A 576,716-nucleotide genomic window follows, 5' to 3' on the forward strand; every position below is an offset into this window, starting at 1 on the left:
AATTTAGAAAGTTTATTTTGTCAGAGTTGAAGACACGTGCCCATGACACAGCCTCATGAGGTCCTGACACCATGTGCCCAGTGTGGTCAGAGCACAGTTTGGTTTTATACATTTTAGGGAGACATGAGACATCAATCAACATATGTAAGATGAACATTGGTTCGGTCTGGAAAGGCGGGACAACTGGAAGGTGCTTCCAGGTCATAGGTAGATGAGACAAATGGTTGCATTCTTTTGAGTTTCTGATTAGCCTCTCCAGAGGAGACAATCAGATATGCATTTATCTCAGTGAACAGAGGGGTGACTTTGAATAGAATGGAAGACAGATTTGCCCTAAGCAGTTCTCAGTTTGACTTTTCCCTTTAGCTTAGTAATTCTGGGGGCCCAAGATATTTTCCTTTCACGTGGCTAACCTGTAGCAGAGCCAGAAATGGAACCTAGACAGTTCAGTTGTAGAGCCTCTTCCTTAACCACTGTCAAACACAGCCTCTTTGGCATGGGGCAAATTCAACAGTGGGGTGTGGGGGGGAGGAAAAGACCTATCTTGACCACAGCATGGCTAAATCCAAAAGAGCAACTCCTACCCCAAATCTGGCCCTCCATGGCCATTGCCCCCCCTTAAGATCAAAACACTAACAAGAATTTGTGAGCCAAAGTGTAAGCCTGTCTGCTGTCTTACAGGAAGAAAAATCTGTCCTGGAAGCGCACCAGGGAGAGCACGTCAAGCAGCTCCTGAGGATACCCCGCCCTCAGTAAGCCACAGTTCTGTTCATTCACCTGCAGGTTTGCACCCACTCTGGTGAGCCCTGATGATGCGACAGAGCCTGGGACGACCAGAAAGGCACTATAGTGGTCAAGACTCGCATTTGCTAAAAACAGAAACCCAACTCAAACTGGATTAAAGCAAGAAAGGAAATTTATGGGCTCTCATCACGAAAAAGTCTAGAGGTAGTCAGTTTCAGGCAAGCTGGATCCAGAGGCTTAATTGATATCATCAGAACTAGGTCTCTCTCCCTCAATCTCCCCTCAGCTCTGCTTTTATGTGTGGGCCTCACAGTTAGGTGGGATTCCTCCACATGGTGGCGCCCAGACTCTCTAAGTTTATACCCTCCTGGTTTAAGCCCAGAAGAAAGACGAATGCTCCTTTCCAGTTATTCAAACAAAAGTCCCACAAATGTGTTTCACTGGATCAAATTGGATCACACGCCACCCCAGAAACCACTTACTGTGGCAGTGATTGGAGTGCACTGATTGGCTAAGCCTGAGTCACATGTCCCTCCCCTTCCCGTGGAGCCAGGAAGTGGGATCAGCATCACTTACCCACTAAGACCCAGGGTCAGAGAGTGGTGGTTCCCCAAATTAAAACTGAGGTGTTAGGCCGGGCATGGCGACTCATGCCTGTAATCCCAGTACTTTGGGAGGCCGAGGCAGGAGAATCACTTGAGCTCACAAGTTCAAGACTAGCCTGGGCAACATGATGAGACCCCCGTCTCTACAAAAAATGAGCAATTTAATCAGGTGTGGTGGTGCACATCTGTGGTCCCAGCTACTTGGGAGGCTGAGGTGGGAGGACCACTTGAGTTGAGAGGTCAAGACTGCAGTAAGCAGTGACCACGCTATTGCACTCCAGCTTGGGAAACAGAGCGAGACCATGTATCAAAACAAAAACAAAAACAAACAAAATAAAACTGAGGTGCTGTTACCAGTAGAGGAGGATATAGATGTTGTCAGGCAAAAGCAGCAGATCTTAGAATCATACAAGCCACCACCACATCTGCTCCTTTCACTATGCATGTGGGCATATGCCCCAGTGAAGGGATGTGTCTGGTCCATGGTCACACAGTGGCAAAGCTACTACTTTGGTTAGAATTCAGTTTGGCTACATGTAGTAGAAAACCACAGATAATAGTGACACAACCAAGAGAGAGATTTATTACTTTCTCTTATAAAATAACTCTGAAGGTGAGCAGTCTATCCTGACCCTGGACTGCCCACCATGGCAGTTCACCAATCACCTGTCTTTCTGTTCTAGCATCATGTATGTGCTTTCCATCCTCAATGCTGTCTCATGGTCCAATGTGGCTGCTGGAGCTCCAGCTTGGACCAGCCACCACATCTGCATTTCAGACAGCAGGCAAGGCAAGACAAGTCAGCTTTCCCAGCTGTGTTAGTTCCATCTGAACAGCCTCTCCAAAGTTCCACACCACACTTGTGGTCACATGTCATTAGCCTGGATTTAGTCTGGTCACTCTTAGCTGCAAGACAGGTTGGGAACTTTAATCTTTTAGTTTGGTGAATTTCTGCCCAAAATAAAATCCAGTTTTTGTTCTTAAGAATAAGGGGAGAATGAAAACCATGGAAGCTAACAGTGGTCTCTTTCTATAATATACTCTAAGATAAAAAGAAGGTGGGGTTATTTTCACATGAATCAGGCATTTGTTTTCCTACCAGCCTCTCATCTCTTGATATTTATTTCTCATCTACAGAGAGAAAAAAAAGTCTTGGTTCCAAACCAGGATATATGAGTGGGATCCCTGCTTTCAATTTCCAAGCAGAATGATTGGAACCATTGTGTTGGCATTCATCTGCCTTATCTTGTAAGTAGCTCTAAGAAAACCTTTTTATATTTTATAAGTGGGGCAGGGTTGGGGATAGGGTTATGGAGTCTTTGAGGCAAGCAGCATGTTCCTAAAGAGCTGGATCAAAATTGAATCTTGGTAAATCAAAGAAGTACAATGCTTCAACCCCACCATTTTGATTCCAAGGACATTTTTACCCACATGGTGAATATGACTAGTAAAAATAATCCACAAAAAATAAAACTATAATGGTTAAAATGCCACATGGTAAAATTTATTGTCAACTAAAACCTGATAGAAGAAAAATATATTTAAGAATATTTTGATATGCAAAATTTGAGCCAGGAAAGTTTACTTGGTAGAAATAGTCATCCCTAAAGAAAACTTACACTAGTAGAATCTGTGATCAATAAATTCTTCTGTGAGCAAAAATCAAATCATTTAAATGTAAAATAATTGATTCTAAAAAAATAATTTCAATTCTTTTTCAATAATTGAATTTAAAATTGTTGAACTTATTATAAATTAATAATTGAATTTATTTTAATTGAATTAAAAATAAAAGCAGATAACTAGAATTGGTTTACCATACTATATTTTTAAGCAGATTAAACATCCTTTTTTAAGTTTGCTTTCTCAACAAGACATTTTAAGTGCTGGCATAATTCTGACTTCAATATTTTATTAAGAATAGAATCAAAACATTTTGTGTGGTCAAAGTTATCTGAGATAAAATGGCTGAGTTAAAAGTAGGGTCAAAATGGATGCATAAAAATGGCAAGGCTAAATTGTCTTCTCTTCATTTTAAATGTAGTAGGAGAATACCTATTTAAGTAAATCCTGTGATTAAGTTTTTAGGTGAGTGTATTAGGTAGGTTATGCTGAAGTACCAGATAACCTCCTAAATTCCTGTGGCTTAACAGTATATTTTTTTTTACCCACACAACAGTGGTGAGTTGGGTGTTCAGGTAGGGGAAGCTGCACTCTTCTGTGTGGTCATTCAGAAACCCAGAATTCTTCCATCATGTGCCTTCACCATCCTGGAGGACCTCATCACAATCTGCATATAGTCAACAGAAGGGGGCAAAGCAAGGAGAGATGCTTGTGGAGGGTTTCCATGGACTAGGTGTGGAAGTATCATATGTTCCTTCTACTCCACTTCTGTTGGCAAGAACCTAGTCATGTAGCCATACCCAGTATAAGGGAGGCTGGGAAATGTAGTCTAGCTCTGTGCCCAAAGAAGGGAGAATGGATTTCAAGGGACAACTACAGTTCTGTGCAACAATGAATAACAAATTTGGGATTACATTGTTTCTTAAGTATTTATGGAATACCTATTTTATGCCAAGCACTGGACTAAGAGTTGGAAGAGGGCAGAGAGCTGATTCAGCTCAGTCCTGGGCTGGGAGAAGCTCATGGTCTACGAGAAGGAGATAAGACATGGTATGAGGGACCTGCTATCTTAAGAGAGAAAAAGGATAAAGTAAAATGCTCTGGAAGTTTAGCAAATCATTCAAGATCAAGCAGGTGCATGAACATGATAGTGTATGAGCTCCACTTTCAGAGATAAACACGATTGGGTTTGTGAGTGAACTGGCAGCAGGAACTATAGAAGCAATGGCATGACAACAGGATGATAAGATGTTGGGAAACCATGACATTTGTACAAGAAATATTTGTACATTTCTCCAGTGTGGCTCCTGCAAAGATCAGTGAAGGGGATCAGTGAGATAGGGCTGGAATTGTCCCCCAGATCACCCCTTACTCAAAGTTAGTCATTCTTTTTTTACTGATTCCATGAATGTTTGTAGAGTTTCTTGAGCCCTTGTGGGCCCTTGTCTTGTTTGCTGGAGGGTAAAGAACAGACCTTGAAGTGATTCCTGTCTCCCAAGAACTCAAAATCCCATTCATCTTAGAATAGTCAATGTCTAGAATCATTTTCAGAAGAGTTTTGAATGCCTGGAAGACACTGGCCTTGACCCCAAAGGAAAATCCGTATGTTATTCCCATGCTGAGTTGGACTCAGGTGAGACCTGGAAACCTTTGCTCTGTGTCCCCAGTTCATTGTCATCGAGTTCTGCATGTTTGTGTACGTGAGAGATAAGTTGGACATGTTTGAAAACAAGCTGGAAAGCTACATCACCTTCACGAACCATTCAGGGGTCCTGACCCCAGTCATCCTGCAGGTGAAAGAGCTGATCAGTGTCACCAAAGGTAAAACCATAAGCCACCTGTTCTCACACTTGTGTGGGAAACTGAGAGAGGGGCTTGTAACTGATGGCAGGTGGACACGTGTAGTATTTGTGGCTGCTAGCATTGATATACCTGGCAGGGATGACCACACTTGGAGAAAAATGTGTTAGAGCTGGTTTACTTCCCTGGATTGACTAGAAAGACAAAGGGGTCAAGACACAGTCATTTCTTTAATGAAGCTGGAGCTAAAATGAACATGCCCTGAAAATTTTCTCATCTTAAATTGCCCATTTTGTCTCAATGCCAGTGGCAAGTACTAAAATGATTCTATATTTTCCATTTGGAAAAAAATAAAACACCAAACCTTGACCTTTCTTTATGAAATGTTTATTTATATCTTTCAAATTTTACTTGAAAGTCATTTAAAAATAGATCTCTTTAACTTATTCTCTTGTCTAACTGAAATTTTGTATCCTTTGACCCACATCTCCCCAATCCCACCCCCCTACACACACCGCTGCTTGTCCCTGATAACCACCATTCTACTCTGCTTTCATGAGTTCACCTCTTTTAGATTCCATACATAAGTGAGATCATGCAGTATTTGTCTTTCTGTGCCTGGCTTATTTCACTTAATGTGATATTCTCCAGGTTCATCCGTGTTGTCACAAATGGCAGGATTTCCTTGTTTTTAAAGGCTCAGTAGTAGTCCATTGTATATAATGTATAACACATTTTCTCTATTCATTTATCTGTTGTTGGTCACTTAGGTTGATTCCATCTATTGGCTATTGTGAACAGTGCTGCAATGAAAATGGTAGTGCAGATATCTCTTCAATATACTGATTTCATTTCCTTTGGATATATACCCAGTAGTGAGATTGATGGATCACATGGTAATTGTATTTTTAATTTTTTGAGGAACCTCCATACTATTTTACAAAAGGTTGTACTAATTTACATTCACACTAACAGTATACTAGAGTTGTTTTTTCTCCACATCCTTGCCAATACTTATCTCTTGTCTTTTTGATAGTAGCCATTCTCACAAGTATAAGATGATACCTCATTGTGGTTTTGATTTGTATTTCCCTGATAATTAGTGATGATGAACATTTCATATACCTGGTATGTCTTCTTTTGAGAAATGTCTATTCAGGTCCTTTGCCCTAGGCAATAAGAAAGGCACTTTATCTTAAAATGGAAACTTTCTCTGAAAATGACATACTCGAGTGATATGTCTATTGCCTGTGAAGGGATGAGAATTGTTCATTATTCCCAGATGAGAAAGGACCCTAGACAAGATGCCTGGATACATTCACTCTGTGTCATAAGACAAGTCAGGACCCCTCTCTTGGCCCCAGTTTCCTCATCTGTGAAATCACATATTTATGTCATGGAAAGTTACCTTTTACGTGAGCACTGAACAGATACTGCCCCTTCCGCAGTACCATAGTTTACTGTTGCCCTTCAACAATTTTATTCATCTTCAGTGGAGATTTATGTTCAACATAATGAGTGCCTGAGTATAACACTGAGAGAGTATATTCTAATCTTTAATTTTAGTGATACCCATTCTAAATCTTACTTTTAGAATACACATTTTCATCTCTGTTTTTGGAAAAAATTTTAAAGGAAACTTCACTTTCTTGGTCTCTGTGTTTTATGGTGAATATATCACCATGTTCACTCATGTTTTGATGTATTTGTCACACATACAGACATTTTGAGAATCAAAACATTAAATTTTTCTTTATCCTGGTCTCTTCCAGCTTTAAAACGGCTACCCATTTGCCAAGAGAAACTTTCAAGCTGACCGTACTTCACCTTTGCCTGGGAAGATAAAGGCATTAAATTAAATGCATAAAGTGTTCATGCTGTTAGCTGGAGCAACTCTGCACTCACCCTTCTTGTAGCCAGACTCGTCTCATCCTTCCCTTCCAAACACATTTTCCCTGCATCCTCTGGGGTAGGATTTATGACAGTTTTGGGTTGGTTGAGATTTGGAATGTAGCACTTGCCTAGTCCTAGTGATCTGGGACAAGGACAAGGACACATTTGGAACTTGAAAGGAAAGGAAATCTACTTTCATTTTCTTTCTTTTTAAGAAACTTTTTTTTTTTTTTTTTTCCAGAGAGGGTATCACTCTGTCACTCAGACTCAGAGGCATGATTATGGCTCACTGCAGCCTCAACCTCCCATGCTCAGGCAATCCTCCCACTCTGCTTCCCAAGTAGCTGGGACCACAAGCACATGCCACCAAACCCAGCTAATTTGCTGATTTTTTTGTAGAGACAGGGTCTTGCTATGTTGCCCAGGCTGGTCTCAAACTCCTGCAATCAAGCAGTCCTCCCACTTTGGCCTCCCAGAGTGCTATGATTACAGATGTGAGCTACTGCACCTGGCCTTGAAACACCTTTGTGGAGACATAATCCACATTCCATACATTCATCCATTTAAGTGTACCATTCAATGGTTTTTAGTATTTTCTCAAGATTGTGCAACCATTTAGAACATTTTTCATCACCTCCCCAAAACATCATGACCCATTTCCCTCCAACCTTTCCTGTCCTAAACAACTATGAATCTATTTTCTATCCTTATGGATCTGCCTATTCCAGCTCTATCATAGAAATGGAATAATATGATAATGTCATCTCTTTTTCAAATTTAGTTTTTAAACTGACTTTTAAAATTGTATGCATTTATTCTGTACAACATAATGTTTTGAAGTATATATCATTTTAAAATGGTTAAATCTAGCTAATTGACAAATATGTTACTTCAAATAGTTAAAATTTTTGTGATGGAACACAACATTCATTCAGCATTTTTGTAGAATATAATATATCATTATGAACTATAGTCACCATGTTGTACAATAGATCTCTTGAACTTATTCCTCCTATGTACAGTACGTCACCCTTTGTGACAGGCTTCTTTCACGTAGCACAGTGTTTACGAGGTTCATCCATATCATAGCATGTGTCCAAATTTTTAAATTATTTTTTTTCCTTTCTATTGTCAATTACTGTTCCATTCTATGAATATACATTTTATTTATCCATTCATCAGTTGATAAAAATTTGGGTTGCTGTAACTTTTTGACTATTACAAATAATACTGCTAGGAACATTCATGTGCAAGTATTATTATTATTCTTTTTTTTACATATTTTGGGTATATATCTAGGAGCGGAATGGCCGGTTAAACACATGAAAACTCTATGTTTAGCCTTTCATAGAACTGCTAGACTGTTTTCAAAAGCAGCTGTATCACTGTTTAGTCTCACCAGCATTGTGGAAATTCCAATTTCTCCACATCCTTGTCAACACTTATTATTATCCATCTTTTTGTTTATAGTCATCTAGTGGAAATGCAGTGGAATCTCACTATTGCTTTTATTTTCATTTCTTTAGTGGCTAATAATGTTTGGTATCTTTACATGTACTTTTACATGTACTGGCCATTTGTATATATTCTTTTGAGAAATGTCTATTCAGATTCTTTGATTATTTAAAAATTGGATTATTTGTCTGTTTATTTATTGAGCTGTGAGTGTGCTTATATAGTTTGTATACAAATCCCTTATGAGATACATGATTTGAAAATGTTTTCTCCCATTTTGTGGGTTACTTTTTCACTTTTTTTGATGCTATCTTTTGAAACACAAATGTTTCCAATTTCAGTGAAGCCAAATATATCTGTTTTTTCTTATGTCACTTGTGTTTTTGGTGTCATATCTAAGAAACCATTGTCTTAACCCAAGGTCACAGGGATTTTTCTCATATTTTCTTCTAAGACTTTTTTAGTTTTAGCTCTTACATTTAGGGCTTTGATCCATTTTGAGCTCATTTTTATGTATGGTGTGAGGTAGGAGTCTAATTTCTTTGTTTGCATGTGAATATCAAGTTGTTCCAGCACCAATTGTCAAAAAACACATTTTTGCTCCATTGAATTGTCTTGTCATCTGTGTTGATAATAAATTGACCATAAGTATGAGGGTTTATTTTGGATTCTCAATTCTATTCCATTGATCTATTTGTCTATCCTTATGTCAGTATCACAGTGCATTCATTACTGTGACTTTGTAGTAAGTTTGAAATTAGAAACAGCAAGTCCTGTAATTTTCTTTTTCTTTTTCAGAATTTTATTGCCTATTCTTGGTTCCTTCAATTTTATATGAATATTAGGATTAGCTGGTCAATTAATGCTAAGATGGCATTTGAATTCTGATAGGGATTGAGATGAATCTATAGATCCATTTGGGTAGTATTGCTATGTTAACAATGAATATCCTATATGTGAACATGGGAAGTCTTCCCAGTAATTTATGTCTTCTTTAATTTTTTTCAAAATCCTTTGTGGTTTTCAGTGTACGAGTTGTACATTCTTTTGCTAAATTTAATATTATTTTATTATTTTTGATACTATTGTAAATGCAATCATTTTCTTATTTCATTTTCAGATTGTTCATTGCTTGTGTATAGAAATACAATTGACTTTTATATATTTCTCTTGTGTTATGTAAACCTTACTGTACTCATTTATTAGTTCTAATAGTTTTTTTGTATATTTCCTGGTTTTTCTATATATGAGATCATGGCATTTGTGAATAGAGTTTTATTTTTTCCTTTCCAATCTGGATGCATTTTATTTTATTTTTCTTGCCTAATTGCACTGGCTCAAACCTCTAGCACAATTTTGGCTAGAGGAGAGTAGATATGTTTTTTTGTTGTTGTTCTTGAGGTTGAGGGAAAGCATTCAGTCTTTTACTGCTAAGTATGGTGTTAGCTGTGGGATTTTAGCAGATGCTCTTTATCAGGCTAAGGAAGTTATTTTGTATTCCTAATAGGTTGAGTAGTGGGTTTTTTTTTTGTCTTGTTTTTAATTGACATGTAAAAATTGTACATATTTATTAGATACAATGTGATGTTTAGATATGTATATACATTGACTGATGATTAAATCAGTAAACCCATCCCTCAAACGTTTATCATTTATTTATGGTGAAAACATTCAAAATCCTGTCTTCTAGCTGTTTTGAAATATACAACACATTATTGTTAACTATAGTTTCTGTACTGTGCAACAGAACACCAGATGTTGAATGTTTTTAATTGTAAAGAGATGTTGGATTTTGTCAAATACTTTTTTTGCACCTATTGATAATCAACTTCTACACAAGTTTTTAAACCAACAAATCATCCTGCTTCCCTGTTTCTACATCCCTCTCTCATGAACTCACACAATCTCTCTAAAAGCAAATTAGATTCTCAATATCAAAACTTGCTGAAGGGTGGGTGAGTGCATAGCCAGGACATCTTGATCCCAGCTATCTTTGTACCCAGTTGAGGTATAACCAACATCCCTCCCAAAATAGTGGCAGTTAGAGGTCAAATATGTTTTTCATGCACAGAGGCTATGTATGATATGTGGGAAATACTCCATAACTTTTCTTCCTTTCTTCACTGTAGAGCGAAAATATTAGTACAAAATGAGAGGAGTATGCAGGAAGTATACTAGGGTGTGTGCAGCTAAAATAAAACAGAAAATGAGCAAAAGTTTACTTACACAAGAAATGTGTTAAAGTCTACTTGATTTGCTTAGAACTTTCTGGTGCAGGATTCCGCATTTTTAAAAATTCTATTTCATGTTTATTTTTCAAGGCTTCTCATATCACTTTTCATATTTCAGGAGTCTGGGTGGTGACCATTTTGCCCACCTCTCTCACGTGTGTGAGCTATCTGTTCCACATTTTGGTCTGTTACAGGTAAGAGCACTCTGAGAGTCATTTGTGTGTCTTTCACCAGGAATACGTATGACAAGCTTTCCTCAGAATCTCCAAATAATGCCTGCAGTGGGCCTAGGAAGTGAATGCAAGGTCCAGGGCTAACCACATCTTTTAGTAGGAAGAAGAAAAGCATTATTGATTTGAACTTCTACAATGAGCTAACATTATGCTTAGAGTCTTCACTTGAATTTCACAACAACCCTGAGGGATAAGTACTTTCATCCCTATTTTACAGTTGAGAAAGCTGAAAATCAACCAAATTAAATAACTTGCCCAAGCAATTAGCAGATGATCAAGTCTTTCTGACGCCAGAGACCTTGTTATTTCTTGTACACTCAGACACCTCTATTGGGTATCAGACCTGCCTTGCTCTACAGGGCTAGTAAGACTGGGTCCGCAGCAGGTGAATCAGGCTCAAGGGAACATCAATGAATATTGAATCAAGGGACAAGGGACATCAGTCTCAAGAAAAGCAGTATAGGAAGAGGGAACGGCTTTAAACATGTTGTAAGCATTTGCATGCAGATATCAGTTGGGTTTTAGGTACCTGCTGGTCACCTTTCTCTCTCTCTCACACACACACACACACACACACGCACACACACACACACAGTCTTACAGGAAGCCCAGGCCAATTTCCAGCTCTAAAGAGCATCCTGCCTTTACATCCTCCTCATTTGCCTGCCCAAAGGGCGAGTCTTTTGCAGAGGACACCCACAAGAAGACTCTCCTGGCATAAAAGGTCCCAGCTCTCCACAAGCCCTGCCTTGCTCCCTCTCTACTTTCTTCTCACTGGACCCCACAGGTGGTGTGGATACTGCTACTCCCTCTGCCCTGCCTGATGTGTGCACATGTCTCCTCCTTCTCTCATTAGTCTGCACGTGGCTGGGAGATATTCACTGAGACATTTGAGCACAACCAGGAACAAGCACAATGCAAAGGGAGCTGCATGGACATGGATGTGTGGCCAAGGGCACAGGGAGAGGAGGCCTGCATTCCCGTCCAGGCTGCCCCTGCCCCCACCTGTCACCCAGGAGTGATGATGCCTGCCCTGCTTCCTTATCAGAACCATGGGGCAGAGGACACCAAGTGTGAGAAACACACTACAAACTGTAGAGCACTAGCATTTTAGTTTTTATTATTCCAACCTACATACAGGTGCTTTAAAAAATATTACAAAAAATGTTTAGCGTAAAGTAAGTCTTCCTCCTACTCAAACCCCTAATTTTTTGCCTCAAGATAACCACTGTTAACTGTTTTCTGTGCATACTTCCAGAAATTTTCCATGCACAATGCAAATATGAGTGTGTGCTCTGTGTGTGTTGTATGTATTGGTGGTACCACACTCAACTCCATGCTGCCAAACAGAAACAAAATGAAATTCACATATTCAATTTTGAAAGTTCTAGTAGCCTCTGTTTAAAAAGTAAAAATAGACAGGTTACATTAGTCTTAATAATGTTTTATTTAACCCAATATATCTCAAATATTATCATTTCAACATGTAATATATACAAAAATTATTATTGAGATATTTACATTCTGTATTTGTTCCAAGTCTTTCCAATTTAGTGGTCATGAAAAGTACAAAACAGGCTGAAAACTGCTGGAGATAGAATGTGAAGTTAAAAAACTAGGACACAAATATGAGTATAGACTATGAACATAATGCTGTCAACCTCACCTTTATGCACAGGGCCAAGGACTGGACTAGAACATTGAAAAATGAAGCTGTGACTTGTAAGGGGCGGTAATGTGAGGGGTTGTTTCCCCTTTTTCATTTTCCTTTATATTATTATAAGGTTAGGCAATCAATGAAATTGGTTTTCTGTTTTCAACTTTATTTGTTTATTTATTTGACAGAGTCTTGGTCTGTCGCCCAGGTTGGAGTGCAGTGGCGTGATCTTGTCTCACTGCAACCTCTGCCCCGCAGGTTTAAGTAATTCTCCTGCCGCAGCCTCCTGAGTAGCTGGGACTAAAGGCACATGCCACCACAGCTGGCTATGTTTTCAACTGTTTTTAAATCTTACTACATAGGTAATACATATTCATCATAGAAAAATAAGAAAATATAGAAAGAAACATACGCCAGGTGCAGTGGCTCACACCTGTAATCCTAGCACGTTGGGAGGCCTCGGCAGGAGGATGGCTTGAGTCCAGGAATTTGAGACCAGCCTGGGCAGTATAGTGAGACCCTGTCTCTACAAAAAATTAAAATAAAAAAATTAGCTGGGCATGGTGGCATGTGTCTGTAGTCCCAACTACTTGGGATGCTGAGGTGGGAGGATCACTTGAGCCCAGGAGGCAGAGGTTGCAGTGAGCCAAAATGGTGCCACTATACTCCAGCCTGGGTGACAGAGTGAAACTCTGTCAAAAAAAAAAAAAAAAAAAGAGGAAGGAAGGGAAGAAAGAAAAGAAAAGAAAGAAGAAAGGGAGGGAGGGAAGGAAGAAAGAGAAAAGAAAGAGAAAGAGAGAGAGAAAGCGGAAAGAAAGGACAGAAAGAAAAGAAAAAGAAACAAGCCATACATAATCTCATCTATCAGATTCAGTCACCATTATGACTCAATAAATACATATTATTTTTACAAAATATAATCTAGACTAAAGATCAAGACTTTTAATGCAACTCGGAGCTACCTGGTGAGCTGCAGTCAGCACAGGGAGGCTAGGGTGCATACCATCAGCCCCGCAGGCCTTACTGTGCTATCTATGGGACTTTAATTATGCACAACGAACCATCAGTTATGGGTACTACTTAATGTCCTACGTCTTTTCCAGAAAGCACATAAAGAGGCTATGGGCAGGAGATAAACATTTTCTTCCTTTGAAGTTCCATAACCCGGCCTCGTCGGAGAGCGTGGTGAGTCTACCAGGGTCTCTCTCTGATCTGAGACTAAGCCATATGCCAAAACCTGAGGGTGAGCATGGCACCTGCCTCACTGGGTTGGTGTGTGAACTTCCAATGAGAAAGGGATGCTGGGCACATATGGCAGAGGTAATGAAATTTTCCTCCTGCTCTGAGACCCCTTTTTTCCTTTTAAACCTCAGGTGGCCATTGCAAGGTACTCTGGCTGGCAAATAGTCTATATTCTATGGGGTAAGTGCCGTTATGTGACCCATCCAATTCAGCACACATCCCTTCATCACCTAGGAAGTCCTGGCTGTGAGTGGGGAGGAGAGAGGCTGTCAGAAGCAGCCCTAGCCTCTGCCCTTGAGGGACCTTCAGGACAGAAGGAGAAACATAGTCTCGAGGCCCTCCTCACCACCCGTCCTGAACCCAGGGAGTTCATATGCTAAGGGTGGTGGTGACCCAGAGAAGAAAGTGACTATCCAGCCCCAGGGCAGGGCTCAGATGCCTTCTAGGGGAGTTGACACTCGAACTGCACCTGGCAGGTAGAGTAGGAAGTGAACAGGAAGGAAGGTGAGGCCTTGCCAGGCAGAAGAAACAGATAAGCAAGCGTGCCAGGGTGTCTGGCGGGAGGAGGGTAGAGGGTGGCCTGCAAGGAGGGGTATAGGGGGTAGCTCACAAAGGACCTTGAGTTACCACTGGCTCCTTTCACTCCTAGGCTACCTCATCATTCACATGGTGCAGAGCCTATGTGGCATGGCAATCACGTACGGCCTGGTGCTACCCATCGTCCACAACCAGGGCCTGGAAATGCTGCAAGGGCTGGGCATCGGGATGTAAGTGCTGGGCGGGTATCCTGTCATTGCCATGTTCTGAGAGCTGGGGTCCCCCCAGCTGCTATGTGGACCCATGATCTTGGCCCTGACCCAGAGATGGGCCATGATAGCAACTCATGGTGGGGGGAAACAGCCTTCACAAAAGGCTGCCTCTCACACCATTCCACAATGCCCTCACAACCATGTATGGGGTGGGGGATACATATATGTCCATTTTCCAGCTGGGAAAATTGAGGTTTAGGAAAGTAAAATGAGAGGCAAGACAGTATGATGGAAGGAGGCAGGGAATCTTGGCAAAGCTTTTGGATCTGCTGTGTGACCTGGGGTAAGTTATTCCACTTCTCTACGCCTCAGTTTACATATCTGGAAGACAAAGTGAATGTTGGCTTCATTGAGCATTTAGTATGCATCTTTTCTCATAACAGCCTATGAATTTGGTGCTTGTGTTACCTTCCATTTTGCAGACCAGGGAACAGAGGCACAGAGAGACTGAGCGTTTCCTCCAAGCAGGGAGAGGACTCAGGATTGGGAGCTGGGCAATCTGAAACCAAAGCCTCCTTTTAGCCACTACCTCTCATTGCCACTCCAGGGGATGTCAACACAGCATGCAGTGCTCTCTGGGGCCCCTCCCTGCTCTGAGCTTCTTGATTCCATACTTGCCTCGAACCACCTGTGAGTTGGGGGCAGAGCCTGTCCTGTCCACTCTCTTGAGGTCTTCTCAGGAACTTCCGAGAACCGCATTCCATTTTTTAATTCCCAACCTGTTAAACCGCTTACCCAGCTGCCACCCCTGGTGAAAGGGACATCAGTGAAATCCTGGAGTAATGGTCTGTGATCTGGAGCTAGAAGACCTAACCATGTGGTCTTGGGAAGGTCACCTCCCCTTTGTGAGCCTCTGTTTTCTCCTCTGCACAGTGGGTGTGGGAATGCCTTGTAAGCGTAAAGCATGGAACTCACATTACCATTGTCCTGCCGGGTGGTCAACCTGTCTCCTCTCTCTGGGCATCAGAGAAGGATCTGGCAGAAGGGAAAAGGCTGCCTCAGGATGGCCCAACCCTGTATTTCAGCCTCATGATATCCATCGTCGTGGGTCTCATGATCCTGCAGATGTGTATCGCTGCCAGCTTCTTCCTGCAGCCAAAGCTGGGCACGGCTGACAAGCAGAAGCCCCTGGCTCTCAACAACAGGTGACAGTAAAGGAGGGAATGAGGGAATTGTAGGCCTTTGGCTTCAGCCATCTCTGGGTCCTTCCCTGTTCCCCATGACAGGTTCCTGGGCAGGCTCTACACTCTCTGAGAGGGTGAGGTATAGTGGGTCAGTGGGGGGCTCTGGAGCTGGACTGCCAGGGTCCAGATGCTGGCTCTACCCCTTAGGAGCCATGTGACATGTGGGAGCTTACTTAACATCTATGAACCTCAGTTTCCCCATTTACAGATAATTGTGCATACCTCAAAGAGGCATTGTGAGGATGAAACGTGTTAAAATATGAACTGAGAACAATAGTGCTCAGCACGTGGAAATCCTTTCTAATTCATTCATTCAAAGCCATCCATTCATTGGGGGAACAACATGGGCATGAGGGTAAAGAAATAATCCCAACACAATCTGCCTGTGAGAAGCTCAGTCCACTGGAACAGACAACAGACACATAAATAACAAGGACAGAGGACGCCAGGGAGTGCAAAAGGAATACAAGAGAAACCCGGAGGAGGAGAGGCAAGGGTGGTTAACGCCACTGCAGATGGGACTCTGGAGCTGAGGTCAGCAGAACGGTAGGATTTCTACAGGCAGAGGAGAGGAGAGGGTATGGCCGGCAGCCAACAATGCAAGGACAAAGGCAGGAAGCCACAAAAGGGCAGGATGTGTTAGAAGAGTGAGAATCGCAAATGGTTGCCATGCAGTGGACTTAGTGAGTGACAGGAAGGGGACACAAAGTGACAAGACCAGAAAACCCCTGGGGGCAGTGAGGGGACTGAAACTCAGGATGCAAAGTTTGGGCTTTATTCCAGAGGCAACAGGAAACCACATGATCAGGCGGTCATTTGGGAAATTTCCTTTGGAAGACTTTGGAACAGCTGCAGCTGGGAATAGGTCCCTGGTGCAACAGACAGTGGGGAAGCCCCACCCTCTGCCATAATCACTGACCCAGCTGCAGCCCCGTGAAATTCCTTATCATGCAGGAAGCCTCAAACTCCAAGGATCGCATGAAACAATGACTGTGCCCACTGACATTCATTCTTCAATGTGCTTAGCGGCCCCCACACTGTACCTGAGCCATTCCTCACACCAGTGCTGTGAGGTGAGGGCAGTCAGCTCCCCTTTATGGCACAAGGTCACAAAGCTTTGAGCCTGGACCTGTAGGATTTGACCCTGGGTCTGGGGGACTCCAGAGCCTACCTGCCTAGCAACCTTGCTCTACTGAAAGGTGGTGCCTTGGGCTGGCTTCTATTTGCGGGAAAGCTTTCCACAACTTCAACTACTTTCTGTTCTTCTACAGTGTGCTGCTGGGCCTGGGTGCCTGCCTTTCCAGGCTGCTCATCAGTTGCCTCCTCGGCATGTGGCTGATTGCCCACATCGACAGGACCATCATGCAGTGTGGCTATGAGGGAGCAGACATGGGTAAGTGACCAGCACCCACCTGGCCACATCCTCTGGAGAGGGCTGATCTTGCACCTCTGTGGCAGCTGCCTGGGAAGACGAGTATCAGAGGTCCAGAGTTCATGCCTTTCATTTATGCTCAGAGTTTATCTTCCAGCAGAGGCTATAAAGCTGAGTAGTAAAGACACATGCAGCCCCCTGGTCAAAAGAGAGTTCAAGGCTATTAAATTCCTGCCCATTTGGCAGACCTTTGGGGTGTACAGGAGGAGTAGTCAAAGGTAGTCAAATTCTGTCTGAACACTTAGAAGTTAATTTATGAATGCACAGCTCTGAAAATTTTTAGGAAGAACATATCTCAGAATTATTAGTGTTGTTAGTTGGAAACAGTGCAGAAGATGTTCCATTCAGTTGAAATGCTGCAAATTCAAAGCCATTTCTGAGGAAGCAAAAGTAGTTTTTGTTCTATTTTGAGCCCACAGTCATTCATTCACTCATCTATTCAATAAATGTACTGATGCTTGCTTGGGATTAGCCACAGCAGCTCCTAACCCTTTGAGCTTTGAGCTCCCCATAAAATGGGCAGATTAGAATATGATCTCTAAGAGTCCTGCAGATCTTTATACCTCATTTTTTAGATTCTCAGAAAAGACTCAGGCACCATTGGAGAGCAAACTGGCTCTGCAGTTATATCATGAAAAGCACAAATGGGGCCATGTCAGGAGGTACTGCCTGGCCTGACCTGCCTCTGAATTTCAGGTTTCAGTGCATGGATTGGGATGCTCTACGTGGACCATTATCACACCAACCCTGTGCTTGTCAGCTTTTGCCACATCCTGATCACAAATCACAGGGAGAAGAAGCTGCAGCAGAGCACCAAATACTGGTGCCTAAATCAATCGGCAGGTAACGGCTCCTGTTTGAACCTACGCTGGATTCAGACCCCAGGAAGTAAATATCCTGAGGCTCCTTGGGATCCCTGAGGTGCCCTAGGTTCCGCTTTTCCTGCTCCTTTTCTCTATACTCTATGCCCTGGGTGCCCTTGAGCTAGGAAGCCCAGGAGGCTTAGCTCCCAGTCAACCCGACGATGGGACCCACTCAGGCTTTGTGTCCTTGTCCTGTTAACTGGTCTTCTGCCTTGTTCCTGGAAGTGAACTCTAGCTCTGCTAGTGGAGTTCTCCATATCCCATGTATTTGAGTCTCCAACCCATATCCCAGGCTACATGGCAGATGTCTTCCAAGATGAGGCTACATTTTGATGATTCTGCCCTGTTGCTTACCACAAGATCTCTGAGGCTCTCTTCCTCTCTAGGGCTCAGACTGTGTTCATTGCTATTCCCAACACTGCAGATACTCAGTTCTAAAGGACAACTTACATCCCTTCAACCTCCGTCATGTCTGCAGGAGTCCCAGTCTCACATGAATGTGCCACATTTTACACATTCCAGGCAGCCCTTTCAAACACTTTGGAGAGGGAGTTCCCCTCCCTGAGACCCCTCACTCCCTCAGTCTGTCTGCTCTGATTCTATCCTAGGTCCCCATGTCTCAGCTAGGTCCAGAACAAGGTGGTTCCTGTTGCAGACCCTAATCAACAACCCAAGACTCACCATGCACAGAAAACTAAAATCAGGGCACAGTTCCCAGGAGTCCCAAATTCTGAAGGCATGCTCGGAGAGCTGACGCTGGCCCCCATCATCTGCTCCAAAGCCAGGCTAGGACATCTGCCACCAAGAGAGGGCTCAATCTAACCAGCAGCTGTCCCCTGCAATAAAATGGGATGGCACAGGCACCATCCATGCAGATGGTAGACAACAATGGTCACTCATGGGATGGCCACCTGGGCTGAGGGTTGATTTCAGGACTATTTCACTCCCTTGGCAAAAAAGATTAAAAAACTAAAGAAAAGTCTGTTGAACAAACTTTGCCCATTAATGACTTCCACTGTCCATTGTGGGTAGGCAGCCTTGGAGAGTTACCTGTTAAAAAGCACTTAGTTTACCTACAAAGCAGAATTTTATGTCACTGGAGAAGGTGGTAAAATGTGTACATCAGGAGAGTTTAACCATCAGATCCTATTTTTCTCTGGAACAGAATGTGGATTTCAATCTGACAGAATCCTCATTGCTTCCTTCTTGCCAGGCTTTATGGTGGATGGGAAAAAAGGAAATCCATGATCCTGGTCCCCAATGTTGTTGGGCAAGCAGGCACACAACAGGCTTTCTCTCCCATTGCCACTGAGATGAGGAATGGATCAGAGCTAACTTGGGCCTTAGTCATAAAGCAGATGCGCAGATTCTCTCTAATGAGGGTGGGATTACTTGGAAAAGCCACCTGTCTGAAGATACAAAGACAGGGTAGGCAGGTATTCCAGGTGGGGGATCACAAGAGTAAAGTTGTGTGAGCAAGCAAGCCCCAAGCATGTTTGAGGAGGGTGAGCCATGTGACATGTTGGGGTACAGAACTCTAGGGGGGCCAGGACCATCCCAAGAAGGACCAAACATCATAACAGGAGGCTTGGACATTTGTCCTGTGCAAAGCCCAGTACTTAACCACATCTCATGCTGAAGCACAAAAACCTGGCGCAGGACCTGTGCAAAATCTGTCCATTCAAAATTCCTTATGAAGCTTCTGCAGATATTATGAGGATCCCACCAACAGGACAAAGGGGAATCCCCATTCCCCTCATGAATCCAAGAGCAATTGTAATTCAGTTGTTATTGTTAAGCACCTAATGTAAAACCTAGTCCTGTTGCTAGGTGTTTGCCAGCATTGTCTCTTAGTTTAATCTCTGTAACTGAGCTTTATCATCCTGCTTTTTAGAAACTGAGAAAACCAAGACTCAAAGTGTTGGGATTCCCATGCCACCACTTTGTAGGTGTGTGCTAGCAGCTCAATTACTTTGCCTTTATTCACTTTTCTTATCTATAAAAAGAGAGTAATACCCCCTAACACCTAAAATTGTTTTGAGGAAAAAAATGAGTTAATAGAGACAAACACTCTTAAGATAGTGTCTCACACATCCTAAACTCTCAATAGATATTAGCTATCGTTATTTGTCGTATAACACTTCGTGATGATCTGATTAATATCTGCTCACCCCCTCACTAAGACATCAGCTCCATGAAGAAAGAGGCCTTCTCAGGTTTTGCTTACTATCACCAAGCACACATCTATAACATAGTAAGATCTTGGAATGAATAAAATAATGAGATCAAGATGAATAAATCTTTTGAGTATGAATTCACTTACCAAAATCAATCCTGGCATCATGGTTTGAATGAATAGTGAGTGAATACCCATGGGAAACCTTGCAGTGAATTGAGGAGGCTAATATGTAAACAGCTGTCTGTGATCTGTGATCCAACCCACTGTGTGTAATAACATGGCCTTGTACAAAGTTCTGTGGAGACTTGGAAAAGAAAACTACTAATTCTGCCTGTGTAAAGTTAGTGAAGACTTCCCAGAGGAAGCGGCATGGGAGCTGTAATCTACAGGATGTGACATAGGGCATTTCTTATTTGTGTTAGGGAAAAGGCAAGGCGTACCTTCCAGCTTTGAAGTTTCCTGGGAGTTTGGAGATCATGCTAGATGAAGACACTCAACATGAAGAATCTTTATTTTGGGACCACTAGGCCTCATTGCTTTCTAGGGATGAGATAAGGTAGACATAGAATGTATTAAGAGAAGCACAATATTCAAAAGAACCCAGTGTCAATCTTAGGTAGTAGAGCTTCAGGACTACCTGCTGTACCTCATTCTATTCCCATGCCACCCTCAGGCAGGCTCAGACAAGACACCAAAGGTGTCTGAAGACCCTGGGTAGCCTTCCAGGTCACAGACATGAACACAACCTGAGGGACTTGTGGGACATAGCAAAAGAACCAACATACACATTATAAGAGTCCCAGTAGGGGAAAAAAGAGAAAAATTAGAAGAAAAATATTTGAAAAAATTAATGGTTGAAAATTTTCCAAATCAGATGAAAGACATGAATCTACACACCCAAGAAGATTAATGAAGTTGGATAAACTCAATGAGATACACACTGAAACACATTATAGCCAAGTTGTTGAAAATCAAAGATGAAGAAAAAAATCTGGAAAGATGCAAAGGGGAAAAGACTCACCACAAGTGAATGATCCTCAATAAGATTAACAGTGGATATCTTATCAGAAACCATGAAGGGCAGAAGGTAGTGTGATGATATATTTTAACTGATGAAAGAAAAAACTGTCAATCAAAAATTTTATATTTAGAAAATCTTATCCTTTGAGAGAAGAAGAAATTCAGATATTTCCAGATAAACAGAAGTCAAGGTAGTTTTTCACTAATAGACCTGCCATAAAAATATTTTCAGTGAGTTCTTCATGCAGAAGTAAAAGTATATAGTACCTCAAAGCCATATGAAGAAATAAAGATCACTGATAAAGGCAACTTCATTAATAAATAGAAAACCCAGTATTATTGTATGTTTCATTTAGAGTGCCTTTATTTCCTCTATGATTAAAAAAGCAAAAGCATGAATCACTTATGATAAATCTATGTTATTGGGCACACAATGTATAAAAATGCAATCTATGACAGTAACTTTATAAAGGGGAAGGGATGAAAATGTATGGGAGCAGAGTTTGTTTATAATTGAAACTAAGTTGGCATCAGTCAAACTAGGTTGTCATAAGTTTAAGATGTTAATTTTAATACCCAAGGTAACAACTAAGAAAATAACTAAAAACATGCAGAAATGGGAAATGAAGATAATCAAAATAGTACACTACAAAAAATCAACTAAACACAAAAAGGCTGAAATGAATGAACTGAAGAACAAATAACATATGAGACATACAGAAAACAAATAGATAAATAGCAAAAGTATATCCTTCCTTCTCAGTAATTACTTTAAATTTAAATGTATTAGAATCATCCAATTATAAAGCAGGGGTTGGCAGAGAAGATAAAGAACATGCTCCATCTATATACTGTCTACCAGAGACTTATTCTAGATCTATAAACAAAAAAGATTGAAAGTAAAATGATGGAATAAGATATTCTATGCAAGTCATAACCAGAAAAGAGCCAGAATGGCTAGATATTATCAAAACAAAAAGATTTGCAGAAAAAATGGGTTAAGGAGATAAGTGCATTATATATTGATAAAGGTTTTTAACCCACCAGGAATATATAACAATTATAAACATATGCATATATAATATTAGACTCCAAAACATATGAAGCAAAATTGACAAAATTGAAGAGAGAAATAGACAGTTTTACAATAATAGTTAGAGACTTCAATACCTCATTTTCTTTCTTTTCTTTTTTTTTTTTTTTTTTTTTTTGAGACTGGATCTGACTTCATTGCCCAAGCCAGAGTACAGTGGTGTGATCTCAGCTCACTACAACTTCCACCTCCTGGGCTTAAGCAATCCTCCTACCTCAGCCTCTTGAGTAGCTGGGACTACAGGCATACGCCACCACGCCTGGCTAATTTTTTCTTTCTTCTTGTATTTTTTGTAAAGACGAGGTTTCACCATGTTATCCAGGCTGGTCTCGAACTCCTGGCCTCAAGTGATCGACCTACCTTGGCTTTCCAAAGTGCTGTGATTACAGGCATGAGCCACCGTGCCCAGCCAATACCTCACTTTCAATGGATATAAAAACCAGACAGAAGATTCATAAGGAAATGGAGGACTTGAACAACACCATAAATCAATTAGTTCTACCAATACATACAAAACACTCTATACAATAACAAAAGAACACGTTTTCTTCTTAAGTGTATATGGAACCTTTTCCAGGATAAACCATATGTTAGGCCCTTTAAAAGTCTTACTAAATTTTAAAAGACTGAAATCATACGATCATCAAGAAGTACATGCAAACTACTCTGAAACAAAGCTCATTGGTTTCAGTGACTCATTTCAGGACTTGGTGTTAGTTCACTGGGAGAAAATAGCTGTTTCTAGGCAAATGTCCTGGCCCAAGTGTCTTATCTGAAATACTGCAGATCAGAGAACATTTCTGTGATAAGTTCTATTCTGTTATTCTGTTAACAAGGTATGAAGGAGATATGCAGGTATTTCAGAATGCAAGCATGAGGGCTTCTTCTTTATGGATCCTCCCTGACACCATTTTGGTTAGAGTTTTGACATAAGTGACTCCATTTTGTATTGTCAACTTCCACATTAGATACTCCCCATGAGGCCACAAGGTACAGGTTGGGAGAGAGAAGGCATTGTAACAAGAATAGGAACCACAGGCATTTGGACCGCTTCTTCTTGTAACTTATTTCTGCCTTCAGATCCTGTTCAGGCTCAATCATATATATATATATATATATATATATATATATATATATATATACCACTTCCATTGGATGATGAAGTATTGCTGTGCATGGCAACTTTATGGGTTGGTGGACCAGAAAACACTAAGTTCATGATGGGCAGCTCAGGGCACATAGTAACTTGGTGTCCCACGCATGATCAAGCATTCAGTTTCTACTAAGTCCCAGTAGCAGGTCAAGAGCTATCTCTTAAAAGAAGATTAGTTATCTGTAGATGATGGTAGTGCCTTGCTCCAAAATCCTAAAGACAGGAGCTGCAATTCACCTGTAGGATGCCAAAGGCTCTCAACAGCATCTCTCTCTGCTGCTGACACCTCAAGTACCATTGAATCTGCTGGATCAATGGTACTTGTGGCAGACCAAGTGGCAGACCAGCTTGGACAGCTGCCTGGACCTTTGCAGAACCTTTCTCCTGTTTTCAAACCCACTCAAAACTAGCAGCTTTTTGGGCCACTTGGAAAGTGCAGAGTAACATACCTAAATGAAGAATGTGTTGCCTCCAAAATCCAAACAGCCCCACCAGGCATTGTGTCTCTTTCTGGTTGTAGGAAGAGCTAGATGCAACATCTTCCTCTTCACTTTAGAAGGGATAGGTTGACATACCCCACACCACCCAACCCCTAAAAATTTCGCTGAGGTAGAAGTCTTATGAATTATAGTTAGATTTATTTCCCACTTTTCTGACACACAAATGTCTTACCTATAAGTCTAGAGTAGTTGCTACTTCTCATTCATTAGATCCAATCAGTCTAATGTCATTAATGTAATAGACTAGTGTGGTATCTTATGGCAAGGAAGGGTGATCAAGATACCACAAAGATGTTCCAGTTCTCCTGGAATCAATGTCAGTTTGGAGCCAGTGTCCGGTAGTCCCTGAAATGTCTGATTATTTCCTTTTCTTCAATACACAGTTACCTTGGTAAAGAGCTGTATGTCCCTTGTGGAAGGCTGAGAGAGAGATTAACAGTACTGTCTAAATTTTCAATTGTGTCCTTCCTTGAGGAGGCCCAACTTCCCCTTCATTCAAAGGGTTCCAAGTGTATAAACAGGCTCAAAACTTGGAATTGATTGAGGAGCCATGATTATTTGTTTTTAGATTCAAATTAGACTTTTGGTGACTTGACCTGGAATTTTTCTGCTTATATGGATCATATAAGAATTTAGTAGACTTCTTATCCATTTCACTTCTAAGAACACTGTAATTAACTAGTCCTACAATATGCTGTGGTCAAGCAAAAGAACCCAGAAAGGTAGTGATGTAATTCAGTCTGAGTCTGAAGACCTGAGAACCTGGGAAGCCACTGGTGTAAATGAGTAGCCAACATTATAGGGCTGTGCAATTCAGATAATTCTGATTGTTTCTTTGACTCAGCTATTCATTATGGTAATTTAGACCACCTTGTTTGGGCTGTTGAGCCTCCACTTGACCCCTGCCAGTCCAAAATCCAAATACTCCCATTGCATTTAGGTTTTCCAGTTGAGTGACTGCTGTTTCCACTTTAAGGTCTGGCCTACAGAAAAGAGAGATTGCAGAGCTCTTTAAGGATACTGGAGCTCCTCTCACAAATTTATTTCTCAAAGTATTGGAGAAAAACATGTCTTCTGGAACCTTTGGTGTGGGTGATTAGGTTTTAAATGACAAATTCACGTTAACATTCCAATATCCTTGAGCCTTTAAGTCCATTCTACTTTAAACCAAGAAAGATCAATCATTTCCAATTTGCTCATCTTTTGATCCATGACTCAGCAAACTAACCAAACAAATTGTTAGTGCTCTTTCTAACTTCTCAAGCTGCAAAATCTTGCTTAGTGAGCCCATTTAATAAATTCAGTCTGGTTCAGCCTTATGCTCCTTCACCATTATCCCATACCTTTAACATCGATTCCCACACATGTTCTCTGGATCCCTGTTTATATAAATTAGTAAACTCAAGCAGATCTTCTGGAGTGTAGTGTACCTCCTCATGCATCACACTTTGTACCTAACCTTAGGGGCCTGCTGGAACTTGAGTCTAGTTAGAGATCTAGAGAGGGATGGTGGGGGTAGATCTTGAGGAGAATCATCATTATTATCTTTCATGGCAACTACCTCATATAAGGCCGTCATTTCTTCAGACAATGCAGGGTTGATGCCCTCAGATAGAGGTTGAACAGCTGATACCACTGTGGGTGGGAAGCTATTTCTGTTGGGGGTGGGAAAGCCACTTTTTCTGGGAGTGGGGATACCTCTTCCACTGGCAAAGAAGACTTCAAAATTTAGGAGCTCAGTGTCCCCAGCTTCATCAAAATTTTCTCACACATCCCCATCCCAGTGTATAGAACCCTGTTTCCCAATGAAGGCCTGAACTTTTAACAGTGGACACCCTGGGAGGCTTGGGGTTCAACTTGCTTGTAATTCGTCCAATTGCTGGGATAAGATCCTGTGTCTGATTTTCAGTAATTTCAGTCCTGCATCTACAGGAGATAAGCCTCTCCCTCAGGGCACACCTAGACTCTTAATTAAGTCATTTATGTGGCTCTTGAGCTTGGAATTCAAATACCTGACTCAGATAGCTTTTCTTTCACTGCTTTATCCAGTAGTGAAAGCAATCAACCAACATAACTATATTTCTTAGTTTTCAAAAAATGTTTGGAAGTGTCATACACAGACTTACTTAGCTCTTTCCTTCTTATAAGTGGTTAATTAGAAGTACCCAATCCAGATATTTTGCACATCTCTATAAATAGTTCACTACATGGACTATCAGTGCTGTCTCTACTACTGGAAATGAAGTCATTAGCATCTTTATGTTTAAACAGATTAGAGAGCCATTTTCAGAAACCCCAAAACCAGTTCAGAAAACTAATCCTTAAAATTCTTTTACTCTCTTAGTGTCAAAATCTGTATTAGTTAGGGTTCTCCAGAGAAACAACCAATAGGATAAGTAGAGAGATATATAGATATAGATAGCTAAGAGAAGATTTATTATGGGAGTTGGCTAATATGATTACAGAGGCTGTGAAGTCCTACACTATGTTATAGTCAAGCAAAAGAACCAGTAAAGGTAGTGATGTAATTCAGTCTGAGTCTGAAGACCTGGGAACCTGGGGAGCCGCTGGTGTAAATTCCACAGTCAGAAGGCATGAGAACTAGGATCTCTGATGTCCAAAGGCAGGAGAAGAAGGACGTCCCAGTTTAGAGAGAGAGAGAGAGAGAGAATTCACCTCTTTCACCTTATTGTTATACTTGGGCCTTCAAAGGATTGGATGATCCCCACTTACATTGGTAAGTTCATTTTTTTTTTTAAATTCAGCCTACTGATTCACATGCTTATCTCTTCTGAAAATAGCCTCACAGATACACCCAGAAATAATGTTTTCTTAGCTATCTGGGCATCCCTTAGCCTAATCAGGTTGACACATAAAAGTAACCATCACACAAATACTTGGGCAGGGCTGGCTTCCTCTGGTCTTTCTGGTCACAGCAAAAAATGTCACCTCAATGAGAACATTTCTGAACCCCCCACCCAATGACTTTCCGGCCCCACTCTCAGCACACTACTGTAAAGTGGAGGATTTACACTACCAGATATTGGGACTTAGTTTAAAACTATAGTAATGAAGGCTGTGTGTGCTGCTAGTGCAAAGATAGAAACTAAGAGAAATAGAATAGAGAGCCCAACTGAGACCCACACATTTGGATGTTTTATGTATGGTGAAAGAGGTGTGCAGAGCAGTAGGGAGAAGATAGTCTTTTCAGTAAGTGGCCCAGGTCAGCTGGTTCTCCATATGGGAAAGAAATGAATCATGACTCCTAACTCACACTATAAACAGAAACCAATTCCAGGTGGATTGTAAATTTAAATGTGAAAGTTTAAAACAATATTTACAGTAGATAGAGAATATTTTCATGACCTTGAGGCAGGCAAGGATTTCTTAAGTAGGACACAAAGTGTACTGGCCATAAAGACAAAAATGGATAAATTGGGACCTATTCAAGTTGTAACGTCACTTCATTGAAAGACACCTTCAAGAGAGTAAAAAGGCAAGAACAAAAGGGGAATACATATTTGCCAGATTTATGTGAAAAAGCCTCATATTTATGATATGTAACTAACTCCCATAAATTAATAAGAAGACAATCTGCCAGGAAAATTGGGCAAAAGATTTGACTAGACATTCCACAAAAAGACATCCAAATGTCCAACAAGTATATGAAATGTGTCCACATTGTTACTAATAAGGAAAATGCAAATTAAAACCACAGTATGATACTACCATGTAGTGGCTAAAATAAAAACAGGAGACAATATCAAATGTTGGTGAGGATGTAGAGCAACTGGGACTGTCATACACTGCTGTATGTAAACTGATACAACCATTTTCAAAAATTCTTTGGTAGTATCTCTTAAAGATGAACATACACATATTCTATGACTCAGCAATTCCACTCTTAAGTATACACCCAATAAAAATGCCTACATATGTTCACCATATGAAAGAATGGTCAGAGCAGCATTATTATCAGTAGTCTCCAAATTGAAAGAATCCAAACGTGTATCAATAATAGAAAGGATTAATAAAATGGGGTATATATTTTTTAATAATGGGATACTATACAGAAATAAACTATAGACACCTTAAAAAATATATATGGGTTTGGCCTGGTGGCTCATGCCCGTAATCCCAGCACTTCAGGAGGTTGAGGCGAAGGATTACTTGAATCTAGGAGTTTGAGGCCAGCGTGGGCCACATAGTGAGACTCTGTCTCAACAAAAAATAAATAAAAATTAGCCAGGTATAGTGGTATATGCCTGTAGTTCTAGCTACTTAGGAGGCTGAAGTGGGAGGATTGTTTGAGCCCAGGAGTTTGAGGTTACAGTGTGAGATATGATTGTGCCACTGCACTCCAGCCTGGGTAACAGAGTGAGACCCCATCTCAAAAAAAAAAAAAAAAAAAAAAAGTATAAAACTTACAAACATAATGAAATAAGCCCAACATAAAAGAGTCCATTCTCTGTGGTTCCATTTAAATAAAATTTTTAAAGAAGCAAAACCAATTCAGAAGTTAGAATATTTGTCATTCTGGGGGAAGAGAGGGCAGTGACATGACAGGTACACAAAAGGGGCTTCTGGGAAGTTAGTAATGCTCTGTTTCTTATGGGTACTGCTTACTCGGCACGTTCCTTTCAGATAATTCATTGAGCTATTCACTTATGATTTCCATACTTTTAGATATGTATGCTATGCTTCAACATGCACATCCAATCAGTTGGTTAAATAACTTTTTTTCTGGCTAGTCACAGGTCAGATGGTTCAAGACTCGAATTACAGGGTCTAGATTCATATCCTAGATCTTCCTATCTTGGAGATTTTGGCCAAGTCACTGACTCTGAATTTCAGTTTCTTAATCTGTAAAATGGGTTACTTAAGGCCCCCCTCTCATAGTTACTGCAGGCATTAAATCCTCTCATTAAATATTTGCTCTTGTGGTGGTCCTCATTGCTCTGCTTTGTCTGGACTATGCAGAAGACAGACAATAGCCTGGGATAGAGGAAGGAAAAGGATGGGGTCAAGAGACATTTTCAAAGTTAAGAGTGAGAGGGAAAAGGTCAAAGATGATGCTGAGCTACAAGAAAAAGATCCAGAGGCCCTGGTGTCATTCTTTCCGTTCCCTATCTCTGGCTTTTTGCCCATATCTAAACACAGGAGGTGGACTAACCAGATGATCTCTAACTGGTTAGTCTTTCTAGCTATGATATTATCAGGTTGGGAGGAGAATGGAAATGCCATCCAAAAGGCAAACACGAATTTCCACGTTTGATCCAAACTCAAACACACAGTCTCAAAAACTTGGAAGTTAAGGGAGGTAAATTCTCAGTGGTAGGATTATGGGTTATTTTTACTTTCTCCGTTGAAGTTTTTTGTGTTTTTTTTTTTAATTTTTGGCAATAAATATGGAGTTTAATCAAAACAAAATCCCATACTTGACATGTCCATGCCTACTATTTATAGCCATATAATTTTTAAAAAGAAACCCCTAAATTAGAGATGTACCTGGAACCAGAACCCAGAAAGCATCTGGGTAGGGAAAATAGTTTCTAATGTTCAAGGCCAAAGCCAGTAGGGCCTCCTTGGATGGGAAAGAGACATGAGACTGCAAATAATTCCTGGACATTACCTATTTGTTATTGTGTTTTCATCCCTTCCCTCAGTCACCTACACGTCTTCTTTTTTCAGCTAAAATGAATCTAATCTTTGTTACAGTACTTCACCTTAATAAAACCCAGGACTGAAGAATAAGAATAAAAGGTTTTATACTCACCATTTCTTTATTTCTGATTCTAGTCTGGACAGAACAATCACTCATTCTAGAAAATTGGCATAGGGAGCATTTATTAGCAATCGTAACATATCACTGCCAAAGGGAGGGATTCTGTAAGAAGGCGCCGGGTGTCTCATATATATGGGAAACCCGAGGCCACGTTCAGTGCCAACCACAAGCATTTTCGTCTCTGGCCAGGCAAGCCTTGATCCCTGAATTTTGAGCTCTCAAGCTCTTTTAAAATGAGAAAGAGATGGTCTCTTCCAGAGTCTTTCAGCTTCTAACTTACAGGCAAACACTACCGTATGCTGTCTCCCAGCAGAGATTGGTTTTAACCAAGGCAAATAAGATAGGATGGACTTTGTTGACCATGATGGCTCAGTGCTACATCTCATATATCCTACCACCTTTCAGAACATTTAATAGTGCTGCTCCTGGCAGCCCTGGGGTTGTAATCCTTGTAGAGAGGAGAAACTGGCATTGAAGGAAATAGTTGAGTTTCACTACTCCACGTGGGGCGCTCCCATTGCTAAGAGCAAACTCCCCTCCCTGGGAAGAAAAGCGTGGGCGGGGCCGGGGCAGCCCCTCCCCTCCGCGTTGCCTTGGAGACCGTGGGCGTCCAGCTGCAGTTGTCTCTGGACCGGCCCTGGCTGCCTTGAGAGGTGCTTTCTGCAGACCGGGACGCGGCCAGGCCGGACGCAAGGCCTCCCTCCAATCTGCCGGGCTTAGGGGGACAGCCAAAGGCTGCTCAGTCTACTTGGCGGGCTAGGGAGGGGGATGGCAGAGGCTGGTTGGGTCTTCTCAGTACACAGTAGGCGCCTAATTAGCGTGACCTGAATCAGGTTACTCTCTCCCTCCAATACTCCCTGTGTCCCATGGAGGGTGGATTAGGGTCCCGGATGCGAGTTCTGCGCCGCATTGGCTTTCCAGTCCCAACCGACACCTTGAGCGCAGTTAACTTTTCCCTGAAGAGCATGGCAGAGTGAAGCACAACCAATAATCCCGTATTATTCGCGTTCCCAGAGTCCCTTCGGATTTGCGCCATGCGCGGCGGGGAGAACCGGCCTCCTGCTCGAGTTCAGAGCTCATTTGAGGTTAGTTTAATCGTTTCGTTGAAAGTTAAAACCCTGAGTCGACGTTCCCCAGCCCCCTACCCCCCAGCAGAGAGTCTTTCCCCGGGGAGTCCTGCCCTGGGGTGCCGCCTCGAGGCCAGACGTCGTCCCGCCTGGACCTGAACCTGAGTTTGGGACGGGCGATTTCCCAACCTCAGGAATTAGAATTGAGACACCAAAGCCTAAACGCGTTTCCTGGACGACGGCTTCCCGGCAGGGGCATCCAGCCAGCGGCCAAGATGTCGTCAGTGGGGAAGGTGACCCAGGTTCCGAATGGGAAAGCCTACCAGCAGATCTTCCAAGCTGAGGTAGGAGCCACCCTCTGTCCCGCTTTTCTCCATCCCCCTTCCCTTGCTTTCTTCCAAACTTCCGTCTCTCCCAGGGCTTCCCTACTGGAAATTGAAGAAAACAAGGGCTTTGAAATTACTTTGATTTTAAAAATAATTCTTGCTGGTTCTTAAATTGTACCAATACAAAATTAGAATGTCAGTTCTTGAAAATTAGAAAACTTAAATTAAAATTTTAAATGTAAATTACTGAGAAATAGCCTGGATGGAACCACTGGGTGACCTCTCTTTTTCCCATGCATAAAAACGTCTAATTTTTGTATTTAAAAAATAGGTTTCATTCTGTACTAGTGTTTTGAAATCTGCTTTTTCTTCATAACACTATCTCACAGACCCTTTTCTATGCCTGCGGGCACCCATGTATTTCACCATGCTGAGCAGCTGCCCGCTTGTTGATCTAGGACTCCCATAACTGTATTAAAGTAAAGCCCTCTTGACAACAGTGTAGGTTGTTGAAGTTGCCTTGTTCTCTCTAAAGCACTGTATAGACAAAACAAGATCTTAAAAGAAACACACAGACCCAAATTCTTCCTTTGAAGTTCTGTACTGCGTATTTAAAAGGGATTTGCATTCCTAATTTGAGCCTTAAATAATTATCTGTAAAACCTCTGGAAATTATAAAAGTATAAAGAAGCCAAAAAAACAATTACATCACTCACACGATCCTGCTCTCTCTAAGGCCATTCTTAACTCTTGGCATACTTCCCCCAGGGCCTTTTCCTATGCGTTTTAAATTTTGAGATCATACTGTATAATTTTGGTTATAATTTTTAATTTATGCATTTAAGTGATATGTTTAACCATATATCATCTCCTAAGCATTTCCTCAGGTTATAAAAAATTCTTTGTGGGTCTCATCTTTAACAAATGCCTAACATTCCGTCAAACAGACATACATGTTTACTCAGCCAATCCCTATTATTAGTCAGTTCTGTTTTTCCAATTTCTTGTGATTATAAAAATGGCTGAGATGTTCATCTTGATCTTCATTTAAGGTTCTTAGAAAGAGGCCTTCCTTGAAGTGGCTGAGTGACTGTTACTGGGAGGAGAGCTCTCCTATAGAGATATGACCTGGGGTTGAAGGCCTCCTGAAAAGTGCCTTCCTGGGGGCAGCTCTCTGGATGTCTTTCTAGACAGCCGCCATCAGCCTGAGAGTGCTAGGAAGTCAGCAGCTCTGACCACTCCCCCATCCTTGGTCCTCCCTGGATTCAGGTGCAGCTAGTCCACTCCCTGGAAGCCACCAGGAAGAGGGCTGCAGAGCATTCTGTGACCCTGAAGAGTGGCAGGATACCCATGATGAAGAAGGTGGAGACTCCTGAAGGGGAGCTGTCTCCTCGACAGCAGAAGTGGATGCACAGCCTCCCCAATGACTGGATCATGGAAAACCCTGTTCTCCACAGGTAGATCCTGCTGTCCATGCCTCACCCCCATGCACTAGGGTACCTGAGCCTTCAAAAACTCAAAAAGAGCCAGCACAAGATGAGTAGCCTGTAGGAATGAAGTCTCAAGTACCACCCCTAAAGCAGGGAGGCTAATACCTACCTTGCAGGATGGTTTGCTTCTCTCGCCCCCATTCCCCTACTCCCACAATCATTATTGATTAAGTGCCTAGGACCAGGCACTGGGTGTGGGGATCCCACCCTTATGAAACTTGAGACCTCAAAAGTAAATAAATAAGCACATCCCCCCAGTGGCAGAAAAGCTCTGATTAAGGGGACAGGGGCTAGGGACAGGGGTCAGGAAAGCTCTCTGAGGAAGGGATCAGCTGAAACCAGAGGGTGCAGTATGGGGACAAGGCTCTGAGAAAGGTGGTCTTGGCCCCCTCCTGAAGGCTGAAGGTAAATGGACCCTGAGAGAGGGCAGGAGATGAGGCTGGGAGCAGCCTTTCAGGCAGCAGTCAGTATTTTGAACTTTACTGCAGTGAGCAGCTGGTTTGCATTTTTGAAGTCCCTCAGGCAGCTCTGTGCAGAATGTGGGGGGCTTCAAGAAGAGGCCGGAAGGCCAGGGCACAGGACACTGCAGTTGTCCTTGTAACCTTGCTGGTGGCTGTGAGAGGGAAAGTAGCTGTGGGCCTCGGGTGTCTCTTGGAGGCAGAACCCATGAGACCTAGTGACGAATTAGAGGAGAGGAGAGAGCTCCTGAGAGCCCTTGGTCTCTGGCCTGAGTGCTGGGTGAACAGCAGAAATGCATTTTCCTGAGATGAGAGCAGGCGGGGTCAGGCATGGAGATCTGGAGTTTCTTGTGAACTTCCAAGTTCAGAAGTTCCTAAGCATGCCATTTCAGTTCGCTGAGCTCTGACTCTCAGCTATGGGGAAAAGGAAGAGACAGATCTTCCCAGGGTTCTTGAAAGAATGGAGCAGGCGCGGTGCTCCCCTTAGGCACTTTGAGTTCCACACGAGCCATAAACCCTTGCTGGGCCTGGGACTGTGAGATAGAAAGCAGGCCTCCGCTGCCTGTCTTGGTTGTTCCTTTCACCCTCTTTGGGGCAGGGACAGACCCCATGCTGAGTATAGTTCTCTGCCCTGACCTGGCCTTTGAATTTTCCCAGGAAAGCCACCCCCAAAGCTCCTGACCCTCATGCTCTGAACTCCCAACAGATGGAAAAATCCACTGGCCCACCCAAGCCCAGACTGGAGGTCAGCGTTCTCTAGCCCATGTCACCCTGCCTGATGCCCCAGGTGGGCATCCAGGGTTACAGGCAGCCTGATGCCCCAGGTGGGAATCTAGAGGAACTACCCACAGGGCCCAGCTACCTCTAGACACTCTGCAGGGCTAGCAGAGGCCAGACTGGGCTGAACACATGAGTGGCAGAGCCAGAGCACCCTGTCTCCCTCAGGCGTCAAAGCAAAGGGTGCAGGTGTTTGAAGATTCAGCCAGCCAAGGCCAGTCCACCTATGTGCTCATCACCCAGGGCAGACCCCTGGGTGGGTGGAGACCAGCCCAGGCCAGGGGGTAAATCACCACTGGTATAAACCAAGCCCCAAGTCACTGGAGCAAGTGACCAAGAAGCCGGAGTTGACAGCAGGTGTCATCATCTCAGCTCCTACAGGGCTGCCTTGTTCCAGGGGCATTTAGAATGACAAGGTCTGAAAGACCTGTCTCTAGAAGATTGGCCTGGGCCCCATCAGCTGCAGCCCAGGCCCAGCAGCTTCCTCCCTGCTAGGTCTGCATGAGGGCTAAATGAGAAGTTGACTGGAAAGTATTGGACATATGGGGGGCCCAAGGAATGGCAGCGGTCGCTGGGAGCTGCGGGATTTCTGTGGTGCTTGCCCCATGGACAGGGCATTCACAGATGCCAGTTCCAAAGCTGATGTCACATCCACCCTGCTGGTCCTCCCTGTTAAAATAGTTCCTCCTGAAACCCCAGCTCTCTCCTCCCTCACTCAAATTCCATGGGCCTTAGTGCCACAAGGATTGATCTTGGAGTCTCCTCTCTGTTGCATTCTGTGGTTCCTATAAGCCCCATCCCCCTTTCTGGAAAACGAGGTTACCTCAAGTACATCATAGGATGGGTTGCTGAAGGAGCAAATGAGGATGCATGCCAAGAGCTAGCATGATTTGGCTTCACTGAGCTGCTCGTACCCCTTCTGATCCTCAGTTTCCCCAGGTGGGAAGTGGCTCAGGCTCATCATCCACGCTTGACCACCAGAGCCAGAGCAGGCTCCCTGAGGGCAGGGACCCAACCTCTCACCTAGGGACCCATGGTGTCTGTTGGCAGGGAACCCCAGGTGGCATTTGTTGGGAGCCTGGGCACTGCCTCAGGGCTCTCTGGAATTGGGGTGTGCCTGGTCCATTGCTGCTGCCCACAGTCCCTCTGGAGAACCACCCGTTGGTGCCCTTATGTGCCAGAGCTGCCATGGATGGCATCAGGAGCTGGGAGTTCACTCTTCTCTGCTTGTGTCTCAGGGAAAAGGAAAGAGCCAAGAGGGAAAAAGCCCGAGAGAGTGAGAGCACCATCGCTGCCCGAGAAGTGCGGGGTCTCATGGATACTATGGGTGAGCCTCCATTCAGCCTCAAGGCAGGCCTGTCCTGGGCCAGGGTGAGACCTGGGTAGGAGGTGGGGACGTCTCCTGGCAACGCCTCTGAGGAAGGCCCTGAGCTCCCACTGTGTTCCTTGGCTCAGCCACCCAGAGCATCTCACCAAGAGCATCTCACCCAAGATTCCTCCCCTGTGCAGGGAGCTGGGGGGAGGAGGGGAGCTGCCTGCATGGAGGGCAGTTACTGATGCAAAACAGGGATTAAAGGATGCCACTTGCTTTCTTGCAGGTTCCCAACAGTATTTCTCATCTGCATTTTCTTCCTTCCTACTACATTGTCCTCATTTGACCTTATCCTAATATAGAAACCTTTTTTCTTTATGATTAAAAAAGTAATACATGCTCACTGAAGAAAAACAAAGGAAGGAGAGAAAGAGAAAGTAAAACCTTCCCCTTCACCATGACACCTGTTCTTCTCCAAAGAGAGTCACCAGCCCTCATCCCAACCCGCCCCCGGTTAACCCACGTGGCATCTGGCTTCCCACCTGGGTAAAGGGGACAGCAGAGCATGTGGCAGGAGCACAGACCTGGAAGCAAGTGGCCCAGATCCCTGCTCAGCTGCTGGCCAACTTGGTTCTTCAACCCCCCATGACTGAGTTTCCTCACTTGTGAAACGAGGCTAGGAATGGAAGCCACCTCTTGGCCTCAGCATGAAGACTAGCTGAGTTTAAACAATACCTACTATGCAAGAAGTGCTATGGAAGTGTTGGCAGTTATCATTTCTATATGTATTTGCTTCCATAGAACTTTTTTTAAAAAAACATGCTGTGCGTACTGTTTTGGAGCTTTTTCAGCTTTTAACTGTGTATCTGAGGCCTTGGTCCCTCTAGCACTCATGAATCACTGTCGTCTTTTCTCTTTTTCCTTAAGCCTCTGCCACCCTGACCTGGCTCTGGGGTCTGCCTTCTGAGCTAGGCCTCAGTGTGCAGGGGCTGTCTGCCTGTGCTGCCTTTTGCTGAGAGCTCTGAAGGCAGCCTCATCACCTCTGTTGTTGCTCTGCAGTTCCTGAGAAGATAAGCACCAGCACCTTTCAAAGGCGAGCAGAACACAAGAGGAGGAGCTACGAGAGCGCTCTGGCCAGCTTTCAGGAGGAGATTGCACAGGTGGGAAAGGTGAGAATCCTCCCTCTCCCTCCTCTTCCCTTCCTGTGCCATTCCAAAGGCGGGTGTGTCATGGCTCCCAGCCTCCCTCCCCCTCTACAGCAGAGAGGTCCTCAGGGGCTCACAGAGCCTTAGACGACATGGAACCCTCTCTGAGTGCCTGAGTGGCTCGTTATGAGTGTTTGTGGGCACAGCTCCCCGTAGTTCTTGGAAAAGCCCTACAGGTCATGTGCTGTTGTTACCCCTTTTGCAGTGAGGCCCAGAGAGTCTCACCTGACTTGGTGCATAAGGGCCCAAGTCAGAACTTCCCTCCAGGTCTGACACCAAAGCCTAGCCTTTGGCCTCCCTGCTCGGTCCTTCTGATGAAGGGCAGAATGGCACACCCCTCGCTGATAGCCCAGCTCTGCTGGGCTCTTATGGACTGCCCCCCATTCAGCTCTCATTCCTCTCTAGAGACCTCATCTCTAGATACACTGGTGTCTGGAATGTTCCCTAAACGAGACCAGCCTTTGCCCTTCTGGATTGCCCTGAGCCCCAGATTTCCATTTGTCCCCTTCTCCCTGAGTCTTCTCTGACCTGTGTTGTCCTGCCTTGGATTCCTGGAGCTGGCTGTGTGCCCAAAGCACCAAGAACAGGCTCTCCAGCCATGTTTCTTCATACGTCCCAACTAGATGCCAGGTCTGTTTTCACCCTTGAGCTCTGTGGCTTTGGTGAAGCCATCTACCTGAGCCTCAGTTTCCTCATCTGAAGTAAACCTGGCATTCTTTCATTTGGCCACATCTTTAATGAATATTTGTTGAGTGCCAACCATAGGCTAGGCCCAATGTCAGCAGCCAATTCAAAGACTGTGATGAGGATCAAATGAGCCAAGAAGGAGGGCTCAGCGCAGAGCGTGTGGCATGGTTGTGAGCTGACTAGTGAGCCTCAACTCGTTAGGTCTAGGCAATGATCATCATTTTTGAGATGGGACCATGCCTGGCACTTCCCCCATGACAGGGAGGGCTCCCTCCTTCCCAGGGGTGCTGATGCCTTGGCCATCATTGCCCTGGCCTGTTGCAGGAAATGGAACCTCTCATCATGGACACAGGAGGACTTTTTTTGAAGAAGCTGACTGAGTCTGATGAAGAAATGAACCGTCTCTTCCTAAAGGTGGAAAACGACACCAACCTTGAGGACTACACCATCCAAGTAGGGGTCCCTTCGTGGCTGGGCCTGCCCCACCCGGGTCCTGCTTCTTCCCTGCCTCCCACCGGCTCCTAGCCTGACCCAAACTTCTCTGCATAGGCCCTGCTGGAGCTGTGGGATAATGTGGCCGGGCGGTTACTGCTCCGGAAGCAGGAGATTAAGGAGCTGGATGAGGCCCTGCACTCGCTGGAGTTCTCCCGAGCCGATAAAGTAAGTCGGCTGCAGGTGGGCTCTGTGGTGACTGTCACTTGCCGGGTTTATTAGGCATCTTTCTGTTTCCTTTTAGTTCTCCAGGAAATGAGCCACTAAGTATGGTGCCTTGTCATTTCTAGCTAAAAAGCGTGTTGAAGAAATATGCAGAAGTCATAGAGAAAACTTCATACCTCATGCGGCCCGACGTGTACAGGCTGATAAATGAAGAAGCCATGGTGAGTGGGTTTCCTGTGCAGGGATCAGCCCGTGGGAGAAGGGGCAGGACCAGGAACCCAGGGCACCCCGAGCCTGGTGTCTGGTGTCTCAGGAATGGTGGGCTTCTCATCTACTATGTTTCTAAGGGGCTCAGGTGGGCCTCTGAGGTAGAGAAGCAGAGTCCTTGCTATTGTAAGGATTTTTCAATAGAGATCTTTCTAAAGTACATTTCATATTTCCCTGACATCTTGAACCAGGCACACCTAATATAGGGCTATCGTCTGGAGCGCTGGTGATGTTAATGAGCACCTACTAGGTCATGTCTCAGCAACTGTGTGCAATGCAATAGGCGCTACACTATGGAGTCATCATCAGGGGGCTATGGTGGTCTCAGGGTGGTTTCCACCTTCATGAGTGATCTGCTCTGCCTGCTATGTCTGGCTTTTCTGCCTCTTCTTGCCTCTCTTCCTACCAGTGGTCTGTGCCCGTTGCTGAGCCTGCCTCTTGGCTCTGTCCCCACTGCTTTCCCCTGTCCATGCCCCCAGCACCCCTCCCCACAGCTGCTTTCCTTGGGGTGGAAAACACAAAATTCAAGGTTGTTCATGATGTCTCCAAAGTCAGAGCAAAGTCTAACTCCTCTGCTGCTGGAGAGGACTCCTCTTTTGGCTGCCGAAAGGCACATTGTGGGTTTCCTGGTCTTGTGCGGTGAGCTGAGCTTGCTGGAAAAGGGGCCTCCTGGCAGCACAGTAGGCTGAAAAGAGGACAGTGTTCGGAATCACAGATGGGTCCAGCCCATGTCAGCTCTATGGTAACCCAGATAAAGCACAGGCAAGGAGTGAACACAGACATTTTCCACTGCCCAGATGTGGAAGCTTCCGAAAAGACTCAGCCACTGAGCCTGGAGCTTGCTGTGTCATTAAATGAAGATAATACAGATGTTCCTCCACTTATGATAGGGTCACATCCCAATATACTCATCATAAGTAGAAAATGTAGAAAGTCAAAAATGCATTTAACACCTTCATAAACCCATCATAAAGTTGAAAAATCATGTCAAGCCATCGTAAGTCGGGGACTGCCTGTAATACCTGTCAGGACTTGTTGGGAGGATAATAAAAGAGGGTCCAGCTGTGGTAGCTGTCTTCTGAGATCAGGGAGGGCTCCTAAGTTGTGCACATTTTATCCAATGTGAGAGTCAAGGATTTCAGTGTCCCAAATGTGTTTCACTGCTTCCCTTCCTTGTGCTTCTACTCATTATTACAACTTGCATTTGCTACTTGCTCTACCTGCATTTTTCTCATTTATTTTCACAAAATCCCTATGCTCTAAATAGCATGAACCCCATCTTACAGCTGTGGATCTGTAGGTTGAGGAAATACTTGCCAGTGCCACCCAGCTAGGAAGTACAGCTAAATCAAGCCTCAGGCTCCACTGAAAAGCATTACTGGAATTTCTAGCCTCTGAGCTTGGCAGGGTTCTCACCCACTGCCCCAGCATACTGCCACCTCCCTGGAGGGCTTTGGGAAATGTGTGGAGGCATTTGGGGCCGGGGAGGATGGGGGAAGTTACTCTCATCTAAGCAGGGGCAAGGATGCTAAAGGGCAAAACAGTGCCATGCAATGGAGGATCATCCCACGCCCATGCCAAGGGTGCCCAGGTGAGAAGCCATGGGAGGACTGCTGAAGAATGTTCTAGCTCTGGCCTCATTTTGCCATTGGGTCTCGGTTCTCCTAACAACCATATGTGGCTCGTCCCTGATGGCATGAGCACTCTGCTTTTGGAAGAAATTTATAAAAAAGAGTAAACACTTAGAGCTCACTGAGTGCCTGCCTCCTTTCACCTTCTTTAACAAACCATCTGAAGTGACCTTGGAGCTGAGCTGAAGCTCATGCAGTCAGGGTCTGTGGTTAAGCCTTCAAGGAAGACCCTTGTCCATGGCTACTCAGTGCCAGGAAGCTTCCTCGAGTGCCCACTGACCCCTTAGTCCCCTTTGGGACCTGCGACCGCCCCACTTGGCCCTCAGCCTGCATCTTCCCTCTCCAGCCTCCCACTGCTCCTCTCTAACTGAGCCTTGCCCTGACCCGAGAGAGACCCTGCCCTGTCTAGAGCTCTGTCCATCTGTGACCACAGGTCATGAACTATGCCCTGCTGGGCAACCGGAAGGCCCTCGCCCAGCTGTTTGTCAACCTGATGGAGTCCACCCTGCAGCAGGAGCTGGACAGCCGCCACCGCTGGCAAGGCTTGGTGGACACCTGGAAGGCTCTCAAGAAGGAGGCCCTGCTGCAGAGTTTCAGGTCAGCGCCGCCCACACAACTCCTTCTCCAGCCCACCAGGGGCCTGGCAAAGGGTAGGGGTGGCATTCTCCCTCACTTTTTGCCATTACTTAAAAATGCTGCTGTTTCTCTCTGCTCTTTTTAAAGTTAGAAATAGATAAAGGTATAAAGAATAAATTAAAAATCACCACTAATCTCTCCCCACAGTGAGAAGCACAGCAAATATTTTGGTATATTTTCTCCCAGGCTCTTTTAGATCCATACAGTATATGCAGTTTCATATTTTATTCATGAACCTTGCTTCATGACCATTCTCTGAGCTCCATACAGCTGGAAAACATTCATCCAATTATCTGTATAATTTCCACTCTTTATTATCACTCATAACCCTGTGGACACTGGGCCTAAACAAATGGACATCCTTCAGGCAAACGCTTCCCACCCTTGGGGAGCGTGTTTCCTCCCTCCCATGGGAGGGGGTGTGAAGAGAGGTCCCTTCTCCATGCTTCCTCTGCCAAGTGGCACTTTTGCTGTGGATGAAGGAAAAGTGTACCAAGGCCTACCTCCATCTTGCCTTTCCATGTGACCTTGACCAAGCCCTTGAACATTCGGAATCTGTCTCTTCCTATGCAAAACAGGCATCCTAATGGACCTGGGACAGTGTTTCAGTGATCCAACCAGATACTGCATGGAAAGTGCCTATCTGGGCCTGGCACCTGGAAGCTGTTATAAATGCCAAGCATCATCAACAGTGATAGCAATGGCTGCCGTTTACTGGGCATTTCCCATGAGCCAAGCACAGTGCTAGGGGGCTTGCTTGCATCATTTTACTGAGTTCCCACAAGTGCCAATGAGAAAGGCACCATCATGAGTTCCATTTTACAGAAGAAGAAACTGAGGCTCAGAGTAGGAGAAGGACTTGACCAAAGTTACAGAGCAGGCAGGCGGTGGTCAGGACCCCATCAAATCTGAGCCTGCTGGTCTCATGCTGTTGGTGCCAGAGCTCCACTGACCTGACGATCTCTCCATTCTTTCCTCCATTCCTCCGTCCCCGCTTTCTCCCACCCACCCTCTCTCCCTCCTTTCTTTAGGGTCCTAGAGAAGAGGCAAAGCCTGGGGAGGAAGGGGCTGGGGGTGGTGTTAGGGAAGGAGTGCTGGGGCTCTGAATGCTGTCACCATGGTTCTCTTTCCCTCTCTCACTCCTGCCCTGCTCCTCCTCTCCCCTTTATGGTGCCAACATGTCTGGCCACCAGTGAGTTCATGGCCAGTGAGAGTATCCATACTCCCCCAGCTGTGACGAAGGAGCTAGAGGTCATGCTGAAGACCCAGAACGTCCTGCAGCAAAGGCGGCTGAAGCACCTCTGCACCATCTGGTATGGGCAGGAGGGGTGGCCCAGGAGGGGTGCTTCTTGGGGCACAGTAGGGGAGGCAGAAGTGGCCTGCAGCCTGTCCGCTAAGGCATCCTTCAGACTAAGCAGACCAACTCCCAGCTCTCTGGCCCTGGGCTGGCCACAGGCCTGTCCGCTAAGGCATCCTTCAGACTAAGCAGACCAACTCCCAGCTCTCTGGCCCTGGGCTGGCCACCTGGACCATTTCAGCCCCACTCACAAGAAAGGCCATGGCCCATTTGCTGCAGGAAGAAACTTAGTATAGCTGCCAAGCAACTTGAAAGAAGCAATGAACGGGGGTGAGGAAGGAGCAGGCACAGATCAGAGCACGCAGGACCTGTGGCCAGGTGGAGGGGTTTGGACCTTTTTCTGAGGGCACTGAGGAGCAGAGTGGCTCCATGAGCTTTGCAGTTTGGAGGTATGTGTCAGAGGCATCTGACACTGGAGGCTGGAGGCACCTGTCGGAGGCTGTGGACACTCTGCTCAGATGTGGGGCCAACCAGCCCTGATTTCAATTTCATAAGAAAGCTATTCAGTGGGGTGCCCACTGAGTGTTCTAGATCCAGGTGGCCAGCCCAGGGCCAGAGAGCTGGGAGTTGGTCTGCTTAGTCTGAAGGTGAGGTTGGGGGAAGAAGCGCATTAGGAAAAATAGCTAATGCATGCTGGGCTTAATACCTACGTGATAGGTTAATAGGTGCAGCAAATCACCATGGCACACATTACCTGTGTCACCTGCACATCCTGCACATATATCCTGGAACTTAAAAATAAAAATTTGAAAAAGAATTCGGTGTCCTTTTTTTAACTTTTATTTTAGATTCAGGGTTACATGTGCAGGTTTGTTACACAGGTAAATCGCGTGTTGTGGGGTTTTGGTGTACAGATTATTCTGTCACCCAGGTAATAAGCATAGTACAAGACAGGTAGTTTCTCCATCCTCTCCCTCCTTCCACCCTCCACCCTCAAGTAGGCCCCAGTGTCTGTTTTCTTCCTTATGCCCATATGTATTCGAAGTTTAGCTCCCACCTGTGAGAAGCTGTGGTATTTGGTTTCCTGTTCCTGTGTTAGTTCATGTAGGATAACAGCCTCCAGCTCCATCCATGCTGCTGCGAAGGCCATGATCTCATTCTTTTTTTACGACACTATTTTTAATGACTTCAGAAGAGGATTTGCTGTACTTAGTTTTCTACTGTGGATGTGAAGGTTTTTAAATCATCATGTGTGTTTATGAACAGCATTGTTAAGTGAACATCTTAATACATAAACTTTATGTGCATTCTATAATGCCATCTCAGATTAAGTCCCAGAAGGAGGCTTCCTTGGTCAAGGGATGTGAACAGTTTGTTTTTTCCACTGGAAAAATTATGTTCTTTTCTTTTCTAAGTAACAAATTCATTACTTAGAATTTTTTAATTAAAAGACCTTTCAGCCGGGTCATGTTTTGGCACCAGGAAATCCCCAGCAGTTCCCTTTGTTCTTCAGTGTTTAAATCCACGATTTTCTGGAGCTATGTTCCTTGAAGATGCTACCCATTTTGGTGAGTAAACGGTTTGTTCCTGTGTGGCTTACTTGCCGTGTCTTCCTTCCCAGTGACCTCCTGCCCCCCAGTTACAGCCAAACTCAGCTGACTGAGTGGCATTCTTCCCTCAACTCCCTGAACAAGGAGCTAGGTGAGTGACGTCTGCAGGACTCCACCTGCATTTCTCCAGAACTCTGTTTGAGCAGTTGCTTTGCTGAAGCTCAGCCAAATGAGTGGCGCCACCATCATGGGGAGGAAGGATGGGGTGTGGTGGGAAAAGTGAGCTCTGAGGGCTCAAAAGGCCCCCCTCCCTTCCAAGGCCTCCCCTCCTCACTGCCAGCCTGCAGCTACACTAGCTGCACCCTCTGACCCCTGACCCCTGACCCGAGCATTGAGACAGAGAGATGGCTCTGATGCCCTCTTTGAGGAAGGCTCAGAGGCATGCCCCAAGAGTGTGAGGTGGAGCACATGGTCTTGATGCCCAGCTCTGCTCCTCCCAGGTTGTGTGACCTTGGGAAAATCAGGGCCTCTGGTAGCCTCAATGTCCTCCTCTGTAAAATAGGGAGGGCAAGAGGAGTAATAATGGTCCCTACTTGTGGGGTGGATGTCCAGTGGTAGTCCAGTGCCTGGCTTACACAGAGAGTCCTCAATCACAAATGGTGATGTTTCAAAATGCTCTATAGTAAGGGCAGTCAGGCTATAGCCCGTGTGCTGACTGCTGGTTTTGGAACTAAGTGTCGTTAGACCCCCAGCTGCCTCATTTGTTGACGTATTGTCTGGCTGCTTTCACTCTAAATGGCAGAGATGAAAGCAGATGGCCCCTGACTTAGGATGGTTCAACTTGGGACTTTTCAACTTCACGGTAGTGTGAAAGTGATTGACATTCAGCAGAAACTGTACTTCAGATTTTGAATTTTGCTGTTTTTCTGGGGGCTATGGTGCCTGGATATGTGGTGTGATACTCCCTGGCAATGCTGGGCAACGGTGACAAGCTGCAGCTCCCAGTCATTCCCCCACAATCATGAGGGTAAACAAGTGTACTCTGTTGCCAGATGATTTTGCCAAACTGTAGGCTAATGTATGTTTTCTGAGCACATTTAAGATAGACTAGGCTAAGCCATGATGTTTGGTAGGTTAGGTATATTAAATGCATTTTCAACTGAAGATATTTTCAGCTTATGGTGGATTTATTGGAACATAACCGCATTGTAAATAAAGGAACATCTGTAGTTACAACTGAGACTGTATGAGGTTTGTCACGACTTGCTCTAGAAGATATGTAAAAAGTTTTTCATCTCCTTAGAGGATAACAGCAACCTAGTGAGGTCAGTGGTGTCATTGTCCTCTTGTAGTAAGAGAAGGGTTTAGTGGCACAGAGAGGTGGAGTATCCTGCCCAAGGTCACACAGCCAATGAAGTGTCACAGCTGGACTTAGCCTGGGTACTTTGGCTAGTAGTACCCGCCATTGCTTCTAGGGCTCTCAGGTTTATAATACTAAGAGTGTTTCTATATGAGCCACAAGACCCTAAATAATAGCAATGGCTGCCATTCATTCAGTGCCTCCTACAGACAGGCATTGTGCTGGGCCCTGGCATTCAGTAGCTGGCTCTGCCCTCGGGCACTTCCAGTCCAGAGCAGAAGTCAGAGCAAGTAGGGAATGGACAGGTCCCCAGCCATGAGAGCCACAGTTAGGGACACAGCTGGTTCAGGGTCATGGAAACATTGACAAGGAAGTGATCATGTGGTTGAGAACTCCAAGGGAGGTAAGAGTCAGCCAGGCCAAGAGGGAGGAGGCATTCCAAGCAGGGATACAGTGTACGGGGCCCCGGAGGCAAGACAGGGCTGGGGCCTTTGGAAACAGGGAGGGGAGGCTGGAAGATGCAAAGCAGCCGGACTCTGCTGGCCACATGGGCTGCATGTGGAAGTCTGGGCTTTATCCTGAGGGCAGTGGGAACTCAGTGGAAGGTTCTGAGCTGGGGGTGATGATGTCAGGGGGTGCAGATGGCCCAGAGGGATGCAGGAGTGGAAGCAGGGGGACCTGGGAGAGCCCATTACAGTGGCCTCACGGAAGGTTGTGGTTACCTTGGCCTAGGAACTAGCCCTGGGGACAGGAAGAAGCAGATTTAGAGCTTCTTCTCATCAGTTCTAGCATCTGTCAACCCTCCCAGGTATCCTAAATCTACACCTAGCTGCCATCTCCCTGCCCTCCTCCCCAGCCCCAAGAACAACCACCACAAAATCTCTGTGTGGTTTCTAGAAATTGCCAGCAGCACTAAACCAGAGTTGCTTATCCTAGACATCAGAGTCACACTGAGTTTATTATAAGCTGGGAAACTGAAAGGAGGAAAAATAGAGAAAATAAATAAAAAAGCAAGCTTCTGTGCATTCTGCTAGTGCATTCCGTTTTTCAGGGATGAACCACAGATAGGATCAGTAAATGCTCATTAATCTCCACTCTCATTACTCGTTTACAACTTGGTGCAGTTTCCCAAAAGGAATTTCACCAGCCCTGAAACCGAGTCAAGAGTTAGGGCCAGAATGGGTTCAGAACAGATAACGACAAGCTCTTCATTTGACATCCTTATCTTGGGGTGTCAGGAACTTTGTAAGGGGACACCAGCCCCTGATCTCAATCAGGACCACTGATCTTCACCTAAATAAATGTTGCTGTGGAGGCATTTTGCTCCTTTGCAAAGGGGACACTCCCCTTTCTAATCTTCTCTTCCTTCTGGACTGATTTTCTTTGTTTTCTGCCCATGGAGACACCTACCACGTGGACTGCATGATGCGGATCCGCCTGCTCTATGAGAAGACGTGGCAGGAGTGCCTGATGCATGTGCAGAATTGTAAGGTGGGCACCCTTCCTGCAGGCCTGAGAAGAGGAATGCCTGGGCAGGACCTGAAGTGCTTTCCCTGGCCCCATACCCACTGCCTTCTCCTCTCCAGCTATGTCCCCACTTCACACCCACACACCCTTTAGCCTCCATCCAAGCTTTTCTTCCTCATGGAAGAAAATGGCGTGGCTTCATAGCCCCAATGCCTGGTGCTCACTGGCCTCTGGGCATTCTGAAGCTGTTCCTTCTGCCCAGATCCCCTCCCCAGCTATCCCTGCCATCTCTCAGGTTTTAACCCATCACCTCCTCCAGGAAGGCCATGTAAGATGAAGTGTGCGCTCTCAGATCACCTCAGACTTCACCCTTGACTCTATGTCATACACAGCACTGGGCGTTGTTTATGAATGGAGGTCGTGTCCTGGGGGTTATTGCAATGCGCCCCCTTCATAGATAGGCCTGGCCCCACTTTCCCCTCCACCCTGCCCACTGCATGACAGAGTGAGACAGTAAACTCGCTCCCAAACCCAAGCACAACTGTGACTTGTTCTCTGGGGTAGGGGGACTATTGAGTCAGAATGTCCCTTCCTGCCTCCTTGGTAAGACTTTAAGCGATGCCCCCACCCCCAAAGCTTAACTGTTGTGAAGCATGTTCGAGCTGAGGGCACCACTTGGGGAGCCTCCCGAGAGCTCCTGCATGCCTCTCCAGCCAGCTTGTGCCTGGCCCTCCAGACCCTAAGGGGAACAGAATTCATGGGGTGCAGGGCCCTTCACCTGGATCTCAGGTCTGACTTGTGCAACACTGAGGCCTGTAGGATGCCGTTGATGCCTGTGGGGACCTCAGTCCTAAGCCAGGCTCTGCCTTGTCCCACACACTCCAGAAGCAGCTGCTGGACTGGAAAGCCTTCACTGAGGAGGAGGCAGAGACCCTGGTGAACCAGTTCTTCTTCCAGATGGTGGGAGCACTCCAGGGCAAGGTGGAGGAGGACCTGGAACTCTTGGACGTGCGTGCTGGGGACTGTTCCAATGGGGAGCTGAGGTGGGGCTGGGGGTCCCTGGGGGTGCTGGGCTGTAGGGAGAGTCCAAGAACTCCAACTTGCATGTTCCTAGTGTGTCCACTCACCCTTGTCAGCCCCTCTCAGAGTAGCCCCCTTATGCTGGCCACTCCAAGCTCACTCACCTGACTCCTCCCAGCCACCCACTGACATGGGTGCTGCACAGAACTCCATGCCATGAGCACTCCCTGGCCATTGCTGACCCTGGGCACTGAAGGGCTGTGGAGGCACAATAAGCCCCCAGCCCAAGACACATGTTATCTTGAACCAGGGTTGGCTCGTGTTTTCTGTGAAGGGCCAGATGGTGACTATTTTAGGCTCTGTGGGCCATCAGGTCTCTGACGCACCTTGTCAACTCCACCAGTGCCACACAAAAGCAGCCCTAGGCCATGCAGAAACAAATGGCATGGCTGTGTTCCAATAACTATTGATTGGACACTGAAACTGGAATTGTATGTAATTTTCATCTCATTAAATATCTTCTTTTGATTATTTTCCAGCCATTTTAAAACTGGAATATCTGTGTGTAGCTCACAGGACCAAACAAAAACAGGTGGAGGGCCAAATTTAGTCTACAGGTGGCAGCTTGCCCACCCCTGGCCCAGATGAGGGCATAAGACACGTACATTTTTTAAAAAGGTGGGTGGTGTGGAGGATTTCACAGCAGGTGTGGTGTTTGGCCCAGATGCCATGAGTGAGGGAACTCCACAGAAGGAAAGATGCCCAGGCCAGCATTGCTGTGGCCTCCTGAGTGCCCCGCCTGGTTTTTAGGAATGGCCCAAACTCCATCTTCTTCCTGTCAGAGACTTTTGTGGAGCGTAGGATATGTCTAGAGATGGGACTTGAGGGTCAGCAAGACCAAGGGCAGGGCCTTGGGCAGACCAGAAACGCTGCCCTAGGGAGGGAGGACCAAGAGCACAGGTGTGGCCTAGAAGTTGACCTTGAGGGATGGTGTCTGGGCAATACTGTTCAGTCATTAGAGACAGGGGGTCCCACAGGTGGGCCCTCTTCCTGGCCCTGGGACTGTCAGCCCGTAAGTCCCTTCTCTGGGCTCTGCCACTGCAGAAATCCTTCGAGACTCTGGCAGATCAGACAGAGTGGCAGAGTTCGAACCTCTTCAAGTATTTCCAGGAGGCGGTACAACTGTGGGAGACACACCAGAGCGAGCTGTTGGTGCAGGAGCTGGAGCTGGAGAAAAGGATGGAGCAGCACCGGCAGAAGCACAGCCTGGAGAGCCAGGTGAGACCCACACCCGGGGCTCCATGTTTCACACCACAAACAGCAGTGAACTCAAACAGATCCTTGACCCAAATGGAGAACCTTAAGCTATGAAATTTGTGCAGATGGGGACACTGAGGCTCATGCTGGTCATGGGATCAGATGGGAGTAGCAGAAATCTCCTGGAACCAAATGTGTCTCTAAGAGCGTGCATGAGAGACCGACAGATGGTTCAAGTAAAGAGACGATTAAAGGATGGTATCACGAATCACACACTTTATTGCCATTGAAAGAGAATTTTTTCATAGGTTCACAATGCTTAAAGAGGGGGAGAATAACATGAACCAACCTCAAAAGGAATACATCCACAGGGAGTAGACAAGGTACATTAGGCACGTTGTGAGCTGCAAAGCTATTAAAGTCTAGTTTTTCAATAAGGATGGATGCAGGCTTCCATGGGAAGTCTAATAAAAGCTTCAGGTGTGCCTTTCTATGTGCGGTTTCTCAGGAGAAACTGGCTTGCAAGCTAACACAGTGGACATCTGTGATGGCACATAGGTCCCTGGAAGCCAGAGGGTAGTGCCGGTGCTGGTGGCATGGCTTCATAGCCCCAGTGCCTGACACAGCCTGAGCTCTCTCTCATTCAAAGAAGCCACTGACAGAGTGAAACCTGCCTCAGCCTAAGCTCTCGAAGTGTCAAACTCTTGAGTATTTTGAAGTCCAGTAGTTAAGGTCAGTAACTCACATATGGGGGGCTGATAAGGATGACATCACATTCCCAAGGTGAGTGGGGGGAATAACTCCAAGTTCTCATATATGGGGTCTGATAAGACATCACATTCTGAAAGAAAAAGGGGAAGACACTCCAAGTTCTTATTACAGACAAACGTGTCATTCATGTAGCAAACTGTGCACGTGTTGGGAATCATTTCAAAGCTCCATAACTGGGGCAATCTCCTGCCTGCACAGGAGGTCAGCTGGCCCCTGCCTTGCCTGCTCTCACACAGTCCAGGAGGTGGGGGGACAAACTCAGCTTCTGATTTCAAGCACGACTGGTGAGAAGAAGAGCAAGGAGCAGGTGTAGTGCAGCCCTGACCAGGTGGGTGGGTATGAGGGCCCTGTCTCCAGGGGGTCCCATTTGAGCTGGTTCCCCAGGGGTATGATGTGGGCAGGGAAGAACACTGCAGGCAGAGAAAAGTCTGGAGAACTATAGTGGAAAGAGGGAGGGTGGTGGCAGATTGGGTACCCCATTTGTAGAAAGGAAGTCCTGGATCTGCTGAGGCACCTGGGCCTCAGTTCCAGCAGCAGGGTCCCTGTAGGTCACTTACACTCTGTGAGCACTGGAGGTCACATCTGCTTCCTCTTGTTTTGGGGGTGGCTTCCAGGTGCAGGAGGCCCACCTCGATAGGCTCTTGGACCAACTGAGGCAGCAAAGTGACAAAGAAACACTGGCATTTCACCTGGAAAAGGTCAAAGATTATCTGAAGAACATGAAATCCAGGTAGGCCAACCAGACTCCAAAAGGCAGGAAGGGATGGTCAGGAATTCATCTTCAAGGTCAAGGGCAGCCTGCCCAAGAGCCCAGGAGCCTGTCAGCTTAAGATGAAAATTGTGCCTCTCACTTTGGAAAGCATGTGGCCCTCTGCAGCTCTGCTCTCAGCCAACAAAGAAGCTTCCAGGGAGAATTTTTTAAAGTTTGTGGAGGGAGGTTTCAAAGCAATGTGGCTTAAGTTCAAGAACATGGGGCCTTCTTTTAAAAATTTAAAGATGTGGGTGGATCACCTGAGGACAGGAGTTCAAGACCAGCCTGGCCAACTTGGTGAAACCCCACCTCTACTAAAAATACAAGAATTAGCCAGGCGTGGTGGCAGGTGCCTGTAATCCCAGCTACTCAGGAGGCTGAGGCAGGAGAATCACTTGAACCCAGGAGACGGAGGTTGCAGTGAGAGGAGATCATGCTATTGCACTTCAGCCTGGGTGACAGAGCGAGACTCTATCTCAAAAACAAAAAAAAATTTAAACATGTACATTCTTGTTAAAGGGGGAAAAAGAAGTTAACCACTGTAAACATATAGAGATTTTTTTCCCTCATTCCTGCCCACTTTTCTTTTTTTATGGGCATATACATTTATATATATGAATATATACACATATATAGTGTTTTTAGAATAAAGGTTGGATTATACTGTGCAAATTGTTCCATAACTACAGATATACTTCCATTTTTAAATGCCATGTAGCATTCATTAATGTAGATACTTCATAATGGTTTAGCAATCCCTCAATTGATTAGCTGTTTTCTATTGGTTCCAATTTCTCAATATGACAAGCAGTTCTCTGTGAACTTTCTTGCATCTTTGTGACTTTGTAGAGCTGATTCTGTAAGGACTGTTCACAGAAATGGAATGACACTGCCAATTGATTGCAGTACTTAGATTCAGAGGGCAATTCTGATTACTTTAGGCAAGTAAGTAACCCTATGAGCCTTGGTCTACTTATCTGAGAAACAGAAGTCTGGACCTTGGGGCATTTGCGAGTTTGATGGAATAATTTGGGTACCGTCAAGTTCAAGGACAGCATTAAGACCAATGACAAGGGTTAGGACCCTGGACAGGGAAAGGGACCTCGTGTTACAAGCAGAAAAGTCTCTTGTGTGTGTTTTCCAAACTTTCTACAAAAAGTATGTATTTCTTGTATGATCAGAAAAATAGCATAGCCAAGGACTGCTGCTGTAAAAGAGCAGCCACACAGCAGCTCTACACAGAGCTATGTGCCAGATTGCAGCCCATCTCCTTGGGGTCAGGGGTGTGGTTCCTAGCTGGGGTCTCCTGTCTTACCTACCTACCTCCCAGGTATGAATGTTTTCACACCCTCCTGACAAAGGAAGTGATGGAGTACCCAGCAATCATGCTGAAAGAACTCAACTCCTACAGCTCCGCCCTCAGCCAATACTTCTTTGTGCGTGAAATCTTTGAACAGGTATGGAGAGGGTGATGATACACCCAGCCACTCATGAAGAAGCTAAGGGAGAGGCTGACTTCTTGTTATGATCTGCCTAGACTTTGAAAGCCATTCCTAATGCTGCAGAGTTCAAATCAATGCAAGAAGAAAGAAGCTGAAAGTGTCTCTAAAGAGACCATCTCTTTCTCAGTATAAAAGAGGCTGAAGGGTTCAGAATTCAGGGCTCAAGCCTGAATGGACTTATAATGAAAAGGTTAATTTATATGGCGCTTGGAATTCCATTTATCATACCTACCACTGCCACATAATTCTCCTAAAATATAGCTTTGACCCACCTACTCTCCTGCAAAATCCCTCCCCAACTGTGCAGCCCCCACCAAATCCAACTTACAGTCCCTGGATAACCACAAAGGCCCCACTCTCTCTGCTTCCCACCTTGACTCTCCCTGGTCCAGCAGACTCATCCCTCTTCTGGCATGTGCCCCCTGCCTGCTGCCCTTCCTCATTGTGCTCCCTCTGCTGGGGCCCCTCTGTCTCCACATATCCCAAACCCACCCATACCTCCAATTCACTACCAAGAGAAAGGCTCCCACTCATTCAGCCTGACCCCTCATCTCACCTTGCTCAGACCCTGCCACCTCTCAGAGCTCTGAACTTTTTTGTGCTTGGTTGCTGTCAAATACAGGAGTCTGGAGCACCCAACTATAATGTATTTCTTAAAGGGCAAGTATGCCGTAATTTTTATTCAATTTTGATTGTCATTAGCACAAGGGTCTTGCACATAATTCAGACACAATAAATGCTCTCTGGGTAAATGCATGAATACCTGGGATTCCCTGGTTTGAATCCCCCAGAGTTTGGCTCTTTTCCCGCACACCAGCCATAGTCCTGCCTGGCCTGAATGGAAATGCTCGTGGTTGCCACTGAACCTGGCCAAAGGTTTCCCACATATACAGGACACCTGGCTCCTTCCCTGAGCATCTCTCCTCCCAGAAGAGATTCCTGTTTAGATTGCTAATAGCTGCTCCCTGTGCCACCTAGGTTGAGGGGAAAGCTCAAGCTATAGGATGGCGAGCTCATTGCCTGCGCTTTGAGATCGTTTGGGTCACCTGGGTTAAAGGTATAGGCACTATTAAGATCTCCATTTCATGGAAGATAACACTAAGCCCCATAGGGTGTAGAGGACTTGTCCAAGATCACTTAGCTTGTCAGGAGCTGGGAATCAAATCCAGACCTGCAAATTCCACAGCCTGCACTGTTATCCATAACACAGAATATCCAAAACTTCACCCAGAGCCTGTGAAACAGGAAATTTGCAGGGTTTACAAGGGGGCTCTCAGGATCATGTAAATCATGCCCATTGTGTCTGTTCCATCTAGCACAGAATGCAGCAGATTTCTGCCCTTTGTTTGCATCCCTCAGTTTATATTTTTCTTGCCCTTTGCTCCAGATCACTGCCAAAAAATATATCATAATGAGCTTTAATTCCATGATTAGCCATTGTGTGCTATAAGGGTTTGCTAGCCTTCTTGGAATTAAGAAAAACTGGTTCCTAGGATTGAGAACAACCCAATTATCCCAGGGAACTAAGTTGGTCAAGGCCTGCATCAGATATTAAAGGGGAGGGATGGGTCCTTCTACTTAAAAGTGGCACTCTGGGCTGGGTGCGGTGGCTCATGCCTGTAATCCCAGCACTTTGGGAGGCCAAGGCGGGCGGATCACGAGATCAGGAGATGGAGACCATCCTGCTTAACACGGTGAAACCCTGTCTCTACTAAAAATACAAAAAATTAGCCAGGCGTGGTGGCTGGCGCCTGTAGTCCCAGCTACTCGGGAGGCTGAGACAGGAGAATGTTGTGAACCCGGGGGGCGGAGCTTGCAGTGAGCCAAGATGGCGCCACTGCACTCCAGCCTGGGCGACAGAGCCAGACTCCTCTCAAAAAAAAAAAAAAAAGGGTGGGGGGCACTCTGAAGAAAGGCAGTGCAGGTCTTTCAGTGACTCGTGGTTTTTCCTTGTAGAACTTGGCTGGAGAAGTCATTTTCAAATTCAGGCAACCAGGTAGCACTTTTTCAATTCAAGTTTTATTCTCCCAGACTTCACTCTTATGCATTTGTGGGTTGGGAGGCCCAATCCAGGCAGCATCAGTAAATTGTCTCTCCTTGTGCTTTGGTGTTTTTCATCAACAGAAGCACATGAAAAACCCTCCCAGAAGAGAATGAAAAAACTGAGGAAGAAGCAAGGGTCTAAAGACGACATGAGCAGAAGTGAGGAAAGCATAAGTAGTGGGACAAGTGCTGCCAGGTCAGTAGAAGAGGTGGAAGAAGAAAACGATCAAGAAATGGAGTCCTTCATAACTGAAGAGGTGCTGGGGCAGCAGAAAAAATCTCCACTGCATGCTGAGATGGATGAGTCCAAAGAAGGCTCTATTCAGGGACTGGAAGAAATGCAGGTTGAAAGAGAGGGCTCCTTAAACCCATCCCTGAATGAGGAGAATGTGAAGAGTCAAGGAGAAAAGAAGGAGGAGTCAGAGGAGGAAGATGAGAAGGAGGAAGAGGAGGAGGAGGAGAAGCTGGAGGAAGAGAAGGAGGAGAAGGAGGCACAGGAAGAGCAAGAGAGTTTATCTGTGGGTGAGGTAAGCCAGCAACTGATTCATTCTTGGGCATAGAGAAAGTTTGCTATGCTCGTTTTGTGTTTATCTCTAGTGTAAGCTGGGGTCTTCAGTGGCCCAGTCTCCATAGAGGTGCAGAAAGAGAATTACAAAAATATTCATACTATTCATACTTCAAAAAAATTTTATTTTAGGTTCAGGGGTACATGTGCAAGTTTGTTATTTAGGTAAACTATGTATCATGGGGGTTTGATTTACAGATAATTTTGTCAGCGGGGTAATAAGCATAGTACCCAATAGTTGTTTTTTTTTTCTGATCCTCTCCCTGCTCCCACGCTTTACCCTCAAATAGTTCCCAGTATCTGCTGTTCGCCTCCTAGTATCCATGTGTTCTTTGTTTAGCTCCCACTTAAAAGTGAGAACATGCAGTATTTGGTTTTCTGTTCCTTTGTTAGTTTGCTTAGGATAATGGCCTCCATCCATGTTGCTGCAAAGGACATGACCTCATTCTTTTTATGGTTGCATAGTATCCCATGGTTTATATGTACCACATTTTATTTATCCAGTCCTACTGTCAGTGGGCTAGGTTGATTCCATGTCTTAGCTATTGTGAATAGTGCTGCAATGAATATATATAGATGCATGTGTCTTTATGGTAGAATGATTTACATTCCTTTGGGTATATACCCAATGATGGGACTGTGGGGTCAAAAGGTAGTTAGTTCTGTTTTAAGTTCTTTGAGAAATTGCCACACTGGAATACACTCCCACCAGCAGTGAATAAGCATACCCTTTTCTCTGCAATCTTGCCAGCATCTGTTGTTTTTTGACTTTTTAATAATATTCATTCTGACTGTTATGAGATGATATCTCATTGTAGTTTTGATTTGCTTTTCTCTAATGATTAGTGATGTTGAGCACCTTTTCATATACTGGTTGGCCACATGTATGTCTACTTTTGAAAAGTGTCTGTTTGTGTCCTTTGCCCACTTTTGAATAGGGTTGTTTGGTTTTTGCTTGTTAATTTAAATTCTTTATAGATTCTGGATATTAGACCTTTGTCAGATGCATAGTTTGCAATTATTTTCTCCCATTCTGTAGGTTGTCTGTTTACTCTGTTGATAGTTTCTTTTGCTGTGCAGAAGCTCTTTAGTTTAATTAGGTCTATTTGTCATTTTTTGTTTTTGTCGCAATTGCTTTTGGCATCTTCATCATGAAATCTTTGCCAAGTCCTATGTCCAGAATGGTATTTCTTATTTTATCTTCCAGGGTTTTTATAGTTTTAGGCTTTACCTTTAAGTATTTAATCCATCTTGAGTTGATTTTTTATGTGGTATAAGGTAGGGGTCCAGTTTCAATCTTCTGCATATGGCTACCCAGCACCATTTATTAAATGGGTAGTCCTTTTCTCACTGCTTGTTTTTGTCAGCTTTGTTGAAGATCAGATGGTTTAGGTGTGAGGCATTCTATTCCATTGGTCTGTGTGTCTGTTTTTGTACTTGTATCATGCTGTTTTGATTACTGTAGACCTGTAGTATAGTTTGAAGTCAGGTAACATGATACCTCCAGCTGTGCTCTTTTTACTTAGGATTGCCTTTGCTATTCAGGCCCTTTTTTTGTTGCATATAAATTTTAAAATAGTTTTTCTGATTCTGTGAAGAATGTCATTAGTAGTTTGATAGGAATAGCATAAAATCTGTAAATTGCTTTGAGCAGTATGGCCATTTTAAAGATATTAACTCTTCCTATCCATGAACATAGGATGTTTATGGTTTTTCATTTGTTTGGTCATCTCTGATTTCTTTGAGCAGTGTTTTGTAATTCTCATTGTAGAGACCTTTTACCTCCTGGTTAGCTGTATTCCTAGGTATTTTATTCTTTTTGTGGTGATTGTGAATGGGATTGCATTCCTGATTTGGCTCTCAGCTTAGATGTTGGTGGTGTGTAGGAATGCTATTGATTTTTGTATATTGCTTTTGTACTCTGAAACTTTGCTGAAGTTGTGTATCAGATCAAGGGGCTCTGGGGAAGAGAGCATGGGGTTTTCTAGCTGTAGAATGTCATCTGCAAACAGGATAGTTTGACTTCTTCTCTTCCTATTTGGATGCCTATTATTTCTTTATCTTGCCTGATTACTCTGTCCAGGGCTTCCAATACTAGTTGAATAGGAGTGGTGCAAGATGGCCTCCTTGTCTTGTGCTGGTTTTCAAGAGGAATGCTTCCATCTTTTGCCCAATCAGTATGTTGGCTCTAGGTTTGTTATAGATGGCTCTTACTATTTTGAAGTATGTTCTTTCAATGCCTAGTTTGTTGAGGGTTTTTAACATGAAGGGGTGTTGAATTTTATCAAAAGCCTCTTCTGTGTCTATTGAGATAATCATGTGGTTTTTGTTTTTAGTTCTCTCTATGTGATGAATCACATTTACTGATTTGCATATGTTGAACCAACCTTGCATCCCAGGGATAAAGCCTACTCAATCATGGTGAATTCGCTTTTTGATGTACTGTTGGATTCAGCATGCTAGTATTTTGTTAAGGATTTTTTGCATCAATGTTAATCAAGGATATTGGCCTGAAATTTTCTTTGTTTGTTGTGTTTCTGCCAGGTTTTGGCATCAGCATGATTCCAGCTTCATAGAATGAGTTGGGGAGGAGCCTGTACTCCTCAACTTTTTGGAATAGTTTCAGCAGAAATGATACCAGCTCTTTGTACATGTGGTAGAATTTGGCTGTGAATCCATTTGGTCCTGGGTTTGGGTTTTTGTTTTTTGGTTGGTAGGCTATTTATTATTGATTCCATTTTGGAGCTCATTATTAGTCTGTTCAGGGATTCAGTTTCTTCCTGGTTCAGTCTTGGGAGGTGTATGTGTTCATGAATTTATCCATTTCTTCTAGATTTTCTAGTTTGTGTGCGAAGAGGTGTTCATAGTAGTCTGATGGCTGTTGGAGGTTTTTTTTGTATTTCTGCGGGGTCAGTGATAATGTATTAATACTTTTTTATTTTTGCTAACAGTGATCCAATTCTTTACTCAGAGTAATGCTTTTCATTTTTAAAACATTTTTAATTTTTTTTTTGAGATGGAGTCTCACTCTGTCGCTCAGGCTGGAGTGCAGAGGCGTGATCTCAGCTCACTGCAACCTCTGCCTCCCAGGTTCAAGTGATTCTCCTGCCTCAGCCTCCCAAATAGCTGGAACTACAGGCATGTACTACCACACCCGGCTAATTTTTGTGTTTTTTTTTCTTTAAAGGGGGAACAAGGGAATTGTTAAGTGAAATAATAACCCATATATGTTTAACATTTTACTTATTACAAAGTATTTTTGCATACATGTTCTTATTCTGTTTCCCAGTAAAATTTTCACTGTGAGGCAAATATTATTAATTATTCTCTTTTTAGAAGCATGCAAAACAATGCTCCTATCCTAGAGATAAGGGACTCCACAAACTCACTCAGCTACTAATGGAAAAGCTGGGACTCTTTTCTCTTTATATTATACGACTTAGCCCTAGAGAGCCGTTATTAGCAATAGCCATTATTTTACGGAGTGTTTGTCATGTGCCTGGCATTTTGTGGACTTTACATGGATTACATGATTTAATCTGCATGACCAATCTGTAAGGTTGATACTACATTTATCCTCATTGTATAGACAATGAATCTGAGAGTTATCAAAGCTAAACAACTTTTCTATGCCAAAGCCAAGCTCCAAACCCTGGTAGCCTGACTCCAGGATCCATATTCTTCTTTGTCACTAAGCTAACTGCCTTCTCAAACCAATGCTACTGTGCTGGCTTTCCAGTACATACACCTTTATGCTCTGCTACATGTCCCTTTAGGGCTATGTATGTCCTTATAATATTAAGTTGCATTTTTGCTAATGTTTCCTGTTTTCCTATATAGGCTATTTTTTCCCACTAATGAAATGTCGAGTCATAGGGAAACAGAAAATTATAGTTTACATTATTTATAGTTTTCATTGAGAATATGGTAACATAAGGAACAAAATCATAGGGCCAAACATAGTCTACTCGTTAGACTTTCATCTTTAACAATGCCACCAAGAAAGTTTCAAAGAGTAGAATTAGGTACACCTCCAAAGCAACTCTCTGTTGTCTTAGCAGCTTACTTTGAATGGTTATCCATGAATGCACACTTCTCTCAGAGAGATTATATATCTTGAAGAGAAGGTCCATATTTTAAACATTTCTCTCATGTCTAGTACTGTTCTGGATACAATAGTGGGTACATTTCATTAAATTAAATCTCAGCTTATGTAATATTGTATTGAAATTACCAATCCCTCACACATTTTTACCCCCAGCCTGTTTTATTTTTTGAAAGTAAGACTTTCCATGTTAGCTTTCTTCCTTCTTTTGCTCTATTAAAAACTCTTTCCCATTTCTTCTTTTTTTATTTTAAAACTTTTTTTTTAATACTTTAAGTTCTAGGGTACATGTGTACAATGTGCAGGTTTGTTACATATGTATACATGTGCCATGTTGGTTTGCTGCACCCATCAACTCGTCCTTTACACCAGGTATTTCTCCTAATGCTATCCCTCCCCCATTCCTCCACCCCACAACAGGCCCTGGTGTGTGATGTTCCCCACCCTGTGTCCAAGTGTTCTCATTGTTCAATTCCTACCTATGAGTGAGAACATATGGTGTTTGGTTTTCTGTCCTTGCGATAGTTTGCTCAGAATGATGGTTTCCAGCTTCATCCATGTTGCTACAAAGGACATGAACTCATCCTTTTTTATGGCTGCATAATATTCCATGGTGTATATGTGCCACATTTTCTTAATCCAGTCTATCATTGATGGATATTTGGGTTGGTTTCAAGTCTTTGCTATTGTGAATAGTGCCGCAATAAACGTACGTGTGCATGTGTCTTTATGGTAGCATGATTTATAATCCTTTGAGTATATACCCAGTAATGGGATCACTGGGTCAAATGGTATTTCTAGTTCTAGATCCTTGAGGAATCACCACACTGTCTTCCACAATGGTTGAACTGGTTTACACTGCCACCAACAGTGTAAAAGCATTCTTATTTCTCCACACCCTCTCCAGCACCTGTTGTTTCCTGACTTTTTAACGATCGCCATTCTAACTGGTGTGAGATGGTATCTCTTTGTGGTTTTGATTTGCATTTCTCTGATGACCAGTGATGATGAGCGTTTTTTCATGTGTCTGTTGGTGGCATAAATGTCTTCTTTTGAAAAGTGTCTGTTCATATCCTTTGCCCACTTTTTAATGGGGTTGTTTGATTTTTTCTTGTAAATTTGTTTAAGTTATTTGTAGATTCTGGATATTAGCCCTTTGTCAGATGGGTAGATTGCAAAAATTTTCTCACATTCTGTAGGTTGCCTGTTTCTTTCGCTGTGCAGAAGCTCTTTAGTTTGATTAGATCCCATTTGTCAATTTTGGCTTTTGTTGCCATTGCTTTTGGTGTTTTAGTCATGAAGTCCTTGCCCATGCCTATGTCCTGAATGGTATTGCCTAGGTTTTCTTCTAGGGTTTTTATGGTTTTAGGTCTAACATTTAAGTCTTTAATCCATCTTGGATTAATTTTTATATAAGGTGTAAGGAAGGGATCCAGTTTCAGCTTTCTACATATGGCTAGCCGGTTTTCCCAGCATCATTTACTGAACAGGAGATCCTTTCCCCATTGCTGGTTTTTGTTAGGTTTGTTGGAGATCAGATGGTTGTAGATGTGTGGTATTATTTGTGAGGCCTCTGTTCTGTTCTATTGGTCTGTATCTCTGTTTTGGTACCAGTACCATGCTGTTTTTGTTACTGTAGCCTTGTAGTATAGTTTGAAGTCAGGTAGTGTGATGCCTCCAGCTTTGTTCTTTTTGCTTCGGATTGTCTTGGCAATGCAGGCTCTTTTTTGGCTCCATATAAACTTTAAAGTAGTTTTTTCCAATTCTATGAAGAAAGTCATTGGTAGCTTGATGGGGATGACATTGAATCTATAAATTACCTTGGGCAGTATGGCCATTTTCACGATATTGATTCTTCCTATCCATGAGGATGGAATGTTCTTCCATTTGTTTGTGTCCTCTTTTATTTCTTTGAGCAGTGGTTTGTAGTTCTCCTTGTAGAGGTCCTTCACATCCCTTTTAAGTTGGATTCCTAGGTATTTTATTCTTTTTGTAGCAATTGTGAATGAGAATTCACTCATGATTTGGCTCTCTGTTTGTCTGTTATTGGTGTATAAGAATGCTTGTGATTTTTGCACATTGATTTTGTATCCTGAGACTTTGCTGAAGTTTCTTATCAGCTTAAGGAGATTTTGGACTGAGACAATGGGGTTTTCTAAATATACAATTATGTCATCTGCAAACAGGGACAATTTGATTTCCTCTTTTCCTAATTGAATACCCTTTATTTCTTTCTCTTGCCTGATTTCCCTGGACAGAACTTCCAACACTATGTTGAATAGGAGTGGTGAGAGAGGGCATCCCTGTCTTGTGCCAGTTTTCAAAGGGAATGCTTCCAGTTTTTGCCCATTCAGTATGATACTGGCTGTGGGTTTGTCATAAATAGCTCTTATTATTTTGAGATATGTTCCATCAGTACCTAGTTTATTGAGAGTTTTTAGCATGAAGGCTGTTGAATTTTGTCAAAGGCCTTTTCTGCATCTATTGAGATAATCATGTGGTTTTTGTCTTTGGTTTTGTTTATGTGATGGATTACGTTTATTGATTTGTGTATGTTGAACCAGCCTTGCATCCCAGGGATGAAGCCAACTTGATCTTGGTGGATAAGCTTTTTGATGTGCTGCTGGATTCGGTTTGCCAGTATTTTATTGAGGATTTTTGCATTGATGTTCATCAGGGATATTGGTCTAAAATTCTCTTTTTTTGTTGTGTCTCTGCCAGGCTTTGGTATCAGGATGATGCTGGCCTCATAAAATGTGTTAGGGAGGATTCCCTCCTTTTCTATTGATTGGAATAGTTTCAGAAGGAATGGTACTAGCTCCTCTTTGTACCTCCGGTAGAATTTGGCTGTGAATCCATCTGGTCCTGGACTTTTTTTTGGTTGGTAGGCTATTAATTATTGCCTCAATTTCAGAGCCTGTTATTGGTCTATTCAGGGATTCAACTTCTTCCTGGTTTAGTCTTGGAGGGGAGTATGTGTCCAGGAATTTATCTATTTCTTCTAGTTTTTCTAGTTTATTTGCATAGCAGTGTTTATAGTATTCTCTGATGGTAGTTTGTATTTCTGTGGGATAGATGGTGATATCCCCTTTATCATTTTTTATTGCGTCTATTTGATTCTTCTCTCTTTTCTTCTTTATTAGGCTTGCTAGAGGTCTGTCAATTTTGTTGATCTTTTCAAAAAACCAGCTCCTGGATGCACTGATTTTTTGAAAGGTTTTTTTGTGTCTCTATCTCCTTCAGTTCTGCTCTGATCTTAGCTATTTCTTGCCTTCTGCTAGCTTTTGAATTTGTTTGCTCTTGCTTTTCTAGTTCTTTTAATTGTGATGTTAGGGTGTCAATTTTAGATCTTTCATGCTTTCTCTTGTGGGCATTTAGTGCTATAAATTTCCTTCTACACGCTGCTTTAAATGTGTCCCAGAGATTCTGGTACGTTGTGTCTTTGTTCTCATTGGTTTCAAAGAGCATCTTTATTTCTGCTTTCATTTCGTTATTTACCTGGTAGTCATTCAGGAGCAGGTTGTTCAGTTTCCATGGAGTTGTGTTGTTTTGAGTGAGTTTCTTAATCCTGAGTTCTAATTTGATTGCACTGTGGTCTGAGAGACAGTTTGTGATTTCTGTTCTTTTACATTTGCTGAGAAGTGCTTTACTTCCAACTATGTGGCCAATTTTGGAATAAGTGTGATGTGGTGCTGAGAAGAATGTATATTCTGTTGATTTGGGGTGGAGAGTTCTGTAGATATCTTTTAGGTCTGCTTGGTGCAGAGCTGAGTTCAAGTCCTGGATATCCTTGTTAACCTTCTGTCTTGTTGATCTGTCTAATATTGACAGTGGGGTGTTACAGTCTCCCATTATTATTGTGTGGGAGTCTAAGTCTCTTTGTAGGTCTCTCAGGACTTGCTTTATGAATCTAGGTGTTCCTGTATTGGGTGCATATATATTTATGATAGTTAGCTCTTCTTGTTGAATTGATCCCTTTACCATTATGTAATGGCCTTCTTTGTCTCTTTTGATCTTTGTTGGTTTAAAGTCTGTTTTATCAGAGACTAGGATTGCGACCCCTGCTTTTTTTTGCTTTCCATTTGCTTGGAAGTCTTCCTCCATCCCTTTATTTTGAGCCTATGTGTGTCTCTGCATGTGAGATGGGTCTCCTGAATACAGCACACTGATGGGTCTTGACTCTTTATTCAGTTTGCCAGTCTGTGTCTTTTAATTGGGGCATTTAGCCCATTTACATTTAAGGTTAATATTGTTATGTGTGAATTTGATCCTGTCATTATGATGTTAGCTGGTTATTTTGCCCATTAGTTGATGCAGTTTCTTCCTAGCATTGATGGTCTTTACAATTTGGCATGTTTTTGCAGTGGCTGGTACCGGTTGTTCCTTTCCATTTTAGTGCTTCCTTCAGGAGCTCTTGTAAGGCAGGCCTGGTGGTGACAAAATCTCTCAGCATTTGCTTGTCTGTAAAGGATTTTATTTCTCCTTCACTTATGAAGCTTAGTTTGGCTGGATATGAAATTCTGAGTTGAAAATTATTTTCTTTAAGAATGTTGAATATTGGCCCCCACTCTCTTCTGGCTTGCAGGGTTTCTGCTGAGAGATCCACTGTTAGACTGATGGGCTTCCCATTGTGGGTAACCCGACCTTTCTCTCTGGCTGCTCTTGGCATTTTTTCCTTCATTTCAACCTTGGTGCATCTGACAATTATGTGTCTTGGGGTTGTTCTTCTCGAGGAGTATCTTTGTGGTGTTCTCTGTATTTCCTGAATTTGAATGTTGGCCTGCCTTACTAGGTTGGGGAAGTTCTCCTGGATAATATCCTGAAGAGTGTTTTCCAGCTTGGTTCCATTCTCCCCGTCACTTTCAGGTACACCAGTCAAACATTGATTTGGTCTTTTCACATAGTCCCATATTTCTTGGAGCCTTTGTTTCTTTTTACTCTTTTTTCTCTAAACTTCTCTTCTTGCTTCATTTCATTCATTTGATCTTCAATCACTGATACCCTTTCTTCCACTTGATTGAATTGGCTACTGAAGCTTGCGCATGCGTCATGTAGTTCTTGTGCAATGGTTTTCAGCTCCACCAGGTCATTTAAGATCTTCTCTACACTGTTTATTCTAGTTAGCCATTCGTCTAATCTTTTTTCAAGGTTTTTAGCTTCCTTGCGTTAGGTTTGAACATCCTCCTGTAGCTCGGAGAATTTTGTTATTACCAACTTTCTGAAGCCTACTTCTGTCAACTCGTCAAAGTCATTCTCCATCCTGCTTTGTTCTGTTGCTGGTGAGGAGCTGTGATCCTTTGGAGGAGAAGGGGCGCTCTGGCTTTTAGAATTTTCAGCTTTTCTGCTCTGGTTTCTCCCCATCTTTGTGGTTTTTATCTACCTTTGGTCTTTGATGATGGTGACCTACAGATAGGGTTTTGGTGTGGATGTCTTTTTTGTTGATTGTGGGAGGCAAGCCACCCAGGTGCTGAGGCAAGAGACCGAGGACGCAAGCTGTTCCAGTATAATAAAATATAAAACAAGAATAGTTATGCCAGATACGGATCTTAGATATGATTATATATGAATATCATTAATCATTAGTTTGTAGCAATTACTCTTTATTCCAACATTATAATAATCCTCACTCTATAATCATAACCTAGGAAAAACCAGGCCATACAGAGATAGGAGCTAAGGGGACACAGTGAGAAGTGACCAGAAGACAAGAGTGCAAGCCTTCTGTTATGCCCAGACAGGGCCACCAGAAGGGCTCCTTGGTCTAGTGGTGACGCCAGCATCTGGGAAGACGCCCGTTGCCAGGTGGACCACAGTCTAGTGGTAGCAAAAAGTGTCAAGGAACAACACCCGCTACTTAGCAGACCGGGAAAGGGAGTCTCCCTTTCCCCGGGGGAGTTTAGAGAAGACTCTGCTCCTCCACCTCTTGTGGAGGGCCCGACATTAGTCAGGCTTGCCCGCAGTTATCTGGAGGCCTAACCGTCTCCCTGTGATGCTGTGCTTCAGTGGTCACGCTCCTAGTCCGCCTTCATGTTCCATCCTGTACACCTGGCTCTGCCTTCTAGATAGCAGTAGTCAATTAGTGAAAGTACTAAAAGTCTCTGATATGCAGAAATAATGGTGTAAGCTGTCTTTCTCTTTGTCTCCTCTCTCTCTCTGCCTCAGCTGCCAGGCAGGGAAGGGCCCCCTGTCCAGTGGACACGTGACCCACGTGACCTTACCTATCGTTGGAGATGACTCACGCTCTTTACCCTGCCCCTTTTGCTTTGTATCCAATAAATAACAGCGCAGCCAGACATTCGGGGCCACTACCGGTCTCCGCACATTGGTGGTAGTGGTCCCCTGGGCCCAGCTGCCTTTTCTTTTATCTCTTTGTCTTGTGTCTTTATTTCTATACTCTCTCGTCTCCGCACATGGGGAGAGACCCACCGGCCCTATGGGGCTGGACCCTACAGTTGATGTTGATGCTATTCCTTTCTGTTTGTTAGTTTTCCTTCTAATAGTCAGGTCCCTCAGCTGCAGGTCTGTTGGAGTTTGCTGGAGGTCCACTCCAGACCCTGTTTGCCTGGGTTTCACCAGCGGAGGCTGCAGAACAGCAAATATTGCAGAACAGCAAATATTGCTGCCTGATCCTTCCTCTGGAAGCTTCATCTCAGAGGGGCACCTGGCTGTATGAGGTGTCAGTGGGCCCCTACTAGGAGGTGTCTCCAAGTTAGGCTACACGGGGGTCAGGGACCCACTTGAGGAAGCGGTCTGTCCATTCTCGGAGCTCAAACACTGTGCTGGGAGAACCACTGCTCTCTTCAGAGCTGTCAGACAGGGACGTTTAAGTCTGCAGAAGTTTCTGCTGCCTTTTGTTCAGCTATGCCCTGCCCCCAGAGGTGGCGTCTACAGAGGCAGGTAGGCCTCCTTGAGCTGAGGTGGGCTCCACCCAGTTCAAGCTTCCTGGCCGCTTTGTTTACCTGCTCAATCCTCAACAATGGTGGATGCCCCTCCTCCAGCCAGGCTTGCCGCCTTACAGTTCGACCTCAGACTAGCAGTGAGCAAGGCTCTGTGGGCGTGGGACCTGCTGAGCCAGGTGCAGGATATAATCTCCTGGTGTGCCATTTGCTAAGACTTTTGGAAAAGCACAGTGTTTAGGTGGCAGTGTTCTGATTTTCCTGGTACAGTCTGTCACGGCTTCCCTTGGCTAGGAAAGGGAAATCCCCCGACCCCTTGTGCTTCCCGGGTGAGGCGATACCCCGCCCTGCTTCGGCTTGCCCTCTGTGGGCTGCACCCACTTTCCAACTAGTCCCAATGAGGTGTGAACCAGGTACCTCAGTTGAAAATGCAAAAATCACCCATCTTCTGTGTTGATCATGCTGGGAGCTGCAGACCGGAGCTGTTCCTATTTGGCCATCTTGGAACGGACCTCTAATTTTTGTATTTTTAGTAGAGACAGGGTTTCACCATGTTTCCCAGGCTGGTCTCGAACTCATGACCTCAAATGATCCGCCGCCTCAGCCTCCCAATCCTATTCAACCATCTTGGAACAGACCTCTAATTTTTGTATTTTTAGTAGAGACAGGGTTTCACCATGTTGCCCAGGCTGGTCTTGAACTCATGACCTCAAATGATCCACTGCCTCAGCCTCCCAGAGTGCTGGTATTACCAGTTTAAACCACTGCACCCAGCCACAGCAATGCTTTCTAAAATTCATTTTTCTCTCCTCATATCCCTGCAACCTACTCTAAAGTCACTCTTCAACCTTCAACTGTATGGCTTTCCTTATGCCTCCCTGGTTCGCTGTCCTTCTCAATTCCTCTTTATTGAATAGATCAACTTAGACTCTCTTGCTTCACCTTGGTCTGTTTATTTCTTCTCTTTTCCTATTCTCAAAAGCTGCATATCCAAGCTGGCAGACAGAGCTCTCCTTTGAGTGCAGGGAAGTAACTCTCATAAAATAAATCTTGTCCTCAAAACACATTCAAAATCACAGAACAATAAGTTGAATTTCATAATCATAGAGTTGCAGAAGAATCATTTTGTATATTGCTGTGGAAAAATTGTAGACTTCTTTTTGAGCAGGAAACCCAAACTCAAATGCCCACAGGTATGTAATAGAAAAGAAGGCTGGAGACCAAGTGTAAAATAATGACAAATGATGAAGACTGGTGCAGGCATTACTCAGCTCCAACTAAAGATGCCATGTGGGAATGCAGGCTCAGAATTGACATATATTCTGATGTTTTAAGAGAAATTAGAAACCCAGATTTTTGTGCAGAACTTCCTAATTTTAAAAGCACTGTGTGTGTGGGGGGGAAACCTAGGCAAGATTCGGCCCATAATCTTGGCCCAACATTTGGTTTACAACCTCTGATATCAAGGAACCTGTGGTTGGCATTCCCAAGTCCATTTGATGATATCAAGTCAACTTTAGTGTTGTTGCCTGCTTAGGAAGAAGACAAGGAAGAGGGTCTAGAGGAGATATACTATGAGGACATGGAGTCCTTCACAATCTCCAGTGGAAACACTTATTTTGTCTTTGTACCCCTGGAAGAAGAAGAGCATTGCAGGAAGTCCCATTCCACCTTCTCAGCCATGTTCATCAATGACACTTCCAGTGCCAAGTTCATAGAACAAGTGACAATTCCATCGAGACTAATTTTAGAAATTAAAAAACAGTGAGTAAAGAACTATTTTATTCTCATCCTGTTGTTCTGAGTTTTGTTAACAAGGTGAAATATTAAAAAAAAAAGGATTGGGCTGATATCAGTTGGATAAAGAAAAAAATGTAGGTAACTGAAGGAAGGTAGGGGTGAGAAACACAATATAAAATGGCAAAATCCAGGAATTATTTGCAGTCACAGATATCTTCTGTGAGAGTGACCCCCTGCACCCACCTGAGGAGGCTATCTGCTGGCTTGGGCCTTGGAGATAAGATACAGTGTTTTCCCTGACAGATACTTTTTGGTTCTAGTTCCTGGTACATCTGTAATCATAGGCTTCTTTTCTTTTTCTATTTTAATTCTATAGATATACACCATAAATATAAATATCTCATGTATGGTATTTTGTACTCAATATGTGCAAAATATAAGAATGGAACTGTTCACTCATAGAGTATATCCATGCCCATCGCTAGAAGACATGGCCAAAAGATACTACCAAAGAGTTTTGTTGCAGAAAATATAAGAACAATGAAGAATAGAGAAATGACCCATAATCCCACCACTGAGAATTTACTTCCCCTAACTCCCAAGTTTCTGGGCCTTTGTGTTTGAGTTTGGATCAAATGTGGACATTTGTGTTTGCCTTTTGGATGGCATTCTCATTGTCCTCCTGCCTCTACAACGTCATAGGAGGGCTCATCAGCTAGAGATCTCCTGGTTCATTCACCTCCCGTATGTAACATGGGCAGGAGGCTGGAGACAAGGAATGAATGGAGTGCAATCAGGCCTTTGGGCTCTTTCTCCTACACCTCAGCAGCATCTCACCTTGGAAATGTCTCTTGACTCAAACTTCATCCCTCTCCTTCCTCTACCAGAGGCCATCATCTGCCCTCTCCATAGCAGATAGGACAAAGGTCAGCAAGGACTATCACAGGAGCTATTATTTACTGAGTGTATTTAATCCCCTTAATAACTGTGAGAGAGGTACCATACTTAACTCCATTTTACAGATGAAGAAACTGAGGCTCAGAGAGTTAGTCATTTGGCCTAGATCTCCAGGACAGGAAGCAGTTTGATCCAAGATATGAATCCAGACAGACCCTGTAACTCCAGAATCTTGCACCAGCCACTATGCTATCTGGCCTTATGACTAACCAGAAAAAAAATTATCTGTCCAACTGATTGGGTTTGCATACTGAAGGATAACATGCATTCATAAAAGTATGAAAATCATAAGTGAATAGCTCAATGAATTGCCCAAATATGACACAGTTGATACCCAAAGCCCACAAGAAATAGAACCATTACCAACCCTCAAATGTACCCATCCCAAGTCACCACTCTCTCTTCCCCAAAGATAACAAGTATTATAACTTCTGAGTTTATTTTGCTTATTTTTTTAACTTTGTCTAAATTAAGTCTTACAGAACTCACTTTTATTATGTTTATGAGACATATATATTATTGAATGTGGCTAGAGTTCAGTTTTTATTTCTGTATAGTATCCCGTTATAAAAAAAATTATCCATTTTATTAATCCAATTTACTGATACACATTTGGTCTTTCCAATTTGGGCGTATACCAATAATGTTGCTCTGAACATTCTTGTACAAGTCTTCTGGTGAATATATGTGTATATTTCTGTTACATATAGAACTAAGAGTGGAACTGTTGACTCACAGAGTGTGTGTGTCCATATCCGTCTTTAGGAGGTACAGCCAAAAGATACTACCAAGCAGTTTTCAAAAGTGGTTTTTAACAGTTTTACAGTTTATAACAGCATATGAGAACTTCAGTTGCTCCACAACGTCAGTGATATTATCAGTGGTTTTTATTTTAGCTGTTCTGATATAGTTATAGTGGTGTTTCATTGTGGTTTTAATATGTATTCTTCTAATGAGTATGATATTGTATACCTTTTAAAATACTCATTGGGCCATTTGGTTATCTTTTTGGGAAATGCCTAGCAAAATCTTTTGCCTATTATTTTTCTGGTTGATTTTCTGTCTTTTTTAATTAATTTATGGGAATTAATTATATATTCTATAGCCGGGCATGGTGGTGTGTGCCTGTAATTCCAGCTACTCAGGAGGCTGAGGCAGGAGAATCGCCTGAACCTGGGAGGCGGAGGTTACAGTGAACCAAGAGAGTGCTGCTGCACTCCCGACTGGAAGACAGAGTGAAACTCCGTCTCAAAAAAAATTCAATTATATATTCTATATAAGGCTTTGTCAGATAAATAAATGGCAAATGTTCATCCCCTCTCTGCGCTTGCCTTTTCAAACTCTCTTTCAAGGTATATCTTTTAACGAACAGAAGTTCTTGTTTCTAATAAGGTCCAATTCATCAATTTTTAAATTAGGGTTAATTTACTTTGTGCCTTACCCCCAAGGACATGGAGATGTTCTCCAATGTTATATATTTAAAATGTTATTGTTTTCAACTTACATATTAACATCTAAAATCCACCTGGAACTGATTTTTTGTTTACGGTGTGAAATAGGGGTCAAGATTCACTTCTTTCCCATACAGATAACCAGTTGATCCTGAGTCACTTAATGAGGAGACTCTCCTCTCCCCTACTGCTCTGCGACGTGTCTTTTCTAGTTCTCTATGTGTCTATCCAATGACTTCACGCTGCTTTATTACTACAGCTTTACACTAAGTCTTAATATCTGATAGTGTAAGTCCTCCACCTTTAGTCTTCTCCCTCCATTATTCTTGGCTCTTTGTATTTCTACATAATTTTTAAAATTAGCTCAAGTTTCCATAAGACATCTGTGATGTTGTTTCTTGTTATTGCATTGAATCTATAGATCAGTTTTTGGAAACTGACATCTTAACAATACATGGCCAAAAAAGTACTATACATTTTTAAAAGGAAGAAATGATAAGCTGAGAAGCAACATTTGCAACTCACATCAAAGTCAATGACCTTCATGTCCCTAGTATATGAAGAGCTCCTAGAAATTGATTTGTAAAAAAAGAACAGCTATTCACAACAGAGAAATGGGCAAAAGACATTCAGGGACAGTACACAGAAAGAGAAATTAAATACTCTTGGGGTTTTTTGAGGCAAGGTTTCACTGTCGCCCAGGCTGGAGTTCAGTGGCATGACTCACTGCAGCCTTAACCTCCTGAGTAGATGGGACCATAGGCACATGTCACCATGACCAGCTAATTTTTAAAATATTTTGTACAGATGGGGTCTCACCATGTTGCCCAGGCTGGTCTCGAACTCCTAGATTCAAGCAATCCTCCTGCTTCCATCTCCCGAAGTGCTGGGATCATAGGCATGAGCCACAGTGCCCAAACTAAATAATCTTAAGCACATGAAAATATGCTCAGTCTCAATCACAATATGACAAAGTTGTCAAATTTAGACGTCTGACAATATACTCTGAGACTGTGGAGAAATAGGAACATTGCTGATAAGAATACAAATTGCCTTCTAGTGGAAAACAGTTTGGCCATATCTGCCAAAACCACAAATGTATTTTAACCTTTGATTCAGCAATTCCAGTTCAAGATCATTTATCCAAAGAAACACTTCTACATCTGACATACATAATGTCCTCCAGCAGTGGTATGGTTAAAAGAGTAATGGTCCATTTACACAGTGAAATGCAGTGTACCTGGGAAATGAAATGAAGAATGAGGGAAAGGGGGAAGCACTTTGGGTCTCCATATGGAAAGGCCTCTCATGGGTCATGATTGCTGGCAGGGCTGACCCTGGCTGGTCTCTCCCTCAGACTTCGAGCTGGCTTCTTCGAGCACCTCGAGAAGTGGTTTGACCAGTGTTCCCTCAACACCCGGGTCACCGTGGCCACCAAAATCAATGAGCTGGATTCAGAACTGGAGCTGCGTCTGAACCTGCACCAGCCAAGAGCCCAGAAGATTGAAAAAGACATCCACAACGTCAGGGCAGGTACAGACGCTGCCTGGGAATGTCTGCCCTGCCCCCAGCCCCTTCTTCAGCGTCTGCTTCACTGCGGCTCCATGTTCATTAGCTGCCCCAGTTTGTACCATGCAATGTTTAGCATGTTCTCATCACACCATGGAAGATGTACATGAGGGTTCGCACCTCTGAGGCTTGCAGAAAAAGGTAGTACTCAGAATCCTCCTGTGAGATTTTTTTCTCATTTCCATTTTTTTTTCAAGAGGGTGTTATAGTTGAAAACAAAGAGTGTTGTACTGTTTTAGCTGTTGGAACGCAGATCTGCTCATACACCTGTCAGATACACACCTGCATGGTGGATGTTCTAGAGGCAAGCTCATAGCTCAGGGATTAGAGCTCTCAGTTTCAACTCCTGTGACCGTGTGACCCTGTACAGGTTACCTGACCTCTCTGACTCCTCTCTCACCTGCAGAAGGGGTTGATAGAGGTGTTAAGGAGGTGGTGATAAACCCTTTTAAAATGGTATAGTAAGGAATCATGAACACCTCGTACAAGATACAGCCTCCAAAAGTGGTAGCCATTATTTCTACTTTATCATTTATCATACTTAAAAATACATGCATTTCACACCTATGTGGTGGACTCTGTTCATGCGGAGCGGGGGGGCATGTTTTCAGTAGGATCCTTCAATGACCTCTGTTGGTTTTTCACCCAAATTATACTCCAACTCCTTCAAAGCCCTTTAGAGCTATCAGAGAGCCCCGTCACTAACCCATGCAAACTCCTATTCCTGGAGCAGGGAAAGAGTTGTGCAAGTTGACAACTGGCCTTGAATCCCAGCGTTTGTGGGCTCAGGCAACTTGTGTGGCATTTGGAACCTCATTGTTCTCATCTGGAAAACGTGTGTGCTAAATGCACTGAGGAATAAAAAGGATTCTATGCGCACTGAGTAAAACCTCCCTGAAGGCTGGCTCCCTTTCTTTCCCAGGGCCCCTGACCCAATAGACAGTGTGGAAAACAAGGCCAGAGAAGCGAAGTCCCAGCATCTCACCATTCATTTTTGGCAGAGCTGAGACCACAGCACTTCCACCACTTCAGACGATAGTGGGATCAGACGGGAGGTGGTAGGGGTGGGGGGGGTCTAGGGACTCTCTGCTCATTTAAAGGCCCATGATGGAGCCCTGGAAGCCCAGTCCTTGTTCTTGCCACTCCACCTTGGAAGACAGTTGGAATTCAGGCTCACTGGACATAAGTATCCGCTGATGTTAAGGAGCAAACTCAGACTGCTCAGTGCTGTACTTGCTCTTACCCACCAGACCCTCTCACCTAGATCTCAGCCCTCCCCAACACCCCCTGCCCATCCTGCCTGCTACTCAGCTGCTCCCCAGACTCTCCATCTTCCTAGCTCTGTTCCCTCTGCTCCAGGCAGGGTGTCTCCACAAACAGAAGCTCCCTGCTCATGGCCAGGCCTCCTCTCCAGCCCAAGCCCTGATGAAGGCAACAGGGGCAGGACAAGGGGCCTTGACCTGAATCGTTCCTGTTCTGCAGCTGGCCCGGAAGAGGCAGCAGGCGGGCCTTGTTCCAGGAAAGCAATGTGCTGAGGTGAATCAGGTCCCGGGGCCCCAGCTCTCTTAATCCTTTTTCAGCCGAGCTTTTGCTTCATCAAGAGCGGTTGGACAGCCATTGTGCTGGGGTGATCGAGACGCTGAAGAAGAAGCGGCTGATGTTCTGCCAGTTCCAAGAAGAGCAAAACGTGAGGAGCAAAAACTTCCGCCTTAAGATCTATGACATGGAACACATCTTCTTGAATGCCACCAGGAGCCAAAAGTAAGGGGTCCTGGGAGTCTCCACCCCAGCCATGTGGCTCTGGAATCCCAGTTTGGCTGCTGCTTTCAAAGGAGCCCTCCTCCCTGTAGACAAAAAGCAGAAGGCACCTCCAGAGCCTTCTTTTGAGTTAAACTCTTCAAGAGAGTCAAGTCAAACTCTGTGTGGAATATTGCTTGGGAGGGCAGGGAGTGAGCAGCCAGAGAGTAAAGAATATACACAGGCAGCATGCAAGGGTGCACACCATGTGCTGTGAAATATCAGTGGTAGAGAAGACCACTTCCCCTCAGGAAAAATCAGGGAGGGCTTCCTGCAGGAGGCAGCATTGAAGATGAACTCAGAGGAGCCCTGAATGGAGAAAGATGGGAGAGGGTTGAATTCCACAATCAGTGAAAGAGCACTGGCCCAGCTCAGTGTAGGAGTGTGCTCAGGGCAGAGCAAGGGGCTCCAGAGAGGCCATTTGGGTTATGAGATGGAGGCCTCAGGCGGGTCACAGGAAGGAGACTGGCAAGTGTCTACGCAGCCATCAGGCACATGAGGGACAGCTGTTTCTGGTGGACTTGGTTGTAAAGAGGACACTCGCAGGGCACTCTTTTGGGGTATCATGGGTGCAGGAGCCACCTTGCTGGGGGTCAGACACAGCCCACTGGAGTAGGGACAAACCAGTAGGATCTTCTGGGATTCTTTCACCAATTTGATGTACTCTGATCCAGCACACCCAGAATGTGTGCTGCAGACACTGGAATTTTGAACTTCCTTCTACTGCCACCTTTGCTACCCAGAGAAGCTGGGTAGCTGGGCACTGCTTGTGGAGCCCAAATAGATTCCCAGGTTGTCCTTTCAGGCCCAGGTCACCACCCTCCCCTCTCATGCCCCCCAAACTGGTCACCCGTCAGTGTTGTGCCCCTAGGAAGGTCACCTATCACCACCTGCCCCTCCCATGTCCCCAGGATGCTCACCATCACCACCTGTCCCTCCTGTGTCCCCAGGCTGGTCATTATCATGACCGGCCCCTCCCTTGTCCCTCAGGCTGATCACCATCACCACCTGCCCCTCCCTTGTCCCCCAAGGTTGTCCCTCATCACTGTCCTGTTCCTCCTCTGTCTCCCACAGGCTGGTCACTCTCAGCAACACACTGCACCAGGAGTTGCTTAGCTATGTTGATGTCACCCAGGTGTCCCTGCGCAGCTTCCGGCAGTACTTGGAGGAGAGTCTGGGCAAACTCCGTTACTCAAATATTGAGTTCATCAGACACTGCAGGTGGGAGCCAGTGTCCAGGGCCTCTTCAGGCCACCTGAGTTTCTCTATTGGGATGTGGTCTTGTTTCCCCCTTAATTTTTAGTTTTGACAAAATATACATAACATCAAACTTAACATCTTAACCATTTTTAGGTGCACAGATCAGTGGCATTAAGGATATCCTGGTTGTTGTGCTACCATCACCACCACTGGTCACCAGAACTTTTTCATCTTCCCAAACTGAAACTCTGTACCATTAAACAAGAACTCCCCATTCCTCCTTCCCCATGGCCCCTGGCAACCACCATCCTCCTTTCAGTTTCTATGAATTTGAAACCTCTAGGTACTTCGTATAAGTGGAATCATATATTTGTCCTTTTCTTGTCTGGCTCATTTCATTTAGCATAGTGTCTTCAAGGTTCATCCATGTATCATGTATCATGTGTCACAAAATCATTCCTTTTTAAGGCTGAATAATGTTCCATTGTGTGTATATATCACATTTTGTTTACCCATTCATCTTTGATGGGCATTTGGGTTGTTTCCATCTTTTGGCTATTGTGAATAATGGTGGTAGGAACATTGGTGTACAAATACCTGTTCAAGGTCCTGGTTTTAATTATTTTGGGTATTTCCTAGAAGTGGAATTGCTGGATTAAATGGTAATTCTATGTTTAACTTTGAGAGGAACCATCACACTGTTTCCACAGCAGCTGCACCATATTCATTCTCACCAGCAATGCACAAGGGTTCCAGTTTCTCTACATTATCACCAACGCTTGTACTTTCTGGTGTTTTTTGTTTTTTATAATAGACCTGTTAATGGGTGTGAGGTGTTTCTATGTTGTGGTTTTGATTTGCATTTCCCTGACGATTAATGCTGTTAACCTTTCCATGTGTTTATTGGCCATTCTTTCCCCTTATTTTTACCCCTGCAATCTTAATCCTGGATGAAAGTAATCGTAGATTTAGTCTTTGACATTTTTGAAAGGCTGTATTTATTTTTTAAGGCTTATGCTATTTTAAAAATCACAAATCTTTTAATCATTAGAGCATAATCAAACACAGATTGTATATAAAGTACAAAGTGGAAGCCCTCCAAAAATATATTTTCTATGTGCCTGTACTTACGTATACGTGAGCAAAAAATTGTTAGTTTTGTACAGAAATGGAATCCTAGTATACATGCTGACCCACAGCCCGCCACTACCAGCATCACTGAATCATGGTGATGTAGGGAGTAAAGGAACTTCCTTTCCACCCCTGAAGTTTCAACAATTTGAGCCAGTAAAACAAGGGCGAACACAGTGGTTCAAGCCTGTAATCCCAGCATTTTGGGATTCCGAGGCGGGCGGATCACCTGAGGTCAGGAGTTCGAGAATAGCCTTGCCAACATGGAGAAACTCTGTCTCTACTAAAAATACAAAAATTAGCTGGGCATGGTGGCAGACGCCTGTAATCCCAGCTACTTGGGAGGCTGAGGTAGGAGAATTGCTTGAACCTGGGAGGCGGAGGTTGCCGTGAGCTGAGATCACACCACTGCACTCCAGCCTGGGAGACAGAGTGAGATTCCATCTCAAAACAACAACAACAAACAATAAAGATGATAAACAGATTAATGGGAAACCAATTTATTAACATGCAAGTGTGTAGGTGTCACACAAAGTTTGAAACTCAAACAAAGACCAGGTGGTTGAAGCTTAAATAGCCTCTTCATAGGAGAGTGAGAAATGGGAGATGTAGGAAATTTTAGAGGAAGGGTAAATGATGTTTAGGGGAGATTAATGGACCCAAAGAACAGACAATAGCCTGGGACCAATTCTGTCTGGGCTCTGGTGTCAACTCCAGTCTTCCTTCCTACAACTATGCATCAGTTTCTCCTGGTTGATGAGATATCTGGGGAAGGGATTCACAACAGTTGAATATCTTCTGGAGGATCCAGCCTTCAGGTAGACAGGTGAACTTTAGAGAAAGCTCTTCCCTGCATTTGCTGCTCCCCAGGTACTCTCAGTTTGAAGTTCAAAGCAGCACATTTTTGGTTTCATTTTCTGAGCCCCAAGAGTGGGCACGTTGCATGTCAGTATCTGCAAAGCTTGCATTTGTTTTAAATATTATTAAGATTTTTCTGATTCTAAAAATAGAAGTTTTAAAGAAAATTTGGAAAGTAGTGAAAACTAGAACTATAATTTGACATGTTAATCATCTCTACCTTGCCTATCTCTGCATCTGTCTTGTATATTTTAGCTTCATTCTAGCTAATTTCTTTATATTATTCTTCCTAGTCACTGATTCACTCTGTAACTGTGTTGAACCTCCTGCAAATCTATTCACTGAGTTTTCAATTTTAATTATTATAGTTTCCATTTGTAGATATATACACATACATATGTATATATATATACACATATATACATATATATATATATTTGAGACAGAGTCTTGCTCTCTCACCCAGGCTGGAATGCTGAGGCACAGTCTCCACTTACTGCAACCTCCACCTCCTGGATTCAAGTGATTGTCCTGCTTCAGCATCCCGAGTAGCTGGGACTACAGGCATGTGCCACAATGCCCAGCTAATTTTTATATTTTTAGTAGAGACAGGGTTTCACCATAGTGGCCAGGCTGGTCTTGAACTCCTGACCTCAAGTGATCCACCCGCCTCGGCCTCCCAAAGTGCTGGGATTACAGGTGTGAGCCACCACTCTCTGCCCGTTTATAATTACATTTGATACTTTTTCAAAACTGCCTGCTTCTTCTTCATATTTTGAAGCTTACTTTTTATTCCTTTAAACGTCTTAACCCTAGTTATTTTATAGTCTATATCTGATATTTCTAATATCTAAGGGTTTTGGGGAGGTCTGTTTCTGTTCTCTATTGTTTTACTGTTTCTCATGCATGGTATCTGGTATCTTGATTCCTTATCAATTTTTAAAACTACGAGTCACTAATTTTCCTTGGGACTTTATCTGTGGCATTCTTTGAGGCCTGGAGTGGACATTGCATTCCTTGAGAGAGAATCCTTATTTGTTTCTGCTGGGTAGCCAGGGAGCACTACCTACCCAGGACCAATTAGAAATCTCTGCTTGAGGTTTTTTGGGTCACTCCAGAGAACATGAATTCATTTTGTAAATGTATGTGAAGTCTAGTTTGTGTGATGAATTTTCAGGGGACAGAGATCTTTTCTTTCCTCTTTGCCCTTGGATCTAGACAGGCAAGAGTCCTGGTATCTGGTGGGGTTCATTTCTTCCTCAGTCTTATAATGCAAAGGTTGTCCTCTGGATCCAGCTCTAGGCTATCTCTTCACCTGTGCAGTCATCAAGACTGAAACTCCAAGTCTCTGGTGCAAAGTCTTGGCTTCTGGTGCTGGTGCTGCCCACATTCCAAGCTCCTTCTAGTTTCACTTCATCTGGAATTCTTTTTTTTTTTTTTTTTTTTTTTTGAGGTAGAATCTTACTCTGTCAGCCAGGCTGGAGTGCAGTGGCGCAATCTTGGCTCACTGCAACCTCTCCCTCCTAGGCTTAAGAAATCCTTCCATCTCAGCCTCCCAAGTAGCTGGAATCACAGGCACATGCCACCACACCTGGCTAATTTTTTTACTTTTTGTAGAGACAGGGTCAGGCTGCCCAGGCTAATCTTGAACTCCTGGCCTCAAGTGATTTTCCTGCCTCAGCCTCCCAACTTCTGGGATTACAGACATGAGCCACTGCGCCTGGCAAGTTCATGTGGAATTCTTACCTTTACACAGTTCCAAGAAAGCTATTTTTATTTCGAATTTTGTTTCAGTTGGGTCTGTTAGAGTCTCCAACCTGATGAACTGACAAAAATGGAAATTCTGCACCATTTATGAATCCTACTCCTGTCCTTAAGCTATCTGCATTCATTTTCCCACATCTTGAACTCTAACTGGAAGCCTAGATGAAAAGTGTATGTCAGCCACAGTATTTGGGATAGATGAGAACTCTCAGGTCTGATCTGTGGCTTTTATTTCTCTTTGATTATTTTCAGATTGTTTTCAGAGGGAGGCAACTTTTCTCCTAAAGAAATCAATTCACTGTGTTGCCGACTGGAGAAGGAAGCTGCCCGGATAGAGTTGGTTGAAAGTGTCATCATGCTCAACATGGAGAAGATGGAGAACGAGTACCTGGACCAGGTAGGGCCCCCAGCCAGGCCCCAGGCCAACCGGTTCCACAGTATCCCTTGCTCAACTCCCTCTGAAGGGAGGGCCAAGCCCTCCATCCAACCATTCACTGGGCCTGTCCCCCTCCTCTTTCAGAGTCCAAAAGGTCCAAATTAAACCCCTGTCCTTTACCCTTTATCTCTCTGTACAGGCCAATGATGTCATCAACAAGTTTGAAAGCAAATTCCATAACCTGTCTGTGGACCTTATTTTCATAGAGAAAATCCAGCGGTTGCTGACGAATCTGCAAGTGAAAATCAAGTGCCAGGTAGGATAGATTCATTCTTCATCAAGGATCTTTATCACACACACCTGCACACCAGGCACTGTCCCCGGTGCTGGGAGGCCATTGTGGTCTCTGTCTCGTGCGTGGGACTTGCTCTCCAGCCAGGAAGACAGACACAATCTTTTTTTTTTTTTTTTTTTTTGAGACAAGGGTCTTGCTTTGTCGCTCAGGCTGGAGTGCAGTGGCATGAACACAGCTCACTGTAGCCTCAACTTCCTGGGCTCAAGAGATCCTCCAACCTCAGTCCCACAAGTAGCTGGGACTATAGGCACACGCCACCATGCCCAGCCAATTTTTTCTATTTTTTGTAGAGATGGGGTCTCCCTATGTTGCCCAGGCTGATCTTGAATTCCTAGGCTTAAGCGATCCTCCTGCCTCAACCTCCCAAAGTGCTGGAATTACAGACATGAGCCACTGCGCCTGGCCAAAAATAAAATCTTAATAACTGCTAATGTTTACTAGTTATTGAGCACCATGCATCCTGCTAAGCAACTTATTTTGATTAGCTGTGTTAGTCCTCACAAGAACTATAGGAGGCAAGTACTGTTTTTTATCTCCATTTTAGAGATAAACTGAGACAGTATTTTAGTGACTTAGGTAGGAACACAGAGCTCTTAAAGGGTAAAGTCAAAATGTGAACCCAGGTCTGACCGACACCAGAGCTTATGGCCTTAACCACAAACAGGCCATCTATGCAACAGAAGGAGAAGTTAGCTGCGTGGGGATTGAGGGGCCAGAGGACTTAACCTGGGCTAAGAAAGTGGAGATTCCAGAGGCTTGAGGGAGAAGTAGGAACCAGCCAGGTGGGCGGTAGGGAGTGAAACATTCTGGAGAGATGATGGAGAAAATCCAGGGGGCTGGAGCCCAGGACTGCAAGAGTGCGAAGGAGAGAGTGGGGAGCTCTGTGGTTGGAGAGCACCAGCGGGCAGACAGTGGGGGCCTGGGAAGGGTTCGGGTGGGGCTGTGTGCTTAGGGCTGCACTTGGAGGGTGGGGGTCCTGGCTGCTGACCACAGAAAGGCTGGAGGTGGGTAGGAGTGAGGCAGAAGTGCGAGGCTGATGGGGAGAGAATCATGGCCTGGGCACAATGTCAGCAGGGACACATTCTGATTCCAGAGCTGAGTGGAAGTGGGATGGGAGGGACTTGGGGTACACTGGAAATGAAGGGCCTGGGTTATCTGCATAGGTCAATGCCCATTCAGGGAGCAATGTTTGAGGACCCACTAGGGCTAGGACAAGCCGAGGTGAGGACAGACTTGTCTTTTGGGAGTGGCAAGTGCAGTTCGATAAAAGAAGGGTTTGCTGGCATCTCAGGCTCTGAGATAGGGACTCCAGACCCAGCTTCCTGCCCATTTCACCCCAGGAAGCATTTAATTCATCTGTCTGTGAAATGGGAATCATAAAAGCAATTCCTAATATTATGGCACCAATAAAGGAGCTGATATGTGCTAAACTCATGACATAGTCCCTGGAGCATAGTGAATCCTCAATAAAGGTAGGCTCTGGTGGAGGCCCCAGATGAACCTCTCAGGACTGGCTTCCAGTCATTCCAGAAGGAGCAGGAGGCAGCTGCAGGGAGCAGAGCCCACGGCTCCAGGGCATGTCACCACACTCTTGTTTGAGGAGTATATTCCTAATGGGCCTCCAGCTGGTGCTGGCACTGATTCTTTTTTCTGAGCTATCTGGGGACTGTTCACAGTGTACAGGGGTTGCATTTCAAAATATCTAACACCTGTAATAAACAAAATACATTTCCATCATGGACAATACTGAGAATATGAACAAATACAAAACAGAGAGTAAACTGTAATTCTGCTACACAGCATAACCCCGTTTAAGATTTCAATTCATTTTTTAAGTTTTTTTCCTATACATGAAAAGATGGGGATATGCCAAAATTGGCTGTTTGCTATTTATACCAGTTTTATAAGCTGTATAATCTTTAAATATTCTGCAAAGACACTATTTTGATGGCTTCTCTGTCATGGATGTGTTGACATTTTTACTTAAGCATTCCTTTCTGGAGGAACATTTGGTGAATTTTGCTTCTTGTTATGAAAGGTGATGCTGTGAGAAGTGCACTTGCCAGGACAGTCTGACTGCATCCTTCGGACACCTCCTGGAAGCCACAGTCCTGGGTCAGGGCATGACCTTTCTATGGCTCTCTAAGCTTTCCAGGGAGTTTTTACAGCCTTGGCTCTGCACTGCTGGAGCAGAGCCTGTGCACTTGCCAGGACAATCTGACTGCATGCATCCTTAGGGCGCCTCATGGAAGCCACAGTCCTCAGTCAGAGCATGACCTTTCTATGGCTCTCGAAGCTTTCCAGGGAGTCTTTACAGCCTTGGCCCTGCTAAAGCGGAGCCTGTCCTCCCAACTCCCTCACCACATTCTGGGGTGCCAATTTTGCTTGAACCTTACTTATTTGAGAGGGGAAAAATCTTTTTAATTCGTATCAATGTCTGGTAAACCTGCATATTTTTCCCTGATTTCATTTTTTTCAGTGCTTAATCAGTTTCTCAGATGGTATGTTTCACAGAACGTTTCCCAGATCACAATATGTATTCTAGAAACAAAATCTCAGAACCTCTGGTTTTCTAGGTGGCAAAATCCAATTCGCAAACAAATGGATTAAATTTCTCTCTGCAACAGCTTCAGAACAAGATAAAAACTTGTCAAGAGTCCAGGGGAGAGAAAACCGTAAGTGTTCAATAGATTCTGCATGTGAATAATAAAGATATATCATGCTAAAGTCATAAATGTGAAATAAACTTACATGTGTGTATAGGATTTCTCCAGCACAAGGTTGGTGGGGTGGGGGGACATCTCTGAGCCTTCCTACTTAACCCCTGTTTCATGGAATCAAGAAAGGAACAAAAGAGAAAGCAGCCACTGTTCTCCACCCCCAACCCCTCCCAGGCAAGCATGGAGCAGCGTCTAGTGATGGGGGAGGCCTGAGTCTGGCTTCCTCTGACCTCACTCCCTTGGGATGTCACCAGGTGTCTCTTGCTGTAAGGAGAACTCAGTCCCAGATGCATAACAGAAGCAGGGCCCTGCCCCCTGAACAGCCACTTTTTGTTTGACTTTCCACTTGCTTTTTTTTTTTTTTTTTTTTTTTTTTTGAGACGAAGTCTCACTCTGTCACCAGGCTGGAGGGCAGTGGCACAATCTCAGCTCACTGCAACCTCTGCCTCCGGGTTCAAGTGATTATACTGCCTCAGCATCCCGAGTAGCTGGGACTACAGGCACCTGCCACCATGCCCGGCTAATTTTTGTATTTCTAGTAGAGACAGGGTTTCACCATGTTAGCCAGGCTGGTCTCAAAACTCCTGACCTCAAGTGACCCGCCCGCATCAGCCTCCCAAAGTGCTGGGATTACAGATGTAAGCCATCGCATCCGGCCTCACTTGCTTCTTTTGATCGTAGCACAGAAACTGGTTTTCTCTGTTTAAAGTATGAAAAGTCAGAATTGGAACAGAGTTTGTGGGGAGCGTGGTTCCAAGCGTTCGCCTGGCCCTGATCCTCAGAGTAGGTCTCTGGATGTCTACGTGCTGCTTTTTCTGCCATGAGTGCACGACTGTGTCCCCCAGTGAATGACAGCACACCCTTCAATGATGGGGGACATCAGGAGTTCTCTTCCTGAATCTACGGGTTCAACTCCGGGCAAATGACTTAAACTTGCTCAGCTCGGTCTCCCCTGGCCTGTCACCCAGGTCACACCAGGGAACCATTCCTGAACAGTCCAGCCAGCTGCTCCCAGAACCAGACACCCCAGCCTGAAGGTTCTGGAGTGGGAAGCTTTCTCCTCACCATTCTCTGTCTTTTCTCTACCATTTCAGTGACTCTGAGTTGCAGTTCTATTATTAGCACTGAGAGGACGTTTATTTTTCTGTCTTTATTGCTTTTTCTTATATAGTATATTGCATGACTCTTGAAAAAAGCGTAAACACTTACAAAGCATAGTTTGCAGGATAAATGTCCCTCTCAGTATTCTCATTTTGCACTGAGGCACTCTAAACCCTGTTATGTATATGCATGCACTTGTTTCTACACATCCACTGAGATTACTTGCCTTGCAGTGCAGATGTGCAGAGGAAGGGTGGCTCCTATATTTTGCCTGTGACTTGCCTGATCTCCCTTATGAACCCCCTAATGAGGAGCAGGGGGAAGATGAGGTTAATCAGCTGTAACACTTCAACAGGCTCTTTAAGGCAGCTCTACCTCTCCAGAACAGAAACGTCCAGTCTCTCACATCCTTGCCTCCCAACCCCTGCTCTGTCCTCTCCTGTTAGGGTGTTGGGTGGGTGCCAGGGGCTTGCCCAGCCTCCCAGCCAGGTGAGGAGCATGTGAGCATGGGTGTGCGGGCATTCCTGTGTTGACAGAGGAGGCTGGCTGGACAGTCTGCAGAGTGGTGATTAGGGGACAAGAGTGATGCCTTGAATGTGTGGTGAGAGGGAAGATCCTCACCGTCGCATTCCTGTACACCTGTGGGGTGCTGCTCCAAGAGGGTGCGTGTTAGACATTGCCATGGAGATGGCCAGATCACTCTCCTGCACACTCCTGCACACCCTTGCCACCTGGGTCAAATGTTTCCTTCTAAACATAGAATGTGAGAGCCAGAGGAGATCCTAGGGAATATTTTGTGTCCCCATCTTACAGATGGGGAGACCAAGTTGAGCAAGTTTAAGTTATGTGCCCAGAGTTGAACCTGTAGATCCAGGAAGAGAACTCCTGATGTTCCCATCAGTGAAGGGTGCGCTGTCCTTCATTGTGAAGTGAAGGCTGCCTAGCAGAGCCAGCCCAGCCTTCCCTACTCCCCAAGGGCCTTCCCTGCATGTGAGGAGCCTCCATCAAGCCAAGAGGCATCCTCACCAGCCCAGCCCCTGTTTCCGCACTTCCCACAGAATCTACCCACCCTCCTGCAGTCTGCTTCCTTGGGGCTTTCTTCCTCCCTTTTCGCACCAGACAGTGACCACAGAAGAACTCCTTGGCTTCGTCCAAACTTGGAAAGAAAAACTGAGCCAGAGGATTCAGTACCTTAACTGCAGCCTGGACAGGGTGTCCATGACTGAACTGGTCTTTACCGTAAGGAATGGGATAGGGTGGCAGGAAAGGGTGGGTGAGCTGTTGTCTGGGCTCCCAGGAGACCTGCAGGGCTCAGTAGAGCCAAAGGGAAGAGGGGACTCCCAGGCCTCCGTGGGACATCAGGCTTACTGAGATGCTGCGGAAAGATCACAAGCTATGAAGTCAGAGCTGGATTCTAATCCCCAGTGGGCCACTTCCTTGCATTGGTCTTGGAGGAGACCCCTCAGCTCCTGGCACTACCTCACCTGCTCCATCAGGACCCTCACTCACCCTATCCACGGAATCTCAAACCAGTCCCACCTCTCAGCCTCTTCCTTCCCACCTGCATCCAGGGGCAGCCCTGGCTTCTCCCCATGGCACCCCTAACACCTCATCCAGACCCCTGCCTCTTGTCCAGCTGATGCCCACATCCTCTCACATCTCCCATGGTCCGTTCCCCGAACATGGCCGGAAGAGGCTGGTCTGACCATGTCACTTCCCTACCCTCGAGGCAAAGTCCAAACCCTTTCACTGGACACACAGCAGCCTCCGTGGCTTGTCCTCCATGCCTCTTCATCCCTCTCACTCCGTCTAAGATGTCACTCCCCACCAAGCCTCCTCTCACCCCCTGGTCTGGGTCGGGGTCTCCTGGCCCATAGCACCTCCCACTTCCCCACGCGGTGGGGTCTCCATTTCGGTTGCTGTCTGCCCCGAGACTGCAAGCCTCTATGGGCAGAGCCTGCATCACCCCCACCCCTGCCCACACCTCACATTGGGCTGAGATGCTCAGCCAACTTCCAGGGAAGGGCCTGACAGCCAATGTCTGCAGAGTAGAGCACTGCTAGGCCCTGCTCTCACCACCAAGCCTTGACCAGCCTTCCTTCCCTGGGGAGGCCCTTCCCACCATGCAGCCAGCACTAGGCATCCATCTACCTCTGGTGGGATGTCCAGTAGCATGGGGCTCCAAGGGTCTAGCGTGAAGGTATTCAGTGACTAGGAGACTTTGAGTGAAGGTCTCCCAGGACCTTCACTCAAGGGACTGACAGGCCATTGCTAAGATGAGACTCAGAATGAAACAGAGAACAGCCTAGGTGCTCACCATGAGCGCCAATTCCACACTTTCTCTAGGAGCCTGCTCAAGGGGAGTTGGCCACTCACCCAGCCTGGCATTCACTCCTCCATCCATTTGGTCAAAAACATTGACCGGGCACATCTGCAGGTCTAACTTCAATCTCACAGAAGATACTGGAACTTTTCTTTCACAGCACTGGTCCCAGTTTGGGAGAAGCATTTATTGGTATAAGTGCAAGTTAAATGTCTGTCTTTTCTGACTAAACCACAAGCTCTGAGACGGGAGGGATCGTATATGGCCTCCTGGCCCCTGTGTTCCTAGAACATGGGCAGAGACTTGTGAAGAGCAGGCACCTGGGAAAATTTCTAAAGGCATGAATAAACGGATGAATGAATGAATGGCTCTGTAAGGGAGATCACTTTACAGAGGAGAAAATAGTGGCTCAATGAGGTCAGCTAGCTTGCCTGCAGCCACTCCACTGAGGCAAGGTTGGGGTGAACATGAATTCAGCCTGCTGCCTCGCTGGCACCTGGGCTGGTCCTTACACCCTCAGGCCCTTCTCTCTGGCCTGCAGAACGCCATTCTGAAGGACCAGGAGGAAGACAGTGACATCCTGACATCTTCAGAAGCCCTTGAAGAGGAGGCCAAGCTGGACGTGGTCACCCCTGAGTCCTTCGCCCAGCTGAGCCGCATGGGGAAGCCCCTGATTGAGGACCCAGCTGTGGATGTGATCAGGAAGCTCCTGCAGTGAGTGGCCCCAGGATGCACCTGAGGCTCTGCCACCCCTGCCCTTGGCCCTGGACCTTCAGGGACCAGCTTTGGGGCCCCACACACTGGGGTTCCCACGTGAGTCCACCCCTGAGAGCCTGTGACCTCAGGCAAAGGGCTTCCCCACCCAGAGCCCCAGTTCCTCATCTGAAATGGGGCTCGCGACAGGACTGACTGACGTGGCACTGAGGACTAACTGGGATGCTGCTCAGAGCCTGGCCTGAGCTATCCCCATGGTCACCGTAGAAGAGCTCACACCCTTTCCTTTGGTTTCAGACTTCCCAACACAAAATGGCCAACCCACCATTGTGACAAAGATCCGTCCCAGACAGGTAGAGGTGCACAGGCCTGTGGGTCTTGGGGCAGCAGTGAGGCGGGGGCAGGTGGTGCTGTGTGCTCACCTCCTGTCCTTTGTTCCTGTCCTGGGCCCTCGTCACCCAAAGGCTTCAAGCGACATCGGTGCCGGCCAGAAAACTCTGGGAAGAAGGCTGTACCCAGCGCCAGTGCTACCTCTGCAGGCAGGTAGGACACAGAGCAGCCAGAATCGCCCCTTCCCAGTCCATCCCCCCACACAAAGGCAGGAGACGACCTATGGCTTTCCCAGGCTTTTCCTCAGAAGGCACCACAACGCTTATGGCTCTGGGACTCCAGGGGGCGCAGTGAGGGGTGAGCGCCATCCTTAGTTTGCTGGTTGTCCATAGTGCTGATGGATCTCAGCCCTGCCACCTTCCACACACGGTCATAGTTAGAAAGACAGGGCAGATGGCTTTCCTGGAGGGACATCACAGAGCCACAGAAAGAATTCTGGGCCTTGGCGCCCTGCCCACCAAGCCTCAGTGGGGTTGTTAGACTCAAAGTTTACCCCACATGCATATTTTATGGAAGGTGCATATCAGAAGCCCCATGGCTGAGTAGACTCGCTAGCTCTTTGTGTCAGCCTGGTTGACATGGGTTTGTTCCTGGTTTTGAGAAGGCAAGGGGAATCCCTGCTTTACCTTTCCCTCCAGAAGGTCTTTTCGAGCATGTGTGCTGTGTGCAATGGGGAAAGAAACAAAGACCAGCCACATGAGAAGAGCAAAGGCTATTGACTCAGAGCTGACTGCAGCAGGGAGTCAGTCACCATCCAGGGTGTTTCAGCAGAGCTCCCAGGGCAGGCAGAGGAGTGGGAAGCATTGCCCTCCTCTCCAGCTGTGAGCTGGTTGGGGGCTGCTGTCATGGGGAAGCTGGAGGTTGCCCACCGAAAGCAGGGCATCCCACGTGATTGGTTACAGGACATGTTTGGCTTTCTCTGGTTGGTCCGAAGTTGGAAATGAGGACAAAAATTAGGGAAGCTGTCATTTATTAATTAAGTCCTGGCCATTTTGGACCTACTGTTATAGGTGATATTGTGTAGCTTCCTGGACTGTCCCCAAAGATGACAATCTCACTTCCTGCAAATCTGACTTAGAGCAGGCTGACTTCCCGGGTGGCTTCTTATAGGTAAGGTGGGGGTGGCCTTCTGGGTAGGTTGCTGCACATCATGGGGCAGAGCTCTATTTTTTATATGATCCAGCCATGACCTGTTTCCATATTCAGTCTCTCAGAGGTTACAAAACAAAGTCCATGTCACTAGGGCTGCCAGATAAAAGAGAGGGTGCCCATCTACACTGGAATTTCAGATCAACACCACCTAATTTTTTAGCATAAGTATGTCCCAAATACTGCATGTGATACACTAATGCTGAAAATTACTCTGTTTATATGAAATTCAAGTTTAAATGGGCGTGCTGTATTGTTATGGCTAAATCTGGCAACCCTACCTGTGGCTCAATGTTTTTTTTTCTTTGGGTCCTCATCACGGGGAAGCAGGAATGCAAATTTCTGGGCCTGAGCACCTCCGCCCCTTGCCCTCTCACAGCAGCCGTGGTTGGGTTTCAGCAGTTAAGGTGGTTAAGGTTTCACCCTACGGTAAGGTAGACTCACAGCTGTTGAGAAGGGACATGTCCCAAAGGGCTAGGCCCTAGAAATGGGAGTCCGGTTGCCCACAGGCAGGCCCAATGCCTCCAGAAACCCAGGCAAGGATCCTGCAGGCTCTGACCTGCCTTGCATCTGTCCACAGCCTCCAGACCACCCACCCACCTTTGTCCCACAGCTTCACACCGCACCCCAAGCCCAATAAAATGGAGAGAAAGTACCAGGTGCTTGGGGACAAGCCTCCCCCTCCTGCCGAGTGAGTAACAACGCCTTTCCTTTTGACTGCATTTAACCTGTTTTGGGTTGGGGGGGCAGCAAATGTGACTCAACTGAGGGGAAAAATCAGAAAGGGGAAAGGGAGGTCCAAGCAGAGGAGGGGTGAGAGGAGATAGCAAGGTCAAGGTCAGTTTGTCTCAGCCCATTTCACCTAAATTTGTTAAGAAACATTTTCATCAACATTTCACATTTTCCAAGCTAACAAGCATTTCCTGGTGGTAGGGCAGGAGACCCAATTCGAGGTCTGAACTTTTTTTTGTAATTTTTTTCAGTGCTTTCCCCCATTTATCTTTTCCTTTATTGTAACTCCAGTGATTAAAACAAAAGCTGTTCAACTTAGTATAGCTTCATTGCAAGCAAACAAGCAAAATTCCAAAAGGTCAGAAAACAAAAAGCCTTCGGAGAAAGTCAAACTCCACAATGGAGCTCCCACTCCCCCTATGTCAGAGATCCCCCCAGACAGCGGCCCCCTCTCATCAGCCTTCTCACCCTGGAGACCTCGTCTCTGGGGGTCATGAACTTGGCAGAGAAGGATGGCTGTGACACATCAGGCAGCCCAGGTGTGGCCTCCAGCTGGCAGGTAGACAGTTCCCTCGTCCCACACCCAAGGACGCTCCTGCACCCTGAATACTTCGGCTCTCTATTTTTTATAGCTCGAAGCAGGAGGATGTTTGGCCCTACATGAAGTCTTGTTCATTTGATTACTATTTAGGAGTAATCATTCTTTCAGCTAATCGAGGCACTGCCCAGTACAGGCACTGCCATGGGGCGGGGGATTCCATGGTGAACTAGTACAGACAGGTCCATGCCCTGTGTCAAAAGATAAACTCAGGCACATTAAAATGTTGATGAGTTTATTTGAACAGTCAGTCATTCATGAATTGGGCAGTGCCAGACCCCAGGCGGTTCAGGGATCCACCGAGGGAACACCAGGGGAAACCTTTTATAAGGTGTTCATAGAAGGAAGGCAAATAAAATATTTGCTTGGTTAAAGTGAAGAGTTCCTAGTTGGATATTTCTGATTGGTTAAGCTTACATTTCATTTTCCTAGACTATGACCATTCATTCTGAGTTAGGTTTGTTTTCTAGCTAGAAACTCCAGGCACTCGAACCGTGTCAGCCTGATGGCCTCCGGTTTATGATCTTAAACACCTGGTGGCCTTTACAGTCTGCTGGGAGAGATGGAGATTAATCAGCCAGTCACACAAATCAATCCCAAATCCACCTGATTAGCATGTCATAAGGCTGAGGGGGCATTAATCCAAGATCATTAAAGCCAGGTGGTCAGAAATTGCTGCTGAGCTGGGGTCTGAGGAAGGGCAGGAACAAATACAACCAAGAAGAGAAGAAAGTTAGCTGCTGTTATGGAGTGGAATCAGAGTGTGCAGAGGTCCTGGGGCAGCAGTGAGTAATTTCAAGGAGTGTCACGGCCAAAACAGAGCACTTGGAAAGTTCTGTTCGTGTGGTTTTGTCCATGTTCGTGTGTCTAGACCAGGCCCCTCAGGGATCTGTCTCGTGTGTGTTGCAGGGATTTTAAGGGGATCATCTTGACCCTCCTCTGGGAGAGCAATGAGAACCTGCTGACAGTCGCAGAGGTGAGGACCACCACCCATGGCCTGTGCCTGCCCTGGAAGCCACGCCTGCCTTCTGCAGTCTGCTGATCATGGCCACTTGGGGGAAAATGAGGAAGAGAGGATTCCACCCCCGCCATGACCACAGCTCCCCAGCTTCTGTCACCTCCCTATGAGTTTTTTTCTTCTAGAAACCAAACCTCATTCATTCATCTAATTGATCACCAAACATTTCTTAGATACCAACTGCATGTCAGGTACTGTGTGTGCCAAGAGGAACAAGCCCATCCTCTGTCCCCAAGGCACCCAGGCCCAGTGGGAAGCAGACAGACCTGGCGGGGGCACAGAAAGAGGTGGGGCAGTGGTACCAGGCACCAGACAAGCTGCCCAGTGCCCTGTTCCCACATGCCCTGCACTGTAGTGTGAGTGCATTCTCCTGTCTGCCTCCCACGGGTCTGTCTGCCTCCTTCAGGGCAGGGTCCCTGGCTCACCCATCTTTGTGGCCTGCAGCCTATACCCAGCTTGGCACTTCCTTATAAGCTCCCAACCTGGTCACCAATTTGAGATTCCATTGATTTGGGTCTTGAAGGATAAATAGGATTCTCGCCAGTCACTCATTCAGGAAATAATGAGGGCTGGCCATGGCCCCACTCACTCCGGGTGGGCCCAGGGAGGCGACACGGGCAGACAGGGAAGGAGGAGTCTGCTCGTGTCACCTCCACAGGGGAAGCCACGAGCAAAAGCTAGGGAGTGTAGAGGTGAGGGCAGGCTGGTGGATCCCAGGAGCAAGGTTCAGAGTCCCATGGGGTCCTCACCCGCACATGGTCACCCTCTCTGGCAGGAGTTCTACCGTAAAGAAAAACGCCCAGTCACCAGGCCTGACTGCATGTATGACACCTTTGACCAGTGCGCCGAGAACATTAGCAAAAAGATCCTGGAGTACCAGAGCCAGGCAAATAAGTACCACAACTCCTGCCTCATAGGTGAGTATAGGCAGCAGGTAGGCACAGGGAGCGGGGCAGGGTGCAAAGCCAGTGGTGGAGCTTGGCCTTGGCCTTGTGGCCTGGATCCTCCCCTCTAGGGGAGGCAGAAGAGCTTCCCTGTGAAAAGCTGACCTCTTAAAATTAGGTAAAAACAATAATCAGATTTTACTGGGGAAATGTGACCATGCAAGAAAAAAGTTCACTTTTTTGAGAAATATGGTGATTTGTACCTCTAAAAATATTTTGTTTCTCCTACAGATATTTTTGACAGCTTTATTGAGATACTTGCATACCATAAAATTTACCCGTGTAGTGTACTCAATGTGGTTTTTAGTTTATTTACAGAGTTATGCAATCACCACTACCGTCAATTTTAGAAACCCCATCCCCCAACCCCTCCCCAGCCTAAAGCAACCACTAATCTACTTTCTGTCTCTATAGACTTCCTTATTCTTTACTTTCATGAGAATAGAATTGTATAGTATGTAGTCTTTGGGACTGGCTTATTTCATTTTGCATAATATTTCAAGGTTTATGCATGTTGTAGATGGTGCCAGTACTTCATTCCTTTTTATCAATGAATAATATTCCATTGTGTGAATCTATCACACTTTGCTGTGGTCTACTGCGCTGTTTCAGAGGCCCTCTGGGTAGAAGGAGGAGAGTTCAGGGGATAGCCAGAGCTGGGCCAGGACCCAGCCCCGCCACTTCCTAGCTGTATCACCTTGGCCAAATGATCTCACCTCTCTGAGCCTCAGTTTTCTTTTTTTTTTTTTTTTTTTTTTTTTCTGAGACAGAGTCTCACTCTGTTGCCCAGGCTGGAGTGCAGTGGCGCGATCCGCAGTCTCAGCTCACTGCAACCTCCGTCTCCTGGGTTCAAGAGACTCTCCTGCCCCAGCCTCCTGAGTAGCTGGGACTACAGGCGCATGCCACCATGCCTGGCTAATTTTTGTGTTTTTAGTAAAGACAGGGTTTCACCACATTGACCAGGCTGATCTCGAACTCCTGACCTCCGATGGTCTGCCTGCTTTGGCCTCCCAAAGTGCTGGGATTACAGACATGAGCCACTGCACCCAGCCAGAGCCTCAGTTTTCTTGTCTGTGGACTGCAGATATTAATAACACCCACCACAGAAGGCCTTCTTGAGGATTAAGTTCCTCACACACTTGGCATGTACAGGGAATTAAGCAGCGATAGTGCTCATAGCTGTGGTTGTTGAATGACTGGAGTTGAAACTACAGGCATTGTTTTGTTTCTCTAGCTCAGAATTTCCCCCAAGTGATCTCTGGGGGATCCCATCCTACACGATTGTCCTCAAAACAAGGGTTCCATGGTCAGATGGGCTTGGAAAATGCTGCAGACTGCATCCCTCTCTGGTAAACTCACAACTAGTAAAGACTTCTGTTTCCTGCAGCTTGGCAGGCTAATGGGGTATCCATTCTCCCACTAAAAACATGTAAAATGCTGCATAAAATATTTTTGTAATAAAATCTTTTAAATGCATTAGCAAGCTATCTGTAAAGTGAGAAACACACAAAAGCCAAAAATTAAGTGAATATAGAAACTCTGAGTGATAAATTGAGTAGTAACCCTGGTTATTGCCCTAGGGGCATTTGCTGACTCCCAGGTGAACTTGAGCCTCTATTTTCATGGCCTCCAGGGTATTGGGAACAAGAGACAAATCCACAGACCTCCAAAGTGGGAAGTCTAAAAGGAGCAAGCCACCTAAAGCTGGAACCCAACAGGGCTTCCTGAGTAAGGCAAATGAGATGGAAACCAAGCTCCTCCCTCTGTCCCTCCATAAGACAGAAGGAAACTGTCTTATCAAAAACCATGGTACTGGGTGAAGAAAAAAACTCCAAAGAGAAATCCAGAACTATATGCCAGTCCCTGTGTGGTTTCTAAATTTATGTTTAGATAATTCACACTTATCTAAACATGAATTCAATTTTGATTTTGTGGCTCATCCAAAAGACCTCAAGCTAATACCTGAGCTTAAAATGATCTTGAGTTGGTGGTGTTCAGAAGCTTGCTTGTTGGACATATAACAAATTCTCTCTAGGAAAATCTACCTTCAGTTCAGGCCTCAAAGGATTCCCACAAATAAAATGCCCAGAATAAGAGCTCACAGTAATAAACAAAGAGCAACAAAATCCCCATAAACACAAGGAAACAAAATGCCTTGAGCAAGAGGCAGCAGGATACCAGCAAAGACTTCAGATATTAAAAGTATTGGACACACAACATAAAATAATATACTTCTAGTTAAATATAAGAGGGAATTGGAAACATGAATAAGAAGCAAGAGACTATGAAAATGACCAAGTAGCTATAAAAGAGAATAAAATGAAACTTTCATGAAGGAAAAATTAAGAGTTGAAATTTTAAAACTATGCATGACTTTACTACCAGGTTATATATAGCTGAAAGTAGAATTGGTGAACTGGAAGGCAAATCCAAAGAAAATAACCAAATATAACACAGAAATATAAAGAGATGAAAATATGGGATAGAGGTAAAGAGATGTGAATGAAAGAGCAGGTCTAACATACGGCCATTTGGAGATACAGAGAAAGAGGGAGACCTAGAATCAAGGCAATAGTTGAAATAATGGATGAGAACTTGCCAAAAATGCCAAGAGACACAATGCATTTTAAATGAGATGAGAAGTCTGCAGAGTATATAGGAGAAGCCCTTTGAATTTATTTAAGCCTTTATTTTATTTTATTTTATTTTATTTTAGAAAGAGGGTCTTGCTCTGTGGCCCAGGCTAGGGTGTGGTGCAATTATAGTTCACCATAGCCTCAAACTCCTGGGCTCAAGCAATCCTCCCACTTCAGCCTCCTGAGTAGCTGGCATATACCACCATGCCTGGCTAATGTTTAAATATATTTTTAGAGATGGGGTCTTGCCCAAGCTGGTCTTGAACTCCTGGCCTCAAGAAATCCTCCCACCTCGGCCTCCCAAAGTGCTGGGATTACAGGTGTAAGCCACTGCAACTGGCTAACCCTGTATTTTCTATACAAAAGGGGACCTCAGGACCCCTTTTGATGGAATAGCTCTTACCACATTGGAGACCAAGATTTTGTCTTTGGGAAGCTGCTTTGGGCCTTTGTTGTAGAGATCGCCTCTGCAAGTTGATTCTAATCTGTTCCTTCCCTTGGCCTCTTACCCGCAATTCTGGCAGAATTACGGATCCAGATGAGGAGATTTGAGGAGCTGCTGCCCCAAGTGTGTTGGCTGGTGATGGAGAATTTCAAGGAACACCACTGGAAAAAGTTTTTCACCTCCGTGAAGGAGATCCGAGGACAGTTTGAGGAACAGCAGAAGCAGCTGGAGAAAAGAAAGGTGAGGGCCCCAGGACCAGCCCTTCCACTCTAGGACCAGGGGAACTGGGAGTTCAGAAATGGTGACAGGTTGTGGGCAGGGCCAAGTCCAAGGGAAGAAGGTGAGCTGGGCTTGGGATTTTTGGATGGGGGCTGAGGGACAGGAGCCATTGGCGAAATAAGAACTGAGCCAACAGCTTCTACATAGAAGGTGTTCAGTAAACTCCTTGTTGGCTATAATGGGTGGGTGTGCTGGGTTCCATGGGGCTGTAGTCGTTAAGGCAACAATAATTGTCCACACTGGTCCTTGGAGCTGTGGAACATGGGTACTGCTGATTTCACTGAACTAAAACTCTGATTGTGCTGGGCAGATGCTCAGCCTTTTCTCTTCCAAACCCCCGAGTCAGGTCCAGCCATGCCCCCCTCTTAACCCCTCTGCCACTCTTCTGCCCACCCATCACCCCCACACACCCAGTTCAGAGGACACATGAGTCTGGCCATAATCATAATTGACAGAAGACACAGGTCAGTGACTTTTGGTGGGTTAACATTGCCGCTGAATTCTGGATTGTTTGATTAAAGGACAAAAATGCCCAGAAGCTCCATCTAAATCTTGGACACCCCGTACATTTCCAAGAAATGGAGTCTCTACACTTAAGTGAAGAGGAAAGGCAGGAAGAGCTGGACAGCATGATTAGGATGAACAGGGAGAAGCTGGAGGTCAGTGATACCACTGATTCCCCAGTCCAGGCGCGCTCCAAATATAGCCCAATGGACAGCCACTGACAGCGCCAGGTGCAGCCCTTTGTTGGTATCTTGCCCAAAGCAGGCATGATTGTGGTTGGGTTTAGTAGGTAAAAATGGCCATTACTGGCAGTTTTAACTTGTATCCTTTTTGACTTGTAAATTAATTAATTACAAAATTACTGATAATAACTTTTATTTAGTGATCCATGTCTAGTTTTATTTCCTCTTCTGTGAATTGTCTGTGTGTGTGTCCCTTGGCCGTTTCTGAATCATTTATTATGTTTAAACCAGATCACATCTTGGGAGAGGCCTCCTGGCTGAGGGCCAGATGCTGGTTACTTGGACACAGTGGATATAATGGCTTGGGTCCCCAGATCTCCCTGCAGAGTTCACCCATCCCCTCTTCAGCTGGCCTTGGAGGGATGATCCTCTCCTAGCAGCACTGTGCTCACCATGTTTTTTCCAGGAATGTACCAGAAGGAATGGCCAGGTTTTCATAACCAACTTGGCCACCTTCACCGAGAAGTTCCTACTGCAGTTGGATGAGGTGGTCACCATTGACGATGTCCAGGTTGCAAGTAAGAGGCACCACCAGCCTTGTGCCATGGCCCTGGGGGGCTGGTGAGGGCTAGGTTGGGCAGGGGTCTGCTTTCCCCAACTCTATCAGAGTGAAAACAAGTGATCCATTGAGGGGACTGATTAATTTTTGTTTTCCTTAAAAATAATTTTTTGATTGAAAAGCAAATGCCAGATGGCTCGACGTTTATGTATAAAAAATGAAACCCTATTAAGTAAACATTTCCATACTCTTGGGGTTAGGGATACCTTTTCTAAGTATGACAGGAGAGCTAGAAGCCATAGAGGGAATGGCTGGCTCTTTGTAGCCAAAACAAAAACAGAAAAATGTCAAAAGATGGAAAGACAAACCACAAACTGGAAAAGTATTCCTCACAACTTACAGATCAGAGAAAGGGTTAATATCCCTGTGGTACAAAGAACTCTCACAGGTCAAATTTTTAAAGAGACGAAGGACAAAAACATGCTCTTCAAAAGAGAAGCAGTTCATATGGCTAGTCACTGTAAAAAATGCTCAACTTCACTGATGATGAAAAATGAAAATCTAAGCATTATTTAGATATCATTTCTCACCAATAGCCTGGCAAAGTTTTTACATTTGGTAACAACGTAAAAGAATGTCAAGAAACAGAGACTCTGCAGAGACTCTTGGTAGAGCGTACATGGATACTGCTGTCATAGAGAACAATTTGTCAGTCCCTGTCAAAATTCTGAGTGTGTAGACGTTTGGCTTAGCACGTCTAATTCTAGGAATTTATCTGAGAGAAATACTTGGACACTTTTTCAAAGGTATATGTTCAAAAATGTTCACAGCACTGTTTGAAATGGCAGAGAATTGGAAGCAACACTGACATTGATATACAGAAAATTCAATGGGCCAGGCACAGTGGCCCACACCTGCAGTCCCAGCACTTGAGAGGCTGAGGTGGGTGGATCTCTTGAGCTCAGGAGTTTGAGACAAGCCTGGGCAACACGACAAAACCCCATCTCTACTAAAAATTTAAAGATTGGCTCGGTGCGGTGGTGTGCACATGTAGTTCCAGCTCCACCTCCTGGAGGTGGAGGGCGGTTGGGAGGGTGCTGAGGTGGGAGGATTGCTTAAGTCTATGTCAAGACTGCTGTGAGCCTTGATCATACCACTGCACTCCAGCCTGGTGAGAGAGCAAGACCGTGACTCAAAAACAAAGAAAATTGGATGCATAAATAAGAGTGCCAGATGTGCAGGTAAATACCACGCAGCTGTTAAAGTAGGTCTGCATGTGCTGACATGGAAAGACATGAAGGAGGGCTGTTGTGTGAAAAAACAAATGGACAAATAGGACATGTCTATGATCCCATCTTTTAAAACACATGCATGATATCAACATGCATACTCACATCTGTTTAAATGAATCTGTGTGAGAGACAGAGACAGAGAGACAGGTACCAAACTGCTGATGATCACCTCTGCTGTGTGGGATTGAGAGAGATCCCTAAAAAATTTTTTTTTCATCATGAAGTGATGTTTACATTTTTAATAATGTGCATATTACTTTTATAACTATAAGATTAAAATCATACATTAAATGTTATCCATTTATCACTGATCTGTAAAGTAATTAAAATACATCCTTTTTATTTGTAAAGGTTTTTAATTACAAAAACAATAAATGTTCATTCCAGTAAAACAAGAAAATCAGTATAAACCAAGAAGCAAGTGAAGAACACAGTCCTTCTGCCCTGAAAGCAGCGCCCTTTGCACTTGCTGTTCATCCTGCCAGGCCTTTCCCTTTGGGCACAGGCCTGTGTGTCAGGGTGGCTGGGGAAGATTACAGGGCTTGGGCACTTTTGTGACCTGATTTCCCTGCAGGTGAACCTTGGCTGGGCTGGCCAGTCAACACTCCTCCTCTTCAGCGTTTTCAGTTGCTGCACACCATAATGTAATAAGCATTGTAACTTACTAATTAGTCCCTTTGCTATTGAACTTTGGACCATTTCCAATTTCCCACTCCTGTAATTGTGCTGAAGAAAATCTCTGCATCCATGCATCTCTAGGGCAACAGACTCCTAGAAGTGTGGTGTCTGGATCAAATTGTGTACAGATTTTTGAAGTGTTGGTCACTTTTCTATATCAGAGGTCTCTGTCAAAGGTGAGCCTCGTTTGGGAAATCAGGGCCTTGCAGAGATGCTGGGGTCGAGACCCCAGGGAGAACAGGCAGGCGAGCTGGTAGTGGAGCAGATCACAGCCCCTTGCAAGGAACCCCTGAGCCAGGAAGACTCCCTGCACCAGGCCTTAGGAGGCCTCTGCCTGCTCTGTAACTCGGCTTCTGAGCCAGGCCACTGGGCCCTGCCATTCATGGCAGAGGAGTGTACAGGTTGCCTGCTGGCTCTCTGCACACAGAGCCCCCCACCCCCTTGCCCCCTGATCTAGAAAGAACATCAGAGCATCAAAGATTGGATTATTGAGCTAGATAGTCAAGGGACAACCTTGAACGTGTTTGTTCCAAGGGAGGTTCTTAGTTCGGAACCTGTATGAGCTAGCCTAAGCCAAAGAAGTCTCTATGAACCATATCCGGGGACTCATGGAAACTGCAGGAACGTCAGAGCATCAAGCTTGGGTTTGGAGCTGGAAACAGCACCCCACACCACTGCTCAGATTCCTTCAGCCATGACCCCCTGCCCCTGTCACCACCCCAAGCTGTGTGGCTGGTGCATTCAGCTTCTCTGTGGAGAGGGCTCAGCCTGCCATAACTCCAAGTGGGGAGGAGGGGTGCCAGTCCTCCCTCCTCTAAGTGTAATGCCAGGGGAAATCCCTCGATCTCAGGCTGTCGGTGAGGCTGCAGTCACTAGCCTATCTTTTGCCTCTAGGGATGGAGCCCCCCAAACAGAAAATATCAATGCTCATACGAAGGAAACTCGCTGGGCTCTCCCTGAAGGAAGAGAGTGAGAAACCCCTGATTGAACGTGGAAGCAGGTGAGAACCAAGAGCAGCAAGGACTACTGTAAATGGCTGTATCTGCTGGGGGTGGTGCAGTGTAATGGTTAGGGGCTTGGGCTCTGAAGTTAGACAGGCCTGGGAAAGGCATTGTGTTCTGAGCCTTAGTTTCCTCATCTATGAAATGAGCATGGCCGCCTACCTTGATATTATCAAGAGAAAGTTAAATGAGGTAGTACCTGGGGTGCCCCAGCACATATGAACAGCTCAACAGCTATTAGTTCACATGATAAGGACCCACCAAAGGGTCCCACGATGAAAGGGAGGCCTGGCTCAGTGGGAGACACATTCTCGGGTCACTGCTGGCATTGTGAGCCACTCCAGCTGTCTGTTATGTGTGAAGAGAGTTGGCAATGTGCCTGTCCCCTGTGCCCCAAGAGTGTGACTCTGCAAGAAGAAGCAGAGCAGTGATTTGCCCAGCTATGTTCTCAGAAGTGGTGTTTAGAGCATCATAGGAAAAGCATACCAGGCACTGGTGGCCACCGCCTGGCTGGCAGATCAGTGAGTAAACTGAGGCTCAGAAAGGGGAGCAACTTGAGCTGCGGCACTCCCCTTCCCCCGCAGAACCCCAGACCGTGCACAGTGATGAGACCAGTGGGGGCTAATATGAAACAACTTGAACAAGTGCAGGCATTCACGCTCAGTATGTTTTTTCTTTTCATTAAGATATTTAAAGCCATGATAATTTTTTCAAAGAAATGCTAAGCTTTTCCAACAGGGTTGGTAGGTGGATTATGAAAGATGAAGACAAGCCTGTGAGATTTTCACACATGTTTGTTTGTAGGAAGTGGCCAGGGATCAAACCCACTGAAGTCACCATCCAAAACAAGATTCTTCTCCGGCCAACATCATCGATATCCACCACCAAAACCACCCTGGGCCACCTGGCGGCTGTGGAAGCCCGAGATGCTGTGTACCTGGTGAGACAGGGTGGAGTGGGCGTGTCCCAGGGAGCACAGCTCAGGTTGGCTGCCTTGGGAAGGGGGAGCTTCCCATCACCCGGCACCCAACATTTGGCTGGTGCAGCAGGCAACACATGTTAGCGCACCCCAGAGCTGCAGGTCTCAACACTCAGGACAGTCGCCGTTCACAGGCACGAGGACGTTAGTGTGGATCTGAGGCGTGATCCCAATGCTGTGGGAGCCCAGCTGAGGGACATCCCACCCAGATTAGGGGTGAAGAAAGGCTTTCCAAAGGCACTGTAGTGTCACAGCTAGGGAACGTTGTCACCAGGTACGGAAGCAATGGTAGCCGTAGGCTCAGGGGGAACGCGGCAGCAGGAGCAGTCACAGCTCCTGAGAACTTACTGGGAAGTACTTACTGAGAGCTTCTGCTCTTGACATGAGGCATCTCACTGAATCCTCCTAACAACTCCACAAGGGAGGTAAAATTATTATCCTCATTTCATTGACGAGGACACTGAGGCTTAAAGAAACTTGTCCCCTCTATGCCACTACAGAGTGGCAGAGCCAGGATTTGATCCCAGTGCCTGTCAGACCCCCTGGGGACAGCCTGATGAGGAGGCTACACCCAGATGCCACCTGAGGGACCTCTTGGCTTTGAAGATCTGTGGACCTTTGGTCCTGATGCCCAGAGATAAACCTTGTCCTGCCCAGAGACCAGCTGGCCCCCTTATTGGGAGAAGCTGAAGTGCCCAGGGTCAGCCCTCCCCCAGCTTCCCCTCCAAGCCCCAGGCAGAGGGTACAGCTCAGCCTGCTGAGTTCAGTGAGGGCGGGAGGCCTGGAAGGCCCAGCCTACCCAAAAACCGGGAGCCCTGAGCTCCCCAGAGGCCGCAGTGTGGGACAGAGCTCAGGAAGGAGTGCTGAGCCTAGAGTCAGATAGACACAGGTCCTAGTCCCTGCTCAGCCTCCTTCTAGCTGGGTGACCCCAGGCCAGACTCTGAGCCTCAGTTTCCCTGTCTTGTAAAATGGGAGAAACAACTAGGCCTACCTGGTTTCTACCTGAGAAGTGACTTGGGGAACTCTTGCCAGTGCCTGGAATGGGTTAAAAACCACCTGCCAGCAAGTTACAGCATTGCCCTAGGGGAGAGGGTCCAGATGTCTCTCCTCATGTGGACCCCTCCTGCTACCTTCGTTCTAGAAATATTTAGCATCATTTGAGGAGGAGCTGAAGAGGATCCAGGATGACTGCACATCTCAGATGAAGGAGGCTCAGCGCTGGAAGGACAGCTGGAAGCAGTCCCTGCACACTATCCAGAGCCTGTATGTGTGACCCTCCACCCCACCATGAATAAACGCTTTCTTATACAGACTTCTTCCCTGTCCATCTACCTGCCTACCTACTTTCCGTCCATCCCTCCCTCCCTTCATCCCTCCACCCCTGCTCTGTGCCAGGCACTGTAGCTTTACCAGCGAACAGGACACAGCATGGTCCCTGCCCACGTGGAGCCCTCTTCCCATGAGGAAGGCAAGCATGAAAGGGAAGTCCACGTGGTTAGCAGGGAGGGTGAGTACCAGGAATCAGTCACTTAAAATAGGCACCAGAACTTCAAAGGACATCACCTCCAAACAGCATGCTGGGCAGGGCACGTCATCTTGAAAAATGAAATAAAGGTCATGGGAAAATGATATTTTAATTTAACAGATTAAACAAGTATGGGTTATAACTGCAACTCTGCACTGGTTCCTAGACCCAACAAATAACTAATCCAATGTTGATTGGTATTTGTGCCACAATTTGTCTGAGCAAATTGCAATATTTTGGAAAAAAAAAAATATTCCAGGCCGCTTTAGTCCTGTGATGCTCAGATCATTCTCTTGGAGTCCTCCAGCCTGCCAGTCTGTTGCTCGTCAACTCTTCTTCGATTACATGGCCTGAGCATACAGGCTTCGTTTGTCAGTAGCTCTGTGTGTCATCTGGACAGGTTTCCTCAGCCATAGACCTAGGAGGCCCCAGCCCCTAAATTTCCAGCCCCTGACAGCTGTGTGACCCTCTGAGTGCAGTTCCCTCACCTGGGGACACTCACCCTGTTCTGCTGGTCTGCTCCACCCAGTGAGGCCCTGCTTGGTTAGCTTGGTTAGCTTGGTGGCCTTTGTGCACTGAAGCCAGGAGAGTGAGGAGTCCCCTTCCATCAAGGCAAAAGCAATCTCCTGTTCTTTTCTGTGCTCCCCCCACCCCCACCCCAATGTGCTACCTGTCATTGCTTATTATTCCAAAAGGAATATATGTGCATTGTAGAAAAAAGAATTTATGAAACTAGCAAAAGGATAACTTTAAAATCCTGAGCCGGGCACGGTGGCTCACGCCTATAATCCTAGCACTTTGGGAGGCCAAGACGAGCAGATCACCTGAGCTCAGGAGTTCAGGGCCAGCCGAGGCAAGATGATGAAACCCCATATCTACTAAAAATACAAAAAGTTAGCCAGGCATGGTGGCGCACACCTGTAATCCCAGCTACTGGGGAGGCTGAGGCATGATAATCGCTTGAACCCGGGAGGTGGAAGTTGCAGTGAGCCAAGATCATGCCACTTCACTCTGGCTTGAGCAACAGAATGAGACTCTGTCTCAAATAAACGAATAACTAAATAAATAATAAAATTCTGGAATCTAGAGACAGCCACTGTCCATAGCATCTTTCCATGTATGTGAGTTATTTTTATAAAATGGAATCATAACATGCGTTAGGTTGCATAAACTGCTTGGTAAATTTTAACTGGATAAACCCTATGCCATATCCTTCAGTATTCATTTACATCATTGGTTTTCATACTTTTCTGACTCTGACCCACTGTATAAACATGTTCTAAACACACGGTCCTTGCACACATACACAGCTTGGGACCAACAGGTCACAGGACAGCACTTAACCTTACTAGAAAGGCTGCTTTCTAATATTTTCTCCCTGCTTTTTAAATCCTAGCCCAGTCCACTAACTCAGTTCATGGCCCACGAAGGGGCTTTGATTGCAGTGTGGGACACTGTCATTTAAACAGCTGCAGAGTGCTCCCACTGCCTGGGGAACCAGATCGCCTCTGTCGGACAAGGGCGAGGATGTCCCATGCAGGGCTCCTAGAAAGAAGGCAGAGATAACATCCTCCCACACTAGCTCTTTGTACACATCTGTAATCATTCCTTAATCAGAGGGTGGCAGCTGTGGACATGGTGCCAAGTCACCCTCCAGGGAAACAGGCCACCCCCTCCCACCATTAAGCAGTGCCCATTGCCCACTGCCCATTTTCCTCGTCCACACCAAGGGTTCTAGTTTCAGGATTTGGGGGAAATTTTTTGCTGGTTTGGTTGGTGAGAAATCATATCTAAATCACTTTTCTAATAGTGAGTGAGACTGGACTCTCATCACCCCTATACCCGTACCCCAGGGACCCCCTTAGGCTTAAGAGGCCCAGCTTGACAAGGACTGAAGGAACCCAATGCCACTTTGTCTACCTTTTGGCTACTATAGATCCACACAAAAACTTGTTCATGACTGCCCATAGCAGCACTAAAAAATAGTGCTGTTTTATCTAAGACTCCATTGCCTAAAAGATAGTGCTGCTATGAGCAGTCATGAACAAGCTTTTGTGTGGATGCGTATTTTCATTTCTCTTGGGTATGTACCAATTACTAGGTCAAAAAGTAACTCTAGGCTGGGCACAGTGGCTCACACTTGTCATCCCAGCACTTTGGGAGGCTGAGGTGGGTGGATTACTTGAGGTCAGGAGTTAAGAGACCAGCCTGGCCAACATGGTGAAACCTGTCTCTACTGAAAATACACAAATTAGCCAGGGGTGGTGGCGCACACCTGTAGTCCCAGCTACTTGGGAGGCTGAGCCATGAGAATTGCTTGAGCCCAGGAGGAAGAGGTTGCAGTGAGCCGAGATCATGCCATTGCTCTCCAGCCTGGGCAACAGAGGGAGATTCTGTCTCAAAAAAAAAAAAAAAAGTAACTGTATGCTTAACTTTTTGAGAAAGTGCCAGACTGTTTCCCAAAGTAGCTGTACCACTTTATATCAGTCTTGGCAGTATATAAAGGCTCTGATTTCTCCACATCATTGCCAAAACTTGTTATTATCTGACTTTTGGATGATAACCATCCCAGTGGGTGTGAAGTTGTATCTCATTATAGTCTTAATTTGCATTTGCGATGACTAATGATGTTGAGTATCTTTTCATGTGCTTATTGGCCATTTGAATATCTTCTCTGGAGAAATGTATTCAAGTTCTTTATCAAAATTTTAATTAGATTACTTTTATTATTGAGTTGTTAGAGTTCTTTATATATTCAAGCCACTGGACCCTTATCAGACATATGATTTGCAAATATTTTCTTCCAGTTGTATGTTGTTTTCACTTACAAAATTATCTTTAGATCAGTTATAAATCAGTTTATTGATAGTGTCCTTTGATACACAAAAGTTTTTAATTTTGAGGAAGTCCAGTTTATTCTTTCTTGGGTTGCTTGTGCTTTTGGTGTTATATCTAAGACTCCATTGCCTAATCCAAAGTCACAAAGATTTACTGCTGTTTTCTAAGAGCTGTATAGTTGTTTTATTTGTTTGTTTGTTCTTTTTTGAGACAGGGTCTCACTCTCTCACCCAGACTGGAGTGTGGTGGTGAGATCTTGGCTCACCGCAACCTCCTCCTACCGGGTTCAAGCGATTCTCCTGCCTCAGCCTCCCGAGTAGCTGGGACTACAGGCATGCACCACTACTGCCCAGCTAATTTTTGTATTTTTAGTAGAGATGGGGTTTCACCACGTTGGCCAGGCTGGTCTCGAACTCCTGACCTCAAATAATCCGCCTGCCTCAGCCTCCCAAAGTTCTGGGATTACAGGTGTGAGCCACCACGCCCAGCCTAGAGTTGTATAGTTTTAACTCTACTACTTAGGTCTTTGATCCATTTTAAGTTAATTTTGTACATAGCAGTAAGTGTTCAACTTTATTCTCTTGCATTTGGCTACCAGTTGTTCCAGCACCATTTCTTGAAAATACTGATCTTTCCCCCATTAAATTGTCTTGGCACCTGTGATATAGTGAAATACATGTTTGGTTGAACATGAAATACATGTTCCCCATGTTCTGATGTGTAGCTCCTAAAACCCTTAGAATCTCTGGAGTGATAAGAGTGTCTTTTGTATGCTAATGAGACGACTGGTGGCTGGGGACCCCTAGACAGCTTCAGGACAGGAGCTGGTCAACAGAAAGATCAAGGCATGGTTAGAGGACTGAGACTCTCAGCCCCAAACCCCAAGGAGTTGATAACTAAGTTATCAACTAATGACCAATGATCAATTATTTAGTCAATCATGCCTATGTAATGCAGCATCCATAAAACTCCAAAAGCACAGGGTTCTGGGAGCTTTCAGATAGCTGGCCACATGGAGATTCTTGGAGGGAGGCATGCCCAGCAAGATCATGGAAGCTCCGTGCCCCTTCTCCCATTCCTTGCCCTAAGTATCGCCTCCATCTGGTTATTCGTCTGTATCTTTTATTAATAAACAAGTAAATGTAAGTAAAGTGTTTCCCTGAGTTCTGTGAGCTGCTCTAGCAAATTAATAAAACCCAAGGAGGAAGTTATGGGAACCCTGATTAAGAGCCAGTTTCTCAAGGATACTCACTTACCGGCATCTAAAGTTTCTCAAGTACTACTCACTATTGGCATCTAAAAGTGGAGGGCAGTCTTGTGGGACTGGGCCCTCAGCCTGTCTCCAGGTAGACGGTATCAGAATGGAATTGAATTAGAGGACCCCTAATGCCCACTGCAGAATTGCTGGGTGTGTGGGGAGATGACCTTCACACATCTGGTATCAGACGTATTGTATTGAGTGGTGTGTAAGTAGAGGGAAAAGCCACTTTTTCCCTATATCTTACATATTGAATGCCTTTTCATTTTATTTCCTTGCCTAATTGCCCAGGCTAAAACCTCTAGTACAATGTTGAATAAAAGTGTCAAGAGCTGACATCCTTGTCTTGTTCCTGTTCATACAAGGAAAGCATCTGGTCTTTCACCATTCAGCATCATGTTAGCTGTGGATTTCTTCTGGTGTTCTTTACTATGCCAAGGAAATTCCCTTCTGTTTTTAATTTGTTGAGTTTTTATCATGAAGTGATACTGGATATTGTCAATTGCCTTTCCTGCATCAATTGTGATGCTTTTTGAAAATGTGATTTTTAGGCCAGGTGTAGTGGCTCATGCCTGTAATCCCAGCACTCTGAGAGGCCAAGGCAGGTGGATCACCTGAGGTCAGGAGTTCAAGACAGTCTGGCCAACATGGTGAAACCCCGTCTCTACCAAAAGTACAAAAATTAGCCAGGCATGGTGGTATGCGCCTGTAATCCCAGCTACTCAGGAGGCTGAGGCAGGAGAATCGCTTGAACCCAGGAGGCAGAGGTTGCAGTGAGCTGAGATCGCGCCACTGCACTCCAGCCTGGGCAACAGAGCAAGACTCCATCTCAAAAAAAAAAAAAAAAAAAAGTGATATTTGTTCTAATCCTGTTGATATGGTGTATTACATTCACTGTTACTGTTCAAAGTCACCAACAAATCATGGGCAGAACCAGCTTGAGATCCAGAGTGTCAACCTAAAATAATTTAAAAGGTTATGATCTGATTTAAAGAGAGTTTATTCAAGCACACAGTGTGAAGGTGGCCATCTGGGGAGCAGAGCTACAATGAAGAATGGTGATCAGTGCTTCAGTGTGTGGGGAAAAATGAGGACCATTTATACAGGCAAAACAGAGGTGCTGAACAGAGCTACGGCACTGTCCATACAAAGGCTGACATACAGATATACTGACTACACTCTAAGAGAGTTGTTTAACACTCTATTGTAAAAAGGCAACAGTCACAAGGGTCTCTGTCTGCACCTCTTTTAGTCTAGGTTTGAATAAAGAGTAGAGAGTCTGGTTAATGTATAACATCTCAATGCAAAGGTCAGAAAGTAAAGGTCATGCACCAAAGAAGAAAAACAGTCATATTATGTGAGTCAGCTTCCAGGACTTTTCCCTTTGGCATAATAAATTTGGAAGATCCTGAAACTTAATTTTCTTTTTATAAGAGGGTCCTAGAAACTGGACTAAGACTTCAAGTTCATCCTCTTAAACTGTACCCTGTTGCTGCCAAGGTGCCAAGGCCCAACAGGGCCAAGACAAATGTCTGGGTCTAAATTGAGCTTTACAAGAGACCCCGTCTTGGCACCCTGGAGAATGCTGGCTCTTGCTCCAGTGAGAAGCTTCTTTTTTAGGTAAGGAAAGTGAAGCCCCTGGCACTAGGTTTAGAAGGCCTTCCTCCAGTCTGCAGACCCCCTCCACCAAGGGCTCTACAGTCAGGGAAGTTCTGCAGAACACACCAGAAAATCGCACCAAGTATCAGGAAGATCTCAACTTGGATGAGAACAGACAGTTGGTATGTGTGAATACCAAGATGCCAGATGTTGGAATTATCTGACAGTGGTTTGAACTAGCCATAATAATAATGTTTTAATAAGCAATTATAAACACACTTGAAACAAATGAAAAATTAGAAAATCGTAACAAAAAAAAAAATAGAAGAAAGAAATCCAAGTGGAAGCTTTAACTGAAAAATATAATAACCAAAATTTAAAAACTCAATGTGTAGGCTCAACAGGTTTCAAAAATGAGGAGAAAGAATCCATGAACAAAAAGAACACTAGAAATGACCAATCTAAACAACAGGGAGAGGAATGAATAGAGTCAGAGAAGCAGAGGGGAAGCACTCGGGGTGAGTGCAGGGCAGTGCCTGTTTACCACCCTGATTGGAAGCATTTCAGTATTTTAGTTGGTATGGCTGTATCCCTGCATGCCTGTGGATCATCAGTTTGGAGGCATAAAACCCCAAAAGGACAGGGTTCTGGGAGCTTCCAGATAGCTGGCCACATAGAGATTGCTGGAGGGAGGCACGCCCAAAAAGGTCATGGAAGCTCCGTGCCCCTTCTTCCATTCCCTGCCCTATGTATTGCCTCCATCTGGCTGTTTATCTGCATCCTTTATGAATAAACAAGTAGGCCGGGTGCATCAATTACAGATTACACATCTGTAATCCCAGCACTTTGGGAGGCTAAGGTGGGCCTCACAAGGTCAAGAAATCGAGACCATCCTGGCCAACATGGTGAAACCCTGTCTCTACTAAAAATGCAAAAATTAGCTGGGCATGGTGGCACACACCTGTAGTCCCAGATACTCAGGAGGCTGAGGCAGGAGAATCACTTGAACCCGAGAGGCGGAGGTTGCAGTGAGCTGAGAGCTCCACTGCACTCCAGCCTGGCGACACAGTGAGACTCCATCTCAATAAGTAAATAAACAAACAAACAACTAAATGTAAGTAAAGTGTTTACCTGAGTTCTGTGAGCTGCTCTAGCAAATTAATCAAGCCCAAGAAGGAAGTTACAGGAACCCTGATTTACAGCCAGTTTCTAAAGAATGTATTAACAGGTGACAGCCTACTACTTGCTACGGGCATCTAAAGTGGAGGGCAGTCTTGTGGGACTGGGCACTCAGCCTGTCTCCAGGTAGATAGTATCAGAACGGAATTGAATTAGAGGATTCCTAATTCACTGCCTAATACACTGCAGAATTGCTTGATGTATGGGGAAATGACCTTCACACATCCGGTGTCAGACGTATTGTACTGAGTGGTGTGTGAGTAGAGGGAAAAACCACTTTTTCCCTATATCTTACATATTGAATGCCTTTCATTTTATTTTCTTGCCTAATTGCTGGGCCCTCCTATGCCTCCCATTCACTGCCCCCCTAATGCCTCACCTTCAACTCTCCCCACGGGAAAAGTTCACAGTCCCCCCCCAACCCCTGCCCACCTTGCCCCATGAAATAACCACAGTACAAGACCGGACAGAGGATAAAGCCATCCAGGGGGCTGTAAGCTCTAAGGACTCGGGCCAGCTTGCCCTTAGGACAAGTCAGTAACAACACAACTGAGTGTGTAAACAGGGGACCCCCAAGACCTTGGACCTCAGGAACACAGGACCCCAGACTTCACCTTGGCCAGTATGGGAGTGTGGGGTCTGTCGTTGACAAGGAATAAGTACTCTTATCCTGGCAAACCAGAGCTCACCTGTGGTTCATCAGGCTCCAGCCAGGAAGGAATGGCCAGGATGTGCCTGACAGAGAGGCTGGGAGTCTTCTAGGGAATTTCCGCCTTGAAAGGAATTATACCAGGAATTGCAGGGATGCTGGAAATCCTAGATCATAGGTAGTAGCAATGTTTATGCAATGAGGCCCAGCTGCAGCCTTAAAAATTGCATTGCAAAATCTTTCCCCCTGGATAAGAAACCAGCAAGAAAAGAAGTGCTGACGTCAAAGACAGAATCCCAGGAGGAGTTAAATCTAAGGTCAAGGGTCACTCATGGGTCCCCCGGAAGTGAACTGAAGATGCAATGTCCAGCCTACCCTAACTCCATTTGCAAATAATCTTCCTTTGGCCTTGTCCTTTCCACATTACACATTTGGATCTTTTTACACTCCCCTCGCCCCAACACATACACACATGCACACTTAGTACTGATGCAATTCCAGCGTTTGAACAAGAAAACTACAAGTCCCTAATAGTTGATCAAAGGAAACCTCAGTAAGCAAATCAGAACATGTTCCCTCTTCCTCCAAAGCAGTAGAAAGGTAGCCACTGTCTTGGGTCAGGAAGTGGTCCCTGGGAGGGTTATTTTTAAAGACACCCAGATTCCCAAGGGTGCTGCTATGCCGTGTGAAAGCCCCTTCAGCTGCTAACCTGGGAGTTCTGACGGGCTGTCTCTGCTTCTTGCCCAAGTTGACGATACAGAAATGAACATGGGCCCTGAGGAAGTCCTACTTTTCTCCCATCTCCCTTCTTCTGCAGTCAACACACAGGCACCCCTGCAAGATGCCTCATCTCTAGGAGGGATATGAGAGCCTGTATCTCCAATTAACACAGGAAGTGAAAGAACAAAACCACAGCTCCTAGGCTGTAACAGAAACAGGATTTTAATATAGTATTCATCTCTATTGTATCCATTTTTATAGTAAATAAATTTTGCCCCTCTTCAAAGCAGCCAGGGCTGGGGGAGAACTCTTAGGGAGAGGGGACAGGAGTGTCTCATGTTCTCCTGGGCTTCAAGGGATCCCAGAAAAAGACTCACCTTGCTGTCCTTCTCATCTGGGCTGGAGGAGCTGGCCCAGGGTCCCCGGGGGGCCCAGCTGTGCCCTGCTGCGTATGTAGGGGTCACAGTTGAGCGTGTCTCGTGTCTGTCCTGCCGCTGGTCCAGGGCTCTGCTCTGGGGGCCTGGTGGCTGGATGGGAGAGCAGGATGACCTGGAGGGGACTACCCCAGGGTCTCAGACTACCCTGCCACCCGCTCTTACTCTGTGCTCCAGGCACTGTGCTGAGTGCTTGGTGTCCCAGTCACGAGAGTGATCATTTAGCATCAGCCCATTTCACAGAGGAGGAAAGCAAGTCCCTGAGAGGCGAGGTGACCTGCCCCAGTCACAAGGCTGTTCAGTGATGGAGCTGAGAGCCCAGTGCCAGCTGTCTAACACTCTGAACCCACACTTAGCCCAAAGCTGCACTGAGCCCTGGGACAGTCTGTCCAGTACACCAGGTCACTCACAGGCACCTGAGCTTGACTGTGGCCTTTTCTCCTTGGAATTGAGGCCGTTGCTGGCTGACTCCGGTGGTGGTTCTGACTGGCAGGACTGCTTATAGCTACAGGACAGGGTGGCAGCCCTGAGACTACCTGGAGCCACACCTCAGCTCTCCCTCCCAGTGCCTGCCCAGCACCTGCAGTCTGGATGGCCCAGCTGTCACCACATGCTAGAGGATGACTCTGACCAGGAGCCATAGCTGCAGGCTTCCTGCTGCTTGCCACCAGAGAGAGTCCACCCCTGCCCTCACCCAAGTCCTTCCCCAGCCTGATCTCTCATCCTCACTGAGCTGCTCCATGGTCTGGAACCAGGTTCCAAAGTCCTCAGGTGGAAATTATCTGCAGCCACCTGAGGCAGCTGCAGCTCCCTAATTACTGTGCATTCCTGGTGCCAGAGGGAAGAACAGCAGAGTGACAGGGCCTGGTGGGGGGTGCTGGAGGAGCCCTGGTGGGGGTGTGGAGTGGGGCCAAGGGCCAGTCTCTAGGTCTTTGCTTTTAAGAGGCTCCCACCTCCCCTCAAATCCCATCCAGTCCCTACTTGTTCTCAGAGTTGGGTTCAAACAGTCCCTCCTCCAGGAAGTTGTCCTTGATTCCAGCGCCTACCCCCACCCTCCAGTGGGATGGTTCCTCCTCTGCTCTGTATCAAGCCCTCCCAATGAGTCTAAGATGCAGGGGATGGGTCCAGGGAGTGTCTGGCAGGCGGGGAGTCTCCGACTTCCACGCCCCCAGCCTCCCGCAGTGAATGCCATAGCTGCTTACCTAACTCTTTTCCTGGAAGTTGATCAGATTTGCCTGGAAGTCAGACAGCCAAAGCCCATCAAAAAGGTCCCTGGCCCCTGACCACCTCCCGACCACGTTCCTCTCACGTTGCAGTACCAACAGGGTCCACCAGGGGGCAGGGCGTGCACACAAAACAGGACTTGGACCTGGGTCAGACTAGGCTCCAGAGGAGGCGGTCACGGCAGCGGAGGCTCAGGGAGTTCAGAGCCCAGCCCTCTCTGATGACAGACAGGGAAACCGAGGCATCGAGCTGGAAGGGATTGTTCACCTACTCCCGTGCTCCCTAACGTCACTCTGCTGCCACCACGGACAGCGCCCGAGGGAGCGTCTGACTCCAGCGCAGCTACAATCTCCTGCAGCTGGACAGCGAGGCAGCTGGGCCGCTTCACTAGGCGGGGAACGGGGTCTGGCGGCTCCGTGGAGCCTCCGTTCCCTCATCAATACGGTGGGCGCGACGCCCGGCTCACAGGGGAAGTGTGAGGACCGCCTGAGAGGAGGATTGCCGAGAGCTCAAGGCTCGGTGAGGGGCTCTCTCCTCCCAAGCTCAGGACCCTGGCCCCGCCCCGCCCCTCCCCAGCCTCAATCGCATCTGGAAAATCCTTCATCGCAGGGCCCAGCATCACCAGGTCAGGTGGAATGGGCCAAGGAGGGGTCGGACCCTGTGCCCATGGGGTGGGGTGTTAATGAGCACTGGCTCTCCAGTACCGCCCTCGGGTTGATCAGATCAAACAATCTGCGGCCACCTGGGGCAGCTGCAGCTCCCTAATTACCTAATCATCCCTCACACTCAGCCTCCCGGACCCACCCAGGCCTCCCACGTGGAGCAGCCAAGATTTGCCGCCACCCAAAACCCGTCCCCACACTTCTCTGCGTCTAGCAAACTCGCTGTAGCCACTCCTACAGCCGGCTTTGGCAATCACAAAGGTTGTGAGGGGCCAGCCCTGGTTCTCCCTGCTCCTCTCCAACCCACCACCTCCACCCTCTGCACCAGCCCAGCTCTCCCTGACCCTTGCTCTGGCCACTTCTGTTGGAGGCATTTCAGGCACTGCTGGAGAAGCAAGACCCCTCCTCTCTTGACGTGAGGCCTTCGCTGGGAGGGAGGAGTCCTGTCCTCTGACTCCCTGGAGTTTCTCCCACCCCACCTGCAGCTGCTGCCTCTTCTGCGCTCTCTGGGGCTCCATCTCCAGGGTGGCCACCGTGAAGGTCCCCTCCTGCCAGGGTCGAGGGCAAGGTCAGTGAGGACATCCTCTTCACCCCTTTATTCTCCCAGCCTCCTGACCCTGGGGTCCTGCACACCTGGCCAGATCAGCTGGTACTAGTACTACTGCCACCACTTCTGGGGCGCTTTGATTCCAGATTCACTCCCTTGGCCTCCCTGAACCTGTGTGTTTCCTCCTCTGGGAAAGTGCGGCAGGAACTCCACCTGCCTCACAGGCTCTCCTGAGCACCTCGTTCCTAGCACTCACATCACTGTTCTTGCCATCACACTCCTCCCCCAGGGCAGAGTCAGGCACAAAGCCCTCCACATTCCTCTCTGTGACTGCACTGTCACCATGTGAGTCCAGCACCACAGGGCCATCATCCCTCCACTTTTCAGACAAGAAAACAGAGGCCAAAGAGGAGCAGTGACTTGCCCAGGGCCCCATAGGAGAGGCCAGCTTCCTCCTCCTAGCTGGAGGCCCCATCCCAGCTGCCTTCAACATGCTCCTCAGCACCACTGCTGACCAGGGTCCCATCCTCTGGGCTCTCGATGTGTGTCCAGGCCCCCAGCCAGGCCCAGCCGTGGTGGGAGAAGGCAGGGTAGTCCCAGGAGGCCCAAATGAGTGGCTCCTGCCTGCCTCAGCCACAGGATTCTCTGCCCCAAAGGCTGGGCTGAGGCCATGCAAAGGCTCCACCTCCCCAGGGAAACCCCCAGGAAGTTCCCCTGCACAGAACACTTTCTTCCTCCACTCAGGAAGGGGGACTCCGAGGTGCTGTCTCTGATTGACAGGCTAGGGGTGCCCAGGGTGATGGGTGAGGCCACTTTGCTTCCTCTTTTGTGTGGATGCTTGTGAAATCCTCTCAGGAAGTAGCCACCAGGGATCCATTAGTCCCCATATACTCCTCATAAACCATCTGGGATATATGTCATTGCAAATGAGGCACCAGGGCCGGAATCTGTGACTGATCAGCAGTGCCTGCTATGGTGCCAGAGTGGGCAGTTGCAGAGTGCACACACCTGTCCTCTACTCTACCCATTCGGACCCATGGCTGGGCAGCCTTTTTGACTACCTGGCCCATGGGATTCCTCGGCAGTGCCCATCCCTGGTGCAGGCAGGGCGCCCCCTCCCCTTGGAGCTGCAGTCCAGACAGAAGAGCAGCTGGAGGCCAGCTTCCTGAGGACCCTCTACCTTCCCCATCCACCAACAGCCTGGAGGGGGCTACCAGCCAGTGTGATGGGCCAGCCAGGGACCCGAGCCAGGGACCTGCTCAATCTGCCACCTCATCAAGCCCTCCTGGCTCATCACAGCACAGCCACCACTATGACCCATCGCTGGGACCTCCTGCTCTCTGAAGTGCCCCCCCCCCCCCCGCCACCCTGCCTGCCCATGGACCAGAGGGGTCCCTCTGCTATGAATCCAGAAAAGATGCTATGAATCCAGAAAAGATGCTATGAATCCAGAAAAGATGCTATGAATCCAAAAAAGATGCTATGAATCCAGAAAAGATGGAGACTGAAGATTTGCAAAGAAACTCTCAATAAGAAACTGAAAAACCACACCCTGTCCAGTCCTTCCACCCTCGCAGTTCCCTCCCTCCCAAAGGCTTGTCCCCATCTCCTCCTCCACTTCGCCATGGTGAGCAGAACCCTGCACAGTGCACTATCTTACACACCTTGGAAATTTCCGGGACTGTTCCTGTGCAGAGGGGAAAGAAGGAAGGAGAAATTTGGGAATCACGGGGAGGGGTATGAGTGCAAATCCCATTTATTTAAGAAGTCACAGACCCAAACACCCTAGATGAGAGGTTCCAACAGGTTCCTCTGAGTCTAAGGGCCCCATGGGACTGGGGAGGGGAGGGGAGTCTCAGGTTGGTCCACTGGGCCCCCACTCCCATTTCAGCTGAGCAGGTCTGTTTTGACCAGTTTTGATTTCAATCATCAGAGAAATGTGTTGCTGTGAGGTAAGCTCTTGACAGTCTCCAATTTGGCCCCAGCCTATATCTGACAGGTAAGGAAAGGTAACCTAATTTGAAGCAGAACTGCTGGCCTAAGATCCCAGGGAGGCTCAGAGACCCCACTCAGGTTCCCAGTCCCTACCTCGAGGCTTCACAGCCTCCCAGTACCTCCTAGGCTCACTGAGAGGCAATGCCCAGCCCAGCCCCGTGGATGTTCCTGATCCACCCTGGTGCTCCTATAGAGAGAGGCCTGCTCACCTGGAAACTTCTCTCCATGGGAATTGAGGTGCTCTGCAGAGCAGAGAGGATGGTGTGGAGTGAGGAGAAGTTCTTGAGGACTCAGCACTCCTGGGGAAGAGGGAGAATGAGCCAGGAGGTGGGGAGCTGGAATCCCGCCGGCTCCACTCCAGCTCCTCCACTGACATCTCCCCTCCTGGAGGAGACAGAAGCCTGGGGAGCTGTGACAGGGAGTAGGGGCACACCTGGGACCCAGTGAGCAACACTCACAGGGAAGGAGCCCAGTAGGAAGTGAGCATCCCATCTCTGAGATACGTGTTCAAGGCCAGCATGCCCCTGACAGGAAGGCCTAGGGATTGTGTGGGGGCTTAGACCACAGACCACACACCTGAGAGCTGACAAGGAGGCCATTCCCAAGGCTGAAAGAGGGAGCATATTAGTCCGTTTTCACACTGCTGATAAAGACACACCTGAGACTGGGAAATTTACAAAAGAAAGAGGTTTAATTAAACTTACAGTTCCACATGGTTGGTGGCTGGGGAAGCCTCACAATCATGGTGGAAGACGAGAAGCAAGTCACATCTTACATGGATGGCAGCAGGCAAAAAGAGAGCTTGTGCAGGAAAAACTCCCCCTTATAATAACCATCAGATCTCGTGAGACTTACTGTCTGTCACGAGAACAGCACAGAAAAACCTGCCCCCATGATTCAGTTACCTCCCACTGGGTCCCTCCCACAACACGTGGGAATTCAAGATGAGATTTGGATGGTGACACAGACGGGAGCTCCTTGGGCCTCCCACAGCAAACCTTGGCCACCTCGATTCAAAGTTGCACCACCCTGCGCTGGCCCGGGCCTTCACTCTCTGGTCTCTGCATCACGTGGTGGTTCACTGAGGGCACTCAGCACATGATGACCCAGGACCCAATACTGGCAGGCACAGGAGAGTGGCATTTTCACTCAGCCCTTCCTCACTAACTCCAAGCACCAGAAAGTGGCTTATGCCTGTCCCTCCCCACATGGCATCTGTCTCCTTCTTGATCAGCCATCTAGTCTGTCTCCCCATTCGGAAGCATGTCGTCTTCCCCTCCCACCTCCAGGGGCAGCTTTGTTTCAGTGTCTGTCTTAGAATCCACATTAGGTGCCTAATAAGGCCTGAGGTGGGTGAGGTTTCCTGAGCACAAGTGGACAACCCATGCACCTGGCTGCTCCTCAGTGAGCACCCTCCACCTACAAAGGGACCAGGTCCTGACCTGCCTTCCCTCTCTCCTCTCATTCTGCACAGTCACTGTGTGTGGCAGGTGCTGTTATGTCCCATCTCTGCCCTGCACATGTGGACAGTGGAGGTCTGGAGGTTAAGAATCTAGTCCAGGCCACATGGTTGGTAAGAGGTGGAGATGGGATTGGGCCTCCATCATTCGACTGAGGCTCAGGGAAAGGTCCCAGAGGGGAGGCTGTCCCCACCCTGCCCTGAGAGCCCAGTGCTCATTGCACCCATCAGAGTCAATTGCTCTGTCACCAGCATAGGAAAGAACCCCCCAAGAGGTTGGGGACCTCCTCACTGGGCCAGTTCTGTATGGTCCCAGGCTAGGGGCAGGAGGGCTCTGGGACTGATTCTATCTTGGGCTGTCACTGGAGCAGGCTCCTTCCCCAGAGTGCCCTAAGGGTACTTTTCTGGCCAGGTGCCCAGGATGGAAGAGATAGTGTTAGGGGGTGGAGGATGGGGGGCAGCAGAGTCAGATACCTGGCATTTCCTTCCACATTGCTCTTCTAGGGCACCCTTGTTTGGATGTGGGCCCCTGTGCCTGCCCTGCCTGTTCAGAGATGGCCCCACCCAACCCCTCTGTGACTGTCCTGGCAGAGACAGCCCTGGTCTTCAGGCAGGGCAGGCACAGAACCTACATGGGCTGGGTCTTGCCAGTGACTCTTGTTCTGAAGGGCTACCTGCACCAGGAATGAGGTTTGAGGTAGAAGTGTGAGCAGGTTGCTCACTACAGCTCCTGTTCTAGGTCCCCTAGAGGTTGGGTCTGGAGGGGTGGATGTGGAAGGAGGCGGGTAGAGCTGGGATGGGACTGTGGTGGGGATGGCTCTGAGCCCCAGCCTCCCTTTCACTTCCCAGGGGACTTGGATCCTATCCATAACTCTCACTGACTAATTTCCTCCTGCAGAGGAAGCCCCCAGACCTCAGCCCTCTCATGGGAATCCTAAGATGTATGAGATCCAGGGTTCTGCCAACCCCTCCCCAGCCACAGACTCCCATATGCCCCCAACTGTTCTGGGGAAACAGGAGCCCGTCCTTCTAGACCTGAAGTCCACTGTCATTTTTAGTTGATCCTGAGGTCCATCATCTCTGTCAGAATATGTCAGGATGCATGTGTATCTAGAAGAGGCCAGGAGGACATCACAGTGTCAACATACTGTGGACGCAGCCTGCTTATGATGTCTAATGCACCCATGACTCCCCAGCCAGAATTCAGACAATCCCCAGGGAGTGCCTTCTGCAGGCAGAAAAGTACCTGCACACAGTAGGTGCTCAATGTATATTTGTTGAAAGAATGAACCACAACCAGAATTTTCCCAGATATCTGAGTTAGCGTAGGGCCCCTCCACCAGCCCCCAGGGATCCCTGTGCTGGGTACCCCAAGCACAGGGATCACCAATGCGGAAACTCAAACCCTCTTCACAAATGGGAAAATAGGTTTGCTTTCCATATGCTTTCCCAAACATAGGAAGGCCATGAGTGAGGCAGAGAGCTACTTCGTGTTCAAAAATAAATAACAACCACAGAACATCTGGCAGCCATTTCCACAGAGCCAAGTACCAGGTCAGCACCTGCCATGGCTCACCCCATTTAGTCCCTGCAGGAACCCTGTGAGATTCATCCTCTTACCACCTTTCTTCTCAGAGGAGCAAATTGAGGCTAAGAGAGGTGCAGCAAAATTCCTGAGACACACAGCTAGCTGGTGGCAGAGTCCCCACTGTGCTGTGGAAGGGACAGGCTCCCACCTATTGAATACCCAGTCCAGGAACTGTGGGGTAGAGATGAAGAACCAGTGGTTACACAGGAAGGTGGTGCTGTAGGGTATGTGTCTGCTCTGGAAGCCTGGTCCAGGGATGCCACCATATGTTCCTGAGTGCCCACCTGGAGGGTCCGCATTGTGCAGATCTCGCCCAGGTGCAGGGTTAACTCATTTTCATACTGAGTGGGACAAGGAAGGACACAGAGTCAGAGGCAGCATCAAAAACCACCAAGAGAATCGTGAGCTAGAGCTCAGACCAGGAGGCCCCAACTCCTTGGGGACTTGTGTGTGAAGAGGGATGTGAGTGCCCACAGCAAGAGAGGTTAGCATTCCCCTATTAAGAGCTTGTATGAAGAGCATCACTCTATTGAGTCCTAAAAAGCATCCCCATTGTTGAGATGGAAAACACAGGCTTAGGGATGTCAAATGGCTGCTCAAGGTCAAACAGGGCAGAACTAAGAACTGCCCAAAGCTAGGGCTGCATCACCTTCCCCCTAAGCTACCTGAAGCTTAGTCTTCTTCTGGCATGGAGGGAGAGGTTCTGGGGGAACCTCATTCCCCACCCCACTGCCACCACCAAGTTGAGAGACCAGTTTACAGTGTGGAACCACTGCTATGGTGTGCATGTTTGTCTTCTCTAAAACTCATGTTGAAGTGTAGTTGCCATTGTGACCATATTGGGAGATGGGACCTTTAAGAGGTGTTTAGGTCATGAGAGCTCTGCCATCATGGGTAGATTAATGTCAGTATCGTGGAGGTGGGTCTGCCCCCTCTTGCTGTCTCTCACTCTCTCTTTGCCCTTCTGCCATGTGATGCCTTCCGCCATGGGATGATGCAGCAAGAAGGCCCTCACCAGATGCCAGCATCTTGACTGTGGACTTCCCAGCCTCCAGAACTGTGAGAAATAAATTTCTGTACATCATAAATTACCCAGTCTATGGTGTTTTGCTGCAGCAGCACAAAATGGACTACAACACCCACCCTAGGAGAGTCCTTTAGACTTCAAAGCAAGGGACTTAATGTTCTTTCTTTTACAAGAAAGGTAGTTTTGAGAACATGAGCTATGAGGATCCCAGATCCAGCAAAGGGGCAAATGTCTGGAGGTTCCAGGGTGCGAGAAGGGCTGTCACAGCAACAAGAACATGAGCAGACAACTGGGGGAAGAGAAAATCCAAATGTCTGGCAAACAACTGACAGGTGGCTCAAGCCTGTAAGTGGGAAATTAAAAAGCAAAGGAAGCATACAGTGGCATTTGCCACATGGACACCAGATTATCAGGAATGTAAATGAATGACATCCCCCATTGTCAGGCTGGATGCAGGGAAGCAGCCACCACTGGAGACTGCCGTGGCAACACAACTGCCACAGCCTCTTTGGAAAGTAATTTGGCTGAAGCAATTAAGATTTTTCATATGCATACCCTTCCACCAAGCAACCCTATGCCTGGAGTTTGTCTTCTGTAGGGAATAAGTATGTGGTATGAGCCAAATCATGTCTCCCAAAATTCATATGTTGAAGTGCTAACCCCCAGGACCTCATAATGTGACTGTATTTGGAGACATAGTCTTTAAAGAGGTCATTAAGGTTGAGTTCATTGAGGTGGACTGTAATCCAGTCTGACTGATGTCCTCATAAGAAGAGGAGATTAGGGCACAAAGAGGCACAGAGTAGGGAGGTGGAGGTTGCAGTGAGCTGAGACCAAGCCACTGCACTCCAGCCTGGGCGACAGAACAAGACTCTGTCTCAAGAAAAAAAAAAACAAACAACAACAACAAAAACAAAAATGAGGCACAGAGTAAAGACAATGTCAACACAGAGATAAAAGGCGGCCATCTGCAAGCCACAGAGAGAGGCCTCAGAAGAAACTGCCCCAGCCCACACCTTGGTCTCAGAATTCTAGCCCCAGAATTGTGAGAAAACCAATTCTGTTGTTTAAGTCACACAATCTGGGTACTGTTATGGCAGCCCTAGCAGACCAGTACTCTCTAACAGGACACACATAAGGTGTTCCCTGCAGCCCTGCTGAAATGGCAGCAGAATGGAATCACATCCAGGTCCACCAGCATTGGAAGGCTGAATTGTTGTGGCAAAAAAAAGCCCTCCTTTTGGAATATTGTGAAGACAGGTGAGGCCAAGGCTCTGGCCCTAGTGGGCTAAGATGATGTGTTCTGGGATGTGACAAGTCGCAGAGACACATAAAGAAGAGCTGAACCAACCCCCCCCCCCTCCATTTTTGTGTATAAACCACCCTATTAAGCCTGATGACTTCTAAGGCTTGGAGCAGGTCTGGAAGGACAGAGGAGCTGATTCTTACATGGGATATCTGGGGCAGGTGGTTAAAAAAACAAAAACAGTAGCAACATGCAAAAATGCTCGTGGCCTAGTGTGATATGAAAACAATGAAAAATTCTTTTCTCTGATATTCCTACAAGTATGTGAAGTGTCTTTTCACCTTTCCAATTTGCAGGTGGAGGAGGAGTGGGAACCCAGATTTCTGGGGGGTAGAACTGTGGGCCACTCTAGTGGGAAGGCCCTGCTTGAGAGACCCCAGGAGTCCTTGTATACAAAACTGGGTTCCGGACCCGGGCTGTTCATCTCGTGAAACTGGCAGTGGAGACACCACCACCACCACCACTCCCTGTGCCCGCTGTCACCCCAGACCAGTGCTGGTCATTATTGGTGGCATGGTGCACCTACCTCTTGTCTAGGGAGATGGAGGAGTTGAACCCATCAACCAGCTCCTCACTGATCTCTCACATGGAGCTCTGCACAAATGATGCTCGGCAGCCAGATCATCAGACATCAGGGCCCTGCCTGGCCATCACTGCAGCGGGAAACTCACATTAGAAATTCCGCTCCCCAGATAAGGCGCAGGTGGGCAACTACATAGAGGAAATGAGCTGAAGTCTCAGGAGCACAGGATAACATCTGGGGAAATGTCCTTCACCCAGCACTCACCTTCCCATCTTGCCAGGCCCACCAGGGTTCCAACACCTAACAACCTGCTCCAGCCCAGGAAGGGCCCAACGCTCATCCCTTGCCTTCCCTCCACTGCCTCCCTCCACACACACGGTGATGGAGAGGGGTGTGGGGCTGCCCAGGTGGGATCACAGTTGTGGCCTGGCCTGGACTTCTCTGTGTTACCTTTGGGTACTTCCTGCCAAATGGCCAGAGGTGCCAGAAGTGAGTGCTGAGCCAAAAAGCCTGCAGCAATGGAAAACCTCTCGTGCCGGGCTTTCCTGGAGTCAGAGCCTCAGAAAGTCGGGATACAGCAGGAGAACATCTTATTTCCTCTAGTGGCTCCCATCGAGTGAGCTGGACAGGGGGTCTCTAGAATGTGAGTGCTGGTTATCAAAGTTCTAAGTTCTGTTGGGGCCTATCACCAAGGAAGTTAGGTCACTTCTCTAAGTTTCCATTACCTCGGCCCCTTCCTTCAAAGAGCTCCCTCCCCAAAGGTCTCTCTGAGCCATTGACTGCTCACCCTCCTCCTCTATGTCATCTCCTTAACTGTTCACAATTTTGCCAACATCCCCCCTCTGGGAAAACCCAAATGCAGCGAGGGCCCTAGGTCTGAGGAGATACAGCTGGGTTCCAACCCTTCTTTTTCTTCCCATTTCTGTGCCCTGGAAAACTCACTGTGCCTCTCAGAGCCTCTCCAGTCCCCTAACCTGCACAATGCAAATCATCCCAGCATCTGCTTCCCAGAGACATCATCAGGCATACATGAGATACTTCTCATAACACTCATAGGTTGGTGTCACAAGTAACAAATGCACAAACTCAAGAGAAGGAAGAATTATAAGGATAGATGGGATGCAGCACGGACTTAAACTGAAGACATGCCCAGGTTCCACCAGTGTAATATTGGAAAAGTTACTTCCACTCTGGGCCTCATTTCTCATTCTGCACCATGAGAGGGTTAACATAAAATGAAATTCATACATGGTCATCCTGTGGCATAAAGCCTTCCAGTGGTTTCCTGTTATATTTAGAATCAGACCCAGGTGTCTCATCCCAGCCTTTGTGGTAGTCTGCATGCATGCACAGCAGCTTGCAATGAATCTCACTGCTGGGATTCATGCCCTTGTGTAACCATAAAGTGGTTAGTGACTCCCCTTCTGACTAAGAGAATACAGCAAAGTGACGGGCTGTCTCTCCTGTCTGAGTCAGTTAGGGCTGCTATAAAAAAGTGCCACAGACAGGGTGGCTCACCAATAACAGAAACGTATTCCTTTCAGTTCTGGAGGCTGGAAGTCTGAAATCAGGGTATCAGCATGGTCCAGTTTTGCCGAGGTCCCTCTTCAGGGTTGCAGACTGCCAGCTTCTTGTTGTGTCCTCAGATGGTTGAAAAAGGGTGACAGAGCTCCCTGAGGTCCCTTTGAAAAGGGCACTAATCCCATTTATGAGGGCTCCACCCTTATGAGCTAATTATCTCACAAAGGCCCCACCTCCTAATATTATCACATTGGGAATTTGGCTAACAACACATGACTTTTGGGGGACGTAAACATTCAATCCATTGCAACTTCCAATATTTAGTTACAAAAAAAGCACCAATTCCCTCATACTTGCTGTCTCCTGTGTTTCTCCCTCCCTTTCCTTGTCCTTCTCTGTCCCTCCTCCTCTCGCTGCCTCTGTCACAGTCCTCTAACTGAGGAAGCAAGATTTCATGTCAGGAGCTACCCGACATAGAGGCCCACATGGCAAAGAACTGGGGAACATCCAGGCCAACAGACAGAAAGCAACTCAGGCTTAGTCCAAACTGGTTCCTGCCAATACCCACATGAGTGAGCTTGGGGGCAACTCTTCCCACAGCCCAGCCTCGGTTGAGACCACAGTCCCAACTTCATGAGAGACCTTCAGGCAGAGGCACCCAGGTAAGCTAAGCCATGCCCAGGTTCCTGATCCACAGACTGTGAGATATTAAATATTTGTACTTTCACATTGCTAATGTTGTGAGAAGAATGGGTAATTCACCTAGTCTACCAGGCCCCAGGATCTGGCCCTGCCATCATTTCCCTCCTCTCCTCCAGGGCTCCCCCAGGCCACACTCCCCAAGCCACACTGGCTCTTTCTTTTCTTTCTTCTTCTTCTTATTTATTTATTTATTTATTTATTTATTTATTTATTTTGAGATAGAGTCTCACTCTGTCGCCCAGGCTGGAGTGCAGTGGCACGATCTCAGCTCACTGCAACCTCTGCCTCCCAAGTTTAAGCAATTCTCCTGCCTCAGCCACCCAAGTAGCTGGGATTACAGGCGTACACTACCACGCCTGGCTAATTTTTGTACTTTTAGTAGAGATGGGGTTTCACCATGTTGGCCAGGCTCGCCTCAAACTCCTGAACTCAGGTGATCCACCGGCCTCGGCCTCCCAAAGTGCTGGGACTACAGGCGTGAGCCACCACACCCAGCCTACACACTTGCTCTTTCTAACCTCCTCTGCCAAACCCACCTCTGTTTGGGAGTCTCTGCTTCAGTGGTGCCTTCTCCTTAACCCATTGTTCCCAAATGTGTGCAGGGCTGGCTCCCTCTGGTCCTTCTGCTCACAGCATAAAAGTAAGGCCCCTCTGAGGCCCACCCACTGACTTCCCAGGCCCACCTGTCAGGACCCGACTTCATTTTCTCTACAGCACTTGCTCTTTTCTTTCACATGCCTTTGTCCATCTCCCCCTCCAGACTGTGAGCTCCTGGAGAGCAGGGACCACTCGGCTGATCTCAGCACAGCATGCTGGGCCCACTGGGGCACCTGCACAGGGTGAGTGCTCAGGCGTAGTTGCTGCATGAATAAATGGGAGAATCGCAGACTTTCCACCTTCCCACCTTCTGACCAGCTAAGACTGTGGAGATGATCAATACAAATAAAAGGTGTGAGTCAGACCTGAGGAAGGAGGACGGCAGGCGTGACCTCTGCGTGACTCTTCCCTGGCCGCAGTTGCTGGTAAAGCAGAGTAGGCACCGCGGACACAGGAGGCTGACTGCTCCCTGGTGGCCAGCCGTAGCACTGCAGCCCCAGGCCAGAGCGCCTCGACTTAAGTCACACACTCCAGCTGGGTGACCTCAAGGCAGTGGTTTTTTGGGGGTCTCCAGGGGGCAAAGGAGCAGGTCTGCAGGCTCCAAAGGGCAGTGTGAGGAACCTTGGAAGCCTCCCTTGACCCCTTTTTGCCTCCACTTCCTTTGACCATCAGGCATCCTTATCTCGGCCAGGGCAAAGCTCCCCCCTACTTCCAAATGCAGACTCAGGATCCAACAAGGATCAGCCTCGTTCCTGGACCACAGACATGGTGTCCGGTGCTCTGGCACCCTCTGCCCTATAGCAAGCCCTCATCACCCAAGCCCCAAACCTATCTCTGCTCTGAAGGATGTCCAGGGTTTGGAGAGCATTTTCCCAGGGTCTCAGAGCACAATGGACACTGATGGATAAGCCATATCAACAGACACTTTCTGAGTATGTGGAACCCATGGGGTCACTCCCCCAAGCACCCCAATTAATACAGGAGGAAACGGAGGCTTTCTCTCCCATAGTCTCTGTCCGCACTAGCGGGGAAGGCTCATCCTACTTCCAGGTGCCCAGACCAATGGCCTGAGGACCCCGGCCCTGGCCTCTCAAGGCTGTGCTGGGGCCCTTAGGGAGCCCTATGTCTGCCCTGCTCATGCCCTGGGTTCCTGGGCATGTTGCCGATGCCACTGACCCATAACAGAGCTGCCTCCAACCTCTTTCTTCTTTCTCTCTGGGAAGAGGCTGAGCACTGGCCTAGGAAGCTGGAGCCCTCCCTTACCTTCCAGACTCTGCGCATCTTCTGTGGTCTAAGCCAGGCCCTGTCTCTTTCTCGAATTCGGTTTCCCAAATGCACAATGAGGGGTTGGGTGTGAAACTGCCTCAGTGTGCTCAGTGAGGATGCAGTGTCAAGTTCCATCAACACAGGACGGGGTGTCAGGGTGGGGTGGCTCAGGTGCATATGGTGAAGAAGCCTCCCTAACTCCGGCAGATGCTGAGGGACACCACATATAACAGCCAGGCCTAGTGCCCATGGCTAGGCATGCTCAAGGGGCCCTGTGTCTGGACCAAGAAGAGAACGTGCTGTTGAGTTCCTGCTTCACTGTGTCCACAAGTGCAGTACACAAGGGAGCCCCAGGCAAGGTTGGTCTCATGCAGCCAGCTCTGTGCCTCCCACACTTGCAGGGGCCTGGGTCGCATGTTCACCACTGGAGCCAAGAAGTGGTGTCAGTCTCACTTAAGCACTAAGAGTGAGGGCAGGGAGGGGTAGTTTCTTAAGAAAAAACTGAGGTGCTGTCTTCAATAGAAGATGAGTTGGATGTCAGAAAGACAAAAGCACCCGATCTCAGAATCATACATGTAGACCCTATATCTACCTCTGCCACTAGGCACACGGGGATATATATGTCCCAGAGAAGGTAGGTGTCTTGTCCAAAGTCACACAACGAGCAATGGCAAAACTCGTACTTTGGTTAACATTCACTATGGCTACATATACTAGAATCCCTAAAATAATAGTGACATGTATTAGTCAGGGTTCTCAAGAGGGACAGAACTAATAGGACAGATGTATATATAAAGGGGAGTTTATTAAGTATTAACTTACACAATCACAAGGTCCCACAATAGGCTGTCTGCAAGCTAAGAAGTGAGGAAAGCCAGTCCAAATTCCAAAACTGAAGAACTAGGAATCTGATGTTTGAGGGCAGGAAGTACCCAGCACGGGAGAAATATGCAGGCTGGGAGGCCAGGCCAGTCTCTCTTTTCACATTTTTCTGCCTGCTTTATATTCTAGCTGTGCTGGCAGCTGATTAGATGGTGCCCACCCGGATTAGGGGTGGGTCTGCCTTTTCCAGCCCACTGACTCAAATGTTAATCTCCTTTGGCAACACCCTCACAGACACACCCAGGATCAATACTTTACAGAGACAGGCCATCCATACTGACCTTGAACTGACCACCACAGAAGTTTATGAATCATGTGTTTCTGTTTGAGCATCTTGTATGTGCTTTCCATCTTCAATGCGGTCTCATGGTCCAATGTGGCTGCTGGAGCTCCAGCCTCGACCGGCCACCATGTTTGCATTTCAGAGAGCAGGCAAGGCAGGGCAAAGGGGGCCCTCTCAGCTGGGTCACTTCCATCTGAGCAGTCTCCCCAGAGTCCCACACCACACTGTGGTCACATCTAATTGGCTGGAACTTAGGTCACTCTTAGCTGCAAGAGAGGTTGGGAACTTTTTAGTCTTTTAGTTGGTGAATTGCTGTCCTGAATAAAACTGAGCATCTGCACGTAAGAATAAGAGGAGAATGAAAACCGTGGAAACTAACAGTGCTCTCTCTCTACAGTAAATGCCAAGATAGAGAGGAAGGGATGGGGTTGTTTTCAGATGAATTGGGCATTTGTTTACCTATCACAGCCTCTCTTTTCTCACTGTTTATTCATTCACAGAGAGAGAAAAAGCTTGGTTCCAAACCAGGATATATGAATGGGACCCCTGCTTTCAACTCCCTAGCAGAATGACTACAACCACTGTGTTGGCTTTCATCTGTTTGTACCTTGTAAGTAAATCTGAGAACATCCTTTCCTATTTCATAAATGGGGCAGGGAGGGGCTGAGAGCTGTGAAGCTTTTAAGACAAGCAGCATGTCCCTAAAAAGCTGGGTCAAAGTTGAATGTCTGTAAATTTTAAAAGTACAATGCATTCACCCCAAGGACACTTTGACCCTCATAATAAATATTACCAGTAAAATGAATCCACCCAAAATAAAACCTAGTCCATTCAGGCTGCTATAACAAAATACCATAAACGGGATGACATATCAATAACTGAAATTTATTCCTCACAGTTCTGGAAGCTGGGATGTCCTAGCTCAAAGTTCCAGAAGATTTGGTATCTGGTGAGGGCCAACTCCCTGGTTCACAGACAGCTGTCTTCTCACTGTGTCCTCAGATGGCAGAAGGCAGAGAGGGAGCTCTCTGTGGCTTGTTTTGTAAGGGCACTGATGCCATTCATGAGGGCTCTACCCTCACAACCTTATCACTTCTCAAAGGTCAAACCTCCAAATACCATCATACTGGGGGACAGGTTTCAAAACAGGAATTTGGGGGGACACAAACAGTCTATAGCAAAAACTGATCATGGTTAAAACTGCACGTGGTAAAATTTATCATTGACTGAAAATTGATGGAGGAAAAGTATATTTAACATTTTGATATGCATAATTTGACCAAGGAAAATTGACTTGGTAGGAATAATAATCCCTAAAGAAAGCTTACAATAGCAGAATCTACAGTCAGTAAATTATGATGTGGATCCCCAAAATATCAAGTCATTTACATAAAAAATTGATCTTGATAAAAATAACTTCAAGCCAGGCCTGGTGGCACACATCTGTAATCCTAACACTTTAGGAGGCCGAGGTGGGAGGATTGCTTGAGGTCAGGGGTTTGAGACCAGCCTAAGCAACATAATAAGACCTTGTCTCTACAAAAAAAAAAAAATAAACATTCTGTCCACTGCAGCATCCTAAATTTATAACAGTCTAGTTTGAATTAATACCAACTTAGCTTCAATAGCACACAAAAATTCTGCTCCTATACAGTTCATCCCCTCCTACCTTTATCTTGCCGTTATCACAATTTATATCTTTTTTTCCTTTGAGACAGAGTCTTGCCTGTTCACCCAGGCTGGAGTGCAGTGGTGTAATCATAGCTCACTGCACCCTCAAACTCCTGGGCTCAAGCAATCCTCCCACCTCAGCCTCCTGAGTAGCTGGGACTACAGGCATGTGCCACTATGCCTGACTATTTTTTTTTAATTTAATTTTTTTTTTTTTTTTTAGATATGGGGTCTCTCTACATTGCACAGACTGATCTTGAATTCTTGGCTTCAAGTGGTCGCCCAACCTTGGCCTCCCAAAGTGCTGGGATTACAGGCATGAGCCACTGTGCCTGGCCGTAAATTACACATTTTACATGTATGCCCATTAAAAGATTTATAATTACTTTTCATGTATTTGTCTTTTGAACTGCATAGGAAATAGTTACAAACCAAAAATGCAACAATACTGCTTTTATATTAATCTATGCAGTTATCTTTACTAGAGATCTTTATTTCTTCATATGGCTTCAATTTGCTGTCCAGTGTCCTCTCATTTCAGTCCCCAAGGACTCCCATTAGCATTTCTTGTGAGAGCAGGTCTACTGGCAGTGAATGTTCTCAGATTTTATCTGTGAATGTCTTAATTTATCCTTCATTTTTGAAAGATAGTTTTGCCAGAGAGAGAATTCTTCCTTGAGTTTTTTCTTTCAGCACTTTTTCATTCCACTGCCTGCTGGTCTCCATGGTTTCTGATGAGAAAGCAGCTCTTAATCTTATTGAGGAGTCCTTGTGGGTGATTAATCATTTCTCTTTTTCTGTTTTCAAGATTCTCTCTTTGTCTCTGACTTTTGACACTTTGATTATAATATGTCTTGGGGTGAAGCTCTTTGAGTTTATCCTAAGAGTTTGTTGAGTTTATCCTTGGAGGTTTATTGAGTTTCTTGGATCTGTAGATTCATTTCTTTCATCAAATTTGAGACATTTGTCAGTCCTTATTTCATCAAATGTTCTTTCTTTCCCCACTCTCTCTACTCTTTCTGAAACTCTCATATTGTAAATTTGATTCACTTGATGGTGTCCTGCAGGGCCCTTAGCCTCTGTTCACTTTTACTTATTCTTTTGTCTTTCTGCTCCCCAGACTGGATAATTTCAATTGCCCTGTCTTCAAGCTCATAGACACTTTTTTCCACTTGCTCAAATCTGCTGTTGAATGCCTCTAGTTAATTTTTCATTTCAGTTATTATAGTTTTCACCTCCAGAATTTCAGTTTGGTTCTTTTTTATTTCTATTTATTAATTGATAGTCTTTCTTTGTTCATATATAATTCTACTGATTCCTTTTAGTTCTTGGTTTATGGTTTTCTTTATCTCATTAAACATATTTAAGGCAGTTGGCTTAATGCCATTGACTAATAATTCCAATGTCTGGTCTTTCTTAGAAAAGATTTCTGTAAACTTCTTTTTTTCTGTGAATGGACCATGTTTTCCTCTTCTTTGTATGTTTTGTAATTGTTTGTTGAGAGCTAGAGATTTTAAATACCATGTTGCACTAACTGGATATCTAATTCTTCAATACCTCAGAGATTTCTTGTACTTTATGAGGACTGGGTCATCTATTTATGACTTTTTAAAACTATTTTTGCAAGATATATATTGTTGTGTGTGGTCACTAAAGTTTCTGTTCCATCATTTCTGTAATCAACCAGTGACCTGACAAAGATTTCCTTAAATGTCTGGTTCCCAAAAGACGTGGGGGTGGGAGCACAAGTATTGTCTCTTTAAATCCCCAGGAAGCTGCTTCCTGGAGGTTCAGCTCATGGAGGTTGAAACAATGGCTGTCAGCCTCTGTGCTGGCCCCTGAACAATCAAAAGCAGAAATCAGCACTCAGAACACAAAATCTAATATTTGAAGGACAAAGTCCTTATTGCTTACCCTAGCTCTAGCAAGTCACACCAGGAATATGGGCCGCCACTCCTAAGGATGCACACACACACACACACACACACACACACACACACTGCTTTGTAAATAAAGCTCCCATAATTACAGTGATATTTACAAGTGAGCTTATAGTTCAACCTGTAGTGTACAAAGGAAGGAAAATACCACGTTAGTGCTGACACACCATATCACTCTCAGATTAAGAACCACATCATTAGAGGAAATCTCCTGCACTGTCTCACTCCAGCCGGCAGCTTGCTAGCTCTCCTTAGCCAACTGCTAGCCCCCAGGTGCTATACTTTTCTAATTATAAATATAAAACATCCAGTTTTAAGGAAGTTGCTGCTGAGAGTGAGGAGTCCAGTTTTGAATGAAAAAGACTGTGTGAGGCGATGAGGGAGAATTGGGAGGAAGATGAAGAAGACTATCTCTTGTACTTATGGTAGGGGAAATACAATTTGGGGCTAAGTAAACTCCAGAAAGACCCCCAAAAAGAATGATTCTAACTTCCTCAACTGGTCTGAGCACTAGGGCAAGTGAGGTAATTTTATCTAGTAAAGACAAATTTGTGTATCCCTATGTCTACTGGTATAAACAAGAATATCCTGCTCAGCTTCTCTCTGGGTGGAGTTGGCTGTTGGGGGATTTCGAGTAGCAGTATTATCTGACCTAGCACCCCCGTTTTATGACAAATATTTTGTAATCCCTTCATTTACTTTCCTAAAGTGAAATTCACAGATAAAAATAGCGTTGGAAAATTCACGTATAGTAAAACTGTGGGGAAAATTATTTGTGTTTATATATAAGGCAGAGGTCTGTCATCTACATAGATGACTGGCATGACATCCACATGTTGGTTGAGACAAGGGGAACTTCTCTGATACGGGGGAAGTACCACAAGCATCCCAGCCCCACGCATTCAATGCCTGGAGGTGCACCTAATCTTTTTGACAACCAAAAATAACCTCGTAAAAGTACAAAACAAAGTGCCCCAGGCTTGGGGGCAGGGAGGCTTGGACTGGGGCAGAGCCCACTGTCTCAAGAGTGGTTGAGTATCTATGGGGAGTGGTTATTTCCCATAGATAACCACTGATGAATAGAAATTGACCAAACAGCCCCAAGAGAAGCCTCTTACGCTACTTTCTGTGTTCACTTTGCAACATAAGGGAATCCGAGGCTAGAACCAGAGCCAAAGGGCTCTGGAGTTCTATGCAACCTCCCAATTTAACGAAAGGTCAAGTCCTAAATGATCCAGGGCAAGCAACTAAGGGGTAGTGATTCTTCCTGTATAGTACACTTCTAATCGGAGCCCACACTTCTCGAATACCGTCTGCTTCTTTGATTTCAGTGTCAGCTCACCTATATTGAGCACCTCCTCTGTACCCATGTAGTTTCTTCTCACTGCCTCCCCACTTCCTCACCACTAGCAGCTATTGCAGTATAATTCTTGTGCCATCTGGTTTATTGACTATTACAGAATCAGTCATATTGTGGTTGATTGCCTTGCTTAAAGTATTAGTTACCTCACCTCCACGCCCCACCCGACAGCGGGGGCCCTAAGCCAGCTAACTCTTAACAATATCCACATCCTTGGAATCATTCTTATTTTGGGGTCCTAAGACTGAGCTATATGAATGACATATAACTCAGGAGAGGGCAAAGGTGACCTCTTAGACAGCCAAGACCCTCCTCTGCTGGTTCTATGACCTTTCTCTACACAATATCCCTTTAAGCTTTCATTATCCCCTGTTTTCCAGTGTGCTGTGGCTGTGTGGCCTCTAAAGCTTTAGTGATCAGTCCCTTCTGGGGATTAGGCCCTTTCAGCTGACTCACCTTGGAGGGCTTTGTGGGCAGATTAGGGGGTTTTGCTTGATCAGCACATCCTTAGCTTTACCAGGGCCTGGATTTTAGCAGGGCTCTGACAATCTCTGCCTTTTGTTTTTTGTTTTGTTTTGTTTTGTCTTTTCTCCTTACTCAGTTGAAACAAATGCAGTTGTCTAGAAATTCCTCTGCATCTGTTCATGAGGCAATTAAAGCTGATGGGAGAGGCAGTGATTATGATGTTAATGATTAACCAAAAGTAGATCTGTCCAAAGATTCCTTTTGTCATGGATCTATTTTTCCTGACCTTATGTAAGCAAAAAGTACTCATGTGGCTGGGTTCCATCTGTATATATAATTTCAAACATGCTGTAGTTTAGCTTCAAATAGGGGTATTGTTAAAATTATTTGCAATCAAATAACTCAGCAACCAACGATGAATAAAATGTAAACTCTTTTCAAGTTGTTCACAAGGGAGATGAGATATAAAATCACTTGTTATGTTTTCTCTGCTATAAACATATTTAAGGAACAAAGCATTCTAGAAGCTCAGCTAAAGGAGCAATGATTGTCAGGTGGGGGATTCGAGGAAGGCTTCCTGAAAGAGAAACTACTGCAGACATTGAATAATGTTATTACCAAGTCCCTGCTGTTCATTTGATGGGTCATAAACTGATAGAAATGAAAGTTTTGTTTTTGGTTTTTGCTTTCCTTTAGGAGTCAATATAGAGAAGAAAGGAAGTCAGATGACAGCACCTAGAGGTCTATCAAGTTGTCACTCTAAATTTTGCAAGTGACAAAGCTGCCTATGGTGGCTGTAAAGTCTGACAGGCTCTTAGAGAAAGGATGAGGAATGTATTGTTCTTGGGCTGTATTGCTAAGACCAAAAGAACTATCAGGTAAGAAAAAAAAATGAACTACAGACATGTTCCTGGACCATGCTTGCTGTCTCACCCTCATTCTAAATGGTGCCTGCTGATGAGAGATGAAAAAGAGGAAGGACAGAGATTCAACTCAACCAATAGTATTGGTCCTGCCTGCTTTGTACAGGCATTTTGGTGTTTGCATCCAATGTGACTCTCTCCAAATGTACAGGCTCCCCAGGTGTGGACAAAATGCATGAAGGGCTTTGGATGGAGGTTTCACACTGGGAATATGTCCATCTTTCTCTGCCAAGGATAAGCTACCAACAAAGCTGTCTTCCTTCCCCATACTTGGGCCTTGATTTGCACTCCCTTCCCACGATAACCTCTCTCTTGTCTCTGGACAGGCACAATGACCTGCCAGCCTTCTGCTTAGTGGCCAGCTTTTACTAATTTCCCCTTCCATCTACCTTTCCTACCCTAAAAACCACATTAAGCAGAGTACCAAGGACCTCTCTACAGCTCTTGAGGATGGGAAATTATGCCTGCCTCTCTTAAAAGAGATCTAGATGCTCCTGGCCACTGCCCTTGTTGTCCAAAGATATGCTTGGGCTTTTGCAGAGGAAGAATGCCTTCCACCTGAGTCCTGTTCATTTCCAAAACTCTGCTATTTGGCCCCAGGATATATGCTTTCCTCTAAGGAAATTTTTAACGTGGGTTCACAGTGGAGCTTTAAGGACTCTAAATCTTCTCTGAAATCATACATCAAAATTTGCTTTCATCTATTCTGACTTCCCCACAAAAGGGTAAGAACCATTGTGCCTACGGAGTAACCAGTCTGTGCCATCTCTGATATCTCTTAATTCTCCTGAAATCCAATTATATCCAGGGTATGGGGGTGAATTCTTGAACTCCCTGGGTCTTGGACCACTTCACAAAGACAAAAACAAACAAACAAACAAACAAAAAACCCAACGTTCTAATCTGCCCTTGCTCTGTCAGATACCCAGGCACTTCTGAGAACCTCCTGATGTCTTGGACAAAAATCTACCTGCAGAACAGACACTTTACCCAAGAACACATGTGAAGGGCCAATAAACATATGAAGAGATGCTCAACATCATTAGTCCTGGGGAAATGCAAATTGAAACCTCGGTGTGCTATCCCTATACATCCACTGGAATGGCTAAAATTAGAAAGACAGGAAATACCAAGTATTGGAGAAGATTTAGAGCAACTGGAAGTCTTATACATTACCAAGGAGAGAGTAAAAGTGGGAGTACAAAATGGCGCAGCCACATTAGAAAACAGTTTGACAGTTTCTTAAAATGTTAAGCGTACACCTATCCCACAACCAGATGTTCTATTCTTAAGTCTTTATGCCAAAAAACCACATCACCACAAAAATACCTGCATGTGGTTGTTATTACAGCTTTATTTATAACAGCCCAAACTGGAAACAACACAAATGTGCATGAAATGTGAATGAATAAACAAATCGTGATAGAGCCATGCAATGGCTTACTATTCAGCACTAAAAAGGAACCAACTACCACTATGTGCAACAACATGGATGACTTTCAAAACCATAACGCTAAGTGATGAAGCCAGACACAAAAGATGACATCCTGCATGATTCCACTTACATGATATGCTAGAAAAGGCAAACCTATGATGACAAAAATCAGATCAGTAGCTGCTAGTGGATAAAGGTAGGGGGAGAGAATTAACTGTAAAGGGGCACAGGAGAAGTTTTGGAATTATGAACTAATTCCATATGTTGATTGTGGTGGTAGGTACACAATTAAAGACATTGGTCAAAACTCATCAAACTGTACATTTAAATATGTATTATATGTCAACTATCAAAAAAGCTGGTTTAAAAAAAGTAGCTGCAGAGCTTCATTTTTCTTTACATATAGGGCAGTCTAAACATGGAACATCTTTGCAAGGATAAAGGATCTCAAACTTGGGTTCAACTCACATTATTTTATGATTTATTCTACATATTAGACTCTGAAATTTTTTTTTTATTTCCTGCTACTACTAGCACTCTTTCCTTTGGCAGCTGCTTTTTACATCTTTCCCTTCTAAAATGTGGAGCCACAGGATGTTGTGAGTACTGCAGAGACCAAATTGGAGCTGGTTGTCTTTTAGGTTTGTCTTGGTCCATTCCTGCTGCTATAACAAAATATCTTAGACTGGATAATTTGTAAATAATAGAGATTTATTTCTTACAGTTCTGGAGGCTTGGAAGTCTAAGATCAAGGTGCCAGCAGATTTGGCATCCTGTGAGGACTTGCTCTCCTCTTCAAAGATGGCACCTTCTTACTGAATCCTTATACAGTGGAAGGGGCAGAAGGCTCCCCTAAGCCCCTAAGGGCACTAATTCTATTCACAAGGATGAAGCCATCATGACTTCTCAAAGGTCCCACCTCTCAACACCACAGGAATGGGGATTAGGTTTCAACATGAATTTTGTAGGGACACAAACATTCAGACCATAGCAAAGTCTATTAAAAATCCACTGCAATGTTTGGAGTAGACTGGAGGGGAAAGAACAGAAAGATATCTGAAATAGACTGAAATAGAGCAGAGGAGATGCAGAGAAATTCCAGAGAGAGACCTTTAGGCAAACTTAGTCAGGGACCAGATCCAGGATACGAAAGAGAACAGTGTTCAAAGAAAAGCCCAGTTCAAAAACTCTGAACAATTCCCTACCGCCTTTGGGGAAACATCCAAATATCTGAGTGCTGGATATCAGGTTTTCCAGATTTACTTCCAATTTATCTTTGTATTGCCTACTGCATCTTTTCACTGAATCAAAAGCACTATAAGCACAGGCTTACCCATGAAAATTTGTTATTTAACAGCAGGTGTTCAATATATATTAGTTGATTGTCCATTCACCTTCTGACGGATGTTTGTATTCTTTCCATTTGGGGCTATGGCCAACACAACTGCCATGAGCACTCTTGTACAGGTTTTTGTGTGGACATATGCTTTCATTTCTCCTGGGTAAATACCCAGGAGCAGAATTGCTGGGTTGCATGGTAGGTTTGGTACATCCCTACAATACCACTCAGCAATAGAAAGACATGAACTATTGATACATGTAACAACATGGATGAACATAATTTGCTAAATAAAAGAAGCCAGGCAGCCCCCCAAAGGATAGTACATACGATTCCATATATAAAAGTTTTACATATAACTCTAGAAAAAGCAAACTAATCTATAGCAACAGAAAGCAGGTGAGCAGTTGAGGGGGCAAGGGACAGCGAGGGACAAGATATAAGAATTACAAAGGGTCACAGTAAAACTTTTTTGGGTGATGGATATGTTCATGATTTTGATTGCAGTGATGGTCTCCCAGTGATATATACATATATATCAAAATTTATCAAACTGTACATTTTAAACGTTGAGTTTATTGTATGTCTTATACATGGCAGTCAAGCTGTAATAAAATACCGGTTGAATAAGCAGCAGGTTCTCAGTAAATGCATATCCAATGGTGCAGAGAAGTGTTCAATGTTGGCTGCAGGAATGCAAAGCGGGTGCCCAATAAGTGTTGGTGGAATTAATGTGCAGAAGAAATAAGTATTCACTTATTAGGTGTTCAATAACTTTAGAATGAATGAACAAATTTGACAGATATTTATTGCTGATCGTGGGCTAGGCACTATCCTAGGCTCTGGGAATAGGTTAAGGAACCAAACAAAACTCCTTGTGCTCACAGAGCTTTAATTTTAGAAGGATAGCAGACAATAAAAGCATAAGTAAAATACATATAGTGTGCTAGATAGGTGCTAAGGAGAAATAAGGCTGAAAATGGGGATAGGGAAAGTCAAGGAAGGAGGTTGACATGTTAGAGACTATGTCCACCGTCATTGAAAGGGTAATGCTTGAGAAAGGCCTGAAGGATATGGGCGGACAGAGTGTGTGTTTAGGGCAATAAAAAGTAACTGCTCCAGATGCTGAAGAAAATAATGTGCAGGAGTTGAACTGTTTGGAAGGAAGGTGAGCCCCATAGAAGGAGCCGCCCTCGCCCCCTGCTGAGTCCCGGCTCGCTCGGCCCGCGCGTACCCGCGTTGTCCACCAGGGGGCGCTCCCGCACCCTCCCCGCAGGCGTCTTCCGCCGCCGGCCGGTGCGTGGGCACGCGCAGAAACCGCTAGGTGGCGTCGGTTTCCCTTCCCACGCGCGGACGCCGGCGTGGGCCGACGCGGCCGGAGCGCCCGCGCGTGCGCAGAGCCGAGGCCAGGCTGCCCTCGAAGCGGGGCGGGGCGAAGCGGGGCGGGGCCGAGCAGGGCGGGGCGGGGGCTTGAGGTGATTCCCAAGCCGCGGGGCGGCTCCGGCGGTGCGGGGAAACCGAAAGTGGGCGGCGGCCGCGGCGGGGCCCCTGGCGGAGACGGCGGCAGGAGCTGGGCCCAGAGGCGCGGGGACGGGCCGTGGGCCCCCGGAACGAGGTGAGCGTAGGTCCTGCGGGCTCCGGGCGCGACAGGTGCCGGGCGACGTCGGACGAGATTTCGGGCGGGCGCGGCGCACCTGGGTCACCGGTGGGACCGCGGCCGGAGCCAGGGGCTCCAACAGGCTCGGGGCCTCTTCCCTGCAGCCGCAGGGTATCGCCCCCGCCCCGACGCCTGGGAACCGGGCTGGGCGCCGGGGGAGTTGGAGTTCCAGAGCGTTGTGTTTTAAATCTCTGAAGGGACCCTGCTCCGGGCCGGGCGTTCACGCGGGAGTCGGACGGAGCCTCCTGCCGCCTCGGAAGCTCTGCGCCGTGGGGGAAATGCAGCAGCGGGGTGTGGACGCGGGCGGGAGATGCGGACCAGGAAGTGGTTCCCGCTACCGGCGCGACAGGCCGCAGCCGCCGCCCCCAGCGAGGGATGTCCGCGCTTCCCTATTTGAACCCAAGTATTTTACACCACGAACTTCTCTTGAAGGGTTCTATAATCTGGAGACGAGCCCCATGCAGGCCGCTTAAGTAATGCAGGACACACATCCTCATTTCTCTCAAACCAGGAGCACCCAGTGGGTACAGAGCACCCAGCTGGGAGGGAAACATGGATCCGTGAGTAAGTTCTCTCTCAACTTTCAGTAGCATCCCCTCAGCAGGGTCAGTCAGACTCTCAGCTTCAGCTTGCTAGGAGGGAGCTTGGAGCCGGCACATCTTTCTGCTCCCATTCACTTGAGAGGTATAATATATTTCCATTAATAGCTAAAGGTACCATTCTCAAATAATTTCTAAGAGCAGGGAAGGGAAACAACCACATTAGAACAAGTCCTGGCCCAGAAGAATTCTGATAACCGCCCAACCAAACCAAACCAAAAAACCACAGATCTAGTTCATTAACCCTCCTACCAACACCTCTCTGCTCTCCAATCGTGCCAGTGAAAAAAATGCAGAGAAATGTTCTCTCTAGAGAGATATGCAACAGCTTAATAGCAGAAGTAAAACTTGGACCCAAATCCCTGTCTCGTCCTGGGCTGCCTTGATGTGTATGAATGTGTTGCGTACTGCAAATAATGTGAACTTTGCAGACCTGGATTGAAATCTGGGCTTCTCATTTTACAAATTGTGTGATCTTGAACAAATCACATGCTTTCTCTGAGCCTGGTTTTCTATGTGTCAAATAGAGGTACTTGGCTTACTTTGCAAGGCTTTTCCAAGATAACCACTGTATATCCTTTGCCTCGTAATAATTGCCAAGCAGTATTCACTCTCTTCCTCCCAACAAACGGTCCATGTTTTATATAATTGGATTTTAGTTTTTTGAGGGCAGGGACACAAAGATCTTTATGTTTACTATATAATATAAATGGGCACATGGTGGATAGTTTTTCATTTCCTCTCAGCTGATGTTCATTGAGCATCAGTTACGTGCAAAGTACTGTTCTGGGTATAGGGAATTGCCCCTGGGGCCAGCTGGATTAGAACTCACATCTCCTGTGCCCCAATCCAGGGCCCTTTGGTGGCACACAGCCTCCCTCTTTGATAGTTACACGGTGAGACTGTGAGGCAGCAGTTGGCAGTGCCTTCAGATTTCAGTCTCTGTAGATTGAAAATGAAATGTAATCCCCTGCTAATGCCCTTTTAAGTGTACAGGTTGAACATGGCTGAATGAACTATTGTATTGTGCATCAAGAGATTTTAAACTCCTTGAAGAACCCCTCTTTTAAGTTCTCTGTGCAATATAATCTAGTTGGATACTTAATGTGAATATAAAGAAAAAATATAATCCAACCCCGAGTGCCTAATTTGTGTTTGTCAAGTGCTGTTTTCAAGAATTGAGATTTGACATAGAGTGCTTTGCATCTGGACACTTTCACAGAAGTTCCTTGGTGAAATTTTATATTTATGTGAACTGTTGTTTCTTTGTGCCAAACCTGCTGTTTCCTCCCTCCACTCCCACCTCTGTACTTTTGAAAGCTTCATTCTTGTCGTGATTTCCTTGTAAGCCAAATATGTTTACAGGTTTGTCTTTCAAACTAAAAGTAATTAATTTTGCAAAATTTAGTTGAAGACATGTGTATATGCCAATCAGAACTTGATCAGTGCAAGCTACCCGGTGTGACTTCAAAGTAAGCTTGACATTTTAGCCTGTGCAGCTTTGTCATGAGTAAGCAAACTCGGTTTTCATTAGATATTTGGACCTTATTTCAGCCTTCAGTGAATCCAAGGAAAGTTGAGAATCATGGCTCTTGCCCACCTTTCTTATCTTCCTTGTGAAAAAAAGAGACCTGAAGTGACTTGTCACAGGTGATCAGTAGCGGAACTAGGATTAAGATACAAACTCCTTACTAAGCCACTTTATTATCTCAGGGTTTTTTCGTCTAGTATGTAGACTTATGGAAATCCCTTACTTAAGTACATTCATGGTATGCAGTTAAAATGCACGAATAATTTGGAACTTGAAATCACAAGAATAAAAAAGATAACTCCCTGAAAAAAACTCTTAAGGAAGTATACCATCACCTGAGGGTATTAATCATCCTTTTCCTTTAAAAACCGGTTGGTGAAGGAGTAATTGAAATGGTAAAAGACTATGATTAGAAAGAAAAGAGCATTTAAAAGTGTTGCAAGGTGAGAAATCATTTATTGGGTAAAGATCTTAGGAAAAAATCTTCCCTCTGAGACTCAGTTTATTGATTTGTAAGATAAGGAGCTTGGGTTAGCCTAGACGATGCCTAAAATGTTTCAGCACAGACATTATGGGACTTTAAGTTCCCGCTGTTGCTAAAATAGTGTCTTCAAGGAGAAGGGCAGCTAGTTATTAGAAGTATATGCCCTAAAGAGATATCCAGATACTTCAAAATTGAACATCTAACTAAAAGAACCTAAGAGAGATTACTTGGTGTTTTCAGTTTACCCTAATAATTCTTCTGATTTAAGATTTAGTGCCACTCGACAACTTAAATTGATGACATGAAAAATGTAGTAAGGAAGATGAGCCAAATAATACAGTTGGAAATAGTTGAGCAAGAAGAAACTTAGAAAAGAAGGCATAGGATGGAAGTCAGACTAGCTCAGCTAAAGGCCTTTGACACCAGTAGCTAGAGGAAGCAGATAACATGCAAATGACTGAGCCAGGGAGGATCAATCAGTGGTAGAAGGTGTTTATCTGGGATACACCAAAACCAGGTTCTTCAGAATAGGACTTCCTTAGGCCATTTTCAGGTATAGTAAAGAGAAAAGCTATGAATTTACAAAATGCAGTTTTGAGGTAGAGTGAGAATTATTTTAGGCCACTTAAATTATTTAAATTTTGTTTCCCTAAAGATTGTCATCACTTTCCCCAACTCCCCACCCCACTTCATGTGCATTATTAGTGTCTTGGATAATTAAGATTAATTGGGTATAAGCGAAGAAAAAAAGGAAAGCATGAAAGCATAAAAAAGATAGTCTCAGCTACTCAGGAGGCTGAGGCAGGAGAATCACTTGAACCTGGGAGGCGGAGGTTGCAGTGAGCCGAGATTGCGCCACTGCACTCCAGCCTGGCGACAGAGAAAGACTCTGTCTAAAAACAAACAAACAAACAAAAAAGATGTCAAGTGCAGCAGTTAGCAGTTCTTCTGGATTTGGGTGCCACACTCTTAAATCAGCATGTGACAGCTCCCTGTTTCATGCCACTTAAGGGCTAGTCATTAAACATGCCCCAAGGTTGCTGTCAGTGTTTCCTGAGTCAAAATTTACTCTTCAGAAGCCATCTCCATACATTAGGAGCAACTGTCTGAAAGGAACTCCTAGTTTGGAAACCAGAAACTGGGTTCTTATAATTCTGGCCATAAAGATATGTGAGAGCTGGAACACTTCCCTTGGGCCTCAGTTTCCTGATTTTAAACTGAAGAGTTTGGAGGAGATAGTCATAAGGTGGCCACTAACATTCCATGCTTCCCCCAGTTCCCCATTCAGAGCTGGGCCCACTGTCCCATGCTGCTTTCCTAACCAGGCAGGGTCCAGGGACATGGTGGTGGCAGGGAGTCTGCTCCTAGACCCTTACCAAAGCAGTATGTGACTTTTTGCCTACAAGTTAGGTAAGAAATCTTGGAGGAGATCCCCTGGCATTCTTACCAAGCCTGCCAGTTTGTGTGTTAATGAGGCAAGTAAGAAAATCCAGGCAAATGCTGATATTTCAAATTTAATGCCATGCAAAACATTTCTTCAATATACCAATGCTTGTGTCATTGCACTCTTAGCCATTGAATGCATATATTTACAGATTGTTTCCCATTCATACCATGCTTCTAGGAAAATCTTTTTATTTAGTAACTACTGACTGCCAAGTATTGTGCTAAGCACATGTAACTCTACTTTTGATGCTTTTATTCAGAGAGGCCGGGAGGAGAAAAACAGTGAGAGAAGGGAAGTAAAGATCAAGTGCAATCTGTCATGGCCAGTTTCTCCCTGACTGAGGTCTTTGCTAGCTGACTTTGGCCAGTTTTTGAAATCAAAAGTGCTATAATTTAATAATTCCCCAGACCCACTTTTATTTTACTCTGCTACTTAGGAGTCTTGTTCAGCTCAAGCAGCCCCCATATTGGCTAGGGATGCTCTTGGGAATTTTAACCTGAGATGCCGTGGTCTGAAACAGAAGATGGACAACTTCATTTCTCCCAACATAGCCTAACTTGTGGTCACCTGGGCTTGCATAACATTGTCAGATTCACAAAATAAAAATAACATGAATTCTCCAAAACTTATTTATCACAGTACTTTTACAGAATAGAAATGAGGGGGGAAGAGGAAGAGAGCTGAAAGATCAAAATGGCAACTTTAAAAATTTGAGGAGCCACTTTAGAAAAACTTCCAAACTTAATTTGTTCTAGCCTAAGAGTTCGTCTTTGGGACACTAATAGTTGAAATTCCTATGATATACTTTCTTTTATGCTTCTAATGGATGATGTCTAAGATACTAAACTTTATTTTTATAGTTAGAACAAAGTATTCTTATATACCTTGAGAGTATAATTTCCATCTTCCGAAAGTTTAAAAAAAAAGTCATCATGAGCCCAGTAACAAAACTCAGAGCATTTACAAAGTGATATAGTTTAGAAAATAATGATGATTTTTTTAAAGCTTACACTTTCTTTTTTGTTCACTGCCTGAAGTGATGTTGCTAATGTGGGAATTGAAATCAGACTGGCAAGTCGTGCATTTGAATACAATCACATTTAGCCTTCCAGGTTTTACTACATTTAACTGCTTCTCACCAGCTTTGAGACCCACAGTCTTATACGCCAAGGGATTCCCCTTACCTTCAAAAAGTTGTTTGCAAATAGAGAGTTATAGTCTTCCATGAACGATAGCATACTTAAAAAAGGCAGGCAGGGGGAGGGAACTTAATTTACAGATTGCAACCATGTGGTCAAGCGTTGATTCTCAGTCTCCTCAAGTATAAGGCAGGCCATTTTTTGTAGGTTTAGAAAAATTTCATGAAACCTCATACACTAGTAGTTGTACTTGCAGTATTCATTGGTCAATTAAATGTATAACTACCAAAAGCTGTTGTGAATTTAATATCAGTTTGTGTTTATGGATCCCAATAATATCTGCACACTCTGAAAAACAGGACTATAAGTACATGTGAGACATTTATTGATATTCAAGCCATGCCTGCTGCTCGTCAGGGTGTGTGGGCTCCTTGCAATCATGCTGCGGCCCTGGCAGGCCCTAATCTGGCTCAGAGTGGACAGGCTCAGAAATAATCTACTTGATGATTCTCAACCACAGTTTGGTGTTGCGATTGGCTGTCTCATTCAGTTTATAAGAATTGTTAACATTTGCAGATAATTTTTTAGTAACTTAAATTGGATTCAGAGTTATGCCTTTAATAGCTCACCTATGTTATGCTGTATTTTAGTGAATAGGAGAGAAAAGGAGTGGTAGGTGGATGGAGAATTTCTCATTCACTCAACAAATATTTATTGAGCTCTTGTGGGCTGGGCACTAGGAATTCAGCAGTGAACAAAACAGACACAAATCCTTGCTTTCATGGAGCTTGCATTCAAGTTGGGGAGAAAGACAAAAACATTAAATGAAGAAGAATATTGGATGGTGATAAGTGCTAAGGAGAAAATCAGGGAAGCTGGCATCTCAGTTTTGATTTTGAATAGGGTGGCCAGAGAAGGCCTTACTGTGGAGGTGACAGTTGAGCAAATACTTTAGCTGAAGGAGGTAAGGCTGTGAGCCACATGTGCCCCTGGAGTCAATATGTCCCAGGTAGAGAGAATGGCAAGTGCAAAAGCCCTGTTGTGAGGCCATCTCAGGCATGTTCAAGGAAAAGCATGGAGCCCAGGATGGGTGAGTGAAAATAAAGAGAAGAGAGAACTTAGGGCAAAGAAGTGGGGGTTGCAGGTTATGCAGGGCCCTTTTTGGCTCTGTAAGGACTTGGCTTTTTGTGTGAGTTAACACAGGAAGCATTAGAGGGTTTTGAGTGACGTGATATAATAGTATATATTATATGAAAAGATCACTCAGGCTGATATGTGGAGAACAGATTCTAGGAGGTGAAGTGGAAGCAGAGAGACCAGCTAAGAGCCCAGCTGCTCTGCTCCAGGAAAGAGATGTTGCTGGCATGGACTAGGACAACTGCCATGGAGGTGGTGAAGAGTGAAGGAATTGTAGACATCCGCCTTCCGTCTTTATGTATCACATTGCTTGGGGGAGGATTGAGAACTAATACTGACCTTGCTCATCTTACAGATAAAGAGAATGAGACCCAGGAGAAGGGGCTTATCCCAGGAAAATGAGTGAGCAGTGGCATTAAACTTGGGGAACACAAGTAAAAGGAGGCTCAGGCACAATCTTCTGCAATCCCCTGCCCTTCCCCCAAAACCAAATCAAAATATATCAACGGCCAGGTGTTAGCAACTTTACTATTGAAATATTTTAAAGTAGATTTTAACTGTGATAATATGTGCATTAAAAAGGGGGTGAAAGGCCGGGGGCGGTGGCTCACACCTGTAATCCTAGCACTTTGGGAGGCCAAGGCGGGCGGATCGTGAGGTCAGGGGTTCAAGACCAGCCTGGCCAACATGGTGAAACCCCGTCCCTACTAAAAATACAAAAAGTAGCCAGGCATGGTGATGGGTGCCTGGAGTCCCAGCTATTCAAGAGGCTGAGGCAGGAGAATTGCTTCAACCCAGGAGGCAGAGGTTGCAGTGAGCAGAGATCACGCCACTGCCCTCCAGCCTGGGTGACAGAGCAAGACTCTATCTGGGGGAAAAATAAAGGGGGAGTGAAAGTAGGAAGTATGTGTGTGGCATAAGCTTTTCTCAGGTCAGATTGAGAAATATAACTTAGAAAAAACAGTCTGACAATGGCAAGAAATCAAGGTGGGTAAATGTGAGGTTGGATAGGGTGGGAAAAGTGAAAAATAAGGATGAGCACTTCTGTGCTGTGCAGATTCACACTGGTATTTTATTTAATTTTCTTGCAAGAGTCTCGGGGCAAAGGATAGAACAATTAGGATGGAGGTCACGAGACATCTGCTATATAAAGGAGAAGACACATTTAAAGAGGGTGGGACTAGAGAAGCAAGCATTAGGCAAAGCTTCGTACCTCACTCTACTCTGTGGCCGTTAAACAGGTCATGGGTGGGGACGAGAGGAAGACTCTACCTGAATGCCGCTCCTTAAAAAAAAAAATTGTGAAGTGCCCTTTTTGGGAGATCCCTGCTTGCAGCTGTTTCAGAGCAGAAATAAGGAAGATAGAGGGGACATTTCAGGGGCAGTGGTCTCAAATGGTTCTCCTGAGGATGGAAGGAGTGGAAGGCTTTCGCAGAGGGCAACCTGTAGAACAAGCCTCTGATTAGACTCTAAGACAGGGCTGGACCTGTCCTTTCAAACCTGCATCACAGTATTCTGTTAGGTTTTAGTAACAGGACACCCATTAGTAAAATGCATTTATCAGACATTTTTTCCCCATAAATTAATGGGTGCTGTCCACTCCTAATGTAGCTGAGAAAAGTAGACCACAGAGGGGAGGTGGCAGTGAAGCAGATGCTCTTTCCAAAATGAAGGGAAGGAGAATACCATGGAAACTCTATTCTTAAGGCAAAGGGTAAGGCCTTCGTACTGAAACTGTGGCAGGGGAATGAATATAAAGTAGTCTGGCCAGGGAGGAGTCAGATATATTGAACAGTCTGATTTGAGTCATTTACACTGGTCACACCCAGATGGATATTTTCCCTGGATGTGTGCTAACCACCTGACATTATATCTATATGTAATGCATATGTGGCTGATAGCCAAGACCCACTTAGGCATACGGATATACAAAGATGCAAAGCCCAGTTTCACTCAGAAGAGCTCTAGATGAACTGATGGGAGGGATTGGGTTTTGAAGGGAAGAAGAACACATAGATGGGGAAGGTGGAGATCAGAAATGGATAGTCAGGGTGGATTGGCACTGAGGAGTAAGCAGGTGATGCTTTAGTATGTCCTCTTGCAAATTAAAACTTGGCCAGTCTCCACTGTGGTTTTTACTACTTGTGGAAATAACTGTATAGTAGTTCAGTGATCTTTGACTCATGAGTCATGAACCGTCGTTAAAGTATTTTCCGTGTCATCAGTTTACTATTCAGGAGCCAAAATTCATACTTCAGCATTGACATCTAGCAACCGTGAAGTATAGGTCCCAAAGCCGTCCTCTTTCCTGCTCCCTGGCACTCATTCAGAGTGTGGACTTCAGAGGTAGTGGAGGTGTGCAGACTGCAGTTCTCTGTCTCTGCCATGAATTTCTATTTAGTTTTAGAGTATCTCCAGCTGTTCCATTGTCTTGGCATCCACACCATCCCTGTGACTAAGTGGAGTCAGCTGTGGATTTCACGCCACTGTTTTTTTCTTTTTTACTCTGCTTACTCTTTCTTTCCTGCCTTGTCTCCTGTTCTTAATTCTTCAGGGTTTGTTGGGTGTTTTTCCTAGTACCAGTAGACAGGGTGATATAATGGGAAAAATGTGACCTTTGGCATCAAACAGACCTGGACTGAAATCCTAGCTTATCTACATCCTGCGATATCTTAAGTATTTAACTTATCTGAACCTTGGTTTTCACGTCTATAAGTTGAGGATAATAGCCTCCCAGCATTATTATAGATATTAGATTTTTAGAAAAGCCATTTCTCAGAATTTACGTAAGAGAAATAAAAACATATGCCTACCTAAATACTTGTACATGAATGATCAAGGCAACTTTATTTATAATATCTCAAAATTGGATGCAACCCAAATGTGTATCAACATTTGAATGGATAAACAAATTGTAGTATATCCATACGGTGGAATACTACTCATCAATAAAAAGGAATGAACTGAGTTAAATGCAGTAACATAGATGGAACATAAAGCACTAGGCAAAAATAATCCATAGTGACAGAAAGCAGATGGGTAGTTGCCAGGAGCCAGGGCAGTGTGTGTATGAACTAGAGAGGGTTGACCACAGAGAAGCATAGCTTAAAGGAACTTTTTTTGGGGGGGTGGGGGGTGGGGGAGGGTGTGGTGGTTAAAGATATGCTTTAAATGCAGTAAAAATCTCCCTTTATAGCCAATCACCTCCCCTTACCCCCAGCCCTTGGCAACCACTGATCTAATTTCTGTGCCTGTAGTTTTGCCTTTTCCAGAATGTTCACATAAATAGAATCATGTATGTAGCCTTTTGTGTCCAGCTTTTTCTTTTAGCGTAATATAAGAGTCATGCATGTTTTATGTATCAACAGATTGTTCCTTTCTATTACTGAATAGTATTCCACTGTATGGCTCAACTAGATTGGTTTATCTACTTACCTTTTGATAGACATTTTGATTGTTTCCAGTTTGGGGGGCAATTATAAATAATGCTGTTATATACACGCACACGTTTCTGTGTGGACATATGTCATCATTTCTCTTGGGCAATAATGTAGGAGAGGACTGCTGGGTTATGTAAGTGTATGCTTTACTTTGTAAGAAATTGTCAGACTGGCCGGGGCGGTGGCTTACTTCTGTAATCCCAGCATTTTGGAAGGCCAGGGTGGGTGGATCACGTGAGGTCAGGAGTTCAAGGCCAGCCTGACCAATATGGTGAAACCCCATATCTACTAAAAATACAAAAAAATTAGCTGGGCGTAGTGGCATGCGCCTGTAGTCCCAGCAACTCGGGAGGCTGAGACAGGAGAATTGCTTGAACCTGGGTGGCAGAGGTTGCAGTGAGTCAAGATCAGGCCACTGCACTCCAGCCTGGGCCACAGAGCTGGACTCTGTCAAAAAAAAAAAAGAAAGAAAGAAAAGAAAGGAAATTGTCAAACTATTTTTCAAGGTACTATTTTGCATGCCCACCAGAAATGTATGAGAGTTCTAAATGCTCTGCTTTCTCATCAACACTTCGTATTGTCAGTTTTTTAAAAAATTAAGCTGCTCTAATAGATGTGTAGTGATACTTCATTGTGAATTTAATTTGCATTTCCCTAATGACTAATGCTGTTGAGCATCTTTTCATGTGTTTTTTTGCCATCTTCATTTTTACTTTAGTGACGTATGTGTTCAGGTGTTTTGCACATTTTAAATTGGGATCTTTGTTTTATTATTGAGTTTTGAGTATTGTTTATATATGACTACCAACTTTACCATGTGTGTTATGAAAATATCTTCTCACAATCTGTGGCTTTTCATTTTTGAACAGCTTTTGGAAGAGCAGACATTTTAAATTTTGATGAGATCCAATTTGTCAATTTCTTCTTTTTTCTTTTTGAGACAGGTTCTCTGTCGCACCATCACGGCTCACTGCAGATTCTCAGGTAGCTGGGACTACAGGCACATGCGACTATGCCCAGCTTTTGTGTGTGTGTGTGTGTGTGTGTGTGTATGTGAAGACAGAGTCTTACTGTGTTGCCCAGGCTGGTCTCGAACTCCTGAGCTCAGGTGGCCCATCTGCCTTGGTCTCCCAAAGTGCTGAAATTACAGATGTGAGCCACCGTGCCCAGACAATTTTTTCTTCTATGGTTCTAAAAAGTCTGCCTAACCCAAGGCCACAAAGATTTACTCCTGTGTATTTTTTAGAAGTTTTATAGTATTAGCCTTTTCATTTAGGACCTAAATGATTTATTTTGAGTTAATTTTTTGTATATAACATGAAGTTCATTATTTGCATATGAATGACCAGTTTTACTAGAACTGTTCGTTGAACTTTCTTCATTGAATTTCCTTAGCATCTTTGTTGAAAATCAGTTTACTAGGCCAGAAGTGGCTCACACCTGTAATCCCAGCACTTTGGGAGGCTGAGGTGGGTGGATCACTTGAGGTCAGGAGTTTGAGACCAGCCTAGCCAACATGGCAAAACCCTGTCTCTACTAAAAATACAAAAAAATTAGCCAGGCATGGTGGCACATGCCTGTAATCCCAGCCACTCGGGAGGCTGAGGCACAAGAATCACTTGAACCCAGGAGGCAGAGGTTACAGTGAGCCAAGATTGTGCCACTGCACTCCAGCCTGGGCAGCAGAGCAAGACCCTGTCTCAAAAAAAAAAAAAATCAGTTTACCATATATGGGTTTATTTCTGGATTACATATTCTGTTCCATTGATCTATATGATTGTTCTTTTGATAATATTACACTATTTTGACTAATATAGCTTTATAGTAAATCTTGAAATCAGCCTTATTGTACTGGCTAGGACCTCCACTGTGATAATGAATGGGAGTGCTGAGCATGGGCATTCTTGCCCTGTTCCCAGTCTTAGGGAGACAGCACTCACTCTTTAGCTGTGAGTAATAATGTTAACCGTGGGTTTTTTCACAGATGGTCTTTATCAGGTTAAGGACTTCCCATTTTATTCTAATACTCTGAGAGTTTTTATCATAAATAGATTTTTTTATTTTGTCAGCTGTCTTTTTTTCACCTATTGATATGATTGTGTGGTTTAATTTCCTTTAATTTGTTGATGTAGTAAGTTATATTGATTGACTTAATGAATATTGAACCATACTTGCATTCCTGGAATAAACTTTAACTGGTTATTATGTCTTATCCTTTTCACTAATTGTTGGATTTTATTTGCTAGTGTTTTGTTAAGAATTTTTGCATTTATGTTCATGAGGGATATGGTCTGTACTTTTCATGTAGTGTCTTTGTATAGTTTTTGTATCAGCATAATGCTTGCCTCATAAAATGAGTTCAGAAATGTTCTCTTCCCCCTGTTTTCTGGAAGAGTCTGTAAGAGTAGTATTGATTCTTCTATAAATGTTTGGTAGAATTTGCCAGTAAAGCAATCTGGGCCTCAGGTTTTCTTTGTGTGAAGATTTTTAACTGTAAATTCAAATTCTCTTAATAGCTATAGGGATATTTGAGGGTTATTTATTTCTTCTTGAGTAAGCTTTGACATTTGTGTCTTTCAATAAATTTATCTATTTCATCTAAGCTACAAACTTATTGGCATAACTGTTTTATCTTGTTCTCTTTTTAATGTCTGTAGGATCTGTATTGATGGCCCCTCTTTCAATCACATTATGGTAATTTGTGCCTTCTTTTTTTTTCTATCTTTCTAGGAGTTTATCAATTTTATTGATGGTTTGAAAGAACTAGTTTTCGTTTCATGATTCTTTTCTCTCCTATTTTTAAACTTCATTATTGATCTGTTTCATCATTTCAGAATTGATTTCTGCTCTCACCTTTATTTCCTTTCTTCTGCTTACTTTTGATATAAATTTCTCTTTTTGTTCTCAAAGTAGGAGAATAGATCATTGATTTTCCACTTTTCTTCTTTCTAACAGAAACATAATGCTATAAATTTTCCTCTAATACTTTTACCACATCCAGCAAAATTTTACATTTGTATCTTCATTTATTTAAAAATATTTTTCTAATTTTGGAGGTAGCCTTTCTTTTTGACCCTTGGTTATTTAGAAGTGTCTTGTTAAATTTGCATGGGGATTGTTCACATATCTTTGTGTTAGTGATACCTAATTTAATTTTGTTCTGTCCACAGAATATACTTTTTATAATATGACTTATTTTAAGTTGTTTGAATATCGTTTTAAGTCCAAGAATATATTTTATTTTGGTGAACATCTCATGTGCTCTTGAAAAGAATGTATATTCTGCTGTCTTTGGAGTGGAGTGTTCTGTCAATATCATTAGGTCACTTTGGTTGATAGTGTTTAGCTCTTTTATATTCTTTTTTTTTTTTTTTTTGAGATGGAGTCACTGTTGTTTAGGCTGGAGCTCAGTGGCATGATTTTGGCTCACTGCAACCTCCACTGCCTGGATTCAAGCACTTATCCTGCCTCAGCCTCCCAAGTAGCTGGGATTACAGGCATGAACCACCACGTCCGACTGAGTTTTTGTATTTTTTAGTAGAGGTAGGGTTTCACCACATTGGCCAAACTGATCTTGAACTCCCGACCTCAGGTGAACCGCCCACCTCGGCCTCCCAGAGTGCTGGGATTACAGGTGTGAGCCACCACACCTGGCCAGCTCTTTTATATTCTTACTGATTTTATTTTTTTTTTATCTACTGGTTCTATCTATTGACGAGAAAGGAGTTTTGAAGTGTCCAACGATAATTGTGAAATTGTGAATAAGTTTTTTCAGCTATCAGATTTTGTGTGTTTGGAAGCTCTGATGTTTGGTGCACCTATGCTTAGGATTGTTATATCTTTCTGATGAATTAGCCCCTTAATCATTATGTAATGTCTCTCTTTATCTCTGATAAGATTGCTTGTTCTGGTATTTATATAGTCATAGTGTTTGCATGGTACATCTTTTTTCTTTTTACTTTTAACCTATGCATTCATATTTAAAGTGGGTTTCTTGAAGGTAGTATATAAGTAAGTCTTGCTTTTTTATCCACTCTGCCAACCCCTAATGTTTTATAGGGCTATTTCAGTTATTTACAGTTAATGTAATTATTGATATGATTGGCTTTAAATCTGCCATTTTGCTGGATGTTTTCTATTTTCTCTGCCCTTTTTTTTCTCCTTTTTCCTGTCTAATTTTTTTAAACTTCTGCTTGCATAGGTATTGTCTTATTACATTTTATCTTTACTACTGGCATATTATTATACCTTTTTAAAAAATTTTAGTGGTTGCCATATGGTTTACAATATCCCTCTTTATCATAGCTTTCAAATGACCCTATAGTGCCTCATGTATAGTGTAAGAACCTTCCATTGGTTCTATTCTTTGTACTACTTTTGTACATTTTACTTTTACATATATTATGTACCCCACATGAGGGAATTTTTTTGGATGATGGGAATGTCTGTATCTTGATTGTGGTATGATTACATAGGTGTGTGTATTTTTTAAAACTCAAGAAATGCTACATATAAAATGAGTTAATTTTATTTTAGGTAAACTTTCCCTAAAGGAAGATTTTGATATTTAGTCTTGTGCCAATAACAATGTTTTGGTCAACAATGGACTGCATAATCATTTGTCCTGTAAGATTATAATACTGTATTTTTCTATACCTTATCTATGCTTAGATATGTTTAGACATACAGTACTTACCATTGTGTTAAAATTGCCTACAGTATTCAGTATAGTAGCATGCTGTACCGGTGTGTAGCCTGGGAGCAATAGGTTATACCATATAGCCTAGGTGTGTACTAGGCTATACCATCTAGGTTTGCAAGTCCACTCAATAATGTTTACACAATAACTAAATTGCCTAATGACGCATTTCTCAGAATGTATCCCCATTGTTAAGTGACACATGACTATACACACAAACACATACACACACACACACATCTGTGAAAAGAATAAGAATACAGACCTAGTATAGGGCTTTTGTAGGTTATAGTATTAATTAAATGTTGTTGGTCTTCGTGATAATTTGAAAAGAGTTAATGTTTAGTAATGGAAGGTACATAATGCATACAGTCGTACATTGCCTAACGACAGGGATATGTTCTGAGAAATGCGTTGTTAGGCAATTTCATTGCTGTGCAAACATTATAGAGTGGACTCACAAACCTAGACAGTAGAACCTACCACACAACTGAGCTATGTGGTATATAGCCTGTTGCTCCCAGCCTTCAACACTGTGCAGCATGTTACTATACTGAATGCTATAGGCAACCATTAACACAATGGTAAGTATTTGTGTATCTAAATGTAGAAAAGATACAGTAAAAATATGGTATATAAAACAAAAAATGGCATACCTATATAGGTCACTTGCCATGAATGGAGCTGGCAGGACTGGAAGTTGCCCTGGATGAGTCAGTGAGTGAATGGTGAATGAATGTGAAGGCCTAGGACATTACTGTACACTACTGTAGACTTATAAACATTGTACACTTAGGCGACACTAAATTTATTAAAAGTTTTCATTTCTTTTACTTTTTATTTACTTTTATTTTTTTGACACAAGTCTCATTCTGTCACCCGGGCTGGAGTGCAGTGGTGCGATCTTGGCTCATTGCAGCTTTGACCTCCTGGGCTCAATGATCCTCCCACCAGAGCCTCCTGAGTAGCTGGGACTAATAGACATATGCTGCCACATCCAGCTAATTTTTCTATTTTTTGTAGAGACGGGGTTTTGCCATGTTGCCCAGGCTGGTCTCAAACTCCTGGGCTCAAGTGATTCTGCCCACCTTGGCCTTCCAAACCATTAGGACTGCAGGTGCGAGCCACTGCATCTAGCCTCTTTTACTTTTTAAACTTTTTAAATTAAAAACTAGACAAAACACACACACATTAGCCTCGGCCTATACAAGGCCAGGATTATCAAGATATTACTAGGCTATAGGAATTTTTCAGCTCCATTATAATTTTATAGAACCTCTTTTATATATGCAGTCTGTTGTTGACTAAAACACTGTTAAGTGGCACATGACTATGTAGATTTTTGTTTGCTATTTAAACCTTGCTGTAACTTCAATATTATGTTTATAATTAATAGCAGGACAAACAGGCTGATATTTTGTTTTCTTTTTATGGTGGACGAATGATGGAATTGATAGAATTGTATGTCATTCTTCTTTTGTGTTTTCTAAGCCAGAGAAAGAAAATGGCTATTTGTCTAGAATTCTCTGCTGTCCAGTATGGTAGCCAGTGGCCACATTTAATTTAAGGTAAAATTTTTAATTCCTCAGTCATCCTGGCCATATTTTAAGTGCTCAGAGCCATATGTGGACATTGTGGACATTGCAATAATATAAAACATCACAGAAAGTTCTATTGAACATCACTGTTGAAGGAAAAGTAACAAATTGCCCATGGTTTGCCTTCCTCTTTCCTTTAATAAAAGGGTAAGCCATTTTTTCCAGGCTACCTATTCTCTGAATGTGTCTCCTAGTATGTATCTATACATTCTCTGAATGTATCTCCTGAATTTGTCTTTTTTTTTCTCTCTGCAAAACTACAACTAGATGTAATCATTAGTCCAAAGGAAATGATTCTTTCCTCCTTTTATTCATATGGCATTATGACTCTGCTTCTTTTTCTTCCATCTCTCTGGTCCCTTTTTCTTAGCTTTTTATAGGTTTGTCTTCCTCTATCCATTTCTTGAATGATAGCCTTCTGCAGAGGTCCATCTGTAACCTTGTTTTTTACTCCCTGGATGTCAAATACCCCATATAAGTCAAAGACCAACAAATCTATGACCAGCTTAGACTTCTAACCTAATTTCCTAGTGAATATATCTGCATGACTGTTCTATAAGCATTCCAACTTCTCCATGTCCAAAATGAATCGGCCTCTTCCTCTCTTGCAAACCTGCCTTTATCCCACCTCAATGTGGGTCATTACTCTCTACCTTACTTCTAAGCTAGAAACATTGGCGCCCACCTCTTCATCCAAACCAATTAACCAATTCCTGCTGATTCCACCTCCTAATTACCTCTCAAATTGATTTTTTTATTTATTCCTAAGGCCCTGTATTTTGGTCCTCCACATTTCCAAGTATTCTGACAACTTGCTAATCTTTCTCCTTCCCATTTATCTTCTCCATTGCTGAATAGTGATCTTTCTAAAATACAGAGCTGATCATTTTGTTCCCCTATTTAAAATATCCCTAAGGTCCCACGTTACTTTTGGCAAAAATGCAAACATGAGCATAATATAGTAGTCTCAGGGTCTGCCCCTCCCTGGCCCTCTCAGCCCTTAGCTTGGAGTCTTTGTTCAGTCACGTCCAGCCACCTAACTGTCTGGAATTTTTGGGACACACCATGTGCTTCTCTCTCACCTCTGTGCACTCTCACATCCTGTTCCCTTCCTTGGGCTGATACCACTCCCAGCCCCACAGCCCACCCTCTTCCTCCTTGTTAGGTGATTCCATTTTGCTCTTCGGGACTCCATTCAGGCTTCCCTGCCTGAATCTGGGAACATTCCCTGATATCTTCCCTCTTCAGGCTAGTCTTGTGCTTTCTGACTTTCCCCTGCATTCTTACGGTATTTGTGCTTTTCTCTACCATGGCAGTTGTTTCCCCATATTGTAATTGCACAGAAAGTATGCAGTAATAATTTATAAAGTAACAAGTTTCAGCTCTGAAAATCTATTTGAATTCACAGACTAATGAGCCATATTATAGTAACCTTCTACTGTGTTCTTATAGGCAAAGATGCTGGAAGGAGATCTGGTTTCAAAGATGCTGCGAGCTGTTCTGCAGTCTCATAAGAATGGAGTAGCATTACCCCGGCTCCAAGGAGAGTACAGATCCTTGACTGGAGACTGGATCCCCTTCAAACAGCTAGGTTTCCCTACACTAGAAGCCTATCTGAGAAGTGTGCCAGCAGTGGTCAGGATAGAGACTAGTAGATCTGGAGAGGTAAGAAGGTAATTGTGCTTGTCAGAAGAATCAAACCAATTCATAATTGCCTGTCTGGCACTTCCAATCTCCTACCTGTGATAGACATCTAAGTGAAAGTACTAGCTTAGTTGTTTGGGATTGGTAGTGACAGAGAAAACAGCATGTAAAGCACGGCCTACATTCTTACGTCTTTTTCTTATTCCTCAAATTCTTTTCATTGTAAAAATAAGATTTTAACCACACAAAATTAAAAATATTTACCCAATGTCAACATCTAAACAAAATAGTTGTACTGGAGGCCTTAAGTGCATAAATATCACACCTGCCTATTACAGACCTCTTACAAATGTTTTTGCCAAAGTCACTAATGACCTCGTGATCACCAAATCTAATAGACAGTTTTAAATTCTCCTCAAGTCGATTCCTGCTATCTGGACCTAGTCAGTCCGGAGCTGATCCTTCATCACTTTCCATAACTACCGGGGCCTCCTTGCTGTTCTGTCTTCTCTTCTGTTCTTTTCCTCTCCTTCACACCAATATGATCATATCATTATACCGTTTTAAATCCTTCTGCCTCTCTGGAAGAACACAGTTTATAGATAGTATGGGCTATTTAGTGGTCGCCGGTTGATCTGTCATTGCTCTTCCACTGCGACCTAGCAGCTTCACTTCTTGGTACCTACCCATTGTACAGCATAATAGATGTGGACAGACCACCAACCAAAAGAGAAACAAAAACACCCACACCCCCTCATACACTATAGTTTCCTGGGTATATTTCTACATGTGTAAATATATAGATCAGGTCTGGAGTGTTTCTCACCAAAACCTGACATAGTGGTTTTTCTATATGGGGGGATGAGGAGGCAGTGGTGGAGGAGGACAAGGGAACCAGGAGCAGGAAAGTAGTCAAAGGGGAAGTTCACCTTGTAGTTAATAATTTTCCTAAGGAGAAGATATAAATTAATTAAATATTATATGAATAATAAAATATGCTTTGGCATCCCTGATCGTTCCAGACAGACTTAAGCCCTCCTTTCTGTCTACTTGCACCTTGTAATACATCCGTTATCACACTTGACACAATGTTTTCTGTTTAATTTCTTGCTTCTCTCTTTTTCCTTCATAAGTTTATTAAGGATGAAGGGCTTAATAAATCTGTGTTGAATGCATGGATGAATGAATAGCTGAATGAATTAATAAATTAATGCTTTATAGAGTTACTATACTGTAATTTACTCAACTCTTCGTTCCCCTGTTTTGGACATTTTAAATGTTTCCAGGTTTTGACTATTAAAATACCCCCATTGCACATACTTGGGTAGGTAACATTTGTTTTTTTAAATTATATTCTTGTAATATAGTCTCAGAAATAGAAATACTGGGCCAAAGAGTAGGAACATATTTTAGCTTGTGATATAAAGCCTCATTGTTTTCCTGTTTTTGATTTCAAATTAGAGTCAAAGACTTGAAAACTACACAGGTCCGTAGAGATCATCTTGTCCCAGTAGTTTCTGTCTTCAAATCTTTTTTCAATATCATATCATACCAATTTTTTCTTTAAAGATACAGAGCTGAGCTGCAGTGTTTTGAGAGATGTGGAAGCTCCAGAGACCCTGCTTTCCCTGCCTTGCTCTCATACCCCTGCCAGTGGCAGCCCCTTGAGGCCTCTCCATGGAACTCTATGGCTCCCATGAACACAGTTTGAAAACACCAGGTCTAAACCACCCCTGTTTTACAGCTGAGAATACTTAGATTTGCCCAGAGTCACCCAGCAGATCCATCACAGAGGCAAGAGAAGGATTTGGTAGTCTTGTATTCAACATAGTAGTTATGGGTACATACTTTGGACTCAAAGAGCCTCGCTATGTGACTTGGAAGGTTGCTTAACTTACCTGAGCCTCTGCATTCCCATGTGTAAAGTGTGAATGAAATGTACCTCACAGATTATATGATATTATATATCAGATCATAGGTTGCTTTTTGTTCATTTGGTAATCTCATAGTATCTAGTACACTGTAGATGCTTAATACCTATTTAAAAATAAATGGAATTTTCAGTTTGGGAAAGATAATTCAGTGTACAAGACTATGCCTGATCCCTCTTGCAGAAAATATAATTTTCTTCTAGCATTATCAAGGAGCGAGACACATGAATATTTGCATACCACTTGACTTGGGATATGTAGGCTCACTAAGATCCACTTTTAAGAACTGGCCTCTAGGCAACATGGAATCTGAGAAATGTTTCTCCTCTTACCCTGCCTCTAATGAATAGATTACCTGCTATGCCATGGCCTGCACAGAAACTGCAAGAATTGCTCAGCTTGTGGCTCGTCAAAGGAGTTCTAAAAGGAAAACCGGGCGTCAAGTTAATTGTCAGATGAGAGTGAAGAAAACCATGCCATTTTTTCTAGAAGGTAGGAGCTTTTTACATGCTAAAATTTTTAGGGCTGTCTACGAATATATTGTCATAGGGAATTATGGAAATATTGTTTGTATTATGATAAATACTTGCATCTATTAACATACATATGTCAGGAGAAAAATCCTGAAGCTAGCATTTCCATTTGAAATTCTTAAGTGAACGTGATGAGCATGACTTACTAAGTGAAGTAATTACACAGTGGGAAATAGAACAGATTTTAATTGAGCTTGTTATGGTAATATGTAGTTTTATTTTTTTAAGCTCATTTCAGGGAATGTCTTGTCCAGAATGTTGGATGCACCAAGAACCTATGATTTTATGTCTTATTTGACAAATTATGTCTTCTGGTAGAAAATCTCTAGTTTCAGAAATATATGAATTATGTAGTACACAAAAATGTTATAGACAACTCAGCCTTTGTTTACCAAACACTTATCTCAAGGAGCTTACAATCAGTTCTAAAACTAAATTCCAATGAAGTGGTTCAATGATAATACAAAGCAGTAGATGACTAAATGCCACAAAGAGCATTTAGGACAAGGGAGCAATCATTTTGAATGAAAAAGGCAAAGGGGAGACTTGAGCCCAGACCGCAAACAATGGGTAGAATTTGGATTTATGGGGAAGAGACGGGAGGACCAAGATATAGCTGAGTGTGCTGTATTTGCAAGAACATGAGGTGGCTGCCACTGAAGTGTTCAGTTGGTGAGAAGCAGGACTTACCGGCCAGTCTGATGGATGAAGAACCTTATCTGCCAAATACTCACCAATCTATTCTTTTCCTGTTGACCAGCCCTCCAGTGGCAACCTCCTCGTGTTCTTAAAACTGTTCTGAGAATAGACACCCACAGAAAACATCTGGTCAGGGGAGTGTCATAATGAAAGTGGGGTTTGGGGATGCTAATTGATTTAATTATGTATGCTTAACTTCATAGGAAAACCAAAAGCAACCCTCAGACAACCAGGATTTGCTTCAAATTTTTCTGTTGGCAAGAAACCTAATCTAGCACCGTTAAGAGACAAAGGAAACTCTGCTGTAGTTAAGCCTGATGCTGAAATATCTCCTTGTATGCTACACACAACTCTTGGAAATGAAGCATTCAAAGACATTCCAGTGCAAAGGCATGTGACCATGTCCACCAACAACAGGTATTTGGCCTTTGACTCACAGAAGTTTGGTGAATCTAGGGTAAAAAGTGTTACAAATGTATGTTCAGGTTAAGAAAGAAACACTTTCTATTTTATCTAATATAAGTTCACATATAGTAGAGACATGCATCATTACCAGTTAAGTTCACTTCTCCTAGCTGCCTGAACATCATTCTCTAAATGCATCTCTATGCTATATTTTCTCTGCATTGTTGTCAATCTCTCCTTGTAAAGTTCGTTTAAAAGCTCTCACAAATTGTTTTGAGATACTATTTCAGTATAACTTATAACTTTTTCAGAAAACCATTTTTTTAACAATTTTGTGGGTTTAAGTAAAATCTGATGGAGTTTCAGGCACTCCACTGTGCTGCAAATATCATGCCCATAATTATGTAGTAGCATCAGACATCCATGCATCAGAATACCAGACTGGCAATAATAATACAACCTATAAGTCTTTGTTTGGGTGCTGCCATTCACTAGTCAGGTAAATGAAGTTGTTTCATCTTTTGAGTCTGTGGTTTGTTCATTTGTCCAAAGAAAACGTTAAACGAGATGATCTCAAAGTTCCTTTCTGGTTCAAAACTATGGTTTTATAAGGTAGCTCAGAGGGTGGCAAACTACAATCCATGGGCCACATCAGGCCCACTGCCTGTTTTGGTAAATTAAGTTTTATTAGAACATGGCCATTTTGCTTTGTTTGCATATGCCTCTGGGTGCTTTTGCAAAATAGTGGCAGAAGTGAGTAGTTGTACAGAGACTAGATGGCCTACAAAGCCAAAAATCCACTGGTGGACCCTTTACAGGAAAAGGTTGCTGACCCCTGATGTAGATGCATCAAGATCACATTCTTCTATCCTACTTGTGCCTTTTCAAAACAAATTTTGTTGTATTATATTCCTTTAAATCAGTGTTCAAAAATTCTGTTTTGTGAAAGATAATTTTCCCCCAGGAACTTTCCCCCAGATACTAGAATATTTATGAAGAATTAATTTTTTTAAAAAGTTAGGTAGAACTGGTACTAATTTTTTATATTACAGAATTTTTAATAAAGTAACCCTAAATATTTTTATAATGGTATACATTTAATATTATTTATAATTATTATAATTTTGATAAGGTCTAGAAAGTACATAGTTAAAACACAGATCTTGACCCAAAGCACTAGTTGAATCCAGTATGTGACAGAGGTATTCTCTGGTTGTGTGCCTACATTTCAGCAATACATTTTGAATGATTTTTTTGGATGTGACCCTAAAAGGACGGGCAGCAAAAGCAAAAATAGACAAGTGGGATTACATCAAAGTAAAAAGCTTCTGCACCACCAAGGAAACAGTCAACAGAGTGAAAAGACAAGCTGTGGAATGGGAGAAAATATTGCAAACCATATACCTGATAAGGGCTTAATATTCAAAATATAGAGAATTCAACTCAATAGCAAGAAAACAACCTAATTTTAAAAACGAGCAAAGGACCTGAACAGACATTTCTCAATAGAAGACATACAAATGATCAACAAAAATATGGAAAAATGCTCAACATCACGAATCATTAGGGAAATGCAAATTAAAACCACAATGAGATACCACCTCACACCCAATAGTATGTAGTATGGCTACTATCAAAACACAGAAAATAACAAGTGCTGGTAAGGATGTGGAGAAAAGGGGAACCTCAATACACTGCTGGGGGAAATGTAGGTTAGTACAGCTATTATGGAAAACGGTATGGAGATTTCTCAAAAACTTGAACTGTCAGCAATCCCACTACTAGGTATATATTCAAAGGCTATGAAATCAGTATATCAGTTGAAGAGATATCTGCACGCCCATGTTCATTGCAGCAGCATTCACAATAGCCAAGGCAGGGAATCAACTGAAGTGTCCATTAATGAATGAATGGATAAAGAATATGCGTTGTATCTACTGAATGGAATACTTAATCTTCAGCCTTTATAAAGGAGAAAATCCTGTCATTTGCAACAACATGGATGAACCTGGGAGACATTATGTTAAGTGAAATAAGCTGGGCACAGAAAGAAAAACCACATGATCTTATATGTGGAATCTAAAAAAGTCAAACTCATAGAAACAGTAAAATGGCAGTTACCAAAGGCAGGGAAGTGGGGTTAGGATGGGGGTTGTGGACGTACACAATTTCAGTTAGGAGAAATAGGTTCAATACATCTGTTGTATTTCATGGTGACTATAGTTAATGATATATTGTGTACTTGCAAATTGCTAAGAGTAGATTTTAAGTGTTCTTACCACAAAAAATAAGCATGTGAAGTAATGCATGTTTGTTAAGCAGCTTGATTTAGCCATTCCACAGTGTACACATATCAAAATATCACATCATATTGCATACCATAAATATATACAATTTTTACTTGTCAACTAAAAGCGTGCAACTATAATATGGCCCAGAAGTTGCGCTCCTGGACATTTATCTCAGAGAAATGAAAACTTATGTTTACACAAAAACCTGTCCGCAAATGTTCGCTGTAACTTTATTTATATTAGCCAAAAAATAGAAACAACCCAGACATCCTTTGGTAAGTGAATGGTTCAACAAACTATAGTACATGCATTATCACAGAATATGTCTCCACAGTAAAAAGGAGTAATTAACTATTGATACACACAGCAACTCTGATGGATCTCAAGGGAATCATGATGAGTGAAAGAAGGCAATCTCAAAAAGCGACATACTACGTGATTTTATTTATATAACATTGTTGAAATTTTATAATGATAGATAACAGATTAGTGGTTGCCAGAGGTTAAGGATTTGGGTGATTTGAGGGATGGGTATGGCTATAAATAGAGAGAGCAAGAGGAACCCCCGTAGCCATGGGACAGTTCTGTATGTTGATTGTACTGGTGGGCACGTGAATCTGTACGTGTGGTAAATTGCACAGAACTACACACACACATCCATATGCAACTGGAAATCTGAATAAGCTCTGAATTGTACTATTGCCAATATTCTGGTTTTGATATATACTATGCAAGATTTTACTATCAGGAAACAGTGAAGGATACATGGGACCTCTAAGTACACTTTTTGAAATTTCCCATGAATTTATAGGTATTTCAGAATAAAAAGTTTTCAAATTGACAGCAGGCCAGGTACCATGGCTCATGCCTGTAATTCCAACACTTTAGGAGGCTGACACAGGAGGTTCTCTTGAGACCAGGAGTACAAGAACAGCCTGGGCAACATGGTGAGATCTCATCTCTACCAAAAAAAAAAAATTACCTGGACATAGTGGTGTGCACCTGTAGTCTCAGCTGCTTGAGAGATTGAGGTGGGAAGATCACTTGAGCCTGAGAGTTCCAGGGTACAGTGAGTTATAATCACACCACTGCACTCAAGCCTGGGTGACAGAGTAAGACCCTGTCTCTTAAAAAAAAAAAAAGCCACATATTTTAATTAAAGACTGCTTGAGATGTTGTAAAACATTTTAATCAAGTCTTTTTTTAAGCACATAGTATTTGAAAGATTCCTTTTAAGAGAAATCTGAATACTACCTAGTGGCAGGTGTTATGGGTAACATTTCTAGTTATAAAATCAAAATATCAAAATGGAACAATAGCAAAAACATCTATATCTACTTATGAAATATTAATGTAGTAAAAAGCAGTTAAACCTGTTATGAAGGACACTTAAACTTTTTGAGGTCACCAAACCTCTTGAAAAGCTGATGAAAGCTGTAAATGATCTTCTCAGAAAAATTCACACATGTACATTTACATATGCATACATAATCTCGTGCCAGTCAGTAGATTCATGAACCCCCAAAGCTCATTCTCAAGAGTTCTGGTTAAGAACTCATGCCTGCCTGTTAACAAATTGAAAAGTTCTAGAAAAATGGCATGGCTAGTTTCATGTAGAATAAATTAGTAGAGATAAAATGTGTGGGTAAGAGGGTATATATACTAAGGCTCCTATTAAATTGTGCTCTAAACATTATAATAATTTGTTTTCTTCTAGAAGAATATGAGAGTGATTATTTTCTTGTATGCCTGCCAATATTGGGCATCTGTTTTTTGCTTTGCTACTTTGAAAAGTGAAAAAAATCTATTTATGTTTTAATTTTTATTTCCTTGATTTTGATTCTTAAGGAAGTTACATTTTTGTCATATATTTATTAGCCCATTATAGGTCTTACGTGAATTACATGTCTTTGTCCTTTGCATAATTTTTCTATTGGCTCTTTTCCTTCTAACATATAAAAATGGTTTATAAATTAAATAAGTTGGCCCTTTGTAATATCTTGACAGTATTCCCTGAGTTTAATTATTGTATTTTTTGTATACAAAAACTTTAAAATGTTGCACGCTTATGGCTATCAGTCTTTTACTATGTGACTTCTGCTTTTAGGTATTATGCTTAGAAAAGCATTTCCACTCAATATTAAGTAATATGTCTTCTGTTTTCTTTTGTAATTGTTGTGGCTTCGTTTTTTACATTTTAGTTTTAATTCATCCAGAATTTATTTTATTGTATAGTGCAAGAGTTGGAATCCTTTTCTATTGTTAGCCAGATGTCCTCTATCAGTCATGACACAATCCTTTCTTTCTCTGCTGGTTTGTAATTCTGTCTTTACCAGTACTAAAGCCTTATAAACGTATGATTCAGTTCCTGGGCTTTCCATTCAGAATAATTGATTACCTCCCTATTCTGCAGTACCAAGCTATTCACATTATTATAACTTCATAATAAGTGCTAATAACCTTTACTCTCTACTTCCTCTTCTATCTCCTAATTTGGTTTATTAGTTCCATTGTGTGCTTTTATTATACCTTCTGCCCTTATCATAACACTTAGTAGACTTTGTTCTTAGATTTTGTCAATGCATTAATTATCTATTGGTGTGTAACAGATTACCCCAAAGTTATTAGCTTACAACAAGACGTATTTTCTTACCTCATAGTTTCTGTGGGTCAGGAAGGAAGACACGGTCAAGCTGTGTCCTCTGCTTCAGGGTCTCTCATGAGGCTGCTGTCAAGGTGTCAGCCATGGCTGGGGTCTTATCTGAAGGCTCAGTTAGAGATGAATCTGCTTTCAGTCCTACTCACATGGTTATTGGCACAATGCACTTCCTTCTGAGTTGTTCATTAGTCCCTAGGTGGCTATTGGCCAAAGGCCATCTTCAGTTTCTTGCCACATGATTCTTCCCAACATGGCAATTTGCTTCATCAAAGCAACAAAAGAGAGATTATACTAGCAAAGTTGAAATTAGAATCTTTTGTAATCTAGTTATTTGTGATCCCTTCAGCCTTGAAGTCTTCTATTGATTAGAAGCAGGTTACTCAAGGGGAAGGGATTACACAAGGCTGTGAATACCTGGAGGGAAGAATCTTTGGGGTTGTCTCAGCAGCTGCTTACCACGGTCCATTTCTCAACTATACTGTGTAGTCCCAGAGAATAGGGCATGTTTATCTTGCTGATCATTGACAGTTACTGTCTGATACAATGTCTGGCACATAGTATGTCATAAATATTTATGAGCTATAAATATGTCTCTAATAAACAACATATGTTTAGATTTGGAAGGTTTTTTTCTGGACCAGTCTAACTCTTTGTCTTTTAAGAAAAAATATATTTTATAAAACTGCTTAGACCTCTGTCATCTTATTTTATTATGTTTGTTTTTCATGCATCCTAGCAGTTTTCTTTGAAGAGCTTTCTTTTGCTATATATACTTTTTTCTTTCCTCTCCAGTAGACCTCTTGATGACTGAACGATAACAGTCTCTTCCATAGTTTCTGTGTACTCACTCTTTGCTCATATCCCTCTACCTTCTACTGGAGGCTTCGATGCTTGTTTAAAGCAGGGGAAGCTTCTAGTTTACATGTTTTGGGCTGGTGTGCGGGAAGGAGTACTATCTCCCTACCAGTTCTGCAAAAGTAGGAGTTGGATATATTTTTGGCATCTTCTGCTATTACACAGTTATATTAATATAGAAATAGCTTGGTCTTATAATTGCATATACCAAATAAGCTTTTATTGGTAGCCTAGAATCTAATCATTTCTTTTAGAATTAAAATTTTATAAGAAAATGTGCTTCATTTCAAGGAATCGATCTAATTTTTAGACTGTTCCATAGTATTCAAAAACTGGCAGCTATGTGTACCATGTCACTATCACTCACTATAGTCCCGTACCCACTGCTGGGCAGGTTGTAGTCATTTATTCATCGGTCATGATTCATTCAGTCATTCTTACAATATTCATTTGCCTTGCATGTATCAAGCTCTGCCCCAGGCACTTGGGAACACAAACAATTAAGACACTTAGAGTCTAGTGTGGGAAACAGACATGAATATAAATGATGTGTGTGGGGTTTATGTGTCTTCATATTTGGAAAAATCTTCCTACATATATCCATTATAATTTATATAAAATTTATTTTTAGTGCGGGTATGAGGTAGGGATCTGTTTCTTTTTTTCAAATAGTTATTTGGCCAGTCCCTCACCTGTCTGTTTTGAAATGCCACTTTCATTATGTACCAAGATATAATGCAAATTGCATGTTTCTAAGTTCTCTACCATTTTACATATCTGTACAACTCATTTAAGTGTTGTAACTTCATAATGCATTTCAATATCTGGTGATGCAAGTCCTTCATTTTTTGGTTATATTCCAAAATGTTCTTTGTTTCCAACTGTTTATTTTTGCATGGTCTTCTTTATTCTGTTTTACCAGTTTTTTATAAGTGATTAATTGGAATTCTGACATCCAAGTTTTGAAAGAGGCTTTCAAAGACCTAGTTTAAATTTAGCTTTTAACATACTTTTCTCTGAGTGAATATGAAACATGAAAGATGATGCCAGGTTTTATTTTTATTTTTTCTGATTTTAAATTATTTTAATGACTTGTTTTGCTGTTAAATGCCACTGAGACTTTAAATGAAAAGTATAGTGTTTAAAACTTGGTATAGACTTTGCTATTTACATTTATTTTACTTTTTTTTTTTTTAATATCTTAGGTTTAGCCCAAAGGCGTCCCTTCAGCCACCTTTGCAGATGCATCTCTCAAGAACCTCTACTAAGGAAATGAGTGGTATGTTTTCTAAACGTTTTTGAGATATGTATTGGCTTCTGGAGTCAAGAAACATATCTGGTAGTGGCTTTTGACATTTGCTCTCACCTTCTCCTGTTTGGAATATATCCTTCCTCCCCTTTTTCCTAATTTCTTTACATCATGAATCAAAGTGATCTTAAGAGAAAATGGTGCCTCCCAAAGATATCATTATCACACTGACTTGAGGCCTTCCTCACCCCAGCCCTACTCTGTGTCACGTCCATGTGTGGCCTGTAGAGATGCTTGTGTCCCTTACTCTCTCACCTCTTAGGGGCTGCACCCCTGAGACTTCAGAGGCTGAGGCCTCACATAAAGGAAACATCTGCTGTAGATTAAAAGTGCATAAATATGGGACTTAAATTTATAAAAGAGTTTCAGATACTCCACCACTTAAAAGCTAGCACCCTAAACTGTGTGTAGTTACCACTAATCGTCTAAATATGAATATAAATAATTCTTTGGGTTATAGAATCCAAGCGGGCTGTTAGGAAAACAATAGGAGACATAGTATAAGTCAAAGAATCTGAAGGTTAGAAATGCAACCACTCGTTATCTTTTCTTCTCCAACCGATGTGTAAATCCCCTGCTCATAGATCCACCCAGGGAGACAGTGTTTTCGTATCAGTGCTTATAGTGTGTGAAATGTAAATGTGATTTTGCATTATTTGCTGCTTTAAGTGTGATTCTTACTTAGTTGAAATGCTTTTTTTTTTTTTAATAAGAACACATCTCCAGTATTTCTTAATGGAAATTAATTGAACAATATGATTTTTGTTTACATGAATTACTTTTACATAGGCATTTTCTGAAACATGACTACATGACAAAGTTGAATATCCTTTTAGAAGCTTAAATTAGTATGAACTATTTCTACAGAAACAAGAGGACTTATTTCAGGAGGATTGCAGTTCACCTGGCAGAGCTGATATGCACACATGTGTACACAACCTCTCCTACATGATGGGCACCTCCATTACTACTTTAATTTGTTTAACAAAAGGTACAGGGACTTAGATGGCCCCAGTGGCCCCACAGAACAAGTGCATTTGCAGACACAACTGTGGGTCAGCTGCTGACACATTCTCATTATAGGAGGGTCTGGCCAGTTATGAGAAACTTAATCTTTTCCTCCTTCCCAGTCCTTTTATATCATTATTTGGGAAGAACTTAAATAAATTAGCTATACCCTTAATAGGAAATATATGTGGATATCCTGGAGCCTTCTCTTCTCTGTGCCAATCTAAGACTTAACAAGGCCAGATCTTGCCCTTTGGTGGAAGAGCAGAGTCAGCGTCCAAGTGTCCTCAAGGAATAGCTCACTCTGGGCTTCCTGGCATTCTCAGAGGCAGCATCCCCAAATCAGACTGTCTCTACCTGAAAATTAAAATAAAAATTAATGAATCCTAGCAGAGATACTATCTGATTAAAATATGCATATATTTTGCATATAGATGGTGATATTTAATAGATCTGTATCTCAGTGAAATTTCGTAGAGATTTGGAAAAAATTTCATAGTTCTTAAAATTCCAGGACTGTCAGCTATAGTAAACACTCAGATTTCTTTATTGTCTGGGGATATTAACTCTCATATTCTAAGTTTTAAGTAAAAATGAAATGTAAAATAGCTATAAAGCCAAAACTTTATAAATATACACTTATGAAAGATAAATGATTGATATTGGGGAAATAAATCAAAAGTTATCTGTGGGTTCCAAACCTTTTATGTTTATAAACTGAGGCTAGGATGATGATGATTATAGATGGATCAATTTTTTAACTTTTGTGTATTGCTAAATTATTTGTTTTCCATTAATAAAGGTGAAAATTGATCATAATATTCAAACTCAGGCAATTTTTTATCTTCTACAAAACTAGTATAAGATCAAAAAGTTATTTGATCTGTTAAGGAATTATTCCTATGTTCTGTGGAATATAGCTTTAAATTCAGTATTGCCTGTAAACTAATATATAAAATGCAATCTTCCTCAGCAGGTAGAAAACGGTTGGTTAAATAATTTAATTATTCTTTACGTAGCAAGATCATCTTGATGTTTAAACTATGAAGCATCCTTGCAAAATAAAGGGACTAGGTTCCCTCTTTGGGTGTTTCTTGACCCACAAGAAACACTGCTGCTTATTTCAGGGTTAAAACTTAGAATGAGGTTGTCATGGTGCTGCTCTGCCTAATCCTGCTCCCTTCTAAGTCCTTTGGCTACCACAAGCCCACACTATAGCAAAACCTGAAGATGCAAATATTAGGTAATGGGGATAATCTAAAATGTTAAGCATTTTGGTTAATTCTATTATTTTTTTTAATTTAAAGATAATTTAAATCAGACTGTTGAAAAACCCAATGTCACGCCTCCTGCCTCTTACACTTATAAAATGGATGAGGTTCAAAACCGCATAAAGGAAATACTAAACAAGCATAACAATGGCATTTGGATATCTAAGCTTCCACATTTTTACAAAGAGTTATATAAAGAAGACCTTAATCAAGGAATTTTACAACAGTTTGAACACTGGCCTCATATTTGCACGGTACGTTTTTCCTTATTCCTCCCTTCTGATACCTCCTCCCTGCCCAACTTTGAGATCTTGAGTTATTAGTCATATCACCTTTTATCCCCGGAAGACAAAGCACTTTACATATGTTACCTCATTAATCTTTATCTCTTAAGATTAACATATGTCAGTTCTTATTTATAGAAGTATGTCAAAGTTGAAGGTTCTCCTGTGTTGTAATTGCTATTTTTATATATTTTGTTTTATGTCACTTTTAAAATGCATTTAATATGTGATAATATGTAAACCATTTTATAATGATTGAACTGTTACCAGTAAACACTGATAGCTTTGCCATTTTAATAATCTGAACTTATTGGGAAGAATTGTTTTATTAGTCTCAAATTTTATTTGCTCACTCTTGAGCATTTTTAAAGACTTTTAGCTGAGCAAATTTTAGTTATTTTGACTAATTATATAGAGTTCTTAATTTTTATTTTGAAATTAATAATAGTGTTTATATTATAGTTTTTACAAGTCATCTTTAGAGAGAAAATTGGAAATTAGAAAAAAAATGAAAAATGATTTATCAATTTCCATTTCTATTCCTACTTCAGAGTCTGTGATTATAAGATTACAGATCAACATAGTTTATTAAAGATCTTAGTTCAGCCAGAAATAGAGACAGCTGGATTCTTACACCAAAGTAACTAACTTTTAGATGTTTCTTAATGTTTTTGCTTACATAAAATATATTTAAAATATAACTGTTTTAAATGGTCGCATTAACAGCTACTCGATGCTTCTAGGCTTGTAGAATTAAATATGCATGAGGATTATGTATGCTTTGGTAGAGGGCTTTTATTTCTTTAACATATATTTTGGCCCCCAAGCCTGTTGGGCAGTGTAGGGCATTCCCTCTTTATAAGCACCTGGCCTAAAGAAAGCATGTATTTTTTTTTTTCTTTTTTTGAGACAGTTTCACTCTTGTCACCCAGGCTGAGTGCAGTGGAACGATCTTGGCTCACTGCAACCTTCGCCTCCAGGGTTCAGGTGGTTCTCCTGCCTCAGCCTTCCGAGTAAATGGGACTATGGGCGTGAGCCACTACGCCCAGCTAATTTTTGTGTATTTAGTAGAGACAGGGTTTCACCATGTTGGCCAGGCTGGAGTCTCAAATTCCTGACCTCAGGTGATCCGCCCACCTCGGCCTCCCAAAGTGCTGGGATTACAGGCGTGAGCCACCATGCCTGGCCGAAAACATGTGTTTTTGTAACTACTTTTTCCTCCACTTGAGTCCATGGCCTCTTAGAGACAGGTGTCATTCAATCATTCATCCATCCCCTTTGCTCATATACCATTCACTGTGCACTTGCATGTGCTAATTTTTGCCTTAGGTGTTTTAAGAACAAAGACAATGAAGACACTTGGAGTATAGTGAGGGAAATATGGAAAAAAATCATTAGGACAATGTGACAAATGTTAGAATATACAGTCTCAGGTGGGAAAATAAGAAGGAATGTTAAACTCTGGAAATATGGCTCTGTTTCCCTACTAATAAACTCAAGAACACTTAATATTCATAAGAATGTGACCTCTGATTTATGTGGAATGTAGGGTTTGTTCTTCTAATGGAAATTCCCAGCATTGCTTTTTCAGTTCAGTTCAGTTTTTTCCAGTTTTTTTCAGTTCAGTTTTTTCCATTTGTACTCCATTCTGGGAAGAATTTTCCTCACTTGATGTAGGTTTAGTGACATTGAGCCATTCTCTTAGAAGTCTCATTAGGCTGTTCAGTTTGAAGGTTCAGGGCCTGTGGCCCCTTCTTGAAATGCATATGGCTCCTTTATGGTTTAAATTCATAGAACTTTATGAGTTCTTTTATTTCAGCTTTTATTTTAAATATAGGGGATACCTATGCAGGTTTGTTACGTGGGTATTTGCACACACCGTAGAAAGTTTTCTGTAAAACTTAGAGCCTTTTTTTAATTGTCAGGATACATATATAACTCATTTTTAAGCTCTGATAAAGAAGTCTTTAGAGTAAAAACTTTAAAAATATACTTCACTGGTTCTTAATGTCATGTGTTTCTAGTTTTTTTATATTCCATGATAATTACTAATATTTGTGTAGCTTTATTATGGCCTTTTTGGGAAATTTTAATCTTTGCTACTCTACATGCCTTCACAATTCTAGAATTTCTCTTGCTAGGATTGTAGATGAGAGAGTATATATCTCTTTGATTTAAAAACTTTTCCTAAAGTGAATAGTTTTCTACTAAACCTCTGGTGCTAAAACAACTGACTGTTTTTTTGGTTTCTTTTTATAGCACTTGAATTCATCTTTTATTGCATTATTATATTCCGTCCAAGCAATGAGAGTCAGAAGCAGAAACGCAATATAATTTTCCTATCTATATATTGTGTCTATTACCTTTGTTCAGATGTAATCAATACCAAGTATTAGGTTATGGTAATTTGCTTAGTGAAGTGGGATGCCAGAAAACACCAATCATATTGATGTCTACTGATACCTTTCAAAACTGTTTAACCTCTGAATATTTTTTAGCAGACTGTTGTTAAACAGTTTTAGACAGTTAAACCATGGTTATTTTTAAACAGCTTTAAACACTTACACAATGGTTATTTTCCCCCTTCTTATAACTCCTTCTTTTCACCTTGCTGCAAAGCAGAAACACTGATACCATGCCTAGGACAGATGTTACTACAGGCAAGATTAGATAGTCTCAAGGCAGTGCAAAAAGTTTAGGATAAGACAGAACTTGGTAATGGGTATCTCTCTATATGGCTTGTCTCTCTATATGGCTTGTCATGTAACTGAAGGAGAAATCTAAGTGCAGTGTATTTCTTTTTTTTAAGAGTTTTTTCCTCCAACCATATAAAATATTCTATATTAAAAGATTGAAAAATAAAGTTATAAGAGAAATAAAAATCACCCATCATTCTACCACCCAGAGATTACTACTTACAGGAATTCCATTTGAATATCAGAATGCACAGCATCAGCTTTAGGGACCAAATAGCAGCTTTGAAATTTTATCTTCAGGGAGGTTCTAATTAGTATGCTGTAAGCCACTTCACATGGATATTGGAAAACATTTTGATGCAGGCAGAAGGATGCTTTGAATCTGTTGTCCTTAACCTTTTGGGTCTGTCCAGTAGCAAAATGTGTACTGAGAGTTTTCAAAGCTAGGGAGAACACAGAGTTATTCCCAACAATGAGCCAGCTCCAAGGTATTCCTAGACAACTTGTGAGGGAAGTGGAAATTGTGCAGAAACTGTCTTGAAAAGGCAAAGATTCCAAGACAGCCTGCAGATCAAGGACACTGCACTCTAAGAGTTCCCATTGGGTCCTAGGAGGACAGCAACACCTCTTGGCTGTTCTAGAGCAGTAGTCTTGTTAATAGTGCTCTTGTTTAACTGTTGTATTTGACTGGTATTTATAAAATGCTTCCGTGTGCTAGCCACTGACCTGGGTGTTAGGGATAAAACAGTAAACAAGACAGACATGGTCCTTGCCCTTATGGAACTTTCTGTCCAATGGAGAAAATAAACATTGAACAAATAATGATAAGCCTACAATGGTTATGAAGGAGTACAGGATGCTGAGGGAATGTCTAAACAGGAGACTCTACATAGTCTGATGAATCAAGTAAAGCTTCCAGAGGAGGTGGCTGTTAAACTAAAACCTGACAGATGGGTTAGTGTGAGTTAGGTAAAGAGGAAGGAGAAAAGCACCTCAGACAAAAGAAACAGATTGTGCCAAAGCCCTGAGATAGAAAAGCATAGTATTTTCAGGAAGCCGAAAGAAATTCAGTAAGAAGAGAGTTGCTCACGAAGAAGCTGAAGAGGCAAGCAGAGGCCAGGTCACTTCATTGAGGAGTCATCATTTGGTGGAAACACAGCAGGTCTCAGCCTTGAGGTCACCCAGGATCCATGGCCTCTGACTGACTTTGATTTCTAGAAAAATTACAAATCTTGGTCAGGCACATTGGCTTATGCCTGTAATCTCAGCACTTTAGGAGGTCAGGGCAGGAGAATTGCTTGAGGTGAGGAATTTGAGACCAGCCTGGGCAACATAATAAGGCTCTGTCTCCACAACAAATAAATTTAAAAAAATTAGCTGGGCATGGTGATGCACGCTTGTAGTTCCATCTGCTCAGGAGGCTGAGGTGGGAGGATTGCTTGATCCCAGAAATTCAAGGTTGCAGAGCTATGATGGCACCACTGCACTCCAGCCTGGGTGACAGCATGAGACCTGTCTTAAATTCCAAATCTTGCAACAATGACTGCTGAACACCAGAGATTTTGTTGAAAATTTCTACTCTCTGAAACAGATAAAGAAACCTCTCCATTCTTAGATTAGCCAGAATATCTGTCTCACCATGTCTTGCCTGAAGCTGTTAGAGAGCTGAGGGGCTCATTGGTGGGCAGAACTAGATGCACTCAGCTAAGGAGAATTTCTGTCAGTAGCCCCAAGACCTACTGGTAGGCAACCAGCAGGTAGCTGGGAAACATTCTAAGTTGGGCTGGAGGCACACCAAGCCTTAATTATAAAAGATAACATTTTGTGAATGACAAAATTATAGAACATAAAATGTTGTAAATGAGGAAAAACTGCCTAATTATACTAACTGTTCATAGCTTCTACCAGGATGTTTTACTGTTAATCTGGTTTTATTATATATCATTTTCCTATTCATTAGAAATCACTGAGCTTTTAAGTTGTTTCATATCTAATCCTGCAGACTCTTAAAAATTCTTAAAATTCTGAGTTGCATCAGTATAGCAGTTTCTCTAATATCAAAGGAGGCAAGAGTTTCACTTACATAGAGATGTTTTTATATTTGGGGATGTTCAGGAATCTAACTTAATTTTAATTATGGTAATTAGTTGTATGAGATAATAAAGCACCTTTTAGCCCATGTAAAATGAATTGCCTTTTTAAAAAGCCTGGAACTTCTGGGGTAAAAACAAAACAACTTGGATTTCTAAGGAAATGGAACATAAACAGCAATCGATATCCTCAGGCTTAATGGTATTGAATATACTCTATATATTGAATATATTCTAAATAGCAATGCCAGCAGAAGCAGAAGTGAAGAGGTAAACTGAAGACTTGGAAGTATAATCGTAATATTTTTTAAATGGAATCTAACTTATTTGCCATTTTTTCACCAGTGAAAAGAAATATATAATGAACACATGATTGGAACAATTTTTAAATTTAAATTCAGTGAACATCTGATTAGAAAAAAGATAAAATAGCACTGTTGTAAAATCAGAATAGTGAAGTTGAGGAATAATGAGAAGTTGCTGTTCTGGAACTTGAAACAGAAACTACCCATAAGGCCCCATAGTACACTAGAAGGAGTTTGGGCTTTGAGGTAGATTTTTACCTTATCATTTCTTAGCTGTATACCTTTCAGCATACAGACCATCCTCTCAGTGCCACAATCTGCTCTAAAATGTCACTAATTCTACCCATGTCCTAGGGTGGTTGTGAGAATTAGATAAAATATATAAAGCAGCTATTAATGTGGTATCAGAAACATAATAGGTGTTTAGTAAAAGACAACTGCTGTTAATTTTTGAGAGGCACCCCAGCCTAAAGCAGGCCAAAACCCACTGCTCAACCAGGGACATGCCCAGCAAGCTCTACAAAGAAACTGAATACAAACAGAGGAAAAGCTAAAGAGGGAAAAACAAAACTTTAACTTGAAAAGAAATAAAGAGCAGTGGAGGAAATGAAGTCAAAATAAACTCCAAGCCAAAGAGAGTTCCTGACGTTTTAACAATCCATGAATGGATTCCAGTCCCCCTACCCTCCCTGCACCTGCCCCAACTCCTGCCAAAGGTAATGAGAGCAAGGAATAATGAGAGCAAGGAATGTGTCCGATGCACATTGAAAGCCACAGCCACTGGCCAAAAGCAATTCCAAAAAGCTCTGCACATGTTCAACTAGGAGAAGACTCCATTATCTTCCTGAAGGAACATGAGCAAGAGGCCTAACCTCAGGCCATGCTAAAGGAAAATGACTTGAAGTTTATCCTAATATAAATAATTGCAATGTGTGTCTAAAGACAGCATTGGTGAAAGGTCTTTCCTAGTTAAAGGGGTGGCAGTAAGCGGAAGTGTTGACCTTGAAGTACATAGAGTCTATTAAATGACTCATCTAAGATGGCAGAGAAGAGTTTCTCTGAGTAGATGGTTTGTCAACAGTCAAGGGTTACCCTCTACAAGGATCTTTTTACTTTTACCTTTGATTAAGTCTCTGTGGAATATGCTACAAAACCTTAACTCTCAAAGAGAATTGACTGAAAAACTGTAACCATTTCTGAATATCTTCGGCTTATCATCACTAGCCTCAGTACATTCTGGCAGAGATGGTTGTGGTTGTAGGTGATATGGAACAGTGGATTGGATGGGTTTAGCTCCTGCATACAGGGTACACCACACTGGCTGCCCTTGCATGTTTCATATCTGTCCTGATCAGTGCATCTGCATTGTGACACAGTGATGCCATTGGGGACCATTTCCCTATCTCTTTCTCAGTTGTCTGACTTTTCCAGCACTCGTCAGCTTTAGCATAAAAAGGCCATCTCTTAAGGAAGTCATCAGCTGGTCAACCTTTCTGTGAACTGGCTGATCGTAGGGTGCAAGTTTCTGGTCAGTGACTTCGATTTTTTAGTTGTTGCTAGGCACTCAGGGATCTTTTATTCACTACTGAAGTCAAGTTTTAAAATGAGATTATTTTTTGCTTTGTTTTTCTTTGTTGTTTTGTTTTGAGCTCATAACCATTATTAATGCTTGCAGTGCTAGAAAGCAGGTCTCTAGGTAAATGTGATTTTGCTGTACTGTCTCAGGTTTGTATTGGGTGGTGACCATATAAAACGAAATTTAGAACTTAATTTAAAGCTTCAACAAAAATGACTACTACCCTGTGGAAACAGAACTGTGCCCATATAAATGCTTTGGAAAGCTTGATTTAACTGGACAATACCAATTCTGTTATAGAACCCTAAAGAATATTCTAATTTCAGAAGAAAGAGTAAGCTTACCTCAGAGGCCCATGCTAAAGAATTAGCAGGTAAGCCTTCATAGACTCAAATGAGTTTGGCTTCAAGAACTTTTAAGTTTACAGCACAGGTAAAACTAGAAAGAAAGAAGTAAAAACCCTTAGAGTTAAGGAGAAGCAAGTTTCTAGGCATGTAGGATGAAGACTTTTATTTGTCTGAACAGACTCCTGAAGAAATTCATATTTTAAGTTTTTGGGCCTGTTTCGGAAAAAATACTCAAACTATGTTTTTCCTCTGCTCTCACACCACAACAATCAACACAGAAGGCTTCTGTGACCAAATGTGGGCGTTTTCCCCAGAAACCAAGCAGCGGACACCAGCTGGGTGCCCTCTAATTTAATACCAACGCTATCTACCTGGAGATACCATCAGATCCCACAGGGTGAAGTCTCAATCCCCAAAATTGCTGCTCCTCTACATATACGCTAGTTGCGCAGATCCAGGCCTCCAGAACTTCTGACTGACCAGCTTCAAATTGGGGTTCCCAAAACCTCCTCTTTGGGTTTGATTAATTTGCTGGAGTGGCTCGCAGAACTCAGGCAAACAGTTCTGTTTACTGATTTATTACAAAGGATATTACAGAGGATACAGATGAAGAAATGCATAAATGGGGGAAGCAGCAAGGAGTCTCTATGCCCTCCTGGGCCTGCCACCCTCCAGGCAGCCCTCCAAACCTGTCATCTTGGGGTTTTATGGAGGCTTCATTACACAGGCATGTTGATTAAACCATTGACCATTGGTGATCAGCTTGACCTTCAGTGCCCCTTCCCTCCCGGCAGTTGAATGGTGGGGCCGAAAGTTTCAACCCTCTAATCCTGCCTTGGACTTTCTGGTAAGCAGCAGCCCTACCCTGAAGCTCTCAATCAGTATTAGCATACAAAAAGATAAGCTCTTTGGAGATTCCAAGGATTTTAGGAATTGTATTTAGGAAACTGGGAAGGAAGACCAAATATATATTTCACGGTATCACAGCCTCACATCTGCCAAGCCTAGTATTTCTGCTCCAAACTTACAGAAACCCAGAGGGGTGTGAGGGAAGTGTCTCATTCAAATTGTGATTCCAACTGTGGCAGAAATCAAGCTGATTATCATGAACTTACGGGAATAGAAAGTTTAAGGCATATTCGATACAGCATCTTCTGATGATCAGCAAAGGAAGGGGCTTGACTCCATGGTGTAGGGAGTTCATCTTTTATGTTACCTGTCTCTCCTTTTGGAGGTGGGGGTGGGAGTGTACACATGAAGTCACAAGTCATGCTAGTTCCCAGTCGTTGGACTGATGGATTTTTTGGGTGGACATTCAGAACCAAAGAAAAAATTACAGAGCCACGAAACAAAGAAAACATGAAGGACAAGGATAGGAGTATTGTCCTGAGTCTTCTCCCACAGTAGAGGAGGCCTTCTGACCCTCCTCAGATATATGCCTGAATCAAGTGGGCTAAAGGAACTAGATGCCGTAAAAGTTCCCTTTTGAGAGATCTACCTGAAGTGTAGATCTACCTGAAGTGGTTAGCAGTTGATTATCACACTAAGGAAATAATAAAAGCCATGTTTCAAGTAGATGTTGGCTTGCCTTGGTCATTTGTGAAGACCATAAGATGGCTGTTCTGTCTTGGGAAATGAGGCAGGAGATGAACATGTAAGTCTTGTCAGATGCACCAGAGCCCAGTAAAGAATGGACACCACACTGTAACTCACATTATAGCAATTCTTTATCTTTAGTAAGGTTCTTGTGGGATACCTATAGTAGTAGGTCTCTTTCCTAAACCCATTTGCCGAAAATTAAAAAGAGGTGGCACTTTTTGTAGATGACAGATGGTGATCACAGTAGAATGCCCAGGAAAAGCAAATTTCTATTCATATGAAAATTTAGAGAGTTTGAGCTGGGTGATATTGTAAAATATATATTTGGCCTTCTCCATTCTGTGGCATACAATTCCTAAAATCCAGAGTGACTCTCCAAAGTTATGTCTTTTTTTTTTTTTTCTTTTTTAAACTAATGAGTGATGACTGGCAACCCCTAGTAGCTTTAGGATGGGGCTGGTCACCAGAAAGACCAACACATGATTAGAAGGTTGGGACTTTCAGCCCCAACCAACCTCTGGGGAAAGTAGAGGGCCTAAAGATTAGGTTGATCACCAGTGGCCAATGACTTAACCAATCATGCCTGTGGAATGATGCCTCCATAAAAACCCAAAGCAGGAAGAAAGCTTCCAGATAGCCGAACATATGGAGCTTCCTGTAGGGTAGCAGAGAGGGCATGGAAGCTCCACACTCCTTCCGGCATACCTCACACTAAGCATCTCTTCATTGGTTTTTTTTTGTAATATCCTTTAATTTATACATATATCTGCCACACACACACATACACACGTGTATTTTTTTAGAGACAGGTTTTGCTCTATCCCTTAGGCTGGAGTGCAGTGCCACCATCATAACTCACTGCAGCCTGGACATCCTGGGCTCAAGCAGTCCTCCCACCCCAGCCTTCCAAAGTGCTGGGATTATAGATGCACACTATCACATCCAGCTAATTTTTAAAATTTTTTTGTTGAGATTCTCACTATGTTGCCCTGGCTGGTCTTCAACTATTAGTCTGAAGTGAGTGATCCTCCTGCCTCAGGCTCCCAAAGTGCTGAGATTATAGGCGTGAGCTGCTGCACCCAGCCATATCCTTCATAGTAAACCAGTAAACATGTTTCCCTGATTTCTGTGAGCCACTGTAGCAAATTAAAACTAAAGAGAGGGTCTTGGGAACCCCAGCTTGATCCAGTTGGTCAGAAGTTCCAGAGCCACAGGCTTGTAACTGGTGTCTGAAGAGGAGACAGTCTTGTGGGACTGAGCCCTCAACCTGTGGGATCTGATGCTGTCTCCAGGTAGATAGTGTCAGAATTGAATTCGTGGAATTCAGCTGACATCCGGTGCAGAATTAATTGATTGATTGGAGTGGGGAGACCCCCCCCACTCATTTGGTCACACAAGTCTTCTGTGTTGATGATTGTTGTTGAATGAGGAAATAGGAAAAACTTGTTTGTGTTTTCCATACTCATAACTGAAAAAGAATTATATTTGCTTTAAATTATATTTTTTTAACTTTAAAAGGAGTTTCATGAATTGTTGCCTTTGAATTGAGAAACCCCTCAGCTGGCCTGGCATGGTGGCTCATGCTTGTAATCCCAACTACTTAGAAGGCTGAGGCAGGAGGATTGCTGGAGCCCAGGAGGTGGAGGTTGCAATGAGTCGAGATTGCGCCACTGCACTCTAGCCTGGGCAACAGAACAAGTCCCAGCCTTAACAAAAAGAGAGAGAAAAAAAGAAAAGAAACCCCAAAGATTGGAATGAAGTATGTGGACCAGGTATTTTTTCCATATCACTAAATTTATCTGTGAATATTTGCCTAAAGTGTTGAAGGATATCTGAATCAACTCCAGGTAGAGTCAGGTTCGGTGCCCTGTTAGGCCTATGTTTAATCTTAGTAAATGCTTATTTGAATGTATAGAAGCCAAATCATTGGAGAACAAGTGAAATGTAGGCACATAACTAACTGTTTTGAGATAAAAGAATAAGCCATTAAAGACTGGAAAGTGCTTACAATTCAAGGAACTAGTCATTAGGGTGGGATATGGTTATCTGCTTTAAACAGTAAAGATAATATAAAACTGCTGAGGGAGAAAAATCTGTCTTCTAATTCAGATGACTATTTGGCTATGGTTTGTACTTTGGGTAAATTCAGGCTTATTGGTCAAAAATTCACTTTATAGGCTGACTGGCAAAGTTTGACTTAAATGCTGCAGACACAGCCCTGGAAGCTTAGTACCTCCAGATGATCTTTAAGTATTATTCTGGAATAAAAGCCAGAAAAAAATGGGAATTCTGCTCTTGCCCTGGACCAACTCAAGTGGACATAATGTCCCTAACTTCAGTTAAGACAGCAGTTCCTATTTGGAAGAACTTGTGCTGGTCATGTCAGAGGTCATTGTTAGAGGTTTGATAGGTATGTTATTAGGTAATTGGCACTAATCACATCTAAGGCACAGATGGAATGGCAATTTGGGGACTGGGAGAGGGGAGACTAAGCATTGAAGCATCCCAGATTCTCAGTACACTCCTTGGAAAGAAAAAGATAATAAAGCCAAAGAACCCTCTTACCTTCTTTTGGGTTAGAAGAAGCTATGTGGACAGTGGGGGGGATGGGGCTTAGGAAGTTATTTTAGATAAGATGGGTTATCGTCCACTGAAAGTAGTTTCTACCACCCACTTCAGAGAAAGTATTGAGATTGGTGTGTGAAAACTGAAGAAAAGTTTTAAGGTGGGCTCTACAGGCTCATCTGGGTTTGGCTGCAGAGAACCACCACATCTAAATCTAAAATTAGTCAAGTGCTGCATAACAACATTTTGGTCAATGATGGACTGTATGTATACACAATGGTGGTCCCATAAGATTATAATGGAGCTGGGGGTGGGGGGCAAGATAGCTGACTACAAGCAGCAGCTTTTGGAGGCTCCCATTGAAAAAAAACCATAATAAGTGTGTGAATCCTTCATTGGCAACCCATGGTATCCAGGGTCTCTCACCAAAGTAGACTAGAAGGCTGGCATGACTCACAGAGAGAAGGAAGAGCAGTATGGTATGGCGGCCCACCTGAGAGCCACATGGGGAAGGGGAACCCTTTCCCCCCAGCCAAGGGAGGCAGTGAGTGAGCAACCCACCAGTGTACTATATTCAGGAGACCCATCTTACATGCAGAGACACACACAGGCTCAAAATAAAGGGATGGAGGAAAATTTACCAAGCAAATGGAAAGCAAAAAAATTAAAAAGCAGGGGTTGCAATCCTAGTCTCTAGCAAAACAGACTTTAAACCAAAAAAGATTAAAAAAAAAAAAGACAAAGAAGGGCATTACATAATAATAAAGGGAACAATTCAACAAGAAGAGCTGACTATTCTAAATATATATGCACCCAATACAAGAGCCCGCAGATTCATGAAACAAGTTCTTAGAGACCTACAAAGAGACTTAGACTCCCACAGAATAATAGTGGGAGACTTTAACACCCCGCTGTCAATATTAGACCAACAAGACAGAAAATTAACAATGATATTCAGGACTTGAACTCAGCTCTGGATCAAGTAGACCTAATAGACATTCACAGAACTCTCTATCCCAAATCAACGGAATATACATTCTTCGCAGCACCACATGGCACTTATTCTGAAATTGACCACATATTTGGAAGTAAAATGCTCCTCAGCAAATTCAAAAGAACTGAAATTATAAAAAACAGTCTCGGCTGGGTGTGATGGCTCACGCCTGTAATCCCAGCACTTTGGGAGGCTGAGGTGGGTGGATCACGAGGTCAGGAGATTGAGACCATCCTGACTAACACGGTGAAACCCCATTTCTACTAAAAATACAAAAAATTAGCCGGGTGTGGTAGCAGGCACCTGTAGTCCCAGCTACTCAGGAGGCTGAGGCAGGAAAAATGGCGTGCACCAGGGAGGCAGAGCTTGCAGTGAGCCAAGATCATGCCACTGCACTCCAGCCTGGGGGACAGAGCGAGACTCCATCACAATAAAAGAGACACCACAGTGCAATTAGATTAGAACTCAGGATTAAGAAACTCACTCAAAACCACACAATTTCATGGAAATTGAACAACCTGCTCCTGAATGACTCCTGGGTAAATAATGAAATTAAGACAGAAATCAAGAAGTTCTTTGAAACCAATGAGAACAAAGAGACAATGTACCAGAATCTCTGAGACACAGCTAATGCAGTGTTAAGAGGGAAATGTATAGTCTAAATGCCCACATCAGAAAGCTAGAAAGATCTCAAATCGACACCCTAACATCACAAAAGAGCTAGAGAAGCAAGAGAAAACTAATTCAAAAGCTAGCAGAAGACAAGAAATAACTAAGATCAGAGAAGAATTGAAGGAGGTGGAGACACGAAAAACCTTCCAAAAAATCAACGAATCCAAGAGCAGTTTTTTTTTTAAAGATTAACAAAATAGACCTCTAGCTAGACTAATGAGAGAGAAGAATCAGGTAGACACAATAAAAAACGATAAAGGGGATATCACCACTGGCCCCACAGAAATACAGACTACCATCAGAGAATAGTATAAACACCTCTACACAAATAAACTAGAAAATCTAGAAGAAATGAATAAATTCCTGGATGCATACACCCTACCAAGACTAAACCAGGAAGAAGTCGAATCCCTGAATAGACCAATAACAAGCTCTGAAATTGAGGTAGTAATTAATAGCCTACCAACCAAAAAAAGCCCAGGTCCAGATGGATTCACAGCTGAATTCTACCAGAAATACAAGAGTAACTGGTGCCCTTCCTTCTGAAACTATTCCAAACAATTGAAAAGGAGGGACTTTGTCCTAACTCATTTTATGAAGCCAGCATCATCCTGATACCAAAACTGAGAAGAGATGCAACAACAACAAAAAAACTTCAGGCCAATATCCCTGATGAACATCAGTGTGAAAATCCTCAAGCAAATACTGGCAAACTGAATCCAGCAACACATCAAAAACTTATCCACCATGATCAAGTCAGCTTCATCCCTGGGATGCAAGCCTGGTTCAACATATGTAAATCAGTAAATGTAATCCATCACATAAACAGAACCAAAGACAAAAACCACATGATTATCTCAATAGATGCAGAAAAGGCCTTTGATAAAATTCAGTATCCCTCCATGTTAAAAACTCTGAATAAACTACGTATTGATGGAACATATCTCAAAATAAGAAGAGCTATTCATGACAAATCACAGCCAATATCATATTGAATGTGCAAAAGCTGGAAGCATTCCCTTTGAAAACTGGTACAAGATGAGGATGCCCTCTCACCACTCCTATTCAACATAGTATTGGAAGTTCTGGCCAGGGCAATCAGGCAAAAGAAAGAAATAAAGGGTATTCAAATAGGAAGAGAGGGAGCCAAGTTGTCTCTGTTTGCAGATGACATGATTTTATATTTAGAAAACTCCATTATCTCAGCCCAAAAACTTCTTGAACTGATAAGTAACTTCAGCAAAGTCTTAGGATACAAAATCAACATGCAAAAATCACAAGCATTTCTTTACACCAACAATAGGCAAGCAGAGAGCCAAATCATGAATGAACTCCCATTCGCAATCGCTACAAAGAGAATAAAATACCTAGGAATACAGCTAACAAAGGACATGAAGGACCTCTTCAAAGACAACTACAAACCACTGCTCAAGGAAATAAGAGAGGACACAAACAAATGGAAAAACATTCCATCCTCATGGATAGGAAGAATCAATATCATGAAAATGGCCATACTGCCCAAAGTGATTCATAGATTCAATGCTATTCTCATCAAACTACCATTGACATTCTTCAAGAATTAGAAAAACTATTTTAAATTTCATATGGAATCAAAGACGACCCCATATAGCCAAGACAAGCCTAAGCAAAAAGAGCAAAGCTGGAGGCATCACACTATCTGACTTCAGACTATACTACAAGGCTACAGAAACCAAAACAACTTGGTACTGGTACCAAAACAGACATATAGACCAATGGAGCAGAACGGAGACCTCAGAAATAATACCACACATCTACAACCATCTGATCTTCAACAAACCTGACAAAAGCAATGGGGAAAGGATCTCCTATTTAGTAAATGATGCTGGGGAAACTGGCTGGCCATATTCAGAAAACTGAAACTGGACCCCTTCCTTACACCTTATACAAAAAATAACTCAGGATGAATTAAAGTCTTAAATGTAAAACCCCAAACCATAAAAACCCTAGAAGAAAACCCACGCAACACCATTCAGGGCATAGGCCTGGGCAAAAACTTCATGACAAAAACACCAAAAGCAATTGCAACAAAAGCCAAAATTCACAAATGGTATTAAACTAAAGAGCTTCTGCACAGCAAAAGAAGCTATCATCAGAGTGAACAGGCAACCTACAGAATGGGAGAAAATTTTTGCAAACTACCCATCTGACAAAGGTCTAATAATTATCTAAAATTTACAAGGAACTTAAACATATGTACAAGAAAAAAACAACCCCATCAAAAAGTGGGCAAAGGGTATGAACAGACACTTCTCAAAAGAAGACATTTACACAGCCAACAAACATGAAAAAAAGCTCAACATCACTGATCATCAGAGAAATGCTAATCAAAACCAACCACAATGAGATACCATCTCATGCCAGGCAGAATGGCAATTATTAAAAAGTGAGGAAACAATGTTGGTGAGGCTGTGGATAAATAGGAACACTCTTACACTGTTGGTGGGAATGTAAATTAGTTCAACTATTGTGGAAGACAGTATGGCGGCGATTCCTCAAGGATCTAGAATCAGAAATACATTTGACGCAGCAATTCCATTACTGGGTATGTACCCAAAGGAATATAAATCATTCTACTATAAAGACACACACACACATACACACACACACACACACACACACACACACATATATACATATTTTTTTGAGACAGAGTCTCAAACTGTCACCTGGGCTGGCGTGCAATGGCATGATCTTGGCTCACTGCAACCTCCACCTCCCGGGTTCAAGTGATTCTCTTGCATCAGCCTCCCAAGTAGTTGGGATTACAGGCACCTGCCACCACACCCAGCTAATATTTTGCATTTTTAGTAGAGACAGGGTTTCACTATGTTGGCCAGGCTAGTCTCGAACTCCTGACCTCATGATCTGCCCGCCTTGGCCTCCCAAAGTGCTGGGATTACAGGTGTGAGCCACTGTACCCGGCCACACACGTATGTTTATTGCAGTGCTATTTACAATAGCAAAGACATAGAACCAACCAAAATGCCCATCAGTGATAGACTAGATAAAGAAAATGTGGTGCGTACACACTATGGAATACTACGCAGCCATAGAAAGGAATGAGATCATGTCCTCGCGGGGACATGGATGAAACTGGAAGCCATCATCCTCAGCAAACTAACACAGGAACGGAAAACCAAATGCCACATGTTATCACTCCTAAGTGGGAGTTGAACGTTGAGAACACATGGATACAGAGAGGGGAACGACACTTACCAGGGCCTATTAGGGGGTGGTGGTTGAGGGGAGGGAACTTAGAGGGCAGGTGGATAGGTGTAGCAAACCACTATGGCACATGTATACCTATGTAACAAACCTGCACATTCTGCACACGTATCCCATTTTTTTTAGAAGAAGAAAAGATTATAATGAACCTATATAATGGAGTAGGCTATACCATCTAGGTTTGTATAAGTACACGCTATGATGTTTGCACAACAAACTGACGACACATTTCTGAGAATGTATTCCCATCATTAAGTGATGCATGACTGACTACACTAATTGGGATTCTATATGACAAGTTAATCATTCACTTATAATGCTGTTTTCTTTATCCATTGGCTCCGAAAGTGTGCGTTTCAAACCTCTGGATACCTAATCTGTATTCTTGTATCTTATTGAGTGTCGTAAAGCACAGCGAAGATTGGCATTTTAAGATGTCAGATTTTAAAACATGGGTCTCTAGAGAAGTAGACTAACCATCAAGAGAAGGATGAGGAATGCTCCAACTATTTGTGTCCCTATGGCTTATAATAAGGGACGTAAACTGTGCCAATCATATAACATGCCATTTAGAGGGATCACAGAGTGCCAGTAGGAGACCATGACAGATTACAGGAGGTGCCATTAGACCTCTGCTTTCAGTGATGCTTTAGGCTTTCCAGGTGTGGAAGTTTTCCTCAGTCCTCAAAACTTAAGCATACATTGGCAAAAGTATGAAGAGGAAAACCTAATGTTTTATATTAATATCGTTCACTTCCTATGTGATGTAGAATATGTAGTCAGACTAAAAGGAATTTTATTACCAAGTTGCCTGTGTCTTTTGACTTGTCAAAACTCTTCTCTGATAACAAGACAGCACCTTCTTTCTTTGTACATAAATGTTTATGTTCACTCTTCCTAAGCATTGTATGGAGAGCGAAGTAAAAAGTCAGTGTTCTTTACTAGTAAGCTACCTAACCAGCATACTTTAAAATTCTGTTCTTCTGGGTGGACCGTGGTTCCTGTAAACTTGTAATTATTACCCTAAGGGGTTAAATTGCAGCTAAGGAGTAGGTAAAATAGGATCTGACAAAATAGAAATATTTTGGAAGGCAGGGAATTTTAACTTCAGTCTAATGGTCTCGTACAGGGTTCAAGAAACTGCTTTTGTAAAGGTCCATGGTAAATGTTTAGGCTCTGCAGGCCAAGAGCTGCAACTAACAGATGCAGTCCATCACAGTTATTCAACTGTGTCACTGTAGAGCAAAAGCAGCCAGAGAGAATATGTAAATAAATGAGCATGACTGTGTTCCAATAAAACTTTATGTATATTGAGTTTCATATAATTTTTGCAAGTTATGAAATAATTCTTTTGATTTTTTTTCTAGCATTTGAAAATATAAAAATCATTCTTTAGCCCATGAGCCATGAACTGCATTGGGCCATGCTCTAGTAGTAGAGCTGACCCCTGCTCTAGTAGTAGAAAGGCTTAAAACTCAGGGAGAAAAATGATGCCATACATCAGTTTCTCTTCTCCTTCTTCTCTTACATAAAAATATGTCATCAAGCTGTGCCTCTCAGGAATGGCATGCAAATGAAATTCAAGATTGGATGACATACAAGTGCTAGGTATTTTTAATACTTGTTTGTTAGAGTGACAACACTTGCAGCTAAACTTTCTGCTGTGGTTGTTTTAAAACTGTACTTTATCTCTGGAGCATCTTTTTCTAAATAATGGAAAGCCAAGGGTTTTCTCAGGCTATTGCAAGAAGAAGAGAGATGGCACTCCTATTTTGTCTAAATATTTTCTAGTTTTCTTCCCAGTGGTTTATTCCTGACAGTTTTAATACCTTTTCACAACTTATTTTTAGTCAGTTTTGTAAGCTATTGTTTTGGATTTGGCAGAGACAATTAAATGAGAGTATGCGTTACAGGGCAGAGTGCTCGTAATTTTCTAGGGCAGCTGGAGTCTCAATGCTGCACAAGTGAATTTAATACTATTTTATTTTCCTGTTTATTTCTGAAATGTGGCTCGTGTTATTTGCAGGTGAAGATAATGCATTAAAGTCCTAGCAATTGAAAAGAGTAAATTGTACACTTGATTAATTTGAAAACAGCATAACTCTCAAATTTAGAATGTATTAATGTGTTTGTGGGTTGTTTATAGTCACTGAAATATCTGTCATTTGCTTTATTTAAAAATTTCAGGTGGAGAAACCTTGCAGTGGTGGCCAAGATTTACTTCTTTATCCAGCTAAGAGAAAGCAGCTTTTGAGAAGTGAACTGGACACTGAGAAAGTTCCTCTATCCCCACTACCTGGTCCCAAACAAACACCACCGTTGAAAGGGTGTCCAACAGTTATGGCAGGAGACTTTAAAGAAAAAGTGGCAGACCTGCTGGTGAAATACACAAGTGGCCTTTGGGCCAGTGCACTTCCGAAAGCATTTGAGGAAATGTACAAAGTGAAATTCCCTGAGGATGCCTTAAAAAATCTTGCCTCACTTTCTGATGTATGCAGCATAGACTACATTTCTGGAAATCCCCAGAAGGCCATTCTCTATGCTAAACTTCCATTGCCCACTGACAAAATCCAAAAGGATGCAGAGCAAGCACATGGTGATCATGATATCAAGGCTATGGTTGAACAAGAGTATTTGCAGTTAGAAGAAAACATTGCTGAAAGCGCTAATACCTTTATGGAGTACATAACAGTTCCTCCTTTAATGATTCCAACTGAAGCATCACCATCTGTATTGGTGGTTGAACTGAGCAACACAAATGAAGTGGTTATCAGGCAAGTTTCATTTTCTGATTCTTTAGGATTCTGATATACTGTTGTCACTTGTCTATTCTTCACATGGATGTTGAGGGTTAAAGGAAGAATAATATGGCCGGGCACGGTGGCTCACGCCTGTAATCCCAGCACTTTGGGAGGCCGAGGTGGGCAGATCACGAGGTCAGGAGATCGAGACCATCCTGGCTAACACGGTGAAACCCCGTCTCTACTAAAAATACAAAAAATTAGCAGGGCGTGGTGGCGGGTGCCTGTAGTCCCAGCTACTCAGGAGGCTGAGGCAAGAGAAGAGAATGGTGTCAACTTGGGAGGTGGAGCTTGCAGTGAGCCGAGATTGCGCCATTGCACTCCAGCCTGGGTGAAAGAGCAAGTCTCCATCTCAAAAAAAAAAAAAAGATAACATATTCTTAGTTCTATAGAGTTATAGTGCGGCTTAATAATGTATTAATATTTGTTGATTGTTCAAAATATACAGCTATCCTAAGATTACTAATAGCTTTAAAAATTGGAATGATAATATGAACTTGAAAAAAAAGATTCATGTCAGAAGCGTGATGGTAACTATATTATGTCAAAAGCAATACCTAGTTCGCAGAAAAGGCAAGTGCCCCACACACTACATAATACTATTTATAATCTGGGACTATGTAGTATTTCCTAAAAGCAAAAATAGCTCAGAGCTGCTTTCCTTGTATAATACATCAGATTAGACCTTGGACCCAAAGGTGCTCTATTTATTTGAGTCTTTCAGCGTCATTGCCTGAGAGGAGGCGTCATTGCCTAAGGCATCATTACCTAAGTAGCTAACAATAACTAGAATAACAAAAAACAGTCCGGCTCCAGGCACCTGTCTTGCACTTTTGGAGAAAATGAAGAATACGTGGAAAATATAGAAAGACTATAATTTGCAGTCTCCATTTGGGAAAAAGAATGGGAACCTATGTAGCTGAACCCCTGGAGGTACCAGTCCAGGGTGTGGCCATGGCTGGGCAGATCAGAAAAATGCTGAAGCAAACAGAATCTGGGCTCCTTCAACCAAATGGTCCTTTGGTTTGGGCTGTCCCTCCTCCAGAGATCCATAACTGAGATGGAAAAGCCCAAAGAAGAACCACAAAAAATAATTAGAATCCTTCAATGAAAGAAGAGCTCAAAAATTTAAAGCTCTTACATTTGAACAAATGAAATCTGAGTAGATAATAGAGTGAACCTAGTATCTTCAGATGCTCAAACTAGAAGAACCTCCAGAAACGTTAGAGAGGATAAAGCTTTTATTCTAAGATGTGGTGTGGCCTGAAGATATAAATAGGTTGCTGAAGGCTAGAGGTCCCAATATGTTTCACTATTGTATTGAAGTAAAGGAAAGATATTGAAGGCCACATTACCACCTTTTACCATTTGACTATACTATAAAGAAACTTCCATGGCAGGATCCTTTGGTATCTGTAACCAGTAATTGTTGGTGCCATAGTCAGAGACCAAGCACTAGGCCGGACCAATCACGTGGTTTATGTTGTTCACACCAAGGTTTGTCAGGAGTCTGGATCAGTTCTAGGACTTCAGTAGAAGGGTTCTAATCTATTCCAGGATGATTATGTCCAGGGTCATCAGATTATTTAAATACCTTATCCCAGTAGGAATTTAAATCCTGGAGTCAGCGTTTTATGTGTTCAGCAGAGTGGCTGGCAACCAGCAAGCAAGATGGGTAATGTCTGCCATTAGGCTGACCTTAGGTTATTGGCTTCTGCCCTCCCCACAAGACTTTGCAAACCTCCCCCAGACTGAACCCTGTTCTGTACCGGCATCTTCACCCAGGCAGGCAGTAGGCACTGGAAGCTGGATCTCTGGCTCATTAGGGCCTGGAGGGTACTATGGCAGAACTCTCATCTCACATATGGGAATCCCTTGTCTCAGAAATTAACTTTGTAAAACTTGGTATTTAGGGCATCTCTAAATTGGCCTATCCATCATTCTTTGTCCCCCTTGCTCAGGTAATTTGAGGATAATATATGACCTCATTCTCGTCATTACCCACTGTCATACCAGCTGTAATGTCAGTCCTGCACCGTGCCTCATCCAGCACCCTCCATCTTCCCCCTATCTGTGCAGCCCTCCTCTCCTGGCTGCTTAAGAGAAGAGAAGGTGCCTGCAGATTCCAAGCCATTTCTCATTACCTTCCTCCCTTCTGGCAGGAACCTGTGTTTGGCAGACCAGCACATCAGGGCTGCAGTCCAGGCCTCTGCCAGTTGAGCACCCAGGGCTACATAGCAGCACTAGGGGGAGGCCCAATGAGACTCTAGGTCCCAGCAAATGGACACTCGGGTGCAGTTGCAGACCTTCTGGAGGACTTCAGAGCCAAGAGTGCAGCTGCATTCAAGGCAGTGCCTTAGTATTTGCAAAGCTCAATACATTTAAATGATAGTAGCTGGCTCAGTGACATATACACATCCTCCCAACTACTCAGCAGGCTGAAGTGGGAGGATTGCTTGAGCCCAGGAGTCCAACCTAGGTAACATAGCAGTGAAACCCTGTCTCAAAAAAAAAATTAAACTATAAGAGTATGGCAAAGCTTCTGCAGCTATTTCTGAAGCCAATAATATGCACATAATATTTCATTTTAAAATAGCCATTGCACATGGTTTCCATTTTGTGTAGGACTTTCTGAGGTTTTTTTTTTTTTTTCCTCCTTGTAATGAATAGCTTGACTATGGCATCTTCTGCCCTGCTGATAATTACCAAGAATACATAGAAATAGTCCTAAAGGAACCATTTCTTAGAGCTGTACAGGCCCACTTGGAGCCTGGGTAAAACCTGGAACAATACAAAGAACAAGGTTCTTGTGGCATCTCCCCTGTCTCCTGGGCCAAGTGATGCTGGTGCTGTTAGAGTATAGCTAAAAAGGCCTCGATCCTATGGCTGGGACAGCTTCTGTTACATGACCCAAACTTGATATGTCAGGTTTTACACCCTAGAAGGAGACCCTGGACAAAATCATCTCTTGAGGACTAAAGCGCAAGAAAACAGTAGCCTGTTTTGATAACATGAACTGGAACAAGGTGACCACAGTTGTCAACAGTAGAAAAGTGTAGAAAGGAATAAGGACATAATCCTGAAAAAAAAAAGTTTCTCAACAAGCATACAGTTTTAGAGACATTTGACCAGAATATGGTACCTCTTTTAAGGGTATCAGAAGTCAACATTTTGTTGTAATTTGTTCAAATTGTTTAATAAGTTTGGAGGGGGGTGTCACGTTGTGTTTAGTGTACTTACAGCTTTGTTTTTTCTCTAGTATAATTTCATTGCTTTTCAAAGCTTGACCCAGCCCTAGTTAGGGCAAAACTATGTTCTAGATTCTCTTCTTAGTAATCTATAAAGATTTCCAGCAGCCTTAGTCAAGATCCAGCGTCGACCCTCACTTCTCTGGCCTCCAGGCCTCCCTTGGTGTCTCCATTTTCCACGTCTCCTCCTCTCTCCCCTTCCTGACTCTTTTCTCAGCCTTGTCCTTCCTGAGGACACTATTGCTGCTTCCTGTTATGCCCTCTCGTTGTCTGGATTGCTCCACGTTTCCTTTGTTGTGGGATATGTTGGACCAAATGTTTGCTGTGTTGTTTGGTGTGTGTTTTGTGCAATCTCCATTATCCCTTATCTGAGAGGGAGTCTCACTCTGTCATCCAGGCTGGAGTGCAGTGGTGTGATCTTGGCTCACTGCAACCTGCAACTTCCACCTCCCGGGTTCAAGCGATTCTCCTGCCTCAGCCTCCCAAGTAGCTGGGACTACAGGTGCCCACCCCCACACCCAGCTAATTTTTGTATTTTTAGTAGAGATGGAATTTCACCATATTGGCCAGGCTGGTCTCAAACTCCTGACTTTGTGATCCGCCTGCCTCGGCCTCCCAGAGTGCTGGGATTACAGGTGTGAGCCACTGTGCCTAGCCCCCTTATCTTCTTTTTCAAGAGATAAGTATTTCACTGAATACATGTTCTCCTCCCTGTTGATATAAGCAAGTCCGAGACTGGAACCAAAGATGGCAGCAGAGAAAAAAGAAGGACAAAAACGAATTCCTATTGCTTTTCTTCTTCTAGGTTACTTCATTTGCATTGTCTTCTTTTAACTGATTCAGGTATGTGGGCAAAGACTATTCTGCTGCTCAGGAATTAATGGAAGATGAGATGAAGGAATATTACAGTAAGAATCCTAAGGTCACACCAGTCCAGGCCGTGAATGTTGGGCAGTTGCTGGCCGTAAATGCCGAGGAGGACGCCTGGTTACGGGCACAGGTCATCTCAACAGAAGAGAACAAAATAAAGGCAAGCACTGTTTACTTTGTCATAGCATTATGGATACAAACACCTTATTATTTTCCAAGTGTAAATATTTTTTACATTTTTGAAATTTAAATGTTGTATCCTATAACTAAATGTAGTTTTCAATGGAAGTTGAAAAGATAATATCCGTAAAAGGTTATCCCTGTCAGCCTTTAAATTCGTGGTAGTTATTATTATCTCAGAGTTTTAGTTAAAAAAATAAATTCCCCATGGGAGTATTCATAACACATTATCCAATCAGGGAAAGACACTTCCTATTCCCAGGGGATGTATAATGAATACTGACCAGAACTCTGTGGGCCTCTTATCAAGGCCAGTACTTCGGAGTGAGGGAAGCCATACAGACCAAAGGAGACAATTCTTCTTCTCCCTCTTCTGTAGCCAAGACACAGGTCCTTCTCCACAGCTGCTCCCAGCGTAGCCCTCTCCAGCCTCTTGAAAAGGCCAGTGGGCCCGTTTGCCACTCGCTTCCATTAGCAGACTCTTCTGGGCTTGGCTACATTCGTGGATATCAGCCTCTGCCCTTTGCCTCTTCATACCGTCAATGCAGAGACCAAGAAGCACAGTTTCCCTGAGAGCGGTAGTGTCTCAGGGCCTTGGAACACCCAAATAACATGCAGAGAAATTAGGTATTAGCTCTGTGTGCTGTGTGGTCAGTTGTACTAGTGTATTTTTAATGTGTTACTTCTTTCTATCTTGGTGGAAGCTGTGTGTCTATTTGGAATTTATCCTTTGAATAATGGGCCTGCTACTTGATAGAGAATTTGGAGGGAGAGAAAGTCTTTTCTTTCTCGATTGTTAAGATGTCTCCCTTCCCTAAAGGGAAATGCGCTTTAAGACTTGGGTTCATTTCTGTCCTTCATGATGGGAAGGACACTGTGTAGAAGGGTGACCCTAGTTCCCCACTTCTATAGTCCCTTGTATTTATACAGAGCGCTCTTGGACTGTGAGGGGAATGTATCTAAGATCTTTTGGTTTTCTCTAGATTTTGCAAGCAGGGAAATATGTTTCTATTTCTGCAGCCTCTGTTCCATAATACAAAACCTTATTCCATGTGCCACTATCAGCCGCCAGCCAGTAATCCTATATGTGTCATTGAGTGCAAATGACCAGTCCCTGAATGCAGGCTTAAGTCCATCAGTTACTGGCCACTGAACCCCCGCTACAAGTGGGAGTTGGGAGGTCAGAAAGGGATACTGCTGTTTCTTAGCAGGTTGCTCCATAGGAGAGGCCCTGACCCTCTCCAGAAGTAAGCTCACCCAACCACCCAGCCACCCTTTCCCATTTGCAGAGGCATTTAGGAAATTCCCTAGCTGAATCTACAGAGGCACAAATTTTAAGTAATTTGACTGACTTTAAAAATCTGAAAATTGGAAAATAGTTTGCCAGTTTCTTATGAACACTTACCATATGACCCCTAAGGCCCACAAGGTGTCTTGTACATACATGTGTGTTGCAGCATTATTGTTAATAGCCCCAAACTGGACACAGCCCAAATGTTCACCAACAGGTGAATCATAAAAACAAATTATAGTTTATTCATGTAGTGGAACACTGTTAACAATACAAAGGAATTAACTACTGATATAAATAGTTTCATGGACAAACCTCACAGATTTTGTGCTGAGCAAAAGAAGCCAGGCACAAGAGAGTAATGTTGTATGATTTCATGTAAATGATGTCTAAGAGCAGGTAAAATTCGTCTGCAGTGATAGAAATCAGATCAGTGGTTGCCTGGGACAGGAGGTGGAGGGGGGCTAATTGCAAAGGGCAAGAGGAGACTTTCTGGGGTGGTTTAAATGGTCTATATGTTGATTATGGTGATGATTATATGGATGTATACATTGATCAAAGCCCATCAAACTGTATTTAAATGGTTATCTTTTATTCAGTGTAAATTATACTTGGATAAAGTTTGAAACCTGGAAGAAGCTAAGGACCACGATGATCACTGGACCAAAGGAGAACACAGGGCTTGGGCACTAGTCCTGAGTCTGCCTGTATTTGGGTGTGTGCCTTTGGTCAAGTCCCTCCATTCCTCTGGGTCTCTAGTTGATAGGAGATAACTATCCCTAAACGTTCCTAGATAAACTTCTATTTCCTGGCCATTTCACTCCCCCAGCCCTTAGGAAGTTCAACAAAAGCTAAGCTATTTTGAGGCACAGAGATTCCTTATGAAGAGAAGAATCATACGTAAATCCTAGTGACACATTAACAGTGTAACAATATTTACAATAAATAATGCAGATATTCCACAAGGATATTACCCAGTCTGAAGTCTATAGGGCAGTCACTTTCTTTCCTCCCTCCCTCCTTCTACTTTGGGAATTCAGGCTCTCGTGTCAGATAGAACTGAGTCTCAGCTCTGCCATTTCTAGCTGTGTGGCCTTAGGAAAGTTATTTAACTTCCCTGATTGCTTATCTGTAAATTCAGACACTCTTATCATGTTGTATCTACCTGTTACACTTTTTCACTTTTTCCTGGAGCCAAGAACAAAACATACAAGTCCTTGTTCTCAAGAAGCTTACATTCTAGTGAGAAAAGAGAGATGACAAGCATACAGTAAACACACAAAACAATTTTAGTACAATGAAGGAAATAACCAATAAAGGAAATAACTATGATAGAAAATAACTCTGAAGCAAGAGATAGGCAGAGTGATGTGATCTCATTTGGATGCTTCAGAAATCATTCTGGGACTGTTGTAGGGGAATGGATTGTATTATAGTAGGGCACAGAAGGAAAGTAATACTGGTTAGGTGGCTGTTGTAATAGCCAGCTACCTTGTAACCTGGATTAGTGAAGATGGAGGTAGTGGAAGAGATTCAGGATATATTTGGAGGTAGAACTGACAGGACACTGACCTGTTGGAAGTGGATGGTAAGCAAAAGAGAAGATTCAATATTAGCTACTGGGTTTGGGGCTTGAGCAATTGACTAGATATTGGTGCCATTTGTTGAAATTGGGAAGTCAGAGAGAAAAACCATTGTGGAGAACAATTGAGAATTTCATAGGACCTGCTAGGTTTGAGAATAGCTATCAGATGTCACATGGATGAATTTGGAGCTCAGGGAGCAGTTAGGACTAGAGATGTGTCAGGTTGGGAGGCATCAGCATATAGGTGCTATGTGAAATCATAGGACAAGATGAGATCCCCTAGAGAGAGAATACATGTAGAGAGGAGGAGGGGCCTGGGACCAGGTCCTGAAACCCTTCAGTATTTACATGGAGGCATAAGGGGAGCAGAAAAGCCTGTAAAGATGGCCAAAGAAGAAAAACCAAGAGAGTGGTGTCACAGAGGCCAGAAAAAGAAAAGCATCTCATGAAGAAGGGAGTGACCAGCCTCGTCATTGCTGCTGAGAATTATGGGCTGGATGTGAAGAATAAAAAAGGTAGCTCGGTATCTTGTGCAGTAGCAAGCTCTTGGGACAGCGGTGATTGTAGCAATCCGGGCCTGAACTTGTTCCCCACATCCCCTTGAAGCTGACAGAGACGATTTCTCCCTTTATTTGGAGAAACCCCAGCTACTTAGCACCAGTCTTGCTTCGCTTGAATTGAACTTTGTCTGGTGGTAAGTACTGATTCCTTCCTTGCTTTCCCTGTCAGATCCTTGGTAAGTAGGAGAAACAGGAGATGCGGTCACCCGCTGAGGCTGGTGCCAGTTTGGCCTGACCCAGGCCCACATCCCAGGGGAGTCTGCTGGGTGATAGGTAGTGCTGGGAGACCTTTGGCCACTTGACGGTGCCAGAGAACCAGGAATGGACTGTGGCCTTATGCCAGGATTATGTGACTACTGGCCCTGATCCCATGACATTAGAGAGAGAGAGACTACTGAGCCCTCACAGAGCAAAGGACACAGAGCAGAGTGTGGTGAGAGTCACACTGGACAATGCATGGACAAGTGTTTTATAAACTGCAGTTGCCATACAAACATGTATGATAAAAAACAAGAAAAGAAGCTACAAACAGTTCAGAAACACTTTCTTTTGAGGCTTTGGAGCAGTTTTTCTTTAATCTGTTCTTGTGCTAAGAATACATTCTGAATTTCCCAGGAGTCATGATTTCACATGCTATGTCCTATTGTCAGACCATGTTACCTCCATTTTGGGCCTGGGAAGAACAGAATCTAAGTTGTAGGTGGTGATAGCTATTAAAGGAAATGAGAGCTGCCTGACTCCTGAGGCCTATGAGAAGCAAAAGCAGGTGCTAATTTAGGATTGGAGAAATAGACTTGTGCACTTAAATGGCCAGCTGCCCGACATGCAGCCCTACCAGCGATCTAGGCCTAAGTCAGTGTTGAGTCAGATGTGGATTCTAAGAGATGATCTTTCTGATACAAGGTAGACAGGCCCCACAGGCCCACTTATCACATGGCCAAGGAAAGGAGTTAGTGGTGTCTTCTGCTTTTTTCCCTTAGATTCTCTGCTGGGGAGGGTTTTTGTTTCGTGTGTTTAGTACCGTAATCTAGGTACTAAGAAGCTGGCCTGTGGACTTTATTTTCAGGGAGGCAGTGAAAGGAACCTACCTCATGTTACTTGGTATTAAGGCCAAGACTTTGCCCTGGTGTTTGTTGTTTTGTTTGCTTTGTTTCTTTCAATAACCATCGTCTCCTTTAATTAGAGATGCATATTAGGTTTTCAACATTTTCCCTTAGATTCTTAGTTATTCTAAACCATAGCTTAATGTTTCTAGATTTTTATTTTTCTCAAAAAAAGGCTTTGTGTTTATATAATCCTTTTAAACGGAAGATTCTATAAATATTCTTAAAAATAATATCCAGGCTCTTAACAATCTGTGCTAATGGTGAGGAAAAGTTGTGCAGGTTTCTGCAAACACAGACCTCTGTTCAGCAGACTTAGGGCCTCTTGCTGAGCTGAAAGAAGGCCTAACCCAGCTTCACACCCTTGAAAAAAATAGGTACACCTGTTTTTCAGTTTAGAATTCCATGTTGTTCAGCAGTGATACCATTGTTGTCATTGATGAAGCATCTCGGTCCCTGGAAGCACAGTAGCTGAGAATAGCCATCACGAATCCTGCTTTGGGGATTTAGAATCTGATAAATACCACAAGGATGATGCCTGCCATAGAAACAAATACTGCTGTCCAGGGAACGGGTGGAAATATGTAACTCAAAAAAGAATAAGCTGATATAGGCATTATGATATTAATGAAAGTACCAAAGGGGAGGGGAGCAGAGTTGGCAGAACCAGGTAGATAGGCTGCTGAAAGACTGGCAACAGCAAGGTGGCAGGGCTGAGCAGTCTTGTTCTTCCCATTGAAGGGGTAGGGTGAGGTAGAAGACTGGGGCCTGGAACCAGGACCCCTGGTTTCCTTGGTCTCAGCTCCAGCCTTTCTCTTCTGTGGTAAGTCAGGGGCACGTCCCCAGCTTTTTCCAGGTGCCGTGGTGCCACTCAGCTTGCTGATCATGGAATAAGATTGAGCCAATTAAGTGTATCAAATGAATTTTTTAAAGAGAGGATAAAGAACTAAACATTCTGTTTTTTTTAATCATTAGGTATGCTATGTTGACTATGGTTTTAGTGAAAATGTTGAAAAAAGCAAAGCATACAAATTAAACCCGAAGTTTTGTTCACTCTCATTTCAAGCTACAAAATGTAAGCTTGCAGGTAAGAGGAACTTTTGTAAAAACTCTCTCCGTTTCAATAGGTTATTACCACTGTACATTTGGATAATTGAATCCTAAAATGGACTAAGTATCTCGTGTTATAATGTGTTACTTCTTGAAAGGTTTAAATTCATGTCGAATGTGTTCTTTATAAGATACCATTATAAAAATGTTATGTTTTTATATTTTATGTTGTATATGAAAACGTATTATAATTTCTTATAAAAATGTCAATTAGCCATCTTAAAGGGATTTTTCTTGTTCTAACTGCCCTAGTAACAATTGATAGAGGCCCTGTTTCATGACATTTGATCAGTTTCAGTATGTTGTTCAGCATGTTGTGAGGTGACTCTCAGCCCCTTTCCCACTGAGATGGACTGTGGTGATGCTGTGAGGGTGTGACTGACACACCCTCACGCGCCCAAGCATGAGTCTGATCACAGGTCACATGCAGTTTCTGGCATAGTAGATGTATCATTGTTCTTTTCCTTCCTCCTAAAGGAAACAGAGGAATCCACCTGTATGAGAGTGCCATGTAGGGATAAACTTAAAGGACAGATGACACATTGGTCATGTTTGTGATAAGGAAAGGCATTGAAATATGCACCATGCCAGGGGGACTTGAGCCAAATGCAGAAAATGATCATAATTATTTCATGAAAATTAGTACTCTGAAGAAATGCCTCCTTCCCAGCAGGATGAATTCTTATGTCACAGGAGCTGGATTTGACTCTTATCTGTGAGATTAACCTGAAGAAATTTTAAAAACTTGTTAACAACTTTTAGAAGTTGGTGTTGGAAAGAATGTATCAAGAGCATAGGACAAGATTTAGGGTGTTGAAATTAAATGTTTGAGAAAAGTTCAAAGTTATATGTCTGGAGAACAGAACAAGAAGAAAAAACTCAGGAGGAGTCTGAATTTTAGCTTGTGGATTTAAAGTAGAAAAATATGGAAATAGGCATTATAGTACCATTGGGGGAAATATGAGCTAGTTTTAATTCATTTAATACATTAACTTAGAATTGTCATATATGTTATGTGGAACTATAATTTTCTAAGAATTTAAAGAGTAGTTGGACTACAACAAAATTCATCTAATACCTGTTATGTTAAACACTACTTAATCTGTCTTTGATAAATCAGAAGGTTCTTTGGTATCCTAAGGGTCAATAAAAAAGAAACAATAGTGGTTGTCTCAATTTCCAATAAATGTGTGTTCATTTTATAAGAAAAATAATTGTATATATGTAGGAAGTGCATTACAAACATATGACTGGAAGACATAATTGATGGCTTCTCATATGTGTTAGTTTTTTGGTTTTAAATATGTGTTCATGTATAAAGTGAAGACTGTTTCTCCCAAGGTAGAAATTCTGATTGATTATCCATTTTTCTGCTTGTTTTAAGATTGCCTGCCTTAGTGTACCATTCAAAAGGGCATTTACATTATATTTTTTTAAAACCTAAGAGGTAAGACAAAGATTATAAAGCAAAGCTTTCATATAAAATTTAATAATTTTGCAGTAGGCTTATAATTTTAATAATGGTCAAAACAGACACAATCCATCTATTCATCTTGAAATGATTTTTCTATTTAAGTAGAAATTAAAAGATTCAATATTTTTCAGGCTTGGAAGTCCTAAGCGATGATCCTGATCTAGTGAAGGTGGTCGAATCTTTAACTTGTGGAAAGATCTTTGCAGTGGAAATACTTGACAAAGCTGACATTCCACTTGTTGTTCTGTACGATACCTCAGGAGAAGATGATATCAATATCAATGCCACCTGCTTGAAGGCTATATGTGACAAGTCACTAGAGGTTCACCTGCAGGTACCACTGTGATCACTGTTGTTGCTTGTTACACATTTTGTATGAGAGAAAAATCAGCAGAATATTATACATTTTAGGCTAACAATTGATAGAGACAGATTACATTTACATTGAGGGGAAAAAAGGAGGGAGTGGGGCTAGAAGGGAAAAAAGTACCAAAATGTTCAGAGTAATTGTTTCTTAGGAACTGGATTTTTTATTTTCCATTTCCTGCAATGAGCATCTATTGATTTTATATGAGATTATTTTGTAAAGATAATAAGGAAAAATAACACAAAAGAAGGGAAAATTGGGTCCACGAAGATGCTGATTATTAGCTTTAACCTTTTTTTAATGTGAAGAACATAAATGCCCCAAAAGAAGGAAGCCTTTAAATAAATTACAGAATATCTACCCAAGAGAATAGGATGAGATGTTAAAAATGGTCATTTTAAAGATTTCATAGAAACAATGGGAAAACTTCTGTTTTAATAAGTAGAACCACTGTGAATGTCTTTATTATGGTTTGACTAAAAATGGGTAAAATTGAATATTTATTTTGATTATGGTTTTTTAAAATTACTCAAATTCATGTGACCTCTGGACCCAGGTTAGAAAGTAGGCTGATGATGGATTTGATTTTGTGAGAGTTTATTTTCACTTCTGTTAATGTTGCAAAACATGGTTTATGTAATTCTTTTTCTAAATAAATTGGGAGAAAATAAACCAACATTAAAGATAGTCTTGGCCTTTCAGACAATGGAGTATGGGAATGTATGCACAATGTCTATTTTGTGCTTGGCATAAATGATATTAGACATTTCTTTTAAAAAGAAAAGAATCCAAATTAGTTTTGTACATTTAAGCTATAAATTGCATTTCATCTTACATATATTCTAACTTATGGGATGTTTAGGTAGATACCCTTTAGGTAGGTAAGAGCTGCATTCTGCTCTCAAGCATTCACAAGGTATCCTTTGTCTGTTATAGGTTGATGCCATGTACACAAATGTCAAAGTAACTAATATTTGCTCTGATGGGACACTCTACTGCCAGGTGCCTTGTAAGGGTCTGAACAAGCTCAGTGACCTTCTACGTAAGATAGAGGACTACTTCCATTGCAAGGTATAGCAGAACCTCTTCTACCTCTAAAATTAGCCCTAAAATTACAAACAAGAGTAATTTACTAAATTGCATAAGTATGAACAATTTTTTTTGTATGAACGATTTTTTAGTAGTCTGAAATGGAATCTCTAGAATAGTAGGTAAAGAGCTAGACTTCAGAGCTTTAAAAGAAAAACACAACACTAGTTTCTGCAATGTAAAATGAAGATAGCAATAGTGTGTACCCTATAGGATTGTCCTGAGGACACTGTGCCTGGCATGTAGTCAGTGTGCAGCAATCGGTAGATGTGTTATTTATAACATGCAGTTGGTGATGCCACAGTGCAGCTGCCTGTGACTGTCTGCTAGAGCCAGCTGACTCTTCTGCTTCAGGCGAGGAGAAACCTTGGAATTTAGGAGGATAATAAAACTTTCCTCCTTAATTCTGCCTTCATCTTCCTCCCTAGCCATCACTCCTTGAGCTCTTTATGGACCCTGAGAACCTGCCACCTGATAAATTTGGTTCTGCAGTTCAAATTGTATTAATAAGCTCCTTATCCTTTAATTCTACTATTTTTTTCTGAATCAAGCTCTGTAGAGGTTTTATTGTGCTTTAAATTTCTAAAATGGTTTCCTTACCTCCATTAGGACATTATGGTCGTATTTCAGAATATGCTGTGGTTTCCAAATCACTAAACCCTACTGCCACTTCTGCCCTTACCCCGTCGTCCCTGGAAGTGAACTCTTCCCTCTAACCCACAAAGCACATCAGGCACCTCAGGGCATTCATGTTCAGGTTTATATTTTAGCTATTTGGGTACTTATTTGCCTTTCTAGAGCATATGCTTCTTGAGGGCATAGACTGTGCCTTACCAATTTTCTGCATCCCTTACAGTATCTAATCTAGTGTCTTATGTAGAATAGGTATGCCAAAATATGCGCTGAATCAGGTTAAACCCACATTCAAAGTACAGTCTGGAATTGAGACATTCCTATAGCTTTATCTTGTTCTGTGTTACAGAGGTTTAATTTTAAGTCTATCTTTGAAAAATCTGAAACCCCCAGCTTGGCTGACTCCAGTGACTCATTTGTATGGATGTTGTCCTTATAACCTTTGGTGGTGAAAAGGACTCAATATTTCCTACTGCACTGGTAACCTAAGTGAGACATTGCCTTTGGGGAGAGTAGAAACACACACCCTGAACAGAAAGAGACCATGGACAGGTACCCCCAACTTCAAACTACAGCAGAAGAGGAAGATGAGGAGACTTCATCTTTACAGCTGTGATTTGTTGGTATTTAACTGGCACTGACATGCATATTTGTGTTGATAACATTTCTTTATTTTGGAATTAAAATGTTATCTTTGCATCTAAATGTGAAGAGATGAAAAGAATAGGCCCACAGACAGCTCTCGCAACCTCCTCACTTTTCATCCATGCTGCTCTCCTTTTTGTCAGATTCAACACCTCTCTTCATGTGTAACTGATGGAGCCAGTGCCTAAGTGAATCATAATGATCTTATGCTAATGTTTTTAGACATGTTAACAGTGCTGATTTATGAGCCATGTGCATGTACGGAGAGTAAACTACTGATGTCAACAAATGTATGAGTAACAGGTCAAAAGTTTTATAACCCTGTGTGTTTGCTGCATCCATTGCTGGAAGTCTGACTACATGTCGGTTAAGTCTGCCAGTGCCACAGTGATCTGTTTTTCTAATGCTGTAGCAATATGCTCTTTGCTAAGAGTAATAAGAGTATCATGCATTTCTGTTTTGCAGCACATGACCTCCGAGTGCTTTGTTTCATTACCCTTCTGTGGGAAAATCTGCCTCTTCCATTGCAAAGGAAAATGGTTACGAGTAGAGGTAAAAATCAGTCACTTGGCTTTTTAATCTTAACTTATTGTGAAATGTTTCAAATATACACATAGGTTTTTAAAAAAATTGAATAAATACTCACAGACTCATCACCAGTTTATGAAATAAAACATGACCAGTATGGTTGAAGTTTCCTGGTTGAAGTTATGGTCGAAGAAAGTTTACATCTCCTTTCTTCTGCCTCCACCCCAGTTTCATTTGTTTTTTCTCATTCTTACTTGTTTATATTCTTACTGTATTTGTACTTGTAGATACACACTTTTTCTATATATTTTTAATATTTAGTGGAAATATATTAATGAATATGTCTATATAATATAAAGGTAAATGAATAAGTGTAACTAAATGAATAAATATTTTCAAACTTTATATAAGTAGTGAGAGGTATTGGTCATGCTTTTTCATTCATTATGTTTGTGAGATTCATTCATGTTGATGTGTGCAGCTGTAGTTCATCTGTTTTTACTGCTGTATGATTCAACACTATTAATATGCCAACATTATCACTCCATCTTCCTGATGATGGATATTTAGATTGTTCCTAATTTTTTGAACCTTCCTGTCTGTCTTCCAGGGTACATACATAGGAGTGGAGTTTCTAGGTATTGGGAATGCATATCTTCAATTTTACTAGATCTTGCTTAATTGCTCTCCAAAGTTGATCTCCACTGAGAGTATATCCCTTTAAGAACTGTGGCTTCATGGGGCAATGTCAGATCCTCCCTGCCTCCTGCCTGGATCTAAGGCCATGTCTCCTGCCCAGCACAATTTTGGCTTTAATATTCACATACTCTTCTATTTCTAGTCACTAACAATTGTCTTATTTTCTTGCAAGCTCAGTTATGAACTTGAAAGGAGTTTTGTTATGGTTTATCTTGCGTTTCATATGTTTTTAAAAAGGCAGGTTTTGGATTTTTGTGGTTGCTCTCCCTCCCTCTCTTCATCTAGTTTGAGGTGGCACACACCTGTAATCCCAGCACTTTGGGAGGCCAAGGCGGGAGGGTCACTTATGTCAGGAGTTTGAGACCAGCCTGGTCACAATAGTGAGATACCATCTCTACAAAACCAAAAAGAAAAAAAAAAAAAAACTAAAAAAAAAAATTAAGAAAAAAATATTGGCTTGATTTTTTTTTTCTTTTTTTTCTTTGATACAGAGGTTCTTAACCTAGATGCAAGGACCTCAACTTTCGGGGGGGTCCCTCAACCCTCCTGGAATTGTATGCAAGTTGTGTGTGTGCTTGTATTATATATTTTGGGGGAAAAGTATGCATAATTTTGTAAGATTCTCAAATCAACCCCCAAAAGATAAGAATCGTTGCTTTATTGAATTTTTTAAATACTGCACAGCAACATTTTGATGACTTAATTGAATTGATTTTTTTCATTATTTAAATAAAACTTGGTCATGTCTAGTTTAATGAGAGTAGCAGTTTTGAAGTAATTATTGCTATTAATGTGAATGTATGTCAGAAGGCTGAAATCTCGGGTCATATGACCAAGGGGTATGTGCCTAGGTATAAACTTCAAAAACATGACTCGTTGAAAAGATCATAGCATTCTTCAGATCTTAAAGTTCTGTGTGATTTAATTTAAAATATATAATTGTATGCATACTAACTTTTTAAACTTTTTATTTTGAAATAATTTTTCTTTTTTACAAGTTGCAAAAATAGCACAAAGAGGTCTCATTGGCCTTTTACCTTCTCAAATGTTAACGTCTATATAACCATTGCATAATTACCAAAGCCAGGAAATTGACATTAATACAAAACCATTAGTTAATCCACAGAACATACATTTCCCAAATTGTCCCACAAAGTACTTTTTCTGCTCCAGCATCCAATCTGGATCCCACATTGTCTTTAGTTGTCATGTCGTCTTAGTATACTCCAGCCTGGCAGTTACTCAGCCTTTCTTTGCTATTCCTGACTTTTTTGAAGAAGAGCATTATGTTGTAAAGTATCTCACAATTTGAGTATCTTCATGTTTAAATTTAGGTTATGCATTTTTGGCAAAAAGAAGCCTTCTTGGTGTATATCCAAATACTTTAGATAAATATCTAGTATTATTTTTGTTATTATCAAATTGTATATTTTGTCTACCTTCAAGGTAGACAAAAGATTTGAGTACTCATTCTCTTAGTGATGTATGGAAAGTCAAGGAAGGAAAAATAATTAGTGAAAAGCAGATCCTATGTTTAATCATGTATTTATTCTTGATAGTTATACAAATAATTGCAAAGGTAATTATTGTTTTGACCCCAAAACAATAGTTTTTCCCTTATATTTTAATATTTTGGAGAACAGACTGTATCTTATAATCAGCAATATATAATAATGTATCAAATCATTTTATAATAAATCACGTCCTAGAATTGGAGAAATAATAAATATTACTATACTTATTTTACTGTTTATTATCAGTTTGCTGATTATTACTGATTAACTAGATGTTGAAAGCAATTCTACTCTAAAACAATATTTAGTAGGCTGGACACGGTGGCTCACACCTGTAATCCCAGCACTTTGGGAGGCCAAGGTGGGTGGATCTTTTGAGGTCAGGAGTTTGAGACCAGCCTGGCCAACATGGTGAAACCCCATCTCTACTAAAAAATACAAAAAAATTAGCTGGTTGTGGTGGTGGGCACCTGTTGTAATCCCAGCTACTTGGGAGGCTGAGGCAGGAGAATTGCTTGAACCTGAGAAGCAGAGGTTGCAGCGAGCTGAGATTGCACCACTGCACTCCAGCCTGGGTGACAGATCAAGACTCCGTCTCAAAATAATAATAATAATATTTAGTAAATAAATACATTTTAAATTAAGGGAAAATTTTAACATTGATAGTCTGTTCCTTTTAATATGCAATTCAGGATTGTACAAAATGTAATTGCACAGAAGCATTTTGGTCTTTTGAATATGCTAATAAATGAGCCAACACTTATCTCATTTCAGATCACAAATGTTCACAGCAGCCGGGCTCTTGATGTTCAGTTCCTGGACTCTGGCACTGTGACATCTGTAAAAGTGTCAGAGCTCAGGGAAATTCCGCCTCGGTTTCTACAAGAAATGATTGCAATACCACCTCAGGTACTATGTTACCAGCCTGGGAGATTTGCTGGAACAGATTTGGATGTGTTCATAATCTTATTGTAAGATGCCTTCTCAGTTTTGATCTCATTAATTTTTAAGAAAATTGGAAATTGTCCAAATGTGGTTGTCTACTGGTTTTCAGAAGTAAAACGTGGCTGACTTAGACAAGACCAGTCATATTTACAGACTGTTGTTTGAGAAATGTTTGTTTTCAAGAGCATCCAGTCATTAAGCTGTGTTGTCCAGTTACAGGTTCCATTTTGATAATTAGATGCCAGTACTGACTTATGTACAGTTCCAGAATATTGTGTATAAATGTTTATTTTTAGAGTTTTAGTTTAATTAGGTAACCATTTTCTTTGGAAATCTGTTTAGACATAATCATTTTCTCGGTGACTTCCCCACCATACATTTTAATTAAAAGATTAACTTCAGCTGGTCCTTTCTTTATTCGTGAATGTTCAGATGATAGGGATTTTGAATATTTTGAATTGTTTAGAACTACTCACTACCTTTAGGAGAAATAGAGGATTTTGTGCAGAAATTAATATCTTTTAAAAAATAAAACAATGCAGTATTCTACAACTTCAAGATGCCCATTTACTAATATTTTCAAGAAGACATCTTCTGCCATCAAACTCAGTAAATAAAACATTGTCCATAATTAGCATGGCTTTTGACATGTCTCTCCCTCCCATCACCATTGCTTTTTCTAGCTGTGACTATTACAGAGAAGCTTTTTTCAAAATCATTTTTACTGTCCATTGTTCAGCCATAATTCTGGAAATTGATGGGCCTTCAAGTGCTACTCTGACTTAATACCTCTTGTTGGAACAGCCATGCAGGGCCAGCCTTACCTAGAAAAGATCCCCTGGGCTGGAGGGCAGTTGGGAATCTGTCCCACCGCTGTGATTGTCTGAAAGTCCACAACAGTACCACCTGTATGCTATGGCATTAACAATCACTAAACTTTTTTTTTTTTTCATAATCTTGTCTAGGTTTATTATTTGACAAATGTGAAGACTGTTGGTTGGGAGTACTTTAAAAGCCAGCTAGCCCAAGCCTCTGGCTCGCAACATCTCTCCAAGAGTCTAAATCAGAGTACCAAACTGATGGACTGTCAGCCAAAGCCAACCCTTAAATACTGAGTTTTGGCTCTTGGCTCTTACAGTATTTGAAAAATGTGAATTGGTTGCCAGGATTTTAAAATTAGGAAATTTCACACAAAAATTCCTACTTCTAGCTTCTCTCTTGACAAATTGGAAAATCTGACTCTGCTGAGCACTATTCTTGTGGGGCAGTGCTCCTTAGGAGCTTGGGGCCTTCTCCTCTGCTGGCCCCATCGGGTCTGCCCCACTCCCTCGTTGCCTGCCCAGCCCCTGCAGATATTCAAGTGTGCTGTCTGCTCTAAGTGACCTCCTCTCCAACAAGAAAGGTACCACATCCAGCCAGCAGAGCAAGAGGCTTAGAGCTCCTGAGGGAGGAAGGCAGGAAGACAGGAAGGGGCTCAGAGAGGAAAAGGAATCCTGGAACTGGGTTTCGTCCCCTTCACAAAATTGCTTCCGTTGATTCGAGGGTTTACTTGAAGCTGAAGGAAATCCCTGAGTTCACTTTTTAGCCTCTGTTGTAGCCATTCTACAGATGCTTGTATAGTGGTGGTAGGAGCTAAAAAGCGCTGGGGAAAATGAAGCTTTTAAGGACCTGTGGATTTCAGTTTTTTTCTCACCCTCCTTAATTCTCATTACAACCTTGTTCAAAAGGCAAACAAATGTGTCTGCTACCCATGAGGTACTCAGGAAATGCTGAGGCAACAGGAGTCAGATTTCCTCCAAATGACAATTTTTTTTTTTTTTAAGTTGAGCTAGAAGGTAGACCTTGATAAAAGTCCCAACCCTGTCTTTGCAACTTTGGTATCTTATACAGTCTTTCTGAGTCCATTTCCCCATCTGTGAAATGGGGCTGCAACACCTGTCATGCAGAAGTATTGTACGGTGGGAAGTATATGGAGTGCTGGGGGTAAGCCCTGGCTCATAAAGGAGTAAAGACAATAGTAGTTGTATAAATAGAGTTGGGAACATAGCAGATGCTCAAACCAGGAACTGTGATTGTCGTTATTAGCTGTTGTTGCTTGCTGCCTATCTTGGTACCATTTGATTTGTAGGAAAATATTAACATTACTCATAACTAGGTATTTTAACATGGTGTGTTCACTTTTCCATCACATTTTCTTTTCAGGCCATTAAGTGCTGTTTAGCAGATCTTCCACAATCTATTGGCATGTGGACACCAGATGCAGTGCTGTGGTTAAGAGATTCTGTTTTGAATTGCTCGGACTGTAGCATTAAGGTTAGTTATCTTGTTGGGCCTGATACATTTAGAAAGGGAGCTGGCAGCTGTCAGGGCTCATTTAGTTTTTGTGAAGGAATTTTATCTCACTGTAAAATGGATGCTTCCACATCCAACACATTTTTTATATTCAGGAAATTGGCTACATGTGTAGCTGTAAGATATTTTATGGTTTAATTCTTATTTAAGAAGTTATCCTATGTCTCCAGTATTATTTTTAAATGCTTCTTATAATTTTTCCCATTATTAATGCAGAAGAGATGGTTCTCCACTTCTGTTTTGCTTCATGATAAGGGATTAAGTCCCCAACAGAGGGACCACAGATCTCTTGATAAATGTTTCTAAAGATCATTTAAATAAGTCCTCTATTTCTTTTTTATTCACAAAGTAGAATAGATTATAAACAAATCATTTGTTTATAATTGTGGTTCTTAGCCTCTTTTTCCTAAAGTTTATTTAATCTGCTGTACTTATTTCACTAGCTCTTGTTTCTTTTTCTGTACTTTTGCATCTTTAAATCAAAAACATTGCTCATATATCCAAGAATACAAATTTAAGAAGATAATTTTTCTATTAACTGATGGAAATTGTATGACTGTTTTATATAAACATTTAAAATGAAATGTCCTTGAAAAATATCTTCATGAAGACCTCTAAATTATTCTAGCAGCAGTGATTTTTCTGTCTTTGTATTCCTCTGGGGTTTATAGTACAATTACATGCTTAATTACATACTATTCCATATTCTTCAGTTGTCACATGATAATACTGTTTTCTCAGCTACTCTTTAAGCTCCTAAAGCCAGAATATTGGATGGTTACTCAATAAAAGTACTTTTTGTTAATTTTTAAAACTGTACTTCTGTATTATAAATATCAAAATGAATTCGCAGTCAGTATTTAATTAGTACTTCAGAGGATGAATGTAATAGAGGCATCTTGTTGGGAAAAAAAAAGAAATTTTAAGTAAATCACTGTAGATGGGTTGCCTTGCTGTTATCTCCCTCTCCTCAGGCCTGTGTTCCTGCCTTTCATTTCTAGCCCTATTTGGTAAAAGATAAATGTGGCTGGAAGTATCTTATTTTTATCATTCCTAAGATAAACCAGAGTTGCTGATGAGAATAGCCAACAGTCACCTAGCTCCTTGGGACACACAGCAGTACAGTCCCAATTATTAATGTATGATATTTCCATACAAACACCCCTCTGGCCGAAAGAGCAAAGATGGTTAGGTAGTCAGAAGGTCTCCTGGACAAAAAGTGTAAAACTAATTTTGACCCGTTCTGTGGAGCTTGCTTTCTCTTTTTCTCCCCAGGTCCCTCTCCTCCCATGTAATTGGAGATGGGGAAAGGGGTGAGGACATATACTAGGACCAGACAAGGAATTTGAAAGAGGGATGCTTACAGATATGGTGGATGTCAGAGCTTTTTCCTTCCCTTCCCAGTCTTGAGGACACACCAGCCTTAAGAAGAACGCTCATAAATCATTTTGCCATCATTGTGGTTGTTTTTTATTATTGATGCTGGGTGATGAGTATATCAGGGTTCATCATACTTAACATTTCTACTTTTAAGTGTTTTGAAATGTCATTAATTTAAACTATTTTAATCATGATATATAGAATCCTTTCTCTCAATGATAATGACCTATAGCAAGTTATAAAGTTTTCTCATACTTTTTATAGATTAGTAAATTTTTTATTTCCATAAGGCTGCACTGTTTCCTAGACTATTTTGACTTCAGAGCCCATTCATTGCCAAGCTGTGATAATTTATCTTTCCTTAAATAAAATGGATTTTAGCAAGGGTTTTGGCAAAATACTGTGTTTTAATGATTAAGGTTACTATAACTGCCTCTCAAAATTTAATGTGAACATGTATTTCTTATATTGTTTTTTGTGTTTTCCAAAGGTTACGAAAGTGGATGAAACCAGAGGGATCGCACATGTTTATTTATTTACCCCTAAGAACTTCCCTGATCCTCATCGCAGTATTAATCGCCAGATTACAAATGCAGACTTGTGGAAGCATCAGAAGGATGTGTTTTTGAGTGCCATATCCAGTGGAGCTGGCTCTCCCAACAGCAAAAATGGCAACATGCGCGTGTCGGGCGACACTGGAGAGAATTTCAGAAAGAACCTCACAGATGTCATCAAAAAGTCCATGATGGACCATACGAGCTCTTTCTCCACAGAGGAACTGCCACCTCCTGTCCACTTATCAAAGCCAGGAGAACACATGGATGTGTATGTGCCTGTGGCCTGTCACCCAGGCTACTTCGTCATCCAGCCTTGGCAGGAGATACATAAGTTGGAAGTTCTGATGGAAGAGATGATTCTATATTACAGCGTGTCTGAAGAGCGCCACATAGCAGTGGAGAAAGACCAAGTGTATGCTGCAAAAGTGGAAAATAAGTAGGTCCTTGGACAAAGCATTTTATTCTACTCTTAAGAAAAATGTGTAAAATGATGCCAGAGTCTTAATCTTGGCAGGGGGACTTTGAGCTGTACTAATGGGAATTTTGAATGTGAAACAAACCCAGTAATTTTTGTGATTTTCTGGTATCTACAATGATGTCATTTATCAAAAAATCTATTGGCCATATTCCTGTTAAAACCCAATTATATAACTAAAATGAATGTTTAAATGTTTTTTCTATTTTTCTATTAGAAAAATATTTTTATTCAGAAAATAACCAGATTTTTTTCATTTAATGACTTTTTATTTTAAAAATAAAAATATTATGGAAATTTTTAAAATATAAAAAAGCATAAATTAAAATCAACCACCCACACATAACACTTGTTAAACTACTTATGTATTTCCTCTAATTTTATATGTGTATATTTATATAGTTGGTATATTATTGGTATATATAATTTTGTACCTGCTTTTTTCACCTAACATTATGTTGTGAACATTTTTCCATGTGATAAAATTCTTCAGGAACCTTTATAATGGCTATTTTAATCATGATATACAGAATTCCTTTCTCCCACTGAAATCATAATTTACTTACCATTCTATTTTGTTATGTAAGGTTTTCTCTCCTGTATTTTTCACTATTATAAATAATAGTGAATGTAAATCTTTGCATTTCTGATTATTTATTTACGGGATAGATTTCTAGAAGAAAAGTCACTTGTTGGAAGATGGCAAGACTGTGGCTTTATGTTGTCAGCTGCATCCTGGCATCTGTGCCATCTTTCATAAGGAGCAACAATGCTTATTTCACTACTCTTTGGCCTTGGGGCTGTGAGAACATACTTTCTCTTACATTTCTTTAGCACTTCAGTGTTTTTTCTAATATTTTCACATTTGGGTCCACACCCTCCTCCCCAAAGCCCTGCAGGATGTGCTGGTTTCGTCCAGGTGAAGCCCAGACACCCCACTGTCCACTCTCCACTCAGGCCATGAAGCCCTGGGAAATGGCACAATGCCCATCCTGTTCCTTTGCCAGCTTGCTTAGGAGAAATGGACAAGCTTATTTATTGATGCTGAACACAAAGAACAGTCACCCCTCCCCATCACACACACACACACACACACACACACCCCAAAACTCAGTTTAAAAGGTCAGACTGCTTATTTTTTATATGAAATGTTTTAATTCTTTAAGATAGCAAACATAGGCATGTATAAAGTTTTGTCATTTTCATGGGAGAAAAAAACTAATTTTTAACTCTCAAAAGTGAAGCGTATAAAAGCTCTCATTTTGAAAAGCATACAATTTGTATGTCATAAGCTTTTCTTCTCTAAAAAACCATTTCTACTGTCGTGTTATTTATAACCACAAGCATAAATAGGTTTAATTCGGTTTGTGTAGGTTTGCCTCAATCAGAGCTCTTTGTAAGATAATTCAATCACAGTTAAAAACCAAACTAATGTTCATCATTTTCTGGGGGGCAGATTAATGATGATTAAAGGTGAGGAGATCCTCCTTGGAGGAAAGGGGTTGGGTAGGAAGGAGAACACATCAACTGGAGACCTACAGTATGCGCCCTGGCACTCCCCACTCTGCCCTCCATGGCTTTGAACCGTTCTGCCCCAGGACTCTTGGACTTTAGTTAATTTGCCCCAGATAATCAAGGGATGTTTTGTATATAAAAACAGATAATCTGATTTTTTTAAAACTTCATGAACTGAATCAGTATGAAATGTTTAGAACTTCTGTCTTTCTTAAGACTCAGGACTATTTACTAAACTTTGTTCCCAACTATGGTAAGTTAAGACTTAGAAATTTTAGACACATATTTTTATTACAGTGGTTTCCAAATCTATCTCAGCATAAGAACAACTTGGAAAACCTATTAAAAATGCAGATTCTTCTTCCCTACCCCAGGCATTCTGAATCAGAATCTCTGCAGGTGGAGCTCCAGAATCTGTTGTTAACAAATTCCCGGTGATGCCAGTACTGAACTTTAGTAATCTAGTCAAAACTGAAGTCTTCACTTAAGCTATTAGTTTTGAAAGTTGAAAACTAAATAGAAATACAACACATCAGTTTTCTGGGACTCTCTCTTCACTGCTCTATACCACTTATTTATGGACTAAAAACACAGACCACCACCAATTTGCCCTGTACAATTTTAAGATGATGCTGTTGGTGGAAACCAAGTGTTTTTACCTCCTTTTGTGCTTACACAAATTAGCAACCTATACTGAAAGTGTTTCCACCTGTGAAAATTTCTCTTCCGTTTGATCTGAAGTTCTTATTTATAGTACCTTGTCTTCATTTTAATAATAATGATGATAACTATCATTTGCCAAGTGCCTATTATTAGCCAAGTAATGTCCCAGGCACTTTCCATGTATTATTTCTGTAAGTGAATTTACATTAAATATTAAACATGAGATGATCGAGGCTCAGAGCTTAAATGAAGAGCCCAGGTGACACAACTAGAAAATGGCCCAGATGGGACTCTAATTCAGGTCTATTTGGCCCCCAAAACTCATGTGCATACTATGTATCCTTTCTGTGTCCCAATCGTCTCTGAGACTCATGGAGTATGCTTGCTGCACTTTGAGCCTGTCTGAAAGTTTCTGGAGTTCCCTCAGAAGCCCCCAGTTACAGTGTTGAAAGCTGACCTTTTTGTTTTGGGGTTTCTCTGTAGTTCATCCTATAGCAGCTGCATGGGTTTCCTACACTAGGTGTTTATGGGCTGGAGAAACAGTCCATTCCAGCCAGCCCCAGTCCAGCAGTGTGTTGTGGTACAGGGCTTGCTGTTCTGGTGGGCTTCTGGCTTCTGGCTGGCAAACCTGTTCTGGAGAATGACTGACCATGCCACCTGAACTAGAGGCCAGTTTACACCATTTAGCAGCAGAGACCACCTCCATAGACACTTTCTTTCAGCTGTTATGAACAATCTTCCTTTCCTTCATGTAGTAATACTTTTTAATCATGTATTTGAGACTATAGGACTTTAAAGTGATCTTTCATATATTAACCTCCAAGTCTGGGTTTTTCTCATTTTAATGATGTTGATGTAGCTTCAGCAGGGATAAGTAGATTCCTGTGGATTCCTTCTGGTGCCTTGAGCTGCAAATCTGAAGCCATACTCCACTTCTCTCATACTCCTCTACCTTTTCCAGGTTCTTTAGTTTAGGTGGTGGGTTGAATCTTCTGTTTTGTTCTTTTTTTAATGTCCTTGTCATAATTAAAATTGCAAACTTTTTTTGTCCAAAACTGATTTGATCTGTCCCCAGCCTGCCCTCCTAGTCTGACTTCTCTTCCATTCTTCCACGCATTCCACTCTCTAACTATACTGGAAGGTTTGCTCTGCTCCAAAACACTATGCCCTCTCCAGTCCTCTGTGCTTTTCTTCTCAAGCATTTCTTCATCCCCAGCTGGTCCTGCTTGCCTCTCTGTTTCCATCGTCCAAGCATGTACCATATCCAAACATGTGGCCATCTTCTGTCCACCCTCCTTCAGTGAAGGGATCCCCTGGCTTTGTCCTGATCATCCTCCATGGCGTTTGTTTCTTCTACTTAATGATGGTTGACAGTTTATATGTCTCTTTCCTTCACTAACTCCATGAGGCATATAAAAGTCTCTTGAATGAGCAAATTCTATCAAATAAGACAGTGGCAAAGCAGAGAATAGTAAGCTTTGGAAAAAGGAGCAGGAAATGCTTTTAAAACTTTTTTGACAATATAGTTTTAAATTTTGATAAACATAATTTGCGTTAATTTTTCTTTTTATCATAAAATATTTCTTGCCCTTAAAGCAGGTACTGAGTTTATGTGTTTTCTCTTCCTTTTTAATCTAATGTACATCTAGGTGGCACAGGGTGCTTTTAAAAGGAATCCTGACCAATGGACTGGTATCTGTGTATGAGCTGGATTATGGCAAACACGAATTAGTCAACATAAGAAAAGTACAGCCCCTAGTGGACATGTTCCGAAAGCTGCCCTTCCAAGCAGTCACAGCTCAACTTGCAGGTAATTTCTGTGGAATGTGAACTCATGCTACAACAATGCAATATTGTCATTTTGTCCTGGGTACTTAGCAAGTACTGAATCATTGGCCTCTTGAGTTTAGGTATGTTGGGATTTTGTTTTTTTGTACTAATAATATTGCAACCATAATGGAAATAATTTTAATGATCTCTTACAGTCGTGCTCTATCATTATATCTGCTGTTTCTCTTTTCTTTACTCCCTCTGTCTCTGGTTTCAAGCATATTTCTAAAGCTGTAATCTTAGTATAGGTATAATACTGCATTCTGCTTTTCTTCATCTAGTATTGTTTTCTAATGATTTTCTGGGTGATTTTATGGTTTTCCTACTTGTTTTTAATGGGTGCAAAAATTCTATTTAATCAATACTTCCCTATTGATGAACATTTTAATTGTAATATCTAGAAAAACCCTGCATCTTTACACTAGCTAAAACGAACCAAAAAACAATGGAAACAACCTATTATAATAACCAGTAGGAGTATCATACTTTATTATTATCACATAAATTATAATACATCTACATAATAGAGTATTAGGCAATCTTAAAACATTCCTGGGTCATGGAATATATGACCATTTTCATGACCAAGTGAGTTTCCAGTTTGCAGCACAACTAACAGCATACAAGGGAGCAATTTCACCACATTCACATCAGCCTCTTGATTATCATTAAAATGTGAGGAACCGATTTAACAGGCATACAATGATACCTCTTTGTAATGTGGTCTAATGAGACTTCCCTTTTATCTTTTGTGGAAGCAGTACAACTGTTGGTGGCTCCCCTGTGAGCACCCTACCATTATGTAGCATGACCAGCTGGATGAAGCTCAACCCAGAGGCCTTGTAGCATTAGCAGAGGGTTTTGAGGCCCAAAGAGTTGAGGGGTGCCTCCCTGATCACTTTGCTGCTGCTCACAGTCCTCAGCACCTTGCCCCATATGTGGAACACAGTGACAGAAGTGATGTGATGTCAGCAATGAAAGAAATTGTGTATATAGGTTCTTCTTTCACTTATTGATCAGCTTTTATTGGAAGGCTGTGTATTGCCTTATTTTGAAATATTGCCAGCTTCTCTGTGTCTTCCTACTAGAATTCAAAGGCAAATCCCATGGTAATTGGATATAAAGCAAAAATAACACTTTCATGTAGCATGGCCACCAGTTAGTCTGCTTTAGATTCAAACCTTCTTCTTCAGATTTAATGGTTTTGTTTGTTTGTTTTTTCATTTTCACTTTCTAATGCTCAGGTTTTCCTGAGGGAAAATGCTCACATTTCCCTTGTTAAATGTGACAGTTATACTCCCCAGAGAAGGCTTCTCTGTGAAGAATGAGTGCATGGTACCATCATCCCCATCATCAGCATTGTGGCTAAGAGTTATTGGTACTTATGGTGTGCTAGGCGCTCTACCAGTCACTTTAGAGCTTTCTGCCTGTTTAATATATGCATTCGGTGCTACAAATTTCCCTCTAAGTACAGCTTTGGCTGCATCCCACAAGTTTTGATGTGCTATATTTTCATTTAGCTGAAAATACTTTTTCATTTCTCTTGAAATGTATCCTTTGACCCATGTGTTATTTAGAACTGTGTTTAATCTCTATTTGGAGATTTTCCAGCTATCTTTGTTACTGATTTCTAATTTAATTCCATTGTGGTCTGAGAGAAAACATTGTATTATTTTTAAATTGTTAATGTGTGTTTTATTTCCCAAAATGTGGTTTGTCTTGATGAATGTTCCATGTGAGCTTGAGAAGAATGTATAATCTGCTGTTTTGAGATGAAGTATTCTATAGATGTTAATTACATCCAGTTGACTTATGATGCTGTTGAGTTCAATTATGTCCTTACTTATTTTTATGCCTTCTGGATCTGTCCATTTCTGATAAAGGGGTTTTAAAATCTCTACCTATGAGAGTGGATTTTTTTCATTTCTCCTTGCAGATCTATCCATTTTTGCTGCATGTATTTTGATGATCTGTTATTAGGTGCATATACATTAAGGATTAGTATGTTGTCTTGGAGAATTGACCCCTCTACCATTATGTAAATGCCCCTCTTTATCCCTGATAACTTTCCTTGCACTGAAGTCTGCTCTGCCTGAAATGAATATACCTACTCCTGCTTTCTTTCAATTAGTGTTAATGTGGTATATCTTTCTCCATCCCTTTACTTTTACTCTATATGTGTCTTTATATTTAAAGTGGTCTTCTTGTAGATAATATGTAGTTGGGTCTTATTTTTTTTTTATTTACTCTGACAATCTCTGTCTTTTAATTGGTGTATTTAGACTATTGACATTTAAAGTGATTATTAATATAGTTGGATTAACATCTACCATATTTGTTACTGTTTTCTATTTGTTTTCCTTGTTCTTTGCTCTTATTTTTGTCATCTACACTTTTTCTGCTTTTTATGATTTTAATTGAGCATTTTAAGTAATGCCACTTTCTCTCCTTTCTTAGGATATCAATTATACCTCTATTTTTTCCTTTTCTTAGTGGGTGCTCTAGAGTTTGCTATATACAGTTAGAACTAATCCACGTCTACTTTCATGTGACATTACACTGTTTCATAGACAGTGCAAGTACTGTATAATAACAAAATAATGTTAATTCCTTCCTCCAGGCTCCTGTATCATTGCAGTCATTTACTTCACTTACATATAAGCACATACACACACACGTGCACACACACACACACACACACACACACACACGCATACAGAATCAAATACATTGTTGCTATTATTTTGAACAAACCCTATCTAATAGATGAATTAAGAAAAAGAAATATAAAAGTTTTACTTTACCTTCGCTTATTCATTCTCTGATTTTCTTTATGTTGATTTTAATTTCTGACCTATATTATTTTCCTTCTCTGAAGAACTTCTTTAATATTTCTTCCAAGGCAGGTCTGCTGGCAACAAATTCTCCCAATTTTTGTTTGTCTGAGAGTCTGTATTTCTCCTTTACTTTTGAAGGATAATTTCATAAGGTACAGAACTCTAGCCGGTGGGTTTTTTCCTTTCAACCCTCTAGTCTCTTCTTGCTGCATCATTTCTGAAAAGTCAGATGCTTCTCTGAGAAGTCAGAACAAAGATTCTTATCTTTGTTCTTCTATGGATAAGGTGTTTTTTTTCTTCTGGTCTCTTTCAAGACTTTTGTTTATCTTTGATTTTCTAAAGTTTCTGATATGCCTAGATATATTTTGGTGGCCGGGTGGGGGGGGGCATTTATCTTGCTTGGTGTTCTCTGAGCTTCCTGGATCAATGATTTAGTGTGTGACATTAATTTGGAGAAATTCTCAGTCATTATTGTTTCAAATGTTTCTGTTCCTTTCTCTCCTTCTGGAATTCTTATTATACATTTGTTACGCCTTTGATAGATCTCGAATTTTTGTTCTGTTTTTTTTTTCAGTCTTTTTTCTCTTTGCTTTTCAGTTTTGAAAGTTTCTGTTGTCATATCCTTGAACTCAGAGATCTTCCCTCAGCCAAGTCTAATCTATTAAGAAGCCCAAAACATTCTTATTTTCTTTTATAGTGTTTCTGACATCTGACCTCTAGCATTTCTTTTCTTTTCTTTTTTTTTTTTGAGACAGAGTCTCACTCTGTAACCCACACTGGAGTGCAGTGGCACGATCTTGGCTCACTGCAACCTTCACCTCCCAGGTTCAAGCAATTCTTCTGCCTCAGCCTCCTGAGTAGCTGGGACTACAGGCGTGCACCACCACGCCCGGCTAATTTTTGTATTTTTAGTAGAGACAGGCTTTTTCACCATGTTGGCCAGACTGGTCTCGAACTCCTGACCTCATGATCCACCCACTTTGGTGATCCTCCCACCTTGGCCTCCAAAGTGCTGGGATTACAGGTGTGAGCCACCGCACCCAGCCCACATTTCTTTTTTATTGTTTCTTAGAATTTCTATCTTTCTACTTCCATTATCCATCTGTTCTTAAATTTTGTCTGCCTTTCCATTAACACTGGTACCATATTAATCATAGTTGTTTTAAATTCCTGGTCTGATTATTTCCAGCATTCCTACCATATCTGACTCTGATTCTGATGCTTGCTCAGTCTCTTCAAACTGTGTTTTTTTCCTTCCACATCACTTGTAGTTCTTTGTTGAAAGGTGGACATGATACATTGGGTAAAAGGAAATCTGGGTAAATAAGGCTTTTGTAATGTAGCAGCAGCAACGTGTGTCTGGGGTATGAGGATGTTCTGTAGTCCTATGATTAGGTCTCAGTCTTTTGTTGAGCCTGTGCCCCTGGACTAGGAACTTCACCAGTGCTCCTTGGGGTTTTTCCCCCCAGCTTAGGTGGAGCAGGATGGCTAGAGGGGAGTGGAGTTGGGTATTTCCCTTCCCCCAGGAAGGTTAAGCTCTATAAAACCCTGGCAGGTCAGGCTCTTCTAGTAAAATAGTTTCTTCTGAGGACAGGGCTTGTTAAGGAAAACAGAAAGCTCTTGTGTATTTCAAAATGTTCCTTTTCTCCTCCCCCAACTGGAAGCATGAGGAGATTTTTCCCTGATATTCACTGTGAGTACCAGGTAGTGCTTCTGGAGGTAAAACTCTCAAAAGTGTGGGAGGCAGGGCCCTATAACTGGGTTCCCCTGGAGTTTTTAACTCTCAGACTTATTTACATGTACCCCCAGCAATTTGTCAGTTACAGTTTAGGTTTCCCTCCTCCGGCTTCCAGGCCTCTGCTCATTGGTTTCTGCTCTAGTATGCTTTGACTCTCAGTATCTTCTTGTCTGTCTCTCTGGTTTTGGGGACAGTGAATTGCCCTGTGACCTTCCTTCTCTGATGGACCTAGGAATAGTTGTTGATTTTCTGTTTGTTCAGCTTTTTGTTTCTTATTAGGAGGCAGTAGCAACTTCCAAGCTCTTTACATGCCAGATAGGGAGGCAGAAGTTCGACCAACTGCTTTACTTCATTGAACTCTCCCCATGCTAGGAGGTTTAGGTACTGTTACTGTAACTATTATACACATCAGGGAACAACAGCTTAGTGAAATTAAATATCTTGTCCAAGATCCCACAGCCTTAAACTCAGCACTCTGCCTCTTCAGTGTGTGCCTTTTTTCACTGTATACTTCCTTCTCCATGAAAAGTGTGGTTTTTGAAGTCAAAAGGCCGAGATTCAAGTCATTTAACTTCTAAACCTACCCCATGATTATTTATAAAATTACCAGTAAATCCCTATCCTGCCTATGTGACTGAACTAATATGTGGATCAGATGAAAAAGTGAATATGAAATTGCCTTGTGAACTAAAACTCATAGTCCAAATGCATGAAAGTGTCTTTATATACTTATATCTGAAACAGCATTGCTGTTGGGTCCCATCCGTGTCCTCAGTTCCTTTTCTAGGCTAACCTCTGCCAAGCCTTCTTTCTTCCTACTGACTTGCTCCCAAGTCACAAAATCTTCCTGGGCATCACATTATCCATTTTGAAGGGAGGACCTCCATTTTATAATTAATTGAAAACATATGTACCGGAACTATTAAACTATATGTGGTGGAGAGTATGTCTCTCTTGGGCCAACATAGGCATCCACTAGAGAGAAGTGAGGTAGACTAGAAGTTTCATGGAAGTCACTGGTTATGATATGGTCATTGGAGTCATCACTTTGGTAGACTTGGTTCACACCTAGCCAAGCCCTTTGACATATTTAAGAATACCTCTAGATGCAAAGGAGCTCTGTGGAATCTAAGCGGAACCCATGGGAATGCCCCGAGTGTTTAAATCGGAATGCTTTAAGGATTCTCCAGGGACCTTGGGATTACCCCTTACCCGCTCACAAATGGGATCACTGGATGCCCACCCTCTCAAGGTTCCCAGTGTATCGGGGGAAATTTCAGCCAGATATTGGGCGAAATTCACTCCCGATATTTCACGTAGGTTCTTTTCTATTTTCCCTAAGTGTCGGACGGTCTGAGAAATAAAGGGACAGAGTACAAAACAGAGAAATTTTAAAGCTGGGTGTCCGGGGGAGACATCACATTCCGTGATGTCCCCTGAGCGTAAAACCAGCAAGTTTGTATTAGTGATTTTCAAAAGGGGAGGGAGTGTACAAACAGGGTGTGGGTCACAGAGATCACATGCTTCACAAGGTAATAAAATATCACAAGGCAAATGGAGGCAGGGCAAGATCACAGGACCACAGGACCAGGGCGAAATTAAAATTGCTAATGAAGTTTCAGGTACGCATTGTCATTGATAACATCTTATCAGGAGACAGGGTTTGAGAGCAGACAACCGGTCTGACCAAAATTTATTAGGTGGTAATTTCCTCATCCTAATAAGCCTGGGAGCGCTATGGGAGACTGGGGCTTATTTCATCCCTACAGCTTCAACATAAAAGATGGCCACCCCCCGAAGCGGCCATTTTAGAGGCCTACCCTCAGGGACGCATTCTCTTTCTCAGGGATGTTCCTTGCTGAGAAAAAGAATTCAGCGATATTCTCCCATTTGCTTTTGAAAGAAGAGAAATATGGCTCTGTTCCACCCGGCTCACCAGTGGTCAGAGTTTAAGGTTATCTCTCTTGTTCCCTGAACATTGCTGTTATCCTTTTCTTTTTTCAAGGTGCCCACATTTCATATTGTTCAAACACGCATGCTCTACAAACAATTTGTGCAGTTAACGCAATCATCACAGGGTCCTGAGGTGACATACATCCTACTCAGCTTATGAAGATGACGGTATTAAGAGATTAAAGACAGGCATAGGAAATCACAAGGGTATTGATTGGGGAAGTGATAAGTGTCCATGAAATCTTCACAATTTATGTTCAGAGATTGCAGTAAAGACAGGTGTAAGAAATTATAAAAGTATTAATTTGGGGAACTAATAAATGTCCATGAAATTCTCACAATCCACATTCTTCTGCCATGGCTTCAGCCAATCCCTCCATTCGGGGTTCCTGACTTCCCGCAACACCAGTGAGCTGTTGCTTCATTACATCTGGCCTTGACATGGGAATTCTTTGTATCAATGCACCATGGCCATGCACAAAATTTTTTGAATCCTAGAAGAAAGGGAGCCATACTGTGGAATCATCTTTTACCTTACCAATGGGTTACCTTTTTTCTTCTTAAATAACATGACTCAAAGATTGTCAGGGCCACTACAGATAAAATGACATTTCTAGGCTTCTCTTGTGGGAAATTAATAATCAAAAAATTTAGCCCATTTGCTATATAGATAGCAAGTCTTCCAAAATTATCTCTGAAACTTCCACACCTTAATTACTTTGGGGCATAATTTACAGTTTATGTAATCCAGTATATGTGGACTTAATTTTAATTGTATTTCTATATATATATATATATTTTTTTTTTTTTTTTTTTTGGGACAGGGTCTCACTTTGTCACCCAGGCTGGATGGAATGCAGTGATGCAGTCATGGCTCACTGCAGCCCTGACCTCCCAGGCTCAAGTGATCCTCCTCCCTTAGCCTCCTGAGTAGCTGGGAGTATAGGCACAGGCCATTACATCCAGCTAATTTTTGTATTTTTTGTACAGACAGGGCTAGGCTATGTTGCCCAGGCTGGTCTCAAACTCCTGAGCTCAAGATATTTACCCACCTTGGCCTCCCAAAGTGCTGGGATTACAGGTGTGAGCCACTGTGCCCGGCCAATATATACTTTCTTGTCCCAATTTTGTTTTAAAATCTAATTTAGAATTCTCTAACTTGATTTCTCATGATCTGATCCAATCAGGTTCTTTTATCATAGGTGAGGCTTGAGAGATCAGCTGATTTGTCCAAGACCATGCCACCCGATAGAGGAAAAGCTGGGAATAGTAACTGAGTCTGTTGACTTTCAATTCAGTGCTTTTCCCACGATGCTGTGTATAATTTTAAATAACTATACTGTAAATGAATCATACAGTAAATCTTTTTTCTTTTTTTATGATACTTGGTCCATCAGAAAAAAATTTTTAATGAAAGAAATGTCATTTAATATGATATTGATATTTTATTCTGACTGTTATTAGTTTAAATATGCATATACTTTATGTATGGGGGTTGTACAGTAGTCATTATTACCTCATTTTATAATACAATGTTAAGTCTCAAATGAAACTTGTTTTTTAGTTAAAGGTTTCCAGAGTGACTCCATTCAGAGTAGAAAAACTATAAGCTGGAATGTTTTAAGATTGTTCAGTAATCGTTTTTCGGTTGAGGCAAGTCTAACCTGGGATGCTTAAGTTACTTTGGAATTGACTAAATAATTTTCCATCATAATGGATCAAAGAAAAGCTCCTTTGACTCCTCACTGCTCCCTCTTCTTCCTCTCTTCCTCCTAGGAGTGAAGTGCACCCAGTGGTCTGAGGAGGCTTCGATGGTGTTTCGAAATCATGTGGAGAAGAAACCTCTGGTGGCACTGGTGCAGACAGTCATTGAAAATGCTAACCCTTGGGACCGGAAAGTAGTGGTCTATTTAGTGGACACATCGTTGCCAGACACCGATATCTGGATTCATGATTTTATGTCAGAGTATCTGATAGAGCTTTCAAAAGTTAATTAATGACTGCCTCTGAAACCTTGACAACTAATTCAGATTTTTTAGCAATAACAAAATGTGGTAGGCTTAAAAAAAATCTTCTCTCTGCTACATGGCTCTGACTGCTGTGGAGGATTGAAAAGAATATGCTTATGTTTGATGAAAGATATTTAACAAGTTTTGTTTTAACATAGTTGACTTTTCAAAGAAAATTGTACTTGAATTATTACTATAATATTAGAATAAAAATGTTTATCAATATAAAAGCTGACTACCTTGTAATTTCTAGGCTTCATGATCTTAAGATGAAAGCTTCCGTTTCGTGTTGTCTTCCTTGCAGAGCTGGGTTCTTCTCCAGTGAAGCTGAGACTATTATGACTTAACTCTACCCTGATGTAGTAGTGTATCTCAAAGCAAGTGATCACCAAAGCATGTGAGGACTTATCCTGAGTCTTAACACATCAGCATTTCTAGAGGAGCAGCCCAGGCAAACCAACGTGACCCTCAACCCAAATCTTGAGTGGCTTCTCTTCTCATTGCCCACAGAGTCCAGCTAGGACCCAAGCTTTCTACAATCCTCCTACCCAACCTCCTTATCTACCACTCCCTGCCACACTGTACCTTTATTTGGTCACTGAACCTCTGCTTATTCCATTCTGTCAAGCTGCATCTCATTCTCCTCCCATCATTTTTGCTTGTCAGTGTCCTGCCTGACCTGGGCCAATCATGAAGATTTCTCTGGTGCCCCTTTCTACTCCATCGTACTTTGATCATGCCTCTCTTGGTGCCCATATGTCACTGTGTTTTATAGTATATGACTAGTCTGTGCACCGATTACCCCAGCTAGATCATGGTCTCCCTGAAAGAGGGATGGGTCTTAGTCATCTCCGGTGATATACTGGTAAATGTTTGACAACTGGTTCTGTTGAGTGGGGAGCTGAGCCTTGATTTGTAGTGTCTGAAAATTCTCGTATTGTAAATAGTCCCACCATTGTTGATTTTCAGCTAATAATATGACATGACTGAATGTGTAGTTGGGAAGAGACTCACCTAAGCAGCTCTTGAGACCCCATATGACAGGCTCTCCAGCACACCACCGCCTGAGCATCCACAGCCGTCAGAATGGCATCTTACACACATCAGGCACTCCTTTTGTGCTTGCTAATTGATGGGCAGATAGATTGGCAGACAGGTTATAGGCTTTAGCAGTGGTCCAAAGATGAGGTGGGGAGGCCCTGGACTAAGAGTGGAGCAATGGTGTTGAAGAAAAAGTGTTGATGACCTTGTAAAGTTTTTAATTATAATTATTAGACAGCTTAGATACAGATTGGGAAGAGTGAAGCCAAGTCTTAAGGTATGAGAGCCAAGGACCGTACTCAGATGGAGTGGGGGAGTGGGAAGCTTAAAAATTTGATTTTGAACACACTGAATTTGAGCTAATAGACTTCCATGTGAAGATATGCAGAATCTTGGAAATGTGGAATAAACTTCAGGGGCAAAAACCAGGCTGGAAATAAAAATTCTCAAAGTCATTTGTTTGTTTTTATTTGAGAAAAATCTAGAAACAAATGAGAACAGAAAGAGGAAGGTAGAGACAAAATATTTGAAGTTTTTCATTTTAAACGTCAAAATTAGCTTTTTAAAACTCAATATTTACAACAAGTGATTCAAAATTCAGGAATACTGAATGCCAGTGATTAATCACTTATGAAATAAAAATATCCCAACACAGAAATGTTTAAGTGAAATAAACTGGTATGTTTTTAATAGTTGTTTCATTCTCTAATAAAAAAATGCAAAAATCCTCAAATTGTCTACAAGTTAGGAAAAGGTTTCTATTTCACTGACTTTAGAGATGTTTACTTTTTAAAATAAAGCAATACATTGTTTCTTGATGTAACCACAAAATTAGTGCTAAGTCAGTGTGACACAAACAAATGAAATGTGAACCCTTTCTCATACCATATTCAAAAGTCAATTGCAGGTGGATTGAAAACCTAAACATTGGCCAGGCATGGTGGCTCATGCCTGTAATCCCAGCACTTTGAGGTGGGCGGATCACTTAGGAGTTTGAGACCAGCCTGGGCAACGTGGCAAAACTCTGTCTCTACCAAAAAATTAGCTGGATGTGGTGGTGCACAACTATAGTTCTAGCTATTCAGGAGGCTGAGGTGGGAGGATCACCTGATCCTGGGAGGCAGAAGTTGTAGTGAGCCGAGATCGCGCCACTGCACTCCAGCCTGGATGACAGAGACCCTGTCGCAAAAAAAAAAAAAAAAAAAAAAAAACCTAAACACGAGGCTGGGCACAGCGGCTCATGCCTGTAATACCAGCACTTTGGGAGGCTGAGGCGGGAGGATTGCTTGAGCATAGGAGTTTCAGAGCAGCCGGGGCAATATAGCAAGTCTCCTATCTCTACAAAAAAACATTTTTTTAAATAGCTGGGCATGGTGGCTCATGCCTGTAATCCCAGCACTTTGAGGGGCTGATGTGGGGTTAAGGGGTTGGCTTGAGCCCAGGAGGTTGAGGCTGCAATGAGCCGTGATCACGCCACTCTACTCCAGCCTGGCCAACAAAGCGCGAGACTCTACCTCAAAAACAAAAACAAAAACAAAAAAACCTAAACATGAAAGGCTAAGGTGGGAAGATAACATAGGAAGATAACTTTATAACCCAGGAACAGGAAAGAGTTCTTAAACAGGACACAGAGTGCTGCCAATAGGGGAAAAGATTGATAGACTGTATTTAAGAACACCTGTTTATCAAAATACGTTAATAAGGTGAAAAGGCAAAAGAGTGGAATATAACTGAGGATACACACACCATTGAATCTATTCAATACACAGGACTATCCAGAAGAAAAATGGACAATAAATTTGAACAATTCACAAAACAAATCCAACTGGCCAATAAATATGAAGTGATACGCAACCCATTAGGATATAGGGAAATGCAAGTTCGAACCACAATGAGATACCATTACTCACATATCAGAATTTCTAAAGTGTTTAAATTTTTGTAACTTCCAAGTGTTGTTGAAGATGGGAAACTGCACTGTACAATGGTACTATAACTTTGGAAGAGGTCAGCCTTATCTCTGTTGAAGTTGAGGTTAGGCTTTCTCTATCACCCAGCACTTCCAACAGCAGGCTGTGCGCGTGGACAGGAGGATTCTGGCAAGGAATGTTCACAGCAGCACTATTTGTAATAGCTAAAACCTGGAAACAACCTAAATGCCCATTAATAGTCAAATGGATTTTTTTTTTAAACTGTGGTATATTCATACAGTGGAAAACTACAGCTGCATGAAACCACAGATTAACAACAGATTTGAACAAATGAAGACATACTACAGAGGGAAGAAAAAAACAAGGACACGATCACCGTAAGGGTCAAGAAAGTGATCATCTTTAGAGGGGAGTTGGGACCCAGGAGGGACAGGTTGGCTTCTGGGCTGTGGGCAATGTTCTCTGAGTGATTGGTTGCACAGGTGTTCACGTTGTAAAAAGTCATGAAGCTGCACATTTATTTTGTTTACACATACAACATAACTTACGTTGTATGTTCTTATATGTTCGATTCACAACAAAAAATGTTTTAAAATAATCCGAAATATTAGATCACTGCTTATTTTTAAATGTATGGCATATACCCCTTGAAAAGAGCGTTCTAATTGTGAGGACTTTAGAGGAATTCATTTTCTTGAGAAACAAAATTTGGTTAATGAGTGTTACTCATTAATAATCTATACATCAGGATTAAGAGCTGATTTTATTAAGGTCTACCCTACCAAAAGCTTTCCCATAATAATCCAAAATAAGACGTTTTCCTATTTCTGTATAAATTCCTTTGCATGAGACATTTGTTTATCAAAACATTTAAAATTGTGTTTAGGATAAACCACCTAAAGTGGTTTGCTCTGAAAAAAAAAAAAAAAAAAAAGCCTTTTAAGAACGTGGGTCTTTTTGTTGTGGTCATTTAAAATCAGTATTTTAGACACTCCACTCGTTCTCAGTGTAGAGAGAATGCATTCGATTGCGTGTTGGAACTACGTGTAGACAAAACTTTTGATCCATCGCGGTTAAAGCTTCCGGCTCAGAGCCCACCTGGCCGCGCTGCTGGGAAACGGACGGAGCGGCGGTTCAATCAGAGGTGAAGGTGCAGCGGCCGCTTAGCTGGCTTTGGTCCATCACTTTTGGGGACTTCAGATTCTCAAAATCTTAAATTCTAGACCCCACAAGAATGCAAATCTGCCCACCTTTTCCCACATAACTGTACCGTCGCTCAAACTCTTCCTGGTACCAGCGGGGAAGCGGAGGAGACCCAGGCAGGGGCCCGCGCTTACTCGGCTGCAGCCCGACTCCCCCGCGCTCCCGGCCCGGGGCCGCGTCCCGACGGGGAGGTGCGCTGCTCCCTGGCGCCCCCGAGTGGAAGGGGAGGGAAGGAGGGAGCTTGCGGCGGGCGGGGCGGGGCGCGGTGACAGCGCAAGCCGGGCCCGCCCCTGGCTCCCACCCCCGGAGCCCACAGCGCCCGCCCGCCCGCGGCCGCCCGGGAGCTCGTCCAGCCCCGCGCTGCGCTCGCCCGCCCGCTGCCCGCCGGAGCACCGCGGCCGCCGCCCGCGTCCATCTGCCCGCCGCCCGCGCCTGTCCCGCCGCCCGCGTCCGCGCCGGCCCCACCGCTCTGCGTCCGGGTAAGCCCCCACCCCGCCTGGGGTCCCCCTCGCGCTCGCGGGGCTCCCTGCCCCCGCTCCGGGGCCTCAGCCATATCTGGGCAAAATATTCAGCTGTCGCCGCCGCCGCCAAGAGGGACTGAGCGTGGCTCCCTCTATAAATAGCTGCCGCCTCGGGTTGCCTCTGGGGCTAGGGAGCCCGGGTCTCGGGGTCCCGAGCCCGGCGCTCCCGTCCCCGCCTCCCCGCGCGCGCAGCCCTGGCCAGGGCGCCCTCCGCTCTGGACCTCCGCACCGCGTCTGTGAACGCGAGAAGGACCCGGGGTTCTGGAGGAGACGGCGCCCCGGGCTGGGGTCCTGGCGGACGGGCGCCCCCGCCGCCCGCAGGACTCCAGCGCGGCAGGGCTCTGAGCCCGCGGGGTGCTCAGCTGGGTACAGGTGCCAGCCGGAGCCGGGCTCGGGGGCGCGGCCTCTTCTCCGCCTGCAAGAGTCTGGGGGTGGGAGTGGGGGCGTAAGGGCTCGACTGGACGTGGAGCCCAGGTTCGCGCTGAGAGTGTTTGGGGCAGGAGAAGTTTCCCAAACTGCAAGAGACAAGGTTTAAAGCACCACGACACGCGCTACGCGGCCAAGTGGAGCTGGAAAGAGCTTGGAGGCGGGAGCCCCAGGTTGTCGCCGGCTCTCGGCATGGCCTTGGCAATCCTCCTCTTGTTTCTGGATCTCAGTTTCCCATTTGTAGGGGCGAGGTTTGGTAGCCGCGATGGAGCTGGGAGCCCAAGCCGTGAGAGCTGCAGGGCGCGCTCTTGACCGCCTGCACTCTCCCCACCTGTTCACCCGCTCCGGGCCTGGGACGCTGGGGTCCCAGCCGCGCACATCCGGAGAGGCTGCAGAAATCGGAGACTGGCTGCCCCAGACTCGATCGTATCCTGGGACTCACTAAGGCCGTCGGATATCCTAAGCCCTACAACCCTAGGAAGTGCACTTTTGGGGTGCCTATGGGTATCTCTCTACTGCGTAGCCGGCATTGCCTTGACAAAGCAGCCTTTGAGCCACACAGCTTCAGATGCGATGAGCTGGTCTGGGGCAGGGGTTCCAGTCCAACCGCTCCCTGGCCACAGTTTCCCGGTCTATACCGGGCCTATGATGCGTCCTCCAACCTGCGCAGCGCCGCCCCCTCCTACACCCTTCACCCACCGCTACTATTACAGACCCTGTCTCCCGCCCTCGCCCTATGCCCTCAGACTCTCGGAGACGACCTGGCCCAAGCTCCTCCGTGTCTGAATCGCAGAACCAGACCCTGAACCCAGGTGCTGGGCCCTCAGTGTGAGAATCCCTAGGGCCCCCACCCCATCTTTCTTCCAGAGGTGACTGCCATTTTGTCCTCCGTGCAGGGCCGCAGAGCCCCCTGCTCAAGGTCACACAGGGCCGGTCACACCAGAAGGTCTGCAGTCTCCCAGCCTTTCCCATCTCTTTCCGCACTCTTCCCACTACTCAGGCAGGTCCGGGAGCTCTGGGAGCACCCGATCAATGCCCCCTCTTCTTGAATCTGCTGCTATTCTGGACTTTACCTTGTCTGGACAATAGCGCCCTCATCCTGAAGTTTCCTTTTTGCTTCTACTTTACTTTCTGTTATGTGTTTTTTTCTAAAGCCATCTCAAAGACTTACAGAGAAAAGAATTAACGGGAAGTGGAGTCAGATAATAAAGTTTCCATCAGTTAGAGCCACACAACCAACAGGCAGAGTGAAAACAAGAATACTGTCACTTTGGTGTATTATCTTTAATGAGCTAGTCTTGAGAACCCGTGTTTTAGAAAGTCATTGACCCTTGAGTTCCTCCCAGCCTAAGATGAAAGCCAGTGTCCTCTAAAAATAGCCTCTGCCCCACCTTATCAGGATCTCACACCTTCTCCCTCCTTCAGGGTAGGGCGTTTTCTTGCAGTTCAGCAAAAACAGAAAACACAAAGTGGGTGTGGCAGCTCTGAGCAATGGGAGGTGGACTGGCCTGGAGGTTAGGATATCTGGCTCCAGCCCCAACTCTGCCACCCACTCAGAGGAACCTTGAGCAATGAGGGGGTGGACAAGATGGTCTCTAGTGGACCTGGAGTGGAGAGGGCTTAGAGTCTCCCTTGGAAGCCTTTCTAGCATGACCCATCCTGTAAGGAGGAGCTGGGGAAGGAGTGAGAGAGAGTGGCTTTCCCAAGTGCCAAGGGAGGACAGAGGTGGGCAGTGTCACTTGCTGTGGACAGACAGAAGTAGGGGGATGAGGACTGGGAAAGGACCATCAGGATTGGCAGGGATCATGAGTGACTTTGACCAGGGCATTGCGGCAGGCTCAAAAAATGAGATCTGCCAGTGACCCAGCCTGTCTGCGCCTCGTTTCCTCCTCTATACAATGGAGACAACAATAGCCCCATTTCATAGGGGCTGCTTGTGAGAATTAAGTGAGATGATTCAGGGCAAGCCCTCAGCCCAGAGCCTGATATTGCAATGATAGTATTAGTTGTGGTGAGGGGGAAAGGCAGGAGCTAACAGGAGCTGAAGAAGTTCTCCACTTCTTCAGGCTGTAGACTGAAGAAGGCTCTCCACAGAGCCAGCAACTCTTTCTAAAAGCTTGGATGAGAAAGGAAGGGAGAGGGAAGGTAGCAGGAACTGAGGACAAGGGACAGAAGGGAGGCAGGCATTCTAGGATAAAGAGTATGGCAAGAAGTGAGAAGAACCCAGGAGAGGGGAGAGAGTTAAAGGAGAATCTAAAAGGTGTCCCCATAATGAGGATTGGGGACCTTCCTTAGTGACTTGCAGAATGTCACAGACTCTGCAGGTGGCCTTCATCCCCTGGAATGAGCACAAAAAGGTAAAATGAAGCAGATCCTGGCTCAGACCCCTGTGTCTCTGGCAGACCAGTATCTGCGATGGAGGATGGTGATGGGCTGTGAAGAGTGTTTTGACCCTGCTCCGGGGCCTCATGACGTTAGCTTATTTATTTCTGAAATGACATCATCTATCGATGACTCCTGCTGAGCCCAGTCGTAATGGCCTTTTCCAGTCAATGTTTTGATTTTTCAGTCTTACTAATGGACCAGCCAGGCTGCCAACATTTCTAAAGAGGCCAGTTCACTTTTCCCTTAAAGCCAGAATACCAGATACATCAATTATTGGGCTGCTAGGAGCCATTATCAGTTTAAAACCACAGGCCTGTTTCTATGGAAAAGCATGAACCAGATAGCACAATTCCGGGGCCATTTCCTCTCTTTTGTTTTGTTTTGTAAAATCTTCCTTTGGCTAATCATGATAGAACCTAATTCTCTTTGCTCTTAATGACTGAGAGAATGAGCTCATTGGAGTCAACCTAGGACACGGTCTGGGAGGTTTTCTTTCGTGTTAGGTGGTGTTGGGTCTTTGTCTGATCTGAAAAACTAAACAAACTCAAGCATGCCTTTTGTTTCTCCTTCTCTTATGTCCTTTTGGTTTTCTTTCAGAGAAAAAAATGATTTGTGAAAGGGTTGGACATTACCATCTGTGAGGAGGAAAGAGGGAGGCAGAGGGAGACAAGGGCTTGCGTCCATCCACGCATGTCCATCCCTGTCTCAGTTCATGTTCTCAGGGGCCCCAGCCTCAGGCCCCACTCACTCTGGGGCTTTGGTGACCCCAGGGCCGTTTCCAGCGATGATTCTGGAAGGTGATGAGTTGTGACCACTGCGTTGTTGCTGTCCGTGCCCAAAGGAATGAAGGAAAGCAGAACTGCCTCTGGGCATCCTTCAGCCTCCTTCACAGACTCATCGCTGCTGCCCATCGCTTTGCTGTTGGTGCCTTGGTGCCACTCCTACCCCTGTTCTCTTTCCACCGCACACTGTCTCACAGTCTCATTCACTCCCACGACTCCAATCACCTCACAACTCCCTAATTCTTGCATCAAGCTGGACTGTGCTCCTCATCTATAGACATCTCTGCCTCCTGATTCCTTTCTCTTCACCACCCCATTCATTTGCCCACCAAATCCTGTCAATGCTACCTTCCTTAATTTCTCTTATATCCATTTCTATCGCCACATCCACTACCCCAGTTAGGACTTCATCTCTCCCCTAAGCTGCTCTCAGAGCCTGTTAAAGGTATTTCTGCCTCAAGTCATTCCTTCTTCCATGCTGCTCTTAAAAGATCTTCACCTGCGTCAATTCTCTCCCTTCAGGGACTCCCCATTTCCTAAGGGATAAAGACCAAATTCCTTAGCCTCTAAGACCGGGCCTCAAGCTACTACTCCAAAATCATCTCTAGGCACTCCTCCAAATTCTCTTTACCTTCTGGCCATGGCAAAAGCATGCTGTGCCTTCATGCCTCCCTGCCTTTCCCCTGCTGCTCTTTCGGCCTTCAGTGCTGTTCTGCCTCTTCTCAGTCTGTGAACTTGTAATCACCCTTGAAAGCAAAGTTCTTCATTGATTTACCTGTACCTTCACAGCCCCCTGTGCCAACTCAGAGCACCAGCCAGAGTGTGTTCTAAATGGAATCACCCAGTGATGTATCTCTGTCTCTGGCTAGACTAAAAGCTCCCTGAGGATGAGGTTTCTGACTCATTTATTTCTGCTTCCCCATGTGCAGCTCAGAGCTTAATGTGTGACATAGTACAGGCACTTCAGGTTTTAATAAATGGCTGACCACCGAATGAATGAATGAATGCATGAAATAAATGAATGAAGGCTCTGTGATAACCGTGACAGTCACACAACACCAACCAGCATTTACAGCATGTTCTTCTACCCGACCAAATCATCAGCTCTATGAGGGCAGAGACCACACCCATTCTGCTCCCCACTGCCAGCTCCCCAGCTCCTATCAGTCCCATCATGATAAGTAGTTAGTGTGTGAATCCATGAGCTCATTTGAAATTCACAGTAACCCCATGAGGGAGGAACAGCAAGTATTGTTACCTACCTTTTGTAATAGGACAGTGAACCCTAGTAGGAATTGTCTCAGGTCATCCAGTTGTCCCAGGTCATCCAATTTCAGAAAACTGAAGTGCTCTCCAGTGTTTGACAAACTTGAGAAATGAGTCTTCTTGTTTTATATCCGTGCTTCTCTAACTTCAATGTGCATTGAAATCACTTGGGATCTTTTCAGAAATGCAGATTCTGGTTCAGTAGGTATGAGACGGGGCTTGAGATTCTGAGTTTCTAAAAAGCTCTTTGCTTCTAATACGCTCTAATAAGTTGATTAGAAAATAAACTTAATAATTCCTAATAAGCTCTAATAAACATCTAGTCAGGTGGTGTTGATTAGTATCTACAAACCACCACATTTTGAACACCAAGGTGAGTGCTAGTTACCACAAAGCTTCCTCCTGGCCATTGCATTAAGATAGCGGATTTTTAAATCTACAAATGAATTCATTTGTGCCTTGGATCAAAATCAAGGGCTCTTTCTGGTCAGTAAACTTGCAAGTTTGGATCTATGAGCACAAGATGGGTGCCTGGCCAGTGCTGGGGTGGGAACCTGAGACACCTGAGACCCTGAGACATCAAAACCACTCAGAAGTGTGCAAAGTGAAGGTAAGAGAGAGGGAAACGTGAGGACAGACTTCCTCCATGCAAACCGAGAGATTTAAAAATTCAGAATGGATAGCAACATTGCACGCATTTGCTTATTATGGTTTTACGTTGTATTCCACTTACAGCATTAAAAAGGCTTGAGATGGCTTAAAAAATAAACTACATGACCAATGCAACTAGTAAGAACAGAAATTCTAGAAAGACAGGCAGAAACTCTGAAGATTAAGATCACGAAACTCCTGGAGAATCTGATTAGAGCTTATGAATTCTTGCTCCACAAAAATGAATATATTCATATACACAACAATTTGCATATCATTTCAGTGGGTGTGTGATTCCCCTGAAGCCTATTCAAAAGTCCGGGTTAAGAGCACCCGATACAGAGAATAAAGAGAGAAAACTATGCCAGCACCCTGGCTGAAGATGACAACTGTATTTGGACACTCAAATTGGCTCTGAGATGACTCATGGCAGCCAAGGGGAAAGGGGGGACAAGATGAATGGGAGGACCCTTGTTGTCTGATAGTAGAAGGAAGAACATCAATCAGTCTTTCAGGATAGGGAACTATTTTCTTAGCCCCAATCCTCAGTATATTGTCAAGACAGGCCACTAGACAGAGGGCATAGTGGTTAGGGCAGACTCCGGATCAGTCTGCACAAGGCCAGGGAACCTAGGAGCAATGAAGGGCAGACTCAAATCCTTCATTAGTCCTTTGGGGGGCCTTAAATAGCAATTGACACATAATGAGACACAGTCTGTCTTCCTGATTCTCACACACACACACACACACACGGACTCTGGAGACCACCTTGCTGGATTCAAATCCAAGGTCTACTAGTTACTGGCTCTGTAATCTCAGGTAACTTTTAACAGTTCTTTCTTTTTTTTTTTTTTTTTTGAGACAGAGTCTCGCTCTGTCGCCCAGGCTGGAGGGCAGTGGGGCGATCTCAGCTCACTGCAACCTCTGCCTCCCGGGTTCAAGCAATTCTCCTGTCTCAGCCTCCCAAGTAGCTGGGACTACAGGTGCGCACCACCACACCTGGCAAATTTTTGTATTTTTTAGTAGAGAAGGGGTTTTGCCGTGTTGGTCAGGCTGGTCTCGAACTCCTGACCTCAGGTGATCCACCCACCTCGGCCTCCCACAGTGCTGGAATTACAGGCACGAGCCACTGCACCCAGCCAACTTTTAACATTTCTGTGCCTAGTGTCCCCATCTATAAAGTGGGGTTGTTGTGGGGATGAAATTAGTTCTTATATGTAAAATGCTTAGGACGTGCCTGGGACATTATGTAAGTGTGAGCTGTTATGTTATGGGAAGGCGGCAGCATGGAGTACTGGTAATGAGTACTGATTGCCTGCCTGGATTTAAATCCTGGCTCTACCACTTATCAGCTTTGTGACCTTGGTCAGTGTACTTACTGGGTTAAACAGGGTCCCTCCAAAAGTCATGCCCACCTAGCACCCCAGAATGTGACCCTTCTCTGGAAATATGGTCTTTACAAATGTAATTAATGAAGTTAAAATGAGGTCACACTGGATTAGGGTAGGTCCTAACTACCCTATGACTGGTGTCTTAAGAAGAAGAGTGGACACATGCCATTAAAAAGGCTTGAGATGGCTTAAAATAAACCTATATAGGCAGCATAACTAGTAAGAACAGATGATGATGGAGTCAGAGATTGGAGTGATGTGGCTGCAAACCAAGGAATGTCAGGGATGGCCAGCAGACACCAGAAGGTAGGAATGAGGCATGGAACAGATTCCCTGTCAAAGCGTCCAGAAGGAATCAACTCTGCTGACACCTTGATTTTGGACTTCTGGTCCTCTGAACTGAGACAGAGTAAATCTCTGTTGTTTTAAGCCATCCAGTTTGTGGTCATTTATTATGGCAGCCCTATAAAACTAACATAGTCTGCACTTCTTCATCTGTAAAATGGGGATAATAAAAGTATCTGCTTCACAATTATTAAGATTGCAAGAAATAATCCATGTAAAGAACTTAGCATTGTGCCTGGTATGCAGTAAGAATAAAACAAAGCTTGCTATTATAAGGTACAGTGACAAGTGGCCAACAGTAGCCTCAAGGATGGTGTTAAACAGTAGTCTGTTGTATGTCTCTAATTTATTTACTCAAGGATGGTGTTAGCAGTAGTCTGTTGTATGTCTCTAATTTATTTACTCAATGTCTTATTGAATTTTTATGCCGTTTTGGGGGTTTTGGGTTTTTTTTCGCTAATAGAGTTTTTTGTTGTTTTTTTTTTTTTTAGACAAGGTCTCACTCTTTCACCCAGGCTGGAGTGCAGTGGCTCACTGCAACCTCCACCTTCTGGGCTCAAGCGGTCCTCCCCCGAACCCCAGAAGCTGGGACCACAGGTGCATGCCACCATGCCCAGCTAATTTTTTGTATTTTTAGGTGAGACGGGGTTTCACCATGTTGCCCAGGCTGGTCTCGAACTGAAAAAGGGTATACCAATGTAACTTCTCTTCTGTGTGAGGACACTGGTCTCCCCACATCTTGTCAACACTGGGAATTCTCAGACTTTTAAATCTCTGTCAATCTGACCTTACTGATATCTCATTCCACAATTTGCTTTTTTATAATTATAAGTGAGTTTTGTTATTATTTATATGTGTATTAGCCATTAGTATTTCCTTTTGTGTGAACTGTCTATTCCTTTCCTCTTTCCACATTTTCTGGCCTGTTCTGTTTTTTTATTGGAGGAACTCTTTGTCTATTAAACAAATCAGCCTTTTGTTTAATATGAAGCAAATATATTTTCCCCCAGTTTGCCATTTGCTTTTTGGTATTGTTCATATTAATTTTCATATTGGTTTTTTGGAAAATACAAAAACGTGTTTCATAAAGCTCTATCTTACATTAACACTTGCTATGAGGCAATGTGATGAAGTTCATGTTTGTAAAATGGAGAATGAGGATAGGAATGAATTCCACAAGCTTTTCTACAAGTTAGCTTTTTTTTTTTTGACACCGAGTCTCACTCTGTGGCCCAGGCAAGAGTGCAGTGACACAATCTCGGCTCACTGCAAACTCCACTGCCCAGGTTCAAGCGATTCTTTTGCCTCAGCCTCCCGAGTAGCTGGAATTATAGGTGCCCACCACCACGCCCAGCTAATTTTTGTATTTTTAGTAGAGACGGGGTTTCACCATGTTGGCCAGGCTGGTCTTGAACTCCTGACCTCAGGGGATCCAGCCACCTCAGCCTCCCAAAGTGCTGGGATTACAGGCGTGAGCCATCACACCCGGCCTACAGGTTAGCTTTTATTCTACCAGTGCTTTTGACTTATGGCTATCAAAGCTAATAATAATGCTAGGCATTTATTCATTCATTCATTCAACCAATATGTCTTCAGCACTGGACAGGTGCAGGGCTTTGTGAAGGACCATGGGAGACAGAGATGTTTGTCCTCAGGTAGCTTTTAGTCTTGTGGGAGTAGGGATGCCTGAAGATAATGCAATAACTCCCAAAGAACTCTGATGGCCTCTCTTGTTTGTATTACAATCGTTGGCTTCCTAGAACTCTCTTCTCTTGGTATGGAGGAAAATGAAATGGAAGGGGCAGAGCGTGGGGAGAGCTAAGTGTGGCCTGAACCAGAAAAGTTGCGGAGATGTAGGAGGAGTGGAGGGCAGCATGGTTTGAGGGCAGGTGGGCAGGCCAGCTGAGACAGGGAGATGTCTTCAGACTCTTTTCCTGGAACCCTGTTGCTTACAAATGATTGCTGTGGTGACTCAGACATCGTGATGACCCCAAGAGATGCAAAATGAAAACATGCACCCGCGCGCGCACACACACACACACACACACACGCACAGGCTTTTCCAATTTAAACCACTTGACAACTTTGACGTTTAGAGCATCGAGCATGGCTCATTGTGTTCTGGGATGAAGCTCATAGCAACTGCAGAAAGTGATGGAGTCAAACACTATGTTTAGTGTGTTTGTTTTTTTAGAAGGTACTTTCCCATATGACTAAGAGAATGAAATCAGCCAGTGAAAATAACTGCAAATGAGCCAGAAAACAAGTCTGTTAACAATAGCTGGTCTCTAAGTCCCCATCCTCCTCCATTCAGGGGCTCCACACACATCTGTCATAATAGAACTAGGCCTTAAAGGGCCTTAAATCCTATATTGTCAACTCCCCAACAACCACCATCAATCAAGACATCAACCCTCTCTGGAAGACCTCATCCAAGGGCTCTGCCATCGCTGCTCACAGCCTATAGAGACAGGTGCTCACTACTTCCCGGCTTAGCCCAGTGTACCCCTGGGCAGTTTTTGTTTGTTTGCTTGTTTGTTTGTTTTTTAAGTCTCATTCTGTCACCCAGGCTGGAGTACAGTGGTGCAAACAGGACTCACTGCAGCCTCTTCCTCCTGGGCTCAAGCAGTCCTCCCACTTCAGCCTCCTGAGTAGCTGGGACTACAGGAGTGCGCCATCACACCTAGCTAATTTTTAAATTGTTTGTAGAGGTCTCACCATGTTGCCCAGGCTGGTTTCAAACTCCTGGCCTCAAGCGATCCGCCTGCCTCTGCCTCCCAAATTGCTGGGATTACCAGTGTGAGTCACTGTGCCCAGCTGGCCCTCGGGCAGTTTTTATTGTTAGAAAGTTCCTTGTGCTGATCAGAAATCTACTTCCTGGTAATTTCAATAAATCTATGTCTTCTGCCCTCTGGGGAGCCACAGACCTCTTCTGTTCCCTCTTCCCCAGGTGAGCCCAGTAGAGGTTTGGAGAGTGTGACCATGTTCCTCCTGATCCTTCAACTGTTCTTCATATGACAACCTTGTTCACCTTCTCTGGACTCAGCACCACTCAAGAGAGAAGGCCTAATTCACAGCAGAGGTCATCCCCATGTCCAGAAGGCATATGAAACGTGCTCAGCATCATTATCGTCAGGGAAATGCACAATGAGTTCCCACTACCTGCCCACCAGAATGGCTAACAGGAAGGTGCTGACAGTACCAAGTGTTGACAAGGTTGTGGAGCAGCTGGAACTATCATACGTTGTTGGTAGAAATGTAAAATTGTAAAATTACTTTGGAAAACTGACAATATCTACTGAAACTAAATGTATGCCCACTCTATGACCTAGCAATTCCACTCCTGGGTACACACCCAAAAGAAGGAAGTGCTTATTTCTACCAAAAGACATATTCATAGCACTGTTTATAATTACCAAATACTGGAAATGACCTAAATGACCATTAAAAGTAGAGTAAATAAATAAATTATGGTATATTTCAAATAATGGAATACTACACATCAATAAGAAAGAACAAACTGTTACTACACAAAATAGCACAGGTGAATCTCACAGATACAATGTTGAATGAAAGAAACCAGATGCAAAAAAAAAACAACCCAAAAAACACATCCACTATATGTTTCCATACAATGTTCAAAAAGCCAAAACTAATCTACAGTCTTAAAGGTCAGAATAGTACTATAAATATATTATTTGTATATATATTATAAATAGTTACTTTTGAGGGAGATTGACTAGGAGGGAGTTTAAGCAAGTTTTCTTGGGGGCTGGAAATGTTTAGTATCTTCGTTTGAGTGTCTACATAGGTATATAAATGTGGGAAAATTACATGAGTTTTATACTTAAGCCTTGCACACTTGACTGTATATAGCCAGTGTTTTGCTTAAAAAAGATAATTACCACCCACCCCCACAAAAGAGTGTGGCCCAGAGTTGAGCTCCAGCATGAAGCCAAGCAAGACTGTCATTGCCCTTACTTTGGCACTACACTTTTATTACAGCAGCTAAGGTCTCACCATGGCTTTGGGGATGAGCACCTCGAACTGTTGATTTATGCTGGGTCTATAGTCACTGGAGAGCCCCACATCTTTCTCATGGCTGCTCAGCCACGTCCACTCATCCAGTGCTTGCAGGCTTCAGGCTGGGCCTGAAGGAAGGTGAGGGAAACCATTTATCGAGCTGTATCATCCCTTCTCTCACGTCCCCTTTACAGTACACCTTGGGAGAACATTCAGTCTGTGTCCTGCTCTCACTTTGCAGAAGAAACCCCGAATCTCAGAGGCACAAAGTGGTATGCCTGAGGCTGCCCAGTCAGCTAGAGCCAGGGGCAGGGACTTCAGTCCAGGTTTGCATGACCCCTAGTTCAAGCTCTCATCTTTAACCAGGCCGACCCAAGATGAGGCCTCACCTGTAAAGGAAACTAAGGGCCCAGGGCATCTGTTCTGCTCCAAGGGTGGTGGATGAAGAGAGGACGGGTGTGACATTATCCCAGGATCTCTGTGTGAGTCTTATCTCCCCATGTTAATTATAAGCGCCTGAGAGCTAGGACCTCTTATTAATTTCTGTCTCTCCCAAAAAGACCCAGCATGCCCTCCCCATAGTGGGTACCCAGTAAATACTCACCCAGTGAATTAGGTTGTAGAAACTGAGATCCAGAGAAGTACAGCAATTTGCTCAAGGTCATATGGCAGGTCCTCAACTAAAGTCAGGACTTGTAACCAGGCCTGTGCAATGCTCCTTCTGCCATTGCAAAGTGGCCCTAGTGTCCTCTAGACCCCGGGACTAGAAATTTCAATGGATTGGAAGACACTAGGGAGGAAAAGGACCTTCACATGTGAGCCAAGGCTGAGTCTGGCCCTGGGGCCTTCAGAGCGTGTGCCCTGGGGCTAAGGCTGGAAACAGGTTGTACACCTGTGCAGGTGCATAGAGCTCTGCTTTCAGAGGGACACTGTGCTTGGTGGAATGTTCTGCAGTCACTGTCTTAAATTTTTTTTTTTTTTTTTGAAACAGAGTCTCACTCTGTTGTCCAGGCTGGAGCACAGCAGCACGATCTTGGCTCACAGCAACCTCTGTCTCCCAGGTTCAAGTGATTCCCCTGCCTCAGCCTCCCGAGTAGCTTGGATTACAGGTGTCTGCCACCACACCTGGCTAATGTTTTTTTTTGGAGGGGGGGGGGTTGTGTTTTCTTTTTTTTTTTTTTGTATTTTTAGTAGAGACAGGGTTTCACCATGTTGGCCAGGCTAGCGTTGAACTCTTGACCTCAAGTGATCCGTCCGCCTTGGCCTCCTAAAGTGTTGGGATTACAGGCGTGAACCACCGCACCTGGCCGAAATTCTTAATAATTTTATCTTTGAATTTATATTTTTAAGTGAAGTTCCAATGGAGTATGTGCCAGGGCTCAGAACCTCAGCTTGCATGAGGTCCCACCTCTTGTTGCCTCACTACTTCCTGGGGATGGGTTCTTGGACTAGAGCTCCCTTGCCCCTGGCACCCTCTGGTTCCATTCAGCCTCCCCCTTCCCACTCCTGCTGGGCTGCCAGTGAGGCCGCCTGGTGTATTCAGCTGGAAACTCTGCAGGGCAAGCCTTTCATCCACTGCTCATACAGGTACCTAATGTCCTGGCACACGGGTTGTAATACCCTTGGGAATTGCCCATGATATTGCAGCCGCTGTGCCAGGACATTAGGTAATCTGAATTAGAAGTGGATGAAAGGATTGTGTTGCGGCAGCAGCCAGGACCAGGACACTCACTACCTGGATCGGGGCAGACAAGAAGATTGTGTTGGGCCAGTGGCCCGTGGGAAGGGGAAATGCCTGGCATGACTTCCTGGCCTTCCCCTAGGGCAGGATGTGTCGGTCCTGGGTGTGATAAGAGAAAGAAATCGGCAGCCAGTGGGCTTCTCATGCAGTACACGGACACCTATGTGGATCACGGTATTAATAATAAATAAAAAAACACCATGACAGTCTGGGCATGGTGGTTCACACCTGTAATCCCAGCACTTTGGGAGGCTGAGGCAAGAGGATTGCCTGAGCCCAGGAGTTTGAAACCAGCCTGGTCAACATAGCGAGACCCTGTCTCTACCAAAAGTTTGTAAACAAAACAAAAATGAAAAATAAAAAAACCACCATGCCAGATCAAGAGAGAGACCACGGGAGAAACGAAGAGCTTTATATTTTGATACTTTTTTTTGTTTTTGTTTTGAGACCAGGTCTCACTCTGTTATCCAGGCTGGAGTGCAATGGCGTGATCTTGGCTCACTGCAACTCCTGCCTCCCAGGCTCAAGCAATCCTCCCACCTCAGCCTCCCAAGTATCTGGGACTACAGTCACGCACCACCATGCCTAGCTAATTTTTCTATCTTTTGTAGAGACAGGGTTTTGCCATGTTGCCCAGGCTGTTCTCAAACTCCTGAGCTCAAGCAATCCGTCCACCTCAGCCTCCCAAAATGCTGGGATTACAGGCATGAGCCACCACGCTCAGCCTATTTTGGTACCTTTAATGGCAATTTTGTCTTGCCTTTTGAGCAAAGGGTCCCACTGTTTTACTTTGCACTGGACCCAGCAAATTACGTAGCCAGTCCTGCCTGGGTGCATCTTTCAGCAAGGCAGGGTAAGAAGCTGAGGCTATTTTACACAGGGGATCCTTAGGGGAAGCGGGATGGTTTGGAATCAAGACATGGGTGACTGAGAGAGCTCAGCCCTCTCAGTTCAGCTCTTTCCCTCTCCCTGTTTCTCCTCTGCTCTCTTCTATCTGGAACCCATCACAGGTGACAACACGCCCCCGGGGACATGAAACTGCAAGCACAAAAGTGGTTATATTTTTATGAGCTGCAAAGGTCTCTGCACATCGGAGGAGTGGTTATTGGCATAATTATTGCACCACCTTTTATGACCCTGATCTCAGCCTTAAAAACTAAGGAAGCTAAGCCCCCTCAAATTTCCATTACTTTTTGTCTACTCCTTCCACACCTTACCCTACCCCTGCCCACCCAATCGATTGTTGGTTGACTTTCTTCCCCTGCCGGTCACTGGCCTGAGATAGGATTCAGTTTTCCACCCTCGCCCAGGGGTCTGTATCCCTGACTGACAATTCAGTTCGATCTGCAGTAACTTCGCCTTCACTCTGAGTTAGGCAGGGCCTGGGCGCTGAGATGTGCAGATGTCAGATGTGATCTTGCCCGGCTCAGCCTGGGGACACAGAGAGATGTGGGAAGTCCTAGTCTCCTCTGCCAGGCAGGGACAGCGCTGCTTCCTTAGAGCTTCCCACAGAGGTGTGGGAGCAGAGGGGGGCAGTATCCCAACCAGGGGTGCCGGGAGCCTGTGTGGAGGGGTGCGCTTTAAAGACATGCTCTCTATCCATCTATGGGAAGCAGTTGGAGCTTGGGAAGCAGTTGGAGTTTTCAGCTTGGGAGTAGCATGAGGACTGATTTTCTCCAAGATCATTTGGAGGCTGAGTTGAGTGAGCATAGGAAGGAGGGAGAACTGAGGCAGGGGACTAGTTTGGAGACTGCTGCACTCATTGAGATCATAAGAGGCAGTGCCGTGAGAAGGGAGAAGAGGAACAGATCTAAGGATGTTAAAGGGACAGGATTCCAGTCACAAAGAGACAACACAGTGTGACTCCAGTCATCAGTGGCCCCCGGAGTAGTCCAATTCACATAGACAGAAAGGAGAATGTGGTTGCCAGGGACTGGGGGAGGAGAGAAAGGGGAGTTAGTGTTTAATAGGGACAGAGTTTTTAGTTTGAGAAAATGAAAAAGTTCTGGAGATGGATAGTAGTGACGGTTGCACAACAACAGGAATGTACTTAATGCCGCAGAACTGTGCAAATAAAAATGATTAAAATGGTAAATTTTATGTGTATTTTACCACAATTTGAAAAGCAACTATAACAACAAAAAGATAGTGGGCCTGTGGGGGTGGGGAGGAGAGGCCAGACATGGTGGCTCACACGTATAATCCCAGCACTTTGGGAGGCTGAAGCGGGAGGATTGCTTGAGGCCAGGGGTTCAAGGCCAGCCTGGGCAACACAGCAAGACCTCATCTCTACAAAAAAATTTTTTTTTAATTAGCTGGGCATGGTGACGCACACCTGTAGTCCCAGCTACTCGAGAGGCTGAGGAGGGAGGATTGCTTGAGCCTGGGAGCTGGAGGCTGCAAAGAGCTATGATTACATCACTACACTCCAGCGTGGGTGACAGACAAAAAAAAAAAAAAAAACAGTTTAAAAAAAGAGAAAGAGATTTGTCAGGCGCAGGCTGGCCCTGAGCTGGAGAGTGGGCTGGGAAGTCTATGCTGACCCCAAGGGTCTGGCCTGGGTGACTGACAGGCAGAAGAGGAGCTGCAAACCAGGCCAGGGGAGGGTGGTGGTGCCGAAGCCGGACACGCATGCAGGGTTGGGCATGTGGGGCCTGAGGACTCCAGGGGGAGGTACCCAGAAGGGAGCAGGGGCTCAGGAAGGGGCCTGGGCTGGACAGACACCATCTGAGTGTCCTCAGCTTATCACAGGTAGCAGGCCCCACATGGGAGAAGATGAGAACCAGCCAGGGAGAACGTGAGAAGAGGGCAGAGCCCAGAGAAATAGGTGGGCCAAGAATAATGCGTCATCAAGGAGACCTGGGAGGATTCAGAAAGGAAGCAGGGAAACCAGGAGAGTTTCACTGCAAGGAGTGCGAGCTCATTAAGGTCCCTTAGGACAGCGAGTGGGCATGGCCAGGCTCATGGGAGGACAGGGGGCTCGTGGAAACAGGCTGAGCCGTACCATCCAGGCTTGAGGGAGAGGGGCCTGGGCACTGTTGGGTCTTGTGTGCTCCGTCTCTCGTGGGCAGCACAAGCTGTCCCTCAGGACTCCACTCCCTTGCCCAGTCTCATCCCCCATCGCCTCAGCTTCCACACATCCGCCATGGGCCCCCCAGCTTCTCTTCACCACAGCTGCCCCAACACCTGCCCCATCTTCTCCTCCTGTCCCAGTTCCATGCTATTATGGGTTGGATTGTGTCCCCAAAAAAGCTGCACCTGTGAATGTGACCTGTGAATGTGATAAGGTCCTTAGGGAAGCCCTAATCCAATGTGACTGCTGTCCTCAGAAAAAGGGGAAATTTGGATCCAGACATGTGCAGAGGGTAGACACTGCGAAGAAAAAAACAGGGAAAGGAGCCTCTGCCGGCCAAGGAACACCTGAGGCCAGCAGAGCAGCTGGGAACAGATTCGCCCTCAGAGCAAGCCAGCCCTGCTGACCCTTGATTTCTGACTTCCACCTCCAGAACTGAGAGCCAACACACTTCTGTTGTTTCTGTCACTCGGTTTGTGGGGGGCATCCCCAGGAAACAAATACAAATGCTAAGAAATGAATGAGCTGAGAACTCTCCTCTTTTTGGTTTTTGGTTTTTTCTTTCTCTTGGGCCACCTTGGGACCTTGTCACTGGCCTTCCAATCAATTGGCTACACTTGAGCCAGGCACCCCTCTGCCCAGTCATCTGAGAGTGGAGAGGTGACCCGTGATATGAAGCATGGCTGCCCTGAGAGGTGCCCCTTAAATGGTGCAGGAGAGTAGCGGGGAGACAGCTCTCTCAGGAGGGACAGGGGACATTGCAGATGCTCTTGCATCCCTGAAGCCGAGGGAAGGGGGATTCCGGAGAGGGAGGTAGATGGCATTGTCTTGGGATACAGAATTTAGTGACGAGGGAACCTGACATAAAATCCCTTTGGCCAAAGTGTCTTCCGGAAGAAAGGGACAAATCCACAAATATTTGGGGCATAAAAGGATGGACTTTCTAAGTCAACCTTGCCTTCCCATCCTCAAGATGTTCACTGTGGCTGAAATAACAAGTCAGTATAACTGGAAAATATTTATTTGAACTTGTGACTCAGCTCTTCCTGAGCTCAAGGAAGTGCAGTCCATAAATCAAGATGATGCCGCGTAAGTGCCTCCTCCGGAGTGTTCCCACATGGGCAGGCAATGCTGGAGAAGCCATTAGCAGAAGTGACTGGACCGGCTGCCTGTGAAAGATTTAAAAGAGCCTTGTGTACTCCAGGAGCTGCTCCTTCTCGGAGCTTTCATTTCTGAGGCTTTCCTGATGGATGGCCTCAGCCTTTGACTCCCTCATTTTTACTGTCCAACCTGCCGAGTGCTACTTCCTGGCACAGCTTGTAAATTCTATTTTTTCATATTTAACGGAGGCTTAAGACTTCTGCCACAGAGAAGCGGGGTGGCCGGATATGCTGTAAGTGTAAAATAGACACCAGATTTGGAAGACTGGAGTTTGCAAAGGTGTTTTAAATATATTTACCTGTCCTTTTATTGTTCTTACCAACTCTTGCTCAGGGTCACCAGAAGCTGCTGCAGGTGGGCCATGCTGGGAGCCCCAGCAGCTTCATCACCCCCTTCCTGCTCATCCCTCCCCTCTCAGACTTTCAGTCCCTCCAGATCTGGTCCAATCTTCCTGTGGTAAAGATGGGAACACAGAGCATCTGAGAAGATAAGGGATTTGCCCAGGATTCCAAGTACCCTAGACCAGGACACAGAGGTGCTCATTCCCCGTTCCTCAGGTGACACCGCTGGGCCAGGCACAGGGTGAGGCACTGGGAACACGAAGACACATAGAACACGGGTCCTCTCCTGAGGGGCCTCAGAGCCTGACAACAGCGTGGCTCAGGGAAAGGAGGTAGAGACTCCAGCAGCGATAGCCTCATAATAATAGCTAATATCTGTGAAGCCAGTTGACTGCACCAGTCAACCCCAGGCTACAGCCTCATCTGCTTGCTATCCCATGATCCTCACAATACTCTACCGGGGCGAGTACGGTTAGCCTCTCACTATGCAGACCAAGAAACCCAGTCCAGGGGTTTTCCACTTTTTATTTGAGCCACAGAATCCTTTCTTCAAGTGAAATTTTATATGGAACCCAAATAAATACATCAGGTAGAATCAGGAGTGAGTCCCCCTCACTTACCCCTAACCCTTTGCGGGGCCCTGGAGGCACTTTCTCAGAGCCTGAGGTCTCCTGTTGGCATAGTTTAAAAACCAGCCAGGTCAGTCAATGCTTTCATTTTTCAGAGGAGGGAAGGAACTTAGCAAGGGTCACCCAGGGAATCACTGTCACAATTAACACTCCAACCACAAGTCCTATGAAGCTCAGGCCTGTGCTCCATCCCTGACTCTCTTCTCTTAGGAAACAGAGGCCTTTTATTAACAGCTATAAAATACAATCTCTTCCAAGCCATATTTTAAGACTGAGCTTGCAGTGGGCTCTCTGAACACACTGTTTTTGCCTCCCTCCCACCCTGTCTCTTCCCTACCTCCAGTTCTCCCATTTCCTCAACCACAGCAGGAGAATCCTGCTTCGTAGCAACCGTCCTTGTGAGCCAAGTCGATGAGTGTGGCTTGAAACTGACAGCTTCATAGTTTACCCTAGAGTTTTTGGTTCTTCTCAGTTTATTTCATGTTGTGCCTTATCGCTCCATAATATTCACAGGACTCTTGACGTTAGAAAGGGCTCTTTAAATCCTGTGAAATAGGATTTTAGAAATCAATAGCACCTTGGGGTGTGTACGTGGTGCATTAACTTTCCTGGGTGCAGTAAGAGGAGACTTCTTTAGGAAATTTCATGATTTGCATCCCTCAGGGTGGCATCTCTAGGGGAGGCCTAACGCCCCACCACATATCCCTCCTTTAGCAGTCCTCATAGTTGCCACCTCCTTTCCTTTCTGGCTCTTTTCCCAGCCCCTTTTCCCCAAGCTGGCTTTGATAAAGGATTTCTTTCTCCCCTGCTCCCTCGGCCTGGCTGGTCCATTCTCCAGTGTCTGTCCATGACTCTTTTTCTAAGGCTTTTACTATAAAGCATGTAGAAAATGAGGCAGCTGGAAGAGGTAACAAGTATGAGAAGCTCCCAGGGTTCCCAGCCTGTCTGATGTTCCCCAGAAGTGTGTTCAAGCTGGTCCTGTCCTTGTGTCCCTTCTTGTGTGGTTCTGATGTGACCCAGAGGTGAGGCAAAAAGCGTGTTTTCCAAATTTGGTTTTGTGAGATTCCATTTCCGGGTGCAGTTTCTCAGAGACGTGCTTTTATGATAAAAAAGACTGGGGGAATTCTGCTTGCAACCTATTCCTCTTGGAGACTCCATTGTATACCCACATACCAACATTTTTGAGAAGTCCTGCAGTCCAGAGTCCTAGGGAACTTCATATATAACCCAAAACCCGTTTGAGCACCAAAAGCTTGTGTTTGCAGCCCCTCTAAGAGATGCTAGTTTTAAGGCAGTTCTGGACATCTCTGTGAGTTGGTTCTGGAAGACTCCAAGCCCTTCATTGGAGTCCCTCTTGGCCCCATCACAGAGATCATGGATCCTCTCCCCATCCTGGCTTCACTTAGGAAAAGCCAAATTAGGCTGTTTTCTGGGGGCCTTCAGGAAGGTTTTTTCATCGATACCAGAGCACTGTCAGCTGGTTGTGCTTTCTTTGGAAGTAATAGAAATGGATCAAGTGATGGGGGGCCATTTATGGTCTGAGCATTGCATTCTTGGGGCCTGGTCAAAGGAGAACGTTAGGCCAAGCTGAGCCATTCTGAGAGAAAAGGATGGCACTGGGGTTTCTGTATTTGGGAAGCAAGTCCTTCTTATCAAGCCAGCTGTCATATACTTGGATTTCTCCTGCAAATAGGCCCACACATGCACAGGCTTACACTGATAAAATGTGCTCTCTGCTTTCTGAGACAGAGACTTTTTCTGTTAGCTTAGTGAACTTTGGTTTTCATTTATTTTAGATGACTTTAATTATTTTTAATTAACAACTATTCCCAGCTTTTGGATCGATTGTTTGACTGTCCTTTCCTAGTTTTCATTTTTCTCTACTCTAGAAAATTCCATCATCATTTCACAGATGAGCCATGGGTGGGTTGGTTGGTTGGCTTGCATGGAGGTCTAAATACGTACATTGCTGTAAAGAAGGTCATATCTGTTACATAAGTTTGCCTGGGCTGCTGTAACACAGTTCCACACACAGTGTGGCTTAAATAACAGAAACGTACTGTCACACAGTGTTGGAGGCTAGAAGTCTGAGATCAAGGTGTCGGCAGGGTGGGTTCCTTCTGGGGCTGGCTTCTGGCGGCTTGCTGGCAATCTTTGGCATTCCTTGGCTTATAGTAGCATCACCCCAATCTCTGCCTTCATCGTCACATGATATTCTCTTAGTGTGCTATATCTGTGTCCAAATTTCCCATTTATAAGGATCCCAGGTAAAATATATTGGATTAGGGGCCCACTCTATCCAGTAAGACCTTGTCTAAACTTAACTACTTTCATCTGCAATGACTGTATTTCCAGGTGAGGTCACATTCTAACTCGCAATGTGATACTAGGTTACTGGGATACTGGGGTTAGAACTTCAACATATGAACTTTTATTTGTATTGTATTTATTTATTTACTTTTTTGAGACTGGATCTCACTCCGTCACCCAGGCTGGAATGCAGTGGCGGGAACATGGCTCACTGCAGCCTCGACCTCCTGGGCTAAAGCGATCCTCCCACCTCAGCCTTCTGAGTAGCTGGGACTATAGGTGCCGCATGACCACACCCAGCTAATTTTTGTATTTTTTGTAGAGGTGGGATCTCACTGTGTTGGCCAGGCTGGTCTCAAACTTCTGGGCTCAAGCAATCCTCTCACCTCAGCCTCCCAAAGTGCTAAGATTACAGGCATGAGCCACTGCACCCAGCCTTATATATGAGTTTTTAGGAGACACAATATAACTCATCACACTGATTCTATGCACAGTACTACATTTAGCCAAGCTGGAGGACAATAGAGCTCGAGGTCCTGCTGTCCCTCCTAGCTCAGTGGAGGCAGTGTGGTGGAGTAGAGAGCATCATCGGACTGACATCAGGGGTCCTGAGTCAAGCCCTAGGCCATCCCTTAGTTTTTTCACTAATAAAAATGTTTTAATTAAAAGACCTATTGGTATCCAAGAAGATCTTCAAGGTATAAAAAAGGGGGAAAAAAAAGGGTGTGTGGAGAGACTCAGATGAGTTAACAGGTCTGAAAATGTCATGGTTATGGGAAGTAGCAGAGACAGGGTCCAAACATACAGGGTCCAAACGCGTTGGGTGTCATCTGTGAAATGGGAAATGAACAGTAGGCTTCTCCAGCAAGAGAGAGCAGTCTGGGAAGCAGCAGAGGTGAACCCTGGTCCCCAGGGTCCTGCTGGCAAACCAGTTCTTCCCTCTGAACTGGCTCCCTCTGGGGGGAAATGGGGGCTCTGGACTAGGCAGTCCCCTGGCCACGCCATTGGGTGACTCCGCAGAGAAGGTCTGCAGCCAGCAGACCTGAGTTTAAATGTGGATCTGCTGCTTCCTAGTAGTGTCGTTTGGGTAAGTCACTTAATCTCTCTAAGTCCTTCTCTATAAAGTGGGGATAATAGTAAATACCTACCTCACAGGTTAAATGAGAAAGTCCTTGTGAAGTACTTAACACACAGCTTGATATGCAGTAGTAAAAGTTAGCTATTTCTATGAACTACTTTTTGTAAGGATTGAATGAGATGGTGTAGGTGAGGGGCCTGTATGCAGTAGGTGCTCAATTAACCACCGAGACTCCCCTGCCCCTTTTAAACTCAGTTTTGGCAGTTTCCAGCATTCATGATTCCCTCTGGGGTGTAGGGTGAAGGGTGGAGAGTTATACAGAAAAGTATTTGAACTCCTTAAAGAATAACATTGTTTTCAGGCACTCATAAGCCATTTATAATTGCCCATTTACTTGTAATTAATGTCCATGCCAATTATAACCAATTACAATTCATTAACTTACATGCTCTCAGGACTTTACCTTGCACAGTTTTATTAGAGAATTAGCCAAACTTAGTGTAGTATTCCACCATAGTAATGATTATCCTGGCAATTCATAAAATGTACCCAGGCCGCTGTGTGAATGATGAGCCTCCATTTGCTCTGAGAGAGCAAATCTGAGACGAGTCTTTCTAAGATTCTTGTCTTTCTGGTAGGTATTAATCAGCACAGAAACTCAGGAGACACAGACAAATTCTTCCACGATGTCGTACAGACGAGAACTAGAGAAATACCGTGACCTGGATGAAGATGAAATCCTTGGAGCCCTAACAGAGGAAGAGCTCAGGACCCTGGAAAATGAGCTGGATGAGCTGGACCCTGATGTGAGTAGGTGCTAAAGGGAAGCACATTGTCACTAGCGAGGGGACCTGTGGAGGAACAGGTGGATGCTTCCTAAAGCCACCACTTCCTTTTTCCATCCATGGCAATGACATTAGAATAACTTTGCCTTTGCAGATTTTTCTTTTAATGTGTTGTATTAGGGTTCTCCAGAGAAAGAGAGAACCAATAGGGTGTGTGTGTGTGTGTATGTGTGTGTAGAGACAGAGAGAGAAGGGGAGAGAGAGATTTGTTATACGGCGTTAGCTCGCAAGGCTATAGAGACCGGCAAGATCTGCAGTTGCTAAGGTGGAGACCCAAGGGAGCCAATGGTATAGTTCCAATACAAATACAAATAACCAGCAGCATCAAAGACCCAGGAAGAGTTGGTCTTTGAATCCAAAGGCAGAAAAAAGCCAATGTCCCAGCTTAAGGCAGTCAGGCAGGAGGAAATTCCCGCCTACCTGGAGGAGGGTCAGCTTTTTTTCCCTATTCGGGTCTTCAACTGATTGGATACACCCCCGCCGCCATATCAGGGAGAACAATCTGTGTTACTCAGTCTACTGATTCAAATATTAATCTCATCCAGAAACACCCTCACAGACACACCCAGAAAAATGTTTGACCAAATGTCTGAGCATCCCATGGCCAAGTTAAGTTGACACCCAAAATTAACCATCACAGTCTATCCCTTGTCAACTTGGCACACATATACATCTCTTTAAACCATACTTAATTTCCAAATAAAGACAGTAAGGATGTCATAATTCTGCCTAACGTGATACAACTATCCTGGGTACAATTGAAAACACACTATCACCTTCCCCAGAAGAGGAGGTAAAGTCCATGAGTGATGTTTATTCTTCTCCTTGCTGTCCTGTAACTTAAATATTATAATGTAAAATTAATGATACTTAAATCCTATTATACAAAGGCAATACAATCAATAACAGTAAAGTCAGTATCAAACAATCTTGTGTTACATGATAAGGGAATAAGAGGGAAAAAGCAAAGATATTTGCTACACACACACACACACACACACAATACAAGTGTTCATAAAATAAGGAGGAAGTACTCATGACAATTACAGTCTTCATTTCTGTAACTACTCAGGTAGTTGTAGCTGGTATTTATAACTACCCTGTTTCATTACCCATTCTTTGCCTTTAGCAAGCACCTCAGCTGGTTGTGTTTCCTTCCCCGATGGGGTGACCTAAGCTTTCATTTCTGAAAGGCCTAGGCCATTAGTAGTCCTGCCTGGATTAGTTTGTTGTAGTTTTCCATTGACCCTAATCACAGGGCATGGTAATACTAAAAAACGCCCTAAGGGCTCTCCTGTATCCAGACATATACTTTCTTACCCACCTTGTGCAATAGCTATCCAATTTCTCCTTGGTAGTCAGCATCTGTCACCCCAGCCAGCCCAGTAACTCCCTTCTTTGCTCATTGATTCAGAGTCATGAGGAGCCCAAAGTGGCCTGGTGGCAGTTTTAACTTCCAGTTTGATGGAATTGTTGTGTCTCCTAGTGGAACTTTCCTCCTTTGAAACTAAGACTTCTAGGCCAGCAGACCACAGGGTCATGGGAACAATGAACAAAAGTTTTGCTAGTGGGTCACTAGGAGTAATGGTGAGTGGTGCCACTCTTATTTCTAACTTTGATTCTCTGACCCATGAATCCTAGCTATGGGAGAAATGGCATCTGCAATTGCCCACTGATTCAGAGCATATACAGCCTTCTGGAGAATGTTGCCCCAGCCTGTACGGTGTGGCCACCTAGCTGGCACTGTAACTGAGTCTTCAAAAGGCCGTTACCCCATTCTATCAAGCCAGCAGCTTCAGGATGGTGGAGAATATGTGTCATGGAATGAATGAGCTGAGAAATAAAGGAGCAGAAGAATCCTTCTCATCTAATGTTTGATGTTTTATCATCATATTTCATAGTTGGCACATTTAGAAGTGTGTTTAGTGCTCAGAATTCATCCCTGCAGTCAGGGTACACAGTGTCAAGAGTCAAAAGTCTCTTTGGTTGTGTATGTGGTTTAGCAAGTCACACTAGAACTGTGAGCATGGGCATAGAGGGGTTCGTAGGTGGCCTCCTAGACAGGGGTCTTCATCCTACAGCTATATCCCAGGCACCCAGGTCAATGACCAGCACAGAGAAGGTAGATAATCAAAGTTACTGAACTGACTAAATGTTCCATGTTATATATTTTTAATTAAAAACGGAATGTATCACACCCTTTTTTTAAACCAGCCATTGCTCAACTCTGGTTTAATAGTGATCCATAAAGAAAACAACACTTCAATCTCACTCACCCAGAGATGGTCACTGCTAACATCCTGGGAGCACAGTTCAGATGGAAAAATGCAGGACTAGAAGTTAGGTGTTTCGCTTCTAATCCCAGCCCTGTCTCTTCCACTCCATGTGACCTTGGACCAAGCTGCCATCCTTCCTAGACCTCCATGTCCCCAGCCATGGAATAACAGAGTTGGTTGGTCATTTTCAGGGTTAAGCTAACCTGACTTATAATCTGGTCTTATACCCAGGTGTGATTAAGCGGCTTCATTCCAGATAACTCAGAATCCTTGCCTAGGGCTCTTGGGTCCCAGGCCCCATAGAATTACACATACCTCCAGCAGTGTGTCCTCCTCTTCCTGATATTCACGACCTTCCCCTGCCTGCCACGAGAAGATGGTTTCCTGATGAGGCTGCTCAAGTTGATCAGAAGTCGGCATTGGTGGAAAGAGCCTTGCATTTCTCTTTCTTCCCCCGCATCATCTCTCCCCATTAGTCTGTGTTTCAGTAAAAACAACCCATGTAGGCAAGAAAAAAATCAAGCTGTAAAATTATTCTGTTCTAATTCTATCCTAGATCACTGTCATACAGAATTCCAAGAACAAACAACTTTATAAAGGGAGAACAAAAGAGGCATGTAGCCACTTCCAGTTAACTCAATAAATGTGACTCGGTTACCTGCCGAGCACTGTGCTGGGCACCAACAGGGCAGCCTGGCTGGGACTCTGCCTTTCAGGAGCACAGGCTGGTGGGGACACAGGCATAATACACTGGGCTCGACACGGAGCAGACAGGAAGCTGTGCCAGGAGATTAACTCTTACTGGTGCAAGGCATCACAGAGCAGGTGATACTGGAACTGAGCCCTGGATTTTTTTAATTCCATGCCGAGTGAGGGCCTTGAGAAAGGCCGCAAGGAGAGTGTTGCGTAGGGAAGGAATTGGGGATGGGAATCTTAGTGTGGTTTCTGTGGAGGGTCAGATGCGACTAGAAAGAGGGGTTGGGATAGATAATGCGGGGGAAGAGGGGGCGGCAAGGCCGACTGAAGGGTTTAGACTTTGCTCAGTGGGTTCAGGGAGCCCTTGAGGGTCAGAGACTCAGAGGGGTCATTGGTTCTGGGAGCTGATGCTGGGGACACATGGACTGGAGGGGTGTCAGGGAGATGGGTGAGAGGTGGGAGGCGCTCCCGCGGGGGAATCTTTGCCATTCCCAGGGAGAAGTGCACCTGAGGGCCCTCCAGGCCTTTTGGGCTGTTTGAGTTGCCCTGAGCTGCTGCATGGGGATGAGGTTAGGTCAGGCTGTGACTGCAAATAAGGCAGGTGATGACAAGGGTCAGAGCCAAGCGACAGACCTGGGAGTGGAGGGGGACAGATGGAGGAGGCCTCTCAGAACCCAGAGTACATCCACCAGCAACTGCATTCCGTTTCTCCCCCAAACTGGCAAAGAGCTCCCGCAGGTCTGCCACCCTACATATCAGAGCACCCAGCCTCAGCGGCAAATACCCAGGGCCCTGCAGCTCTCACACAGCCAGCTCTCCCGCCCAGGTGATTAGCAGGGAAGGGACACTCCACTTGTGCTACTGGAGGGACAGGGCACCTGGGGCTCAGCTTGCTGAGGGTCGCAGGACCTGGGCAGGCGCGGAGACTCGGATTTCAAACAGGCTCCAGAATGTGTGCACCTCCCGCTCTGGCAGGAGAAAAGTAATTGAGCACAGGGGTGTGGGAGCAGCCATGGGCCATCTGAGACCTGAGATTCTCACACCACCGTGGTTTCCCAGCTGGCATTTTCAAAGACCCCTTTCTCTCTCAGTTCAAAGAAAAGAGAAGAGAAACCAGAGAGAGGATAGGAGATAATGGAGGCCAGTGAGTTTCTGTCCCAGCCACACAATCGACCCCTTCATTAAGATCAGCTCTATTACCTGATTTGCAAGACAGTATATGAGCTTCGAAAAGGCCTAGAGGGCCTCCCTTCTTCTGGAGAGCACAAACATTCCAGTTCTAGTTTCACCCTCCCTTGGCCCCCGCTCTGAAATCACAGCACAGGGAGAGGCCAAAGATACGCAGACAATGAGAGACTCCTAGCCGGCCAGCAGGTGTCTGCCCCTCCCACAACTTCAGAGCAGGAGCAGAGCCCAGAGAGGGGAAAGAACTTGCTCTAGGTCACACATCCAAGCAGAACCAGATCAGAACCCTGCTCCCTTGGCACCTAGGCCACTGCCCTCTCTGTTATAGTCCATATTCCTCCTGTTTTTATTTTTGTTTAATGAGTGCTTAGATGGCACTCACTATTGCAGGTGCTGTTCTAAGGAATTTGAAATATTAACTTATTTGACCATCATCATGATCCTAGGAGGCAGGCCCTGATATCATCCCCATTTTACAGATGAGGACACTGAGAGGTGAAGTAACTTGTCCAAAGTCCCACAACTAGGCGATGGCAGGGCCACTATGTGTGGGTCTGGAGTCCATGACTTAGCCATTCCACTCCAAGGCCTCATGGGAGTGTTCAGGGAGAGGGTTTAGGCTGCAGATGTGCTCTGGTTTTGTGGTTGGGGGTTGCTGTAGGAAAATAATCCCTCTTTTTTCTGGGAAAGAGCCTGAGGTGCAGAAGTCCAGGTTCCAGTCCTGGCTCTGCTCTGGACTTGGGTACGTGATTTTCCTTCTTTGGATCTCAATTTTCCTGTCTGTAAAATGGTTGCAGTCGGCCTAGATGGCCTTGGAAGCCCCCTCTAGCTCTAACCACATATGATTTCTTTGAACCATTCCTGGCTGTCTTAGTACCTGAATTCAACAAACACTTCAAGGGGTAACGTTTCTGGTTATGCAATTGTTAAGCCCCGGTGTCATGTGACAGAATGGAGTACGAGGACTTGGAAAGCAGCTCTGTTTGCAGCAGAGGATTCCAAACTTGTGCACATTAAAAAAAAAAAAAAAAAGTCCCCAAAATTTTCTATCTCTCACTCTGGAAAAACTCGAGCTTATCATGAGATTGTTGCACTTGGACTCCCTCGGGAAAGGAATGCTTCATGTGCTAAAAGTATCCGCTGTTGACTGATTCCCTAGAGGATCTGCCCTTTCTCGTCCCTCTGGAGTTAAGTGGATGCTGCTCTGAAGCAGAGCCAGCTCCTCAGTTCAGATTGCCTTTGTACCAGGCAGTGGGGGCAACACAGAGAGAGGTTTTGAGAATGACAAGTCATCGTGACTTCTGCAGGGAGCAGTGTACAGTTTTCATATGAGTAATAGACACTCAATACTTCCTGGGTGTGCCATGAGCAAAGCCTTACGTGGATTATCTCATTTAGTCCTCTGGGAGGGTTCAGTCATTAGCCCCATTTTAAAGATGGAGAAGCTGAGGCTTAGAGATATAAAGTAACCTGCCCAGGATGCAATCTGAGCGGTGCTGGGATTTCAGCCTAGACAGTCTTGGCCCAGTTACCTGTGCTGTTAGCCACCATCCCCTGGGAGCACCTCTGAGACTAGCCCAGAAAGAAACTCAGAGAGCAGATTGGGGAATTATGCGCAAATTGTTATTTCCAACTTGATTTCTTTTGAAGTTGTTATGTTATTTTCACAATAAATACTAATCTTTAAAGAAACGAAGAATCCACCAACACAAGGAATTTAACTGTAAATATTGATTGTTAGTGAGGCTTTGGGGAAAGGCAGAACATTTTTTAAACTGTCTCAGCAAGAGGCTCAAAATATTCACAGGAGAGAAAATGGTAGAGATAATTCAACCTTATAAAGAAATTGGGTCCTAAGAGTTGATTTTAAAGTCAGCTGTCAGGAATCTGTGACACAATATAACCATAGAAACAATAATGGAAAACAACAGACCCTCTGCAAAGCCTGAATAATAATAATGATTATTTTCTACTGAGGTGTTTTATTTATTTATTTATTTATTTATTTTTTGAGACGGAGTCTCGCTCTGTCGCCCAGGCTGGAGTGCAGTGGCATGATGTCCGCTCACTGCAAGCTCCGCCTCCCGGATCCACGCCATTCTCCTGCCTCAGCCTCCCGTGTAGCTGGGACTACAGGCGCCCGCCACCACACCCGGCTAATTTTTTTTTGTATTTTTAGTAGAGATGGGGTTTCACCGTGTTAGCCAGGATGGTCTCGATCTCCTGACCTCGTGATCCACCCGCCTCAGCCTCCCAAAGTGCTGGGATTACAGGCATGAGCCACCACGCCCGGCTTTTTTTTTTTTTTTTTTGAGACAGAGTTTCACTCTTGTTGCCCAGATTGGAGTGCAATGGCATGATCTCGGCTCATTGCGACTTCCGCCTCCTGGGTTCAAGTGATTCTCCTGCCTCAGCCTCCCAAGTAGCTGGAATTACAGGCGCACATCACCATACCCGGCTAATTTTTGTATTTTTTAGTAGAGATGGGGTTTCACCATGTTGGCCAGGCTGGTCTCAAACTCCTGACCTCAGGTGATCCACCCGCCTCAGCCTCCCAAAGTGCTGGGATTACAGATGTGATCCACTGCACCTGGCCTCTGCTAAGGTGTTCTTACATGCCAGGTGCTATGCTAAGCATTTTATGGGCATCATTTCATAAAATATTTACAAGGATCTTACAAGATTGATCCTCATAGGATGAGGTTTAATGTCATTCTGTAGATAAAGAAATAGGTTCCCAGAATCACACAGCTATTAAGTGATAGAATTCAGACAGACCCTGCCTTCCTTAGTCCATAATGTGTCAAGAGTTCTGAGAACAGGCTGGGTGGGGTGGCTCATGCCTATAATCTCAGCACTTTTTGGGGCCAAGGCAGGCGGATCACCTGAGGTCAGGAGTTCAAAACCAGCCCGGCCAACATAGAGAAACCCTGTCTCTACTTAAAATACAAAAATTAGCTAGGCGTGGTGGTGTGCACCTGTAATCCCAGCTACTTGGGAGGCTGAGACAGGAGAATTGTTTGGACCTGGGAGGCAGAGGTTGCGGTGAGCCAAGATCACGCCACTGCACTCCAGCCTGGGTGACAGAGCAAGACTCCATCTCAAAAAAAGAGTTCTGAGAACAAAGGGCCATGAATTGCAGGACGAAATATGGAAAACAGAATTGGAGAATCTCAGAGCTCCAAGGACACTTAGAAATCATCTAACAGTACCCCACCCCAGGCATCTATATACACGGTACTGGTAGAGAAAGCCTGATTTTGGAGTCTGTCCTGGACACACTCTGTGTTTTATGTATTTCATCAAATCCTCATACCCATCCTGTGAGGTGTCATTATTACCATTTCACTGATGAGACATCCAAGCATCAACAAAACCCTGAAGTGGAAAGAGGGGAAAGGACTCATTCAAGGTCACACAGCAAGTCAGCGGCAGAGCCAAGGCGCCCACCTGGTACTTCCTGTCACTCCACATGGCTTCCCATCAGACGATCATAAAATCCTCCCTACTCGTGCCCCAAATCATATCCTTTAAGGCAAAGACACTCTTGGCCATCCAGGAAGCAGCCAAGTTTGGTCCACAGGGCCGTGATTCTCCTTTGTAACACAAACCGGCAGAATCGCAAGCCCAGGACAGAAGTAAACAGTTGAAATGGAAAAAAATAAATCTCTCCTCTAAAAATAGGCACACATCCTTAGAAACACTGCCGGCTGTGCATAGAGCCGAGGACGGGCCTGGTGGGGTGAGGGCAAGTCAGGCCAGGCGTCTGTGTGTCCCCACCCTACCCTCTGCCCTCTGGACCCATGACCACCTCTCCCAACCCCTCCTCTGGCTGGGGAACCTCCTCAACCTGGAACCCCTCATTTCCTCACATTTTTCAAGGCTTGACCTTTCCTCCCCTCCCTCAGGAAGTCTTTTAGACTCTTTCACCTTCACACCCCTAGCACAGCACCTGCTCCACCCTGGTGACACTGAACTGTTTCCTTTTTGATTTTGACATGTTGAATAGGAAACATTTTAAACACATAGGAGAGTACAGTATATACCTATTTTTCATCATCTGAATTTAGCAAATGTTAAAATTTTGCCTTATTTGGTTCTGATCATTCTTAAAAAAAAAAAAGAAATCACTACAGATAAAATTTAAACCCTGCCTTTCTGTCTCCCTTTGTATTCATCATCTCTGCCACTCTACTGAGCGCTTTCTATTGGGAGGCAGCAAACCAAGTATCCACAACGTCATGTAAGTGACCTACATGAAGGAAGGAAGATGGGTCAGTTTTCTTGAGCCATGTGGTCATCTTGGCTTATCTATTACTTTCTCACTTTTTAAAGGTATGTGTATGTAAGAAAATTTTCACTTACCATTTACATTTTCAGAACTAAAAGCAACAGCAAAACCAGTGCTATGTGGTAACTGACCTTGGCCTCTGTGTCAGAGACAACAGGGAGTGGTGGGGACTGAGGCGAATGGGAGTTTGTCTAAAGGGCCCACCATTTTCAGCTCCACTGATTGTTGCCAGTATGAGAGTGCAGACCTGGTATTGCCACGTCACCTAATGTTTCCAGAGATGTTGGAAATCTGGATTTTTAAAAAATGTGTAAGCTCCTTATTTTAAAATGCTGACAGCTCATTTAAATGCACAGACCAAACAAACCCAACCGAGTGTTAGCATTTAATTGGCCTGTAGGCCTCTCAGTTTGCAGCTCTGATTCTACCTCCTATGGCAGGTGTTTGTTTTAGCATAAAAAATAGACACATACACAAACATATACATGTATGATTAGATGAAAAGCACCTAGCCCGGTGCCTGGCGCATGGTGGTCCTTAATAAATGTGAACCTGAGTATATGATTTGTCCACTAGATTCTAAGTTTTTTGAGACTGGGAACCATATTGTATGGCCACAGATACAGTGCAGCCCAGTATAGTTGTGCAAGTTGGACACTGTACTCCAGGAGACACTGTTCACATAGACTAGAGAGTGAATAATGTCCTTGGCTTAGTGCAGTGCACAACCTGCACAACCAGATGTGACTGCCCTGACAGACCACCTCCATAATGCAGTGTCTGTTCAGTTGAATGAAAGTGAATGATCATACCCAGTGATGGTAAAACTGACTAGCAAGAAGCTGCTTCCATATGGAGTTCAAACCTTTATTCTGAGGTTTCAAGATAAAAGGGCTCTGGACCCTCATTTTACAGATGGGGGATCCAAAACCAGAGAACACCAGTGCCCTGTCTGTGGCCTCACAGCCCTGGGCTGAGAACCCAGGTTATCAGGTAGGGTGCAGCTTCGCTACAAGTAACAGAGACTCAGAATAATGTGATTTGTGCAGTGTTTTATCCATCCCTCAAGTAAAAGTCCACAGGTAGGCAATCTAGGGCTGGGATGGAGCTCAGCTCCCCAGACTTCTCAGAGTCCTAGACTTTGTCCAGCTCATCTTTCTGCCATTCCTAAGGTATAGCCCTATAGCCATAATAGCCACATTCCAGGCATCCAAATAGAGAAAAAGGGGTGGGGAGGGGGGAGGGATAAAAGAAAGGAGAAAAGCCATGATTCAAGTCCCTTTTAAGGAAAGTTAGCAGAAATTGCCACTGGACACTTCTCATATCATTGCCTGGAACTTAATTATATGACTCAACCTAGCTGCAAGGGAGCCTGCGAAGTGTAGACTTTAATCTGAGCAGCCAAGAGCTCAACTAAAAAATGGAGGCTTTCTTTTATTGCTAAAGAAGGGGAAGCTTGAATCAGGGATGATTTGGAGTCTTATCACTGTGGGTTCACTAGTGTGATGGCCTGATGTTCTGCTCTGCTGAAAGCCCTGAGATGGATTGAGAGGAGTTGGCAGGACTTTAGCCAAATCCAGGCCCTCAAAGTAAACATTATAAAGGTCTCACTCTCTAGCTTGGCATTTCCTAAAACCCACAACAGTGAACCTTGGTCTCATCCTAGACACTCCCCAACTCTGACATCTTTCATAATATGTCCCTCTCCCCAAAACCCACTTGGGGACAGCAGCTAGGTGGAAAAGCCAATGCCTTGGGACAGCAGGTGCGACATGGGCCTGAAGGGAGTCCAAGTCATACCATCCTGTTCCCAGCTGGAGCATCAGTGTTGTGTGACTGGACAACTCAGACCACATTCTCTTAGCACTCATGGCTTGGTGCTGGGGATTCAGAGAAAACTAAGATATATCCCAGCTGGCCCTTGAAGGGCACCCAGTATCCTTGGGGAGAGAGATACAGCATAGATATGCTCCACAGAGTAAGATGAGCATTATACAAGAACTGGCAAGATGCCTAGGGGAGTTTGGAGCAAGATTCACTAGGTCAGTTTGGAGAATCCTGCAAAGGCTGAACAGGGTGCCCAAGGGAAGGGCTTTGAAAGATGAATGCAGGGGAGCTGCAGTGACGGAATTCCAGGTGGAAGGCACAGCCTTGAGCAAAGGTATGGCAGTGGGAGAGTGCAGGGCGTGGCTGTGGAATATGGAGCAGCCTGGAGTGGCTAGAACATGGGCTACTTGATGAAGGGAAGAGGCTCAGGAGGCTGGAGAGGTGGGAGTAGGTTGGAGTCAAATCATGAAAAGCTCTTCATGCCTGGCTGATGAGTTGGTCAAGAATCCATAGGTCAGGGAAGTTGGTGAGCATCTCTGAGTATGCTGGGGAGTGATGTGTTCAGGTGTACATGTTGGTGGAGTCTAAGGAGCAGAGGTAGAGAGGCCTGAAGCAGGAAACCAGCCAGGAGGCTGCTCTGGTGGTCCCGGCAAGAGTCACAAGGGCTGGAATGAGGGTGATGCCCATGGAAGGAGACATTGTGGAGCACTGCAGCCTCAGACCCTAATGCCTCCCATAGCAGGCCACGCCGCCCTCATCTGCTGGGCCTCTGCTGCACTGTGCTTTCTCTCTCCCCGTGATGCCCCTCCACTCCGTCTCTTCACCTGGTTGGCTCCTCCCTGGTCCCTCAGACTCAGTTCAGGACCACCTCCTCCAGGAAGCCCAGGGCTGAGTAAGGTGACCACACCACTGAGATGTGTATCTTCCCTGTGGCTGTGAGCCCCTCTGGGCTGGGATCGTACCGTCATTGTCTCAGGATACCCAGTCCCCAGCACGACAGGAACATGGAACATTTTCCCTGCGCATGAGGCAGGAAAGGAGGATTTGAAGAAAGCCAGGGAGGGAAGGTTTGTCCCCACCTTGAATACCAGAGAGAGACTGTGCTGCTATGACAAATAGGTACCACCACAAGCAATTATTGGGTTTGGGCTACAGGAGTGCCTTTGGACGTCGGCATTAATGCCCTATAAAGTTGACTGGGGAAATGGCAGCTATTGGGTTTCACCAGCCCTGCATCAAGGTCAGGGCAGCTGAGCCAAAGGCCTAGCTCTTTGTGGAGAGAAAGCAAAGAGAGGGAGGAAGAGTCCCAGAGTGTGTGTGTTAGGGCAGAGGCTGTGTCTGGAAGAGGTGGGGCTCTTAGAGGTTTGGATCCTGCTGGTCCCTTTGTAACGTCAAGACGCTGTGACTGGGGCAAGAGTTGGTTCACCCCGCTGCCCCTACCACACTCTCAGGCTAAAGTATGTGAGAAGAGCGCTTCACTGCATCATTTCCTGTGGGATCTGGAAGCTGCTGGACAGTAATGCGAGGCAGAACTCTGTATATTGGGACGGGACCACAAGTGCCTAAGTTTTTCATAAGGAGAAACAGACCTGGCAGATAACTGGAAAATAAAATCCTCAAGGCCAGTTAAAAACTTTTGTTTTCCAGTCAAATCCCTTGTAAAAGGCAACTAGGGGAGTTGCTGGCCTGTGAAAGGTTTGGCCTGGCCTGGCCTGATGTGGAGGCGGGTGGGTGTCTAGGGCACGCTTAGGTTAAATTGTTTGAAATGGGAGGAGGGAAGAGGAGTCAGCTGGAAGTTCGAAAAGTGAGGCCACTTTGGTTTCACTCCTACCCCGGGACAATTACTCAATGCCCCTGGGCCTTGGTTTCTCCATGTGTAAACTGAGACTCATTTGATAAGCAGGGGAGTGGAGAGCTGGCTTTCTAACACTTGGGGAGGAGACCTGGCTCTCACGTGCGGCCACATCTGGTTTCCAGGATCTGTTCCCAGAGGACGGCAGTCAGGTGGGATGGAAAATTTTCTGTGGGATGAAAGTCAAGTCCTGGGCTCTCGGTCCAGCGTATGACTTCAGGCGAGGCCCCTCCCTTCCCCGGCCCTCGGCTTCTTCCAATCCCTCATAAAGAGGTTGTACCACCTGTCCTGTCCTCTTCCAAGAAGCTGTGTGTAATTCAGTCACAGAATAGGAACCTGGGACCGCCAGAGCCCAAAGCCAGGGGTCACGTTTTGCATTCCCTCGTTCTTAGATATAGCTGATGTATCTGGGAAAAGTGATAAAAATTCCTTGTTTTTTGTCACTGTGAGGAACCGGGTTAAGGGGTTTTGCATGGTTTTATGCATGGTGAGCCACCAGTCTGAAGATAGTTATAAAGATCCTTGACCATGCTACTATATATACATGCTAATTATATACAGTGTCATTTTTATGTAAGCTCAGGCTTCCCAGCTATGAGGCTAACAAGCTGTGTGACTTTGAGCCAGTGACTTCAGTTTTCTATGCCTCAGTTTCCCCACTGGAAAATGAAAAAAATCATTGGTCTAGAGGATCTTTTAGGGCTTTATATTTTGGAGCTGCCAGGAATCTATGATCCTTTTAATGCATTGTGTGTGTTCATGCATGTGTGCATGCATACATGTGCACGTGTGTGCATGTGTGCACATGTGTGATCATGTGTGTGCCTTGTGTGCATGTATGTGTACGTGTGTGTGCATGTGTGTTGCCTATGTGTGCACATCTGAACAAGCCCACAAGGTTCTAGCCAGGATGGCTTCTCACGTAGCCCTATCTATAGCAACGATAACTGTGCAGATACTTGATATTTAGCTTTACTGGCACCTGTCTGCAGGGTGTTAGAGCTCCTAACGGCACAGTTAAGGATCTGTCCAAGTTTCCATTGTCCTTTGAACAAATGGACTCCAGAGTGTGGGTGTGAAAATTAGACTGTGATGTTAGCCTGCCAAGCTGCACATCCGAGTTATAATTCTACAACATTTAAGGGGAAGTCACCATTTTAAAAATCAGGAGTTGGGAACTGCACACAGGAAAGGTTGCCTAATTTCCACTTCTATAGTCATTTTCAAGAACAAATTAAACTTTGTATTTTCAAAATTTAAAAAATTCTAAATTTAAAACCTATGTGTACAGCTCTTGCTTTCTCTAGCCCAACACCTGATATGGGCAGGATACACAGTAAATATCTGAGAAATAAATGAATGAATATTTTGGCTTTCTTACATGGAATTTTAGTTTGCTAGGAACCTTAGATCAGATGTGGCATAATGGCAGTTTATGGGCTGAGTCTGCCTTGCAGATATGTTTTATTTGGCCTGAACATTGTTATTAAAATATTTGGACTACGTGTCAATATTTTAAAATCAAGAGGTTTCACACAAAACTGAGCAGATCTAATAACAACATCCACATTCCTACATGTCAACAGTCCGCTGGAGCTGGGTAGTGTGGAGGCACAAACGCTCCAGTATGCCCCAGTCCCCACCACTCCCAGGTAACTCACAGCTATTACATAATTTTAGCCTAAGATCAGAGATAATCTAGAATTTCCTCCTCCTTAAAACCCACGCTAAATTTCCTGTCAGGTAATGATAAAAAGATCATCCAGGTATTAGTCACTGCCCTCCTCAGATGAGCAAATTTCCAATTGTTAAATAAGGACATGAAGATATCCTCGGATTCCTATATACAAATCTCACAACCTGTCTTTGGGGTAAGGATGTTTGTGTGACAAGTGCATGTGACTTTCAGTGCCTCTAATGAATTGATGGCTGCTTTGGTGGAGTCAGACTGATGCTTCCCTTTGAACTAACTACAAAAAAAAAGCACTTGCCTAGCAAATTTATCCTGTGCACATTTTAAGATTGAGGTTTAAATTCCTTATAGGTTAAATGAGTTCAGTTTCCCACAGGCACCATGAAAGTCTACCTTTAAATGTAATGTATAGGCTTGTTATAGATTCTTCTTTGGTATTCAGTAAAGTAGACCTTCCCCTCCCTTTAGGATCTTGATTACCATGTGTTTAACTATGTGTAATAGTTTAACACATGTGAATAACTATGTGTAATTAAGATTTTTCTCTAGGCCAGGCGTGGTGGCTCATGCCTGTAATCCCAGCACTTTGGGAGGCCAAGGTGGGTGGATCACGAGGTCAGGAGTTCGAGACCAGCCTGGCCAACACGGTGAAACCCCATCTCTACTAAAAATACAAAAAAAAAAAAAAAAAAAATTAGCCGGGCATGGTGGCATGCACCTGTAATCCCAGCTACTCAGGAGGCTGAGGCAGGAGAATCACTTGAACCTGGGAGGTGGAGGTTGCAGTGAGCTGAGATAGCACCACTGCACTCCAGCCTGGGCAGCAAAGCCAGACTCCATCTCAAAAACAAAACAAAACAAAACAAACAAACAAAACAGATCGACAAAGAAAAACTTTTCTCTAATTTTACTCTACTTTCTCTATTCGCCTCTCATCTCCCTGGTTACTCCAATTTTTTAAATTTCTCTTTGTGGGGTCATAGCCCTACATGTTAACACACTGCCTGGACACATAGCATTCATTTAGCAGATGTTTATTGAATGAATAAGAAATAAGAGAATGAGAGGTGCCTTTCTATGCATACATGATCACCAAATACTCTCCTGGCCAGAGCCAACAACAGAATGGTTGTGGGAACTCTTTTCCTCACCTATTGAGTAGCCCAGTCTGAGAGTCAGTATTAGGTTCTAATAATCATGAGAGCTCTATGGCGACATTTTCAGGTCCATTTAACTTCTCCACAACTAATTTACATAATAAGGTAAATCACATTGTAAAACAGGCACCATTTGAAATTTGGCCAGCTCTAGCCTGGCCAGTCTCAGCATCACCGTGGACCACTGGCACATGAGGAGCCTTCTGTCCTCAGCATTCCATGCCCATTTGGTGCAGTTACTTCATTAGCCACTTTTATCATTCTCCCATAGATGACATATGCCATTTAAAAAATAACAGCTTTTTTGAGGTACAATTCACATAGCACACAATCATCCACTTAAAGTGCACCATTCAGGCCGGGCGCGGTGGCTCACGCCTGTAATCCCAGCACTTTGGGAGGCCCAGGCGGGCGGATCACGAGGTCAGGAGATTGAGACCATCCTGACTAACACTGTGAAACCCCGTCTCTACTAAAAATACAAAAAATTAGCCGGGCGTGGTGGCGGGCGCCTGTAGTCCCAGCTACTCAGGAGGCTGAAGCAGGAAAATGGCATGAACCCGGGGGGTGGGGGGAAGCGGGGCACAGCTTGCAGTGAGCCGAGATCACGCCACTGCACTCCAGCCTGGGTGACAGAGCGAGACTCCGTCTCAAAAAAAAAAAAAAAGAAAAGAAAAATGCGCCATTCATTGGTTTGTTCTTTTAGCATATTCACAGAGTCGTATAACCATCATGATCAATTTTAGAACATTTTCATCACCTCAAAAAGAAACCTCATGCCCATTAGCTGTCACTCTCTATCTCCCTTCAACCTTCCCAACTGTATTAGCCTGTTCAGGCTGCTCTAACAAAATACCACAGACTAGGTGGCATAAACAACAGAAACTTATTTTTGCACAGTTCTGGAGGCTTAGAAGTCCCAGATCACGGTCTTGAGGGGTCAGTTTCTGGTAAAGGCTTTCTTGCTGGCTTACAGACAGCAACTTCTCTCTGTGTGTTCTCATGGTGACTGGTTGGGGAAGGAGGTGTTGCAGCAGCTGTCTGGTATCTCTTCTTATAGGGACACCAATCCTATTAGATCAGGGTTCCACCCTTATGATCTCATTTGACTTTAATTATCTCCTTACAGGCCCTGTCTCCAATTATAGTCACTCTGGGGGTGAGGGCTTCAACATATGAATTGGAGGCACACATTCCAGTCCGTAACACCAGCCCTAGGCAACCACTAATCTACTTTCTGTCTCTACAGATTTGACTGTTCTGTATGTTTCATATATTGTATGGAATTGTATAATACATGGCCTTTTGTATCTGGCTTCTTACATTTAGTATGATGTTTTCAAGAGTCATTCATGTTGTAGTACTACATTTTTTTTCACAGCTGAATAATATTCAATTGTATGGATATACCACATTTGGTTTATCCATTCATTAGCTGGTGAACATTAGACTTGTTCGTACTTTTGTTATTATGAATAATGCTATTATAAACGTTCATGTACAAGCATTTGGGTGGACATACATCTGCTGCATCATATGGTAATTTTATGTTTAACTTTTTGAGAAATAGCACAACTATTTTCCAAAAGGGTTGTATCATTTTACATTCCTACCAGCAGTGTATGAGAGTTCTAGTTTCTCTATATTCTCATCAGTACTTGTTATTATCTGTGTTTTTTTATTATTGCCATCCTGCTGGCTGTGAAATGGTATCTCATTCTGGATTTGATTTGCATTTCCCGAATGGATAATAATATTGAGCATTTTTTCATGAGCTTTTTGGCCATTTTTATATAATCTTTGGAAAAATGTCTATCCAGATCACTTGCCCATTTTAAAAAATTTATTTATTTTTATTTTTATTTTTTTGAGATGGAGCTCTGTCACCCAGGCTGGAGTGCATTGGCACAATCTCGGCTCACTGCAATCTCCGCCTCCTAAGTTCAAATGATCCTCCCACCTTAGCCTCACGTGTAGCTGGGACTACAGATGTGCCCCACCATGCCCAGCTAATTTTTGTATTTTTAGTAGAGATGGGGTTTCGCCATGTTGGCCAGGCTGGTCTGGAACTCCTGAGCTCAGGTGATCTGCCTGCTTCAGCCTCCCAAAAGTGCTGAGATTACAGGCGTGGGCCACTGTTCCCAGCCACTTGACCATTTTTATTTTTTATTTTTTAATTTTAATTTTTTTTTTTTGAGACAGTCTCACTCTGTTGATCAGGCTGGGGTCTAGGGGCACGATCTCAGCCCACTGCAACCTCTGCCTCCTGAGTTCAAACAAATTTCATGTCTCAGCCTCCTGAGTAGCTGGGATTACAGGCATGCACCACCACGCCCGGCTAATTTTTGTATTTTTAGTGGAGACAGGGTTTCACCATGTTGGCCAGGCTGGTCTCGAACTCCTGACCTCAGGTGACCCACCCGCCTCGGCCTCCCAAAGTGCTGGGATTACAGGTGTGAGTCACCACGCCTGGTCCATTTTTAAATTGGGTTATTTGTCATATATTATTGAGTTGTAAGAGATTTTTATGTATTCCAGATATGAAACTCTTATGAGATACATGATTTACAAATATTTCCTCCCAATCTGTGGTTTGTCTTCTCACTAGTGTCCTTCGCAGCATAAATGTTTTTAATTTTGATAAAGTCCAAGCAATCTACTTTTTTATTTTGTTGCTTATTGCTTTGATATCTTATCTAAGAAACCATTGCCTAATCCAGAATCAGAAGGATTTATGCCTATGTTTTCTTCCAAATGTTTTATAGTTTAGTTCTTATATCTAGGTCTTTGATGCACTTTGAGTTAATTTTTATATATAATGGGAGATCACATGCTGTTTTTGAAAACAAGTTAAAGTGATAAACAATCAGGAGTTTAAAAATATGCAGCTATCTTTGGTTTTACTGACAATCATGTGATATTTTGTTAAACATACCATTTAATAGAAAGAAAACAAATTTTAACCACTAATGAGGCTGATATTCTCAATATTTACTTTAAAAATGTGATAAGCTTAGAGTTATTAGAAAAAGCCTTTGACATTTTTGTTTTCGCAGTTCAACTGCTTTCAATAAAGACTTGAATAAATGAAGCCATATTTTTATGTTATGTAAATAATATTTTTGAAATACATTAAAAACATCTTTATTATATAACATGTTATAATTATATGGCTTTTTGTTTAATGCAGTGGCTCTCAATCAGGGGCAATTTTGCCCCTCAAAGGAAATTTGGTGGCTGGGCACGGAGGCTCATGCCTATAATTCCAGCACTTTGGGAGGCCAAGGCCGGTGGATCACCTGAGGTCAGGAGTTCAAGACCAGCCTGACCAACATGGTGAAACCCCGCCTCTACTAAAAATACAAAAATTAGCCAGGCATGGTGGCAGGCATCTGTAGTCCCAGCTACTCGGGAGGCTGAGACAGAATTGCTTGAACCCGGGAGACAGAGGTTGCAGTAAGCCAAGATCATGCCACTGCACTCCAGCCTGGGCAACAAAGTGAGACTCCATCTCAAAAAAAAAAAGAAAGAAAATAAAAGAAATGTGGCAATGTTTGGAGACATTTTTGGTTGTCACAACTGGGGGCAGTGCTACTAGCATCTAGGAGATAGAGAGCAGAAAGGCTGCTAAACGATTTCCAGTGGGTAGAGCGGCCTCCACAACAAGGAAGTATCCAGCCCAGAATGTCAGTTGTGCTGAGGTTGAGAAACTCTGCTTTGACTAAATCCGCGGCCTCTACCAGATAGATTCGAAAAGAGATGAGAGTTTGCAAACCCTTCTCCCCTCAGTTACAACCCCTGAATTTCTTCTATCGCAATACTTAGCCTTTCTGGGGCCAGAACATGCCCCAGCATCTTACTGCCATTAAAACCCTTTATGGTAATGAAAATCTGTAGGCCTTCCCTGTGGGGATCCTTAAGAAGCATGAGCACTTGCTTTCAGTGCTTAATTCATTTTATAATTGTGTGTTTTAGTTTTTTGAATTTATATTTGGATAATACATTCCCTGTTAAACATACATATTTGGGTAACCAATCTCCTATTAACATATATTTTACCTGATTATATAACAATAGACAGGATCATAAGTAACAATTTTTGACCGTTTACTATGTTAGGCACTGTGCTGAGCACACTTTCTGCATTATCTAGTTTAATTTTCTTAACCACTCTATGAGAGAGCAACTCTCATTATTCATATTTTACAGCCATGGAAACTGAGGCACAATGAGATTTAGGGGACTTGCCCAAGATTGTGTAGTTGGATCATTATTACTCCAAGTCAGGGCTTAAGCCTGATGTAGGGTCAACTGTGAAGTGCAGGCATGTCACAAAGACTTTGGATTATTCATTATGGGTAGTCACACATTGACGTTTGCAGGGCAGTGAGGTATTGTCTCACTCTCTTGCATCACCGTAAGCTCCCTGCTGTGGAAGAGAAGGCGTGGGCACACACAGCTAGCTACAGGAAGTCCCATCAAACCTGGGACATGCCCACAGAAGCATGGCTCACCTGGGAGCATCACCCGTCCTGCCTATCATGGTGGACAATATCTGAGAGCTGCTGCTTAAGGAAAATTGGGATGTGTGGAGCATCACTTATGTTCCTGATACCCCCCACCCCAAAGTCAGTCAGGCCTTGATTTTCTACCTACTGTCCTCTCATAAAAAGCTCCAACTCCCAGTGTCTCTTTTGATCTGTGGCCTAAATCTGTCTGCAAGTACACCAGCACCACCTGCCAAGCCCATTATCTGTCTGTCCGGGCTCTGTGCTGGGTGGGCCCGGCTCACTTACAGCCCTCCCAGAGGCAGGATCACACCCCGGTCTCCTGATCTTACAGCCACGACTCTTACTGAAACAGCACTGTGGTGTTATGCATAGTACACCTTTTAAAAAATGATGCATTAGTTAGGCTGGATGTGGTGGTTCACGCCTGTAATCCCAGGGCTTAGGAAGGCCGAGGCGGGTGGATCATGAGGTCAGGAGTTCAAGACCAGCCTAGCCAATATGGTGAAGCCCCGTCTTTACTAAAAATACAAAAATTAGCCAGGTGTGGTAGCATGCGCCTGTAGTCCCAGCTACTCGGGAGGCTGAGGCAGAAGAATTGCTTGAACCCAGGAGGCGGAGGTTGCATTGAACCGAGATCACGCCACTGCACTCCAGCCTGGGTGACAGAGAAAGACTCTGTCTCAAAAAAAAAAAAAAAAAAGTAAAAAAAATAAAAAAGATTCCTTAAACAGTAGTATTCCCTCCCAAGCTGTATCCCTCTATGTTCCAGGCATGCAGTGATCTTCATATGCCTGATAACATTCCCCTCACAGAGGCGGCTTTCAGAAAAGGATATAGAGTTTGTGAGAGTGACTGAAGATATGCATTTTAATGGTACAAAGATTGGAAGTGGGGCTGGGAATGGTAATCCCAGCACTTTGGGAGGCCGAGGCAGGCAGATCACTTGAGGTCGGGAGTTCGAGATCAGCCTGGCCAATATGGTGAAACCCCATCTCTATTGAAAATACAAAAAATTAGCCGGGCGTGGTGTCGGGCACCTGTAATCCCAGCCACTCAGGAGGCTGAGGCGGGAGAATCGCTTGAACCTGGGAGGCAGAGGTTGCAGTGAGCCGAGATCGCGCCACGGCACTCCAGCCTGGGCGCAACAGAGCGAGAGTCCATCTCAAAAAAAAAAAAAGGTTGGAGGTGGAATGACTCTTCAATTTAGTCAGTTTGAGGGTGCATATCTTTTGGGTGATGTTCTGCCCATACCAGCCACCCATGTATTCCCCTAGCTCTGCAAATGCAGGGAACAGGGAGCACACAACGATTAGAAATGAAGATCATCCTCCTCCAGTAAATCTGAAGAAGAACCCTGGTTTTTGTTCTAGATCTGTCCTGAAATTCCTTGGGCAAATCTTTCCTTGCTCCGTGCCTCAGTTCTCCTAATGGGAGAGTGTATGCACTAGATGATCTCTAAGCATCCTTGCAGCTATAAACTTCTTTGACTCCCTAAGGTACCGGGGGCTGAGTTAAAGTGAAGCCCATGAGGGTAACTCCAATCCCTCCTAATAGGAATCTGCTTTAGCAGTAAGCCCACACCTAGAAGCCTGCTTATGTTTGAAGAAGAGAAGGGAACAATTGGTTGATGTTATGTTTCTTGAGATACCCATCTCCAGGGGCGACGTTCAAAATATTTAACCACTAGTGTGTTGTGAGCACAGACCCGTCAGGAGGTTAGAAGGCAGCGGGTAGGGCCAGCAGGGACTGTGGCCAGAGAGCATGCCCCGTCCTCCTCTTAGCTCTGCAGGGCACTGCTCACCTCGCTGCTTTCCTGGGCCTTTCTCCAGCTTTTTTTTTGGTCTGTCTCTTCCTGTCTGATTCTCCATCCAGGGCCCCAGCTTAACCCCCTTTTGGCTTCTTCTCTCTCCAGCCACTTGATACTCAACTCAACTCCTGTAAATATCTTTATGCATCCAAACAACAACTCAATCATATTCATCACTCAACAGATGCTCTTTCAGTGCCCTCTGTGCTCAGGCTGGAGTCAGCTGCCTTGACCCCTCACCTCCTCTCCTTCAAAAATGTTAGAGGCAGGGATGGGCTGGAGGATTGAGACCTGAGTCCTAGCCTCTCTCTGCCCCTTGTCTGCCTTTGACCTTGGACAAGTCCCTCCCCGTCCTGGAGTTTCAGATTCCTTACATGTAAAACGAGGGACACCATGGATTCCATGAGCTCTAAGGTCCCTTCTGTTCGATGATGAGTTTCTGGAGAAGTGCAAGTCTTCAGCAGCTGACCACTCTCTCTTTCTCTCTCTCTCTTTCTCTCTCTCCTGCCCCCCACAACCTCCAATGTAGAATGCACTGCTGCCTGCAGGCCTGAGGCAGAAGGATCAGACCACCAAGGCGCCCACGGGCCCCTTTAAAAGAGAGGAGCTCTTGGATCACTTGGAAAAGCAAGCAAAGGAGTTTAAGGACCGAGAAGATCTGGTCCCCTACACAGGGGAAAAACGAGGTACTGAACAATGTTGCTGTTATAATATGCCACTTCCCAGGCACCATTGAGTGCCGACTGTATGCCAGGCCCTGCCAGGCCCTGTGTTGGGCCAAATGTGACTGGGGCTCCTTGTCCTCATCCCTGCCTGGCCAAAACACCCAAACCCAACTTCAAAAGCATCTATGGATGATGTAGATTTCATGAAATTTTGGGGGTAGACTGAGGAAAGACTCCTATCCACTCAAATCAGCAAAACTTTTCCCTAAACCCTCTTTCACTAGGATGTCCTAATTATTTTTTTATGCAAACCTAAACAGTTTTGAGAGTAAAAGAAGAAACTGTTAATAATGACATCAGGACTTTGGGAGACCGAGGCAGGCAGACCACCTGAGGGCAGGAGTTCAAGACCAGCCTGGCCAACATGGCAAAACCTTGTTTCTACTAAAAATACAAAAATTAGCTGAGCATGGTGGCACGAGCCTGTAGTCCCAGCTACTCAGGAGGCTGAGGCAGGAGAATCGCGTGAACCCAGGAGGTGGAGGTTGCAGTGAGCCAAGTTCGCACCACTGCACTCCAGCTTGGGCGACAGAGTAAGACTCCGTCTCAAAAAAAAAAAAAAGACATCAGGACATGAAGCCTAAGCAGGGACCATCCTATGCAAACCAGGGACTAGAGATGCACTAACCATCTCCACCCAGATTCTCTCTGCTCTTTCTCCAAAGTTCCTCTCTCTGGCAGCTGCAGCTTCCCTTCCTTCGTCTGTCCCATTATACTCTCTGCTCCAGCCTGAGGCAAGCCATCTTGAAGGCCCCAGGAAACAGAGAGGGCCTCCCTGACCATCCATTCTAGGACTTCCCATTGCTCTCCAAACCCTCTGCCCCACTCCAATATCCCCCTCATCCCATTGTTCCACAGGCCTCCTTCTGCTGTTCTCAAACTTTCCACCTCAGGACCTTTGCACATACTCCCTATGCCTGGAGTGCTGGTCCTGCTGCCCAGCTCCACGCTGTCTTCTTCATGGCTGGCTCCTCCTGCCTGGTAAGATATAATAGTCAGAAACAGCCTGGAGCTAGATCTATTTCAGTTGCAATCCTGGCACTACCACTTACTAGCTGTGTGAACATATGTAAATGTTTTAACCTACTGTGCCTCCATTTCCTTCTCTGTAAAACAGGGATGATGAAAATACCAGCCTCATGAGGTTGTAATGAAGGTTAAGTGAGTTCAGATCTCTGTCAAGCGCTTAGAACAGCATCTGGCAGGAAATGAATGCTACTTAAGTATTAGTTGTTATTGTCCTTTGGGTCTCAACTGTACAGTCTTCTCTTTCAGGGAAGCCATCCCTGTCTACTCTGTTCAGGACAGGCAGTCCCTCTCCAACTTCCCTGCTTGGTTATTTTCCAACACAGGAGCCTGTGTGTGTCCTTCAGAGCAACTCACATCTTATCAGCATCTCTTTATTTTTCATCTGTCTCTTTCACTAGCCTGTAAACTCCCTGAGGGCAACCACTTGGGCTGTTTTTGCTCAAGTGGTACTCCCAGCATGCAGCCAGTGCGAGGCCTGCCATATATAGTAGGGTTGAGTAGAGAGTTGTTGGATGAATGGATGAGCTAAAATTAAATAAATGTTTAATGGATTTGTGCACTACTTCGTTAGAATACCAGCTACAGGAATGCAAAGACCGTATCTGTCTTGTTCATCATTTTGTTCCTGGCACCTAATAAATCCATAGCACATAGAAGGCACCTAATAAATATTTGTTGAATGAAAGCACTAATTCTAATTAATTAATTGTGTAATTAATTGTTTCTTTTCTGTCTCTTCCATTCCCTCCACCCCTAAGAATGCAAGCGTTGTGAGCCCTGGGTCCACATCTGTGGCTGGCTCCCCTGTATCGCAGTTGTATTTGCACAATGCCCGGCACAAAGTAGCTGCTTCATAAAATGAGGACGCACACAGAGGTAGACATTGTGCAGAGGACTTCGAGCCATTCCAAACCCTGGGCTTGGAGCTCAGTCCAGGTTTCACTGAAAACTGGAAGTCCAAGGAGGCCTAAGGGGCATCTAGATTATAGAACTTCTGAATTTTGAAAGGATTGTGTGGTCAGAGGGATCCTGGAGGGGGTGGCAGGAGAGAAGGTGAGGACGAGGGCAGTGAGTGGGGATGGGCAGCAGACCTGGGTGGACACCTAGCGAGGTGAGTCATTGCTGGCGTCCACTTCCTTATGTACCCACACCCCTCCCAAGGGAGGACCTGGAGGATGGTGTGAGGGATGGGGAAGGGAGTCTGAATGGTACACAAATCAGTCCTGCCACTCCTCCAGCTGTGGACTGGGCAGAGCTGGGAAAAGCTCTCTAGCCTCCCAGAGCTTGACTGTCTTCATGAAAAACCAGGCTGACCAAGGAGAATAGTTAGCATTCATTCTACTTCCATATAGCAACAAGCCCAAAAGGTTCATCATCATCGTCATCATCATCATCATCATCTTGGAGTATTTGAATGCTAGTTGTTGGAGTTCTTATGACTTGAATAAGTGGAGGTCTCAGAGCCAGTGGGGAGGACACCCTCCAGCTCTGACTGGCAGGCTCAGGGCCATTCACTCCAGCCTCTACCAAGCACTTCCCCCACACCAGGCCTACAGTCAGCTTGGGCTGCTGGGAAACAGCACCCCACACCGCAAGACCTGATAGTATGTGGGAAGAGCCATAAACTGGCACAAAGCCCTGAGGAATTTGGAAAGGGAGGCCTTCTCATTCAAGTGGGAGAGACCAGAATATAGCTCCAGGCAGGATGTTTTCATTTAGAATTAGATTTGGCTGCATGTGCTGGGGGGATAAATAAAAGTAACAGAGACTTAATCAAGGAATTTAATTTTCTTAGGCATTCCAGGGCTAGTAAGGCATATTCCTTAGCATCGTGGATCACAATGCTTTCCAGCTTTTCATTCTGCCACCCCTACAACCTGTCTTTGTCCTCATGGTCTATCTGGCTGCTGAAGCTCCGGCCATCACATTCACATGCTACTAGTAAGATGAAGGGAAGAAGTCTAGGTACCTCTTACAGTGGCTCAGAGTCGCCATCCTCACTGGAGGAACCTGTTATGGGGTATAATAACCCACAGGTCTTAAATATTTATTGAATATTCATCTCAGCCATTGCATTAGTCATTTTAATACTTGAGTTCCTTTTTAGGGGTTTTATTTTCCGTGTGTGTTTTCCTCTTTTCTGGATCCCTGGAATCTGATATTAACAGAGGTTGTGATACATTTTTTCCCCAAATGATTCTGTTGTGTGTTTTGCTGATAGAGGTAATTGATATTTGCTGTAAACAGTTTACACAATAAAGCTAAGTAATTCAAAATCATTTCCTTCACTGAAAATAAGCACTGATCCCATTTTAGGGAATATCTTTCTGGACATTTCTCTATGCGCTTCCCACTCCCTCTCAACCTTCACCACTACGACCCTGGTATTGTACCCACACCAACCTCCTAATCATCTTCGTACCTCCACCCGCACTCCCTTCAGCTTATCCTCCATCAACAGCTACTGTGAGCTGGGTAGGTTTTTGTAAATTGAGGTAAAACTTATATAACATAAAATTAACCATTTAAAAATGAACAATCCACAACATTGTGCAACCACCACCTCTGTCAAGGCCCAAAACACTTTTATTGCTCCAAAATAAAACTCTGTACCTATTACAGTTAGTTACTCTCCCACTCCCTCTGCCCCAGCCTCTAGTGACCACCAATCTGTTTCTATGGATTTACTTATTTTGTATATTTTCTACAAATGAAATCATACAATATGTGACTTTGTGTGTCTGGCTTCTTTCACTGAGCACAATGTTTTCCAGAATCATCCATGTTGTAGCACGAATCAGTGCTTTATTCCTGTTTATACCTGAATGATATTCCACAATTTGTGTATCCATCCATCCACTGGTAGACATGTCAGTTATTTCTACCTTTTGGCTATTGTGATTAATGCTGCTTTGAACATTGTTGTAGAAGTATTTGTTTGAATACCTGTTTTTAATTCTTTGGGAGTATATACCTAGGGGTGGAATTGATGAATGATATAGTAATTCTATGTTTAATTTTTTGAGTAACTGCTAAACTTCTTTTCCATAGCAACCATACCACTTTACACTCCAATCAGCAACGTACGAGGACTCCAATTTTCCACATTGTTGCCAACATGCATTTTCCATTTTTTAAAATTGTAGCCATCCTCATGGGTGTGAAGTGGTATCTCATTGTAGTTTTGATTTGCATCTCCCTAACAAGCCATAATGTTGAGCATCTTTTCATGTGCTTGTTGGCCATATGTATATCCTCTTTGGAGAAATGTTTATTCAAGTCTTTTACCCATTTTAAAATTGGGTTGTTTTCCTTTTGTTGTTGAGTTGTAAAAGTTCTTTCTGTATTCTAGATACTAGACCTTATCACATATATGATTTGTGAATATTTTTCACCTTCTGTATATTGTCATTTCAATTTCTTGGATAGTATCCTTAGATGCTCAAAACTTTTAAATTCTGATGAAGTCCAGTTGATCTATTTTTTCTTTTGTTGCTCGTGTTTTTGTTATCATATCTAGGACTCCACTGCCAATTCTAAGGTCATAGAGACATACCCTTATGTTTTCTCCTAAGAATTTTATAGTTTTTTTTTTTTTTTAAATGGGGTCTTGCTCTGTCTCCCAGGCTGGAGTACAGTGACACAATCTCAGCTCACTGCAACCTCCACCTCCCGGGTTCAAGCGATGCTCCTGCCTCAGCCTCCTGAGTAGCTGGGACTACAGGCATGCACCACCACACCCGGCTAATTTTTGTATTTTTAGTAGAGATAGGGTTTTGCCATGTTGGCTAGGCTGGTCTCGAACTCCTGACCTCAGGGGATCTGCCCATCTCACCCTTCCAAAGTGCTGGGATTACAGGCATGAGCCACTGCGCCCAGCCTGAATTTTATAGTCTTAACTTATATTTAAGTCATTCCATTTTGAGTTCAGCTTTACATATGGTGTGAAATAGGAGTCCAACTTCATTCTCTTGTATGTGGATATTCAGTTGTCTCAATACCATTTGTTGAAGCGATTATTCTTTCCCCATTGAATGCACTTTGCACCCTAGCTGAAAATCAATTTGCTATAGATGTTTGGGTTTCTTTCTGGACTCTGAATTCTATTTCATTGTCTATCTATCTATCCTTATGCCAGCACTACACTGTTTAGCTTTTTAGTAAGTTTTGAAATCAATAAGTATGAGTGCTCTAACTTTGCTCTTTTTCAAGATTGTTTTGGTATTTGTGGCCCGTAATTCCATATGAATTTAAGGATCACCTTTTCTGTTTCTGGGAAAAGGACTGTTGGAACTTTAATAAGGATTACATTGGATCTGTAGATTGCTTTGGGTAGCATTGCCATCTTAATAATATTAAGTGTTCCAGTCCATGAACTTAAAATATTTTTTCATTTATTTAGGTCTTTAGTTTCCTTCAGGAATGTTTTATAATTTTCATTGTACAAGTCTTTCACCCCTTTGGTTGAATTTACTCCCAAGTTTTATTCTTTGGATGTATTATAAATGAAATTGTTTTCTTAATTTCCTTTTCAAATTTTTCATTGCTGATGTACAGAAATACCACTAATTTTTGTACGTTGATCTTGTACCCTGCAATATTGCTGACTATATTAGTTCTAATAGGTTTTCTGTGTGGAAATTCAGGGTTTTCTATACATCAGATTATGTCATCTATAAACAGAAACAATTTTACTTCTTCCTTTCCAGTTTGGATTCCATTGACTTCTTTTTCCTGTCTATTTATTCTGACTGAAACTTCCAGTGCAATGTTGAATAGCAGCAGTAAAAGTGGGCACCCTTGTCTTGTTCCTGATCTTAGGGGCTCATTTCCTTACTTCTATCAGGTCCCAGGTTACAGGCTGTCATCTCAGCGAGGCATCCTCTGACTAGCCTTCCCAAAACAGCAGTGCCCACCCCACCCACACCCCACCCTGTCATCTTCTAGGCCCTTGTCCTGCTTTGTCTTCCTCCATAATGCTTAATACCATTCCATATCTTTATACGTTTAATATCTGTCTCCTTTCACTACATCAGAAGCTTTTGAGGATTTTACTCACTGCTGTCCCCTAGCCCCCAGAAAGGTGCCTGGCACATAGGAAGCACTCAATAAATGTTGTTGAGTAAATAAATATACATATGCAATTTCTCATAAATGGAATTAAATTGTTTGTGCTACTTTGTAAGCTTGCCTTTTTCACACATTTGTCCTAGGCATTCTCCTTCTTAGTAAGTAGCAATCGCCATCATCCTTTATACTAACTGCTGGAAGTCCATTGTATGGATGCACCATAATTTCTTCACCAGTTCCTATCGGTGGGCATGACAGTGACCATCCTCATACATACCTCTTTACTCCTCTTATTCCGTTATGAATCTGACACTTTAAAAATATGATAATGAGGCAAGGATGCATTATTTTTCTCCCTTTTCATATTTTATTTGTTTGTTTAGAAATGTTTATACATTTTTCTCTCATTTCCCAAGGTCTCAGAACCTTTGGTTAAGGTATCCCTTACCCTGGTATTCTATTATATTTTTCTTTCATATTTTTTTCCTACTTACAGATTGTTTGGTCATGACCAATGCTTTAGTCGGCTTGGACCAAGTTATAAAATCACTCTTTTCAAGTGTGAGGGGTGCTGTGTTGGAGATCCCTGATTCCTGTTCTTTGGGGGAAGTTGGTCCCCAGAGGGAGAAACCTGAAGGGACTCTCAGCATGGAGGGACCCACAGGGCTCTACAATGGTCCACGCAGGGCCATCACCAGAGGCTGCTCCATTGCAGCCACTCCCGTAACAGGTCCCCTGTGTGTTTGCAGGAAAGGTCTGGGTTCCTAAGCAGAAGCCATTGGATCCTGTGCTGGAAAGTGTGACGCTGGAACCAGAGCTGGAGGAAGCCTTGGCAAATGCTTCGGATGCAGAACTCTGTGACATTGCAGGTAAGAGGTGTTCCAGGAGCTTTCCACATCCTCCAGAAGGATTTGACCCACATCTGCAGGGAGGCTTGTAGGGCTCATTTCAGCATGAACACCTTCTCTATTTCTAACAAGAACTAGAGGAGACCGAGAGTGTTAAAACAAAAATCCATTCTCAAAAACCAAAACAAGGAAAATAGAGAGAAAACCATGCAAACCCACCATACCAGGGAGCCATCTGCTGTTGCCATGAGACCCCATGCCAGAGGGACGTGGATGTATCTCAGGGAGAGCCCACAGACACCCTTTCCCAGCCATTAGCGTTGAATCCTGCCCAAGCCACTTGGGAAGAGAGGATAGAGGGAAAAGAGACAGAGGGCCTCTGCTGTCTTTGCCTTGGGAGGCTCACTTAAGGGCTCGATTTTTACAACTTTGCACTTTGCCTGCAGTTGGCTCAGTGAGCCGGCTTTGAGGGGTCACCCTTGTATATCGCATATTTGCCCCATGCCCTCCATCTTCATATGTGTTTCCATATGATCTTCACAAACTACCCCCAAAACTCCAGAAGGTGGCCTGATATTCAGAGCCCTTTTCCCCCCTCCCCGCCTCCCCTGACTTCTCTGCTGCTCCTGTCGTCTCTGTCCCACTGCTGTGGTGTTCCATCCCCACAGGAAGGTCAGGTTCTGGCCACATCCGGCACCTTGTGCACTCCCTCCACATCTACTGTGCTCCTGATCCAGGGAGTGGGTGGGTTTTTATTCTGCAGGCTTGGAGGCTGCTAATCATAGCCCAGGTGATGGCAGGAGGGTGGGCGGGGTGGGGAAAGGCTCGAGGCAGGTGGGCAGGGGAGAGGGTAGAAGGGGATGCCTGTGACTGATTGGCTGTGACAGCGAGGTAGAAGAGTCAAGCAAGGTAACCTCAGACACTAAGTGGTGTCGGTGCCATTAGTGATGGATGGCAAGGGAGGAGCAGGAAGAGGGGAGATACAGAGTTCCGTTTACAACCTGTGGCACTTGAGGCACCTGTGGGCCACCCAAGTAGGGTCAGTTGTACAGGAAGTTCTGGAGTGCTACAGGGGGTTCCCATTCAAGATAGAGATTTGGGCATCATTAGTGTTGTCAAGCTCCAGGAAGAATACATGGCCCTCGTAGAAGCCTTTGGCGGTGGGGGTTGGGGGCGGGGGTGCAAATCGTGGAAATGGGGCAAAGCTAGAATGTGGATCAGTTCGCCACAAATAGGCTGAGAACCAAAGGCCAAATCAAGATGGGCAGAGCCACAGAGACACAGTGAGGGTTCAGGGCTGGCCAGGAGACTCACAGGCATGTGAGGCCAGAGGCCACGGCGGAGGTGGGAGGGCACCAGCACCAGCACCAGGGACTTGGCAGGCCACAGCTGCCTCTGCGACTTGTGAGTGGTGTTGTGCATGACTTTGGTGACATTCGTTCAGGGGTGGGGGAGCCACTGCGGGGGATGTGCAGGGGGCAGTGAGAAGACTCAACTATACACACGGGGCACTCTGGGTGGTGACAGGTGAAGCCAGGTCTGGGGGACCTGAGGAGTGAATGCGGAAAGCCAGTGTGTAGATCCCAAGTCCAGACAGCCCTTTCCTCAGGAGACAGGGAATTTGAAGGACAAAGGGCAATGGCTTGAAGGGTATTGGGACTGAGAGAGAATGGTTTTCGTTTTCACTATGAAGTACAGAAGCAGTGAGTGCTTCACCCAGCTGGGAAGGTAGCACTTAACTCCGGAACCTAGTTTGCTAGGGTAGGGATTTATTCTGTCAGAAGCCACACGAGTCACAGTAGATCCTCCACTGAGCCCATATATTATACATCACACTTCAACCAAACCATCTCCCCAAAGGGGGTCCCTTGAGTTCGGGATAATCTGTGAGGCAGGGTGGTCGCTGATGCCTTGGTGCGGCATCTCCACATGGACTGGGGCTGTTTTTACCCTGGACTTTTTCCTCCAATCACCCTTCATGACGTCACTCCCCTCATTGGGCAGCTCAAAGGGATTATCAAATGACTGCTGTCACAACCGCCGGCTCCTGCAGTTCCTGTGCCAAATCAGAGCTGCAACCATGTGCTACGTTTCTGTGTGGCTTTCTTGAAACTATTTCTCTTTATTTTTGTTGGCGTGGCTATTTATTGTTATCTGTAACGATGCAATATCCTGCCGAAGTCTGGGAAGGAGAGGGGAGCTGTAAGTCTACACCGGTGTTAACTGGCTAACCTTGGATGCCTGTCATTTGATGTTGGACATTCGAAAGATGGCAGCATCTCTGGGGAAGGAGGGACTGAACACTTTTGACTACCTACCATGTTCCAGGTTCTACGTGAGTTGCTCTCAAGACCTTGTTGCATTTATTGACCAAAACAATCCTATGAAGGAAATTTTATTACTGTCCCCATTTTACGGATGGAGAAAGTAGGCAAGGTGTGGTTAAATGCCTTGCCCAGAGGGTTTAAACCCAGGCAGCTTCATTCTAGGGCCTATGTGCAGCACCATCACCCAGCGTCACCTGAGTGAAGCCCTCCAGGGTAGGGGAGGACACAGAGCACAGAGGGTAGGCAACAGAGGGTGATGGGCAAGGCTGGAGAAGTTGGCTGGGGACCGGGGTGGGATGGGGGACACATTAGAAAAGGCTCTGGATGTCACACCAAGGAGATGAAACTTGGGACTAAGGGCATGAGGGAGAGCTAGATGGAAGCAGGAGTTTGAGTGGAGAGGAGGGGGTGTTCTGGAGGATGGGGGAATGGAGGAGGCAGGCCTTCCATGAGGCCGAGGCATGGGCAGAGCTGTGGGATTGCATCTGAGATGCAGCTTCACCAACAGCCCAGCTGTTCCTAGTGCCGGCTCAGAGGCCAAGCAGCTGAGATGGTACCAGGCTTTCTAGCCTGAGGCAGCAGAAAACAGGCTGGGTGGCTGATGAGGAGTGCTCTGCCGAGAGCTGACTTCAGAAACTCCGCATGAGATGAAGGCTGGACTTCGAACATGGTGTTGGAGGTGCTGGGCAGAGCAGGCCCACCAGAGGTGGTGGGTGGTTGAAGCCTTTTTCACAGAGCAGGTGACTGGGGCCAAGAGTGTGGGTGACTCACTGGAGGAAGAAGAGTAGGGAGATGAGGACATGGGGCATCCAGGTCACCTATAGTCGGTATGGCCTATCTCCCAAGTAGAACATTTCCATCAGCTCAGCTCTGGCTTCCTCACTCACACACACAGTCAGTGCCGTCCATTTAGTCTCTGGACTAGGCCCTGGCAAAAGAATGGTAAGAAAACAGCCCAATTTCCACCCTCACAGAGTCTACGTTAAACAAACACCAGGTAAGTATGAAATGACAAATGAGAGTGAGCATCTGAACAGAATCAGTACAGCGTATGAGGGGGGCACTTGGGGTAGGGCTGGCGAGACCAGGGAAGAGCTACGGAGAAGAGCCTAGGAGCAGAAGAGTAGCAGTGAGAAAGTGCGGAGAAGGTCCAGGGCTTGGGAGCGGCAGGAGCAGTGGTTCCGGGCTGGGGAGGACAGGCCCCTCTGAACCGAGTGGCGTGGCAGGCTTGCTATCTGGTGATGGTAGGAGCCTGGAGGGCACGCTGAGGTGTGCCCTCCTAACTCTCGTGTAACACGGGTGAGGCGCATCACTCATGCATTCACCTAACTGCTCACTAAGCCACTGCACATTATTGAACTCCTACTGTATACTAGGATGAACAGGAGCCAGTCCTTGCCTTTGGGAGGCCCAGGAGGTGATGAGGAGGACAGACGAGAAACATGTATTTTTTTTTAACCTTAAAATCTTTTATCACTTCAACATGTAGATTTCAACATTAAAAGTGTCCCTGCTGGGCGACAAGCAGAGTGCACAGGTTCCTGGCAGGGCTAAGTTCTTGGCGCATAGCCTACAGGGTTGTAGGTCAGAGGCTGCTGGGAGTCAGCAAGCACTTGTAATTCTCAGTGCCTCCCCTGCCCACTCAGGGTGGTGATGCTGGCTGGCTTTAGGGACCCTTCAGGTGGGGCAGGACCCAGGAAGGAAGTGGGGTAGGGAGACTCATTGTTTAGATGGGACAGCCTCGGGCCACTCACCCCCAAGGGCAGTTGGCAACCTGGAGGTCTTGCGGCTATCAGAGGCAGGCTTAGCCAGGCCACCCCCTGGCTTCTGGCTACTTCCGTGTGCTTAGGCACCTGTCCTGCTACCCTGCCAGTGGCAGGGTGTATCTTATCCAGGAGCAGCTCAACTGCATCCAGTTCCTGGGCCGGAGCCAGTTTCTCCCGCCTGTCCCTGGGATGCAGGAGAACATCTTCCAGCCATCTGCCCAGAGCCAGCCCGAGCAGCTGGCAGCTGGAGGAGCCGGGGATGTGTGCTGTTATCTCCCTGCGTCCTGAGTGGAATTACCAAATGAGTGAACTCTGCCAAGGCAGGGAGAAGAAACAGAACTCAATGTTCTTTTTCAGAGTTCAAAAATAGTCCTTTTTGAGTTTTGAGGAAGATCTAGACTTAAAAAAAAAAAAAAAAAATCAAGTTCCCCAGTGCTAAATTCAGCCTTGCCAATATCTACAAAGAATGAAGCAACAGGCAATGTTGATGTGCCGTTTTCTCCCGTCACTCACTCCTGTTGATGTGGAGTGTGGCACAAAACCAAGAGAGAGGGAAACTTGCGATTTTGTGCCTAGGGCTGGCAGAAGGTAATACTAGCCCCAGGCATTCTGCCCATCAATGGAAATCTAGCTGGGCCCTTCCCTTCCTTCTTTCCTTCCTTCCTCTTTCCCTCCTTTCTTCTTTTCGTCCTTCCTTTTTGTAATTCTAATTTCCTCTGAGCTGCAAAATGGTTTTATTTCTTCTTAGCCCTGCTGTTAACATATACAACCCCCTACAATAAATATATGTTATCTGTCCTTAGGATGCCAAAGTCAAGGGGAAGTTTTAGAACTTTAGAACTGCTAGTGACCTAGTGAATGAGAATACTAACTTAAAAGCCACGAGACTCCTTGCTGTATGGTTTTGGTGAACCATTTCCCTCTTGAGCTTGCTGGAAAAGTTGGGGGTGGGGGGTCTACCACAGCTACCCTGGATGCTGTTTGTTTGTTTGTTTGTTTTTAGACAGGGTCTCACTCTGTTGCCCAGGCTGGAGTGCAGTGGCGCGATCTCGGCTCACTGTAACCTCTACCTCCCAGGTTCAAGCAATTCTCCTGCCTCAGCCTCCCGAGTAGCTGGGATTACAGGCGTGTGCCACCATGCCCTGCTAATTTTTGTATTTTTAGTAGAGACGGGGTTTCACCATGTTGGCCAGGCTGGTCTTGAACTCCTGGCCTCAAGGGATCCACCCACCTTGGCCTCCCAAAGTGCTGGGATTACAGGCATAAGCCACTGTGCCCAGCCCCTGGATACTTACTGTAAAAGTCAAACAGGATAAAAACATGAGAAATTGTTGTGTTGCTAAGTCCTGTGGGTAGGTAAGAGATCAGTTCAAACACTCCATTTTACAAGTGAGAAAACTGAGCGCCCCCCCAGCCCCCAGAAAGGAAGTGACCTATACAGGGTTACCCAGAAAATTCATACCAAGGCTCAGCCTGAAACGCAGGTCTCCTTCCTCTTGGTCTCCTGGCAGTCTCTTGTAACTTCGCCGCCTCCATCCCTCTTTCTAGACCATCACAGGAAGCTGGCATCTGTGTGCCAAATGCACTTTCTATTTTCCACCTCTCTCCACTCTAAGCCACACCAGCCAGCCATATGAGGCTACATCTTTTATATATCCCCCAAAACCTGTACAAAACCTCAGCACATCCTAGAGCTGCTCCCACATCCCCTGAGCTGCTCTGTGGGAGCTGGAGAGCCTGCCCCAGAATGGGACATCTTCGTGGTGATCTGATTCACCTGCTGCTGACTCAGGCCTCAGCTCCTGTTGCCCACGTAGATGCAGCCTAAATTAAAACCCACAAGAGCTTGAAAAAATGCAGATGCCTCTCTCCCCACCAGTTCGCTTAGTGATGAACAAGCAAGTCTAATTTTAGCAGAGAAGAATCTTAGAATGTGAGAAACAGAAAGGACTTTGAGATCATCTCATCTTATGGTTTTCGACTCTCACTCAGCAACAGAATCACCTGAGGAGGTTTAAAAAAAAAAAAAATCAGCCGGGCGTGGTGGCTCAAGCCTGTATCCCAGCACTTTGGAAGTCCAAGACAGGTGGATTACTTGAGATCAGGAGTTCAAGACCAGCCTGGACAACATGGTGAAACCCCGTCTCTACTAAAAATACAAAAATTAGCCGGACATGGTGGCACGTGTCTGTAATCCCAGCTACTTGGGAGGCTGAGGCAGGAGAATTGCTTGAGCCCGGGAGGTGGAGGTTGCAGTGAGCCGAGATCCTGCCATTACACTCCAGCCTGTGCCACAGAGCGAGACTCCGTCTCAAAAATTAAAAAAAAAAAAAAAAAAAAAAATATATATATACACACACACACACACACACACACACACACACACATACACACACATATCCGGAGATTCCGATTGGTTGGTCCAGGATGGAGAGAGGCACTGATAGGGTCTTAAAGCTCCCTGGGTGATCCATGTGTGCAGCCTTGACCGAGAGCCACTGGTCTTGTCTCAACCCCTCACTGGAAAGAGGAGGTTGAAGCCTAGAGAGGGGAGGGGAATTGCCCAAGGTCACACTGACATTAGGGGCATGATCAGGGCTGGAACTTGGGTTTCCTGACTCTTCATTAAGGGCTCCCATGTTGTCTCTCTAACAGGAAACCATATCTAATCAAATGACTTGGGTATTTTTAAAAATCATCACCAAATATTTGTTAAATACCATATTCAGGGAGAGGTGGAAGAGAAAATATCCTTCTCTGACCTCCAGAAGCCTACAGTCTAGTAGCAGAAGCACACGTGTATCTAGATATGTCTAACACCAGATAGATTCTGTGGCATACACCAGGTGCTGTGGGAGAATTAGAGAGGGAGAGGAGGAATCCAGGAAGACTCCCCGGAGGAGGAGGAGTTACTCCCAGGCTTGAAGGATAGGGCGGTAGAGTTGTTAGATAAAATACAGGATGTTCAATTGAATTCAGATTTCAGAGAACAATGAATATGTCCCAATATTGAATGGGTCGTACTTAGCTAAAAAAAAAAATTGGTGTTGGCCAGGCGAGGTGGCTCACACCTGCAATCCCAGCACTTTGGGAGGTCAAGGCTGGTGGATCAAGAAGTCAGGAGTTCAAGACCAACCTGGCCAAGACGGTGAAACCCCACCTTTATTAAAAATACAAAAATTAGCCGGGCGTTGTGGCACACTCCTGTAATCCCAGCTACTCGGGAGGCTGAGGCAGAGAATTCCTTAAACCTGGGAGGCAGAGTTTACAGTGAGCCGAGATCTCGCCACTGCACTCCAGCCTGGGCAACAGAGCGAGACTTCATCTCAAAAAAAAAAAAAAAAAATTTGTTGTTTATCTAAAATTCCAAGTCAAGTGGGTGCAGAGAATCACCAGCAGAAGGGAGAGTACTAGCAAAAGCAGGAGCAGCTATGAGCAGGGACTGTTTGTGTAGCTGGAGCAGAGAAGCTGTTGGGAGGGGGAGTGCAACAACACTGTTGAGGTGGGGCCAGCCCAGGGAGGGCCTGTGAAGCCAGGCTCTGGGTTTGGACTTGGCTGTACAAGCCACTTTCCTCCCATCTGGACAGCTGCAACAGCCTCACAGCTCTGCAGCCACGTCCATCTCTCCCCTCTGTAGTGAGTTCTCAACACAATAGTCAGAACTCAGGTCAGACCATCTCACTTCCTGCTCAAGCCTTCAATGGCTTCCCAGGTTGTTCCTAGGAAAAGACACCCGACCTCCTCACTCAGCCTAGAAGACCCTGTAGAATCTGACCTTGCCTAGGTGAATAAAATCTACTCCAGAGGGTTACTGGGCAGATCAAGGAGGGGAGTGTCAGGCAATGGTTCTCAACCTTGGCTGCTCATTGAAACCATCCAGGGAGCTTTAAAAATGCAGGTGCCTGAGCTCCACCCCCAGAGATTTTGGGTTAATTGGTCTAGGGTGGGACTGGGCATCAGGAATTTCAACAGATCCCTAGGTGATTCCAGTGTGCAACCAAATTGGGAATGATGGATACAAAGTGTCTTCCCTGGCCCAGAGCATGTGCTCAGTGAGAGGGGTGGCGTTGCCTTGCTTCTGATTATTACCACCACACATCCAGCTTCTATCCTGTTTCCCCCAGCAGTGATTGTCACAGCTGTGTCATCACTGGTGTCCTGGCCTTGGCCTTTTCCTACTCTCCACCTCCCAACATGCAGCACAGAGCAGCTGGAAAGGTCTTTCCTGAAATGCCAACCTGACCTTCCTCCCTCACTGGCCTGCCACTCTCTGAACCTCGAGGCTTTCCCACCTGCATTCCTCTGCCTGTAATGTTCTATAGCCCTTCTCTTAACTTGACCAACACTTACTCCTCCTTCCCATCCCAAGTTCCTCTTTTATGCTGTCTTAGGACTGAACTTTTTCCTCTACCACACTCAGCATACCCTGCGCTGGTTTTTCATTGTGTGGGAACTTGCTGGGCTCCTCTCTCCCCCAGCACACTTTCAGCTCCATGAGCGGAGACCCAGTCTTTCTTATTCTCCACTGTCCCCACCAGAGCCTAGCACACAGTGCTGGGGTGGGCCTCATTACATGTTGAACAGATGAATGGATGAAAGAATGGCTGAACACGGGAGCAATGAGATCAGGTTGGCATTTCCAGGAAGAGCTTTCCAGCTGCTTTGTGCTGCATGCTGGGAGGTAGAGGGAAGGAAGAGGCCAAGACCAAGACACTGGTGATGACACAGCTGTGACAATACAGCCAGAGAATGATCAGGCCTCCACTAGGATGGAGATGATGGGATGGGAGGGGGACAGATCTCAGAGACACTGGGACAGTCAAATGGGCTTATGGGGAGAAGGTGCCACATTCCCTGATGTTTTACCCTGAGGGACAGGCAGGATGACAAGATGGAAAGAGAGCCTTCCAAAGAAAGAGGCTGTCGGTGGAAAGAGCCATTCTGGTTTGGCCACGTTGAGCTGGGTGTGCCAGCAGGACATCAGGGAATCAGAGGCCAGGGGCAGAGCAGCCTGGGCTGGGGCTGGGGATTTCAGAGTCACATCAATAGAGGTGAGAGTAAAAGTAAAATAAAATTTTGAAGTTTTCATGCAAGTGTTTCTTGCCATTTCTGTGAGCTAGAGTTCCCGGGGTTTGGAGTGTGGGTCCCTAGGAGGCTCTTCTGTCTGCAGAGGCACATCATGAGCCCTTCCCTTGTCCCTGCAGCGATCCTGGGCATGCACACGCTCATGAGTAACCAGCAGTACTACCAGGCCCTGAGCAGCAGCTCCATCATGAACAAGGAGGGGCTCAACAGTGAGTATGCGCCCGCCCCCAGGAGGGACCTCATGCTTCTTGCTTCCTCCACTCACTGATGTTCTCTGGCTCGTTGCAGAAGTTTTAACATGTTATATAGCCAAATCTGTTCATCCTTTCCTTTGAGTCTCCTGGGATTTGTGTCTTGTTTACAAAGACCTTCTCTATCCCAGTATTATAGAAATGTTTTCCTATATTTTCTTCTAAAAGTTTTAGAGATTTACTTTTTATATTCAACTTTTTCTTTTTTTAGACAGGGTCCTTGCTCTGTCAGCCAGGCTGGAGTGCATTGGCACAATCTTGGCACACTGCAGCCTGGATCTCCTGGGCTTAAGAGATCCTCCCACCTCTGCCTCCTGAGTAGCTGAGGCTACAGGTGTATGCCAGCACGCCTGGCTAATTTTGTTTATTTTGTATGGAGATGAGGTCACACCATTGCCCAGACTGGTCTCGAACTCCTGGACTCAAACGATCCTCCTGCCTCAGCCTCCCAAAGTGCTGGGATTACAGGCATGAGCCACCACACCTGGCCTTATATTCAACTTCTTAATCTACCTGGAGTTCATGTTTGTGTGTGCTGTGGGATGAGACCAAACTTTCATTTTTTTGAATTAATATCCAGTGGTCCCAACACCATTCCTTGCAAGATTTATCCTTTCACCACTGGTTTGGGCCCTGCCTTTATCATCCACATGGATCTGTTTCTAGGTGCCTCCTCTGTTTCATGAGCCCTTTTGTCCTTTCCTGTGCCAATATTGCATTGCCTTAATTACTCTACTGCATTGTTCCAAAGCTGGCATTTTGGCCCCAAACAGAAATGAGGCTGCCAAAAAAATAATTATTCCTCCCTCTGGAAGACTGATGCATTTCTTTCCCATCCGGGCTTCATCTTAGCCTCCCAAGAGTCCACTGAGGTCATGAGCCCCGGGAAAATAACTAGCCCTGCTTTACAGATGTGGACCCAAGGTTCAGAGAGTTTAAGTAATTCACCCAGTTCTTGCAGGATGTCAAAGGCAGAGTCCAAGTAGAACCCCAGCCTCCTGGCTCCCTTGCAGGGTTTCTTCTGAATGGTGCCCCTACCCCCACCCAGCCCCTGAGATGTGCAGCCCTCACGTGCCCCAACTCTGCACATGCTCCCTTCCACAGTATCTTTGTGTTGGCAGAAAGTGAGCCCCTTGTTTCTGTGAGCCACCTCCCTTTTATCGGTCACTCTAGGCGTGATTAAACCCACACAATACAAGCCTGTGCCCGACGAAGAACCAAATTCAACAGACGTAGAGGAAACGCTGGAACGGATAAAGAACAACGACCCAAAACTTGAAGAAGTCAACCTCAATAATATCCGGGTAAGGTCCATTTATTTCACTTTACCTGTGTGTGGCTGGGGGAGGGGGAACCATGTCACCCAAATGCAAATGGTCCAGGGTTGGTTGTGCAGAGTAAACAGGGTCCTGTTTGGATTCTGGGTGTTTCTGCATCGGGAATAGGGACAAAACCTTTGCAAATGGGAGCCTTTAAGAGGGGTGGGCAGTGTAAACAAGTGCATCTGGCAGTCCTGGTTTCTTTCTGAGGATGATATCAGGCCCAGATGTTTAGCACGGGCCAACCCAGCTTTGATCTGGAAACCTGCCACGTTATTCAAAACACTGAGAGATTCTCCGAGATAAAATCATGAGTCAGACACACGCTGCTGCACGGGATCTCAAGGCTGGAAAAGTCCAGTGCCCACTAGGCTCAGGGGTAACACAGGCCCTGGGCAGGTCCCTCCCCTGTGCCATTGCTGCTGCTGCTGTATCACGTTCATATTCAGCCTCGTTTTACAGCCACAGAAGGGAGCTGTTGGCCAAAATGTCCAAAGCAATATCCCAAGCTGTCTGCCCTTTTCTCTGTGGACATTTCCTTATGTGATCCCGGGGCAGGGGAGGGACAGGTGGACAGGCAATCTCACCCTGAACAGGCTGCTGCAGGAAGAATTCAGAGACAAATGCAGCTGCCTACCCACCTGCTCGGCCCGGAGACCAGTGGATTAGTTCTGGGAGGGGGTGGGGGTAAAACTAGAAGCCAGCCCCCCATGCCCCTGCTCCACTTTCTTTCCTTCTCCACTTTATTTTAAGCAGCTGCCAGCCCCACGGCACCATCAGATTGGAAACCTGTACCCTAGTGTTCACCCCCACCTGGCCTCCCCATGCTCTGCTCCCACGGGAGCTAAAGTGACGCTCTGAAATGAGAGGTTGGTAAAAACACAGCCATGTTTGCTTTCATGTGCCCAGTAGGAGACGTTGGCACAATTCAGAATGCTGCCAGCTGGCAGTGAATGCTGCCTCAGGGCCGCGTGAGGGATGGAATCTCCCTGTGAGGCCCCAGCCTTCTCTGGGCCTCAGTTTCTCCTCTGCACTGTGAGCCCGTTGGACCAGATCAGTGATTTTCACCTGAGAAGATTAAAAAATACATACCAACGCCCAGGCCTGACCCTAGAGATTCGGATTCTATTGTTCTGGGCCAGCCCAAGCATCACCATTTTGTAAAAGTTCCCCAGGAGTCTCTGATGTGCAGCTGGAGCAGAGACCCCCTGGGGTAGATGTCTCTTAAAGAGCATCATATGCAGCCCCCCTTACCTGTTTTCCAGAAACAGGGCCAGAGAGGGCAAGAGGCTTCCACAGAGACATCTAGCAAGTCAGAAACATTGCCGATCACTGGGACCAAGGCCAGGTTCCAGCCCCTCCCCACACCCCTAGTCCTAGCTCTTTGCACAATACTACATGCCTTAATTTTTGCCTTTTCTCTGGCCCCCAAGTGCACAAAGAAAGAGGTTACAGGTCTTATCTGAAATTTTCAGGGAGGATTTTCAAAATCTGTTTACCAGAAAGTTCTCCCCAAATCTCAGTCATCTGGGACAAAGCCTGAACCTTTTGCCCATTCAGCTTTTTGGCCAGAGACTTGCCAGGAATCAGTGAGTAGCCAGGCTAATCCGCCTGCCTCAGCCTGTCCCAGAGGAGGCTTCTGGTCACTCTCTCTGTTGCCTTTCTTTGTGCAGAATATCCCCATCCCCACCCTCAAGGCATATGCAGAAGCCCTGAAGGAAAACTCATATGTGAAGAAGTTCAGCATCGTGGGGACACGGAGTAATGACCCTGTGGCGTATGTATGTACCTTTCTGTTCTGTTGCATTGTGGATGGGGGCCTTGAAACAGAAGGGTTGAAATATGTGGCCTCAGGACTGGTTGTATCCCACTAACAAAGAGCTCTGTGTGGTACAGTGGAAGGCACTGGACCAGGAGCTATGAGGGGTGTAGAGGGAATGGCCATCACCTGGCACCATCTACTCGTCATCCTGGCCAATCCTCACAACCACTTCTGGTCTCAGATGTGCAGTTCTCCCCACTTTGCACTTAAAGAATCTAGGGTTCAGAGAGGTCAGGCAATTTGTTTTGTCCAGTCACACAGCAAGTGAGAGGTGGACCTGCAATTCCAGTGCAGTCATGTGACCCCTAAATCTCTCTCTCTTCACTTGGCACATCATATTAGAACAAGGGCCTGCCCTTCCCTGTTCCTCAGTTTTTCCATCTCTAAAATCAATGGTTTCGGCTGGGCGCAGTAGCTCACACCTGCAATTCCAGCACTTTGGGAGGTCAAGACGGGTGGATCACTTGAGGTCAGAAGTTCGAGACCAGCCTGGCCAACATGGTGAAACCCCGTCTCTACTAAAAGTATAAAAATTACCTGGGCTTGGTGATGCACGCCTGTAATCCCAGCTACTCGGGAGGCTGAAGCAGGAGAAGCACTTGAGCCCAGGAAGTGGAGGTTGTAGTAAGCCGAGATTGCACCACTGTACTCCAGCTTGGGCAACAGAGCGAGGCTCCATCAGAAAATAAATAAATAAATAAATATAAATTAAAAAAAAAATGATGGTTTCATCAGCAGGTCCCAATGAGGCTCCATCACAAAATAAATAAATAAATAAATAAATAAATAAATATTAAAAAAATAAAAATGATGGTTTCATCAGCAGGTCCCAATGACCAATTTTATTTTACCAAGTCTCAAGATATTTCTGATCAAATTAAATTGTACTTACTCTGAAGTAGCCATCAACTCTTCTTTTTAAACATCCAGCACATATGTATTGAGAGTCTCTCTGTGCCCAACACTGAATTAGGTTCTGGGAATACAATTGTCACCAAACAGTCTCAGCTTCCACTTTCATAAAGATTCTGGTCCATTTGGCCAAGCAGACAACTAAAGGGTAACAGTACAGTGCAATTACTGCAAAGCTAGATTCCTGCAAGAAGGGCAGAAGCTAGTTTATCAGGGCTAGTAATTAACCATTTAGTAGCAATCAATTTTTTTCTGATTCTTAAAATAGGTAGGACAGTGTTCTTTCATATTTTTGAAATAATAGAAGTAGCTCACAGTCTCCCATTGCTGTCAGTGGGGAACCTCTGGATTGATGACCTCTGACCTCAGATCTCCATGGTTCCTTGCCCATAGGAACACAGCTGGCAAAGCCACATGCCCCGTATGCTACTATGACATGGGTCAGAAACCAAACACATCCATTCTGGCCCTCAGCTCAGGTCCACAAATGCTTTTTGGGCATGGACTCTGCCAGACCAACAGCTGATATCAGCCCATGCACACCAGTATGCCCATGTCAAACACTGAGATGCTTCTGGGCCAGTTGGTAAATCAGGCTGCCAGAGCTCTGTCAATGACCCCACTGCCTGCCGTAGCTTTTCTCCTGGGCCCCGGTTCCTCCACTGGGACCCAGCATACAAGGAGTTAACACCTGGCAAGACAGGGCCTCCAGGACCTGCTCAGCCACCGGCATGTCCAGTTGGATCAGCCTGGCAGATTGCCTACCGGTTGTTATTTTTTTTTATTAGATTTGATTAAGCCAGGCCAGGCCTTTCCTGGGAGCAGGAGGGTTCTGGTGGAGGACACAGAGAGGACTCTGGCTGGGTCCTTTCCCTCAGGAGGACCAGCCAAGTCAGAGACAGACACCATCATAGAGAAAGCTGACATGCCATCCTGGGGGCACACTGAAGCGAAGGGCACTGAGGAGGGGCCGATTATTTCAAAACAGAGGGCTTCCTGGGATCTAGCCTTTCAGCAGGTCTCAGCAAGGCAGGGGCGACGGGGTAGGTATTCCTGGCTCGGAGCGTCATTTCAGGCAGCAGGGCCCACCGATCAGTGTGTCCTATCAGCTGCCGGTGTCTTTTTCCCTCCATGACGCATCGTTTCCACCAACTGCTAATTACCTCATTTCCTTCAGAGGCTCTGATTGTCATCTACACCCCCTGGCTGAGCTCCTCTGAAACGTGCTAGGGGCCACCTAAGCTCCTCTTCTCCAGTTTGCCCTGGTCACTTGCCCAGTGGGTGGTTTCCCAGGCTTCCCTCTTCTGCTCTGTGGTGCTCAGATGAAGAAAACCATGTCTCTATGGGGCAATAAAGAGACAAGTGGGGAGTTATGTACAGGAGGTTGAGGCTCCACTGGTCACTCAGTGAACAATGCCTGAGGGCCTATTATGTGCTGGGTACTGTGGGCAACATGGGATAGATAGGATGCATTTTCAGCCCACCAGGAGTATATAGTCTAATAGCAGAGACAACACCAGTATGAAAACAACTCTGAACAGAGGAATCCAAGGTCCATAATGAGGGAAGTATGGCTCCATTCTATGAGGATTTGAGAGGGTAGGCTACAGCTAGCTGGGGAATGTCAGCAAGAGCTCTTGGAGAAAGGGGCATTGAGAATGGCCTCGAAAGATGGGCAGAGCTTGGACAGGGAAGCAGAAAGGGAAGGGAATTCCAGGTGGGAGGGATAGAAAGGGCAGAGACAAAGTGGGAAAGCACCGAGCAGGCGTGGGGAGCTGCGAGTAGCCCCACTGAAGAGGAGCAGTGAGAGTTGATTCTGGACAGGGGAGTAGACCCAGGTCATAGAAGCTTTGCATGTAGGCTAAGCAGCATAGAATTCTCCTGTGGGGGATCAGGAGCCATGGCGGGTTGCAGGAGAGGAGAGACACAGTCAGAGTTGTGCTTGGTGAAGGACGTGGTGGGGATCATCCTCCTGTTCCCCTAGGTGTCTTAGGATCTACCCAGAGGGGTTTCCAGCCTTGCTCGGGGTGACTCATGGGTATCCTTGCTTTCTCTTATGCTTCAAGGCCCTTGCTGAGATGCTCAAGGAGAACAAGGTGTTGAAGACACTGAATGTGGAATCCAACTTCATTTCTGGAGCTGGGATTCTGCGCCTGGTAGAAGCCCTCCCATACAACACTTCTCTGGTGGAACTGAAAATTGACAACCAGGTGAGATGGGCAAGGGTCTCCTCAGGTCTGTTACTACATGCAGCTCGCTGGCCTGCAGTTTTTCCCATGCTGCTGGATGGAGCTGAGAATGCTGATGATAGAAGCTCAGAGCCCAGCTTTGAGGGACCTCCAGGGTCCCCAAAGTTCACACCCTCTACCATGCTCACCTTCCTTCTTCATCGCTTCCACTATGTGCTCTTCCAGTTCTGCTTGAGTCCCTCTCATGATGGGGGACACACTCCTTACCAACATCACCACTTCCATTCTTAGGCAATGAGAACATTCTTCCTTATATCCGGTAGAAGTCAGCTCCCTGTAAGTCCTGTTTGTTGGGCTTAGCTCCGTTCTCTGCTTCACTCAGGACATCTGTTGCACAGATCTCATGAACCACTAAGCTCTCCTTCTCCAGGTTAAAATTCCCAGTTTTCTTCATTCACCCCCATTCAATGCGGCTTTTGAATTTCCTCACCATTCACATTCGTCTCTAGGCGAATTCTAGTTTGTCTTTATTCTTATGGAGTTACTGTTTCTCTGTAACTTCTGTGGGTCAGTCATTTTATCTGTGGGGCAACTCTTTCAGCTCTGACTTTCTAAGAGGATGCTAATAACAACATCTATATGTTACATGTGTTGAGAGTCTACTGTAGACCAGGCTCTGAGCTACACATCTTACATCCATCATCTTTGATCTTCACAACAACCCTACAGAATGTGGGTATCATCAGTCTCAGTTTTCAGAAAACAGTCCAGACAGGCCAAAGATAAGCCCCTTTTTCAAGGCCATAGGGTCAGCATTTAGGAAGCAGGATTTGAATCCAGGTCTCCTTGACTCTAAAACTCACACTTATTCCACTGCAGCATGTTGCTTTTGATGTTAAAATGCGCTTTTTTTTTTTTTTTATGAATGGAGACTCAGTTTTTTTTTTTCCACTACATGAGAATTTTTGCTGAATGGTTGTATAAATGTATGCATGGGAAAAAGATTGGAATGAAATATTACAAAATTCTAAACAGTGGTTATACCTGAGTGAGACTATCACAAGTTTTTAACTTTTTTATTGTAAAATACGGCAAACATACAGAAAAGTGCATAAAACTTAAATGCACAGCTTAAGGAATCATAACAGGCATGTAACCCCTGTCCAGGTCAAGAAACGAAAACATTACCAACCTCCAGAAGACTTTGTCCCTTCCCAACCATAACCCTTTCAAAACCATTCACAACTTGCTCCCTACTCTCATGCCTCCATGCCTTTCCCTCCTCATGGAATGTCCTCCCCTGCCTCTACCCTCTTCTCTGCCTTCTGGGTTTAGTTGAAGCTTCACTTTATCTTAGTGGTGTTCTAGAGACAGCTTGAACCAGCTTGCAAGAGCTGATTGTGGATATCTCTTCCTGAGACCAGCGATGGCACATGGTGCCTTGAATTGCTCATGGTAGGTGGGAGTATTTACACTATGGAAATTGGCAAATTGGCACACCACGCATCAGGGCTTTTTTTTTTTTTAATTGAGAGCCAGGTTACTACTGTCTTCTCCCACTAGTCTGCCATAGCTCCTCCAAACCTCTGCCCAAAGAGAGTTAGATACCTCTTCCTCTGGGCTCCCCTAGCACCTTGGCTTCCCTTGAGCTTCCCAGAAACTGGTGCTATGTCTGAGGCATCTCCTTATCTGAGTGCCCAGCTCAGGACCTGGCCCTCCAGGGGTGCCTGGTAAGTAAGGTTGCCCTGGATGGTCATGCATATTGTTCACAGCACAATGAAGTAGCAGAGAGCAAAATTCAGCCCGGAATCCACTCCAAGCTGTGTGCCTCAGTATGGGGCTTTGTTCACCCAGAGAGGGCACTTTTTTCTAATTTATGTAAAGCAGTCACATGAGCTGGCAGCAGCCGTGTCACATGCATTTCCTGCATTGGACTCCTTGCATCTCTCGCGTGCCGGTGGTCTTGCTGCTGCCTCACTCATTCTCAGGCCCTCCCCACCCCTATCCCTTCTGCGCCCTCCCTTAGCCATTGCTGACTCTGCTCCGCTGGAGGCAAGAGGGGCGGAGCAGATGGAACAAAGGCATGCAGCAGGCTTGGCAGCGGCCCTGGGCCAGGCCCTGGGATTGGCTACTCATGTGAATCCCAGCCTGGCCTGGCAGGAAGTCAGGGTCTACCCAGAGTCAGCTGAAACTTAACTCCCAGGGCAGAATGTCAGCAAAAGAGGACTGGCAGCACTGGCTTCAGGTCACTGTGGTGGCAGCTGCCAGGGAGTTGCCCCTTCCCTCCAGACGCTATCCCCCCAGAGTCCAAGATGGAGCCCATGCTAACCATTGCCCTTACCTTAGCTGGATACCCTGGTTCAAAAACATTTACTTCCCTGAGCCTCAGTTTCCTGGCTTGTAAAGTGAGGATTATAAGAATCTCTGCTTCTAAGGAGATAACAGATGTAAACTCTGAAGTTGTTAACTTTTAGAATTACTGGGAAGGTGAACTAGGGGATTCACATGCTATTCTAAGAGTTAATTTCCTGAGCAGGTATCATGCGCCAAAACCATACTGGGTACTTTGTGTCTATTATCTAATTTAATGTTCACAAAGACTCTGTAAGTGGCGTTACAACCCATCCCTATATCACAGATGAGGAAACTGAGTGCCAGGCAGGCTATGCAACCTGCCCAAGGCCACACAAGAAGCAAGAGGGGCAAGATTCAAACCCAGGTCTGTGTGACTCCAGAGTCCATGTATAATGCTATGCCTGTCTGGGTTCTTGAAGCAGCTGTGCTTTCATGTGATGTCAGCCTAGCTTTTCTCATCTGTCCTCTGGCCTGGGGCCTGAGCACTGGTCAGCACCACCCCACATCCAGTGAGTGTCTTTTTTGGTTCATCTCAACATTTTGATGAATGCTGGCTGCTTGCCAGGACTGTGCTGGGCTGTGTGCAGGACTGAGGCTCCAGGTTTGTCCTCCAGAAATTTCCTCACTGGATGGGAGGAAAGATGGTTGCAGAAATGACCATCATACCAGGTGCTCCAGCAGCCAGACAGTGGGCTGTGAGGTCCATCTGAGGGAGCAGTCTTAGTCAGGAATAGCGATCAGGGAGGGTTGCTTGGAGGAGGCAGACCTTGAGATAAACCCGTAGATGCTGGGTAGACCCTGACTTCCCACCAAAAGGGTGAAAAGTATCTCAGGTGACACGGAGGCCATGGCATCCCAGGTGCAGAGAGGAGTGGGGAAAGCCATGGAGCCCATCCACACAGGCTCACGGTACCCCCAGAGGAAAACCAGAAAGGGGGTTAGGAGTCGGAGAGCTTTGAATGGGTAGGTTTAGGGAAAGTGGGCTGTGTTGTGCTCTGGGAAGATGGTTCTGGCTGGATGGGAGGGGACTGGGGGCAAGGAGAGGGTATCAGGGCCCAGATCAGCCAGGAGCTATGGCCTCCAGGACCAGGGGGCTGTGGGGAGGCGCTCCTGCTTAACTGAAGTTGGGTCCGGCAGGGGAAGGGTTGAAGGCAGATCTCAGGGAGGGGGCTCTGCTGACTCAGGCTCAGGGGGAGGCCACCTGTGCCTCCCCTTCAGATGCCCCAGTCCCAGGCTGGGGGGAGGCAGGACAGTGTGACACAGAGGAGGTGGCGAGTGGCATTTGATTTATTCCTTTATTCCTCATTCCTGGTTAGTCACTGAGGTCCTTGGAGACGGGAGCTTTTTCCTCAGTCCTGTGCTTATAACCTGTGGCAGCAAGTCTCTGTCCTTCTTTCTCCTTATACGGCCAGGGAAAGGGACTTGGGGAGTCCTGCCCAGGGTGACACGGAGCTGGCTCAGGACACAGTTTGGGAACCAGGACTTTGAAGCTGTTTGTTGACTCAAATAGTCTCTCTATCTCCAAGCAATGTTCTGTTGCCACCTGCGGTTGCGCCAAGACCATGGTGAATTGGGAAAGGGCAGAGCAGGCCCCAGAGCCAGAAGGCACTGAGACAATATCTAGCCCAGTCCTCCTTTCACAAGCGGGGAAACTGAGGATGAGAGAAGGGATGGGACTAGCCCGAGGCCAAAGGCCAGGTTAGTGGCAGAGCTCAGTTGGAGCTGCCAGTATCCTGGCTGCACTGATGGATGGATGGGAGAGACCCTGTGGGCCCCGAGGGAGCCTGCAGGCCCAGCCCAGGCCAAGGAGGCCATCTCCACACACTGCTTCTGTGCTGCTCTCACCAAACTCTCCAAACTCCCCACAGACCTGCTCTTCCCCAGGACCCCCAGGGCACCGGGGGCCCTGCTCCCCAGGCCAGACAAGGCCTGGGGTGAGCCCCACAAATGAGTATATGTATAATGTCTGGGGTAGTGGCCAGATTCCCCACTTTTTATTCCAATATTTGACAATGAGGATGTGCTTAATATTTTGAAGAGAAGTTAAAGTAGATGGATTGTGCTGTCTTGTTTTCCCAGATTGGATGATTTGTGTCTGGCTTTTTTTACTCAACGTTGTGAGTGTATCAGTTTTCTGCAGCTGTGTAACAAATTATCCCCAAATATAGCAACTTAAACAGACTCAGAATCCTGGCATAAAACAATAAACATGTATTAACTCACCACTTCTGAGGGCCAGGAATCCAGGAGCAGTGTAGCTGGCTGACTTCGCCCAGAGCACATGATCTGAGGTGGAGAAACTGCTTCCAACAAGGCTCCCTCACAGCGTGGGCAGGAGACCTCAGCACCTTACCGTGTGCACCTGGCCTAGGGCTGCTGGAGTGTCCTCACAATATGGCAGCTAACTTCTCCCAGAGTGAGTGAGCCAAGTCAGAGAAAAAAGAAAGCCTCAGGTGCCTTTTATGACCCAGCCTCAGAAGTTACATAAAGTCATTTCCACCATATTCTGTTTATTAAAAGTGAGTCACAAAGCACAACCCACACTCAAGGGGAGAGAAATCAGACACCACTTTTTGGAGGAAGGAGGATCAAAGAATTTTGCAGATATTAAGTCATCATAGTAAGAATTATCTATATTATTTTGTGTCACAGGAGTTGATCAGAAAGACCTCTGTAACTGAGAGGTGACAGCGTGCTGGCAGACCTCACAGCCCTCCCTCGCTCTCGGCGCCTCCTCGGCCTTGGCGCCCACTCTGGCCGCGCTTGTGGAGCCCTTCAGCCCGCCGCTGCACTGTGGGAGCCCCCTTCTGGGCTGGCCAAGGCCGGAGCCGGCTCCCTCAGCTTGCCGGGAGGTGTGGAGGGAGAGGCTCGGGCGGGAACCGGGGCTGCTAGCGGTGCTTGCGGGCCAGCGCGACTTCCGGGTGGGCGTGGTCTCGGTGGGCCCCGCACTCGGAGAGGCCGGCCGACCCCGCCGGCCCCGGGCAGTGAGGGGCTTAGCACCTGGGCCAGCAGCTGCTGTGCTCGACTTCTCGCCGGGCGTTAGCTGCCTCCCCGCGGGGCAGGGCTCGGGACCTGCAGCCCGCCATGCCTGAGCTTCCCCCTCGCCGTGGGCTCCTGCGTGCCCGAACCTCTCCGACGAGCGCCGCCCCCTGCTCCACGGCGCCCAGTCCCATCAACCACCCAAGGGCTGAGGAGTGCGGGCTCACGGCGCGGGACTGGCAGGCAGCTCCACCTGCGGCCCCGGTGCAGGATCCCCACTGGGTGAAGCCAGCTGGGCTCCTGAGTCTGGTGGGGACTTGGAGAATCTTTATGTCTAGCTAAGGGATGGCAAATACACCAATCAGCACTCTGTATCTAGCTCAAGGTTTGTAAACACACCAATCAGCACTGTGTGTCTAGCTCAGGGTTTGCGAATGAACCAATTGACACCTGTATCTAGCTACTCTGGTGGGGACATGGAGAACTTTTGTGTCCACACTCTGTATCTAGCTAATCTAGTTGGGAGGTGGAGAACTTCTGTGTCTAGCTCAGGGATTGTAAACACACCAGTCAGCACCCTGTCGAAACAGACCAACCAGCTCTCTGTAAAATGGACCAGTCGGCTCTCTGTAAAATGGACCAATCAGCAGGATGTGGGTGGGACCAGATAAGAGAATAAAAGCAGGCTGCTGGAGCCAGCAGTGGCAATTCGCTTGGGTCCACTTCTGCGCTGCGGAGGTTTTGTTTTTCGCTCTTTGCCATAAATCTTGCTACTGCTCACTCTTTGGGTCCACACTGCCTTTATGAGTTGTAACACTCACCGCAAAGGTCTGCAGCTTCACTCCTGAAGCCATCGAGACCGCGAACCCACCGGGAGGAACAAACAACTCCAGAGGCTCTGCCTTAAGAGCTGTAACACTCACCGCGAAGGCCTGCAGCTTCACTCCTGAGCCAGGAGACCACAAACCCACCAGGAGGAAGAAACTCCTAACACATCCGAACATCAGAAGGAACAAACTCTGGACACGCCGCCTTTAAGAACTATAACACTCACCTCCAGGGTCCGCGGCTTCATTCTTGAAGTCAGTGAGACCAAGAACCCACCAATTCCGGACACATAACTAGCAAAGCTACCTCAGGATGGAGCAGGTATCTCAAAGGGGGAGGAGTTCCCATCCTGGGGGTGTGTAAACAGCTGGGAGATGGAGGGAATTTTAATGTCAATTAGGGTCTGGGACTCTGGAGTTAGATAACCTAATTCCCAGGCTTCCTTTCTGTTGTGTTTTGAAGTATTCCCAGTTGTCCATATCATCTGGGAATGGCCAGAATTGGCCCCGTCAAATGTCCAAAGTGAGATTCTTGATGTTCCTGTTGAGTCTGGCCAGAAAGGGAGCCTCAGAGCCACCGGCTCCAGGATGCACCTTGTAACACCTAAGGTGTTGGTTGGTAATTTTGTTGAAGAGCAAATCTGATCTTTCTCATCCGATGGGTAATGCTCTGACATGGTAAAGGTGTGAGGACACACAGCTGTCACACACTGCTGAAAGGCATGCCGACTTTTACATCCTTTTGGCAGAGCAGTCTCAATTTTAATTTGAAAGCGCCTATTTTTCAACCTAGCAGTTTTGATTTCCGTAGGAAGCCTGAGGAATACCCCCTCCCTCCCCTGCCATTGCCACGTTGTTCGTAACAGGAAAAAACGGAAGTAACCTAAATATCCATCTACACCAGTGCATCCCGTGAAGCCAATAGAAGGAATAAGGTCATTCTCTATGTACTGACTCTGAAAGAGCTCTGCAAAATATTAAATGAAAAAGGTGGGCTAGGCATGACAGCTCATGCCTGTAATCCCAGCACTTTGGGAGGCCCAGGAGGGAGCTCACTAGAGACCAGGAGTTCAAGACCAGCCTGGTCAACATAGCAAGACCCCATCTCTGTAAAAAAAGTAAAGGAAATTAGCCAGACGTGGTGGCACGTGCCTGTAGTCCTAGCTACTTGGGAGGCTGAGCAGAAGGATCACTTGAGCCCAGGAGTCAGAAGCTGTAGTGAGCTATGATTGCACTGCTTTGTGCTGCTGCACTCTAGCCTGGGCAACAGAGTGAGACACAGTCTCCAGAAAAATAAATAAAAATTAAAATGAAAAAGGCAAGTTGCAGAACAGTACGTATAGTATGAATTCATTTAAACAAGAAACAAGTACCACAAAACAAAACAAATCCCTGTACATTTCTGTCATATACTTCATGCATAGAAACACAACTCATTGGCCACGGTGGTTACTTTTTTTTTTTTTTTTTTTTGAGACAGAGTCTTGCTCTGTTGCCCAGGCTGGAGTGCAGTGGTACGATCTCGGCTCACTGCAAGCTCCGCCTCCCAGGTTCACGCCATTCTCCTGCCTCAGCCTCCGGAGTAGCTGGGACTACAGGTGCCCGCCACCATGCCCAGCTAATTTTTTTTTGTATTTTTTACTAGAGACAGGGTTTCACCATGTTAGCCAGGATGGTCTCGATCTCCTGACCTTGTGATCCACCCACCTCGGCCTCCCAAAGTGCTGGGATTACAGGCGTGAGCCACCGCACCCGGCCCATGGTGGTTACTTCTACGGAAGGGGGTGGGACTGGGAATAAATCGGGTGAGGGAGACTCTTTCCTTTTACTCATTCTGTGTTAATATCATATGAATTGTTAATAATGTGGTTATATTTATTCACAAGTGGTTTTTTACTTCTCAAGCAAATCTGAAGGGGTACGAGAGTTCTTTCCCAACCATCCTGTCCCTGGCTCTGCTGCCCAGAGACTGTTGCCAGTCCGGGCATGACCAACCCCTTGGTCTCTCCCCCTTTACACACTTTGAGGCACAGGCGGCTCACTACCTTACCAGGCAGTTCCTCAGCGTGTGGACACTTCTAATGGTCAGAGGCATTCCTCCATGCTGAGCCAAACACCATCTGCCTGTAGTTCCTCTTGTCAGTCCTACTTCTGCCTTCTGGTCATTCTCAGAGGCACTTAAGTGAGGTGGAAACCAGCACAGACTCTGGAGCTTGCTGCCTGTATTCAAATCCTGGTCCTGCAACTGACCCATGCTAGGATTTGGGAAAAATTTCTTAATACTTATGTGCTTCAATTTTTCTTGCCTATAAAATGAAAATAATGAGGATGGGCATAGTGGCTCATGCCTGTAATCCCAGTACTTTGGGAGGCTGAGGTGGGTGGATCACTTGGGGTCAGGAGTTCAAGACCAGCCTGGCCAACATGGTAAAACCCCATCTCTACTAAAAATACAAAAATTAGCTGTGCATGGTGGTGCTACTCAGGAGGCTGAGGCAGGAGCATCGCTTGAACCCAGAAGGCAGAAGTTGCAGCGAGCCAAGATCGTGCTATGCACTCCAGTCTGGGCAACAGAACAAGACTCCATCTCAAAAAATAACATAAAATAAAATGAAAATAACGATAGTAGTACATATTCCTTAGATTGATAGGAAAAAATGAATTAGCTTTTGTAAAATGTTTATGACATTGTTTAGCACGCAGTAATCACTAAATAAGTTACTTGAAAAATAAGTCAGAGAACTGGTTTTCAGTCCTGGCTCCCCAGCCACTGGTTCTCTCTTCTATAAAATGAATGAGTTATTTTAGTCTCAGGGTCCCCGAAGTCAGAGAAAGATGCAGGTATGAAGCTTCTTTGGCATCTTTTTTTTTGGAGACAGAGTCTCCCTCTGTCACCAGGCTGGAGTGCAGTGGCATGATCTCAGCTCACTGCAAACTCCGCCTCCCTGGTTCAAGCGATTCTCCTGCCTCAGCTTCCCGAGTAGCTGGGACTACAGGCGCGCTCCACCACGCCCAGCTAATTTTTGTATTTTCAGTAGAGATGGGGTTTTGCCATGTTGGCCAGGATGGTATCGATCTCCTGACCTCGTGATCCGCCCGCCTCGGCCTCCCAAAGTGCTGGGATTACAGGCGTGAGCCACCGTGCCCGGCTGAAGCTTCTTTGACATCTTAAGGCTTATTGTAAGATGTATGCACGTGTTCTATTTTACTCCTTAATGTAAAAAGAATGGGTTTGGTCTGAGATGAACACTCCTGGAAGATCATGATTATCTAATGGAATCCTGTACCTTGTCGCACATGCCCAGACACATCTGTGTGTATCCAGGGTACTGGACACTAATGTGAGAACTGGGCCTAGAAGAACCTCTGCAGTCCTTTCAGCCCCAGGTCAAGGTCAAGCCTTGGCTCTGTCATGAATAAGCCGAGGGAGCATGGTCCAACTTCCATCTACACATGGATTCAGTATACTCATCTCTAAGGTGGAGATGCTGGCTCCTGCCTGCCCTGCTCACCTCCCAGGGATGTAGACAGGTCGAATGGGGGCAATGCATGTCAAGGGGCTTTGTACTCTGCACGAAGCATCAGCTTTGCAGAGGCAGTCCTCGAAGTCCCTGGTAGCCCCTTCACTCAGGGGAGACCAGTACTTTCTGAGACTAGCCCATCCTGAGTTTTAGCAGGGCATTTCCAGCAAGAGACCTCAAGGAGAGGCCAGGGTTCCTGCTAACTGGGGAGGGTGGGTGGAGGAGCTGCCAGTTCCTTCTTGGGGCCTCAGATGGTTGCTGTACCATCTCCAGGCCAAAACAGCCAGATTTCAGGGCTGTGCTGAGTCCTCCGAGGACCGACCTGACCTCTTCCCAGCATTCTCAGGAGCCTTGCCAGAGGGGCCGGTGGAATTTCACCAGTGTCCTTCTGCCTGCCGTGGCCAGCTTTCTGAGCCCAGTCTGAACCCAGATGAGCTCTGGTGAACTCAGAATACCTGGGGGGAGTTCTCAATCAAGAGTCTCAGCTGCAATTCGTGCTTGTCCATTTGGATGCTGGGCTGACGTCCCCTCTATCCCTCCCAAGCATGTTCCTGTTTCCTCCATTCAATTCAATTCCGCACACCTTGACCGAGAGAAACTGAGTACTATGTCCTACCCAGGAGCTCATGGTCTACAGCAGCACTGTTCAATAGAACTTCCTGTGATGATGGAACTGTTCCATATCTGCACTAACCAACATGGTAGTCTCCAGCCAGTGGCTATTTGTTTGTTGGTTTTTGTAGTGACGAGTTTTCTGTATGTTGCCTGCCCAGGTTGGTCTCAAACTCCTGGTCTCAAGCGATCCTCCTGCCTCAGCTTCCCCGAGTGCTGGGATTATAGGTGTGAGCCACTGTGCCCAGCCACCAGTGGCTATCAAGCACTAGAAATGTGTCTAATAGGACTGAGGAACTGAACTATACATCGTTTTCATTTTAATTATTTAGATGTATAGAGCAACATGTGGCCAGTAGCTACTGTAGCTACTGTATTGGACAGTACAGTTCTAATTGGTGAGACAGCTATAGAGGCAGGTGACCCAAGTAAGGCAGATGGACTCTGCTAGGTGTAGGGAGGGACATCCAATGTTCACTTGAGTGTGGAATGGGGAGAGATCATTTCCTGGGGTCAGGATCAGGAAAAGCCTCTTGGGGAGGGGGAATTTGCAGTGCATATTAAAGCAATAGGGATACACTTACAGGGAGGCTAAACGCATTCCACATGGAGGCATATGAGCTTTTTGGAGTAGACCTCTGTCTGCACCAGGTACCATTATCAGACTGCCAGAGATAAACAGGCTGAGTAAGAAAGGAGAGAGAGAAGGAAAGCAAAGAGTCATTTGTGAGGGCCTTGAGTGCCAGGCTGAGGAGGTGGGGCTGTGTCCTGTTGGCTTAGTGAGGGAATGAGCTGAGATCATACAAGTGGGGCACAAGGCAGGGCCTGGGACACAGTAAATAGCAGCAGTTCTTGGCAGTGGGGAGCCATTAGAGGTGGTCGTGTATTTTTGTTTGGTTTCTATTTCTGGTTTTTAAATTATTATTATTAAACTTTTAAAATTTGGGGCTAATTGCAGACTAGTATGCAGTTGTAAGAAATAATACAGAGGAGCCGAGTGCAGTGGCTCACACCTGTAATCCCAGCACTTTGGGAGGCCGAGACGGGTGGATGACTTGAGGCCGAGTTCGAGACCAGCCTGGCCAACATAGTGAAATCCCATCTCTACTAAAAACACAAAAAATTAGCTGAGTGTGGTGGCACATGCTTGTAGTCCCAGCGACTTGGGAGGCTGAGGCAGGAGAATCACTTGAACCTGGGAGGCAGAGGCTGCAGTGAGCCGAGATTGCACCACTACACTCCAGCCTGGGCAACAGAGTGAGACTGTCTCAGAAAAGAAAGAAAGAGAGGAAGGAAGGAGGGAAGGAAGGAACGAAGGAAGGGAGGGAGGGAGGGAGGGAACAGAGAGATCCCTTGTATTCTATGCAGTTTAGGTGGGAACTGTAGTTTTGTATCACAGCAAGGATAGTAACATTTATAAGGTCAAGATACAAAATATTTCCATCACAGGGATCTCTCATATTCCCCTTTTGTAGCCAAGTTCACTTGTCTCTTCCTCCTGCCTCCTTAACCCCAGGCAACCGCTAACCTGTTTTCCATTTTAATATTTTGTCATTTAAAGAATGTTATATATATAATGTTATCTAAATGAAAATCATATATTATGTAACCATTTTGGACTGGCTTTTTTTTTTTCACTTGGCATAATTCTATGGAGATTCATCCAGGTTGTTGCATGTACCAATTATTTGCTCTTTTTCACTGGTGAGTAGTATTCCATGGTGTGGATGTACCATGGTTTGTTTGACCACTCACCTGTTGAAGGACGCCTGGGTTGTTTCCCGGTTTGTCTATTACATATAAAGCTGCTATAAACATTCATGTACAGATTTTATGTAAACATATGTTTTAATTTCTCTGGGATAAATACCCAGGAGTCCAATTGCATTTTAAAAAACTCAACTCTTGTGCACAGTGTGCCATTTTCTAGACCCACCAGTAGTTTATGAGTGAGCCAGTTTCTCTACATTCTCACCAACGTTTGCTGTTGTTGCTAACTTTTATTTTAGAGATTTTGATAGGTATGTAGTGATATCTCATTGTGATTTTGATTTGCATTACTGTGATAGGTCACGATGTTGAACATCTTGTCGTGATTATCTGCAATATGTACATCCTCGTCAGTGAATGTCTCTTCATATCCTTTCCCCATTTTCTAATTTTTTTTTTTTTTTTTTTTTTTACTGTGGAGTTTTTTCTAATTGACAGGTACTTCACACGCCACACAATTCATCCTTTTAAAATTCAGTGGGTTTTGATGTATTCACAAGGCTCTGCAACCATCACCACTATCTAATTCTAGAAAATTTTTATCACTCGAAAAAGAAACTCTATACCCATTAGCTCTCATTCTGCTTTTATCCCCTCCCCCAGCCCCTGGCAACCACTAACCTCCTTTCCATTGCTATGGATTTGCCTCATCTAGACATTTCATATCAATGGAATCATACAATATATGGCCTTTGTGTCTGGCTTCTTTCATTTAGCAAAATGTTTTCCAGGGTTGTTCGTGTTGTATAATAGCACATATCAGAACTTTATTCCCTTTCTGACCGACTAATACTCCACTGTAAGGACCTACCACGTTGTGTGTATCCATTCATCAGATGATGAACATCATTTGGGTTGTTTCTTCTTTTGGCTATTCTGAATAATGCTGTTATGAGCATTCATGAACAAGTTTTTTGTGTGGACTTATGTTTTTATTTATTTTCCACCCAGGAGTGGAATTGCTGGGTCATATGGTAGCTGTATGTTTAACTTTTTCAGGAACTGCGAAACTGTGTTTCAAAGCAGATGCACCATTTTATATTCCCACCAGCAATGTATGAGGGTGCCACTTTCTCCACATTCTTGTCAACACTCGTTACTGTCTGTCTTTTCTATTATAGTCATCTTAGTGTGTGTGAAGTGGAATCTCATTGTGGTTTGATTTGCATTTGCTGAATTATTAATGATGATGAGCACTTTTTCATATATTTATTTGCGATTTTTATCTTTACAGAAATGTCTATTCAAATCCTTTGCTCATTTATAAATTGTGTTTTTACTGTTGAGTTCTAATAGTTCTTTATATATTCATATTTAAATCCTATATCTACCAAATATTTTTACAAATATCAATACAAAATATTTTTCCCATTCTTTGTGTTGTCTTTTCACTTTCTTGTGTCTGTTGAAGCACAAAAGTTTTACACTTTGATGAAGTATAACATCTATTTTTTCTTTTCTTGTTTGTGCTTTAGGTGTTACATCTAAAAAACCATTGCCAAGGTTACGAAAAACTTACACCTATGTTTTCATCATAGTTTCATAGTTTTAGCACTTACATTTAGGCCTTTGATCTATTTTGAGTTAATTTTTATGTATTGTGTGTAATGTCTAAATTCGTTCTTTTGCATGTGGATATCTAGTTGTCTCATCACCATTTCTTGAGAAGATAATTTTTCCTCATTGAATTGTCTTGATGTTCTTTTTGAGAAGAAATTGTCTATAGATGTATGGGTTTATTTCTGGACTCTCGATTCTATTCCATTCATCTATATATCTACCTTATGCCAGTACCACAAAGTCTTAATTACTGTAGCTTTGTAGCAATTTTGAAATCAGGAAATGTGAGTTCTCCAACTTTGTCCCTCTTTTTCAAGATTGTTTTGGCTATTCTGGGTTCCTTTCATTTTCATGTGAATTTTAGGATCAGCTTGTCTATTTCTGGAAAAAAAAAAAGGCAGCTGGAGTTTTGATAAGGATGGCATTGATTCTTTTAATCAATTTGGTAATATTGCAATATTAACAATATTAAGTCTTCTGATCCATGAAGACTTAAGATCCATGGGATGCTTTTTTATTTATTTAGGTCTTATTTAATGTATTTCAGTGTTGTTTTGTAGTTTTCAATATATAAGTCTTTACTTCTTTTGTTAGAAATAAATCTAACAAAAGAAGTTAGAATTAGTATTTTATTTTTTTGGCCAAGTGCAGTGGCTCATGCCTATAATCCCAGAACTTGGGCCAAGGCAGATGGATCACCTGAGTTCAGGAGTTTGAAAGCAGCCTGGCCAACATGGCAAAACCCTGTCTCTGCTAAAAATACAAAAATTAACCACATATGGTGGCATGCGCCTGTAATCCCAGCTACTCAGGAGGCTGAGGCAGGAGAATTGCTTGAACCCAGGAGGCAGAGGTTGTGGTGAACCAAGATCGCCACTGCACTCCAGCCTGAACAACAAGAGTGAGACTCTGTCTCAAAAAAAAAAAAAAAAAAAGAAGAATTAATATTTTTTATATTACTATAAATTGAATTATTCTCTCAGGTTCATTTTCAGATTGCTTATTGCTAGTGTATAGAAATACAACTGATTTTTGTGTATTGATCTTATATTCTGTAATTTTGCCAAACTCACTAATTTTTTTTTTGTTTGAGACAGAGTCTCATTCTGTTGCCAGGCTGAAGTGCAGTGGTGAGATCTCTGCTCACTGCAACCTCTGCCTCCCAGGTTCTCCTGCCTTAGCCTCCCGAGTATCTGGGACTACAGGTGCGCACCACCACGCCCAGATAATTTTTGTATTTTTTTTTTTAGTAGAGACAGTGTTTCACCACGTTGGCCAGGATAGTCTCGATTTCTTGACCTCGTGATCCACCCGCCTTGGCCTCCCAAAGTGCTGGGATTATAGGCGTGAGCCACTGCGCCCGGCCGGAACTCACTAATTTTGTGTAGGAGTGTGTGTGTATTCCTTAGAATTTTCTATGTACAACATTATATCATCTGCAAATACAGATAGTTTTACTTTGTCCTTTGCAGTCTGGAAGCATTTTATTTATTTTTCTTGCTTAATTATCCTGTCTAGACCCCCCCAGTAAAATGTTGGTGAGAGCAAACATCCTTATCTTGTTTCTAATCTTGGGGGGAAAGCTTTCAGTCTTTAACTATTAAGTATGATGTTAGCTTTCTGTCTTTTACAACCTGTTTAAGATTATATTTATGTTTTATTATTTTATTATATATGGTAATAGAAAATCCAAACAATACAATAAGATATAAAGAAGGAAACAAAAACTTTCTCCCCAAATCCCACCATTATCAATATACTTAAAAGTTTTTTCTCTGCATTATGTATATATATGGAAAATATAGATAACTTTACATACAAATCGTCTATTTTGTGACCAGGGTTTTTTTTCTTTTGTTTTCTTTCCATTCAATATTGGTTCATGACCATCTTTACATGCTATGGCCAAGGATTTGCACCATCATTTTAGAGCTGCCCACATTCTATTTAGTAAGGTTGAACTATCATTTATCTGAGCAACTCTCTATGAATTCTTTTTTTTTCAATTTTTATTTATTTTTTGTTTTTTGGAGACAGAGTCTCGCTCTGTCGCCTGGGCTGGAGGGCAGTGGCACAATCTCAGCTCACTGCAAGCTCTGCCTCCCGGGTTCAAGTCATTCTCCTGCCTCAGCCTCCCAAGTAGCTGGGACTACAGGTGCCCGCCATCACACCTGGCTATTTTTTTTGTATTTTTAGTAGAGACAGGGTTTCACCATGTTGCCCAGGGTGGTCTTGAACTCCTTAGCTCAGGCAAACTGCCCACCTCCGCCTCCCAAAGCGCTAGGATAACAGGCATGAGCCACCATGCCTGGCCTCTTAATAAATTGTTTCCCTTTTCCTCCCACTATTATAACTGAGACTGTGATGAACATCCTCATCATATCCTTCCCAACATTGTTGGGTCTTTCTGGTTTTTTTTCTGATTTTTTTTTCTTTATATCTTTGTCAGATGATCACTATAGATTTGGGGGCAGGGAACTATTAATAATATGATCAGAATTGGGCTTTAGAAAGCTAACTTTGGCATTGTCAACTTACCATGTGATCTTGGGAAAACCCTTTTTCCTTCTCTGGGCCTCAGTTTTTTCATTTATAATTTGAAGAGACTAAATTACTGGTTATCAAACTTGGGTGCATATTGAAATCTCCTGGGAAGTTTTTAAAAACAGCCATCAGATTCCCACTCCCCAGAGATTCTGATTCAGGTAGTATGGGGTGTAGTCTGGACAGCAGGGTTTTAAAAGTCTCCTTAGGACTAGATGATTGAATGTCCTCCTTCAAAAACTCTTCTGTCGTGGAGCTCTTACTTGGGCATCTGCTCAGAGAGAGGCTGTTGTAAAGCAGTGAAAAGATCTGTTCTTGGCATTTGACCTGAATTTGAATCCCAGCTCATTTGCTCCTGGCCGTGTGACTTTTCAGCTTCTCTAAACTTCCATTTCCCTACTCTTGGAGAGGAGGCTAAAATCCCCTCCCACTACTCAAGAGTTTCTGCAGGTAGAGGTGGTTTAGGCACTGTACACATGGAATGAGTGGTGATTTTTTTTTATTTTTTATTTTTTCTTGACTAAAGAGCCAGCCCCTGGGCAACAAAGTGGAAATGGAGATTGTGAGCATGTTGGAAAAAAATGCAACACTTCTCAAATTCGGCTACCACTTTACCCAGCAAGGACCCCGGCTTCGGGCATCCAACGCAATGATGAACAACAATGACCTTGGTGAGTAGAAATCTGCTTCCTGCCCTGCCCGCAGGCCTGTTATTCCATCTACCTGTGCTGGGGATGTCAGGGAAAATTCTGTAGATGCCTCTCCGAGTCTTCTTGAGCCTTGATTTTCACAATGATCGCGTCTTCCTTGTTTTCTGTGTTTGTACCTCATCTCCACTCTGGACTACGAGCTCCTTGACTTCAGGAGCTAAGGCTGAGTCCTCTCCTCCTCAAATCACAGCTCAGCACAGGCTGGGCCCAGAGCACACGTAAGTGTGTTCGCAGAAGGAAGTGAAATTTGGGAGGGCACAGGGCTCCCTGGGAGTATTTTCCTCTTCTGAATACCCTTCTCTGAACTCATAGCGTCCTCTCTAGGTCACACAGTCTAGATTTAGCCCAAATCCCAAAACTACCTTCCAGTAGGACTACCAAAATCTGAGCCTAGGAGATTTCACATTGATTTTAAGGTAAAAGTTGAAAATGTCAACTTCATAGTAAAGTAAAAGTAGGGTATATTAATGTAATCTCAATTAAAGGCATAGTTTGTTTTTTTCTAAAAGGAAAAATAATTATGAAGGAGACATTATCAGGAAATTTTTAAAAACAAAAAAATTAAGAAAATGAAAATATCATAATTTTTTGATAATGAACACTTATATACCTATATGAACCAATAGGTATATAAGTCAACTGAATGAAAAGTTTGAGCAATCATGATCTTACTTGCAGATGCTGGTTGTTCATAAGCTCTGTGTAGTTATTGCTTATGTATATTCCTGCTGGCTGCCAAAAAAGAATTTGATATAGCATTCAACAAAGGGAGCGTGACTGACAAGGCTGTAGAAAAACAAGAGGGGGAAAAAAACCAAGAAAAGCAGTAGGTCTATATCATTAACATGAATGATGATTATATTGAGCCCTGAGTTTCCTAGAACCAAGACAGCAGGAAGCCAAACCAAGTTACAGTATTCTTATCACAGAAGGGAAGGAGGCATAATGAGTTTGAAAAAAAAAAAAAAAAAGCCTCTTTCTGGGACTACATTGTGAAATAAACTTGTGTTTTAAAGGACAGCATCTTCAGTGAGTTTTTCATCAGATTCAAACCTGCTCTACACAATGGTTTCCAACCCTCGATAAAATGCAAAGAGCCTAATACGAATGCTTCACTCAAAGTGTGTCACTTCCTGGTGATTTATCTGAGGCCAGGTCACTACCTGGAAGCCCTCGAAGAACAGAGATGAGTGTGTAGGAGTGTATGCTCAAGGCAGGTGTGCACAGACCCCACATGCACAGATAACCACAGGATTACACACACTCACACACACACTTTAGATCGAGTTATTAAATTCCACAAACATATACCAAAGTTCTATAGGTTCCTGCTTGTAAGGATGTCACAGCCCAGGAGCTATTCATTCATTGCTCACTCCAAATGCCACTATTTTCTAGAGCCTCGGGTCTAGAAAAGCCCATTTTTAAAAATGTGTGCAGAGTCTTGGTTTATCAGAAGTATCCTTACTTGAAATAAAATAAGAACGAACACAAATAAGAATCATAATTATTATATCATATCACAGATGTCATAGCTAAACTGAATGGTTGAAGAAGGCCAGCAGCTGTGATCTGGCTACAGTACCAGCATGGAGAAGCCTTGCGTTTCTATTCTATATGCAATAATCTCATATTTGTTTCCCCCTCAGTTAAGTTTCTTCTGTGCCCCTTGGATCCTATCTCTGGGCTAACCCAGTTTTTGTCCTCCAATGGCATGATGGTCTGGAGGTCTTGTTTCTGGGGATAGAGGCTCTAGATGAGCAGAGGTCACAGGTGCTGCAGGGGGATAACAGCATCATCTAGGAGTTGGACAAAATGGCCTTTGAAAACTCTCCCAGTCCTGTGAATCTGAGAGTCCAAAATTCAGGCCTGACTCCCATCACCAAGAACTTTCAGAGGCCATTGTAAGAATGTAGGATGGTAGAGCCAGAAGGACTTAAGAGCTTATCCCTCCAGTTCCCTTAGAAAGAAACTGGAGCTTGGGGTGGGGGTAGGGGGTCTAGGCAGCAGCTCAGTCAGGTCACACCAGCTGTTAGTGACAGCAAGCATTTTCTGGGCAACTTTTGTGTGCCTAGGACTGTGCTAGGTGATATCAGAGGTAGCAGAAAGGCTACCTCTGACTGAAGAAGCTTTATAACCTTTTAGGGGAAAACAAAAGACGCAAAGTCATGCCTAAAAATTCAAGAATGCCTACAAATTCTATCTAAACAAAGTGAGGAAATGATTTATCAAGACAGAGGCCAGTTAGGCAAAGCATCCTGGTTGGGGATGGGGCTTTAGCCAGCCTTGAAAGGAAGAGATAGGTTGATGGAGGAGGTCAAGAGGCATCCCTCTGGGGGCTCTAGAAGTATTAGGAAGTGGTGCTGGGGGTACAAAGGAGAGACAGAAGGATCTAAAAGGATTGGAGGAACTGTTATAAGGAGTTAGACCTAGGAGGAAAAATAAGAGTTCACAAAGAAGGAAGGGAAGGGCATTCCAAGCAGAGGCAACAGCATGAGCAAAGGCAGGACAGTTGAAAGTGTATGGGATGTTCACAAGGAATGGGGCTGGGTAGGTGTTTGGGTGGCTGCAGCCCAAGGCCTTTAATGTCAAGCTCAGGGGCCTGGCGATGGAAGCAGGCAGGAAGCAGAAACTGTGGCAGTTTCCTGGACGGTGATGCCAGGTGATAAAAATGGGCCTCTGGGTTACCCCAGGGAACTGTGGGCCGCTGCTCCCTTGGGGTTTCCTACAGAAGGAATTAGAGGTGAATCATCTCAGTGATTACAGGGAACAGAGTGCTACTTGGTGATGTAGGATCTCTAGCTTTAAAATGAAATTTGTGCCCATCTGCTAATTTTTGTAAGAGAAATGTTTGTTTATGGCAGTGCCTCAGCTTCCTCCTGACTTTACAACAGATTATTTGCATCCTACGTTAATGCCGCAATGAAGCAGACAGACTTCATGTTTTCCAACTGAATATTTGTATCGTAAAAGCCTCCTGCCAGCTCCTCCTTGGGACTGAGGCTGTTAGCAGGCCTGGCAGCAGGGAGCACAGATTGGGAAGGGAGCAGGCCTCTCAGGCCTCCTGCTCACTCTCACCTGCCTCTGCTGGCTCTTTGCCCATGGCTGGGGCCTCTGCAGTACTTGGGCTCCTCCTTGGGGGACATTCAGTCCCCAAGGCTATGAGGACAGCGACTGGCTCTGCAGACAGGCGGTATGCCCAGGATGCATCCTGACCAGTGCATTTTCGGTCCTCCCCACCCTGTGCACCAAGCTCTAAACAGAGCGTTCTGTGAGTGCAGGGCGCCAGGGAGGAGCCGAGCTGTGGATCCCATCTGCGTTTTCCCACAGCAATACCTCAGATGACTGTCATCTCCACACTATTTATAGCAAAGAGCCAGGCCAAGCATGGCACTCAGGTCCTCTAAATCTGCCACTGCAGCTCAGCTCTCTCCACTTAGTAAAATCTGAATTGCAGCCTGTGAGTTAAGACAGTTGTGTGGGTTGGGGTATTGTGTGGAGGGAGAGTAACGTGTTTAAAAGCAGAAAACATCCCTTCCTGGGAGTCACCATTTTACAATATTCTCAGGGAAGACCTTTGCAGCAAGCACCCAGACATAGCACACTGCAAAGCAATTTCTAAAAAAATTTATTGTCAATTGACAATTTGTAATTGTATATATTTATGTGATACAAAGTGCTGTTACGATTTATGAATACAATGTGGAAAAATTAAATTAAGTGAATTAGCGTATCATCACCTCAAATACCTTTTGTGGTGAGAACGTTTATTTTTAGCAATTTTGAAATATATAATACACTATTATTGGCTATATTCACCATGCTGTGTAACAGCTTTATAAAACACCTTATTCCTCTTGTCCAACTGAGATTTTTGTATCCTGTGGCCATTATCTCCCCATTCCCCGCCCACAGCTTCTGTAATGACAGTTTTACTCCCTGCTTCTATGAAGTCAATTGTTTTAGATTCCACATATAATTTGTCTTTTTGTGCCTGGCTTATTTCACTTAGTATAATGTTCTCCAATTCCATTCATGTGGTTGCAAATGAACAAATTTCCTTTTTTTTTTTTTTTTTTAAAGAAAAGGCTGAATCGTATTCCATTGTGCATATATCCCACAGTTTCTTTATCCATTCTTGTTGATAGACACTTAGGTTGATTCCTTATTTTGGGTATTGTGAATGATGCTGCAATGAACATGGAGTGAAACATCTTTTCAACTGATTTTAATATTTTGGGTAAATATCCAGAAGTGGGATTGCTGGATCCCAAATCAGTTTCATCATAGTCCCCCAAACCTATCTCAGAAAAGGCAGCCAGGTACGATGGCTCACACCTGTAATCCCAGCACTTTGGGAGGCCGAGGCAGGCGGATCACCTGAGGTCAGGAGTTCGAGACCACCCTGGCCAACATGGTGAAACCCTGTCTCTACTAAAAATACAAAAAATTAGCCAGGCATGGTGGCAGGCACCTGTAATCCCAGCTCCTTGGGAGGCTGAGGCAGGAGAATCGCTTGAACCCAGGAGGCGGAAGTTGCAGTGAGCCGAGACCACACCATTGCACTTCAGCGTGGGCAACAAGAACAAAACTCCATCTAAAAAAAATAAAAATAAAAAAATAAAAAAAGAAAAGGCTATTCCTTTCCTCACAGCCACCCAAGCCAGAAATCTGGGCCTGTTCCTAGACGCTGCCTCCACCCCAGCCAGCCATTCATCTCTTTGCCAGTCCCAGTGTCCTGCCGCGTATGTTGAGCCCTCGTCACAGTCATCTCCTCCAACATCCTCAGGCCCCCAGCTCCTCCAGGGCAGGCACCCCTGGCACTCATCCCAAGTCTCTTTCCGAAGCTTGCCTTGTCACCCCTCCACTTAGAACCCTCACTTGGCTCCCATTGCTCTCAGTCAGGCCCCTTGAAATGACTCCCAAGTCTCTTAATAATAGCTGGCTCTTACATGGCACTTACTGTGTGTTAGAGACTGTTCTGAATACTTCCCATCTCACTAGCTCATGTAGTCCTCCCCACAACCAGGTGAGACAGGTGCTATTGTTATCCACACTTTACAAGAAGGAAACAGAAGTCTAGAGAAGTAGGTAATTAACATTACCCACAATCCGTGGGCTGGACCGGGATTTGAATTGGCAATGTGGCTCCAGTGCCTGGGTGCTCCACATAGGGAGATGGTCCCATCAGGAGGTCGTCTCTTGACATCTCCAACAAGCCATCCTTTTGCCATGTTACTACCATTCCAGGTAGCCTGAATGCCCCCAAGTGACCAAGGAAAACTTACCCTTAGAGGGTCGTTACTCCCAATGCCCTCCACCTTCCCATCCTCTACCTTTTCATTGTTTAAAATTCAGCTGACCTGTTAGTTGCCACCTGGGAAGGTCTGACCACTTCATTCTTTATGCCTTTCATACCTCAGAGAGCTGCCAGGGCATCTCTAATACTTCATATTTCTCAAACAGTAGTTCTCAAACATTGTATATCTTGGTCCCTGTTATACTGTGTCTTTACTTCTGATTCTTGTGCTTGGCACACAGCACTCAGTACATGCTGCCGAATATTTAAATGAATAGAAAGTGCTTTCCAAAAACATGATGGAAATGTTCAAATTTGGCAAGAAGTGGCAGAGGAGTTCAAGCAGCAGATGGAGGTTGGTCCGGACGACTGGAGAGCCCTTCTGGCATTCACAGTAAAAGGAGTCTCTGGCTCTTGCAATAAGCAATGAAGAGTTTTTTAAAGGAAGTAAAGAGCAGACAGAATTGAAGGAGGATATTGGGAGACCCGGCTTTTACTCCCAGTTTTGTGACTTATTCGTAACTTGGAATAAGTTACTTCCCTCTCTTGGTCTCAACTTCCTTCATCATTAAAAAGGGAAAAAAATAATACCCGAATAAATGGATGCCTTTCCCTTCTCTCCATCCAGTCCCTGAAAAAGCCAGTGCCAGGGGGCCGGGTGGGGTGGCTCACGCCTGTAATCCCAGCACTTTGGGAGGCCGAGGCAGGCAGATCATGAGGTCAGGAGATCAAGACCATCCTGGCCAACATGGTGAAGCACTGTCTCTACTAAAAATACAAAAAATTAGCCGGGTGTGGCAGCACATGCCTGTAGTCCCAGCTACTCGGGAGGCTGAGGCAGGAGAATTGCTTGAACTCGGGAGGCGGAGACTGCAGTGAGCCAAGATCGGGCCACTGCACTCCAGCCTGGCGACAGAGCGAGACTCCGTCTCAAAAAAAAAAAGAAAAAAGAAAAAAGAAAAAAAGGCAAGCCAGTGCCAGGGGAACCATGCACACAGACACACAGATCCGGCCCAGTGGACACAATGAGGGCAAGTAATGGAAAATAACCCCCCCACCAAGCCATGGGGTCCTTTCTGTTCCCTCAACCATGGGCCAGGGACTTGGATTTCAGTCCTGGCTCTGCTGCCAGCTCTCAGGGACTGGGGCTCTTTTCTTCTGCAGGGAAGAGCTAATCCTCTCTGTGAGAATCAGATGCGATATGGATATGGAAACCCTACCCAAACAAGGCTCAAGTCTACTGAGGGAGGCACTGGACTGAGGCTCAAGATGAGTCAAAAGTCTTGGTTCTAGCTGGGTGCGGTGGCTTATGCCTGTAATCCCAGCACTTTGAGAGGCTGAGGCGGGGGGATCACTTGAGGTCAGGAGTTCGAGACCAGCCTGGCCAACACGGTGAACCCCCATCTCTACTAAAAACACAAAAATTAGCCGGGTGTGGCAGCGGGTGCCTGTAATGCTAGCTACTCAGGAGGCTGAAGCAGGAGAATTGCTTGAACCTGGGAGGCGAGGTTGCAGTGGGCCAAGATCGCACCACTGCACTCCAGACTGTGTGACAGAGTGAAACTCCATCTCACAAAAAAAAAAAAAAAAAAAAAAAAAAAAGGCTTGGTCCTGTCTGGTACTAGCTTTATTGCTTTAAGCAAGAAATATACCCTCTCTGCCATACTTTCCTCATCCATAAAATGGGAATGGTAACTAACATTCCAGCAGTGTTGCAGGGACTCCGATGAGGCAATGAGGATGGCCCTGGTGGGCATGCCTGCACAGCTACTATGGAGATGCTTAAAAGTCTGGTTCATGTAAACTCTTTGGTCACGTTGAGCAAACTTCTTGTGCTCTTTGGGTTTTGGTTTTTGTCCCCTCACATCTACCCCACAAGAAGTTGGACATTCTGATCATCTCAGGAACTGGGCTGGCCCCATCTCCCTTGTGGGTCTGCTTTGTATGGCCAGTGTCATGCACAAGCTGATTCGGTTTTTGTTGCAGCTCGTATTCATCGATCTGGTGGCTGCAGGTCTACCACCTCAGCTCGGGAACCTGAAGACATCTAAGTATAGATGGACTTTTTTTCCCTCCACAATAGCTTCCTGTCTTTGCCAATACCAGCAGGCCTCTCGACTGCCACCTACTGGCTCTACAGACTTCTTTGACCTTTCTCTTGTGGCTGATAGAGCTTGCTGCTTGGTCTTATCTGCAGACACTACAATTAATTTCAAAACACTCTCCCTTGTTACAACAAACAGAGCCCCTCCTGCCCCTCCCTGCATCCTCATCATCCTCTAAGCTAACGTCTCCAGCCTGCAACCTCCTGGCTAGTGCTTTCCTCTTCATGGCATTTAACTACTTTGTCACTTGAACAGTGTTGAGCTTAACTGTCTTGCCCCCGGGGAGAATGGCAAGGTTAAACATAAGGGGATACAGATACTGCAGGGTAATCTTCCGGGTGGAAACTCTCGTTTACATAGGCAGGAGGTAGGCCAGGAGCTCCCAGACATAGCTGGGGGAAATGTTTCCACCTGGTTAAGACCCTAATCTCATTAAGAAGACTGACTAAACTTTTAACTCTTATCTGAACCGGAGTAAAGATCTTCAACTGGAGCTTCTGTAAGCAAAGAAAATAGCCGACTTATAACGTGGGACTGTGTGGTCAGCCACTTAGCAGGTATCTATGAATGAATCTCCACTACCACAGACCGTCATCAATGAACACTGACAGACTGGAGGGCTGTTGTACAACTCACACATACTGTTCTTTCAAAACAACAGACTTCAGACTCTGTTAACAGACCAATTAGTGCAAGGTTTCACAGTGCTTTCTCAGAGCAACAGTGTTGGTCCCTGGTCTACAGGGAAAAGTGCCTTATATCTTATCTCCATTCCTTTCCAGTGAGGAAGAGGAGGCTTGCGGACCTGACTGGGCCCATCATTCCCAAGTGCCGGAGTGGTGTTTAGTGTGTGGCGGTGGAGACCATGCCTTTGAACTGGACGTGTTCTATTGATGACCTGTGCTCTGCAGGGGAAACCAGAAGGCAAAATGCCGGCAGCACGAAACCCTTTTGTGGTTCAGTTCTTTATGCACTAAGGTTTTAGGTTGACTAGTGGTTGTAGTTGAAAATTTTATAAAATATCGTTAATGTGAAGTTTTTCTTTAGTCACAGAAGTTGAGTCTGGTTATTATTTAAAAACTAGAAGCCCCCAAACCAGCAGATCTTACTGAAGATGATGTTCCAGCAGCAGCGACTTAGCCCCAGGAGACCAGTTTCAATGGCCTTGCTGTGTGGTGTTTCAAGTGCATTTAAAATGTGTGACACAGAAACGGCACACTCTTCCACACGCTTTTGAAGTATTATAAAACACTATTACAAATTTGTCTTAGCTATTAGCAAATAAAACAGATTATCATTCTTTATTAACCCTCCTTGGAATTTTAAAAACCTCAAGATTAAAGTTGCCAAATTGATTACTGGATCCAGAACACAATTTTCCCCTCAGGACAGACAGACAGACTGAAGCCACCGAACCCTGCCAGGAATCAACATGAGATTCCTTTTGCTGGATATGCAGAAATGACAGGAAAAAAACCAATGGTGAAATTTCAAGTTTCAAAAACCAACCTTTCATTACCAATCCCAGGCAACAAACATGTCCCTGAGTGTTAAGAACATTTGGGATTTATGTATAATTTAATACTGGAGTTAGAACTTTTTCCTTATTGAATGCCAACCTTACGATGGAGGTGAAAATCTACGGCCAAATACTTGAAAACACCTTTCTATATTGCACAGTGGGCAAATGGCTTATGTGAGGTAAGACACTAGAGGGATAAATTTCCAGATCAACATGGCTATGGTATTTAGTAATGGCCCAGCTTAGAGACTTCAGCTACTGATCTCATCACTTATTAGACAAATTGCTGCTGACCTTACGCCTGTATATTAAGCCTCTGCAGGATGCAGGACAATGGTGAAGAAAATCCAGATATCAAGGAATTGGGAAATCCTGGCCAAACCACTGAAACGTAATATTAGTATTGCTGCCAGATCTCTTTTTAACATCATGTGCGTCTCTTGGGATCCAGCAAAAGTGTTAAGCCACAATGCCCTTGTGCCTTTTAATATACCACAGTGCCAGTTAAACTAATATTTTTGTTTGTTGCTTTCGGGAGTTATTTTCATTAGTGATTTCAGCAAATCTCATGATAAAGGACAAGGTCAAGAACTCCAGAGCACTGAGCAGAGAGACTGGTGATGAAAAGGTGAAGGCCTGCACACTGCACTGTAAGGCAGTGGGCAGTACAGGGTAACTGGAGGCGGGGCCAGGGCCTCAGCACTATGGAAGAGTGTCCACTGAGGCTGCACATGGCCCAGGAGTGGCACCATGTTGCAGGGACAACCATCCCCACTTGGCTTCTCCTTAAAACACAATTGCAGCTGCATTCTGCATCGCTGAAAACTGCAATATAATATTAAATCTGTTGGTTTATGTATGGCTGCGTATGTGTTTCTTGGAACCTGTGTGACAGGGACATGTGCCTGGCACACTGGCCAGAAGACTGGGCAGCCACCATGGCAGTGCTGGATGACCTCAGTAAGAATGTGTCATGTATTCCAGGTGCTGATCTAAAAACTGTGGCTCAAATGTCACCGAGCTTATATGAAGCTCCCAGAGAGAACATTTAAAAGCTCAGAGAGTAAGTGCTGGGGAAAGCAGAGCTATTAGAGGAAATCTCTCATAGAAACGAAACCAAACCAACAGAAAATGAAGAAGGCCACATCTTTAAGGCCACCTCTGCCTCTATCAATCAGATGAGTTGCTGGTCTAGACCAGGGGCTGGCAAACTTTTCTGTAAAAGGCCAGACAGTAAATATTTCCGATTTTGCAGGCCACACAGTGTCTGTTGAAACTATTCAATTCTGCCACAGATCATGTGTAAAGGAATGGGTGTCGCTGTTCCAATAAACTATACAGTTGACCCTTGAACAATATGGGTTTGAACTGCATGGCTGCACTTATATATGGATTTTTTTCAACCATACAGGTTGAAAATACAGTACTGGCAGGGGGCGAAGCCTGCGTACATGGAGGGCTGATTTATCACATACATGGGTTCTGTAGGGCCCACTGTGGGACTTGAGTATGCATGGGTTTTTGTATACTCAGGTGTTCTGGAACTATCCTCCATGTATACCAAAGGATGGTTATTTCTACAAAAGCAGGAGGTAAGCCCAATGCACAGCTTGCAGATTCCCCTCAGGCGAGAGACAGAGGTTAAGGGTAGATGGCAGAAGACCTAAGTGGCTTGTTTTAGGAGGCCACTCCCAGGGCCACAGCTTTCACATGTTTGCCACCAGGGTAGAAGGTCTCCTGACAAGGGCAATGACTACTAACAGCCCCAGCTGCATGGCACAGAAAGGGCATATGCTGTGGCCACCAGGCTCAGGCTCGATCCCTCAGCAGCTTTGGGATCCCACGCAGGTCACCTTTTTTCTGTGCCCTAGCATCATCCAAATCAGAATGTCTCAGGTAAGTGGTAGACAACGCGACTCCTCCCCTCCTGCTGTGAAGTGTAGATGGCTGCCATGGTGGCAGTGGCCAGAACTGAAGTTCCCGATTTCTCTGTTTCTGCAGCCTTGCCATGCTTTCTCTGTATAGTCACCCCAAACCTACTTTTACCAAGGGCCTGGGAAAATGCCAAAGGTGCTGCTCACACAAGCACTGGCCCATCCTCCTCAGCATCAGGCCCTGGCTCTGGGCTCACAGGCTGTCGCACATGCTGCAAGAGTTCCCTAGGTATGCGTGGCCGTCGGGCTGTGCATTCACATTCCTCTTTAAAGCTGTCTTGCATAGGGCCTGAAACTTTCCTGCTCCCCTTGTCTTGACATGTGACACAACAGGCTGTGAATCCTTGTCCTTGACAGGCAGGGCAGGTCAAAACGAGCTGGTGGCACTGGGGAGTAGAGCAGAGTTTATACTGGTCCCAGCGGGCTCCACAGTATGAACACTCTGGGGAGGAAGGAAAAGCCATCATTATAAACGCATGCATTCACACACACGTGGACAGGCATTGCTCCCTTTGCTGACTAGAGTCTCGTAGATCCTGTGGAACCCGGGGAAGGTTTCCAAATAGTAAGTTTCTGTCTTCTAGCAACAACAACTAACCACCACCCCCACCACCCAGCTTATTTTTTTGTGGGGGTGACTTCTGGGAACTGTCTGCTTCCAGTATTTACTGACTTTTTTTCTTTTTCCCATCTAGAGAACAGGTGGTAACTAGATGGTAATGAAAGTTTCTCTCTCTCACCAGCTATTCCAAAGCTGGCCAACTACCTCCCAACCCCCTTGTTAAGTGGTCTTTTCCTCTTTGATTGTTCCCTTTTCCAGTGGGGACAACACACCTAAATACAGGCGATAACCCACCTACAGTGAACATGTGCAGTCCACACCCCTCTCCCCGAGGCCTGCGTCTCTCCTGCTGTTGCTAGGACACTTGACCATCTGATTCCTAAAACTCACACCATCTTCTTCACCTGTTTTTCCCTGATGACCTCCTGTTACCATTGATAACATCATTCTTCCTCACTTTTCCTTACCTTGCTTATCTAAGCTACCTCTGAGCCTTCTCTCCTTCATACTCACACGCAAGTACCCATCGAGTCCAGCCAATATAACCTCTGTAAAATCAAATCTACTCTGTTTAGAATTTATACTCCATCTAGCTCCAAAACAGATCGAAGTAGTGATCAATAAGAGACAACTCAAAACCATTAAAATGAAAATAAGACCAAGAAAGTAGGAGAGGACAATCAAACGCAAATCTTACTCAAATATGCATGCCACCTGGGTCCACAGAGAGCTAGGAGTTCCTAAAATCATGTGTACTATGGATTTACTTGGTAGTCTGGTGAAGACTACAGATCCTGGCCTAGAAAAACTTTTTTGAGACAGGGTCTTGCTGTGTCACCCAGGCTGGAGTACAGTGGTGTAATTTAAACTCACTGCAACCTCAACCTCCCGGGCTCAAGCAATCCTCCTGCCTCAGCCTCCTGAGTATCTGGTACACACCATCGTGCTCAGCTAATTTAAAAAAGTTTTTGTAGAGACATAGTGAGCTATGTTGCCCAGGCTGGTCTCAAACTCCAGGGCTCAAGCGATCCTCCTACCTGGGCCTCCAAAAGTGATGGGATTACAGGCATGAGCCTCTGTGCCTGACCTAGAAAAATATTTTTAAACGCATAAAATATGTAAGATTACAAAGGAAACCAACTATACAGAAATACAAAATATCAGTCTTTTTCAAAATCTGTAATATATAATAAGACGTGCCATTTATTAACACATTATGTATCAACTCTTAGTGGTGGGCCTAATAACTATTTTCATTTTGAAGCAGTGATGAGTATAAATACTATTTTGAGATATCTGAGGCAACTGGAACATGATATGAAAGTATTGTGAATCCTACTGAAGACAAAGTCACAGGTACATTAATACAACTGGTACTTTGTTGCCTACGTTCCTAACTAAAGGAAATGCTTCATTTTAGTGAGGTGTTATTGAAAACAAAGATACAATTATTTTTCCATCCAAATTCACAGAATCCCTAAAATCTATGTACCAATTCCAGGTGAAGAGCCCTGAATTAGCCCAGTAGTACAGCTCTTGGCAGGCAGACAGGCAGGCAGGGCAGGTGAGATGATCCCCATGTTAATGGGCTTGTCCAGCTAGCAATGGTGAGGCCAGGATCCCAACCCAGGCCTCCTGACTCCTGGACTAGGGTTCTCTCAGCTCCATAGCTGGGAAAATGGTGGCACAATGTACTTATTTTCCCTGCTTATTCAGTGCTCAGTAATGAGCACTGGCCTGTCTTCCCTGTCATTTTTCTAGAATGGTGAACTGACAATGTGCTTCATTTCAGTTTGGGCTCAGAGCCCGTGCTGACCTACCTGACACCACATCACTGTTGTAGGACAGAGCATAGCGTTCATCAAAAACAAACAACTTCCCTTTGTAAAAGCCATCAGGAAACTCTTCCAGGTACTTGTGGATGCCACCCTTGAGCTGGAACACCTCCTTGCACACTCCCTAGGTGTGGAAAAACAACAGGAAATCTGAAGAGCCAGCAGAGACCTGTTAAGATGCTCACGGAAGAGCGGCGCATGGTGAGGAGTGCTGACGTGGAGGACTCATGGCCGCTGCTATCAGTCAGGGGCTCCTGGCTCCCACTGCGGGACACTGAGGAATTGCTGACCAAGGGGTCAAGGCACCAACTGGCCAGATCTTGCCTCCTAGGGGGATGGGTGATGACAGCAGGCAGGGCCTTCACCCTCTAGATCCTGGGAAGCCCAACTATTTTTGCTGCCCCCTAAATATAGGAAGACACCTGTTGGGACATGTAATGTTACTGAATTTGCTCTTCTCAGGATCAAGCAAAAGGATCAGGAAAAGGGAGATGTTAACTAATCTCTCCCTTTTACATCTGATGAGTCTCTAAGACTGTTAAATGTTTTTCGTATCTTGAGATTAAAGACTCTCAGATTTTGTACTTACGAACTCCATGCTGGAGCCATATGAGGGGTGAAGACATGCTTTGGCTGCCTGGGGGTGGTGGCTCACCTTGGCTTTGAGGTAGGCTGAACCCCGCTCACAGCGGATGCCCCCGGTGCAGTACATCAGCACTCTCTTCTCTCTGAAAAGTTCTAGATTTTTGTCAACGTAGCTAGGGAAGTAACTGAATTTCCTGATGTCTGGGGCTAAGCAGCCTTGGAATCGTCCCTGTAACATAGGAGCAACAAAAGGAAAATTATCAGAAAAACATACCTGGTAGGAACAAAGGTTCTTTTTGTACCCAACAAACCCTACTTAGCAAAGAAGCCCCTGCCAGTTGCTAATCTCATCCCTACTCTGACCTTTCAATGTCAAGATCTCAAAACCGAGGCTGTGGGCTGTGGGTCACCTTCCCAGGGTCCTGAGGGAACTGGAGAGGCTGCCCAAAGGCAACTTTGCAAGATCCTTGATACATGTCAAAGGCAGGCTCATGGGGAGTCACAAAGTATATTGTGTGCCTAGATGTCTTTAATTCATATTTTCTTAGACTCTGTCACCAGATTCTGAGTTTTAGGACTTGGGTTTTCTCTGAAGCTGCCAGTACTGGGAGGAGATCCATGTGGCCACAGGTGGGCACACACAAGGTCCCCTTGGGAAATATACCACACTGTGGGAATGGGGAGATCTACCAATTCAGAGAACTCAATTCTGGCTTTTACTTACTATTTTGCTTTCATAGAAGTTTCTGCAATCAAGAAGGATAGTATCACTTTGTTCTTGATTTGCCTGAGATAAAAACTTTTCTACTTCTTTATGAAATTCACCTGGGGATAAATGGATTCCTAAAACCAAACCAAAAAAATTATATTAAAACAAAGGCAAAAAAAAACCACAAAAAAACCAAAACCCAGTCACGACTCACCCAGCCTGACTTACATGTTTCTTTGTTTCTTTCCACCCAAACCTCTTCCCTTCATAATTACAACTGTCTGAAAAGAACACTACTTGATGATCATGATGAAATAACTTAGTAATTCCAGTAATTCCAGGTATCCTCAATCTCCCTCCTCCTAAAATGAGGGCAATGGAGACCTGGTAGTTTAGAAATAACTAGTCAAAGAATTTTGCATCCTCATACTTGGCCTAACCCTGGTGATAAAAACCAGGCAACTGGGATCTAAACTGCCATGTGAATTTGCTGGTCCATTGTATGGTCACTAGTAGGTCAGGAAATGGCCACTGCTCTATTGTCACTGTACATGGAGGAGCTGGGCAAGTATGTGGCTGACTACAGGCTTTGTAAACTGTTCTATATTAAGGTCAAACCCACGTTGAAGGCTAAGAACCCACAGGCAGGTGTGAGCAAAAAGTTATGGAATAAAGTTGGAATAGATACATTTTTAATGCAAAGGGGCAAGAAGAATGTGTCTAAGTGTGTGTGCATGAGTAAAAGAGAAAAGGGCAAGGGGGGGGACAACAAAAATGACATATGAGAAAGAAAGTAAAGGAGAGACAAAGACAGGAAAGCTAGAAGATGGGTAAGTATTAAAATACAAGGGGAAGCCTGGGGAACATAGCGAGACTCTGTCTCTACAAAAAAATTTAAAAAATTAGCTGGCCATGGTAGTGTGTGCCTATAGTCTCAGCTACTTTGGAGGCTGACGCAGGAGGACCCCTTGAGCCCAAGAGATCAAGGCCTCAGTGAGCTATGATCACACCACTGTACTCCAGCCTGGGCAATAGAGCAAGACCCTGTCTCAAAAAATATATATACAAAGGGACTAATAGGAGAGAACCTCAGTCTCCTGGGGCTCTTTGCCTTGTAACTCTCTAGGATAGAAATATTCCCCTATCTTTGAGGGTCCAGAAATCTCAGTAGATTGTGAGGAAATTTTGGTGAATCTGCATTATGAGGTAGCCATGCCTCATGGGCAGGGGCTCTGGTGACTCAGTTACCCACCACTCATGATAAAGCTTTACAGCACCAAAGGAGCCTCATTCCCCTCAGAGAGGAACCCCAACAACCAATGAAACTACTCCACACCAAGGAGAGATAAGGGCCCAGAGCCAGGCCAAGGAATCTGGATTGCTACCTGCCTGCCTTACAGTTGTAAAGAGAATGTAGTAAGACCAGATTCTATATAAGGTACTGTCACACAATTACATGGATACAAAGAGTGGGGTGAAAAGGGAGATTCAAACATGGGACGCAGGCCAGGCATGGTGGCTCACACCTGTAATCCTAATGCTTTGGAGGCTGAGGCAGGCAGATCACCTGAGGTCAGGAGTTCAAGACCAGCCTGGCTAACATGGTGAAACCCCGTCTCTACTAAAAATACAAAAATTAGCCAGGTGTGGTGGCACATTCCTTTAGTTCCCAGCTACTCAGTAGGCTGAGGCAGGAGAACTACACAAAACTGGGAGGCAGGGGTTGTAGTGAGCATTCCAGCCTGGGCGACAGAGTGAGACACTGTCTCAAAAAAAGGCCAGGCGTGGGCGAGGTGGCTCTCGCCTATAATCCCAGCACTTTGGGAAGCTGAGGCAGGCGAATCACTTGAGGTCAGGAGTTGCAGATCAAACTGGCCAACATGGTGAAACCCCGTCTACTAAAAATACAAAAAAAATTAGCTGGGCGTGGTGGTGCATGCCTGTAGTCCCAGCTACTCGGGAGGCTGAGGCAGGAGAATCTCTTGAACCCAGGAGGCAGAGGTTGCAGTGAGCTGAGATTGCGCCACTGCACCCCAGCCTGGGCAAAAGAGTGAGACTCCATCTCAAACAAACAAACAAACATGGGACGAAAAGCATGGAAATGTGCTAAGACTTCTACCTGCAGGGAGCCACAGGAAACCAAACCTGTTCCCTGCTGCTGCTATGATTGCAGTTGCTCTACTGGCCCTGAGAACGATTGTTTGGATAGTGACCAGCATGGATGTGTTTAAAAGAGGTCCCTTTACCAGGTGCGGTGGCTGATGCCTATAATCCCAGTACTTTGTGAGGCTGAGGTGGGCAGATCACTTGAGGTCAGGAGTTTGAGACCAACATGGCCAGTGTGGCGAAACCCCATCTCTACTAAAAATACAAAAATTAGCCGGGTGTGGTGGCGCACACTTGTAATCCCAGCAACTTGGGAAGCTGAGGCAGGAGAATCGCTTGAACCCCAGGGGAAAAGGTTACAGTGAGCTGAAATCACGCCACTGCACTCCAGCCCGGGCAACAGAGCAAGACTGTCTCAAAAAAAGAAAAAGAGGTCCCTTTAAATTTCCTTCAAGTGAAAACAAGACAGCACTGCCTAGAGCCCGCTCTCTGCCTGCAATGTCCTGCAGTGCCCAGGAAAAGCTGTTTGTAGTCACACTGCCTCCTGCTAAGATGGGAACAGTAAGCAGACAACAGCTCTTTCTGGCCTTCATCTCCCCATGCATGAGTCTCTTTTCCAGATGCCTGTATCCTAATCCCATTTCCCCCTGGCTTCACTCTTAGACTTCTTTCAAATCTTTACATACTTAAAAATGAACACCATGGAGTCAACCAGACCTTTGTGCTTCCTGATCAAAGAAGACAATAGTGCTTATGTAGTCTTGGTGGCGGGAGAAAAAGAAATCAAATCGGAATCTGATCAAGTCTCTAGTCCTGAGTTGTTAATACAGTAGCTACTAGCCACATGTGGCTGACAAGCACTTGTACTATAATAGGGGTGACATACATACTGGATCTCAAGGACTTAGCACGAAAAAAAGTAAACTAATGATTTTTTATATTGATTACATGTTGAAATAATATTTTTGATATATTGCATTAAGAAAACCATATTATGTAAATTAATCTCATCTATTTTTTACTTTTAAAGACATGGCTACTAGAAAATGTAAAATTGCGTAGCTCACATTATACTTCTATTAGCACTACTCTAAATCTAATGATCAACTTATAGGAAATAAAGAGGACAGAGAAATATATCTTGGGAATACAATTAGTATTGTCCAGATTATGGGAAACTCTAAAGGTCAAATGACCCAGTTCCTTCAAAAATAAACTGCAAGAAGGGAAAAAAAAGATGGAAACAAATCTATAGGTTGAAAGACACTTAAAGAGACATACTGATGAATCACAATGAATGAACCTTGTTTAAATCCTAATAGAAATGAAACTTAAAAAGTATGAGACAACCGGGAATTGAGTGACTAAACCAACTAGATGTTTGATAATTTATTAAGGAATCAGTTAAAATGTTTTAAGATGTGATACCGTTTTGCATCTTTTAAAACAAATTTTTATCTTTTAGACATATCTACTAAAAATATTTACAAATGAAATGGCCTGACATTGGGGTTGCCTTCAAAATAATCCAAGATGGGAGAAGGGATGGGGTATAGGTGAGAGCTGGCCATTAATCAGTTAACTGCTAAAGCTGCATGATAGGTACATAGAACTTCACTATATTATTTTCTCTACTTTTTTAATGTTTAAAACTTTTCATAGTAAAAACTACAATAAAACCCCAAAAAACCTGCCAAACAAATGTCTTTCAACCATTTCCCATGGAGAAGATGGGGAAAAAACATTCTAGAGCACAGTGAAAACTGCTGTGGTGTTGTAAGCAACTTGCTTCCTGTAACAAAAGGCCTGTGTGCTCTATTCTGCTGATGAACTGTTTACTAGTAATAATTACACTCTTCCCAAACTGCTTGCTGTCTTTGGAAAGAGAAAACAACTACTTGATAAACCATCACCAAGAAGAATAAGATAGGTCACTCTAAGAGGTGAGTCTTCAACCCCACAGCACCACAGAGAAACAGTATAAGCACTGGATGCAGCCAAGTGTTAGCCACCCAACAGCTGCTTTAGAGAGGACTCATGACTGCTGCTGATCACAGTGCCTAGCTTTCTTATTTGTCTATTAAGTTTTGTCCCTGTGAATTAAAGCACAATCTTCTAAAAGCAAGCATACCAGGCTTCTTGTAGGAGATCTTTTTGGGGCTGATCCCCATGGGCACGATTTCTTCAAATACACCAACACGCAATTCTGGAAAACAGTGAGCTCCTCCTTTGCTGGTCTAGCCAATGAGAAACAAAACAGAATACAGTCTTGCTGTCCCATCTCCAGGTATAAGACAAGTGCCAATATAAGAATGATGGTCTGTTTTGTAATAACAATAGCTGAAGTCTTAAAAAAAACTAGTTAGGGCCCAGAATGTTCCAGATAATTCAACACTGATAAATACTTATTGCATACCTGCCATGTGCAGGAATGTTAAGCTGAAAAGGTGTTTCTTTAGGTGTAAGCATTTAATTATAAAACTGCAACACCGCTGAGCAATTCTAACATGTGACTATACCCAGTTTTCATTCTTTTCTTATCACTGCCAGCATGAACGCTAGCAAGGCATTTCCCATCACCTTATCACTTATTATGACAAGGTATAAAGTCACTCAAACAAAGCATCCCACCTGTGAGAGCACCAACTTTATTCCCCCATGTGGTATGAAGTGTTAATCTTACAATTCCAGATTTACTAAAAACACAGTGATCTGCTGACCAGGCTGGTGGTCTCTCAAGTGAGCTAATATGTCCAAGATTTGGAGTCCCAGATTGCATGAGCTGTAACATCCTTATTTTATAAGAAGGGATACTGAGGTCTAGAGCACTAGCTGGTCCAAAATCCTATGGTGACTCAGTGGAAGAAGGGGGACGAGCACACTCCTTCTATTGCACTGTCTCGTAACCTAAAGAGAAAAGCACATTTAAAAGGGAAAGGGGGCAGGTGCGGTATCTCATATCTCAGCACTATGGGAGGGTGACGTGGGAGGACTGCTTGAACCCAAGAGTTCGAGACCAGCCTGGGCAACATAGTGAGACCCCATCTCTACAAAAAAATTAGCCAGACATGGTGGTGCATGCCTATGGTCCTAGCTACCTGGGAGGATCACCTGAGCCCAGGGAGGTTGAGGCTGCAGTGAGCCATGATCACGCCACTGCACTCCAGCCTGGGTGACAGAGCAAGATCCTGTCAAAAAACCAAACAAAAAACTCCTCAAGCCCCAAAAAATAAAGGGGAGAGGTACTTACTTGGCACTGCTTATTTCTCTACTTTGAACTCCTCTTCAATAACATGCACAGAGGCAGAAGCAGATGGCTCTAGATCCATTTAATTTTCATTTTCTCTTACCTTAAAGTCATCTTTACACAGGTCATCCTTAAACAATGGGAAGGAAAGCATGACTTCCACATAGAGTCTGGTAGCCAATTTGCTTCCACCAACTGTCCCATTGATTCCTTCTGCAGCAATTCGAATCTGAGACACAAGACGGTGAGAAAGAGAACAGACTGTTCTTAGCTTGGTTATCTTTCCAGGGAAGAACAATAGGCTCATGTGTGTCAATGAGTTTAACAGGAAAAGCAGAGACGCTGCTGAGGACACCAAAGTGTTACTGGACAAAGATATCTGTGTTTTTCTTTTTTATTTTAAACTTTTAAGTCCAGGGATACAAGTGCAGGTTTGCTCTGCAGGTAAAACTGTGTCATGGGGGTTTATTGTGCAGATTATTTCACCACCCAGGTATTAAGCTTAGTACGCCTTAGTTATGCTTCCTGATCCTCTCCCTCCTTCCACCCTCCACCCTCCAAAAGGCCCCAGTGTCTGTTGTTCCCCTCATGTGTCCATGTGTTCTCATCATTTAGCTCCCACTTATAAGTGAAAATATGTAGTATTTGGTTTTCTCTTCCTGCGTTAGTTTGCTAAGGATAATGGCTCCCAGCTCCATCCAAGTCCCTGCAAAGGACATGATCTTGTTCTTTTTTATAGCTGCATAGTATTCCCACATTTTCTTTATCCAGTTTATCACTGATGGGCATTAGGTTGATTCCGTGTCTTTGCTACTGTGAACAGTGCTGCAATGAACATATGCATACATATGTCTTTATAAGAGAACAATTTATATTCTTTTGGGTACATACCCAGTAACGGGATTGCTGGGTCGAATGATAGTTCTGTCTTTAGGTCTTTCAGGAACTACCACACTGTCTTCCACAATGGTTGAGCTAACTTATACTCCCACCTATAGTGTATAAGTATTCCTTTTTCTCTACAACCTCACCAGCATCTGTTATTTTTTGACTTTTTAATAACAGCCATTCTGACTGGTGTGAGATGGATACCTGTTTGTTTTTCAAGACACAGTCTTGCTCTGTTGCCCAGGCTGGAGTGCAGTAGCACAATCTCGGCTCACTGCAGCCTCCACCTCCTGGGTTCAAGCGATTCTCCTACCTCAGCCTCCTGAGTAGCTGGGATTACAGGCATGCGCCACCAAGCCCCGCTAATTTTTGTATTTTTAGTAGAGAGGAGGTTTCGCCATGTTGGCCAGGCTGGTCTCCAACTCCTGGCCTCAAGTGATCTACCCGCCTTGGCCTCCCAAAGTGCTGGGATTACAGGCACAAGCCGCCGTGCCCAGCTGGATACCTGTATTTTTCTAAAATGGCATAGCCTACAGTTCAGATGAGGTATTCTGTTTCATGCATGCTGAACAAGAGAATGTGAATAAAACTCCTGGAAAGCCCCATTTGCTATGGAGCTACAACAGTCCGACAGCCAAAGAAGTGAATTCTGAGCTTAATCTAAATCCAGGTAGCTTAACAGAGTCCTCCACAGAGGTCAGCAGATCTAGGCTCAAGATTAAGCTCTGTGACTCACTTGCATGTAGCTGTGAGAAAGTTAATTGACTTCTCTGAATCTTAATTTCTTTATATGAATAAAAAGGGAACTAAAGAGCACCAGAAATGAAAAGAACTGCTGAGGAGATACTATCAAAATCCTAAAGCACAGAGCACTTCTGAGGGCAGAGGGTATACATGAGCATGTATCCCTGCATGGTGTTTGGAGGACAGCCCACCACTGCAAACCCATCCACCGGAATACACGTTCCACATGGGTGTGTGTCTGTTTTGCTCACCAGCATATCCCCTAGAACAGTGCCTGCCACATAGTAGGCACTCAATACGATTTGTTGAATAAATGAATGTGCATCCATATCTGGAGCTCTTTGCCATCTCAAGTCCCATATTCTCTTTGAAATGCTCCCCTGGTTAGCGGACATTAGAGCCTGGGGTAAAGCCCCAGCCTTAAGAGGCAATGTTCTGGGGGCCCTGCAGAGTTGGTTGTTTTCGTACTACAAAATCCTGTGGATGAGTTTAAAGATGGATCATCTTTAAAGGGAACTGAGCTCTCTAAAGAAAAGTGCTAGCAAGGGCAGCACATGTGGCATCATGGCACTGTCTGGAAAAAGAGATGATTTAATTCAAGGTCCTATATTGTTCTAGTCATATAACACTGATATATACCAGTACTTCATAATTTGAAAATTTTTAATGGCTGTCCTTTTTTAGGGTCCAGAGAAGACACATCAGTTGATGCCTCACTTGATCAATTTTTTTTTTTTTGAGACAGAGTCTCGCTGTGTCGCCCAGACTGCAGTGCAGTGGCACAATCTCGGCTCACTGCAAGCTCCGCCTCCCGGGTTCACACCATTCTCCTGCCTCAGCCTCCCAAGTAGCTGGGACTACCGGTGCCCGCCACCACGCCCAGCTAATTTTTTGTATTTTTAGTAGAGACGGGGTTTCACCGTGTTAGCCAGGATGGTCTCAATCTCCTGACCTCGTGACCTGCCTGCCTCGGCCTCCCAAAGTGCTGGGATTACATCGCACCCAGCCCTACTTGATCAACTCTTTAGGGTATGGATATAAAACAAGATTCATGGCACAAGCCAATGCCAACTCATTGGAAGTGGTATATAATTTTAAACTTTGAAAGAACATAAAAGACATAAACATATGCATGTGTGTAATGTAATCAGAGAATATTTTAGGAAAATAAAAACCATCGATAACCCTACATGCCTAGATAATCCTTACTAACATTTTGGTATACACAACCTTCCATGTTTATACATGCACTTCTGGTTTTGTCATGAACATGCATTCATTCCTTCATTCTATATTCTCCAAATATCTACTGAGGGTCTACTACATGCTAAGCTCTGTTCCAGCACTGAGAATACATCAATTAAGACCAAAATTCCTGTCCTCATGAAGCTTATAAATGAAGATTATACTTTCAGATAGTAATAAATTCTCTGAAAAGCAGAAAGGGATAGAACGTGACGAGATCTGGAGAGGACTACTTCAGATTGGAGCTCTAAGGAGACAGTATGTGAGCCGAGATCTGAAGTGGGGTATGCGCCATGTGAAGGTGCAGGGAAGAGCACTCTAGAGAGGAAGGAAACAGCAAATGTCAATACCCTGAGCTGGTAAATGATCCTAGCAGGTTCTAGAAAATTAAGAAGCTTGGAATCACACCTCTATGTATAGTACTGTAAAATGTTTTCCAGAGTTCCATGACAAAGATTCCAGGTCACATCCAGACTCCTTGAGAAACAGTGCTGCAGTCTAGTGAAGCCAGTTCTGGGCACGGGAGAGGGAAGCAGGAAGCCTATGACATCTCTGCTACACAGGCTACTGTCCCCACTACCAACTTATAGTGGACTACATAGAAAAATAGAGCCCAATCAGTGTAAGAATCAGAAAACCCACTCCAAAATGGTTTCTGACTACAGCAGGTAGGATGAAGTATGTATGTCTAAGTACCTCTCTTGGGGTAGGCTAGTAGATTCTTTTCTAATTTATTTTAATCTCAGAACCCAAAGAGAAGACAAGCACATCTGCTCCCTATATAGCTAGGGCAGAGCATGCTCTAAACTCGTGCACTAGACTTTGAACCCCCAGGATTCTCTAACAGAAATCCTTCAAAGCTCCTTAGTGAGGAAGGCCTTGTAAGAAACTGAGAAGAACAATCATTAGCATTTATTCAGCACTTGCTATGAGACAGAAGCATTACATTATAATCCTGAAAGGCAGATATCATAATCCCCGTTTTACAGAAAAGGAAACAAAAGCTCAGAGAAATCAAGTAACTTGCCCAATGGTATAGCTGATAGCTGGTAAATCTGGGATTCAAAACCAGATCTTACTAGCTCCCAATCTTATAACTTTTCCTTTCCAAAGCCTTCAATGTATCCCCTCAAATTTTGAGGCAATAAGGAATACACAGCAATAGAGTAGAGGCTTTTTTCCCATAATTCCACAACTGTCAGGTTCTTCTCTTTCCCTACTTAGGCACTGATATTTTGCCAAATCTCCAAACACAAAACTCTCATTAAACTGGGCACGTATCCTTGACACCTAGGAATTTATATCCAAGATCTAGGCAAGTGCTGCCACCTTGTGGGTAAGATCCCTCACTGCTAATTTAGCACTTGGGTTGGGCCAAGAATAATTATCTGCCTCTAAACGAAGAGGCTGTTTTCAAACCTTGTACATTCAGGTTTACTGTGAGAGTATCCATCTTTCAGGGTGTGGAAGTTTTCTGAACAGGAATGGTGATGAATGTATTCAATATTATTTATTTATTTACACCAGGAATTGTGCTAGGAATTAGGGATACAGTGGTTGAAAAAAATAAAGCTTTTCCCCTTTAGGAGCTTACAGACTATGGGAGGTCACAGATGGACAAATGTTATGAAAAATAATTACAAGATGCCATGAGAGAGTGCACTGGGAAAAATGAATTTAGATTGACAGGAAAGGTCTCTTTGAGGAAGTGTCATGAAAACTGAAAACTAAGCTTGAGTAAAAATCAGACTGGAGCAACAGAGTGGGTGTAGGAGAGTTCCTTGAAGATAGTTTGCTTGTAAGAAGGCCCAAGGACAGAAAAGAACTCGGTGGGTTCCAAAAAACTGAAAGACCATGTTGCTGGAGTATAATGAGCAAAGAACAGTATCAGATGAGAGGAAAAGGTAAGAAGGGGCCAACTCACGCAGGAACCTAAGGGCATTTTTAAGGCACTGGATTTCCTCCATATGCACTGGAAGTGGCGGCCACTGAAAGAGTTTGAGGAGGGAGTGATGTGATTTGATTCACCTTTTAGGATCATTATGGCTGTGTGGAGAATGGATTAAGTGGCAGGCAGGGATGGCAAGCTGAAGAGTAATTTGAAAGCTACTGAATGGACTGGGTAAGAGAGGGTGGTGGTTTGGTCTAAAGTGGTGAGTGTGGAAGACAGAAGGGAATGGAATTAAGGAATATTTGAAGAGGTGGAAATGGCAGGCCTTGGTGATGAACTGAATGAGGTAAATGAAATCATTATCTGTTAGAAAACATGGATGTGAAAAATATCACTGATCAATTCAGACCTGGGTCATATGTTGGGAAAGATGAAACAAGGCAGCACAGTGTCATAACCAGAGGGGGTTTCAGGGGGAAACTAGTTCACTTCCTTTCGATTTAAATTTTGAAAATCATATAAAAGACATAGACATATGCATGTGTGTAATGTAATCAGAGAATATTTTAGGAAAATAAAAACCATCGATAATCCTACATGCCTAGATAATCCTTACTAACATTTTGGTATACACAACCTTCCATGTTTATACATGCACTTCTGGTTTTGTCATGAACATGCATTCATTCCTTCATGCTATATTCTCCAAATATCTATTGAAGGTCTACTACATGCTAAGCTCTGTTCCAGCACTGAGAATACATCAATTAAGCCCAAAGTTACTGTCCTCATGAAGCTTATAAATGAAGATTATACTTTCAGATAGTAATAAATCTTTTGAAAAGCAGAAAGGGATAGAACGTGACGAGATCTGGAGAGGACTACTTCAGACTGGAGCTCTAAGGAGACAGTATGTGAGCCAAGATCTGAAGTGGGGTATGCGCCATGTGAAGGTGCAGGGAAGAGCACTCTAGAGAGGAAGGAAACAGCAAATGTCAATACCCTGAGCTGGTAAATGACCCTGGCAGGTTCTAGAAAATTAAGAAGCAACTTGGAATCACACCTCTATGTTCTATAAAATGTTTTTCCAATTAATATATCATGAACATTTCCCCATACCGGGGTCAGCAAATTATCCTTGCTTTTGCATGTAGTTTTATTCAAACAAAGCCATCCAATTCTTTTACATTATTATCTATAGTTGCTCTCATGCTATAACAATACTGAATAGTTTTTTGTGCAACACCTAAAATTATCTACTATCTGGTTCTTCAAGAAAAAGTTTGCTGATTCCTGGTTTATGCCAGTAAATATTCTTATAAAATACCATGTTAATAGCTGCCTAATATTCTACTTAAATGCCCAGCAGAATTCCCTAACAGTGAATCTTTTTTATAATGAGCACAGCATTTGCAATCCAAAGTTGGCAGGCAAGATGGACCCAGTGAAGGAAGGAATATAGGAGAAGGTGTTACCTTGCCTGTGAGGTGCAGCTGCTGACACAGAGCTGTCTGCCAGGCACAGATCCACTGGGGATCCTCCAGGTCACGGTAGCAGTAATAAAGGAGCACCTCCCCTTCTTCACTGCCCTGGCCACTATAAAATGAAAATCCAAGGCAAAGAGCATTTGAGTCGCTGGCATAAAAAAGTCACAATTCATAAAGTATACCCAGGCAGTCTGAGGGAAGGCTAAGATGAAGACATTCATGCCTGCCTTTGCTCTGATTATTGTTTTCCTCCTGAAATGAGAAGCAACTTCTTTTTATATTTGCTCTACAGAAGACAGTATCTGCACTGAACTTACTTTACAAAAAGTGAGTTTACTTTGATCCCTCATTTAATGGTCACATCCAAGAAACAGGTATTAGTAACTCCAATTCATAGAAAAGTTAGAAATTTGGTTCCATTCTGGCTTATCCTCTCACATAAGGCAGTATCTGTATGAATCATCATACAAAAAAGTCTCACTTCCATTTATTCTTATAACCCTCTTTCTATGATGCAGGTTATTATTATCCCCATTTTACAGCTGAATAAATTGAGGCCAATTCCTCCCAAGTCAGACAGCCAGAAAGTGATAGTAAGGACCTAAACGCCAGTCTTCTGACACCAGATCTATACTCTTTCTACTGCACTGGGCTGTCTTATACTAACTAGCTGGGCAGGTCTTTCATCACTTCTGGGCCTTGGTTTCCTCATCTATAAAATCAGAGAATGGAAATAAACTATATTTTCCAAAGTATGTTATGAAGCTGTTCTATAAAATTGTTTGGAAACCCTGCAGACAGCATCTCCCCCCTTAAGAATCACAGCCAAAGCCTCTTAAAGGCTCTGAGAAGTCTTGCAGTAACAACATTTTGACTGAGTGCTTCCCAAATTTGTCTTTAATACCTCTTTTTTCAATACCTTGTTAGCATCCTCTAGAACCAGTGTTCCACAGAACATATTTTAGGGAATACTACAGTACACGACAATTAAGGTCCTGTCCAGCTCTGGAGTCTGAGTCCCTCCTCAACAGCCTCATCATATTTCAGGGCCTAGTCTCCTCCATGCTTTCCATGCTCCTCCATGAAACCTTCTTGTCTATTTTAGATCCTATTTTCCTTTCTCTAAGCTCCTATAACAAATTAGTCTCTGTACCATACAGTTCAACTGATAATTATGTAACCTGTATCATCTGCTAATTGCCTCATGTGTCTTTTTCTTTGTTTTTCTAACTAGTAAGTAAATTCCCTGAAGTGTGGGGCCATATGAAATGGAAGGGCCATATATGTATAGCACAGTGTAGTTCACAACTGCTCATACTATCACCGTCCTATATAACTCATTCTGCAGTACTGGGAGGTAGGCAAGGCAGGCATTATTATTCCAATTTTAGAGGTGAGGAATTGAAGGTACAGAAAATTTTAGTGACTAGCTCAAGTGTGACTTCTACTTCAACTTGCTTTCTTTCTCCTTTCCAATAAGTAAAAGGGAATGTGGCACTGAGTAGTAATGACAAAAATTGATCAAATTTGGACTACAGTTGACCCGTGAGCAACGCGGGTTTGAACTGTGCAGGTCCACTTACTTGTAGATCTTTTTGTGCCTCTAGCACTCATGCGGCAACAAGACCAATCCCTCTTCCTCCTCAGCCTACTCAATGTGAAGGTGACAAAGATGAAGACCTTTATGACGAGCCACTTCCACTAAAAGAATAGTAAATATATATTGTGATTTTCTTTTTCTTTTTCTTTTTTTTTTTTTGTAGGGCAGGGTCTTACTATGTTGCCCAGACTGGTCTTGAACTCCTGGCCTAATGTGATCTTCCTGCCTTGGCCCTCCACAATGCTGGGATTCTAGGAATGAGTCACTGCACCTGGCCTCTTATGATTTTCTTAATAACATTTTCTCTAGCTTACTTTAATACAGTATACAACATATAATATACATAACATAGAAAGATGTGTTCATTGACTGTTTACATTATTGATAAGGCTTCAGTCAACAGGAGGCTATTAGTATAGTTTTGGGGGAGTTAAAAGTTATACGCAAATTTTCAACTGCCCCTAATCCTTGGATTCCTGACCCCGCGTTTTTCAAGGATCAACTGTATTTCTATTTACCAAATAGTTCAATAATTGCTTAGTCGTTCAAGGGTCAACTGTATTTCTATTTACTAAATAGTTCAATAATTGCTTAAAGTCAGAAAGTTGTCCTCTGGAATTCTGTAATATGACTTGGTGAGTTTTTCAAGGCCAGGATCTAAACATCTAATCCTATGATTCAGTTTTAAAAGTTAATACACTTCCTAAAACATATTCAGCTCAGAAAACTGTATTTGGCAATAAAAACCTGATATTGCTTGGCTGTGTCCCCACCCAAATCTCATCTTGAATTGTAACTCTCACAATTCCCACGTGTCATCGGAGGAATGCAGTGGGAGGTAATTGAATCATGGGGGTAGGTCTTTCCCATGCTGTTCTCATGACAGTGAATAACTCTCATGAGAGTTGATGGTTTTAAAACTGGGAGTTTTCCTGTACAAGCTTTCTCTCTTTGCCTGCTGCCATCCATGTAAGATGTGACTTGCTCCTCCTTGCCTTCCACCATGATTGTGTGGCGTCCCCTACCATGTGGAACTGTAAGTCCATTAAACCTCTTTCTTTTGTAAATTTCCCAGTCTTGGGTATGTCTTTATCAGCAGCATGAAAATGAACTAATACAATAAATTGGTACTAGTAGAGTGGGGTGCTGCTGAAAAGATACCCAAAAAGGTGGAAGTGATTTTGGAACTAGGTAACAGGCAGAGGCTGGAACAGTTTGGAGGGCTCGGAAGAAGACAAGAAAATGTGGGAAAGTTTGGAACTCCCTAGAGACCTGTTGAATGGCTTTGACCAAAATGCTGATGATGACATGGACAATGAACTTCAGGCTGAGGTGGTCTCAGATGGAGATGAGGAACTTCTTGGGAACTGGGGCAAAGGTGACTCTTGTTATGTTTTAGCAAAGAGACTGGTGGCATTTTGCCCCTGCCCTAGAGATTTGGGGAACTTTGAACTTGAAAGAGAAGATTTAGGGTATCAGCAAATCATTCAAGAGGTGATTTGGGTGCTGTTAAAGGCATTCAGTTTTATAAGGGAAGCAAAACATAAAAGTTCAAAAAATTTGCAGTCTGACAATGCAATAGAAAAGGAAATCCCATTTTCTGAGGAGAAATTCAAACTGGCTACAGAAATTTGCATCAGTAATGTGGAGCCAAATGTTAGTCCCAAAGACAAAGGGGAAAATGTCTCCAGGGCATGTCAGAGGTCCTTATGACAGCCCCTCCTATCACATGCCTTGTTGTGGGAAGTCAGGGACCCTGAACAGAGGGACCAGCTGAAGCCATAGCAGAAGAACATAAGTTGTGAAGATTTCATGGACATTTATTAGTTCCCCAAATTAATACTTTTATAATTTCTTATGCCTGTCTTTACTGCAATCTCTAAACGTAAATTGTGAAGATTTCATGGACATTTATCACTTCCCCAATCAATACTCTCATAATTTCCTATGCCTGTCTTTAATCTCTTAATCCCGTCATCTTCATAAGCTGAGGATGTATGTCACCTCAAGACCCTGTGAAGATTGCGTTAATTGCACAAATTGTTTGTAAAACATGTGTGTTTGAACAATATGAAATCTGGGCACCCTGAAAAAGAACATGGTAACAGCGATGTTCAGGGAACAAGGGAGGTAACTATAAGGTCTGACTGCCTGCGGGGCCGGGCAGAACAGAGTCATATTTTTCTTATTGAAGAAAACGAGTAGGAGAAATATCGCTGAATTCTTTTCCCAGGAAGGAATAACCCTGGGAAGGGAATCCATTCCCGGGTGGTCCTATGTACGGACACTCTGGGGGTGTCTGTCTGCCTTATGCGGTTGAAGATAAGGGATGAAATACGCTCTGGTCTCCTGCGGTGCCCCCAGGCTTGCTAGGATTAAGAAATTCCAGCCTGGCGAATTCTAGTCAGACCGGTTCTCTGCTCTTGAACCCTGTTTCCTGTTAAGATGTTTATCAAAGACAATGTGTGCACAGTGGGACATGAAACCTCATCAGTAATTCTAATTTTGCCCTGGCCTTGTGACCTTGCTCTGCCTTTCCGCCCTTGTGATCTTTTTTATTGCCATTTGAAGCATGTGATCTCTGTGATCCACTCCCTATTCGTACACCCTTCCCTTTTTGAAATCCCTAATAAAAACATGCTGGTTTTGTGGCTCAGGTGGGCATCACGGAACCTACCGACATGTGATGTCACCCCCGGAGACCCAGCTGTAAAATTTTTCTGTTTTGTACTCTTTCTCTTTATTTCTCAGACCGGCCGACACTTAGAGAAAATAGAAAAGAACCTACGTTGAAATATTGAGGGCTGGTTCCCCCAATAATGCCTGAGGGTCTAGGAGGAAAAAATGGTTTCATGGGCCAAACCCTGGGTCCCCCTGCTGTGGGCAGTCTAGGGACTTGGTGCCCTGCATCCCAGCCACTCTAGCTGTGACTGAAAGGGGCCAATGTAGAATTCAGGCCATGGTTCCAGAGGGTGCAAGCCCCAAGCCTTGGCAGCTTCCAGGTGGTGTTGAGCCTGTGAGTGCATAGAAGTCAAGAATCAGGGTTTGGGAACCTCTGCCTAGATTTCAGAGGATGTATGGAAACACCTGCATGCCCAGGCAGAAGTTTGCTGCAGGGGCAGGGCCTTCATGGAAAACCTCTGCTAGGGCAGTGCGGAAAGGAAATGTGGGGTCAGAGCCCCAACACAGAGTTCCCACTGAGGCACCGCCTAGTGGAGCTATGAGAAGAGGGCCATGGTCCTCCAGATCCCAGAATGGTAGATTCACTGACAGCTTGCACTGTGCGCCAAAAAGATGCAGACACTCAACCCCAGCCCATGAAAGCAGTCAGGAGGGAGGCTATACCCTGCAAAGCCACAGAGGTGGAGTTGCCCAATATCATGGGAACCAACCCCTTGCATCAGCATGACCTGGATGTGAGACACGGAGTCAAAGGAGATCATTTTAGAGCTTTAAAATTTGACTGCCCTGCTGGATTTAGGCCTTGCATGGGGCCTGTGGCCCCTTTGTTTTGGCCAATTTCTCCCATTTGGAATGGCTGTATTTACTCAATGCCTGTGTCCCCATTGTATCTAGGAAGTAACTAACTTGCTTTTAACAGGCTCATAGGCAGAAGGGATTTGCTTTGTCTCGGATGAGATTTCAGACTGTGGACTTTTGAGTTAATGCTGAAATAAGACTTTGGAGACTGTTGGGAAGGCATAATTGGTTTTTAAATGTAAGGACATGATATTTGGGAGGGGACAGGGGCAGAATGATATGGTTCGATTGTGCCTCCACCCAAATCTCTCTAGAATTGTAACTCTCACAGTTCCCACGTGTCATGGGAGGACCCTAGTGGGAGGTAATTGAATCATGGGGATGAGTCTTTCCCATGTTGTTCTTGTGATAGTAAGTCTCACGAGAACTGATGGTTTTAAAAACAGGAGTATCCCTGCACAAGCTCTCTCTCTTTGCCTGCTGCCATCTATGTAAGATGTGACTTGCTCCTCCTTGCCTTCCACCATGATCATCAGGTCTCCCCTGCCATGTGGAACTGTTAAGTCCATTAAACCTCTTTCTTTTGTAAATTGCCCAGTCTTGGATATGTCTTTATCAGCATGAAAACAGACTAATACAAAACTCTTTTTTAAGCTCTGACATTACGTAGGGTAGAGGAATCATTAATGTCTCTGTGTCTTCCCACTTGTTTTTGAAAATAATATACTTTTCTTTCTTTACCTCTCCTCCCTAAAGAATATGTAGAATGGTCTCCAAGAAACCTTGCAAACAGGCTGGATGCAGTGGCTCACACCTGTAATCCCAGCACTTGGGAGGCCAAGGTGAGCTGATCACCTGAGGTCAGGAGTTTAAGACTAGTCTGGCCAACATGGTGAAACCCTGTCTCTACTAAAAATACAAATTAACTGGGTATGGTGGTGCGTGCCTGTAATCCCAGCTACTCGGAAGGCTGAGGCAGGAGAATCACTTGAACCTGGGAAGCAGAGGCTGCAGTGAGCCAAGATCACACCACTGCACTCTAGCCTGGGTGACAGAGTGAGACTCTGTCTCAAAAAAAAAAAAGAAAAAACCTCACAAACAATGTCAACTGACTGGGTATATGCTGCTGCATAGGCTATGGTCTTTGACTATATATAGTATGCATGTTATTGGCCTAACTTAGGCCTCTAGAATTCTGTGCCTTAAGGATCTAGCTGTTGCAAGTAGTTAAGATCCTGACAGAATAGGTAAAGTGCAGGCAGTGCTGCCAGGTAATACACACTAAAAAGTAACAACTCTGAGGTATGGTGCCCAGCCTCCAAGATGATCCCTGATGATCCTGCCTCCTGGTATTTAGACCCTTGTGTAGTTCTTTCCTACACTGTACTGAGGTTAGTCTATGTGACCAATAGCATCAATAAAAAGTGATGGTATGGCAATCTGAGATTAGGTCATAAAAGACTGTGGTTTCTGCCTTGGTGTCTCTGTCTCTCACACATCACATGCCATGTCATGAGAGCACTCAGGCAGCCTATGAAGAGACCCCCATAGAGAGGAATGGAGGCCTCTGACTAAAAGCCACTGAAAAAACAAGCCTGCCACCAACCACATGAGTGAACCTGGAAACAGATTTACTGGCCCCAGTCAATCAATGAGATGACTGTAACTTCATGAGAGACTCCGAGCTAGTACCACCAACCATGCTGCTGTAAGCTGAATTTGGTACATAGCAATAATACAGAGAGTTTGGATCTAGAATTAGAAGAGAGGGAGGAGAGGTAACAGAAGAGTAAGTCTGAGCCTTCTTAGTAAAAAGACAAACTTTTATACCTTGGCATCCTACTTAAGTTCATCCTGATGGCATTAAAGCACTCAGAAAAAGTTCAATCACATTCACTATACTCTGTTTAATTATGCAACTAAAAAATAGTCTAATGCAGTTTGAAAGACTCCAGAAAAAAAAAAAGGTTAAATCAAAGAAAGATTAGATGCTTTAAAATGTAAGCTACATTTACCTGCTTTCTGAAAAATTCACTATGTGCAATGCTACATTCCCCAATAAACCTAATAAATGATGCATTTTTCTGGATACGTATATTTGAAATCATACAGATAATGATATCTAGCTTAAAAGAAACCCCCCCCTTTTTTTCTGCTTAGTTTTTCCTGCCCTATTTATCTAAAAATGTTTAAAGCATGGCACAGTTTACAAGTGAAATACACAGATCTTAAGTGTAAAGTTTGATCATTTTTGACACAGGTATACCTGTGTAATCCACACCACTATCAAAACCAGAACATTTCCAATACCTCAAAAAATCTCTTGTGTATTCCCAAAGTTTCTGCCAGAACCTTTCTATCATCATATATTGGTTTTGCCTTCAAGTACATGAAATCAGAAAATACGTATTGTGTTCTCTGGCTATTTTCACTCAGCATAAGGATTTTCTCATTCACCCATATATGTTCTTGAATATTAGCAGTTCATAGCACTTTATTGTCGTGCAATATTCTTACATGACTATACCAGTTTATTCATTCTCCTGTTGATGGATATTTGCAGTTGTTTCGTTTTTTGTTATGAATAAAACTGCTATGAGCATTCTTGTACAAGGCTTTCTGTGGATATGTTTTTATTGCTGTTGGTATTATACCCAGGAGTGGGCCACAGGAACGATGCATGTTTAAGAAATTGCCGAACACTTTTCCAAAGTGGTTGTGCCATATTACATTCCCACCAACAGTGACTGGGTGTTCCAGTTGTTCCACATCCTCATTCACATTTGACAGAGTTGGTCTTTCTCACTTTAGCCATTTTAATGGGTGAACTGTAGTATCTCATTGTGGTTGGAAAAATACTTTAAATCAAACCAAAACACAGAATGAAAATCTTACCTTATCAGCTCATCAGGGTTAAAGCAGCTTATATCAGGGAGCCAAGCAGACACGTCATGGCTATGTGGAAGGCACTCTTTTAAAGGGTTCTTTTCATCTGCAGACGAAAGACTCTTTGAGGTGCTCAATGTCACAGCCAGTTGCTTTAAAATAGAAGCTGTCTGGTGATAAATTTCATCAGCATGTTGTGTTGCCACATGTCTATGGATGCTGGTTTGGTCTGTGAATAGCTGCTGACAGCATTTCCACAATTTTTCTTTACATTCAAAACTCCTTTTTGTTGGAACTTCTTTGGTTTTGACAAAAAGGGCAAAGGCCTGCAATTAGATTTCAAATACTAACACTGTTAAATAACCTTAGGTTTATGGCTAATAGAAGTCTCACTAAGATTCCTTATATTATCTTTCCACAGGGGCTTCTAGTTTTATGTTCCATTATGTTATACAATTCTCTGAGAAGTAACACTTCTCTTATTAGTAAGCTTTAGAAGAGACTATTAGAGAAATTAAAACTAGGCTTTATATTGAGGAGGTTAAATAACTCTCAGCATCATAATTTTATTCTCAGGATATAAGACTAAGTCACACTGGAATATACATAATACAGTTTGGCCTAAAATATCACAAATAACACTATCAGTTATTTTCGAAAGGAATATGGAAAGTAAATTATGAAGTATGCTTACCATGGAATATTAAGCAGCCAGTTTTAAGTTATATGGAAAAATATTTTATGATATAATATTAAGTGAAAAAAACTGGATAAAATTGCTTATGCAATGTAATCTCAACCACATTAAAAAGTACATTGAAAAAGACCAGGAAGAAACGTACCAAAATATCTTCCTTCTTGGAAAATAATATTACTGTTTTTATAAAAATTACTTATGCTTACTGTAAAACAATCAAACAGAAAACTCTCTTAACCAGTTACCAACTGATGAACATTTAGATTGTTTCTAATATTTGCAATTAAAAGCAATGTTGAATGAGCATTCCATGCATCCATCTTTCTGTATCTTTAACCACCTACTTAGAATATCTAAAACAAAAATTGAGGGGTCAAAGAACATGAAATTTTAATCTATAATAGTGACTTCTAGAAAAAATGTACCAATTTATACTCTAACCAGAAAAGCATGTGGGTGCCATCTTATCCATAGCCTCACTGAGTTCTATCAGTATTTTTTATCATCAATATTTTTAATGTTGGTCCAAATAAAAGGCAAAAGAAATGCTACCCTATTTTTTTTAAATATCTTCGATCAGTAGTAATGCTGAATACTTTTTCCTGCTTATTCCATTTGTTTATTTCTGGCTTGCCTGTTCAAATCTTTTGCCTATTTTTCCATTATAGCATTTATCTTCTTACTGATACGTGTTTTTAGTGATCTTTTGTTGATCATAGTCACCAACTTTTTTCTTCACTTGTCATTTGGTTTTCAACTTTGTTTACGGTCTTTCTTGACCTGGGGGGTGGGGAATGAAATCTAATCCATCTGTCTAGGATCCACCCTCCTCAAGTACTCCACCATGGCTATTCCAGGGCCACACCTTGCCTATGATTACCCTTTGCCTGGGATGGATGGAATTAACATCACTGGTTAATGTTCCTGACTAGACTTTACCTTGAGCTGGAGAGCAACCTTGATAACCGACTTCCAAATGTATCTGCATTAACCACACATACATGATCATGAAACATTCATAGGAATTCTACCTTTTTCTTTGCAAACGAGTATTTCTTTTTTGTACTGCCATCTAATTCTGCTTTAAGACTGCTGCTGGGATTAATAAGACTCATATCTTTTAAATCCAGGTCAGAAAATCTTAAAATGCAGGTCTCCAGGTCATCTCCTTGGTCTGGTGAAGTGGAAGAAGGCATCTGGTTTGGTTGCAACAGTGAAGCAGATATTCCTTTCAGTTAAATACCTCCTAGAATATAAATAAGAAAGAAGCAGCCATGCTAGTCTTTGATTTCTTGAAGAAAATATGAAGCTAATCAATCATGCAAATCAGCATGGGCAAAGTAGCCCAAGCTAACCATCCATTTACTTACTAAATCGATAGTATTTACTTAGGAACGACTCTAAGTCAAGCACTATTCGAAGCACTGAGAATATAGCAGTAAATGAAAGCGAAAAAGTTTCTGCCTGCTTAGAGTTTACATTCCAGTGGGGTGAAGTAAACAAGTGGATAAATTGATTTTTTATTTTTAAAGTCAGATGGTGAAAAGGTTATGAAGAATAATCAGCAGGGTAGGGAGGCAGTGATGGAGGAGCCCTTCGAACACAGAGAGTAGGAAAAGCCTTTCTGCAGCAATAGCATGTGGGCAGAAACCTGAATTAGGGAGCGAGCCATGCAGTCATTAGGGTAAATAATACCAGAAAAGCAACAGGTACAACCCAAATCAATCAAGATGTGTGCCAGCACCTTCAGTTATAAACACTTTCTTCTTTTTGCCCCTTAATTTCAGAGCTATGAAAATTTCCTTCCTTAGAAGAAATAGTTCCCAAGACAGCCCCACTGTAATATGCCAGAAGAAATGTCAAAATCGCTACTGTGGCCAAACCTTGTCAAAATGGACACACTACAACCATCATACCGTGTTGGTTCTTTTGTAAAGCAAAGGTTACAGGTGACAAGCACTAAGAGGCACACTGAGAAAAAGTATGGGCTTTGGTTTGTGCTGCAGCAGTTTGCCAAGCATGTGAACATGGGCAAGTTACTTACGGTTTCTGAGTTCTAAATCTCTCTTGTGGAAATTGTGCATTGTAGTATCTACATTACAGTACCGTACTGTGGACTGGAAAGAAATATTAATATATAGTGTCTGGCACAAACTAGGGTTCAATGAATGGTAATATTATTAATATTTTAATTGAATGCTGTATTTTAAATTTAACATTAAAATTTTATTTAAAAATTAGCTGTGATGGATTATATTTTCCAAAAATGGCTGCAGCAGTATTTCTGGTCCATTTCCCTAAGCCTAGGCAGGCTTGTTAACTACTCCCCAAAATAAAGTGTGATGGAAGCAATGCTGTATGACTGAGGTTTGGTTCTCAAAAGGATACGCTAGCACTACCTCTCATTCTGAGATGCTCACGCTGAGGAGACCAAACCACTGTACTGTGAGTAAGCCAATCCAACCCATGCAGAGACCACACACAGAGAACCAGGTGGAGAGGAACAGAGGCCTCCAGCTGACAGCCAGCATCAACCACTAGACTCTTCAGATTCCAGATTGGCCTCTGAGCTGAGAGCAGAGACAAGGTGTCCCTGTTGTGCCCTGTCCAAATTCCTGCCCCATAGCATAACGACTGGTTATTTCATATTACTAGTGAACTGGCAAAGTTAGTTATTGAAGGAGGCAGCCAGAGGTGGACACTCAAGGTTCTGAAAATAGTAACATGCAAAGAAGTCCCAAATTCCACAAGAGGGAGCAGAAAAAGCACCACTAAGAATGAGAGAAAGGAAGGTGGGAGACACTGGTGACAAACTTTGCCAATTCTCAACTCTGCCTACAGGGTACCTCAACCAGGTGAAGGCAACGACGAGCAGTGTATGTGTGGGGGAACACACACTGCTTGTTAACAATGCTGGATAGGACTGATGGAGACTAAACATACACAGACACACACAGGCAATACCAACTTTCTTATAAAGGACCTTTGTTCCTTGGATTCATAAATTAAGATGTCACTTGCACCACATAAAATGCATTTGAATCAGCTAAGTGGTGCTTTCATGGGGCTCAAAATGAGCTTTGTTATAAGGGTAAGGCAAGGTAATACAGATTTATTAAACCCAAATTCTCTTGTATTTGAAAAATAAGTGGAAGAGACTGGGTGAAGAAATACTACCTTCTTTAGCTTCTCTTTCCTTTCTCATGAAAATGTCTTTCATATAAAGTCCCACTGAAAAAAGTACATCCCTAACTCCACACAAACCTGTAAGCCTTCCAGACAGAAGAAAAATAAGTAGAAGAATCTTATTCAGCACACTTCCTCCATGCTCAAAGCTGTTTTATTGTAAAGGTAGAGAAAGTATAAATATCATTTCCAAATTAAAATTCATTCAACAAATAGTTATGGAGGGTCTTCTAGGTTCCAGGCATTGTTCTAGAAACAGAGAACTTATTTACCTATAAAGGCAGTGCATTTGGGAGGTAACATTGTCAAAAGGAATTACTATCCAATCCGGTCCCACCTCCAGCATCTTTCCCAATCTCCCTCTATATGACCTGATGTGGTCTGTCCCAGCATTTATGCTTTCCGCTGCTTTGTTTCCCTTACTTTTTCATTTCTTTCCCTCCCCATATGCTTACTATGTATATGAAGACTGAACTCAAGTGTCACCTTTCACTTATGTCTTGTCTGCTACCCGTGTCACTGCTTCCTTTGAAGGCCTGAAAAACTTAAGTTTCCCTATACTCTAGGCTCATCTCTGACTATGCTCCCCATTCCCCATCAGATATCCTACTCTAGCCACACTGGACCATGCCCAGTTCCGAAAATGAGCCATGTTCTTTCCTGACTCAAGGTCTCTACACGTGAGTGTGGGGTGCCTTTCCCACCACCCCAAAATGATCTCCTCCGACTCTGCATCTTTTTTCAGTCTCAGCTTATTTTGATTTATGTATATATTCTGAATTATTATTTGTGGCACCTCTGCTATGTGCCGGGCCCATGGAATAGTCCTGGGAATGCAGCTATGAATGAAACAGTTGAAGTCCCTGCTCTCTTGGAGCTTACATTCTGGTAAGGAGAGACATTAAGTAAGTGAAAAAAAAAAAACAAAACATGAAAATACCAGCTAGGGATAAGGGCCCCTGCTTCTCAGTTTCCTTTGCTGGATCTTCCTTATTACCCCAACCTCTAAATGTTGAACCACTCTATCTATACTTACCCTACAGGTGATCTCATCTACTTCCAAGGACTTACAACTATATTTGCCTCAAAATAATTGAGAGAGAGGAGGTAATATCAATGAAACCAGATTACCCATGAATTAAGAATTACTGAAGTTGATGATGAGTACATGGGGATTCATCATAAATTTTCCCTACTTCTGTAAATATTTGAAAATTACACGAGAAAAGAAAAAAGGGAAACAAAGGAAATTTTCTGTTTAGAATACTATATAATAAGTGACTCCATATTTATATCTTCAACCTGGGCCTTTCTCCCAAACTACAAATTCACATACCCCACTGTGTGTGAATTTTACACTGTGTGTGAAGCTAGCTAGCTTCAGCTTCAAATACAACTGTTCAAAACCAAACTTTGGTCTTCCCCAGTCTTCCTTATCTGAGTGAAAGACAATTTTATTCTTCCTGTTATTCAGACAAAAAAACCTTTGGGATGATTCCTGACTCCTTATTTTCTCACACTATCATTCACTTGTTCAGAAAATACTTTTTTTTTTGAGAAGGTTTTCGTTCTGTCGCCAGGCTGGAGTGCAGTGGGGTGATCTCGGCTCACTGCAACCTCCGCCTCCCAGGTTCAAGCGATTCTCCTGCCTCAGCCTCCCAAGTAGCTGGGAATACAGCTGTGCGCCACCACACGCAGCTAATTTTTGTATTTTTTTTTTTTCAGTAGAGACGGGGTTTCACCATGTTGGCCAGGATGGTCTCAATCTCCAGACTTTGTGATCCACCCACCTCGAACTCCCAAAGTGCTAGGATTACAGGGGTGAGCCACCATGCCTGGCCAGCTTTGCTTTTGAAGTACAATCCAATCAGATCACTTTGCACCACCATCTTCACTACCACCCTAGTTCAAGCTACTATCATTTGCAGCCATAATTACTGCAAAAGCTGAACTATCTTCCTCCTTTGGGAGCATGAGAAGTAACTACTAAAAAAATAAGTCAGACTGGCCCTGCACAGAGGCTCATGCCTGTAATCTCAGCACTTTGGGAGGCCAGGAGTTCAAGACCAGCTTGGCCAACATGGCGAAACCCCATCTCTACTAAAAATACACAAATTAGCCTGGTGTTGTGGCGCATGTCTGTAATTGCCGCTACTTGGGTGGCCGAGGCACAATAATTGCCTGAACCTAAGAGGCAGAGGTTACAATGAGCCAAGACTGTGCCACTGCACTCCAGCCTGGGCAACAGAGCGAGACCCTGTCTCAAAAAAAAAAAAAAAAAAAAATCATACTCCAATGACTTCTCAATTTACTTGGATAACGTCCAAAGTCCTCACAGAGCACCTTCCCCCTACCTCTCTGATTTCATCTACTACTCTCCCGTTGCTCACTACCTATGATGGCACTATTTGTGGCTATTCCTGAATGGGTCGTTAGAATATATCAGCGCCAAGAGAGCATGGGTTTTCCTTTGTTCACCTCTACATCCTCAGCATTCAGAACTCTGCCTGGCACCTAGGAGGTGCTAAATGCTAATAAATATAATATTCGTTGAATGAAATAAAACAGCGATTGGGTAACCAAAGAAGGCCTCACTAAGGACCTGACATTTGAGCTGAGACCTAAGTGACCAACAGCCAGCCACGCAGATTTAGAACCAGAGACCTTCAGGTAAAGGAAATAGTATAAATTCCTAAAATAAGAACAAGCTTGACTTATTGTAAGAACAGAAAGAGTGGTTGGAGTACAGTGAGGAGAAGTAGAACCCCACAGGCCATGGCATGGAGTGTGCAATGAAAAGTCGTAGGAGACTTTTTTTTGACACGGTCTCACTTTGTTGCCCAGGCTGGAGTGCACTGTGCGATCACCGCTGGGCTCAAGGGATCCTCCCACCTCGGCCCCCAACCCTCCCCTCGAGTAACTAGGACTACAGGGGCCAAACACTAAGCTTGGCTAATTTTTTTTTTCCTGTAAAGACGGTGTTCGCCTTGTTGCCCAGGTGGGTCTTGAACTCCTAGGCTCAAGCGGATCCGCCCACGTCGGCCTCCCAAAGTGTTGGGATTACAGGCGTTAGCTACCCCGCCCGGCCGTCATAGGAGACTTTTAAACAAAGCAGTAACATGATCTGATTCTGGATTTGTGTTGACAGCAGGGCAGGCAGGGTTTACAGATAATTGTTATGTAAAAAGTGAGGGAAAAGAGCTAAGAAAGACTGTCTAAATTTTTGGATTAAGCAGCCGATGGATGACGTCATTTACTGAAATGGGTAACACCGAAGGAGAATTTTAGGCCGGGAGAGTGAAATTTCAGATGGCCATGGACAAAGCAGATAAGCCAGTATGGTGCTCATAAAGACATCAGGGGAGGGGACGCTCACACACAGGCATACAGGTACCCAATAACCCTTGAAAACAGATTACTAAAACAATCATTTGTTCCTTCCTAAGCAAACAACTTAGGGAAAATGACGGACAGCCGGCAAGCCGGGAGCAGCACGCTCGCGTCAGGGCCGGCCTTTCCATACCAAGGAGCGGCACGTGCGGCACCGCCTCCTGCCCAGGCCCCACCCCGCATGCCGAGCTCGGCCCAACCTCTCCTCCCACATTTCCCAAGGCGGCAAAAGCCGGAAAGTGGGAGTAGATGAGCACATACCCGCCAGTCCTGATCCTTTCTTAGGTCTCTCTTCCCTGCACTGTCTCTGCCTAGCAATTGTCACTGCTCATCGCCCTCGAGCCTATTCCCCCGCCGCGTATTTGGGTAGAAAAGCTCGCTCGTGACGTCACCAAGCTCCGGAAGTCTCCTGGCGTCGGCGCAAGGGCAGCCGGGAAACCATTGAGACGCCCTGGAGGACCGGCCTGAGCAGAGGCGGGGACTAGAGCGGCCGCCGGCACCACCCGCCTTCGCGCGTAAGACGACCGCGGCCCGGGGGCTCTGACTGGCCAAAGCGGCGGCACTTTCTGCGTGGTCCCGGAAGGACATAGAGCGGAAGGCGGGAGAAAGAAGTAGCCGGCAGGCGGAGGCAGCCCGAGGGGGCGGTTGCGTGTGTGCCAGACGTTCGTAGCCCACTGAGCTTCCTCACGCCGGCTCTCGCAGCGCCTAGCCCACCCGGCGGCCTCTCCTGCTCTTCCGGGGCCGTGGCGAGCTAGTGCGCCTGCGTGCCGGCCCATCCGCGCGCCTTGCAGCTGTCCTTGCGTCGGCTAGCGACCGGACAGTTCTTGCAGCGCTACCGCCTGGCCTCTCGGTTCAGCGGCGCACCGGAGGGCGGCATGTCGCGGCGGCGGCACAGCGACGAGAACGACGGTGAGTGCCTGCGGCCCGGCCGCGGAGGCCGCTCCCGGTTGGGAGCCGAGGCTCGGCGTCTTTGGGTGTCCACGGAAGAGACTGGAAGCTCTTCTCCCCGGGAACGTGCGGGGAGCCGCGGAGGGAAAGAGGAGAATACAGTGGTGGTGTGGCCGGGCGGCTTCTAGAAAGCGACTTCTCCCCCGCCCCAGTTCTTTGAGTCAAGGGCCGATCCTCGGGAAAGAAGGCCTGGTGAACCCCATGGGTAGACCCTTGGTCTCTAAGGACGCTTCAGAATTTCGGCCGTAGCACCACGGAGCAGGGAAGCACACCTGTGTCTGTGCTGCCGCCTCTTAGGGACCCACTGGTCCTAGTGTCTCGTTTTAACCTTCAAAGCTGCACCTGAAAAGGGCTCGGAAGAATTCACTGAAGGAAAGGACTGAGAGATCTCATGAGTTGCAGTCTGAACTCTGTTCCGGTAGTGGTCATCCGTTGATTTCCCTTCTTTCAAGCTGCAGGGAAAGAATATTGTCTTACCCACGCCCAAGAGGTGCCTAATAAACAGACACAGGTTACTGCAGATTTTGAACTGGCCATAAGCGCATTTCCCTTGTGTGAGAGAGAGTGCTAGAAAACTAACTTCAGGCCTCTGAGAGAGTTAGAACAGGGGTTCCCATCTTCATTTGGATGATTGTGCTCGTGGAGATCATAGTGTTGCCTTCATAAAGACTGAATAATTCTAGTTTTAACAAAAAAAAAGCTTATATTACACATAAGCCTTACAATCGGTCAAAAACACAAATCCACACACCAAAAAAGTGAAACTTAGAGTAATTCTATTATTAACATTTTAGTGTATTGTTTTTTGAAGAGAGTGTATAGTAGTGGTTAAGAGATGAGACTTTGGAACCAGAGGGTTTAGGTTCAAAGCCAGACCCTACCGTTTACTTGGTGATCTTGTCCAGGTTATGTAATCTACTTAAACTTTAGTCTGTAATACAGAAGTAATGATATATATATCTTCTGGTTTTTGTGAAGGTTAAATGAGGTAATACACATCAGCAACAATGATGTTTTATCATTTGCCAACGCTTAAGAGGCGGTAAACGTTAGCAGATGCTGTCAATGTAAGAAAAAAACCCATAACAGACATTTTAAATTGAGTAAGTTTTATCTACTAACGTTTGTCTCTCCTTGAGTGTTGTGGCAGTTGAGGTGGAGGCAGAATTGCATGCATTTAGTTTTAATAGTGAAACACCAGATTTCTACGAACGCATAGCTTGAGAGGATATTCTAGTCCAGCTTTCTATCTGACACCTAAGGGTCTAGAGACTGAGCATAACTAAGATGGAGGGACAGCTGTCAGTTCCCAAACACTAGCAAGAGCAAATCCAGTCCAGGGCTCTCCTCACTACACAGGTATAAATTAAATAACTATGCTGCGTGCTTTGATTTCTAACACAAGAGGTTTCTTGTGTAACCTCTGTACAAGGCACAGAAAATACAATTCCCTCCTTTTTTTTTTTTTTTTTTTGAGACAGAGTGTCATTCTTTGTCAGGCTGGAGTGCAGTGGCGCGATCTCGGCTTACTGCAACCTCCGCCTCTCAGGCTCAAGTGATCCTCCCACCTCAGCCTCCTAAGTAACTGGGACCACAGGCGCGGGCCACCACGCCCGGCTAATTTTTTTTTTGTTTTTGTATTTTTTGTAGAGACGGGGTTTCGCCATGTTGCCCAGGCTGATCTTGAACTCCTGAGCTCAGGTGATCCACTCGCCTCGGCCTCCCAAAGTGCTGGGATTACAGATGTGAGCTACTGCGCCCGCCGATAATACAATTTTCATATGCTTTGTAATTGACTAGTCAAAAACTAATATACTTCTCAAGTCATTACTTGGGGGCTGGAGAACTTGAGTCTTTTGTTCTTTCCATTTTCTTTGTTGTTCTTATGCTTCCTTTTTCTCACTTAGAGGTAATCCCTAAAGAGAGAGGAAATGTCATTGTAGGGCATCCTAGAGAATTGGAATGGAAATATGTAGGAAAATAACTTTTGCTTTGGTTATTGGGAGACTTACATAACTTTCTTGGAGTTGGCTTGTTTTTAACACCAGCTGGCAGCCAAATCACTGTCCATTTGGGTCTTGCCGCGAGAACCTCAGAGTAAATAAGACAAGTAAAACAAGGCATTCATTAAGCAAAGGTTTTTATGGTTGATATTTTAGTGTGGGAGAGGCAGATACAGTTCATGTTTGATAATACAGCAAATGTGAAATTTTTGTCAATTGCCACAATTTGGATAACGATCAGCTGGAGTTTACCCTACACAGTGATCTGAATCAGATTATTTTGGATGCTTTCCTTTTAGTTAAACATCTATTTTTTAAAAAATAAGAAATCTTAGAAGCTTAAGGATTATAGAAGGCTATTTTAAAATAGGCTAGGAATTATTACAGTCAGAATTAAATAGATGCATCTGAGCATTTCTGGACAATTGTCAGCTGCTGTCATTCACTGCCCTGACTTTCCATATGCTTGACTCTCTATATAGTGTGTATATATATATATAAAAACTATAATAGAATGTATTATATATATTTAAATATATATTTATATAATATATAAGTGTATATATTATATAAGTTTATGTTTATATATTATATAAGTTTATGTTTATATAAAATGTAGACTAATATATATTTTACATATAACAATTATAATATATACTGTATGTATAGAAGCAAGCATATGGAAAGTCATATATATATATAAAATCATTTATTCAACAAATACTTAACAGTGCCAAGCTCTGTCCTAATTACTTGCCATACAACAGTGGACAATATAAAGATAGAGCCTCCCCTCTAGAGTAGAGAAAAGACAGTCAAGTAAAGTATAGTGTATCATATAGTGACAGGTGCTATGGAGTGATATCAGGTAAAGGGGGGAGAGATTTCTGTGAGGGAGAAGTTACTGTTTTATGTAAGTAGGTTAGAGAAGGCCTCGGTGTGAATGGCATTTGAACAAAGACTTGCCAGAGGTAAGGTAGCAGCCATATAGCTGTATGGGGAAAAGCAGTGATCCAAAAGTAACCATGGGCGCAAAAGCCTGAAGACTATAGGGTTCCTGTCATGTTCACAGAAGAGCAAGGAGGCCAGTGGTGCTGGAGCAGAGTGAGTGAGGGGGAAGTTGTAGGAGATAAGATTAGAGAGATAGCAGAGGGTCGCATCTTATAGGGAGATTATAAAATTATACTTGTGTATTGAGACTCGACTATCAAAGGTTCAGGGGGGTAGGATTAGGAGGCTATACCAATGAAGTTCATGTAGTAGTCCATTTATAAACAAGGAAAAGGAAATGCTAAATGGAAAGTAACGTGTATGGATACTAGTCCAGTGCTAAATCTTAACTAATTGCTTAGACTTGTTTTAAAAATGCCTCTGAAGCTTTTTAGTTACTATGGGATATGCAGGCCATTGTTTGTTCTTTTAAGAAAGGATTTAGATTGTTCAAAATCTTAGCTAGAAACAATACGAATACAATTTCGGGAATTTTGGCAATTTACAAAAATTTCAGATTTGCTGTATTAGCCCCATTTAAGCTTCTTAGAATTAGATCCTTGTCCTTTAGACTGTGGCTGATTTTTTTACTTAACTAAAGAAAAAAATAGAAGTGAAAGGATTTGTTATTTTGAGAGAGTATAGTTTATTTCAGAAGTGATGGTTGCCTCTGTTTTAAATCTGCAGGCTCAAGGCATGTTATCTTTCTTTGAAGTTGTTCAATATCAAAATAGATGAGCCAAAAAGAAGGGAACAGTGTGCTTAAGGTTTAAAAACGTAATGTTGAACTTGTTGGTTTTAGTTACTTTACTTTTTTATTTTACAGGGTTGGTTTCTGTTTTCCATTTTGTGGGTCTAAAATTTCTTGTAAGGCTATAAGATATACAGTGTACCCATATAAAATTAAGATTGCCTTATAGAGGGGAAATTTATTTGGTTTATTAAGATCTTTTCAGATGGATTTTATACCTGCTTCTCTATACTAGCCAAGTCTGTCTGAGTGAAGTGGTAATGTTATCTTTAATTTACATTTTAAAACTTTTACATAGTTAAATTTTAATAAAAAATCTGTTCTTGCCTTGGGAACTACCATAGATAGGTTTTCTTCAGGGTACATTTAGCTCATTCCCCAAATTGTATTCGTATTGTTTTATTTCATTTGCCTGTTCTCTTACCCAGGTTGTCTTCTGAGTTCAATATCATGTTTCTGTTCTTAAGTTCAGATTTTGTCTGTAGTTTTCACCCCTTTATAGTCTCTCAACTATCAGGTGAGAGTGGAACATTTCTTACGTCTTAATACTTTCTGCCTCCTCCCATTCTCCAGACAAATCTTGTCCTTTAATATAGCCAAAATGAACAGAGGGTTTGCAGTTCAGAGATGTGACTATGTACATGTATTTTCTAGTTGTTTCTCAGAAATCATACCTTCTCTTCCCACAGCACTATTTTCCCCTTTTCAAGCTTATAAGAGGGCCTAGGAGGGTTGCTTTAAAGGCTGTGGTATGATTCCAAACTGGAACAAGCCAGCTGGAAAGTTAAGTTAGGAAGACTGTAGAGGTGGAATAAAGGGTTGGCAAAATAGATGAACCAGAAAGAAGGGAACAGTGTGCTTAAGGTTTAAAAAACAACAACAAAAAATAACTGCTCTCATTCAGCTAGTTTTTCAGCATCTGCATTCTCCCAACCTCACTGAAATTTGGTTCTGAGGAGCTCTGCTTTCTAGAATACAGTTTCTTAACATCAGCACTATTGACATTCTTGGCCAGTTATTTGTTTTGGGAGATGCCCTATGCAACGTGGGATATTTAGCAGCATGCCTGGCCCCTACCCACTAGATGCCGGTTGCTTCTCCTAGTTTTGACTACTAAAAATGTCTCCAAGGATTGCCAGATGACCACTGGGAGCAAAATCTACACCCTGTTGAGAACTACTGCTGTAGAAGAAGGCTATTTGAATGTCCTAGCTGGCAGCTTGCGTAAATATTACATCAGTTATGCTTTGTTTTTTTCAATAAGTGAATCCTGGAAATAAAAGACCTTTGCGTGAAATTTGGCACTTTGGGTGGTGGAACCTTGATAGGTCCTGTGACTTAGGTTTGATATATACTTAAGAATCAAGGTCCCTGAACCTCTCTGCCACACATGTCTACAACTTTACACAGGCAGATATCTCTAGGAATAAATACATCTCAGCTCTCATGCTGCATGCATATTATACTTCTTGTGGCATTATCCTTTCAAAATTATAGTCAGTGGACATTCAGTCAGGTTATCATGGTAATTAATGGGTTGGGAAGTTGACACACAGAGTGTCTTACCCTGTAACCTTTATAATGCCCCCCCTCAGGTCCTGTGTGGATAGTAATAGATTCGTTTTATTCAGCTTCAGTTCATGTGGTATCTGAAGATCATTTCAGTCATTCAATAGATTTAACATTCCAAGCTTAGAGTAGCCAGGTGCTGTGTTTTATGAGAATCACCATACATCATTTCAAGCCAAGTGTTCCAGAGGCAAGTAAGTGATTATGAACTTTGTAACAATAATTCCTTTGGCTGTTCAGGTCTGAAGATTGAAGTTATATATAACTTGCTACTGTGTAACCGTATATCCAGCTGCAGATTTTCATTATTAATACCGATTCCCTGCACAGTTACAGGCTCTTGCTTTCTTGTCCATATGCTGACCAAATAATTGAATCAATAGAAGTCGAAAATTGAATTCTATTAGACTAGCCAAAGTGTTTAAGCAGCAGCATCAGGTTCCATACTTAACACTATTATTTTAATTTTTTAAGCTTTATGTTATACCACAAAAGGACTTAGGTGAGTGTGTTAAGGGTTTAAACAAAGTGGTAAGAGATAGAAACAGCAAGAGTCTTAATAGACAGGTGTTTGAGGTTAATTTTTAGCACACCTTCATTCAACTTGAATTGTTGAGCAATCAAAAAGACAGATGCTTGGTAATGATTTTAGAATGGTAGATTTAAAAAACATAGAGATTATTCGAATGATATGGTTTTTAAATAAATCAGTTATCAGTAATTCAGTTAATAAAAGCTAGTTAAAGCAGGAATTGTAAAACGTGGTCCTTTTTTCCACCAATTATTTGATATAGTGCTCAGGACTTTTCTTTGAATATATGTATACTGACTTGTTCCCATTATTTAGGATAAACTATACCGTTGTGCTGCATCATATGCAGAACTGAAATTGTTAATTGAAGACTTGAGATTAGAGCTTAGAAACATGTGAAGCAAGTGAGAAATCCTAATGTTTTATGCTTTTTCCCATCTTTTGAAGCTTTCCTCTTTATAGCTGATATGACAGCTTTTTTTTCTGATCAAGTCTTTCCAAAGCATTCGACTTGGTTTTGCAGCCTTATTTTGTCATTTACATAATAATTACATTATTAGACTAATGAATACTACTGGTACTAACGGGTTTCGGAACAAGCAACTGAGGATCAGTAAACAACTCAAGTTAAAAGAATGGGAGTAGCGGTACATGAGTATTCTAACTACTAGTGTTTAACATGTTGTTGGCAGCTTTCCAGCTTGTCCACAGAAATGGACAGGGCTGCTGATTGCATAGCTCCATGGGCACTATTCACACAAAATTTAACATAAATAATGCCTCCTGGAGTTATTGTATATAGTGGCTCTGGGAATGGGAGGCTGTTGGTTAATCTAGCTTAGTCTGAGAAATGGAGGGTCTGTGAAGAGCTTCTACTCTGTAAAAACATAGGGCCTGGTAGAAAAGAGATTATAGCCTAAAAGGTTAGATAAAATTTGTGGTAGCAGATTTATCATGTAATGTTAATTTTTTATGTTGCTGAAATAGGTGGGCAGCCTCACAAAAGGAGAAAGACCTCTGATGCAAATGAAACTGAAGATCATTTGGAATCTTTAATATGCAAAGTAGGAGAAAAGGTATGTCACACAATAGGCACAGGCTGTGATGAGTTTAAGAATGTGGTTAACTGTGCTTTGATTAATTTTTGCAGCTGAAAACTTGGACTACATTTTGGCAAAGCTGGTATTACCATGCATCTGTATCCCAAATTGAATCCATGCTGAAGCCCTTGGGATGTAGATAATTGATCATTTTTAGTACTTTAGTAATTAATAATTTTCATAGAAGATGAGCCTTAGAAGGGACCTAGGGTATAGACCCCTTAATTTATGCATGAACTACATCAGCCCTGAATACTTGAGATAATTTGCCCAGAGTAAGAGAGTGAATTAGTCAAAGAGGTAAAATAGAGCCCATGGTGTCCTCCCATTTCTAATACTTATTCTGCTATCATAGACTGCTTAGTTTTTAAATTTCACTCGTCCACTTTTCATGGATTTCTAAAGAACAATAACTATCTGAATTGATTTATACTAAACCCATTATAGCTCTGTATGCATGTAAGACTATTTTAATGATCATGCAGAAATTTTTATTTTAGTTCACTAAAATAGCAATTGAAAGGACAGATGATTGGTAATGATTTTAAAATGATAGATTTTAAAATATATATATTTACATTTAAATAGATTTTTAAAAATAAATTTGTATTGCTGAGTACTTGACAGATATTTAATGTGATGTCCTCTACAGAGTGCCTGCTCTTTGGAGAGCAACCTAGAAGGCTTGGCTGGTGTTTTGGAAGCTGATCTTCCTAACTACAAGAGCAAGATCTTAAGGCTTCTTTGTACAGTGTATGTATGCAAAAGATTTATGAATCCAGGTGATAATGTATTATCTACTCTTAAATGCTTTGGGAAATGTTCAAAATACATGTTTATGTTCTGTATGTCCTTGGCTTTCCTTCTATGGGGAAATTTGTACAAATGAGCCAACCTTTGGCCCTTTGGTGAACTCTTTTTCTTAGGGATAAAACTAAAATTGAACATTTTCTTTATGTGTTATTTCTTAGAACCTTAGAATCATTTTAGTTGACTTTTTATAGAGATAGTAGATACTGTCTCATTCAGATATATATTTTTAAGCATGTACATTTAAATGTATGATACTTACATTTTTAAATTAGTAGTACCAAACAAATTTGGGAATTGGTAACTCAAGTAATAGCCCTTCTTGGAAGACTGGAGATGCTTTGGAAACCACTATTAATAGGCATACTCTCTGGATAAATAGGAGTCTTTGTAGTTACATGAAATTGTAATGTATCCATGAGGTGTTTTTAAATTATGAAGGTGATGTTTATCACTTCTCAGCCTTTTAGTTTAGATGAAGTGAAGGTAACTTTAAGAAACTACTAAGGAAATCTTCTGAAACCCTTTATTAAAATGGAATAGTATTTAAACTGTTGGAAGCCTTGTTTGTTTAAGGCTGAACTTGTATTGCTTTGCAGTGTTCTTTTTTAATTTTTGGTTTTGGGAGGGTTTCAGGGAGCACAGTTACCATCAACACAGGTATTTTTTTTGAAGACCTTGATTGTCCCTGATGTTCTACTACATACTTTAGGAAAACAAGTCAAAGAGAATCTCTTGCCCACTGAATGATTATGAATTCTTATTGCTTTTTGAGCTAATTCTAAAGGCTGCCTAAATTAGGAAAAATTGCTTTTTCTAGAGGTTTATTGTAATCCTTTCCCATAGTTTTTAAATAACTTTAATGAAATCAACACACTTGGAGTAAGCAACTGAGATGTAAACAAATCTTAACTATATCAGAGTACGTTTTTAAAAAATTCAATAATTAAACTGGTAGGAACTTAGATGAAACTCGTGTTAATTGTGCATCTTTTCTAAACAACTAGAATAGTGTTTCTCAAAGTAGAATTCTAGTTCCATGACATTTGGTTAGCTAAGTTTAGAAATTCTGAATGCTGCACACCCCCCCTTAATGATTCTGTATTAAAGAGGCTTGTTTCACCCAGGATTTCTGAGCTATTTTACCATGGAAACCATGTTTTGTGGAAATGCTATTCAGTTCCACTAAGCACACTTGAAGAAAAACTGTTGTAGCATTAGTTTTGTTTATTTCAGTATGATAACTTTACAATTAAATCATTTACTTTCTTAACTCTTAGATTAACTAATGAATTAAAATGAAAAATTACAGGACTATGTAACATTTCTTAATGACATGCTTTTTCTGAAGTATTTTTAAAGACATAGCTAAAAGTAATCCTGTTCCAAAGTTAATGGAATGATAAAAAGATTCACATAAAATTCAGCAACTTAACGCCATTGTTTTGGGGTTTTCTTGTTATACTGGGTTCTTAAATCAGTGCACGCCTGTTACCTGAGAAGCTGACAATTTATACAACATTAGTTGGACTACTGAATGCCAGGAATTACAATTTTGGTGGAGAATTTGTAGAAGCCATGATTCGTCAACTTAAAGAATCATTGAAAGCAAACAATTATAATGAAGCTGTGTATTTGGTAAGTTTGTTTGTTTGTTGGTATGTTATGACTACTGTTGGGATGGAGGGAGAAGGTGAACTACAACCAAATAATTTAAAATGCTCTCCTAAAGAATTCTCATTCACTTTCATAGCTTCATAAGCCACCTTTATTTTGACGATACCCCCAAATCTGTAACTGTATCTCCAACCTTTCTCCTGAGCTCCAGTCCAGTATTCCAGATGCTAGCTGCATAGCCTTCAGATACCTCACTAGGAAGTGCCTAAATTAATGCATCATTCATACCTCCTTTTTTCTGCCCTCTCCCCAGCTCATACAGTGGCCACTGTGTACTGAATAACCCGTCTAGAAAGCTGAGCATTAATTTATGTCTTCCCTTTGCCCTCTTGTACCATAGGTGTTCCCAGTCCCTGTCAATTCTGTCTCCCTAATTTCTCTCAGATCTGTCCTTTCTTGGTCTCCAGGGCCTCTAGCATAGTTTATGCCTTCCTCCAGATGTTCTTAATAGCCTCTTAACTGATCTTTTTGCATCTAGATTCTCTGCTTTTCACTTTGTGTTCTACAGTGGCACCAGACTAGTCTTTCTATAACTAGGCTCTGCACATGTTGGTTACTGGTTAAAAAAACCTTAGTTCCTTCCCATTGTCTACAGTGAGTGGTCTTAAAAGCCTGGTGCACAAGATGATTCCTTGGGTTGCAGGAAGTGAATATTAAGAACTCTTATTTATCTTAAGTGGAAATGAAATTAAGCCTTACTAATAATACATAGATTAATGGTGATCCAGTGTATATCATAAATATGTATGTATGTGTTGAAGATATGTGATCAAATTCTTTTTTACTGAGTACACAATCAAAAAAGTTTGGACACCCATCAGGCTATAGGATTAAAGTCCAGACTCTTTAGCCTGACTCTTTATGGTTTCCCCAGTCTGTTTCTCTATTCTTGTCTCCCATACGCTCTCCAGCAATATCAAAATAACTTGCAGATCCCTAAACACACCTTGTTTTTGAACCTCTATTCCTAGACTGCCCTGCTTGCTCACTACTTGAGACTGTTGCTTATCCTTTATGACCTAGCCTAATTGTTACCTCCTTTGTGATGCTTTCCCCAGCTCCCTTTGTCATTGTTCCTAAAAAATGCTTAATTTGCCTTTTAGTGTGGGAGTCGTTCCTTTGTATTGAGATTGTGCTTGTTCCACTAGAATGGGTCCCCTAACAGTGACTTTTAGTAGTGTTTAGCAATAGCACACTAAGCACACCCAATAAATATGTGTTCTGTAATTTCCATTTCAGTAATTCAGTGAAAATTACAGCCAAACAGAAAAGGAGATTATAGGTTGAAGTAGCTAGAATATTTTACAATCTGGATTCTTGATGTAGTATAGCATAGAAACCTATGAACTCACAGATTGCTGTCCTTTATATAGTATTTGTTACAACTTCTCAATTCTGCCATTGTAGCACAAAAGCAACCATAGACAACATGTAACTGAATGAGCGTGGCTATTCCATTAAGTTTACTTATGGACACTGAAACTTGAATTTCATGTAATTTGTATGCGTCATAAAATACTCTTGATTTTTTTTTCAAGCATTTAAAAATGTAAAAACCATTTTTACTTCCCAGCTATGCAAAAAACAGGTAGTAGGCTAGATTCAGCCCTTAGGCTATAGTTTTTCAGACCAATAGTTTAACCTATACAAGATTGCTTATTTTGTAGTTATTATAAAGAACATTTAGGTGTAATAGCAGAAATTGTTTGCCCCAACAGGTCCGTTTTTTATCTGATCTTGTGAATTGTCATGTGATTGCCGCCCCATCAATGGTTGCTATGTTTGAAAATTTTGTAAGCGTAACTCAGGAAGAAGATGTACCTCAGGTAAGAGAATCCCTCATGCTGAATCTTGAGGGGTTCTTGAGGGGTTACTGAATCCTGGTACTTCCATATAGTACCAGGAATTTTTTGCTGATAACCCATTAGCAATAAAGAAAAAATAACAGCAGACTATCACACTTTAAGTTCTTACTATCTAAAAATTAAGTTGACTGGCACACTGGTGGGTTCTCATAATATCTGTATGTTGATTTAAATGATGCTGTCTAGTAAGATTAGAACTAATATATCTAGAAGTGCTCTGTATAAACCAGGTGTCTTATTTAAGTCCTATTAAATAGCTTCCATAGGATTTCATTCAGGAATAAATAAAATATGAACGAATATAATTAAAGCATATTTTAAACTTAACTTTTTAAAAATCCTTTAGGTGCGACGAGACTGGTATGTGTATGCATTTCTGTCATCTTTGCCCTGGGTTGGAAAGGAGTTGTACGAAAAGAAAGATGCAGAGATGGACCGCATCTTTGCCAACACTGAAAGCTATCTTAAGTAAGGGCACAGCTCATAGTACTCTTTGTTGCTTAGATAAAGGATATCTTATATCAGTGATATCATTTGAGTTTCTCAAAAATAAGCTGTAGAGTTCCTGAAGGTATTTTCTAGGTAATCCTGTTCTCCTGCTGTTTTAACTCACTGAGACCTCAAAGTAGTCAGATATGGTTTGCTTACTTTTGCCAGTGCAAAGGACAGTTGGTAATATAGCTTCTTTTAAGCTGCTTTTATATGTTTATAAAAGACATAAAACACCCTAGTGCAATAGTTCCTCAAATATTAGTGTGGATAAGAATTACCTGTGGTACTTAAAATACTCAGACCCCAACCCCCAGACCTAATAAATTATACAATTTGAGAGAGAGATTTGGACATCTGTATTATTAACACATTTCACAAGTGGAGAACCACTGTCTTAGCACATACAATATATTTATTTCATGTAAATTAATCCTAAATCAAGCTCTTAAAACAGTGGTCCTTAACCCTCCATCCAGCCAGTACTTCTTAAGTAATATGACACATTTCAATTAAAATAGTCACATGTCTTCCCATTACCCATCTCTCCCAAGCCAATGTAAAAGCTTGGTTTATATTGTTAGATACAATAATAATAAATAGGTCTTTTTAGTAAATTTATGCTTAACTATCCAGCAACATGGTAATGGTTATGTGGCCCTTAGGTTTTTACAGATTGTTTTTGATGTTAAGTTTCATTTTCTCTTTTTTAAGTACTTTTTTTGGATAACTGTTAATAGCTACTTAGTTGGTTATTAAGTAAAGTTAAGCTTAAAAAATAAGAATCTTTTGGCTGGGCGCAGTGACTCATGCCTGTAAGCCCAGCACTTTGGGAGGCCAAGGCAGGTGGATCACCTGAGGTCAGGAGTTCGAGACCAGCCTGGCCAACATGGTGAAAAACCATCTCTACTAAAAACTACAAAAATTAGCCGAACGTGGTGGTGGGTGCCTGTAATCCCAGCTACTCGGGAGGCTGAGGCAGGAGAATTGCTTGAACCCAGGAGACGGAGGTTGCAGTGAGCCGACATGGTGCCGCCGCTGCACTCCAGCCTGGGTGACAGAGTGAGACTCCGTCTCAAAAAAAAGAAAAAAAAAAAAGAATCTTCTGTGTGTGTATACATATCCTTCTCTTTTTTATTTTATTCAAATGATAGCCCAGTATACACACTGTTCTTCACTTGGCTTTTTTTTTTTTTTTTCTTACTATAACTTGGATTTTTTGCATAAAAATACTTTACTCATTCTTTTTAACAGTTGTAGGGTATTTCACTTTTTAATGTACCATGATTTCCGTAGTCTCCTGTTGGTGGACGTTTAGGTTATTTTCAATCTTTTGCTGTTATAAACAATGTTTCAGTGAATATCTTTGTGTATATATCTTTATGTACATGTGCAAATATATTTGTGGGGGATATAAATTTTTAGAAATGGCATTGCTGGGTTGAAGGTTCTAAACAATTTTGATAGATTTAGTCAGATTACCTTCGAAAGAGATTATACTCTCCCAAAGAGATTATACCAGTTAACCTCTTTGTCAACAATGTTTGAGACTGAATCTTGACCTGCATCTTGATGATACACGGTACATTATCAAAACAGTTGATATCTGCCACTCCAGTAGGTAAAATGTTATTTCATTGCTTTAATTTGCATTTTAATAACTATGAAGGTGACTGAGCATCTCATGTTTTTAAAAGCCTAAATGTAGATTTTCATTTTTATCTTTAGAAGACGCCAAAAGACTCATGTACCCATGTTACAGGTATGGACTGCTGATAAACCACATCCACAAGAAGAGGTAAATTGATTTCAGTCTCTTGTGATACAAACACAGTCAGCTCTTGAATAGATTCTTATCTCTGTAAGATACTCAGACCATTCCACTTTACCCTTTGGCTGTGTTTCTACATTTCATGATAGCTCCTTCTCATAGCTCTAGGTGTATGGTAGATTTTTAATAGATGATAGAATGTGATTGAAATATTCCCTTGTTCTTGGAATGCCAGCTGTTACAGAGTTGATATATATTTATTAAAATGCTCAATTTGAAAAATGTAAAAACAGACAGTTCCAAACAGGTAGACTTTATAAGTGAAATAAAAACAAAAACTTAGCACCTTTTTTTGTACCATCTTACAAGTTAGCTTACTTTTGTATCCTGTATTTTAAAGGGTAGTGGTTTTTCATTTTGTCTAGTCAAAATGTTAATTATATTAATGATTAAAAATTAATCTGTCTTTAGTATTTAGATTGCCTGTGGGCCCAGATTCAGAAATTGAAAAAGGATCGCTGGCAGGAACGGCACATCCTAAGACCTTATCTTGCCTTTGACAGCATCCTGTGTGAAGCACTGCAGCACAATCTGCCTCCTTTTACACCACCTCCTCACACTGAAGATTCAGTGTACCCAATGCCAAGGGTCATCTTCAGAATGTTTGATTACACAGATGATCCCGAGGTAAGTGACCGACTAAAAGTCCTAGATGTGACCTGTGTTGCATTGTGCTTGTGGGTTAATCCCGCTTGAATTATGCCTGTGGTATGTTTTAATTTTGAGTTGTTTTTATCTAAGAAGGTCAGTAGCAATGAAGTAAATGATATCACCTCATTATGCAATGAAGTGAATGATATCACTGAATGATAATTCAGTGAATGATATCACCTCATTATGCAAGAAGTTATATTTGGCATGTGTAAATAGATTAGAGAGACGTGCACAGTTTGCAGGCTAAGAGTGTGGATTTTGGGTTTTTAGAGCTACGTTGGTTTGTGTTTTAATCTTGGTTTAGCCAAATACTAGCTGTGTGAATTTGGGAAGGTTATTTACCTCCCTGTGCTTTCGTTTCCTGAAGGTAATAATAATAGTATATATCTCGTAATAGTAGTATATATCTTATGTTACGAGGATTAAATTATTAACATGTAAAATGCATAGAACAAGAACAGTGTCTGTCACATGATGAATGCTCAGTCATTCTGGCAATTTTTCTTTCTTTTTTTTTTTTTCTTTTCGAAATGGGGTCTCACTTTGTTGCCCAGGCTGGAGGTGAGATCTAAGCTCACTGCAACCTCCGCTTCCTGTGCTCAAGCGATCCTTCCACTTCAGCCTGCTGAGTAGTTGGGACCACAGGCATGCATCACCTAGCCTGGCAGATTTTTTGTAGAGTTGAGATTTCGCCATGTTGCCCTGGCTGGTCTTGAACTCCTGGGCTCAAGCAATTCGTCCGCCTCATTTTCCCAAAGTGTTGGGCTTACAGGCATGAGCCACTGCACCTGTCCATAATTATACTTAATAAGGTTATTTCTCAATAAAAGTACCTAGTTTTAGATATGGTCCCTCTCTAGGCAACACAGCCTGTCTTGTGATTATTCATATTGTATGACTATTTGAAAACAAATGTTAGGAGTATTTTTAATTAAAAAATTCCAAAGATTAGTCTAAGCTGAGTTTATCATTTTTAATATACATATTCTTTATTTCAAAGTCAAGTTTCCTGGCAGCCATTGTACTGTTATAATTGTATATTGTACAGTTAAGAAAATTTATAATTTTCATTGTGGGTACTATCCTGTGTATTGTAAGATGCTCAGCGGTGTCCCTGACCTCTACCCTCTAAATGTCAATAGCACTCTCCCTGCCTCAGTTTTGACAACCAAAAATATCTCCGGAGAGTGCAATATGTCCCCTCAAGAGCAAAATTGCCCCCAGTTGAAAACTATTGCCATAAAAATTAATATTACCACCTAAGTCAAATTTGAGTTTCTTCTATTGTCTCTTTTCTGTCCTGTGGTAAAGTGCTTATGACCAGTAGGAATTTAGTATATATGTAATCTATTTTGGAATAAAAATGTGTCAGATAATCAGTTACATATACAAAATTATCAGCTTCCTGCCGTCTTTGCTATATTCCATATGTAACCAAATACTTCAGTCAAAATTATGTAATGATCTACTTAGATATATCTAACTGAAAATCTGGTTTACATTTAAGACTGCTAATGTTTGTGGTCAGGTATTTTTTTTTTGTGCAGGGGAAACTAGAATGGGACCTCAAAATTTGTTTCTCATGTATTTATATTTAATTGGTATCACCTCTGTAAGGTGCATATCCATCCCTTGCTAGGAGAGTATAAATATATAAAATACTTATTACTCTCAAAATGAACAGGATTTTGTTTTTGTTCTGGCCTTTTACAAGTTGTTTATTAAAAAACATTAGAAATCATAAAAAAAAATTAGAATCATCCAAAAGTCATTATTAAAGGTCTATTTTGTGTGTTTTGAACCTGTTTGCTATGAATATACTTAAGAATAAAATAATGCCATGTAGGGAATATGTTTTGAGCTTAGACAGTATATTATGGGCATTTTTCAATTCATGCATGACTTTTTATGGCTATGTGGTGTTTGAATAGAATTTTTTCTCTCCATAGTTATTAATGGAAATAATTCACTCTCTTGGTTTAAAAAATTAACTCTGTAAGACTTGTATTATCCAAAATTATTTAGTTTCATATAATAATTGGTGTGTAAAGTAGGCAGTGGTTGTATGGTTAGGTATGAGATGTAGTAGAAAAAACACTACAGCTGATACTCTGGGGTATAAGTGAACATGACAGTGGAATTTCCTGAAATATAGAGCTTTAACACTTCAGAACTTTTATCCCCATCACCCAGTTTAGTGCCTGGAACATAATCTCTCAAATATTTGTTGAATAAGTAAAAGAAATCTGTTTTCTAGGCCTGTAGTGTACACATTTGGTTTTCTTTCCAGGGTCCTGTCATGCCAGGGAGTCATTCAGTGGAAAGATTTGTAATAGAGGAGAATCTTCACTGCATCATTAAATCCCACTGGAAGGAAAGGAAGACTTGGTAAGATTCTTTTCATGGTACTTTTAGAAGGGAGAGAAAGCAGCAATTTTGATAATTCAGTAAGAGCAAAATATATGTTGAGAGTGTAAGAAAATTTTATCCTCCTGACTCCCTGTCTTGCTAAAATCAATTTCTAAAAACACTTGCTTTACTTTCTCGAGGCTCTTCACCCTTGTATAGTACTTTTCAAGGTGCTTTATAGTAATAAGCATATGATGCCAGTGTGTTTGGTGTGGATATTTAGCATATGCTACGGAGAGCTTGAATGGCAAGTTATTTTGGGTTTGGATACCAATGGTTTTGCTCTGTTTTCTAGCATTTAGACACCCAAGCTTTGGAATTTTTTTTTTTAATAAAATTTTCTTAAACTTTGGAAAATTTGGTTTAGATTTTAAGGTGGAAATGAATATAGTATTATGAGAGTGATCTACTGTATTAAAACTTCTTTAAGTTAGGACATCTGAATATGCTTCCTTAGTGTTATTACCTAGACTCCTTTTGATGTTTCAAGAAATTTTGGATGCAGTAAAGATTTTCCTTGTGGTAGACAGAATAATTTATGCCATAGTTAAATGAAGTAACTGAAATCTAGGACATTTCAAAAAAGATTTTTCTTTGCTTATATCTAAACACATCGCTTTTGAAACTGCTTATTTGACTTTTCTTGTATCTTCGTATACTTATTAAACTTAAATTACACTTTTTATAGTGCTGCACAGTTAGTGAGCTATCCAGGGAAGAACAAGATCCCCTTGAACTACCACATAGTTGAGGTATGAATTCCATGTGGAGCGTGTTTCTGAGTTTCAGAATCTTTCTGTTGGCTTTAAAGTATAATCTACTCTTGGCTTATTTATTTATTTATTTATTTATTGCTACTTGTCCAGCATTCAGAATTAACAGAGAAGCGAGGAAATTGCTGTCAGTTTTGGTGCTCTATTAGCCATGTTAGTAAAGAGAAAAAAGGAGATTGAAACCAGTAGCCAAATGGAATTTTGAGTTGCCTATAAGTTATTTATGTAGTATGTCTTCATTCATGGATAGTTGTTGTGGATAATGTAAGTTACCTCTAGCTCTGTCAATACATTGTCCGCTTAACAGACGTATAAGTGATTTAAATACTTTAAAATATCATTTTAGACAGATAACATATCTTTGATTGTGTTTATCTGGCCTCTCAGTACTAGCATAAACTTAGTGTATTATTTCCTGTAACACAAAGTGTAGATGAATCATCGTTTATTCTTAGAAATCTAAAGAGCCAAGCAGTTTAGAAATAGAGTAGCAACACTTTTGACTTCATATTAACTCATACAAAAGGTTGATGTTAGTATACAGTTGAATACGTTATAGAGATTTATATCAAAAAACAGTGTTCACTTGACACGTGAGTCAAACCGTTAACTGCATTTTTTTTTTTCCAGATGGAGTCTTGCTGTGTCACCCAGGCTGGAGGGCAGTGGCATGATCTTGGCTCACTGCAGCCTCCGCCTCCAGGGTTCAAGCGATTCTTCTGCCTCAGCCTCCTGAGTAGCTGGGACTACAGGCGCACACCACCACGCCCGGCTAATTTTTGTATTTTTAGTAGAGACAGGGTTTCACCATATTGGCCAGGCTGGTCTTGAACTCCTGACCTTGTGATCTGCCTTGGGCTCCCAAGGTGCTGGGATTACAGGCATGAGCCACTGTGCCCAGCCCACTGCATTATTTCTTTATATTAAAGTATTCATGGGCCAGGCTCAGTGGCTCATACCTATAATTCCAGCAATTTGAGGGGCTCAGGCAGGCTGATAGCTTGAGCTCAGGAGTTCGAGACCAGCCTGGGCAACATGGCAAAATCCTGTCTCCACTAAAAATACAAAAAAAAAAAAAAGGAAAAAGAAAAAAAAGAGCCAGCCATGGTGGCATGCACCTGTGGTGCCAGCTACTTAGGCGTGGGAGGATCACTTGAGCCTAGGAGGTCAAGGCTGCAGTGAGCCGAAATTGTGCCTCTGCACTCCAGCCTGGGTGACAGAGTGAGAGTCCGTCTCAAAATAAATAAATAGTATTCATGAAAGAGACAGCATAGATAGAATGTATTAAGAGTCGTATCCTCTACTGACTGAGCTAGCTGGGCCTGATAGGATGTATTAAGATTCACATTTTATTAGTATTGCACTTTCGTGCTTTTTTAAAAAAAGTACTGTGCATTTCCTATCTTTGCAAAACTTGAATATACTTAATGCTGTGAACTTGGCTCAGTGACATGTCTGAAATGCAAAATGTCATTTTTAAATCTGCAAAATGTATAGAAATTCGTCAGACCAAAGTGTAGAAGTGTGAGAGATAGGTAAGAGTAAAGGATGCAGACTAGGGCTTTAGAATTCTAGGCAGGTGGTCCACCAATTATACAGAGAGAGTGGGAAGGAAGTTTCTGAATAAGAGGCATGGCAAAGAAGTTTTGGACTGCCGGAAAGATCTGGGCATCTATTTCAAGTAACAGTGTGGAATGACTTGATTTTCTTGTTTCCTGACCCCAAAGTCTAAAAGAATTCTTTTTTTTTTTTTTTTTGAGATGGAGTCTCGCTCTGTCGCCTAGGCTGGAGTACAGTGACACGACTTCAGCTCAGTGCAACCTCCGCCTCCTGGGTTCAAGCAGTTCTCCTGCCTCAGGCTCTCAAGTTGCTGGGACTATAGGTGCCCACCACCACACCCGGCTAATTTTTGTATTTTTTGTAGAGACAGGGTTTCACCGTGTTGGCCAGGCTGGTCTCGAACTCCTGACCTCAAGTAATCTGCCTGCCTCAGCCTCCCAAAGTGCTGGGATTACAGGCGTGAGCCACTGCGCCCAGCCTAAGAGTTCTTGTTACTTATAGGAATGCAACTGTCATGGATCTTTTGAGCCTCTCAAAAAGCTGTACATCCTGGCTCAGCTGTGGTGCTTTCAAAGTTGGAATTTAATTGCATGATTCTCTGGGAGGAGTGTAGATCAAATAAGCATTAGTGTCGTATGTTTTTATTTGATCGAATTATAGAGAGAAGAAATTTTCATTACAGTTTTCAGTTTTAGATTTTTGTGTTTGAAAGAGCATAATTTTAAATATTAAAAAGTAATTTCATTTTCATTATGAATGCCATGGAGTTAGAGCTCAGATTTAGAATGTTAAGGTCTTTCTAATAGAAGTGCAAAGATAGCAGTTGGATTGAATTATGACTCATGATTCTTTTGTAGGTGATCTTTGCAGAGCTGTTTCAACTTCCAGCACCCCCTCACATTGATGTGATGTACACAACACTCCTCATTGAACTGTGCAAACTTCAACCTGGCTCTCTACCCCAAGTTGTATCCTTTCCTTTATTTTTAAACTTAATCTCTTTGGCCTGGTCTTAAAAGATTATTAAATATTTCTGCTTGTGGGTTTAAATTTTGTAGGTAAAAAATGTGGCTTTTGAAGTGTGTTGTGTGTGTGTGTTACATGTATGTACTTGTATGTCTATAAATACATATGTATCTATACATAAGTAGATACAGCCTTCACTATTTGGGTCAGGAAGTTCAAAAATAGAGAACAATGAAATTTGTTGCCTAGATTGACTTTTCCTCTCACAATAGATTTCTCTGAAGCATGTGATGCTTGCTGTTTGATACAGCATTTTACCCACAGTAGAACTTCTTTCAGAGTTGGAATTAATCTTCCCAAACCCTGCCACTGCTTTATTAGCTAAGTTTCTATGATATTCTAAATCCTTCGTTGTCATTCAGCAATGTTCACAACGAGTTGATTCCATCTCAAAAAAACACTTTCTTTGCTCATACATAGAAAGCATCTTCTTATTTTTTAAAGTTTTATGGGATTGCAGCAATTAATAATGGAAAAGCTTGTTTTATTGTAAAAATTACCAGTATGTGACACAGAGACATGAAGCAAGCAGATGCCATTGGAAAAATGGTGCCAGTAGACTTGCTCATTGCAGGGTTGCCACAAACCTTCAGTTTAAAAAAAAAAAAAAAAAAAATTTCTGCTAAGCACAATGAAACAATGTATACCTGTGCGTATGGAGGAGCATGGGGAAATTTGGGAGGTGATGAAAATATTATCTTGATTTCACGAGTGTATGCAGGTCAGATTCATTGTACATCACTGATACTTCAAAGCTGTAAGAAAAAACAAAAACAAGATTGTGTGAGAAAATGTTCAGCATTATTAATCATTATAAAGACTTGAAATGTTTTATTTCTATTCTTGTCTATTACAACTTATTTGGGATAAAAGTGGAGAGTAGTTTTCCTTATCCTAAATTCACAGCTTGCACAGGCAACTGAAATGCTATACATGCGTTTGGACACAATGAACACTACCTGTGTAGACAGGTACAGTAATTGCTTTACTGCTGAGCTGAGTTAGCAGCTTTTACTTCCTGTACTTCATAAAGGAATTTGATAAAGACATTTTTAAGAATTTCCATTTTTAGTTTTTTTCTTGCCTCCCAAAATAACCTTTGTATAATAACCACACTCATACTTAATGTATTATTACGTTTTTTGATGTCCATGCTATGATTTTCTTTAATTTCATTCTCTAGTCAAGTATCAAAGACTCTACTTTGGCTCTGCCATTTGTAAAATGTTTTATCTGCAATTTCTTTTTTTTATTTGAGACAGGGTCTTGCTCTGTCACCCAGGCTGGAGTGCAGTGGGATGAGCATAGCTCATTATAACCTTGAACTTGTGGGCTCAGACAATCCTCCTGCCTTAGTCTCCATCCTGAGTAGCTGGGATTACAGGCATGAGCCACTGCACCTGGCCACAATTTCATAAATCTTTTTTTTTTTTTCTTGCTTCAGTTTCATCATCTTTTATATGGAGAAAATAATATGTACCTTGGAAGTTGTGAGAATTAAATAATAAACATGTTAGGTGCCCACACAAAACAGGTACTAGAATTGTATCTGTCATTGACCTAAAAAGGATAAAGAGAGTTGGCAGAAGATACAGCTGCATGTAGGGGAATATGCTTTTCATTAACTCTGTAAAATCGAGTTTTATCTGTTTGAAGGCTTGTATAAGTTTCTGTTCTAAATCCCAGCCATTCTTCCTTTTTCTCTGCCTACCTCCCCCTTCTCTACATAGGTTTATTAATTGGTTTTCTCATCATCTAAGTAACTTCCAGTTCCGTTGGAGCTGGGAAGATTGGTAAGTGATGGTGTGTTTTATCCTTTTCTGTAGTCAAAAAACTACTAATGTTTAAAACTGTAACATTAAAGTGTCTGAAACATTTAATTTCTTGGAAACTATTTGTAGTTAAGTACAAATAGTTACAAGTGCAATTATAACTTAACAAAACTTGTAAGTTGTTATAAGTTAACAGATAATTATAGTACAAATGGATGTAAGTGAAGATTATTTGTAAGCATTGATAAAACTACATTTCCTCCTTAGGTCAGATTGTCTTAGTCAAGATCCTGAAAGTCCCAAACCAAAATTTGTAAGAGAAGTTCTAGAAAAATGTATGAGGTAAGTTTTTTGTGTTTTCTCCTTTGTTTAGGTCTTTTAACTTCTTTGGGAGGATTTCTTTCTCTTCTCTGCACTTGTGATGTGTGTTCAGAATATTGGATTCAAAATCCACTTACTCATCTTCCATCCCATTTTTAATCAAGATTTAGGCTAAGAAAAATTAGGCAACCATGCCATATAGATTCCATGTGAATTTAAACCAGTAAGTTCTTTTAAAGATGTTACAGGCCGGGCGCGGTGGCTCATGCCTGTAATCCCAGTACTTTGGGAGGCCAAGGCGGGTGGATCACATGATGTGAGGAGTTCAGACTAGCATGGCAAACATGGGGAAACCCCGTCTCCACTAAAAATACAAAAATTTGCGAGGCGTGTTGGCGAACGCCTATAATCCCAGCTACTTGGGAGGCTGAGGGAGGAGAGTCCCTTGAGCGAAGATTGTGCCACTGCACTCCAATCTGGCCGACAGAGCGATACTCTTATCTCAAAAAAATAAAAAAGATGTTATATATGAAATGAATTCAGATTTATAGAAAAGTTGGCACAACATTACAAAGAATTCTGTATCCTGTTCACCTAGATTCCATAGCTATTAACATTTTATCATGTTTGCTCTAATGCTCACTCCCTTTTGGTCTCTCCCTAGAGACCCTTTACGTTGGTTTTCCTTTGAGAATAAGCTGCATACCCAGCTGATGTAATGGCCCATTATCCTTTAATGTTCCATTACATATCTTCCCCAAACAAAACCACTCTCCTACCTAGCCAGCATACAGCCTTTTAGGTCAGAAAATTAGCTGTGGTACAATCCTACCACATAATTCACAGGTGCTGCTGAAATTTTGCCAGCCGTCCCAACATCTGTATTTCCTGGCTGGTCTGGAGTGGTTTTTTTTTTTTTTTTTTTTTTTTTGAGATGGAGTCTCGCTCTGTCACCCAGGCTGGAGTGCAGTGGCACGATCTCGGCTCACTGCAAGCGCCACCTCCCGGGTTCACGCCATTCTCCTGCCTCAGCCTCCTGGTAGCTGGGACTACAGGTGCCCGCCACCACGCCTGGCGAATTTGTAGTTTTAGTAGAGACGGGGTTTCACCGTGTTAGCTGGGATGATCTCGATCTCCTGACCTCGTGATCCGCCCGCCTTGGCCTCCCAAAGTGCTGGGATTACAGGCATGAGCCACTGTGCCCAGCCTGGTCTGGAATCTTATCCAGGTACATATATAGTGTTGAGTTGTCATTCTCTTCAGATTCCTTCAGTCTTGAACACTTACTCTTTTTCTGTCTTTGTGTTTTTACTAGTTTGAAAGAGTCTAGACCTTACTTGGATTGCTCTGATATTTCTCATGAGCCAGACTGAGGTCTTAAATTGTTAATGCTCTTGGTGTGTCACTTCTAGAGGCACATGATTCCCACCACTTGGTGATATTAATCTTGATCCACCTGGTCATGTCAATATCGACCAGCTTTCTCTACCTTAACCTCATCATTTTTCCCTTTAGTAGAATTGATTAGTATTTTAGATATTCTGAAGTTTTACTCTTACTCTGTTTTTCATCAGATCTCTATCCTGCTTTTAGCAGCTACCACTAAGATGGTTGCCAAGTGATGATTTTCTCATTCCATTATTTTTTCTACATTTATTAGTGGGCCTTCTGTAAGAGCTGTCCTTTCTCCCCCATTTATTTATTCCTTTATTTATATATCAGTAGGGACTAATTAATTTGTATTTCATTCGATGTGTTATAAACTATGAGGATCATTTATTTTGATGCCCAAATTGTCCCTGATATGTACATGAGGAGCCCTGGTAAGCTCTCTCTATATTTTTTTTTAATGTCCCCTGCCATTCATTGAGCATTTCCTTATTTTCTAGAACAACATGTTTAGGATCATCTTGCGTTTTCTTGCCATATTGCTGGAATCATCTATTTATTCATGGAGCCCTAGTTTCTAGTAAAGGAGTAATGGAATGTGGTATTTAGGAGCCAAGATCTGGGCACTTGATATGCTCATTGCCATTGGGGTGTCATTGGTTCTAAGCCTCTTGGTGGACACACATCCATCCATCCATAACGATTTTTATGTCCACCTGTGTGTATGTATGCCTCCAATTCCAACTCAATACCTTATTTCTACACTTCTTCTCTACCATGATTTGTAAATACCTTCTCAGGCAGTAAGAAACTTGGCTTCCATTATCCTCAATATTTATTTATTTGATACAATATAGCCAGTTTCCAAAGCGTGCAGACTGTCATCTCCACCATGCCCCATCATCACCCCACATAATTGGCCACCAGGCTCATGAGCTCACTCACCCGCACCTCAGTGCAAGCCAGTAAGTTTTGCAGTATGCCTGAGATTTGGTGTGCTGGCTTAGACAAAAACTCAAAGGATTTTTTTTTCCCTTTCACTTCTTGGTTGTCAGCTGAGTTCAAGTTGTTGGAGATCGTGACTTTCCAGGTAAGTTGAGTGTTATCGAAGAATGGGACTGGTAAAAGATATTTTCTGAGGCTGTTATTTGTATCGTAGGTTGTCTTACCATCAGCGTATATTAGATATTGTTCCTCCTACCTTCTCAGCTCTATGTCCTGCAAACCCAACCTGCATTTACAAGTATGGAGATGAAAGTAGCAGTAAGTAATGAAACTAATCCCTCTGTCTTTAAAAGGTACCAGTTCAAGTATATCTAAAGTTAGTTGTTTAAAGTGGAGAAACTGAACTTTTTCTTTTCTTGGGGTTTATATTTCCTGTATTTGAAAGGTGGTCTATCATTAGCCACTGTTTTATTTGCCCTGTCATCATTTTGAGGATTTGGTTGTGATAAAATTAATTACTACTGGCTTATCATTTTTTCTCTTTTGAATGTGTTAAGTATAGCAAGATGAATTTATAGTTAGAACTTACTAAACTGAAAATGTGTATTTGTCATGGTGATGGAGGTTACTTGAATTCATTATCTTGTTCAGGTGTGGTATTGAGAACATAGATGCACATATTCTGTGGCAGTATGCCTTTAAAAGTAAATTCTTAATTATGATTTTCTTACCTTTTGGTCACATAATCTCTGAAATTGCACCATAAATCAGGGAATGTAATTTGATGTGCCATTTTGCCCTTTGCATAGTATTTACACTTAATGAAGGTAAAGTATTATACATTGTTGATCACTGGTAGAGTTAGGTGTGGAGTTTTTCCAACTTGTTCTTTGCAGATTACACTTAACACAGCCCCTCCATGATCCTTCCATTTTGTGTTGTGTAGAGGTTCTTTGTATCTCACAACTTTCTGCTGTTCTTTGCTTTTCATACTGTGTGCCTGTTTCTCCACCTCTGTCTCTGACTGTACCTGTTTTCCTTGAAATAAACTGTGTCAGTCCTGGTACATTCCTATTTCATTATGTCAACTCTGAAAAATAGATATGATTATCAAAACTACAATGAGGAAATGACTTCCAAGAGGTCAAGCTAGAATGAGATTGCTTTTGAGTGGTGGAGCCCAAATTCAGGCATAGGTGCGCTAACTGAGTGGCCATGCTATTAGCCACTGTGCTTTTTGGCAGATCAGAGGTTCATGCAGCACTTAGAAGTGCTGGGTTTTGAGTTTTGTCTTGTACTGGTTCCGAGAATGATAAGGTATAGTCTTTGCTATCAGAAAGCTCAGTCTTTTGTTAAAGATAAAGCTTTCTTTTTTTCCCCATAGGAATAACTCAGCCTAACATTCAAGGCCTTCATAACCATTGTTCCTACTTTGTTATTTTTCACTTCTCCCCACATGGACCTCTATTTCTGCCAGGTCCACGTACTTTTTTATTTTTTCCATACTCCTTGTTCTTGGCTTTGCAATTACCCCAGTCTGGAAAGCCCTTTCTAGCTCCACTTCCTTTTCTCCTTCTAGATTCTAGCCCAAGCTCAATAGCTGTAAATATTTTTTAACCTTTAGCAAGCCAGTTTTGTATTGCTTCCTGGCTGTGTCTAATGTGAATATCTTGGTTCCCCAGCTAGAATGTAGACTGGTGACAGTGGATTCTGTTTTTCTTCGCCTTCTTTCTTTTAGAGAAAAAGCTCACAGCAGGTGTAATATGACTGTCCTCACATGACTGTTGTAATTTACTTTATTCATTCCAGTAACTCATACTCTATGACAGGATTGCCTTTTTTGTTACCTCTTTGTCTACCTTACATTAACAGCAGATTTCTTGTTGCTCTGGTGATGCCTTATGGTGTATATTAGCACAAATTTTTATAATAAGGACTCAACTGGTACCAGCCAATAGTAAATACAAGGAGTCCCATCACATGAGCATCTGACTTATGTAGATTGAAGCTTGTGGACTCAGCAAAAAAGAAAAGTACAAAAACAAAAACCTCTCTAAAGTTAACAGCCATTACCTTGTTGAGACTCAGACTTCGTTTCCACGGTCCCGAGGAAAGAAAGAGGAAGTGGATGTTGGCAAAATGAAAGAGAAGTACGTTGGTTCTGGGATTTTGAGCCCAGGAGAGTTGAGGGCATTAAAAGACAGTTTAACTGTCCACTTTTCTCCTTACCATTCATCTTGAGGATGATCAGCACCTTGTACTCTAAATTTTACTTAGCTGAGTGTCCTTAATGAATTGTTGAAATGAGAATTGTCCCTTTTTAGGTGAAAAACCATTAACCTATTAGAAAAAGCTTTCACATATGGTATTTATATGTGATTCAATATTGACCTTGGGATAAAGAGCATCCTATTTTGAAAGGAAGAATTTAAAAAAATTTTTCTCAGTTATTTAACTGTTCATTAGAATAGTCTTGAAACCTGATCTGTCATTCCCCTTACCCCCAATTCTGTGTTTAGATTCTCTTCCTGGACATTCTGTTGCCCTCTGTTTAGCTGTTGCCTTTAAAAGTAAGGCAACCAATGATGAAATCTTCAGCATTCTGAAAGATGTACCAAATCCTAACCAGGATGATGATGACGGTAAGTGGAATTCAGTATTTCTTAAGTGGAACTATGTATAGGCCAACTTAAAGCATAAACATAACTCTGGCAACATGATGCTCTTAAAGCAATATATCTATATCTGTTTGATCTGTTCAGACTGTTGTTCTTAGCACCCCAGGTATTTTCCCCTTATATAAAAAGAGATCCTAACATTTCTGTGATACAGCTTACTTAAGAATATAAACTTCATCGTAAATACAAAGTGAAATATGTTACCATTCAAGGATTTTTAACCCCTGCTTTCACCATAGAGAAGTTCCTGAATAGAAAGACCTGGTGTGTTATAAAGTTGGATGTTTTCTCCAAGTTAAGCTATTAGAATAATAATGTTTAACATTTACTCAGTTATATACCATGTAATTCCAAGCAGAATCCTAGGAGTTTTTCTGGGCAAGAGTGGGAAAATTGACAAAATAATTTATACAGTTGCCTGAATCAATAAATGGATATGCACATAGAAAAACTACTGAATCAAAATAAGATATTAGTGACCTTTGGGTATTTATTACTGGGATTTTGTTGGGATATCTCAAAGAAACTTGTATTATGATATTAGAGAAAATGAGTTTAGAAAGCGTAAGCCAAAATGGTGGCATTAAATTTAGATGTTGTCAGACATCTTAAGACATAAGCTTAAGTGTTAAGGGTTTGCTGGGTTTTGTTTTTTGGGTTTTTTTTGATATTAATATAATAGAGACTATGAATAAGGAAACCTGTGTGATTTTTTTTTTTTTCAAGGAATGGATAATAAAATTAAGACAGTCACATAAAACTAAGACTTAAAATTACAAGTGGTTTCATATTTTCAGTGTTTGAAATCAGTGACGGTCTTTTATTGTTTATTAGAACCAAAAAACATTACACAAATATCTGTGTATAGATGTGAGCAACCATCTATTTAGCATTTGAGGTAAGGCACCAAGGAATTGCTGTGCTTACATTTTTCTGTTTTACTATAAAATATTTTTCAGATGAAGGATTCAGTTTTAACCCATTGAAAATAGAAGTCTTTGTACAGACTCTGCTACACTTGGCAGCCAAATCATTCAGCCACTCCTTCAGTGCTCTTGCAAAGTATGTATGAGTACAGAGCCTTGCTTGAGGGTTTGGAATTTTGCTTGGTGAACACCAGTGGTATGGTAATTTTTACCTAAGATTGTTGAATATGAAGATCTTAATAATGTATAATTGGATACAGTGGGTTTGGGTTTGTGGTAGCTAAAATCCATATCCTAAGGCTTCCGTCAGTCTGTTTGTACAGTTGGCATATGTACATGGTAAGTGCTTTTTTTCATATAGACATTTAAAGAAACTAGTGAAAAACCTAGATTTTTAGGACAGTCATGTGCAGTTGGAAGTTCCCACGCTAAGTATCTTTCCAAAGCAATGTAAGAAGAAATTAGAATCAGCTACATTGTTGGGAGTCACGCAAAGGTTGGCATCTGAAGACAGGTATTTTTAACTTGTCAGACAGGGTCCAAAGGAAGAAAGAGCACATAGATTTTCCTTCAGCCAAGCAGAGAAACTGGACAGCTCACCCCATCTCTGTCTCCAAGGCTTTATATTACTTGCAGGTTCCCACAGAAGATGCAGTTTGAATATTTCACCATGTTTGAAGACAGTTCCTTAGTCCTTACCTATTCTTATAAACTGTAGCCCTGGGCTAACGGTAGTATATTGTAAATGTCTTGAGATTTTGTGACAGCTTCCTTAAAAACTATGAATCTGTAATCACACTTTTTGCATCCTTAATGGTTAATACTTAGTTATTTTGTATTTATGTATTGCATTATAAATTAAGTAACATTGAAAAGGCTTTGAAAACACTAAAATGTTTAATGAATAAGTATATATGGTATTTTTTTCCCACCATTATCAAAAGGTTTCATGAAGTCTTCAAAACCCTAGCTGAAAGTGATGAAGGAAAGTTACATGTGCTAAGAGTTATGTTTGAGGTCTGGAGGAACCATCCACAGGTAAAAATTATTTAATTAGACATGTTGAAGCTCTGATTGTATGGGTATAAAAATAAGGCCGTTAATTGCCATTCTTTGTTTGTAAAACATGAAATTTGACTGCCTAGATAATGGTTTTTAGATCTAATTCAGTGCTATGGGAGTAATGATGTTTCATTCATTCTTGAAAGAGCAAGCATTATTATGATTTGGTTTTGAACTATAATATCTCAACATGTTTTAAATGTTCAGGAAAAGGTTTATCTAGTCTATCCAGTTTCTAAATACAAGCTCCAGATTTCTCAAACCTTGATATATATTGTGTATGTTAAAGAAACATTTAAATAAATTTCATAAAACAGTGAGTTTGTAATGATAAAACATTGTTTTACATTTAACTTCTGGGGTTCATTGAAATTATGTATTTTTTTGAATAGGTATTAGTATCTGAAATTTAAATTTTTTTTTGGAGACAGAGTCTCACTCTGTCACCCAGCCTGGAGTGCAGTGGCGCAATCTTGGCTCACTGCAACCTCCGCCTCCCAGGTTCAAGTGATTCCCCTGCCTCAGCCTCCCGAGTAGCTGGGATTACAGGTGTCCACCACCACACCTGGCTGATTTTTGTATTTTTAGTAGAGATGGGGTTGCACCATGTTGGCCAGGCTGGTCTTGAACTCCTGACTTCGGGTGATCTGCCACCTCGGCCTCCCAAAGTGTGCTGTATTACAGGTGTGAGCCACCACGCCTGGCCAGTTTTTTCAAATTTTAACTGTTACCATTCAGAGTTTTTGTTTAGTCAACCTGTTTCTTGTAGTGCTAGAGCAAAGCAAAGGGGAGAATAAATCTTAAGACCTAATGATCAGGCCAGGCGTGGTGGCTCTTACCTGTAATCCTAGCACTTTGGGAGGCCGAGGTGGATGGATCACTTGAAGCCAGTTTGAGACCAGCCTAGGCAACACAGTGAAACCCCATCTGTACTAAAATTACAAAAATTAGCCGGGCATGGTGGTGCACACCTGTAATCTCAGCTGCTCAGGAGGTTGAGGCAGGAGAATTGCTTGAACCTAGGAGGTGGAGGTTGCAGTGAGCTGAGATCGTGCCACTCCACTCCCGCCTAGGTGACAGAGCAACTCTGTCTCCAAAAAAAAAGACCTAATGGTCAGATTGATCAATCAATTCCATAGTCACCAAAACTAAATTTTATAGCCCTCCTATTTTACTTTTATAGCAGCAGTGTGGTGGCACATATATATGTGTGTGTATGTGTGTGTGTGATTTACTTGAATAATTCTTCTCTCATTGTAGATGATTGCTGTACTAGTGGATAAGATGATTCGTACACAAATAGTTGATTGTGCTGCCGTAGCAAATTGGATCTTCTCTTCAGAACTATCTCGTGACTTTACCAGGTAATATAAATTATTTTATGAAACTTGTGTTCCCGAAGAATTGATATATGTGTGGTTTCTTATACATAAGTTTCAAATTCTGGTCCAAACCAGGTTGATACTAATATACTAACGGTCCAATCTGGTAGGATTGGACATGGCAAAAATTCCTAGACAGTGGAAACATACACAGCCTGTCAGGTTGCAGCGTCTCTTAGCGGAGACACTCTTAGGTTGAATCAAGACTAAGCCAGTGAAGTAGAAATCCTGTTGAAGGATCCAGACTGTTGGGAGAGAAAACTAGCAAGAGCCAGCTATGTGCAGAGTCTCAGCTAGTCCAGATGGAACTTGGGAAGGGTTCCAGCTTCAGTGGGGATGGCACCTAGAATGCACACCAGGAAGTAGGAGAAATCAAAGTCAAAGTAGAATAAATCATGGAGAGATCCGGGAAAGCTTGGTGATTAACAAGACACCTGAGGGATGGGGGAAAGGGGTTCTCAGCACAGTCATAATCTTAGCTTTAATGCAGAAGATTCATTCTGCACTCATTCCCCCAACGGAAAGAAAGTTTTTGCTGTTTGGTTCTTATTTGTGAAGTTCACGGACTTTACAGTTGATAGGACCAGGACAGCAGGAGTTGACACAAAGCAGGAAACTAAAGCAAATTACATGTAAAAACATGAAAGTCCATCACAACCTTTAACTTTTCCACTGTATCTGTTACTGCCAGAGGACACTGATCAGAAATATACTGAATTGTTAGGGTGATAGGGTGTGATCTATGGTTGTCATACCGGCCAGATTGGCCTTCACAAGACAACAGAAGAACCTTTTCAGATTCGTAAACTCTCAGAAAACTAACCACCCGAGTATGTTTTAACCGTTGTCCTGAGTGATTTACGTTTTCAATTCATTTTCTACTTACAGCATCACCATAGAGAGGGTTCCATTATTGTCCACATTTTACAGAACAGGGAAGTGTCACAGAGTGCTTTATCCTGCCCAAAGTCACACAACTAAGCACAGAGCCAGCATTCAAACCCAGGCATTCTGGAATCTGTATAGTGCTCAACAGCTCCATCTGTTCTTTAACACCTAGCTCAAATATTTGTAACTCTGCAAACCTTTCCCTGACTGTAGTCCACCCCCTCCAGAGTTAAAGTACTCTGCTCTTTTGTCCTGTTTCCTAACATTCTAGACTTGGAGTTTTATGAACAGATTGTTTTATTATCTTCCACTTAAACTATTATTTGAGTCAAAATTTGTAGAAGGAAGTACAGTTGACCCTTGAACAACAATGGGGGTTAGAGACACCGACTTCGCCCCACCCACCCCCACCCCCACACAGTCAAAAATCTGCATGGAACTTTTAACTGCACGGAAAATTTAACTACTAGCCTACTGTTGACCAGAAGCCTTAGTGATAACGTAGTCGATTAACACATATTTGTGTTGTATGTGTTATATCCTATATTCTTACAATAAATCATAAGAGAGGAAACATTATTCATGAATTGAGAGTGGATCATCATAAAGGTCTTCATCTTCATTATCTTCACATTGAGTAGGCTGAGGAAGAGGAGGGGTTGGTCTTATTGTCTCAGGTGGAAGAAAACCCATGCATAAATGGACCTGCACAGTTCAAACCTGTATTGTTCAAGGGCCAACTGTACTATGCTGTGCTGGGTTAGGAGACCTAGTTTATGGACACAAAAGTAGCTGAGAAGTTACTTTTTAAAAGAAAAAAAAAAACACTTGTGCAACAAACATTTTAAAGCACCTACAAAGTGATCTTAGTATGTATTTGCTAGTAAGAAAGCTGACATATAATTATCTCATTGTTAGAGCCCATCAGTTGATACCTATTATCAGCTAATGAGTTTCTTAAACATTCCAAGAGAATAATTGGCTGAGTGTGTGCTAGTTAAATAGCATAAAGCATGTGAAATAAGTCTCAGGTTAGGTCACCATTTTGAGAAAATTTCTACACACAGAGTTTACATTTAGGAGAGGAAAACTGTATTTCCATTTTTGATGTTAATGTCCATCATAGTTTGCCATTTCAATTCAGTGAGTATGTACCTCTGGTAAGGGATGGAAATAAGAAAAATGACTACACAGTACTGCCCTCAGGGGACTCAGCTAATCTAATGGGTGTGAAGATAGATACTTGCACAATTTACAATAAAAGACCAATTCGTAAGTATTGCTGGAGAAATATGACTAATTCAGCCCAAAGGACAGAAGGCTGTATCAGCTGTTAAAAATGAAATTATAAAAGTTGAAAGGTTTTATTTTCTGTAACCATAGCTTGACATACAATAACCAAATGCCATATTTCTTTAAGATTGTTTGTTTGGGAAATTTTGCACTCTACAATTCGTAAGATGAACAAACATGTCCTGAAGATCCAGAAAGAGCTGGAAGAAGCTAAAGAGAAACTTGCTAGGCAACACAAACGGGTAAGTTTTGTGTAAACTTGTAAGTAGTTAAAGAAAATATACCAGAAACTCTGGAGAGGATTCAGAGTTCATTATCTTGATGATATTTCATTTTTTCTGAGCCCAAATTAATGCAGAGCAGAAATTTTTCTGAGCCCAAATTAATTCAGAAGCAGAAGAGGAGGAAGGAGCAGGTAGTGTGTTGTGTGCTGTTACACTGCATGATGAACCAGTTCAGGAAGCCACAAACTTCACTTCCCATACATAGTTCACCATCTCTGGGTCGGCCTCACGTTTGCACAAGGGAAGTAGCAGAAGGGAAGAGGACACTTGTATTTCTGTAGGAGTCTCTGGGGGAAGAGGGAGAGGACTATAGATACTTAACACTTTCCCCATACTGTGAGGAGGAATGGGGCAGTCATTCCCAAGTTAACGAAATACTTCTCATAGTATTAATTTAGTATTTTAGCCATTTTGGAGAGAAGCAGTGAGTGACTTAACATGATACTACTATTCATTATGAAAGTATTTTCCAGTGTTATGCATATTTACCATAGTAGAAGGTGAAAAAAAAAAAGTTGAGTTTAGTGCCCTATAGGAACCTTTCGCAAGTTTGAGTACCAGTCTCCATGTAGACATACCTGTATACATATATGGATATAAACACAGACCTGAAATACTGTAAGGTAAATGGTTGCATCTCATTTTGTAGATGTTATAAAGTGAGACATAGAGAAGTTAAGTAACATAGCTAGTAGGTTGCATAGCTGGTAAATGACCAGAGCTAGGTTCTGACACAGGTCTGTCACACTCCAGAGACTTTCTCTCATGCCACACTGTTTCTAGAAATGTGCTGTCCAACACAGTAGCCACTAGCTGCATGTGACTATTTTAGTTTAGTTAAATACAATTTAACATTCAGTTCTTTGGTCACACAACCATATTTCAGGTGCTCAGTAGTAACGTGTGGTTGCGGTCATAACAGGCCGCACATACTTATATAACATTGGCCCCATTGAAGAAAGGTCTATTAGGTAGTAGTGCTCTAGAACCTTACCTTTGAGTGGTGTTAGGAAAGGACAGTCGTGTACCCACGTGTCTAGAACATAGAGCAGACCTCATAAATGGGCTGTGTTTATAGAAAGAAAAGCAAGATTCTGTGAAATCCGAGAGCAGGGTTCTCATAATTTTGCTTAAAGCAGAGAGATCAGTAGATGGGGCCTTAGCAGTTAAGTATTAACCTCGAAGAATTACCAGGCTTTCTAGATTCAGTGATGCCACCTTCTTGCTGAAAGTACCTTGGTGTGTAACACCTAGAGCCACGTTCTGGCTCTGCCACTTTCTGACTGGGTGATGCTGGGAAAGTCATCTAACCTCTCAACCTATTCCTTTCTCTGTAAAATGGAAATAAACCGTGCCTTGTTTTTCTTTTCCTTTAAAAAGAAAAAATTAAATTCTATAAACTCTTCAGAGTGAGCTGTGGGGGGGATTATTGAGCCCATCATTGCCAGCAGAAAGTCTTAAACAGCCCACTTTGAATTATTATATGTCGGCTGCAGCCATTTCTAAATTATAACAAGAATGAGCAGCCTTGGCCCGTAGGACTTGCCCAGTTTTTCTGTATGGCCCATTAGCAGATGAATGATTAGCAAGCTGTCTCCCTGTTGTTACTGCTCAAATGGTCAAATAGTGATAAATTGTAGCCAAGTCCCCCCATGTTGTTACCAAGACAAGTGCCACTAAATTTCCCTGGCCTCGATAAGAACCCATGGAATTTCTGAGTGAGAAGACAGTGTCTCTGAACCACAACAGGACTTTGAGGTATATGTGTGTGGGTGGCAGGGTGGGGGGTACTTTCACTATAGAATATAAGTCTTAACATTTGGCCAGACACAGTAAAATGCTTCCCCTGGAGGAGATTTAACACACTGGAATCTAAATGGTATTTTCCTTTTGTTCCTTTGCCTGTTCGGTAGCGAAGTGATGATGACGACAGAAGCAGTGACAGGAAAGACGGGGTTCTTGAGGAACAAATAGAACGACTTCAGGAAAAAGTGGAATCTGCTCAGAGTGAACAAAAGAATCTTTTCCTCGTCATATTTCAGGTATCTTGGCTTAGGACATTTATACATAAAAGGAAACAATACATTTCTTTAGTTTTAGTTTTTAAAAATGTTATTTTTCATTGTAAAAGAAATACACATTCATTTATAGAAGAGATTAAAAATACAAAAATTTAGGAAGGAAATAAAAGTTCACTACTCAGGCAACCATGTATGTCTGAGTTTCTCTGCTATTTACTTAGTATTCTCGCATGAGCATTTCTCCATGCTTGAAAAAAAAATTGTGGGTTGCTTTTTTTATATATGTCTCATTTAATTATTCCTCATTGCTGATCATTTTCCTTCCATGAACATTTTAATGCATAGATTCCTGTTAACATTTCTGATTACTTCGTTAGAATAGATTCCAGGAAGTAATATTACTAGGATAAGTAATTTAAGACATTAAAGGTCTTTATGTATTGCCAGGAAGGATGTACCAACTCATGTTATTACCAGTCTGCCTTTCTAGGTTGACTTCATGAATAATGGAAGCTAGGCACACACACCACAAAGACAGGGTGGAACAAGCAATACTTTGGGGTTTCTTTGTCATGAATTTTTTTCCGAAGTATAAGATTCTGTCTCTAGTACTACCTTAACTTCCTTCTCCCTTTCCAGCGGTTTATCATGATCTTGACCGAGCACTTAGTACGATGTGAAACTGATGGGACCAGTGTATTAACACCATGGTATAAGAACTGTATAGAGAGGCTGCAGCAGATCTTCCTACAGGTATGTGGGGAACTTCGATTAGGTAATAAACAACACTATTCTCAGCCACAAAGATTTTTCTTAAAAAAATCCTTGTCAAATTTGTTAGGAGGTTATATAGTACCTGTTAGACCCTTTAGTTCATGTCCATTTGCTGCTACCATTGCTCATCAGAATATTTAGGCTTAAACTGATTCTGTACCACTTAGATTCCTAATTGCCACCCCCCCCAACAACCCCCCGCCCCACCTTTTTTTTGAGATGGCGTCTCACTCTGTTGCCCAGGCTGGAGTGCAGTGACACGATCTCAGCTCACTGCAACCTCCACCTCCTAGGTTTAAGCAATTCTTCTGCCTCAGCCTCCCATATCGCTGGGATTACAGGCACCCGTCGCTACTCCTGCCTGATTTTTGTATTTTTAGTAGGGACAGGGTTTCACCATCTTGGCCAGGCTAGTCTCAAGCTCCTGACCTCAGGAGGCCTCCGCCTCCCAAAGTGCTGCTGAGATTACAGGCGTGAGCCACGGTGCCCAGTCTCCTAATTGTCATTTTCTATGCTGGGGATCCTAGCTGTAATATAAAATGTAGAGGACAAAAATATCAAGAGGACAGTAATCGGATTTATAAGTCCCTAAAAAGCCAATGTTATCCGGTGTTCAGGTGGTAAACTGTCCACAGAATCAAGGTAAGCTCCCTAGGGTCTCTCTGCAAAAGCAAAATGCCAGCACTTCTTCTCACCTAGATTTAAGTTAAAGGTTATATAGGAGAGTGGAGCTAATTCATTGTATCTTCAGACACTACTCCCCTAAATCTTCATTTGTTCATTCTAGAAGAATGATTAATGTAGAAGTCACTCTAAGTTCAATTCTTTGAGCCTCCAAATAGGAATTCCCTCTGATTTTATAGTTACTGCCAGTTTTAAAAGCTTTAACAGTCTCTAGTCCTATAAGAATCTCTGAGTGTATTCATGGCTTATAGAGGAACACATAGAAAAGAGTATTTCGTTTTCTGACTCTTTATCTTCCTGTCAGTCCATCTGGCTGCTTTTTAAAAAGTCATAAAAGTCATAAAAGTCATAAAAAGTCATAAAAAGTCTGCCCTGATTGGGCAGAGAGCCAGCTGAGCCTAGTATGTAATAGTACTAGCAGCAAGCAGGCACTGCTGCCACTGCCTTGAATCATGAATTCTGTTTACATAGAAATTGGTAAGAACTGGATTTTTTAAAAAGCTGTTGAGCATCCATTTTTTTCATTTCCCTTTTTATTTTTTTTTAATGTTGGGGATTTTCAGGAGTCCATTATTCCTATCAGCACTTTTTTTTTTCCCTTCCTCTTTTCATCATTCTGCGGCATGGGTGGGCTGCTGAAGGGAATGTTCAACAAGATTGCTTACATGCTTTTTCCTGACCTAACTACCCCCTTTTCTGTGTCCACAGCATCACCAAATAATCCAGCAGTACATGGTGACCCTGGAGAACCTTCTCTTCACTGCTGAATTAGACCCTCATATCTTGGCCGTGTTCCAGCAGTTCTGTGCCCTGCAGGCCTAAGGGTCATTTTTTCCTCATGTCAAGATTTTTTTAAATATCTTAAAATAATTTGTCTTATTTTTTGATGGTTTGAATGCTTGCTTTCTTGTAGTATCCTTTCACTTCTTAAAGGAAACAAAGGGGGAAGAGGACAGTGAATGAACATGGCATTACTTTTAATTGCCCTGAAAAGCAAATACTTCCTAACGGCAGTAATGTGACTGTGACCACGATATATTATATATGTGACAGATACAACTTCTCTGTGATCAGTTTGTTATTTTTTTTCTCCTTAAGGCACAAAATAATTGGTTTGAGGTATGTGAAACACTAGAGGTCAACCTTACATAGTATATAGAACTAATGGGTTTACCCAGCTACCCAGTAGCATAACTTTTCACAGCTCGGGGATGAATTAACATGGCTGAAATAAAACTAAAAGTATGGTTTTTAAACTTTGGCATTTCATGATTTATCTTCTCACTCTAAAACTGGTGGTTTCTTACTGAAGGTGTTCTCCATTTGAAATTTTCTCTTCAAAGTATAAGTAGTATCTTTAAGACACGACTTGTTAGTAATAAAAGTGTTACTAGTTGGAAGAGTAGTTCTCAAATTTGTCTTAATGTAAATCACCTGGGAATCTTTCACGTTATTTTGAAATTTAAACCACCGTCTGTGGGTGGAATGCAGACATCCTCAGTAATCCTTAAGGTTTCCCCAGGTGATTCCAGGTTTGGTCACCATTATCTTAGAGCATCTACTCACTTCTCTAGCCTTGGGGTTATTTGTCCAGGGTCTTGTAGTGAGTTACAGAATACTAAAGTGGATGTAGAAGTGGTCAGATTGACTAAAACTATACCCTGAATTAGATGTGAGTTTAGATTTTGTTTATATGGAACCTGATCCAAAAAACTACGAAGTCCTGAGCTTGTTTCCTGTATGGTATTGATGCTGAAATAAGATGACAGCAGTTTGTAAAATAATACACAAATATGAGGAATTGTCTGACATTCCAAATTTCGAGGATTTTTAGACTTTTTTCATTAAACCTTAGAAAAAAATTACCAGTAATCCTACAACTACTGGTAGTGTTGTTGTGCATTTGCACAAAATAGGTATAATTTTTTCTTATTACATCCCAAATTTATGATGCATTAAGCGTTTCGCATATTTTGATATATTTTCGCTTTGGTTTACCATACATTTTAGTGGCTACAGAATGTAGTCTGCTTAATAAATGGGAATTCCTAGGATTTTTAAATACCATACTATTTAAGACAAAATACAAAATATCCAGAAAAATCCAGATTGCGTGGCCAGTTACTAGAGGACTAAAACCCAGGTTCTTGGCTAAATATTTTCGTTTATACTGTTTATCCTTCCCATTGCTTAAGCACAGCACAAACTATGTAATTATATATAATTACAGTTGACCCTTGAACAACATGGGTTTGAACTGTGTGAGTCCCCGTACACACAGGTTTTCTTCCACCCAAGATGGCAAGACCAGCCCCTTGTCTTCCTCAGCCTGCTCAACGTGAAGATGATGAGGATGAAGACCTTTATGATGATCCACTTCTACTTATTAAATAGTAAATATATTTTTTTCTTATGATTTTATTTTCTTTTCTCTAGCTTCATAAGAATATAGCATATGGGCTGGGCGCAGTGGCTCACGCCTGTAATCCCAGCAGTTTGGGAGGCTGAGGCGGGCGGATCACAAGGTCAGGAGATCGAGACCATCCTGGCTAACACGGTGAAACCCTGTCTCTACTAAAAACACAAAAAATTAGCCAGGCGTAGTGGCACATGCCTGTAGTCCCAGCTACTCAGGAGGCTGAGACAGGAGAATCGCTTGAACCCGGGAGGTGGAGGTTTCAGTGAGCCAAGATCGTGCCACTGCACTCCAGCCTGGGCGATGGAGCAAGGCTCCATCTCAAAAAAGAAGAAAAAAAAATATATAGCATATAACATACAAAATGAGTTAATCAACTGTTTGTTATTGGTATAAGTGTCCAGTCAGCAGTGGGCTATTGGTTGTTAAGTTTTGGGGGAGTCAAAAGTTATATGCAAATTTTTTACTGTGCGGGGTGTCAGCATCCCTAACCCCATGTTGTTCAAGGGTCAACTGTAGTTTAAAATGACTCCTGTCTCAAAAAACCAAAGGATAACCTTTAAGGGATTGGTAACTTTGACGCGAAACTGCTTTGTAATCTTTTCACAATGTACTGAAAAGGGTGGCTAGTTATGTTTGATCCACATTCTAGAGAAATTTGTAGGTTTTAATTTCTTTTCTCTTGGTCCTCTCTTCATGTATAATGGTTGCTTTTAACAGCTGATGTGGTCCTGCTCTGTCCCAGTCTAGCAGCTTAAGTGTACGGAAAAATTGAACTAGGAATTGTTTTGAAGAAATAAAGGTGTAAGAGCAAACATTCAACAGTTGCTGTCCCCAGTAATGAAGTTCATATGACAAAAGATGGCATGTCACTATACATCATACCTTGCAATAAATATTCTGTTAAATTGTGCTGGTGCAATTTAACATGCTTTTGTCAAAGTAAACATACTGTTTTCCTAATTTATAATTATACTTGAAAATGAAAGATGAGGAAGGGACCTTGCCAACCATTGTAGAGCAGGTTTCGCTGTTAGTGATGTCTGGATTACCAGGATTGTCTTAAACTGATAAGGATGTAGAGGGTGAATAGAAGCATCCCTTAACTAGACAAATCTATTTTCTGTAATATAGTGGCCTTGGTAATTGGCCTTGGTAATGCTCATTAACTAGTGGTTATTATGTGCCAGGTGTTATAGGTTCACCCTATTAACTACTTCAAACAGTCCTTTGAGAGATGATTATGCCCTCTTTACAGATAAAAACAGGGTTTTGGAGTAATTTACCCAGGGTCCACAGCTAGTAAGTGGAATTTGAACCTAGATCCAGTTGGCCCAAGAGCTCCTTTTCCCTCCGACAATGCTCTTACAACAACCTGAACCTAGTTATTCTGTTGTCATCAAGCTGAAAGCTTTTTTCCCCAGAGACATCTTGCTGCCCATTCAGAATCAATTTTTACTGAGGTGTAATATTTAGCATAGCACATATTAGTCACTGAGTGTGAAGGTGTTTAAAAAAATCAAACTTGAAAAATACACAAATATTTCTGTGTAGTCTGAATTATTTGGACATGACTTGTTTTGACTTAGCCTTTCTCCAAGCATAATCTCCACTAAAGAAAAAAAATGGAAATGTTTAAACTTCCTATTCTATTTGTACAGTAGGATAAAATGTCATGTCAATTTGAAAATATCAGGTTATTTTAACTGGAATTTGTTTTTGTCAAAAAATAATGCATAGACCCAATAATTCTTTTGACAAGATACAGGAAAATTTCACTAAAGTTGATGCAAATGCCTGCGGTGATGTGAGACTGGGTTGTCACTTCCTTTCCTTAGAAGTCTGAAAGCAGCATGGAAGCAAGCCTGGGACTAAATGAACATACTCCTAAGGCACTTAGGTGCATGCCTGGCACCTGGTTGGTAAATGCTCAGTAAATGTTAGCACTACTTACAATAAACATCAGTGCCTTCTTTGATCAACAATCAGATATTCAACCATGAAAACAGCTCTTTTCCATTTTAATCCAGCATTTAAAAAGCTATCTAGACTAATGTTAAGTCCCACAGTAGAGGCCCCAAGAGTACAGAAAACATGATCAGACTTGTACAACTCAATGTTTATTTCTGCTATTAGGGCTTTTTCCAGCAGTAGTTCCCCACTGTTTCCACCATTGTGGAGACAGAAATCGTCCTAAAAAAACACATGACTAGAACCTGGGGTACAGTGGTACACCACCATTGCTATTTGTTTATTGGTTAAGAATCCAGTTCGGCCTTTGTTGAACCCTTTTCCCTCTACCCCAATCTAGGGTTTGCCTTGGTATCTTGTCCTCAAATTTGTAGCTGACCTACCACTTCTGTACCTACTCTAGCACTCAGCTCCCATCTCTGTTGTAAGAAAGCAATCACAGACATGACATTCTGCACACAACCAGGCCAGGTGACCTTCACTGAAACTTGTTTTCAAGCCATAACATACATAATTATTACTGAAGTATTACTTATACAAGGGTTTCATTCATCTATGAAGATGTTGCGTGTTTTTTTTTTTTTTTTGAATTTTGAAAAGGACCAATCTAAATTTCCTTTATTTAAATATAAAATTCTATAAAACAGGTCACTGAACTAAAAATCACATTTTTTCATATGTCAGTTCGTGGCCACACATAGTACAAGTCTTCCGGTACATGTCATCTTCTAGGTTTTCTTCTGGTCCATACTCATGTTGATGAACAATCGTCTCCCTTTTCCACACGCTGCTTCTTACTGCTCGCCGCAATTCTGAAAAAAAAAATTTAAAAGTCATCTTTTCAGTGGTGCTATTCAGGTGAATCCAAAAATCCAACTCCATCAAGCTTTCAGCCATGTACATGTGTGTGTATCTATGTGTATTTAAACCATATATAGATTGCCTTAATTTTATAACAAATCAAAGTTGATTATACAAACTTGGCAAACTTACTTTCTTACCTCACTAGTTTGGCCTGTGAATCAAGTTGTCACTGGAGCAGTGTGAAACAAGAGATTCAGAAATGGTTATGTGGGCTGGTGGTATGCAAAACAGAACCATATTCAGAAGTGAGTTGAGTAACACAATAGGACACATTCAGGTACGTTTGACTTCAGATAACAGAATGCCACAGTAGGAAAAGGAGTCAGCTGAAATAATTAAGAAAAAGGAGTGTTTTTAAGTTCCTGTCAGGAGCTACGTCAATAAGCATCAAGTCAAGCTTTGCAGGAAAACTAGAAAGTAGAGAACTCTACCACTATGCTGGTATGTTTTCACCTTAGAAAAAGTGCTTGTGCAATAAGACCTTAAGTCTATTGAAGTTCTTATAAGATGACAGCATTATTTTAGGAGAGGGCTAAAAATAAGAATCACAGAATGTTAAGAGCTGGAAAGAACCATAGAGTTTTGATTTTACTTCACTTTATTTTGCAGGTAGGGAAACTGAGCAAAGATAGTTTAACTGTGAAGCCAGGACACTGGTCATATTCTAATGTTTGGAGCTTTTTCTGCTACTTCGTGTCAAAATCATTTTACAAAGAAAATTATATTGGGTTCTTTGAAAGCAACCAAGTAAATCGTATTTTAATAAAAAGCAACACTTTACATTTCTATTCTCACCAGTGATCCACCCAGTTCTTCATTATCTTTGACAGTGGCATTACCTAAGGGAGAGTACGATAGCTGTCTTGTATAATCTCAGCTATAAAAATCACATATTTTCCCTAATCCATTTTAGATCTATAAGTAGTATCAAAATACTACTTAAATCTTATTTTCAGCTTTTATATCATGAGGATGAAAACACAGGGCTATGTATAAGGCAGTGTTCTTACCACTTTAAATGCATTTAATCCTCACAACCCTTTAAGATAAGTAGAATTATTCCAGTTTTACAGATGAGAAAACCAAGGCACAGAGAAGTTATAAGTTGCCCAAGGTTATATAGTTGATGGATACCTCTAGCATGAAAAGTACTTTGACATTATTTCAGTGCATATACCTCTAGATAGTTTTTGGTCTAGAAGAAAAAAATGTTCATCCAAACTCTTCATTTCTTTCAGTATCCTCTCATATTCTGAAGACCTTGGTTTTTCTAGATATAGATCTGGAATGCCCTCCTTCCTTTAAATTTTACCTTAGGATATTTTCTAAATAAAAAATGATATGCTAACCAGAACTCCACAGATGCCCTCTGGTTTCAGATAATGTAAGGAAGATGTTGCCTACTTGAATTCTAATATCTGCTTTTCAACTTGGTTCTCACGTAAGACATCTGGCCACCTTATCCCACTGAAAATCCTACTGCAGCACAATCATGCTAAACTAACTTTTCTGCCTAATTTGAATATTATGTGTACTTAAAAAGAGGTAACAAAGAAAAATTTTCTGAATACTAAAAAAAAATACTTGTAGTAAAAGTCTGTCTGTCTAGCCATAATTGAACCTAAGGTTTTACGTTGACTTTGACTTTTTCTCCCCACTCTTCAGCTAGTGTGTCAGGCTATATAATGGTGAGAATAAAGCCATATCTTTAATATTTACTAGACATTCCTGGAAAAACTTGTGCCAGAAACTAAGAAAGTATTTGGGGCCAGGTGCAATGGCTCATGCCTGTAATCCCAGCACTTTGGGAGGATTACCTGAGCCTGGGAGTTCAAGACCAGCCTGGGCAACACAGTGCCCAATCTCTTAAAAAAAAATAAAATAAAAAATTAAAAAAAAATTTTTTTAATTAGCTAGCCATGGTGGCATGTGCCTGTAGTCCCAGCTACTCGGGAGGCTGAAGTGGGAGGATCGCTTAAGCCGAGGAGTTTGAGCCTGCAGTGAGCCGTGATTGCACCACTGCACTGCAGCCTAGGTGACAGAGCAAGACTGTCTCAAAGAAAAAAACAACAGAACATAAGGAAGTATTTAAAAATGGATAGGTTTGAGGTTTTTTTTTCACCCTTCTTTCCGTTTCTGAACAATCCAGTCCTATGGAGCAAGTAAGCATCCATAGCAGAGTGAGAGAGCCCAAGAAAAAGGGCTCCCTCCAGAAGAGCAGCCAGCAACAGTAATGGGAATTAGTCACACATAGGGCTTTGATCAAGTCACTATATTAAGGATCATGGGAGCCACCAGGTTTCTCATCATCCAAAAAGCCAGTATAAGTAAAACTAAAATGAACCATGAAATTTTAAAACTGGATGTATCAGTGTAAACTCAAGGTTTACATATATTTATAGACAGAGACATAGGAATACAGATACACGTGTTGTGCTAGAAAGCAGAAAGGAGTGCTCAAGAAATGATGACATAAGCCTGGGCACGGTGGCTCACGCCTATAATTCTAGCACTTTGGGAGGCCGAGGCAGGTGGATCACTTGAGGTCAGGAGTTCGAGACCAGCTTGGCCAATATGGTGAAACCCCATCTCTACTGAAAACACAAAAATTAGTTGGACATGGTGGCACATGCCTGTAATCTCAGCTACTTGGGAGGCTGACACAGGAGAATCACATGAACCCGGGAGGTAAAGGTTGCAGTGAGCTGAGGTCGTGCCACTGCACTCCAACCTGGGTGACAGAGTGAGACTAGGTCTCAAAAGTAAATAAGTAAATAAAAATAAAAAAAGTAAGGAAATGACATGTCAAAAGATACAAAAGCTAGTCACTAGGCCAAATCAGACCATTTGAGCAACAAAATAAGGACAGAAATGAACCAAAGCCACTGGAGAAAAACAGAAATTAATGAATTCATACCAATAATAAGTAAATGGGGCAAAGGATGCTACAGAATGCTGACTGCCAACTGCTTAAATGCAGAAAGAATGCTGGAATTAGAAGACAATTCTTATAACCATCATACTAAAGACTGGTTCTAGCAAGAACCAGCAATGGATGGACACTAAATCTAGGGGGATACAATTTCTTTTTGCTTATCAAATCAAAATCAGAATTACCACTGAGGGCTGATAGACATCAGTGCCTCCAGATATGAGGCCCTGAGAAAAGCACATCACTTACGTACTGTCCCTGGCCTGAAATGCATACCCTGTATCCAACCAGCAGGACACACCAGAAACTGCCCCAAGTGAGAAACATGTTTTGAAGGGCAGGGCAGGGGAAGCAGACTTTTCTTCAAAAATGTCAATGTCATAAAAAATAATGAGCTGTGTAAATATCAGCTGTGTAAAAGTTTAGAAAGACTTGGTACCTAAAGCCAATACCCAATCCTAGACTGGATTCTGTTCTAGAAAGGAATTACTAAAAAGAACATTAGATCAACTAACAAAACTAGAATATGGAGGGCAGATTAGACATAAATACTAAATCAATGTTAAATTTACTCAAGTTAACAATATACTTTGGTTATGTAACAAAATATATCCCTATTAGGAAATATACACTGTAATACTTAATGGGTAAAGGGTGGTGATGTATACAACTTAGTCTTAAATGGTTCAGAAAAAAATAAATACTGTGTATGTATAGAAAGAGCATGCAAATGATGATGCAAATAGCATAAAGTGTTAACAGTAGGTAATCTGGAAAAAAGATACATGAGTGGCCCTTTGTATTACTATCCTTGCAATTTTTTATAAGTTTGAAATTATTTCCAAACAAAATAGTTTAAAAAGACAGGAGCTAGCTTGAAGGGGATTCTACTGGGCAAATTTTGGACAATTTCAACACCAAAATGAATCATGACTGGAATGGACTATAATACATGGACTTCAGAATAAGAAACAATCAGTCCAGCTGATGCTTAAAAAAAAATCAGTTTTTAAGAGAAGAAAAGGTCTTCTTTCCAAAAGCCAAATAACAATTACAGAAAGTGAAAGAAATAGAAAATCACCATTTATAATACCACCATAATAACTAAAGTAAGACTCAGCCCTGTGTACTAAAACCACTGAGTGAAAGGTAAGGAATGAGATATTCATAGTATTAGATTTCTCACTAATTACAAAGGATAAAGGGTACCCTTACAATGGAAAAACCTGGCAGACACCGCCTTAACTAAGCAGTCAAACTACCACTCCCTTAAAAGAGAGCTGGTACCATGTGTCTACTGATAAATGCTCAAACACATCACCTTGAAAGTATTTCTACCAAAAACATTCGACCTGAGTCTAACTGAGGAAACAAGCAGCTAACAAATCTGAATGGAGGGACACACTGAACGGCAGCTGGCCTGGGCACTGCAAAATGTCAATGTCGTGAAAGACAAAAAAGGCTGAGGGACTAGTTTAAAAGCAGCTATCAATATGCATCATCCTTGAATAACACCTGGATCCAACAAAAAGCTGTAAAGGACACCAAAACAACTGGGGAATATTAAATTATACACAAGATAGCAGCATTATATTAATGCTAAATTTCTTGAGTATGATCATTGTTCTTTAGCTATGTAGAAGAACACCATTGTTTTTTGTTTGAGACAGAGTTTCACTCTTGTTGCCCAGGCTGGAGTGCAATAGCGGGATCTCAGCTCACTGCAACCTCCACTTCCCAGGTTCAAGCAATTCTCTTGCCTCAGCCTCCTGAGTAGTTGGGACTACAGGCACACACCACCATGCCCAGCTAATTTTTGTATTTTTAGTAGAGACAAGGTTTCACCATGTTGGCCAGGCTGGTCTCAAACTCCTGGCCTCAGGTGATCTACCCGCCTCGGCCTCCTGAAGTGTTGGGATTACAGGCGTGAGCCACTGCTCCCAGCCGAATGCCATTGTTCTGAGGAGAAACATGCTGAAGTGTTTATAAGAATCACAATGTCTGCAACTTAAATGGCTTGGCAAAATATGTGTGTGTGAAAGAAAAAGTAAATATGGCAAATGTCAACATCAGGTAAATAAAAAATTTAAGATTAATACTTTTTTCACATTACTTCATTTAACAACTTAAAACTTAGGAAAGCAGAAATCAACTACCTACTGCTGAGAATGAGAAGGAGGTAGTTTTAAAAACAAGGTAAGGCTTTAGAAGAGTGAAAAAAGGTCTGTAGGTCTGAAATCGACTTTGGGGGAACTGAGGAAACCTGGGGTGGGTGCAGGTCCTATGCAGTGCTGAAGGCCTAATTGAAGCTGGAGACAAAACTGGTTTACCACGTTCCAACCTCCTAGTTCCGTTGGCCTAGAATTTCACAATGCTGGAAGCTATTAACTAAGGACTGCCTTTCATGGAAATTTATCACAATTTTCAATGTAACCAGTCTTGTTACTGATATATTCAGGGACTGCTTATACTTTTTACACACAAAAAAATTCTCCTAAATCCTTTTTTAAATGAAAATGTTACTTTATACCAATCTAAAACTTGTATTCAGTTTAACATCTTGGTTTTGCAAAAGAGGTGGTCTGTATTCATGGAAACTCAATGCTGCTTCTGAGGCAAATTTAAAAGACAACTAGCTGAGAGAGACAAGATACTTCTAAATACTTTATGGTAGGGCAGTAAGTATTGACTCATGGTGCCCCTTGTTAACAGGAGGAAAAAAAATTACAAGGAAAAGACACAATGACAATATGATGCTTTGGTCTTATTTAGTCCTCCATAAACTAAAGCAGAGTAACAGAGAATTGAGTCTCCCAAACTCTCTTGAGAAATGACTCCAGTCATAAATATAACCACAGGCCCACAATGTACAATGTCCACAAACTTGGGGCCCCCATAAGAGATTTCTTACCTACCTCTTATGGCAGGAAAGTACATAGTAATAAATAATGAAAATGAATTTATTTTCCTTTTTTTAGAAGGGTAACCTCTACCAGTACGGAATAAGAGAAAGCTCACATAACTAAAGAAATGCCTTATCTCTACCTTATTTATAGAGTAGACATGCAAACCCAAAACATTCTGTACATTTGAACCAGCTGAACGTTCCCATCTAATATTAAGGCCAGTGCATCCTGAAGTTTTGAAATCAAAACTGATTTCTATAATCTATAACTGATTTCTGTAATGTATAACAGTCCTCTCTTTCACACTCCTTAAAATGCCTGTTCACTACTTTATCCTTCAAGGCTCTCCTTGCTACTGGAAGAGAGGAAGGATTGGTGTAGGGCACTGAAAAGATTAAAAGGCCTAATTCAAAAGAACTCTTTCCAAATACTCAATCGGTCCTTTGAATATTTTGATACAGAGTTTTGATACCAGTTAAAAAAACTGAACAGCAGTTTCTGCCTTCTTATATCTAAAATCCGTTAACAATTTGAATTCACTAACAAGAAAACACTTTGTCTTTCACCTTATTTTTATCTATCTATCTATCCATCCACACCTTATACTATTTAAACTGTAAAATTCTTTTTGGTAGTAAGATCAATTCTCAAACTGCTGAAGTAGAAGATCATATTCTTAAAGCAGGTAAATATAATCTCTTACCTTCCCATAAAGAAGTAAACTGTGTCAGCTTCTTTGTGGATCAAAATCAGAAGACCAAGAGGAACCAGGTTCCAATTTCTTTTCAACTAAAATACTTTTAGACTTGCTTTTATTCCTCTCTGTTCTGAGCCTTCTGAGAAAACTGCACAGTAAGCTCCTTGTGTCTAATCTCTACAGTGTCTACTCCAATCTCAGCCCTTTGTGGCCTATTCAGGAAGGCGGGAACAACCTCTAAAGTAAATCAACAAGAAGCCATAATTAAAGAAGGCATCACACTGACCTCTCTGCACATTAAACACCAGAAGACAGTGGAGTAATGTTACAGAACTTAGGTATTCATACGCACAAAAGCAGTAAAACATTTCTATTCACAGAGACTTGGAAAATACATCACTCATGTAATCACTTTGGAAAATGTCCTCAAAAGACATGCTTCATTCAAATAAGAAGCGAACTGAAAAAGAAACCAGACCCAAGAGGTCTAACTCTATGAAAAACTTCAGGGCAAGTTCAAACTCTTCGAAAATGAGGACAATTGACAGTAGCTTATCTGGTGATTAACAGCAGCAATTTAATGTAATGAGAAAAAAAGCTAATTATATTAAAGTTTATATTTCTTTAAAAAGTAATACCAGTGAAAACTAAATCTTTAAGAGTTCTGTTCATACTAATAATATATATGCCACATAGAATTCTTATAAAAAAAAGCATGTGATGAAATGGATGCCATCATCTTTCAATCTGTTTGTCAAATTATAGGAATTTAGTTACCATTAGATGACACTGTGACCAAATTACAGAATTAGTAACTAAGAAAGTACAGACAGCCCTCGTTTTAAAAAATATTTCATCACTTTGCAGATACAGGTTTTTAATTAATACTTATTATTGTATCCATATATTATTATCTGCACCAAAATACCACCTGGAAATGGTTTAAGGAGGCAGCAAAGAGGTAAGAGTTGAGGTGATTTCAGGTAGCTGGAGTTAATAAAAAACCCTAGGCTAGTATATAACTAATCTATAACTCTGTCCTCCCTTTCACACCTCTTAAAATGCCTTTTCACTGCTTTATCTTTCAAGGTTCGCCTTGCTACTACAGAGGAAGGACTGGTGTAAAGCACTGAAAAGATTAAAGGGCCAAATTCATCAGAACTCTTTCCAAATCCTCTCAATATAGCAGTGGCTAATTTTGGGAAGGTTCTTTATTGAAATGCTCTTACGTGGCACAGCTTATTACAGGAAACCTCTCTACAAAGCCATGAATGTGTGCCTTACCTTGTGATTCAGGAATTGCTAAGTAACTATATAAAAAGACATGTATAAGGATGTTGATCATGGAGTTGCTTAACTTCGTGTCAAATAGTGCTTCCGTTTTTATTTTAAAAAAAAATTTAAGGATCTTAGGATAGAAAAGAACAGGAAGAGCAAAAATTAAAATGTTGCTGATGATTGTCTCTGAGTAGGAAAATCATGCAATAAGAGCTCTTTGTAATTCTCTTAACTTTTCTGCACTGTAACTGAATTACACTTGTAATGACAAAGGAAAAACAAATCCTCACGATGAGAAGGATTACAACAACTTGTGTTCCTCACGACAAGGAAGGCTTACATTCAATTTTTGGTTTTGCTTTTTTGTTTATAAGACATCTGACCTTATCTTATTCACTCTCCAAAACCACTTATGAATCCTAAAACATAAGCAAAATTATCTGGATAGGACATTCACTTTCAATGAATTAATTTAGTATATATATAAAACCGAATATATACATAAGTATGTGTTATCTCTACACACTGTACACTACAATGGGACTCTGCGTAATTACTGCATGAAGAACACATATGTTTCCTTTTTTAAGACTCTTTTAGGAATTCTGTGATAGAGCACAAAGTGACCTCTGTGCTCCTACAGCACCGCATGTTCATCACTATCATGGTACCTAGCACACTTGCACGATTTTAAGTTTCTCTCCTGACAAACTCTGACTCCAGAATTTATGTTAGCACAGTGCCTGGCACATAGTTGACACTTAGTAAATACTGGATGCATTGATGGATGGATGGATGGATGAAAAGACAGACAGACTTAACAGACATACATACCTGGATGGATAACAGGGACAAATTAATGCAGAGATAGATGGACAAGGGAATGCATGCAAAGATGGATGCATGCATAGAGAAATGACTACTTCATGGAGACTTTCAGTCAAAAATGCCTGCTTCCAGTCCCAACTCTGCCAATAACTATGTAACAAGTCACTCCACCTTTCTGGGTCTTTTGGTCATATATAAAATAAAAGTTCCTTCTAGTTGCTGAATTAGATGACTAAGACTTAGGGCATGGCTTTTCATTTTAAGCAATTAGAGGGGATTGTTGGTAGGTGTGTTTTTTATAACACTGTTGATCATACTTAAGATTTAATTGATGCCAAATCCTTAACCAGTGATACCACTCCTGATCCTCACATTGTTCCTATATAAAAACATGATTCACTTTAAGATGATGACGTACATGCTTTTCAGAAATGTCGTACTGTGAGGTTTGAGCTGAGTGCCTTGAAGACCAATATACTGACGGCAAACTTTAAGTCATTTTTTTCAACCTCTAAAAAACACATTCCAATCTATTGGTGACATTAAACAGGAAGAATCTAGCTAAAGGCTTTTTGCAAAATGGTAAAACACAATCCTTCACGATATAAAATGTGGCCATCTACCTTTTACTTTTTTATCAAATTTCTTCTGTTTCATTTTTTCTCGGTTTTCCTGTCGGACTTCCTTTGCTTCTTCTAATGCTTCTTGACTACCCCAAACTTCAAGAGACCTCTTCACAATCTACAACACAAAATCCATATTTAAATAAGTTGTGATTCAGACTTGCAAAATATTACAAAGTTATAACTGTCAAATCCACAGGTACCAAAGAATGATCTAACTCAAGTATAAATTTATAAATATTTATTAGAAATTTAAATATTTTAAATATTAATGATCAGAAACAACTCTAATAAAACATCTATCTAAACCTATGAAACTGTCAGTAAACATATGCTGAATTAGATTATAAATAGAAAAGTGGTCCTCTGACTGTATTGTCACAGGAATCAAAAGTACATGTGGTCAGTGAGTTTGATCAACTGTAGTGGGCTCACCAAAGAAACAGTTTGTTGACAGATTAGCCACATCAGACCTAAATATGAGGTCATCTCCAAAAATCTCCAACCGCAGGAAGTTACCAATTACTACTACTCATCTCCTTCAAGATCAATAATTGTCTCTATCGACTTGACTTCTGATCTGCAGGATATATATTTTTTTAAATTTTGGTACCAAAATAATGTAAAAAGTCTTCATTCAACTTTTAAAACTTTACATTATATACCTTTACTCTTTATAGTATTTACTTGCATTTTAAGAGAATTTACACACTAAGAATTACACTCAGGATACCTCTCACAATATGTTAAAAGGACCATAATATTAATCAGTGTAGCCAAACTCAAATTTCTTAACATAATCAAGTGATATACTCATATTTCGTATATTCTGAGACATCACGTTTTCCACAATTTAACATCCCTGAAAATGCTGCATCACCAATGCACTTAATGGTACTTTAACAACTCTTTTTAGTCAAAAAGTCTTGCAGAAGAATTGGACTCTGAATGTAAAGTTTAGGAATACCTTCATAAGTCTTTTGCACTTGCATTTTCCCTTTTATGTGTGCAAAAGTTGTGACATATGACAAAAAACTACAATAAAGTCTAATGGCACTATTTCACCAAGTATAAAATAAAAGCATCAAGCGATAAGAAAGCGTATGTTGATTTAATCAGCGGCATTTAAAAATATTTAATGGTACATAAAACAATAGTGAATGTTCTAATCAACAGAATCTTATATTAGTATTTAATGAAATTCAGTACACGTTTTGTTTTACGATATGGCTTCTTAATTTTATTTGGAGATATGGGATTTTCTAGTATAGTATATATTCAAACTGTGCTCTAAAGCAATGCCTCCCAATATTTTAAGCTAACAGCATAAAAAGCATATTACAAAATTTGTACCACTCTGAGGTAGATACAAGGGGCTGCTTGTGACTCAAAGAAACTGGCCTGGGCACTAGCAGTCCTAGCCACTAAGTAGATCACCATCTTGGCACACCTGTAACCCATCTGCAGCAAGTGGAGTTGAGATGATCTGCTCTGAGATTACAGAGCTATATGGACACTCGCTAGCATTCCAGATGGGTAGAGTTAGATTTTAGGTATTTATGAAATTCCCGAAATTTTTCTTTTTTTTAATATTTCTTTTTTGGTGGGAGATGGAGGTGAAAGAGGGTAAGGAAATGGGGCCTGACTCCCATTCCAACCTTTTTTAGTTTCCAAATTGTACTCTTAACATCACCCCAATAGCAACAGGTTTGTTTCAAAGTGCCATATTAGAAGCAAAATGAGGCCAGGCGTGACGGCTCATGCCTGTAATCCCAGCACTTTGCGAGGCCAAAGCAGTAGGATCACTTGAGCCCTGGAGTTCGAGACCAGCCTGGGCAATATGGTAAAACCCCATCTCTACAAAAAATACAAAAAGCTAGCCAGGTGCTACTCAGAAGGCTGAGGTGGAAAGATTACCTGAGCCCAGGAGGTCAAGGCTGCAGTGAGTCATGATCTTACCACTGCACTCCAGCCTGAGTGACAGAGTGAGACCTTATTGTTAAAAAAAAAAAAAAAAAGCAAAATGAGAAAACATGTTATTAAATGTCATTATACATGACTGTGAAGCATATGCAAAACTAGGGAAAAGAGTTTTTTCACACTCTGTAAGCAAAAACCAAACTAATTATGACTAGTTTGTTATTAAGAATTTACCAGAGTGAAAGATAATAAATACAACTTATTAGAGACCTGTAACTTTAAGTAGAGTTTCATATCACCCCATTGTGAATGATGTGGATTCTTCTTCACAATAAATTTAAGAGGTGGCTCTCTTTTTTCTAAATCACAGTCTTTCAGAAGATATTCTTGTTTTGCCTCTGTTTTGGTTATAAGCTTGTGTTTATCATCAGCATCTCTGAAAACAGATTAAGTCCATTATATAAATTAGTTATTTTAAATAAGCTAAGTTTGCAAATAGCCCAGCAACTTAGGGGCACACACAGCAAAAAGGACATATAAAATACTTTTTCCTGCAACTCTCATGGTCAAATTAGCAACATAAGAATTCTAACAGAAAAATACTTTATCTTTTACTTATTCTGATAAGTTACATTATCTAGAGAAAAAAACATTCCTAGCAAAGGGAACAGCAAGGGAAAAGGCTCTAGGGCAGGGGTGTATTTTGCAAATAGAGCTTACAGCAAGAGGACCAGTGTAACTAGAAGACCTGAAATAAGTGATGGTGAGAAGTGGTGGGAGATACAGTCAGAGACAGTCAGGGCCTTGCAAGCAATGGTGAAGACAATGGTTAGAAACCACTAGAAGGTTTTGAGCAAAATACTATATGAAAAGGAGACCCTAGGGATGCGAAAGGGGTAATGGGGGAGAGACCAGTTAGAACACTACTGCAGTGGTCCAGGCAAGAGCTGATGGTGGCCTAGCCTAAGGCAGCAGTGGGAGAGGATGAGATGCCGATGGATTCAGGATATGGTTTGAACCTAGAGCCAAACAGGTTTGGAATTAATACACACAGGAGAATGGAGACATAGCCAGTGAATGAAGCTGGCTTTACTGAAATGGTAAACACTAAAGAGCAGGTACAGATCAGGGAAGGGAGAAATCAAAGGTTCTATCAGAGGATTCTATCACAAAAACATAAAAGTTAAAACTGGGAAGCTATATGAAAGCTAAATAATTCAGAAGTATAAACTAACAGGAGACATGTAGACTATATGGTACTAAAACTATCATCTTTGACGATGTTGAAAAAGAATGGAGGACTGTGTTCCTGATTATGATTAAACATAAAAGTGTAATGTTTCCAGACTTTTCAAGGTGTTGGCAGGACCACGTTCCTTTCTGGAGGCACTAGGTAAGAATCCATCTCCTTGCCTTTTCTAGCTTCTAGAGCCCACCTGCATTCCTGAACTCATGACCCCCTCCTTCCACTTTCACAGCCAGTGATGATGGCTTCTCACATTGCATCACTCACTTCTTCACTACTCGCATGTCCCTCTGACTCTCAGCTTTCCTCTTCTACTTCTAAGAAAGCTCATGTGCTTGTATTCAGTCTACCTGGATAACCCAGGATAATCTCCCCATCTCAAGGTCTTTAACCTTAATCATATCTGCAAAGTCCCTTTGCTATGGCAGGTAATATAGTCACAACTTTCTTTAAACTGGTACAACAGTTGCTTGCATTTTCTCTTGGAAATAAAATTCTATGTAGTGTTTCAGTTCCCAAAAGCTATACTGGCCTTTAAGGAGAATGACGACAGTACTGTGGACTTGAACCACTGTGTCGGTGGGAAATGAGTTTGTAATTTATAGTTCCAGCTGGGGTGCCAGAGCATTCCCAGCCATATATCTGATCATGAGACCAGGGACCACATCTCCCTCTCTATCTACCGAGGATCCCGCTCAGCAGCAAGCCAATCATGATGGCTCCCAATGTCTGCAGCAGGGACTCTGAAAGGGCAGGTCCTTCAGGCAGGTGAGGAGTTGATTTAGGACTGTAGGGACAAAGTAAGCACAGGAACAGGTAAGAGGGCCAACTAAGATTCCAAGATAGGACCTTCAATGTGCAAAAGATATCAACACAGCATTTGGCTGAGTAAACAGTAGCGATAGGAGAACCATGTGAAGTGAGAAAGGTTATTCTGGGTGATATAAAAAAAGGATAAAGTCTAGAAGAAGAAAAAGAATGGAAGAATATAGTTCTTCCTCATCTATTCTCTTTATGAGGGTAGCAAAAGATGAATGAAAAAGGTATTCTGAGCTACTGTCCTCTCACTGAAGGCCCCACTCCTCTGACCAAGATGTAACACACCCTGGAATAATTAAGAAATAGAGGGATCATTAGGGCTGGGTGAAGAGAAGGGTTAGCAGCCTGCTACTGAGAGACGTTAAAAAAACAAAAACAAAAAAACTCAGGCCAGCAGAAAAAGAAAAGGAAATTTCTATGGCAGAACCATCGGCATCCTTCCTATTTTATGGGGTATATCATAAGCTTTAATAAGCACAGATTTACTGTATTTGGCAAAATAGAAACCATAGAAATTTTAGCAAACTCCCAAAATAAAATTCATAATTACTAAGAAAATATCAAATCCAAACAGATATAACTTGTTTTGCCCTAAACCTACACATAAACATTAGCAATTAAGAATATCATCTAAAATAAGTACCTGCAGTTATCACAAGTTGGCAAATCAAAGTGGTTCATAAGATAAGAATCCATAAATTCTTTCCCACATTCTTCACATATTACATAATCAAATTCCATAACAGGTCCTAAGAAAAGGAAAATGAACTCTTTAAGTTTCCTTTTTTATGACTAGAACAATATTTTCCTCTATTTTATTAGCTTATCAGCATGTATGCTATTCCTGACATAAATACATTTAAGTAAAAGACAAAATAAGACCTTGATTATGTTTATCTTAAAAAAAAAAAAAAAGAGGAAAAAAGAAAAGGAAGTAACATAAAGAAAAAAACGTAGCAATTCCACAAGTATTTCTGAATCCCAGCCATGTGCAAGGTACATGTATTAGTGCTACATTAGTTACAAGAAACTACCAGACTGAGTGACTTAAAACAACACACATTTATTATCACACAGATCTCTAGTTTATTCTGACATGGGTCTCAGTAGGCTAAAATCAAGGTGTTGGCAGGGCTGTGTTCCTTTCTGGAGGTTCTAGGCAAGAATCCATCTCCTTGCCTTTTCCAGCTTCTACAGGCTGCCTGCATTCCTTAACTCATGACCCCTTCTCCATCTTCATAGCCAGCAACGGTGGCTTCTCACATGGCATCACTCACTTCTTCCATAAACACATGTCCCTCTGACTCTCGGCTTTCCTCTTCTACTTTTTTTGTTTTTTTGAAATGGAGTCTTGCTCTGCTGCCCAGGCTGGAGTGCAGTGGCACGATCTCGGCTTAGTGTAACCTTCACCTCTTGGGTTTAAGTGATTCTCCTGCCTTAGCTTCCCAAGTAGCTGGGATTACAGGTGCACGCCACCATGCCTGGATAATTTTTGTTTTTGTTTTGTTTTTTGAGATGGAATCTCGCTCTGTTGCTCAGGTTTTAGTGCAGTGGCGTGATCTCAGCTCACTGCAACCTCCACCTCCTGGGTTCAAGCGATTCTCCTGCCTCAGCCTCCAAAGTAGCTGGGATTACAGGCACGCACCACCACACCTGGTTAATTTTTGTATTTTTAGTAGAGATGGGGTTTTACCATGTTGGCCAGGCTGGTCTCGATCTCCTGACCTCGTGATCCACCCACCTCAGCCTCCCAAAGTGCTGGGATTACAGGCATGAGCCACTGCACCCAGCCCTGATTTTTGTATTTTTAGTAGAGACAGAGTTTCGCCATGTTGGCCAGGTTGGTCTCGAACTCCTGACGTCAGGTGATCCACCTGTCTTGGCCTCCCAAAGTGCTGGGATTACAGGCGTGAGCCACCGTGCCCGGCCCCTCTTCCACTTTTAAGGAAACTTGTGTGCTTACATTGGGTCTACCTGAATAACCCAGGATACTCTCCCCATCTCAAGGTCTTTAACCTTAATCACATCTGCAAAGTCCTTTTTGCTATGATAAGGATAATATATTCACAGGTTCCACGGTGATTAAGGCATGGACATCTTTGGGGACCATTATTCTGCCTACCACAGCACTGCTGAAAGTACAAAAGAGATTAGTCCCAGAGTGGTAGGGCGAAAAGGAATCTGCTTACAGACAGGGCACCAACATTACACAGGAAAGAGCAATAAACAGCATGCTAATAGAAGACAGACAACAACAGAATTCACTTCCAAATGGAAAAAATTTTTTCTCCCTCCATTCTACCCCTACCAGCAAAGCAAATAGCTTCTTCATCTGTCTCACCTTGTGGATTATAAACTCCTTGAGGGGAGAGGCTGTATTCAGCCATGTATCCTCAACTCCCAGCACAGAAAAACCACTCTAGGTAAGGTAAACCTAGATTATTTAAGGACTTCAAATGCCTACCTAAGGAACTTAATTCTGTAAGAACTGTTTTTCCCAGCAAGTCTTTAAATTTTACTAGTAAGGCTGGCACAGTGGCTCACACCTATAATCCCAGCACTTTGGGAGGCCAAGGTGGGTGGATCACTTGAGTCCAGGAGTTCGAGACCAGCCTGGTCAACATGGCAAGGCCCTGTCTCTACAAAAAAAAATACAAAAATTAACCAGGCATCAATTAGCTGGGCGTGGTGGCGGGTACCTGTAATTCCAGCTACGCTGGAGGCTGAGGCAGGAGAATCGCTTGTGCCCAGGAGGTGGAGGTTGCAGCAAGCCAAGATTGCGCCGCTGCACTCCAGCCTGGGCAACAAGAGTGAAACTCCATCTCAAAAACAAAAACAAAAAAATTAGCCAGGCGTGATAGTGTGCGCCTGTAGTCCCAGCTACTTGGGAGGCTGAAGTAAGAGAATCCCTTGAACCCAGGAGGTGGAGGCTGCAGTAAGCCAAGATCATGCCACTGCACTCCAGGCTGGTGACAGCAAGGCTCTTTCTAAATATATATATATATATATGTAAATAAATAAATGTTACTAAGAAGTCTTTAGGCTGAATGCTCCAACTCTCAGAACTGCCACAGTTTCCAACAAGAAGAAAAAAGGAGTTGTCGGCCGGGCGCAGTGGCTCACGCCTGTAATCCCAGCACTTTGGGAGGCCAAGGAGGGTGGATCACCTGAGACTGGGTGCTCGAGACCAGCCTGACCAACATGGAGAAACCCCGTCTCTACTAAAAATACAAAATTAGCTGGGCCTGGTGGTGCATGCCTATAATCCCAGCTACTCAGGAGGCTGAGGCAGGAGAATCGCTTGAACCCAGGAGGCAGAGGTTGCGGTGAGACGAGATCGCACCATTGCACTCCAGCCTGGGCAATGAGAGTGAAACTCTGTCTCAAAGAAAAAAAAAAAAAAAAGAAAAGGGGAATTGTCATTATGTCATTAATTAACTGTTTGTTTCAAAATATTCCTATCACTGCCTTCCCTTACCTCCTTCGTTATAACACACTAATCTCCAAACTTTAAGAAAACAAACAAACAAAAAAACATGCTTTTCTTTGTAGAATATTAGAGAAGCATATCTATAGACAAAAGGAAAACTGAAAATTTTGGAACAAGGCTAGTGATAGTCAAAGTAGTATCTTTGAAAAATTTACCAGGATGTGTTAGAATGAAGAGAAAGTGTGGTAGAAATACCAATTAGGAAGCTATTACATAGCATTATTAATCAAAACATTTAAAATGTGCAGTTTTCTAATTTAAAATATTCTTTATAATGGAAATTCCTAAATAAACACAATGATAATTTTCAAACTGTCACTCCCTTTTACATTTACCACTCAGAAACTGGCAGTCTACCATAAGCAAGAGTTGTGTAATTATTTCATTACATATTACAATGTAATAATAATGGAAATAAAGTACACAATAAAATGTAATGTGCTTGAATCATCTTGAAATCATCCCCAGCCACCCCCCAACCCCACCCCGGGTTTTGTCTTCCACAAAACCAGTGCCTGATGCAAATAAAAACAAATATTTTAATCCTTCAAGTCTCAGCTTCTGCAAACAACAGTATAGACACACATAGATTAGAGCAGGGCAACCACCTACATTGATGAATGCACAACAACTTCTGTAGCTGCAACTAAAGACTGGAATAGGTTTGTTTTGTTTTGTTTTGTTTAAAAAAAGCTGTTATATTGCACTGTTGGCTGCCCAACTTATGAACAAATAAAGTGTTTCTATCTTTTTCCCAAAGAGTGTGAAAGTACCGTCACTGTGAAGATATGTATACATATAAGTGATTTACCAAAGCACTAACCTTAGATCGTAGTTACATCCTTCTTTTTATGCTGGTCTGTCTATCTTATACTTTGTAAGCTGCTTTCTTTCTCCACAGATAAATAAAAGAATGTCCTAAATGTTATCTCTTGGATTCTGGCACCTCATTTCAGCCTATCAAGATAATTTTGAGTATTTACTCTACCAATCAATATACTGGCTAACCCTGCCTATTATAAAACAACAGAGAGCATCAACCCCTAAGTACATCAGCCACAAGTTAAATAATCGTTTCCATATGCATGGCTGTTTCTTTGATTGTTTTTTTAATCTACTAGCAAAACTGCCAAACTTTACCACTTTTATAAAGATAATGTACTCACTGATTAAAGTAATTGTGGCATTATTTAGCATCACTTTGCATAGAATTATGCATGTTACTCAAAATAACCAATCTAGATACTTATTTTTGAAAAACTCACTTTACCTGGTTCATGAACAACTTTTCCAATTTTTTGTTCTTCTTCTTCTTCCTCTTCTAAAATGAAGCCTCCTCCTGTGTCAATTATCTTTGGGGCTGCTTTTACATTAGCCATGCCTACAAAAGTAAGTAAAAGCAGTCAACAATTGAAGTAGGTAAGCCCGTATGTTACCTTGTTCATAAACAGAAAATTCCTTTGAATTCAATATATCTCAAACAACACAAAGATGTCCACAATCACTACTTTTATTCAACATTATACTGAAGGTCCCAGGTAGTCCAACAGAGCAAGAAAACCAAAAAGGCATAAAGGATGAAAAAAAAGTAAAACAGCATCTATTCACAGATGATGTAATTATGTGTGTAAAATATCCAAAAGAATCTACAATTAGAATTAAGAAATAACAACCTAGGAAGAGATGTGTAAAACCTCTGCCCTGAAAACTACAAAACACTAAGAGAAATCAAAGAGGACTTAAATGGAGAAATATACTGTGTATGGATTTTAAGCCTCAATATTATAAAAACGTCAATTCTTCACAAATTTATCTAAAGATTCAAGATGATCTCAGCCAGAACTCCAGCAGTGGGGTGCGGGGTGTGTGTGTGTGTGTGTGTGTGTGTGCGTGTGTGTGTGTGTGTGCGCGTGTGCGCGTGTGTGTGTGTGTGTGTGTGTGCGTGCGTGCGTGCGTGCGTGTGTGTGTGTGTGCGCGCGCGCGCGCGCGTGCACCTGGAAATTTCCATTTCACATTTTGGGCCATGGTTGATTGTGGGTAACTAAAGCCACAGAAAGTGAAACCTCGGAAAAGGGAGGACTAACGTATGCATATCTGACAAAGGACTCACATTCAGAATACATAATAAAATCCTCTTAAGTCAGTAAAAGACAACCCAACTTTTAAAAACAGGCAAAAGATTTGAACAGGCACTTCACAAATGAGGATATCCAAACGGCCAAAAAGCACATAAAAAGGTTCTCATTATCTCTAATCATTAGGAAAATACAAATTAAAACCATAATGAAGTATCATTAGACTCTCACCAGAATGTCTAAAATGAAAAAGACTGACAATACCAAGTGTGAGGATGTGGAGCAACCAGAACTGCCATATTGCTGGTGAGATTGGAAACTGATATAATCACCGTTTGGCAATATCTACTAAAGCTTAACATAACTACCGCTCTCCTATGACCCAGCAATTCCATCTCCAGGCATATACACAAGAGGAGTGAGTGTGTGTGTCCACTAAAATACATAAACAAGAATGTGTACAGAGGTTTCATTCATAACAGCCCCAAAGTGGAAACAACCCAAATAGCCACCAAAAGGAAAATGGAAAAAATTGTGGCATAATACAAAAGAATCTATACAACATCTAAACGCGCAAACTACCAATGCATGCAACAAAATGTGTGAATTTCTCAAATACTATGTTGCGCAAAAAAAGCCAGAAACCGTATGACTCAATGTACATGAAGTTTGGAAATAGGTAATACCAATCAAATGGTCAGAAGAGTATGACTTCTGAGAGTAGAGAGTGGACACCAACTAGGAAGGCGCAATAGGAAAACTTCTACAGTTCTGGAAGTGTACATGTCTTGATCACTATGGTGTTTACACAAGCATTCACGTAAGTAAAATTCAGATGAGTACATTTTACAGTATGTTACACCTCCATTTTTTAAAATAAGACAGATTTAATATGTTTTATTCTACTAAAGTCACTCCCCTTCTCTGGCCTCAATTTCTCCCTTTATTAAATGAAAGGATTAGATTATAAGCTTGTTTCCACTGTTAATAGCAATTCTCACACTATAATGCCTGTTCATCTCTCTGTATCCCTTCATTAGACTGAGTGCCTTTACCTGTATACTTCTGACAAATAGTAAACATTCCATGAGTACCAACTGGAAGGATAGAAATGAATGAACCTACTAGAATATGTAACATAAATAGCAAAGTAAATGAATGGAATGACAGTAAACACAATGAGAATTAAGAAGAGGGAAAGCTGGAGTAGTCGAGCCCATGACTTGAGCAGGATCCTAAACAATGCTAACTCATGCCCAAAACAAAGTCCAATTTCTCTCTGCTGCTATGCCTTGCTGTTTCCCCAGGACCTTAGCACCACTCTTCGTATTCTAAGCAAGTTTTTTCAGTCTTTCATGGCATATGTCATGGCACACAGAGAAAAAGAAAATTGTATAGTACCAAGAAATAAAAGTGTCACAAAGATAAAAATCTCAGCACTTACCTAACTCTTGAAACATGGTGGGTTGTACACAATGCTACAATACAGTTCAGTTCTTGGGGAACTGCCTAAGAAATCTTAAAGAATGTTCATTCTACCTTGCTTTCCACGATCAAACGTTTAATTTAATGTCAGTTTTTGCTATTTTGCACCTTCCGTTCCACAGCCATGTCGTAGATCTGGAAACCTTTATGGAATCATGACTATGAATTAATCAGTGCAAATGAACTTTTTGTCTGACTCTAGCGTGCCTCAAGTTTAGAAAGGAATAAAAGGTAACCACTATAAAGTAGAAAGGATGAGACCAGTACCATCAAAAGTAGCTGGAATTTGCAGTTTCGGTGTTAGTATGAATATCAAGACATGCTGCCAGCCTCAAACTCTTCTCACTCTCACTACATCTGGCTGATAAAAAAAGAGTAATACAGCTCTAAACTGTGCTCGACAAAGGGCAGTATAGAGCTTTAGGAACACATGTACTTCATGTTATAGAGGTAGTCCTGAAGAACTGCCTGTCAACCAAACTACATTTTAAGTATCCTGGAAAATATTATTAGTTGACCCCAGTGGCAAATTCTATAAGAGAATAATCTGCAATGAGAGATCAGTCCTTAATTTACTTCAATCAATAAACATGTTTTGAGCATCTAGTTTTTGCCAAGAAATCGCAGAGGTCACGTGTCCAAGAAATAGACTCATGGAATCTATGGATTAGAATCTTAAAGGTTTACTATCCAGTCCCTTCTTCTGATTGCTGAATAGGAGATTCTGATTGCTGAATCTCCTCTCCTCCACATAAGTAAGCGTTCTTCCAGTTCCTATTTGAGCGCTTCTAGTAACGGGAAGCTCATGAGAAGCAATCCATTGCACTTTTGGCAACTCTAATTGTTGAAAGCTCTCCCTAACAAACACCAAGATCTGCCTCTTCCATCAACTAGTTCTAGCTATATAGGCCACAATCAAGAACTAGTCTAACTCCTCTTTCCGGGACAGCTGAGGCCCTGACACCTGGCAGTAGCTGACACCTCCCGGCGGGGGCGGCTGCATCCCTAAACGAAAAATCGAAGCTGAGCAGCCGAGGTGCAGCGAAGAAGGCACGGGGCTGGTGGTCAGGAGGCCCGGATGCGACCGCGGAACGCTCTGTGGTCGTGGACAGGACGCTTTGACAAGGCGGCTGGGCCGGATTCCCTCTCCGACTGGGGGAGAATCTGCACACAGACGCCAGAGGAGTTGACGCGACCCCCGGGCCCCGGGACTCGGCTCGCACGAGCCAGTCTGGGGACCGGGGAGGCGGGGAGAGGGAAGGGGCAAGCGCGGACGCGGCCCAAACCTCCAGTAGCCGCAGCCGCCGTCGCCGAGTAGGGCCGGGCAGCCAGCCGGGCCTGGCGCAGCATCAGTGCCCGCTGCCGCTTCCGCTCGATACTCGCCCGCACCGTGGCAGGCAGCTCCGCTGGTTGCTCTAAAGCCGCCGCCTCCGGCAAAGCCCCGTCGGTCGCCGCCATCTCCGACCCACTCCGAGGACCTAGCGCCCAGCTCCACGCACGCGCACTGCACGCCGAGGCGAGCCAGCCGCCCTGCACCGCCTCTGCGCTCCCCGCACCCAGCGGCCTTTCTGAGTGAGAGCGCCTGCGCAGTTAAAGGGCTTGGGGTGGCCTGCCCGGGCGCTGGGCGGAGTCTGGGCATGCGCGGACACGGAGTACCCACCTACCTACCTGCTCTCTTGTCATCCGGTAGAAGGGTCCGTGCTGAGATCATATCTCAGGACCTGGTCACCTTTAAAACAGGTCTCGCTTGGTGATTCAGAGTATAGGCTTTGGAGTCAGGCCTGGGTTAAGTCTGAGCTCTTGACAGTTAAAGTCTATGTGACCTTGGGCAAGTTATTTAACCAGAGTTCAGTTTCTTCAGTGGTAAAATGAGGATAATTATGGAACCATTTACTGAGTCGTTGGGAGGATTAGATTGCCAGGACAATAACCTGGCACGTAGAAGACCTCAAAAAATGATAACAGTGAGTAGTAGTAGTGCCAGTCATAGAGCCCAACAGATGATAGTCCTGATTTTATGTTGGATACACGGCCTAGAGAGGCAGCCTTAGATTTAAAATGAGAAGACCTGGGTTGAAACTCCCAGTTAACTTGCTGTGTGACCTCAGGCAAATGCAGCACTTGGTCCAAGGCTGATATGCATAAGGTTGGCTATCTTTCCCATGGAATATTCCTTCAGTGAGGATGAGCTACTGCCAGGTAGACAGTGGATTTGGATCTGGGCCAAATATCCTGACTTCCCAAAAGTGTGGCTAGTGTAACAAAAGAAACATAGCAGGCTTTCCCAAAAGTGTATGCTTTCCCTTTGTTACAAATAATGCTTAATTGAAACCAGAAAACATTAACCTCTAATTACTACATATACCATTTAGGACTGGCTTTTAGAAAGACAACCTCACACACTGATGTTTCCCACTAATATTCAATAGTTAACGTTTCAGAAACACAATTCAGTGTTCTAATTTGTCGGTCATATATACATAAAGCTGCAAAACCTTGTATAAAGCAGTTACATGCTGAAATCTTCTGGTTGAATTGGAGATAGAAATCTCAAGCCATCCCCATCTCTCTTCCCCTCAGATCCTTCTTTCTCCCTGTCCATCGATCTTGCCCAGGTGAAAATATTTCAAATTCCATAACACCAAAAGCACAAGCAACAAAAGAGAAAAAACTGGACTTCATTAAAATTAAAAACTAGGCTGGGCTCGGTGGTTCACACCTGTAATCTCAACACTTTGGGAGGCCAAGGCAGGAGGATCAATTGAGGTCATGAGTTCAAGACAAGCTGAGGCAACACAGTGAGACCCCGTCACTATTAAAAAATAATAATAATTGGCAAGGTGCAGTGGCTCATGTCTGTAATCCCAGCACTTTGGGAGGCTAACACAGAAGGATTGCTTGAGACCGGGATTCAAGACCAACCTGGGCAATGTAACAAGAACCCATCTCAGGAGGTCAAGGCTGCAGTGAGCTGTGATGGCACCACTACACTCCAGCCTGGGCAACACAGTAACATCCTGTCTCAAAAAAAAATTACGTCAGCAAAGCCTGAGTCCTGTCCTCTCACTCTCCTCCCTGGACAGCATAAGCTTCACCACTCGCTCCACCTTCTCCATCAACTACCGGTCCCTGGGTTCTGTCCAGGTGCCCAGCTACGGTGCCCGGCTGGTCAGCAGCATAGCCAGCGTCTGTGCAGGCACGGGGGCTCTGGTTCCCAGATCTCCATGTCCGGCTCCACCAGCTACCTGAGCAGCATGGGTTCCGGGGGCCTGGCCATGGGGATGGCTGGGGTTCTGGCAGGAATGGGAGGCATCCAGAACAAGAAGGAGACCATGCAGAACCTGAACAACTGCCTGGCCTCCTACCTGGACAGAGTGAGGAGGCTGGAGACCAAGAACTGGAAGCTGGAGGGTAAAATCCAGGAGCACCTGTAGAAGAAGGGACCCCAGGTCAGAGACTGGAGCCATTACTTCGACACCATTGAGTGCCTGAGGACTCGGATCTTCACAAATACTGTGGACAATGCCTGCATTGTTCTGCAGATTGACAATGCTGGTCTTGCTGCTGATGGCTTTAGAGTCAAGTATGAGACAGAGCTGGCCATGCACCAGTCTGTGGAGAGCCACATCCATGGGCTCCAGAGGTCACTGATGACACCAGTGTCACTCGGCTGCAGCTGGAGACAGAGATAGAAGCTCTCAAAGAGGAGCTGCTCTTCATGAAGAAGAACCACGAAGAGGAAGTAGAAGTGTTGTACCCGAGCGAGTTAGAAAAACGCCACACTTTGAGACGAATTAAGAGTCCTTTATTAGCCAGTGACCGAGAGACGGCTAATGCTCAAAATTCTCTCGGCCCCGAGGAAGGGGCTTGATTAACTTTAATACCTTGGTTTAGAAAGGGGAGGGGGGTCTAGTTAAAACAATTTTACAGAAGTTAAGTAGTCAAAAAGTTAAAAGGATAAATGGTTACAGGAAAGTAAACAGTTCCAGGTGCAGGGGCTTTAAGACTGTTACAAGGTGATAGACACAGGGCTTTGGGCGTTGTCAATCAGATGAATTCTTGGGGACTGCGGATATAGCTTGCCACAGTCTCTTATCAGTTAATTGCATTCTTGGATGTGCTGGGAGTCAGCTTGCACGAGTTAAGTCCTTGAGGAAGGGGCTGCCAGTGAAAGAGCCAAGATGGAGTTTGTCTGTTTCTCTTAGCTAAGGGAGAGTCTAGTCGCTTCAGGTGGAAACAAGGCTAGGTGAAAAAGGAAAAACGAGGTTGGGCATTACAAAAGGCCTACAAGCCCAGATTGCCAGCTCTGGGTTGACCATGGAGGTAGATGCCTCCAAATCTCAGGACCTTGCCAAGATCATGGCAGACGTCTGGCCCCAATATGACAAGCTGGCTCGGAAGAACTGAGAGGAGCTGGACAAATACTGGTCTCAGCAGATTGAGGAGAGCACCTCAGTGGTCACCACACAGTCCACTGAGGTTGGAGCTGCTGGGATGATGCTCATGGAGCTGAGATGTACAGTCCAGTCCTTGAAGATCAACCTGGACTCCATGAGAAATCTGAAGGCCAGCTTGGAGAACAGCCTGAGGGAGGTGGAGGCCCGCTATGCCTTGCAGAGGGAGCAGCTCAACAGGATCCTGCTGCACCTGGAGTCAGAGCTGGCACAGACCTGGGCAGAGGGACAGTGCCAGGCCCAAGAGTACAAGGCCCTGCTGAACATCAAGGTCAAGCTGGAGGCTGAGAGCGCTGCCTACTGCTGCCTGCTGGAAGATGGCAAGGACTTCAATCTTGGTGATGCCCTGGACAGCAGCAACTCCATGCAAACCATCCAAAAGACCACCACCCGCCGGATAATGGATGGCAAAGTGGTGTCTGATCAATGACACCAAAGTTCTGAGACATTAAGCCAGCAGAAGCAGGGTACCCTTTGGGGAGCAGGAGGCCAATAAAAAGTTCAGAGGTCAAAAAAAAATTGAAAACTTTTCTACGTCAAAGAACACTATGAAGAAAATGGGGGTAAAAACCTCACAGAATGGGAGAAAATATTTGCAAATCAGATATCCAATAAGGGCCTAGTATCCAGAATTTATAACAAAAACTTTCAGCTCAACAACAGAAAGACAACCCATTTTAAAAATGAGCAAGGGACTTAAATTGACATTTTTCCGAAGAGGATGTACTGATGGCCAACAAACACATGAAAATGAAAATATATTCATCATTAGTCATTAGGGAAATGCAAATTAAGGCACAGTGAGATACCACCTCACACCTCCAGGCAAGCCTTCCTCCTCTAATTTCAACCCTGCCAACAAACCCCCTCTCTCAGTCCCCCTCCCACCACCATCCCCTCCTCCTTCTCCTTCGGCTCCGCTCCCCCACCCCCTTATCCCGGTCCTCCATCCCAACCTTCCTTCTCCACTGCACACCCGGTCTTGCACCCAACCCCCTTCTGCCAAAGGTCACTCCCACAACCAAAGATCTTACAAAGTCCTTCCCTTGAGAAAGGTGTCAGGGCCGAAGGCATAGTCCAAGTTCATGTTCCCTTCTCCCTAGCCAACTTCTCCCAGCTTAAAAAGAGACTTGGCTCCTTTTCCACCGACCCCACCTCCTCCCGCAAGGAATTTCTGTATGTCACTGAATCTTATGACCTTACCTGGCATGACATTTATGTCATCCTCTCCTCCTCCCTCACCCCAGATGACAGGGAATGTGTCCTGACAACCACCCAGGCCCATGCAGACACCCTCCACCAACAAGATGCTGCCCATAACCTTATAGGGACCCTAGCTGTCCCCAGAACTGACCCCAATTGGGATTATGAAGCAGTTTCCTCAGACAGACAGAAACGAAGCCATATGATATCATGCCTCCTAGCTGGCGTGGATAAAGCTGCCATTAAGGCTGTAAATTATGAAAAGATAAAAGAAATCACCCAAGGCCCCAGTGAAAACCCTGCTCTCTTCTTCTCCCGCATTTCAGAGGCCATAACTAATTATACCACCTTAAGCCCTGATACTGATGAGGGCAGAATCCACCTACCCATTTACACTTCATTTCCCAGTCAGCCCCCAATGTCTGAAAGAAACTTAAAAAACTAGAAGATGGCCCTCAAACCTCCCAAAGAGACTTAATCAAAGTGGCCTTTATGGTCTTTAATGATGATGGCTAGAATTTAAAAAAAGAACAAAAGAAAGAAAAGAAAAGAAGTATTGGCAAAGATGTAAAAAAAATTGGAACCCTCGTACATTATTGGTGGGTAATGTAAACTAGTGCAGCTGCCATGGAAAACAGTTTGTCCCTCAAAACACGAAACATAGGATTACCATATGAGTCAGTAATTCCACTCATGAGCATGTTCCCACAAGACTAAAAACAGGTGTGCAAACAAAAACTTGCACACAAACGTTCATGTAGCACTATTCACAATAACCAAAAGCTGGAAACTACCCAACTGCCCATCAACTGATAAATGGATAAACAAAATATAGTATATCCATACAAAGAAATATTATTCAGCCATAAAAAAGAATGAAGTACTGACATATGCTACAACATGGATAAACCTTGAAAATATGATGCTAAGTGAAAGAAGCCAGACATGAAATGCCACAGAGTGTATGATTCCATTTACATGAAACATTCAGAATAAGCAAACCTACAGTGACAGAAAGCAGATTAGTAGTTGCCATGGGCTGAAAGGAAGAGGAACCGGGGAGTGAGTGCTTAATAGATAAGGGGTTTCCTTCTGAGACAATAAAAATGTTCTGGAACTAGATGGTGGTGATGGTTGCAGGACATTGTGAATGTACCACATGTCACTAATGGTCAATTTTATTTTATGTATATTGTACCACAATTAAAAAAAAACTCAGTATCTCTCTGGGCCCAGGTAGGTAATAGAAGTTAATGAACCTAGCCCGTTATGAAACTGAGGCAAACTGGAGTGTGGAGATCTCTCTTAAAGAGGACAGCTACTATACAACTCCAGCTGGTAGTTTTAAAGAAAGAATTTGGGACCCGTGTTGCCAGATTTTTCAATCTTTCAAGAAAAGTAAAAATCAAATTTGAATGCATGTAGAATTCTCTTGGTAACTTGTTAAAATGCATATTTTGACTCAGGTCTATGGTAGGACCCAAGAATATGCATTTCTTTTTTTTTTTTAGACTTTATCTTTGGAGTAATATTAAGTTCACAGTAAAACTGAGAGTAAAGTACAAAGATTTTCCACATACTCGCTGCTCCCACACATACATATCCTCCCCCATTATTAACGTCCCCAACCAGGGCAGTGCATCTGTTACAACTGATGAAGCTATATTGACACATCATCATCACCCAAAGTCCACGGTTCACATTAGGGCTGCTCTTGGAGTTGTACATTCTGAATTTGAACAAATGTATAATGGCATGTGTCTACCATTACAGTAAAGAATGTGCGTGTCTAATAAGAAATGCCATTATCTCTGGTGGTGCTGCGGCACCACAGATCACACTTGGAATGGTAAGGGTCTAGATTACAGGTTCCCAAACTTGGCTGTACCGGGAAGCACCCAGAGTGTTTAATAAATACCAATGCTTAGGCCCCACCCCCAGGGATTCTGGTGTCATGGGGTCAGAGTGAGATCTGAGCATCAGGATTTTGTAAAGCCCCACCCCCCACCCCCTACATCACTGCAATGGGCAGCCAAATTTGAGAGCCCGCATACTAGATGGCCCTTATGGACTCCACAGCCCTAATGATCTCTGATGTGGTGAAATATTTCTAGAGGACAAGGTCACAGTTTTCCCCCAAGGTAACCTTTTGAAAATAATTAATCCGGAGAACCTCCTCCCCAACAAAGCATTCCAAGCCTCAATGCTGGAGAATGTGACCTACGGCTCAGATGTTGTATAGGCCCTAGATTCTGTAACTCTTGGCAGCTTTTGTAACTGTGGTCTTCTTTGGCCAGTAACTCCTTCTTCTTTGGTGTATTGACTTTCGTTAGCAAGTTTCATATAGTTGGGTCTGCACTGTTAGTCAACCGAGCTAAAAATTACTCCTTTGGAGAAAAGAAGAATGCATATAGCCCACAGGGTGACAGAGGCTTGAGGGCTTGCCCAGAGCAAAGCAGCATGAGTCATTTTGGTCAGGGCACAAAAGGGAAACAGGCAAGGAAAATAGAGCAGTAGATGTGTTCTTGAGTCTCCTGATTCAGTCTCGGGGAAACCTGTGACTGCATTTATCTTCCTGCTTTCTACCTCCCTCACCTCCCAACCCAGCTGTGGTCCTGGCTCAAAGAGGAATACTTAACAAAACATAGAAAGAATTGAAAGTCCTCACCAAAGCCTCAAAAAGAGCAGGAAGGTAAGAATGGAGGCCAGAAAGGAGAGTGAGAAACTTGGCAGGGTTTCCTGACAGGGCCTGCTCTCTAAGTGCGTTACCGCGGTGACTCATGCCTGAGATGACAGGGTATGAACACATTTGTCTTTATTATCTAGTAAATAGTACCTGTGTGTGGCTTTCTTTTTTGTTTTTATTTCTCCCCTGGTTCCCTGGGGCTTTACTTCTTAATGTGGTCACTTTGAACATCGTTGGCATCAATTCGCAACAGGGAAACATCTGTGAGAAGAAACACACCAAGGGGGGATTCTTTCTGGAACAAGGACCCAGCAACACAGAAATTAGCCTGATCCTGTTGCCTTAAGCTGCATTCATTTAGTAATCCAGGAAATGCAGTCTCTTTTTTCTGTGACTGGCCAGACAAATCCTCCTTCTGAAGACACTTAGATTTCAGCCTCCCTGAACCAAAAGAAAAAAAAGAATCAGGCAAATACATCATAGTGGAGCATCTATCAACACAATATGTGCACGGAGAGGTTTCAAAATCATCTTGAAGACTTACAAGAATTGTCTTTCCAAAAGCAGTAAGGAGTGGAAGTGTACAACTGACTCAACTAAGGACAGGGCCATCAGCTCTGGATGCCAAAATCTTCACCACTCACAGACCAGCAAGGGCAGGTCTTCCCACTCTGCATCCCTAGATCCTGAATATGGTCCAGAGGTCTCTAGCTTCCCATTGCAGCTTTTTGGAAGCCTGACTCCCTCCTCTGGCTGTCCCTGATCCTCCTCTGTGCTGGTGCTCTGGCACTTAGCCCACCAGAAGTGATACCCACCTGCCATCCTCACTAGCTTTTCAGGTCCTTAAGGGTTAAGGCTGTCTGATTCATCCCAATATCTCCAGGGCTGAGCATGGTATCCAGCACAGAGTAGCTGCTCAGCAAATGCTTGTGGAATTAAATAAATTGAATGAGTAATACTGAATAAGACTACTTGAATATCTCTTTAGCACTGACAACTCACAGTCCAAAGCTGAACCCTACAACCGCCTTGTCTCTGCTTGTGTGCCTTTGGTGATGGGGAACACTCCACTTGAGAACAACCCATTCCATTGTTGTCTAGCATTGGCCATTATTTATTGTAATAATAACAATAACAATAGCAAACACTTATATGGTGCTTACTATAATACTAGGCAGTTTTTAAGCATATTCACTAGTCTCAGTTTAGAGACAAGACAACTAAAGCACAGAGATGCTAAGCAATTTGTTCAAGATCATACAGCTAATAAGTGGCAGAGCTGGGTTCAGGCAGGCACAGCCCAACCCCAGCATTAATAGTCTCAACCACCAAATTATAAGTCTCTAAATTAGAACAAGTCTCCCTCTTACTTCCTCCACAAGAGATTGTCCTGCATGGGTTAGCACAGAGCTGGAATCAGACCAGGTTCTTGCCAGTACCCTATGTGGCTAACCAGGTGGCTTGAAACAGAGAGGGTATCTCTGCCTCAAGCTTAGTCTTGGAGTTATTGTTGCCCATCGTGGGTAGAGCCAAGGGAGGATGAATATGGTCCAGGGTTCACCCATTATGTAGATGAACTCTGCTCATAATGGGGTTATGGTCTTGTGGTTTCCTCCTCTCTTATTACCCCAAATGGGAGTTTTCCTTTCAATTATCTTTATAACAAGTGTGGTTGCAGCTTCAAACCACAAACCACTGATATTTTTATTGGCAAGTGCATCCTCTAATGTGTATAGTTCTGTTGAATGGGTGAAATATTTATCACCAGATGCATTTGTTTTTGTAGTTTTATAATGCTTGGAAAGGGGCTGAGTGTCTCTGGCCTTAATCCCTTCTTTGGCTCTACTGCCACTGTCCTGGTTTAGCCCCCAACAAATTTTACCTGTATAGCCTATAAACTGGTCTGCCAGACTCCAGGCTGACCACTCTAATCCATCTTCCACATAGACTTACAGCTCCATCTTTCTAAAGCACAGCTTTGGCCATGCCATTGCTTTGCTCAAAAATCATTTATTGACTCCCAGTTGCAGATAATTGTAAGTTCCCATCACCTGGTTCCTGCAGCCCTTTAGGAACTTTCCTTCCATAAACCTTTATCATGAATCTTATGCGTTAGCCACACTGGACAAGTTTGCATTTTCTAGACCTGTCCTGTGCCCTTCTGTTTCCATGCTTTGCTCATGCTGTTTTCTTTCCCTGTAAATCTTTTGTTTATACCTTCACTCATTCTTTCATTTGTATATTCATGCATTCCACAAAGTTTACTATGCACCTTCTTCAAGCCAGGTCCTATGCTGGGGACCAGTAATGAATTAGTCACGGTCCTCCTCTCAAGGAGCTTAAAGTCTAATCTAGACTCCTTCTGGTCACGTCCATGACCACCTGTCACAATCTTAACGGAAAGGATACAGTTTCCCTCTCCTCAAAGCCTTTTTCCAATGTTTCAGCTGGAAGTAATCTTTCCCCCTCTCTGAGGCTTATCTCTGGCTCCTCATCCCCATCTTCTAAGGACCCCCATTTTCCAACCTTGCATCTTGTATTATAATGATGCTGATGCTTATTTCCCCTGGATGATACAAGATGTGCTTGGCTTCTTGAGGTGGAATTCCTTTGCATCCAGGGACCAGCAGAGGAGCTGGCCCACAGTGGACTCATATCCAGCCAATGCTGCTGATTGACACTGCATCCACCACTGGTGAGAACACAACTAGAGAGATTACACAAAGCACTCATAAAAGGTAGTGTCTCCCAGCTTTGTTGAGATATAATTCACATACCATACAGATTACCCATTTAAAGTGTACAACTCAATTATTTTCAGTATATTCACAGAGTTGTGCAACCATCACCACAATCAATTTTAGAACATGTTCACCACCCCAGAAACAAACCTCATACCCATTAGCAGTCAAACCCCATTTCCCCTCAAGCCTCCTCAGCCCTGGGCAACCATTAATCTGTTTTCTTTCTCTATAGACAGAAATTTGACTATTCTGGACTTTTCACATAAATAGAATCATGCAATACGCGGCCTTTTGTGTCCAGCTTCTTTCACTTAGCATAATGTTTTCAGGGTTCTTATGTATTGCATGATATTTTGTTTTTTTATTGACAGGCCACATTCCATTATATGGATGTACCATATTTTATTTATCCATTCCTCCACTGATGGACACTGGGTTGTTTTTACTTTTTGGTTATTATGAATAATGCTGCTGTGAACATCCATGTACAAGTTTTTATGTGGATGCATATGATCATTTTAATCGGATATAGAACTTGGAGTGGAATTGCTGGGGAATATTTAACTCTATAACATTCTGAGGAACTGCCAGACTGTTTTCTAAAGTATCTGCACTATTTTACATTCCCATCAGCAGTATATGAGGGTTCCAGTTTCTCCACATTTTTGCCAACACGTATCTTTTTGTTTATAGCCATTCTGTTGGGTGAGAAGTGGTATCTCATGGTGGTTTCAATTTGCATTTCCCTGATGATTAATGATGTTGAGCATCTTTTGAGGTGTATATTGACCATCGGTGTATCTTATTTAGAGAATTGTGTGTTCAAACCCTTTGTCCATTTTAAAATTGATTTATTTGCCTTTTTATTATTGAATTGTAAGTGTTCTTTATATATTCTATATATCACAGGGTTTTTAATTTTTTTTATGCTTTCTCTATTTTCTAAATTTTCTACAATGACTATGAGGTACCTTGATGAGCAGAATGCATAACCAGTATGTACCAACATATATAAAAATGTAGAAATTGTCCTCATCAAATTTATGAATGACATAGAACTGGAAAAGATGACTAATGTGTCTTTTGACAAAATCAAGATCCATTCTTGTAGGAATGGAGCAATGAGTGAAATATAAATTCCTCACTTCGGTTAAAAAATTCTGTAAGGCTGTGATATGGTTTGGCTGTGTCTCCATCCAAATCTCATCTTGAACTGTAGTTCCCATAATCCCCACGCGTCATGGGAGGAACCCGGTGGGAGGTAATTGAATCATGGGGACAGGTTTTACCCGGCTGTTCTTGTGCTAGTGCATAAGTCTCATGAGATCCGATGGTTTTATAAAGGGCAGTTCCCCTGCACATGCTCTCTTGCCTACCGCCATGTAAGAGGTGCCAATGCTCCTCTTTCACCTTCTGCCATGATTGTGAGGCCTCCCAGCCATGTGAAACTGTGAGTCCATTGAACCTCTTTTATTTTTATAAATTACCCAGGCTCAGGTATTTCTTTATAGCAATGTGAGAACGGAGTAATACAGGGTATTTGAGGAAAGGGTCTCTTTCTGCATGTGTGGGAAGTGGCCTTAGATGACCTCCAGGACAATGTTCAACCTTCAGTGTCTATGATTTTCATGTTAGGTAGGGGTAGATCGCTCTTGAGAAGGGCTCATAAAATAATCTGATGGCCTTGGTGTCCTACAAGCTAAGTGGAAACCAACAGTGTGACATGGCTTCTGAAAAGAGATGGTGTGACCTGAGGTGACAAGAACAAAAGCAGTGCCTCAACTGAGGGAGGTGTTTGTCCCGCTGTTTGGGGCTGCTCAAACCACATCTGAAGCTTGTGTTCAGTTCTAGACACCATCAGGGAATCAGAGAGCCATCTATGTGGCCAGGATGGGGAGGGAAGAGTTAAGAAACCCTATCACGGGAAGAAAGTGCAGATTCATGACCAGGCACTGCATCTCCAAAGGGCTCCCCTGGGGCAGAGGGCATAGATGTGGTCTGCCAGGCCTTTATGCTCTCACTTACCTGGACATTCATAGCGGTCTGCCTGGGCAGGATTTCTTCTCCCTTCAGACCACAAGACCCAGGACTGCTCCACGTCCCCCATCTCTCAGAAGCTAAAGACGGAAGCAGCAACAGGGTGAGAATCTGGCCTGAGGTCCACACTGCAGAGATAAGAAGGTGCCAAAGACTCTACTGACTAGCAAACTCAGGATGCTGTGGAGTCCAAGCTGGTAATAAAAGCAAGTCGGGTGTTTGCCTTTAAAATGTATAGAAATGTCTTTATTTACACAAACAAATACATTGTACTGAATTTTTCTTTTTCCTTCTGCTAAAATTTCTCTTTTCCTTTGAAAAAAACTTCAGGCCAGGCACAGTGGCTCATGCCTGTAATTCCGGCATTTTGGGAGGCTGAGGTGGGAGGATCCCTTGAGCCCAGGAGTTCAAGACCAGCCTGGGCAACACAGGGAGACCCTGCCTCTGGAAAAAAATAGTGTAAAAATTAGCCAGGTGTGGTGTTGTGTGCCTGTAGCCCCAGCTACTCTTATTTGTTCTTACAATAAGAAAAACAACAGCACATGTGTGAGGCGAAGTAGCCTCTGCTGGTCGTCCTCAGTGCTGGGGGACAACGCGGAGGGAAGGGGCAGCAGTGACAGGCTGCAGCAGGCCTAGTGAGGTCATCTCCCACTTTGTTAAAGAGGAGTTAGAAATCTGGATTTTAATGTGAAATCTTCCAATTTCTAAATGTTTACACCAATGTTTAAAAACACACACAGATGGCCGGGTGTGGTGGCTCACGCCTGTAATCCCAGCACTTTGGGAGGCCAAGGCGGGCAGATCACAAAGTCAGGAGTTGGAGACCATCCTGGCCAGCATGGTGAAACCCCATCTCTACTAAAAATACAAAAATTAGCTGCTGTGGTGGCACGCACCTGTAATCCCAGCTACTTGGGAGGCTGAGGCAGGAGAATTGCTTGAACCAGGGAGGCGGAAGTTGCAGTGAGCCGAGATTGCGCCACTGCACTCCAGCCTGGCGACAGAGTGAGCCTCCGTCTCAAAAAACAACAAAACAAAACACACACAGGCTAGAAATCCCCTTTCAACAACTCCACTGAAGTCTTCTCAAGTTGCTTACATATCCCTGGGATGTGGAGTTCACACCCACGGTAGAAGCCTTCTCTATCTGTGGACTGCTCTGATCCATAGAAATGGATTCCTCAAATTAAATTGGGATCAATCTCTTTATGGTACAACTGCAAAACCACCCCTGACCTGCACAGCCTCTGCCATTAGTCCTCACCCTAGTGTCTAAGCCACTCTATTCATTCATTCATTCATTCACTTACACATTTACTCCTGGGGCTCGGTTGCACAGCATCATTGAATCAAGTGGATCAAATGTGTTTTCTGCATCTCTGAGTCCCTTGGAACCTCATTCCCACATACGCCTGGGTACAGAGAAAGGCCCAGAGACACCCTAGGTCCCCTCCTAGCTCCCCTTCTGGAGAAAGGCTACCACAGGGAAGAAGTTTCCTTGGGCACTTTGTATGTCGCTTTCCTTCTGGGAATCAACCTGGCACGGTGAACAGCAAGCATGGGGTTTACTGGACTTGTGGCCCTGAGCAAGCCACTGATGTCCCAGCCGAGGTCTGCCCACGTGTTCAGTAGAAGTGCTGACACAGAGGAGTGGAAGAAACAGGGCTGGGTTTGAATCCAGGCTCAATCAACTTAAGCAGATTATTTAATATGTATGAGCCTCAATTTCATCCTCTATAAAGTTGGGATAAAACTGCCTACTCTCCAGGCCTGTTCTTTGCATTCAAAATTAGAAATAAAGTTGCACGTTGAATGTCCTGCTCAGTAGATGCCCAGGCAAAGGGGAAGTGATTGTCATTGTTACTGATAGCCAGTAGAGGGCACCAAACTATTCTTTAATGAAAGCGGCCTCAGTTGTCCTGGCCACAAATCCAAGAAAGCCTTTATGCCCCAGGCTGCAGGAGGTTCCCTAAGTATGTAGGTTACTTATACACACGCTCCTTTTTTATTGGAAAGTTAGAAATTGCACTACATTGCACCTTGGGGGTGAAGGTGACATTAACAAAAGCAGCTTGGAGTAGTGGAAAGGATACTCCAAAGGGGAAGGCTTGCAGGATGTGGGTTCTTGCCCTTGCCCTAGTCCTTGTGCTGTGTGACCCAGACACAGCCTGTGTCTGGACCCCCTCTTGTAGCCTGAGAGGGTTGGACCAGGAGATCTCTAAGGGAGCCTCCAGCTGTCTATGATTAAGATTCTGGGACAAATAAATGTCATGAGGCAGCAGGTGGGGGGACGGGGTGGGGGGGACATGGAATAAATGACCTCTGGATGCCCTCACTGGGGCTGGGACTTGATGATTTGCACACAGTCAAGGAAGCCACATACAGGCTAATCTTGGCCTCATAAAGGAGTGTGGTTAGAGTTGTTGGGTGGTGGCGATGTTTTCCTGCAAGCGCACACAATGTTTATCATCTTTGTACAGGTTGATGCTGAAGCCACGAAGACCACCCAGCCTGACAAAGAAAGGAATTCTTGTCTGCCATTGACAGCCCTCAGGTTGACGGCTTTCCATTTGCCCCCGAGGCTGTCACTCGCAGAACAATGGCAACAAGCAGGGTGGCTCTCACCTGAGACTGGCGCTGCCGCCAGACGAGGGGGCAGGCCAGAATGGAATGGGGAGGTGTTGTTTCTCCTCCCAGGATAGGAAGGTTATAGGATCACTCCTGCCTACAGCGGACGTGCTTGGAGAGTCTGTGGAGGATTATTTTCGTGTGGATGGTGTCTCATCCCATAGATCAGAAAGCGGGAAGTAGTTAAGATGTTACTCTGCATTTAAAAAAATTATGATGAACTACAGATACACACAAAAACATAAATAAATCTCAAAAGCATTATATTGAGCAAAATAGGCCATATATAAAAAGAGTACGCACTGTACAATTTCTATTTCTTCAAAGCAGGCAAAACTAAGCTACAGTGATAGAAATTGGGTCAATGGTTGCCTCCTTAGGCAAGGGGAGGGTTGACTACAAAGGCTGAGAAGGAACTTTCTACGGGATAAAAACATTCTAGGTTTCGATCGAGTGATGACATGGATATATATACATTTGTAACTCATTGAACAATCCACTTAAAAATCAGTGTATTTCACCGTTTGCAAATTATACCTCAGTAACACTGATAAAAACTGCACTACAAAAAAAGTTATAATGACTTTTCTTATTCTCAAAAGAAATACATGTTTGTACTAGAAGACTGAGAAAATCAGATTAAAAAAAAATAAAATAAGCCAGGCACGATGGCTCATGCCTGTGATCCCAGCACTTTGGGAGGCTGCGGGGGTAGGATTGCCTGACTCGGAGTTTGAGATCAGCCTGGGCAACATGGCAAGACCCCCCAACCCATCTCTACAAAAAATTTAAAAATCAGTCAGGTGCAATGGTGTACACCTGTAGTCCCAGCTACTCATGAGGTTAAGGTGGGAAGATTGCTTGAGCCCAGGAGTTCCAGGCTGCAGTGAGCTGTGATCACACCACTGCACTCCAGCCTGGGTGACAGAGCTGGACCTTGTCTTAAAAATAAACAAATAAATAAAAATAAAATAAAATAATCCATAATTCCATTACCCAGAGGTAAACATAGTTATCATTTTATATTGATAGTGCCAGTCCTTTATTTTCACAAAAATGAGATTATACAGTTTTATAGTCTGACTTATTTATGCATTGAATTGGCAATACTCATACACAGTTAAATCTTCAGAAGGTACAAAACAGCATAAAGCAAACTTCTCCATCCCACAGCCATGGGCCACATACGGCCCAGGATAGCTTTGAATGCGGCCCAGTACATATTCGTAAACTTTCTTTAAACATTATGAAAATTTTTTGCAATTTTTTAAAGCTCATCAGCTATCATTAGTGTTAATGTATTTTATGTGTGGCCCAAGACAATTCTTCTTCTTCCAGTGTGGCCCAGGGAAGCCAAAAGATTGGACACCCTTGACATGAAGTAAAAAATAAATCTCTCTCTCATTCTCACTCTCCAGAAGCAACCACTTCTGTCAACTGCTTATATATCCTCCTAAAGATATGTCATGTACTGAAAAGCACATATGTATGATGATCTTGAAGGGGAATAAGTGGAAGCACACTATACACAAACCTGTATTTTTTAATATAACATGACAACACAAATATCTTTCAATGTCATGAAAATGTTTCTATGTCATTTTTAAGCAGACTTTTGACTAAAGTAGAACATAAAAGCAGAAACATGCAAAAAATCATAGGGGTAAATCTCACAGAAACATGCAAACAATCATAGGTATAAATCTTCACATATTGACTCTGCTTTTATATTCACCACCAAGATAAAATACGAACATTACCAGCATCCCCCAAAATCTTTTGGACCCTCTCCAAGTTACTGTCACCTCTTACCCCAAAAGCAACATAATTCTGACTTCTGATTTCTAAAAATGGTCCTGTCTGGTTTTTGAACTATATGGTAGATTATACAGTATTTATTTTTGTCTATATTTTTTCACTCAACAGTATATGAATAAGATTCATGTTGTTGCATATAGCTATAGTTCGTTCACTCATTGACATATATAGTATTCTTTTGTATAAATATATCACAATTTACTTATCCATTCTACTGTTGATGGACATGGGGGTTGTTTCCAGGTTTCAGCTATTTCAGCTGCTATGAACATTCTTTAGATGTCTTTTGGTGAACATAGGTATACACTATTGTTACCTACCTGCTCAGGAGTACAATTTCTAGACCATAATGTTCAGCTTTGGCAGAAAATGCTGATAGTCTCCAAAGTGGTTGCAGCAGTGTATGAAAGTTCCAGTTGCTCTACATCTTTACCTAAAACATCAATTTTAATATCAACACAGCATTTCATTATATGGATACACCATACTTCATTTTATCAGATTCCTATAGATCAGGGATTCTTTGCCATAGACCTCTGGCACTCTGATAAAGCCTGAGGACTCTGTCTCAGAATGCGACATAGTAAAATGTGGGCTTTATCATTAACACACTAAATCACACCATCCAGTAGCAGGTCTAATAACCAAGCAATTTCAAAATTTCAAAATGAGCATCAACATAAAAATATGTTTATTGGCCTTTGTGCTGCTTCTCCCACACAAAATCATTTTCTTTGTTTATACATATATTGGCAAAAGTCAATGCATATTCTTGACTTTTGCCAATTTTTTAATGTCCCATATATATTTAAATTTGTATGAAAGCACTCCTCATGTGTTATGGATATGAACCATCTCTGTGAAATGTTACAATTGTTTTCATTTGTCATTAGCTTTGCCATTTTGTGGTCTTTAGAAAGAATGGATGCCCTGTGTTCAGTGCAATGAAAAAGATTGGCTAAATAAGTGATAAAGGGAATAGTGAAGGTTGTTTCATCCTTAGAACAGTCCTGGAGGTTAGACAGATCCTAGGGCTCATTATCTCCACTTTACAGAGGAAAAACAGAGCCCCAAGAGGGTAAATGCTGAAATCATAAGGCTAGGACGTGTTAGAGTTGCATCTCAACAGTCCTTAACTCCTGACTCAAAGCCTTGAAAAACTCCTGCTCACCAGGGAAAGGAAGTCAAAGGTCCAGGGTGTGTACACAGACAGCCCTTGAAAGGAATGTGGGGTTTTGTGGTTTGGGTTTTTCCTCCCCTTTCTAAGCACGCTTCGCATGCCAGCAAAGGGTGTGCATTTGTGTATTGGGGGGCAGGAGGGAGGTGCAGTGTTGCATGTCATTCCTCAGCCTTTTCATAAAGGAGGTCAAAGCATGGAGCTTGTGATGAAGCTCAAAAGTCCCTTCAGGCTTTCTGGTGGTGTGCACCTGTAGAACTCCTGCCAGGGAATGACTTGAATGAGACTCACCCCAACAATGAGAACTAGGCTTTGGGTCCATGTAATATGACTCATTAAATGGTTTATTGTGACCCATACATGAGCTTCAAATTTATAAAATACCCCCTTTGTCATTTATTTATTTATTTATTTATTTTGAGATGGAGTTTCACTCTTTTTGCCCAGGCTGGAGTGCAATGGCACGATCTCAGCTCACTGCAACCTCTGCCTCCAGGGTTCAAGTGATTCTCCTGCCTCAGCTTCCCGAGTAGCTGGGATTATAGGCACCTAGCTAATTTTTTGTATTTTTAGTAGAGATGGGGTTTTACCATGTTGGCCAGGCTGGTCTTGAACTCCTCACCTCAGGTGATCTGCCCGCCTCGGCCTCCCAAAGTGCTGGGATTACAGGCATGAGCCACTGCACTCAGCAAAATACCCGCTTTGTGACAACAGAGATAGACAAACTCAGCTTCATGGCCTCAAAACTAAAATTGAAAAGATTTTTTAAAGCCTTTACATGCCTATGACACTGCATATCCCAATGAGAAGTCTTCTTTGTGGAAGATCTCTATTTCATTTTATTTTATTTCATTTCATTTTTGAGGCAAGGTCTTGGTCGGTCACCCTGGCTGGAGTCCAGTGAGGGTGATCTTAGCTCACTGCATCCTCAAACTCCTGGGCTCAAGTGATCCTCCCACCTCAGCCTCCCAAGTAGCTGGGACTACAGGCCTGCATGAGCCACCACATCCAGCTAATTTTCTTGATATTTTGTAGAGACAGGGTCTCTCTATGTTTCCCAGGTGGGTCTTGAACTCCTGGGCTCAAGCAATCCTCCCACTTTGGCCTCCCAAATTGCTTGGAGTGTGAGCCACCATGGCCAGCCTAAGATTTTTTAAAATGACTTTCTGGGCAAATGTTGCCGGCATGTGCTATATATTGTGCACTCCTTTTGGAGATTCACAGTGAAAATTAATATATTTGAGGCTCCAAAAAGCCATGCAAAGATGAGCCTGTTGAATATCTGGATGTAGGGTTTACCTGACATCTCTGACCACTGAACCTCTTCTCAGGTAACATCTAAGACCTCTTACCAAATGATGGTCCCCTGGAATTTAATTTTGGTTACCACTGCTCTAGAACATACGTTTCTATTAAATATGTTTGCTAGTAACAATTGCAATATTTTAAAACATTAACACATCCCTCCATTAATTCCAATATATGACTTTGAGAAATGTTGACAATGTTTTTGAGCCTAAATAGATACAGGTTAAATCCTGAGGTTGAACACGGTGGCTCATGCCTATAATCCTAGCACTTTGGGAGGCCAAGAGGGGAGGATTACTTGAGCTCAGGAGTTCGAGATGAGCTGGACAACATAGCAAGACCCCATCTCCACACACAAAAAATTAGCCTGTGGTTCCAGCTACTTGGGAGGCTGAAGCAGGAGGATCATTTGAGCCCATAAGGTGGAGGCTGCAGTGAGTCAGGCTAGTGACACTGCACTCCAGCCTGGGCAACAGGGAGAGACCCTTCTCAAAAAAAAAAACAAAAAACAAAAAGAAACATTCTAGTACAACAAACCCCAAGAGGTTGCCCACATTCTTTTAAACATGTGCTGTGCTTTTAAATGTATCAAATATTCCTTACTATAAGTGCCCTATTGGCTGGGCGTGTTGGCTCACGCCTGTAATCCCAGCACTTTAGGAGGCCGAGGCTAGTGGATCACTAGGTCAGGAGTTCAAGACCTGCCTGGCCAACATGGTGAAACCCCGTCTCTACTAAAAATACAAAAAAATTAACTGGGCATGGTGGCGCGTTCCTGTAATCCCAGCTACTCGGGAGGCTGAGACAGGAGAATTGCTTGAACCAGGACCCAGGAGGTGGAGGTTGCAGTGAGCCGAGATGGCACCACTGCACTCCAGCCTGGGGGACAGAGTGAGACTCTGTCTCAAAAAAAAAAAAAAAAGTACACTATTTTCAGAAGTGGATTTTTGTTTATCATACAGATATTTTAATGTGTAAGAAATTTATTATGATATACTTTCACTGTGCTGTACCTTTTGAGTGACTTAGACTTGGCATCTTTACTAATATTCATAAAACATCTTACTTTCAAACGTTTTCGTATTATTAATAGTATCATTAATTTTCATTGAAATTGTATATGTAATTCTCAATACATAAATGAATTATCCTTTTGGGGCCTTAAAATATTTCTGAATAGAATATCTTTTTCATATAAGAGCAATTGATGAACACTTTTAGGTTTTTAGAAAACATAGAAAAGCAGTAAAAGTTGATTATCTATTCTCTCAAATACAATCACTATTAATTTCATCAAGTCTTTTCTTCTATGTGTATACAGATTTTACATAGTTAAAATCTGTGCCCTCTGTTTAACAAGAGTATTAGCATTTGTTTTTATATTCAATAAGTGTATAAACGAAGAAAACAGTTTAAGGTAAGACTTTCTGCCTTCCAAGAGATGGTGGTGGTTTCAAATACTTGGGGCCCAGAAGGAAGAATGAAGATGTTCCTTCTAGAATGCAGAGGACAATTCAGCTGTTCTGAATGATGGCCCTGAGTGTCAGCTAACCCCCTCCTGCAGCTAAGTCCCCCTGGGTCCCCCTGCAAGCTCTTCCCACCCCAGGTGCTGGGACCACCTCTTCCCTCAATCAGACATAAATCAAAGGACCAAGATTAGGAAGGATGGGTGATTTTGACCTTTCTATAACAGAGAAAATCCAGATAAATGGTCTTCTCTGAACCACCAAGTTTTGCTTTTCTTTTTCTCTCAAGTTGGTAATAACATGAACAATGACGCATTACCTTAGAGCTTGAACTGATGGTCGAGTAGATAATCTAATGTGGGCCTGATGAGACCCTTTACAGATGAGGTAGTTGAGACTCGGGGGCTTCAGTGACTGGGCCAAGATTCCCTTTTGGCTGGTAAGTGACAGCTTAGAATCCAAGCTGTGGTCTTTGGAGTCCAAATCTCTGGCCTTTCCTCATTTGTGAAGACCTGCACCCCTTCTTTCAGGCAGGCATAAGACACTGTGTAAAATCTCAAACAAAAGTTCAGCTATCTTTGGCTGCGTGGAGATGGAAGATATTTCAATCCAACAGAATTAATAGGCTTATTTTGAAATCCTTCTAATTCCTCAGTCAACTAATCTGAGTCCTAGCTCTAGGCCCTGGATTGCTGGGTTTTCAGCTGTGGCTGACAGGTGCATACTTTCTGAGCAGAAAACACGCAAGGCTGGGAAGTGGCGTGGTTTTCGTAATATCCACAGGTGTTCCAAACTGCCTTTCTGCTTCATGCTTTTTATACTTTACCAGACAGCAAAGACATGTTGATGAAGACTGGTTTGCCCTTCTGAGGTTGTACATGACTGGAAGGATTTGTTAGGTAAAACAACTTGCATTTTCCTGCTGTGTTTCCCCTGGGAAAATAGGACTCTCAAAGACAATGCCAAAACTTTGAATCTGGAAGTTCTGGCCTAAAGCTGAGTGAGGAAAGGGTAAAAAAACGACAACAACAAAATTAGGGTGAAATACAAAGTGCATGCTAACCAAGCCAAGTGTGAGATTAGAGTTGCAATTTGCTGGTAACACCTGGATCATAGAGAGAAACAAAATTGTATGCTTCTTTTTTTCTTTCCTTCTTCTTCTTTTTCTCCTCCTCCTCCTCCTCCTTCTTCTTTTTTTGAGACAGGCTCTTGCTCTGTCACTCAGGCTGGAGTGCAGTGGCGTGATCTTGGCTCACTGCAACCTCCACCTCCTGGGTTCATGTGATTCTCTTGTCTCGGCCTCCCAAGTAGCTGGGATTACAGGCACCCACCACCACGCCCAGCTAATTTTTGTATTTTTAGTAGAGATGGGATTTCACCATGTTGGCCAGGCTGGTCTTGAACTCCTGATCTCAAGTGATCTGGCCTTTTCGGCCTCCTAAACAAAATTCACCATGAAATGCATGCCCTTTGCCATTTGACATCATTACAGATGAAGAGATTCCCACGTCAGAGGCTAATAGGGCCCCAAATTGAACCTCTGAAACTTCTTTTTAATTCCTCAAATTTTCCTGAAAGGCTGGGCTGGAAGACATGTCCTTTCCTAGTCCGGGTCTCAATTTCCTTGTCTATAAAATGAGAGTTTGAACACATGACCACTAAGGATACTTCCAGTAGAGTTTCTATTCTTTTTATGTCAATTCAGCTTAAGAATCAGTACTGGGCTGGGCGCTGTGGCTCACGCCTGTAATCCCAGTACTTTAGGAAGCTGAGGAAAGAGGATCAGTTGAAGCCAGGAGTTCAAGACCAATCTGGGCAACAAAGCAGGACCCTGTCTCAAAAGAAAAGAAAAAAAGAAAGAAAGAAAAGAGGAAAGAAAGGAAGAACTGAACACTGAGCACGTATCCTCTCACACTCCTTGCTCCTGGCTCTGACAGCGCCTAAGATGAGCATTTCCCGCCTGCAAGAGCCCTCTGGTCACCAGGGGAGGAGGAGGCCAGTGGAGAGGCTTGCACTACAGAGCCACGCCTGGCAGATTGTGCAGGAGATGTGGTGCATTGAGGGAGTTGTGGAAGTAGAGATTCTGCCTGGATAAAAAGATGAAGAAAGGCTTCATGGAGGAAGTGGCATTGAGCTGGGCCTTAACGATGAGAAGGATGTAAACACGTGTTGATGAGGAAGAAAAGGGATTCTAGCCAGGAGAAGAGCATGAGCAAGGCAGGGAAGCAGGGAAGAGCAAGGCAAGTCCATGTTATCATGAGATGAACACACTAGAAACTTAGGGCCTGAGCAGGGGCGTCATGAAAGATTAGGAGGCTTTGAACGCCAAGGCAAGGGGTGTGTAAAGCATTTGGTTGGTACTAGAAGCCACTGAAGGCCTGAAAAAAAGGGTTGTAATGTCATCAGAACTGTGCTTTAGGGGTATTAATCTGGGAAAATGTGCAGATTTGTTTTCCTGAAGGCCCCCCAGGTGGCAAACGAAGGAGCTGAGATTAGAAAACACATCTGGCTGACTCCCAAGCTTAAGCACATAACCCTTCAAGAAGGCCGTAGAGGCTGGGCATGGTGGCTCACACCTGTAATCCCAGCACTTTGGGAGGCCAAAGCGGGTGGATCACCTGAGGTCAGGAGTTTGAGACCAGCCTGGCCAACATGGCCAAACCCCATCTCAACCAAAAATACAAAAAAATTAGCCAGGTGTGGTGGTATGCGCCTGTAATGCCAGCTACTCGGGAGGCTTAGACAGAAGAATCGCTTGAACCCAGGAGGCGGCAGTTGCAGTGAGCTGAGATTGCACCACTGCACTCCAGCCTGGGCAACAGAGCCAGACTCTGCTTCAAAAAAAAAAAAAAAATGAAAGAAAGAAAGAGAGGGAGGAGCCAAGATGGCCAAATAGCAACAGCTCCGGTCTATAGCTCCCAGCGTGAGCGACGCAGAAGACGGGTGATTTCTGCATTTCCATCTGAGGTAACAGGTTCATCTTACTAGGGAGTGCCAGACAGTGGGTGGTCAGTGGGTGCATGCAGCGTGCGTGAGCTGAAGAAGGGCGAGGCATTGCCTCACTTGGGAAGCGCAAGGGGTCAGAGAGTTCCCTTTCCTAGTCAAAGAAAGGGGTGACAGACGGCACCTGGAAAATCGGGTCACTCCCACCCGAATACTGCGCTTTTCCGACGGGCTTAAAAAATGGCGCACCAGGAGATTATATCCCGCACCTGGCTCAGAGGGTCCTACGCCCACAGAGTCTCGCTGATTGTTAGCACAGCCGTCTGAGATCAAACTGCAAGGCGGCAGCGAGGCTGGGGGAGGGGTGCCCGCCATTGCCCAGGCTTGCTTAGGTAAACAAAGCAGCCAGGAAGTTCGAACTGGGTGGAGCCCACCGCAGCTCAAGGAGGCCTGCCTGCCTCTGTAGGCTCCACCTCTGGGGGCAGGGCACAGACAAACAAAAAGACAGCAGTAACCTCTGCAGACTTGAATGTTCCTGTCTGACAGCTTTGAAGAGAGCAGTGGTTCTCTCAGCACGCAGCTGGAGATCTGAGAACGGGCAGACTGCCTCCTCAAGTGGGTCCCTGACCCCTGACCCCCGAGCAGCCTAACTGGGAGGCACCCCCCAGCAGGGGCAGACTGACACCTCACACGGCCGGCTGCTCCAACAGACCTGCAGCTGAGGGTCCTGTCTGTTAGAAGGAAAACTAACAAACAGAAAGGACATCCACACCAAAAACCCATCTGTACATCACCATCATCAAAGACCAAAAGTAGATAAAACCACAAAGATGGGGAAAAAACAGAGCAGAAAAACTGGAAACTCTAAAAAGCAGAGCGCCTCTCCTCCTCCAAAGGAGCACAGTTCCTCACCAGCAACGGAACAAAGCTGGACGGAGAATGACTTTGACGAGCTGAGAGAAGAAGGCTTCAGACAATCAAATTACTCCGAGCTACGGGAGGATATTCAAACCAAAGGCAAAGAAGTTGAAAACTTTGAAAAAAATTTAGAAGAATGTATAACTAGAATAACCAATACAGAGAAGTGCTTAAAGGAGCTGATGGAGCTGAAAACCAAGGCTCGAGAACTACGTGAAGAATGCAGAAGCCTCAGGAGCCGATGCGATCAAATGGAAGAAAGGGTATCGCGATGGAAGATGAAATGAATGAAATGAAGCAAGAAGGGAAGTTTAGAGAAAAAAGAATAAAAAGAAACGAGCAAAGCCTCCAAGAAATGTGGGACTGTGTGAAAAGACCAAATCTATGTCTGATTGGTGTACCTGAAAGTGACGGGGAGAATGGAACCAAGTTGGAAAACACTCTGCAGGATATTATCCAGGAGAACTTCCCCAATCTAGCAAGGCAGGCCAACATTCAGATTCAGGAAATACAGAGAACGCCACAAAGATACTCCTTGAGAAGAGCAACTCCAAGACACATAATTGTCAGATTCACCAAAGTTGAAATGAAGGAAAAAATGTTAAGGGCAGCCAGAGAGAAAGGTCGGGTTACCCTCAAAGGGAAGCCCATCAGACTAACAGCGGATCTCTTGGCAGAAACTCTACAAGCCAGAAAAGAGTGGGGGCCAATATTCAACATTCTTAAAGAAAAGAATTTTCAACCCAGAATTTCATATCCAGCCAAACTAAGCTTCATAAGTGAAGGAGAAATAAAATACTTTACAGACAAGCAAATGCTGAGACATTTTGCCACCACCAGGCCTGCCCTAAAAGAGCTCCTGAAGGAAGCGCTAAACATGGAAAGGCACAACCGGTACCAGCCTCTGCAAAATCATGCCAAAATATAAAGACCATCGAGACTAGGAAGAGACTACATCAACTAACGAGCAAAATAACCAGCTAACATCATAATGACAGGATCAAATTCACACATAACAATATTAACTTTAAATGTAAATGGACTAAATGCTCCAATTAAAAGACACAGACTGGCAAATTGGAGAAAGACTCAAGACCCATCAGTGTGCTGTATTCAGGAAACCCATCTCACGTGCAGAGACACACATAGGCTCAAAATAAAAGGATGGAGGAAGATCTACCAAGCAAATGGAAAACAAAAAAAGGCAGGGGTTGCAATCCTAGTCTCTGATAAAACAGACTTTAAACCAACAAAAATCAAAAGAGACAAAGAAGGCCATTACATAATGGTAAAGGGATCAATTCAACAAGAAGAGCTAACTATCCTAAATATACATGCACCCAATACAGGAGCACCCAGATTCATAAAGCAAGTCCTGAGTGACCTACAAAGAGACTTAGACTCCCACGCAATAATAATGGGAGATTTTAACACCCCACTGTCAACATTAGACAGATCAACGAGACAGAAAGTCAACAAGGATACCCAGGAATTGAACTCAGCTCTGCACCAAGCAGACCTAATAGACATCTACAGAACTCTCCACCCCAAATCAACAGAATATACATTTTTTTCAGCACCACACTACACCTATTCCAAAATTGACCACATAGTTGGAAGTAAAGCTCTCCTCAGTAAATGTAAAAGAACAGAAATTATGACAAACTGTCTCTCAGATCACAGTGCAATCAAGCTAGAACTCAGGATTAAGAATCTCACTCAAAATCACTCAACTACATGGAAACTGAGCAACCTGCTCCTGAATGACTACTGGGTACATATGAAATGAAGGCAGAAATAAAGATGTTCTTTGAAACCAACAAGAACCAAGACACAACATACCAGAATCTCTGGGATGCATTCAAAGCAGTGTGTACAGGGAAATTTATAGCACTAAATGCCCACAAGAGAAAGCAGGAAAGATCCAAAATTGACATCCTAACATCACAATTAAAAGAACTAGAAAAGCAAGAGCAAACACATTCAAAAGCTAGCAGAAGGCAAGAAATAACTAAAATCAGAGCAGAACTGAAGGAAATAGAGACACAAAAAACCCTTCAAAAAATTAATGAATCCAGGAGCTGGTTTTTTGAAAGGATCAACAAAATTGATAGACCACTAGCAAGATTAATAAAGAAAAAAAGAGAGAAGAATCAAATAGATGCAATAAAAAATGATAAAGGGGATATCACCACCGATCCCACAGAAATACAAACTACCATCAGAGAATACTACAAACACCTCTACAGAAATAAACTAGAAAATCTAGAAGAAATGGATAAATTCCTCGACACATACACTCTCCCAAGACTAAACCAGGAAGAAGTTGAATCTCTGAATAGACCAATAACAGGAGCTGAAATTGTGGCAATAATCAATAGCTTACCAACCAAAAAGAGTACAGGACCAGATGTATTCACAGCCGAATTCTACCAGAGGTACAAGGAGGAACTGGTACCATTCCTTCTGAAACTATTCCAATCAATCAAAAAAGAGGGAATCCTCCCTAACTCATTTTATGAGGCCAGCATCATCCTGATACCAAAGCCGGGCAGAGACACAACCAAAAAAGTGAATTTTAGACCAATATCCTTGATGAACATTGATGCAAAAATCCTCAATAAAATACTGGCAAACCGAATCCAGCAGCACATCAAAAAGCTTATCCACCATGATCAAGTGGGCTTCATCCCTGGGATGCAAGGCTGGTTCAATATATGCAAATCAATAAATGTAATCCAGCATATAAACAGAACCAAAGACAAAAACCACATGATATCTCAATAGATGCAGAAAAGGCCTTTGACAAAATTCAACAACACTTCATGCTAAAAACTCTCAATAAATTAGGTATTGATGGGACGTATCTCAAAATAATAAGAGCTATCTATGACAAACCCACAGCCAATATCATACTGAATGGGCAAAAACTGGAAGCATTCCCTTTGAAAACTGGCACAAGACAGGGATGCCCTCTCTCACGACTCCTATTCAACATAGTGTTGGAAGTTCTGGCCAGGGCAATTAGGCAGGAGAAGGAAATAAAGGGTATTCAATTAGGAAAAGAGGAAGTCAAATTGTCCCTGTTTGCAGACGACATGACTGTATATCTAGAAAACCCCATTGTCTCAGCCCAAAATCTCCTTAAGCTGATAAGCAACTTCAGCAAAGTCTCAGGATACAAAATCAATGTACAAAAATCACAAGCATTCTTATACACCAACAACAGACAAACAGAGAGCCAAATCATGAGTGAACTCCCATTCACAATTGCTTCAAAGAGAATAAAATACCTAGGAATCCAACTTACAAGGGACGTGAAGGACCTCTTCAAGGAGAACTACAAACCACTGCTCAAGGAAATAAAAGAGGATACAAACAAATGGAAGAACATTCCATGCTCATGGATAGGAAGGATCAATATCGTGAAAATGGCCATCCTTCCCAAGGTAATTTACAGATTCAATGCCATCCCCATCAAGCTACCAATGACTTTCCTCACAGAATTGGAAAAAACTACTTTAAAGTTCATATGGAACCAAAAAAGAGCCTGCATCGCCAAGTCAATCCTAAGCCAAAAGAACAAAGCTGGATGCATCACGCTACCTGACTTCAAACTATACTACAAGGCTACAGTAACCAAAACAGCATGGTACTGGTACCAAAACAGAGATATAGATCAATGGAACAGAACAGAGCCCTGAGAAATAACGCCGCATATCTACAACTATCTGATCTTTGACAAACCTGAGAAAAACAAGCAATGGGGAAAGGATTCCCTATTTAATAAATGGTGCTGGGAAAACTGGCTAGCCATATGGAGAAAGCTGAAACTGGATCCCTTCCTTATACCTTATACAAAAATCAATTCAAGATGGATTAAAGACTTAAACATTAGACCTAAAACCATAAAAACCCTAGAAGAAAACCTAGGCATTACCATTCAGGACATAGGCATGGGCAAGGACTTCATGTCTAAAACACGAAAAGCAATGGCAACAAAAGCCAAAATTGACAAATGGGATCTAATTAAACTAAAGAGCTTCTGCACAGCAAAAGAAACTACCATCAGAGTGAACAGGCAACCTACAAAATGGGAGAAAATTTTCGCAACCTACTCATCTGACAAAGGGCTAATATCCAGAATCTACAATGAACTCCAACAAATTTACAAGAAAAAAACAACCCCATCAAAAAGTGGGCAAAGGACATGAACAGACACTTCTCAAAAGAAGACATTTATGCAGCCAAAAAACACATGAAAAAATGCTCAGCGTCACTGGCCATCAGAGAAATGCAAATCAAAACCACAATGAGATACCATCTCACACCAGTTAGAATGGCAATCATTAAAAAGTCAGGAAACAACAGGTGCTGGAGAGGATGTGGAGAAATAGGAACACTTTTACACTGTTGGTGGGACTGTAAACTAGTTCAACCCTTGTGGAAGTAGTGTGGTGATTCCTCAGGGATCTAGAACTAGGAATTCCATTTGACCCAGCCATCCCATTACTGGGTATATACCCAAAGGACTATAAATCATGCTGCTATAAAGACACATGCACACGTATGTTTATTGCGGCATTATTCCCAATAGCAAAGACTTGGAACCAACCCAAATGTCCAACAATGATAGACTGGATTAAGAAAATGTGGCACATATACACCATGGAATACTATGCAGCCATAAAAAATGATGAGTTCATGTCCTTTGTAGGGACATGGATGAAATTGGAAATCATCATTCTCAGTAAACTATCACAAGAACAAAAAACCAAACACCGCATATTCTCACTCATAGGTGGGAATTGAACAATGAGAACACATGGACACAGGAAGGGGAACATCACACTCTGGGGACTGTTGTGGGGTGGGGGGAGGGGGGAGGGATAGCACTGGGAGATATACCTAATGCTAGATGATGAGTTAGTGGGTGCAGCACACCAGCATGGCACATGTATACATATGTAACTAACCTGCACATTGTGCACATGTACCCTAAAACCGAAAGTATAATAATAATAAATAAATAAATAAATAAATTTAAAAAAAAAAAGAAAGAAAGAAAAGAAGGCCAGAGAAACACTATAGATGAGATTCAAACCAACAATTGCTGTTTTTAGACACAAGTGTCCCACCCAAAGGAATATACTGAGAGAGACAAAATAACATCAAACAGGGAAGGGGTGGAGATTCACCTGCTAATTTCTAGTGTAGTGGGTTGGATGGTGGCCCCAAAAGCTGCGTTCACAACCTAATCCCTGCTACCTGTGACTATTACCTTGTATAGCAAAAGAGTGATTATTCCCTTATGTGACAAAGATGTGGTTAAGGATCTTGAGAGGCAGAACTTATTCTGGATTCCGTGGGTGGTCTTATAAGCAATCACATGTGACTTTGTAAGACAGACACACAGAGAAGAGGAGGAAGAAGCAATGTGACCACAGAGGTTGGAGTGATGTGGCCACAAGCCAAGGAATGCATGAGGCCATCAGAAGCTGGAAGAGGCAAGGGATGGACTCTCCCCTAGAGCCTCAGGAGGCAGTAGGGCACTCTTGACACCTTGATTTCAGACTTCTGACCTCTAGAACTGCGAGAGAATACATTTCTGTAGTTTTAAGCTACCCAGGCTGTGGCAATTGGTTATAGTTGCCACCAGAAACTAATATACTAGATTACCTTTTGTTAAATTTAATTAGTTCCAGGCTGGGCAACATGGCAAAACTTTATCTCTACAAAAAATACAAAAAATTAGCCAGGCAAGGTGGCATGCCCCCGTAGTTCCAGCTGCTTGGGAGGCTGAGGTGGGAGGATATCCTGAACCCAGGAGATCGAGGCTGCAGTGAGCCCTGATCACTGCATGGGTGACAGAGTGAGATCCTGTCTCAAAAATCAAATCAAACAAAAATTCATTCATTCATTCATTTGAATAGGTAATACATGCATATAGTTCAAAACGTTACCAGTGTAAAGGATATATGCTGAAGAAGAGATCTCTCTCCTTTCCATGCCCAGGAGCCACCTAGTTTTCCACCCTGGAGGTATCCAACCATTACTTGTTCAAGATGACTATTTAATCTTTTGCGTGTGACTACAGAATTTTGCAGAGTATCTCAAAATAATCTGGAAGGTAGAATGTGGTCATGGGGTAATTAATGGAAAGAGACCTTGTCCTTGCAGACAGGCAGACCTGGGTTCAAATTCCACCCCAGTTCCAACACATAGAGACTCTCTGGGCAAGCTCCCCAAGCTCTGAGGGCCTTGGCTTTCTCCACTGTAAAATGGGGATTATGAGGTTTGCTACCTCTAGGACTGCTGTGAGGAGTACATGAGATGACTTGGGTGCCACTCACAGCGGGTGACGGTGTGCGGCTGTGCAGGGAATTCCCATCTTTTGAATTCATGTCTCTGCTGCCCATGTGGCCTGTAGGGGCTGCTTCTCAGCTCAGGCGTTTCTGTGCTTGGACTCAGTCAGCATGCCCTTTGCTGACATGCCTAAGAGACACGGCTGCATTCTTGCCATTCTGGGGTTATTTCTAACTGGCTGCCAGTGGTATCTTTTTTAGGTGTTGATAGAAATCAAGGTTATATAACATCAGTAAGCCAACTTTGGAACCCCTAAAGAGAGAGGGTTGAGCATCCTGGGGGAAGCAGATGAGCCTGGGCTGCAGAGACAGGGATCTGGGCCTTTGTTCATGCTGTCCTTCACACACGATGCCTTCTGTCCCCAGTACAAAAATTCCCACAGCAGCCATGCAATGGCGTCTTCAATGTAAATTGAAAAATACAGGCGTTAGAGGATTCTAATCCACCTTGGCCAGGATTCTTTTCCTCAGTGAGCCTCAGCTTTCTTTATCTGTAAAATGAGGATAGTGTTCTTTTCCCTATCTCAGAGTCATCATGTGGGTTACAAGGTAAGAATCAGGGACCAATTTAGACATGACCTACTCCACCCCTTATTTTACAAATGAGGAACTTGAGACCCAGAGAAAGTAAGTTACCTGCCCAAGATTACCCGGCAAGTCAGTAGCTGAGCTGGGGCTGGAACTCAGCCTTCAGGAGAGACCCTTTTTCTTTTTAGCAGGATGGTGAGATGTATACAATAAACCATAACATACTATGTAAATGTCATTTGAGGTTACCTGTCATAAAGATGCCTAGACTTCAATGTGCCTGTTTCTTTTTGTAAAGTTTTGTTCCAAGTGAACGAAGCCCCAAGCCTGTGCTTTTCAGCCTTTGAAGGAAGCCTACAGGGTATTTGAGTTATCTTTGCAACCGTGGGCCTCTGGTCCTAATTCCATCATGGCCACTGGCTGCTCAAGACAGCAGTGGCTTTACCTGGCCCTCTCTGCCCCTTGATCAGGAATGCAGGGAATTAGCCTCATGCGTAAGGCCACTTGACCTTCTGCAGGGTGACATGGTGATGAGGACAGGCGGGGGGACCTTTTAGTGGCAAATGGTTCTTCCCTGAATTGGGCAAACATTCTTGAAATGTACACATCACTCTCAAATATTTGTCTCCCTGACTTGTACTTTTTTCTTTCCAAGTTGTATGGAACTAGAAAACAACCTGGGAGGTTTCCAATCAATGAATACCACAATCCAAAATAAAACGTCTTCTTTCTTCTTTCCTATCATTAAAAATAAAACAACAGAGTATACTACCTTAAGGAACAAGATCATTTTCATTGTGTGGAGAACAGTGGTGTTTCAAATAGCAGGAACAGGCAGAAAGGAGTTTTGGTCACCTTACTCTAAACAGCTAAAGCCACCCAAATCTCTATTTCTGTTCTCTCATACCTAGAGACACCAAAAAAAAAATCATAAAAAATAATAAAATCTAGTAGAATGTAAAGGAATCAATCAGTTTTCACTTACAGCAGATTAAATGGTCTAGAATGAAATGAGAGGCATGGAGAGGTCTCCTGGCCCCTCAGAGGTGCTCTCCAAATGTGGAGGCCAGTTCTTAGCATCACTCCACAGTGCATCCGCACACAGATGGCAGTGTAAAAGCATATTGCAACCCAAATCAGCATCTTCCCTTTAGTACAGTATTTAAAAAGACTGGCCAGGTGCAGGTGCTCATGCCTGTAGTCCCGACACTTTTTTTTTTTTTTTTTTGAGACAGAGTCTCACTCTGTTGCACAGGCTGGGGTGCAGTGGTGCCATCTTGGTTCACTGCAGTGTCTGCCTCCTGGGCTCAAGCAATTCTCCTGCCTCAGCCTCCCAAGTAGCTGGGATTATAGGCACACACCACCATACCTGGCTAATTTTTGTATTTTTAGTAGAGACTGGGTTTCACCATGTTGGCCAGGCTGGTCTTGAACTCCTGACCTCAAATGATCTACCTGCCTCCACCTCCCAAAGTGCTGGGATTACAGGCATGAGCCACTGCGCCCTGCCTGTAATCCCAACATTTTGAGAGGTGGCAGCAGGAGGACTGCTTGAGGCCAGGAGTTTGAGACCAGCTACATAGCAACATAACGAGACCCCATCTCTATAAAAAATCTTAAAAATTAGCTGGTCTTGCACTTGTAGTCTGAGCTACTTGAGAGGCTAGGGCAGGAGGATTGTTAGAGCCCATGAGTTTGAAGTTAGTGAGCTATAATCGTGCCACTGCACTCCAGCCTGGATGACAGAGCAAGACCCTTTTTCTAGATAAAAATTTAAGAACAGAAAAAAGTTTTCAAAAAATACAAGACAGCCTCGGTTAAAGCAGAAGTCACTGGCTGCTTTTCCATTTTTGATAGCAGAAGCTTAAATAGATGTGAGTGACTGCAGTTAATGGAAAACATAAAGTCTTCAGCTAAGATTTTTGATCCATGAGAAAACTTCTTCCATTTCAGTTTGAATTCCTTCAGCAGTAGTCATTGAGAATCTACCCATAGAGTAGGTACACTGCACTCTGCCAGGTGGAGGGGTTAGATTTCATTCTTCCCTTCTGTAAGAGGGGAAGACAGACATATCACCTCTTAATTCAAAAACAAGGTGCAACGAGGCAGGTGCTAAGTAGAGGTGCATGTAACGTAGTCAAGATAATGTAAAACAGAAACAAAGAAAAATTCTGATAGGAGGGAAATAAGAAAGCTTCATGGAAGAGTTGGGGCAAGAAGGATTCTGGGCTGGGTGTGGCGGCTCATGCCTGTGATCCCAACAGTTTGAGAGGCTGAGGTGGGAGGATAGTTTGAAGCCAGGAGTTCGAGACCAACCTAGTGAATATAGTAAGACTCCATCTCTACAAAAAATTTTAAAAATTATCCAGGCATGGTGGTGTGCACCTGGAGTCCCAGCTACTTGGGAGGTTGATGTGGGAGGATCACTTGAGCGCAGGAGTTTGTGGCTGCAGTGAGCCGTGATTGCGCCACTGCACTCCAGCCTGGGTGGCAGAGAGAGATCCTGTCTCAAAAACAAAAACAAAAACAAAAACATGTTAACATTAGGGAATACTTTGTGATGATATATGGGAATTTTCGGCATTACCTTTGTAACTTTTCTATAAATAAAAAAATGTCTCCCTAAGGTGTCACACCCTTTGAAGATTCTTATTCAAATCAATGTTTACCATGATAGTTGGAAAATGATGATCTTCCAACTCTAGCATCGTCTTCACATTTAATGGTTGGCATTTTGCTGTAAGCAGGAGCCCTCTCCTCTCTCCTATTTCTTATCTACTTATTATTGATCTATTTATTCTTGCACAGACTCATAGATTCCTATTTTTCAATGGTTTATTTTCTTTATTTTCTTGATTATGTTGATGCTCAAATTGTCCTAGATTTGGCCAGTGGAAGCCTCTTCAAGTTGATTTCCTTGTCCTTTTGACAAGTCCCCATCACTTTTTTGAGCACTGCCTTACTTTCCAGCACAAGGTATTTAATGCTCATTTTGTAAAGGAAAAGTGTGTGATTAGAACAAAAAAAGGGGCCCTCACAGATCAACAAAGATGGTTGTGCATTGGCAATTATAGGTATAATAAAGTGTAAATTATTCTGAGCATATAACACAGAAAGAAATAACTGCACAGAATAAAGAAAGGACCATAATAAAAGACTAAAAGAAACTCTTGGAATTATGAAAAGTTTTTTTCATATTGTTCTTTTTTCTGTACATTAAAAATTTTATGTAATGAGAATGTATTACTTTTATAATGAGAAAAATTACATAAAAGGTTTTTCCTTTTTAAGAATAATGGAGTGGACCAGCTCTGAGACATTACAACAGGATAAATAAATATGTTCAAAACACCAATAAAGATGCCTGAAAACCCCTCTTCACTAACATCAGTCACACTGTCAAAAACTATCAGTCCTATGGCTGAACCAGGGTTGGAAAATGTGGGTTTCTACATCTTATTCTACGGTGTACCTCTTGGGTTACTTTGTCTAATCACTTCATCAATTTGGGCCTTAACTTCCTCACCTGAAAAAGAGGATAATAACTTCTTGCTATATTAGCAATGTAATGAGACTCAAATGAAACCATGTATATGAAAACTCCTTTAAAATGCTACAAAGGTAAATGGTTTTATAAAAGAGCTTTTTAAAAAATGGCTGCTTTATTGAAATGTTTTAACAGTTTCTTTTTTAAAAAAGCAGCCAATTTGGAGGACCTATGCATTTGGATGGTGAAGCCCTTTGGTAGTCTGAGTAAGCCCATTTGGGTTCTGTGTTACAGCCTGGGCAACTGCCTCTCCATGGCTGCATCTTAATTGGGGTCCCCAGAAGCAACCCTGGAAGAAGATTCATGTGAAAGTGATGTATTAGGAAGTGCTCCCAGAAAAAATGGTAAGGCAGTGGGGCACTGTATCACACAAGGCACTCGGAGGAGAACTCTGGCTCAATCCCACCAGGGAGCTCTGGTGAGGGTCACACCCCTGAGTCGTCCTGGTCAGGGGCTGGGGGCTGGAGTACTTATGCCTCGGCACCCATCAATTACTAGAAAAAGGATGGGCGGGGGTGGGTAATCTCCCAGGTACTTCCAGCTCTCCTGTGTGTGGGCAAAACAGTCGCCAGCAGCCCTGGGTTCTATCCTCTGACAAAGAGATGCAGATGCTGGCCACAGGTAGGCCCCCAATGGTAAAGGAATCTAAATGGATATGCACTGACAACATCAGCTCAAAGAAGGACTAATTCCTTCCAGGCTGGACGTTCAGAACACGAGAAATGAGAACAAGAGACACATAGGACAGGCCTCTCTGGAGACGGCCCAGAGAGGTTGAGTGACCTATCAGGGTCACTCAGGTGGCAGAGTCAGGATTCCAGCCCTGGTGTATCTGACTTCAAAGCCCATGTGCCCTTTTCTGTGCCCTACTGTCTCACTACATGAGCTAATGCCTTATCTATGGAGGACCACCCATAGGAAATCCTTCATGTACCACAAAATCCTATATGCCCCATCTGCCCTCAGAAATCCAAAGCCCTCATGGGTGTCCCCAGGATGACATTAATGTCCCCTTCCCTATAATCACCCCTGTCCTCTTGAATTTGTCCAGCATCAGTGATCAAGATGAATTAAATTATGACCTTATGAACTCCACAGAGAGACGCCTATGTCTCAGATACAGGGTGGCCCATCTCCTGGCTGCAACGGCAATATTAGTGATTTAAGTTAGATAAACAGGTACCATCCCAAACAAAAAACCTTGTGAGCTCATCGGCTTGTTTCTCTTTTATTGTATTTAAAGGCAGTTTCCCCACATCCTGCATCTTGAACATGAGCAAACATGTGAAGGAGCCAGACACACAGAAGCTGAAGCCATGCAGACCTCACATGTAGCCAGGGAGCAATGGTCTTGAGTCCCAGTTTGATGGCTGGTCCTGCCACAGACAAGCTGAGGGATCTTGTGTAAGACACACAATCTCTTTGGGACTGATCATCCTCATCCATAAAATGGGAAGGCTGTCCCTAGCTATCATGTTATGGTGAGGATAAACGATATATCAAAAGGGCTTCATAAAATGTCAAGCTCAGCCGGGCACAGTGCCTCAAGCCTGTAATCCCAGCACTTTGGGAGGCCAAGGTGGGTGGATCACCTGAGGTTGGGAGTTCGAGACCAGCCTGACCAACATGGAGAAACCCCATCTCTACTAAAAATATAAAAGTAACTGGGTGTGGTGGCGCATGCCTGTAATCCCAGCTACTCGGGAGAATGAGGCAGGAGAATCACTTGAACCCGGGAGGTGGAGGTTGCGGTGAGCCGAGATCGCACCATTGCACTCCAGCCTGGGCAACAAGAGTGAAACTCTGTCTCAAAAAAAAAAAAAAAAAAGTCGAGTTCAATGCCCATGTGAAGGTATTGCTATCCACATTCATTCTACCAGCATGATTTTAATAAAACCAAATGTGGTCACTTCTCTTTTTTTGGGTAATTGATCCAACATCCTCAGACACTCAGACCCCAGCCAAGAGTTAGGATATAAACCTGCAAGGCCTCTGGGCAACTGTATAAGATAACATGAACCCATGCACCTTCCTTTTAATGAAGCAACCAGGCTCTGACACTCGGCGAATGTGTTTTCTTCTAAGCAATTCGAACAAGCTTAGTTATCACGTCTGGTTTTTCAGAGTATAAGTAAACAAAGACTCAAGAAGTTGGCCCACTGACCCCAGCAAAAAGCAATATTTAACAGCCTGACAGGAGAAATGCCCAAAAGAGTATAAATGGCAGCTGTATTCATTAAAAAGCATAGTCTGGGGTCAAAATCCTACACATTCCAGGAGCTCCTGTTATTGGTAATGACTGCAGATGCTGAGAATCAGGCTTTGTGATCTGTGCTGTCGATCTAAGAGGGCAAGGACAGCTAGTAGAAAAATGTCCAATAGCACTAGTAGTTAAAACAAAAAGCACATAAAACAATAAAGTCTATGATTGGCATATATTTTCTGAAATGAAAAAACTCTATGCTGGTGGTGATGACATAAAACTGAAAACTACACAATTGTTTCAAAGGAAAGGTAAAGCGAATTTTGATTACATAAAATATGATGTCTTCTGCATCCAATAGTGGAAAATGTAGAAACTATACAGGAACATGGAAACTTGCTTATGATGTGTTCTGCTAGAAGCTGCAAGACACTAAATTGCATGTACAGGCCAAATACAACTGCCCACAGCCATATGCCTATGAAAAAGATACTAGAAAGGATATCAGGGTGTTTTCCCTCTTTCATCCCCTCCATCCTTTGCATTTACAGACGAGGAAACTGAGACAAATGGGCTGTTCTCCTGCTGTTGAGAACCTTCCCTACAGTTTCCGTGTGGCCCACAGGGGCAGAGTGGAGGAGCTGGTGACCATGCAACAGGAGGATCAGGTCATGAAAGACATCTGGTGGAGACAGCTGGTTCAACACGTGGCTTCGGCACACACCCACTGAGCAATGGAGCCTACTCAATGCCAGGCCCTGAGGGAGAGAGGCAGACCCGACCTAGTGCTCACTATCACGGGGCACATGGGAGGAAGAGATGATCTCTGCCTGAGGTGATCAGGGAGGGCATCAAGCAAGAGTGACATTTGGATCTCAAAGCAGGGTGAGGACATGTGGCACACTGGAGCCAGTTTGTACCAGATTTTGAAGGCTAGCTTCTTTTAGGAATTTCACGTGCCAGTGCTTAGACATAGGCATTATTAAAAATAAATTTGACAAATTTACAATTTGATAAATAATATTTGAAACAAAGGTAATACCCAACACTTGTCACATCTGAACTATTTCACTACATTTTACTATTATCTATGCTCTTGAGATTGTTTGCAACTATTGCATTTGTATGGTGAAAATCCTACAAAGCTCTGTGCTACTATACATCTCTTCCCAACTCTGTATCCAGAGACATGATGTTGGTAGCTGAAACTGGCCACGGCGGGAGTATTTACACTATGGAAATGGGCAAATGCTACTCATCAGGACTCCAGTTAATGTTTTGTTGATTGTGTAAAGTTTACTCTGAACTTAAGAAAGGGGTGAAGAAAATGTTAATAATGCAGATTAAATTTCAAAGTCTGTCATGTCTATAGCTTTTATATATTGTGAATAGCACCCACAAATGAGGAAATATTCTATTTGAAACTAATATCAGATTGAATTCTGATTCAATGAAAGTAATATCTGTGTCACTGATAAATGAGTGAAGTACCATTATATGTCTTCATTATATGTCATTTTTTCTTACCTGTTAGGGTAAATGAAAATATCAATCAACATTTGTGAAAGAACTAGGCTCCATGACATTAGCGACTTCATTGCTGAGTCCTATAGTAAATAAGCATTTGTTCGTAGTTTGACTTTAGAACACGATTTTTGGTGATAGAATTACAAAAACTGCCAGTGGATTTTTTTTTTTTTTTTTTTGAGACGGAGTCTTGCTCTGTTGCCCAGGCTGGAGTGCAGTGGCGTGATCTCGGCTCACTGCAAGCTCTGCCTTCCGGGTTCACGCCATTCTCCTGCCTCAGTCTCCCAAGTAGCTGGGACTACAGTCACCTGCCACCATGCCCGGCTAATTTTTTGTATTTTTTTTTAGCAGAGACGGAGTTTCACCGTGTTAGCCAAGATGGTCTCGATCTCCTGCCCTTGAGACCCGCCCGCTTCCGCCTCCCAAAGTGCTGGGATTACAGGCGTGAACCACTGTGCCCGGCCAACTGCTAGTGGATTTCACAACAAACGGCAGCAATGAAGTTAAAGGTGTATGGAATTTACAGTAGAGTATTGCATGTTACTATTTTTAAATTGTGGGCTACACATTCTTTACATTAGGAAAATTTATAATTAACTTATATACATATATATTAACTTGTATACTTACATTAACTTATATACATATATATGCATACATTTTTGAGAATCCACTGTAAGAACTCAGGTAGGAGAAGACAGGGCAGGAGAAGGTAGAGGAAGATACAGTAGGGATTATAAAATGGGTTCTTCTATAGCAGAGTGATACTGTAGGAGATGCGGTGGCTGTTATCTCCTGGGGGCCAGCAACCTTACTGCCCTAGATTCCTCTGGCTCTGGTCCTTGGCCCAAACAGCTTTCAAGAGAAAGGAGGTGGCCCTGGGTGGGGCCACTCCCAACCTCCCACTGAGTGAGCCTGGTTACAGGCTGTGCTGAGCTGGATCACCCCAGGAGAAAATACTTTGGAGCCACTGGAGAGAGGGGACCCTGTATTTTCAAAGCATCCCTGAGCTGGAGACAAAGCTAGGAGAGCCAAAAGATCCCCTCATGCGATGCTAGCCCTCTCTAGGTCAAAACCCAAGTAGGAGAAGATGAGGCAGAGAGGGAAGGTCTGGGCATGCTGTGCTGATTCCAGGATCCCTGCACACCCACCAGGGAACCTGTGCTTCTGCCCTTCAAGAACACACACTGCAGCCCAATTGTGTTGTTTCTCTGCCTAATCCTGCCATTATGTTGAATCCTAGTGAGACAGAAAATCCAAGAAGCTCTCTGCCTTCACTGTACATGCCCATCCTTCCTTCCTTTTTGCTGTGGTTTCCTCATTACTTACTGTTCTTATATGTTTTTAAATCTCCTCAGTGTCTGTAGTCAGGTTTCTCCTTCAACCCCTAGCCGTATTTTTGTACTTGATATTACTTGTCTTATATGTTTTTTCCCTTAATTTTTCCTAAGGCTGGTGATTTTATCAGTTTTTCAAAGAACTGGCTTTTTGTTTTGTTGATCATCTGTACTGGTTTCTTTTTTTACCTGAGTTAGTTGTTTCTATTTTGATATTCCTACTTTTAAGTAGGTTTCTTCCTTCTACTTCCTCTGAGTTTATTTTTTTCTTTCTCTTTTTTTTAGCATCTTGAACTGAACCTTTAGTTGGTCCCACTCTTTATTTTTTAAATTTTTCTCTTTTAATAGTGAGGACACTTAAAGCTATGGATTTCCCTCTGAGTATTGCTTTGGCAACATCCCATAGATCGGATATCCATTCATTCAACAAATTTTTTTCCAGCTTTATTGAAGTATGATTGAGAAATAAAAATTATATGTATTTTGGGTATATAACATGATGTTTTGATAGATATACACATTGGCAAATGATTACTACAGTGATACTAATAGCATATTCATTACCTTACACAGTTACTGTGTGTGTGCATGTGTGTGTGTATGTTGTGTGCATGTGAGATAAGGCACATGAGGCCTATTCAACAAATTTCAAGTATACCGTACATTAATATTAACTGTAGTCATGATGCTTACATTAGGTCTCCAGTACTTATTCTTCTTATAACAGATTTGTAAACTTTGACCAATATCTCCCCTCACTCCCCAGGCCCTGGTAACCACTGTTCTACCCTCTTGTACTATGAGTTCACCCTTTTTTTTTTTTTTGAGATGGAGTCCCACTCTGTCACCCAGGTTGGAGTGCAGTGGTGCAATGTTGGCTCACTGCAGCCTCCACTTCCAAGGTTCAAGCAACCCTTCCACCTCAGCCTCCCAAGTAGCTGGACCCCAGACGTGCACCACCACACCCAGCTAATTTTTTGCATTTTTGGTAGAGACAGGGTTTCATCATGTTGCCCAGGCTGGTCACAAACTCCTGAGCTCAGGCAATCCACCTGCCTCAGCCTCCCAAAGTGCTGGGGTTACAGGCATGAGCCACCATGCCCAGCCGAGTTCAACTTTTAAAAGATTCCACATGCAAAATCATGCAGTTCAGCAAATATTTATTAAGTACTTACTATGTGCCAGGAACTAAGAAATGGTGTTCTCATTATCATTCACTTCTAAAATGTGCACTTTCCATTTGGATTTCTCTTTGACCCAAGAGTCATTCTCAAGTGTATTTTTGTTTCTAGGTGTATGGATTTGCAAAGGGAAGCTGTCTTTCAATAATTTAGTTCTAATTGCTTTGTATTCTGATCAGTGAATATCATTTGTTAGATGGTAGTGTTTTGGGATTCATTGAGATTTCCACAACTTAATATTTTTTCTTAACGTATTTTTAAGTTGAGGTATAATACACGCTCAGTAAAGTGCACTCATATTAAATGTACAGCTTGATGAATTTTCACAAAATATGTGTCTATGTCCCCACCATGTGGATCAACGTATAGAACATTCTCATTACCACAGATGACTTCTTGCCTCCTCCCAGTCAATACCCTTCAGAAGTGACATAATGATTAATTTTTCCATTTGTAAGTTTTCGAAATTCTTATAAACGGAATCATACAATATGTATTCTTTTGTGTCTAGCTCCTTTCACTCTACATTATATCTGCAAGATTCACCCATACTTTTGCAGGTAGCAATGATTTATTTCATTTTCACCCAGGGATAGTAACCCATTGCACAATTACAATTTATCTCTTCTATTGTTGAAAGATACTTAGGTTGTTACCAATTTATGACTACGAAAAACAGTGCTACAATGAACATTTTTTTTTTTTTGAGATGGAGTTTTGCTCTTTTTGCTCAGGCTGGATGCAATGGCACGATCTCAGCTCACCACAACCTCCACCTCCCGGGTTCAAGAAATTCTCCTGCCTCAGCCTCCCAAGTATTACAGGCATGCGCCACCACATCCGGCTAATTTCGTATTTTTAGTAGAGACGGGGTTTCTCCATGTTGGTCAGGCTGGTCTCAAACTCTTGACCTCAGGTGATCCACCCTCCTTGGCCTCCCAAAGTGCTGGGATTATAGGCATGAGCCACCGCATCCGGTCAATGAACATTCTTATAAGTGTCTTTTAATACACAAGTGCATTTCTGTTATGTATATATTGGGAGTCCTAATTACCTTTTAATTTGGGGATTCTTAGTGTAATTTTTTTCCCTATGCCACTTTAAAACTTATTTGGATAAAGGTAGGATATAAAACATCTTAACATGTGTGACTATGTCAAATAACTCACAGTAGCACTGGCCTCACTTTAGCTTGCCTGACCCCTTAGTGTTTGGACTTAGAAGAATCCTGGGCCCCAGATCTCTCAGACAGTGGCTCCCAAACTTCTGTCTCAGAGCCATCTGGAGGGCTTGTTAAAAATGCACTATCCTGCCCCTGCCCAAACTTATGGCCTTGGTCTTTCCAGGAGCAGGACCCAGCAATCTGCCTTTTAGAAAGTATCCCCAGGTGATTCTGCCACTCAGCCAGGTATGGAAACTTTCCTGATTTCTGTGTTTCCATGGACTATGGCCCAACGAGGCAAATTGTCACCATCTCAGACAGCCTGATTCCCCCCTACTTCCCCAGTCCGCTTCTGAGGACAGCAGTTACAATTGGTTCTTCCCCTGACACCACCACCCCTACCCCACCCCCGTCTTCTTCCATGTCTTTGCTCCTAAAAGCCAAAGTAAAAAAAAAAAAGTGGATGGTTGATTGGAACCACCAATAAGTTTGAGTGCATCTGGTCTCTTTCCTCATTGCACTCATGGGGAAATTGAGGCAGGGGAAGGAAGAAATAGCCACAAGGAGTCAGGCCTGGTCTTTTCAAGGCCAGGCCTTGAGCTTGGAGCATGGGTCCTGGCAGTCAGAAGGCCTGTGTTCTAGGCTATCTGGGCTTGACTTGCTCTGTGATCTGGGCAGTTCCCTGTCTCTCCCTGGGCCTCAGCATCCCTGTCTGTGAAATGAAAGCTTTAGGCTAATTGTCTCCCAGGGCTCTTTCAGATCCAGAGCTCTCAAATATTGCCATCTCTGTGTTTTGTATACTTGCAGTGGCCCTGGGAGGTAGACAACATCCTTCCCATTTTACAGGTGGAAAGTCAGGACTTCAAGGAAGGAAGAATCAGAAGTCACCCAAGAGTCAGAGGCTGAGCTAGATCAGAACCCAGAGCCTATACCTTTCTAGTATAGCTTCTAGAAAGTCATGCATGTGTATATTTGTGTGTACATATGTGCGTGTGTATGAAGATACATGTCTCCATGTGTGCCCCAGAGCTGCCCTGTGCTTATTCCCTGGATGCTGCATGTGTAGACTTGTTATCTGGGCTGAGCTTATTCCAGGCAGTTCCACCCTGTGGGAGGGGAGAGAAGAGTGGCAAGGTGGAAGAGGGGAGGGAGCTACACCTACATTTTTGTGCTGCCCGCTGATTTTAGCTGCTGAAACGCAGGCTCCTGGCTGCTGTGTACTTAGCTAAGTCTGAATGACTCTATACATGGGCAGTGGGCCGGAACGCTGCCCGCCAAGCATCAGAACTGACAACTTCTCTCACAACTGGGATCCAGGTCTGCAGGAGCATTCAAGGCCTTTCTTGCACACAGAAACACACATACACAGGCACACGTGCATGCACGCATGATGCACAGAGTAGGTACTTTTCCCTCTCTGGCCTCAGTTTCCTAATTAGTAAAATGAGAGACTATCTTTGCTTGCCAGAGTATCCTTAGAGTTCAGAGACATTAAAGTTTGCTTTGCAAACTATAAAGTACTGGGAAGACCCTGCTAAGATAATGCCCATTCAATCTGCCCATATAAATAGCAGAGAACGGAACTTTTCCCCATTTCTTTAAATCATAAAATTAGCCCTGTGGGCTCCCTCCAAATAGATATTGGATTAACTTACTCTAATACATAGATAATACCCTATTCTATTAATACAAAGTCGGTGATTTCAGCCTCAGAAACATGCTATCTGATATACCCTTTTCCCCACCAAATCTGGAACGGTTTGATTGCCAGAGAATACCCTGATTCATGATTCAAAAGGAAGATAATGTAGCGAGATGACTAATAGAATGGACCCTGGAGCTAGAATGCCTGGTTCAAATCCCAGTTCTGCCACTTGCAGTTGTGTTGCAATGCCTAGGCCCTGTCATTTAATTGCTCTGTACCTTAGGTTCATCATCTGTCATGTGGCATGACTATAGCACCTCCTCCACTGGGCTGTTGTGAATGTCTGCACATATAAGACTGCTTGATATAAGTGGTGGTTATTATTTTTTTTTCTTGGAAGAAAAGTAGGTGGTGGTGATGATGGTGGTGATGTACATATTCAATGTGAATCAGTGATTGCCAGTGCCAAGGCTAGACCTGAGCTCACCCATGGCCTCCTCCAGCCTACACCTGTTTTGGAGGAATGCTCTATTGTTGGAGGGAAGGGCAGGTACTCTACCCTAACTTCCTGACCACAGCATTTTCCACAGGAGCTCCCACAAGAAGTTTTAATGAGGGAAGCACAAGCTCTCACCAATTCAAAACAAAAAGGTGGGGCTCTCTGCACCTCTCTCTACCAGCGCTGGCGTCACCACCACCATCATCTGTGCCTGGATGCAGAGGTCTTGTGACAGAAGGTTTGGAATCCTGAGGACTACAAGGACTCAGAAATGTGTTAGGACTAGACAAAATGAATAATTGGGTTCCAATTTCTGTTCTGACCCTGGCAAGCTGAGTGACCCTAGGCAAGTCATTTCACCTTTCTGAGCCTTTGAAGATTACAACATTGGTTGTTGTTCTTAAGGCCAGGATTTGATCAGATCAGAAAAGTCTCACTTTCCAAAGGGGATGTCAATAAAAAGTATTTACTTAGTTGGGTGAAGGTGTGAGGAGAGATCCAGCATGGAGACTTTGACTCTAACCCTCTAAGCTGCTAAGAACCATCATAAGATCTTGTATTGAAAAATTATTTATGGGAGTAATTTTATGTGCAGTTCATATGCGGTACAAGAAGCCAGTACACAAAAGGTCAAGTCACGGAAGCTGAGTCTGTTCTGAAGCTGCCCATCCCAGAGAGTGAGAATTGGAGAAGCTTCAGGGCATAGTGTGAATAGCACTGTGGCAAGAGTTAGGGACATGGGTTTGGTGTTAGGCAGACCTGGGTTTGAATCCCTCTTTGGCCACTTACTAACAGCTGGGTGGCCCTAGGTGCATCCCTCAGCCCTCTGTGTCTCGGCTTCCTTGTCTATAAAATGGCCATATGATTCATGTGACTGTGTGCAAGATTACATAAAGTGATACAGTGAAAAGCTCCCAGCACATAAGTGAGCTCAATAAATGGAAGATGCTGGTCTCATTTAAGACTCTCTTGGTTTGAGTGACGGAAATCAAACTCACACTAGCTTAAGTAAAGGAGTCATTTTGTTGTTTTAAATAACCAAGAAGGGCAGGGGTGGAGTTGGACTTAGGGCAGTCGGGGACAGGGACTTAGACATCAGCAAGACTCTCTCTTCTCAGCTTAGACATCAGCAAGACTCTCTCTTCTCAGCTTCTCATCTCTAACTGTTGGCTTCCTTCTGCCCTGCCACAGAGGTTTCCTATGGGGTGAGGACATGACTTCCAAAAGCTCTCAGTTCACCACTCCATGACCCATCAGGAGAGGATTCTTTCCCACCAGCTAAAAAACATCCCGGGAAAGGACTCTAATTTGCCAGGCTATGTCACTTGACCACACTGGACCAATCACAGTAGCCAGGAGGATGGCATCCTCTGATTGACTCAGCTTGGGTCATGTGCCTCTCCCTGGGCTAAGGGATGTGTTCCCGGCAGGAACAGAGGGAGGGGATGCTGCAGGATTTTCTCCTCAGGGAGTCTGTATGTGGGTGCGTTAGGAGAACAGTTCTCTGCACTAGGTGCTGAGGGTGGCACGAAGCCCCTTCTTACAAGTGCTATATTATCTTAGTGTGGCTTTGGTACCATGTTTATCCCAAAATGTAGTCTTTGTAGAAACAGCTCGACTTAATACAGCTTAATGCTGACCAAATCCACCATCCTTAGCTGCTGTTTGCAGAGCTTAGGCAGCGTTCCCAGCAGAGGAAGCCCAGGAGCTGTGGCAGTCTCATTGGAGGGCTCCGCATGGAGCTTTCCCTTCCCCAACCCATAGTCCCCTGCCTCAGTAAGACCCTGGCCTCATTTCCTCTGTCAACCTCCTGCAGATCTCAATGAGCCTGGCAGCACGGTAATTAGAAAAACAAAACAAAACAAAACAAAAAACAGTCATAGTGTTAGAAGGGACCTCTAGAACCACCCGGCCCATTTCACAGATGGAGAGACTGAAGCCAAGCAAAGGCAAAGTGCCTGCCTACCCAGGGACACATTGCTCCCTTTGGGACCATGTCTTCATCAAGCACCCTCTGAAGAAATAATCTGTTCAACAATCCCCCATGACAGGAGTTTACCTATAAAATAAACCTGCACATGTACCCCTCAACCTAAAATAAACATTTTTTTAAAAAAGCACCCTCAGCTCCTATCTTATGGTAGGTCCTCAGTAAATATTGAGTGAGTCAGGTGTGGTGCCTTGTGCCTGTAATTCCAGCTAATTGGGACGCTGAGGCAGGATGATCCCTTGAGGCTGGGAGTTCAAGATCAGCCTGGGCGACTGGGCAACATAGTGAAACTCTTTCTCTACAAAAGAAAAAAATTAACTATGTGTGGTGGCACATGACTGTAGTTCTAGCTACTCAGGAGGCTGAGGTGAGAGGATGGCTTGAGCCCAAGAGTTTGAGGCTGCAGTGAGCTATGATCACACCACTGCACTCCAGCCTGGACAACAGAGTGAGATCCTGTCTTAAATAAATAAATAACTAAATAAGAATGTTGGGTGAATGAATGAATAAACTGAGATTTAAATCCAGGTCCATATTATTTCTGCTATATTATTCTACTTCCCCTTGAACCTAAAAATCATTTCTAGACTAAAGTCCTTTCCTGCTCTAAGGGAGATGGCTCCTTGACCAGGATGGGCAGGAGGTTATGTAGATGACCTCGGTGAGCACAGTCCTAGCTGAAGTGAATGAGAACTGGTATGTGGTATTGGGGCAGGCAGATGGGAGGAATGGATTTGAGAGAGGTAAGCACATACTCATCACTGCCTTTTAATAACTCATGATTTGGTCCTGTGTGTGATAGGCAGGACAGCATTCCACTCCCATTCAACAGATGAAAAAGTTCCATCAAAATTCCTCTGCAGCTTAAAGAAGGCAAGCACTCAGTGAGCCTTGCTTGCCTAGTGATTTGTGGAGTTTAGACCCCTTCCCCGGTGTTCCAGCTTCTGGCTCCCTAAACATCTGAGGCAGCCACTTTGTTGCCTCATCCACATGCCCTCAGCACCTGCCACGCCACCTGGGGTATCTCCTGCTGGTCATTTCTGGCACAGGCCAGATGTGCTGGGGAATTAACAGCCCCTCCTTGGGAGCAGTCCTCAGCCAGTGGCTGACGGGAGTTGGCGGACACACCCTCCAGCTGCCTTGCCCCTGGGAACTCAGGGGCTGTGCATATGGGCCACACTGGCTCCCAGAGCCTCCAGCAGGACCCAGCTCCAGTTGCCTACAGGGGAGGCTTGCTTGCTAACACACCATGATTGTTCTTCCCCTCTCCTGCTTTACTTCCATGCTCCCTAGCAGTATTTCCTGGGATCCCCTCCCAAACAAACTACTTGCATTTGAATCTTTGTCTTAGAGTCTGCTTGTGGAATAACCCAAACTAAGACTACCACCTTCTAACAAAAAAAAAAAAAAAAAATGGCAGAGTGGGTGAACCAGCTGGCTACATAATGGCAAATATTGTTTATATGAAGTAAGTCCAAGTTAGGTCTATACCTCCATGCCCTCTCACCACTTGCCTGCTCCTTTCCTGGCCCCACCCTCACCAGTCTTGCAAGTTTCTTCACCACTCATGAAGGAGGGGAACACCTGTGAGGGTGTCACAAGTTATGCTACCAAGAACCAGAACCATACAGGGCTTGACTCCATCCCTGAGCCCCTGGGTGACAGTTTCCCATGGCTCTGACAAGGTGCTAGGAGTAAGCTGGCATATGCTCTGCCTTCTCAGACAGGCTACTGGTCTGGTCTGTCCTGGTGTCTGTCAGACATGAGCCGAGCCTTATGTCACCCAGTTCCTGAACTGACGACTCCCCAGGATGATCTATGTCCCTGACAGCACAACCTCTAGACCACTGGGTCTGAGGACCAGAGTGGTGGAGCCACGGGATGCTGGAGCAGGAAAGACATGTAGGGACTGGGCACTTGTTCTAACCCTCCCATTGTTGGGGGGATGCCTTAGACCTGGGAGGACAGGGTCTTGTCCAAGGAAACAAAGTGCAACAGGAGTGGAATGGGGCATGAACTCAGGGTTTTTTCTTTTATTTCCAGTTCAGCATTTTTGCCTCATTAACAGACTGTGTGGAAAGAGGAGCGAGGGGGCATGGCAGAAGAACAAGGGCCCTGGATTTCAGACTTGGCTTGAAACCCAGTTTTGCTGACTGTTAGCTGTGTGACCTTAAGCAAGTTACTCAGTTCCATGTGCCTCAGTTTCCACGATTGTAAAGTTGCAGTTCTATTAATCATCCAACAGGGTTGTTAGGAGGCTTAGCAGAGATAATTGAGATGGAACACACCTGGTAGTAACAGATGCTCAATAAGCACCGGGTGACTCTGAATCTATAAAGGGATCCCTCTTATTTTACAGCCTTCCGCCTGGATGACACTCAACAAATTTTAAACAGAAATATCCTCATCTTCTTCATAATCACTTCTGGAAAATTTACAGCAGGGTCTAGTGCAGAATTTCCAGATCGTGTGCTTCAGAGTTCTGCTTCTGAGAAAAGGTGCCATGTGAAAAAAGAAGGAGCTACCAAGTAAGTTTGGAAAGGGTTACATTAACATCGTCCACGTTAACACGCTGCAGGACTTCTGAGGGCCTTCGCTTAACTTTTTTTGTCAGGAGCACTAAATATCTCCTAGTCTTTGGGGATGCTGCAGGGAATAGGTTTGGGAGACAGCTGGTCTACTGGAAAGGCCACCTGACTGAAGCCTTGACTCTTTTATGTCTCTCACTTACTCATTGTGTGCAGTTCCTGAACTATTAGAACTTCAGTTTCCCCACTGGCAAAATGAGAAGGGGGATGAAATCCATAAGTAAGGGCGTTTCCGGTTCTGATGCGCTGGATCTTGAAGCTCTTCACCACTAGCGCCCTGCTTGTAACCTTAGCACACGCAACTCTGAACAGGAATAGTCCTGGGAGAAGGGCGGAAGGTTCCAGGAGGGCGCCTGCCTGCCAAGAGTCCCCTTGCCGGTCTCACCCTGGAAAGGTAGGCGGAACTAGAACAGGCGGGCCCCACAGCCTGCAGCCTGCGAGGAGACGCCAGGGCTGCAAGCCTCCCCGCCCTCCTCCGCCCCTGCCGGGACAGTCAGCCGCTAGGGGATTAGGAGCGGGCCCAGCGCCCATTCAAGCCATTCAGCGAGACAGGAAGCCAAGCGCGCTCCTGCCCGCCCGCCTCTGCCGGGCAGGTCTGCGGGATGACGCGCATTGTGCTGGAGACTCGCCCAAAGGGAGGCCCAGCCGTGGGGAAAGCCGCGTCCCGCGGGAATCCGCCGCCCGGTGACGGGGGCACCTGCAAGGCTTCAGGGCGAATCCCTGACTCCCAGCCCGGGGTTGAGTCCTCGTGGGGCCGCCTCCGCGCTGCCCGGTGCTGCCGGTTATCTGCTCACAGCGGGTGGCTCCGGGCCTTCAGGAGCGCGACGGGCGCCATCCCTTCCAGTGCCTCCCGGGACAAGGCCCCGGTCATCGGCACACGGAGTTTCAGCCCGAGTGCCGGAGTCTTTCTTCAGGACAATGCAGAGATCTGCACAAAAGGCAGGCAGGCAGGCGGGTGAGGACAAGTTAATCTCTGTGAGCCTGGAGGCTCTTGAAGGCCTTGGGGGAACGGGCATGTTCATTTTCTCTGCCTCATTGGAGGCATCGAATCCTTAACCTAGACAAGCTGGATCTGGCTTTGAAGACTACTAGAAGACAGGGATTCCTTGTCGGCTCCCAAAGGCCGATGCGGGGAGGCTCACTTGAGCCCAGGAGTTCAAGACCAGCCTGGAAAACATGGTGAAATCCTGTCTCTACGAAAAAGAAGAAGGAGAAGGAGAAGGAGAAGAAAAAGAAAGAAGAAGAGAAGAAGGAAGAAGAAAAGAAAGAAAAAGAAAAGCCCAGTGTCTTACTCCTCTTTAGTCCCAGCTATTAGGGAGGCTGAGGCAGGAGAATCGTCTGAGTCTGGAAGTTTGAGGCTGCAGTGAGCTGTGATTGCACCACTGCACTCCAGCCTGGGCCACAGAACGAGAGACCCTGTCTCACACACACACACCCACACACACACAAAACAAAAACACACACACAGGAAAGAAAAAAGAATGATGGGCTTTCACTGTCTGGGATCCTGCTGGATTTGTGCTTTGGCTACTGCAGTGTTGGAACTTCACGCATTCCTAATTTGGCCATGTCTGTGTACCACCTGTGTGGGATACCTCTCCAGGCGACCTTGGACTCATCCAGTTCTACCCCCTTTCTCCCTTGTAGTTCTCAAGAATAACTGTAGAATATGCTGTAAGGGCAATATCCTGAGATAGGGAGTGGCTGGCTGGAACAGCCTGGCTCTGTGCCAGTCCTCCCCAGAACAGAATGTCCTTCAACGCTTTAGTCCAGCGAGTCTTGTTTTCCGAGGTATAAAACCAAGGACAGGCTGCTTTCCAGGGTCCTCCGCTGCTGTACAAGTGGGAGACACACAGTCGAGATTCCTTTCCCCTGGACAGCTTTCCGGAGCCTTGGGGCTCAGGCCTCAAATGCGTCCTACGCTTCTACAGTGCTTCTACAGTCCCTTGCTGCGTCTCTGTAAGCAGTGAACCCACTTCATGTGACTTGTTGTGTGTGGGCGTTCTATCTCATCCCACTCAGACAAGTTGGTAACCAGTACACGGTGAACCTGATTCACAACCTGTAGTATTACTGATTCAACGTTTTTCTTATATCAACTTGCTTATTAAATTTTGCTAAGCTGTATCTGTGAAATAAAATGAGATTTATGTGCTAGTAGTTCCTACTACAATAAAAATAATTTTCCAACCATAAAAAATGATTTGTACCTGTATGACCTAAAATCAGATTGAGACTCATCAGTGCTAAGTAGAGAGATGGGATTATATAGTCTCTAAGTGCCCTTCAAATCTTGAGAGCTCCTGTATTTTGTGTTTTTACAGAGTATTTTGTTTAATCCCTATTTCAACCTTATAAGGTGGATACTATCCTTGAGTTTTCAAATGAAAAAAAAAAAAAAAAACACCTGAGATTCTACGATATTGAGTAATTTCCCCAAAATCCCACAGAAATGACAGAGCTAGGATGGGAACCCAGGAGTCAGAAATCAGAACTTGTGTTCCTAATCACTTAAGCTATATCACAAATGAGAAAGGGTGGATGATTCTATGACTGTAGGGCTCTCAAATGATGTGAAGGAATGAATGGTGCCCCCCAAGAAATGTCTATGTCCTAATTCCCAGAACCTGTGAACATTATATGGTGAACAATGTGATTAAGTTAAAGATCTTGACATAAGGAACTTATCCTGTATTACCTGGGTAGGACCTGCATCAATCACATGTGTTTTTTAAAAGAGGGAGGTTTCACACAGGCAGAAGACACATAGAAGAGAAGGTGATATGAAGACAGAGGCAGAGATTGGAGTGATGCAGCCGCAAGCAACGGAATACTGGCAGCAACCAGAATCTGGAAGAGGCGAGGAATGGATTCTTCTGCTGGAGCCTCCAGAGGAAGCACAGCCCTGCTGGCACCTTGATTTGGGACTTCTGTCCTCCAGAAAAGAGAGAATACATTTCTGTAGTTTCAAGCCACCAAGTAAATTTTTTTACAGCATCCACAGGAAACTAATACCAGTGGTAAAGTGTACTTTACCTCCCCGTTTGTCATAGTTGCTCTTGATGGCTGGAATGGTCTGTTTGGGGCTTCGATATGGTTTGGCTCTGTGTCCTCACCCAAATCTCATCTCAAATTGTAATCCCCACATGTCAAGGGTGGGATCTGATGGGAGACGACTGGATTGTGGAGGTGGATTTCCCCCTTGCTATTCTTGTGACAGTGAGTGAGTTCTCACGTGATCTGGTTGTTTGATAAGTGTCTGGCACTTTCCTCTGCACTGTCTCTCCTGCTGCCATATGAAGAAGGTCCTTGTTTCCCCTTTGACTTCTGCCATGATTGTAAGTTTCTTGAGGCCTCCCTAGCCATGTGGAACTGTGAGTCAATTAAACCTCTTTTGTTTATAAATTACCCAGTCTCAGGTAGTATTGTTACTAGCAGTGTAAAAACGGACTAATACAGGCTTGTTAACATGATTCTTGCCTTTGGATCAGCTTGACATCAACTGACTCTGAAACATCAGTAGAACAAATAAAATCAGGTAAAACTGAGAGAAAGAAAATTATACAATAAGCAAGTTATATAATAAACACCTATATTGTTATTATTGCACTTAACTTTTACCTTGAGCCTCCATACAGCTGAGGCAAAACGAAAATCAGGGTGGATGATATAATTTTCACTTTCTGATAAAAAGGAATCAGTTTTGCTCTTCAAGAAACACACGTCTTTCCTTTATGTTATATTCTAGGAATAACTGAGCAAGTATGTCTTCACACAATGGACACTGAACAAGGCAGGAGATAAAATGCTTAACAGTGACTCAGACAAGATCTAGGGCTATCCTCACGTGGAGGGTTCTTATGTTATCCCTGCATAAACACTACAGCCCAATAAAGAAACACAGTTCAGCATCCTGACCACCCAGGCTGGCACCCAGGAATAAGCCCTCACACGGACAGAGTGCACCAGGGTTCACAAAGTGCTTTCACATCTGCCATCCTACATATGTTCAAACAGCCAGTCAGGGCAAACAGTGTAATCTGCATTTTACAGATGCAAAAACTGAGGCTCATATTCTGGAGATTGTCCCAAGGTCACACAGCCGGTGAGTGGCAGGGCTGGGGTTCCCTGAGGCTCCAAGAACAGGTCTCCCAGGCATGCTGCCCGGGAGTGAAATCCAAATGCCTCCCGTTTTTCTACAGGAATTTCATACACATCTGTCTTATCTCTCCAAGCACACTGATCCTTTGCAGGCGGGGTCTTTTCTCCCATGTTTTAGGAAGCCTTGGGTATCTGCCTAGGGCTGGTAGGTGAAAGATATCCTGCCATGTGTCAGGCCCTGCCCAGGAGAGACACCCCATGCTCCGCCTGGTCCTTTAGGTCAGGTCCCAAACTATCTGAGAACAGTGGCCTAAAGGAGAGGAGTTGAGGAAGGGGGTTAGGGAGCAGACCCAGCACTGTCCAATAAGATCCAAGGAGAGAGGGCAACGCCCCTGCCAGCTAAAGGTGTGGCCAGGGTGCTGTCCGACCCACAGTGCTGACTGGTCTCTAGTTGCTGGGAAAACAGAGACCTCCAGGGAGGTGGATTTGTCCTTCCTGTCTCCCACCCTTCCCAATCAGTGGTTGAAGGGGTTGGAGACACTTTCTCAACTGAGACACTGGAGGAGAAGGAGAAGGGGGGACTGAATGTTTCTGCTTCTCCCACTTTCTTCCTACTCCTGCCCCTTCGTGCCCTTCTCCCTAATTCATCCTGTTCCTCTTCTCTCATCCCCTTCCAACCTCCCCTCCATTCCTCTGGAGGTACTCGTTTTCCACCTCCCTCCATCCCTACCTGCTCTCTTTATTTCTTCTTCCCTCTTTCTCTTCACCCACTAGATGTGCAAACACTTGCAAGTTTCTTAACCTCTCTAAGTGAAAGCCCTAACCTCACAAGGTGGTTGTAAAGCTCAGTGGTCAGCATAGAGAAAATGCCCAATCCAAGCATGTTCTACTCACTCACTCCCATTTCTTCCAGATGGGAAGGAGGACAGGTAGGGGCACCACATTAACTCCCTTCCTCATCACCGCAGAGCTCCAGCATACCAACTATGCCCCAACCAGTGGAGAAAGCCTAGGGTCACAATGGACCTCCTCTTCCACCTTAGGAGACAGACCATGGCCCAGGATGTCAAGCTACATCCAGCAGGGCTATCAGGTGACATACAATGATGGATGATGATCTCTAAGAGGGAGTGGGAATCATGATATACCATACACCTGCCATGTGCCAGGCATAGGCTGAGCATTCTACATACATGGTCTTTTTGAGAGCTCTATGAAGCAGGTGTTATTTTAGTAACCCTGTTTAACAGATGAGTAAAGAGGTTTAGAGAGATAAAAGTCAGAGAGTGACCTTCCCTGGGTCACATAAATATTAGATGGTGAAGGCAGGTCAGTCTGACTAAGCGACATGCTCTTTGATTTAACTTTTTTTTTTTTTTGGTCTCGCTCTGTCCCCCAGGCTGGAGTGCAGTGGCATAATCTCTGCTTACTGCAGCCTCTGCCTCCCAGGTTCAGGCAATTCTCCTGTCTCAGCCTCCCGAGTAGCTGGGATTACAAGCATGAACAACCACACCTGGCTAATTTTTGTATTTTTAGTAGAGATGGGGTTTCACCATGTTGGTCAGGCTGGTCTCAAACATCTGACTCAGGTGATCCGCCCACCTCAGCCTCCCAAAGTGCTGGGATTACAGGTGTGAGCCACCGCACCCAGCCGATTTAACTTTTTATTATGGGAAAATTAAGCATATAGAAGATTAGACAGAATAGTGTAACCAACCCTCACTCACCTGTCACCCAGCTTCATTGATCAACTCTTGGCCAATCTTATTTCATCCTAATCCACATCCATTTCACCCTTTCCTTATTTTGAAGCATATCTCAGACATCATATAGTTTTGTCCACAAATACTTCAGTATGTGCCTTTACAAGACAAAGCCAATTTTAAAAACATAACTAAAATACCATTGCTATGCCTTAAAACTTTGCAGTAATTTCTTAAGATTACCAAATAACAAGGCAGCATATTTAATTCACATTTCCAATCATTGTTCTACTCTCCCCTGCTGCCTCTTTTAATAAAGATAATAATACCTCTTCCACTGCAAAGCCCTTCCACACACATTATCTTATCTAATGCTCATTATCTGCCCTTGGCCATACACAGGGTTGGACTTTCTTCATTCCGGAAATGTGAAAAAGTCTTTCTAGAAGGCTCAGAGAAGTGAATGGACTCACCCAAGGTTACACAGTAGGTTAGGGGCAGAGTCCCTAACCTCTGTCTCCCAGCCCTTGCCTCTCTCCATCTTAGGGGCCTCACAATGGGAGGTTCCCTCTGTCAAGCACAGAGGCCAAGGCAGTGATGGGGGGTGTCCTGGAGGAGCAGGATGAGAGACTCTCCCTGCAGTGGTGGCAGGCTGGACAGTGCATGTTCTCAGCTGGAGAGCCATAGCCAAGCCTCTTTCTCTTAATAACAACAGTACTAATTCCCTGGCACAGGCTTGTTTGTGTGCAGTAGCTCCCCAAAGCCTAGGCCGTGGCTGGGGCTTATCATCTGGCCTCCTGAGTGGCATGCCTTAAGCCCCCTGCACTAGGGCAGATTGGATACTGAAGCCCAAAAGGAAGGCACAATAACCACATCACTCAGTCAGCCCCATTCTAATTCTGCTTTTCACCTAAGTACAGAAGGAGGGCAAAAGTTGCTCTGTTTTTCTTCTGGGAACCTCCTTGCCTAGCCAGCCCCACACATGCAGAGAATGCCAAGGATTCCATTCTAAATCCCCTGGCTTTTATGGATAATTCTTCCATTAGTCTGCAAGCTATAGAGCAAACCCTTCAGCCTGGCACTCAAGGCCTGTAGTCTGCCCAACACCACTGAGGTAACCTATCACAGATAGCAAAGAGACCATGGTGCAATTTCAGGGAAAACAAAAAAGCTTTATACAAGCTAATTCCTGGAGTTGTCCAGTTAGAGCTTCACTTCCTTAGCTTTTGACTGTGTTGTCTGTCTAAATGCAAGCAATGTCGCCACCAACGGTGTCCATTACGTCTTCTTCCACACCTCAAATTTAATGTCCTAATAATACTGCTTGCTACTCATTTGCACAGATGGACTGTGACATTTCATTTTTCTATGACTTTGCTCATGCTGTTTCCTCTGCCTGGAAACTTATTTCTTCCTTCTTCGTCCACTAACTACCAGGTATATCTCAGAACTCAGCAGAGACATCACCTCCTCCCAGGAAGATTCCTGAATGTCTCCTTCCCCTCATCAGCCTTTCCACTCCCTGCATTGGGTGAAGGTCCCTTTCATGGGCTTATCTTTATCTTAGCACTTATTTCAGTGTACCAAACTCAGCAGCTTGTGAGCCTTCAATGGCAGGGATCATGTGTTGTTCATCTCAGTCTCCCCCAGGCCTAAACACAAGGCATGGCACATAGTAGGATCTCAACTTAATGTGCTCGTTGAAATACTTTATCTCCCTGAACCCTCACCACAGCCCTGTGGGTCAGGCTGCCCAGGAGTCATGATGCCTCTCATTTTATGGATGTGGAGGCTAAGACAAAGAGGGGTGAGTGACATGTCCCAGGCTCCATGCTGAGAGGGAAGCCAGCCTCTCACTCATGCCTCCTGGTCTACCTGCCACCCACTTGGACCAGCCCTGGATGCCCAGCTCAGAGGATCTGTGACAAAGTGGAGCAGAAGGCAGGGCCTCCAGGCACATCCAGCACAATCCCTGTTGCCCCAGGGTAAAGCCCAAATTCCTCCTCCTGGCATAACGACCATCCCAAGGCCATCTCTCCAGCCTCACCCTTTAAACTTCTTCTCAGATAACCCTGTTGAGCCACACCTGCTTATCCACCTGAGCTTTAAGGGCCTGGGCTCACCTGAGTTTTAAGAACCCTGTACTTGGTGCCCAAACTGTGTCCCCATTGCATCCTGGGACTTCACAATCAATTCAACTGGATGAAGAGGCAGAACAGATGTTCACTGAAGTCTTGCAACGTCAGAGTAAAAAAACAGCAAAGTGTTTGGAACACACAGATGGCTCAGCCCTTCCCAAACTGTGTTTGTGGAATACTACAATCCTGAGAGATGCTTATAGCTATTCCTCCCACAGAAAACCCCATGGGCAATACATAATAACAATGCCCATAGCATCTTACATGCAATGTTGTCTTTCATCCTGGTAATATCCCTAAAAGGCAAGGTCCATATTTCCCTCTGAACTGTGAGGAAACTGCAGCTCACAGAGGCTGATGAACTTCCCTGTGGTTGCACAGCTAGGCAGTAGTGCAACCAGGATTCCAAACTCATCTTGTGCATTTTGCCACTTTGCAAGTTTACCTTTCTGTCTACTGCATTGTCCCTGAAGGAAATTCAAAATGTCATTAGCATGCTGAACATCCTGAGGATTCTTGTTTAAATTTAACTAAGCATTGGCCAGGTGCGGTGGCTCACGCCTGTAATCCCAGCACTTTGGGAGACCAAAGCAGGTGGATCACGAGGTCAGGAGTTTGAGACCAGCCTAACCAATACGGTGAAACCCCATCTCTACTAAAAATACAAAAAATAGCTGGGTGTGGTGGCGGGTACCTGCAATCCCAGCTGCCTGGGAGGCTGAGGCAGGAGAATTGCTCAAACCTGGGAGACAGAGGTTGCAGTGAGCCGAGATCACTCCACCTTACTCCACCTGGGTGACAGAGCGAGACTCCGTTAAAAAAAAAAAAAGTAAGCATCTTCCACACTTATTTGAGGCTGGAACAACTCCCTCCCCACCACTACTTTTTGTTTGCTGAATCCTATTCCTGTCCCACAGAATACAAATGTTTCACTGAACACAGTTTGTGAAGTGCTGCCCTGAAAAATATCAGCTCTTGTCCTGACAACCTGAGAGCACAGGATGGAGGCCGTGAAGAAAGCCTAGAGACCTCTGTGCAGAGCCGCTTTGTTGTACATGTGAGGTTCTGAGAACCAGAGAGTAGCAGGTGTTCTCAGGTTGCATAGCCAAGGAGGGGAGGAACCATGGCCAAGAACGGCCTTTTCACTCCAGGCAGGCTGGCGGGGCTGGCATTTTGGAAAGCTCTCAGCAGATGGAATTCACACACCTTCCTGTAGAGGCCGCACAGGATTCAAGAGATGGAAACTGCTGGAAGGAGCACTGTCTTATTGAAAGTAATCTCAAGATCCCAGGACCACAAAGCCAGATGTTTCACATCAGTCTAATTCCCCCAACACACAGGCCCAGAGAGGAGAAGGACTTGTTCAAGGCCACAAAGCAAGTTCAAAGCACAGCTGGAACTAGAATCCAAGTGTCCTGCCCCCTGCCTCCAGCTCCAAGGCTCTGTCTGGCCTTTCCTGCAGTTGTTGATATGTCTGTCTGTCTTCTCAGCCTGGCCAGAGGCCCTTTGAGAGCAAGGTTCATGCCTGGCTTCCCAGCTCCCAGCACTTAAGACTAAAGAAATATTGGTAAGTGAAGGAAGGCAGGGCCTGGTGGCTCAGACCTATAATCCCAGCACTTTAGGAGGCTGAGGCAGGAGAATCACTTGAGGTCAGGAGTTCTACATAGCCTGAGCAACGTAGCATGATCCCATCTCCAAATAATAATAATAATAATAATAATAATAATAATAATAATAATAATAATTAACCGGACGTGGTGGTGCGTGCCTGCAGTTCTAGCTACTTGGGAGGCTGAGGCAGGTGGATCACTTGAGCCCAGGAGTTTGAGGTTACAGTGAGCTGATCACATCACTGCATTCCAGCCTGGGAAACAGAGCAAGATCCTGTCTCAACAAAAAAAAAAAAAAGGAGGGGGGGAATGAATACATAAAATATTTGATTTTTACCAAAAACCCTATTTCTCAGCTTGATCATTTACAGGGCTGGGATTATCTTTTGGCTACTTCCAAAAATGATTGCACCCTCAAAGGATAAATGTTTGCTACTAAAAAGTAACAGCAACACTTATATTGTGCTTAATATATATGTATGTGTACACACACATACACATGGCTGGTGTGAGGAGTATGGCAGTAAACATGACAGATTCTGTCCCTACTGTTCATGCCTTCATAAAGCTTACATTCTGGTAAAACAGATCATCATTAAACAATTTATTTCCCAATTAATTAGCCAATTAAAATGGTGGTATTGCTACAAAATAGCAGTAGAGTGAACTGCACTGTGATTAGCTTAATCAGAGTCGGAAGTGCTAATCTGCTGAAGGTCTTAAAAGCTGTCATTAAAAGAAACTTTTCCATAGCTCCATACAGCAGTTGTAGAAAGAAAGCAGAGAGAAAGAAGTTCTTATCTATCTGAGGAAAATTAAAAGAAATTCTTAATCAACACATATTCCTGCAAAACAAGACTACTTACAAGCAAATTAGAGAGAAGATATTCAAGAGATGTTCAGCAAGAATACCTTCTGAGCACCCACTGTATGATGGAACCTGACGGCGGCTATCCCAACAATACCATTAAGTAGGAGTTATTATCGTACTTAAAGAGGAGAAACAAAAGGGTCAGAGAGGCTAACCAATTCTTCAAAGTTCAGCCATGCAGCTACCAAGTAGGACCAGGATTTAAGCCCAGGTTGACGTACAGCAATGCCCAGAGTCTTTCCTACACCATGTTGTGTTTTCTAATCTTAAAAGCTGATCAGCCAAGAGTTGAAACTTTGGACTCTGACATCATAGGTATGCAAAGTCTTCTTGTCAATGCCATCTCTCCTTCATGGGGCCCTGGAGAAAGAACATTGCATTTTCTGGGAACCAAGAGGATCAAAATGAGAAGATCATGTATGATGCAAACCACACTTCTTGGGGGAATTGTTAATTACTGGAATGATTGCATTCCTTTCCTCTGAGATATAGGTTTCGTGAACAAAAAGCTTTAATATTTTATTTATGCAAATGGAGAAACTATTCTATATCCCTCAAATAAGATGCCTAAGTGGGATCTTTTCTCTGCATTTTTCTTCTCTAAGGCAATTCCACCTCTTGGCGCAGCCAAATCTTGCCCAGAATTCCTGGCCCCAATTTCATGAGCAAAACTATATCCTACTAATCCAGTTTTCTCGTAGTTTAAAAGGGACAATGGAGCTGCACTTTTCTTTTGAAGGAAAAAGGGCTCATCTTTTTCTGGATTAATCCATTGGCCTGGGAACATTCTTTATCTGATCACCACATGGGCCTGACTCCACAAATGCCTTTTCCCATCAACGGGAGTACTTTGGAGCATTTTCTAACATCCAGAAAGAATCCAACTTTGGAATAGGGAAGTATAGACTATGCCTTGGCCAGTGTGCCTTCCTGGAAGCCGGCTCTTGGAACCTCACTGCTCCCACAACCCCTAGCCTATTCTATCACGGCGGTCTGGGAACCTGAATGTCCACCGCACTGCTGCTCCTGAAACAGACATTCTGTCTTCTTGAGAGTGAGCAGGGAAGAGGGCACCTGGACAGGCGTGTATGAACAGCCCTCCCTCCTCAGGAGCTTGCCTTTCAGGTTTCCTAAGAGCTGATATGCCTGTGGATTCTATAATGAGGAGGGATTTGTTTGTTGAAGGATCTTTTCAGCTTTATTGCTTAACTCAAAGGTGAGAAGGGGGTGGGGGCAAGATGAAAACTACTCTCCTTTGCCTTCCTGCATAGTTCAAATTTAAGCTTTGTCTGCAGCTGCCCTGAAACAGCAGCCAAGATAGTTTTAAGGATGGGGACGCAGGAGTTCTAGCCCTGGATTGGCCCCTTTATCTGCTATATAACCAAGGGCAAATCTTCCCTCTCTCTAGGCCTAAGTCTCCCCATCTGTACAATGAGATGATGGGGTGCTATGATCTGTGCCTCAGCTCCCTCCTCTGTGCAATGGGCCCGTTGCAATAAATATCCTACTCCACCCTCCTGATTGTTAGATCAACATGGAGGGATGTCAGCTAGATCTGAGAATTGAAGGCCTCCTTTTGACAGTTTGATGTATTAGAACTATAAAGCAGGGGCAAATTCTCATTGGCTTTGATATTTCTTCGGTAGTGGCTAACAACCAGTCTGTGCAGCAAATGTAATTTATTTTCTTTATTTTCATTTCAAAAACCTTTTCAAATTGCAGAAGAGCTGTGAAAGATAGAACAAAGAATTCTCATGTATTCTTCACCCAGCTTTCCCTGAGGTTAACATCTTATATAGCCACAGAACAATTTTCAAAACTAAGAAATTAACATTGGTACAATACTAGTAATTGGTACAATACTACAGACTTTACTCAGATTTCACTAATTTTTCTACTAATGTCCTTTTTTGTTCCAAAATTCAACACAGGGTACCACATTACATTTAGCTGTCATGTCACTTAACTCTCCTGCAATCTGTGACAGTTTCTCAGTCTTCCTTTTTTTCATGACCTCGACATTTTTGAAGAATACTACTCAGGTATTTTGCAGAATGACCTCAATTTGGGTTTGCCTGATGTTTTCTCGTGACTTGACAGAGCTAGTGAATTTTGGGAAAGAATATCACAGAGATGAAGTTCCATTCTTATTGCATCATAGCAGTGGTATAATATTAATACTGTTATCACTGGTGATGTCAAATTTGATCACTTGGTTAAGGTGGTGTCTTCCAGGTATCTCCACAGTAAAGTACTGTTTTTTCCCTTTCCCCATAGTCTACTCAGAAAAGAGAATCACTGAGTTCAGCCTACACTACACACAGTTCAAGAAGTAAGGAGTTAAGCTCCACCTCCTGGAGGGAGGAATGTCAGGGTTTGTGGACGTGTTAAAACTATCACAGTTGACGCAGGATAGGTAAGCCCTAAAGTGGGGCTTAGCCCAAGAGGGTTCTTGACTTCACCCAGGAAAGAATTCAAGGGCAAGTCGGTGATAGAGTAGAAGAAAACAGCTTTTTTGAAGCAGCAGTGTGTTACAGCTCTGGTGGTGTTACAGCTCTATGACTGCTCCTGCAGAGCAGGGCTACCCCATAGGCAGTGTGCTGAGAGTAGCAGCTCAGGGCAGTTTTGCAGTGATATTTATAACCTACTTTTAATTACATATAGATTAAGGAGCACTTTATGCAGAAATCTCTAGGAAAAGGGTGCTAACTTTTGGGTCATCAGGTCATTGCTATGGAAAGGGAAAATAACTCCTGGGTGTTGCCACGGCAATGGTAAAATGACATGGCATGCTGGTGGGCATGTCTTATGGAAAGCTGCTTCTACCCCATCCCTGTTTTAGGTAGTCCCCAATTTGATCCAGTGTCCAAGCCCCACCTCGAGTTGAGTCCCGCCTCCTACCTCACAGTGATTAACAAATATTTAGGAGGAGGTCCTCTGAGGCTATATAAATATCCAGTTTCTTCTTAAAATTTTGTCCACCAATTTTATCATAGTCAGTGGATATTGCAATTACTGTTATAGTGCTCTAAAGGTGATCTTCTGTTTTCTTAGTTTCTTCTATATTTACTATTTGAAATTCTTCTATAAGGAAGATTTGTCTCTTCTTCCCTGTTTGTTTATTTATTTATTTATTTATTCAATCCATTTTTATTTATATCAATATAGACTCATGGATATTTATTTTATTCTTCAGGTTATAATGCAGTACCACATTTATTAACTTTGTTGCTCAACTTTAGCCACTGGGAGCTCTTTCAGGTGGACTTTTATGTCCTTTTGACATGCCCTATCTTTATTTTTTAAATATACTTTCTTACTTGCTGGCACTACTTTAGGATTCAGGACCATCTTGTATTTATTTTCCTCGACTCAGCTGTAGAACTACCCATTTCTCCAAGGGGCCCTGGTTCCTTTTATTGGAGAATGGTATTTAGGAACCAAGATTTGGGGGCTGAGAGTGCCCATTGCTACTGGGGTGCCACTGCTTCTAGGCCTTCTCAGCAGACAGAGTAAGGAAATATAAATAAATATATACATAAACTAACCTACCAATATACATGTATCTATACTTATTTCTGAATCCATTTGTATATATATTAAAATACACATGAATTTATACTGACACCAGCCCTATAGGGTTCATACTAGTCTTTCCCCTGTTATCGATTGTGACTTTTTTCTTTGACAATGAGAAAACTGGCTCCCATTATCTATTATTTATTTATTTATTTGTTGAACTTGTATATATATTAAAATAAACATGAATTCATACTGACACTAGCCCTGTAGGGTTCATACTAGTCTCTCCCCTGTTATCAATTGTGACTTTTTTCTTTGACAATGAGAAACGTGGCTTCCATTATCTATCATTTATTTACTTATTTGTTGAACCCTTACATAAATATAAAGTAGCTTCAGAATGCTAACCTGTACTCCTATAAGAAATACATCTACCAACTATAGCACAGTGTTTATAAATGGCTTGTTTTGTCTTTAACTACATATAATTTTTAATATTTAAAACAAGGCTTGGATTCACACCCCAGCTTTGCTACTCACTGGCTGTGTAGATACATATAAGCCACACACTTAACTTCTCTTTTATTTCAGTTTACTTACCTATAAAATGAGAATAATAAACTCTGCTCTACCTGATTCATAGCCCTGATGGTGGGGATTAATTATAGGAGATATAAAAGGGCTCAGAAGAATTGCCTAGCACCCCTCAAATGCCCAGTATCATTACATCACTGTCACTGAGCTCCAGGTTTGGGCCTTGCACATGGCAGTTTCTGCCCTTTGAGTCTTGTCCTGCTCTAAGGCACATACAAGGGACACAAACGTCCACTCCTTTCTGCATCCAACTCAGTGAGTCTGATCCAAGCTGGGAGGGAGGCTGGTCTCTGGCTAAATAAACACAGACATTAAGAGCATCTGGGCTCTTGGAGGCTTTCACTACTCACTGGAGCATTTCTGCCTGACCAGCCTGGCCAGAGCCAAAGCTCACAACTGGCCTTTTCCCTCAGCTGCCTCAAGCAGTAGCCTTCCTGGGGGCCTTCCCCTTCATTTGGAAGACCCCCACACCCTGGGATGGGAAGCTTTGCTCTCACTCTGTGTTGAAGACTGGCAAGGTCCATTCCTTTTCTGGTCCCCAGCTTCCCTATCTGTAAAATGAGGGAGTTGGATTAGATCACGCGTCACAAAGTGGTAGCCAGATCCAGCAGGCACGTGTTCCATTCGGCCCACAGAGCATTTTCAGTATGTTTTTTAAAAAATTAAGACACTTTTTATTTTAGAGCAGCTTTAGGCTTACAAAACAAATGGGCAGAAAGTACTGAGAGGTTCCACATAGTTACTCTCCCCACTCCCACCTTAACAGTTTCCTTTGTTATTAACATCTTGCATTAATATGGTGCAAGTGTTATAACTGATGAACCAACATCAATACATTATTATTAACTAAAGCCCATAATTCATATTAGGGTTCATTCTTTGTGCTGTATAGATCTGCAGGTTATGATAGATGCATGAGGTCATGTATTCATTATTACAGTAGCATGCAAAATAATTTCACTGCCCTAAAAATCTGCTGTGCTTCACCTATTCATACCTCCCACTTCCTCCCAAACCCCTGGTAATCACTGATCTTTTTTACTGTCTCTATAGTTTTGCCATTTCCAGAGTGTCAAAAATGATATGCAATCATACAGTATGTAGCCTTGTCAGATTGGCTTCTTTCACTTGGCAATATTCATTTAAGATTCCCCCATATGTTTTTGTGGCTTGATAGTTTATTTCTTTTTTGCTGAATAATATTCCATTGTATTGATGTACCACAGTCTATTTACCCATTTACCAGTATGATATTTTGGCTGGAAGTATTGCCAGCATTCAAGAATGAGAGGCATTACTTTGAAATCCAGATTTTCAGATTCTCTTGAAGAATGCGAAGATTTGGTGACACTGGGTCTATCTTCCCAGATGGCAATAATTGGTGGGAATTGAATAGCAGTAGCTCTCTTTGGATGGGGCACGAGGGATTGAGGCACATGCACTACAATTCCCTCCTGTCCTTCTTATGTGACCTGCCAAGTCCTGGTAAGAACTTAGACCACGTTTGCATCTTATTAGCTGAGTGTCTCCAGGCAAATATGCTCATTGTTTTTCCTTTGCACCACTTCCTAGCCCCCAATCTTACCTCCACCCTTTTCTGTCCTGCTCTGTGTCCTGAGAGACTGAACCTGTAGACTGCATCTCCCAGGCTCCCTTGCTGGCTAGCTTCCAAGTGGGCTTGGCTGCAAAAGGCATTGGCAAGAGATCAGAGGGTGAGAGGAGAAAGGGACTACTCTCTATTCCCACTGCACTCCTCCACACCTGAGTACCTACTTTCTGGAAGGAGCTGCAAGTCCCCGAACTGTGGCTTCTGCTGGGCAACCCTCCCTAACAGTCCCCATCCTTACTGGGTGCTGGCAACTCCATGCCTCCCTTTGCTTCTTCCCACTGGGCTAGCCTCTGGGTCATCTCTTGTTTCCTCTCTTAGCTTTGTTATTCCTCTGCAAGTGATCATTTTATTGAAGTCTCTATTTGAACCATCTGGGTGCATTCTGTTTCCTATTGAGAGTGATAAAGCAAAATGCTTATTTTCTCTGTGCCTCAGTGTCCTCATCTAAAAATAAGAATCATATTAATGCCCACTTCGCAGGGATGATATGGCAATCAAATGAGAAAATGTATATACGATACCTAGTTCAGTGCCTGGCATAGATAAGTGCTCAATGAACGTTCATTGATATTATTATTATCATCATCATTCCCATTAGAATTTATAACCTAGGGCTATATGAACTCTATAGGTCCTTACAGCATGAACGGAATATGAATGGGTGATTCTCTATGCAAAAGTTGCTGCCAATCCAGATATTATTTTAGTCTTTTGATCTCAAGGTAGAGTTGAGGCTTAGACAATAAAAATTATAATTATCTCTTGCCATTTATAAGAAAGAGGACTGTGTCTTTTACAGAGAGGTTTCTTCACGTGATGTCAGCCATTTGGAACTTTCATGCCCTGTTACAGATAACAGGTAACATTTATGGAGCACTTTCTCTATGCCAAATAACCTGAGTCTTTATATGTGAAATTGTATAATGCTACACGTTACTGCCTCTACAGATACAATCACTGAGATTCAGAGAGACAAAGTGACTTGTCCAACGTCACACGGTCAGTAAGTTTTTAAACCAGGACTAACCCAGGTCTCCTGGCTCCAGGTCTGGTACATTTCCCATTATATACCCTGTCCCTTTATGGGCAAGGACTCTGCCACACCAATACCCATGAGCTCTCCTCACCACAAAAATCTTCCCACTTCTAAATAGAAACATCACTCAGCCTTATAAATTTCCTAATTAAGGTGGCAGGATCTTGAGAAGTGTAAAGTGATATTATTGAGGGTGGGGTGGAAGTCTGCCTTTAACCACCCCTTTTCCTTGCCAGGCTCCAGGAAACAAGCCTCCACTCTCACTTCCTGATGTCAGCCAGTCTCACCGAGTCTACGCCCAGTTTGATCTCCTTTGACGTGTCTCCTCGTGAGAGGGGAAAACCGAGTCAGCTGGAAGAGCCCAGTGAGGAGGAAGCAAAAAATGAGGCTCAGGCAGAGAAACCAAATCCCTCCACTCAGATGTGAGTGTGACAAATACGTGTGCAATAAAGGAAAGGAGGGATGAATGAGTCAATGAATCCACCAAGGCGTCAGACCTGGGGATCAGACTACAAGGTCTGAACCCATCTCCCTTGTATCACCTTGCTGAGCCTCAGTTTCCTCATCTGTGGAATGGGCTGCTACTGCCTGTCATTTGGGAGTTGCCTTGGAGGTTGAAGGAGATCACATGCACACAGCACCTGGCACACAGTATGACCTCAGGGATGGCTGATCTCTGCCCTCTTCCTTGTTTCACATTCTCCCGACACATTCCTTGACTTATCTGAGCCCTCTGGAAATGTATTCCAGCTTGAGGTCTCCTAGGTTGTTATAGCAATGACATCTAAGAATCATTGTAGTTGAGATTTGTAGAAAGCAAAATGCACAGCAACCTAAAGTTCTGACTCCTTGGACATATATTTGCATGTCTCGGCATTCAGTGATGTGCTGTCAACATGGCAGGTGCTTAAGAAATACTAGTTGACTTGATTTTCAGTGTAGATAGTTCAGGTTTGGATCATTGTCACCTCCTCATACTCTTAGTAAGCATTCTTACTAGGCACTTGGACATTCATAAAATTCCCAGAGCCTCCAAAAGCCTGAGAGGTAGTTAGGAAAATATATGTTATTGCCATTTTTATGGATGGGGAAACTGAGTCTGTGAGGTTAAGCAACTATCAAGGGTCACAGAAGTCCCCCAGTTCAGAATCCAATGGTCTTTACATTCTAATGAGCTGTCTGTTTATCTTTGAATGGGAAAAAAAGCTGGTATCATTGAGCTAGCCTCTGAGTAATATTTCTCTCAGCCTCAGAAGAGGAGAAGCACCTTGCCAGGGGCACAGCACAATGGGAACTGTGTTGGGACAAAAATATGAGTTCTCTCACTCTTTGCATTGAGCTTTTCTCACTCTGCTATGTGCCTTAGATTCAAAAGGAATAGATGTAAGGCAGGGAGTACTTGGAACTGACAAAATAAGAAATACTTCCAGTCCTCAGAGCCCTGGTAAATTAAATTCCCCTAGAGAGTGACTAGGAGAAGAGTTTCCAAGCCCAGCATTCTGCCTGCCTGGGGGAGCCGAAGCTGGAATGTTTCCCAGGAGTCTAGGCCTGGCTGCCTAGCTGCTGCCTGAGAGGCTCAGAGATGGCATACGAGCCTCAGATCCCCTGGCTGGAGCCAAGCATAAGGACCCCAGGGTGCTTGGATTCACTCAGTGCCCTCCCCAGCACTGCTCCTGACCCAGCTGTCACAGGTGGGTGGACACCCAAGCAGGGGCTGGGAAGCAGAGATGGGTGGGGCTGCTAAGAAGAGCCAGATGGCTGGAGCTGCTAAGAGGGGCCAGGGCTCCAGGGCACACTTGACTTGTCTCTCAGTGGAGCCAGGGACATGCTCCAATGACACCCATGGCTGCTTCCTCATAGGGCACCCTCTGCCTCTCTGGAGCCTGCCTCTGGCCCTATCAAAAGGGGCCAGTGGGAAATAATCATGGGGTCCTACTCTGATCTGAGCAGCCAGAGGGAGTTACATGAGCTGAGAGCTGTGAATAAACCGCTGTACTTTGTACTTACTTACTCAACTTGACAAACATTCCCTATGGACTTGCCCTCTGTCAGACTGCACTGGGAACTGGGGATTCTGTAGTGAATCAGACACTATGTTTGCTCTTCAGAATCTAGTGAGATTTGGGCTCACATAGCCAAAATGCAAAGCAGAGCATGGCAGGGCCCTGGAAGAGGAACTCCAGATTCCCGCTGCCTGGTCCAGTATCAGCTTAGCCCAACAATGCTAGGTGACCTTGGTCAAGTTGCTTAATCTCTCTACTCTCAGTTTCTGTCCTTACCCTTCTTTCTCAAAGAGCTACTCTAAGAAGAAAATAAGACAATCGGCCTGGACATACTTTGGAGTCAAAGCTGAATAGGGAGAGAGGATTGCTAGTGTTTCGTAGTGTCATCAGTAACATAGACACCATTTATTCAGCATCTTCCCAGGTACCAAGCATCTGACCAGTGTTGCATGTCATTCTTCCAACACTCCTGGTACAGCTATATTATTATCTATATTTTAGAGATGAGAAATTGAGACTCAGAGAGGGGAGGTGACTTACCCATGGTCACACAGCTTGTAAGTGACAGAGCTGGGATTGGAACCAGGACATTTGGATTCCAGAGCCTATGTTCTTTCTGGACTTTCTTCCTTATTTCTTTCTTTCTCTCTCTCTCTCTCTCTCCTCTCTCTCTCCCCCTCTCTCTCTCCCTTTCTCTCTCTCTCTCCCTTTCCCTCTCCCTCTCCCTCTCCTTTCTTTTTGGATGGCCCCTGGTAAATCCTCTTCACTCTTTCATTCAGCAATGACTTCTTGAACCCTTTCTCTCTGACAAGCATTGTGCCAGGCTCTGAGCATACAGAGGTAAGCAGGCTTGAAGCCTTCCCTCCTGGACTCACAGCTCAGTGGGGAAAACAAGCAATGAAGAATAATTATAGGCATAACAACTCTCATACAAGGGCAGAGACAGGGCCCCATGGGAGTGTGAACTTTATCTAGGAATTGAGCAAGGTCTTCCAGAGACAGTGATATTTAGATAGAATCTGAAGGCTGGCTAGGAGTTGGCCAGACAGGAATTCAGGGAGGAGGGAACAGCATGGAGTCTGGAGTCCAAAGGGCTCAAGGAACACAACAGGACAGATGTGCCATTTGAGAAACAGAAAGACACCAGTAGCACAGGCTGCAGGGAGGAGTGGTACATGGATTGGCAGCAGAGGGAGGCAGGAGCCCTGTGACACTTGTCAAGGAGTTTGGACTCTCTCCCGGGTGTCCTTGAGAGCAGATCTCGTAGGGTTTGCATACCCTTCCTTTTACATCTTCATGGCTTCCTCATCCCCGATCTGACTGTTCAGTTGGCAGCTGAGGAACGAGGAGGAGCAGGAGCTAGGGGAGCTGACAGTGACCAGACGAGCTGAGGTCAGTGCAGAGCTGCGGATAGGACAAGGAGGGACTGGGCAGGGGCCAGGACAGTGCAGCACTTGGGAGAGCTCTCAGTGGTGCTCGGACTTGAGGGCAGTCGGGAATCATTCATTCATTCATCATTCATTCATTCTACAGACGTTTACTGAATGCCTACTATGTTCTGGGCACTGTTCTGGACACCGGGGGAGACCTCAGAAAACAGACATAATTCTGTTACTTTCTAGTGGAGAGACAGAAAGCAAACATAACAAATAAGACAGTTACACATTATACAGAAGGTGACAGGTGTAGGGAAGGAATAAAGGAAGGAAGGCTCCCGAGGGCGAGCAGGGCCAGGCAGCTATGACTGACAGGATGCATGATGAGGGCTTCTCAGAGAAGGTGCCATCTGCACAGGACGTGAAAGTGGGGAGGAAGGAGCCAAAGGCACCCGCAGGGAAGAGTGTTTCAGGCAGAAGGAACATCAGGCGCGAGGCCCCGAGGCAGGAGGATGGAGGCTCTGTGCGGGGTTGGGGTGAGGGAGCAGGAGTGGGTGACCTCAGAGAGGTGTTGGGAAGGGAGGGCATTGAGGTCAGAGGTCAGGTAGGTGGAGCCTAGAGGGCACAGTGAGGACTTGGCTTTTCCTTGGGGTAAGATTAAGCGACACTGGGGAATTTTGATCAAAGAGGCGGCATGACTTAACTTCTACTTTCACAGGACCCGCCTGGCTGCTGGGTGGGTATGAGAGGGTTGGGGTAAGAAGGGAGTAGAGAGATCAGTTAGGAGGCTATTGCAGTCGTTCAGATGAGATTAGTTTGAAGTGGGAAAGTTGAGTTCAGCACAGAAGAGGTTAACGATACCAGTAATGGAGCTACCAAGGAGGTAACTGGGGGCCAAGGTGGGGCCAGAATAGAGAGGGACAGAGAGAGCCCACCTTCCTGTTTCCCACCTGTGTGAGTCTGGGAAGCTGAGAGGCCCAAAGGGGAGTCCAGGCCCTTGGGGTGGAGGCCCCTATCCATCCAGCCTTCTAAAATCTATATTTTCTAGACCCTTCCTCCCTGCCTCTTGACTATTGTCTGGATCTCCTGCATCAAGTCTCACCTCCCCGAACCCATCCTCTAAGCTACCCCAGAGTGCTCTTCCAAAACACACCTTGGACGCCATCATTCCCTTGCACCAAGACCTTCAGTGGCTCCCTTTGTTTCAGGGCAAAGTCAGATCTCCAGCTCCCTCATGATCTGGCACCACCCTAACCTCCCAGCCTCATCTCTCACCATTTCCATCACATACTCAATACCCCAGCCACATTCAGTGCCCTGCCCCTTCCCAGACAGACCTCAAGCTTTCCTTGTCTTTGCTTAATAATATTCACTCCAGTTGATACAGCTTAACCATCAAGGTCCTCCAAGAAACCTTCTCAGACCTTCATCCCCTTCGCAAGCTGGATGAGATCACTCAGAACTTGAAAAGCCGGTGGACCAGCCACCTTATTTCTATGAAGAGCCCAGGGAAGGGGAGTGGCAAAGGAAAGTAATGGTGAGCACTCAGGGGCAGAATGGCCAGTGTGTGAGACTTCAAACCACACAAGAGGAAGAGAAAGGCAAGCATCCCCAGCTAGCCTGAGGCATATTGGCCCATGATCCTTAGAGGCAGAACGTGGAGGGAGCTCTGACGGGTTATGGCCAAGTATGTTCTTGGGCAAACCACTCTCCAAAGAAGGGAAAGAGGGAAGCTCCCTGTTAGTAAGCTACCACCATGTGCCAGGCACTTTTCCTACTGTGTCTACTCTGTTCAGCAACACTGTGAGGCGGGGATTATGATCTCTTATCGGTTCCTCTGGTGACTTCTAACCAAGGCTGTGGCAAGGTTTTGTGCTATAGGTGGCATTTGCCCTGAGCTTTAAAACTAGGTAGACTTGGGGCATGTAGAGGTAAAGTTGGGATGTGGAAGGGAACAAAGGGCATTTTAGGCAGAGGGAATAAAATAGAGAGGGGAAAAAAGGAGGTAATTGTGGGTCCCTGGATTTTAAAAGTAGAGTTGCCATTGTTTCATTTTTTTTAAAAAAGAGGATACTCTGAGGAGTAGCTGGAGCTAAGTCTGCAAAGGCCAATTAGGATCCGTTCTTCAAAAAGAGCCCCAAATGCCAGGCTAAGGCAGGGAAATTAAGAAGCAGTCCCTTCCCCTTGCACCCAGAAGTTTCCAAGCTAGTGGCTTCGGTGGAGAGAGGAGAACAGAACCCAACAACACAGAAGAAAATGGCTTCTCCTATCATAGCTAACCAAGCAATTTTAGCAGGCTTTTGGAGGAAAGAAAAAAGCAACAACAAAACCTGCCAGGCTTTGCTTGATGGTGTCTACAAGGGAATTTTGGAAACAGACAGGCTTGTGGATCAAAATATAAAGCTCACCACTTAAATAGCTTTATTTCTCAACAGTTGCACTAAGTCCCTAAGCCTCCCAATGCACAGGAGGAGGTAATAGGCATCGCTGCTCCTTGCAGAAGACAGACACCCCAGTCTGCAGGCACCTCGGGCCCCAGCTCAGACCTCACAGGGGAAGTGGGGCCCCATCCCCAGGGGGTAGCTTAGGAAGGACCCAAGAGGGCAGGGGAGTCACTGAGTGGGGAGTATATCTTCTTAGATCTTGGGCCACTCTCATCGAGTTCCACCCTAACCTGGCATTGAGGCCCAAACAGGAGATATTTGGAGGCCTATTCAAGGCTGAGGAATGGATTTCAAAGGGTCCCAATTGCCCATCACTCCCAGCTCCACGTTGGGCTTCCATTTGCTTTGCCCTGGTCATCGGCTGTATGATATAGTCAGCACTGCAGGGCCTCACCGTGAAGGAGCTGTTGAAAAGCCCAGCCCCTGCCCCCGGACTGTGCTCAACACCCCACAACCCACCTGCCAGGCTGTATAGGTCTATCAGCCTCCACTGAAGATCAGAGAACATCAGAAAATGGCAGCCATAAAACCGGATTCCAAATATAACTCTTCCAAGGGACAAAAACAAAGAAATATAAACCCTCCATGAGTGGTTTTCTCATGTTTCTTGTCTTGAAGACCACTTTCCTTTTCCTTCTCTGTGAGAAAAATCCCTTTGCCAGTCCTTCACCAGGTGAGCCCTCACAGGAATGAGACTAACTCAAAGTCAGGGAAATCCATCGCATACAATACACCTAGCAGGAATTTCTCAAAGACCAAGTCTAGAATAGTCATGCAGGGCCTCAGCAGAAACACATGAGGTGAGCTTGGGCACTCAAAAGACAGTCCTCTTCTATGTGTCTTCACCAAAATGAAATGAAAATGCCACTGGTTCTCCCCACCACCTCCCAAATGGTAATATTTGGAACACACACACACTTTCAAAGCTAAACAATAATTCTCAAAGCCAGTGTAGACTCTAGACTACTAGAAGACATTTTTACAAATGCACATAATCTGCACAGATTCTCGCGCCCACATGGATATCCATCTTATACGTGCCCCTTTTTGCTCACACCAGTTGGAATTGTGTTTCTATCACTTAAAATGGAAAGAGTCCCAACCAGTGCACCTCTTCTCCCTGTATTGGTTAAGAGGCATTCAGCCAGCTGGGCACGGTGGCTCACACCTGTAATTCCACCACTTTGGGAGGCCGAGGCGGGCAGATCACCTGAGGTCAGGAGTTCAAGACCAGCCTGGCAAACATGGTAAAACCTCATCTCTACTAAAAACACAAAAATTAGCCAGGCGTGGTGGCATGTGCCTGTAATCTCAGCTACTTGGGAGGCTGAGGCAGGAGAATCGCTTGAACCTGGGAGGTGGAGATTGCACTGAGCCAAGATTGCTCCATTGCACTCTAGCCTGGACCACAAGAGTGAAACTCTGTTTCAGAAAAAAAAAAAAAAAAAAAAGAAGAAGCATTCAGCCTCAAATAACAGAAATGTATTATGTCACAAAACAGAAAGTGTGGAGCTGGGATGGGCTTCAGGGTAGGTTGATTCAGGGATTCAATGGTGTCTTCAGGTTCTTCCAAGCTCCTTACTCTGCCTAGAAACAAGGAGACATCAATTTCGAACATCACATCTATATGGAATCTTCCACATGATGTCAATCTGAGGAACTAGGGGAACCATTTCTTACTATATCTGCCTCCCAGGGATAAGGCAAGGAAAACTTCCCCAAAGTCCTCAGCAGATATTTCCTGTGTTTCATTGGCCAAAATCGGATCTCATGGCTTTCCTCAATCAGTGAGTTGAGACAGAGACACTGGCAAGTGAAATGGGATTTTCCCTAGACCAATCAAGCACTCCTCTGAAGTTGGAGGTGGGGTCAGAGACCCCCAGGGGTAGCTGGCTGTGTCTGTAAGTGTATGATGGGGTTACCTCAATCACACTAGGGTTTTGTTAGGAAGGAACAAAAGGAAAAGGGCACTGGCAGGTAGCCCACGATGTGCACTGCACTACATCCAATGGTTACCTTGTTCAAAGCTTTCCTTAACTTGGGCCACATCAAATTCTCAGGCAGGAAGTTTTCTCCCCCTAGTCTCTGCAAGAGAATGGTGATCATAAGACATCCACACACAATGTCCAGAATCAACCTTCAGGTGTCGACATTTGTCCCAGTCACTTTGAGAAAGGTTCTCTGGACTGCTGTCGTGGGGTGGACTAAAGTGAGGTGGTGCTGAATGCAGGAAGTCAGTCCAGCTGTCAGCTCAGCACCAGTAAAATCAGGAGACACCCCAGCCCAGCAATGCCAAGGCATGAGTCAGGACTAAGTTTTCGGTCAGAAGGCTGAAGAAAAGAAGGGTGTGTTGTCAGAGGGAGACTCTTGGGGATTTTGCCAAAGGAGGATCTTGAGGCCCTGAGCCCTTCTGTGCAGGAAAGGCAGGGAGACAAGACTCTGTGAGTTGGAGGTGGAGGGAGGGGCCCCCAATGCCATACCCTTTACATGTCCTGAATGGTGCAAGGCAGGTTGGGTGAACAGGACTCTCACTAGGACTGACCTTGAAGCTCTTCGCTCTGTCAGCTCACCAGTCATTCCTTGGTGATGGGGACGGGAGTGTGGGATTTGGTTCCCCCAGCATCACCTGTCTGAATTCTCCGCTCTATGCTCTTTCTTGCCTTCAAGCTTTGGCTCTGCTGCTCCCTCTTCAAAAAGGCTTTCTCCCACCCAGGCCTCCTAACTCATCCTTCACAGTACAGCCTTTGCAGTCCCAACTGAGTGAGTAGCTTCCTCCTTCTGTTCCCACACAGCTGGAGGGCTGCACGCCTCCCCTTGGGTTGCAGTTTCTATCCATATGCTTATCTGTCCCTCTGACACAATGAGCTGGAGGCTCTCAGGAGCTGGGACTATATCTTGTTCATCTTGGTGGCCTCCGCAGTGTCCAGCACAGCATAAGTCAACAACACCTGCTAAGAAAGGAGGATAGGAAAGGTGGAAAGAAGGGAGGCTCCTGTCACTTCCTCTAGAGCTGAGTTGTCCAGTATGGTAGCCACCAGCCACATGTGGCTATTTAAATTTAAACTAATTGGGCCAGGTGCGGTGGCTCACGTCTGTAATCCCAGCATTTTGGAAGGCCAAGGCGGGTGCATCACCTGAGGTCTGGAGTTCGAGAACAGCCTGACCAATATGGTGAAACCCCATCTCCACTAAAAATACAAAAATTAGCCAGTCATGGTAGCATGTGCCTGTAGCCCCAGCTACTCAGGAGGCTGAGGCAGGAGAATTGCTTGAAGCTGGGAGGCAGAGGTTGCAGTGAGTCGAGATCGCGCCACTGCACTCCAGCCTGGGCAACAGAGTGAGACTCTGTCTCACACACACACACACACAAAATTAAACTAACTAAATAAAAGTTAAAATTTAGTTCCTCAGTCGCACTAGCCACAAAGGCCTCAATAACCCTATGTAGCTACTGGCTACTGATTGGACAACACAAATATAGAACATTTCCATCATTGTAGAAAGTCCTCTTCTAGAAACTCAAACTATGGCTGCAGAACTAAGAGGGGCAGACCATCTGCTACAAACTCCATTCTTTTCCAACCTGGCACCCAGCACTAGGCCAGACACAGCCTCCTTCCTCCTCTCTCTCCTTCCTTTCCACCCGTCTTTCTCCACACCCCTTTCCAGGAGCAGATCATAATCCTGGAAGAGACAACCTTGAACACCAAAATCCCAAATATTGAAAAATCCTGAAGGATCAAAATCCCAAAAACACAATTCTGGAAAAAATAATTTTAAAATTCTTGAAAAGATATTTATTTACATCTTTAAAAGAAGATTTATTTGAGAAACATAAAAACACATAGGCCACTTTACACAATAAAATAGGTAATAATATCATACATATTTTTGCAAGCATAAATACTCAGGTATACTAACAACAGTTATGCAAGTATGACAGTTATGAGCAGATGTACTATATTCATAAAGAAATAGGTTATAAATGGAAATGTATAAATGCACACCACTATAGTTAGTAGTTGTAGACACCCAGATTTATAACGGCAGTCATCTGAAATACCATGATGAACATCCTGTCTTTTGATGAGATCAATAAAAAACCATGGTGGGTCACCACCAAATATGCAGTCACTCAAAGGGCCGAGATCTCAAGAAATGTTATTTTCACAAATGCAGATGTACCAAAAAGGACATATTTTCCTTTATTGAGGAAGCTTCAATGTTTTTACATCCATGCACAATGCTTACACACAAGCCAACATTGTGATACTGTACTTTCATGGAGTCAAATTTATAAAAGCTGCATAAAACAAATTAGAACTCTAAAAGCCTCTATAAAATTTATACTACAAGTATTGGAAATGATGCAAAGATGAGATATGAAGGGTAGTGAATTGTAAAAAATAATGCTGACAATTTTAAATAGTGGGGGAAAAACCCCAAAAGATTTAAAAACTAAAAAGAAAATTTGACATATTGAAAAGTGTATTATAGGGATAGATTATGGGCAATTGCACAGAGACAGTCCATAAGAGCTAGCTGATTTTCATGATCATTAACTATATTTTGAAGTCTTGCATCATGATAAATAGCTGCTTATTATTTTTTTGGACATGGCTCTCCTTGGAAAATACATTCACATGCATTTTCTATGTAGCGCTGCTCTTTTTGAAATCCTTCTATGATACCATATACACTGACATTAGCATTTCCTATTAAATTTTCCAATCTTTGAGCCCTGCTTCTGTTGTTTTGAGTACTCCAAAATGCATTCCACAAGCGTGCATATACAGACCACAAATTTGGTGGAAACGTTAATGGCGATCAAACAGTAACACCATTGTAACACCATTGGCTGTCTTCTTATCCTACCATGCAAATAATTGTTTTCAAACTAGTCAATAACTTCACCGGCTTCTTCAGGCAAATGTGGCTTTAATTCATTAAAAGCTCCTGGAATGTCATCAGCTAGAAGGAATGTCAATGCAGGCCAAGCAAACATTCTTAAACGGAAGTTTTCATAACTGCAATATTGCTTGGCCAAACCACTCATCTGAATTTTCCACCAGATGCAAATAAAGACAACAGCAAGGTAATAGTTCCACCTAAAGTGATGCAACTAACATAATGGAACTACCCTGTGTACAACCAAAACCCCCAATAATCCCATCTCCAGAATTCAGCTTTCAGGATTATGGTGTTTGGGATTGTGTTTTTTTGGATTATGATCCAAAACCCACTCTTCCTGTCCCCCAACAGGGTCAAGTGAGTCAAACGAGTCATTCACAGCAGCTTCAGAGTTCACAAAGCCTTTTTAGAGTTTGCGTATCTCCAACCCTTCGCTACAATCCTAGACAGCAAGGAGGGAAGGAATTACGACTTTCATTTTACAGGAGAGGAAATCAGAACTCAGAGAGGTGAAAACACTTGCCCAAGATTTCCCAACAGGCAAATGTCAGAGCCTGGATCAGACTTCAGACTCAGGCCCCCTCTTTTTCTCCAGTGCCATGTCACCTCTCACTAAGGGGTCATCTAATCCAGCCTGCTATCTGATATACAAATGCCTTCAACAATGTCCCTGTCCAGTGACTATCCAGCTTCTGCCTAAACACTCCCCAAGACACGAGCCTCACTACCATTCCCTGAAGCAGTGAGATGCATTTTTAAACAGCTCTGCCAGAAAACACTTGCTCAGTCAGGGTCAAAATCAGCCTTCTTGTAACACTCCTGTCCGAGACCTCAGGAATCATGCCATGCAGCCATTCAAATGCCTTCTGCGACACCGATGCCGGCCCACTTCCAGCATCTGTTCGCTCACCTCCAGTTTGGGGGATTCAACACCACTCAAGCCAACCCTTTCCTCCTTTGGGTATTTAAAAATCATCCTCCCTACTGCAACTCCTCCCCACTGGCTTTGTCCTCTGTGGCCCCCACAGACCACATCTGTTTCCTCTGCCCCAGGGTAGCCCCTCAGAGACAACGACCATGCCCCTAAGTTTTATTTTTCTTCTGGCTGCAGCCTTAACAGGTCACCAGGGACAGGATTCTCTGTCATGTTAGCACTGACTTCCTCTACTTCCCTTTCCCCTGAGCACATGGACCCCCACGTTTCCACAGGAGGCCAACGTCATGTCTATAATAACAACTACTGCCATACACTGTGTGTTCACCATGTGCCAGGCACCTTAATGAGTGCTCTGCTTGTATTCCATCTTCAATAACTCTGCATTATTATTCCCATTAGACTGCCTATGTATATACATGGCTGTCATTCTGGGTTGAGGGGACAACTGCAGGAATCTGAAGGATGGATGTGACCAGAAACAACCCAGGTTTGAACCTGTGTCAGTCCCAAGACTCCAGGCCCCAAGGAAGATGGAGGAGTTCAGAGGTATACAGAATCTGGCTATGGGCACAGACCATAGGGGCAAAAGACTTGGGTTTAAATTGTAACCGCTTACCAACTGTGTGACTTTGGGCAAGTCACTTCACCTCTCTCAGCCTCCATTTCTTCATGTTTAAAATGGAGCCAGTAGCAGGGAGCTAGTAATATGGAGCCCACATGTTGCAGTAAGGAGACAATGAATGCTGGCTCAGTGCTCAGCCATGGAAGCTAACACCAACATTGTCATCAATATTATTACAGAGAGATCATACCCAGGGCTGAGGCTGGTGCATGTCATAGTCTTGTCCCCCCTACACACACACATTGAGCCTGGTCAGACACAGTGTCTTCCTGCACCCCCATGCACCTTCCAGCAAATGCCTGAAACCTGAGGTGGGTGCAGATGTGTTATATGAAGGAGGGGTGTGAGAAGCCTTAGGGGGCATGAGCTGTAATGAACTGGGCATCACTCAAACTTCTCTAAAGTAAAGAGAAAGGGCAATGGACAGGAAATAAAGGGTGAAAGAGAGTGAGGAGATAGAAAGAAAAAGACTGAAAATGCTGCCATCTCACTGCTAATGAAAGTATGGCTTCAGGCAAGTTATTTTCCTTTCTGAGCCTCCACGTGCAACTCCGCCAAATGGGCTAGTAACTCTGAGCCTCCATGTGCAACTCCGTCAAATGGGCTGACTGGGGTGAGGATGAAGTGAGGTGCTGCACCTGGAAGCCCCCAGCCAGGGTGTAGCCCACAGGAGCCCTCAGGGAAGCTCTGCTCCTGGGCATGGAGAGCTCTGTCCAGCACAGCAATCCACAAGAACAACAATATAATCAGAACAACATGATGCCTACTGTTTTCCAAATACTGCGTGAGGCCAGTCCTCATAGCAACCTTTGAGGAAGGTGTCATTATCCTCACTTACAGGTGAGCAAACTGACGGTTAATCAGGAAGCAGGTAACATGTACAAAGTCACCCAGTAAGCCAAGATGCCAGGACTGGCACCTGGGTCTGGCTGATGCCAAATTTTGTTCCCCGAAAACCAAACTGTGGATCCCCTGTGAGCCAGGCACTGGGTGTGGGAGCCTTTCCGTAAATCTTCCCTCCTAGCCCAAGGATCACCCTGGACCACTTCCACTGGGGATGATGGAGGAACACTAGACAGAAGCCCAGTGCCCTGAGTTCTGGTCCCCTCTCTGCTACAAGATGCTGCATGGTCACAGGCTACTCCTTCCTGCTCCTCAGCCTCAGTTTCTTTATCTATATCATGGAGGTCCTGGAAGTCCGGACTTTCAGGGTTTTCTGACTAACACTGAGATTGCGCACACAGTAGCAGGAAGTTGGAGGAGGAAAGTCATTTTAATGGGAGCAGAGTACTGCATTCCTCTATCCCTTAATAACCACTAATTAGTTAATCCCTGTAGCAGCAAAGTGAGTTATCAGGTATTATTAGCCCCAATTTACAAGCAGGAGGTTGAAGGAGAGAAGAACTGACAGAGGGATTGGTCCCAGGCTCTAGGCAGAGTTGGGATCAGTGAAAACCCAACAGACACTACAAATTGCTTCAAGATTGGGGGAGGGGCAGCAGAGAAGCAAGGGGGGCCTCAAAGGGGAGGAACCACACAGGAAGGTGCTTCTGATCCTCATGAAGTTGAGGTCCCTCTGAGGGCACCTGGGCCTGCTCTCTCTATGCACAGATGTGTGGACCTAGGCCCAGAGATGGAGAGAGACTGGCCAAAGGTCACACAGCCAAAATTGCAGACAAGGAGTGCAGAGCTCCATCGGTTCTCAGCTGAGGCTGCTCTGATGGGGGTTGGGGCGATGGCCTCTAAGAGCTGAGCTTCTTCCATGGCCCTCCCTGAATTCCTAAAGAAGCAGCCAGCTGTAAGCCCCCAGGGATGGTGTGTGTACTAATGGCCTGTGACAAAGGCAGAGGATAAGCTCCCTGCTCTGCAGACTAAACAAGGCGCAAGAAGCCGAGTCAAACAAAAGCTGAGGTTTTGTGTGGGCCCAGCTGGTGGGCTAGAAGCAGCCCAGCCTCTTGGGAGGCCAGGCCCTGAGCCATCACCTGGAATCTCCTCTGGTGGCCTTTCTCCCTTTTGCCACTGAGGGCTGCACAGAAGCATGTCCACAACACATGTCCTCACTCTGGACCATCCCTGCTTTGTAGCACACAATGCACTTTCATCACAAGGCCCTAAGATGACAAAACTGAGGCTCAGAGAGGGGAAGGAAGATGCTTATTCCAAGTCACATAGCAAGTTAGGCAGGAGACTGGGCATAGGGCCTCCTGACTTCCACACCACCACAACCCTCAAATTTTTTTAATGAGTGTTTTTCTTTAAAACATAGTATGAACACTGGAACAGAGGGAAATGCAGTATTCCAATTTCCATCCACAGTGTTGTCCAACTTGGCATCTCACTGGAGTCCCCAAGCACAGGCCCTGGCAGCAGACCAGGCTGGGTTCAAGTCCTACTCCTGCCTTTTGCTAGCCCCATGGCTTTGGCAAATTACTGCAGTTGGAATTATTAAGTGTTGGAATTATCAAATTGTTGGAATTATTAAGTGAACTAATGGGCACAGACATTTTGTTCCATACTTAGCATATAGTAAGCACCCAATTATTGCTATTGCCATTAGCAGCTCCAGCACTTACCTGCCAGGTGGGCAAGGCCCTCAGCTGCTAACACTTCTCTCTCAAATTAGACATTACCAAGATTTCTCCTAACTCCTGAGCCCTGTAGTCTCCACCACCTGGCCCAAATGAAACGATGGACCCCAGAATCAGGGAAGTATGGTGGGAACCTGTGTCACTTCCCTGTTTCTCTTTCTAACCAGGCTCCTTGCCCCTCCCCCAGGCTCCACACACCTGCTGCAGAATGTTCCGGGATGTGACTCTGCACAGCAGCCAGTCTGTCCATTCTCAGAGCTGCTCAGTTGAGTCACTCCTAGTGTTGTTCCAGGAGAACATGGAGATTTTCATGTCCCCCCTTCTCTGGCAGTGCTGCTCCTAAGCGTGTAGGGAGACAAATCCCCCTGCCTTGTTTTGGGTACAAAGAGTGGAAACACAGGCATCCTACCTGCAGAAGACTTAGGAGTCAGTCTCCATCAGCTCGTTGGATCACGCGTCAAAGGGGTCCTCACCACAGCCCTAATCGTGCAGGGATTGTTCTGGTGTTTTCAGAACACAGCTCCTGTTCTATATTGCAGAGCTCACTTTCAAAAAATTGAGAATTATTTGGCTTCAGGCCTGGGGCCATTTCTCACTTCTTGTCTCCTGGTTCCCAACAGGAGCAAGAAGAGATCTGCCTGGTGGGGATTAAGGTGACACTGCTCTCTACCAGCTAGGGAGGTGCAACAGGACGTGTAAGGAGATTACCTACCTGCCCCTGCTTACCTTTCTGTGTGTCAAGTTTAAGCCCCTAGAGGGTTATGTGTAATACTGTTTAGGAATCTTAAAAGATAGAGACCCTATTGCCGGGATTATAGGGTGTGGAGACATTCTCGCCTTTCACACTGAGGCTTGGGATGGCTGCCAACCTCAGTGCGTTGTGCCAGTTACTGAGCCCTACTTTGCACAGAAGTGATTTATTCCAGTGTATTTAAAATAACTAATGTCCCAGGAGCCCCTTATCTTTAGAGCACATTCTGCCATTGACTGATATGAACTCAAAGGAAAGTTTCCAGGCTCAAATGTAGCTGGGAAATTATTGGGTCTGTGTTAAAAGACTCCACTCCCCAGGGTGCTTGCCATGAGACTTTAGACAGGTCATTTTCCCTCTCTGGGCTTCCATTTCCTAACCTGTTACCAAAACATAATAACTTCCAGCAATGTCCGGTTTTCATGGCTAGGTGAACATCCTTTCTAATACCACAAATTCAAGGGCTTATTATTGTTTCCTGAAAAAGAACAGAGTTATGGCTTCCAAGCATCAGTTCACAGTAGAAAAGTCAGTATAAGATAATCAGATGACTGTTATTGGAAAGAACTGATTGGCCTTTAGTCAAGTGTGTGTCTTTCCTATTTTATTGGGGGCTATTAAAATGTCCTTCTTTTGGAAAATGGTGGCAGATCTTAGCTTTTGAAGTTTATAAGTTTCTTTGTTTGGCCTGACTTGGAAAACAAAAAAAAATGGACATTCCATGCAGATTTCCCCTATTTTTACTTGAAATATTGGTCAATCCAAAAGTCTGAGAACTATTGGCTTAGAAGACCAAGACTGTGCCTATTAAACTGGTTTTACTGGCCATGAAATGGTTAAGTAGTAACATCCCAGAACTGCTATAATCATGGGATGCTAGTTACTCCCTCTACTCAGATCCTAATCAAAAAGTACCTCCTAAAAATGAATTTTTAGGTGATGGACAAGTTCCGAGAGACAACATAGTGTGGTGGTTAAGTGCACAGGCTCTGGAGTCTTGCCATCTGCGTTCAAATTCTGCTTCTGCAATTTACTAGCTGTTAACCTCTCTGGACCTTAGCTTCCTTATCTGGAAGGTGGGGATAATAAAAGCACCCACCCCACAGGGTTGTTTTAAGGATTAAATACATTAAACCATGTGAAACACTTAGAACAGGGTTGGCACATAGCAAGTGTTCAAAATATAGTACCTATTATTATTACAGGCATTTGCATTTTAGTAAAACAATAAGTGTGTCTCCAAGTCAATGAATTCCATCTCGGTATGTGAAAGTTGTAGCTGCAATATCGAAAGTACTCCCTGTAATCTTTGAGAACAACTCGTAGAGAAAAAGAAAAGTAGCAAAAAGTTGAGTAGTGTTAAATGTTTTGATTTCCAAAACAATAAAAGAAAATGGATCTGAAAGACTGCTCTAATCCTCTTATCAACAAGACAGTCTGTCCGAAAATAGAAAAAAAAATGGCAAAGAGATGAAAATAGTGGAGAAAATGTAAGAAAAATAAGGACGAATTCAGGAAATTTGACTAATAGTACTTCCAGACAGTGAAAAAAAAAAGGTGAAAAATTATTTTCTCTAAAAAGAGATTGATTTCTCCAGAACCCAAGGGCATAAGTCTCCAGAATGAAAGAATCCTTGAGAATCAGGTCCATAGATTAAAAAACAAACAAACAAACAAAAAGCTCCACCAAACAATTACTGCAAAGTATAAGAATACTGGTGATAAAGAAAAGATTCTATGAGGTTCCAAACAGCAAAACCAGGTCACATACAAAAATGGTCAGCAATTATAGTGACTAAAGACTTCTCAGAAAGTAACACTGGAAGTGAGAAGATGATGGAACATTGCCTCCAAAATTCTGAAGGAAAATTATTTTTGACCTAGAATTCAATTCCCAGCTAAATGAAAGAATAGAATAGAGACATTTCATACAAGCAAAATTTCAAAATATTTTATATCAGGGCTGTGCTGAGCCGTATTGGAGGCCGAAGCAAAAGGAAAAGTCAGTAATGCTGACTTTGTCTTTATCTAAAATTCTGATATTTTTTCATAATGATTATTTTGCACTAATTTTTACATTTTAAAATGCTGTTTAAAATATCATTTATTGTGATTGTTGAGATTTTGGGTGCTGTCTTGCATTTTGCACTTGAAGCAAGTGCCTCACTTTCCTTTCTCTAGTCCCATCCTTAATTCCCATGACCTTTCTTGGGAAGTTACTGAAATATGTGCTTCCCTCAAAAAAGGAGAAAATCAAGAAGGAGAAAGACATGGACACAAGGGCAAGGCATGAAACACAGCAGAAAGAGCAAGGGAATTCCTGTGATGTTGGTGAAGGGTGATCCTAGGGTGATGACCATGCCCAAATCAGAGAGGCCAAGAGACCTAGATTGCAGCAAGACAGAAGGCAAGAAGTGGAAACTGGTAAGTTCATATGAAAACACAGAGAGGAGGGCATTAAGGATGGTAATAATTTTTTTTACTTCAGCAAATGAAAACACAGATAATTACTATCTCCAGACAAAACCAAAAGTCCAAAAATGGAAATAAATAAATAAATAGTATTCTACTAGTTCAGCTGTGAAAAGCATTTACATAATACTATAAACACTGACTATTGATCTAATTAACATTATGATATGACTATATTAGGAGGATGGGATAATAGGAAAGATGGGTACACATGGTGGAAATAGGTGTAAAAGAAAGCTAAATCTTTATTTTCCATAGTGTTAAGCCCAAAATCTGAAATATTAAGTAGTAGCTGACACCGAGAACACATGCAACAAAAGCAAAAATAAACAGCTGGGACTATATCAAATTAAATAGTTTCTTCACAGCAAAGGTAACCATCAACAAAACAAAAAGACAACCAACCTATGGAATAGGAGAAAATATTTCCAAATCTAATATGTCCGATAAGGAGTTAATATTTAAAATATATAAGAAACTCAGACAATCAATAGCAAAAAACCTCAAATAACCAAATTTAAAAAGGATCAAAAGACCTGAATAGGTATTTTTCCTAAGAATACAAATGGTCAACAGGTATATAAAAAGAATCTCAACTGGGTGCGGTGGCTCACACCTGTAATCCCAGCACTTTGGGAGGCCAAGGCGGGTGGATCACCTGAGGTCAGGAGTTTGAGACCAGCCTGCCAACATGGTGAAACCCCGTCTCTACTAAAAATACAAAAAAATTAGCTGGGCATGGTGGCACACACCTGTAATCTCAGCTACTCAGGAGGCAGAGGCATGAGAATCGCTTGAACCTGAGAGGTAGAGGTTACAGTGAGCCGAGATTGCACCACTGCTCTCCATCCTGGGCAACAGAGTGAGACTCTGTCTCGATAAATAAATAAATGTAAATAAAATGAAAAGAATCTCAATATCACTAAACAACAGGGATATACAAATCAAAACCACAACCAGATATTACCTCATGCTTGTTAGAATGGTTATTTCACAAAAGTCAAAAGATAACAAGTGTTGTCAAGGATGTGGAGAAAAGGGAGCCTTGTACACTGTTGGGAATGTAAATCGGTACGGCCATTATGGAAAACAGAATGGAGACTCCTCAAAAAATTTAAAATGTGACTACCAGATGACCCGGCAATCCCATGTCTGGATATATATTCAAAGGAAACAAAATCAGTATGTCAAAGAGATATCTGCACTCACATGTTCACTGTGGCATTATTCACAATAGCTGAGATATGGAAACAACTAACTATCCTTGACAGATTAATGGATAAATAAAATGTAATACACACACACACACACACACACACACACACAATGGAATATTATTCAGCCTTTAAAAAAGGACATTTCGCTACAACTTGGATGGACTTGGAGAACATTATACTAAATGAAATACACTAGATACAGAAAGACAAATACCACATGCTGTCACTTATGTGTAGAATCTTTTTTTAAAAAGCCAGACTCCTAGTAACAGAGAATAGAATGGTGCTTACTATGGGCTGGGAGGTGGCAGAAAAAAGGAGTATTTGTCAAAGGGTGCAAGCTTTCAGTTAGGAGATGAATAAGTTCTGAAGACCCAATGTACAGCATGGTTACCATAGTTAATAATACTGTAGTATGTACTTGAAAATTACTGAGAGGGTAGATCTCAAGTGTTTTCATCACACACACACACACACACACACACACACAAATGTAACCACATGAGGTGATGAATATATTAATTAGCTTAATTGTGGTAATCATTTCACAATGTATATACACATCAAAACATCATGTTGTACACCTTAAATATATACAATTTTTATTTGCCAATTATATCTCAATTGTTAAAAATTAAGTAATAGCAAGTTAATTGAGTTATATAGAGATGTGGAAGAAAAATATCAAAAAAGTTAGTGAAAAGAGATGGAAAAAATTTGTTTTTGGGTGGGGGATATGGGAGAAGGCAAAGCAATAGGGCTGCTCTTTTTGTATCAAATCTTACAGAGTTATTTGACCTTTAAACTATGTATCTGTATAACTTTAAAAAATATAAAAACTTTCTAAACACCATGCATTGATAGCTGTTTTCAGATTAGTTGAAACATTTGGGAAGAATTAGAGAAAAGTACCTAGATGACTCATCCAAGCAATTATTAAGTCCAGGAAAAACAAAAAGAAGTACAAAAAGAGAGACATAGTAATATGGTTTGGGTATGTCCCCACCTAAATCTCATCTTCAATTGTAGTTTCCATAATCCCCACGTGTCATGGGAGGTAATTGAATCATGGTGGCATTAACCCCATGCTGTTCTCGTAATAGTGAGTGAGTTCTTACAAGAGCTGATGGTTTTATAAGGGGCTTTTCCCCCTTTGCTCAGGACTCATTCTCTCTCCTGCCACCCTGTGAATAGGTGCCTTCCACCATGATTGTAAATTTCCTGAGGCCTCCCCAGCCATATGGAACTGTTAGTCAATTAAACCTCTTTTCTTTATAAATTACCCTGTCTTGGGTAGTTCTTCATAGCAGCATGAGGATGGATTAATACAGTAAATTTGTACCAGGGGTGGGGTGCTTATGTAAAAATACCTGAAAATGTGGAAGTGACTTTGGAATTGGCTAACAGGGAGAGGTGGGAACAGTTTGGAGGGCTCAGAAGACACGAAGATGTGGGAACATTAGGAACTTTCTAGAGACTTGTTGAATGCCTTTGACCAAAATGCTGATGGTGATATGGACAATGAAGTCCAGGCTGAGGTGGTCTCAGATGAAGATGAGGAACTTCTTGGGGACTGGAACAAAGGTCACTCTTGCTATACTTTAGCAAAGAGATTGGCAGCATTTGGCCCCTGCCCTAGAGATCTGTGGAACTTTGAACTTGAGAGAGATGATCTGAAATTGGAACTTATGTTTAAAAGGCAAGCAGAGGCTGGACACAGTGGCTCATACCTGTAATCCCAGCACTTTGGGAAGCCAAGGTGGGCAGATCACCTGAGGTCAGGAGTTTGAGACCAGCCTGGCCAACATGGCAAAACCCCAGCTCTGCTCAAAATACAAAAATTAGCTGGGTGTGGTGCTGGACACCTGTAATCTCAGCTACTCAGGAGGCTGAGGCAGGGAGAATTGCTTGAACGTGGGAGGCGGAGGTTGCAGTGAGCTGAGATCATGCCACTGCACTCCAGCCTGGGCAACAGAGTGAGACTCCATCACCAAAAAAAAAAAAAAAAAAAAAAAAAAAGGAAGCAGAGCATAAAAATTTGGAAATTTGCAGCCCAACAATGGAATAGAAAAGAAAAACCCATTTTCTGGGGAGAAATTCAAGCCCATTGCAGAAATTTAAATAAATAAAGAGGAACTGAATGTTAATCACCAAGACAATGAGGAGAATTTCTCCAGGGCATGTCAGAGATCTTCATGATAGTCCCTCCCATCACAGGCCCAGAGGCCTAGGAGGGTAAAATGGTTCCCTGGGCCAGACACAGGGCCCTCCTGCTGTGTACAGAGTGCCTTGCATCCCAGCCACTCCAGCAATGGCTAAAAGGGGCCAAGGTACAGCTCGGGCTGTTGCTTCATAGGGTGCAAGCCCCAGGCCTTGGCAGCTTCCACATGGTGTTGGTCCTCCATGTGTGCAGAAGACAAGAATTGAGGTTTGGAAGCCTCCATCTAGATTTCAAAGGAGGTATGGAAGAGCCTGGATGTCCAGGCAGAGGTGTGATGCAGGGGTGGAGTCCTCATGGAGAATCTCTGCTAGGGCAGTGCAGAAGGGAAATCTGGGGTTGGAGCCCCAACACAGAGTCCCCACTGGGGCACTGCCTAGTGGAGCTTTGAGAAGAGGGTTGCCATCTTCCAGACCCCAGAATGGAAGAGGGCTAAATCCTCTTCTATAAAAATAGGAAATCAATAGTGTTTAAAATTGATAAATCAAGAAATAAATCAAGAAATAAAAGTATGAGTGTATCATTTAGAAATGCAGATATAAGTGGCCAGGGGCAGTGGCTCACGCCTGTAATCCCAGCACTTTGGGAGGCAGGTGGATCATGAGATCAGGAGTTTGAGACCAGCCTGGCCAAAGAGATCAGCGTGGCCAACATGGTGAAACCCTGTCTCTACTAAAAATACAAAAATTAGCCGGGCATGGTGGCAGGAACCTGTAATCCAGCTACTCCTGCTGAGGCAAGAGAATTGCTTGAACCTTGGAGGGGGAGTTTGCAGTCAGCCAAGATTGCACCATTGCACTCCAGCCAGGGCAATAGAGTGAGACTCCATCTCAAAAAAAAGAAAGAAAGAAAGAAAGAAATTCAGATATAAGTATCAGAAGAAACAGCTGAAAGGGTGGAAAATGATTGTCTCAACTCTAGGGAGTGAAAAGTAAGGAAGAGAGTTAGTTTTTATTATAAATAAGACTTCCAGTATTATTTGACTTTTCAAACTGCATGTATTTCTTGATTAAAACAAAATTTAATTTAAAAAAATAAAACTAGAAGCAAGCAACAGCTACAAGGAGGCTAACTGAGGTTCCAGATAAGGAAGGACTTTTTAATATCCAGAGGTATCCAACAGTGGAGCTGGCTGTCCCTACAAATAGAGTTCCCTCGCCATCTAACAGAAGTATTTAAACAGAAACTATATGCTCAGCCTATCAGAAATAAGGTAGAAGGTTCCAGCTTCATTAGGGAAGTTAAACTAAATGAGCTTTCCTACCCTTTTAACTCTAAGACCCTTTTCAATTTTATGCATTTGTGGAAGCTGGGATGTTATTGTCATTTATCTCCTAAATAATTTATCTGTGCATTTTACAAGCATTTGCTTGGTAACTATTTTGCGTCTGACGCTGCACCAGGTCCTGGGTTGGGGATAGGACAGCTGAGATAGACAGGTGTGGTGTCTGCTTACGAGAATCATTGAAGGGCAGTGCTAGAAAGGCGCTTCGAGTTTGTCTGATCCAGGCCCTTATTATACAGAAAAGGAAACTGAGGTCACAAGATGGGCAGACACTTGCACAGTATTATACAGCATTAGTAGCAGGGCCAAGATCACATCCCGACCTCTGCATTTCTGTGCCAGTACTCTTTTCCTCACCATGCCTCCTCTGAAGAACGCTTCCTTAAAAATAGTTGTAACAAAAATGAAGCTGCTTCTTCTTGTCATTTTACTGATCTCTTGTAGGCAGTATTGTGTCAGGAATCTTATATTTGAATTGTAGCAACGTTTGGTTTCCTGGATATCTGCTTCAGAGGTCATGTGGTGAACCCTCTGAGACACCAGTCAAAGTTTGCTAAACCCAAACCTCCAAGTCGTTCACCTGAAAGATATAAACCAACAGAAATGAAACAAATTGGCATTGCTTTGTCTCACTATCTCGTGAGATGCGTGAGAATTCTTAAGCAGAGAGTTACTGCCTGTGTCATAGGTAAAATCCCAAATCATTTTGTGGGGTTTGTTATTGTTCCAACAGCTATAAAAGAGCCAACATCTGCATGTACCAACATCTCTTTGTAGTATCGCTTCCTGGATCCTTTTTTTTTTTTTTTCCCCGCTTGATTTGGGAGTCATGTCTCTGCTGCCTTGAAAAAAAATCCCGCCATCTCGCCAAACTTCAGTTTCCCCATCTGTCTGTTTGCTCATTTAAACAAGAAAAATCAAGGGCATTAGACTAAACCAGTGGTTCTTAGCCAGGGGCAATTTTGCCCTCACCCTTAGAGGACATTTAGCTCTCTGGAGACATTTTCAATTGTCATACTTGGGGTGGGGTGCTGCTGGCATCTAGTGGAATAGAGGCCAGGGCTGCTGCTAAACATCCTAAAATGCACAGAGCAGCTCCTTCCAACCCAGAATTACCTGGTCCAAAATGTCATTAGTGCTGCTGTTAAGAAACACCAGGCTAGATTCTTTGGCTTCAAGAGACAGAAACCCAATTCCAGCTTGGTTAAACAAAAGAAAAAAAGAAGACAGGGTGGTTATTGGAAGGATATTATCATTGCTTAAAAACAAGACAAAACGGGCTGGGTGCAGTGGCTCATGCCTGTAATCCCAGCACTTTGGGAGGCCAAGGCAGGGGAGAATCGCTGAGCCCAGGAGTTTGAGACCAGCCTAGGCAACATAGTGAAAACCCATCTCTACAAAAAATACAAAAATTAGTCAAGCATGGTGGCGCATGCCTGTAGTCCCAGCTACTTGGGAGGCTGAGTTGAGAGGATTGCTTGAGCCTGGGAGTTGGTGGCTGCAGTGAGCTTTGATTGCACCACTGCACTCCAGCCTGGGCAACAGAGTGAGACCCTGTCTCAAAACAACAACAACAAGAGGTAAGAGCTAAGCTGAATTAAAAAAAAAACAACTCAGGATTAATATGCCTTGGTGACTAGAATAAGTCGTTCAACCCCCATCTGGGGCTACCTCTCCCCTCTCTCTGTCTTCCTTCTGTTCTCATTCTTTTCATGGTACATAGGACTAGCCACCCAAGCTCTGGGCTTGTATCCTCCCAGTGCCACAACCAGAGAGGAAAAGGTCCCTTTCCCAGATCCATTATCGCAAATCCTGGATTGGGAAAGGATTCTGATTGGTGAAGCTTGGTCACATGCTTATCCCTGATATAATTAGGTATTACCTCCACTTGTGAATTTCCTGTAGGTACAGAATCCAAGAAGAAAAGTGTTGCTGTTGCTCATCCCTGGGATTTAGAAGTTAAATGTTTTTATTTTTAAAAGGTGAAGAGAATCTTTGATACAATTTGTACTGGCGGCACTACTGGAAACAACCTAAGTTTCATTTAAGTGACCAACATCAAATTGCTCCAGATCGAACAAATCAACACCAAATTGAGCCAAAATGTATTCTTTTGTATGATTGTTGTAAGAGAAAAGAACTGACATCTTAGAACAGAATAGGGAAAACAAAAGAAATCCAAAGCAACCCTAAGTTCAGTTTAGCATCTATAAAATTAGCAAAAACATTTTAAAATGGTAATTCGCCAATGCTGTTGAAGGTATTAGAAACACCAGTATATACACTGCTGTTGGAATATAAACTATTCACTTCTTTGGGAAGTATATTTGGTAATATACATCAAGATACAAAAATCAATTCTCCTCTTAAAAATCAATAATTAAGAGAATACTTCAACAGAATAAAAAGGCTCTGCATACTACATATATATATTCGTATTACTTGCAAATGATCAAAAAGTGCAAACAACTACAATAGTAGAGAAATGGTTTGCCAGAGCATGTTGCATCTACAGTATGAAGTATTTTACAGCCATTAAAACCAATCATTATGAAAGCATGGCTGTGGCGCTCTTAGTCCCATCTGCAAAACCCCTGTGAGTCCTGTTGGTCTCAGGAAAGAGCCAAGCTCTCAGAATAGATCCTTACTCAAGTGTCTAAGCAGGTCAAGGCCAAGTTCTCCAAGGTGGTCCCAGTGAAGATGTTCAGCTTAAACAAGAGCCCATGAGATACTATGTGGCAGTGGGTTGGCAGGAGTTGGTAATGGGCACTCCAGCATGGCAGGAGCTTGGTAACCTACTGTTGGCCCTGCTCACAATGAGGCTGTACACATTCTGCTGACCACGAAGGAGACTGTGCACACCTGGAGTATGGACGTGTCTTCTGCAACAACTCCCAGACAAAATTAAGAGGATGGTCAGACGCGTAGCAGGGAGAAGGGGTCGAGTACAATCAGAGAAGCTAGGAAGACTTCTGACTCTATGCTCCAGGTAGCTGTAAGAGGGTCTCAATAAACTATGCCTCCCAGTGTTCACATGCTTGTGTACTACCCTTCCCTTGGACCTGGACCAATCCTGGAACTCTCACTTGTAATAAAAAGAATATGGCAGAAGGGATGTTGTATGACTTCTGAGGCTATGTCAGAAAAAGCCTTGCTGCTTTGACCTGAGTCTCTTGGAACATTCTCTAAGGAGCCGTGAACTGCTATATAAGAAGTCTGCCATGCTGGGGAAGCCAAGTGTAGGCACTCCGGTTAACAGTCCCCGCACAGCTCCGCCTTCCAGCCATTCCCACTAAGACATCACACATACAAGGGAAGTTGTCTCAGATCCTCCAGATCAGCCCATCCACAAGCTGAATACTCCCAAGTGACTTCAGCCAGTACCACACAGAGCAGAAGAATCTCTCAGCTGATCCTGGCCCAAATTCCTGACCCACAAAATCATAATACAAAATAAAATGGTTGCTATTTTAAGCCACTAAGTGAGGGGGCAATTAATATGCAGCAATACATAACCAGCATATCACCTTTGGGAGATGCTTGAGAATAAACTCATTATTCCAAAAGCAGATAAATTAAAGGTAAAGAATCAAGCATTTGTCCTGCCTTTCCTTTATGAACTATTTCAGAGTAACCAGATAGTTGATGAGACCAAGCTCTTCTTTATAGAAGAATTACAGCTAATAAAGGAGGAAGGAATATCAGAATTAGAATATCATGTGAAACCTCTGATGAAATCACAGTGTTAGACAACAATCATCAATGACTGCTAAAATCATTAGGCAAAAGGCCAGCAAGGAACATTAGAATGGATGGATCAGGCTGCAAACACCTGAATCCACTGATCAATATCTTCTCAATAACCCAAGACTGGAGAAAACCAGCGAGCATGTGCCTTCTGATGTGAGGCAACAAGAAGTACACAGTACCACCTCTAAAACTTTCTTGCCCTCAAATTCTGTTCCCCTGAATCTGATAGAAATTCTAGACTTCACTACCAGGAACCAGAGGAACATGTTAAATGATCCCCTGGGGATGCAGTCAGCAAAATCCAGAACACGGAAAATTCTACAGGACAACCAAGTTTCTTCAATATGTAATTGTTTTTTAATAAAGGAAGAAGGGGAGCATATTAATTAAAAGAGACAAAGGGCTGGGCGCGGTGGCTCATGCCTGTAATCTCAACACTTTGGGAGGCCGAGGTGGGTGGATCACTTGAGGCCAGGAGTTCCAGACCAGCCTGGCCAACATGGTGAAACCCTGTCTCTATTAAAAATACAAAAATTATCCAGGTGTGGTGTTAGGCACCTGTAATCCCAGCTACTCAGGAGGCTGAGGTGGGAGAATCCCTTGAACTCAGGAGGAGGAGGTTGCAGTGAGCCGAGATTGCACCACTGCACTCCAGCCTGGGTGAAAGAGAAAGAAGAGACCCTGTCTCACAAAAAAAAAAGTGCCGGGCACAGTGGCTCACGCCTGTAATCCCAACATTTTGGGAAGCTGAGGCTGTTGGATCATTTGAGGTCTGGAGTTCGAGACCAGTCTAGCCAACATAGTAAAACCCATGTCTACTAAAAATACAAAAATTAGCCAGTTGTGATGGCACATGCCTAACATGCCTGTAATCCCAGGTACCTGGGAGACTGAGGCAGGAGAATTGCTTGAACCCAGGAAGTGGAGTTTGCAGTGAGCCAAGATCGCACCACCGCACTCCAGCCTGGGTGAAAGAATGAGACCCTGTCTCAAAAAAAAAAAAAAAGGAAACAAGAGACATATCAACCAAATTCAATGTATATATCAGAATCCACAAAGTCTGTGGATTCTGATATTTACATTTGTGTGTGTGTGTGTGTATTTGAACATAGACTAGGTATTTAGTGATATTAACAATTATTTTTAATTTTAGGTGTGATATAATATTGTGTCTATTTTTTAAAGATAAAAGATGTATTTAGAGATAAAAAGATATGTGCATTCCAGATATATCTGGGATTTGCTTCAAATGAATGCAGTGGTAAGGGGGTAGGAGTAGACAGCGTATAAGGAGGCAAGATTGGCCATATGTTGATATTATTGAAGCAAGGTGATGTCAATGTGCAGGTTTTAATATCTCTACTTTTGGTATATAATTTATATTTGCATTCAAAAATAAAACAAATAGCTCTGATCAAAAAATAAAAATATTGGGGGCAGAAGGCGCAGGAGATATTTCCAATGAAGTATCTCTGAGTGATTGAGCACAGTAAAGACATTCTTTACTGCTTCCCCTCTCACCAAATCCTCCTGCATTCATAGGACTAGAAACCTAAAGAGGCATCTGAAGTCACATCTTAAGGATGCATAATGGAGGGGAGTTTGGAGAGGGAACAAAATTATTAAGGAGGATTATACTGTCACCACTCGACACAATGGAGACTGCTGCTTTTAACTGCCTTAAACAAGTCTTGCTTCATACCAGAGCTGCAACTCAAGGAGGCGTCGCCATGGGAAGTGGATCCTGCCCAGCCGATCAAATCTTTCTTCTTGGCTGGGTCTTTGAGTGCAGGTTTTCTGCCTATACAACAAGAGAATGGACGTGGCTCTTAGAATGCACTTGAAATTCTTTTTCCTCTTCATGGTGTCTTTGTGGCCAGGTGTCTTGGAAGGCCCAGGAATGAAGGCGCCTCTGGATAAAGTGGCCATCCTGCTTCTGAGAGGCTGGGGGACCCAGGCAAGTTACTGTCTTTCTGTGAGTCTCTGTTTCCTCCAGATGCAGTGAGCAGCGGTATAGCATAGGGTTAGCCAGAGGGCTCTAGAGACATCTGGTTCCCGCAACTCACCAGCTCTGCAACCTTGTTAGGCCATGCAACTCCTCTGTGCCTTATTGCCTATTTATAAAGTAGGGATGATAACTTCCACCTCATATTGTTGATGAAAGGATAAAATTAGATAATGCGTATAAAGTGCTCAGTGTGGTACCTAGCATAGATCCACTCTCAATAAATAGTTATTACAATTATATTTATTTCTTCATAGAATGTGTATTGCAGCTAATAGCCATTAAGGCTCCTCCTAAATCTAATGTTTGAGGATTCATTCATTGATACAACAAACTGTACGTCAGGTGTCGGTGCTAAGGTGAAGACATATCTGGTATTGGGGTTAGGGGCTGAAGTCAGCATATTAAGCAAAAACTCAGCATACTCAAAATTACTCTTGGAAATCCCTCTACCATCAGCTGACCACCCAATCATTTGCTCCCCCATTCAGAGGTGATGCTGGGGAGGTGCTTCTTGCGGGGTGGGGAGCCTGCATGATCTGGGCAATGGAGTAATAGTGGCTGAGGGATCTTTCAGGATGTGGCATTTTGTTTCCTCCTAGGGCCTGGAATGTGAAAGCCATAAACTGTCCTCCATTCAGAGCAAAGCTATGCTCCCTCCGTTGCTTCTGAGCTCCCAGCCCCAGTTCTGGATGAGAAAATGGAGAGCAGCCTCAGTAGTCACTTTCCTTCAACTTCAAGGCTGCCATGAGATGGTCACCACCTCGTGACCAGGAAGGAGCATGCTGCTTTGGTAGACTACACATACCTCCCTGTGGCAGCCAGGCCCCCACCACCCATTCTCATCATTCCACACAAACGTGAGCCCCTACCATGAACAAGATGTTGCACGGAGCACTGGCAGAAGCAGAGTGAGTTGAAGGTGGCTTCCTCCCAGGACTGCACGGTCACAGACCCCAGCAACAGCAAAGTATGGTCATCAGGACCACAGGAAGGGCCAGAGATGGGCTATGGGGCACTGGGGTCAGGAAGAGTGCCCCATCTTCCTGAAGGGTGATACTGGACCTGGTCCTTGGAGAATAAGAAAGATCTGATGAAGCAAAACCCTGGAAGGAGGGTATCCAGGATGAAGAGAAAGTATGAGGTGCAGTCTGGAGGCAGGAAAGATGGGCTGCATTGGAATCACACCAGGTAGAATGGTTGGTTGGTTGAATTGGGAGGTGGGGCTGGAGAGGTAAGTAGGGCAGATGGCAAAAGGCCTTAAAGTCAGGCCAAGGAGAGTGGACTTGATTATGGAGGCAGCAGAGACTGAAGGACCAGAGCTGGGATTGGAAAGAGGCCCCAAGCATATATGAAGCTCCCCTACTCATGCCTGCCCCACACCTTTTTATGGCATGTTGTACAGCACGCTCCCAGATTTGGAAAGCCCCAGCTATAAATCTTTCAGTCCCAGGATCACTCCTTTCTACAGTGGCTTCAGCAGCAATGACAGGGTCAAGAGAGGTCACCATTTAGGTTTCTCAACACAGTTGCCCTTCCCCTCTGGAAAAACTACATCACGGTGGAATGGGAGAGGTGGAGATGAAGGCTAAGCAGAGAAGAAAGAGGTTAACTACTCATAGAGTGTCAGACGAAACAACCTGAAAGTTCTCTGCTACAAAACACTCAGAAATGCTGGTAAGAAAATTTTCAGTCATTTTAAATGTACAGCTAAGCTTACAGGAACATGAGAGCATTTTCCTATTTTTTTAAAAAAATAGACTTGGGGGTACAAGTGTTGTTTTGTTACATGGATACATTGGATAGTGAAGTCTGGGCTTTTAGTGTAGCCATCCTCAAATATTGTCCACTGTACCCGTTAAAGAATTTCTCTTCCTTTACCCCCCTCCCACCCTTCCAACTCTCCAGTGTCTGTCACTCCACAGTGAGGGCATTTTCAAGGTCAAAATGAAGGGAGAGCTGAGCACTGGAGCAGGTAGAAGGCTGCAGCTGCCTTGCAGAGTTTACAGCAGGAGATGTCAGGGCAACAGTGGAACCACGAGGTTGCTTCCAAGCAGGAGGACAGCCTGGGAAGGACTGTGCTGGGAGGCCCTCTGAGAGTCTCACTCTGTGAGTGATTCTGAGTTCCTGGCTGCCCTCTGCATACAGTGCTTGGAAAAACCATGCATATTTTGTCTAAAGAAATCACTGGTAAGGTGGACGAACCCGACTTGGCTTACCTCTAACATCCCACATCACTTCTGCTCTTCTCTGAGTCTTAATTTTATCATATTTTAACTGGAAATGATGTCACCACAACAGACCTCACAGGACTGCTGGAAGAACTTGTTCAGTATTCAACTAATACGTATTAAGCAAGGAGTGTGACAAGTGCTGGGATATGGAGTTGAACAGGAAAAAATCCCTGCCTGCAAGGAGCTTACGTTCTGGTGCATAAACAGACACTCTATAAACAATATGGACATGAAGTGGCAGAGATCAGCACTAGGTAGAGAGGAAGGAGCTTCCCCAAGCCTTGGCCAGGAGGGTTGGCAGGCCCTGTGGGGAGGTGGTGTTTGAACTGAGTCATGAGGGATGGATAAATAGAAATCTTTCACAAGAAGTGGGGAGGGCATTCCAGGAATGAGCTAGAAAGCCCAGAGTCCAAAGCAGGATGACATGTACAAAAACTACACATGGCACAGGTAAAATGCAGGTAGGATGCGGTGAGAGAAAAGGGTCAATAGGGACACAGCTCACATGATTGGAAGACGAGACCCTGGATAGATTCAAGTAAAACTTATGTGAATTTCAGAGAACTCCTCCCTCCTTGCAATAATTCACAATCCTGTTCCCACCACCATGACACCCAGTGGTATCCTCAGAGTAGGAGTCAGCCTACTGCTTGGACTTAACCTACCTTCCCCAGAAAGCAGAGCTTGAGGCAGAGGGCTTTTGAGCTGCCATAGATGATCCTTAACTTACCATGGTTTGACTTATGACTTTTCAACTTTATGATGGTGATACACATTCAGTAGAAACCATAGTTCAAGAGCCCATACAACCATTCTGATTTTCATTTGCAGTACAGTGTTCAATAAGTCACATGAGATATTTAACACTTTATTATAAAATAGGCTTTGTGTTAGATGATTTTACCTGACTGTGGGCTAATGGACGTGGTCTGAGCACATTTGAGGTAGGCTAGAGTAAGCTATGTTGTTCAGTAGGTTAGGTGTATTAAATGCATTTTCAACTTATGATATTTTCAGTTTTCAATGGGTTTATTGGGACATAACCCCATCATTAGCCAAGAAGCATCCGTATTTTACTAGGGAGCAGGAGTGAGGAAAAAGGAGAGCGAAGCGGGCAAGAGGGAGGATACCAGGATATGTGATGGAGACGGCCACTGCTAAATGCACCTCATTATTCAATCTCATGGAAATGTCCCCCGAGAAGCCATGCAATCTGTGTCTCAGGTAGGGTGACGAACCATCCTGGTTTTCTCAAGATGGGGGGATTTTTCCAGGATGTGGAACTTTCAGTGCCAAACCCAGGAAGGTCCTGGGAAAATGAGAATGAGCTGGTTCCCTAGAATTAGGACCACTGGATTTGAGGATAGAAAAATGGAAAGATAGGGAAGGTAACACTTGATGGTCTTGATTGCTTTATGAAGTGCGACATACAGAGATGGGTGTGGGAAACTAAAAATGGGGTATGAATAGTTGAAAGAAGTGGAAGGATGAGTAAAAAGATGGCCTAGTGGCACTAAGAGCCTGGCTAAAATTGAAGACCTTGAATTGTTGCTGAATAGTATTGATTTATTCAGTCATTCTTTCACCCATTTTGAGTCATGTCCGTGATTGTTGGTTACCATGGGAACATTGATCAGTGATGTAATTTTGGCCATACCAATACATGTCAGAGTCTCATGGAAGTTCAGAGCTCCACGCTGTCAACCAGGGTCATGACTCCATCATGGCCACACCATTTATGTTACTGAATGTTCTCATTCTCTACCACAGCTGCCACTACCGAGTGGATGCTGATGCTCCCGAAATCTCTAGCCCCAGTCCAAACCTTTTCCTGGGCATCAGACCTACAAACACCCAACAGGCACCTCAGTCTCAACATCTCCAAACCCATATTCATCATCTTACCCCAAAAACCTGCTCCAGCAAGGGAGTGGACTTTCCCAGACAGTCTGTGTATATGAGGATACCAAGTTACCGTCTCACTGTCTACTTCCTTGCTTGGTTCTGAAAATGCCATCTCCAAAGGCTTCCCCATGGTTTGAGGAATCATGACTTTCAGGGGATACATGTGGGACAATCTGGAGGAAAAGTATTTGAGGCAGAGAAAACAGCTAGTGCTAAAGCCTTAAGGCAGGAAAAAAGTGTGTTCCAGGGATGTAAAGAAGGTCAGTCTAACTGAGCTTGGTAGACAAGGAAGAGTCTGGTTCAAAGGGAAGCTGGAGAAGTAAACAGGAGCTAGATCACATGGAGCACTGTAGGTCAAGTGAAGGAGATTAGACTTTCTTCTTGGAGCACTGCAAAATCATTTAAAGGTTATAAACAGAAGAGTTGGTGCATTAGCCAGGGTTCTCCGGAGAGACAGAACCCTTAAGATATATATAAATGTAGAGAAAAAGATTCATCATGAGGAATTGGCTTATGTGATTATCTGCTATCTGCAAGCTGAAGGCCCAGGAAAGCCAGTGGTGTAGTTCTCATCCAAGCCCAAAGGCCTGAGAATCAGGAGTGCTGATGTCCGAGAATAAAAGAAGATGGATGTTCCAGCTCCAGAGAAGAGAGAATGTACCCTTCCTCGGCCTTTTTTGTTCTTTTCCAGCCCTCAATGGACTGGATGATGCCTACCCATGTTGGGGAGGGTGGAGCTTCTTTACTGCCTGCTGATTCAAATGCTAATCTCTTCTGGAAACACCTGCACAGACATACTCAGAAATAATGTTTTGCCAGCTATCTGGGTATGCCTTAGCCCAGTGAAGCTGGCACACAAAATTAACCATCACAGTATGCATGATTTGATTTATACTTTTAAATACACCTTTAAATTTGATTTCCACCCTGGCTGCTGAGTGGACAATAGAAAGTACAGTAACAAGACAAATAGGACATAGGCAGGGAGACCAATTAAGGGAGACCAGGAGATAGGCAGGGAGACCAGACTGCAGTAATCTAGGTGAGAGTTGATGTTGGATGGGACTAAGATGTAATAGTGATGATGAAGAGAAGTTTCAGATTCTTGATTAGTTCTAGGGGGGACATTCAACAGGACTTAAGTATAAGGCATGAGGAAATAAATCAAAGATGTGTCCAAGGTTTTAGGCCTGATAATCTGTGTGAATGTGTGTTATTTACTGGGATGGGGAAGACCTGGGGGAGGAACATGTTTGGAGGTGAAAGGAAAAGCAAGAGTTTGATTTGGGACAAAGCAAGTCTGAGACACCTATTAGACATCCAAGTGGAGGTATAAAATATAAGGCTGGATAGATATGAGTGTGAGCTAGACAGAGCTGGATGTAGTTTTGGGAGGCACTGCAGCATATTCAAAGCCTTGGGCCAGAGGAGCTCACCAGGGAGAAGATGGATCTAAAGAAGGAGATCTATGGCCAAGACTTGCAGCACTATGACATTTAGAAATCAAGCAGCAAATGTGCAGGGCTGCTAAGGAGACTATAAAGGGACAACTAAAAAGATATGATATTCTAGAAGCCAAGAGAAGAAAGCAGTTCAAGAAGGGTGTGGCCAACTGTGTCAACCATATCATACGCTGCTGAGAGATCAAATAAGGACAGAGAAGTGATCACTGGAGGTCATCAGCAGCCTCATGAAAAACAGTCTCCATGGGCTGGAAGAAAGAGAGGACCCATGGCAGAGGGCTGAGCAGAGAATCAAAGGTGAGGAAGTAGACACAGGAGACAACTCCCTGAAAAGCGCTTCTGTGAAGGACAGCAGAGAACTAGATCAGCTACAGGAAAAGGTAGGGTAAGGAAAAGGCTCTGCAAACCCTGGAGATACTGAAACAGGTCTGCATTTTGGGGGAATGATCTGAGTGGAAAGAAAGAAACTAGAGATGCAGCAGAGATAGGAGAATTGCAGAAGCAAAGTCCTCTAAAAAACCAAGAGGCCAGATGATCAAGCTTACAAGTGAAGGGGGTTTCTCTTGGTAAAAGCAAAAACACTTTATCCATAGCAATATGAAGACAGGAAGGAAATATTAACACAAATTCAGATGAATTGGAAGGTATGCTGGGAAGATAAAGGTCCTCCTTTATCAAGGACACAGCCAAACCATATCAAGGAGGACCTATATAACTGCTTCTATTTTTTCAGTGAAATATGAGATGAGGTCATCAGGTAAGAATGAGGGAAGATAACAAGGTACATGGCCCTTCCTGAGAGATGAGAGGCCCCAGTAAGTGAGGGAGGCAAGGGAGGCAGGAGGTAAAAATGTGAAATAGTTGTTTTGAAGACTGCGAAGTGGAACACATAGTGAAGGGTAAGATTGCTGAGCAGGGCTGAGTGCTCATTTGAGATTTGTGGTCATGAATTTAAAGCAAGACCAGTTGGTCTAGATATGTGTTTTTCTCTCATGACATTTACATGCTTGAGTTCAGGTGTGTAGTAGTCAGATGTGTAGGCTTAAGCAGAGAGCAAATATGAAGGAAGAAGAGTGGAATACAGGAATTAGAAGTACTTGAAATAGAGTAGTTATGATGATGAACCACAGAAATTTAGCTGGTTAAGGAAGGAAGTGAGAACCTGAGGGAAATGACAGATAGTGGGAAAAGTGGAAGGGCCAGTCTTTTGGAAGTCTTGATGAGGTGGATTGGAAATATTGCCCCAAGGGAGCTGGGATGAAAGGAGGTAGCAGTCAGAGAATGTAGGTTTTTGGTGATGGTATGGTCGTGGACATGACAAAGGTAATGAGTGGCTGGAATGGAACAGATCAAAGGAGTAAATTAAAAAGAAGATGTATTAGTCTGTTCTCACAATGCTAACAAAGACATAACCCGAGCCTGGGTAATTTATAAAAGAAAGAGGTTTAATTGACTTGCAGTTCAGCATGGCTGGGGAGGCCTCAGGAAACTTACAATCATGGTGGAATGGGAAGCCAACATGTCCTTCTTCACATAGTAGCAGGAAGCAAAAGTGCTGAGCAAAAGGGAGAAAAGCCCCTTATAAAACCATCAGATCTTGTGAGAACTCATTCATTATCACCAGAACAGTATGAGGGTAACTGTCCCCATGACTAAATTACCTCCCACTGGGTCCATCCCACGACACGTGGAGATTATGGGAACTACAATTCAAGATGAGATTTGGGTGGGGACACAGCCAAACCCTATCAGAAGATCAAAGAGAGACATGGAAACTAGAAGCCAATGTATTGGATGTCTCACCCATATGAATGTTGAAATTACCAGGAATGGTGTCAGGAAAAAGGATAGACAGGAAGACAGCGTGCCAGTGCTAAAGACACCCACTAATGAGGGTAAATAGAGCATTCATATGGGCATTGAAGGAGTGGAGAGTTGAAGGAAGAGGGAGAAGGAATGCATTTAGAAGTGACCACAGAAGGCAAAGAGGACCACTTACACAGCTTCCCCACCTCAGGCCCTCAGGTACCCAGTTTTTAAGAGGAAAGACACCTTCCACCTCAGTAGGTTGTAAAAGAAATAATGTCATGAGCAGATATTCAGCTTTCATTTAATGCAAAAAAGTAAGTGAGCACTCAGAGAAGTAGTTGAGGATATTGGAAAGAGTGTAATTGACAGCCATGAGTTCATAAACCCACAGAGAAAAGGTTTGGGAGCGCAGGAAGGAAAGGAAAATTGAGTCAAAACAGAGACTCTTCTGAGTGGCATGGGGTTAGGGTCCCCTTGACCTGAGAAGCTTGGGTTTCTGGAGATGACTGAAGTGGACAGGAATGAAAGCCATCCTGAAATTAGTCTTGAGAGTCTCTTAGGGAAAGGTGGACTTGAGACAAAAGGTGCAATGCTGATTAGCAACAATTCTCTACTGTGCCTGTGAGTAATGCAGAAGCCAGAATGAGTCCCTCAAGGGATTGTTCTCTTAAGGGGAGTTCACTGTGAAGGCTTCTGGGGAGGGTCCATCTACCCTGAAAATGGATCCCTAGGGCTGACTTTACCAACTCTTCAGGTGGTGCAGTGTTATGATGCTCTGGAGCACAAGGAGCTCAGAGCCTGCCACTTTGCTGCTGGGTGGTGTGCTGGTGTGGCAGGCAGGCTCCCAAATCATTCCACATAAGTGACATTTGTGTAAACACCATTGCAATTTCTCTGTTGGAGTCTGCAGACCCATCCTCAAGTTATCAGGGAGAATTTTAATTTTTCCATATTGATAATAATCTTAACAAATAATAAAATCATATTCTATGTCCTCTAGGTCTACCAGATAAATTACAGGACTCCCAGTTAAATTTAGATTTCACATAAACAGTGAATGCTTTTCTAGTATAAATATATCTCAGATATTGCATGATACATATTTCTACCAAAAAATTATACTTTATAACTATTGCCACCTGATGTTAGTACCTATGTGTATGCACTTATTATATGTTTATTACACAATAAAGATATTTATTATAAGGAATTGACTTAAACAATTTGGAGGCTGGCAAGACCCAGGATCTGCAGGATAAATCCAGCAGCTGGAGACTAAGGAGAGCTAACGGCATAGCTCCAGTCTGAAGGCTGCAGGCTCAAGAGCCAGAAAAAGAGTCAATGTCCCAGTTTGGAGGCAGTCAGGCAGGAAGAATCCTCTGTTACTCAAGGAAGAGTCAGCCTTTTTTTCTAGTGAAGTGTCAGCTGATTGGGTGAGACCCACTAACATCAGGGAGGGCAATCTGCTTTGCTCAGTCCGTTGATGTAAATGTTAATCTCATCCAAAACCACCCTTGCAGAAACACGCCGAATATTTGACTAAATATCTGGGCACCCCGGAACCCAGTCAAGTTGACACACCAAATTCACCATCACAGTGTTCATGTTTGCACTGTTTATGATGAAACTGGGACCAAGCAGTAACATTAATGAGAAAAGGGAGGCAGACCCAATCTCAAGGTGTAATATGGCCATGTTAACTAAAATGAAAGAATATCACAGCCCTGTAAGAAGCAAGTTTTCTCAGAAGTTCAAATAGAGAAAGTTCAAACTGAGTCATCCAAACACAGCATTACAGTCATGACAAATTCCAAAGAACCTGCCCCTTAACAGGTTAGCCCCATAGTAACACTGCAAGTAGCCATTTAGTGTCAGCAATTAAAAAAAAAAAAAAATCCATCATATTAAACGTATGGGTTTCTATTTTGATTTTGTTTGTAGTATTGTATTTAATTTATAAATTTGTTTTGGTTTTATTGTTTAAAGGCTATATCTAGTTTTACATGTCTACACAAATAATGTTAAACTAAAACTCATTTAAGTTACACATTAAGTACTGAGGAGTCGTGAGATTTTTCTCCTTTTAAATGGGTTCATTAGTCTGTTATTCTTAGTTTGAGAAACACTTATTATAATAATATAAAAGCATTTATGGCCTTTTTTTAGGGGATTTGTGTTTTGGAGCATTTCATTTGCATAATTCATTGAACTAGATATTATTAGAGGGTTTTTTTTAAATAACAAATTGAAAAAAGTGTGTACTGTGTGCTACACTGAATTAGAAAATGTTGCACATTATATCTCCTCTTAGATATACACAAAGCATTTTAGTGAATAAAAGACTTGGAGAAATCGGGCAGAAAAAGATGTCAGATGCTGTTTCACTCAGTCTTCCCAAGCTTATCTGAGCAAAGAATACCTCTATTGCAGCAACTATCAATATCCTAAGAAATAGCTTTCTTTGAAAAACCAGTTTGGAAAACATTCATCTATAACACTATCTAGAATAAGGATATTCTATTAACATTTTTGTGCCAAAGACTCTTCCAGCAGCCTAGTGATACCTATGGACATCTTCTTAGAATAATGTTTTTAAATGCATTAAAAATATAAAGGAATACAAAGGAAATCAATTATATTCAAATACAGTTTTCAAAATAACTTTAAAACAAATGGGAGTACCTGAAGGAGAGGAGAAGGAAAGGACAAAAGAAATATTTAAAGAAATAATAGAGGCCGGGCCCAGTGGCTCATGCCTGTAATCCTAGCACTTTGGGAGGCCGAGGCAGGCGGATCACTTGAGGTCAGGAGTACGAGACCAGCCTGGCCAACATGGTGAAACCTCATCTCTACTAAAACTACAAAAATTAGTCGGGCATGGTGGTGCATGCCTGTAATCCCAGCCACTCGGGAGGCTGAGGCAGGAGAATCACTTGAACCTGGGAGGCGGAGGTTGCGGTGAGCTAAGATCACACCACAGCACTCCAGCCTGGGCAACAAGAGCCAAACTCCATCTCAAAAAAGAAAGAAAGAAAGAGAGAAAGAAAGGCAGAGAGAAAGGAATGGAGGAAGGAAGGAAGGGAGGGAGGAGAGGGAAAGAAAGGCAGGCCAGTCAATGGCCACATATTGTATGCTTTCTTCATGTGAAATATCTAGAATAGGCAAATCTGTACAAACAGAAAGTAGATTAGTGCTTGCCTGAAGTAGGGAGGTGGAAGGTGGTGAGGAGGGTTGGGAGATGATGGCCAAAAAGAACAGGGTTTCTCTTTGGGATGATGAAAACATTCTAAAATTGAGTGCAGTGATGGGTGCACATCATCAACACATATAATAATATACAGTTAATTGTACATTTAAATGAGTGAATTGTATGGTAGATAAATTATATCTCAACAAATGTGTTTAAAAATGAACAGTCAAAAGTTCCCAAAAGTTGAAAAGTATACATGCAAAGATCTAAGAAGCCCAATGAATTCCAAACAAAAGAATGACACCAAGGCACATTTCAAAACAAATGATAAAGGGAAAATCTAAAAAGTAGTCAGAGAAAGACACATATTATATACAGTGGGAACAAAGATAAAGATGACAGCAGATTTGTTACTGGAAGAAAATGCAAGCTAGAAGACAGTGGGGAAAAAATCTTTAATGTAAAAATGTCAACCGAGAACTCCACACACAGTAAAACTATCTTTCAGAAACAAAGGCAACACAATGAGATACCACTTCATATCGATTAGAATGGCTATTATCCAAAAAACGGGAAGATATAACAAGTGTTGGCAGGGATATGTAGAAATTGGAACCCTTGTACCTTGCTGGTGGGAATGTAACATGATGCAGCCACTATAGAAGACAGTTTGGTGGTTCTTCAAAACATTAAACATACAATTACCATATGATCCAGCAATTCCATTCCTAGGTATATATCCCAAATAATTGAAAACAAGTGTCTAAACCAAAGCCTATACACCAATGTTCATAGTAGCAGTCTTCACAATAGCCAAAAGATAGGAACAATTCCTTTTAATTACATTTATCAGCCAAAAATAGTTACATGACCATGCTTTATTTCAAGGGGACAGAAGAGTATATGCATCCACATACCTAGAAGTAAAGGAGAATTGGATAATTGGTGAGCATTAATTATCTTCCACGATTACCTGTGATACTAAAAATTATTTCCACACCAACATATTGCAAAGAGATTGAAACAGAACTTGCTCAAAGAATGTGAACTGTCCCATGAACCAGAGGTCCTACCCAGAAAAAGGAGGAGAACTGCAACTCCAGCCACACCTTAGTCTCTCAATACATTCCCAATATGGACGGCTAAAATTCCAGAAACCCCAAGGACATCTGGATGGCAGCTCTATTTGATTAAAAAATCTCTTAACTGGCAGAGGTTGCTGTGAGCTGAAATCGCACCATTGCACTGCAGCCTGGGCAACAAGAGTGAAACTCTGTCTCAAAAAAAAAAAAAAAAAAAAAAAAAGTCTCTTAGCTGCCTAGAAACCAACTTTCTTCCTTTTCACTTGCTATGCATGCTATCAGATACCTCTACCACTTGTTCATTCAATATCCCTTGTCTATGCCCAGCTGATGGAGAAACCCATCAGGTACAGTCTACAACCAGGAGTCTAAACAAAGCACTATGGGAACACAGACGAAGGAGCAAATCATTTTTGTAGTGTTTTGCACTCTGACCTAGCCACATTTTTCCTGCTTTTGTGATACAAACCTGCGTTCCCCAGCTTGCCAACTCTGCAGCTGAGCAGCTTTGTGGCCATAGGCAAATCCCTTCACCTAGAATTCTGAGGCTCGGTTTCCTCACCTGTAAAATGGGAATGATAACGCCTACCTCCCAGGATTATTGTGAGAACAAGAATGAGATAATGTCTATAGAAATGCGTTTTGTGTCAGTCCAAGTTATCATCCCCATCAGCATCATCGTGGCTGTCTTCTACCGTCTAGAAGGGGAGCCCCAGGGCTGGAGAAGGCCCAGGGAAGAAAGGGGTTCCCAGGCCGACCCTCTTACTCTGGGGGAGTCAGGGCCTCTCTCCTAATTAACTCTTCCTGGCAGAAGTTTCTTGCTGGACGTGTTTGCGTACCAGTGAAAAGCCAAGTGAGGCTTCCAGGGGCCTCCCACTGGCCCTGACACATCAGGTAAGAATGATGATTCACTAAACTCTAACAGCCTTGCTGACAGGCCTACTGGCCCAGCCCAGGCAGAGGCTGGAGAGGGCTGCCCAGTGTGCAGCGGGACCATTAGGTTTTATAGAAGTGAAAGAGAGAAGGAGAGAGGGAGGGGAAGAAAAGGGAGAGATAAAGGAAAAGAAACAAAGGCCCCAAAAGGGAAAAAGAACAGAAGAAACACAAAGTAGAATGATGGTTAGGAGGGGTGGTGAGATGGGGAGTCGTTTAATTGGTATAAAGTCTGTTTTGCAAGATGAAGAAGTTCTAGAGCTCTGCTGCACAACAATGTGAATACAGTTAACACTACTGAACTGCACACTTAAAATGGTTAAGATGGTAAATTTCACGTGACATGTTTTCCACCACAATTAAAAATATTAAAATACATTTTTAAAAGAAATGAGGCCGGGCGTAGTGGCTCATGCCTGTAATCCCAGCACTTTGGGAGGCCAAAGCAGGTGGATCACGAGGTCAGGAGTTCAAGACCAGCTTGGCCAACATGGTGAAACCCCTTCTCTACTAAAAACACAAAAAAATTAGCCGGGCGTGGTGGCGGGAGCCTGTAATCCCAGCTACTCGGGAGGCTGAGGCAGGAGAATCGCTTCAACCTGGGAGGCGGAGGTTGCAGTGAGCCGAGATCGCGCCATTGCCCTCCAGCCTGGGCGACAGAGGGAGACTCCGTCTCAGAAAAAAAACAAAAAAGAAAGAAAGAAAAGAAAAGAAAAAGAAAAAGGAGAGGAGGAAAGGAAGAAAGGAGAGAGAGAGAGGAGAAAGAAAGGAAGCAGGCGGAAGAGAAGGAAGGAGGGAGGGAGGAAGAGAAAGGAAGCAGAGAGAAGGAAGGCGGGAGGGAGGAGAAAAGGAAAATTAAAAGGAAGGAGATGGGGAAGGGAGGAGGAAATGGACGGAAAGAGGGAGGAATGAGAGGGATAAAAAGGAAGAGATGGGAGATGGGAAGAAAGAAAAATAGCTGAGAGGAGGAGGAACGAAGAAGCGCCGCAGGTCGACAGGCGGCCTCGCATCGCTTCCTCCCCAGGCCCGGCCCAGCGCGCGGGGGCGGGGCTGCCGCGGGGCGGGGCTGCGCGTGACGTCACCGCCCTGCCGCCCCGCCCCGTCCCCGCTCCGGGGCCTTGTGAAATCGCGCGCGCTGGCGGCCGCGGTAGACCGTGCAGCTCTCCTTGGGTGGCTGCGAGTCCCTTGGCCGTGGGCCCTGTGCGCGGCCAGCCCCGGCGGCGGGAGGGCGATAATTGCCCAGAGACGCAGCACTTACCTGGGCCGGTTGTGCAAGGCGCGCGGGGGGAGGCCGGGCGGCGGCTCTCACGCCTCAGCGGCCAGGCATGCGCGGGGGCGAGGCCGGGCCAGGGTCCCGGGGGGCGCCTCCAGCTGTTCCCGTTGCGGACGCCGCCCCATTCTTCAGGAAAGAGCCGCCGCCCGTCACCGCTGGGGATGGGGAGACCCGCGCTCCCACCCCGCTTGGCCACCTGCTGGGGTGAGTGACGGTCGGTCGAGTCCCACACGTGCCTCTGAACCCCAAGCGCCTCCTCTGTGTACTAGGGGTGAAAACGCCACCTCTCTGATCCTCTGGTTGAGAGGATTAGAAATGATGCAGGAGAGGCCTGGAACACTGCCAGGCACACATTAGGTACATAGCGAATGGTGGCCTCGATGCCCATAGACTGCCAGTCAAAACTAGAGTTAAAGTTGTGTCTGCCACTGACTTGCTGGTGACTTTGGGACATTTACCTCCCCTCTCTGGTCTTCAGTTTCCTCTTCAGAAACTGGAGTTTGATGCTCACCATCATCGTGGGCCAGGATGATGGCCTGTGCCGGCCGTCCTTGAAAAGGCGAGGCCGGGCTGAGCGTGCGCTGGGTTTAGACATAGCAGGTGTCTCCTGTCACTTGCGCCTAGTTCCTGGGGCCATGGTCCTTGGAGCTGCTGTTAGAGAGGGATGGAGTGGGACAGGGTATCCTGAGCTTACACCAGGATCCCTAGAAGTGTGATCACACATACACACATATGCACACACATCACACTACATACACACAGGTGCACACACAACCCATGGAGGTCTGACAGGAGCTGCAGTCACCCAGCACCTTCTTTGAGCCTTTGAGGCCAGTCCTCCCCAGGGCTTTAAGGTGGTGTTGCTGTCCCAACCAACAAGTGAGGAACTGAGGCAAGAGGAGGGCAGGTAAGCTCGGTCCTGGGGGCAGCCACTTGCAGTGGGGCCTCATTCTACACCAGCACTTTGAGATTATAGTCCAACCTTGGGAAGGAAGCAGAGCTAGTCACCTGCTCAGGCTCCAGTCTGGGGTGCCCAAAGATGGTTCCATAGGGGAGCCACTCTTTGCATCTGGCCTGAGAGTCCCTACTTTCCTCCTTCCTCTTTTTGACCTTGAAAGTATGCAGGACAAAAAGACTCAAAGAATAATATAAAAATAATAAATACCCATCATCCAAAATAAAAAATTTTAAATTAAAAAAGGAGAAATGGCTGGGCGCGGTGGCTCACGCCTATAATCCCAACACTTTGGGAGGCCAAGGCGAGTGGATCACGAGGTCAGGAGTTTGAGACCAGCCTGGCCAATATGGTGAAACCCCGTCTCTACTAAAAATACAAAAAAACTAGCCGGGCATGGTGGCACACTCCTGTAGTCTCAGCTACTCGGGAGGCTGAGGCAGGAGAATCGCTTGAACTCAGGAGGCGGAGGTTGAAGTGAATCCAGATTGCACCACTGCACTCCAACCTGGGCAATAGAGGGAGACTCCGTCTCAAAAAAAAAAAAAAAGGAGACGTTAGAGTATGATGGTTCCCACTTCACCGATCTGTTGGGAGGATTAAAATAATAAGGTGACCCTTGGAAAGTGTGAGGGATATACCCGCATCAGATTCTCCCAACCACTGTCCTCCTTGCCCTCAGCTTCTGTGACAACAGGCACTCCCGGTTTTCTTCCTACCTCTCTGACTGCTCCTTCCCAGTCTTTTGCAGGTTCCCACTCACTTATACATGCCTTAAAAGTCGGTGGGCTTAGGGGTAACCAATTGAGGCATCCCTCTCTTTTAGGCATCCCGCTCTTCCTTGGGATGACTTGGTGATTACATCCTCTCCAAGACTTCAGGTCCCAGGGTCCTGCGATTGTATGAGATTTTAATTTTGTTCATTTTGCTAATTCATATCTTCTGTATTTGCTCTCAAATTGTGTGATTTTTTAAATAAAATATCCTTAAGCCTCTTGGAGCTCCTTGGAGGGGCCCGAGAAGCTAGGACAAAAATGCCTCTCACCTATATCCAGTTCGAATACATAGCCATGTCAGTGGGAAGGAAAAACAGTTGCTCCTTTGGTAGAAATGGCTACTGGAGGAAATTTGATTCACTGAAGAACTTGGCTTGGGAATTTGCAGACTGGTAGCACTCATCAAGGCCTTGGAGATCTTCAGATTCTAACCCCTCATCTTGGAATCAGGAAAGTGGAAACCCAAAGATGATTGATTACTGGCCGCACCTGCCAGATGGCACAGGAAGATAATGGCAGAGCCAGAATTTGAACATGTTTTCTCACTCTGTGGTCCCTGCTCATTTTGAAATATGTCCCTACCCATCCCAGCAATTGACCCGAAGACAGTCCACACACACACACACGCACACACACACACACACACGGGCAGCCTAATTTTCCATCCAAAGTCTTTACATTCAGAAAGCAGATCAATCTTGGATTCACGTGATTTCCCATGGGGATCTGTCATACTAATCCTTGAGAAAAGTGAACCAACTTAAATCCCCCACCACGCTCTGTTCTAAGGAGGAATATTCAACTCTGTGGCAATTACATTCCAAAGTCCCTATTTTCTGTAGAGAGCTTCCTTGGTGTTAACCACTTTTCCTTAGTTATTCTTTTATTTTTTATTGTTATTTTGTTTTATTTTATTCTTTTATTCTACCAACAACTCCACAATGTAGGTATTAGTGTTCTTTTGCTGTATGAGAAAACTGAACTTCAAAAAGGTTAAATAACTTTCTCAAAGACACAGCAATAAGTGGCAGAGCCAGGATTCAAACACTCATTCTCAGGACACCATACCTTGTACCTCAGTGTTCCCTGGTCCACACTGCCAGACCAGAGCAGAGGTCCTTTGTACAGGTTGCAGGGAAGCATTTCTGAGACTCACAGGAAATGGGAGCTAAAATGACCTTGTAGGTCCTCGTTTCACATTTCGTTCCATCTTTCAAACAAACCACATTGTACAGAATGGTTTAAACCATGACTTCTGGACAGAGAACCTGAATTTAAATCCTGGCTCAACCACTTACTAATTGTGCAACTTTGGGCAAGTTACTTAATCTCTCTGTGCCTCAGATTCCTCATCTGTAGAGTGTGGAAAATAATAGTACTTAATTCATAGAGGTGTTATGAGGATGAAATGAGTTACAACACAAAAGTACATAAAACACTGCTTGACACATAGTAAGCTCTCCATAAATGGAGAGCTTTTACCAGGGTCATCATCATCATTGCTACACTATTATTACTACTACTAAGAGTTTGTGATACACAAACTCTTAAGATAGTGAATGGGAAGAGAAAGATGACACAGACACTGTCCTCTCCTTATGGAACTCATCCTATGGAAGGAGAAGGATACAGAAACCATATATGATTACAATTTAATAATATAGTAAATGCAATAACAGTGATGTGTGTGGACACTCCAGAGAGTAGACATGACTTGTTCAAGGCAACAGCAAAGTTAGGACTTGAGCCCAGTTATCCTGAGCCTCTTTCTGTTCCACCTCATTGACTGAGAATGTGCCTGTGGACTGCACATATAGGTGTGACCCCAAAGTCTTTGCACATGGCACCAAAAAGAGGTACCTAAGGCCATGGCTTCTCCAGCTGAAGATGTTACTAAAGTGCAGAAATAGTCAATGAACATCTGCTGAATGAGTAAATGAATCAAAGGCCCTGGTGAGAGGCCAGCCAATTTTCTCCCCCCACCCAACGTGTAGGCTTGAGGCAATGGCAGGGTAAAGCAGTTCTACATGAGCCCGGGAGGACAGCTGGTCCCCCTCTTCATCCTCAAAAGGATGTTTCACTGGGGCACCACCATACACAGACCCCTCCTTTACCACAGCTATTTCTGATGCCCTCAAGAGAAATTTTAACTCACTCAAATCAATCATTTCCACAATTCTGTGATTTGTATGTGCCCAACTCTGTAGAGGGGAAGGTGAATCAACAACACTCTCTACCCTCAGGGTGCTCAAATTCCAGCAGGAAAACATGACAAATTGCTAGCCTGCAGGGTAGAAAGTGATCAGTCCCTGAGAAAGGGGCAGACCACAAAGACAACCAGCATTCAGATAATTAGAGCTCTCATAGATAATTAGAGCTCTCACAGTACAGTCGACTGAGCAATGTTGCCAAAGATGTGCATCCATGAATCTTGGGAACCTGTGAATATTACTCTATATGACACATGGGTCTTTACAGGTATGATTAAAGTAAGGATCCTAATGTGGGTAGGATATCTTGGCTTATCCAGATGGGCCCTAAATGTAAACATTTGTTTCAGCAGCTATAGGAAAATAATACAGATAGATTGCTGACTGTATGCTAAGCATTCTCATTGAGTTTTTTCCATGAACTCCAAAGCCAGACTGCCTAGGTTCAAATCATGGCCCCTTTTCTTTCCATCTGTGTGGCTTTAGTCAATTTTCCTCTGTGGGCTTGTTTCCTCATTTATAGAAGAGAAATCATATTTAGTAACCTCCTCCCCCATAGGAATGATGTAAGGAATGATATGTAGGAGATATTCTAAATGCTCACCATTATTTGGTTCTCCTTTCCTTCCTAGTTGTTTGGGAATCTGCACTTCCTGCCCCCTGCAGCAAGAGGCACCATGTGGCTAGTTCTGGACAATGAAATGTGAGCGGTGAAAAGCCCCAGTGGGACCTGGGCCACATGACCACAAGCCTACGGGCACATCACAAACTCTGTCAGACTCAATGACAATATTGGACTTCTCCATTGTCCAACGTCCCTTCCATCACTCAGCCCCCAGAACCCTGAGCACCATGTGACAAAATGGACAGTAAACAAGAGAGCAGGAGAGAAGAGATTTAAAGGGTTCTTGCAGCAGTGTGAAGCATGCAGAGTGTGCGTGGTGTGGATTCCCCAGAGGATACGTGCATAGCACCAAAGGTGATCGTAGGCGGCACCAGGATGAACTTCATTGTTATAATAATTAATTAATTTAATTAATTATGGCAAATTATACTGGGTTTCCATCCAAAGTTTCTTTTTAGAGTAAATGTACATTTTTAAAAAATGAGTTAATTTAAAGAAAAAATATTGATTACTCTCACAAGTGGTTTGTAGAGATGACAAAAATTGTAAAGGCAGAATCAAAAGACTAAAATTATGGTGAACTTCCCTGGAACAATGAAAAGAACATGGGCTTTGGAATCAGGCCAGGGTTTGAATCCAGTTCCTCCACTTGTTAGCAGTGTGACCTCGTTACTGAAGCTCTCTGAGATTGTTTCCTCCTCATTACTTTTTAATGGAGATCATTAACCAAACCTCATGTTGGTGGGGGTGATGGCAGTGTGAAAGGGTGGAGTGGGAGGAGGTGCATGGGGGTGTGTTGGGGGGGTGGGGAGGTGTGAGAATTACGGCTTACTTTCACCACTGCTGTCCTTAAACATTCCTCCTTCTTATTGTTGCCCCTGAGTCTTGACCCAGTTTGTAAATTGGGGGCCAATCCAACCCAAGTCCCAGACGCCTGGCCAGGCTCTGGGGACAGAACCCAGTAGGACCAGCTTCCTGCCCTCCAGGAGCTCCCGGCCGAGTGGGGCAACTAACATAGTCTCAAAGATCCGTAGTCCACAGCCAAAATGCCATGGGAGACAAGCAGAGGTGGTGGCACGGAGGCCCTGAGATGGCTCTGAGGAGAGCCACAGGCACCAGAGATGGATCTTGACCCGTGAGTAAGATTTCAACAGGCGCTGAGGGTAGGGAATGCAAACCAGATTTCCTTACTCTCTGAGCCTCAGTTTCCTCTTTGGTAAAATTTAAGTAATATTTCCTACGTTTTTGCTATGCTACTGTAAGGATTAAGTGGGATAAAGCGTAGGACGCACCTACCACAATGCCAGGCTCATGTTAGGCCCTGGATAAATACAGGCAATTACTTTCCTATTATGCTAGATGATAAAGCCCCGGTGGGTGGCCCCTTTCATAATGAAACTGTCTCCTCCTTTCCTATGACTCACCTGCAGGGGATTGCCCAGGGGCACAGATGTCCCAGGCTCCTGGGTGGGTTGGAACCATCAAGCTCCCTGAAGAAAGACTCCCAAGAGAGGGAACATAACTATTCCCCCGGGTCAGAGTTGGACTTCAAGTGCAGCTTTCCACCATCTATGGAGAGAAAGACCATGTCTTGGAGTCAGCCCCAGACCCTTCCAGCCTCCACTGAAAAGCCTGCTGTGCAGGAGCCCAGAGAGACCACCTATTGGGAAGAAACAGGAGACCGGGGCTTAAATCATTCCTTGCTGTCTGAACAGCATCACAGCCCTTTCTCCCTCCAGGCCTCCATGTTCTAAGGGTAGGAGTGGGCTGACTGAAAAAACCACCAGGATAGCAAACACCAATCAGACCAGACACTGCAGGGGCCTGGAGGTCCCCTCCCGGGCTGGGTGTTAGTCCTCTGCTTGCTGGGGATAGGGTCATCCAGGGGTCCTGGGATGGGCCGGCACACTCAGAACAGGAGGAGACCACTTAGGGAGCTGGAGGGAGCAATTCTCAGCCAGCTCCCACCAGCCTCCTGCACAGGGCAGTTATGAGCCAGATGCAGACGTGCTTTACCGGCTGGATGTCCATCTTCCCTAGCTCCCTAGCCATTCTTCCCTAGCTCCCTAGCCATGAAGAGAGAGCTAGACATGTAGCCCAGCCTCACAGTCTCTCCTCAATGCTGAAAACACACAGATCTTGCCCACAGTTACACAGGTGAATCAGTTGCTCAGGCCCTGGCCATAACCAGTCTCCTGCCATCTGACCCAGTGCAGCTTTTCTTCCCCTTGCTAACTGTCCAGAGGCAAAGCATCCCTCAGGGGCAGGTGGTGACAAGGACCAAGGTGGTAAGAGTGAGAAGGGCCTGTGGCAGAGGTGTAGAATGTGCACTGCGGGCACGATGTGCTTCCCACAGTGGAAAAGGGCCTGTCCCCTTCCCCCTACTTCCCCCTGAGTGCTGGAACTGTGTCTGGCACATACTGGCTCCACCTCAAGGTCAAATGTGCATCCTCCAAGTCCTTCTCCCTGAGGAAGGCCCACATTCCCAAAGAAGAGTCTGGGGCCTTATGATTTTTATGTGTGTGTGTGTGTGTGTGTGTGTGTGTGTGTGTGAGATGGAGTTTTGCTCTTGTTGCCCAGGCTGGAGTGCAATGGCGTGATCTCGGCTCACTGCAACCTCTGCCTCCCGGGTTCAAGCAATTCTCCTGCTTCAGCCTCCCGAATAGCTGGGACTACAGGTGTGCACAACCACGCCCGGCTAATTTTGTATTTTTAGTAGAGATGGGGTTTCACAATGTTGGTCAGCCTGGTCTCAAACTCCTGACCTCAAGTGATCCACCCCCCTCAGCCTCCCAAAGTGCTGGGATTACAGAAGTGAGCCACTGTGCCTGGCCAACCTCACAATTTTTGTAAAGCTTTATTGAAGTATAACTTACACACCATGAAATTCACCCATTTAAGTGTACAATGCTATGACTTTTAGTAAATTCATGGAATTGTGTAACCATCACCATAGTCTAGTTTCAGAAGTCTTTCCATCATCCCACAAAGATTCCTCATGCCTATTTGCAATCAATCCTTATTTCCATTGCCAGCCCCAGGCAAACCACTATCAGCTCCTTCTATAGATTGGCTTTTTCTGACAGTTTGTATCAATAGAATCATATAATATGTGGTCTTTTGTGTTTGGCTTCTTACACTTAGCATAATTTTTTTTTTAGTTTTATCCATGTTGTGGCACGTACAGTACTTCATTCCTTACCTCATTCATTTTGTATTCCTGGCATCCTGCCAGTGCCTGGCAAATAGTAGGTGCTTAATAAGGGGCTGAGGAATTTCACATGGAGACCAGATGCCCTTCCAAAATGAGGGCAACTATCTGCAAAAACCCCAGTCAACTCCAAGCTGCTACAGACAAAGGCGCTGATTCTCATGCCTGCTGCCGATGGTATGAACATAGCCATTTATTTTCATACCTATGACTGTATGGAGTGCACTGTCATGCCCTCCATCTCACATGTGCTACAGCATCCCCTCCACTTGTTTTGAATTTGCCCTTATTCCCCCTTCATCCTGGCTCTGAAAACCACAGTGACTCATCCTTCTGAGATTAGCTCTCCTTCTTCAACCCTGAGTGGCTGTATTGCCTGAACTAGTTGGAGAAGAACACTCCAAATACAACCAGAGCTCCTTGAGAGGAAAACAGCTCTGTGGAAAAATGTACTTACCTTGAATTGGCAAGGGCCACCCCTAGTCTCAGAAAGATAAGAAATCAACTTTTCCTCTCTTGCCTTGGCACCAGATTCACTGGTAGCTCTAGGAAGGAAAAAGGTTGACTATCTTTTGTATGGTCAATCTATACATATTTCTGTAGAAAACAGAAGCATTAAACATTTTCTTCATAGGCTCTTGGGCTCCCAGCCTCGGGCCTAACTCAGTTCAAACACCTACTGTGTTTCTATTTTGTGTCGGGTGCTGTGGTAACCTTGGGAGGGGTGGGCAGAGACATATAAGTTCTTTCTTCTTTTGATTGTGGTAAAATACATGTGTAACAGAAAATTTGCCATTTTAACCACGTTTAAGTGTGCAATTCAGTGGCATTAATTACATTTACAGTGTTGTACAACTGTTACCACTATCTAGTCCCAAATTTTTTTTGTCACTCCAAACAAAAACTGTGTAGTCACTAAACAATAACTTCCCATTCCCTTGGTCCCCAGTCCCTGGTAAGCTCTAATCTACTTTCTGTCAGTATAAATTTGCCTATTCTAGATATTTTATATATGTGGAATAATACAATGTTTGTCCATTTGTGTCTGGCTTCTTTCACTTAGCATAATGTTTTCAAGGTTCATACATTTTGTTGCATATATCAGCACTGCATTCCTTTTTTATGGCTGAATAATATTCCTATATACATACAGATGTATATAGAAATATATACACATATATAGGGATATATGTACACACACATATGTAGGAGACATATATATATATATATATATACACACACACATACCACATTTTGTTTATTCCTCTGTTGCTGAACACGGATTGTTTTCACCTTTTAGCTATTTTTGAATAGTGCTGCTGTGAACATTCTTGTACAAGTGTTTCTTTCAACACCTGTTTTCAGTTACTTTGGGTATATACCTAGGAGTGGAATTGTTGGGTCATATGGTAACTCTATATTTAACTTTTTAAGGAACTTTCAAAGTGTTTCAACAGTAGCTGCACCATTTTACATTCCCAAGAGCAGTGTATGAGGTTTCCAGTTTTTCTACATCATCTCCAACACTTGTTATTTTTCACATTTTTAATTTTACCTTTTCTAGTAGGTGTGAAATGATATCTCATTGTGGTTTTTATTTGCATATCCATAATGACCAATAAGGCTGAGCTTCTTTTCACAGGCTGATTGGCCACCTATATAACTTGTTTGGAGTAATGTCTGTTGTAGTCTTTTGTCCATTTTTAATTGGGTAGTTTGGGTGTTTCTTTGTTCTTCAGTTGTAAGAATTCTTTGTATATTCTGGATATTAAACTTTATCAAATATGTGATTTGAAAATATTTTCTCCCTTTTCTTGGATTGTCTTTTTACTCACTTGATAGTTTCCTTTGATTCAAGAAAGTTTTTGGTTTTGAGAAGGTACAATGTATCTATTTTTGTTGTTGTTGCCTATGCTTTTAATGTCAAAAAATGATGTTAGGAAACCATTGCCAGGCCAGGCGCAGTGGGTTCACACCTGTAATCCTAGCACTTTGGGAGGCCGAGTTGGGTGGATCGCTTGAACCCAGGAATTCAAGACCAGCCTGGGCAACATGGCAAAACCCTGTCTCTACAAAAAATACAAAAGTTAGCCAGGTGTGGTGGCGTCCACCTGTAGTCCCAATTACTCGACAGGCTGAGTTGGGAGGATCACTTGAGCCCAAGAGATTGAGGCTGCAGTGAACCGTGATTGCACCACTGAACTTTAGCCTAGGCCACAGAGTAAGACCTGTCTCAGGAAAAGAAAACAAAAGAAAAGAAACCATTACCAAATCAAGGTCATGAAGATTTGCCCCTATGATTTTTTTCCAAGGTTTTTGTAGTTTTAGCTCTTACATTTAGATCTTTAATCAATTTTGAATTAATTTTTGTGCATGACATAAGGTAAGGGTCCAACTTCATTCTTTTACATGTGGATATCCAGTTTTTCCAGCACTGTTTGTTGAAGAGACTGTTTTTCCCCATTGAATGGCCTTGGCACCCTCTTCAAAAATCAGCTGACAATAGACGTGAGGGTTTATTTGTGGATGCTTAATTCTATTCCATTGGTCTAATATGCCTATTAGCCTGTTCCCCTGGTCTGCATGCCAGTGCCACATGTTTTGATTACTGTAGCTTTGTGGTAAGTTTTGAAATTGGAACGAAAAGAGTCCTCCAACTTCATTCTTTGTTAAGATTGTTTTGGCGATTCTGGATCCCTTGAAATTCCATATAAATTTTAGGGTGAGTTTTTCCATTTCTGCAAAAGAAACCATTGGGTTTTTTATGGGAATTGCATTGAGTCTGTAGATGACTTTGGGTAATTTTGACATCTTATCAATATTAAGTCTGCCAACGCATAAACACAGGAATGTCTTTTTACTTATTTAGGTTTTCTTTAACTTCTTTCAGCAATGTTTTGTAGCTTTCAATGTACATCTTGCACCTCCTTGGTTAAATTTATTCCTGCATATTTTATTCTTTTTGATGCTATTGTAAATGGAATTGTTTTCTTAATTTCTGCTTTGGATTTTTTATTGCTAGTATACAGAAAGACAACTGATTTTTGTACATTGATTTTGTATCCTACAACTTTGCTAAATTCATTATTAGCTCTCACATTTTTGTGTATGTGGGTGGATTCTTTAGGGTTTTCCATATATAAAATTATGTCATCTTAAAATATAGTTTTACTTTTTTGTTTCCAATCTGGATGCCTTTTATTTCCATTTCTTTTCTACTACCCCTGGCTAGAACTTCCAGTACCATGTTAAATAGAAGTGGTGAAAGCAATAAAAGCTTCTGGTCCTGGATTTTTCTTTGTTGAGAGGCTTTTGATTAGTGATTTACTTTTGTTACTTCTTACAGGTCTATTTGAATTTTCTATATCTTCATAATTCAGTCTTGGCAGGTTTTGTGTGGGTTCTGGAAGTTTGTGTGTTTTTAGAAATTTGTCCATTTCACCTAGGTTATCCAGTCTGTTGTACAGTTTTTCATAGCATTCTCTTATAATCCTTTTTATTTCTATAGTCAGTAGTAATGGCCCTTCTTTCATTTGTGATTTTAATAATTTGGGTCTCCTGTTTCTTTTCTTTTTCTTTCTTTTCTTTCTTTCTTTCTTTTTTTTTTTTTTTGAGACAGAGTCTCACTCTGTTGCCCAGGCTGGAGTGCAGTGCCGTGATCTCGGCTCACTGCAACCTCCACCTCCCGGGTTCAAGCACTTCTCCTGCCTCAGCCTTCTGAATAGCTGGGACTACAAGTGCATGCCACGATGCCCAGCTAATTTTTTGTATTTTTAGTAGAGATAGGGGTTCACCGTGTTAGCCAGGATGGTTTCGATCTCCTGACCTCATGATCCGTCCACCTCAGCCTCCCAAAGTGCTGGGATTACAGGCTTGAGCCACCGTGCCCGGCCTCCTGTTTCTTAGTCTAACTAAAGGTTTGTCAATTTTGTTGATCTTTTCAAAGAACCAACTTTTGGTTTCATTGATTTTTCTCTATTTTTCTATTCTCTATTCTGCTTGTCTCTTCTCTAATCTTTTATTATTTTCTTTGTGTTCATTTGCTCTTCTTTTTCTAGTTCCTTAATGTGTACTGTTAGATTGTTGATTTGAGATCTTCCTTCTTTTTTAATGTAGGTACTTACAGTTATAAATTTCCTTCTGAACACTGCTTTTGCTGTATCTCATAAGTTTTGCTATGTTGTGTTTTTCATTTTGACTTGTTTTAAGGTATTTTCTTATTTCCTCTTGTGATTTATTCTTTAACCTATTGGTTAAGAGTATGTTATTTAATTTCCACATATTTTTGAGTTTTTCAATTTCTTTCTGTTATCAATTTCATATTTTATTCCATTATGGTTGAAAAATATACTGTTTATGATTTTAATATTTTAAAATTTATTAAGACTTCTTTTGTGGCATAGCATATGGCCTATCCTGGAGAATGTTCCGTGTCTACTTCAGAAGACTGGATATTCTGCTATTGCTGAGTGGAGTATTCTATGTGTTTGTTATGTCTAATTGGTTTATGGTGTTGTTCAAGTCTTCTGTTTCCTTATTGATCTTCTATCTGGTTGTTCTATCCATTATTCAAAGTAGAGATATTAAAGTCTCCAACTATGACTGCAGAGCTGTCTCTTTCTTCAAGTTTGTCAATTTTTGCTTCACATATTTTGGGACTCTATTTTTAGATATGTATATGTTTATAATTATTATAAAATTTAATATTTATTAGTGGATTGACTCTTTTATCAGTATATGATGTCCTTCTTTGTCTCCTGTAACCCTTTACTTAAAATCTGTTTTGACAATAATATATTAATAGCTATCTCAGCTCCCTTTAGCTCACTCTTTGCATGGAATATCTAGATTAAAAGCATCTTCTTCTGTGAATCCTCACAATAGTCCATTAGCAAAGTAGTAACCCAAACTTGTTTCTTACAACAGAAGTGACTGAATTCACAAGAGCCTGATGATGTATATAAGAACAAAAATCCTCTAACCTAATAAGGGAGGGAATGCATCCCATAAATGAAGTACATCTAAAATGTTGTGGAGGGGCATCAACTCAACTATTTATTTATTCCTTAATCTTATAGCCCTGAGCACCTACTCAATGCCAAGCCCTGAGCTGGACATAGCATTGAATCACTCATGGCCTCTGCTTCCAGGACTTAAAGGATGATGCAGGCAAACAGAGCCATTTTAAGACATTCTTGAGCTACATATGAGTTTCTTCACCTGTGAAAAAGGGATATTAGCAGCATAACTTCACAGAGGTGCTATAAAGGTTAAATTAATTTAAAATATGTAAAGCACTTAGAACAGTGCTTAGAGCACGTAAGCACCCAATGAATGTCACCTATGATCATTATCATCGTCACCATGGGCCTTAATCACTCTTTCTTTTGTAAGCCTCATCCCACCAGTTAAAGTTAAATGTTTTTTCTGTAAAAGGTAGGAGCTTTCAGTAATTTTTTTAAATTTAGAATTAATTTCAATTTTACAGTTTTCTTTTTATGTTTGGGGATCAATATATTTTGGGCAAGCTCTTGAAAACTCCCAAAACTGTAACTCTGGTCTCCAGTGGCTAAAGTGGTCCTGCCCAGAGTGATCATGTAGGGCTGCACAGGTGGTGCTTACTGCACAACTCCAAGGAAGACCAGTCTCACAGACTACAAACTGAATGCCCTCATCCCCATCCCCAGGGATGTGTAGTGCAGCATTCCTGGCCTTGTCGGTGAGTAAGTCAAAGACTGCTACACAAAGCAATAAAGATCACTTCCAGTTGGGAAAAAGAGAAGGGCTTTATGGAGGGATGGCATCTGATGAAGAGTGAAAGAGCCAGTCTGCAGAGCTGCTCTGTGAAGGGCATTCCAGGCAGAAGGAACAATAAAAGCAAAGCAAGGGGGGTACAGTTGGGGAAGAGCAGGTAGCTCTATTTGGTTGGAGTAAAGGATGTGTGAAAGGGGAAGAGGGAAGTAAGTCTGGAGAGAGGTGAAGAATCCAGATCATGGACAGCTTTGAGTGGCAGGCTTACAGTTTGAATTTTGTTATGTAGGCAATGAGAAGTCATTGTACGTTTTTGAGGAGGGACGTGTCATTATCAAGACTATGCTCAAGGAAGGTCCCTCTGGAAGCTAGTATGGGAGGTAGACTGGAGAGGGCAGAGACTGGGAGAAGGAGACCAGTAAGGAGATGATTGCAATAGTCTTGTGACTGACAGAAGGAATGGAGAGGAGAGACAAAATCAGGATGATGCTGGGGAGGTAGAGTGGACATGGAGCATTAGAATGGCCACCGGAATAAGTGTAGTGGACATAATTCAAATTTCCAACCCATGTGACTCCTCTCCCTAATGTAGGATTGGGTTCACAGGCTGCAGCTCCATTCTCTCCCCAGACCCTCTGATGACTGTTGCTTGGGGTAGAGGATTTGAAAAATAAGTCCCAGATTGTAGGATTCTAACCTATGTTGAAAGCAGCTGATTATATTGTTTTTGTGTTTGTGTTGTTTCTCATCTTGATGACTGGATTATATAACAGGTGGATGCTCAATTTTGTAAGAGGTTATTAACATATCACATAAAAAGAGGTGTGCATTTGTGAGGCCTTAAAAATGTGGTTAGGGAAGTTCTGGCTACAGCAATTAGACAAGAGAAAGAAATAATGGGCATCCAAATTGGAAAGGAACAAGTCAAATTATCTTTGTTTACAGGTGCTATGATCTTATATTTGAAAAAACCCAAAGACTCTGCCAAAAAAGTATTAGAACTAATGAACAAATTCAGTGAAGTTGCAGGATACAAAATCAACACACAAAAATCAGTAGCATTTCTATACGCCAAGAGTGAACATTCTGAAAAAGAAATAAAAAAGTAATCCCATTTACAATCACAACAAATAAAATAGAATCTATATACATTTTAGGATTGATTTTTCTATTTCTGTGAAGAGTGTCCTTGGTATCTTGATAGGGATTGCACTGAATATGTAGATTGCTTTAGGTACTATGGACATTTTAACAATATTAATTCTTCCAATCCATGAACAATATTAATTCTTCCAATCCATGAACATATCTTTCCATTTTTTGTATCCTCTTCAATCTCTTTCATCCATGTTTTATAGTTTTTGTTGATGAGATCTTTCACTTATTTGGTTAAGTTAAAGGACTTTTCTCAAGATCTCACAGATAGTAAAACATACAGACATTACTCAAGCCCAGGTGATCCATGCTGACCCCGAAGTTCAAGCTTTTAAACACTTCGTTACACTGACTTCCAGCAAAATCAACTCTATAAGCATAGTGATATTCATGGAGAAATGAAAGCTGAAAGTTCAGGTAAGGTTGGGTAAGGGTTACAACATTAATAATATAATTCAACATTATTTGAATAGTAATATTTTAATATTTTTAAAAATAAGAAATAGGATGCCAATGATAAGACTTCCTGAGGACAACAGGGTAGAAAAATATCTGGAGGCTGGGCGCAGTGGCTCGTGCCTGTAATCCCAACACTTTAGGAGGTCAAGGCAGGTGGATCATGAGGTCAAGAGATCAAGACCATCCTGGCCAACATGGAAACCCCATCTCTACTAAAAATACAAAAATTAGCTGGGCGTGGTGGCATGTGTCTGTAGTCCCAGCTACTCAGGAGGCTGCTGAGGCAGGAGAATCGCTTGAACCCGGGAGGCGGAGGTTGCAGTGAGCCGAGATCGCACCACTGCACTCCAGCCTGGCAACAGAGCAAGACTCTGTCTCAAAAAAAAAAAAAGAAAGAAAGAAAGAAAGAAAATGAAAAAGAAAAAAGAAAAATATCTGTAGTTAGGGTATGCAGCTGAAAGGCATCACTGAGAGCTTGCTGATCTGATAAGAAAGCTCCTTTACCAGACAGAGGGGCATGACTTGTGACTTGTTCAGCTCAATGGAGCCAGCACAGGGCAGGCAAAATCTTGGGAAATGCTTGGTGAATGAATGAATGAGTGAGTGAATGGGTGAGTGACCCTGAAGAGCTGCATAGGAGACTGCTAAGGCTACCTGTTGGGAGAAGTGATGGCTGGTGCTTGGGACAGAGTGTATAAGTCCCAGGAGAGTGTGTATGTGTGTATGTGTTTGTGTGTGTGTGTGTAGGTGGGACTTGGAAGGTGGGAGGAAGAGACAGGAGCCTTTGAGGAGCTGGTGAGGGAAATGTGAGGCGAAAGGCATAGAGAAAGAGAAGGTCAGAGAAGAGGGGACTGGCAGAGGACTTCTGCCCTCACTGGCTTCATCCCAGCAGCTTAGACTTGTTTATTCCCTTAGACAGCAGTTCTGAACCCTCACAGATAACATCATGTGGGTCTCTGCTAGAGGTCACCATAAAGCCTGCACAGTTCAGCCATACATCCTTGCTACTCCTGAGGCTTCAGCTCATTCTACCCACTTATGTCTCAGGGTTCTGTCTTCCCTCGCTTTGCCTGAAAGGTTCAGGCTTCCTGCAGAGAACTCAGGTCTTGCTAGTTGCTTTACCACCACTATCTCATTTCATCCTCCCAGCGACCCTGCAGATGGGTTCTTCAGTGATTCCCATTTTTCAGATGAGGACCCTGAGACTTGGAGAAGGAAAGTAAATTGTCCACAATCACATACCTAGCAAGGGCTGAGTGAGGGATCTGCTGGACTGGTTTCAAGTTCTAAATTTGCTAATGACTTTCTCACCTTCCACACTCATAAGGTGGGATTAGGATCCCTGCTGTCCTTCCCTGAAGGGGGGCTTTGAAGAGCCATTGAGATGAAAGAAGTGAAACCACTTTGTCAATTAGGGAAATAAGAAATGGAGTGTGAAAAGATCCAACCTGGGTTCGAACCCCAGCTTCACTGCTCATTTCCTGGGTAACCATGACAAATTAATCTCTCTGGACTTTCATTTCCTTACCAACAAAAGGGGGTGATAATATGTATCAGGAGGATTTAATTAGATATCAGATATGAGGCTCTTAGCACACTCCGTGACATAGGAAGCTCTACTAAATGGCAGCTGTTAATAACAGCAGACTGTGAAGTCCGGGAGCTTACTAACTACAGTATTTTTTTTTTAACCAAAGGACAAGAAGACATAGAATCTAAGCCAGGTTGATGTCAGTGAATGTGATTTACATGGAAATAAGAAAATTCTGAATAAACAAAACTCGCCATACCAGGTGTGAAAAATAAGATCCTGAGGCACTGGTATTTTTAGCAGCCATTTTGCCTGTCATTCTTGTTTCATTTTCCTAACTCTCTGTGGGGATGAGTTTTTAAATAATTTAACTGCTAATCTTCAAACAAATTCTCATTCAAGGAGATTGACAAATGCCTTCCATTCATTTTTTCTTTCATTCATTTAGTAGGTATTTGTCCATTTAGCAGATATTTACTCAGCACCTGCTTTGGGCCAAGCACTGTGACAAGTGCTGGGGATATAGTGGCCATTCCTGGCATCAACAACTTCTAATCTAGTCCAGAAAACAGACAAACCAATCACCAGGTACAGCTTCCTTGAAGAGGTGGCACATGAGGAGTCATCTGGTGAAAGGTAGGAGAGTGGGGTGAGGGCAGGTCAGGATCAGGTAAGAGTAAAGCAAGAGAGATATTTGGGGGAAGGGCAAGTAAGAAGGCATGGTGAGGAGGAGCCCAGAGAGATGGGAAGAGTCCTTGATCAGGAAGGATGGCTCTGGAACTTTGTAGCAGATTGAACATCTGCTTGAGCTAGAAAAAGCAGGCAAGGGCAGGGAGTGGGGAAGATTCATCATGGCCCCCCAGAAGGGTTTTGTGTGGTTGTTTGTTTAGCTTTGTTTTTAGTTCTGGGATTTCAAATGGGCTAGATTCCGAATCTAGCTCCATGTTTAACCAGATGTTTGATCTTGGCAAGTCACCATCTCTCTCTAAGTCTCATTTTCATCAACTCTAGCTGAGGCTAGGCTAAGAGAGGAAAGGGGAGGAATCCAAGATTATAAACCTTGAACCCAGGGTCCTGGCTCAACACACTGGTGAGTACATGAAACAGATCTGTTCATATCTAATGCTGGGGGGAAACTGTTTATCGAATTGAGGATCTTTCAAAGGTAAACTGCATAAATAAAATAAATAGCATGAACATCAGTAAGTATGTGGCTAAGGTTAGTGTCTATGGCAGGATGTTATGGAGTCTAAGAATTAATAAATTCAAAATAAGAATAGATGCATTTGAATAAGACTGGTATGAGAGGCCAACCTAACAAAATCACATACAGCCAGCATTTACCTTCTCTCACTCCAGAAAAGCCTATCTTGCCCCTGTTCTTTAAGATTATAAGGATATGGGCATCTTAGTCCATTTTCTGCTGCCAAAATAGAATAGCACAGACTGAGTAATTTTTTTAAGAAATTTATTTCTCATGGTGCTGGAGGCTGGGAAGTCCAAAAGCATGGAGCCATCATCTGGTGAGGGTCATCACATGGAGGAGGGTGGAAGGCAGAAGACAGAGAGAGGAAATCAAGCAAACTCATTATTTTTATCAGGAGCCAACTCTCGCAATAAGTAACCCACTCCTGCAATAATGGCATTAATCTATTCATGAGAATGGAGCCCTCTTGACCTAATCACCTCTTAAAGGTCTTGCCTCGGACGGGCACGGTGGCTCACGCCTGTAATCCCAGCACTTTGGGAGGCCAAGGCGGGCAGATCACCTGAGGTCAGGAGTTTGAGACCAGTCTGGCCAACATGGCGAAACCCCATCTCTACTAAAAACACAAAATTTAGCTGGACGTGGTGGCGGGCACCTGTAATCCCAGCTACTTGGGAAGCTGAGACAGGAGAATCGCTTGAACCCAGGAGGCAGAGGTTGCAGTGAGCTGAGATCGCCCATTGCACTTCAGCCTGGGCAACAGAGCAAGGGTCCATCCCAAAAACAAAGAAACAAACAAACAAAAAAAAAAGTCTAGCCTCTCAATAGTTGCAATGGCAATTAAATTTCAACATGCGTTTTGGCTGGGACAGTCAAACGATAGCAATGAGCAAGCACAAAAAAATGAAGCAGTTGTCAACACTGATGTCTTTCAGAGAGACCAGCTATAGAATGATTGCTAACCAACTCCTGTCCAAAACCTACCTGGAATTTGGCAATATCTACTACAGATTTAAAATATTTATGTCCTATGACCTAGCAATTCCACTTCAGAGAATCTATTTTTTAAATAATGAAAGTTGCAAAGACTCCTGTACAAATATATTCATTGCCACATTATTTATAATAACAAAAATTAGAAACAAATGTCTGTTTTAAGCTGGGTTTCCCTAGAAGTTGACCCTGAGACAAGGTTATGGATGCAAGTAGTTTATTTTAGAAGTGACCCTAGGAAGCACCAGTAGGGGGATAAGGCAGTGGGTTAGGCAAGGAAAGAAAGCCTGTAAAGGGTGAGTTATCAAGCCAGTTTCCACCATGGGCAACTGGGGCTCAGTCCCACAGGGGAACCCTCAGTGACACTGCAAATCATACCTCAGAATGACCCCACCTGACAAGTGAGGAAGCTGGAGTATTTACCCATCAACTCTATATCTGTCATCATTTTATGTGACTCCTGGGGGCATTAACTTCCTAGAACTTTCATTTTGTTCCACATGCAGGCTAAGTATACTCTCATAGATAGAAAAAAGTCCTCAGGAAAGTCATAGGTGTTCCCAGTAAGCAGCCTCCAGTGAATAGAGGTAAGTCCTACGTGACACAGCAGAACACTGACAGTGTTCAACATAGGATAAGTCGGTGAAAGACAAGATGATAGATGTTGAGGAAAAATAAGCATAAAGCCAATATACACTTATTTGGTGTTCCTTAAGAGATTATAATAAATGAAGCACATGACAATATAAAAGCTAGAAAAGAGAACTTTACAGAGACGAGAAAAAACTGGTGTATGTGGGATTGAAAGGTGTAACCATGTGCTGTGCAAAATCAATAAAAGAGGCTCCATCTAAATATATTCTAGAAAACATTTAGAACTGAGAACAATTTTTAAAATCCACATAGACAGAAAACTAAAGTTACCACAAAAAAAAACTCAATTTGACTTCAAACTTGTCTTCTGCAAAAGTAGCGTGAAAGATAATAAAGTAGCATTTACAAAGTTTTTGAGAGTAAGAAATGTTGCCTACCAATAACTTCATATAAAGACAAGTTGGCTTTTATATAGAAAGAAAACAGAGAAATTTGGGAGAGTAGTTCTACTCATTAAAAAAAGAGAAAGAGGATATAAAGCCTAAAGGATTTCCAAAGATTAAGTTCTGTTAAAAATGAATATCTCAGTCAGAAATGTACCACACAAAAAATGAGGTGGCAGATCAGAACTGCAAAAACTGCAGACTTAAGCTATTAGAATTATCCAAATAAAAATTTTAAATTGTATATACTATGTATCAAAAACTAAAAGAATCTTGAAAATATGAACACAAGACTATGACAATAACTTGGCATTTATAGAATACTTCTCTCAACAATAGCAGACTATGTATTCTTCTCAAGCTCAAACGGAGCTTGAGAAGATAGACCAAGACAGACCACATTCTGGGCCGTAAAACGCACCTTAATGCATTTAGAAGAATAGAAATCATGCCATTAATGTTCCCAGACCACAATAGAATTAAATTAGAAACCAGTAACAGGAAGTTCTAGCTAATGTGATAAGATAAGAAAAGGAAATAAAAGGTATACAGATTGGGGAGGAAGAAATTAAACTGTCTTTGTTCACAGATTACATGATTGTCCATATAGCAAATCCCAAAGAGCTGACCAAAAACAAAACAAAAAAATCCTGGAACTAATAGGTTGTAGGATACAAGGTTAATATACCAAAATCAGTTGCTATCCTATATACCAGTAACTAACAAATAGAATTTGAAATTTAAAATATAATACCATTTATATTAGACTAAAAAAGAGATACTTAGGTATAAATCTAACAAAATATATACAAGATCTATATGAAGAAAACTATAAAAATTGTATGAAAGAAATCAAAGAACGAAAAATAAATGGATAGCTATAATCATGTTCATGATTAGGAGGACTTAATGTTGTTCAGATATCATTTCTTTCCAACTTGATCTATAGGTTCCACACAATACCAATCAAAATCCCGGCAAGTCATTTGTGGATATTGACAAATTGATTCTAAAGTGTATATGGCTGGCCAGGCATGGTGGCTCACCCTTGTAATTCCAGCACTTTGGGAGTTTGACTGGGGAGGATCATTTGAGGCCAGAAGTTCAAGACCAGCCTGGGGGAACATAGTGAGACCCCCATCTCTACCAAAAAAAAAAAAAGCTTATATGATGAGGCAAACAACTCAGAATAGCCAACACAATACTGGAGGACAACATAGTTAGGAAATTGACACTATTCAACTTCAAGGCTTACTGTAAAGCTATAGCAATGAAGGCAACAGTGTGGCATTGGCAAGAGAATTTTAAAAGTCCCAGTGAAACATAATAAAAAGCACGAAAATAGGCCCGTACAAATATAGTCAACTGATCTTTGACAAAGGAGCAAAAGCGATTCAATGGAGGAAGAACAATCTTGTCAAAAAGGGTACTGGAACAACTGGACATTTTTACATGCAAAAAAAATTAATCTACACACAGCCTTCATACCTATCACAAAAATTAACTCAAAAGAGAACGTAAACCAAAATGTAAAATGAAAAACGATAAAACTCCTAGAAGATAATACAGGAGAAAATCTAGATGACCTTGGGTTTGGCAATGACTTTTCAGATACACCAAAGGCATGATCCGTGAAAGAAAAAAAATTTAAAAATTGGACATAAAAACAAATTCTATTCTGCATAAGATACTGTCAAGAGAATGAGAAGGCAAGCCACAGACTGAGAAAAGATATTTTCAAAGGATATATCTAGTAAAGAACAGTTGTCCAAAATTACAAAGAACTCTTAAAACCTAACAATAAGAAAGCAACCCAATGTTTAAAATGGGCAAAAAAATCTGAACAAACACCTCACCAAGGAAAGATATATAGATGACAAAGGATATCATACATCATTAGGGAATTGCAAATTAAAACAACAATAAGATACCACTTTACATCTATTAAAATGGCAAAAATCCAAAATACTAACAACACCAAATGCTGGCAAGGATATAGAAGAAAAGGAACTTTCATTCATTGCTGGTGGAAATGCAAAATGGCACAGCCACTTTGAAACACAGTTTGGCAGTTTCTTACAAAACTAAACATACTCTTACCATATGATCCAGTAATTACTCAGATAACTTGAAAATGTATGTCTGTACAAAAGCCTGCACACAAATGTTTATAGCATCTTTATTCATAATTACTGTTACGGTTTGAATATTTTTGCCCCTTCAAAATTCATGTTGAAACTGAATCCCCAATGCAACAGTATTATTAAGAGGTGTAGCCTTTAGGAGGTGATTGAGTCATGAGGGCTCCACCCTCATGAATGGGATTAGATACCCTTATAAAAGTGCTTGGCAGAGGGAATTTGCCCCTTTTTGCACATCAGTCCATTCTGCCATGTGAGGACACAGCATTCCTCCCCTCTGGAGGATGCAGTAACAAGGCACCATGTTAGAAGCAGAGCGAGCAGCCCTCATCAGATACCAAGCTTGCCTTGATCATGGACTTCCCAGCCTTCAGAACCATGAGAAATGAAAAAACCCAGTCTATGGTATTTTTTGTAGCAGCACAAATGGACTAAGACAGTTGCCAAAGTGTGGAACTAAGTAAGATGTCCTTCGATAGCTGAGTGGATAAATAAACAATTACATCCATACAGTGGAATATTATTCAGTGATAAAAAGAAACAAGCCATCAAGCCATGAAAACACACGGAGGATCCTTAAATCCATATCACTAGGTGAAAGAAACCAATCTGAAAAGGCTACCTACTGTGTGATTCCGATTATATGATATTCTGGAAAAGACAAAACTATGGAGACAGTAAAAAGACCAGTGATTGCCGGGGGAACAAAGGTATGAATAAGTGGATCACAGGGGGTTTTAAGGCAGTGAAACTATTCTGTATTATACTATAATGATGGACATTTGCCATTATACATTTTTCAAAACCCATACACTATAAATAAAGAGAGTTAACCCTAATACAATCTATGGACTTTAGCTGGTAGCAATGTGTCAATGTTGGTTCATCAATTGTAACAAGTGCACCACACTAGTGGGGAAAGTTGATGGTCGTGTGTGTGTTGAGGGGTGGGATTGCAGTATGTGAAAACTCTTTGCATTTTCTTCTCAGTTTTGCTATAAATCTAAGCTGCTCTAAAACAGTCTATTAATTTTTTTAAAACTGACAAGAAAAAAACATAAAACCTAGTAGTCCTACAATTGTCACACACGTTGAATTGTTTAAAAAATTTCCACAAAGGAATCAGCAAACCCAAAAGATTTTAATAGAAAAATCTTTCAAACACTTAAGAAAAAAAAATCCTAATAGAAAATGGGGTGGGGCATGGTGGCTCACACCTGTAATCCCAGCACTTTGGGAGGCTGAAGTGGATGGATCCCCTGAGGTCAGGAGTTCGAGATCAGCCTGACCAACATGGAGAAACCCTGTCTGTACTGAAAAATTCAAAAATTAGCTGGACGTGGTGGCGGGCGTCTGTGGTCCCAGCTACTCAGGAAGGCTAAGACAAGATAATCACTTGAACCCGGGAGGTGGAGGTTACAATGAGCCGAGATCGCGCCGCTGCACTCCAGCCTGGGCGGCAGAGCGGGACTCCATCTCAAAAAAAAACAGAAAAGAAAAAGAAAAAGAAAATGAGACTCATTGCGGTCTGAATGTTTGTGTCCCCCTCAAAATTCATATATTGCTACCTAATCCCCAGTGCAATAGCATTAAGAGGGGAGGCCTTTGGGAGGTGAGAGCATTCATGAATGGGATTAGCACCTTTATAAAAGAAGCCAAAAGGAGCTTGTTCGCCCATTCTATCATATAAGGACACAGCTAGAAGGTGCCATCTTGGAAGCAGAGAGAAGCCCTCACCATACACTGAATGTGCTGTTGCCTTGATCTTGGACTTCCCAAGCTCCAAAACTGTGAGCAATAAATTTATGTTGTTTGCAAATTGCCCAGTATCTGAGTTATTTTGTTATAGCAGCCCAAACAGACTAGACAGGACTATTCCCCAATTATTTCATGATGATACCATAAACTTGACACAAAACCTTGAAAATAACATTAAAAGAAAGGATAATTAATTATGGATCAACCTTATTCATGAGCTGGATACCAAACTTGCAAACAAAATATGAGCAAATCAAATCCAATAATATATAAAAATGATAGTATATCTTGCTCTAGATAAGGTGTATCGCCAAAATACAAGGTGGTTTAACATTTTCAAAAATCAGATTAACATTAACAGGTTAAAGAATATGATTATCTCAATAAATGCAGAAATAGCATTTAAAAAATCAACATCCAATCTATGACATAATTCCCTAAAATCTAGGTATAGAGGGAAACTTCTTAACTTGATAAGTGTATCCCCCCCAACCAAAAAAAACTATGGCAAAATACTATATTTATTTGTGAAACATTAAAACATTATTTTTAGGTAGAGATCAAAACAAGGATGCCCACTATCATCACTTTAATTCATCATTGTACTGAAAGCAATAAAGCAAGAAAAAAGTTACATATATATTTGAAAGGAAAAAACAGAAGTGTCATTACTCACAAATTATATAATTATCTACACTGAAAACACAAAGAACTCTAGAATAAATTATTAGATTTTTAAGGGAGTTTAGCCAGTTGCCAAATAACCAGTTACAAAATTAATGTAAAAAGTTCAGTGCTGTTATATCCATCAGTAATAAACAAGTAGAAATTTCAATTTAAGAAGAGCTAATATTTTCAATTTTATTTTTTAAAAAGACAAAGTGTTAGAAATAATTTCAATAAGATGCACAAGGCCTTTACTGAGAAAATAGAAAACTTTATTGATAGACATTAAGGAAAACCTAAACAAATTATAAATAAAACATGTTCATGAATTGAAAGGCTCAATGTCATACAAAGTATTAGCCTGAGCCACTAATTTATGAGAAATACAGAAGATAAAAACATGTTGAACTATACCATAAAAATACAATTAAGAATATGGAAAACTCTATAAGATCAACCATCCAGCTTCTTCAACAAATAAATTCCAAAGAGAAAATAAAAGATGGAGCAATACTTTATGTATTAAGAGAGATAAGACTACTTAAAGCCAACCCAAAACAAAATGTAGAAACACAAACAAATAAATTCATGAAATGAATGAATGAGTTGGAAATTTAAACCTTGACTTTTAACAAGTCATCAAGTTGCCCTTGATGATATTAAAGACTTATTGTTAATTTTTGGGGAGTACAACAACAGTATTGGGGTTTTGATATCTTTTAGAGATATATACTGAAATATTTACAGATGAATTTAAATGATGTCTGGGATTTGTTTCAAAATAATATGACCACAGGGGACGATGGGGGCACAGATGGTACCAAATTGGACAGGATTGATGGCTGTTAGGGCTGGGTAATGAGTACAGAGGGATATATCATACTATTTGTTTTGTATATGCTTAAAATTCCAATTTTTTAAATTAAACATATATATCAAATATACATGTTATCCCTTACTCATTTATAGACTTAATATAATCCTAATCAGAATCCCAACAGAAGACTAAATAAATGTAACATATATGCTAATAGAATACTAAGCAACATTTTACATGATGCTCTTAAAAAATATTTAACTACATAGAAAGTCATTTATACATATTATTAAAGCAAATTATGAAGCTTTACAAATTTTTTTTACAAAGATTTTTACAAAGTTTTACAAAACTTCCATTTATGTAAAAAATAGGCTAACTGAGGACCAGAGCTAGGATAAGGAGTTTTTGCAGAAGGTTAAGTATCAGAGAGATATGTCCAAGTGAGTGCTTCTTAACATTCACTATGCTTTGGAATCATCTGGGAGGACTTTTTTTTCTTTTTTTTTTTTTTTTTTTGAGGCTGAGTCTCGCTCTGTCATCAGGCTGGTGTACAGTGGCACGATCTCAGCTCACTGCAACCTCCACTTCCCGGGTCCCGGTTCAAGCAATTCTCCTGCCTCAGCCTCCCGAGTAGCTGGGACTACAGGTGTGCACCACCATGCCCATCTAACTTTTGTATTTTTAGTAGAGACGGGGTTTCACTATGTTGGCCAGGATGGTCTCGATCTGTTGACCTCATGATCCACCCCCTCAGCCTCCCAAAGTGCTGGGATTACAGGTGTGAGCCAATGTACCCGGCCTCATCTGGGAGGACTTTCAAAATATACAGATCACCAGGCCCTACACCAAAATATTCTATTTCAATTGACCTGAAATGGAGCCCAGGCATCCATAGATCTTAAAAACTCCTCAGGTGATTTCAGTGTCTTTCCAGGTGATTTTAATGTGCAGGACTGAGAACCAATTATCTAGATTCACAAAGAGAGGTATAGAAAGATGGATGGAGAATAGAAATATGATAGAGATGTAATAGATATATGATTGATGGACAGATGAAAGATTTTTAATAGGTAGATACATAGATGACACATGGATAGATGATAGATTTTTGAAACATGATGGATGAGACAGAAATATGGATAGATAGATAGATAATAAGTAATTAAGTAGATAAACAGTAGACCTGAAGATCTGAAGGAAGGGAAGAGAAAAAAGAGGAAAAAGGGATGGGAAAAGAAGGAATGGAATTTGGAACGACGGGTCAGAAATGGCCCATAACTCAGACCCTAAATAGACAAAAGAAAATGAAACAAAAATGAATGTGGAAAAATAAAAGGTGAATATGTACAGCTAATGCAATGAAATGTAAAAGTTGTCTGTTCTTTGATCTATTATTTTTATTTAGAATCTATACCCTCTACTCATTTCACAAAGGTATCTGTGATGTCTTAAAAGTTAAAGAATGGGGAGTGACTGCTTAGTGGGTAAGGGGTTACCTTTTGGGATGATGAAAACATTCTGGAACTAGATAGTGGTACAGATTGTGAGTGCACAATCGATTGCATGGCATTGTGAATTACTCGATGTCATTATTGGTAAAGTTTATGTTACATGTTTTTTACCACAATAAAAAAAATATCCAAGAAAGATGAATTTTAAACTAAGAGAACCAATTCAAAAGAGCAGAGGATGTTGCCAGACCATTGGGGTGAGTTAGTTATTACCACCAGCACTAAATTCCTTCCATGTCTCCTAGCAGCAAAGCAAAAGAAGAAATCTGGCAGATTATGGGGTTTTCTGTATATGTTCATGGACTCTTTGTGTAGCAAGATCTCTGTCTCCTTTCACTGTGCCCATTTCTTTATCTCATTGTATCACATGCTGATGATGGCAGGAGTGAAAGTGGGGGTCCTTCGGAAGGTTAGACCCAGCCAGGAAAGGAGGATTTGCGCCGGCTGGAAGAGGCAAGTCTGAGCTCAGCTCCCTCCCAGTGGAGTGCCGATATCCACTCCCAGCCTGTCATCAAACTGCTCCTGAAGAATAGCAGCCCCTGCTGCTGCCTGGCCTTGGCCTCACCGGTGGGGCAGATGGCTGTTTGTTCAGCCTGAGCCTGGTAGAATCAGCCCTGACACTGATGGCCCTGTCTGTATTATGGAAGGGGACCCGGCTTACCTGCCCGTAGACAAACAAAGTGGATGATTTGACAGGCAAAACAGAGCCAGCCTCCTGTCTCCCAGGCAGCCAAGGGGCTATTCAAACCCAAGACCTGGAAGATTTTCATAGATGCTGACATACGAAGCTGGAATGCAGAAGGGACAAGACAGAAATGACACCTGTGCAGTCAGGCGTGGCCAGCCACTCTGGGTATCCACACTGCGCCTTCAGGAGCTTGGAGTAGGCTCCACCCAGGAGAGAGACAGGGAAGAAAAGGGGGAGGGGTGGGAGAGAGAGAGGAAGGGGGAGGGGAGATAAGGGGGTAGAGGGAGAGAGAAGGGCGTAGAGGGATAGGGAAGAAGACAGAGAGGAAAAGAGAGAGATAGAAATTTGGGGGATAGGGCCTCAGTTTTCAGGCCTGCACCTTCAGCAAACCTCACCTTTGCCGCTGCCCTTGTTATTGTTCGACAGAGGAAAACCTTCCAGGCCACTCTCCTGGGAGCACAGAACTGCTCCGGAGAGCCAGGAATACTGACCAAGCCACTCACAGCAGGGGCCGGGAAGGGCTGCAAAGGAGCATGTATGGAGTTCCCACTGTATCGTTGTATGCGAGGCACTAGCTAGGGGCTTTACCCTCAGTCGCTGATATCACCTTCAAGGAGCCCCTAAGGTACATACCCTATTATCTCTCTACTTTGCACATGAGGAAACTGAGTCTCTATAACAGTAATTTGCCCAAGCCACCCAGCTGGGAAGTGGCATAGCTGGAATTTGAACCCAGGTCTCCCAAGCACCTGAGCCCTGCTCTTTCTACCTGAATTAAGTCAGTTCGTAAGACCTACAAGGCCCTGGAATCCATCACAGTGACTGTGGTTCTTTCCAGATCTGTGACCCCAGCCATATCCCTTCTCTTCTCTGAGTCTCAACTTCCTCATTTGCAATATGAGAGGAAATTGTTGTAAAAACTAAATGAGACAGGAAGGTGAGAATGCTTGGTCATCATTGGTATTAGGTCAGCATTGCAGAGCTTCATCACACTTTTTTTTTTTTTTTTTTTTTTTTTTGAGACTGGGTCTCGCTGTGTCACCCAGGCTGGAGTGCAGTGCAATTATAGCTCACTGCACCCTCAAAGTCTTCAGTGATTCTCCCACCTCAGCCTCCACAGCAGCTGGGACTATAGGTGTGCACCACTGCACTTGCCTAGTTTTTTAAATTTTTTGTAGAGATAGGGGTCTTGCTATGTTGAGAAGGCTGGTCTCCAACTTCTGGCCTCAAGCAATCCCCTCACCTTGGCCTTCCAAAGTGCTGGGATTATAGAATCACACTTCTTGACTATTCTCAAAAACCACCTCCACCCTCAAAGAAGGTGGCCAAATCTATACAGATAGAACTTTTACCTGTCCCTCGCTCAGGACTCTGAAACAGCATTCTCTGCCCAGAGTCATGAGCAACCTGAAAGCAGAATTGCACCTCACTTGTCTACCCCAAGTGATCATCACAGAAACCAACACTTAGTAGGGACTCAATAAATGCTATCGAATGAAAGAAAACATAAATCTGAATGAAAAGTTTGCCACAAGACATGTCACATGCTGTGACGAAAAGAGTTGGGAATCAAAAGAACTGGTTCTGGCTCTACTAATAATGCATTATGGGCACTCACTGGCCCTCTCTGGATCTCAGGGATCCTATTAATTAAACTGAGAGTGGTGGAGTAGGTATTCTCTGGCAGTCCATTTCAGCTCTGATTTTGTGTGAGGCTGTAGGGTTAATGGGAAAGAAAGATCACACCTTCTGCAGCCCACCCTCCCCTCTCCATGAAAAGCCAAAGCTACATTATGGTCATATTTGAGGATAGTCAGGGAACATTCTAAATAAATGGCATCTATGTAACTCCTGATTTAATCAGAAACAGACAAGCAACATTCTGAACAGCCAGATCCTTCAGTCTATGGAATACAGACTCACTCATGTGTGCACTGAGCCTTACAGTTTGCAAAGTGCTTCACCTCCTTTGTCTTATTTAAACCTCAGCACAGCCCTGTGAGGGGCCCTACAATGGCAGAAGTCATCATCCTGTTTTACTGACCATGAAACTGAGGTCATAGGGATGAAGTGACTTACCCAGAGGCATACGGGGAAACAGTAGCAGAGCTGAGATGTGAACCCAGAACCGGGCTCCTGACCCCAAATTTAGTTTTCTTTCCTCTACGCAGTTCACCTGTACACAAGCTGTGAGCAGGAGATGAACTCATTCAGCCAAAGCCTGATTTGGAGGTTCACAAGTTTATCACCTGGGTGGAAAACTGCCCAGCACAGTGGAGCATTTTAAAGTCAAATTTGGAGCAGAAGAGTGCATGCAGTGATGCCAGATGGGCTTGTGGCCATGGAGAGTCAGCTGTATGGGAGGCAAGAGGCCAAGCCTGGGCTGCAAGCCTCATATGCCACTCAATGCTGCAGCTGGAAGGATGGCCTACATGCAACCTCTGAATACAGAGATACTGAAAGACCGCCATGCCCATAGATACATACCCACTGCCCAAGCTCCCTTCCCCATGCCTACCCCATTCCCCCAGCTGTCCTGGTTGTCTTAATCCTTCCCCCAGGACACCCAGGACCGACCTGCAACTAAAAGGTTAAAGCCTGGCATTGCAGGCTTCCATTCTGATTGATCCAGGGCATATTCTGATTGCTCAATACCTCCTGCCCTGCGGAGTGTTAAAATTTTTTTTAGTTATAGAAAAAAATGAATTTTATTAATTAAAACATTATATCTATGATACATTCTTACCAAACAGTAGGAAATTGTAATTCTTGCAGCTAATAGGAATTCTACTCAAGAACATACTATTTCGGTTCTTTTGATGAAACTTTCTACCCTCAAAACTCTTCTCTCATCAATTAAAAAAAAGGACTAATTTACATCAATTGTTTTTATGCAACAGCTATTGCCATTTAATGGAGAAAGTGGCCACCATTTCCCCTGCATTATTTCTACCATATAATCAGTTCCTAATAACCTATTATTGTCCTCCCATAAAAATCTCTGCATCTAATGTCTTGGCCTGCTCATTTAATTGTTGGTAGAGCCTTTCTTTCCTATAACCTACAATGCCCTCTTGTCAGAAGAGCATCCTGAACACAATAAGTATGATGACTGACATTATAGTTTTACATTATACTCTGCGCCTTCTCCAGGCTCTCTAATTCAGAAAATAGAATATTGTTAATATCACTCCATCAGGCTAGAAGAGACCTTGGGGAACGTCTTGGTGCTTCTCTATCACTTTGAGTTGAAGATACTTTTTTAACAGCTACAAATTCCACAGTCCTTGCAACATACAAAGTAGATAGACTTTTCAGTAAACATTGACTGAGAAATTTTAATATATATATATATTTTTAATATATATATATATAAATACAGGTTGAGTATCCCATATCCCAAATGCTTGGGAACACAGTGCTTCATATCTTGGATTTTGGGGGATTTTGGAATGTTTGCATGCACATAAAGAGATGTCTTGGGGACAAGACTCAGGTCTAAACACAAAATTTATTTATGTTTCATATATACCTTATGGACATAGTCCAAATGTAATTTTATACAATATTTTTATAATTTTATGCATGAAATAATGTTTGTGTACATTGAGCCATCAGAAAGCAAAGGTGCCACTCTCCCAGCCACCCATGTGGACAATCTGGTTGTTTGGCATCACCATCATTCCTGACTCTGAATTTATATGCTACTGATTAGCAATCATTTTCTTATGCTAATTCACACCTAAGTACTTGATAGTAAAATATATGACATACCATTAATGCAGTAAAAAAAAATGTGTTCAGAGTAACTGAGCAGCACAGTAGCATCACCAGAATACCTGCATCAACTGTAAAACAACAGCAACAAATAACAGCAGACTTTCATTCCCCATCTACAATGCCGTTTTGATTAAAAAGTTACTATACACTGTGTATTTGGGGTGGGGAGTGAGAAGAATCATCAGAAGCAGTTGAGCTGGGCATGATGGTTCATGCCTCTAATCTCAACACTTTGGGAGGCTGAGGTGGAAGGATCACTTGAGGCCAGGAACTAGAGACCAGCCTGGATAACATAGTGGGACCCTATCTCTACAAAAATAAAAGAAATAAAAATTTAAACAAAATTAGCCAGGCATGGTGGTTCATGTCTGTAATCCCAGCTACTTAGGAGGCCAAGGTGGAAGGAACACTTGAGCCCAGGCCCTCAAGGCTGCAGTCTTCTATGATCATCCCATTGCACTCCAGCCTGGGCAACAGAGCAAGACTCTATCTCAAAAAAAAAAAAAAAAACCCACAAACAGTTGAAGGATCAGGAAGAGGGTATGCTGAGGCCTAGATGGATTCATTGGTGAGTTCCACCAAATGTTTAATGAATAATTAACACTGATACTTTATAAATTATTCCAATAAAATAGAAGAGGAAGGAATACTTCACATCTCAATCTGTGAAGACACTATTACCCTAATACTAAACAAGACGAAGACATCATGAGAAAAGCATAGACCAATGTATTTTATGAATATAGATGTAAAATCTTCAAGAAAATGCTAGCAAACTGAATTCAACAACATATGAAAAGGATTATACACCATGCCCAAGTGATATTTATCTCAGAACGTAAGGTTGGTACAACATATGAAAATCAATCAATATACTATGACATATTAATAGAATAAAGGACAAAAACTACACAATCATCTCAAAAGAGACAGAAAATACATTTGATAAGATCCAACTCCATTTCATGATGCAAAAAAAAAAAAAAATCTCAACAAAGTGGGCATAGGAGAGAATTTCCTCAATCTGAAAAAGTGAAGACATGAAAAACTCACTGCTAACATCACACTTAATGGTGAAAAAAAACAAATGCTTTCCCTAAGATCAGGAACGGGAAAAGGATGTACATTCTCCCCACTTTTTTTCAACTATTTTATTAGATTCAGGGGGTACATGCGCAGGTTCATTACACGGGTAAATTGCACGTTGCTGAAGTTTAGTGTACAAATGATCCCATTACCCAGGTAGTCAGAATAGTACTCAACAGGTAGTTTTTCAACCTTTGCCCTGCTCCCACCCTACCTCCTCTAGTAGCCCCCCGTGTCTATTGTTCCCATCTTTAGGTCCATGTGTATTCAATGTTTAGCTCACACTTCTAAGTGAGAACATGTGGTACTTGGTTTTCTGTTCCTGCATTAATTCACCTAGAATAATACCCTTCAGCTGCATCCATGTTGTTGCAAATAAAATGATTTCATTCTTTTTATGGCTGCATAGTATTCTATGGTATATGTATAGCACTTTTTTTTTAAACCAGTCCATCATTGATGGGCATCTAGGTTGATTCCATATCTTCGCTATTATGCATACTGCTGCATTAAACATATGAGTGCATGTGTCTTTTTGGTAGACTGATTTATTTTCCTTTGGGTATATACTCAGTAATGGGATTGCTGAGTCAAATGGAAGTTCTGTTTTAGTTCTTTGAGAAACCTCCAACCTGCTTTTCACAGTGGCTGAACTAATTTACTTTCCCATCAACAGTGTATAAATTTTCCCTTTTCTCCACAACTTTACCAGCATGTAATTTTTTGACTTTTTAATAATAGACATTCTGACTGGTATCTCATTGTGGTTTTTATTTGCATTTCTCTGACGATTAGTGATGATGAACATGCTTTCATATATTTGTTGGCCTCGTATATGTCTTCTTTTGAGAAGTATCTGTTCATGTCCTTTGCCCATTTTTTAATGAGGTTGTTTTGCTCATTGAATTGTTTTAGCTCCTTATAGATTCTGGATATTAGACCTTTCTTAGATGCATAGTTTGCAAATATTTTCTCCCATTTTGTAGGTTATCTGTTTACTCTGTTGATAGTTTCTTTTGCTCTACAGAAGCTCTTTAGTTTAATTCGGTTCCACTTGTCAATTTTTGGTTTTGTTGCAATTGCTTTTGGGGACTTAGTCCTAAATTCTTTGCCAGGGCCAATGTCCAGAATGGTATTTCCAATGTTTTCTTCAGAGATTTTTATAGTTTTAGATCTTACATTTAAGTCTTTGATCCATCTTGAGTTAATTTCTGTATATGGTAAAAGGTAGGGATCCAGTTTCATTCTTCTGCATATGGCTAGCCAGTTATCCCAGCACCCTTTATTGAATAGGGAATCTTTTCCCCACTGCTTGTTATTGTTGACTTTGTTGAAGATCCAATGTTTGTAGGTGTGTGGCTTTATTTCTGGGTTCTCTGTCCTGTTCCATTGGTCTATGTGTCTGTTTTTGTAGCAGTACCATGCTCTTTTGGTTACTGTAACCTTGTAGTATAGTTTGAAATTGGGTAGTGTGATACCTATGGCTTTGTTCTTTTTGCTTAGGATTGCTTTGGCTATTCAGGTTCTTTTTGGTTCCATATACATTTTAGAATGATTTTTCCTAATTTTATGAAAAATGACATTGGTAGTTTGATAGGAATAGTGCTGAATCTATAGTTTGCTTTCGGCAGTATGGCCATTTTAATGATATTAATTCTTCCAATCCATGAGCATGGGATATCTTTCCATTTGTTTGTATCATCTGTGATTTCTTTTAGCAATGTTTTATAGTTCTCCTTGTAGAGATCTTTCACCTTCTTAGTTAGATACATCTAACTTTGTGAGTGTGGCTATTGTAAGTGGAGTTGCATTCTTGGTTTGGCTCTTAGCTTGAACATTATTGGCATATAGAAATGCTAATGATTTTTGTATACTCATTTTTTAAAATAATTTTTTAAGAGACAAGGTCTCATTATGTTGCCCAGTCTGGTCTTGAACTCCTGAGCTCAAGCGATGCTGCTACCTTTGTCTCCCAAAGTGCTGAGATTACAAGCATGAGCCACCATACCCGACCCTGATTTTTATATATTGATTTTGTATCCTGAAGCTTTACTGAAGTCATTTATCAGCTCTAGGAGCCTTTTGGTGGAGTCTTTCTTTAGGGTTTTCTAGGTGTAGAATCATGTCATCAGTAAAGAGAAATCATTTGACTTTTTTGTTTCCTGTTTGGATGCCTTTTATTTCTTTCTATTGCCTGATTGCCCTGGCTAGGACTTCCAGTACAACGTTGAATAGGAGTGATGACTCTCCCCACTCCTATTCAACATCATATTGAAGGTTCTAGCCAGAGCAATTAAGCAAGAAAAGCAATTACAAGGCATCCATATTGGAAAGAAACAAGTAAACCTATCTCTATTTGCAGATGACCTGATGATCACCTCTATTAGCAGATGACCTGCAAAGAAAATCCTAATGAATACACACACACACACACAATTAGAACTAATAAACAAGTCCAATAAAATTGAAGGATACAAGCCAATATACAAAAATCAAGTGTATTTCTATATGCTAACAATGAAAAATTAAAATGAAATTAAGAAAAACTCCATTTACAATAGCATCAAAAAGAATAAAACAGTATTGATGGGACATATCTCAAAATAATAAGAGCTATCTATGACAAACTCACAGCCAATATCATACTGAATGGGCAAAAACTGGAAGCATTCTCTTTGAAAACTGGCACAAGACAGGGATGCCCTCTCTCACCACTCCTATTCAACAGAGTGTTGGAAGTTCTGGCCAAGGCAATTAGGCAGGAGAAGGAAATAAAGGGTATTCAATTAGGAAAAAGGAAGTCAAATTGTCCCTGTTTGCAGATGACATGATTGTATATCTAGAAAACCCCACTGTCTCAGCCCAAAATCTCCTTAAGCTGATAAGCAACTTCAGCAAAGTCTCAGGATACAAAATCAGTGTACAAAAATCACAAGCATTCTTATACACCAATAACAGACAGAGAGCCAAATCATGAGTGAACTCCCATTCACAATTGCTTCAAAGAGAATAAAATACCTAGGAATCCAACTTACAAGGGATGTGAAGGACCTCCTCAAGGAGAACTACAAACCACTGCTCAATGAAATAAAAGAGGATACAAAGAAATGGAAGAACATTCCATGCTCATGGGTAGGAAGAATCAATATCGTGAAAATGGCCATACTGCCCAAGGTAATTTGTAGATTCAATGCCATCCCCATCAAGCTACCAATGACTTTCTTCACAGAATTGGAAAAAACTACTTTAAAGTTCATATGGAACCAAAAAAGAGCCCGCATCGCCAAGTCAATCGTAAGCCAAAAGAACAAAGCTGGAGGCATCACGCTACCTGACTTCAAACTATACTACAAGGCTACAGTAACCAAAACAGCATGGTACTAGTACCAAAACAGAGATATAGATCAATGGAACAGAACAGAGCCCTCAGAAATAACGCCGCATATCTACAACTATCTGATCTTTGACAAACCTGAGAAAAACAAGCAATGGGGAAAGGATTCCCTATTTAATAAATGGTGCTGGGAAAACTGGCTAGCCATATGGAGAAAGCTGAAACTGGATCCCTTCCTTACACCTTATACAAAAATTAATTCAAGATGGATTAAAGACTTAAACGTTAGACCTAAAACCATAAAAACCCTAGAAGAAAACCTAGGCATTACCTTTCAGGACACAGGCATTGGCAAGGACTTCATGTGAAAACACCAAAAGCAATGGCAACAAAAGCCAAAATTGACAAATGGGATCTAATTAAACTAAAGAGTTTCTGCACAGCAAAAGAAACTACCATCAGAGTGAACAGGCAACCTACAAAATGGGAGAAAATTTTCGCAACCTACTCATCTGACAAAGGGCTAATATCCACAATCTACAATGAACTCAAACAAATTTACAAGAAAAAAACAAACCCCATCAAAAAGTGGGCGAAGGACATGAACAGACACTTCTCAAAAGAAGACATTTATGCAGCCAAAAAACACATGAAAAAATGCTCACCATCACTGGCCATCAGAGAAATGCAAATCAAAACCACAATGAGATACCATCTCACACCAGTTAGAATGGCAATCATTAAAAAGTCAGGAAACAACAGGTGCTGGAGAGGATGTGGAGAAATAGGAACACTTTCACACTGTTGGTGGGACTGTAAACTAGTTCAACCCTTGTGGAAATCAGTGTGGCGATTCCTCAGGGATCTAGAACTAGAAATACCATTTGACCCAGCCATCCCATTACTGGGTATATATCCAAAGGACTATAAATCATGCTGCTATAAAGACACATGCACACGTATGTTTATTGTGGCACTATTCACGATAGCAAAGACTTGGAACCAACCCAAATGTCCAACAATGATAGACTGGATTAAGAAAATGTGGCACATATACACCATGGAATACTATGCAGCCATAAAAAATGATGAGTTCATGTCCTTTGTAGGGACATGGATTAAATTGGAAATCATCATTCTCAGTAAACTATCGCAAGGACAAAAAACCAAACACCGCATGTTCTTACTCATAGGTGGGAATTGAACAATGAGAACACATGGACACAGGAAGGGGAACATCACACTCTAGGGACTGTTGTGGGGTGGGGGGAGTGGGGAGGGATAGCATTAGGAGATATACCTAATGCTAAATGACTAGTTAATGGGTGCAGCACACCAGCATGGCACATGTATACATATGTAACTAACCTGCACATTGTGCACATGTACCCTAAAACTTAAAGTATAATAATAATAAAATAAAATAAATTTAAAAATAAATAAATAAATAAATAAATTTAACAAAATAATTGCAAGGCTTGCCTACTTAAAACTATAAAACGTAGTTGAAAGAAATTAAAGAAAACCTAAATAAATGGAAAGACATCCCATGTTTATGGATCAGAAGACATAATATTATTATGATGGCAATACTGCACAAACTAACCTACAAATCCAACATAATCCCTATCAAAATCTGTTTGTTTTATAGAAATTGATAGGCTGATCCTAAAATGTATATGAGAATGGAAAGGACATAGAATAACCTAAACTCATGCCTGTAATCCCAGCAGTTTTGGAGGCCGAGGTGGGCAGATCACCTGAGGTCAGGAGTTCAAGACCAGCCTGACCAACATGGAGAAACCCAATCTCTACTAAAAATACAAAATTAGCCAGGTATGGTGGTGCATGCCTATAATCCCAGCTACTTGGTAGGCTGAGCCAGGAGACTCTCTTGAACCCAGGAGGCAGAGGTTGTGGTAAGCCGAGATCATGCCATTGCACTCCAGCCTGGGCAACAAGAGCAAAGCTCCATCACAAAAAAAAAAAAAAAAAAAAAAAAAAAGAATAAAATTGAAAGACCCACACTTCCTGATTTCAAACTTACTACAACGACAGTAATCAAGGCAGTGTGATACTGGCATAATGCTAGACATATAGATCTAGAGGGAAATTTATAGCTATAAATGCCTATATTACAAAAGAAGAAAACATTATATTTTGCATTTCTCAAAACCCATAGAACTACACAACACAGAATGAACCCTAATGTAAACTATGGATGTTAGTTAATAATAATATATCAACATTGGCTTATCAATTGTAACAAATGTACCACTCTAATGCAAGATGTTAATAACTCAATAAAATGCTAGCAAACTTAATCCAACAATACATAAAAAGGATTATACACCATGACCAAGTGGTATTTATCCCAGGAATGTAAGGTTGATACTGCATATGAAAATCATTAATGGAATAAAATTCAAAGTCCAGAAATAGACCCTTGTATTTATGATCAAGTGATTTTTGATGAGGGTGCCAAGACCATTCAATGGGGGAAAGAATAGTCTTTTCAACAAATGATGCCAAGACAACTAGATATTCTCCCTGCACCACCCCCAAAAAAAGAAGATAGACTATGACCTCACGTTATATAAAAAATTAGCTCAAAATGGATTACAGACTTAAATCTAAGAGCAAAACTATGAAACTCCTAGAAGAAAATGTAGGAGTAAACCTTCGTGACCTTAGATTAGGGGAAGGTTTCTTAGATATTATTCCAAAATCACAAGCAACAAAAGAAAGCTATATTGAACTGCACCAAAATTTAAAATTTTGTGCTTCAAAAGACACCATAATACAACCCACAGAATGGGAGAAAAGATTTGTAAATCATATATCTGAAAAGGGACTTGTACCTAGAATATGTAAAGAATTCTTACAACTCAACAGTAAAACAAGTAACCCAATTTAAAAATAGGCAAAGAATTTCAAAGACATTTCCTGAAGCAGATATACAAATGGATGATAAGCATACGAAAATATGCTTGACATCATTAGTCATTAAAGAAATGCAAATCAAAACCACAATTGGTTACCACCTCACACCCACTTGGATGGCTAAAAATCAAACTGACAGAGAATAACAAGTACTGGAGAGGATCTAGAGAAATTAGAATCACTGGGAAGGATGTAAAATGGTGGAGTTGCTGTGGAAAGCAGTCTGGTAATTCTTCAGAATGTCAAACAGTTAGCCAGCAATCCCACTCCTAGGTATATATCCAAGAAAACTGGAAACATGTCCATACAAAAACCTGTACACAAATGTTCATAACATTAGTCATAATAACCAAAAAGTGGAAACAACGCAAATGTCCATCAACTGAAGGATGGATTAAAAAAAATTCATATAGACACAAGGGAATATTATTATGAAATATTATTCAATGATAAAAAGGAATGAAGCAGCGATACATGCTATGATATAGATGAACCTTAAAAATTATGCTGAGTAAAAGAGTCAGCCACAAAAGGCCAAATATTGTGTATTTCCACTTGTATTTAATGTCCAGAATAGGCAAATCCATAGAGTAGATTAGCAGCTGCCAGGGGCTAGGGAGAAGAAATGAAGAGTGACTGCTAATAGGTATAGGGTTTCTTTTGGGGTAATGAAAATCTTCTGGAATTAGATAGTGGTGATGGTTGTGTAAGTCTGTGATTGTGTTAAAACCCAATAAATAGTATACTTTAAAATAGTGAATTTTATTATATGCAAAATATATCTCAATAAAGCTGGATTTTTTTAAAAGGTCATTATAGCAAACCAGGCAAGAGATTGTTGTAGCTTAAACCAGGATAATGGCAATGAAAATGAACAGAAATAAACAAACTGAAAGAATTTCGGGGAGTAGGAAAGATAGAACTTCAGACTTGATTGGCTATGGAGGGAGGATGAGAGTGATATGTTCCAGATAAATTAAGAAGCTAAATAATTTAAAAGCATGGAACACAAACATTTGTAGGAAAATGCATATAAAAAGTTTAGAAGGAAAAACACAAAAATGGTAATAATAGCTATGTTATACTAAGAGAAATTAAATAACTTTTTAAAATCTAATTTTCCAAAATTTCTGTAATGTAACTGACTATATTGCTTTTGTGTTTAAAAATAGTTTTTGGCCAGGTGCAGTGGCTCACGCCTGTAATCCCAACACTTTAGGAGGCTGAGGTGGGTGGATCACCCGAGGTCAGGTGTTCAAGACCAGCCTGGCCAACATGGTGAAACTCCGTCTCTACTAAAAATACAAAAATTAGCTTGGTGTGGTGGCACATGTCCATAATCCCAGCTACTCCAAAGGCTGAGACAGGAGAACTGCGTGAACCCAGGAGGTGGAGGCTGCAGTGAGCCAAGATTGTACCACTGAACTCCAGCCTGGGCAACAGAGCAAGACTCTGTCTCATAAATAAATAAATAAAAATAGTTTTTAAATTTTGTAAAAATTATCAAAGAACAGGGTATCATACTTATCCCAACTATGAAGAAGTAATGATTCCCTATTAATTGAATCAACTGAAAAAATTACAAAGGAAAATATTCAAACGTGAATATATGAAATTTTTTATGTATAAAATCAAAATTTTAAAATAAAGAAAATCAAATTCATCAATGCTATATACCATATACATGCTAATATAGGCTTATTTATTTTTAAAAAATCAACCATCCAGTATAAGTAGAGACAAAAATAATATTAAAGACAGTCGATTTTCAATGACAGTGCCAAGGTAATTCAATGGGAAATGATAATTTTTTCAAGAAATGGTTCTGGAATAAATGGGTACCCATATTGAAAAACAAATGAATCTCAACTCTTACACCATCTAAAACAACTTGAAATAGATCATTAACTAAATATAAGAGCTAAAATGTATAGAAAAAATTGTAGAATATGTTAATAACTTTGGGTTAGACAAAGATTTTTAAAATAGGGCACAAAAAGCACCAACTATAAAATTAAAAATTCAATAAATTGGACCTCATCAAAATTTGCATTTGCTCTTCAAAAGGCACTATGACAAAAATGAAAAGTCAACCCACAGACTAGAAGAAAATATTTGCAAAACATATATTTGACAAAGTACTGGCATAAAGAATATAAAGAATTCTTACAACTCAATAAGACAGCAAACGACCCAATAAAAAAATTGGCCAAAATTTCACCAAAGACATGTCACTAAAGAAGATCTACAGATGGAGAAAAGCACATAAAAAGAAGCTCAACACTGTTTGTGGCAAGCAGCTTCTAAGATGGTCCCCAATGATTTTCACATCCTTGTAGTATTCACACTCTGTGTGATCCCTTCCTCTTGAGTATAGGTTGGACATAGTCACTCTTTTCTAACAAATAGCATATGAATAAAAGTGATAGAAAGCAGCTCTGAGATTAAGCTACAGAAAGACCGTGGTTTCCATTTGAGTTCTCTCTAGTTTTCTTTCTCAGATCACCAGCCCGAGGATGCTCGGGCAGCCTACAGAGGTCCACATGATGAAGAACTTAGGTTGACCAACAACCATGTAAGTGAACTGAAAGTGGATTTTGTAGTCCCAATCAGCCTTGAGATGATTTCTACTTTACTGCAAACTTATAAGAGACCCTGAACTAGCCACACCCAGCCCACCTAAGCCACACCCAGATTCCTAACCCACAGAAACTGTGAGATAATAAATGTTTGTTGTTTTAAGCCAGTAATTTGGGGGTAATCGGTTGCACAGCAGTAGATAACAAATATATTATTAGTCATGAGGTAAATACAAATTAAGCTACCAATGAGATACCTATACACTCCCTAAAATAGGTAAAATTTAAAAGACTGAAAATGTCAAATGTTGGTGAGGAGGTAGAGCAACTAGAACTCTCATCTACTGGTAGTGGAAACAAAAGAAATACAGCTACTTTGTGAAACATATTTGGCAGTTTCTTAAAAGTTTAACCATACTTTCTTCACCCATAAAAAAGAACAAGATCGGCCAGGTGCGGTGGCTTACACCTGTAATCCCAGCACTTTGGGAGGCCGAGGTAGGCGGATCACAAGGTCAAGAGATCGAGACCATCCTGGCTAACATGGTGAAACCTGTCTCTACTAAAAATACAAAAAATTAGCTGGGTGTGGTGGCGCCCACCTGTAGTCCCAGCTACTTGGGAGGCTGAGGCAGGAGAATCACTTGAACCCAGGAGGCGGAGATTGCAGGTGGCCAAGATTGCGCCACTAAACTCCAGCCTGGCAACAGAGCGAGATTCCATCAAAAAAAAAAAAAAAAAAAAAAAAAAAAAAGAACGACATCATATCTTTTGTGGGAACATGGATGGAGCTAGAGGCTATTACCCTTAGCAAACTAACGCAGGAAAAGAAATTCAAAATACTGCGTATTCTCACTTATAAGTGGGAACTAAATTATGAGAATTCATGGACACAAAGAAGGAAATAATAGAAACTGGAGCCTACTTGAGGGTGGAGGGTGGGAATAGGAAGAGGGGCAGAAAAAGACAGCTATTGAGTACTGGACTTAATACCTGGGTGATGAAATACTCTGTACAACAAACCCCCATGATACAAGTTACACAGGTACAAGTTTACCTGTGTAACAAACCTTCACATGTACCCTTGAAACTAAAAGTTAAAAATAAATAAATAAATAAATAAATAAATAAATAAATAAATAAAAATTAACGGTACTTTCAAAAGGAGTAATCTCTACTAAAAAAAATTTTAAAATAAATAAAATAGAAATAAATTTAAGCATTCAACTACCATATAACTCAAACATTCCTCTCCTAGGTATTTACCCAAGAGAAATGAAAACATATGTCCACACAAAGACTTATACTCAAATATTCATAGCAGCTTTATTTGTAATAGCCAAAAATGGAAACAACCCAAATGTCCATCAATAAGTGAATGGATAAACAAATTGTGATGTACCAATATAATGGATATTATTTAGCAATATAAAGTAATAGACTATTAATACCGCAACATGGATGAATATCAAAATAGTGTACACTGCATTATTTCATTTATATAAAATTCTATAAAATGCAACCTAATCCATAGTGATAAAGTAGTTCAGTGATTGCTTATGGGTAGTGGGAGTGGGGGATAATTTGGTCACAAAACAACAGGAGGAAAATTTTAGGGGTGATAAATATGCTAATTATCTTGATTTTAGTGAGTTACAAGATACCCTTGGAGACAAGTTAGTAACACTATATTAACCATAAAAAATTTGTGGCCCCATAAATCTTGTTCTTGGTAATTTGTCTTAAGGATATTTCAAAAAAACATAAAAAGCTTTTTATACAAACACATTCATAGTAACTTCACCTACACCAAAGAGACTGGAAATTACCCAAGTGCCTAGCTACTGTGAAAGGGTTAAATCGACACTGGACCATTTCCTTCACAATTACAGATTAAAAACTAGAAGTGAGGAGCAGCATTTAGCTATGTTTATAAAATAATGCAAATGCACTTTGTAAAAAACTACAAAATTGTACTTATGCTATGGTTACACTTATGTAAACATGCATACTTATGCATAAGAACACAAAGGGAAGAAAAACAGAACAGAAAATTCTAGTAGATGAATGATAGGTAATTGGCATGTGGGTGACTTTTTCTTCCTGATTTGTCTCCTGTAACATTACAATGTTTTCATAACAGTTTTTAAAATGTCTTCTTGTTGGTTTTGGCTCAGGCTCCCAACCCAGTGATTATTCCATGCCTTGAGTCTGTCAGCTCCCAGCATTAGCACCTCAGTGTGGTCAGCCACAAGCCCAATCAGCCTGCCTTCCTCTGTGTCTTCCTCTAAGTCAGGAGCGTCCAGTCTTTTGGCTTCCCTAGGCCACAATGGAAGAAAAAGAATTGTCTCGGGCCACACATAAAATACACTAAAACTAACAACAGCTGGTGAACTGAAAAAAGAAAGAAAGAAAGAAAGAAATCTCATAATGTTCTAAGACAGTTTAAGAACTTGTGTTGGGCAGCATTCAAAGTTGTCCTGGGCTGCATGAGGTCCGCAGGCTGCAAGTTGGACAAGCTTGCTCTAAGTCATTGATAAAATGCTGGACAGGCTTAGGGTATGGTGTAAAGGATGCCCCCTTTTCTTCTCTTGGTGGAAATCATCTGTCACTGTTTGACTCTGTAGGTTATTTCAATACTAATAAATGACAAATTCTAGAAACCCACTTCCCAAGGAAGGGGTACTAGAAGGTGGATTAACAAAGTGAACCCAAGGAACGAGTGGAACTGCTTACCTGTGCTTGGATAGTCTTGTTCATTCACTGAGTAAAGCTGATGTCAATCATCTGTGGCCAGCAAATGCCCCAACTTTCAGAGGCAGCTCCACAAACCAGAGATGAGAATATAGTAGGAAGTCTATGAGAGGGTTAAAACTTTGAAAACAGAAGTGACAGAAGCCTGTACAGGCTTTCAGAGAGCATTAATATGATTCTTTCCATAGCTGGGTCCCTGCTTTGTCCAAAATAGTCCTGTAGGGCAGAGCCCGAGTGGTCAGAAAGCTACTGGAACACCAACCCCACAAGGCAGCTAACTGATAGCCTTTCCCAAGCGTTGTCAACTCCACCTCCTGGCCATTTCAGAAGCGATCTTTCCTCTCCTTCCTTTCACTTCTTTCCATCCCCACAAACTTTACAACACATCCAGGGCTTCACTACTGTGTTAGTCCACTGACCCAGAGCTCTGTTCCAGCAGTATGTTTGGTCCCACCACCTATGGACAGTTTGGCCTCGCCAGGGCTCAGGGAAGGCAGGGAGCGCCACACACCAGCCACCCAAGGTGAGGCCCCCTACAGGGACCTGAGCAGCTGTTCCTCACCTTTTCATACTCCTGGATTACATTTAAACCCACATCAGGAGGGCAAGTTCAGCTCTCCGGGCCAGCCCCAGAGTTCCCTAGAGTCCTACCCTAGTGGCTGATAGACATGATGACCATGCAGATGGCTTCAGGACTGAAGAAAACGCCCCTGAACCTATAGAAGCTGGGCCCCAGTTCAGTGCTGAATCTTTCCCTGACCCTCCTGCCAAAAGTTGGGCTACATCTGCCCAGGCAAAGGCCAGGGCTGCATGCACATGCAAGACCCTAAGTTTCCAGGACACCAGGGAGAAATGTTACTCCTGTGAGACCCTCAGACCCCAGCCCAGTAGGGCCAAGTTAGCCAAACTGTCCCTCAAAGCTTCTTATTTCTAGACCCCAGGATCATCGCAGGGTCCCCAGTACCTGAACCTAGGGTAGAAGATGGTGCTCTGAGTCTGAATCTCCCCTCATGCCTGCTTATCACCTGCAAGACCCCTGCTTCTGGGCTGCTTTGCAATTGCCCACCTGTCTAGATGGCCTACCTTTCCATTACCATGCCTTCCAGATCCAGTGTTCTGCCAGTTGTCTTGGATATGCTCCCAATGCCCAGCTAGTGACAGGCCTGAGACTAGCCCCTGGGTCTCCTGATACATTAGTGTATTTAATATGCGCAAAGTGGTTACAACAGTGTGTGATCACGGAAGAGTAATGTATGTCTGAGTTAATATTACTAACTTTCACAACTCTCTTACATTACTATTTATCCCCATTTTATAGATCGACAGATTGAGGCTGAGTGGATAAGTGACTGGCCCAAGGTTGCACAGCTTGGAAGAGGCAGAGACAAGGAACTGACCCAAGACTGGATGACTGAGTAACAGGCTCTCACAGGAGGGTCACATTGTGACAGAAGACGTGGTAGGGGGCAGTGTCCTCAGATGCTGGGAAAGGGAAGACCAAGGGAGAGTGGAAAGGAGCTGCATTGTGTAGGGAGGGGGTCTTGAATGACAGGCCCAGGAAAGAGCACTTGATCTTGCAGGAGGGTGATGGGAAGCATTGAGGGCTTGTGCAGAGCCAGCAGGAACGCTCACTGGGAGCAGACTGTTTAGAGCCTTGGACATGTGGAGAAAGCTGATGCCGCATAACCCTGTGTGCCTCTCCTCCCTGGGTCAGGCTCTGCGAGCAGAGGAAGCTCTTGGGCAGAAAGGTGGAGAATCTGACTCCCACGGGCTCCAGGGTCCTCCTGGGTGGATGTCCCTCTGTCCTCTTTTGCCACTCGCTGTGCCATCCTCCAGGACAGAAGAGGCTCTTATGGGCAACTGGAACCCGGCTGGAGTGTGCAGCTGTCCCCCTCACTTCCGGCCCGCGGGCTGCCGCTGGGGTGACTCCCGGGAAATGCGCCTAGAGAGGCAGGACACATGCACGCATATTCATAACAAAGGCAGAAAGACTGACTTTCTCGGCGAAACCGAGAAAGACGCGCACTCCAGGCCTAGGGGGGAAAAAAAAGCCCGAGGGGGAGTGGGGAAGAAGCCAGAGGAGAGCTGGCTGCTCTTGCGTGTTGAGGTTCAAGTGTCTTCCAGCTCCCCGCGCCGCCTCGTCGCCGTGCCACCGCCCACCTCATGCTTCGGGCGCCGAGCAGCCAAACAACCGGGTTGGGTTGTAGAGGGAGGCAATCAGCCCTGTTGCCCCTCCTTAGGCGGCCGGACTGAGCTGCGGGATGGGATCCCTACAGAGAGTGGCCTGGGGAAGGGGAAAAAATCACTGCCTCTTCCTGTGCCTCTTGTGGTAGAACTAGAGTCCAGGCTAGCTCATCTTCCTTTTGAAGGGGGAAGGGGAGTAATCATCGGCTCTTTTGAGATTGTCTTGCAAACCATGGACTCTCTCCCCAGAAATGAACACCCACAATCTAGTGTGCAAATTTCAGGCTTCCAAGTGTTCAAAAGCCGCGCACAGATTTCGGAACCAGACCAAGAATCCTGAACTCTGGACGTTGCCTGGGGGCCGATCCTGCGCCCAGGGTCCCAGAATCTAATTGAAATGCGCCTGCGGGCCGCCACCTTCGCCCCGGGCCACGGCTTTGCCCGCCGCCACAGCTGAACTCCCGCCCGCCCGCCTGGGTCGGATCAGACGCGGGTAGTGGCCTGCGCTTCGTGGTCCTCGGGTCCGGAACGCAGGAAAAGCGCGTGGAGCCAACCTAGAGCTGGAGCAGTGTCTAGCTTGACTCTGTCCCCGATTCGTTGTGCGCAGTGGGACAAGTCCGGAGCCGTCTTCCCCTTCTGATTGCGGCCGCAAAGCTGCTGGACCTCCAGGCCGGCTCCTGCGCTCCCCGCTGCTCTGAGAACACTTGAGTGTCCCGGGCCCGCGCAGACTGGGTTGGGAGAGGGCTCTGTGGGAGGGCTTGCGGGGAGGCGGGTAAGAAAGGCTAGGTGCTTCTTACCTATGTAAGAAACGTTGGTGGCGGGATCCAAGCAAACGGGGAGGTGGGAAGCAGAAGGTTCCCCTTCCTGGGCCCCAGTTCCTCCATCCTGTCCCCTGGGTGACAGTGATTCGCTGTTCATAGTGTTTAAGTGGACCAATTTAAAGGGATAGAGCGCTTGCCGAGCTCTGAGGAACCGAAAGGGTCCACGCCCGCGGGAGCCTCGGAGACTCAAAATCCCCCGCTAGACCGCAGAAAATGTTACAATTTAATCAACCGCTACTTCTTCCGTGGGGAGGGGCGGTGGGTGGGGGTGTGCGCATCTCATCGCGGCCTGTGAGTGGAACAGGCTAGAATTATCCCCAGCGTCTTTTTCCATGTCCAAGTTTCGCCTTAAAACAATTTAAAAGAGGAAGAACACGACCGCGCGTCTGTAAGGCGCTCCACTTGATCACCTTGACTCGGTGGAAGAGAAAGCACAGATATGGGATATCCCCACATACACACTTCACAGACAGAGAAACTGAAGCCTAAGAAGGGCAGTGGATGGTTTAAAGTCGCTGGGTGGGTCTTGAGCAATCTTGGATGGAAGCCCTCACAACACTGGTGCTGCCTTAGATGGATGTCTTCTGTGGTCAGCAGGGTGAGTGTGACTTGGGGGCCCCCTTTTGTGACACTGTCTTGCTCTGATGCTCTCTAGGGCCATACAGCCCACTGACCCAGACAGAATGCACTGGAGTAAACTAAACAGAGGTCACTGCGATGCTGCTGTAAGGAGATTCTTGGATCAGATTTGCAAGTGTGGAGGCCTGGAGTTTTGTTGTTCAGTAAAAAGGGCAGCCCAGGCCAAAGAATTAAGTACAAGTAAGGGTCTGAGAACTCAACAAAAGACAGAGAGGCTTTGGGGCCAAAGAGTAAGAGCCCAAAGACCTGAGTTTCCTTCTCAGCCCAAGGCTTTTCTCTCTACAAGTCCCTTCCACAATCCAGGCCCAGTCTCCTTCTAGCTCGAATTTCCATGATTTCCTTAAATAGAAGAACTGGTTACCTCTGCGTCTGCATGCAGGGGAATCTCCGTCAAGGAATCTGGAGGAATTTTCCTTGACTCCTTGGGCCCCTCTCGTTTGTATTTACAAAGTCGCCAATTCAAAACTGGGGAAAGCAGCTGTTGCAGAAGAACATCTTCTACAGATTCCCAATAGCACCCCCAGCCCCCTATGCACATAAAATGGCCTGCTGCAGGCAGGCTTCTCCAGGGGTGCTGGGAATACTTGAAGGGCTGAAGACCAGTGGGAAACAGAAATCACTGGCCCGCCCACATCATCACCAAACCACCCTTGCTGGATTGGGAGAATGATTTCCAAGGGTCTGGAACCTGCCCTTCCTAACTTCCAGATGATTCATAAACGTTAAGGAGCACTGTGCCAGAGAAGAGGGGAGGACTTGGCCATGACCATGTTCCTTCTCAAGAAACTGAGAAGGAAGCAATGGGAAGAGATAGGAAATGCCCTGAGGAGATTTTTGTGTATGGTTTTGATCCAAACGGGTAAACTTGTGACCTATGTACTCACCAAATCATTTAATGTGAACTCACCGTTGGACTCACAGAATCTTCAAATGCATTATTCGAATAGAACATTTATGAAATAGAAATTTGGGGTCCTTTGCGAAAATCTTAGAATCATGATCTTGGAAATTCTAATCTCATGATGCTAGGTATTTGGTCTCGGCCACAGGAGTAGCTTGATATTAACAAAGTTCGAGAAAACAATCAGAATTCTGGAAGAATGAGGTCACAGACACAAGACATTGAAGATCAGAAAATCCTGAGACAAGAAGGCTTTTAGCCATAGTCGTTGCAGCTTAAAAGTAGAGGATCATAAAGTCATGGGACTAATCATTAAAGCACATAATCACAAACATTAGAAGAATTATTGGAATCAGATTATTTGAGCTACAGAATAGCAGATCCAGCACTAACATTTTAGAATTAAGGAAGGAGAGAATTGCGGATTTACAGGATTCAAATTCTTCCAATCAGACATTTCTAAACAGGAATTCAAATTAAATAATATATAACTTAGAGTGGAAAAAATAAAAAACTGGAGAAGTGGCAGCTTCAAGAGTGGCATCATATTTTCAAGCACAAAATCTTAGTGTCCCCGTTTTTTGTTTGTTTTGTTTTGTTTTTAAGAGACCGGGTCTCCCTCTGCTGTGCAGGCTGGAGTGCTGTGGCTACTCACAGGCACAATGATTGTGCACTACAGCCTGGAACTCCTGGGCTCAAGCGATCTTCCCGCCTTAACCTCCAGTAGCTGGGACTACAAGCTCCCGCCACCGTGCCTGGTTTAGTCCCAGTATCTTAATACATAGGTTTTTAGACTTTGACTAGAAGCTTAAGTCAAAGGAATATAAGCATAGTCAAAGTTAGACTCCCAGTCTTGGAATCTTAGAATTACAGGATCGCAGGATCGCAGGATCGCATTCTCTAGATTTATGGAATCACGTTAGGACAACGGTCATCCAGAATTTAAAATCTAGATATCTGAATCTCAGAATCTTGAAAGTTACTGAGAGCCGCGAAATCCCGTATTAAAAAGTGCCTATAATATAATCCAGTTAAAAATTTTAAAATTTCAAGTTTTTCCTCCTTTGTAAAAACGAAACAGGACGAAATCTGGGTTTTTGCTTCTTCATTACTTGGGAAGAAGGAAACCAGTTTTGTTTAGCGAGTGTAAAGCCCCTCTCCCTTCGTTCGACCAACCCTCTGCCGCGGAAGGTTGTCAAGCAAACGCTTTGAGCGTTTCCACACACCGGGTCGACGGAGCGAGGATCTGGGCTTTGCCTCGCTCTTCCGAAGGCAGCTGCCCAACGCTTGGCCGGGCTAAGCCTGCCCTCAGCTCACCGCCACGAAGAAGGCGACTAAAACCCTGGAAGGCGTGCCACCCGTTACTGGCCAGAACCCTCCTCTTGGGATCTCCGACATTCGCCTGGCACCACCCTCCGCGCGGCTCTGCAAACACAGCCCTGGGTCCCCCCGCCCCGGAAAGCTGCGTCCGGGCTGGAGCCATCGGAACCCGCGCCAAGGCCCGGAATCCTACGGGTAGCAGGAGCCTCGGAGATCAGCACACGCCCTCCAGCTGATATTTAACCGAGTAGAACACTGAGGCCCTGCGAGGGGACAAGGACAGGCCCTGGATCTCCCAGTGAATGGCCAGGGAACGAACCCGGGCCAGAAGGGCCGCGCCGCGAGGATCTCAGGTTAGGACCAAGTCCCGGCTCAGGGACAGCAGGAAAGGAACTCAGAAATTGGACACCCATGAAGCAAACGTGTCCCGACTGCCCGCCCCTTCCCCCGGAGACGCGCCCACCCGGCCACAGCTCTCTTTCCACTCCCCCATCACCCGCAGCCCTCACTCCCCGCTGCGGAAAGGGACTGCTTGGCTGCCTCTGGGGGTCTTCAGAGCTACCCTGGCCCCGGGGGATTGGAGGAGGAGGTTACATATCCTGCATCGTCTTTAATCCGTGCACTACTATCCATCAAATAGAGACAGATCCTGGGCCTCTCAAAGACGGATAATTGGGGGTGGGGACTGGCCTATCCCTAAATATCTACCACGCAAGGACTCTTGAGAGATCCAGACCCCAGTACAGTCGAGGGACCTGGGGCCCAAAAAGGGAAAGTGGCCACCTCTACCACACAGCTGGGAAGCGCAGTCCTAAAGGAGACGCAGGTTGGAGACTCCGCTAAGCGGAGAAGCCCCAGTGGGGCCATGGCAAGTCACCTTCCCTTTCGGGCCTAGGAATACTCATTCGAAAGATGGGGGGACTGGAGTGCCGAGTGGCTGTGGCAGCCACGATTGGGGTTTGGAAACCATCCTGAAAGGCCCTGGGAGCCGGTCTCCCGAAACTTCTCCCTCCCCATTCCCACAAAAACCAAGCGGCCAATTCTCACCCTCTCAGGACAAAAAAGTGAGACGAGCCGGTCCTTTCACCTGCGAGTCCCAGCCGTTGGCAGAGGCCTGAAAAGTCCGAAAACTCCGAGTTCGGGCGCTGAGGTCTCCCGAGCCGGTTCCTGAACTCTCCCGGCCTCAGTCGATCCGGGCGCGGAGGGGGCCGACCCGGGGGATCTCCAAGCGCCCTCCCCGCCCTGACGTTGTGGGGCTCCTAACACGCCGCCACAGCTGCTCCTACCTGGTGAGGTGCGCCCGGGCCCCGGGGGGCGGGCAGTCGGGAGGCGGGCAGGGAACCGGTGCCGCCCCACGCTTCCTGGCGCCTTTAAGGAGGGGAAGCCGGCGGAGGGAGGAGCCGGTCCCGGTGTGTGCAGGGGAGCGCCTCGCCAGCGGTCCGCAGAGCTGGAGACCCACGCCGTGGAGAGGACCAGCCTCAGGTCGTCCCGCCTGGGCCCGCGCCCCGACGTCGCTGCCCCCGCCTCGCCTCTCTGCCCGTGGCGCTTACCGCCGCCTTGGCCTCGGGGGCAGGGCATGGGCGGCCCCCGCTAGATCGCCCAGCGCCTGTACTAACTGCCCTTGCTCTGGCCTTCGAACCCGAAGCCTCTTCTGCGCGCACAACCTAGGTAGTAATCCTAAACCAGCGGGCACCACAGAGCAGCTGCAGCCACCCCAACCCAAGGGTCACTTCCGGACCCCTCGACCGCCCGGCACCAGCGCGCAAGGGACCCTTCAATCGGCGACCAGAGTCCAGTCCCGGTCGCGAGGCCACCGCCGCTGCCCGCCTCGAGCTGCACCACGCGGGCTGAGCCGTCGGCTGGCGGGTCACTCCCGAGCCTCTGTCTGCACCGCGCCAGCCCCAGACGACGGACGCCAAGCCTCCAGCGCGCGCCAGCCTGGGCCGCTGGGCTCTCGGGGCCAGCCCGCGACGATCCCCTGAGCTCTTCGCAGAAGGGCCGAGCGTCCGTTCCGGGGACGCCAGGCCCGCCCCCGCCCCCCGACAGCCGCGGGGATCCAGAGCCCGGGGGTGCGGGACGGCCACGCCATGACTGCCGAGAGCGGGCCGCCGCCGCCGCAGCCGGAGGTGCTGGCTGCGGTGAAGGAAGAGCGCGGCGAGACCGCAGAAGGGGCCGGGGTCCCAGGGGAGGCCGCGGGCCGCGGGGCGGGCGGGCGGCGCCGCAAGCGCCCCCTGCAGCGCGGGAAGCCGCCCTACAGCTACATCGCTCTCATCGCCATGGCCATCGCGCACGCGCCCGAGCGCCGTCTCACCCTGGGCGGCATCTACAAGTTCATCACCGAGCGCTTCCCCTTCTACCGCGACAACCCCAAAAAGTGGCAGAACAGCATCCGCCACAACCTCACACTCAACGACTGCTTCCTCAAGATCCCGCGCGAGGCCGGCCGCCCGGGTAAGGGCAACTACTGGGCGCTCGACCCCAACGCGGAGGACATGTTCGAGAGCGGCAGCTTCCTGCGCCGCCGCAAGCGCTTCAAGCGCTCGGACCTCTCCACCTACCCGGCTTACATGCACGACGCTGCAGCCGCCGCAGCCGCCGCCGCCGCCGCCGCCGCCGCCATCTTCCCCGGCGCGGTGCCCGCCGCGCGCCCCCCCTACCCGGGCGCCGTCTATGCAGGCTACGCGCCGCCGTCGCTGGCCGCGCCGCCTCCAGTCTACTACCCTGCGGCGTCGCCCGGCCCTTGCCGCGTCTTCGGCCTGGTTCCTGAGCGGCCGCTCAGCCCAGAGCTGGGGCCCGCACCGTCGGGGCCCGGCGGCTCTTGCGCCTTTGCCTCCGCCGGCGCCCCCGCTACCACCACCGGCTACCAGCCGGCAGGCTGCACCGGGGCCCGGCCGGCCAACCCCTCGGCCTATGCGGCTGCCTACGCGGGCCCCGACGGCGCGTACCCGCAGGGCGCCGGCAGTGCGATTTTTGCCGCTGCTGGCCGTCTGGCGGGACCCGCTTCGCCCCCGGCGGGCGGCAGCAGTGGTGGCGTGGAGACCACGGTGGACTTCTACGGGCGCACGTCGCCCGGCCAGTTCGGAGCGCTGGGGCCCTGCTACAACCCTGGCGGGCAGCTCGGAGGTGCCAGTGCAGGCGCCTACCATGCTCGCCATGCTGCCGCCTATCCCGGTGGGATAGATCGGTTCGTGTCCGCCATGTGAGCCGAGCGTAGGGACGAAAACTCAGACACATCGGCTGTTCACACGTTCCCCGCAACCTGAGAACAGGAATGGAGAGAGGACTCAATTGGGACCCATGTGGAAAAGACCGAGCAGGCCACAGAGGCTCGGTCTCCTCGCGCACAGCGTAGGCATCCGGTGTACTCTGTAAATGGGAGGAGGTGGGGCGAGGCAGCCAGAGCCCTTGGACTGGCACAGGGACTCTCGATGGAGCGAAGCCCCCAAAGGGGATGCTTTCTGGCATTCTTTTGGGGAGGGTCCTTGGCGGTGACCAGAGGGCAGCGTAGTGTCAACACCAGAGACCAGGATCCAAATTGTGGGGAATCAGTTTCAGCCTTCCATGTGCTGCCGGAAACTCGGGCCTTTTTACGCGGTTCGGCCTCTAGTGCCTTTAACTGCGTTACTACAATAAAAGGCTCCGGCAGCGCCTTTCTTCTTAAAGTGAGGAGAACAAATTTGCAAAAGAAATAGCCTTTTCTTCTTCTTTAAATTGGAGAAATCTCTGCTCTGGTTGACCTGGGCTGGTTTTCCCTGTCTCTGAGAACTTGAGACCTAGCTCCGAGTTGAACTGTGCTTCAGCACTCCAGTCCTATCACCTGAACCTTCAGTCTCCCCGATCTGTTACATGAGAGGGCTGCAGGACTCTATCCACCGCCCCCGGGTTATCATTCAGGGCCCCATCATCTTGGATGCTGCCCTGCGTATTTGGCAGCAATGGTGGGCCACCCAGGGCCTCTGAGTAGCCACCCAAAGCCTAGCCGCTGTTCTAGGGAACGGAAAAGAGTTCATGGCCAAGCGTCTAACCTAAAGTCCCAGGATTGGCTCCAGGCAGCAATTATATCATAACTTACTGAACTTTTGAGCAGGATGTGCTGGTAATTTCATGGCTGTTACTGCCCAGTCATAAATCTGGTTTTCCATTATAAGGCAGTTAGAAATACATTCGTTCATTTGTCCACTGTTTCTTGTCATCACGCAGCCCTGGACCCAATGGGTGAACTAAAGTTTAAGGAGATGAGAGGACTCAGGGAGCCCGTTGGTGACACCTTTCAGTAGCTGGGGAGGGCTCTTCCATCCCCAGCACCCCCTGCTACACCTCAGCAGTCTTCCCCATGCAAAAAGGAAAGAGAAAAATTAAGTTGGGGCAGTCAGTAAAGTGAGCTTTAGAAAGAAACTGGAATTTTAATTTCATTTTGTATCTTGCTTAAGTAGCAGGCTCACTAAAATTAGAGAAAGTCCAATAACTCTCCCCCTTTCCCTTGAGAAATCTTTGAGTTTCGATTCTGGAGCAAAAACTTTCAGCATTAAATATTTCAGAGGCTCCATTCACAGCTTTCAGGTAAACTGGAGTGTTCAGATGGACTGTTTTAATAAAAATCTTTGAGCAAGTGAGTTATGGCAA

The 576,716-nt window shown here is 43.3% G+C and overlaps 8 protein-coding genes, 1 long non-coding RNA gene and 1 pseudogene across 27 annotated transcripts in view; 7 read left to right on the forward strand and 3 right to left on the reverse strand.

The window, feature by feature from the left end:
• Positions 1-781: 781 nt before the first annotated feature.
• CCDC180 (coiled-coil domain containing 180) lies at positions 782-99,356 on the forward strand. Of its 11 annotated transcripts, XM_063714325.1 has the most exons (48): positions 782-948; positions 2,487-2,597; positions 4,640-4,793; positions 10,470-10,545; positions 12,263-12,316; positions 13,345-13,426; positions 13,615-13,663; positions 14,133-14,250; positions 15,318-15,437; positions 16,748-16,869; positions 17,605-17,751; positions 30,516-30,586; positions 30,763-30,912; positions 32,164-32,351; positions 34,858-34,946; positions 35,991-36,100; positions 37,148-37,276; positions 37,373-37,483; positions 37,606-37,701; positions 39,812-39,975; positions 41,208-41,327; positions 42,933-43,012; positions 45,624-45,712; positions 46,574-46,696; positions 47,813-47,986; positions 49,351-49,466; positions 50,818-50,944; positions 52,946-52,985; positions 53,114-53,559; positions 66,136-66,362; positions 70,104-70,279; positions 71,896-72,076; positions 73,187-73,333; positions 77,318-77,462; positions 77,641-77,757; positions 80,373-80,471; positions 82,737-82,856; positions 84,482-84,654; positions 84,952-85,197; positions 86,807-86,884; positions 88,433-88,499; positions 89,317-89,458; positions 92,646-92,806; positions 93,367-93,504; positions 93,998-94,109; positions 96,955-97,060; positions 97,866-98,001; positions 99,182-99,356. In XM_063714325.1, the coding sequence occupies exons 3-48, from the start codon at positions 4,661-4,663 to the stop codon at positions 99,311-99,313; spliced, it is 6,027 nt and encodes a 2,008-aa protein (XP_063570395.1). In that variant the 5' UTR covers positions 782-948; positions 2,487-2,597; positions 4,640-4,660; the 3' UTR covers positions 99,314-99,356. The 11 variants fall into 11 exon arrangements, with proteins under 11 accessions (XP_063570395.1, XP_054376289.2, XP_063570396.1 ...); XM_054520314.2 differs by lacking the exon at positions 12,263-12,316; XM_063714326.1 differs by lacking the exons at positions 782-948; positions 2,487-2,597 and adding an exon at positions 5,543-5,668 and having other exon boundaries at positions 4,709-4,793.
• Positions 99,357-108,197: 8,841 nt separating this feature from the next.
• Positions 108,198-119,189, reverse strand: LOC103891505 (uncharacterized). Of its 2 annotated transcripts, none has more exons than XR_008509505.2 (4): positions 119,024-119,189; positions 118,577-118,703; positions 112,880-112,969; positions 108,198-108,335 (listed from the first exon to the last, which is right to left on the reverse strand). It is a non-coding gene; the product is annotated as an uncharacterized LOC103891505 (long non-coding RNA). The 2 variants fall into 2 exon arrangements; XR_008509504.2 differs by lacking the exon at positions 108,198-108,335 and adding an exon at positions 112,417-112,667.
• A 15,273-nt stretch (positions 119,190-134,462) lies between these two features.
• TDRD7 (tudor domain containing 7) lies at positions 134,463-219,866 on the forward strand. Its single transcript, NM_001133919.2, is given in 17 exon segments — positions 134,463-134,572; positions 152,141-152,353; positions 154,614-154,755; positions 155,699-155,912; positions 162,911-162,984; positions 165,330-165,547; positions 183,876-184,462; positions 188,581-188,767; positions 194,302-194,413; positions 196,042-196,244; positions 197,214-197,348; positions 199,110-199,196; positions 202,160-202,294; positions 204,533-204,643; positions 206,553-207,055; positions 210,922-211,082; positions 219,407-219,866. Coding segments are annotated over 16 exon segments (3,297 nt in total). The 5' UTR covers positions 134,463-134,572; positions 152,141-152,146; the 3' UTR covers positions 219,628-219,866.
• Positions 219,867-224,119: 4,253 nt separating this feature from the next.
• On the forward strand, positions 224,120-318,083 carry TMOD1 (tropomodulin 1). Its single transcript, XM_009244678.4, has 10 exons — positions 224,120-224,293; positions 246,576-246,743; positions 268,607-268,763; positions 275,651-275,770; positions 285,047-285,136; positions 286,352-286,482; positions 288,171-288,278; positions 291,298-291,441; positions 308,115-308,259; positions 316,485-318,083. Exons 2-10 carry the CDS (start codon positions 246,624-246,626, stop codon positions 316,547-316,549), a joined length of 1,080 nt encoding a protein of 359 aa, XP_009242953.1. The 5' UTR covers positions 224,120-224,293; positions 246,576-246,623; the 3' UTR covers positions 316,550-318,083.
• TSTD2 (thiosulfate sulfurtransferase like domain containing 2) lies at positions 316,964-350,110 on the reverse strand. 2 transcript variants are annotated; one of them, XM_024251715.3, is made up of 11 exons: positions 349,958-350,110; positions 345,165-345,237; positions 344,152-344,366; positions 342,433-342,749; positions 334,446-334,566; positions 328,306-328,431; positions 327,087-327,192; positions 322,865-322,983; positions 322,211-322,369; positions 321,541-321,679; positions 316,964-319,600 (listed from the first exon to the last, which is right to left on the reverse strand). In XM_024251715.3, exons 3-11 carry the CDS (start codon positions 344,314-344,316, stop codon positions 319,302-319,304), a joined length of 1,551 nt encoding a protein of 516 aa, XP_024107483.3. In that variant the 5' UTR covers positions 344,317-344,366; positions 345,165-345,237; positions 349,958-350,110; the 3' UTR covers positions 316,964-319,301.
• Positions 349,984-388,358, forward strand: NCBP1 (nuclear cap binding protein subunit 1). 3 transcript variants are annotated; one of them, XM_002820015.6, is made up of 23 exons: positions 349,984-350,605; positions 357,477-357,565; positions 358,242-358,342; positions 359,881-360,037; positions 361,795-361,902; positions 362,288-362,409; positions 364,159-364,228; positions 364,673-364,888; positions 367,206-367,303; positions 368,013-368,076; positions 370,515-370,625; positions 371,590-371,654; positions 372,414-372,476; positions 372,723-372,797; positions 375,325-375,428; positions 377,630-377,752; positions 378,748-378,850; positions 379,659-379,752; positions 381,037-381,140; positions 383,467-383,581; positions 385,537-385,665; positions 386,284-386,397; positions 387,811-388,358. In XM_002820015.6, the coding sequence occupies exons 1-23, from the start codon at positions 350,572-350,574 to the stop codon at positions 387,922-387,924; spliced, it is 2,373 nt and encodes a 790-aa protein (XP_002820061.1). In that variant the 5' UTR covers positions 349,984-350,571; the 3' UTR covers positions 387,925-388,358. The 3 variants fall into 3 exon arrangements, with proteins under 3 accessions (XP_002820061.1, XP_054376311.1, XP_024107656.2); XM_054520336.2 differs by lacking the exons at positions 349,984-350,605; positions 357,477-357,565 and having other exon boundaries at positions 358,240-358,371; XM_024251888.3 differs by lacking the exons at positions 349,984-350,605; positions 357,477-357,565; positions 358,242-358,342; positions 359,881-360,037 and having other exon boundaries at positions 361,892-361,902; positions 364,765-364,888.
• A 3,258-nt stretch (positions 388,359-391,616) lies between these two features.
• On the reverse strand, positions 391,617-414,225 carry XPA (XPA, DNA damage recognition and repair factor). Of its 5 annotated transcripts, none has more exons than XM_054520337.2 (7): positions 413,939-414,224; positions 410,363-410,473; positions 406,246-406,351; positions 403,808-403,973; positions 401,618-401,735; positions 392,491-392,522; positions 392,221-392,301 (listed from the first exon to the last, which is right to left on the reverse strand). In XM_054520337.2, exons 1-6 carry the CDS (start codon positions 414,108-414,110, stop codon positions 392,512-392,514), a joined length of 684 nt encoding a protein of 227 aa, XP_054376312.1. In that variant the 5' UTR covers positions 414,111-414,224; the 3' UTR covers positions 392,221-392,301; positions 392,491-392,511. The 5 variants fall into 5 exon arrangements, 4 of the variants coding, with proteins under 4 accessions (XP_002820062.1, XP_054376313.1, XP_054376312.1 ...); XR_002916212.3 differs by lacking the exon at positions 392,221-392,301 and adding an exon at positions 398,895-399,125 and having other exon boundaries at positions 392,491-392,679; positions 413,939-414,225; XM_002820016.3 differs by lacking the exon at positions 392,491-392,522 and having other exon boundaries at positions 391,617-392,301.
• Positions 414,226-414,858: 633 nt separating this feature from the next.
• On the forward strand, positions 414,859-418,933 carry LOC100447965 (keratin, type I cytoskeletal 18-like; annotated as a pseudogene).
• A 95,265-nt stretch (positions 418,934-514,198) lies between these two features.
• LOC129047764 (uncharacterized) lies at positions 514,199-527,585 on the forward strand. Its single transcript, XM_054519644.2, has 3 exons — positions 514,199-514,351; positions 522,010-522,462; positions 526,832-527,585. Exons 1-3 carry the CDS (start codon positions 514,199-514,201, stop codon positions 526,904-526,906), a joined length of 681 nt encoding a protein of 226 aa, XP_054375619.1. The 3' UTR covers positions 526,907-527,585.
• Positions 527,586-573,490: 45,905 nt separating this feature from the next.
• The window catches only part of FOXE1 (forkhead box E1), a 3,483-nt gene continuing 257 nt past the window's right edge, over positions 573,491-576,716 (forward strand). The window contains exon 1 of the mRNA XM_002820017.5: positions 573,491-576,716. This exon is cut by the window's right edge and continues 257 nt beyond it. Coding sequence (XP_002820063.2) covers positions 574,181-575,296 — 1,116 coding nt within the window. The 5' untranslated portion in view covers positions 573,491-574,180 and the 3' untranslated portion in view covers positions 575,297-576,716.

The sequence above is a fragment of the Pongo abelii genome, chromosome 13 (genome assembly GCF_028885655.2).
Source record: "Pongo abelii isolate AG06213 chromosome 13, NHGRI_mPonAbe1-v2.0_pri, whole genome shotgun sequence".
Classification (NCBI taxonomy): domain Eukaryota; kingdom Metazoa; phylum Chordata; class Mammalia; order Primates; family Hominidae; genus Pongo; species Pongo abelii.

Coding starts and splice junctions, on each gene's coding strand:
- CCDC180 (XM_063714325.1), top strand. CDS start 4,661: ATGTTTGTGTACGTGAGAGATAAGTTGGACATGTTTGAAAACAAGCTG. Junction 36,101..37,147: donor AGATTGCACAGGTGGGAAAG/GTGAGAATCCTC, acceptor GGCCTGTTGCAG/GAAATGGAACCTCTCATCAT. Junction 97,061..97,865: donor CTGATTGAACGTGGAAGCAG/GTGAGAACCAAG, acceptor GTTTGTTTGTAG/GAAGTGGCCAGGGATCAAAC.
- TMOD1 (XM_009244678.4), top strand. CDS start 246,624: ATGTCGTACAGACGAGAACTAGAGAAATACCGTGACCTGGATGAAGAT. Junction 285,137..286,351: donor GAACAAGGAGGGGCTCAACA/GTGAGTATGCGC, acceptor CGGTCACTCTAG/GCGTGATTAAACCCACACAA. Junction 308,260..316,484: donor GATGAACAACAATGACCTTG/GTGAGTAGAAAT, acceptor ATTCCTTTCCAG/TGAGGAAGAGGAGGCTTGCG.
- TSTD2 (XM_024251715.3), bottom strand. CDS start 344,316: ATGCCTTCTTCCACTTCACCAGACCAAGGAGATGACCTGGAGACCTGC. Junction 328,432..334,445: donor AGCTGCACCTCACAGGCAAG/GTAACACCTTCT, acceptor CTTGTGTCTCAG/ATTCGAATTGCTGCAGAAGG. Junction 321,680..322,210: donor CAGCCTACCTCAAAGCCAAG/GTGAGCCACCAC, acceptor TTCCACACCTAG/GGAGTGTGCAAGGAGGTGTT.
- NCBP1 (XM_002820015.6), top strand. CDS start 350,572: ATGTCGCGGCGGCGGCACAGCGACGAGAACGACG. Junction 371,655..372,413: donor AACACTACCTGTGTAGACAG/GTACAGTAATTG, acceptor TTCTCTACATAG/GTTTATTAATTGGTTTTCTC. Junction 375,429..377,629: donor GTATGGAGATGAAAGTAGCA/GTAAGTAATGAA, acceptor TTCTGTGTTTAG/ATTCTCTTCCTGGACATTCT.
- XPA (XM_002820016.3), bottom strand. CDS start 414,110: ATGGCGGCGACCGACGGGGCTTTGCCGGAGGCGGCGGCTTTAGAGCAA. Junction 410,474..413,938: donor GGCGGCTGCGGCTACTGGAG/GTTTGGGCCGCG, acceptor TTACTTTTGTAG/GCATGGCTAATGTAAAAGCA. Junction 392,302..401,617: donor ATTTGATAAAAAAGTAAAAG/GTAGATGGCCAC, acceptor TTTTTTTTTCAG/AATTGCGGCGAGCAGTAAGA.
- LOC129047764 (XM_054519644.2), top strand. CDS start 514,199: ATGAAAAACAGTCTCCATGGGCTGGAAGAAAGAGAGGACCCATGGCAG. Junction 514,352..522,009: donor TAGATCAGCTACAGGAAAAG/GTAGGGTAAGGA, acceptor CTTCCTCCCCAG/GCCCGGCCCAGCGCGCGGGG. Junction 522,463..526,831: donor CCGCTTGGCCACCTGCTGGG/GTGAGTGACGGT, acceptor TTTCCTTCCTAG/TTGTTTGGGAATCTGCACTT.